The 576,716-nt window shown below is 39.0% G+C and overlaps 8 protein-coding genes, 1 long non-coding RNA gene, 2 other non-coding genes and 1 pseudogene across 37 annotated transcripts; 5 read left to right on the top strand and 7 right to left on the bottom strand.

Annotated features, from left to right (window-relative positions):
- Window positions 1-17,851: 17,851 nt before the first annotated feature.
- DACT1 (dishevelled binding antagonist of beta catenin 1) lies at window positions 17,852-26,664 on the bottom strand. Of its 2 annotated transcripts, none has more exons than XM_042943380.1 (4): window positions 26,207-26,664; window positions 23,857-23,989; window positions 22,970-23,125; window positions 17,852-19,748 (listed from the first exon to the last, which is right to left on the bottom strand). In XM_042943380.1, the coding sequence occupies exons 1-4, from the start codon at window positions 26,549-26,551 to the stop codon at window positions 17,860-17,862; spliced, it is 2,523 nt and encodes an 840-aa protein (XP_042799314.1). In that variant the 5' UTR covers window positions 26,552-26,664; the 3' UTR covers window positions 17,852-17,859. The 2 variants fall into 2 exon arrangements, with proteins under 2 accessions (XP_042799314.1, XP_042799315.1); XM_042943381.1 differs by having other exon boundaries at window positions 17,852-19,637.
- A 74,359-nt stretch (window positions 26,665-101,023) lies between these two features.
- On the bottom strand, window positions 101,024-214,393 carry KIAA0586 (KIAA0586 ortholog). Of its 10 annotated transcripts, none has more exons than XM_042943360.1 (31): window positions 214,375-214,393; window positions 212,294-212,364; window positions 208,976-209,045; window positions 207,297-207,366; window positions 201,424-201,598; window positions 200,449-200,670; window positions 198,298-198,451; window positions 195,720-195,887; window positions 194,167-194,290; window positions 188,604-188,736; window positions 187,634-187,851; window positions 187,149-187,221; window positions 185,656-185,883; window positions 184,523-184,697; window positions 179,844-180,041; window positions 178,191-178,378; window positions 174,907-175,014; window positions 173,652-173,732; window positions 167,467-167,660; window positions 165,904-166,022; window positions 161,624-161,823; window positions 157,784-157,943; window positions 157,006-157,225; window positions 156,215-156,471; window positions 154,069-154,145; window positions 148,894-149,028; window positions 146,242-146,419; window positions 138,762-138,916; window positions 136,976-137,084; window positions 109,005-109,070; window positions 101,024-101,351 (listed from the first exon to the last, which is right to left on the bottom strand). In XM_042943360.1, the coding sequence occupies exons 4-31, from the start codon at window positions 207,335-207,337 to the stop codon at window positions 101,200-101,202; spliced, it is 4,308 nt and encodes a 1,435-aa protein (XP_042799294.1). In that variant the 5' UTR covers window positions 207,338-207,366; window positions 208,976-209,045; window positions 212,294-212,364; window positions 214,375-214,393; the 3' UTR covers window positions 101,024-101,199. The 10 variants fall into 10 exon arrangements, with proteins under 10 accessions (XP_042799294.1, XP_042799291.1, XP_042799284.1 ...); XM_042943357.1 differs by lacking the exon at window positions 214,375-214,393 and adding an exon at window positions 213,938-214,130; XM_042943350.1 differs by lacking the exon at window positions 214,375-214,393 and adding an exon at window positions 213,283-213,734.
- On the top strand, window positions 202,814-229,852 carry TIMM9 (translocase of inner mitochondrial membrane 9). Of its 9 annotated transcripts, none has more exons than XM_042943371.1 (6): window positions 213,340-213,432; window positions 214,685-214,788; window positions 217,352-217,440; window positions 227,987-228,051; window positions 228,434-228,529; window positions 229,431-229,852. In XM_042943371.1, exons 4-6 carry the CDS (start codon window positions 228,013-228,015, stop codon window positions 229,563-229,565), a joined length of 270 nt encoding a protein of 89 aa, XP_042799305.1. In that variant the 5' UTR covers window positions 213,340-213,432; window positions 214,685-214,788; window positions 217,352-217,440; window positions 227,987-228,012; the 3' UTR covers window positions 229,566-229,852. The 9 variants fall into 9 exon arrangements, with proteins under 9 accessions (XP_042799306.1, XP_042799305.1, XP_042799307.1 ...); XM_042943376.1 differs by lacking the exon at window positions 213,340-213,432 and adding an exon at window positions 219,221-219,333 and having other exon boundaries at window positions 214,603-214,788; XM_042943378.1 differs by lacking the exon at window positions 213,340-213,432 and adding an exon at window positions 217,720-217,819 and having other exon boundaries at window positions 214,603-214,788.
- Window positions 229,853-229,945: 93 nt separating this feature from the next.
- TOMM20L (translocase of outer mitochondrial membrane 20 like) lies at window positions 229,946-237,344 on the bottom strand. Its single transcript, XM_042943369.1, has 5 exons — window positions 237,133-237,344; window positions 236,959-237,002; window positions 235,995-236,076; window positions 230,999-231,141; window positions 229,946-230,074 (listed from the first exon to the last, which is right to left on the bottom strand). Exons 1-5 carry the CDS (start codon window positions 237,266-237,268, stop codon window positions 230,021-230,023), a joined length of 459 nt encoding a protein of 152 aa, XP_042799303.1. The 5' UTR covers window positions 237,269-237,344; the 3' UTR covers window positions 229,946-230,020.
- A 13,797-nt stretch (window positions 237,345-251,141) lies between these two features.
- ARID4A (AT-rich interaction domain 4A) lies at window positions 251,142-315,165 on the bottom strand. 3 transcript variants are annotated; one of them, XM_042943361.1, is made up of 24 exons: window positions 314,984-315,165; window positions 313,845-313,901; window positions 311,776-311,886; window positions 309,746-309,811; window positions 308,664-308,754; window positions 300,642-300,721; window positions 300,458-300,552; window positions 298,374-298,506; window positions 295,186-295,265; window positions 293,065-293,141; window positions 292,502-292,668; window positions 279,053-279,125; window positions 277,854-277,948; window positions 277,607-277,704; window positions 276,849-277,080; window positions 272,027-272,277; window positions 269,318-269,515; window positions 264,329-264,413; window positions 263,298-263,499; window positions 260,601-261,734; window positions 259,768-259,872; window positions 255,658-255,864; window positions 254,898-255,044; window positions 251,142-251,375 (listed from the first exon to the last, which is right to left on the bottom strand). In XM_042943361.1, the coding sequence occupies exons 2-24, from the start codon at window positions 313,848-313,850 to the stop codon at window positions 251,272-251,274; spliced, it is 3,837 nt and encodes a 1,278-aa protein (XP_042799295.1). In that variant the 5' UTR covers window positions 313,851-313,901; window positions 314,984-315,165; the 3' UTR covers window positions 251,142-251,271. The 3 variants fall into 3 exon arrangements, with proteins under 3 accessions (XP_042799295.1, XP_042799297.1, XP_042799296.1); XM_042943363.1 differs by having other exon boundaries at window positions 263,358-263,499; XM_042943362.1 differs by lacking the exon at window positions 314,984-315,165 and having other exon boundaries at window positions 313,845-313,934.
- Window positions 259,879-260,325, bottom strand: LOC122222767 (annotated as a pseudogene).
- A 338-nt stretch (window positions 315,166-315,503) lies between the features above and the next one.
- LOC122222769 lies at window positions 315,504-335,064 on the top strand. 3 transcript variants are annotated; one of them, XR_006203859.1, is made up of 5 exons: window positions 315,504-315,829; window positions 316,961-317,014; window positions 319,524-319,606; window positions 332,813-332,981; window positions 335,026-335,064. It is a non-coding gene; the product is annotated as an uncharacterized LOC122222769 (long non-coding RNA). The 3 variants fall into 3 exon arrangements; XR_006203860.1 differs by lacking the exons at window positions 332,813-332,981; window positions 335,026-335,064 and adding an exon at window positions 324,678-324,717 and having other exon boundaries at window positions 315,520-315,829; XR_006203858.1 differs by lacking the exon at window positions 335,026-335,064 and having other exon boundaries at window positions 315,523-315,829; window positions 332,813-333,411.
- On the bottom strand, window positions 334,245-354,828 carry PSMA3 (proteasome 20S subunit alpha 3). Of its 2 annotated transcripts, none has more exons than XM_042943367.1 (11): window positions 354,714-354,828; window positions 350,666-350,748; window positions 347,730-347,853; window positions 344,460-344,561; window positions 344,072-344,145; window positions 341,699-341,771; window positions 339,994-340,059; window positions 337,844-337,890; window positions 335,610-335,677; window positions 334,801-334,865; window positions 334,245-334,400 (listed from the first exon to the last, which is right to left on the bottom strand). In XM_042943367.1, the coding sequence occupies exons 1-11, from the start codon at window positions 354,732-354,734 to the stop codon at window positions 334,356-334,358; spliced, it is 768 nt and encodes a 255-aa protein (XP_042799301.1). In that variant the 5' UTR covers window positions 354,735-354,828; the 3' UTR covers window positions 334,245-334,355. The 2 variants fall into 2 exon arrangements, with proteins under 2 accessions (XP_042799301.1, XP_042799302.1); XM_042943368.1 differs by lacking the exon at window positions 354,714-354,828 and adding an exon at window positions 352,848-352,932.
- A 4,299-nt stretch (window positions 354,829-359,127) lies between these two features.
- On the top strand, window positions 359,128-359,200 carry TRNAK-CUU. The gene has a single exon. It is a non-coding gene; the product is annotated as a tRNA-Lys (tRNA).
- A 4,776-nt stretch (window positions 359,201-363,976) lies between these two features.
- ACTR10 (actin related protein 10) lies at window positions 363,977-390,315 on the bottom strand. 2 transcript variants are annotated; one of them, XM_042943365.1, is made up of 14 exons: window positions 390,153-390,170; window positions 387,694-387,766; window positions 385,293-385,406; window positions 384,932-385,014; window positions 384,039-384,147; window positions 380,080-380,187; window positions 378,027-378,094; window positions 377,556-377,635; window positions 373,526-373,561; window positions 371,322-371,401; window positions 371,169-371,242; window positions 367,278-367,359; window positions 366,045-366,246; window positions 363,977-364,397 (listed from the first exon to the last, which is right to left on the bottom strand). In XM_042943365.1, the coding sequence occupies exons 3-14, from the start codon at window positions 385,293-385,295 to the stop codon at window positions 364,216-364,218; spliced, it is 1,107 nt and encodes a 368-aa protein (XP_042799299.1). In that variant the 5' UTR covers window positions 385,296-385,406; window positions 387,694-387,766; window positions 390,153-390,170; the 3' UTR covers window positions 363,977-364,215. The 2 variants fall into 2 exon arrangements, with proteins under 2 accessions (XP_042799299.1, XP_042799298.1); XM_042943364.1 differs by lacking the exon at window positions 385,293-385,406 and having other exon boundaries at window positions 390,153-390,315.
- Window positions 390,316-437,313: 46,998 nt separating this feature from the next.
- On the top strand, window positions 437,314-563,797 carry ARMH4 (armadillo like helical domain containing 4). 3 transcript variants are annotated; one of them, XM_042943347.1, is made up of 8 exons: window positions 437,314-437,414; window positions 446,404-447,838; window positions 450,595-450,849; window positions 453,667-453,879; window positions 476,784-477,041; window positions 554,705-554,736; window positions 561,765-561,899; window positions 562,136-563,797. In XM_042943347.1, exons 2-8 carry the CDS (start codon window positions 446,461-446,463, stop codon window positions 562,202-562,204), a joined length of 2,340 nt encoding a protein of 779 aa, XP_042799281.1. In that variant the 5' UTR covers window positions 437,314-437,414; window positions 446,404-446,460; the 3' UTR covers window positions 562,205-563,797. The 3 variants fall into 3 exon arrangements, with proteins under 3 accessions (XP_042799281.1, XP_042799282.1, XP_042799283.1); XM_042943348.1 differs by lacking the exon at window positions 437,314-437,414 and adding an exon at window positions 439,820-439,893; XM_042943349.1 differs by lacking the exons at window positions 437,314-437,414; window positions 476,784-477,041; window positions 554,705-554,736; window positions 561,765-561,899; window positions 562,136-563,797 and adding an exon at window positions 439,820-439,893 and having other exon boundaries at window positions 453,667-454,064.
- On the top strand, window positions 542,360-542,466 carry LOC122223267. Its single transcript, XR_006204154.1, has one exon. It is a non-coding gene; the product is annotated as a U6 spliceosomal RNA (small nuclear RNA).
- Window positions 563,798-576,716: the final 12,919 nt, after the last annotated feature.

The following is a 576,716-nucleotide window of genomic DNA, read 5'->3' as shown; positions in this document are numbered from 1 at the left end:
TGATTCAAGTCTGTTCCCTCTTGGTTTATCCTTAGTGAAGACAAAGAACAGTCAGTCTGTCGCCATCTTCTCACACTGATAATCTATCATATACTTAAGACGATTTTGCTGTTGAATTGTGGGCTTTTTCTCAATGAATTATTCCCAGTCCTTTAGCCTCTCCTCTCGGACCTGTTTTTAGCTCTTCAATTGTACCTATGGCTCCCCTTCGAACAGACTTCATGCTGTCCCCTCCCAACTCAGAGTGCAGGCCTGGACACTGTATTCCACTGGTGTGCTGACAGTGCTGATTAGAATAAGGTTGCTCCCCAACACACCAAGCAGAGACACAGAGAGGAACAAACACTAGAGACAGAAAGGCCCAACAGGCTTCCAGTCTTTGCTTCTAGGCTAGTCCCAAGATCCCAAGGCACCTTGTCTCCTAATAATAGCTACTTTTGCTTAGGTTGACTTCACTATTTTCTGACACTTGCAAACTTTTTCTCACAAGTACAACATCTGTGTTTAACAGCTGCTTCCAAATACGGCTGCTTTAAGACTGACAAGGCCCAGGTACAGAGCAAGGCAGAAAGAAGTTCTTAATAGCAAAATGCTAAAGCATTTGACCCTTTGACCCTTTCTGGAGACTCTATCCCAGATATTGCCTCTTCCGTCTTTGACCCACCACCACTTAAGCTTCACGACTCCTGAGGATTTGATACTTCTAGCTAGCTCTACCTAGATGACTGGTCCATTATCTTGGACGATAACACCCAACTCAACATTCCCAACTGCACAGCCATGGCCCCTTTCCCAGCCTTTGCTAGGGTTACAACCACCTGTTCGATGCCAACATTTCACAGAAGCTGAGAAAAATATACAGTACGTTTCACTGTCTGGGCCTAAAACATCCTACCTACTTGCCTTCTGCTGATTGATCCACAACTTATCCCAAAGTCACTGGATTCCTTAGCAAGATCTAAATCATCAAGGAATTTGCTATGCCAATAGTTAGCAGTGTAACCTTCAACAAAGTGCTTTATGATTCTCTAGTTCTGTTTCCTCATCTGTTTTCAGACTTTTTTGGTTTCTCTCAGCACTGGCACCTATGGACACATAGCCCAGTGGCCAATAGCCTTGACTGTCAAATCACAAGACTCCCCTTAGTCCCTGATCTCAATTCCCCTTTTAAAAGCTACTTAAACTCCATGACTATTAATAGACAGAATAGCTTCCAGGCAACACACCTCCAAAAGACTGTCCCCTGGAAACATGTGGCATCTTTCTCAGTCTCTGAATTTTCCCTTACCAAAAAAATTAAAAGGATCCTTCTGAATATGCAGAATTCTACTTAACATGTGAAACCTACTCCAACTCTGGCTCTTTTACCTAAAAAACCATTTTTAGCATTTTGAAACATTTTTATTTCCATACTATGTAAAAGTTATATCTGCAATTATTTCCTTCCTCCCTTCCTTTCTTTCTTTCATTTCCCTCAAGTTTATATCTCTGCATTAATCCCCCCTGAATTCTTCTGTTTTTATCTTCAGTTACTTCCCCAGCTTATCTAGCCTAAGGCTACCCTTACCTTTCCAAATTCCCATTCTGGGATCCTCTAAGAACTTAACCAGGTTTTATTTTCATTTAATTTCCCATCAATGATTAGCACTGCTCCTGAGCAGTGAACTTCTATTTAAATAATCAGCCATATCAGGGGAGAGGTAACACGGCTTACTTGGACAATTTTGTTGTACACATTTTGTATCCTATTTCTAGACTCCCCTCTGTAGTCTACCCACAGTTGCTGGGACACTACACCCAATCCATTATCCAGAAAATGGAAATAGTTAATTCTAAGTGATTTATTGCAGCCCCATCTCTTTCATAATGTCATAAAAATTTATAACACTTAAAAGCCAATGATTCCTGAGGTCATTTATCCTCTAGAAAGAACAAGTTTGGTCTTGTGGAGCAGAATCTATTTCAGTGCAGTTCTCATATTATAAGACATGTCCCTCAGTGCATAACATCAGGGCAGCCTGCAAGCGCCCAGCATCCATTTGGTGCCCTGATGGTACAAAGCCCATTAGATGGAGGCAGGTGGGCTCTTACCATTCAGAGGTAAGGACCAGCATTTCAGCAACTCACTTCAGCCTCAATGTCAGATGTGGTTTCACAGAGAGATAATGATCCCCTTCAAACAATAGGAAATCACTGAGAAAAGTTATTATGTCACTGTTAAAAAATGTACTTGATTATCCCACCCTAGCTGCTACCTAATCTGAGTTTTATTTCTAGAGGCTCCTGAGTGGGAAGACTTAAGCACTGGCACATTCCTAGCTCATGAAGTAATTGCATTCAATGTACACCAGATATTGGTAGCAGAATGTGAGCAACTGGTGAATAAGGGGGCGAGGTAACTGAGGAATGAGGTAGCAGTCAAAGAAGGCACAAATCTACACCCAGTGCGACAGAGCTCTGACCCCCTAACGCCAGTTGGAGAAAAAGGAAGGATCCAACAAATGAGGGCTGCTTACAGAACACCAGCTGGCCTGACGTGACTTCTCCAGCACCATCTGCCTCCAAACAGGCTCTCACCTGGGCTCCAGGCTGCTTCCTGGGGGAGCCCCAGGCTATGAGCAATACTGATCCCCACTGATAGCCACCTCTCCAGAGGGCCTCCTTTGGGAGCGACCAGTTGTCCAGGTATCAGATTCAGTCTCTCACCCTCAGGCAAGCGTGAAACTAACCTTCTCTGATGACCTTCTTTCAAGCCTTCTGCTCCCTGTCTGCTCCTGTAAGTAAGCAGTTCTCCTAAATTCCTGATAAAAAGGAACACAGACATATTTCATATCACTGAAAGTCAGGCTTTCCACATTGCCCCACAAAATATTATGTAGCCTTTTGAAATGATGATGCAATTATACTTACTGACCAAAAAAGAGTTCACGCTAGATCATTAAATTGAAAGTGTAGTGAACGTTGACCTGACAGTATTTTTTTTTAAATAAATGTTTATGTGAATATTTTTTGAGGCATAAAAAATATTAACCGTGGTCATCTCTGGAGAGTGGAATTACAGGTTATTTTTTTCATTTTGCCCACCCATGTTTTCTAATTCTTTGATGAATGTGTACTGTATGTATAATTTTTTTTAAATAAGTTAAGAGAAAGAAATCCAGTCTCTAAATATGTGGAACAATTTTTTTCCCCTTTTTTTTACATTAGGGACTTTTGAGACAGCAGTTGTTGAACAGGGACACTACAGTTCCCTAACTCTGGGAGAAATCTCCATTGGCCACAAGAGTTCCCTAAGAGTACTGTGCCCCACAAAGGAACAGTGGAGCCTTATAAAGAAAATTGAGGCCTTGGAGAACCACTGATTAAACACAGCAGAATTGCAGGAGGCTTGAAGGGAGAAGTCCAAGTAACATGACTTTAAAAATTTGTTTAAAGGAAATAAAAGTACCCTTTAAATAAAATATATTGATTTTGAAACCTTGACTATGACCTTTTCTTGATGATCAAAAGCAGAATTTTATTCATAACCACCATAATTTTCATTTTTTATTTTTACCACCACTACATAATATAAAACATCTGCTGCCCTTGGACTATCCTCCAATTTGCCCACTACCCTCCATGTATCCAGGCCCACGCCTCACCCACGATGCTGTTTTTAACTGTATTCTTTCTGTGCTTCCTATCATCTATACAACTTGTTCAGTTTCAATAATATAAAACCTTTATGTGATTATTTAAAATGTAATGTGTATATGGCTTCATCTCCTAAGAAGATTTAAGTTTACTACCAAGAGATCTTGCGAGCTGTCCCCAAATACATTTTTTCCTTCTTCCAGAGTAATGGACTTCCAATTTTACCTGGGGCACATAGCCAGCCATAACAAAGTCCACATTTTCTAGCCTCCTTGCTGTTAGAAGTCACAATGTGATTGAGTTCTGGCCAGTGTGAGAGAAATAAAAGAGCTGTGTGCAACTTACAGGAAGTGCCTTTCAAGAAAGGAAGCGTGCTCTTCTTTTCTCCTTTTTCTTGGAAATGTTGATGTGATGGCTGGAGCTCAAGCAGTCAGCTGGGACCCTGAAGTGAAAGTCAGATGCCAGAGAATACAGAGGGTAAGACATGGATACACTGGGCCCTGATGATATTATGAGCCTTCCCTAACTGCCTGGGTTGTTTTCCTCTAGATTAATTTCATGTAAGAAATAGATTTCCGTTCAGCTTAAGTCTTTGTTACTAAAAAAAAAAATTTTTTAAGCTTATTTATTTATCCTGAGAGAGACAGAGACAGCACGAGTGGGAGAGGGGCAGAGAGAAAGGGAGACAGAGAATCCCAAGTAGGCTCTGCACTGCCAGCACAGAGCCCAACATGAGGCTCGAACCCACGAAACAGTGAGATCATATCCAGAGCTGAAACCAAGAGTTGGACACTTAACTGACTGAGCCACCCTGGTGCCCCTAGTCTTTGTTATTTTGAAGTTTCTGTCACTCACTGATGAATCAAATCCTAACTGGTAAAAACAATGAACACATTTTCATTCACTCCACAAATATTTCTTGAGCACCTACTGTGTGCCAAGCACTGTCCTGGTGCTGTAATATAGCACTGAACAAAGTAGACAGAATCCCTCTCCTCTTTTCCACTCATGGAGCCCACATTCTAGCTCAGCATCCACATAGCTCCTAACACAGTGCTATGCACATGGGAGGTACTGAAATAGCTGATGAATAATTCAACAATGAGCCCTCCTGTTTATCTTTTGGCTTAAAACTGATTTTGTGTTCATAAATCTGACAACCTTTGTACAAATAATGCTCAAAGGGAAAATTCACAACTACTTTTTAAAAAGAAACATCATTGGGGTGGCTGGGTGGCTCAGTCAGTTAAGTGTCTGGCATTGGCTCAGGTCATGATCTCACCATTCATAAGTTCAAGCCCCGCGTCAGGCTCTGTGCTGACACCTCGGAGCCTGGAGCCTGCTTTGGGTTCTGTGTCTCCCTCTCTCTCTGTCCCTCCCCGACTTGCATTCTCTTTCTCTCAAAAATAAATAAACATTTTTTACAATTTTTTTAAAAAAGAAACAAAATTATTTAACCAACCTTTCCTGTTACCATACCCCCCCCACCAAAAATAGGCAAACACATTAACAAAGCCTATTGTTGCCTTTTGAGTTATAATAAACAATGACAAAGCCATTTTGATAGCTCACAATAATGCACTGTAGTGTTAAACATACTCTCTATGCATCCATTTCTTCATCCATAATGAGGATATGTATATGACTGTTGTGAGAAGTAAATGAGATAATGTCTCAGAAGCAGTTAATAAATGTTAGCTATATTCAGTTGATAATTAATATTAACAGCTTTAAAAATAGTCATAATCCCTAATTTAGTAATTCCATTTCTGGGATTCTATCCTAAAAAAATAATCCTAAGTATGAGGGGAAATTTTATGAAAAAAAATTGCTCATCCCAGAGTCATTTTTAATAGGCACAAACCAGAGATTTAGTGGCCTTTCCCTGCCACCCTGACTTTTATCCAGTGGAGAGCTGAGGCCTTGTGCTCTGGCCCAAGCCAAGATCTATAAACCTAGGACTAGCTGGGAAAATATAGACAGGGTTAGAAGCAAAATGAACAGAGAATTTAAGTTCAGCTTCCTGGCAAGTTAGCCTTACCAGAAGGAACAGTTCAAAATGTCAAGTACATCAGGGTAGAGCAGAGCAAGAGAGCCAAAATGAAGCTTGACCTCTGAGATCAAGCTCCTTGAGGGAACAGTCTAGAATGTGGATTCTGGAGACATGCCCTGAGAACGGGTGGGGAAAGGAAGGAAGAACATCTCAGGCACAGTTGGTGGGTGGGCCAGAGTTGCTGGGTCCTGAATAGAAATAAAATAAATTTCCATCATGGGAGGAATGGCTAAATAAACTATTGAATACAACAATAAAATATTATATATCATTTAAGTACGTATATAATATATATATTTAATATATAATATAAATATATATAAATATATATACACACATATATACAGTATATACTTATATATAAGTTTATATATAAGCATATATATGTATGTGTATATACATATACATATTTTTATGTATAGGATAGCAACTATGGCATATGCATAGAAAAAATACTTAGAGGAACCACATCAAAATATTAAGAATTGTTTGATTAGTAGAGTAATGTTGATTTGCCTTATTTTTGAGACAGAGACAGAGTGTAAGCAGGGGAGAGGCAGAGAGAGAGGGAGACACAGAATCTGAAGCAGGCTCTAGGCTCTGAGTGAGGCTCAAACTCATGAGCCATGAGATCATGACCTGAGCGGAAGTCGGATACTTAACTGACTGAGCCAGCCAGGCACCCTGATTTGCCTTTTTTTAAATTTTATTTAATGTGTAGGTTTTAAATAACTTTTAACTTAAAAACTTGGGTGTGAGGACAAACAGAAAATTAGGCACATTTATCTAAATGTTACAATGCTATCTTCCACAAATTTGTTTTTTAAGAATAAAATATGTGTGTCTTAGGCAATCAGCCATATTTTCAGCCTCTTAAATCCTTTCCTCTAAATATCAACTAATGAGATTCTGGAGAAAGAATGTTTCTCCCTTGGCCTAGTTTTGGCTTTGGAGGAATAACTGTAACTCTTTCCTAACATGGGATATCATTTAGGAGACAAAGCTCAAAAAAGTCATTTATGGGATAAATGCTAGTGGCCAGCAAATCAGTGGGTCCGTTCCAAAGATTTTAACTTCGTAAACCTTATTCACACATTACATAAAGAAATACAAAAGAAAGCAAAGATTACAAATATAAGGACTGTTACATTCATCACGTTGTATGTTCTTTTCATTCCTATTAGGAACTTCTTGACAGAATGGGTGTCATTTCAGTTTCTGAATTCACCAGAGCACAAGTTCATCTTTGATTTTCGCAATTCTGTAGCTATAATCAGAATCAATCAATCCATATAACAGATTCACCACATGATTATCAATTTCAACCATTAGGCCTACTAAACACTTCCCATGAATGCTCTGAATCAACTGAATTTAGGCAAATATTTAGAATAGCATCCTTTTATCAAGGATTGATTTTGAATTTAATTTTTTAATTTTATTTATTTATTTATTTGAATTTTTAAATTTTTTTAAAAGTTCCTCTAAACACTTGAGGAAATGTAAATGTGTCCTAGATATTACATATAAATGCATTTACATGGGAAGGCAGAGACCTTTCACTTTAAAAATCAAGTGGCAAAATAGCAAGTAAGGTATGATTTCATTCTAAGAACCAAAATACATATATATGCATAATTGGCTAGGGATCTGGAAGGATATACAACAAAAGGTACATAGGAATCCTCTCTGAATAATAAAAATAGTGTTTCATATTCTTATTTTTTGCTTATTTGTATTTTTAAATTTTCTATAATACACATATACTGTATTTGTAATCATAAAAGATTATTTTCAATAAAAAAAACTCCTCTTACAGTTGAAAATAGATTTATTTCCTGCTTCTAGCTAAGTACAACATTCAGAATAAAATGTTAGAACCCACTAGAAAGCCAGAAATGTGGGAATAGCCTCCACTTAAGGAATATAAATTTAAAAAGAAAATCTCATGGGGAAAAAGATGCTTCTGCAAGATTTCCGTGCCCAAGTTTGCCAGTTCAAAGACTTAACACATTTTGCATAAGAATTTAATAAATACATAGACTTTAGGATTGTTTACGAAAACCAAATTCTACTCTGATCATTTTGTTTCATGAAACTCTCTAGGCTGCAACTCTATATCCTCATGTCTGCTTATAGCATTCCCTTTAAAATATAACAGCTAGAGGAACTAGTGATATATAGGACATTTTTTATATTTTGGTAAGCCTGAAATATTCATCTGTTATACTTAAATATAAAAGTAAATTATTCATTGACCACTTCAGCTATAATGATTCTAAAGCAGCTGTTATTTACCTAGGCAACAGTCCTCATATTAAAATAATTCTCTGAATCAGCTCTTGGCTCCGTGCTGCTACTCCTTATGTTTAACAGATAGATTGTATCAGCTCCAAAAAAGCACTATGAGCCAAGGAGTAAATAACCATTTTCAAAAGCATAATAATATACCATAGTTATATTATAGTTAGAGATACGATGATCAGGTAAATAATTAAAAGCGACAAGTCTAAAATCAAACAAAATGATCCCGAGGAAACAAAAGGCACTTTTATGTCACCTTTCCAGCATTATATGTACGTATAAAGAATGTATATATATATATATATATATTAGCCCCAAAAGAAAAAGTAGTATAGAAATAAATTATATAGCTGCCCTCTACCTTCCAAATTAAAGGTTTCCACCTAGAGGGGCGCCTGGGTGGCACAGTCGGTTAAGCGTCCGGCTTCAGCCAGGTCACGATCTTGCGGTCCGTGAGTTCGAGCCCCGCGTCAGGCTCTGGGCTGATGGCTCGGAGCCTGGAGCCTGTTTCCGATTCTGTGTCTCCCTCTCTCTCTGCCCCTCCCCCGTTCATGCTCTGTCTCTCTCTGTCCCAAAAATAAATAAAAAACGTTGAAAAAAAAATTTTTTAAAAAAAATAAAGGTTTCCACCTAGAAATAGGTAAAACAAAATTAACTGTGCCAATCCTAAACACACTCCCCTCCTCAACATTGATAAAAGATTTTCTTGCTTTTAATGACTCATACAATTATATGACATTTGAAAACCAGAACACTGAAAGCCTATATGTGTTTATGTGTTTTCAGAGTAGGTGGGAAATTTGGTGGGGGCGGGGGGGGGGGGGGGGGAGCGCACATTGATGGGCTCTCTGGTAGAACTCTTCTGGGTCCTTGAATTCCATCCATATAAAGATAAACGGGTCAGTGGATTCTGGTTCTGCCATGGCACTGTGAGTCCACTATAGCCTAGCCCTCCTAATGTTTACAATTAAAAACTCTGATAAAAATATGAGAGCTGGAAGGAACTACCTGAACGCTGTGAAAGTAACAAAAGCAAGTGGCTCTGGGGGTATGGGTGAGTTTTCCATTTACTTTCTTTTCTCATGCCGCTTTATCCTGAGGACAGGACCCAGTTTCAGAGCAGTGTGTGCTATAGGGAGCTAAACGTCCAATAGAAACGTGTATTTTCTATCCCGAGGAACCAGGAAATGTTAAGCCTACGGGGTGGAGTGAGTGGGAAAAATTCCCAAAGAGGAAGGAAGTATAGAAAGAGGTTCCCTAATTCTGTATATTGGCTCCATCTACCATCTGAGCCAAGCATGCAAGGTACAGATGTAGCAAAAGTTTTGAGAATTTTTTGTCTTAAGTAGGCTTCATGCCCAGCATGGAGCCCAATGAGGGGTAGAGCCCAACACTGGGCTTGAACTCACCACCCTGAGAGCATGACCTGGGCTGAGATCAAGAGTCAGAGGCTTAACAGAATGAGCCACCCAGGTGCCCCAAGGCTTTGAGAATTTAAATGAGATATGAACCACCTGCACAAGTTGCAATCTAATCCCTGAACTATATACGTGCAGGACAAAGTGGTACAGCAAAAGCTTGTATGAATTAACTGAGACTTAAACCACTGCCCACAAAGGTATGAAGAACTTAGGTCAGAGCCTAAATGGGTTGATTACCTGCTAAAGCAAAACCATCAATATTCTCCTAAGGATTATAAAAAGCTCAGACAGAACCCATATAATATTACATTGACAATGTTCAGAATACAATCTGAAATTACTTGACAACCAAAAAAAAAAAAAAAAAAAGGAAGATGTAATCAATTCTTAAGGGAAAAACAACTGATAGATGCCAACCTGAAGATCACCTAAATGGTGAAACTACCAAAGACTTTAAAGGAGCTACTATAGGGCACCCAGGTGGCTCAGTCGGTTAAGTGTCCAACTCTTGATTTCAGTTCAGGTCATGATCTCACAGTTCATGGGATTGAGACCCACCCATGTCGGGCTCTGCACTGACAGCACAGAGCCTGCTTGGCATTCTCTCTCTCTCCTTCACACTCCCTATCACCCACTCACGTGCACACTCTCTCTCTCAAAATAAACAAATTTTAAAAAAGAAAATAAAAAATAAAGGAGCTATTGTAACCATGCTCCATGAGGTAAAGGAAAACACATTTGAAATGAATGAAAAGACAGAAATCTCAGTAGAGCAATAGAAATTAACAACAACAAAACACTCCCATTTGGAAACTTTAGAACAGAAAAATACATTATCCAAAATTATTTAAAAATTTTTCATTGGATGGGTCCGATAGAATGTAGATAACAAAGCAAAGTGAAGATAGATCAAAAGCAATTACCCAAACTAAAGAACAAAGAAAAGATTGAAAAAAAATGAACAGTTTCCAGATCTTTAGGATAATATCAAAGAGCCAAGGATTAGAATTCTACAAACCCATCACTAAACAAATAAATGAAGTTAACAAGGTATACAGATCAAGGTTAATATACGGTATCAATTGTATTCTTTTATACCACTGGCAATTGGAAAATAAAATTTACAAAACTTCCATTTATATTATCACCATGGGGCACGTGCATGGCTCAGTTGGGTACACATCTGGCTTCAGCTCAGGTCATGATCTCACAGTTTGTGAGTTTGAGTCCTGTGTCAGGCTCTGTGCTGACAGCTCAGAGCCTAGAGCTTGCTTCAGATTCTGTGTCTCCCTCTCTCTCTGCCCCACCCATGCTTATGCTCTGTGTCTCTCAAAAATGAATACACATTAAAAATAAATTTATATTATCACCAAAAATCATAAAATACATAGGAATAAATCTAGCAAAAGATGACCAGGATCTGTACACTAAAAACTACAAAACCTTGCTGAAGAAAATTGAAGACTTAAATAAATGGAAAGATACAGCATACTCATGGATTAAAAACTCATTATTTTTAATTTTTTTAATGTTTATTTATTTTGAGAAAGTGAGAGTGAGAGAGAATCCCAAGCAGGCTCTGGAATGTTGGTGCAGAGCCCATCCTGGGGCTTGATCTCATGAACCATGAGATCATGACCTGAGCCAAAGTCAAGAGTCAGATGCTTAAGTGACTGAGCCACCCAGGCACCCAAAAACTCATTATTTTTAAAATGGCAGTATACTTGTGCAAACTATATTCCATTTGATACCAATAACAATTTAAGCAGGGTTTTTATTTCATTTTTGTTTTGTAGAAATTGACAAACTGATTCTAAAATGTATATGACAATGCAAAGAATCTAGACCAAAGGAATTAAGAAGGAGAATGAGAAAAGCAAAGTTGGAAGTCTTGCCTTACCTGATTTCAATACTATAAAGCTACAAAAACCAAGACAGTTTGGTATTAAAAAAGGCATACAGATAAATGCAACAACAGAATCCAGAAATAGATACATACATGTATCAATTGTTTGGTTGAGGGTGTGTTTACAAAAGTGTCAATTCATAGGGGAAAGTTATTTCAACAAATAATTACAAATTTTTATGTTTTATTTTATATTTGGGAGACAGAGAGAAACAGAGCACGAGCAGGGGAGAGTCAAAGAGAGAGAGACACACACACAGAATCTGAAACAGTCTCCAGGCTCTGAGCTGTCAGCACATAGTGCAATGGGGGGCTTAAACTCATGAACCACGAGATCATGACCTGAGCCAAAGTCAGACACCTAACCGACTGAGCCACCAGGCACTCCTCAACAATAGTTATAGATCAACTGGATATCTGTTTGGAAAAATTGAACATCTATTCTTACTTCACATCATACCCAAAAATTAACTCAAAAGAAGGTCAATGGCCTATGTGTAAACCTAAAATCATAAAACTTCTAGAAGAAAAACTTTGCAACTGTGGATTAAAAAAAATTTCCGCCTGGAGCCTGTTTCCGATTCTTTTTCTCCCTCGCTCTCTGCCCCTCCCCCGTTCATGCTCTGTCTCTCTCTGTCCCAAAAATAAATTAAAAACGTTGAAAAAAAAAAAAATTAAAAAAAAAAAAATTCCTAGATGAGACACCAAAACCACAAACCATAAAAGAAAAGATAGAAAATTGGACTTGATAAAAGTGTAAAACTTTTGTTTTTATAAGGCGCCATTAAGAAAGTGAAAAGGCAAGCCACAGACTGGGAGAAAACATTCACAACATTTATCAAAGGACTTGTACATGGTACTTATAAACAACTCTTACAATTCCATATGAAGACCAATCACCCAGTTTTTTAAATGGACTATTTGAGCAGACAACTAACCGAAGATATATAGAGATGGCCAATAAGCACATGAAAAGATACTCACCATCATTAGTTATTAGGGAAATTCAAATTAAAACCACAATGAGTTACCATTATACATCCACTGGAGTGGCTGAAATGAAAAAGACTGAGCATGTCAAACAATAGCAAGGATGTGGAGTAAACAAAACTCTCCTACCTTCCTGGTAGGAATGTAAAATGGTACAATCAGTTTGGAATATATTTTTGTAATTTCTTAAAAAGTTAAAAATATACCTGCCACAAGACTAAGACATTCTACTCCTGCACATTTAACCAAAAGGAACAAAGACGTCTTTTCCCACAAAGACCAGTACGTGAATGTTCTTGACAGCTTTTTTTTTTATAATAGCCCCAAACTGGAAATAACCCAAATGTCCATCAACAAGTAAATAGGATAAACAAACTGTCATGTATCTACACAAAGGAATACAACCCAGCAATAAAAAAGGAATGATCTATTGAGGCATAAAATAGCATGGAAGAATCCAAAAATCATTATGTGAAATGAAAAATTCAGGCAAAAAAAGAGTACACTACATACAAAGTAATCATTAGTGACAGAAAGCAAATCAGTGGTTGCCTGGGGAAAGGTGTGGAGGGAGAGACGGGTTAGAAAACGTATAGAGGCAACTTCTGAGAATGATGGAAATGTTTGTTGCATTGATTGTAGTGGTTACATGGGTGTATACATATGTCAAAACTGTTCCAATCGTGCAGTTCAGATATGTGCGTTGTACTGGACTTCAATTGCATCTCAATAAACTTGTACCAAAAATAAGAGGGGGGAGGGAAAATCCAACTTATTGACAAAGGCAACAAGTAGTTAGTTCATTGCTTCCAGCCATATGGTGAACTGGATAACCTAATTATCTCACTGCAAAACAGTTAGAAATGATTGATAAATTATTAACAAATATCCTGTGTATTAACTTCACTAAAAAGAAAGACACCCAAGTTTAGTCTACTCTGAAAGAGTTGGGAGAGAGGTTGCTGGTGCCTTAAGCAAGGGGCTTTGGTTTAGACAGGCGCTCAGGGACAGGAAGTTGGCTTGGATTTCAGACTGAGACTTCCCCATAATCCTGAAAGCAATGAAGGGCTACACCCTCAGTAAAAGGTTGGTCCAGGAAAACATTCTACTTGCTAGCCCAGGATGAAAATAAGGAAGCTCTTCTGCCTTGGAAAAGGTCTTCTCTGAGAACATGCCTATCCTCATGTGGGCTCAGGGTTTGAATACATACTACCTCCACAGTCAGGTAAACCAAAGTAAAGAAATTAATCTAAAAGGTAGCCCAGGGGGTGCCTGGCCAGCTCAGTGGAAAAAGCATGTGACTCTTGATCTCAGGGTTGTGAATTCAAGCCCCACACTGAGTGTAGAGATTACTAAAAATAAATAAATAAATAAATAAATAAATAAATAAATAAATAAATAAACTTTAAAAAATTTTTGAAATTAAAAAAATAAAATGTGGCCCAGGCTGAAAATGTCCCTGAAGCACCTGACGGGAAAGAAACACAAAACTTCCGTGTATGGTAAAATCTTGAATCAAGCCTCACAGGATGCACCCAATAATACCCCACTGGAAGTGAGCTCACAATACAAAATAACAAAATACACTAGAAACATAGAAAGGCAGTGTGTGTGCAAAGGTATAGCACTTGGGTTAACACTTTTGTTGCTAAAGAGTAGAATTTTTCTAAGCAGAGCAAACAAGTAGGCCATAAAATCTCGTGCCTTTTTTCTCAGTGAGGACACACTTAGAACCCCATTAAAAAGAATTAGGAAATATATCTACTATACAGGTCCATGAAATGAAGGAAGCAAGTTACAGAATAATATATAATACATATAGCTTGAGACTTCGTTTTGAAGAAAAAATATAAAGATTATATATTTCTATGTGCATATAATATAGAAATATATACACCGAACTTGCTGGAGTAGGATTTGAGGAGGATTAACAGAGAATTTAAACACCTGTGCTTTGTTCAGATATTATTTTTTCTCTTTTGAAAATGAGCATTTGTAATTTATTTCAATAAAGGAAAATAAAGAGATTTTTGTGTGTGTGACAACAATGGCAACTATTTTTGTCACTGAAACAGACAAAACCCAATTTTCCAAGCACAGTGCAACTGCTGGGTACAGAGAAGTCAAGCAGTAGATAGAGGAGGACAAACCCAGGGTTCTTTGAAAATCCTGTTTTTCACGCTTCTCTTCGTTTGGCGTTCTGTCACCTAAAATGTAATTATTCAGAGGCTGGTTTTCAGAAAGCGTCTCCTTCCGAGAATAATGCTCATTGAGAACAACTTGGAAATGATTCAAGAACTGACTGCAGGTCACAGTTGCCTTACGCGATAAACTTTATAGCCTCCCCCCAAAGAGATGGGATCACAGCATTAGAAAAGATGGTGAGATCATCTCCTTGCTTGTGCTTGGCTTAAATTTAATCAGGTAGTCAAAGAAATTCTAGTCTAAGCAGAATGATTGGCTGCATATAAAAACATATGAATACTAAAAGACTAACAACATTTTGAAGAATTGAGTTGTCTGAGATGTCTTGCTAAAAAAAAAAAAAAAAAAAAAAAAAAAAGTCTTGTTTAAAAGAAGATATCTTACCTTTATAAGCCATGGAGAATCACTTGCTATGTTCCAAAGTTAAAAACCTTCTTAGAGATAAAAGGCATATAAAATATTTCCAAGATAAAATTTAAAAATCGAATAGTTAAGGAATTTTGGTCACATTGAAATTTAGTATCTGACATAATTCTAAACATAAGAATTATGAGATCGAGCTGATTCTAGTTTCCTGTTCACAAAATCATCCTCCGATTGGCCAAATTTGGGACATGTTGAGCATCAAAAATAAACAGGAACTATGATTGTAAGATACCAAGTGAATAAAAATCTAGGAGTCCATTGTAATATTCAAAAAAGAAAAAGGGAATGTTATAGCATGCTAGCTAATAAAGCTAGAGGGAAAGCTCTCTAGAAAACCATCATTTGGAATCCCTAAGGCTACAACTGGTTCAGGCAAGGATCATCAGTGTCAGCTAAATCCATCAAGTGGAAGGTTGTGAAGAATATCCATATTAATATGGAAGAATCACCCACAAATACTAACCACTTGCAAAGAGGAAAAACACCTTTATAATGGAGAAATCTCTGCTCACCAACTTAATCAAGGGAATCACTCTTAAATTCAGTAATAGTACAGCAACCTGATATTGTTTCCCACTATGAAGCAATGAAAACATACAAGATCACTAGTGAAATCCTCTTGCCAAGAATGTTTAACCTGAATCCAATCAAGCCTTACTGGGTTCATGGGAAATAGAGGGACTAGATGTTAAAAGACAGCATCAGGAAACATCCAAATCCAGAATGTGGGCCCTTCTGCAAGACAACTGTCCTGACTTTAATAGCCCAATGTCATTTTTAAGAAAGGAGGGGAGACTATTCTAGGCTAAAAAGACTAGAGATCTAAAACCAAATGCAATATACTGACTGAATCCTGGCTGGGACAAAAGGGAGGAAGCTGCTGTTAAAAAATTCTGAAACAAATTGGAAAATTTGAATAGAGATTAAATATTCGATGATATTAAGAATTATTATCAGTTTTCCTTGTGTGATCATGATGTTGTAGTTATATACAAAAGAGTCTCCTTATTCTTAGGAAATACATGCTTAAGTTTTTAGATGAAATATCACAATGCCTGAAATTTACTTTAAAATAATGCAGTAGCATGGTGGAAGGAGGATTGCCAATATCTGTCTTTCATCTTTAAAATCAGCAATATGGTTTAACCTAATATACAGAGAGTTAAAGCAGTATAGCAAAACGTTAGCAACTGCTGAATTACTACACAGGTGTTCACTGTGCTATCATTTCCACTTCTCCATGTTGGAAAATTTTTTCTACTAAAAAGTTGGGGGATGGGTGAAATTCTCAAAAATTATCTTCCTTAGAAAACATCTACCAAATTTACTTCAAATTTTGAAGAAGTACCTTAACTAGTTTTTTTTTTATGGGTATTTATTTTTATTGAGAGAGTGAGAACAGGGGAGCAGGACAGAGGGAGAGAAGGGGGGAAGAGGGAGAGAGGGAGAGAGACAGAATCCCAAGCAGGCTCCACAATCAGCTCAGAGCCCAATGCACTTGATCTTGGGACCAGATCACCACCTGAGCCAGTCAGTTAAGCTACCCTGGCGCCCCTACCTTAACTATTCTAAAGAAGTGGTTTGCTTTCCCTCATTTATTTACTCACCATTCATTCGAAGACTACACCTAAAACGTGCTTTAATTATTGCAAATATTCTAATGCTAGAATAGAAACAGAAATAGCAAAATCATCAGCACAAGATTTAGATGTGTAACTGGTTTTATACCCAAATAACAAACTTAACAGCAGTAAAACAAATTGTTTATTACAGCATAAAATGCGTTATATTAAATTTACACAATGATATATAAAAACACATACTGTTTATATCAAACAGTAATTTAACATCAATAGAAATATAAAAAACACTTACTACTCATGCACAAAACATGCATATATTGGTATAAAAAAAACAGCTTTACACAATACTGTTTACCAAAAAAAATTTTTTTTTTTTAAAAAAGCCCTTCCAGACAGGGTCAGTGGTCCAATCTGGACTGGATTGCACTAATATGTTCGGGCCAATGTTCAGGTGGCACAGTGTTCAGTGAGCAATTCTGGGCTTGGAGTCGCACTCAAAGGTTATGTCATTAGAAGTGAATTTTTCTGTACCCAAGGACCAAAATGTTATCCCAAAGGCAAGACCTTCCAGGAAGAAATGGCTGGATCTGCTGCAACTCAGAGAGGAGGAGAAAGGCCTCAAAATGTTGGCTAATCGGCCCTAAAAGGGTAACTGTAACCAGGGCCTAGGCACCAAGTGCGGCAAAAGTTTTAGTGAATCCTTTTAAGGTTATTACCAGCCTCCCTTATCCAGGTCACCAGCTCTGGATCTAGGGTCTGGTCTTCGAGTTCTGAGTCCAGTTAACCAAACAGTTCTGGGAAGAAAACAGAATGGGGATACAGCTAAGAAAGGGAGACGATATAAAAAATTCCGCAAAACAATGACTGTCCGTCGTACCTACTTCACACACTTGTATGTGATGCCTCTCAACCGGAAAACTCTCGTGGAGACACTGCCCTAAAGACCCAAGAAGCAAATGTATGTCCTAAATTCCATCCACCTGACCTTCAGGTCAAAAGTAATCTGAATCTCATCCCAGTAAGACTTGAGCATCGAAACCTGCGCCTTCACCGATGCTCAGAGTATTTCAAATAAAAATCACCTGCTACCACAAAACTCGTTCACTACCACCACCAGCAAAACTCAGTATTTACTCCTAACCAGCAAAACATTCTTTACCTTCCATTAAAGGCACTAGTGTCCCTACATGATGAAGACGAGACATAATTTACCTCAACAAAAGGAAAAGCATTCCAGGGAACTGTCACACAGAAAAAGAAGTCGCCACCTTGCTCCTGGGTAACTAGACAACAGCCCATCCTCCCCCCCCCCCGCCCCCCCCACAATGATGTCCCTCAAACGGTCGTCATCAGTTTCAGGGAGCCGGACCGAAAGCGGAGGATCTTCTTCTTGAGGTTATGGGAAGCCTTGATTTTGACAAAGGTTTTCGTGGGGTTGCCGTGGAGGTCTGGGCCTGCGACCGCCTGGATGGGGAGAGTCTGCACGAACTGGGACCAGATGAGGCCCCCGCTCTCCTCGGAGTCACTGGAGCTCGTGCTGTCGCCCGCGAACTCCCCCTCGCTCACGCTGGACTCGCTGTCCCCGAAGCAGTTGGTGGTGTAGTTGCTGCGCTCGTCCTCGCTGGTGTCCAGCACGGTGGAGTGGAAGAGCGACTCGCACTCGGCCGAGTACTCCGAGTCGCTGGCCACGTAAGCGTAGGGGCTGGCGTAGGGCAGCGGCACGGCGGCGGGGTACAGCCCCACGTGCTCGCGCCGGCCGCGCCGCGACCGCCGCAGGGCCTCTTCCAGGGACACCTCCGCGGCCGAGCGCCAGCGCCGCGAGTCGGTTCGCTTGTGCTTGGGCTTGGCCACCAGCGCCTCCCGGCCGTGGCCGTGCGCCCTGGCCGCCCCCGCCCTGTGGCCCCCAGCCAGCGGCCGGCTGGGGAGGCCCGCCTCGGGCTGGCCGCCCCCGCCCTTCCTGCCCCGCGACGAGGCCTTCCTGAGCTTCTTATTTGTATCCACGTCGTCGGGGAACCGGCACTTCTTGCCGGCCGCGCGGCTCTTCTCCCTCACGGCGGGCAGCGCGCCGTCCGGCCCGTGGAGGGCCTGGGCCCGGTGCTTCGGGCCGCAGCCCCGCGGCCCGGCCGCCGTCCGGGCGCCGCGATGGGGCCGGCCGCCGGGCTGCGGGCCCGGGCCCGACTGCGCCTTCACGGGGGGCGCTTCCTCCAGGCTCTGCGAAGAGGAGCCCTCGCTCTTGAAATCCAGCGCGGGCCGCTCCTCCACCGCGAAAGCCGCGGCCAGCAGCGCCGCGGGGGCGACAGGGGGCGCTGCCGGAGGGGCGGGCGGCAGGCCGCCTTTCTGGGACACCTTTTTCAGCGGCTGCCCAGCTTTGTTCTCCTGCGGCGGGGCCGGGCCCCTCCCAGGGCTCTCCTTCGGAGAGGCAGCGAGGACCTGAATGCTGTCTCTGGGGGAGTCCCCCGTCACAGCGGCGGGCCCCCGAGCGTGTTCCTGCGAAGCTGGCTTGGCATTCTTGGGCAGATGCTTACTTGGAAGTTCAGTGGCAGCGCCCTCCGGCGGGGACAACCTCTTACTTTCCAGTGGTTCGGCCTTTGAGTCTTTGGACCACTGCTTCGGCGGGGAGAACGTCCCACTGTCCAAAGAAGGGCCTCCGCCAGGGGGCAAAAGCACCTGTTTGGGATTCTTAAGGTTCCCGCTGTTGCCCTGTAAGACGCCCCCGGTCACTCTGATACAAACGCTCCCGTTCCTCAGAAGACCCTTCGTGGGGTCAGCGTTCACACTGGTTCTTGGTTTGTTGGTCCTTACGGGGTGTGTTTTTTTCTGGACCAGGCTCAGAATGTAGCCGTCCATTTTCTTACTGGACGAAGGATGGGGAGCAGACCACAAACTGCTTGGAGATGGTAAGGAAGTGGCTGTCTTGATGGCGTCCGGCTCAGATCCATCACAGATGTCACCGGCATGGTTACCAAGCCTCTCCTCTTCCCTCAGAGGGTTGCCCGTCAGGCAAAGGAGAAACATGGGGCTCTGCACGGCCACGGCGTGAAGCGGACTGGGATAGCGATACACATCGTTCCCGTTTTTAGACACCAGATCACACTGGTACTTGGGATGCACATCTGCAATGACACCAAGGGAATTAAATTGTGATGTAGAGGGGGAACGGCAAACCGCCCCTGAGGCCTGGTCTTCGCAGCGGCCTTCTTTGTATTCCAACCGTCCTATGAGATCTGAAAAACATTTAAAGGATACACTCTGAAGAACTGAATCGGTCAGCACCAGCTTGACTCAGGCCAATTTCTACGAAAACACACTCACTGGGGGAGAGACAGAATGCTAAAGAATCAACAACTATTCCTACAAGCTGTTCTAGGTTTTTTTTGTCTTGTTTTGTTTTTTAATGTTTATTTTTGAGAGAGAGAGAGAGCGGGGGAGGGGCAGAGAGAAAGGGAGACAGAATCCGAAACCGGTTCCAGGCTCCAGGCTGTCAGCACAGAGCCCAACGCGGGGTTCCAAGTCACGAACCATGACGTCATGACCTGAGCCAAAGTCAGAGGCTTAACTGACTGAGCCACCCAGGCGCCCCTTTTTTAAAAAGAATTTTTTTAATGTTTATTTATTTTTGAGAGACAGAGAGAGAGAGCAATCTGCTCTACAGCCCATACTATTGGATGAGGGAAACAAATATTTAACAAAGATATTTGTAACAAGATATGATACATCCTCCATCCTCCGAGGGAAAAATATTCAGCCATTAAAAATCCTTTCAAACTATTGAATAATACGGGGATATGCTTTAAAGGTTAGTGAAAAGCATGATATAATACCAGACTATGATTACAATTTTAGCCAGACTATATATGTGAAGAAAGAAAGTCTGAGATGAAGCACCCCAAGATGCCAATACCACTGCAGTGTAGTGAGAAAGCAAGTGAGATTTACTTTCTTCTTCGTTTTCTATTTTCTAAATTTTCAGTAAGTATGCACTGCATTTATAACTAGGAAAAAAAACCCTTATTTTTTGAGTCATTCTTTCTCTGGGCCCTCTGTGTTCTATTCTTGGTTTCCTTTTGAAATACTGCAGATAAACTGTACTTTCTCTGAGCTTTCTCCTCATATTCTTTTTTTTTTTTTTTTTTTAGGCTCAATTCTTAATGACATATGTTCGAGTATAACAGTCAGTTGAAAGGTCAAAGAAACTGATCAAATTTCACTGGAGAGTAACCAAACGTAAATAATAATCACTTTATATTTTTAAGAATGACACTAAAAAATAAGGCAATATTTTTTAATTTTTTTTTTACATTTATTTATTTTTGAGACACAGAGAGACAGAGCACAAGTGGGAAGGCGCAGAGAGAAAAGGAGACAGAATCTGCAGCAGGCTCCAGGCTCTGAGCTGTCAGAACAGAGCCCGACGTGGGGCTCGAACTCACAAACTATGAGATCATGACCTGAGCCGAAGTTGGACGCTCAATCAACCGAGCCATCCAGGCGCCCCAATAAGGCAATATTTTTAACTGGGAAGGAATTCTTGATACGGTTTTAAGAGATTGAGCTGTTGTATTAATGAATAAATTTTCACATCTCAAAAATGTAAATGCCAAAATACAATGAAATCAAGCTTTCTTGCTGAATTAAATGATTTTGATGTCTTTCCTTGGTGACTGTTGTAAATATCAAATCCCTTTAATGAACTTAGAGAAAATCAAAGTTTTTATCACTACTTAAGATATCCTGTATTATATTTATTCACTCAAATATTGAAAACTTACTATGTGCCGGATTCTATGTAAATTATTTAAGTTAAGGGAAAGCTCCATGACCTTCAATGATAATTAGAAGTCCTGGGGAAAAATACAGTCTGGACCCAGTAATGATACGATTCATTTGTAAAGCAAAGATTATTATAATATAAAATGTGCTGTGTCCCTACCCCCCACCTCCACTCCCAATAGCTTACGGCAACAAGGAGAAGAAACCTTTCTAGCTAATATCGTCGCTCATCTTTCCTCCTGTACTACCATATACTCGCCCTACTTAAAGCATTGCCCTACATTTACCCACACTTTACTATTCTGTCCCTTTTCCCAACTTACAGTTAAGGAACAAGACAGACATCTCAGTCTCCAAGGCCCAGTACAACTGTCTCAATTATGTGAAGATGTGGCATTTGGGACATCAGGAGTCTGTCTTCAAAGAAAACCTATACCAAACGCCTTTAATGGGTTTTAAAGTTTCCCTCTGAAACCAGATCTGCAGAGTGAAGGGGAGCAATTACCAATGAACTTGAGGCCTAGACACTCTAGATAACACAGATGTGTGCTTCCCCAAATGATTGCTGCTGACAGCACAGTGTACAAACTCAAAGACACCAGCCACTTAGCAGCCTCAGTTGTTTGGCGTTATGTTTGCATTGCTTGGATCTCAAAAGTTCAGCCTTAGGCCCAAGTGGAGAACACAGACAAACCAAGGGTGCAGTGACTTGCGCTATAGCACCTACAGCTCTCCATATCCTCTCTGCTCTTCTGAGGAATCACAGTAAAGCAAAACTAAGAAAGGAGTCCCAAGTTTCAGCAACAATTCTGCCATTCAGAAAATGAGGAGCCCCTGGAGAACTGTTTTATAAAACCAAATTCCTCCTCTGTTCAATGAGAAGGTTGAACACAGAAATTTCTGAATTCCTAGTGTGCTGGGAAAACATGGACCTGACAACTGGTCCTGAGCTTGAATCCTGCCTCTGCCACTCGCTAGTATATTAACCTTAAACAATGAACCTGTTAATTAACCTAACTAGACCTCATTTTTCTGACATACAAACGGGAGCTAACAAGACTTGCACACCCTGCAGAACTACTGGGAGGATTCAAAGGAGATAAATATATGCAGAGCATCCAGTACGTGTTTGACACATAGTGGAAATGCAGAAACTTCCAATACCGACAAGAGCATGACTCTCTCCTGAGGTCACTCCAAGGATAGCCCAAAGTGGAAACAACGGCACATGGCCTACGGGAATCTCATCCCACCCACCTCCTAAAAGAAAAGACAAGCTGCCATCACGCAAGACATTCTGGAGAATGTGGAGGGACCACTGCTCCCTGAAGTGCCAAGCAGCCTGACAGACATATTTAACTTACTGTAAGCTTTAGCTTTAAATGATTATAAAAAAAAGAGATCCAAAGTGGCTTTCCAAAGAAATACAAACAAGTCAAACTCACAGCAAAGGCTCACAAACAGAGCTCAAGACCTATAACATTGGGACAGGATTTCTAAAGAGAAGCTGTCTTGCTACCATCACAATATAAAGCTATGTCATGAAACGTAGCAAGTTGATGAACTTCTCTGACCTTTTGTTTTTCTGTCAGTAGAAGGGGTTAAAGCTAGATAACCGTTAAGGGCCTTTCACCTTTTCCAGCTAAAAATGTCTATCAATTCTAAAAAGTCTTACCTGCAGATTTGGGGCAACCATCTGAGATAGTCAAGGTTGCCTCCAAGGGGCTGCAAAAGCAGGTGCTGGAATGACAACTGGATAAACACTCACTGAAGACCGAGTTAGAGGAATTGGAAAGGGATCCTGAAGCCCCATCACTCAGCTCATAAAACCCTACAAATAAAAACACCATTTGGAATTAAGATCATGTCAAGCAATAGCATACATTTGTGTTTAAAAGGAAAAGGGTTAATCATCTAGAAAAGGTAGGAAGGGGACACTGGTGGGGTGGGGAGCGATTCTGGTTCACTGGATTTAGTGTGAATTTCAAGTTTTATTTCAAGTAATCCTTAGGAAAAGGCAAAGAGCCCATATCTATGGATACATTTCAAAGCTACTCTCACCCTCAAAATGACCTGCCTTTTTGACCCCACCTTTAAAGATGTGCAAGGAAAGAGACTTAGATCTGTCAAAGCCCCAACTTTATCATGACTGTTTCAGAAAGAATAATTTGAAGAAAAAAATCTATTTAAGGAGCCAAATGGCTTAAAAGAAGAAGAAGAAGAAAAAAAAAACTTTTGAAGTGGTCTCAGGAAGTTGAAGTGTGACTAATTTTCTAGCCCAGTTCTGACTTTCTCAAGTTTCAAAGGAGGACTGCTCTTCCAGAAATTTGAATAGAAGCTTTTATTTTTAAACTCAGGAGACTCCAGTCAGATCAATCTCATTATTAGAAATTTGGTCATCTGGTTTTATTTCCCTCTCATACAACTGAATGGCAGACTGCTTTTTTTTATTCTCTCTGCACTAGAAACAAACTCCATTGCCTTTTGCAGGTGTGGGAAAGTTAAACAGTGGAATGAAGTAGAACTCAAGTGCAGAATTCTGTCCTAGTGTCACACACTCACCTGAGCTGGGCCGACTGTCTGTCTCCAGGTGCTCTTCAGATGTCTTTTCTACATCCAGTCTCAGGTCACTTATCTGCTTGTCAAGTTCTTGCAACTGATTCAACAAACCAGCATCTCTTCTCCTCAAACAATTCTGATTGGGGGGGGGGGGGCAGAAATGAACACATTTTGGTGACAAAGAATCAGAAAGTCTGCTCTAAGTACTCAAATTGCCATTTGGAAAGTTCACTAAATCTTCCAAAACCAAAACTTTTACTGGATGACCTGAAATTAAAAAAACAAACAAACAAAAACACACAAAAAACAAAACAAAACAAAAAAACCTTCAAGAATATGTCCTATGTTTCATTTCACTTTCTCACATTTTGCGGTGCTATAAAATTTCTTCATAAAAACAGGACTTGCTTTTTGTTTCAACTTATACAAACTCACTTTGTATAGGTTAAGGATAAGAAAACACAATGAGGTTCTTTTAAATCCTCTATGTACACCCAATTTCTTGCAAAACAGTGCTTCACAGCAGACTCTTTAATTTGAAGTCAGAGTGTAACAGATTCCCTACAATACACTATACTCTTACTTAGGTGAGATTTTCTGGCCAAATGTCCTGCAGAGTTTTGTCTTCTCTTAGTTGCTTTGTGGGGTTTAATCAGTCTTAGGGCCTTTGAAAGCGAGAAACGAATACTAATAGCCAGTGCCAAGTATAATGTGAGCTAGCAAAATCCAAAACCCTCAAGGGAAGGTCCATCAAGATTTGAACTCAACTCAGGTTTCCAAAGATGACAGATCTGTAGTGCTAACTCACACTGCCACCTAGTGCTTCCTATTGCTGGAAAAGCAAAAGGACTAAAAAGGCATCTGGTTCAAATCGCGAATGCCAAGTCTACAAATGAAAATAGTACCACAAACACTGACTGGACTGAAATTCTCCTGACATGCTGCCTTGCTCCCCTCCAGGGGACAACAGGAATGTGCCACTCACAATCTTGAGATTCGTGAAGACAAAAAGGGGCTATTGTAAAAGACAATGCACAAAAATGTCAATGACAAGGGATCACCAGCAAGAATGGAGTCAAACCAATGTTACATGCACATCTGGTCGGCGACCAAAGAAAAGGTAAAATGCCAAATAGGTATTGTACAAAGCAGGATACATCCTTGAAAAACAGATGTAACAGGAGTATCTATTCCTCCTGTCTGTCCTTTGATTTAAAAAGCTTGTAGACAAAAACCTTATATGCCTTTTGACTACAATGAGTTTCTTCAGGAGACATGAACCACAGTAAAAGTACTGTGATGCTGAGAGACAGAGAGGGAGAGACTGGAGAGAGAAATTATCTGAAAAGAGATAATACAAGAAACCCTTTGACAAATAACCACACGGCATCACTATGTTCGCTGTTGTAGGAGGAGGGACGTTATCTAGCATGCGTCTAGTTTCAGACAGTATCACATGGCCAAAAAAAGATTTTTTTTCTCTCTTTTCAAAACTACATTTTTGAGGTCACCGTAACAAAGCTGCCGCCATTATTCTGAGGCGGGGTCAAAAGCTGTTCATCAATACATTAAGCGCCAAAGTTCTTTTCCTTCCCCGTTAACGAAGATGGCACAGGATGGCTGGCTGAGACGCTGACGGAAATCCAGTAAGATAAACGCTGTCTTAAGAGCAGGTTCTCTCTTCTTCCCCCTCCACCACCAGTCACATAAAATATGAGGGGACGGGGCACTTTCCCCAGCCAAATTTCTATCATTTGCATCTGTGTTAGCTGCTTCATACAAAGGGTTTCTATATGAAATTAAGCAGCAGCCCGGGCAAAAGCTGGCATGCGGGGGAGAGCCCTGGGAGTGGCAGGGCGCCCTACGGGAGCTTCCGCGTAATCGTAAAATTCTGCATTGGACAGTTAACCTCGCCACAAGCCCCCTCCTCGGCTTTTGTCCCTTCTCGGCGGGAGGACACGAAGCTAAGACCTCCAAAAGATAGGGTATTTTAAAGGAGGGTTTGCAAACATTCGGGGAGAGGGGCGTTGCATTCGTCGAAGTGGAGAGATTTGAAGGTTACAACCAGGCGACTCCAAGAATCCCGAAGGCAGAGCGGGAGGGGAGGGCTGCCACCCCTCCCGGCAATCCGCGCGGGGTCGCCAGCCCCTCACCTGACACAAAGCGGGGACACGCCAGGAACGCGTGGGCGACGGCGGCCCACGCGCCGCGCGCGCCCACGCAGGAATGGGGGTCCCGGAACGTGGAGCGTCTCCCCGGCCAGAGGCGCCCTCACGCCCACCCCCAGGCCACCTGCCCGAACCCCAGTCCCCGTGCAGGGACAGCCGTGCCCCTTCCTCCAGGCACCGCTTACCAACTGCTTCCGCAGCAGCAAGATATTCTCTTCCAAGAACTTCTCCTCCAGGCGGCTGCGCTGCGCCGCCTCCCCCGGCAGCTCCCCAGCGCGGGGCGCAGCGCTCCCCGCGCCCCCGGCGCCACGCAGGGCACCCCGGACCAGCAGCTCCTGGCGCTGGCGCAGGTACTCCAGCTCCGCCAGCCCGGCCAGCGTGGCCTCCTGCCGCTCCCGGGTGCGCTGCCGCTCCGTGTCCGCCTCGCCCTTCTCCCGCCAGCGCCCCTCGGGCTCCGCCGCGCGCGGCTCGCCCCGGGCCGGCGCCTGCGGCTCCAGCTCCCTCGCCGTCCCGGCCGCACTCGGCTTCATGGCCCCCACCCCTGCAGGAGCGCCCGTCACCGCAGCCGGGCCGCCCGGGCGGAGGAGCGGGCGCTAGGGCTGCGGCCGGGGGCTCATGCCGCCCCCGAGTCGGGGCGCAGCGACGGGGCGACAGCCAGAAGCGCCCGGGACCCGCTCGCGGCCGCGGGCTGCAGCCGTCCGGGCCCGGGCGGCGCCGTCCGCTGTCGCCGCGCGTCCCTCGCCGCGGCCCCGCAGCTGATAACGCCCTGCTCGGCGCTACGTCACGCGCGGCGGCCCGGCAAACCCCCGCCTGGCGCCCGCCTCCCCGCGCCGGCCCCTCCGCTCCGAGGCCCGCTCCCCCAAGCTTCCCCCTCTCCTGTCAGGGGCGCCGCTGGCGCTCAGCGCCGGCCTCCTCCTCGCTAGGCCCTCCCCGCTCCTCCCTCTCTCCTCCCCCGCTCTTCCCGCGGGCCTCCTCGCCCCCTTTTCGGGTTTACTGCACCCAATTTTTTGCCTCGCTCCTTATTGGTTCTTTTCCCCTCGCACAAAGCAAGGGGCGAGCGCCTCGAGCCCCAGCATCCTGTTACAGTCGGCCTCGCAGGCAGGGTCGCGAAGGGACGCGGCAGTTGGGCTCCCCAGAGAACTTTCTGAAACTCGACCGAGTTGCAGCACACAATCTTAACCCTTTCCCCCCACGTCCACTGTTCACATCCACTCACACCGATTTCGCTTTCTTTCACCTTGCCGAGCAAGGTACTGAGAGTGCATTCAAAGACCGTTTCTTTGGCTCCGCTCTGTAAAGACAGGCAATACCCAAAGCACAGTGCGATGTCGTTCTAAAACTGTCTCAGTCTTAGTTTTGTTGCTGTTTTATCTTTTCACGAAAGGCATATAAAATTAGGCAGGAGGATGTCGCTGTAAAGCCAGGGGTTGCATCCATTCTTTCACAAGCCTGGGGTTTCATGTGTGTGCGCGCGCGCGCCTGCGCGCTTTGGTTTTTGTTTGGGCTTTTTATTGTTGTTATTTGCTATCTTGGGCAAACACAAGAGCTCAGACTCCGAAATCAGGCTGTCTGAATGTGAATCCTGTTCCAGCCTTGACTAGCTGTGCAAGCAAGTTACTTCGCCTCTCTATGCCTCTCTTTCCCCAACCGTAAAATGGAGCTACTAACAGAACCTGCCTGTTCTAAGAATTACATTATATAAGTATAAGCAATATACTGTTATAAGTATAAGTAATGTACATTACTGTTATAAGTAATATACATTATATAATATGTATTTGTGGGGCGGGGTGAGCGTGTGCGTTTACAACGTGGCAAGCTCGTAGATAGTAAGGATTATATGAGTTGTGGCTTCTCCCCCCCCCCCCCCCCACTCCAGAGAGACCTATAAACTTTCCCCCTGAAGTAGCATTTGTGGTATGGTCACCTCTGTCCCTCTTAGACACAGGGAATTTCAGTGGGATAGAGAGGTCTGGAAATGCCACTAGCTGGCTTGTCTATGGAAAAGCAACGTATCTGTTTTAAAAAGCAATACATCAAAAAGCCTCATAAATTAAATCCAACAAGCTACAATCTGCTGAAGTTCAGGCAAAGTGCTGTGTGAAGGAATGCATCCTATATCATTATGTCAGACTCGACCACCGCTGCCCAGCTGCCCCTTCTACCCTGTGTGGTCTAACCCTCCCTCCAAGATCAGTTCACTTCCCTCTTCTGCACTCTGGTTAATTGCATGAATATCTGATTCTTACCAAATGCTATTTGTTTGGTTATTTATCTGGGTGTGTACATACATATCTATGTATGTAGAGTTTTATGTGTATTTCTTCTCTCCAATTATGTTATAAAAATTGCCTGAAGGCAGAGACTGTTTTAATACCCTCTTAGTATTACCATACTCAAAACAGTGCCTTGCAAGGATCCAACTGATGTTCTCTAGAGACTCAAAAAAATGGAGGTTGATTGTAAATTGTTTCTACCTTAACATACTATCTAAATTAATAGCACCCATTTAATCTCTGCGACAAGTAGAATCAACTCAATACTTACTGAAAACAAAACAAAACAAAAATACAAAAGTTCCCTTGCCACCCTCCACTGACCTCTCCATTGCTGTCCCTCACAGACATAAAAGAAACTATAACTACAACCATGATTCATAATTAACAAGGTTGTTTATCAGGTCTAAAAACAGAATTCTGTTCAAGTGTTCATCAGCATACAAAATCACTTCTATTCAGGTCACCTCTTCTTTATGCCAACTGTGTGCCAAACACTTTTCTCGGTAACACAGGAACTAATTTTCTTCCATAACTTCAGTGAGGCGCTGAGGAATAATGACAGATCCTGCATGCCAAAGGCCACTCACCCACGTCCTCATCATTGTCTCATTCTATTAATTTCTAAGCAAGCTTCCTGCTTTCTAGCTCTGAATTAGATTCCTTTTGGCTGGGTGGAGTCTATTATTGTGGCCTGGGTTATGTCACACATCGACAACTATATTTATATAGTTGAGGGGGGAGAAAAGCTGAAACATGTTTTACACCCTACTAATAAATCTTGCTGGAGCAGACAGACAAGTCGCTGTGTCTCGGAACCTCCCCCCCATCCCACCCCCTCCCCACCAAATGCCACTTGGAGCTGGCTCATTAGTCCCAAGCAAACCATTTGCCATAACAGCTTGTACATCTCCATGAAAAAGTGTTCCCAGCTAGTTTAAGTATTAAAACTAACCTATTCAAATGGTTCCACCAGTAAAATGGTCACAAATAGGAAAAAGAGGTTATGCTTTCCAAAGTATCCATTACACATTAATAAATAATGCTGTTCATTCACATGCCAGTTAAAACAAACTTGGGCCGTCAAGTGAAATTAGAAGCAAGGAGCTCAATGCTGGAGCTCTTTGTTTGTGTAGGTTGTTTTGTTTTGTTTTGTTTTTTTCTGAAAACTCCCAATGTCATCAGATTAAGTGTGACTAGCTGGGTTGCCCCTATTCTCTTCTTAACGGCCAAATTTTCTCCTCTCCAGTCTAGGCCTGGCTTTTCCTTCCTCTTTGATTCTTTGTTTTGGTGGCAGGTATTCCGGAGGCAGTTGAAGGTAATCACCCACTGCTCACAGCTCCCTTCTGCTGCCAGAAGGATCTCACTTCCTCCTACTGTTTTGATTTTTTCTTTCTCTACTTTTTAAAGCAGGTGCTGGGTGCTTCTTCCTCCACGGATGCTACTTTGTTATCTCCTTTCTAGTATTGGTCAGCCCTAGTTAGTTCTTTTGCTTCCACGCCCCACCCAAGCCTCAGTTTCTCAGAAAAGCTGTTAGTCCCCAGTCTGAGAGTGTGGCACTCAAGATGGAGTGGATCTGCCACCTGGGGCACCTGGGGGGTAAGATTAAAGTTGCTAACATGGAAAAGTCTTGACTCAATATGTCGTAGTTGGGTAGTTTATGCTTCAACATATTTCCTGGGCACAGCCAGGAAGAGTCCCTCAGATCACACAGTCTGACCCTTTGCCCTTGGGCAGAACCCTCCCACCAGCACCCCCACCAAAGTCTCAGAATCCTACAAATGCCTTCTCCACCAGTGAACATTCTACTGCAGCCGGGAAAAATAAGGAGCATCAATTGCACGTTTTGCTCTCCGGCAAAGCAACAAAATGATGCCTTGCAGCTTTTATGGCCAAACAAACACAAATGATGTAATTGGGAAAAGCTGTCTCCAAATAGGAGGGAGAAAAATAAAGGGCAATCCTTTGAGTTGGGGTGATGACCACCATTCGAGGGTCTGGGATCAAAGCTCCAGCCAGACATCAAAGCCTATTTGAGTCTAATGCCAAAAGAGCCACAGTGAATTAAACTTCATATATAAACTAATTATAGCTTGACCCCACAATCAGTCTTCAGTGAGCACATAGGGGAAAGAAAGCAGACATTGAAACAAAGGATCAAGAAAAAGGAAAAGTTGGTAGCAAAACTGGGCAACATCATGGCCCTGACCACTTTAAAACTCTTTTGAGGGCAGGGGGGAATCAGGGAATGGTGGTGGAAAGAGCAAACTTGTGACAATGCGGGTCTTGTTTGCAAGCCCATGAAACAGCTCTTTCCACCCTCACTGACTCGTGCACAACCACACACTTCATTACTCCTGGAAGAAAAGGTTATCTGTTAACTGTTTTAACGTCGTTATAAAGGTTCCCTGTCGCCGGGTTTCTGTTGAAGAAGCACTGGATGATTCCATGAAGTTTGAGGGTGAGTTCTTCAGGAAGCTCAGCTTCCTGATACAGCACACCCTAAGTTGCAGACTCTCACTGTGGGGGTAACTTGCATCCCCCCACGGTCTGCATCACTGATGTCTCCACCAACCTCAGACTTCAGTCTCTTAGCTCTGACATTTACAGATGGAAGTTGGTGTGTACCAAGAGTGCAAACACCCTAGAACATGGCCTTTACTAACACCGTGAAACTACTTCATTCCCAGGCAAAATTTAAAGGTGTTTCAGAGACAAGTAGTCACTTGAAATAATTCTGGTCAGTGGGTTTTGCCCTTACTCTGCTGTAGTGGGACTGGTCCCTAATTCAGTGAAATTCTCCATCTCATGAACTCAAACTATTACACATGTAATTTGATAACCCACAGAACATTTTCAATCGTATTTATTTGTAGATGAGCATTAGTGATTTCTTAATTAAAGTAACAAAATCTAATTATAGCCTGAGTTGCTTTCATGAGAGAAAGACATTTTAAAGCAGGCGCTCCTATAAGATAAAAACAAATACATGCCATTATCCTTGCCTTGCACCTCTTGGAGTAATCATTCATTTATTCAACAGATATGTATTTCTAATACATGACAGGCACTGGCGATACAGTTGTGAACAGATCAGACATAATTCCTGCCTTCATGAAGTTTATGGTCTAGGATTTTAACTGGCACTAATTAAATAATTATATACATATATGTATGATATATATTCAAATATATACATATTTCTACATATATTTTCAAATACATGTATTTCTAAATATATTTCCAAATTTATATACAATTCCAAATTGTGAAACTACCACTGAATCAGCAAAATAATGTTTTCAAAGCAGATATATGCTGTAATTATATCTAAAAAGTCATACTCAAGTAAAATCACAAAAAAATTATGGCATTTATAAAAAATGTTTTTTACAGGGAAAGGGATCTTATATTTTACTTTTTATTGTCTTAAAAAAAATTTACTCCCCTAAAAGCTATACTTAAAATGTCTATAGGGAGGGCACCTGGGTAGCTTAGTTGAACATCCGACTCTTGATTTTGGTTCAGGTCATGATCCCAAGGTCTTGGGATCAAGCCTCGTATTGGGCTCATGGAGCCTGCTCAAGATTCTCTCTGGAGTGCCTGGGTGGCTCAGTCAGTTAAGCTTCCGACATCGGCTCAGGTCATGATCTCATTGTTCGTGAACTCGAGCCCCACGTCGGGCTCTGTGCAGATGGCTCAGAGCCTGGAGCCTGTTCAGACTCTGTGTCTCCCTCTCTCTCTGCCCCTCCCCTGCTTGCATTCTGTCTCTTTCTCAAAAATAAAATAAAAACATTTTTAAAAAAAGATTCTCTCTCTCTTTCCCCCTGCCCTTCTCATGCTCACTCTCTCTCTCTCTAAAAAAAAAAAAAAAAAAAAGTCTATAAGGAGATACTTGCTGTATAGCAAAATTCAATATTTCCACCTAAATATCATTCATTGAAAGGTAGTAACTAGTATGTACAAATAAACTTCAAGATAATGAATTACACATCGACTACTTTTCCTCAGAACAATCTCAGGAAGGAGAAAGAGAAAGCATGACTCTAACCCATAGTATTATGAGCAATTTCCAGTGTGGTTTCCGGATCATTTCCACACCAGCAAAGAGAAATGACTGAGGAGCAGCAGAGCTCTAGGTTACTAACATGAAAGCAGAGGCTTTTGCTTTAGGAAAGAGACAACTGGTCCAGTTCCTTCGTTCCCTTGGCTCCTATGAACCTAGCCTCTCTGAGGCCAGGCAGGAACCGAACCAGAACTCAAAACGAGCTTCCACACTGAGTTCTGGGCCCATGTTTCCCCCCAACACCCACAAAGCGGCTTTAATTAAGATCCCTCAGGGCCGAGGGATCCCTGTGGAAAAGCCCAGAATGCCATTATCACCCTGTGAGAGGCTGAAAGCTCTCACTGCGGGCTGAGGCTTAGGTGGCCCCACGGGGAGCCTGCTTCCTCTAATCCCATTGCACCTTTGCAGCCGCAGCGTGTGAAGAGTCGCACATCTACTTCAAACAGAAGTTGGGCCTTGGCTATGTTTGGGCTGAGGGGAAGGCTGGGGGTTGAGAAGAGCGTCAGATTCAAAGAGAAGTCAGCTGGGATGACAGGCAGTGGCTGTATGCGGCTCCAGCCCCCAGAGACTGAAGCGGCTGATAGGAGGGCTGGGGGCTCCATTTCCATCTCTCTCTGCACCTCAGGGGTCTCTCCCTCCAGAGCCAGGATCCTTTGAAGTCTGGGAGGATGGTTTTGACAACAGATGGGACAATTCACTTCTGTTCGCTTTGGTTCCTGCAGACTGAATTCAGAGTCTTGAGGGAGTTTTGCCTGATGATGAAGAAACTGACATTTTGTTAGGGCCAACTCTTCCGCCTCCCAGGCCCAATGGAGGAATTTGGTTGACCCTCTCTTGCCTTTCATAGAAGCTGTTTCCACAGGACCAAGAAGCTGATTCTAACCCGGCACTTACTGGTGTGGTGAGAGGCTAAACAGTCGGGGTCAGGCCAGCCTGAATTTGAATCCAGCTGTACCCGGCTCGGCTCCTGGGTAGCGTTAGCCAGGAACGCTCGTACTGCCAACTTTGACCCTTCTCAGCCTCGTTGTTCTCATTTGTAAAATAGGGCTCATAGCTAACCGTGAAGAGAGGTTGTGAAACGTCTGGGAATAAATGTTGGTTACCCCAAAGTCCCAAATGTTATACACGCCCACACAGGATGGGCATTGAAAGACACCCCATCAGATAGAAATCATAATTAACCAGTGCTTTGGCAGTTTTCATACACTGTTTGGAAATTTTTCTTAAAGCCTATGTGTCCTATTGTTTCAGAACACTCCATTTTGTTTTGAACTGGAAGTAGGTCCGAGGGATTTCTGAGGAGTAGCACTTTGGCCTGCCCACGTAGGACCTGAGGATCTGCCCTTAGAAACCATAGGGACCACTAGAGCAACGTGGCATATCGGAAAGAGCATAAGCTCTGACCAGGGTTCAACCCCTTAACAAAGTCCTGTGATATCTCTGAGCCTCATCTGTAAAATGGGCTCACGGTTCATTCTCGAAGAGTAAATGTGAAGGACCTGGCACGTTAGTAAACACTAGAGCAAATGTTGACTTCCTTCTTTCTTCTCCTTCATCTTTTATCTGAGGCATTATTTAGGTTACTGAAGTTTATTTAGCTCCTTCCTTTTTTGGCATTGCCTCTCATTATGGAAAATTTCAAAACACAAAAGTAGAGAGGACAGTATAATGAGTTTGCATGAAACCGCGACCTAGATTAACAATTATGGACAGATTATAAACAGGCCCCATTTGGAAATGCATATTTTCATAATTTGGGGACTAGCAGATATAAAACAGCGTACAGGTCAAAGCTGTATCCCCATCACTAATTTAGTGCCAAGCATATAATAGGCACTCAATAAATGCTAGATATTATTATAATCATCATTATCATTTTTTTTTTAACTTATCCAGAAATTTTTTTACAGACCTTATATAATACACCTTTCATCCAGAGGACACAAAGCATTTCCCACAATCTTTACAGTATATCATGATGTGGGAAGATGAAGTCACCCTGAAGCAATAGCAGTGAAGTGGTTCTCCCAGCCTCCCAGGATAAGACCCCAGTGACGGGCCCCATGGTTCTGACTGCTGCTGTGCACCAACGACGTCCTCCCCGCTCATGTCCTAACTCCCGTGCACCAGTGACGTTCTCCCTCCTGTCTCCTGTCCTGTCTCACCCACTAAGCTTGGAAGTGAGCTCCTTGAGAGCTGAATTCATGCCTGATACGATTTTACCCTCCAGAACAAGTAGCAGGACGACCGGGGGAGTGCTTACTGTTTGTTTAAAGTCGTAGAGTCTGGAACAAAGTACTACTAGGAAAAGAACTAGGTAAACCAAAATAGCTTGAAAATTAGTTAAAGCATCCCCAGTGTCTAAATTGCACTCCCTTTGTTTGGGTCAGAGAGATGTTTTTTCATGAACAACTAATCTACTGGTACATAGACTAAAACTAACAGATCCTTTCGGCCGTTATGCATAGAAACACTGAAGCCAAGAATGCGACCTCAAAAACTCAGAAGTAAATCTTGGCTTAATTAGTGTTGCCTCTCTTGTTCAATTAGATTTTAAACTCCTCAAGGGCAGGGCCAAATCCTACTGCATCTCTAACTCCCTCAGAACAAAGCTGGATACAAAGCAGATACTCACTCACCAAATGCTTGCTTAATTTTAATCACCTTTCGGGGTAGATTGAGACGGAATCCCCTGCCTATGACACACCAAAAGGACTTTGGAAATTCTATGTATAGATATTTAGAAACAAAACAAAATTGGGTGCTCTTCTTGTCTTTTTTAAGTTTGTGCCTCCGGGGGAAAAAATGAGGAAACAGGAAGAAGAGAAACGGTTCCATTTCTGAAAAGATAAGAATAAAGTCTGATAAAGACAAAAGGCATTTGAGGTCAGTAGAGTTAAAACAAACTCAGATTGCCCAGCCTGTTTGAAGTTGACAAGAAACAGGGAATGACCCATCGGTCCATTATGGAGCACAAAGCAACTTAATCAGCATTTCATCAATGAGGCAACACCAGGTAGCCCAGCCAAGCCAATTGGCCCTGTGCAAAGAGCCCCGGGGGTTTTCATCCAGAGGGCACTTCTACCTGAGGGCTTCTCTGTGTCATGTGTGCATGTGAGGACGAGGACTGGAAGGGGTTATCACTAATTTGGGGTTCATATTTTCTCATTACTTCTGGTAGTAAAATTCCGATGAAGATTCTTGAAAAATGGTTTCATTTTTGTTTTGTCATTCATTCAGATTTGCTCCTTCGTGATAATCCAGAGCACCTCCCAGAGTCCTAAGCACCTACTAGGAGTTTAACAAATGTAATTGAATTAAATAGGGGCAAGAGGTAGAAATCACTAACAAAATATTAAATGCCATTTCCACCAAGGATATACTCCGGCGAGGCCCCTTCTAACTGAAAGTGGTTTCCTTCCGAAAATGGGTACATGGGAGCCCACTTCTCTGAGCACAGAAAGGTTTACACTAAAAGCTGTCCAGCCTCGGGGTGCCTGGGTGACTCAGTCAGTTGAGCATCTGCTCAGGTCACGATCTCACAGCTGGTGAGTTCGAGCCCCGCTTTGGGCTCTGTGCTGACAGCTCGGAGCCTGGCGCCTGCTTCGGATGCTGTGTGTCCCTCTCTCTCTGCCCCTAACCCGCTCACATTCTGTCTCTGTCTCTCTCAAAAATAAATAAACATTAAAAAAAACCTTTTTTTTTTTAAATAAACAAAAAAACCTGTCCAACCTTGGGGCATCTGGGTGGCTCAGTCAGTTGAGCGTCTGACTTCAGCTCAGGTCATGATCCCATGGTTCGTGGGTTCCAACCCTGCATCGGGCTCCCCTGTGTCAGCACAGAGCCCGCTTGGGATCCTCTGTCCCTGTCTCTCTCTGCCCCTCCCCCACTTATGCTCACTCTTTCAAAAATAAACGTTAAAAAGATTTTTTTTTAAACTCTTCAACCTGGAACTAATCTAACACTGTAAATTAACTGGAATTAAAATAAATACTTAAAAAAAAAACCCAAAACATTCAAACCCCAAGTCCTTCTGTTCTACTGAACATGTACCTGGCAGACCCATATATACTCTGACTGACTGACGCTGGGCTCTTCCCAAGATTTTTCCAGGAAGCCAAGAGCTTACCTTGCCAACTGCCGGCTGCTGTGGCTGCAGCTGCTTGAGTCAGCACAAAGGGAGGGAAACCTGGTTCTGGTGCACAACGGGTGTCCCTTTATGCATCAGGCTGCCCCACGCACCTGCACCTGGGGGATTCACAGGCTTAAAAAAACAACACGGATTTAAAAAAGCCCAGAGTTGACATGCACACCTTTTCCTTTCCCTTTTAGCTCATTTCCACATCAAAGAATTAAGTTTCCCTGTTTTCAATAGAGCTGAGCCAGTTTTCAAATTATAACACATACCACTCTGGTTATCTACACCAGTGTGCCATCTGACATTGTCCAAATCATGTTCGTCCCACCCTTACCCCCTCCTTCCTCTTTAAGTATCTCCCCTCCGCTGCGGATCCCAAATAAGCAGCAGCTTGGCAATGGAAGGCCATGGAAACTAAAGTGGATCTTTGGCACAACAGAGCCTGTTGAAGAAACCCAGAAAACAGAGATCATGTGACCCCAATGCAGGCTTTGATCATTAATAACCCAAGAGGGGAAGAGTGCAGGTAACACAGAGTCTGTATTCCCAGGCATCACTAGGGACTTGCTCCAATCCTTAGTCTTTACAAAAAAATTTGTCATCCCATAAAATCTGTCTTCCAAGAAAGAATAAAATTAGCTTTTTACCTTTCCCCCATGTTATCAAAAAGAACAAAAACTCCAAGCCAGGTGATTATGTTCCAGTCTTCTGTGTACCCCCTTCTCCCCATGTGCCTGAACTGGGAGCCTATCAGAAGAATGTGAATAATGACGCTACCTTCCCTATTGACCTAGCTGTTTATAAACAAAGCTTTTCCTTCTAGGAAAGGCAACCGACATTTAAATTGCTGGAAATTATCAGCCCCAACTCATCTGAATTTCATTGTAGTGCTACTCATTCAGGAAATGGAACCCATGAGAAGTTTCCCTTTTTTCCAAATTGCCTCCAGATGTGACACGCAGAAGAATCTTTATTAAAATATCACACGGTAGCCAGTACCTTATAATTTCTCCCTGTGTCACCGTAGTTAGAATATGAATAACAAACCAGTGGTCATAGAAAAAAGCTCTAGGTGTTGTCTGGGATCAGCTTTAAAATTGCAACAGCCCTCACCCTGCCCTCCCTTGTTCTGTTTCCACAGTGTTTAATACCTTATTACACTATATAATTTATTTACTTATTATGTTCATTGTTTATTGCCTGTCTCCCTTGCCAGAATGCATGCCCCCAAAGCAGGGATCTGTGTTTTGTTGCCTGATGTACCCCAAGAACCTAGAACTGTACCTGGCATACTATGCTTGCCCAAATAAGTATTGTTGAGTGAATGAATCAGTTTGTCAGCCCTTTATTATATCAAAATCTCTAGTCCTGACCCCCAAATTAACACTAATGTCACATGTCCTTTTCCATATAGACCACTAAATTGTCACAAGGATTATCTCAATCTTATTTCCAGATGCTCTTCACTTTCTCTCATCCCCTCTACCCTGTCTCTCTCCCCAGAGTATCAATTGTGGTCAATGACAACACGATCGACTACTCCTAAGACTAAAGTTCTTGTTCTATTACCCTTACCTCTCCTTCATCCCTTAGATCACTAATTTATCAAATCCTTAAAGATGCTTTCTTCAAATATCTCTCCAGGTTGTCCCTTCCTCTCTATTCTCATATCCCCTATCTACACAATTATCACCTCAAATAGATTCCTAATTGGCCTCCTAGCCTCTAGTCTCTCCCCCCTACAGGTTCTTTTGCATATCATAAGCATCGTTTTGAACATGTCAATCCTCTTCCAGAGCTGGCTGTGATCTGGCCCACCCAGCAAACCTGACCTCCCTGAGTGGTCAAATGGTCAGGAGTTAAATCTTGAAAAAGCAGAAAGTGTTGCATGGCAAATGAATTATGGTAAGTAGGGGTAGAGAAAGGAGCAGAGGAGAGATCATAACGGCCAGGCTAATGAATTTGAACCCCATCCCAGAAGCCAAGAAGGGCAAGCCACCAGAAGTCACGTACATCAGGAGAACAACGAGACGGAAATGGTGTTTTCAGAAACATAGTATGGCGAGGGGGTGGAGGTGCCATTGGAAGGGAGACTGGCTATAGCCAGAATTCATGGACTAACTAATTGCAAGATATTTCTAACTATTAATTCAAAAAGATATTTCTAACTATTAATTCAGTAATAATCTATCATGTGCACACCTTATCTCTGGGGATACAGTGGAGAGTAGTTATTTGGTGGGGTTCTGGGAACAGTTAAGGAGAAAGCACCAAAGACCAGTAACGATAACCAGTAACAAGCCACCCACAGCCTCTGTCCTGGAGTCCACCTGGCCACTTCTAGCCCCAAACAACCTCAGATTTAATGAAAATAAGCACAGCTAGCCAGGCTAGGCATCACTACGCCAACAGTCTTGCTCAGAGCTGCTGCTCCTGAAGACCTGGTCACATGTTAATTAGAAAAAGAAAGGAAATGTTTTCTGTAAGTCGGGAGTCAACAAGTTTTTTTTGCAGATGGCCAGACGGCAAATATTTTAGGTTTGTGGACCTTATACTATCTGTCACAAGCACTCAGCTTTGTAGTTGCAGCACAAAAGCTGCCACAAATAGCACATAAACAAGTGAGCATGCCTGTGTTCCAATAAAACTTTATTTATAAAAACAGGTGGTAGGCAGATTCGGCCCACAGTTCACTGACCTCTGCTCTAAGATGTTAGGATATTGTAAATGCAACACTCAGTTTTAATTAGAGGAGTAGCGTAGAAGAATATAAAGACAATGAGTTTAAGGAGCTCAGAAAGTTGGTATAGAACCCTAAATTTACAACAAATCTTGGGGCATTAGGAAAATAAATTACAGTTTCCTAATGCATAAAATGAGACGCATGATGGCATGGTGGCCCATAAAGTCAGACTGCATGGGTTCAAATTTCAGCCTTGCCACACTCTACTTTTGTGATTTGGGGCAAGTTCCTTAATCTCTCTGAGCTTCAGTCTCAGCTGTTTTCATGGGAATAAAAAATATAACCTTCTTCATTGAAAGGATTAAGCGAGGGGTGCCTGGGTGGCTCAGTCGGTTAAGTGGCCGACTTCGGCTCAGGTCATGATCTCACGGTCCGTGGGTTCAAGCCCCGCGTCAGGCTCTGTGCTGAAAGCTCAGAGCCTGGAGCCTGTTTCAGATTCTGTGTCTCCCTCTCTCTGACCCTCCCCCGTTCATGCTTTGTCTCTGTCTCAAAAATAAATAAACGCTAAAAAAAAAAAAAATTTTTTTTTTTTAATTAAAAAAAAAAAGAAAGGATTAAGCGAGACCATGCATGTTAAATACCTGGGACAAAGCAAGCACTCGAAAAACGATGAACTATCATTATTATTATTTATTATTATTATTATTATTATCATTGTATTACCGTGAAATTTCCCAAAGAGCAGCTATTGATACAATATGTGAGAGTATTTGTTTTCTTACTTCTAGAGATTAAAAACAGAGAGGAGTTGTTCTGTTTTTATACTTTTGTACTTCCTAAACATTTTTCACACATTACTGGAAGCTGAACTCACCTTGTAAACCAGTCTCCGCTTTTTCAGATGATTGCCTTTAAGTGGCTTTCAAATTCTGAAGATTATCATGCATAATGTATTATGCTTATGTCAAGATTAAATTTTTTTTCCATTGATTTTTCTCCCGCCTCCATCAGGGTTTTGTCAGACAGGACTTTGTGTCAAGAGGAGGCTGCTCTTGCTTTCTCCGAATTGTGAGCACAAAGAGTTTCTTTCAGACTTGGTGCCTTGAAGCCAACGAATGTGATTTTTGTCTCCAGTTACAACCAAGTTAAAATGTTCCAGTACGCACTAGACTTCCCTTCCCAAGCTAGGCACGAGAGTGTCCCCATCTATCCAATGCTCTCAGGAGAAAACAGAACTGAATTGCGGGCGGCTCCTCCCAGAGCACCCTGTCCTCCTGGCTGCTGGTGCAGGCGCTGAGGAAACAAAGGCCATTCGTGACCTTCAGGAAATCTTCCGTTGCAGGGCACTGTGACCACAGTTTAATTGTAAGGCACAAGTAACCTTTCAAAGCATACAAAACAATGTATATTATCTTTCACATTGCATAGCACATATCAAGAATAACATTGCTCCAAAACACGTTAAAGTGGGTCCCCCCCCCCCCGCCCCCCGCCCGGGTGGCTCAGTCGGTTGAGCCTCCAACTTGGGCTCAGGTCATGATCTCACAGTAAGTGACTTTGAGCCCCACACTGAGCTCTCTGCCTAGTGCAGAGCCTGCTTTGGATCCTCTGTCTCCCTCCCTGTCTGCCCCTCCCTCGCTTGTGCTCTCGCGCGCGCTCTCTCTCTCTCAAAACTAAATACACATTTAAAAAAAGCAACATGTTAAAGCAAAGATGGTCTTATTTAAGACTCTCTAGGACCGTCTTTTTCGGTTGGTCTTTATTCAAATGCACCTCAGAACTCTTTGTGGCTACTTACAGAAAGATCTCTTGAGCCAGAGGCATGGACTGTTTCCTTCTAGTCATTTCACCACTAGCAGGTAAGCACCGTGGCCTTCTCCTTGCCTGCTCAGAGGGTGACAAGCTGCATTTCAGGTTGTCTCAGACAATCCAAGCCACTGTAAACACCATGCACTTTGTTAGAAGTAATCAGCCACGGGGGCAAAGGCAGTAAACAGTAATTAATATGCAAATTCGCAAATAACTTGCCCCTTGGTGCTGAGGCTTCTTTGTTTGTTTGCACAGTCATCGTGGACAAACTGGGGTTTGTCTCCGCTGTAATTAGCAGGATAAATATAAAATTATGACATTAATGGTTAGCTGGCTTTTTAAAAATGGTAGTATACCCCTGCTGTGCCTGAGATGCTGTAGCTCAGTAGGGGGTTCCTTCGAAAATGAATTTTAGAATGCTGAAATACCCGTTTTAATTAAAAGGCAAACACTGAAATGAGTTTGTCACTTCAAATATCATAGTCACCTGGCAACAAATCATCAATGCATATATTAACAATTAGTATTTGTTAATTACATCGGTTGACCTTCCCCCAATGCAAGGAAAAGAGGATCATTCTCTTACAGTAACAATAATAATAATTAATATTTATTGAGGCATTGTGCTAAGCGTTTTTCCTGCATTATTTCACTGAATCCTTGCAGCAGCCAGACCAGGTAGTGCTTTTAATATCCACATACGGATGCGGAAGCCGAAGCTTCAGGCAGCTTTTGTTAAAGACAAATTTTTCTGGGGGCATCTGGGTGGCTCAATCGGTTAAGCATCGGACTTCGGCTCAGGTCATGATCTCACACTTTGTGAGTTCGAGCCCCGCATCAGGCTCTGTGCTGACCGCCTGGAGCCTGCTTTGGATTATTCTGTGTCTTCCTCTCTCAATGTCCCTCTCCCTGCCTCTCTCAAAAATAAATAAACATTAAAAAAAAAGATAAATTTTTCTGGGTCGGTCTGTTCTCTAACTGTGGTGCCCTCAAGATTCTAGCTGTAGCCCTCACTTTTTTTCTGGTTCTGTCTTCCCTGAGAAGGTCTCCATTTCACTGTTTTCAACTCATGGCCCAGCAGCATGTTGATGATGCTTCTACCTTATCGCTAGCTCTGACCGGTCTCCTAAATCCTAGTCCGCAGCAGACTTTAACTCTGCCAACCAACTAAGCGCAGTTTCCACAGCCTGCTATTGAAGGCTCTCTACAGTCTGACCCAGCCACTTTCCAACTTTTATTTCCCATTTTAGTCTTTCATTATCAATTCATTATTCAGTTTCATTATTCAACTCCCATTATTTAGTGCTAATTGGTAAAGGCATTGTATTTATCCCTCGGGTGTGGTGGGATAGGCAAGGGGGGAAAGTGACATTTTAGAAAGCATCTGTTCTCAAGGAGGTTTGGGTGAGAATTCGAAGCAACGATCAAATTCTAAACTAAAGAGTTCTGATTGCCCCTGTTGTAGACAGGAAGGAATAGGAAATCACTGCCTCTCTTTCCGTAGCACAGTCCAGAGCCTTCAATATAGCGTAATGCCACACAGCCTTTGGTAATGGTTTTCTTCCGACATGATCCATACACCCCTGGAAGCTTCTTCTTTTCTTCCAAGTTTCAGCTCTAGGTTGCCCCCCACCTCCACCCCAGAAAGCCTTCCCTCCTTCTCCCAAGCAGATTAGACCTCCTCCAGCTCCTCTCCTTCTCCACCTTTCCTTTGACAATTACAGTATATCACACCATGGTATATTTACGTATTCGCCTGGCCATTTCCCCACTAGACTGTGGGCAACTTGAGTTTAGCACAAGGATTCTTTCCCGGTCTGTGTCTCCCATGCCCAGAACACTGCTGTCACCTAACTGGTGCGAGTTGCTCTCTTCAAGCAAGCAGCCAGACAGTGTCAGACCTGCTGACAAAGTTAGGATGTGCCTTCAGGGAAGAAATGAACAACTCAAAGGGGAACAGCTGCCCCCAGGCAAGACATTTCCAAACTCCCAGCTGAAGACTGAGGGCTGGGAACAGGGGAGGAAGGTCCAGTGAGATGACGTCATCAACTGTTCACTCCAGGACCTTCCAGAACAAAACACCACACACACTGTCCCGGAGGCCTGCTCTTTGAATCTGGCAACGTTGGGCAGGCTTCCTTGGGAAGAAGAGAGGTAGGATTTATTCTACATTTTTAGAAGACTATGATGAAATGATGGCACCTACTACTGCCATAGTAGCCTTTTGAAGTCCATGAGACCTTGACCTCAATGGATGTTCAGATAGATATATACGCCATCAGCCTGAGCACTGTGAGGCCTCTTTCTGGCGTTGTCTGTGGCTTTAGAGTGCAGTGCCAGAGACTGATGAGGTGGGAAGGAATTATGAGAGTGGGGAGAGAAAGCATCCCCGTGTTTTTAATATGCGTTCAACCTCTCCCTCTTTCCCCCATAAGACTCTCTCCCATCAGTCACAGAAGACCACCACAGCATCAATTATTCTCAAAGGGTAAGAGAGTGCCCCCAAACACACGCTCTCGGGGTATAGACACAAAGTCCTGGGTTATTCTGCTAAAATTAATACTACAATGCCTTTAAGTTCCTAGGACTGACCTACACAGGTTTGTTCTCTAGTTTTCCATACTTCTTCTCTGGGTTTTTGTAAAGCCTTTGAGCGGGGTGCAGGGTATAATGGGGTGGGGACTGAGAAGCCAGAGAAGTCTGGCGGTAGGCACCACACGTAAAGCATGGAGAACAGCACTGGGGCATAGTAAGTGCTTGTATTTCTTTTTACTGTCACTAGAATGTGGCCTAGGATTTTGCTGTATTGTTCGTTTCTGTATCCCAAGCACCTAAAACAGTCCTGGCACATAGAAAGTACTCGATAAATCATTGTTGAATGAACTGAATGAATACATTTTGCTACCATCATTCCTTATAGGTCTGGAGGCCACCAAATAATATCACTTCCAACTGTCTTACTCACCTCACTCCTAATAATCAGGTTCTGGTCCTCCAGTGTTCTGCAGCCTATAAAGGTGGGGCCTCAATAAAGAGCATGGCTTAGGAGAAATGGCACTATAGTGAGAAGGAAGAGACAAATTCTGGGATTAGCTCTGCCCGACTATATCTATGGCCTCAGTTTCTCTAAACTCTCAAATGCAAGGGTTGGAACTCAAAAATCCAAGCATATGAGTCAGCCAGGGCACTAACTGTTAAAGCTACCTGACCACACGCTAGACGTGAAGCTTGGTAGCTTATTTGGTAAAACCAGGTTGGCTTACAAAGTCATGCTCCCAGGAAATAATTGTTCACCCAGAATAATGTCCCTAAGAGCCACCAAAAATAATTCTAAACGTCTGTAATTCTGCTCTTGAATTACAGTATCCTGCTTCTCCATTACCACCAATTAGATGTTTTATTACAATTTTCACTCAACATTCATGAAGAAAAGAGGTACTGACCTGAATGCATGTGCTCCTTCAAAAAAGTACTCCCTGCCCCTTTGAAAACCTTGAAAACCCACACATGCCATGTGGTCATAGAATGGGATGTTCATTATTGCTGCCCCACACCTAGGAAAGAGGCAAGTTGGTGAAACAGCACATTCGAGATTCATTACTGTCAGTTCAGTTGAAATTACATGTATCAGCACTCAGATTAGGTTGTTTGCATAACAATTACTGTAAGAGGGGAAGGCAGGCATTCTTCAGGTGCCTGTACAGTTGATGCATGAGTAATAGAGAAGCCCACACCACATATGGTGCACAAGATGAGCTTTTTATCTGGGCATCCTTGAGGACACCAAGGTGAGGCACAAATTATTATTGGTGGTAGGGGAAGCACTAGTGAACACAGGGCTAATGGAACTCTTTGTGGGACAATCTCATGTTAGTTAAGCCCAGCAAAGAATCCAATCTCCATTCTTCCCTCGTCATAAACTCAACGTGACCTGTAGGATTAAGGTAATGATTTGCTCCAAGAAACTCTGAAACGTTCACAGCTCTGTTCTGAGGGACTTGGAATTTTCCTTCTTTAGACTGGGATCTTGGTCTTTCCTCTAAGTTATGGCACCTATGCCTAATGAGGCTTCAGATTAGTTAGCTTTTAATAATACAAAGCTACCTTCTTACCTGACATAATCTTGGCTTACCAACATGGAAGTAGGTGTATTAGTAGCCCAAGGTTTATTCTCTGAACATAGTGAGATTTTTTTTTAATTTTTATTTACTTTTGAGAGAGAGACAGAGCACAAGTGGTAGAGGAACAGAGAGAGAGGCAGACACAAAATCTGAAACAGGCTCCAGGCTCTGAGCTGTCAGCACAGAGCCCGTTGGGCTCGAACCCACAAACTGCAAGCTCATGACCTAAACCGAAGTCAGGTGTGCAACTGACTGAGCCACCCAGGCACCCCTGAACTTAACGAGATTTTATTGGGCATTTAAGCCTGTAGACAGTTCTGACCTAGGTTTCATCCACATTTGGAGATTATCAGTCCTTTCTTGACAGATTCCGGTTATGTGCCCGGGTTTAAGAGGAAGCCATCTTATTGCTAGCTGTTGGCTCTCTAGCCTCTCTCTGAATGTCTTTCCATCTGCTCTGCATTCTGTCTAGCCCCTCTTGAACATTCATTCTTTCATTCAGTAAACAATCACCGGGCACCTACTAGGGGTCATGCATTCTGCATGGCACGGGAAAATTTCTGGTGGCCACGACTTCTGCTGCTGCTTCGTCCCTCACCTCAAACTTGACAGTTAGCAGTTCAACCTTTACCTCCTTTAGTATTTTTATTATGTTAATAATACATTCTCACTGCAAAATAGGAAATACAGATGGGAAGAAAAAATAAAGACAATTGGTGTTTGAAATCATTTGATCATGACTTGTTCTCTCCAGATAAACAGATATCATAATACCACATACAATATAAAAGGGCCAATACACTTTTGTGTGTTTAACGTTGTATTTGAAAATAATTATAAACTCACAGAAAGTTGCAGAAATTTACCTTTCACACAATTTCCTCCTATCAGCATCTTACGTAACTATGGTGTGCTATCAATACCAGGAAATTGCACTCATTTGTGCATGTGCGTGTGTGTGCGTGTGTGTGTGAGTGTGTGTGTGTGTGTAGTTCTATGCAGTTTTATCACATGCAGATTCATATAACCATAAGGGAACCACCTCATGCTGCTTTACACTGGCATCACCCTTGTCTCTAATCCCTGGCTACCATGAATATTTTCTACAGAGCCATAATTTTGCCCTTTTGAGACTATTACAGAAATGGAATCATGCAGTATATGACCTATTGAGACTGGCTTTTTAAACTTGGCATAATGCCCTTGAGAGCCTTCCTATTTGTTGCATGTATCAAAAGTTCATCCCTTTCCATTGTTGAGTACTACTCTATGTTATGGATATACCACAGTTTGTTTAACAATTTAAGGACAGTGGGGTTGTTTCTGATTTAAGCTATTACAAATAAAGCTTCTATGAACATTTGTATACATGTTTTTTTTGGTCATAAGTTTTTATTCCTCTGGAATAAATGCCTGAGAGCAATTGCTAGTTTGTACAATAGATGCATTTCTAGTTTGATAAGAAATTGCCAAACTATTTTCCAGAATGGCTGTATTAGAAATCCAGTTTCTGCACATCCTCACCAGCATTTGGTATTGGCACTATTTTTATTTTAGCTCATCCAAGCAAAGGCATTTCTAATAGCAATAGTATCTCAGAAAGCTTGGAGACGAACACAATGAAATTTAACTTTCTTACTCCTTTTTTTTTTTTTGAAAAAAAGACTAATAATCTTCACTTCGAATATGCAAAGTTTTATCTAGTAATGTTTATATCAGATTCTATATCATTAAATATTTCTTTAGCTTTTCTTACTTGAAAAAAAATAATAGAAGAGCTCAGTCTGGCATTGGCAATTAATTCACTCGTGTGTCACATTGTAAAAACATTAATTGAAGATATTTTGACAAGTGTCCAGGGTTTATGGGTGAATACTAGAATATCAGGGAGCAGGATTGGGTTCTTCATCAGTAGGATATCCCTATGTCTCATTTTGCTTACGGCAGTCCTGATTTATGCTCGTTGTGCAATATATCATGTGGTTTAGCTTTTTTCCCTAGATTTTTCATTCCTTAAAGAGATATAGTTAGCTGCATTCAAATAAGCTGGGGTAGATCCAAGAGGCCCCCACACTTCGTATTTCCAGCTTCTGTCAGGCCATATCTCACAGTATGTGAGATGCATGTTCAGTGAACAGAGTTCTCACTGGAACCCCTGGTTATATCTCAAAGACCACTAGTGACACTGTCTCTCTTCTCCTGATCTTTTCCATGTGAAACGTAACTAACATCTCCCTTGAAGGATGTACACAGGGCACTGACTGATATAACAAAGGGAAGTGAGACAAAAGTAACCAAGGACTTCTAACTCTTTCAGATCCTAGGGATGGCAGGAGAAGTTTTTTGAAGTCGTTGCCCTGCTTGCCACTTGGTATGCCAGCCAGTGGTGCTACGGCCAATGTCAGAGCCAGAGAGATGGTGGGGTCAACAATGAGTAACATGAAACACAGGGACACACGACTGTAACTGTGTGTGAGAGAGTCTAGAAATTAAAGTTTTAACATGATGGTTTTGTCATTTATTGTAAATCTGCAACTATTTATTTTGATAACATGTATTTACACTGCAATAAATCCTTTTGGCAGCAATGAACTCAATAGGAGTAAATTTAATAAAAAAAAAAAGTACTAAAAGTCTGTGAAAGTTGTTCATGAACATGTTTTTCAGACAAAACGTTTGCTGACATTTATCATTCTTCATGGAGATCATAGTGATATCGCTGATGAGATGCCAGCCAAAACACTAAATCTGCTAAGGAAACAGTACCAATGCTTAATTGTTATATTTTTTAAGTTTATTTATTTTGAGAGAGAGAGAGAGAGAAAGTGTGAGCAGGGGAGGGGCAGAGAGAGAGGGAGAGAGAGACAATCTCAAGCAGACTGCAACGTCAGCGTGTCAGGCTTGAACTCACAAACCGCGAGATCATGACCTGAGCCAAAACAAAGAGTCAGACTCTTAACCAACTGAGCCACCCAGGCACCCTGGGTAATCGTTATTTTAAGAAGAATGTGCTGGAAGAAAAGTTTACTACTAAAGCTTCAGGAGATGCTTTTACACATCACTCTGTGAAGCATGACTTTTTGTTTAAATCAAATGACTGTTCTTCTAAACGTGTTTCGATATCTTTTGTATTCCAAGTCTTCTTGCGTACATAAAGTAAAACAAGAGATGTTATGTGTTGTCCCCATGAACAGAATCATAGTTAAATGTCACCAGTTTTATATTAGTGTCCTCACTTACATCAAATAAGACATCTTTTTTTTTTAACGTTCAATTTCATTATTTTGAGAGAGAGTGAGAGAGAGCACACAAGCAGGGGAAGGGGCAGAGAGAGAGAAGAGAAAGAATTCCAAGCAGGCTCAGTGCTGTCAGCACAGAGCTCAACACGAGGCTTTATCCCCCGAACCGTGAGATCATGACCTGAGCCAAAATCAAGAGTTGGATACTTAACCCACTGAGCTACCCAGGCACCCCAAGAAATCTTTTAATTGTAATATTGGTTCAATATTTTTCATCCAATTCGTGGAATCAGAGTAAAGCTTTTAGATTTTAATTCTTCCACACCTGATATTACTGCGAATGCTATTGAAAATTCCATTTAAAAGTTTGAAACTAACTGAGAACAAACTGAGGCTTGATGGGGGGGGGGGTGGGAGGGAGGGAAAGGTAGGTGATGGGCATTGAAGAGGGCATCTTTTGGGATGAGCACTGGGTGTTGCATGGAAACCAATTTGACAATAAATTTCACATATTTTAAAAAAATGATTACTGAAAAAAAAAGTTTGAAACTAAAACTAAAATTATTTTTATGATAAAACTAAAATTAAAATTATTTTATGATGTGATGACACAATGGTCACTTGAACAACACAGGTATGGGGCACTGACACTCTCCACAGAGTGTTACTTAACTACTAATGGCCTACTGTTGAACAGAAGCTTTATTGATAACATAAATTCAATTAACATATATTGTGTATGTTATATGTATTATATACTGTGTTCTTTCAATAAAGTAAGCTAGAGAAAAGAAAGTGTTATTAAAAATATCATAAGGAAGAGAAAACACATTCATAGTACTGTACTATAAAAAAAATCTGTGTATTGGGGCGCCTGGGTGGCTCGGTCGGTTGGGTGTCTGACTTCGGCTCAGGTCATGATCTCGCAGTCCATGAGTTCAAGCCCCGTGTCAGGCTCTGTGCTGACAGCTCAGAGCCTGGAGCCTGTTTCGGATTCTGTGTCTCCCTCTCTCTCTGACCTTCCCCCATTCATGCTCCGTCTATCTCTGTCTCAAAAATGAATAAACGTTAAAAAAAAAATTTTTTTTTAAATCTGTGTATAAATGGACCTGCACAGTTCAAGCCAATGTTCTCCAAGGGCCAACTGTACAAGTTTTGGTGGGGCAGAACATAATGGTAAAAAACAGTGTTCTCCAGTAATCGAGCAGAAATGTACTATGAATTATGATAGTGTTTATATATCTTATAGCCATATTGAAACAAACTGATTCTATCAATTCTAACAAATTAGACTCTACCAATTGAAAAAGAAGCTACAATTAACAAAATGGACAAATATGATTACATATACATAACTTTGCTGAACTACCACAAAAAGCTGATGTTGAACACTCTAAATTATGTCAGCATGGTACTACATGCATTCTTTCTTTTCTGTCTGATATTTACAAGATTTCAGAAATGCTGAAGCCTCTGAAGAAATATTTTCTGTATCAACCTATACGCCCATCAATGACATTGAACATTTTTATAAGCAATTTTCTAAATTTGGGTTGCATTTTATTAAAAATTAGTTGGAAATATTTAATCAGAGTATTTATTGAATGGAATGCCAAATATTTCAGCTTCTGAAGTGTAATGAAATCATATGTATTGAAAACCAAAGCTTATCAATGCAAAGATTTTGAAATGTATTGTTATATAAGCAAGAGAGAAAATGAACAATTTAGGAGAGTTTAAATGATTCTCTGATATGATTTCAAATTCTATCATTGTGGTTGGGAATATTTCATTTTGTACAAAGCATCTTTTCATAATATTCCTGTTTTTATCAGGATAAATTTATATACTGTACCAGGATGGAAAGAAATTTGAGAACGTCTATAGTTTTGGAACACCTAAACTTGGCAAAACATTCAAAAGAGTCATAAATAGAGAAAACTTTATTCAGTGGGCTTTGGTTTGTAAAATTATTTGTTGAAATAGTTACTTTAGAGACAAAAAGATGGTCCATATGAAAATATTTGAGTTGAAATATTTAACTGGATATTTCAGTTGAGAACAAGTAAAAAATTAATTTGAAAAATATTTCATTTAGCAAAATTTACTCTGAGCTTAACAAGTGCCTCAGCATTGGTACAGTGAGTATTTTCTCAGACAAAAGTCAATTAAAGGTGTTAACAGTTTTAAAGTTTATTAATTTTAAGATGCAATCTTTAAGATGATTGTAATTATATGTAAAACTTTAACTTAAGACCGTGTTGAACAAAATATATTCATCAGAAAAATACCAATGGCAGAATATTAGAATATTATGAAACTGATTAAAGCACATTAACATATACCAAGAATATGTCATTTTTAGAGTTCAGATAATAGATATAAATAATTAAATTTTTTATGTATGATGATATCTTTCTTCTTTCATTCTGTAGAAATAATTTCATTTTTATTTATTTATTTATTTATTTATTTATTTATTTTAATTTTTTTTTTAACATTTATTTATCATTGAGAGACAGAGAGCATGAGCAGGGGAGGGGCAGAGAGACAGGGAGACACAGAATCTGAAGCAGGCTCCAGGCTCTGAGCTGTCAGAGCAGAGCCTGATGTGGGGCTCGAACTCACAAACCATGAGATCATGACCTGAGCCAAAGTCGGCCGCCTAACCAACTGAGCCACCCAGGTGCCCCATAATTTCATTTTTAAAAATCATTTGTGAACAGACTTTATAGATCTGCCATTCTAATAAAATTAACATGTAGGTCAATACATACACACTTTTAAAAATACGTAATGATTTTTAGTACCCCTGTCATTCTTAAGTGTCTAGATTTGAAAAAACAAGACAAAAGTGTCAAGATTTAAATGATGAATTATGTGATCACTCTTTCCATAAAGAGGCATTTTCGGACTGATAGTTATTGCAAAAATTGGACTACAGATCGTTTGGTGGCTCAGTTAGATCAGAGTTAGGTGATCCTAAGATGAGGTAATGGATGGACTACAAAACACTGACTACACCAACAATGGACAAAATGCCTCCAACGATGTCCACCAAGTAAGTGTTCAAGGGTTCCTCCGGCCTTGTGGAGAAAGAATGAAACTCAGTTTAAAAAGTGGCTCTGGCAGCCCCCAGAGAATGCTATATTTCTCACCGTACACAGAGCATAAGGGGATCAGAGATGATCTTCAGTTCTATGAAGAGTTGAAGAAAGGGATCTCAAATAGTCCTTAAACCCATGAAGCCCAGGAGGGAAGGAGAGGCACAGCCGAAACTTCTTCCATGATACCCCTCATGCTTTACATGATAATCTCACTTCAATAGCCCAAACTGTTGCGTTCTAGTGGAGCCACTGAATGATTTATACCAGACTGCACCCCACTGAGATAGTCTTGGCACATTGTGGGGCTAATTTGTAATTTCACATAAACTTTCCAGGTTTAAAGAGCAGCAAGCATAGTAGAAAGAATATAAATGTTGAAGTTAGATACCATTTCACCAGCTGTGTTGTCTTGAGCATCGGAAGTCCTTATCTGTACAATGAGAATGATAATAATAATACCTTATATGTAAGAGAATAATTTGCAGCAGAGGGGAGGATTTGCTATTTAAAACACAACTATTCGTACTTCCATCCCAGGGAAGGAAACAATTTTCTCTTAGGAGCAGTTCAAGTTTTTGCCCAGCAAAATATTTTGATGGGAGCCTCAAACTCTGTCCCTGAGCATGGGCCATGGTTTGGAAAGATATCAGAGAAAAAAGGGGAATTATAGAGAGGCTAAATTTCAGATGCAAACAGCAATTTATGGGAACTATTTAAATTTTTTTTTTTTAACGTTTATTTATTTTTGAGACAGAGAGAGACAGAGCATGAACAGGGGAGGGGCAGAGAGAGAGGGAGACACAGAATCGGAAGCAGGCTCCAGGCTCTGAGCCATCAGCCCAGAGCCCGACGCAGGGTTCGAACTCACGGACCGTGAGATCGTGACCTGAGCTGAAGTCGGACGCTTAACCTACTGAGCCACCCAGGCGCCCCTATGGGAACTATTTAATCTTAATTTCTCTTCTATGAGCTGCCGTGGTCCCCAGCCCCACCCCTCTCCTGCTATTACTCTAGGCACTTTAGCAAATGTGTGGTCCATGTGAATGCCTTGTAGGAGTTGTGTTTTGGGAAATTCTAGAACAGGACCACCTTTGTGGGTATGTGACCTGTACAGTTGCATCACACTCCAAGCTTAGAAAGGCCCTAGGCTTGCTTTAATGCTCTCTTGTTGCCATCTTGAAATTTTAACTAGTTTTGGCCAAGGGGCTCCAAATTATGTAGGTAGCCTGTTCTGTTCCAGAAAGAGGATCTATGTCTTTGTTGGGGTCTATGGGTCTGTGGGGCAGATAAAGGAAGAGCTCCAAAAGGCCAGAATGAGAATTCAGTAGGCACGCTGAATCAGAGCTAACAATGACCACAAGAATATATCCCAATCTTGGTAACAGCATTGGATTTCCATGGACTATTAGGACATTCAACCCAATTTTATAAATTCCAAAAGTAGGTAAGTCCAATGTTTTCTATATTACATTAGCAACTATATATATATATATATATATATATATATAGAGAGAGAGAGAGAGAGAGAGAGAGAGAGAGAGAGAATATTATATTAATATATGTTATGTTATATTAATATATTTTTATTATATATAATTATATAAATTAGCAGTATATACTATATATATTAGCAATATTGTATCCAACATGGCTGTTCTCTGGTTATGCTCAATAAATGGCTGGTATTATTGTCATTTTAGGGTCACACTTATAGCAGTAATGAGAAAGTGTGAAAGTATGAATATAATGCCTGCATGTGTGCACACATGTGTTTGGGTGCCCCTCTAATACCAGGATTTCCAGGGCCAGACCTACAATGAAAAGAAAGTGTTATAGGAAAGTAGAAGGGTACAGGCAGTGAAAGTAATACTACTCTAAGTGTTTACAGAGAAATGTTTAAAAAAAATTTTTAATGTTTATTTTATTTCTGAGAGAGACAGAGAGACAGAGAAAGAGACACACACACACACAGAGAGAGAGAGAGAGAGAGAGAGACAGAGAGAGAGAGAGAGACAGAGCGTGAGCAGGGAAGGGGCAGAGAGAAAGGGAGATACAGAATCCAAAGCAGACTCCAGGCTCTGAGCTGTCAGCACAGAGCCCAATGTGGGGCTCGAACCCACAAACTATGAGATCATGACCTGAGCTGAAGTCGGATGCTTAACTGACTGAGCCACCCAGGCACCACTGGAGAAATGTTTTTTAACACAAATAGTAGAGCTATGGCCCAGCCTTACTGCAAACATCATGATTGGGGCATTTTTCCTCTGAGGACACTAGGGAACAGAAAGAACTCAGTTTATTCCAAACATAGGAGAGGCTGAGTCCTTCCCTTGGATCTTTGGCTCTTATCAATATTCTTATCCTGAAACACCTTTGCTTTTCCATTTGAGGTTGAAGAAATTCCTGCTAATAGACTCGGCTTTCTTTACTCCCTAATATCCTCTGGAAAGGAACAATTCAACGTCCAGGATGACTACATGGAAAGACATTAATGTCAAAGTTGTCCAATAAGGGAAAACCTTAAACTCTTGAAACAAGGACCTTCAACTTTGGAATATGATTCAATGATGTACACAGACAACATAGGGCATTTGCTTGAGCATTAATCTATGTTATGCAGTCCTGAATGCATGCCAGTGGATGCTCACTAGCCTCGTTCCAGTTCTTATCCAGAAGGAGAATGTAGAATATAAGATGACCTTCAGTGCCCCACATGCTTGAGTGTCGGTGGGACCTGTAACTTGCTTCTAACCAACACAATGTGTCAGAGGTGATGGGACATCACTCCCATGATGATATTACACAGTAAAGATGAGGAGCTTTTTTTTTTTCAGATGTAGTTAAAGTCTACAATCAGTTGGCTTTAAATTAATCAAAAGGCAGTGATCCTGGGTGGACCTGATTTAAGTTGGTGAGCCCTTTAAAAGAGGCTATAGTTCAGAGGTGTTGACTTTGAAGAAGCAAGCTGCTGTAGATTCTATGGTTGCAAGAAAATGAATCCTGCCCGCAATGACAGAAGTTGGACGAGGACCCCAAGCCTCAGGTGAGATCATACCCCCAGATGGCACCTTAATTTCAGCTTTGTGGGACTGTGAGCAAAGAAGCCAGCTAAGCAGGACCCAGATTCCTGATTCATGGAACTGTGAGATCATAAATGTATGCCATTTTAAGTCACTATGTTTCTGGTAATCTGCAACACAACAATAGAAACTTAATAGAGAAGAGTAGAAAATTAGGAGTGAGGGTCAAATAGGAAACCCAACCTACCAAGGAAATCATGAGCTAGATGATAAAGCTAACTAGAAATGCTCAGCCACTAAGAAGCCCAGCATGGGACTGCCTGCTTGACAGGGAAACAGAAGTGAGAAAGGCAGGAATAGATTTCTTTTCAGATCTGAAATAAATACCACCACTCATCTGATTATCATCTGAAGTGCATCCATAATCATAGTTAGTTTGCTATTTAAGTCCGATTTCTTTTTGCAGAGTGAAGGGAAAACAGAAACATAATCTCAAGGTTATTGATTATGTTCAAAAGTGTTTATGTGCAGCAGTCAGCAACTCTGGCTCCTTTGCAATGTCTTTGAAAGACAATAGTATTTAGACCCTACTGCACTCCCATCCAACTCTCTAATCAGCTAGAAAATCTGAAGATACTCTTTCAGAGAGTTAAAGAGAGCAGTGTGGGAGTCCTGGGATCACTGAAAAGCACTACGTGGTCACTGATTTGCTAACATTCTGATGCTCAGCGGGAACTAGAATGAAGAGAAGGGGAGAGAATCGGGCTCCACTCATGTGTGGAAACCTGGAGAAACCTTTAGTCATGTTTAACTTTGGAGCTCCCAGGCTAAAGGAAATATATGAATATATATTAAAGAGTTTACCTAAAGCAGGTTGCCTTCTTTATGCCTTAGTTCTTGAAAAGCTGTGAATCAATTTTGTCATCCGTTGAATCTCATTTTAAATGCATCAGGGAGCTCAGTATTTGGAGGAACTCTACAGTAAATCAAAGTAAAGTAAATTAGCTTTTTGTAGAGTATATACTTAGGCAACACCAAGGCTTCTGTTGTATTGATATGAATTTTTATATATCAAGCCTTTTTACAGTGGAGAACTGGGTCACCAAACGCTACGCACAAACGTTTCGTTTTTGCGAAGCGCGGTGCCCACAGAGGCCTCTGCTAATGTGGAACGGTCCCAGATGGGCCTTGTTGGAAGACAGCAATATGAACGCGGTTTGATCTAGAAAAGAGAAGGCTGATGGGCCATTTCAAAGCCATGTGGACCAGGAGGGCCATGGATGCCAGAGGCCTCTAGGTGGGATACGAACAAACCTCTAAATGAGGATGTTAACGAAAGAAAGCTCAGGTCTTAGGAGACAGTGTCTTACATTTTGCTGTCTGATTCCAAGGGTTCAAGTCCTGGAACCTCGGGGCACTTGCTGTGTCCCCCGGGGGTAGTAGCACTTCTGCCATCTCTTGCCTGTAAAATGGAAATTTTAAAAAATCCCAACTTCATAAGGCCACTGCTAGGATTAAATGCAAGAACGCAATAAAGTACAGGGTGCTTTTTAAGTTGTTAATCAGTGTTAGCTGCTTCTGTTTGGAGTGATAGAGGTTCCAGTTATTAAAAACATTGAGTAAACCTGAAAAAAAAAAAAAAAAAAAAAAAAGATAGTGCTGAAGGAAATAAACACGCCATAGGAAAAAATGCTAGTTTCTCCAGCAGGAGAATGCCTCGGGCATTTTCAGTTCAATGACGATGTACTATTTCCAATCATTATCTCATTTAGAATTACAATGAAGAATGTTGGGAATAATTAACCCCATTCTATAGTCCCAGGAGCCTGTCTTTGCAGGTAGGAAGGATTAGGTACCAGCTCTGTCAGTCTTGGCACATGAGCGTCTTTCCCCCAGTGATACGGATGTCATCCAGCCTCTTTTCTGGCAGGTTCAGTAAACTCCCCACCCGCTGCATAGCGGCAAGGATGATGTCTTGCATTTGCCTCATGCTTGATAACACTTTACAGTTACAGAATAGCAGCCGCTCTCGAAAACACCCAGCCCTTTGAAAAGCTTAGAGATGACAACAGCAATGAGTGAGGGTCCCTTTAGAGCCCAGTGTGGTAAACCGTCTCTCCGAAGGAGCTGCCAGCCTAGAAGCCCTCTCTCTCCTTTGTTAGGAATTCCAGTCACAAAAACCTACAATAAAATGCTGCAGGCGCATCAATAAAGGATATAATGAAATCAAATGAGTCTTGTTCCTTACATTTACATGCAAAGTATATCAAAGGAGCATCCAGTTCGTCCCTGAGACCAACACAATGGATTCTTTGTGTGGGAGGAGAGAAGATATATGAAGCTGAATTAGGAAGCAATTCCAATTAAAAGGGCTGTGTTTAAAGCTCCAAAGACAATGCAGCCTTTGCTAGACAGTTAGCTATTAGGAGTGTCTGGCTGCTGAGGTGGTTTTATGGTAATCGGACGAGGGCTGGGTGGAAGGGAGCACAGTAATACCACCACGGGGTCCCAGCTCCCGTTCACACTGCCTCCCTCCCAACCCACTCCTGTGGGACCCCAAGGATGATAATACCTGCCTACCCGGGGCCGTTAGGAGGATTAAGAGAAATAAGACATATGAACCACTTTGGGCAGTGCCAGGCACTTGCTAAGCACTCCGCCAATGTTTGCTACTTTTGTGAGGATTTCCTCGGCAAGGCCCCGCAGGGAGCTGGCCCAGGCCAGAATCACCCAGAGGACTAGTGAATGGGACGCTGGATGGGCTGGCCCTCGGAGGCCACGTGCTACGTGGTGAAGGGAAAGTTGTCCCTTGGAACAAAGCCCTCTTGAAGTCAGTACTTTCTTTCCTAGAGATATGGAGTGCTTTGTGCCGATATTGGATACGTGGGACGCGTACCGTTTGAATTGGCGTCCCTGTTTCCGACACCTTTTGCATATTTTATAGCTTCAGAATCAGAGATTGGGTAGACGGCACCTCAAATTATTCCCCGCGGCAGGTTGTGTGCAATTTTTTTTCCAGATTCTTCATTAATCTTAAATGGGATCCACCTTTCTGAAAGTGAGCACACGGGCTGCCTTATGCCACCTGTTTGTAGCTGAAACACAAGAGCATATTGGTCTGTGTGGAAAATTACATTTTTTCTTGCAATTCTTTAGATTTTATTTTTGAAAAAAAAAAAACCCAACATGTATCTTATTTTTTAAAACTATGTAAAACCCCCAGAAATCCAGGGCCCCTGTCCTGGGCAGTGTCAATATCCCCTAGAATGGGGGAAGGACTCCAAGATTAAGGTAAGGGTGGATGTGGGGAAAAGGACACACAGTTTCTCTCGGGCTGGGCTGGAGGGAGACAGGAAACAATGTCTTCCTTAAATCCAAAGGAAAAGTATACATTGTCAGACACTCTTTCCTGGGCTCACGGCTGCCCTCTCTCTCATATGGTCACAGCCTGATACAGCCTGAAAGGTCTAGGAGGTAGGCCTGAGCCCAGAGCCTGGTAAGCATAGCATTCCTGCCCCTGAGATGACCGGATGATGGCCAGCTGGCAAGGGAGGACTCGCGGAGGCTGAGCCGGCCCCTGGAATCCACTTTGAAGACAATCAGGTGATTCAGCATTTGGCTATCTCCCCCTTGCTGGTTCAAGTCTATAGGTACCAGAAATTCTCAGTTTTGTAAACTTAATGTCATTCTTCATCTACCTTGTTAACAGGGTAATAATTTCAATTGGGGACATGGGTCGGAGGAAGTCTGAAGCATAAACTGAACCCTGGTGAAACTGTGGAACACAAGAGAAATTCAAAGTCAAAAGAAACCACTGAAGACTGTGACAGACACGAGGTGCCTGAGGACCCTCACGTGCACTGGGAATAAGGGAGAGAATAGCACAGTCCCCACTACAATTAGTCACTCTACGAAGCAGAGGATCCATACCTGGATGCTCATTTCAAATATGGGTTTTATTATCATGAAGACGTAAATGGGCCTAAATCACAGCATCTCTCACGTGAGAAAGCCCTGAGGAATAACAGCATGAAGCTGTCACTTGTGCAGTGACATTTTAAAACCAGTTAGGAGGAAGGAAGAGGAATAGGCAAGGGGAGGCTACAAAAGGGGCTTTACTGCCATTTGTAATCTTGGATTTCTTTAAGAAAAAGGACCTAACGCAAGTATGGCAACGTGCTAGATGTCTGTTATATTTAGGTGATGAGTCACAGGTATCTGCTGTGTTTCTCTCTGCCCTTGGCTGTATGTTGAAAAGTCTTCCAAAATATTTTTAGATAATTGTGTAGATTTTGAAGGAAAGGCAACAGGTTTTTGGCAACCAACAAGGGAGGAGTCTTTGCTAAAAACAGCACAATAAGAAGCAAATAGAGTAAATGAGAAGTAGCTGCCAGCTTCCTTTGAGGTAGCTTTTCAGAAGGACTCTGGACCCAGCAGTTCGTGTAAAGGGAAAACCTTTCCCTTTGATGCGGCCAAATGTGTTTTAAGTTAAAGGAGCAGAAGCCCTGGGACTGTGGCCTGTAGGAAGGGAAGCCGCCCCTGAACTCACCAGTGGCAGCCCCTGGCTTCTCTTCCCGGCTTCAGCGAGGTAAGGAAATACCATTCGCAGTAAGCGAACAAATAGGCAATAACACCAAACAATTGGTTTAGACAAAATGGTGATGAAATGGCAAGTAACTTGGAAAACGCTCTTTTCCGAAAACATCGGCGGGTATAACCAAGAAAACATGGTCAGGATACAAATTCAGAATTGGATTGTTATGTTTCTTCACGAGCAAAGAAGAAAAACGACACATCAGGACAAAGCAGAAAAACCCAGACAGAGTGAACGAATGAATTCGGCGTTCCCCCTCACCACGACAGTGCCTCCCAGAGCCGGCTTATTCAGCAAATGTTGCCCAGGGCACCGCACACGCCATCCTCTGGTGTCAGGCCAGACTCTAAACACTTTCCCTGCTCAGAAGAAGGCTGCTGTGGCGAAACTGAAATCTGAAAAACCACACAGTACTGATTGTGGGGAACCTCAAGCTGGTTGAGACCTTCATTTCCTTGTGATGAAAATTTCAGGGAATAAGTGGCAGAAAAAGAATAGCATCAACAACGAACCTTGTTCACAAAACAGCCCTCTGACCAGTACTTCTCTGATACAGCAAAAGAGACTTTTTTTCTTCTAAATGTTTATTTATTTTGAGAGAGAGAGAGAGAGAGAGAGAGAGAGAGAGAGAGAGAATTCCAAGCAGGCTCAGCACTGTGACACAGGGCTTGATCCCATGAACTGTGAGATCAAGACCTGAGCTGAAATCAGGAGTCGGATACTCAACTGACTGGGCCACCCTGACACCCCCAAAAGAGACCATCTGAACTTAGATTTTCTCCCCCAAATTGACCTGAGGAAGATACAGTTAAGGAAAACTTCCTCTGACGAGCCCTGCACAACCTGTCAGTTCTTAGCATCTTCTCCATAGTCGTGGCCCTGGTAGAGATTGTGAACCGGTGGAAAATAAAACTGTTGCTCTTTGAACCCACAATCATGTATTAACCTAATTTTCAACACACCGTGACTCTGAGAAGGGAACACAAATTGCGGAAGCCAAACCTGACGTACGTGTTTTCAGACAATAGAGACTAAATGTGACCCATCCCTCCAAAATTACCAAAGAGACCCACAGGAAGTGTTTTTGTTATTTTTTTCTAAGTAATTTAAGAGCTTATTTAAAACAAACATGGAGGTTGTGTTTCTTAGGATGCTTTGGGTTGCACATAACAGCAAGTAACTTTAGTAAATGAATACACACAACAAGGATGTTTGTGATAGGGGGAGTCTCCCAGACCCGAAAGGCAAGAATATAGGAGACCTCAGGAGGGACTAACATCAGGGAATCTTCTCCTTTCCTGTCTCTGAGTATGGCTCATTCTTCCTAGAAGAAGGCTTTCTTTGCTATTCAGGCCTCATGATAAATAAGAAATGGCCATCAATATCTTTCAAGTTCACACACTTTAAAATACCGGTCATCGGGGGTGCTTGGGTGGCTCCAGTGGTTAGGCATCCAACTTTGGCTTAAGTAATGATCTCTCACTTCATGAGTTTGAGCCCCGTGTTGGGCTCTGTGCTGACCACTCAGAGTTCCTCTCTCTCTCTTGCTCTCTCTCTTTCTCTCTCTCTCGAAAATAAATAAAGATTTAAAATTTTTAAAGAAAACAGCCATCCAATTACTAGCTAGCCTCTTACTCTCCCTCTTACACACAATCAACTATCGTCTTGGGTTCTCTCACTCAATTCCAAATGCATAGTTTGGTGATACGCACTGGTACAGCTTAAATCAGGTGTCTGTGGCAGTCACACAGAGGCCAAGAGAGATGCCAGCAGTGTCCAGAGAAGAGGAATGTGGCAAACTACATTCACTACACAAATGGTAACGGAGCAGAATGCCTTCACGCAAAAATATTTATGGAATACTTCCTCTGTGCCTGACACTCTTCTAGGTTCTGGGGATATAAGAGTGAACAAAAAAAGACTAAGCTCTTACTCTCGGAAAGCTTAAATTCCATTGTGGGGAGAACTGTAAGCAAATAATCAATAAAGAGGTAATGTATCAGATGGTTAATAAGTACAATAAATGGTTGTAATAGCGTTCTGGTAAATGTTAAATAACCAGCTTCCTGGAAGGTAATGGATTATTTCTGTAGTGTGAATACTTCCACCATGGTCAACTACCAATGTGATGTCACTGAACTTGTATTTGGAAAGAAACATGCAGTGGCATCCCATTGCAGAGTAGCGTCACCACACAGGTAGATAAAAGAGACACAACCTCTAGGGTATAGACAAGAGTAAGATGTAATAAAATAACCAGGAAGCGATGCGTTTTGAGGATTCATTACCTTTTTAAAATAGAATCCATTTCATTGTAAGTTGAATAATTTTTTTTTATTTTTTTTTTTAACGTTTATTTATTTTTGGGACAGAGAGAGACAGAGCATGAATGGGGGAGGGGCAGAGAGAGAGGGAGACACAGAATCGGAAGCAGGCTCCAGGCTCTGAGCCATCAGCCCAGAGCCCGACGCGGGGCTCGAACTCACGAACCGCGAGATCGTGACCTGAGCCGAAGTCGGACACTCAACCAACTGAGCCACCCAGGCGCCCTATAAGTTGAATAATTTTTAACGATGGCTTTGTTTAATACCTGGCTCACAAGATTCCCGAGAATTGAATAATGAGCTCTCACAAGCCAGTGAGAGCCAGATCTGAGTCACTACTGGTAGTGAAGAAAATAAAAGCAGGTGGAGGGTGGGTGTTCCAGTTATCCATTTCTGCGTGACAAACCACCTCAAGACTTAGTGGTTTGGAATAAGAACTATTCTACTGCATCTCGCAATTTTGGGGGCCAGACATTTAGGCAGGGCTCAGAAATTAGGGTAGTCCTTCTAATCAGTAACATCAACTGGCAACCGGTGTAGTATTTAGGGTTCAGGATGGCTTTGTTCATGTGTCTGGTGTCCTGGTGGGGATGACTAGAAGGCTGGGCTCGGCTGCAACCGTGGACTGGAGGACCTGCAGAGGGCCACTTCAGCTTGGGTTCTCAAATAATAAAACCTAGGACAAACTGCTCAAAGAGGCAGGAAGTAGAAGCTTCCAATCCCTTAAGGCCTGGGCCTGGAAACTGTCCCGGCACCACATCTGCCTCTTCTATCGCTCAAAGCAACCACAGAACCTGTCTTTAAGTGGACAGAGACCCGGTCTCTCAACAGGAGGAGCATCAAAGACTTTGTGGCCATCTTTAATCCACCACAGATAGAGAATGGTGGTGGTAAAGGAGCTGTACTATTTAAAATATGATGGTTGGGGAAAAGCTTTTCCACTAACATCATTTTTTTCCCCTAAAAACTGAAGGCAGTGAGAAGTGGACCATACGAAGAGATAAAATATGCTTGCAATTTTTGAGTCCAGCTTTTGGGAGCCAGTTCAGACTAAACCCTCAGACCCGACTCTGCTCTAAGGATGTCTGGATGGAAACGTTTGAGAAATACCAGTTGGCCCAACTCCTTCACTCCCCAGGTGAAGGACACTGAAGCCCAGAGAACTCAAGCTCTTGCTCCCAGGCACCAAGCAAGGCCATGCTAGGTGATAGCACAGCACGACTTGAATGCAGCTCCTCTACCCAGATCTCCTATTTAGAAGTCCAGTGCTTTTCTACTAGGTTTTTATCCAAGGGGTACAGGTGTGCTGTTTCGAAGGGACACATGCACCCTAATGTTTATAGCAGCACTATCAACAATAGCCAAAGTATGGAAAGAGTCCAAATGTCCATTGATGGATGAATAAAGAAGATGTGGTATACACACACACACACACACACACACACACACACACACACACACACAATGGAGTATTACTCGGCAATCAAAAAGAACGAAATCTTGCCATTTGCAACTACGTGGTTGGAACTAGAGGGTATTATGCTAAGCGAAATTAGTCAAAGACAAATATCATATGACTTCACTCATATGAGGACTTTAAGACACAGAACAGATGAACATAAGGGAAGGGAAGCAAAAATAATATAAAAACAGGGAGGGGGACAAAACAGAAGAGACTCTTAAATATGGAGAACGAACAGAGAGTTACCAGCGGGGTAGTGGGAAGGGGGATAGGCTAAATGGGTAAAGGGCATTAAGGAATCTACCCCTGAAATCATTGTTGCACTATAACTAACTAACTTGGATGTAAATTAAATAAATAAAAATAAAATTTAAAAAAAAAACACAAAAGTCCAGTGCTTTTCAAAAAATAATATAAAAACAGGGAGGGGGACAAAACATAAAAGATTCTTAAATATAGAGAACAAACAGAGGATTGCTGGAGGGTCTATGGGAGGGGGGGGATGGGCTAAATGGGTCAGGGGCATTAAGGAATCTACTCCTGAAATCATTGTTGCACCATATGCTAACTAACTTGGATGTAAATTAAACAATAAATAAACTTTAAAAAAAAGAATAGAAGTATAGAGAGACCAACAAAGCTCAAATTATAAAAAAATAAATAATAAAAAAATAAAAGTCTAGTGCTTTTTAGAAAAAATAAATAAAATAAAGTAATAAACAAAAAAATAGAAGTCCAGCACCTTTTTCTTATTATTACAAAACTCTTTCTAAAATCCGTGTTATCACATGATTTAGCATTTGATACTTTCTATCTTAAATGACACATGTTTTATATCATCAATTAGAATGTAAACTCCTCAAGGAGACTTACTTTCACATTTCTCTGGGGCCACTGTGTATCGTCATGCAGTCTGTACTCTGCACGACTCAGACCGGCTTGGAGAGGGGTTGAATGGGACCCTGCACTTGAGCTGAGAGGTTGTGTGCTGTGGGGAGGGCTGCATTGTCCCAGAGGAACCGGCATCTTTTCTTCAGTGCCTGCAAAGAAGAGGTAAGTGGTAGCCCTGTACTTCTCTTACAAAGTGCACATTGCAGGGGCGCCTGGGTGGCTCGGTCGGTTAAGTGTCCGACTTCAGCCAGGTCACGATCTCGCGGTCCGTGAGTTCGAGCCCCGCGTCGGGCTCTGTGCTGACAGCTCAGAGCCTGGAGCCTGTTTCAGATTCTGTGTCTCCCTCTCTCTCTGCCCCTCCCCTGTTCATGCTCTGTCTCTCTCTGTCTCAAAAATAAATAAACATTAAAAAAAATTTTTTTAAAAAACAAAGTGCACATTGCATAATATAGTGCTAGGTACACAGAAAAGGATGGTGGGGTTGGAGGGAGGGGGTGGAAGGGCGGTGGGAATGACGTCCAGATTCTTCCAAAAGCATCCTTACGGGCATGCTTTGATTATCTATTGCTGTGTAACAAATGATCCTGAACCTAGTAGGATAAAACAGCCATTTCATTGTGCTCACAGATTCTGTAGGTCAGGAATTTGGATGGGCATAGGAAGGACGATGTCTCGTACCTCAGCTAAAAAAAAAACATTTGGGGGCTGGAATTATCTAGAAACTTCCGTACTCCCACGGCTGGTGCCCAGGCTAAAATGACTCAAAGGCTAGCCTCTGCCGGGACTGTCAACAAGAGCACACTCGTGTGGCCTCTCTGGGTAACTTATGTTTCCCACAGCATGACAGCGGCTCGGAGGGACGTCACCTCAGGAGGATGTCCAGAGAGCACGCCTTCTGAGAGAGCCAGGTAGGAGTTGCATGGCTTTCTCGGCCCAACCTCAGAAGGCGCAAGGCGTCACCTCCACAACATGCTATTGGCTATGAGCAAGGCACTGTGGCCAGCTTAGATTTAAGGGCAGGGTAATGAGACTCTGCCTCTTGACAGTAACATTGCAGACGAACACGTGGGATGAGAGAGGACGTGGCTATCTTTGGCGTATGCTGCCTGCCAAGGGACTCATCTCTTCGATAACCCAGTACCACAACAGAGATGAAGCAGTGAGCCTCTCGAATGTCCCCATGATGCTCTTGGTGAAGGGCCATCTGGGGCAGGGTGCAGGGGTGCTGCTTTCTGAGCACCTGAGTCCCCATAAGCCCCCGTCTTTAAGACTTGGTCGGGATGAGCTCAGCGCAGGAGAGGCCGGCAGCTGCTCAAACGCACCAGCTGTTTCTCACCCTTGCACTTGGTGGTGTTGCCATCAGGAAATTCTACAGACGGGCCTGACAACTTGAGGGTTTGCCTCTTTTTCACCTTGTGGGCCACCAACTAACTGTCGAAGTTACCAGGTTCATGCCAGAGCCAGATGTTCTTAACAGATGTGCAAAGAAAGCGCTTCCCTTCTTACATCTTTTTAAGTTGTCCGATGCTATAAGATGCCTTTTTAGCCTAATTCAGGGTTGGACACCCCTGGCAAAGCAACTGTGGCCATTTCCTCTATTTTAGTACACATGAAATAACCAGCCGTGACCTCAAGACCTTTTCTTCTTAACTAATTGGGTGGCCTTCTGCAGCTGGACTATGGAAACCAAGGAAGTTTCAAATTAAAGATATACACACATATATAATATTATATATATACTTCTATTTATATATAATTTCCTAAGTTCTGAAATGTATTCCTCCCATCCCAGCCCATGCCACTATCCCTCTCCATCAACCTAAGACTTACTAATTTGACACAAGTAAGAAAGCAAGGAGACATCACCATACATAATCGCAAGTACATTACAGTGACCTCATTCTATTTCTACCCCATCCACTCTACCTGGACCTCCTGCCCAGAGGATGGGGGAAAGCATAGTAGAGCTACAGAGTGTCACCAAATTTTAAATACCAAGTCTACTCTTCCCTCCCCATTCCCCTCCCTTTCTGCTGACCTGGAATTTCTCCAGCTGTGCTGTCTGTGAAATGAGCTGTCACCACATCAGATCAGGAGAAGTGGGATGGAGCTGCACACTGGCAAAAGAAACCCTCCTGCTGAGCATCGGATTCCTTTCCTCGATCAGGAAAGCTAGACGCACACAAACAAACTACTTTTATTGTTCAACTTCAACGTAAAAGGTCACCGTTTCAAGCCCGCGTTTAGCTCAGCCGCCCAATAACATCTGTTAAAACGAGGAAGCGCTCTCACACATTCCCATTTCAACCCCCCGGCCACCAAGATGACTGTGTCTATCCAAGGTTGCAAAGAGGTGAGACTGAAATCAAGTATGTTTAGGAAAAGAAATACTTCTGAAAGGACATGGCGGTTGCAATCAGATATCTGAAAGGAATGAGACCTTCTCCACAGCTTGGAAAAGGTTGTGCGGCACACGGTGCCACGAGGGGTCTATGTGAAGAGCTGACGGAAGACACACAGCTCTCAGTGGCTCTGACTGGGCCTGTAGCAAGGAGAGTGTGCGTGGGCCTTAGGAGCTGGTTGGAAATAAAGCATGGAAGTAACTCGGTTTTGTGACTGACACAGAGACTGCTTTCCTTGGCAACAAGGTGACCCCTGAGTATCAATGCATCCCTCCCGCCCCCTAGCCTGAAAAGATACACAAGGCAGCAAGCCAAGGCTCTGGGCCCTTCTGACCTGGCAAGTTCTCCAGGGCTGGTGAATCCACTGAAGTTCACATCCATTAAATCCATTAGGGACAGAGGCACAGAGCAGCCAAATCTGCTTGTATCTGTGACCATGTGTCATGGCTAATTTTATGTGTCAACTTGGTTAGATCATGGTACTCAGCCTAATACTGGTCTGGAGGTTGGCTGTGAAGAAATGTTTTAGATATGATTAACATGGAAATCAGCAAACTTTTTTTAAGTTTTTCAGGTCAATTCCAGTTAACATACAGTGTCATGTCAGTTTCAGGCGCACGATATAGTGATTCGACACTTCCATACATCAGCCAGAGCTCATCATGACAAGTGCACTCCTTAATCCAGATCCCCTATTTAACCCATCCCCCTACCCCCTCCCCTCTGGTAACCATCAGATTGTTCTCTATAATTAAGACTCTGTTTCTCTCTCCTCTCTCTCTCTCTCTCTCTCTCTCTGTCTCTCACACACACACACATACACACACACATTCTGCCCTTTGCTTGTTTCTTTTCTTAAATTCCACATATGAGTGAAATCATATGGCATTTGCCTTTCTCTGACTTATTTAGTAAATTAGCAAACTTTGAGTAAAGCAGACTACCCCCCCCCCCCATAATATGCGTGGGCCTCATCCAATTTAGTTGAAACCCTGAAGAGAAAAGACTGAGGTCCCCCAAGGGCAATAATCCTCATATATTTAAAGTATATAATTTCATCAGTGTGCCATATGTATTGTATTCGTTGTCTATTGCTGCATAACAGGTTACCACAAACTTAGTGGCTCACAGCACACATTTAGCACCTCACAATTTCTGTGGGCCAAGAGTCCAGGCACACGGTTTAACAGGGGCCTCCGCTCAGGGTCTCCCAAAGTTTCAGTCAACTTGTCTTCTGGGCTGCATTCTCATCCAGTGCCCAATTGAAGAAGAAAACACTGTCAAGCTCATTGAAGTTGTTGGCAGAATTTACTACTTTGTGGACGTATGACTGAAGGCTCCAGGACACCCTCAGGTCCCAGAACCACTCACAGTTCTCAGAGGCCATCCTTATTTCCTTACCACCTGGGCTTCTCCAACATGACCACTTCATCAAGCATGCAAGGAAAGTCTCTAAATTCAGTCTGCTAAGATGGAGTGGTAAATATGGTAATTACAGGAGTGACAACCAATCACTTTCAATAATATATTGGTTGGAAGCAAGTCACAGTTCCTGCCCATACTCAAGCATCCCTGCCCATACACAAAGGAATGAACACAGGGAGGAGAGGTCATCGGGTCACCTCAGATTTCGTTTGCCACATGTATACACCATCACTAAAATCAAGATTAAAAAATTTTTAATCACCGCCCCTCACCCCTGCCAAATTTCCCTGGGCTCCTTGGCAATCCATCTCTCCCTCTAAAGCAACCACTGACCTATTTTTCATCACTGCAGATTAGTTCTTTAGAATTTTATATAAATAAAGTCAGACAGAATATATCCTTTTTGTCTGGCTTCTTTCAGCATAATTATTTTGAGATTCAACCAGGTTGCTCTATGTATCAATAGTTCATTTATTTCCATTGCTGAGCAGCATTCCATTGTAGGGATGTGTCACAGTTTGTTATCCACTCATCTGTTGGGGGACATTTGGGTTTGCTCCAGTTTTTGAATATTACAAATAAAGCTGCTATGAATATTCATATGCAAGTTGTTGTGTGGACATATGATTTCATTTCTCAAGTAAATGCCTAGGAGTGGAATGTCTGCCTCCTACAGTAGGTGAATGTTTAACTTTTAAAGAAGCTATCAAAGTGGTTGTATCATTTTACATTCCCACCAGTAGGGTATGGGAATTCTATGTCTTTACTAGGTTTGTATAATCAGTCTTTATAATTTTTAACAAATCTAATAGTATGCCATTATGGTTTTAATTTGCATTTCCCTGATGACTAATGACGTTGAGCATTTTCCCACAAGTTTATTAGCCATTCTGGTATCTTCTTTTGTGAACTATCTGTTCAATTCTTTTGCCATTTTTTACTTTTTTTTTTTTAAGTTTATTTAGCTATTTTGAGAGAGAGAGAGAGAGAGAGAGAGAGAGAGAGAGAACATGCACAGGGAAGGGGCTGAGAGAGAGAGAACCCAAGCTGGTCCCATACTCCACACTGAGCCGGTCATGGGGCTCAACTCCACAACCGCGAGATGGTAACCTCAGCTGAAATCAAGTCGGAAACCCAACCAAATGAGCCACTCAGGCACCCCCCTTTGTAATTTTTATTTATTTTTTTAAAATGTTTATTTTTGAGAGAGTGCGCAAGCGGGAGAGGGGCAGAAAGAGAGGGGGTAAGAGGATCCAAAGCTGGCCCTGCGCTGACAACAGAGATCCTGAGGTGGGGCTCGAACTCACTAACCACGAGATCATGACCTGAGCTGAGGTCAGATGTTTAACAGACTGAGCCACCCAGGTGCCCCCTTTTGCCATTTTTAAATTAGATTTTGTATTATTGAGTTATAATAATTCTTTGTGTATATTGAGTAGAAGTACTTTGTACATGTGTTACAATATCCAAGATGGCTCTTTACCATGTCATGTCTGCTAATACTGGACTATCCAAGATGGCTTCTTCACTCACATGTCTGGAACCCAAGCTGGGAAGGCTGAAATAGCTAGGACTGGACAGGTACCTCTCTCTTCATGCCCTCTCCACTATGGCTCCCTTAGGTTTCCTCACAGTATGGTGATTTCAGAGTGGCTGGACATTGGATGTTGTGGTTGGATTCACCTAGAGGGAATGTTCTAGGAGACCAAGGCATGAGCTACAAGGCTTCTTGTGATGTAGCCTTGAAAGTCCAAGAACACTTCTGCTGCTGCATTCTGTTGGTCAAAGTTCAAAGTTAAGAGGATTAGACATCACCTCTCAATAGGGTATGTAACAAAGAACTTGTGGCCATAGAATCTCCCACACCTGGTATAATTAGAGATCTCTACATTAGTGTAAGCTGCCAACTTATCCTCAATTGCTCAGGTAAACTCACTGAAATCATTAAATAACACCTAATAGCAAAACTGGTAGTTTCCCAAATGTTTGTATATATTTTATCTTAGGATATCCTCAGAAGGATCTTTTGAGTTAGGCAGGTATCCATTATTCTCTCCATCTTAATGAAGTTGATGAAACCAGTGATATTGATGGCTTGGTCAAGAGAAAAAAAAACCAAACCTAGAATCCAAGATCTTTGGCTTCTAGTGCAGTATTTTCTCCACTATGCCACGCTGTTTCTGCTTAGGTACACATATTCTCTAAATGAACGAGTCCCTTCTTTCCTAGGAATACAAGGTTTGTGGTGGCCTCTAGTTACTAATGAATTATTTATTAACATATTTTCAGGTAGGAGGAGCTATCTATTTAAATAATTAGGTACTATTCAGTTAACTCATTTAAGAACCAAATGTTCTCTACTTGTAAGGAATGAGAATGAGTGAGGTGATTTAAAATTGCACCTCTGCTCAATGGCATTATTATACAGGTGATTAAAATATAAAGAAGTCAAAATTTTATTTACTGACACAGAAAGAAACAATAGTCCACTGTAAGTGGGAAAAGCAAGTTGCAGAGCAGTTAAGTATGTGAATACACACACACACACAAACACACAGTTACACATACACACACATACATTTGTTAGTATGTGCACAAAAATATCATCTGGGCGTTTATACAACTACTAATAGTGTTGTATCTTAGAGATTCTGGACTATTTGAGTTTGGGTGTACATTATTCTTGAAATAACCATAAAAAATATTTTTAAAATATACAATCCTTTGAGAAATACATTATAATTATCAGATTTGATGCACCTTCACAACTTTCCTACTGCTGAGTAGGTATACGTATAAGCAAATGAACAAATAAACGAATAAAACTTTAGATGGTATTATATTAAGGCAGAAATTCTACACTTGTTGATTCATTCCCCAAATAGAAGTCACTGTAAAAGTATCTTTTCAGTATTCAGCATTGGGAAATGTGTTTTTATTGTATTGTATTGTATTGTATTGTATTGTATTGTATTGTATTGTATTGTATTTATTTAATTTTTAACGTTTATTTTTGAGGGACAGACACAGAGCATGCGTGGGGGAGGGGCAGAGAGAGAGGGAGACAGAATCTGAAGCAGGCTCCAGGCTCCGAGCTGTCAGCACAGAGCCCAATGCGGGGCTCGAACTCACAAACTGCAAGATCATGACCTGAGTCAAAGCTGGACGCTTAACTGAGCCACCCAGGCATTCCTGGGAAATGTGTTTTTAAACAAAACAGTGCAAAAGTATTCTTTTTTAAAACTTTATTTTAGAGAGAGAGCACACACAAGCAGGGGAGAGGGGCAGAGAGGAGGAGAGAGAGAGAGAAAGAGAAACTTAGGCAGGCTCTATGCTCAGTGTAGAACCCCATATGAAGCCACGATGCTGGGATCACGATCCGAGCTGAAATCAAGAGTTGCTCACTTAACTGACTGAGCCATCCAGGTGCCCCAGAATATTCTTTGAGCTAAACATAATTGGCTTCCAGGAACTCACTGGTTGGGAACTCAAAAGAGAAGTAATTCTTTCCAAACCAACAAGTGATCGTTTTTTGCAAATCTCAAAAGGCAAGTAAACGATGAAGGAAAAAGTAAATCAACTCAGGCATATATACACCTGCACATATATTAAATCTCACCTACAAAGAAAGCATTAAATTATTTAGAAATTCTGGGGCACCTGGGTGGATCAGTCGGTTAAGCATCCAACTCGGTTTTGGCTCAGGTCATGATCTCACAGTTTATGGGTTTGAGCCCCATGTCGGGCTCTGTGCTGACAGCACAGAGCCTACCTGGAATTCCCTCTCTCCCTCTCTCTCTCTGTCTCTCAAAATAAGTAAACTTAAAATAAATAAAATAAAATACAATAAATTCTTTAGAAATTCCAAATCAAAATGTGGCTCCTCCTGAATTGGTCAGAGGAGGATGTAGGGGATTGGATTGGATTGGACGTGGGGGATTGGCAAAGTTATGAGAGTAAAATGGAGGTAAAACTTCTTTTTTGTGTGTCTTCAATTTGGGAACAGGGTAGAAGTCCAGAGCAAAAGGCCCGGGTCTACACAGAAATGCCATCTGTGGGACAGGTGGTCCAGATCAGAGCATTCTGGATCGAGCCAGAAGGGGTGTTATCCAAATTGGTTGGAATATGAATGGCCAGGGCTGAGAACTAGAATCATTGCGTGCAGATGCCAGACATGAACCTGGTAAGAAGGACAGAAGGCCAACGATAATGATGGCATCTGCCATGTTTTGAGTGCTGGCCATGCTGGACCCTTTTCATATTTTATCTCACTCAGAGTCCACAATCTCCCTGCAAATAAGATACCATACCTCTTCCGGATGACGACACAGACTCAGAAGGGTTATATGGCATACCCAAAGCCACAATGCTAGTAAGTGACACTCAAAATTCAAGCCCAAATCCTTCTCAACACAAAATCCATGAGTTTTCTGGCATGCCAACCTATAGAAACCTAAAGGATTCAACAGAAATAGTAAAGTCAGTCACCCTGAGACTCAAGAGAGGAGAGCCAATGTGCCAGATCAATCAGGTATACCTGTTCTGGACCTCCCCTATCAACAAGGCTATGCTGGGCATGTCCCTTTCATGTAATATTTGGTGCATGCTGCAAGGTGGATGTGATGTCTTCACAGAGTCATGGGGCAGAGAATTAAAATAAACAGGATGAAGGGTGCCTGGGTGGCTCAGTTGGTTAAGTGTCTGACTCTTGATTTCAGCTCAGACCTTGATCTCTACTTTAAAAGAAAAAAATGGGGGCGCCTGGGTGGCTTGGTCGGTTAAGCATCCGACTTCGGCTCAGGTCATGATCTCACGGTCCGTGAGTTCGAGCCCCGCGTCGGGCTCTGGGCTGATGGCTCACAGCCTGGAGCCTGCTTCCGATTCTGTGTCTCCCTCTCTCTCTGCCCCATCCCCACTCATGCTCTGTCTCTCTCTGTCTCAAAAATAAATAAACGTTAAAAAAAATTTAAAAAAAATAAAAGAAAATAAAAGAAAAAAATGAACTTGACGGTGTTTCAAAGGCAGCCAGACCAGCTCTGCCAAGCATCAGGTTTGATGCAAAGAGAGAGAAGTGGAAGAGAGTGCCAGAGTCAGTGACTGACAAAACAAGCATTCGCCACAGGCTCTGTCTGGATGCTTGTGGAGGTCCCTTTCCTAGGAGAGGATCACTCAGAAAGATGTGATGAGAACCCCTTGAACTTGACTAAGGAGGAAAACCAAGTGAGAAGTGCGTTTCGAGAAGAAACTCAGTAGCCCATCAAGTACAAAAGAAAGGGTAAGCTTGAGGAGCACTGAGATTAAGCCTGGGGTTTGCCATGAGGACAGCACAGATGATCTTTGACAGGACAGATCAGGGCCTCTGTGGGCATAAAACAAATTACAGTGACCCGAGGCCTGAGTGGAAAGTACTGAAATAAATGTTTGACTTTGTCCAGAAGCATGGTGACGAGAGTATACGGTAAGCAAGTCGGAGGCAGGGGACTGGTTTTGAATTAGAGAAATTGCAAAGGGAGTTATAGATGAGGGAGAAGGTGGGAGGAGATTCAAAGATGTAAGACAGAGGAGTGCATTGATTAGTGGAGCGTGGTCCCAGAAGAGTGGGGTGGGTTGAGTTTCTGTACATTGAAAGAATCTTTCCTTAAAGGGGAGAGAGGAGAAAAGTAAGAATGATGACAAAGCAGACATTTGAAGGGAGTTGTAGGCGTTTCTTAATGGTGGTTAATGGATTCAGGTTTGTTTGTTTTTTTAACTATGCTAATAGCCTGAAGGATAGACTTAATGCAGCAAGAGAAAGGTACACAATAGTAGATGTGAGTTCAAGTTTCTAGCTTTGCCCCCTACCAGCTCTGTGACCTTGAACAAAATTTCTGAGCTTTGCTTATCTTCAAATTGGGATGATTATCCATGTCCTGACTCCACGAGTGCACTGGAGCCAGTTGGCATCAACTATCCCAAGCCAATATATTTTTTAAATTTTTTTAATGTTTATTGATTTTTGTGAGAGAGAGAGAGAGAGAGAGAGAGAGAGAGAGAACATGAGCAGGGGAGGGGCAGAGAAAGAGGGAAACACAGAATCCGAAGCAGCCTCCAGGCTCCAAGCTGTCAGCACAGACCCAATGCAGGCCTCGAACTCACGAACTGTGGGATCATGACCTGAGCCCAAGTCAGATGCTTAACTGATGGAGCCACCCAGGCGCCCCCCCACCCAAGCCAATATTTATTTCTAATTATTTAGAAATTCAGAGTGGTTAAGTCATTGGTGGTTTAAAATTGGATGTGGTGGTAGGGTGCCTGGGTGGTTTTGTCAGTTCTTGGGCTCAGGTCATGATCTCAGGGCTCTTGGGTTCGAGACCTGCATCGGGCTCTGTGCTAGCAGCTCAGAGCCTGGAACCTGCTTTGGATTCTGTGTCTCCGTCTCTCTCTGCCCCTCCCCTGCTCATGTCCTTCCTCTCTCTCTCTCTCTCTCTCTCTCTCTCTCTCTCTCTCTCTCTCTCTCAAAAATAAACACTAAAAAAAAATTTAAATTGGATGTGGTGGGAGCTTTTACACCATGGAAACAGGCAAAATGTGACAAAGCAGGGCTTCCCTCTCCTTTCCCAGGGTTACCACCACACCGCTGCCTGCTTCTCTGACAAGATACTGTCAGGCTAAAATGAGAGACTGGTTGTGAAAACCCTTTGCAAATAACCAAGCCCTAAATAATGTTTTTATCATTAATATTAACAAGTGTAACTTGTTACAGCGTAAGTTTTCATACATACTAATTAGAGTTTTATTTTCTGACTCCCCCTTCCACCCACCTACCCTACCACCATTCCCAGCAGACTTTAGTATTTCCTTGTCTTGGCAAGTTTTACAGAGCAGAAAGCAAAGATCCTTGAAAGCAACGGCTCTTCCCGTTTCATTAAAGGACCGTACTTGCCAAAAGAGATCCTATTAAGTAGGGAGGAAAATGGGAACATCAAAAGGCTTCAAGGGGAGATTCAGAAGAAGACATTCCCAATGGACCGGGAAGGGGAGAGGTCTGTGAATTCTATAGAAAGAAGGGCCCAGGCCTGGCTACCTCCCAGCCCCTTGGGAGGCACAAGTCCTTAGGAGATGGCTGTAGAGCGTAGGTTTTTGTAGAAAATCCACCCCCAGTGTGTGTGTGTGTGTGTGTGTGTGTGTGTGTGTGTGTGTGTGTGTTGTGTGTTTCTTAGACTCACCTAAATATCCAGCCACACAAGACCACAGTCAGCCACACGTGGTTTCAATATACAAGACGGGAAATCCTGCCAGCAGGGGGGCAGCGGTGTTCCTTTCCCCTGGGAGTAGTCCCTGCAGCCGTCCACATGGCCATCACAGCTCTTTCCCCCAGTTTCCCAGGGTTCCAGAGCAAGAGAATGGGACCACACGAGGGGCATGTGGGATCCTCCCTAGCTGGTGACCCCTGTACCCCATAGGAGACAATATCTCTTGTAATAACTCCATGGGCACAGCTGCCAGGGTCCCCTCCAGGGACTTGTCCAGTTTCAAGAGTCTCTGCTCTCAATTAAGCCCAAAGCTATAGCTTCCTCTGAAGTATCCAGTTCTCCCAGTCTAGAGACAATTTACCACGAAGGGTCATTTTTGCCAAAGTTACTATACCCAGTAATAACACAGCTGACACAGTGTTTCTGTCAGGTTTCCAAGGGAAACAGAAAGTTAACAGAAAGTAAAATTCTCGAGTAGAAAGGGATACAATCTTTGAAAACCTTTTATCCACAGTGGGCCCGAGAAGGCAGGACCCCAGACACAGGGACTCCTGGCCTCATCAAAGATGCCCAGGTCCCAAGCATGGCCCAGAAGCAGAGACCCTGAACATAAAACATAAAGGGCATCCTGCTGGTGAACAAACAGAAGTTTTGTCTCCCAGTCCCTGCCTGTTCCACTGACTGCTAACTCAAACCCCACAAAAATTATAGTGAAAAAAAATCTCCTTACCCTCTCTATATACCTCAGGTTACAACTGCAGTAAGAATGTATTCATATCACCCTTGAGAGTGAGCCAGTTAACATTTGCAGGGTAGGCAAAAGATGAGAGATATATTAAGAGCAGAACAGGCGTGCACTGGGGGCTGCTCCGTCAGTAATCGCTAACCATTGTTTGCAGAGTATTATCTGTCCACTCCCGGTACATACAACCTCCGTGTTATAAGGGAATTCTAATCCCAAACTATCTTGTCATTGAAAACACTCCTTTTCAAGACATGGCATTATGCTGAATTGTCCTCTTAAAGGATTAATGAGACTCTCATAATTTGAAATAACTGAATGCAAGAGCCACTTTTAATATGTATTATGTAAAGGATTTTCTTTCTTTTTAGAAAAAAATATTTTAATTATAGAAGTCACACATTAGTGTAGACTCAATACAAAGAAAAATTCCGGGGTGCTTGGGTGGCTCAGTCAGGTAAGCATCTGACTTCGGTCCAGGTCAGGATCTCACGGTTTGTGGGTTCGAGCCCCGTGTTGGGCTTTGTGCTGGTGCATATGCATGTTCTTTCTCTCAAAAATAAACATTAAAAAAAATAAGGAAAATTCAAACAATACATTTAAAGTAAAAGTCTCCCTGGCTCCCTACTCACTTAACTTCTCTCCTTGGAGGTGACCAGCGTATCAATTTGTGGTACACCCTTCCGTCTCCTTTACGCTACATTAATAATGCCTTCAAGTACTCCCTTTGGCTCTCATAAAGTCATTATAGCGTACGTTATAGTCCATTCAGACGACTATAACAAAGTACCATAGACTGGGGTGGCTTAAACCACAGAAATTTATTTCTCACAGTTCTGGAGGCTAGAAGTTCAAGATCAAGGTGCCAGCATGGTCGAGTTCTGGTGAGGGCCCTCTTCCAGGTTATGTTCTCACATGACCTTCCATGGGGCGAGTATATACAGAGACAGAGAGAGAGAGAGAGAGAGAGAGAGAGAGAGAGGTCTCTTGTCACCTCCTTTTTCTATAAGGGCTCTAATCCCATCATGAGGGCCCCATCTCATAGCCTAATCTAACCCTAAATACCTCACCTTTTTCTAATACCATCCTTTTGTGGATTAGGATTTCAACACATGAATTTGGGGGGATGGGATACAAACATGCAGTCCAAAAGAGTGTGCATTCCATATTCCCTTAGAAACCATCAGATACACAGAGAACCGTCTGGAAAGTTTATCATTCCCACTCCTACCATGTGAGGACACAAGGAGATGTTTGCAACCAGGAGAAGGCCCTCAGCTGACTGTGCTGGCACCCTGATCTTGGGCTTGCAGCCTCCAGAACCATAAGAAATAAGTTTCTGCTGTTTATAAAAAAAAAAAAAAAAAAAAAAGGTATCATCGAGAAATGTTAATAGCTTCAAAATTAGCTACACACCAAGAACTTGATACTCCCCCCTTAACAGGAGGTGTCTACAGTCTAGGCAAGGAACACCACCCAGTAGCTTCACTCTATAAACATTCTTAGCATCCCTGAGCAGTTCCAGCAGCCTCCGGCCCCTCCTGTGACAAGTCTGGAGAGAGCTGGCATTTCCAAGTGGTGCAGTTCAAGCTCCCGAGTGTGCAGAACAATGTATTCAGCTGAGTAGACACGGCCACACCACTCCTCCCACCGCCTGCTCCCCGCCTGAAGTTTCCATTACCCACCAGGCTTTGATCTGGTAAACAAATCTGATTCCAATCACGTGGCAGAGGGTTGCCTTCTCTCACTCTCCTCTCTGTGCTTGGGAGAGTTGAACAATTAACAAATAGAAAGTGTTCTGTGACAGTTCATTATTTTGTACCTGATTTGGGGAGACTGAAAAATGGCCCTTTCAAACAATCTCTTTGGCCAATTTCCTTCCTTCCCTTCCCCCCCAGAACCTAAATCCTGGGATTCCCCATAGGGGTTTTATAGAAACCAGCCCATCTGGAATAGTCTGCTGACAGAAAGTCAGTAATTGATGCCAGCCGGAGAAAGCACAAGTTCTGCAACTGCTTTAATTCCAGAAAAGTCTTGCCTCTCTTGCAGCACTCACCATAGCCAGGCCTTGCCTCATACGGCTGTGTAGCCTCAGCACCCAAACCAAACCTCCAGAATTTGGTGCCCAATAGCTGTTTGTCAGACTGAATTAATTGCATTGAAGTCACTTGATCTCGCTGGATCTCACTCACCAATGGGAATAATCATACTTACTTCACAGTGCGGTTGTAAATATTGCTATTTGATCATATTGTTTGGCTCCCCACCCCCCACCCCCAATCTATTTGGTTTCCTGGTCCATAAAAGATAAATAGAGTACAGGTTTTTGAAGTGAAGTGTCAGAGAGGTTTTGACTTCACTAGATGGGTGCTATGGAGGGTTACGTCATCTCTTAGAGTTCCAGTTTCTTCATCTGTAGAATTCGGAAAATGATGTCTATATTAGAGGGCTATTGTGAATGCTACATGAGAAGACCTGGAAAGCTCAGGGTACAGGCATTGTACATAGTAAGCATTCCATAAATGCTATTATTATGTGCATAGTCTGTACATTCCAGGCATGTGACTAAAACTCAGTAAACGGTCGGTGAGCAAATAAACGAATGAGTGAACACAGCGGTATCAGTTACGAGTATGCTGGGTTGCCTGTGATAGACGCCCTACCACACGGCGACTAAACCCAATGGATGGCTCTTCCTCTCACGTAATAAGAAGTCTGGATGTAGGCAACCCAGGGCTGAAACAATTGTTCAAGGAAGTCATTGGGGACCCAGGCCCCTTCTTAGCATGCGGTTCTCACCCTCAGATTTGCAAGACGCTCTACATCTGTGTTCCATTCAGGAAGAGGGAGGGAAAGGCTTTAGTTGCCTCGTCGGTAAAATGGAAATGGGCTGGCTCTCTTTCCGCTGAACAGTCCTATGACTCAGCAGGCAACTCAGGGTCAAATAAGCACCACTCGTCTGAGATAATATGCCTTTTGTGGATAGACTGTGTGTCCCAGAAATCAGTCATGTGGGTCTCAGTTCCACTCACACCTATTGCTCGAAGTGATAATTCTGAAAATATTTGGCAACATGAAGAAACATTTACAAAAATGTTAAGTGAAGAATGGGAGGAGAATTACTAAATTCTACTCCTGAAACCAATATTACACTATGTGTTAACTAACTAGAATTTAAATAAAAATTTGAAGGAAAAAAAAGCAGAAAGTGGAAGACTGTTAACAGTACCTGCTGGCATAGGAAGTTTTCCCTAAGATATATACGTGAATAAAAGGAAGCCACAGGCAACACTTGCAGATGATCTCATTTAAAAAAATTTATAAAAAAATTGACGTGCCTGGGTGGCTCAGTCGGTTAAGCATCCGACTTCGGCTCAGGTCATGATCTCATGGTTCAGGGGTTCAAGCCCCGCATCAGTCTCTGTGTTGGCAGCTTGAGAGCCTGAAGCCTGCTTTGGATTCCGTGTCTCCCTTTCTCTTTGTTCCTCCCCGACTCATGCTCTGTCTCCCTCGGTCTCTCAAAAGTAAATGAATGTTAAAAAAAAAATAAAATAAAAATTAAAAATAAAATAAATTTAAAACTTTATAATAAAACAAAAAACTGGTTGGAATGAGCTTTACTCCCCAAATCAGGTCATGATTTACTCCCCAAATCAGGTAAAAATCAGGAGACTTTTACTGTTAGCACCACTACACTTCCATTTTTTTTACTTCTAATAGCATGTATATGTTCATATATTAGTTATCCAATAAAATTAGTCTATGTTAGGGGCCCATGGGCGGCTCAGTCGGTTAAGCTTCTGATTTCAGCTCAGGTCATGATCTCACACTCTGAGTTTGAGCCTCACATCGGGCTCTGTGCTGACAGCTCAGAGCCTGGAGCCTGCTTCAGATTCTGTATCTCCTTCTCTTTCTGTCCCTCTCCCACTCGTACTCTGTCTCTCTCTCTCTAAAAAATAAATAAACATAAAAATTTTTTAATTAGTCTATGTTAATTATTATACCTATGGTATAATGCAATTATATAAAATTATGTATGTACACAGTAAAACTCGGAAAGGATTCTAGACAAATGAAAACAATAGATGTTTCAGGCCTGTAAAATTCTAGAAAAATTCCTTATTTGTGTTAATATTATGCTGCATGTGTAATAAATATTATTTCCTCCCACAGGTTGTTCACATGAGGCACAGGTAGATTTTTATAACAATCCAAGGGGGGCATTTTTTAAAAGGTAACCATGGCTTTTGCTGATTAAGAGATTAGACCAGTGCAGAGCCTCAGTGGGGACCAGTTTGGCAGAGACTATCTGCAATGGTGAAACCAAATTATTTTAGCTGACCTTGGTGATGAAAGCTCTCTCTAGTTTTGCTTTTTGTTTGTTTTTTCTTTTACCTCCAGCACCAAGAACGAAAAAACAAAGGACAAGAACTAGAATGATCAGTACTTCTCTCTCCCTGAGATCCTGACCATATGCAGCTCAGGGTGTTCTATGCTTAAATAGCATAGCTGGGCCGATCATCACTTGACAGGTGAGGAAGCTGGCCTAGGGAGGGCAGGGCCCCCCAGACCAGTTACTTAGCATGGCCCTGCCACACTGCCACATGATTTCCAAATGGGTGGACATTACCTGGATCATTAACCTTGACTCCCATATAAACCCAGCCACACTCAAAGAAGCTCAAAGCAATTTTGGGGAAGATTCCAAGTTGGACGAAGAAATGTTGGTCAGGAGGTCCCTGGGGGAACACGAGGTCCCTGCTGGAACAATTAGCAACCACTTACTGACTCATTAAGTGCCAAACACTGGGCTATCCAGTTTATATGCATGATCATCCTGTGACCTTGCAAAGTAGATATTACACACACACACACACACACTTCATTTTACAGAAAGTCTAAATGACTTACTTGTTCAAGACCACATAGCCCATCAAATAAGAGAGCTGAAATTCAAAACCACCAACTTTGATGATTCCAAAATCTGTACTTTTAACCTGTGTTCAGTATTTTTCACATACATTTCCATTTGACAGTTTTGGTCCTTTGGAACAGAGAAATGCAGATTTGGGGAGCATTTCTTTCGTGTTGGGAGAAAAAAACAAAAGTTCTCTCAACACTCTGAATGCTGCAAACAGATTCCGCGGAAAAGTAACCAGGCTTAATTCTACCCAAGTGTGCACAACATGGCCTTTAGGCAGTTGGGTGTGTTTTCCCCCCTCCCCCCAAGCAATTTATCACCCAAGCCACAGTAGCCTGTAATGTATGGCTTTAATATATTACCAAGGGAAAATGTTCTAATGATTTAGTGGGGTACGCATCATTGGTATTATGAGGCAGCATTAATCAAAGTATGGAGTTGGCTTCTGAAAACCATTAGGTAAATCCCAAGCTCTATGCTTAATGTATTCACCTTGGACCACAGTCTGGAAGGAATGAAAAGATCTCATTGCTTTGCTTTCAAGTGCCCTCCCATTAGTAAAACTAATGTTTCTCTCTCTGTGTGTGTGTATGTGTGTACATGTTACTTAAAATTTTTAAAGTGCATTTTAAGATGAACAACTGTTAAAAGGTCTCTTTACCATGTGTCTCTTTGAAGGAAGAAAGGCCAGTCCCTTAGTTGTACCTTCTGAGGAGGAAGGCTTGCCCTGGATTTCTAGTTCAATGGCCAACTACAAGAACTAGAATATAAAACCAGAAATCATTCATTTTTTTGCACTTTTTTTCATTAAGGAAAATACTTTTTTTCATTTACATATAGGAAAATTCATTTTTTTAGTGAACACTTCTGTGTGTTTTGACAAACACATACAAAATTGTGTAATAACCATTACTACAGTGAAGATATAGAACAGTATCGTTAGCATCCAAAATTCCTTCATGCCTTGTCTTTTTTTTAGATTGAAAAAAATTTAAAAATTTTTAAAAAGTAAAATAATTCTGACTTTTAGGGACATTGAGATGAATAGATTGTTTTACTTCTTAGGAAAATGTATGAAAGTAATGTTATTATCCATATTTGAATAATGAAATTTTCAATCCTTAGTAATGGCCAGTAGTAATTGAGCCAAAAAAGTTTTTTCTCCTTATAGCAGGAGACTACAGTCACTCTCACAGAGAGTATGTTAGGTGAAGGACTGGAATCCTTTACATTGTTAATTTTGCTTGTGCTGAGAACTATTAGGAAATATGGGTTTTTTTCTTTTTTTATGTTTATTTATTTACTTTTTTATTTTTTATTTTTCCAACATAATACTTAATTTTTTTCAATTTACATCCAAATTAGTTAGCATCTAGTGCAACAATGACTTCAGGAGTAGATTCCTTAATGCCCCTTACCCATTTAGCCCATCCCCCCTCCCACAACCCCTCCCCTAACCCTCAATTTGTTCTCCATATTTGAGTCTCTTATGCCTTGTCCCCTTCCCTGTTTTTATATTATTTTTGTTTCCCTTCCCTTATGTGCATCTGTTTTGTTTCTTTCTTAAAGTCCTCATATGAGTGAAGTAATATATTTGTCTTTCTCTGACTGACTAATTTCACTTAGCATAGTACCCTCCAGTTCCATCCATGTAGTTGCAAATGGCAAGATTTCATTCTTTTTGATTGCCGAGTAATACTCCATTGTGTGTGTGTGTGTGTGTGTGTGTGTGTGTGTGTGTGTATACATACCACATCTTCTTTATCCATTCATCCATCAATGGACATTTGGGCTCTTTCCATACTTAGGCTATCGTTGATAGTGCTGCTATAAACATTGGGGTGCATGTGCCCCTTCGAAACAGCATACCTGTATCCCTTGGATAAATGCCTAGTAGTGCAATTGCTGGGTCATAGGGTAGTTCTATTTTTAGTTTTTTGAGGAACCTCCATACTGTTTCCCACAGTGGTTGCACCAGCTTGCATCCCCACCAATAATGCAAAAGAGATCCTCTTTCTCTGCATCCTCGCCAACATCTGTTGTTGCCTGAGTTGTTAATGTTAGCCATTCTGACAGGGGTGAGGTGGTATCTCATTGTGGTTTTCATTTGTATTTCCCTGATGATGAGTGATGTGGAGCATTTTTTCATGTGTCGTTGGCCATCTGGATGTCTTCTTTGGAGTAGTGTCTATTCATATCTTTTGCCCATTTCTTCACTGGATTCATTGCTTTTTGGGTGTTGAGTTTGATAAGTTCTTTATAGATTTTGGATACTAACCCTTTATCTGATATGTCATGTGCAAATATCTTCTCCCATTCTGTCGGTTGCCTTTTAGTTTTGCTGATTGTTTCCTTCACTGTGCAGAAGCTTTTTATTTTGATGAGGTCCCAGTAGTTCATTTTCACTTTTGTTTCCCTTGCCTCCGGAGACATGTTGAGTAAGAAGTTGGTGAGGCCAAGATGAAAGAGGTTTTTGCCTGCTTTCTCCTCGAGGATTTTGATGGCTTCCTGTCTTACATTGAGGTCTTTCATCCACTTTGAGTTTATTTTTGTGTATGGTGTAAGAGAGTGGTCCAGGTTCATTCTTCTGCATGTCGCTGTCTAGTTTTCCCAGCACCACTCGCTGAAGAGACTGTCTTTATTCCATTAGATATTCTTTCCTGCTTGTCAAAGATTAGTTGGCCATACGTTTGTGGGTCCATTTCTGGGTTCTCTATTCTGTTCCACTGATCTGAGTGTCTGTTCTTGTGCCAGTACCATACTGTCTTGATGATTACAGCTTTGTAGTATAGCTTGAAGTCTGGGATTGTGATGCCTCCTGCTTTGGTTCTCTTTTTCAAGATTGCTTTGGCTATTTGGGTCTTTTTCTTGTTCCATACAAATTTTAGGATTATTTGTTCTAACTGTGAAGAATGCTCGTGTTATTTTGATAGGGATTGCATTGAATATGTAGATTGCTCTGGGTAGTATTGACATTTTAACAATATTTGTTCTTCCTATCCAGGAGCATGGAATCTTTTTCCATTTTTTTGTGTCTTCTTCAATTTCTTTCATAAGCTTTCTATAGTTTTCAGTGTATAGATTTTTCACCTCTTTGGTTAGATTTATTCCTAGGTATTTTATGGTTTTTTGTGCAACTGTAAATGGAATCGATTCCTTGATTCCTCTGTCGTTTCATTGTTGGTGTATAGGAATGCAACCAATTTCTGTGCATTGATTTTATATCCTGCAACTTTGCTGAATTCATGAATCAGTTCTAGCAGTTTTTTGGTGGAATCTTTTGGGTTTTCCATATAGAGTATCATGTCATCTGCGAAGAGTGAAAGTTTGACCTCCTCCTGGCCAATCTGGATGGTTTTTATTTCTTTGTGTTGTCTGATTGCAGAGGCTAAGACTTCCAATACTATGTTTAATAACAGTGGTGAGAGTGGACATCCCTGTCTTGTTCCTGACCTTAGGGGGAAAGCTCTCAGTTTTTCCCCATTGAGGATGATATTAGCGGTGGGTCATTCATATATGGCTTTTATGATCTTGAGGTATGCTCCTTCTATCCCTACTTTCTTGAGGGTTTTTATCAAGAAGGGATGCTGTATTTTGTGAAATGCTTTCTCTGCATCTATGGAGAGGATCATATGGTTCTTGTCCTTTCTTTTATTGATGTGATGAATCACGTTAATTGTTTTGCAGATATTGAACCAGCCCTGCATCCCAGGTATAAATCCTACTTGGTCGTGGTGAATATTTTTTTTAATGTATTGTTGGATCCAGTTGGCTAGTATCTTGTTGAGGATTTTTGCATCCATGTTCATCAGGGAAATTGGTCTATAGGTCTCCTTTTTAGTGGGGTCTCTGTCTGGTTTTGGAATCAAGGTAATTCTGGCTTCATAGAAAGAGTTTGGAAGTTTTCCTTCCATTTCTATTTTTTGGAACAGCCTCAAGAGAATAGGTGTTAACTCTTCCTTAAATGTTTGGTAGAATTCCCCTGGAAAGCCATCTGGCCCTGGACTCTTGTTTTTTGGGAGAAATCATTCACTTTTTAAAAATAGTTTGACATCACTTGTTAGAGGGATAGTTTATGAATACAAAGATGCTGAAAAGCAAACTGTGATGAAGGAAGTTGCAGAATGGGGAACCATGGACACCAGGTTGAGAACACGATTGAGGGCGCATGCTCTGTTTCTTCTCTGTGACACTGTCTCCTTATTGACTATCCTGTTACACACACACACACATACACACAGTCTGGTTTTTCTGGAATGGAGAGAGCAGCCTGGCAAGAGTTGTCAGTGCTGAAAAGAAAGAGAAGAGGCCCCAGTATAAAGACCAAATGCTGGCACTCATTGTCTAAATTTTCTTTTTTCAAACGTACCACCCGGCTCTGGTCCAATGTAAGAATGCATTTCTTTGCAACTTGAAATACGCTCTTACTAGCAAAAATTCACCAAGCAAAATACAAAAGATGTTCCCGAGAGCTGAGCTCCCACTTCTAGATTTGCTCAGGGAACTTCCCTATGCTAAGGAAGATAAGAAGCAGTATCTTCAGAGCTCAAAGGGCCAGTATTTCCCGACTTCTTTCATGCTGCTGAGTGCCTACGTGTACCCAAGCAAGCCATCGCACCCTGTGCCCTGGGACAGATATGATGTGGCGAGTGGGTGGCCGAGCACGGGGAGTTGTTGATGAGAGAGACAGTGGACAATATCCTTTCCAAGGAAATGCCTTTCAAAGGTGAAGAAAAAAGCAAGAAAAGAGGTCAAATGTGATGGTAAGCCTGGGCAGCATTTAAATCTGATAGATAAAGGTCCCTGCGCTCTTGAAGCTAAGTGGATGAGCAGACATTAATCAGATAAAAACATAAATAAAATGTTAATTGTCAGATAGCCTGCAGCCTCTGTACTAATCACCATTTCCTTCAAAAGACTCCCTAGACTGCATTGGGAAATGACGCTTCTCCAGAGCTTTGCAGAGTTTTGTTAGTCTCTTTGCTCCTCCTGCACAAACACCCTTATCTTTATTTACAATTTATTTTACTAGTTTACATTCTTCAAGACCAGATGCTCCACCTGACCTGTGATAAGCTCTACTCACCAGGAGAGTGTCGCTATTACGGACCGATTGCCTTGTCGTGTGCGAAGGAAATCTACTTCATAAACAGATTAGTAGCTGGATAATTTAGAATTTAACACATCATTAAAAAAAAAAACTACCAGTGATCTCAGAAAGTGTCGGTGCATGTTCACGTGAGACTTTATTAACATGGCATTGTGCCTACCATCAACAGCTCTACACGCCATGTCCCTTCTATAAAATAGTCCTATTAATTTGACTTCTACACTCCTACCCACAGGTGAGGAAACATACCTGCATCCTGGACAAAGCAACATTTGACATACAGTCTGTGAAACTTGAAGAATCTGCATATTTCCCTTTCATTTTCATGTACACTACATTCTCTAATGACATTTTCAGCTGCTCTAGAAATCATTTACGTGATTGTTTATTTACCCAAATGCACTTCAGGAGCAGAAAATATCTATGTCAGACAGGGGAAGAGGCATGTCGAACATCTTCTTTTACAAAGCAATTTCCCAATTCTCTCTGGTTTGTTGATTGAGCAGAATTGACTTGTAGGTGGTAAATTAAAAAAAAAACAAAACAAAACAAAAACAAAAAAACACCTATATTCTTTAAAAAAATCTTTTTTAATGTTTATTTACTTTTGAGAGAGTGAGAGAGAGTGCACGTATGTGAGCGGGGGAGGGGCAGAGAGGGAGGGAGACAAGATCTGATCAGACTCTGCACTGACAGCAGAGAGTCTGATGCAGGGGCTCTAACTCACTTACTGTGAGATCATGACCTGAGCTCAAGTTGGGCGCTTAACCAACTGAGCCACCAGGCGCCCCAGAGAAAAACCTATATTGTTGTTGGAGGCCCCATACGAGCCCACTGAGGCTACTAGTTTCCTGCCCCCCTGGATAAAATCTTAAGTGGGCCCATAGGCTTATCTACTCACTCTTTGATAATAACTAATATAATCACATTGTTACTTCATATATTCTCATGAATTCTTAGATGGTAGTAAAATCGTGAGGAATATAGGCAGGCCCCGCAGCTATCCACTCAGTCCTAGTTAAGAAAATTCCTCGGATCACTTAAAATCACAAAGAAATCACAAAAAGGGAAATGCTCTGTCTTACCTTGAGAATTCTGAGCTGCACTGAAAGTCGAAACCTCTCCCCTCCCAGAGATCACAGCTCTGCAGTAGGAAGACCTATAGTGGGAAGATTCTTCTGTTTCTTTGTTTCTGTTTCTACCCTCCCCAGCTCACTAGCTTCCCCTGCTAGAAAGGTTGGAAGGTGGGGAGGCTAAGAGGAAAGAAGCATAAAAGATCTTACTTGACTGACACCAGTCTCACCTGGTGCTCCCTAAATTGGGTGAAAGGTTAAAGCTGACCACCCTGCTTGTGATGTGTTTCTGGGTTCTTCAGAGCTTGCAGCGGCAACATTAGACTATAACTCTCTTAACGTATGACATGCATTTCCTGCTGGCTGGTTGTTTTATTTCTTCCCTCAGCCCCAGGGAATTTAGTGTCCAGCCCCCGCTGGAGGTCACGTCACCCCTCTAGGTAGCCCTCTTGGGGGGATGTAAAATGTTTTCAGCAGGGCTCTCTCCCACACTGCCCACCTCTGATCCAAGGAAGAACACTCACAGATCCTTGCACCTTCCCCTCCCCCTCGGTGGCTTGTATAGGGAGCTCCCAACTTAGCGTATAGGACAGTTGCTCTCCCTCTCTCTCCTCTGCTGCCTCGGGGTAAATGCCATGACCTCTCACCTTGAGATTCCTAAGACAGCAGTTCTGTGGGCTCCCCCAAACTCCCAGGACACAACAAGCTCTCCAACTGGTGTCCTTGAAGCTTTTTGCATTGGGTTGGACCCACGAAACTACCACCATCCCAAAACAATCCTAAGAAGTTCTCCTGAATAGCCGGCATCAGTCTTTTACAATAATGAGATAGGTGTTGGGCTCTAGGTGATCACTCCCCTCTCTGCAGGTGCTCTGTTAGTCGGGTAGCACCTCACTTTAGAATGGAGGCATACTTACCGCCCGATATCTAGCCTTAGACTGGGAGAGTTCTTTTTATCTACTTGATACAGAAGGACTGATTCTCTCCACAGTTAGCAACTCAGCCCTCCTAGACATTGTCAGTGTAGCTGCCATACCAAACCTGAGTCCCAGAATGCTTCATTACACTGCCTGCACCCCGTGTGTTGAGTGTTGGGAACCATGTAGACCAAAGGGAACCATGATAAAATCACAGCATAACCCAGTTTCTTCGGGAACAAGACTCACTTTCTTGGCCTTTCTCAAACAGACTTCAAAAGATACCCATGGATTGTCTTGAGGGGTTGACAAACCAACGTTCACACAGGCAGAGCCCTATCCACAGGGCTCACCCCTGAAACAGACACACAAAGAGGCTACCCTGCTCTCCTCTCTTAGGCTTCCTCCAGCCAGTTTAATGACTTTTATTTTGGTAGAACTGCTCTATACCAATTAAAAGTCCCAGCCAATGTCCTGGGCCAATTTTGGTCACTGAGCACCAGTCATTAGAGTCTAACTTTTATGGAAAGAAGACCTCTGAGGCCAGGTGAGCTTTAATTGCACCTCTTTTGTTAGTTCAGAACTTCATGTTATGCCAAGAGAGCATTAGCCTCATACCTTGTTTATACTAGAGAAGAATGAATGGAACAGAATTGCTCCTTTCCCCCCATTGCTAAATCACCCTTTTCTTAATAGGTCAAAGCTAACTTCTTATAAAACCTTAACAATGAAACATCACGCTTGAAAGAAAGTCTCAGGTTCTTGGCACTGAGCATTGCCAACGCTTCACGGTTGGATTTTCCCCTCTCAGCTAGCTGTTCCCCTTCCAGCAGGAATGCTTTCTGGTTTTTATAGCCAAACGGGATGAGAGGAGCAAAAGAGCAAGAGGCATTCACGTAGTCGTGTTCCATTAAACTTCTCTAACACGCGCTTACTTACAGAATACCGTTGTGTATACATTTCGGATTTCAGTCCTCTAACGCAGGCCTGCTCGCAAGAAAGAGCAGATTAAAGAACCGATGTCTCTACGGGGAAGAGAAATAACATGTCAATTGTGTTTATTTGTTGGGTTACATGATTTATGCTTTCTCATGTGAAGATGGAACAGAGGGGAGAGGACACGTGACATTGTTTAGATAATCCCCAAAGAAAGTTGGAGTTCCTCCTTCAGGAAAAGAGTTGCCTTTCACTTAACATATAAATGGTACTGACAGCTCATGGGGAAGAGAAAGATTTCTTATGTTCTAAGAAATGAATTCAAGATGCACCTAATTTCGTCTCCAGAGCGAAGGATATTTAGCATTCTAAGGGAGAAAGAAAAAAAAAAAATGGGGGCGGGGAGAAATTCAGGAAGAATCCCATAAAAACAGGGAATTTAGGGACCCTTTTGGGAAGCTTTACGTTCATATAGATGTGAAAGGGATCAATGTAATTTGAGTTTAAAGTACATGTTTAAACGTCTTTAGTTGCCCCAAGCACATTTCAGCCTCACTTTGCTTCTCTTCCTAATTAACCCTCCGTCCTATCTGGGTGATTAAGTCAAATAACACAATAATGCTGTGTGAAAACTTTAGAAAACTCTGACATGGAAAAGTAAATATGTTGATAAAGTTTCTAAATAGATATTCTTTTTTACCTAGCTGTTCTTTTTTTTTTTAAATGCTTATTTATTTATCTTTGAGAGAGAAAGAGAGAGAGAAAGGAAGAGAAAGTATCCCAAGCAGGCTCTGCACTGTCAATGCAGAGCCCTACACGGGGCTCAAACCCATGAACTGTGAGATCATGACCTGAGCCGAAACCAAGAGTTGGATGCTCAACTGACTGAGCCACCCAGGTGCCCCCCTTGTTGTTCTTCAATTGGGAAAACAGGTGGCCAAGAAGTGCCAATTCGAGCTCTGCTTGTATAATCCATGATTTCACAAGGCTCCAAATTGGTGCATATGATTATTATGAAAAAGTATCAAAAAACTTTTGTGTATTAAAGGACTATGGTCTTGTGCTAGGCGTTACATTTATTTTCTCCTTACAATCATCATCGCTGCTTTGCAGGAAGTTGCATTCTAAGAGAGAAGATCCAGATGTGAATGTGTAGCAAGAAAAGGAGAACCAACCCAGAACAAAACTATGCTTTACTGACTGCGCTTCAGAAGAGAAACATCACAAGCTGTACATGCACTTCTCATCACTGATTAGTGTTACTGCAACAACGCATGCAGTGAAAGTGAAGATACAGCTATGTACCTCCCAGAAACCTATTGGGGGACAATTTACGCCATGTTAGCACTTAGAGGATGGGAACCACATCCTGTTGTCCCCATAGAAACCCTCCTGTGGATGGTCTCCCTGTTCTAAACCAAAGTCCTCGAAAGCAATCACAGAATGAGGCTATCAATTCATGGTGAAACACACGTCCCTTTTCTTATTGGAAGTTTAAAGTCCATGAGCCTTGACGTGCATTCATCTCACAAGCAAGAGCTTTGTTTACAACATTTAATAGCAAAGGGGTCTTAGGTTAATGCCAAGAACCAGATTATTACCTCTTAAAAACTTATCCTCCCAAAGGACAAAGACTCTTATTAGGAGGGGAAGATTTCAAAGTTGCTTTAGAACTGTACCTCTGGGTGTTATTTTTCAGGCATCATAAAGCATTTGGATTCAGCTGCTTTTTGATCCAAGTAAAACACTTCTAAAGATAAGTGAGGTTTGCTTCCTCAGTTAAGGATATCTTTAAGTGACAGATGCCGGATAATAAAAGGCCTTTTTCAGGAGCACATAAACTGGAACAAGGACAAACAAATTTCAAGACTGTTGAGAGATTGAGAAGCCTAACAGGACACCTCACATTTAACACATTCTCAACGGACTTCAGACTTCCTGGCGGTTCGTGAACTATTTCCCATGAAGCAAGGCATCATATATCAGTGTCAAAACACACTCTGGCTGATACTTTCCATAGCACTAGGACAAGTCCTCAATAATGCAGGATACGTGAGAACCAGCCTGCGGAAGAGGAGGCAAGTTTCACTTGTGTGAGTGATCTCACCGTTACCAGTTGTGCATATGCATTCATTCACTTGTTCATTCAAGAAGCATTTTCAGGTCTCTGTCCTGTGGTAATGGTTCCCAATCCTGGCTAACCATCGCAATCACTTGGGCTCTTCCACCAGCTATTGATTCGGTAAGCGTGGCAGAGGCCTGTGCGTGGTAGTTTTTAAGGGGTCCAAAGCCACTTAAAATTAGAACGACTCTTTGAGTATTTTAGGAGATCATTGGTGAGAGAGGGAGTGGGAGTGCAGTGGGAGATCATCTTTTTTCTCCAAATTCTCGCTAGGGCCAGTGGTGGAAAGATCGATGACAGAGGAAAGAGAAGGAAGGCGAAGGCTAAAAAAGGAACATGTGGCTACCCTTCCCTCACCACTTTACTGAGGCTCCTATTCCAGCTTCCAGTAATGTTAAAGTATCTCATAACAGACTAACTCTCTGGCCAGTGACAATTATAAAATCTGGCCAAAATACAAAAAGCAATCATTGGAGGCACTGAAGAGTGATCACATGCAGGCAGGAGCTGGAGAACATTCATACCTTGAAAGAAAGAAAACACACTTGTTGAGATCCGTATTTACCTGGCCACCTCCCAGTGCCCCTGACCATGGAGGATACACTCAAGCAAAAGGGGCAGTCTGGCTGGGCTTGAAAGTCAGAATCAGAGTTCAGGGCTCTCAGAAAGGCTGAAAATTGAGCAGCAAAGATTTCCATAAAGAAGGGAATAGATGTGGAGGAGATGTGAAGAGCCTCGATATTTGCATACAAATTCTCAAACCCTTAGCTGATCCTTGAAGTGCACATGTGCTGGGTGAAAATCTAAGAACACAGTGGAAAGCAACAGCTGGAAGCCTGAAGGAGCTGGCTTGAGATGTCAACAGTTGCCTGATCCTGGAAAGACAGTTTAGGATTCATGCACCTCCAACTTAGAGGCGCTTGGTAAACAATTTGAGCATTCCACTGAAAACCTCAAAGGGTCATAGCTTAAGAATAAAGACCGCATCCAAAGGTTAAGGGCTATGCTTATGAACGCTAACCCTATCAAGATTCAAAGAGATCCTTATGGACTCCGGCCTAAATTGCCCAAGACTTACTCAAAACTGAAGAGATCTCAGGTTCAATCCCTTTTTGATTTTTTGTTTGTTTGTTTTAGAACATGGGCTACTTTCTACTTGTATCAGTCCTTGCAATGCTCACATTGCTAAGAAATAAACCTAATGGAAAATGATTTGAGACCTCAGATCAGTCAATACAATTATGATTCTTAAATTTATGATATTCCTACAAAATATGATCTTGTCCTCCATGAGTAAATATTTGATGGCAGAGGATATATAGGTAGCCTTCTTTAGTAACCAGAAGTTAAGGAGAATTGGTACTTGCTTGCTTCATATACAAAAATCATGGGACTTGAGGACATATAGAATTATACTCATGTTTTTCTCAGTGTCCAAAACCAAATAAGTGATCTTAATTTGAGTTTTCCATGAGAATCCACTCTCATACATCAGGTAGATATTAATTGCTGTGTTCTCCTAATCTAAGTGGTTCACAGGATAGGATGACTTCAAATATCTCTTACTACAACAGGCAGAAAAGGGACATAAAATATCTAGAGAAAAGTTACAACTGGGCATAATTTTGACTTAAATAATTGGAAAACTGTAACTACATAATTTACACAATAACTACAAAATTCGAAACTAAATAATTTTGGTCATGAACTGTTCATAGGTAGACACTCCCTGTCTTCCAAACTAAAAAATACTCCCTTATATTCAAGACCCCAACTCAAAGACAACTGAGAGTATTTTCAGGATTACCCTTAGAAGAGCTTACCAAGACACGAGTTCAGAAGCATTCCCATGGGATGCTAAGGTAGAACTCTATACTTCGCATATCCCTAACTGTGACCCTTCCTCTCCGATTGTTCAGGAAAGACAAGACTGCCTGATGGGGAGTGTTAATTGGGCAGAGGTTCACACCGGAAGTTTATTCCCTATCTGAACAAATCTCTTGATCTGGTAGCTACAATATACCCATCCTGTATGGGTATACAATATACCCATATGGGGCAGCAGTGACTAACTGACCAAAGCTTCTACACTAGGCTGATTAATGCTGACTTCTACACAAACTCCACATTCCACCTGCCAAGCAATCCCGATACTTCTAGGCAACACTCAGGTTTTCTCTGTCAGCTAATTATGTCATACCGACTATGAAATCCTTCTATTACCCACTTTGCACACCTCAATTTAACACCATTCACATTTTAATCCCACCACTTACTACCCCTTCTAGATGAAAAGGAATCCATGACTTTTAATGGTACCTTCAGCATAAAGAATGCCTAGGTCCTATTAAAGCTAAACACATGCCTGCCCTATTACCCAGAAATATACCCAAAAGAAATTAGTGCATCTGTCCACCAAAATAAATATACAATAATATTCAGAGCAGCTTTGTTCATAGCAAAGAGTAGCAACAACCCAGATGTCCATCAACAGTAGAATGAATAAATAGACTGAGGAATATTTATACAATGGAATGCCACATGGCAATAAAAAATTAAACAAACTATTGATACATGCAAAAACATGTATGGATCTCACAGTCATTATATTTCACACAAGAAGCCAATAAGAAATTAGTATATACTATATGATTCCACTTACATTCAAAAATAAGCAGAACTAACTGATGGTGATAAAAGTCAGAATGGTGGGGGGCATCTGGGTGGCTCAGCTGGTTAAGCGTCCGACTCTTGATTTCAGCGCAGGTCATGATCTCACGGTTCGTGAGTTCGAGGCCTGTATCCGGCCCTACGCTGAGAACACGGAGCCTGCTTGGGATTCTCTCCCTCTCTCTCTGCCCCTCCCCTGCTCACACTTGCTTGCTCTCTCAAAAGAAATAAATAAACATTTTTTTTTTTAAGTCAGAATGGTGGTTACCTCCAGATGAGGAGGGGTGTGTTTTGACTGGGAAGGGGGCAGAAAGGAACCTTCTGAGGTGCTAGGAAATGTTCTGTCTCTATGCAGAGGTATATATACACACATGAAAATTAAATGAGCTCTCACTACTAGTACTTTCTGTATAAATTATATACTTTGGCAAAAAGTAAGAACTATACACACAGAATGGCCAGGTCAAATCCTAATCCTGATTTAGTACTATTTGTAGACGGCTCTTATCTTAAAAATGACAAAGGCATTTCCTGTGCAAGATACGCTGTCACCACTGAACATGCAGCTACCAAAGCTGCTCCCTTGCTTAATGTTCCATCTGCCCAAGTAGATGAACTAACTACTACAACTTGACTTTGCACTCTGGCAAAAGAAGAAATGGTAAACATTAAACATAGAGTAAATATGAATTTTGAATCACTCATAGCTTTGGGAGGTTATGGAAACAAGGTGTACTTATTTTTACTCCTTAAGGTACCTTGATCAAAAATGGTAAAGGTATTAACGATTCATTAAATCTATTCAATATTTAAAAAAATACATCGTTAGGGTAGACACAGCAACATATTATCCCAGAAACTCAGGAACACCCTTATTAATTCATGTGCTAAATGAGCAGCTTTTATTATCCCAACTATACTTTCCACTAAACTAAAGAAAATTGGCTCATTTTAGACAGGCTATAAGTGACTCATAACAATCAACCCAACCTTTTCTGCAAAGCAATATTGGCAATTACAAGGACATATTCTCCATAAAGATAGGTTCTGGCAATCTCCAAACAGCTGCTCAGGAGGACCACGACCCATCTATGGAGGCTAATTAAATTGCCCCATGATTGTTTGCATAATGAGAGAATCTAATGAAGTTCCACAGTAAACACCTAACAAAAGACGTTCTTCAAAATTTCACCAGGAATTGGCAGAATCATGTCTTACCTATAACTAATATAACCCAGGTAAGCCTGAAAAGGCAAAACAAGATACAGAAACTCCTCAAGACCCTGTGAGCATTATCAATGGATTTTGTACAACTACCCAGTTTTCAGGCAATAAATATATATCAATAGTCTGTACATTTTCAGGATGAATAAAAACCGTTCCTTGAAAAGCTGCTGATATTACAGAAGGGAAATAATGCTAGACTTTGTGTTCTAGGGAATTCACAGGGAATTCACAGGGAATTCCTACTCTCCTATCCAGTGGGTGAGGAACTCATTTCACTGTAACAGTAATACAGGAACTCTGCAGGATTTCTCTCCTAACACAAAAACTTTACTCTCCATTCACCAATGATAGAAAGAACAAATGAGATCTGAAGCTAAAACTTGCCTCAATCTGGAATTGACTAGCTACGACTATGGGATAAATCTGACCTGCATACTGTTTTCATATGGTCCGTGAGCAAAAAATAAAAAATAAAATAAAAAAAAAATAAAAGTTTTTGCATGTTTTAAAAGTTTCTTTAAAAAAAAAAAAAACAAAGAAGGGGGCGCCTGGGTGGCTCAGTGGGTTAAGCATCTATCTGACTTCGGCTCAGGTCACGATCTCCCGGTTTGTGGGTTCGAGCCCCGCGTCGGGCTCTGTGCTGCCAGCTCAGAGCCTGGAGCCTGCTTCAGATTCTGTGTCTCCCTCTCTCTTTGCCCCTCCCCTCGCACTCTCTTTCACTCTCTCTCAAAATAAATAAACGTTAAAAAAAAATTAAAAGCAAAGAAGAAAAAAGAACATGTGACAGCAACCACACGTGGCCTGCAAAGCCTATATGATGTTAACTAACCTGGCCCATTACTGAGAAAACTTACTGACACCAGTTCTAAACTATCAAAAATTCTTAATCTGGCTTAGCCTAATGTTCTGTCACTAGTGTTAATGGCCACACAATCATCTCCCCGGGGACAAGATGCCCTAAGCGATTGAGAACTCCACCCGTTACTGTCTTTCGTTGCAGGCAGACTTAGCTAAATATTGTCAGCAGCTTATCTGGAATATCATCGTATCCTCAACATGTACAAGCCACCTTTTTGAAGGTGATTTACATCACCTAAATCTTTATATAACTTCTAGCACAGTGGCCAGGTCTGCTAGAAAAGACATCTGTGCGTTAAATTGCAAAAATGGCCACAAATTCTTCCCACATGTATGCTCCTTTATCTGTGACTGTGCAGATCTTCCTAGGGAGAGAGAGAGAGACAGAGAGACAGAGTCTATTTCTCTACTCTCTGAGTCTGGGCTTGGACATGTGACTTACTTGGCCAACCGGGCATTAACACCATGATGTAAGCAGAGGCTTGCAAACTGCTTGCACATCAGAACTCACCCTCTCTTGCTGCTCTTAGGAACCCTCACACCAACACCGTGTGAATGAGCTCAGGCTAGCCTGCTATATGATGAGACACATGGCCCAGATACCTGCGTTGCCTTGCCAACGGCCCGCGACCACCGGGCATGAGAGTGAGGCCATCAACTACTCTGTTGATGTAGGCCTCTGATGATGAGGCCATCATCAATTACACTCTGTTGAGTGTAAATGCATACGTGTGACCTGACAGCATCAAGAGGAGCAGGGCCAATCTGCCCCCACTGAGCTCAACCAAATTGCTCATCCACAGAGTTATGAATATATAAATGGTTGCTTTAAGCCACCTAGTTTTGGGGTGGTTTGTTTTGCAAACACAGTGATACAGATGCAAAAATGCTTTAGAACATTACCAGAAGGAGGCGTTTTAGGCCCTATTGACAACAGTTGGAACAGTCCACTCGGGGGTTAATATGTCATAATGAAAATGAACTTCCAGGGGCGCCTGGGTGGCTCAGTCGGTTAAGCGTCCGACTTCAGCTCAGGTCATGATCTCGCGGTCTGTGGGTTCGAGCCCCGCGTCGGGCTCTGTGCTGACAGCTCAGAGCCTGGAGCCTGTTTCAGATTCTGTGCCTTCCTCTCTCTCTCTCTCTCTGACTCTCACCCGTTCATGCTCTGTCTCTCTCTGTCTCAAAAATAAATAAACGTGAAAAAAAAATTAAAAAAAAAAGAAAGAAAATGAACTTCCAACTCAGACCGACTTCCACTCCCATGAGTGACTGCAAGTTGAGGCTAACCGGAAAAACTTCCCAAGGCAGATGGCTTCAAGGCACAAACAGCTTATGTGAGACCTTCAGATCAAGGAGATGACTTTGGAAGTGCCAATTCCACCCACGACAATGAAATAAAAACAGAACTTTTTTTTTTTTATGCCCAATTAAAGTGACTGACTTCCTTGTAAGATTGTTAATGTGTAACTATGGGCTACTGCTTTCCTCTTCTATATTCTCTATAACTCTGCTTTTCTTCATTTCCTTTACCTTGTTTCTGAGAATGATCAAACCATGGCCTCCTCTGCTAAACTGACCTCTTACTGAACCTGTTACCCATTTTGAACTCCAGAGGTCACTCAAATCATGGGAACACCTCTGCTTTAATGCTGGCAAACAACCCCATCAAGGATAAGATCTGAACATCATCTCTATACTTTAGAACATACAGCAAATATTTCCAGACCCAGACACTCAGGCTGGTTGCTCTATAGAATTACACACAGCCAATATTTTATCCAAAGAGCAAAATCAATCAGCTCTTCAAATAATCCTGGGTGTCTATGGTACTTTCAGGACCCATGCAACTGTTGGAGAAAATGACCAAAGGAAATAAAAATACACAGCAAGCTCACCGAGAAATCCCATACAACAACAGTAGAAATACCTCCTATATTACAACTTACATACTCTTAAGGTAACACCTTGTGAAACATAGAAAGGAAAAATGCCCCTGTTCAGAAAAAGTATGCTACAAAGTGTCGACTGAAAGAGTTACCACTGTCATCATAATTCAGGGGAAAAGACGTACACTTTCAACTCTATGTATAGATCATATCAATTATGTAGCTCCAGGCCTGCTCTTTATCTGTGACTTCTGTGTATACTGTTCTTGGGATTTCTTACTGGCTACTACGAAGTTTTAAATCCTGTTTAGTCCCGACCATCTGGGTCTCTTCAGAGGTCTCAAAGGAGTGACCTTCCAGAAGTTAGAGGAGTTTGAGGGGATTTTACCTTGGTTAGGGCTCCCTGAATTTGAGAGATGCATCAGGGACTTATCCTTCACAATGGCTGAAATTAAAAATGAGACCATACACATCACAGAGACCCAGGAAAAGAGCTTTGATTTGCTTGCTCCCTTGGCAATTAATGGACCATTACACAGTTTTACAATATTTATTGGCCTCACAATGGGGGGCATCTGCACTCTGGCTATATTTCCTATTGTTTCTAGGTAAACACTTCAGGACAAGAAAAAAAAAAAATGTCTTTAGAAAAGACAGACACATGCTGATTATTCTCAAAGGTTTGACAGTCTGAGACTTGGAATCTATTCTCCCGGCATGGGCTACGTCACATGAAAAAAACTGGCCTTCTGAACTTTTCTACAACTATAATGATGGGATTTCTCATAAGAATAATCCTGTTTGTCTTTCTCCAATGCATTTTCAAGATAGTCTTTAAGAGGGCAACCGAAGTGTGATGACTAAATGATGATTCTATATTAGAAGAATCTAGAAGGTTGTGTTCAACCTTCATACCCTAGGATGACAAATCCTTATATGGCTGCCCAGCCTGGTCCATAAGCATTGTTACCACACTGCATGCCCAATGCTCTTCATAGTTAATTTTTGTTAAACAGCACACATAGGAACATATGGTAGAAAGCAGTATTTCCGTGGGATTTCTCAGCAATATCACAGAAATACTAAGGATTCGGCCCCCAACTATTGTTCAAGTAACTCATCTATTAGGAAATACCAGAGCATCAGGGCAATTTTTTAAAAGATAAAAATGTTTCAACAGCAGAATTATTCTTGGATTAGGGATGGTAATCCACCATGAACTATTTCATTAATTTGATAGAAAAATGTTTTGAGTTTTTATTAGAAAAGCAATAAAACTGATCTAAATACATGTTTAGCATTTAAAAAGCAAAATTAAGAGACCAGGACTAGGCAAGTGATAAGAAATACACTGAGCTAATCATCTTTTGAAAATCAAAACATTTATGTACGATTCTATTAGTGTGCACAAAAAGCAAATTTATTTTAGGATGTATACCAAGGGAACATTTTGAATGCCTGCTATCCTGGTGTTAAGGCACGTAAGCCCAGCAATATTCACAGCCTTGATCTTGACAGAGTCTGCCTCTTAGTAGCATGTCTCCTGAAACGTTCATTCTAGAAGTTGGAAATTATAAAGTGAAGTTTTTCAAAGCTTAGAGCATCAAAAATGCCATTTAATTTACTTTACACACATAGGTTATTCCAAAAGGTTTGAGGTGGTGGGAGAGGAATATACAGAGTAACACTAGCCAGAAATAATCCCATAAAAAAAAATACTGATGAGCAGACACGAAACTTGAACTTTTTTACTTGAAAAGTTCACGTAACAAGGAATGGAATAAATAAAAGATTATACCTCTACCTTAAAATTTAGAAAAGCCGAGTTTCCTACAGTTAGAGGGGGAAAACTACCAACACCTTTAAAAAATGCTTTTGCTAAAATTCAAAAACATCCTTCTCAAAAAGAAGCTGTAAAAACCAGAAGCCGGGGGGTAATGTTTAAAATTAAGTAGTGTTCACCCTATCCAGAGATTTGTAGATGAATGTCAAATATGAATTATGATCCAGAGAATAGCATTTTTCTTCTGTTTAATGGGAACCATTACAAGCAGAACTGTCCAAAAGGTTATTCCAAAGAAAAATAGGTTCTAAAGTGAAACCTAAAAAGCATGTCAGTAACCAAATATCTGAGAGAAGCTTGAGGATCTGATATAAGAAACGTGTGCGGGGGTGCCCGGGTGGCTCAGTCGGTTGAGCATCCGACTTCAGCTCAGGTCATGATCTCGCGGTTCGTGAGTTCAAGCCCTGCATCAGGCTGGAGCCTGGAGCCTGCTTCAGATTGTGTCTCTCTCCTTCTCTCTCTGCACCATCCCCACTCATGCTCTGTCTCTCTCTGTCTTAAAAATAAATAAAAAATTAAAAAAAAAAAAGAAACGTGTGCAGAAGGCTGACCCATTTCCATGCGTTCTTGCAGCTTCTGTCTTCATTGAGAAGAAATCCTCCAACTCTTCCTAAATTCTCCAGGCAGTGGACCCTACTAGAAGATTAAGGAATTCTTTATTGCTCTTGAGTAGTTCTTAACCTTGAATATACATTTTAATCACCTGGGAAGGTCTTTTTTATTTTTGAATACCAATGTCCAGGCCCTATCCCAGATGGAGGAGATCAGAATCCCTGAGAACACAACGCAGGCATTTTTAAAGCTCCCAGAGGCTCTAATGTGCAGCCAGGGCTGAGACCCACTAAGTAACCTAGAAAAATGCTGAGGAAAGTCAAGGATGACCATGCTTACCGTGCGTTTGACCTTCAGCTGTGAAAGAAAACAAAATGTTCAGGGAGACGAGTTTTCTTTTTTGCTAATCCTAGGCAACCCCCCTCATTGAGCTTACCCTCTAGTGCAAGATGCTTAAATTCCTGCAGATAATGACACCTACCGTGACTGAGCTCTTATCTGGTGCCAGGCACTGTGCTGAGCACCACTCCCAACATTATCGATAATCCCCATTATCCTGCAACACAAGTATTAAGCCCATTTACCCGGGCAGCCATGAAGAAGGGGCTAAGGTGCCCCTATCACAGAGCAGAAAGAAAGCGGAACCGGGACCTATGTATTTCAAAGTTACCCTTTTGCTTTCTTTTAATTGTATAGATTCGTGCTTTGAAAGGTAATCTAATCACATTTCACAGGTTTCAAAAGTAGAAAGGTTTATAAGGTATATAAAAAGTAAACCTCACTCATAATTTTTTCCCGTCACAACTGAAGTTCGAATACACAGAGGCTTCAGTCATCCTCGACTCCATCAATGAGCTTATCACCTGGCTACTCAATCCCTGTCCCTGGAGACAAACAGCAGTTTCTCATGTATTCTTCCAAGGATATTTAATGCATACATAAGCAAATATATGTATGTGAGTTTATGTGTGTGTACACACCATCTATTTGGATTCTTCCCCACCCCATTTTGAACGACACGGTTTTTTTTCATTTTAACAATATTTCTCAGAGACAATTCCACATCGACACATAAACATTTTACGATTCTTTTTTGTACTACATAGTATTCCATTGTATAGATTTGCCATCACTTTTTTAGTTAGGCTCTTATTGATAGGCATTAGATTGCTGCCAATTATTTTTGGTTATTAAAAAATTGGTATGAACAGCCTTGAGTAACATCATTTCATAATTGGAGATAATTATACCCACAGAATAAATTCTTAGATGTCAAGCATGCTCTCTCACTATTCCATGCTGCCTCAGGATTCTAAGAAATAACTCAGACTCACAATGATTCATATTTTAAATTACTTTATTTAAAAATTTTACCGAAGTACCCAAATTATGCTTTTTACTTTAACAAAAAATTAGAAATCATTTTTCAGAATATGCTCAAAAACCAAAATAGTCGGAGACATGGTTTTACGCCAGAGAAAAATGACTTCAAAACCAGTGGCACAAGTATTGTGCTGGTTCTCACTTTCCTTTCAGAAGGTATCTGCTCCTGAGGACTCCGTGTCCCCCTGGACGTTGCTAACGCTCAGAGACTGAGAGCAGTCCTCCGGCTTCACCGAGGGCAGCGTCACAGACATCTTGGCAGGTGATGTCTGTGAAGTGAAAAGTGGGACTGTTTTACCACCTATAAAAAAGGGAGAAACTCGTTCAGCTAAATAAGCATGTCCTGAGCATTTATGTGTTTTAAACTTTCTTAAATAATACAGGGGGATCAAAACAAGGATTGCATATGAGGTCATTTCTTTTCTCAAAGAGCTCAGAACTTGTCTGAAATGAACCACACCTTCCTTCTTTCCGCTCCCACCCCTAGACAATTATAGACAACATTTTAAAAGTATGTTATAATCTCAACTTTTATGCCCTCCCCCGCAACATTCATATGGTGAAATTTTAATGCCTGACGTGACTACACTATAGTCATAGTATTAGGAGGTGGGGGCTTGGGAGGTACTTAGGTCATGAGGGTGCAGCCCTCACAAATGGGATTTATAAAAGAGAGCCTGTTAGCCCCTTCCACCATGAGAAGGCAATCACTATGAACCAGGAAGAGGTGACTTGATTTTGGACCCCTGGCCTCCAGAACTGTGAGAAACAAAATTTCTGTTGTTTATAAGCCACCTGGTTGGTAGTGTTTTGTTATGGCAGCCAGAGTGGACTAAGACGGTACCCAAATGCCAAAAGTTGTGGTACACATGACAGATGCCAGGCAAGACCAAGTAGGGTGAGAGCCTAGACCTACCCTCTTACTGACTGAGTAACCTTGGCAAAATGTTTCAGCACTCAGAATTTCAGTTCTCCTATGTTAATAGTACCGACCTTGCAGCGTGTAATGAGGATAGAATAGTCTCAGTAAAGAGCTTGACAACAGAGCTCGGCACTTAGTGAGTGCTCAAAAACTAAGAGTTACCAGCACCACTGGATGGTTCTATTTAATATAGTACTATCACTACTATTACCATCAAGTAAACCGCGAAGCCCAATTCAAAAACACACTGGAACAGCCCTAAAATAAGGGTTTGCTATTAAAGTTACAAAAAGAACGTGATTTTTTTTTTAAAGCCATGACGTGAACCATCTGAAAACCATCTGAAGTCAAAGGTTTCCAAGGCACTTCACTCTTTTTCCTACTCCTAAAAAATGGACACTCAACTCATGTCATTAATGCTCATTTCTGAGTGTCTAAGAGTGCTGTGCTATTAGCTAACAGAACTGATAGAAGGAAAGCAACGTCAAAAGAAGAAATAATAAAGTGATCATTCAAATATCATTGACATTTGACTTTGGAAAGCATTTTTCCCTGTAAAACAGACTTTTCTTCATTATCTCTACATTTAGCCAAATACAGAAGAAAGCTTCCACTCCATGGATTGAGACTAGCAGGAGGCAATATAGAAGCTAGCTGGTGGCAGAGGAGACCCAGTCGGGGATGAAGAATTCATTAGTATGTTAAAAAAAAAAAACAATCCAGATTTGACTGTAAATGTCGTCTATCTGCCTATATCCTAATTCGCTTCTTTACGTTTAAAGCACACTGCCTAAGAATATGAAGAATGCCAACTTGGTATTATTTAAGACTACAAAGATCCTTGTTTCAAATTTTATGGCCTTACCATATATACCTAAGAATAATAAGTGTCTTAAAAACAAATTATCTTTAACAATCTTAGAGAAATCTGTGAGCCAAGAGTCGTAGTCATTTTTCTAAAGCTCCTTTATATTTTTCACATAGTTTTCACAGTAGTAAAGTGGATTCTCTGTTACATTTTTATAGGGACCACAGTAAAAGTAGAGTTCTGGAGATTTCAATGATGACTCAATCACAGCTGTCCAAGAAAATTGGAATACTTGTAAAAGCCAAATTCCTTTCATTTTAGGAAGTCTTATAAAGGCTTTCAATATTATGCCATTCCTTTTTGTTACTTGTGTCAAATTCATTTTTTTTTTTAATAAAAGAGGGTAAGGTAATAAGACTTGGCATCATTATAGCAACATCATAAACTGTAATACCATAGTATAATCTTTTAAGAAGAAAACAATTTTGATGTCAACTTAAATAGAATAAATTTTTACATAAGAAAAGACTTTTTGAAATTTAGCTTTGTCGGGATATGATAAAAACTAAAATTAAGACACAATAAGAACCGCTTTTGAAAAAGATCAAAAGGGGCACCTGGGTGGCTCAATCGGTTGATCGTCTGACTCTTGGTTTTGGCTCAGGTCATGATCCCAAGGTTATGGGACTGAGCCCAGTGTCGGCCTCCACATTCAGTGTGCACAAAACCTAGAGAAGTATCTAAAATCAGAGCTTATTTCCTCAATAAAGTAAAAACTAACATAGAGCATAACTAAAGCCAAAAGCAAAATTAATTTTCAGCCCAATGTTCAATGTTATCTTCCCCCAATTAGTCAGAAAAAATCCATTCCTTTAGTTACTTGCATACCTGTCAAAAACCACACTGATACCAGATATTCTTCTTTTCTCTGTTATCTGATGTCACAAAACTGCTTTATATGTACCTTTATTTTCTATTATGTGCAGTAAATTACTGATTAAATTGCTCAATGATGTAACAAGAGCTATAACTATTTTTTTTTTTCGGATCTTGAAGAAATTTACAAGTCTCAGAGAACATATTAAATTTGCAGCCACTACAAAGTTATGCTATTTTTCGTAGTTAATGCCTCATATTTACACAGCAATTCAAAATTTTACAAAGATCTTGTTCCCATCATCTTCTCTCATCCTGACAGCAATTCTGAGAGACACACAAGGCGACTGACGCCCAGAGACATTAAAGTGGGTTTTTTCAAACCATACTCTCACTAGCTAAACATCTCTACTAGACTATTGTATGTATGGAGCTGAGATGGTGCTGAGAGATTCACAGATGAAAAAGAAACAGTCCTCATCCTCAAGAAGCTCACAACCTAGGAGTGGCGACAGACATGTATAGTGATACTTAGTTTAAATGAAGTCGAAGTAGCAGTTGAAGTAGGATTTAAAAGAAAAAGGAAAAGAGAACAAAATTAAGTCCATGTAAAGTCAGCATGTTAAAGGAACTCTGTTCTGCTGTCCAAGTATTGATGGGATTGGAGGAATGGTGAGAGAGAAAGGCGGTAAAGGAAGGTCAGGGTCAAGTTCTGTAAATGATGATGAGTCACAAAAGATTCTGAACAGAGAAGTAAGATGACCAGATGCAGTTTAGAAAAGAGAATTCCAACAGCTGCATGGAAAATGAGGGAGGAGAGAGATCTATGGAAATGGTCCATGTAAAAACTGATACTTGCCAGTGGAAAGAGGTATTTTGGAGAGAGACTCAGAACTAATAAAGAATTGAGTATGGCTCTGCAATTACAGGGTTAGTTGACTAAGGCAGGCAGTAAGAAGAACACAAACAAGCTTGAGGCTACGGTGGTATACAGAGGTGTGGAGATACTGGGATTAGTTATATACCTGATGAGTGTGGATGCCTATAAGATGTGTGAATGCACTTTTCCAGCAGGCAACTGGAATCAAAGGTGCCAAAGACTGTAAGGCAGTTTTAGAGGCAGAATTAGCAGTCACCTATATAGAAAAAATAACTAGAGTAATGAGAACAGTAATCACCTAGGAGAGAAAATAGAGAAGGGAAATGAAGACAAAACTATAAGGAAGGACAAAGAAAGGTGAAAGAAGAGAAAATAAAGAAAAACAAAAGGGAATGTCAGAGAGATAAGTAGAAAGAGACCCAAGAATGAACAGTCACACAAAGTAACAGATGGTTTTCAAAAAAAAAAAAAAAGTCTACTATAATTCATCTAATTAATTCATAACTGGCAGCGTTGAGGTAACTCATTGCTTTTTGTCCTGTATCAAGTATCTTCATTGCCCAAAATATATAACTTTTAAAGGTGGTTAAAATAAATCCCATTGATGTAATATGCAATGGGAGGGGCAGGCAAGGAGAGGAGCAGTGATGACATTTCAAGCTTTCAAGTCCCTTTATGATAGGTCAAGTCTGGGGCCCAAATGAGATCTACTGTCCAGTCACTTGGGAACTGTCCCATCCAAATTGTCAGTGTGAGGCTTCTGGAATATGGCAGAGCTGGGCTCATCCATCTATCCAGTCAACAAATATCGACTGAGCACTGACTATGTGCCAGGCACCATTCCAGATTCTAGAGATTTCAGCAGTGAAGAAAACAAAAGCTCCGATCTCACTGCCACCACCTTCCAGCTGAGTGTAGGGCAAATGACAAACAAGTAAGGAAATAAACATAGAACATGTCAGGAGGTGGTAAGTGCTATAAAGAAAAATAGGTGATGGCTAAGAGGGGTAGTGAGTGATAACAGACTCTGGGAAAGTTATGTAACTTCTGCAAACCCTAGTTTCCTCACCTTTTAAAGATAAGAGTACCTTCTTCAGGAGTGGGGGGTTTATGAGGATTAAATGAGATAATGCACACGCAGTGTTCTGTACAGTGCTGGCACATAGAAAGCACTCAAAATGGATTAGCTCTTACTTTTACATAACTGAAAACAACTATCCTAAGAGGCAGTGGCCCTCAGGATGGACTGAAAAAGGCAATCTGCTTTAGAGGGGATTACAAATGTTTCAGTGAAATGCACTAAGAAAAAAACCCCATAGCTCCAGAAGACCTCCAAATAGTTATGCTATTTCAACTCTAGTAATTGTGTGTTAGTCAATGAGTTGAGTCAATAAAATGCACCATTTTATCTAAAGTGTTTGTAAATGTGCATTTTGGAAAGACTTTTTGAAGTGTTCATTTACACAGGTTAAACAGTCATTTTGAACTTTAAAAGAGAACTTTTAGACGGGGAGCATTTTTAAAAATCGCTTTGATGACTGTTACCAGGCAAAAGCAGTAACCTTCATATCCAGTTATGGTCCTCACAGAATTTAATTTTTTTTAAAAGAAAAAAGACATCATATCTTAATAAATCATCATTAAATCAAACATAAATTTTCTACCTATATTAAATGTAGTTTGATGCTTTTAAAGTTTGACTTTAAAAATTTCCACAGTCATGTCGTTACTCTATGATGTAATTGTTTCAACAGCTGTTTTCAGAGTTTTTTTTTTAAAGAGACTACTCCTTGATTCCATGTACGTCATTTAACTTGGCATACATTTAAGCTGGGATACCATTGAGTCAGACGGTGTATTTGAAGCTTCCTAAGACATATTTTAATATATCTTTTAGATGTTTGAAATTCAATTATTTTTGCTTTAATAATATTTAAAATTCATAAAGAAATTTTGTTTGATATTGGATTTCTAAGACTAAGGAACAGAAAAGTTAAAACTAATTAATTCTAAGTAATACAAGTAACAATACAGGATTTTTAAAAGTTGTTTATTTATTTTGAGAGAGAGAGTGTGTGTGTGAGCACAAGTGGGGGAAGAACAGAGAGAGAGAGAGAGAGAGAGAATCCCAAATAGGCTCTGCACTGTTAGCGCAGATCCAGATGCAGAGTTCGAACTCATGAACCGTTGAGATCGTGACCTGAGCTGAAATCAAGAGTCAGACGCTCAACTGACTGAGCCACCCAGGCACCCCAATAATACAGAATTTATAATGCCCACTTAAGATTTTGCCTATGAAGTTGTGTTTTATGTGCAAAAGAAATTTTTGCCTATATGTCGTATGTTATATTTCTAAAAAATATGCCTAATGCTGTAAAAGCTTTTTGGGTTTAGATAATGCATTTCATCACCAGGTTTCAGATTCTGACTCTAATCCTCAAACATTTGGTAATCCATTATTCTATCTGTGTCACTTGCATACTGAGAGGAATCCAAACAAAGCATTCTCTCCTAACACATGAAACAAGCAGAGAAAGAAGGAAAAGTTTCTTTAGCAGCTTTATAGAAGAAGAGTATAGATCTCAAACTCTTCATTCAGATTAAGTAACACACAAGGCACAAGTGATATATACGAATCTGTGGCATTCTTCTGTGATATGATGAATAGATAGCTGAATGACTTTAAATTGTTTGGATTTGGGTTTTTCTACATGAAAACAAAGATTGGTTTCTTATAAACTACAAATTTAAAAGTAAAATTAAAAAGGAAACAAATGTAATCGTCTTTAATCCATGTACATAAAGGATCTTAAGCATGGATGAATGACCAGGATCTGCGAATGCCCTGAAAAATTATGAAGTTATTTTCACACAAGTACAGTCTGGGAGGGAAACAGATGGTCATAGCTTTCAGTGCCCCGCAAATATTTAAGAACCACCGACTTAAAGGATATTCCAGCCCCATGTGCAAGTGAATCACATTCTTTGAGCTGTTTTTCCAGCACTAGTGGTGAAATACAGGAATTCCTGTCCTGTTAATTGTGGATGCCTTATTCTCTCTGAAGATAATTTGGTAATTTGCACTTACCAAACTGCACTGTAATTATTTATGAGTCTGTCACTTGCTCTGAGTAATATACCCCTTAAGAGCATGGACTGGGACTTCTAGTCTTTGCTGTCTGACTAGGACAGTAGGTACACAGTAAGTATCTGTGGCCTTATCATCTCAATCGTTATTTGCTTGTGGGTCTGTTCCTGTTGAACATGTGCTTCAGCAGGACAGTGACTTTGTCTTATTTACCTCTGCATTCTACAAAGCTTTAGCATAATGGTAAGCACACAGCGGGCCTTGCAATGATTGCTGAACCAAACTGATCGGCTTCCACCTCAGCAGTCTGTGGTTTCTCCTTAACAGCTTGCTTACATTCGCAGCGACCAGATCCTGTCTTTAAAATCAGCCCTGAGTTCCAGCAATGCAGTTGCTTCCCAGCTGTCTGTGAAAATGTTACAGTATTTCAGCTGTATTTTATTGAGCTCTTGAAGCATTTTTCCTGTCCATCCTGGGCTCATCTACTCTCCCTTTAATTCCTTGTTTAAGCAGCTGCTAAACTATCCTGCTGTATTCAATTCTCCTCACATACTTACCCAGGCTCTACAGATTTTGCAGCACCACAGCTTCGGTGCTTGAGAACAAATACTACGAGTCTATATGAAGAAGGTGCCTGGTCATTTGATGTGAAGTACAGTATGTGATATTTTATTTACCTGTGCTTTCCAGAATTAGTCCCTGTTCAACACTTCTTGTCTTACTTTCATGTTTAAAAGGGTGATTTAAAATGCTGCCCTCGTCTCCTTCCAAAATCTGTTCTAGACATAGAAATCCTATTGCATGTTTTACACTTACTATTGCTTCTGTTTTTAAAATGAATTGACAAATGCTTATTTTGAAATGTATAATTTAGGATACAGATAAAGCAGTTCCTATAGGAAGAATAAATGTATTGGCACCTGTAAAAACAACTCCAATTCTTTTTCCTCTAAAAAGCAATAGTTAATGTGAAAGGTTTGTTTCTTCTTATGCCAGGTTCCAGCTGCTTCACTTTGTTTAAAACTGACTTCAAAGTTTAAACACTGTCCTGTCCCAACAAATAACCTCCCCCAGATGGAATTATCTTGAGTACTATCCTTAGTGCTCTGAATACCACACCTGCAGCCTTTTAATTCAACATTTTATAAACTTTCCAAAGGGAAATGAAACATTTTTTTCTGTCCCTTAACTTATGCTTTTTGCAGGGTTGAGTTTAGCACAGGGAGTTCTATTACCGGGGGTGAGTTTACAGATATTTGAGAAGAATCTAAAAAGGTGTAATTAGTATCTCAACTGTGCTGATTATTATGAAAGAAAGCATAAGAAAATGGAAAATCTGAAGAGCTCCAAGTTCAACAACTTTTAATGTAAAAATCTTACCTGTAAATACAGATGCGAGGTACAGATTGGGCTCAATTTGTGTCCGATCCATATCACCTGATGAAGCTACATTGAAATTTTTTTCATAAGAAAATCCATTAGGCCTAGAAATAACTATGATTCCTTCCTCTTCACTAAAAAGAACACAAACTACATGCACTCCCACAGTTACTCTCATAAAACCAGGTAAATAGAAGCCTGATCTAATGGCCTTAATATAAAAAAGGAAGTTAAACAGCTGAATTTTAATCATTATCAATCAAAAAAACCCCACTTTACCTAATGGATTATTATCTTTATGCATCAAAAACGAGGGAAAGGGGGAAACAAAGAATCACTAGAGAATTTGAAATTTGTATTAACTAAGAGAAACTCATGGACCATTTCTTCCAAGGTTAAAAGTTTTTGCAGATTCTCTTACTTAGGGATTTAATGGTTACAAAAAGAAGTTTAGAATCTCCCTTCACCTGGGCCAGTCTGGGGCATCCTGCCCAACACAATCTATGTGAAGCAGCCAGTAATGTTGTCAGAGAACAGAGAAGAGCAGTACACTGGTACACCAAAGCCGAATTTTAATATCAAAATGAAGTAGGCTGGGGAAAAACTATGGCTAAGGAATTATGAAGTCAACTTAAATAACTGAAGAAAGAAACCTGTAGCACATGTGGTTCTCTAGCCCACAAGGCACCCTGGGCACCAAGGGCTTGTGCCCGTGTTAATGGCATGCTGTGAACCTGTGCTCTGCAACACAGTCAATCAATAACTATCGATATTCGTTATTTCAAACAGATCTTTAGGGCAGAATGATTTGGAAAAAATTGAAAGATGGTATCATCAGTATTTTCTGGTTTTCTCTAAAAATCAGCATCTCTCAAGTTTCCTTTACTTCACAAAAATTTCAGTGGATTTGGAAAAAGATATTTAAATGAACATTATTTTAAGCAATGCATCATTGATTAAAGCAAGCAATAGATTCTCACTGGTGACAAACATTCATGTTAGCTATTGTAATCATCCTGTTGGAAATCTAAAAATTAAGTATGTCAAAAAATTAAATGTAATACAGATGAATGAAGAAAAAAAGCTTACAAAGAATGGTTTTAGAAGAAAATATAGGTTTTTTTTAATATTTTTTTTTAACGTTTATTTATTTTTGAGACAGAGAGAGACACAGCATGAACGGGGGAGGGGCAGAGAGAGAGGGAAACACAGAATCGGAAGCAGGCTCCAGGCTCTGAGCCATCAGCCCAGAGCCCGACGCGGGGCTCGAACTCGCAGACCGCGAGATCGTGACCTGAGCTGAAGTCGGACGCTTAACCGACTGAGCCACCCAGGCGCCCCAAAGAAGAAAATATAGTTTTATGAAGGTAATATTGTGGGCAAATACAAGTTATCTGTTATATTGACAATCTGCAAATAGACCAAAATTAAACATCCAACTCTGATGTTGTTTTAAAATAATCTTTACATGTATTAAAGGTGCTTATTATGATGTTACTATATAAACACTGTCTATTTTCACTTCCTACTCTGCCTCTAAGTTTCTGAGAAAGAGGGAGAGGTTACTGCTTGGCCCCTTTACAGCTACCTTTCTGATTCTACACAGCACCTATAGTACAAAGGTGGCCACAATGGTACCAATCAGTCCCACCTCAGAGGCCCCTTCTGTTGAAGAACCACTTTTTTTTTTTTTTTTTTGGTAGCAAGTAAAATTAAGTGGCAGCCTGCTCTGAAGTGATTGCTTCAAGGCCCAGAATTTAAACTTCTCTATTGTGTTATAGTAAGAAATAAGCAACGTCATCCCCTTTTATACCAAACAGAGCTGGGTAGAAACTAAGAAAAGAAAAAGGAAATCTACCGTAGGTCTAGCTAGGATTCCATTAACATTTTTTTTTTATGTGTCCATCATTATTATAGGAGATGTTGTAAAAACCACAAGGAAGAGTAAGACAGTCTTAATCCTCTTTAACCATAAAGACAAAACTACAGAGTTGACAGTAGTGAGCAAATCTTCCAATTAATGCTCCTGTTCTACCTCAAGTATAAGGGATTTTAAAGACTAACAATTAATTGAGCTCTCTGCCTGTTAACATCATACCACTTCTAGCTGTTAATGTTTCCATTCTGTAACTCGAATTCTTCTTCTATTCTTGGTAACTTCTCTTTGCCTCTTCTTGTTCTAGTGCCTTCTTTTTTTATTCTCTTTAAGAAAGTGCTATATATTGTACCTGGCTGGCTTTGGAGAAAGGAGCTGTGAAACCTCTTCTAAACAGCGATTTTCAACAGGATTGGGGTAGAGAGAAGGGAAAATCTGAATCGCTTTTGGGGCTTTTTCTAACAAGGCCTCCCTTCCATTCTGATAGGTCCACCCTCCAAAGGAGGTGTTCTCCCTCAATGGGACTTGCCGCTGCAATGAAACACCTTGGAATTCTTAACAACCTAAATGTGAATTTTATACACTGCATAGTCTTTGCAATAAAAAGGAGCATGTTTTCTAATATTCAGATTCTTTGCTTAACAAAAACATTTTCCTGAAACTTACAAAAACAACAGCTTATTTCTGCTTTATTAAAACAATGAATTTTAACTCAAAAAAGAATAACTATTTCATTACTCCAAACCAAAGCATACTTAAGTCATTTCTTTATATCCAACAAAGCAGCATTAGTAAAAACATCCAAATGGAAATAATATGCTAAATCTGTTATTATTTTTAAGATGTGCCTTCAGTAAGTCATTTCATAGGCTGAAGTGATTTACTGCAATGCTGGGATTTTCATAAAAGAAAAGAAAAAATAAACGGTTTCCCTCCATTATTCTTCCTTATTTTCCCTAAGATGCCTAATTCAGTCCTTTATGTATAGTTGTTCAAGAAATAGCCAGCCAACCAATGTTTCTGAAACCTTTATATCACATGGATATACTACTCTGTGATCTTTTAGAAGTCATTTTCTGGGGAAAAAAAAAAAAAAAAAAACGCCCATTTTATTCTATTCAGTCTACACTGTAGTATGAAAGATAAAAAAAAAAAAAGTTGCAAGTAATTGACAAGCAGACATGATATTCGAGAGTCAGCTGTAAGCCAGTAGGTAAGAGCACAAACCTGGAAGCTAAACTGCCTGAATGCAAATCACCGTACCAATGGGGGCTAGCTGTGACCCCTGGGAGAAACCACCACTTGGTGGGATATTACCATTTTGTGCTTCAATTTCTTCTTCTATCTCATGGGTTTCTTATGATCATTAACACAGATTATATATGTAAATAACAGAGCAGTGCCGACATTTATTACTCAACAAATGGTACTTTTATTATTTTGTGGCTTGTGATTATTTCGAAATAGTTTGGGACAGGGAGATTTTTGTTAAAGAAAAAGCAACTTTGCTGCTCATATATTACAGCAGTAGAGCTGCAAGGGATCCCCGAGATCATCTTATCCTTGCTAAGACGGTAATCAAGATTCAGAAAGATTAACTGACAAATCAAGGTGACATATTAGTAAGAGGGACTGAGCCCAAAGCAAAACAGTTCTTTCATCACCTCCCAACTTTTTCATACTCTTCTACTAGGCTATGTCTTCAGATATTGAGACCTGTGAGAACAATCAGAAATTCTCTCTTCTACTTTTAAGAAAATTACCAAGGAAGGAAACATAGTATAATGTTTTAAGATTTAAGAGCACAGCCTTTGCTTTCAGAGTTGGACTGCATTTGATTCCCAGTTCTGTCATATATTAGCTATGTGTTCTAGGGCAAAATACGTCAAGTCTCCGAGCCTCAGGTTCCTCAAATACAAAATGAGAATAATATGATCTACCTAGCCGGGTTGATGATGGCTCTTAGCAGAGTACCTCACATACAGGAAGTATACACAGATGGTACCTACTATGTGTGGTTGATATTATAAATGTAAACAAAACTCTGCCCAAAGTGGGAGACAGTCTTGATTTCTATAATAATTTCTCCTAACAGTAAAAAAATAAAATAAAATAAAATAAAATAAAATAAAATAAAATAAAATAAAATAAAATAAAATAAAATAAAATAAAAAAGCCACTAACTCAGTATCAGAGTCCTCTATTGTCATCTGTCCCTTTAACAAGTAGCTACCTCATAATTCACACTTGCTGGGTGAGGGGGTTCACTGAAAAGGTGAGTATTGTGCTTTGCAGGTGAGGATTCAAACACACTGTATACTCTGGCCAACGTGATTTAAAACCGCTTCCCAAACTTGTTGTCTCTTACACTTCCTCATCCTACTGCTCAAAAGTGAAGAAACATAACACTCATTGGTATTTAAGTCAAAGGCTGAGAAGGGAAATTTTCCAAATATTTGATCTACAAATTTCTATGGAACTTAGCAGTGGATAAAGCTAAATAAAAAATTGAGTCACAAATAACCTAAGCATATAATTTATCCTTTTTCCTTTACTGCAAAAGACAAATGTGTTAACCTTTATCTAAATGTTTAAAGATATCATGACATCAAAACAAGTAATCTGAAATGGAACCCAAGGCTGGGAAAGCAGGGACACTGCTGAAAAAGCTTTAAATGAGGACACACACTGGTTACTAGGCTACGGTAGCACTTGTATACTATGCTTCTCCCAAACACTCACCTTAGTTCAATACTTCAGCTTTTTATCTAAATGGGCACTCAAAATCTTGTAGCTACATGGTGCCCACTTGAAAGGAGGCCACATTGTTATATTTCTTTTCTTTCTTTTTATTTCGTGTTACTGTATTTCACAAGGTGGTATTTAAAAGGATAGCAACCCGGGCTTTACAATGTTTGTACTCTTGTATTTACAATTTTTTTATTATTGGCTTGAAAGTTTATCTTTTGGTTTTTAATACTATCTTTAGTAAGAATCACCACTATAGCAATACTTAAATCTATACATTATTATTTTAGATTATGATTTTAAATAAATTCTCTATGGATTATTTAAGAAAACTGCATGGCACTATATGGCTGTTAAGGATATAAAGTTGAAGGCATCAAATAATAAATTTTTTAGCCCACAAAGCAAGAGTTTTTAAATGGGTGCCATCCAGAATATGAAACAAAAGCTAATAAGGAGAAATCTAAAATGAATAATGTTTAGAATACCTGGATGTTGTATACCAATTTGAGTTCACTGGGGGAAAAAGGACCATTATTAGAGTAGTTAAAAATATATAAAAAGAAATTAACACCTTTTAAACAAATAATCTGGCCAGATTAAGTTACTCATTGGCTGCCTATCTAATATGTATACCATTCTCTCCAATAATAGCATTTTAGAAATCATATCTTGGCAGCGTAAAAGCTTATAGTCAACTGCCAAGGAGGTGACTGGTAATTTAAAAAATAGATGACCTACCTACCTGAATGCAGACCAAGCTTTATTTGAATGACATACATTTAATTATTAAAGCTCACTAAAAACCATTTAAGTACTTGCATGTATTGCTGTGTGGTGTTATGACAGTGTTCCTACCTTTTAGGGGCAGGAATGTCTAGAGGAACATTCCAGCATTAAAATTTGGTTGAGAACTGAGAGGTAGAGTAGACAATTTTATCTACAGTGCACTTCCTGTTGGTTGAATAGCCTGTGACACAGCTACTAAAACAAATTCCTGTCAGATAATTCTTTATAAAAGCATGCCCTAATAGTTTGAAAACAAAAAGAATCTTAAAAATTACAATAGGCTTGCCTCGTGAATGAAGCCGTACATTCTGTGTGATTTCATTTATTTACAGTAGAAAAATAAGAGGACTAGTCACAGGACGGTGGTTATCCTCGAGGAGTGGAGGCTGTAACAAAGGCAACATGAGGGGGCTGTGGGGGGTGGCGTGCTGGCAATGTTCTGTTTCCCCCAGCTGGGTATGGATTACACAAGTGAGCTTCATTTTGGGAAATTCTTTCAGCTGTACACTCATGATATGTGTATTTCTCTGTGTATATACTATACTTCTGTTGAAATTGAAAAAACAAAACAAAACAAAACAAAACAAAACAAAACCCAGTAGATTAGTTTCAACAATTGAAAGGTGATTGCTTCACAGTTTTGAACTGTTTTCCAACAATTGGAACAGCCAAATAACTAATTTTACCAGCCGTTAACACCAAGTGAATAGTTGCTAACTCACAGGCCATACTGCTAATGACCAAGACAAATTCCTTTCTGTTTCTTTTTTTAAAACCTTGAAATACCAGGGAGCTGAAATTATTCAGAAGCGGAAGGTGAATTTTGTTGTTGTTGCTGTAGTTGGACTCCACAGGACTTACTACTTACGGGATACTTGATGCTCTGTAACAATTAGCTACTCAATGTATTTGAAATCATAAACTAATATCATTTTACCTAATCTTGAAAACATTTCTAAAACATTAATACCTTCTGTAAAAGTCATTTAATTCTTTTTTGGTGCAAAAGAGTTTTGCTGTTACACTTTATGAAGCAATGTGACATTAGAGCTACATTTAAACACAACTCTTGGGGCGCCTGGGTGGCTCAGTCAGTTAAGCGTCCGACTTCGGCTCAGGTCATGATCTCGCGGTCCGTGAGTTCAAGCCCCGCACCGGGCTCTGTGCTGACAGCTCAGAGCCTGGAGCCTGTTTCAGATTCTGTGTCTCCCTCTCTCTCTGCCCCTCCCCCGTTCATGCTCTGTCTCTGTCTCAAAAATAAATAAATAACATTTATAAAAAAATAAAAAATTAAAGAAATAAAAAAAACTCAACTCTTATTCAACAATAACTCGTACAACTTTAATGACACACGGCCACAGATTGTTACAAAAGGTCACTGTTATCCCATTCTTGTAAGTGACATCTGATGGCTAACAAAACTGGAGGCAAAGTAACTCCCTAACAGTTACTAAGCACTTTGAACCCAAGTGCTTCTACAGTTTGCATACAGAACATCTATTTTCTGAGATGGAGATCCTTCCTAAATATGAAAACTTCTCCAGGGGCGCCTGGGTGGCTCAGTCGGTTGAGCGGCCAACTTCGGCTCAGGTCATGATCTCGCGGTCAGTGAGTTTGAGCCCCGCATCGGGCTCTGTGCTGACAGCTCAGACAGAGCCTGGAGCCTGTTTCGGATTCTGCGTCTCCCTCTCTCTGACCCTCCCCCGTTCATGCTCTGTCTCTCTCTGTCTCAAAAATAAATAAACGTTAAAAAAAATTAAAAAAAAAAAAACTTCTCCATATTACAGCCTGTGACGATCACTAAAATGACACCGTATTATCTGTGTAGCTTTTATAGTAGATTTTGCCATATCTAGCCATTCCTAACTAAATTTGGAAACAAAAATTAAATGTGACACGGTGACCAGTTTACTTCCCCAAGGCCAGGCCGGGTACCTTTTGAAAAAGAGTGAAAGAATGAAAAATGAGCTTTCAAATCCAGGAAGCCACTAGAAAATAAAAACACCACCATTCCAGATCCTAAAATTAGAGCTTTAAGGACTTTCTGTTGACTAGTAAGTTTTTGGGGGGAGGAGGTGGCGGGGAAGGGTGGACTCCTGCTCACTGTACACACGACACCAATGGGAATAAGGGCCAGTCCAAGTTCTACGTTACCATCACTCTGGGTAATAGCTCCAAGCTGCGAGGCACAGCTGTATAGGCCCTGCCAGCAAGGCCATCGCAGCCGTGCTTTGATAGCGTGGGGCCCTGAAGTGTCAGGATATAGAGAAGGCAGCAGTTGTTGGCTGTGAAAACAGTCTGATACAAACCAGATGGGAACTTACTAGATGGGCAACACAAAGGAAAACAATTGGCTCATTCAACAAAGTCAGGCCCCTGCCCCAGAGAATTCACAGAAGACAATAACAGTCACCCAGAGTTGATGCAAACAAGAAACAGCCATGTGGTTACAGTTTAAAGAATTGTTTTTCCTCAGACTAAACAAAGTTTTGATTTCTAATTCTTGTATTCATTAATTGTAGTTTGGTGAACGAGCCTTTCTGTCAAAGACAAATATTTCATTTATATAATATATACTTTTGTGACACCAAGAGAAATACATGGGGACATAGAAACTAATTTTGTGCTGTTTCCTACAAAGTGTTATGAACATAGGCTAAGCTCTTTCAAGAAACTGGAAAACCTAGAGAGTGACTGCTCGTGCTGATGCAGCGATTAGAAAATACCCAACGTAGTATTTCCATGACTTCCTAAGTCTGATTTGTTTTGATGTAGGCAGAATGACACAAAAGGCAATAATCACAAGGTTCTCAGAAGTACATTTCTACCTAAATAATTTTTTCTGACTTCATTACATGGGAAGTATTATGGCAATTATATTCACGGGGAAAAAGAGCCAGCATTCTCCCTAACCTGACTGTGTGAATCTCCTCACACTAAAAAGTGCCAGTTGACAAGTACAACCGAGAGTAACAATTAGATTTTAGGGCACCTTTTTGGCAATGACATTTCACTTAAAGACTTCTATGTATTGCACAACAGAGTAATTTGTTCTGATATTTGAAAACATAGTATATAGCATTCTAGCTTAAAATAATTCACAGCTGCATCCTCCCCCCCCCCCCCCCCCCCCCCCCACTGGAAATCCCAGCACAACTTGGGCCTCTGCATTTACCACTAATTACAAAATATACCCAAGAAAGCCTTCTATCTGTAATCATCATTCTTTGGTGATGGATAGGAGCCTATCAAGGAAGCTGAAAATAACAGTATTTTCATGCACATGTTTGAACATATCTTATAATGAAGTAATCCTGTTTTGTTTTGTACATTTATAACAAAAAATAATGAGGTTTCACAGAATTGTGAAAATTAATGTTGCACCTGAGACACAGCTCACATTTCCAATTTACATGGGCTGTATTTCCAGACTTTTCACTAACTCTTCCTGCCCTAAAAACTGAGGTCGAACACTTAGAGATAACTTTCCTGTTGCATGAGATCTTTCATCCCTGGCAAGGTAATTCTGAAGTAGACCAGAGAAACAGAAGTGGGGTGACAACTTGGTGTGTGGAGGCTGATGCCGTCGTAAGCATTTCCAGCCATATGCATTTCCCCTTGCTCTCTGCTGCACACACATTCACACCTTTTTTTTTTTTTTTTAAGGTCTAAATTAGTGTGTGGCAATCGTGCTGGATAACTGACCATTTTGACTAAATTTACTCATCAAATCCAAGAAATCGGTCTCTGCTTATATTACAAGCTGAATTCCCCTGCAAAAAGCAGGAAAGGAAAAACTAAAAAGTGTTATTTATTGAAGTGTTACATAGAGGAAATTAAGAATAAATGTGTCAGTTCTGCTAAAACTTTGTTAAAATTTTTCTCAGCACATGGAATCAACTCTCTCACATAATGATTAACAGAGGCAGTTTGTCTTGGGCTTATCAGTAAATGTATTTGTTAGACCCTGGGTTAACTTATGAAAAAAAAAGAGGTTGTTACCATTTCTATTATTAGGCGTACTGATAATTATTTTCACACTTCTTCAGAATCTGTCCATTTCTACCTTAATGGGATGCTTATATATATAAAGATATCAGCATAATGAATTGGCATAAATTTTCTAAGAAAAAAACAAGTAATTACATTTAATAAGTTTTACTTCATAAATAGATCTTGATATGATTTCAGAGAGTAAGACAAGGGCCAAATCATGCAGGGTCTTTTAGGTCAAAGTGAGCAGTCTGGACTTTATTCTGATGCAAAAAGAAGTCTTTGGAGGTTTCTGAGCTGGGAGTCATGTGATCTGACTCATATTTTTAAAAGATCACTCTTGCTTTGAGTGGATAATAGACAAGAGGGGAGCAAAAATGTATACAGGAGAGAACAGTTGAGAAATTTCTCAAGATAATACTAAGGTTGAAAAATGTTATGCTTAAAAAATCAACTGCACACCTGCAGAAGGCAGAAAACTTAGCTTGATATCAAGTCACTGAAAAAAACTCTTGGTCGGTTTTATTGGAACACTGGAAACCACAGTATCGAGCAACAGTATTTAATAACGTCTGTAAACATTGAGATAATCTAAGAGAAGAGAGGTTAACCTCTCCGAACCTCTGCTTTCCCAACTGTATAATAAAAGTAACAACAATAAGAAGAAAAACATCTGTACATATTCACAAGTTTGCTGTGAGAATGAGAGCTACGCTACATGAGACTTCTTTGTCATCTGTAAAGCACCTGACAAATGTTGGTTTCATTGTTGTGTGTTTGGGGAAGAAACAGATCTACCATACTTGGTGATGACTGGGTTCTGTCCCAGCAAAACTTTACACAAGATATATACAGACGGGAGTACGGTCAAATTAGTAAGGAGCTTGGGAACAATATTATATAAGGAAGAGTAAAAGGAACATGACACACAGACTTTGGATTATGATTGCTGCCATCAAAAACTTGAAACACTGTCCCACTGAAAGACCTAACACCCAAAAGGACAAAACTAGAACCAATAGTGAGAAGTTATGGAGAGGTGAATGTTAACACAGAAAGAATAATTAGTGCTTTCCAGCTGTAAAATGTACAGCAAACTAGCATGTTCCCTATACTGTGGGGTGATCATCTGTTTGGTCTAATTTCCCTTTTGCTGGCTCCCTCTCATTTCTCTCTTTAAATCTCGAAAGTGTCGGGATCTTAAACCTGGGATGCTTCTCTTCCCTTTCTGTACTCAGTCCTTAGGTCATCTCCTCCATACCCACAGCTTTAAATAGTGTCCACACAATCAACTCTCAGATTTATAACCCCAGTCCCAACCTCTTCCCTGAGCTCAAATAACAAACTGCCAACCTGATTCTTCACTTGGAGATTTATTAGGCTTCTCAAACTTCACATGCCCTATGCAGAATGACTGGTTTTCACCTCAGTCTTCCCAGTAAATGACACCATCATTCACCCGGTAACTTTTGGAAACTTAGGAGTAATTAATCCTTGCCTGTGCTATCTACTACACTACACATCTGATCCACTTTAATAAATAATTTTTGAAATGAACTCATTCTTCAGTAATTCTATCAGGTACACCATCAATATATAGAGCCGGAACGTGACCACTGCGACACCCCCACCGGGGCCCGTGCCACTACCATCTCTCATCTTGATTACCGCAAGTCTTCCGGTTGGTCTCCCTGTTCCCAGTACTGTCTTCCTATAGTGTGTTTTCCAGCTAGCTGCCAGGGTGATCTATTTAAAAATGTAAATTAGAATTTGCCATTCTCCTGCTCAAACCTTCCACAGGAATCTCATCATACTCAGAATAAAATCCAAATTCCTTCCCAGAGACTTACAGGGCTCCATGTGATCTGCCTACACTTCGTTTCCCATTTCCTATCACTGCCCCCCTTGCACACTCCCCTCCAGCCACGCTGGCCTTCTTGCTGGGTAAGAAACAGATCTACTATACTTAGTGATGACTGGGTTCTGTCCCAGCATAACTTTACGCAAGATATACTGACACATCAAGCTCATTCCCACCTCCAAACCTTCATTCTTCCTAATCCTTCTAGATGGAATACTCCTCCCCAGGGGTTTGCAAGATTTCCTCCTTCGGTTCATTCTCTGCAAATGCAACTCTTTCAAAAGAAACTTCTCCAACCAAATGTTTTAAAGCAGCAAACCACTCACCTTGTTCTCTTCATTATTCATGACCCTGCTTTATGACTTTTTAATTGACACTAGAAGTGCAAATCGCTATCGATGTTATTTTTTAAATAAATAAAGCAATACCTTTAAAAAATGTTTTGTTTTTATTTGGAAATAATATAAAACTTGGAGCAAAACTGCAAGAATAGTATAAAGAAAGAAAGCTCATATATCACTTACCCAGATTCACCACTGTTAACCTCTTCCCCTGTGTTTTAGGTTCGTGTGGTATTTATCCATGATTACATTCAGGTTATGCACTCTTGGGTAGAATACTACATGGAAATGTTGTGTCCTGCTCAGATATCCTACAAGGATAGCACACAGCGTTTATCTGCCCCCTATGGTAATATTAATTTTGACTGCCCAATCAATGTACTAGCTTTTGTTTTCCCTTTCAACTAATGAACCAATCTATGAGGAGATACTTTAAGACCACGCAAATATCCTTCTCCTCATTAAAACTTCCTTCTACATTTAGCATTCACTGAGGATTCTTGCCTGAGCTAATCTTTACTAGGGTGGTTGCAAAACGCTGGCTTTCCAATATTAGTGCTCACTCCACATTTGTCTGTTGACACTTGGCATTCTTCTGTAAACCCTTTATTTTTTTTCACAGCATTTATTGTCATCTGAAATTTTTGTAAATTTATTTAATATTTATAGGGATTTCAACTTTTATGTTTACTACAGTATCCCAAGGTGGTGAACAGTACCTGGCACATAACAACTACTCAAGAGTGAATGAATGAATGAATGAATGGAGAGAAAGAGAAAGAAAATTGTTAAAAAAAAAAAAAAAAAGGCCCCTGCACTAGATGGGACAATAGAGTCAACTAATACATTTGATCCAATACACATTTACTGAGAACCTACCATATAAGGTGCTGTGCTATAGAATGTAGGTGGAGCAGGGATGAATGAAATAAGGTGACTGTGTCTAGGAAATTTCCTTCCTAGAGAAGGAGACAGGCTGTAAGAAAATACTCTTACAGAATATGACACTAATGAGGGCTAGAAGTGAAATATATGCCAAACGGTATGGGCCCTTCAAGGACACAGAATGGATCAAGAATGTCTATAGGGGATGGGGATGTTGTGTCAGAGGGCAGGGGAGGGGATAGTTCTAAGTAAAGACACAGAAAAAGGCATGGGGGTGGGGGTGGGGTGGGAGCTCAGAAAATACAGGGAATAGGGGGATGAGGGGCTCAGAAGGAATAGAGTGATGAGGTGTGTATGGCTACACATCACCTGAAGGATCATGAAGCCCATCCCTCACTCTGCAGATGAAAAATAAATGATCCTGCTTATTCTACACTCATTCCCTGTCCCATTTGCTTCTCCCTTTTCTCACCTGAGTGCCATCCCTAACCTCTTCTTTCCTCTCCTCCCCCTTCCCTCTCCACTATCTCCTTACCCCCCTTTTCCCTTCTTCTATTCCCTCCCTTTCTTTTCTTTTCTTCTCTCAGGATGACATCTTTCCCCCCTCTCCCTCTGTCAAGAGTAGAATGAGGTGGGATCGAGGCTGCAGGTGGAAGTTACCTTTATAGAGGGAAAAAAGCATAGCTCTTTCTTCAATCCCAAAGTAAAAAATATGAAAAGACTAAAGTAGAGCTATAAGAATTTCGGGACAGAATAGCTATAAATCTTCACATTCGAAAGAACAGACCTCAGAAAAGCAAAAGCATGCATTAAAGGAGAATTGAGGGATAAACATGGGATTAAGGATTTGAGGTGAAGGGCTGGAATAGGTGCTATCTGGGAGTGAAGGTCAATATGAAATTAGTAAAAGAATTCCTGGGGAATGGCAAAAGTCCCACTCAAGCCCCACGGTTTGCTAACAGGCTATAATTACACAAATAGCATCATCATCTTGCAGGATTTGGTGAGCAGAGAACAAAATCAGAGACCCTTGAAAGCAGGAGGAATGCAGAGTGGGGATTAGCATAGATCAAAGAGACATCAAGTCTTGTATGGTGATTAAGACAGAACTGAAATGGGTCAACCATATAGGTCAGGCAAGATAGGAGGCCCCAGGAATAGCCAGTCAAGAGAAGTAAGACCAAGTAATTGGAGGTCCCACTACAGGTGGGAGAAAGAACACATGACCAAAGTGGTTCTGTTTAACTGAGGCACTAGCTACTTCACAGTATCTGCTCCGGTGTCCCATTATGCAAATTAGTCATGTTAGGGGAGGAAGGAAAAAAGAGGCATTAAGCTGTATAACGAATAAGACAATTATCCCTACACACTCCAAGGACCACAGCTGCTCATTATTCCAAATATATAGGCTCACCTTTGTTTACAGTTAGATGGGGAAAGGCTAGGGCCAAAGGCAAAAATTTGGGGGCATTTTACATAAATAAAATCTTATTCTATAGAACATCAATAATAATAGTGGTAAAAAGCAAAATTATTATGGATAAGAAACTTTATTAACTTTTCTACATAATAAAATAAATTATGTAAGTACAGGGGTGCCTGGGTGGCTCAGTCAGTTAAGCATCCGACTTTGGCTCAGGTCATGATCTCACGGTTCATGAGTTCAAGCCCTGCATCGGGCTCTGTGCTGACATCTTGGAGCCTGGAGTTTGTTTCAGAGTATGTGTCTCCCTCTCTCTCTCTGTCCCTCCTCCGCTCATGATCTGTCTCTCTCAAAAACAAATAAAAGTTTTTTAAAAAGTAAAATTTTAAAAAATTATGTAAGTACAATAAAAAGGAAAAAAAATGTTTACAAGAACAAAAAGGAAGGTTACTAGGGGTGACAATGAAATTATGTTGCCTTTTGCCATCAGAGGTGTATGGGGGGGGGGTGGTATTTCCTAAGAAATTTAGTCGTTTTTAATACCTTCATGTGTACCTGATACTGCCCCTAATCTTTTTTAATATATTTTTTTAGTTTATTTATTTATTTTGAGAGAGAGAGAGCACAAGCAGGGGAGGGGCAGAGAAAGAGGCCAAGAGAGAATCCTAAGTAGGCTCCACAGTCAGCGCAGAGCCCCACATGGGGCTCAAACCCATGAACCGCGAGATCATGACCTGAGCTGAATTCAAGAGTTGGTTGCCCAACCGACTGAACCACCACCTTGGCATCCTTGCCTCTAATCTTAATCTTTACTTTTAATCAGGATGCCACAGCTCAATTGTTGAGCTCCTGAGTTATCAGTTTCTCTCTTGGATTTAAAGATGAGAGAATTGCTGACAGAATGAATTTACTAAGATACTCACTTGCCAATAGATAGGATTACAGATTGGAAATCCCCTTGGTTTAATAAGCTTCAGTATATTTAGTTGCCCAGCATGCAAGTCAATGGAAAGTTCTGTAAAATAACCCAAGATTTTATATATATCTTCAATATGTTCACTGGAGAGTGAAAAATTGTGTTGAAAATCAGTTTATCTCCCTAACACTGTACAGACATGTCCCATCTATAACATTTTCTTGCAAACATCCTTAAAACTCAGGACCAATTAGAGGTTCAATTCCTAGCTGTTAAATAAGAGCTGATTACAACATGAGTATTCCAAAAGGAGAAGTGTCCTAGAGACAATCCTGCTAATCACGGCTAATATTTTCATAGCTCTTAATACGTGTCAGGTCCTATTCTAACTGCACTGCATGTCTCTACTATATCAACACACACACACACAGACATTAAGTATCTTACCCAAGGTCACCAGCTAAGGATTAGCGGAGCTAGGATTTGAACCCAAGGCAGTCTGACTCCAGAGTACAAGCTTTATGTTGTAGTGCTTCTAATTCTATAGTAGAACAGAAGTCACAAGACTATCTGGAGTCATTAAGCAGTATTTCACAAAGGGTGGTCTTCCTCCTCCTGTATCAAAATCACCAGGGATCCCAGTTAACATTCTGATTCCCAGGCCACACCTCAGGCAAACAATCAAATTCTCAGGGAGAGGTGGGGATCTAGATTGAATTCAGAGTGCCAGAGATTCCTACGTCTGTGAAGGTTTGACAACCACTGTATTAGAGACTAACAAAGAAACAATCTAGTCGTAGTTCATCCTGTAAGTATAGTAAGTCTATATTACTTCTCTATTCTAATTCATTCTGAATTGAAATAACCAAGCTTCTTTTTTTATTTAGGGTAGAAGTGGGTTAGTAGAATAACCTGTTAGTTGAAATAATCTATCTAATTTTGTTTTATTTATATAAAACTAAATTTGCCAAAAAATTAAAAGATTATTATATTGATTAGAAGAATAGCATTTATAACACATTAACTTATAACTGCAATTAGTTTTCTTTGGGGAATGGCAGTGTAGTATAATAGAAATATTCAGAAATATTTCAGTAATATTCAGAAATATTACTGATCTAAGAAGATCAGACTCTACCACTAATCGGAGTTATGATCTTTGGTTCTATTGAACTGCATGGTTCCTCTGCCTTCAAGACTTATGAATCTAGGGGCGCCTGGGTGGCTCAGTCAGTTGAGCGTCCAGCTTTGGCTCTGGTCATGATCTCACAGTCCGTGAGTTTGAGCCGGGCATCAAGCTCTCTTGCTGTTGGCACACAGCCTGCCTCAGATCCTCTGTTTCCCTCTCTCTCTGCCCCTCCCCCCGTTTGCACACTCTCTCTTCTCAAAAATAAGTAAGTAAACTTAAAAAAAAAAAAAAAGACAAATCTACCTCACTGATAACCTACATTTACCTGTACAATTATTACTTTGGAAAATTAAATTATTCTTTAGTGGCTGATGAATAAAAAGGGCACTAAGTTAATCTATTACCTTAAATTATATTTTACATCAATTTGATTTCAATAAAAAATCATAAAACCTTTAAAGTCAGGTTTCAGGAAGTCTGGCTAAGGACAATGAAGGGGTTGCAGAGGTTTCTGGAATGTTGGCGAGTCTTCAAAAACAATGCTGGTGTATGCTTTTGGTGAGATGTGTTTAACGTCAAAGACTTGAGAAAAATCTAAGCTCTCCATGTACAGTGTACAATTAATTCTACAACAGGAAAATTAAATAATTTCCAAACTTAAAACTCTTACAAAGAAAAGGAAATTACTTTTAGTGCCAACAAGTGAAAATGTTATGGAAATCCTTGAGCAGTTTTCATTGTCTTATTTAACAGATCTTCCAGATCAATCCTTTTATATATTTTGCTCATTCTGATGGAATATCCTTAGTTACGCACATTTATCTCCATGATTACATATATGTGTGTGTGAATAAAGAATTATATATAATATATATTCTTTTACAAAGGTGTAAATCCTTTCTTGTAGGAATAAACAGCTGAAATAATCATCTGTGTTAAAAATCCATTAATGTGCCAGAAGAGTATCTTTTCTCCCATGGATTATGCCCCCCGCCCTCCAAACATCCTCACATAAAATGGAAGAAATGTATACACATAAAGACAGTCAGCAGTGGACCGAACACGTGTTTTTTTCATCACTATAAGAAAAAAGTGACAATTTGACAGTACGATTACATAAAGTTGTTTCTCTTTTCATATTTAATAGCATTCTAACAAATTATTGGAAATGCAGTGATTTCAAAAATTATTCCTCTTAACCACCCTTTTCTTCTCTTTATCCCTTGAGAGTAGTTGCTTTGTCTTATTCCTCCTTCTAGGTCCACAGTGCCTTCTACAGTCCTAAACATGGAAAGCATGCTGGGAAAGGTTGACCAAAGAATGAATATACACTGGAATATTATTTAGCCATAAAGAGGAATGAAGTAATGATATGTGCTACACTATGAACGAACCCTGAAAACGTGTTAAGAAGCCAGACACCAAAGTCACATATTGTATGATTCTGTTTATATAAAATGTACAGAGTGGGTAAATCCATAGAGACAGAAAGCATGTTAGTAGTTTCCAGGAACTGGGGGAGAGGAGAAAAGAAAAGGAATACTAAGAGGTATGGGGTTTCTTTTTAGAACAAAGGAAAGGTTCTGGGATTAGATAATGGCCATGGTTCCATAACTTTAAAAAAAATACTAAAAACCACTAAATTGTACATTTTGGGGCACCTGGGTGGCTCAGTTGGTTGAGAGGCCAACTTCGGCTCAGGTCATGATCTCACAGTTTGTGAGTTCGAGCCTCGCGAGCCTCTCTGACAGCACAGAGCCTGGAGCCTGCTTCTGTGTCTCCCTCTCTCCCCCACTAACGCTCTGTCTCTTGCTCTCTCTAGAAAATAAATAAAACCATCAAAAAGATTTTTTTACTTGTATACTTTAAAAAGGATAATTTTAAAATAAGAATTATATCTCAATTTTTAAAAACAGAATGAATGAATGATGCCATACTATTCTCTTTTCCTCTAGAGTTCAAGAAGACTGCCCACTGACTAATATGTAACCTGATTTAACTCTTCCTACCCTTGGGCAAAGTCTTGGCTACCCCCACCCTGCTCAACTAATTTGTCCTTGAAGAATAAGAAAACATTAACACTACAAAAGAAATCATACAATGTTTTAGAAAAGCAGGTAAAAATCTAAAAGCAGCCTTTAGATTATTCCACTATAGCTCACTATCTACATTAAAGGTGTCAGTAATTAGAAAACAATTGGGATGATATATTCTCTTTTCTCTCTTTTCTTCTTTCTTCTTTTTACTAAATAACAGAATTAAATGTTTGTGATCAGTAGCAACTGATATTTAAGTTTGATTCAATAAATACTTATTGATTACTGTGCATTAAACACATTGGGAAACATCATCTCTTAAATAACAAACAAGATAACCTATCTTAACAAACAAACCACAGAACTATCAGTTTCTCAGACCTTCTGAATAATCAGTCTAGGCAATGTAGAGATGATAAAGGCAGTTCCTTCCGGAAAGCTGTTAAGTCACATAATAAATATGTATTAAATGCTTACTCCACAAAATGGTATGAAACAAGGAAAAGAATATCAGTTTTGCACTCAGGTAGGTAAGGGCTAGAATTCTATATCTTCAGTTTCTAAAACTGTGCTATGGGAAAGTTAGTTATCCTTCACGAACTTTATCCTTTTTTTTATAAAAGAAAAGGGGAATGGAACTACCTAAATGTCATGGTATTTTGAGGAATAAATGAGATAAAAGAGAGTACCTAGCAGGCTGATAGCAGAAATTATCAGTGAAACTATGATCATGTTCAGGGCACAAAAAAGCTGGGGTTGGAGTTAAAGATAAATAAGTCATTTGCAATTGGAGGTTCAGTAAGGACTCAGAAAAATGGAGCTAGATGTTGAAAAAGAAGTTTGTAGACATGCAAAGTGGGGAAAGAAGAAAATTATACATAAAAGGAAGATAACATGCAAAAACATCAAGGCTTAGAAGTGTAGTGGGGCGGGGCGCCTGGGTGGCTCCATTGTCGGCTAAGTGTCTGACTTCAGCTCAGGTCATGATCTCACAGTTTATGGGTTCGAGCCCTGTGTCAGTATCAGTGCTGACTCTCAGAGCCTGGAGCCTGCTTCGGATTCTGTGTCTCCCTCTCCCTCTGCCCTTCCCCTGCTCATTCTCTGTCTCTCAAAAATAAGTTAACTTTAACAAAAAGTTTTTTAAAAAAAGTGTAGTGTGTGAGAGAACTCAGTATTTATTGAACTGGACTGGGTTAATGATACATTATATTGGATATTGGATGTGCCAGTAAAAAGTTTTGAGCTGACACTTCTTTCTTTTCTGAAATCTAAACATGTATTTTCAGATTAGCACATACTGTCTTCTCTTGTGTTGCTAGTTGGTTGCTATTAATTACAAAGCTTAAATGTCTCAGGCTTCTAGCTTGAATAAAATGTATTCTCAAATAAATACCTACAAATCCAATGTATATTATAGTGAAGATACAATGTATTATAAAAGTATAGCCAACTATCTCCTCCTGAAGTGTTAAATACAGAAAAAAAGATGTGAATAATTGTGTGTAAAATACTCAGTGTCACATTTAAACACCTTTTAACAACAAAACCTTTTATACATTCCCATATAACAAACTTTTAACAAAAGTTAACTAAGAAAATTCATAATAGAAAAGGGTCAGTAATATTTAAGTTAGCTTTACTGAAGCATAATTCATACCCAGTAAGATTTACTTTTTTTTTTTTTTTGAGAAAGAGAGAGAGGAAAAGAAAGGTCACTAGAGAACAAGGGGGGGGGGGGGGGAGAGAGAGAGAAAGAGAATATCCCACAAGGGACAGAGAGAGAAGTGGGGCTCACCGGGGGCTCGTGTTTTACCCCAAAAGGGGCTCATGCTCACCCAATGGGGGCATGAGCTCACCCGATGTGGGACTCAAACTCACGAACTGTGAAATCAATGACTGAGCCACCCAGGTGCCCAAGATTCACTCTTGACAAACACATGGTTATATAACCACCACCACAATCCAGATCTAGAACATCTATATCACCTCCAAAATTCCTCCTGCCATTTGTAGTCAAACCCTGCTCTCACTCCTAGAAGCCACTGATCTGTTCTCCTAATATAGATACTTTTGTTTTTTCCCAAATGTCATATAGCTGTAATTGTCACATAAATACGGTATGAAGGCTTTTGAATTTGGCTTCTTTCGTTTTATATAAAACAATGAGACTCATCCATGCTTTTATGTATATCAGCATTTCATTCCTTTTTGTTGCTGAGTTCCATTGTATGGATGTACCATACATTGCTTATCCATTCACTTGTTGGAGGACATCTAGGTTCACTTCTTGGTAATCATAAATGAAACTGCTAAAAATTGAGTACAGGTTTTATGTGAATATAAGTTTTCAGTTCTCTTGAGTAAATACCTAGTATATGGACTGCTGGGTTGTATAACAAATTTATATTTAATTTTAGAAGAAACTGCCAAACTGTTTTTCCAAGGTGGCTGTAGCATTTTGCACTCCACCAGCAATGTACAAGAATAAGAATTGCTCGGCCTTCTCATCAATGCGTGATGTTACCAGTTTCTTTGATTTCAGCCGACCTAATGGGTAGTTAGTGGTATCTACGTTTTAGTTTGCACCTCCCATTAGTAACTAATGATGTTTAACATCTTTCTGTGTGCTCATTTGTCATCCATATAACTTTTTTTAGTGAAGTGTCTATTCAAATCTCTAAACTCATTTTTGAAATTGGGTTGTTCATTTTCCTACTACTGAGTTTTATGTTTTTAAAACATATTTTGGATTCAAGTTCTTTATCAAAAAGTGGATTTGCAAATATTTTCTCCTAATCTGTAGTTTATCCTATTTCATTCCCTTAACAGTGTCTTTTGAAAAAGTTTTTATTTTCATTAAATCCAATCAATCAATATATGCTTCTAGGAACTATGACTTTTCTATAACATCTTAAAAATCTTTGCCCAACCACAGGTCACAAAGATTTTCTCCTATTTTTCTTTTAGAAGTTTTAGTGCTTTTGGCTTTACATTTAGATTTAGGATCCATTTTGAGCTAATGTTTGTAATGTTTGTGAGATATGGGTCATGGTTCATTTTCTTGCACATAGGTGACCACTTGACCCAACACAATTTGTTGAGATCATCCTTTCTTCATTCAGTTCTTTGCTATTTGTGAAAAACCAATTGATTATAAATGTATGGACTATTTTTGGATTCTATACTCTATTCCACTGATCTATCTACCTGTTAATCTTTATGCCAATACTACATTATCATGATTACTGTAGCTTTAGAAAATGTTTTAAAGCCATAGTGTAAATCCTCCAACCTCTTCTTTTTAAAAGTTATTTTGGCTATTCCAGGCCTTCTGCATTTCCTTATGAGCTTATCAATATCTACCAAAACCTTATTAGAATTTTGACTGAGATTGCACTGAATCTATGGATCAATTTGGGGAGAACTGACTTCTTAATTTTGAGTCTTATCCATTTATAGGTCTTTGATTTCTCTCATCAGATGTTTTTGTAGTTTTTAGCACACAAATCATGAAAATATTTCATTAGATTTATACCTAAATATTTCACATTTATGTTGCTATGATAAACTATAGTTTTTAATTACAATTTCCAATTTTTCATTGCTAGCTCAAAGAAATATCACTGATTTTTGTACATTGATATTGTAGCCCCTGTGAACTTGATAAACATGTTGGTTCCAGTAGGTTTTTTTGTAGGCCTTGTGGCACTTTATATAATCATGCATTACCAAATAGAAGTAAGTTTATTTCTTCCTTTCTAATCTGTATGCCTTTTTTCATTTTTCTTGCATCACTGTATTGACTAGAACAGCCAGTATGATTTTGAAAAGGAGTAATGAGAGCAGACCTCATTGCTTGTTTCCAGTTTTACTAGGAAAGCATTTAGTCTTTCACCATCATGTGTGATATTGACTATAGGTTTCTTGTAATGTCTTTCCTTTATCATGTTGAGAAAGATTCCTCTGATTCTTGGTTGAATACTGTAATCATAAAAAGATGTTGAATACTGTCAAAAGCTTTTCTAGATCTATTGAGAAAATCACATTTTTTTTTTTTTAAGTCTATTCATATAGTGAATTACATTGCTTTTTGAATGGTGAACCAACCTTTCTTTCCTGAGATAACCCACCTGGTCCACTTACTGTCTTTCTATATATTGTTGGATTCAATTTGCTAATATTTTATAGAGAAATTTTTTGTCTATGTTCATGAGAGATATTGGTCTATAAATTTCTTTTCCAGAAATGTCTTTGTCTGGTTTTGGTATCAGGGTAATGGTAAAAAGAGTTCTTTTCTCTTCTATTTTCTGGGAGAGTTTGAGTAGAACTGGCATTATTTCTCTCTTAAATATCTGGTAGAATTCTCCAGTGAAACAATCTGAGCCTCAAGTTTTCTTTATTGGAGCATTTTAAGCTAAAAATTCATTTTTTCTTTAACAAATATAAGATTACTTAGTTTATTATCAGCTTCTTCTCAAGTTAGATAAAATTTTTCCATTTTACCAATGTTGCCAAATTTATGAGCATAAAGATACTAATATTACTTTATAATCTCTTTAATTTCCATAGGATCTGTACTGATTTCCTCTCTCTAACTTCTAATACTAATGATTCATGTGTTTTCTCCTTTTTCCCTCATCATCCTGGCTAAGGTTTATTGATTTACCACTCATTTCAAAGAACCAGCTTTTGGTTTCACTGGGTTTCTATTATGTTTAGGTTTTCAATTTCATTCTGTTCTTTTCCTTCCTTCTGTTTATTAGAAGTTTAATTGCCCTTCTTTTTCAGGTTTCCTCCATTAGAGGTTTAGAGCACTGATTTTAGACCTTTCTCTTCTATTATCATGTAAGCATTTATGCCATAAAATTCCCTCTAATCACTGCTTCAGCAGCATCCCATGAATTTTGGTACGTGGTGCTTCCATTTCTATTCAGTTAAAAATATTTCTTTTTTTCTTTTAATTTTTTGAGAGACAGACACAGAGAGCAAGCGATGGGGTGGGGGGGTGGGGGGAGAGTGAGGGAGACACAGAATCTGAAGCAGGCTCCAGGCTCTGAGTTGTCAGCACAGAGCCTGATGTGGGGCTCAAACCCACAAACTGTAAGATCATGACCTGAGCCGTAGCTGGATGCTCTACTGAATGAGCCACCCAGGTGCCCCAAGTTCAAAATAGTTCTAATTCCCTTTGTAATTTCCTTTTTGACCCAAGGTTTATTAAAATGTGTGCAATTTAATTTCCAAATATTTAGGAATGTTCCAGGAATCTTTGTTATTCATTTTCATTTTCATTCCACTGAGGTCAGAGAATATATTTTGTATGATTTTAACAGTTTTAAATTTACTGAGGTTTGTTTCATGATACAGAATATTGTCAATCTTGGTTAATGTTTCAAGTTTACTTAGGAAGTAAAATCAGCTTTTTAAAAAAAATTTAAGTTTATCTATTTATTTTGATAGAGAGAAAAAGCATCAGTGAAGGAAGGGTAGACAGAGAGAGAATCCTAAGCAGGCTCCGCACTGTCAGCATGGAGCCTGATGCAGGGCTTGAACCCATGAACTGTGAGATTCTGACCTGAGCTGAAGTTGAACACTTAACTGAGCCACCCAGGTGCCCCCAAATCAGCTTTTTATCAACTAGGTCCAATGGTCAATATTGTTGCTTAGATCTTCTACACTCTTATTTATTTTATTTTTATTTTTTTATCAATTTTTTTTAATTTAAATTTTGGTTAGTTAACATACAGTGAAATATTGGTTTCAGGAGCAGAATTCAGTGATTTATCATTTACATACAACACTCAGTGCTCACCACAACAGGTGCCCTCTTTAATGCCCATCACCCATCTAGCCCATCCCTCCCCCCCATCAACCCTCAGTCTGTTCTCTATTGTTAAGAGTCTTTTGTGGTGTGTTTCCCTCTCTTCTTCCCTGCACCCTTCCCATATGTTCATCTGTTTTGTTTCTTAAATTCTACATATGAGTAAAATCATATGGTATTTGTTTTTCTTTGATTGATTTATCTCACTTACCATAATACATTCTAGCTCCATCCACGTTGTTGCAATTGGCAAGATTTCATTCTTTTTGATAGCTGAATAATATATATATACCACATCTTCTTTATCCATTCATCAGTTGATGGACATTTGGGCTCTCTCCATATTTTGGCTATTGTTGATAATCCTGCTATAAACATTGGGGTGCTTGTACTCCTTTGCATCTGTATTTTTTGTATCTTCACAAAATAAAATGCTTTTGCACAGTGAAGGAAACCATCAACAAAAACAAAAAGGTGACCTACTAAATGGGAGAAGATATTTGCAAATGATATATCCAATAAGGGGTAATATCCAAAATAAAGAAAGAACCTATATACCTCAACACTAAAAACCAATCTGATTTAAAAATAGGCAGAGGATTTAAATAAACATTTTTCTAAAAAAGACAAGTGGCCAACAGAAACATGTAAAGATGCTCAACATCCCTAATCATCAGGGAAATGCAGATCAAAGCCACAATGAGATATCACCTCACACCTGTCAGAATGACTAAAATAAAAAAGGACAAGAAATAACAAGTGTTGGCAAGGATGTAGAGAAAAAGGTACATTGTTGGTGGGAATGTATATTGGTACAGCCACTGTGGAAAATATGAGGTCCTCAAAAAATTAAAAATAGAAATATCATGTGATCCAACAATTCCACTACTGGATACTTATCCAAATAAAACAAAAATACAAATTCAAAAAGATATTTGCACCTCTATGTTTATTGCAGCTTATTTATAACAGCCAAGACACGGAAACAATGTTAAGTCCCCATTGACAAATGGATAAGAAAGATCTCTCTCTCTCTCTCTCTCTCTCTCTCTCTCTCTCTCTCTCTCACACACACACACACACACACACACACATACACACAAACACAGGAATATTACATAGCAATAAAAAAGGGTAAGATTGTGCTATGTGAAACAACAAGGATGGACCCAGAGGGTATTATGCTAAGTGAAGGAAGTCAGACTGAGAAAGACAAATATGTATGATTTCACTCTTATGTGTAATCTAAAAAAATAAAACAAGTGAATAAGCAGAATCAGACCTATAAATATAGAGAATAAACTGATGGTTGCTAGAAGGAAGGGTCGGGGGGGAGATAGGCAAAACAGTTAATAGGGGGGAGTGGGAGAATCAGGCTTCCAGTTATGTAATGAATAAGTCATGGGAATAAAAAGCACAGCATAAGGACTATAGTCAGTGATGTTGTAATAGTGTCTGTCATGTGATGACAGATGGCAGCTACCCTTGTGGTGAGCACAGCATAATGTATAAACTTGTCAAATCACTATATTGTACCCAGAAAACTAGTGTAACATTGTGTGTCAACTATACTCAAATTAAAAAAAAAAGATATTGATAGAATGTAAAAAATAAAAAAATAAAGTGAACTATTTTAATACATTACTTTATAGAATTTAACTGTTCTTGGGTTTATAACAAACAAGCAGATTTAAAACTAGTCTCTTATTTATATGGAAGAAAGTCAACTTGCCCAGAAAAAGAAGCAGTAAAAGTTAACTTGCATAGTAAAAAGGAAAAAAAATTAAATGACTCACTGAAATCACTTAAATTGTTATGTTCACTATTAACCCATTAATCAGGACCTAGAATCAGAAAATGGTATCCTGTGGTCAAAAATACAACCAATGAATTCAATACCAAATGAAAGAATTTCACTCTTAGATTCCAAAGATAACCATCTGTCAGATCAATTCAGTTTCTTTTTATATTAAAAGCTGAAAGTAATAATCAAGGGGGGGGGGCGGAAACAAGGATTTTACAGACTTGTCAGAAGCATAGTGCTGGAACTCATGTCCTACCAAATCTTCAGTCAATTTGTAATGATCACTGAAACAGCTGCTACTGCTAGCGAAGCTACTTGATTCTTTATATACACATATTAAACTAGAACACATTTCAAAGTGAAATATAGGGTACTTCTCCCCAAAACAGTCATAATTTGGGGTTCAAGTATTCTTAGAAGCATTTAGCTGCCAGAAAAGATGTGGTTTTGATTCCCTTGTGATAAGGTGAATTTCCTTCATTATCTTCAAGGCCTGTATGACAGATAGGATTGAATTCCTTCAAGGTCACCCAAAGTCCTGAGAGCCCTAGAGGATTATTTTGGCACTGTGACCCTCCTATTCTCTGAAACATTTGGCAATGTCTTAGAGTTTCATCAGAGAAAAAATAAAACCCACAAAATTTATGGGAAAAAAAAAAAAGTCATAACTGACTATATTTGCCAAGGCAATCACATTCATTAAAAAAGTATTCAATATGGAGATCTGTATCAGTTATAGAGTGAAACACTTGGCTTCTATTTTCAAATGTTCTATTTATAGCTCACTGGGTATTTATTTGTCTCAGTCAAAGCTGATATAGGTCTGATCCTCTAACTTTTGTATTACATATAAAATTAAATGAAAAAAAATTATATATATTAAATCTAACCATTCTAAACTCTTCTAAATAAAACTTGCTTTAACCAGCTAACACCTCGGTTTCTTTTATTCATACAATTTTTATTGACTTATTAAACGTTAATTAGACACTATTCAACAACATTGTACTTCATGACATTTTGTTGTAAGCCAACAAGAATTTATTGCCATCTTGTGGTCATTCATGTATGTGAAACTGAATGTCATTTTCCTGGAGAGAGACACTTTAAAATCTCACCAAATTTTCCCATCACCTGAGAAAAATGATCATTTTATCACATACAATATCTCCCAAGGAGACAAAATTTACTAATAATTTTAAGACATTACAATTTTTTTAAACCTAACTTAAATATATAGTCTTTGACCGTGAATGGTAACAGTACTCAGGAGAAGGACATCAAGTCAGTCCTGCCATTATCTTAGAAACATTCATTTGTTCCTATCTATAGACTGTCTTGATTAATTTTTAAATACTGTAAGAAGAGTTTTATAGCCAAGTTTCCATGGGATTCTAAAATACAATATTCACATTACTGTACCATGGTCAGGTTAAAAAGGTGGTCAGGAAGGCAAAGTTCTGAGAGGTGGGAGCAAGAGAGGAACAAAAAACAAAAGTAAAAATCTAAACCTCATATAGCATAATTTTAATAAATATCTTGAGTATGTCCTTGTTTTAGGTCTTTCCTGTAACACTAAATGTATAGTTACATTTGCAATTATACTGGCATTCAGTAAATGAGATTTAAAAAAAACACAATCATAAAAGCAAAGAAAAATGTTCTACTGCTTAAAACATTCCTAATACTTCTTCCTGGATTGTGGAAATAAAGTTTTAAAACAGAAGATATCTTAATTTCTACTGCCAAATTTCAGAGTTTAGGTTATATTAAATTTAAGTGACTAAGAAGCAAGAAGGTAAATAAAGCAGAAAGCCAACAGTCTTTCAGAAACATAAAGGAACATCAAAATGCTATGATGCTGACTATAGAAGTGAAGTTCAACCACATAACTGGTCATTTACATAATGTGCATTCAATGTGAGAATCCTTTGTTTTTTTTAAGTTGTGTTTATTGGTCAACATCACCCACAACACTGAATAGCCTTTACAAAGAAGCACCTTTACAGCCACAGCCCCTGCCTTTTTCACGTAATTTAAAATAGACAACTCTGACACAAATACAGACCTATAAACAGATAAAAAGGCAATCAATTGCATAAGAACCAAAAGATAAGATTAAAGGAAAAACACTAAGAGTTTTTAAAATTCATTAGAAATGGAGTTTATCGGTACAAAGAACAAATATACAGTCAAATATGATACGAGATTCTTTATCCCAATGGACTAAGAAAAAACAGAAAACCTACAGACAAGAATGTGATGTAGACAAAAATAAAGAATTTTCATCATATACTTGTTCAATATCAGGGCAAGCATCAAACTATTATATTACAAGAAAATGAATCTTACCTTGTTGCTGTGAAAGTGAAATATCAGATTTACTTCTTACACGTATTAAACGACTTTGTGCAGGCTTGTGTTCAACTTGTTTCACATCTTGGTCATGCTTTTGTTGGTACTTAAGAATTTAAGACATGAAGTCATAACATTGTTTTTTAAGTTACTTTAAAAAGTTTTGAGCAATTAAACTATTTAGTTGTTTCTTATATAAAATTCGAATATTATATATGTCCTCTAATTGCTAAATGGGTGATAGAGTACATATTACTAGAGAAAAGACATTGGAAATAAAATCTTTCAAAAGATTTGGATAATATATACAGATTTCAAATATTCAAATCATTTCATAATTCAAAGCTCCTTATAAATCAAACTATTCTAGATATATACACATGATGGATTTAGACAGGATAAAAACTTAATGTGGTTGTTAAGCTCTCCCATATAACCATTTTTACATAAAATGAAAATCTGCATAATGCACTGCAATTTTCAAAGAGCTTTTCTATACAGTAACATCACTTAATTCTCACAAGCATGAGTACTGTTATCCTCCTTTGACATTCAAGAAATGTGCACTCCACCACAAGCCCCATCATCTCTCTTCCTAGTACCTATAACCTAACCAAATTTGAAATTTACAATAGTCACAAATTCTTTCACAATCACACATCACAAACTGTGAAAGCCATTTTATTTCTTCCTTTTACTATTTTATGGTCCTAATTATGAATGAGTGCCTGAAAACAGCTATCAGATATACTTTGACAGGACTTTAAAAAGATACCTCTTGATTCTTATCAGCCACGAGTTGACCCACAAGCTGAACCCAGGCAATTGGAAACTCCTTACTCTGGTCCTGTCCTTGGAATATGCGTCCCATCTACTATTTCCATACTGGCAGTCATTAAAGGACATAGCCTTGAGAGGGGAAGGTGTTATGACACCGTCTGGACTGAATACCTGACTGAACCCAATTAAGGCTTCTATATAAACTTTTAAGATTCTGGTGGCTGGGTGCAGAGATCTACCGGTCTTACAAGTGCCCGAGACAGGTCTGGTAAGTAAGTCCCCTTGCTTCTTTAAACCTGCCATCTGCCAATCTGGAGTGGTATGTGTCTTTATTCGGTCTCTCCTTGCTCTCCATGAATAGGGGCCAGTTTTAAACTTCACCCAGGAAACTCCTGAGGTTGCAACCAGCAATACCAACCCCATGCAATGCTATGCAATATCATGAAATACATAGTGATAAACTAATCTACAGTGAGAAATCCATTGCCATTACACAGATACAAAACTGTTTTTAATAACGTGAACATTTCTTTACATGCTGGAGAGTAATTAACCTATTTTTTCAGTACAGAAGATTACATGGGCCATTGGCCTAACTCACCATGAAATTGCTTATGTAACAGCTTTTGCAAAATTTAACATAATAAATTTTTCTTGAGTATCTGCTATATGCAAATTAATGAGCTAGATTTCATGATGACACAAAGTATCAATAATAGCTACCTAATCAGCATTATATATATGTATATGTGCATATATATATATATATATATGCTATTTTTAATCTCTAAATAAAGATGAGGAAACTAAGGGTTAGAAAAAGGCTATGTATTCAAGGTCATAGCTAGGGTCCAGATGAGCTAAGAGTTGTATCCAGGCTTGAATTAACAAATAAAGGAAGCATGGTTTGAAACTGACTCCAAAGACTAATCTCCTGGCAGTGCATCATGCTAAGCCAAAATTATTACCATTCTCATTTTAAGTAAAGTACAAGGATTATTACCTGATGATTATCTTCAACTGCTCCTGATAACTGAACATCATTTTCTTGCACTGTCAGAAGTGTTGTGGGAAGAGCAAGGTTAGAATTTGGCTGCAACTCCAATTCTCCCAAACTCATTGGACCATGACTAGCACATGAATCTTCATAAACACCACCTGTTGTCAAATATATAAACAAAAAGTTAAAATAAATTGTTTAATTTGATTTCTGCTCAGGTCATGATCTCACAGTTCGTGAGTGCAAGCCCCACATTGGGCTCTGTACTGACAGTGTAGAGCCTACCTGGGACTCTCTGTCTCCCTCTCTCTCTGCCCCTCCCCCCATCACACGTGCATGCACATACTCTGTCTCTCTCAAAAATAAATAAGTAAACAAAAAATAAATATAAATATGTACTAAATAATGAAAATCTCACAAGAAAATCTAGGAGACTATAGGTATAAACTTGTGTTAGAAGAGACCATAAAAACACAGAAAGTATAAAAGATAAAAATAACTAAGGACACCTGGGTGGCTCAATCAGTTGAGTGTCCGACTCCTGATTTCAGCTCAGGTCAAGGCCTCATGGCTGTGGAATCGAGCCCCACAATCAGGGTCTGCACTGAGCGTGAAGCCTGCTTGGGATTCTCTCTCTGCCTCTCTCTATGCCCCTCCCCTGCTCATGGTTTCTCTCTCTCTCAAAATAAATAAACATCTTAACATATACATATAGAAATAACTACATAAATTTTTTTTAGCTATACGGCAAAGAAAGACCATAAATAACGTCAGTACAAATTTAGAAAAAGATATTTGCAATACAGATGTTAAAAAACATCAAAAATATAGAAATAGCTCTTACAAAGTTATAAGAAAAATTTAGAACCTAATAGATGGGGAAAGAATTTAAGCAGGCAATTCACAGAGAACAAATCCAAATGGCCAACAAACATGAAAAGAAGCCCACAGGCAGTCAGAGACTTGTAATTTCCACAGGATTTACTGTGTAAAAACAAATGCAGGCAAGTGGGCATTCTATCTTAACTTGTAAAATAACAGTGTACACATACATCGTATGTATCCATCATGAATGTTAAACATGTGAGTGTGTCTATGGATAAAAAGAGGAAGATTACATATGAGAATCTTAACAAGAGTTAGCTGGGGTAAGGCATATAGGACAGGAGAAAACATGAGGATGAGAGGTGGATGGAAACTAATGTATGACATGATCACATTTTGTTTTATGTAAAATTATACATGGTTAATGTATGGGTATAAAGAAAAAGTAATTAAAAAGACACAAGGTAAACTTTGATAAAAGACCTAAATGTAAAAACTCAGAAGGTATATAATCAAACATCTCTTCCAAAGCATTCAAAGTGCATAATAGCTTTCAACTCCTGTAACACCCTATCATTTAACATATATTCACTGGCTATGTCATAGGTGTTACACACTCTGCTAGACAACAGGAATGAGACAGTGAACCCTCAAGTGAGATTACAGATCAGTGTGACAAAAGCAACTTTAGGCAGGCTACAGAGAGCACATACGACAGGTATCTAACCCAGTGATAAAGGGTCACCATGACAGCCATCATAACAATGCTGAATTTGCTCAACAACACGATGGTGTCACTTCTACAAAGTATGCTCATGGAGTATGAGTGTTTCGTCTGTATAAAGTAACTTAACCCCTTGTAACTATCATATCACTCACATCAAATTTATCATAAGTTGGGGCACCTGGGTGGCTCAGTCGGCTGAGCGTCCGACTTCAGCTCAGGTCATGATGGCGCAGTCTGTGAGTTCGAGCCCCGTGTCAGGCTCTGTGCTGACAGCTCAGAGCCTGGAGCCTGCTTTGGATTCTGTGTCTCCCTCTCTCTCTGCCCCTTCCCCGCTCATACCCTGTCTCTCTCTCTCTCTCTCTCTCTCAAAAATAAACATTAAAAAAATTTATCATAACTTGAAATCCCTAATTTTACTCTACTAGAATCTTACTGCTATGCAAAGGCAACCTCAGACTTAGAAACTTCAACTTTCAGAGAAGACTAAGTCCACCCAAAACTGCCAGTGCCCAGCAGCAGCTTTGGGTTTGTCATGTCTAATAGGCTTTTCCATTTGTAGGGAATGGATGCCTAAAGCCATCTGAAATTAAGTCTAATGCTTAAAACCCCACTCATCCTTATGTCCTCATAATTCTATCCTTTCTCCATATTCCTTTCTCTTAGTGAATGGAAATTCCCAGCTACCCAACCATTCTAGCCAGAAACCTGGAAATGTCTTAGATCCTTTCTTTTGCACTTCTTATATTCAAACTAAATCTTGTCCATTCCCCTCCTTAACTGTCTCTCAAATCTCCCTTTTTACATTTCCTCACTGTTAAGTAGTGTTTCACCAGCTTTACTGCAATAGCTGTCCAGTCAGTCTCCTTGCCTCCAGTCTTAATACTCTCCTCTACTCATCACACTGCACCTGAGATGATCTTGCTAAATAAAAGGCAAAGATGATCATATCAGTCATTTACTTAAAATCCTTATGGATCTGTGAATATCAAAAAACATTCAGAAGTGATAGAAATTCAAGACTAAATTTTCCATGGGAATAAATATAAAGTAAGATTGGCATTTTGTGCACAAATGGATCCATATCATTTTAGAGTGAATCCAAAAGCTACTTCATGTATTATCGAAGATTTTTTAGGATCTACTTTCTGCTCACTACTCCAATCTCACTGCTTCCTAAACTCTAGCTCATTAATAAAGTACTTATATTTCCTTAAGTCTTGCTATTTTTTTTATTTTTTATTTTTATTTTTATTTTTTCCTCTTGTCTCATTGCATATTCTGCCTGGAAGTTCCCTCCTCATTTACTACATGGCAAACATCTATTCATCTTTGAGAATCCACTTCAAGTAAGCCTCCTCTGATGTTTGAAGTCCTTTTTTGATTGCCCTCTCCAGGTACAAGTGACCTATATCCCATCCTACATGAACTTCTTAGAGGTAACTATGATAATTTATTGCATGTTTGTGCCCTCTCATCTATTACTTTTACCAGAGGAAAAAAATCATTATGGACAGGGCCTTACTGGGTTTTATATTCCTAGCTTCTAGAATGTGCATAGAGCATAGCAAGCACTCAAAAACTATTTTCTGAATGAATAAGTAAATGAACAAACTGGAATATGCTTATTATACTCCACCATTAAGATCTGATTTCATATCAGGTCTTGTGGGAAAATGTCTCTGAGGCTTCTCCTGTGGGTAGAGTCCTCCCCTGCACTCCACAGCTGTTTGTGTTGTTGTACTAACCACACAGTATTACTGTATAATCTTTCTTGTATTTCTCTTACACTAGTTTGTAAACTTCCTTGAGAGCAGATATCCATCATTTCTGTATCTCAAGTGTCTAACACTGTACCAAGTGTCTACCATTGTACATAATATAGTACCAGATACATAGTAGGTATTCAATACAAGCTTTCTGAGTAAATGAGAGCTACAATTAGTAGTGTATCTCAGAGTCCTCACAAGTTGTTTAAGAATATCAGTTTACATTTTAGGGTGGTTTTTTTTTTTTTAATTTTTTTAACGTTTATTTCTCAGAGACAGAGAGACACACAGCATGAACAGGGTAAGGGCAGAGAGAACGGGAGACACAGAATCCAAAGCAGGCTCCAGGCCCTGAGCTGTCAGCACAGAGCCCTTCGTGGGACTCGAACCCACAAACCGTGAGATCATGACCCGAGCTGAAGTTGGATGCTTAACTGACTGAGCCACCCAGGTGCCCCTAGGCGCTTTAAGACACTTCGTCAAAGCTAATTTTGCATCTTTTGTTACTCAACCCAAACTGAGAACCTCAGGATTAGGAAGAGTGGTAGGGGGATAGAGGTTGCCAATAGGACAATTTCTGAAAAAGGTGCAGAGGTAGGGAGAGCAAAGTAAGAATAGATGAGCCTCTGTAGGTAAAGTTATTTAAAAAATCAGTGTAGGGCACCTGGGTGGCTCATTAGGTTAAGCATTCAATTTCGGCTCCGGTCATGATCTCATGGCTCATGGGTTTGAGCCTCACATCAGGCTCTGTGCTGACAGCTCAGAGCCTGGAGCCTGCTTTGGATTCTGTGTCTCCCTCTCTTTCTGCCCCTTCCCCACTCACATTCTGTCTCTCTCTCTCCTTCAAAAATAATTAAACACTAAAACAACAACAACAACAATATAAAAGGCATGAGATTAGCCACCAACAGAAATAATGACACATGGTATTCATTCTTCTCTAGTAACCATTATGTAGCAAAATACTTGAAACAAGAGGAACAAGTTAGCTCTCAACGGGGCATAGTCCTTTTAGGCAACTGTGGATAGTTTGTTTCCATGAAGTACATGTAAGAAGGTGTATTTACATACTCCAAGAATTATTAAAGAAAACAACACGTACGAATTAGTCACTGTGGTGACTACTTTATATGTGTTGTCATTTACTACCCCTAATAACTTTAAGGGGTGGATACTATTTGTGGTAACCAGCCTCCAAGATGGCCCCCTGAATCCTGTCTCCTGGTATTCATAAGTTTCTGTCCTCCCCTACTAGATTATTCCAGGATTGGTCTGTGTTATTGATAGGATGTGGTAGAAACGATGGCATGTCACTTCTGAGATTAGGATATAAAAGACACTGTGGGTTACATTTTGATTGCTTACTTTCTCTCAGATCATCTGCTTTGGGAGAAGCCAGCTGCAATGTCATAGGCAGCTCTATACAAAGGTTCACGTAGTGAGGAAATGAGGCCTCTTGCCAGCAGCCATGTGAATGAGACTGAAAAAAAGATCCTCCAACCCTTGTGGAAGCCTCAGCCCCAGAAAACAGCTTGACTGCAACCTCACAGGAGATCCTGAGAATTACCCAGCTAAGACACTCCCAGATTCATGACTTTCAGAAATCCGTGAGATAATAAATGCTTGCTGTCTTCTGCTGCTAATTTTGGGGGTGATTTGTTATACAGCAATAGATAACTAATATACTAATATTATCCTCACTTGATAGATGAAGAAACTTGGGCTTGGAGATATTAAGTTACTTGTCCCAAAATACACAAAGTTGGAATTCAAACTGATATCTCAAACTCCAAAAGCCCAAATTCTTAGCCACACTCTGCCATATTACCTCATTTATATGCTCAATCTTAATGTTAAGCCACACTACTTACTATTTTTTCCTATTAAGCAAATATCTACAGTGTACCTACTATTATAAATACACTTTACTATACGTAATATGCTAGGTGCTACCAGATGTATTAGGAGGGACATATCCAATAGGATCTATCCTCATGTATTTTATTCTATAATAATTTAACAAGTACCTAGTTGTTCTCAAGTACCTAACAGCTCTCAAGAGATCTGTGAGAGCCACCTAGTGTCAATTCTGTTTAACTGCAATCTGCACAGTTAGCTGGATACAAATATAGCAAGCAAAGGGGGAAAGAAAAAGAGAGGCAAACTCTTTTTCAGAAAAGAAACAGACTCCTACTTATAGAGAACAAAGTGATGGTTACCAGAGGGGAGGTGGGTGGGTAATAGGTGAAACAGGTGATGGTGATTAAGGAGTGCACTTGTGATGAGCACTAGGTGTTGTATGGAAGTACTGAATCACTATATTGTACACCTGAAACTAATATTACATTGTATGTTAAGTAACTGGAATTTAAATTAAAACTTTAAAAAGTCACATTTTATGCCATTAAAAAAAATTTTACTGTTTATTTTTGAGAGAGAGAGACAGAGAGCATGAGTAGGGGAGGGGCTGAGAGAAAAGGAGACACAGAATCTGAAGCAGGCTCCATGCTCTGAGCTGTCAGCACAGAGCCTGACGTGGAGCTTGAACTCATGAGCCATGAGATCATGACCTGAGCCGAAGTCAGATGCTTAACCAAGTAAGCCACCCAGGTGCTCCTATGCCATTTTAAATCCTACTAATTTAAGAGAATGTCAAACATTTAATGCTCTCACTATGTGCACAAAATGAGAAATAACTCCAATCTTACTTCACATTTATTCTCCTGGAAAACTTAGTCTTGAATATCTCTCAATTCTGAATGACAAAAGGTGTTCACTCAATATAAAATGGAGATTTTAAATACCCTACAACAATGTTTTTCTGACTTCATGCATTTCCTTTTCTGATTTACAGAGAAATCTGCATACCTCTAGAAGTCCTTTTCACTTAAGAGAATGCAGCAGTGGGTATGGAAGAACCAGTAAATGAGAATATATTTGATCTTCATTAATCTGAGGATTGCATATTTGCACATTCATCTACCCAATAAAATTTATTTGGAACCCCAAAATCAATAGTCACAGTGCTTTTGTGGTCATTCACAGATATGTGTAGACCAGTAAAAAACTTTTGCATCACCCAATATACACTTCACCTGCTGAGGTTGAACAAGGTGATGCTCTGCTTTATTTCAGCTCTTATACTGTAAACAAGTTGGTTTTTTTGTTTGTTTGTTTGTTTGTTTTTATTTTTGCTGTCTGTGTATGCTTTGTTCAGATTTTTGTGCGTTTTTTTTGTTGGTGATTTGTGGTTTTAAGTGGCCCCCAGTCATACTGCTAAACTGCTATCTGATACCCTAAGTGCACAAAAGCTGTGATGGGCATTAGAAAATGCATGGATTGGATAAGCTTTGTTCAGGCATGAGCTACAGTGTTGTGGACCCTGAGCTCAATGTTAATGCATCAACAATATATATTATAATAAGTTCATTTAAACAGAAACACAAAAACACAGATGTGGTCATTTGACAAAGATGTTATGATCAGAGGCTTGCAGGAACCTAGCCCTGTATTCTCCCCTAGGAGCAATGGGTCAGTATTTACTAATTCAGTGTTGCTGGTGAACACATAACTAATCACTGAATATGCTAGTGTTCGGTATGCTCTGTTCTATTTTTATTTCCAAAATATTATAGCAGAAAGTTTAGCTAATGAGGTTCTAAAATAGCCATGAGTGCACTGAGCAATGTGTCAGAAATTCATGCAACGTAAAGAGTGAATTTCTACAGTATCATCTAATTTAACCTGTCTAAACAAGGCATGTTCTGTCACAGTTTTGATGTTCTAATTATGTTTGTCTAATATGTAGTATAATAAATTTATGACTTAAAATTTTTTAAGTGAATGCATACTACCAAAATTACCTCATGTACCACCCTCAAATACTAACACTGACACCTGAATCACATTTGGGAAAATATTGGTATATATTCCACAAACAGTCATTACTAAATTTTTTAATAATGGCACTTTTGATAATTGTTAATAAAAAAAATTTGCCCGCACTTAAAATAATTATTTTCTTAATTCAGATTAAGATCACTACTGTAATTATAATACAAAACAACATAACATTCAGTATGAGAACAATACAAAAAAAGTGTGATGGCATTCAAGTGAATATTCTAATAAATGATACATCAAGAAGCAGTATTTTGATGTATACCTGTAACTGTGTCAAACTGCTGAGATAATGGGTTAGGAGCACATTTTTGATCCAATGACTCTGCATTAGTGGCAGGTGGCTGCACAGGGACAGAATGTCCCAGTAGGATGTTCTCTGCTGCTGCTGTCAGCCTGGGCCTTTGTCCTTCACTAAGTTCACCTGCACTGTATTCCAAGTCCTGTAAAAGGTAGAAACAATGGTTTCAAACCCTGTGTTAAAATCAAGTCAAGGGGCACCTGGGTGGCTCAATCAGCTGAAGGTCCCACTCTTGATTTCGGCTCAGGTCACGATCTCATGGTTTGTGGGATCGAGCTCTCCATTGGTCTCTGCACTGATAGTGCAGAGACCGCTTGGGATTCTACCTCTCTCTGCCCCTCCCCTGTTTGCACGTGTGCATGCACACGCTCGCTCTCTCTCTCTCTCTCTCTCTCTCAAAATAAAAAAAAAAAAAACTTAAAAAAGTTAATAAAATCAAGTCAAAACAACAAATCTTTGTCAAGTACAATGGTCCACGCCACTTGACTGCTTGGAAGGTATTTTAGAAAGTGCTTATTATGCCACATACACACTATGGAAAAACAGGTGTAAAAATTCATTTAATCAGGCATTTAGCAATAGGCTTTGTTGCCAAAATCTTGTTTTTTTGAAGTTAAATAACCATTACCTGCTTTTCAAACTCCAAATTAGGTAGCAAAACACATAAGAAAAAATTTATTATTTATACTAAGTATTGGCACACATTACACATTGTTCATAGAGCTTAAAATTAAAAATGATAGAAAATTTACCTCTCATTCTTTATGAATGAAAATTGTCTGAATTTGTCAGGGTAAAATTTATAGTTAAACAAGTATGATGATGAGAATATACCTTAAATGATAGAAACATTACCCCTATCCAAACAATTACATTTTTTATAAGTACACAAGTTGAAGAAGACTACTTTAACCATATTTAATAAAGTTTTTTTCCCTGGGAAAGTATACAAGTACAAACACATCTCTTTATCAAATATATGAAGTAAATTTAAATACTTAAAAGAATTGGGGCGCCTGAGTGTCTCAGTTGTTTAAGTGTATGACTTTGGCTCAAGTCTTGATCTCGTGGTTTGTGGGTTCAAGACCTGCGTCAGGCTCTGTGCTGACAGCTCAGAGCCTGGAGCCTGCTTCAGATTCTGTGTCTGTGTCTCCCTCTCTCTCTCTTTCTCTCTCCCTCCCTCTCTGCCCCTCCCCCACTTGTGCTCTGTCTCTCTCTCTCTCTCAAATATAAATAAACATTTAAAAAAACTAGAAAGAATTAATAAGACTTCTATTTTCTTTCTGGATTAAAAATTATATATCTAATCACTACCACATTTTGTAACTCAGAAATATTCTAACTATGAGTTTGCTCATCAAGAACTGAATAAAAATTCCAAAGTCTGAAAGCTCTCATGTTTGTCATTTAAGTGGGATTTAATTTCAACCAAGTGTTTTTACTAGAATATATTAAGAAATCACTGCTGAAACATCTTTGATGGCTCTATTGACTGTAAAATAAAATCTAACTTCTTAGCTCAACATTCAAGATTTTCTACAATTTTCCCCAATTCTGGTATACCTCTACCTCCTCTAGGTCCCTAATCTGACTTTTCTTGAGCAACATCAATTACCTCAACAACCTTTAAATAGAAAAGGAGTATTCTGCAATATAAAACATTTAGAGACTCTTGGGCAAAGTATAGAATGATGGAAGATATACTTCCCCTAGAAATTAATTAGAAATATTTCACAGTGCCTATTTTACTCTGCCACTACCATATAAAATATTGTGCAATAAACAGTACCTTTTCTATTGTGAATCAATTTTCTAGGGTGCTTGTAATTGCTGAGCTATTTAACACCTTATAGTCTATGACCCAACTGAAGCCTTAGTTTGCCCACTCACAAAGTGCTCTCATACTCCTAAGTACCATTGATCTTGGCAACAACCCAGGCTGCAGATACTTGTACCCAGAGTAACATCAGGGAGCACAAAGGCCCAGCTAGGGTGAAAGGTTGCAGGCAAAATCTGGCCAGGATTCATTCCTTCACCCTCTTCCCCTCCAAACACCAGGACTGGATTATAAAACCTCCATATTCCTTAGCTTATGACCTCCTTGCCCAAAATCTCTTAATAGCCTCTACAGTAGTGCCCAAGCCTTTCCACAGCCTAAAAGGTTCTTCATGATCATCTGGTTCAACCACGTTCTCCAGACTTATCTCTTTATCTAAAGTGCTATCACACTGAGATATTCAACACTTTCTAAATATTTTTTATCAGTTATCAACTTTGATTAATCATTAATCCCTCTTCTCCCCACATGACTATAACCTTACTAAAAGTAGGGGTCCTATCTCCTTCACATATTTACTATATGTGTCTGGCATCTAGTAAATATTCGGTAAATGGGTGAAGAAAGAGAGAAAGAATGAATGATCCTCACAAATCATTTAAAAGGGCTTCAGCTTTTTTCAACTAGGGAACAAGAGGGTTAGAACGGATAGTCTGAATTCCTTTCAACTGTAAGATTGTAGCGCTCTGACTTCAGGTCAAAGTTACAAAAGCTTTTTTTTTTTCTGTATTAGGATCAAACCAAGAGGAAAAAAAAAAATCACTAAGGTTAATAAGTACCTCTGAAGGGTAGACTGCTTGCTGCGAAACTAATGACTCCTGGGTCATTTTGGCAAGAAGAGAAAGAATTCCATCTGTAGGAGTCTTTTTATGGGGCATCCTAATCACTTGTCCTTCGCTGGGAGGATCGTCTTCCTGAATGAAATATAAAGACAATGAATACAGCAAAGAAATTGTATCAAGCAATTGTATTTTTCTTGATTTATGATTAATAAAACGTAGTAGTTATCATGAAAATGGCCTATTAGCACATTATGGAAAGAAGGCAGACTCTATTTTCATTTAGTTCTCATTTCCATTTGACTATACTAACAACCCTCTAGTTTGCCTCAAACAAACCATAAAGTCATTTCAACCAAGTGTTTTTACTGGAATATATTAAGAAATCACTGCTGAAACATCTTTGATGGCTCTATTGACTGTAAAATAAAATCTAACTTCTTAGCTCAACATTCAAGATTTTCTACAATTTTCCCCAATTCTGGTATACCTCTACCTCCTCTAGGTCCCTAATCTGACTTTTCTTGAGCAACATCAATTACCTCAACAACCTTTAAATAGAAAAGGAGTATTCTGCAATATAAAGTCATTTGATTACAATTAAACTGGAGATTTATTATAATAAGCATGAAAATTGGACCCCCTGTCCCAAGTGATTGAGCTTAAATGATTCACAGATGTTTTATATAGGACCATTAAGTTTCTGGCTCACAGTTTCCTGCTTCCTATTTATGCAGCACCTGAAGCAACACCACAGTGTGGTAATGGGGGCGAAGCACCATCTTAACACTACAACCTGGACCGCAGGTGAAAATAAAAACCTGCAGAAATATGCTAAGGCGCCTATAGACCTTCGAGTGTCCCTTCCAAAAGGGCTGATCTCTGGTACTTGGCTACGGAGCAGGTACTGCAGCCCTCCCGGGAGTACCCAGACTAGGCTTCCTGGTGCTTCAAATATGACCCATCCCAAAGATGAAGGGCAGTGTGGGCCTCAGAGTCAGAGAAACTGGATTCCTCTGTAAATACAACTATTAACAAGAGTTTTAATTCCATCAATAGTATTTTTTACTTATTTTACTATTAATGAAACAAAGTTTATTAACTCTAGATTGCCATAAGTCTTTATCCCCCAGCTGTATATAAATAAATGCCTCTTGGTGACATGACTTCAAGTTATTCTTGGTTTTTCAAGATGGTACTTCTGCATTTGACTTCATTAGGAATTTGTAGACATTTAATTTAGGCTTAGCAAAAATATCAAATTAGAGTTCAGTTTCAAATGTAGAAAAAGAAAAGATGTTATCATTTAGCCCTGGTTTGGCTTAACCATTTACTTTAAACAAACTTAAACATGCTCTGGCACCATGACAAAGTTCTAAGAATGGATAAAAATGCCATAATGACATAGTTAGTAAGCCAAATATCAGTTTAATGCTTCTCTGAAAATAAAGACATCTCATTTATGCCTTCCCCACATATTATTTCATAAAAGTGATTTCCACTCTCTTCATAATGGACTTAATTACTTACAATAAATAATTACTGTTAGAGAAGTAACTGTTCCATTAAAATCTTACAAAAACTCTCCTTAATGCGTTATTTTACCCCCTGTACAGGGTAAATTGTTTTTAACAAATTTTATCACTTGGGTACGTTAATTTCCAGATTAAACATCTTTATACTGTAGAGATATTAAGTATTAAGTATCTTTAATAGTATGAAGATGCTACCTAGCCCACAAAGCTGTCTGTTGGACTTGAGCAATGCCCCACCACACACACCTAGCCCCTTGTAACTTCAGCTTTAGGATTTAGAAAGCCTCTTATTAGAACTCAAAATTTACAATTATCATCTTAAAATGAAAAGGTCTCATTATATTATTTATATAATATGTAATAATAAATATATAATTATAAATACATATCACATATTAAATATTATTTATATAATAAATAATTTATATTATAAATATAAATAAATTGTTTATATAATAAATATATTTTATTTATTTAATATTTTAAATATTTTAAATAATAATTACAAATATTTATTTGATATATTTGTTTATATACTTATGTTATATATTATATGTATTATATATTGATAAATATATAACTGCATATATATAATTATATATAGTATTTTATAGTATTATATATAATAATATATGTAATGTTTATAATATAAGAATAAATATTAAATATTTATTTGTTTATATTTATTTATTATATAAATAACAGAGAGAGAGAGCTGTGGATTTGTCACTAAATAGCTATGTGACATGGACAAGTCACTTAACCTCACTCAACTTCATCTGTGAAGTGAGTAGTCACATATAACAAAGGATGCACGTGAGAACACTGGGAACTTTTTCAAAATATACAGGTCTAGGCTTCTAACTGCTCACAAACATGCACACCGTACAACCCACATGACCTACCGAATCCATGTATCAGAGGATGGAACCAGCAGGCATACTTTTTAAAAAGTTCCCCTGGTGATTTAATACACATTCTACCTTACATCACTTCAAGTGGTTGCTTTAAAGGAACTTCTAGCATTATGATTATAAAGGGATAGAAGGACTTTTCAAAAATATACCAATCTCTTTGTTTTCATTATGGTCATGTATAATGACACAAATGGAAAGACAACAATGCCACCAGACTTTACTTCCAGATTTACCCAACCCCTTGAAACTACTAAAAAGTAGATGAAGTATATGAGAAATTGCATTTCAAGACATGGGACATCAGGTGGCAAAAGACAGTGATTCCTGAGAGACGGAAAACAAATCAGGAGAAACGTGCGGCTGCTCCAGATTACTGCCTGTGAAAGTTTCCAGCCTGCAGCACAGGCGGGAGAACCCTGGCAGAGCTCAGTGGCTCCTAAGCTGAGAAGACAGGACTGAAACTCCAAGGAAGCCGAGACAGCAGGGGGTTCATAAGACAGGCTACCAGAAAAGTGAAAGCTGCACAGGGAGAGAACTCTGGAGATCTGCAGAGGGTGCCCTTGGAGCACTAAATACTGATCAGCACATGCATGCAGGGTAACCACATGAGGCTGGATGAACAAACTCATGAGAAACGATTGGCTCTAATAGTGCCCAGGGCGTGTACACAGGTTGGAATAACAGCTGTTCCCACCAGGCGGGCTGGGAAACTACATTTAAGGCACTGGTTGGAGTGCATAGAAGGGTCTTGCCTCCAAAGTGGGGAGTGAGTACTGCTCTGGTCCTGCCCAATGAATCTTCAAAACAAGACTCAAAAGGGTAAAAACTGTCTTTAGGTAACTTAACTATATGTTTGAGCAAAGTCCAAAACTCTTTGCAAATTCCTGTAAAATGTAATTCCTATAAAACATGGATGCGAAAAAGTCAACACAAAATTTTAGCAGATCAGGGGCACCTGGGTGGCTCAGTTGGTTAACCATCTGACTTCAGCTCAGGTCATGATCTCACTGTTGGTGGGTTTGAGCCCCGTGCTGGGCTCTGTGCTGACAGCTGAGAGCCTGGAGGCTGCTTCCTGTTCTTTATCTCCCTCTCGCTCTCTGCCCCTCCCCCACTCGCACTCTGTCTCTCTGTCTTTTGAAAATAAATAAATGTTAAAAAAAAAAAAAAATTAGCAGATCAAATTAAACAGCTTTTCTTAAAAATTTTACCATACACCTACCACATTATCCATCCATTCCACTCCTAGGTATTTGCCCAAGAGAAATGAAAGCATATGTCCATACAAAACTTATACACAGATGTTTATAGTTGCTTTATTTGTGATAGTCAAACCTGGAATAAATCCAAATGTCCAGTGACAGGTAAATGGAAAAGTTGTGGTACAACCATCCAACATATTACTACTCAGCAATAAAAAGGAATGAACAATAGTTCACCCCAATAGGGGTGACTGGGTGGTTCAATGAGCTAAGCATCCGACTCTTGATTTTGGCTCAGGTCATGATCTCACAGTGGTGAGACTGAGCCCTGTGCCGGGTTCTGTGCTGAGCACGGAGCCTGCTTAAGATTCCCTCTCCCTCTTCCCTCTCTCACCTCACACTCTCTCTCAACAAAGAAAAGAAAAAAGAAAAAAAAAAGGGAATGAACTATGATACACACTATAATACAGATGAATCTCAAAATAATGATACTGAGTTAAAGCAACCAGGAAAAAAAGATATCCATTTCTGTTGTTTTGGAAAATGCAAACTAATCTACAGTTACAGAAAGCAGACCAACAGTTGTGGTAGACGTGGTGGATGAGAGGACTCATAGGAGATGAGGAGGAGGGATTACAAAAGGGCATGAGGACACTTTGGGGAATGATGGATGAGGATATAGCCATTATCTTGATTGCACTAATGGCTTTACAGATGTATACATATGTCCAAAATCATCAAACTTTTAAAAAAAAAAGAGCAACAATATCAGCAATGCTTAGCAAAGGCTATAGATAAACATAGATGAGAGTTGAGTACAACTACCTGTCCTTGCTTAGATTGCTGAAAATATATATAAAAAGGAAAGATTTCTATTCCATCATAGTATTTCAAAAGAAAGTTCCTATTATCATTTCTGTATGATATTTATGTATGTGATAATTGATATTACATATAATATGAATTGATATTACACATATTGTAATAATTATAATAATATATTTTTCAATGCCTATTTTTTATTCCATAGTGCTATGTAATAACTAGGAAGTGATGGTACCACCCACTGTGTCCTATTTCAGTTTCTTTTTCTTATGCCAATGAATTGAATTATTTTTAGCGCAAAGAATTATAATCCTCGTTAGGGGAAAATAACAAATATATTGTAAGAAAGCTGGTTTAAACAGATAATATCTTGTTTGAAATATTGTAAAGGCAATATATCCATATGACAATTTGTACTGAGCTAGATTTTCATCATATAATTACATTACCTGTGTATTTTTGAACTACTGGAGCCACGGAGATTAATAGTTTTCTTTTCATTCTCACAATTATGATAATTAAATGTGCAAATATGATAATGAAATGTGCAAGAAATCTTAAATTCCTTCGTGGATATTCTGTTAAATTTTATACTTATAACTCAAATATTTGATAAAAACCCTAATCAATGGCAACAAGTGTATCAAAATACTCTTTGTGTCAGAATTCAATGGTGGGGGGGCGGCGATAATTTCTTACCATTTCAAGGGCATCATGCAGAGTACTGGATAAGCTATCGTTTAGGTTTGTCAGACACAGCCGTCCATCTCCTAAAACTAGAAATTACAACATAAAAATTCAGAAAACAGAAGAAACATAAATTCAGTAAATAATCTGACCATAAAGCCATTACATTTAAACTTATACAATAAAAATACTGCTCTTAAATAATAATTCACAAGCTACTCAATCTCACCAGTTTTTTTTTTTAAGTATATTTTATAACAAAGATGAGATTTTTGTTTTACCTACCAACTGGTCATAACTTGAGACACTTGAAATTGAGAGGCACTCCTAAATACTACTGAAGTAATTAAAATGGATTAAAATTAAAAACTGATTAACCTTTCAGGGCCCCTGGGTGGCTCAGTCAGTTAAGTGCACAACTCTTAATTTTGGCTCAGTTCATGATCTCATAGTTCGTAGGTTCAAGCCTCACATCAGGCTCTGTGCTGGCAGCATGGAGCCTGCTTGGTATTTTTTCTCTCTTCGTCTCTCTCTCTCTCTGTCCCTTCACTGCTCACTCTCTCACCATCTCAAAATAAATAAACATTAAAAACAAACAAAAAACTGAGTAACCTTTCTAAAGAACAAGTTGGCAATGTATCAGTATTTTTTTTTTTTTTAATGTATCAGTATTTTAAAGGTGCATACTCTGCTTTAGCAATTCCACTTCTAGGTTTGTATTCTTTTTTTTTTATTATTTATTTAAAAGTTTTTATTTTAATATTTGATTGATGCAGGGCTCAATCCCATGAACCGTGAAATCATGACCCGAGCTGAAATCAAGAGTCAGATGCTTGGGGCACCTGGGTGGCTAAGTCAGTTAAGCATCTGACTCTTGGTTTCAGCTCAGGTCATGAGCTTGAGGTTTGCGAGTTCGAGGCCCACATCAGGCTCCGTGTTGACAGTGTGGAGCCTGCTTGAGATTCTCTTTCTCTCTCTCTCTCTCTCTCTCTCCCTGCCCCTCCCCTGCTCATGCTGTTTCTCTCTCTCAAAATAAACTTAAAAAAAAAAAAAAAAAAGAGTTGGATGCTTAACCAACTGAGCCAGGCAGGCACCTCTAGGCATGTATTCTTTTTAAAAAAATTTATTTACTTATTTATTTTTTAACATTTATTTATTATTGAAAGACAGAGAGACACAGAGAGTGAGCAGGGGAGGGGTAGAGAGAGGGGGAGACACAGAATTTGAAGTAGGCTCCAGGCTCTGAGCTGTCAGCACAGAACCCGACATGGGGCTCGAACTCACAAACTGCGAGATCATGACCTGAGCCAAAGTCGGTCGCTCAACCAACTGAGCCACCCAGGTACCCCTAAAAAAAATTTTTTTTAAATGTTTATTTATTTCTGAGAGAGAGAGGGAGACAGAACACAAGTGGGGGAGGTGAAGAGAGATTGGGAGGCACAGAATCCAAAGCAGGCTCCAGGCTCTGAGCTGTCAGCACAGAGCCCAACATGGGGCTTGAACTCAGGAACCACGAGATCATGACCTGAGCCAGTCCATCATTTAACCAACTGAGCCACCTAACGTGTCCCTCTAGGCATGTATTCTATGGAAATTATCAAATAGGTGTACAAAGTGTACTAAGTGTACACACATATGTGTATGTGTGTAAGAAGGGTCATCAGAGAGTCCTGTATAATATGGAAACATTGAAAACAATCTACATGCCGACCACCATGGCATTGTTTTAACAGACTACACACAACTAAAAAACTGAGGTACAGCTACATGTGTTGATATAGAAAGATGTCCACGATATATTATTAGGTTAAAAAAAATGCAGGTTTAAAAACAATTTATATAGTATGATTCTATTTTTAAAGCTAAAAATACACATACACATGTATTTAGGTATCTACATATGCAATAGAAAAGAAAAAGACTGGAAGGGTATATTTCAAACTATTAAGAGTGGTATTATTTCTGGAAGGTGAGATTTATGACCAAGATTTTACTTTCTGAAGTTAAGGCACAGAAGAGTTAACTTGCAGAGTCCATATTCTTTCTATTATACCATGTTTAATCTTGAAAATTAAGAAAAAAGACTTGACACAGAAAACTATTACTTGGGAATTATCATAATCTAACCAGTGAAATCAATTGATACAAGTTAACTTACTCTTGGGAGCCATTTTTTGACCACAGTTAAGTAAAATCTCTCCTTCAGAGAGGGGTCTATCTAAAGTCTCAGTTTCAGTGACAGTAATACTCAAGCTGCTCTCAGTTGTTGATGAATCAGAAGCTGGCATCTGTATGAGGGAAGGGACATTGGTGGCAGCAGAAAGTGGCATAAAAGGAACTGGAGGTTCTGGGGGTGCAGGCTGAGCAGGGAAATCCACACTCTCAGGTTCTTCATCCTTGGCCACAGACATTACACTAAGAAGAAAAAGACATATTGTGAACTTATTAGGTCACTGAAAGCCTATATTAATTTTTATATAAAAAACAGATTCAAAGAGCTCCTTTAGCAAAGTATTTCTATAATCTGCACTACTGTAATTACCAAGATTTATTTTTCCAAAATTGTTTTCATGCTTTAATCATAGGCCATCTTGAAAGTTGTACCATCTCTACGACAAATTTACAAGGTGATATAAAAGTTAACTGGTCATTGTAAATGAAGATTCATTCACTCTGGGGAGAAATCATTTTCTATTTTACTAACAATATTATAACAATATATACCTTTAATCTGTTTCATAAAAAGATCTTTTAAAATGATAATTGAAGGTATAAATAAATTTGGTGAATTTTTTAAAAACTTGAAGTTTATGAAACTTCTTTCTACTAAAGTATAAAGTAGCTTATGGTTTATAAAACTTCATTTATCATTTCTGATGTTTTTAATGGGTCACATATGTCAACTTAAGATGAAATGCAGTTACTGAAAGTAAATATGTTATCATTTACATAGCTCTTGGGTGAAGTTCTTCTTGAAGAGAGTTAGGATTCTCTTCTTCCAGGGGCAGGTCTCCATCACTCCATGGCTTAGGACGCCCTGGGCCTGAGATCTTCAATTTCTCAATGGAAATCTCTGACAAAGTTGGGGTAAGAGCTGCTGCAGGAGGAGGTGTAGTAGCAGGAGTAACTGTTGGAGTATTAACAAGTGTGATGGCAGACATATCATTTCCTAAAGATTTTTTGTTTAAAGAGAAAGGAAAAGATAAAAGTCAATAAACACTCCATAGGAAGGCAAGATACGTTGTTTCAGGAATCTCTTAATATTTTGGCATACAAATAATGATGATAATAATTAATAATAATAATAATGGCTAATAATGGGAAAATTCCCAGGTTTATTTAGTAAAGGATAAGAAAACAATCTTGAAAAGATATCACTTTTAATACTACCATGAACTTAAAAGCAGTATAAGTGTGCATTAGATAATATACTCTTTTTTTTAATAGTTTTTTGTTTTTGTTTTTTTTAAGTAATTTCTTTGCCCAACATGGGGCTCAAACTCACGACCCTGAGATCAAGAGTTGCATGCTCTACTGACTGAGCCAGCCAGGTACCACTAGGAAATTAAGAAACCAATTTCTTTGTCTCTTTACAAGAAAAAATGATTTACTAAAACCTAGTAAACAGTAGGTATGTACATATTAATCCATAAAACATAAAATAAACCATGAAATCTTATTTAGTAGTTATTAGATTAAAACTAAGTTATAGAAATAAGGTTTCTACCTTTTTCAGCAAATATTTCTTTCACAGGAATAGCTAAATCATGATCTGAATCATAGGGAGAAGAATCTGGAGTTTTTACCAACACACTCTCCTTAGGAGGTGATGAAGGTGAACGAGGAGGAGTTGGTTGTGGGGTAGGCACTGGGGTACACACTCTTGCCTAAAATAAAACAAGACAAATGGTGCTTATAATCACCCATATAAAGGTAATGTAAAACAATGCAATAAGCTCATTTAGAGATTAACAGAATTTAAATGGAGGGGAAGAAATGGAGCCCTAACTTCCCTGGCTCTTGAACTTCTTCTAGCTGCTAAGTTTCAAGACTAGCCTGCAGAAAGCCTCAGGCCATTAAAATAGCTCTGACTCTGAAGTAGGCCCCAAAGAAATCAGAAGCTCGCTCTTCTAATATTGATAGGAAGACACAGCTGAATATACAGCTGAAGATCAAGTGCAAACAAAAGCTGGGTAGGCCATGTAACAGAAAGGAAGCATTTTAACTGACAAGATATCAAGAGCAGCTTTTTAGCACAAAAGATCACAGCCTGTAAAAAGCAATGGAAGGATAAAAAAAAAGTAGGGGGGGTTGAAATGAAGACAATATGGAGATAGAAATACCGGGGAAGAAAAAAGTAAACACTTTAAAATTGATTTGTTAAATGTGTAATCATTCAAATGGGTCACAATTCAAAAAAGTACACAAGAAAGATAATGAGTATTAAATCTCCTTTCCTAGCCATGTCCCGTCCACCTAGTTCCCTTCCCCTGAGTCATCAAACATAATCTTGACTTAAATCATGTCTACAGATTATCGACAGAACAATTTCCTAAAAGTGGGACTGCTGTTTAAAGGGTTAACTGCATTTTTTATTTGAATACATATTGCCAAATTTCCCTCTACAGGGTTATGTTATTGTGCACTAATCACAAGAAGATATGAGAATTCCCATTTCCCCAAAGTTTTCTACACAATGGCATTATCAAACTTTCAGAGTTTTACCAATATAATCAGTAGAAATGAGCGTTTCGGTGATTTTTTTTTCTTATTATCAATGATATTGACCGCCTTTTTATATGTATATGGGCCATTTGTATTTCTTTTCTGTGTGTGAACTATCTAGACATGTCTTTTACCTATTTTTTTAATACACTGTCTTTTTCTCCTCATTCTAAAACATCCTTATATAGGAGGGTAATTAGCCTTTATTCTGTACTCTGAGTTGAAAATTGATATACAATTTAGAAACCACAAAGTGTATTAAAAATTCTACAGCACTGCTTAATAATTAGCATATTCTCAACTCTTATTTTTATTTTTATTTATTTATTTTTTTTTAATTTTTTTTTTTCAACGTTTATTTTATTTTTGGGACAGAGAGAGACAGAGCATGAACGGGGGAGGGACAGAGAGAGAGGGAGACACAGAATCGGAAACAGGCCCCAGGCTCCGAGCCATCAGCCCAGAGCCCAACGCGGGGCTCGAACTCACGGACCGTGAGATCGTGACCTGGCTGAAGTCGGACGCTTAACCGACTGCGCCACCCAGGCGCCCCAACAACTCTTATTTTTAAATGAAAGAAATACACTGTTTTTTTTTCTTCTTGGCTGCATAAAACTACAGCAACAAATGCACTGTTTTCAAATATAATGCCACTTGACCATCATCATGAGAGGATCTCAAGGTATTCTACTAGTATTAGTAATGGATAATGATGATAAACAGTTATTGAGTACCAAATTCTAGACACAAGATTAAGCTATTTTCATTCATCATCTCACTATATCTTCCACAAAATCTTGGCTAAAAAGATAATAGTATGATAAAGATACAAGTCTCTCCAAATAAAACCAATCAAAACTGGATCAATTCCCATAAAAATACCAACAAAATCTTTTAAAAGCTAAATTTTAATGTATATTTGGAAGATCAAAGGCCAAGAAAAGCCATGACAATTCTGAAGATAATGAACAATATGGTAGTGGTGGAAGGGAGCCTGCCCTCCTAGATAGTAAAAAGATTTCTGATAAAGTCTTGGTCATTTGAACTCTATGCATTTTCTCTATAATACTTGAGACTAAAGTAACAGAGCTGAGGGTTCAAATTCAGATCTTCCCAGCACCAAAGTCCATGCTCTTAACAACTGTATATACTGCCTATTTACACTGATTTTTCTACATTTTCTCATTCAATCACCCTCATGAGAGTATATGCAGCATACAGGCAGAAAGCAAACCAGTGTAATTAGTACAGAGAAAACCATAACCCCAACAACATCTGCACTGCTTGCATTACCAATGAACTAAGAAAGCGCAAACCCAAAGTATGTACCTAATCTCGTGCATAATCACATCACATCAATTACATTATACCATCTCCATAAAATTCAAATATGTAACTTTATGCTGTTTTTTCAAGAGAGAGAGAGCACGTAAATGTGTGTGTGCAGGGGAGAGGCAGAGAGAGAGGGAAAGAAAGAGAATCCCAAGCAGGCTTTGCACTGTCAGTACAGAGCCCGACTCAAGGCTTGAACTCCCAAACCACAGATCATGACCTGGGCCGAAATCAAGAGTCAGACACTTAATTGACTGAGCTGCCCAGGCGCCCCTGTAACTTCATGTTTATACCTCAAATGACTTAGTTTAAATGTTTCACCTATATAAAATGATGCCCTCATGATCTATGAAATCAGAAGTGACTATAAAGTTTTAAACAGCTGATAGTAGTATAGAGTCCATATATATATATAACATGTATAATTCCATGTTGCTATAATAGATTAGAAACTAACAGTATGGCTGATGAAACAAACAACAACAAAAGAACATAAACTATATTTTATTTTAAAGATTAAAAATATCAGTTTATATAATAACCAAAAGCAACATGTGACCATTGGCTATATCTTGAATCAAAAAAAAAAAAAATCCTATAAAGGTTATTTTGGAACAATAGGGAGATTTGAATATGGACTCTAAATTACATAGTATTAACATATCAATGTTAAATTTCTTCAGGAGTATGATGATGGCATTTTGATTATGTAAGAAAGTATCTTCTTTTTGAGATATTGCTGATGATCAGAAGTAAAGTGTCATGATACCTGCAACTTTCAAATGATTTTTAAAGAGTATGTAACATATAAAGACAGATAAAACATGTCAAAAAGTTATCAATCAGGAGCTCTTGGGTGGCTCAGTCGGTTAAGCGTCCAACCCTTGATTTCAGCTCAGGTCGTGATCTCATGGTTTGTGCGTTTGAGCCCCACATCTGTGCTGTCAGTACAGAGCCTGCTTGGGATTCTCTTTCTCTGCCCCTCCTCGGCTTGCTCTCTTTCTCTCAAAATAAAAAAAAGTTATCAATTGGTAACTACTAGGTAGAAAGTATACAGATTTTCATTGTATCATACTTTCAACTTTTCTATAGATTTAAAAGTTTTTAAAATACAATCCTGGGGAAAATATTACTATAATACCATAGCAACAACAAAAAATCAATCTCCACCACAAACTATAATCTTATTATAACACCTAATTTACAATTTGTCCATGGTATTTTTTTTAATGTTTATTTATTTATTTTTGAGAGAGAGAGCGTGAGCGAGCAAGCAGGGGAGGGGGAGAGAAAGAGGGAGACAGAGAATCCCAAGCAGGCTTTGTGCTGTCAGTGCAGAGCCCAACACAGGGCTCAAAGTCACGAACCATGAGATCACAACCTGAGCTGAAATCAAGAGTCAAGATCCTCAACCGAATGAGCCACACGGGCACTCCCATCTTACTGGTTTTTAAGAGACGTATCAAAAATTCCCCAGGACTCCCAAGTCATGAAAGGAAGTCACTCCTACCGGCAAGTATGTGTTGCTTGTTGAAACATCTCCAGAAACACTTGGGGCAGCAGGCCCTTGCTTTTTTGCTTCTCTATCACCCAGCATGACAGCAATGGTCTCAGCAAGAGCTTCGTTCACAAAATGGCTAATCATGTCTGAATTCACAGGAACCCCAGCATCAACAAAAAGCTGGAGGACACCATTGCTTGTTCCTTCCACTAAAAAAAAAAAAAAAAAAAAAAAAATGAAAGAATTTCAAAATAAGCATGTAAGAAACATACCTGCAATCCAAATCTTAATTCTTAAAATTTTAGAGATACACACTGGGTGTTATATATAAGTGATGAATTCTACTTCTGAAACCAATATTATACTGTATGTTAACTAAAATTTAAATTAAAAAAAAATTTAAAGATGCAAACATCTGTGTTTAAGGGGGTAGGAGGAAGAATAAAAATGAAAATACAAAATTATTTATTACAAAAGAGACTAAGATGACAACTTACATAATGAACATCCTTTCTAAACAAATCAAAAGAGTGAGGAAAACACCCAGGTGAAAACTTTACTCACATGGCCTCTTCCCTACCACTTCAGAATTTAGTGATGGAAAGGATTTACAGTCACTTAAATGTTCTCATCTGAAAACAACTCACATTTATTTCCAAGGGTAGGGTAACAGGAAACCCTATGACAGATCTTGGCCAAAACACAAAGACACAATCACTTTGGGGGATTTTAGAGAAACAGTAGCTGCCTTATAAATATGAAAACAAACCTTCCTTCTTTATAGTTTCAGATACATCAGTTACCAGCACTACAGACTAAACCTACTCAAACTTGTATAGTGGTTTACATGCTTGATATCAGAAGCTATATAGGTAGGCATATTAATATTCCAAATAGGTAATACTTTTCATTTGTAAAAATGTTCATAAAATGCAGTAAAAAACTTCCTTAACAGACTTTACTAGATTTAAAGTGGGTATATTTCTAAAGCTCTGTGTAGAGAACATGTAAACAATGATCTATACAATTTGATGGAGATGTCATCTCTCCAAAGAGAACTTCTTAATTAGTACAACTAAGGCAGCAATATCCAGAATTCCCTAAAAAGTGAGTACAGGTGTTTTAGGATCATTTGTTGAGGGACAAGTAACAGCAATTTATAGTTACCATATTAAAGATTGTCAAATTTCAAATTTATATTTGGCAGTATATGTAGATATATCTTTTCAGTTCTCTTAATTTATTGTTTTAGCATGACCAGAAATCAGAACATCTCTGTTATAAAAGCCAAAAGCCCTACCCAGATGTAGGCAAAACAAAAACAAACACATATGCTTTTAAATAGAAAACAGTAGGATCTAAAAATCCAGTTTGGAAATTTTAAGATTTTCATCCAGGAAAACAAATTTCCTGGATAACTTTGTTGGTCATTTTTTTCTTCCTTCCAAAAAGTGATGAAAGAAAACCTGGGGTGGTAGCAGTGGAGGAAGCATTCAAATTATACTAAACAGGAAGAATTAGCCAAATGCAACAATCAGTTGTGTGGAGTGAAGTTAGAAAATTCTGTATTAATGTAAACAGAAACAAAGAAAGAGCAGGTCGGGTTAGAAAAATGAGATACATTTGGGATACGTCAAGTTTGAGATGCCAGTGGAGCATCAAGTAGAATGTTCATCAACAAACCAAACTGCAAGCTCGCAGCCTAGATGTGTGGCTTAGGAATCATCAACTGACCAAGGGTAACAAATGGCAAAAAGAGACTGGAAAAAAAAAAAACCACAGAAAAGAAAGAAGACACAGCACAGAAACTTAGGGAAAATTTTTATTCAAGTAACAGGAAGAAAAAGATGAGGAATAAAGTCCTAGAGAAATAAAAAAGGTGGGAGGAACAAGAACAGAATAGATTCTAAGAAACCAAAACGAGGAGGACATTTGAAGAATTAGAGGTGGTCGAGAGTGCTCATGCTAGAGCCACGTAGGAAGATAAGAATTTGGAAAAAAGGTTATTCTTAACAATCAAATTCTGTGAGAGAGGAGTTTCATTAGGGGAAGGGCAGAAAGCTCTGTAAGGACTAAAGACAAAGTGGCAGTGAGAAAGTAAAAGCTGTAAATATGGACTCAAGTCTAGGATTTAGGCAGTTAAAAGACAGTCTAGTCTATGGAGGAAGAAAAGTAGGTAATTCTGGATGAGAGAGAAGAGGGAAAAAAAGAGGTAATAATATATAGGAATGTTTAAAAAAGAAGAACAACAAAGTTGGAGAATTTACACAATCCAATTTCAAGACTTATTTTTAAATTACAATGGGCACCTGTTGGGATGAGCACTGGGTGTTGTATGGAAACAAATTTGACAAGAAATTTCATATTAATAAAAAAATAATAAATTATAATAATGTGTGTTATTGACATAAAAATAGACTTGCATATCAAGGGACAGAATAGAAAGCCTAGACACAGATTCATACATATTTAGCCAACAGATTTTCAGCAAAAGTGTCAAGGCAATTCATCAGGGAAAGGATAATCTTTTCAACAAATAATGCTAGTAACATTAGACTTCCATATACTGAAAAAAAAAATCTTTGTATATGGTATAAAGTAGGGATCAAAATTAACTCAAAATGTACCATAGAACTAAATGTATAGTCTGAAGCCATACATTTTCTGGAAGAAAAGATAGGAGAGAAAAGCTTACTGATCTTGAGAAAGATTCATAAGTAATACACCAAAAAAACCACAAACTATAAAAGGAAAGTTGATAAATTAAAATTCATCAAAATTAACCTTTTGGTTTTCAAAAGATAATGTTGAGAAAACAAAAAGGCAAGATAAACTAGGAGAACATATTTGCAAAATATATCCAACAAAGGACTTGTATCCAGAACAAATAAAGAACTTCTACAACTCACTAACAGGAAGAACACAAAACTCAACTTAAAAATGGGCAAAAGATTTAAAAAGACATTTCACCCAAGTGAGTATAGACATGGCAAATAAGCACATGAAACAATGTACATCATCAGTCATTAGGGAAATGCGCATAAAAATCACAATGAGCTATCTCTACATACTTACAGAATGTCCATAATTAAAAACACTAACAAGACCCAGTGGTGGTGAGGATGTGGAGTGAGTGGAGCGCTGAAACACTGCTGGTTGGGAATGCAAACTAAAACAGCCTCTCTAAAGACATTTAGTAGTTTCTTACAAAGTTAAACATCTATTTGCCATATGACCAAGGGAAATTAAAAGATGTATCTAAAAAATATGCTTGGAAATATCCACATCAGAGCTTTATTTATAATAGCCCCAAACTAAAAGACTACAAATTTCCATCAACTAGTAAATTGATTAACAAATTATGTTACAGCCATATAATGTAATATTACTACATACATAAAATGTGATTGTCAAGCATGATGCTAAATAAGGGCAGACACAAAAAACAACCTACTGTATGTTAACATACATATAAAAATCTAGAAAAGGCAAAAATACAGTAATAGAAGGCAGATCAGTGGTTGTTAGGGCCCAGGAGGCATGGAAAGGAGTTAGGAATGGACTATAAAGTGGCAACGAGGGAACTTTTTGGAATGATGTGTTTTTCTACATCATGATTATGTGGCTAATGTACAGTAGTGTTCTTTTATCAAAACTCATCAAACTGTACACTCAGAATTGGTGAATTTTATGGCAAGTAAACTATACCTCAAAAAAGCTGATAGAAAACGAGGCAGAAGATCAGGGGAAGAGGGGGAGGAGGAAAAGGAAGAAGGAGGAAGGGAAGAAGACAGAAGAAAAGGAAGAGGAAGGAGAATACGAAGAAGAGAATGATATAGGTTCCATAAAGAAAGCGGCTCATTTATCCATTTAGTGAATACCTAAAGTCTTATTAGGTGTCAGTCAGAGGCTAGGCACTAAAGGAGAAACATCCGTAATCCTGAGTAATTTATAGTCTAGTAAGTGAGGCAGATATGTACACCAATCATAATCCAATCTGGTAATTCCATAACAAAGATATATACAAAGTGCTATGGGAAATAATAGAGAGATTTGGGGTAGGAGGGATGGAGGGGTGGAACAATAATAATAATAATAATCTGAATGCTGCAGTATGAAATAAGGGGATGAGAGAACCTCCACTACAGAGAACAGGGAAGGGATTATTAGAAGGAAGAGCTTATCTTTTGTCAGCTGAAGACTACTTGACCTCTAAGATACATAAATCCACGACTTGAAGGTTTTACCCTTTAATAACAAAAAAATTTAAAAGATTCCATTTCACTTACCTATGTCAGAAGTCAATGGTTCACTTGCCTCACTGACTGAAGCACTGACATTAGCTATGGACTGTTGTTGGATTGGAAAGAGCCCAGAGATAATTCTTGACATTATTTCTTGTTCTACCCTGGGGGATAAAAGTTGAGGATTCCTAAATTTGATTGAAATGTATGAAGTGTTAGAAATACCACCCTTAAAAATAAACTTTACCCATGGACACTAACATTTACATATGAAAGTAGTGATTCTGAAAGTTGAATCTGGAGAGAAGAAATAAATCAAATATGTCTCCTAGCAAAATAAACCACATGAAACAGAATCTCCATGTGGGAGATAGCTTTAAATTTGATTTAATGAACTTTCAGATTACTCTAATGAAAAGTTTAACAGACCTCCTAAGGTCATAATAAAGTATAGGTCAAGAATTATCTGACATATCCTGTACCTAAAATGTTGGGTTCCCTACTTGGAAAGCACCCATATAAAACCACACAAGATAAGAATTAGAAAAGAAGTCCAGCTGCCCCCTCTTCAAAGAAATAAATATACAGACTGTGATACAGGTCATTTTCCTCTTTAAAAGTTAAGATAATTTATTTCCAAGATCACTTTTAGGAAGTAGAGAAAGAAGAGGAGGAAAAAGAAGGGGAACACAAGGACACTGCTTCTGTACATTTCTTTAGAGCAGCCAAGAGGCTGATATAAACTATTATTAAAGAAGTAATAGATATTCATTGTAGATAAATTAGAATATATGTAAAAGTTAAAAAAATAGATAAGGCTCACACATAATCTCAGATTCAGGGACAAACACAACTAACAATTTGGCATATTGTTTTTCAAATTTTTTCCTATGCACATTTATTTTTGAGGGAAGTCTTGTAATTATTAATATCTTTCAACATCACTAAATATTCTTGATTAATATCTTTCAATTTCATTAAATATTCTTCTAAATTTAATCTTGATAACCATTACTATTCAGGTGTTTATTCCATAACTTCTTTAAGGTTTCTCACAGGTAAAAACAGGATAAAAACAGAGTTCATAAGTTTACAGAAGTAACAAGCAGAATAATGCCTTGTTTATACTAAACACTGTATGTGCTAAGTAGTGTATGGTCTAGTAGCAGAACCATAATTATATCCTTAGGATAAATTTCTGGCAGTGAATCACTGGATTAAAGAATATGTACAGAGGCACCTGGCTCATTTGGTGGAGCATGTAACTCTTAATCTTGGGGCTGTAAATTGGAGCCCACACTGAGTATAAAGATTATACTTTTTAAAAAATCTTAAAAAAGAAAAAAGAATATGTACATTTTTAAGGCTTTTGTTACTTAACAATAGCCTCTTTTGCCATAATAGAAAGCCAAAACATAAATATTCAAGAAAAGAAACAATACCTTCAACAACTAGTTAAAACGCTCACATCACATCAAAGAGTTTACAGTAACTGTAGCAAAGGAAAGTTTAATAAACAAAAGAAAACAAGGAAGATTTCCAGCCAAAACTTAATACTTTATATTTCCTACTACGATTCTGTTCACACCAACACTACTGTAAACTCACCACTGAATTAAGCTATTTTCCAATGTTTCTTTTCTCTGAATTACTTTATCCAGAATATCAGTAGTGGGCTGAACAGTAGAAACAACTGGCGGAAAAGGAGGACCATTATATTTTGTAGAAACAACTTTAACACTTCTGTTAAACTCCAGAATTGGTTCAGAGTATTCTGGAATTTCATCGGGTTTTTCCTCTTCCTGGTAATAATAATAATAAAAATAAAACCTATAATATTTCTGTATCTGTTTATCATTTACTGGTGACAAGTATAGACAGGGAACTTATGTCAGTGAATTAACCAACACTTCTACATTAATCAACCGCATTTCTAATTAGGCGGTATCATATTATTTATGATATATACACATTTGTCATACAGATCAAATTGAAGACCCTTAATTATATAATTATTTTAAAACCGAATATTCATTTTAAGCAGTCATAAAACAAATTAGATAACATGGTTATTCCTGCATAAAACACTTCAAAATTTCCCTCTATAAATTTATTAATTTATTACCATAATAAAACTGATGTTTCCAAATATAACTGCTTCTTCTTTCTGAAACTAAAATTTACATTTACATATGTAGGTAGGTTATCTTACACATTATTTGTACCATCACATCATGATCAAAGGACTTACTTCTGAAATTTTTAAAATTTTCATTATGAAAATATAATATATGCTTAAAAGTACACAAAATAGTGCTTGTACACTGTATCTGTTATGTATAAATTACACATATCCCATTTATCTGTTCCCCAGCTTTAACAATTATCAACTCAGCTAAATTGTGTGATCTATACTCTCCATCTTCTTTACCCTTCACATAAAATTTTGAAATAAATCATAGATATCATTTTACCTGTAAATAATTTAATATGAGTATCAAAAAAATTAGGACTCTTTAAAAATTCTAACTAGGGGCGCCTAGGTGGCTCAGTCGGTTAAGCATCCAACTTAGGCTCAGGTCACAATCTCACAGCTTATGGATTCTATCCCCGTGTAGATATTAAAAAAAAATTTTTTTAAAGAATATTAAGAGATCTGCAATGTATTAAAGTTTTTTGTTCCCTGGTATGTCTTCTCATGTGAACACCACATGAGTGTTTCAAAGACAAGAATCTTATTTATCTTTATATGTCTAAGGCCTAGCAAAGACATTTGACAACTATTTTTTTCAATGTACAAGTGAAAGGAATAGTTTTAGAAATAGCAAATAGTTTGGGGTTCAAAGACAAGTGTTTCTACCTCGGCTTTGCCACTTAGTAGTTGTGGGCTTCATTTCCTGATGGGAGGATATTTATTGAGTTACAATCTTTACTTAGTTATTTTGTTTGTTTATTTTTTAATGTTTATTTATTTTTGAGAAAGAAAGCACGAGTGGGGGAGCGGCAGAGAGAGGGAAACACAGAACCCAAAGCAGCTCCAGGCTCTGAGCTGTCAGCACAGAGCCCAAGGTGGGGCTCCAACCCAACTTTGATCAACTGTCCAAAGATAAGGCTGGGAAACTAACACAGATCATCCAGCAGAAGGACATGTAGATACAAGCTCTTCACGCTAGAATTCTAGCATTGGCTTAACCAACTGAGCCAACCAGATTCCCCATGATCTCTTAATATTCTAAAACAGGGTTTGATTTAATGATGAACAAAACTGGTCTTAGTTCTGAAAGTTCTGAAAGAAATATGAACAAATGTCTTTATTTCTTTTTGTTTTTTTTTTTTTAATATATGAAATTTATTGTCAAATTGGTTTCCATACAACACCCAGTGCTCATCCCAAAAGGTTCCCTCCTCAATACCATCACCCACCCTCCCCTCCCTCCCACCCCTCATCAACCCTCAGTTTGTTCTCAGTTTTTGTTTTGTTTTTTTAACGTTTTATTTATTTTTGAGACAGGGAGAGACAGAGCATGAACAGGGGAGGGTCAGAGAGAGGGAGACACAGAATCTGAAACAGGCTCCAGGCTCTGAGCTGTCAGCACAGAGCCCGACGCGGGGCTCAAACTCACGGACCGCGAGATCATGACCTGAGCCGAAGTCGGCCGCTTAACCAACTGAGCCACCCAGGCGCCCCTGTTCTCAGTTTTTAACAGTCTCTTATGCTTTGGCTCTCTCCCACTCTAACCTCTTTTTTTTTTTTTTTTTTTTCCTTCCCCTCCCCCATGGGTTTCTGTTAAGTTTCTCAGGATCCACATAAGAGTGAAACCATATGGTATCTGTCTTTCTCTGTATGGCTTATTTCACTTAGCATCACACTCTCCAGTTCCATCCATGTTGCTACAAAAGGCCATATTTCATTCTTTCTCATTGCCACGTAGTATTCCATTGTGTATATAAACCACAATTTCTTTATCCATTCATCAGTTGATGGACATTTAGGCTCTTTCCATAATTTGGCTATTGTTGAGAGTGCTGCTATAAACATTGGGGTACAGTGCCCCTATGCATCAGTACTCCTGTATCCCTTGGATAAATTCCTAGCAGAGCTATTGCTGGGTCATAGGGTAGGTCTATTTTTAATTTTCTGAGGAACCTCCACACTGCTTTCCAGAGCGGCTGCACCAATTTGCATTCCCACCAACAGTACAAGAGGGTTCCCATTTCTCCACATCCTCTCCAGCATCTATAGTCTCCTGATTTGTTCATTTTGGCCACTCTGACTGGCGTGAGGTGATATCTGAGTGTGGTTTTGATTTGTATTTCCCTGATAAGGAGCGACGTTGAACACCTTTTCATGTGCCTGTTGGCCATCCGGATGTCTTCTTTAGAGAAGTGTCTATTCATGTTTTCTGCCCATTTCTTCACTGGGTTATTTGTTTTTCGGCTGTGGAGTTTGGTGACCTCTTTATAGATTGAACAAATGTCTTTAAATTCTATTGACATATTATTATTCAAACAGGTTCTATGATCTTTTCCCATCCATCATAGTTCATTTCCTCCTATTTTTCCCTTTCCCCTATATTACCATTTCTATCATTTCTATAACTCTTCCTGTTATACGGGCTCTTCTCTTGGATTTTAGACCCCTCACAACTTTTTCCCTCAATATGAACTAACTGGTGACCTTGCCAATAATCCAGAAATCAAACAGATAAATGTAACAGAATAAAGAAAGGACAGATTGGAGGGAGGGAAGCCAAAGGAAATGGAATGGAGGAAGAAAACAGGAAGCAGGAGAGATGAGATATAGATGGGAAATAGCTGATAATCATTAAGCTTTCTTGAGGCAGCTAGGTGATATAGATGAAGAGAACACTGTACTATACAATAATAACCATAATTTTAAAGTAATATATATTTATCTAAAAAGTAAAGGGAAGTTTCTCAAAGCACTGTAACATAATATTGATGGTCAAAATATACTCAAACCATCAGGAACACGGCAAGGATGTGTCCTCTCCCCAGTCCTTTTCAACACTGTACTAAGTCCTTGCTAATACAAATAGACAATAAAAGGAAATAAAAGGTATTGGGAAGGAAGAAATAAAACGATCTTCGTTTGCAAAGGAAATGATTGTTTATGCAGACATTCTATTGTCTACGTAGACATGTCTATATAGATTAATCTATTTAGAACTAGAAGAAAAAACAACTCCTGGAACTAATTATTGATTATAACAAGTTTGCAGGATACAAGGTCAACATAAAAATATCAATCATTGTCCTATATGCCAACAATGAACAAGTGGAATCTGAAATTAAAAACAAATACCATTTGGGGCGCCTGGGTGGCTCAGTCGGTTAAGCGTCCGACTTCGGCTCAGGTCACGATCTCACAGTCTGTGAGTTCGAGCCCCGCGTCAGGCTCTGGGCTGATGGCTCAGAGCCTGGAGCCTGCTTCCGATTCTGTGTCTCCCTCTCTCTCTGTCCCTCCCCCATTCATGCTCTGTCTCTCTCTGTCTTAAAAATAAATAAAAACATTAAAAAAATTTAAAAAAAAAAAATACCATTTACATAAGCATCCAAAAAAAACAAAAAACAAAAAGAAATACTTTAGAATAAATCTAACAAAACATGTACAAGAACTATTTGAGGGAAAGTACAAAATTCTAATGAAGGAAATCAAAGAAGAACTAAATCAATAAAGAGATATTATACTATGTTCTTAGATAGGAAGACTCAATATTGTCAGGATGTCAGTTATTCCCAACTTGATCTATATATTCAAAGCAATGCCAATAAAAATCTCAACAAGCTATTATGTGGTTATCAACTGACTCCAAAATTTATATGGAGAGGCAATAGAACTAGAATAGCCAACACAATATTGAAGGCGAAGAATAAAGTTGGAGGACTGACACTATTCAACTTTAAGATTTACTATAAATCAGTAGTAATCAGGGGCGCCTGGGTGGCGCAGTCGGTTAAGCGTCCGACTTCAGCCAGGTCACGATCTCGCGGTCCGTGAGTTCGAGCCCCGCGTCAGGCTCTGGGCTGATGGCTCGGAGCCTGGAGCCTGTTTCCGATTCTGTGTCTCCCTCTCTCTCTGCTCCTCCCCCGTTCATGCTCTGTCTCTCTCTCTGTCCCAAAAATAAATAAAAAACGTTGAAAAAAAAAATTTAAATCAGTAGTAATCAGGAGAGTGTGGTATTGATGAAAGAACAAAGAGAAGAATGGAACAGAATAGAGAGCCCAAAAATAGAACCACATAAGTATAGTCAACCGATCTTTGACAAAGGAGCAAAGGGAATACAATGGAGCAAGGATAGTCTTTTCAACAAATAATACTGAACAACTGGACACCTACAGGGAAAAAAAATGAATATAGACACAGACTTTATACTTTCCACAAAAATTAACTCAAAATGGATCCTAGACTAATTGTAAAACACAAAACTATAAAAGTCCTAGAAGAGAACATAGGAGAAAAATGAGATAACTGCAGGTATAGCAATGACTTTTTAGATATGCCACCAAAGGGGTGATCCATGAAAGAAAAAATCAGCTGGACTTCATTCAAATTAAAAACTTCTGCTCTGTGAAAGACAACATCAAGAGAATAAGAAGACAAACTGCAAACTAGGAGAAAATATTTGCCAAAGGACAAATCTGATAAAGAACTCTTATTCAAAATATACAAAGAACTCTTAAAACTCAACAATAAGAAAACAACCGAATTTTGAAAATAGCACTCATCAAAGAAGATATGCAGATGGAAAATAAGCATATGAAAAGGTGCTCCACATCATATGTCATCAGAGAATACAAATTAAAACCACAATGAAATACCACTACATAAAATCTGGCCAAAATCCAGAATACTGACAGCATCAAATGCTGACAAGGATGTGCAGGTGCTGGTGGGAAATGGTACAGGTGCTGGTACAGGAAAATGGTACAGCTACTTTGGCAAACAGTTTAGTGGCTTCTTATAAATCTGAACATACTTTTACCATACAATCCAACAATCATCCTCCCTAATATTTACCCAAAGGAGTTGAAAACTTATGTCCACACAAAAATCTGCACACAGATGTTTATAGCAGCTTTATGCATAACTGCCAAAACTTAGAAGCAACCAAGATGTCCTTTAGTAGGTGAACAGGTAAATAAATGTGATATATACAAACAATGGAATATTATTCAAAACTAAAAAGAAATAAGCTACTAAGTCATGAAAACATGGAGGAAGCTTACATGCATATTACCAAGTAAAAGAGGACAATCTAAAAAGGCTACACACCATATGATTCTAAGTATATGACATTCTGGAAAAGGCAAAACTATGGAGACAATAAAAAGATCAGTGGTTGCCAAGGATTGGACATGAGTCAGGAAGGAAGGAACAGGTAGAACACAAAGGATTTTAGGGCAGTGAAAATACTCTGTATGATACTATAATGACGGATACATTTGTTCAAGCCCATGAATATACATACATCATCAAGAGTAAACTCTAGGGTAAACTATGGACTTTGAGTGATTAAGATGTGTCAGTGTAGGTTCATCAATTTTAACAAATGTTCCACTCTAGTGGGGGATGTTAATAGCAGGGGAGTCTATGCATGTGTGGGGGTAGAAGGTATATGGGAAATCTCTGTACTTCCCTCTTATTTTTGCAGTTTTAGTGAACCTAAAACTGCCCTAAAAAATAATAATAATAGTCTTTAAAGAAAAGATAATCATGTAAAAGAATGCTGGTAGAAAAATAATTTCTCATGGTTTCTAAGTTTTGTTACCTGTATGATATCAATTACTTCATCAAAGTTCGTTCCTGGAAACTTCACCTCTTCTTCATCTACCTTCATAAATTCTGAATTCTAAGAAAACATTTTTGAAAATATTTTGTTGTGCTTAATATATTTTTAATTCATATATAATTTATCATATTTCTACCCACAACATAAACTTGTCATTTCATGGTCCTATTTTTAAATTTTAATATCCTGTTTAGAATTGATTTCATTAAGTAAATGAAATTCAAGATAGTCCTCAAGCCATCAAATTTCATCTCAATAGCTATCAAAAATTAAATATAAGTTTCTGTCAATGACTCCACCAACAATGCAATTTAAGTCAATTGATAAAGTTGATAGGATTGTAATTTCTCTCCTAGAGTTAAACAAAGTGTTTATATGTTAGATATATAAGTACACATATATACACATTCACAAAAAGACAGATACAGAATCAAATAAATTAGAAAGATAGTTATTTTACAAATTTAGCCTCTAGGCTTCACTTGATATAATCCAGTCCCCAAAACCATATTAGCTCCTTCCTGAGAGCAGAATGATAAACAGTCGAAAAAATTATTTGTAATCATATGTTTTAATAAACATCTGGTGAAAAAAATCACTGATGAAAAAATTCAATTAGGCATAATTGCCATTTAGGGTCAGTTCTATTTTACTATTTCGGATCGTGAAAAATTGTTGGTGTTCTCCCTCTCCTTAAAATTGTATCCTTGATGACATTTGCTTACAATAGATGAAAGCTGGGGGAAATTACAGTATTATTTCACTGTATAGTAAAGTTAGAGCTTCATTATTCAATAGCAAATAAATACTAGGGAGAAATGCCAATTTTTGCATCGTATCAACACTATATTGAAAAAGCAACATCCCAAATCATGAACTCCAAACGTGACTATGAATTCACATTCAGGAACCTATAATTTAATTCCTTGTTTAAATCAAGTTTCTTCTCCAAAGAGATAGAAATCTTCTATTCATATATGAGAGTCTTACAACTTAAGTTACACATAAAAAGTTACACTAAGGATTATCACTTTCACAGTGTTTATAAACACAAGGATCTTAAAACCAACTTCCTTTTTCAAGTTCATCAGCAATTCCAGATTAATTTTGAATCCTTTCCTTAAAACCGAAATTATTATAATAGATTATAATTATAATGGGAGACTTTTCATGGAATAATATTAAACTCCATAGTCAGATATTACTCAAAACTAGAAGATAAATTTCTGAATACCTGTATCCAGGTTTTCAGAGGAGGACATGCTTCTTTGGGACTAGTCAGAGATGAGTCGACATCAGCACTACCATTCGAAATGCTATCAATATCCACGTTGGGTAACACCTGAAACGGAACATAACATCCAGTTTATCATTTTGACTCAAATATTTGTCAATCTATACATTAATAACATATACTTTTTATTGTGAAGTCAATGGATGACAAATTTTTTGAGTTATGAAAGCATATTTTACAAAATTTAGAAAATAAAGGGGAACACACAAAATCCTACTATCTTTATTTTTTTAACGTTTATTTTTGAGAGAGAGAGAGAGCAAGCAGGAAAGGGGCAGAGAGAGAGGGAAACAGAGAATCCCAAGCAGGCTCCATGCTGTCAGCGCAGAGCTTGACATGGGGCTTGGACTCATGAACTGTAAGATTATGACCTGAGCTGAAATCAAGAGTCAGATGTTTAACCGACTGAGCCACCTTCAAAATTCTAACACCTTAAATTATTTTCACTCTTCCTTTTATCTTTTTACTATGTACTCATGTATGGCTAAAATCTAACATAGTTTCATTTCTTTTTTTTTTTTTTTTTAATGTTTGTTTATTTTTGAGAGAGAGGGAAAGAGCACAAGCAGGGGAGGGGCAGAGAGAGAGGGGGACAGAGGATCTGAAGCCGGCTCTGTGCTGACAGCACAGAGCCCTGCAGAGCTCAAATTCATGAACTGTGAAATAATGACCTGAGCCAAAAGTTGGACGATTAACCAACTGAGCCATCCAGGTGTCCCCAAAATAATTTCATTTCTGATTTCTCATTGTAATTAAAGTCATAAGCACCTTTCTTGATTCCGTAGAATCTTCATAATTATATATTTTTTAAGTTCATTTTTTTATTTTTGAGAGAGAAAGAGACTGCAAGCACAAGTTGGGGTGGGACTGAGAGAGAGGGAGAGAGACAATCCCAAGCAGGCTCTGTAACAGTGCAGAGCCCATTGTGGGGCTCAAAACCACAAACTGTGAGATGATGACCCGAACTAAAATCAAGAGTTGGACACTTAACTGACTGAGCCACCCAGCTCATAATTATATTTTAAATAACTGTGAATTTCAACAAATATACATGCCTTAATTATTTAACCACTTTTCTGTTGGCAAACATTTAAGATATTACTAGTATTTCCACTATTATACATATCACCATAAAAAACTTCTTCATACATACAGGGTTTTTTTACCCCTAAGCTTTGAATTATTTCATTATGCTAGATAGAGACTAGATTAAATTCCGGAGTCACTAACCATAAATATTTAAAAGTCTTGGTAATTAATGCCAAAATGCAACCCAAACAAGTTCTATTTAATGTCATCAAAAACAGGGGTGCCTGGGTGGCTCAGTTGGTTAAGCAGCCGAGTTGGCTCAGGTCTTGGCTCAAGTCATGATCTCATGGTTCGTGAGTTTGAGCCCCGCCTGGGGCTCTCTGCTGACAGCTTGAAGCCTGGAGCCTGCTTCAGATTCTGTATCTCCCTCTCTCTCTGTGTCTCCCCTACACACATTCTCTGTCTCTTTCTCTCAAAAATAAACATTAAAAAATTAATGTCATCAAAAACATAATTATGTTTTACCGCTTTGTCCAATTAAATAATATAATTGTTTAAGTAATAAGTTTTTAAATGGAAGTATATCATTGTTATTTTAATTTGCATTATCTTGGTGACCAGAAAGATTGAAATTACTCATTTTCTTGGTTATAAACTGTATTTCCTTTTCTGTATTTATGTTCTTTGAATATTTCCAGATTTGCAACTGCTTTCTTATTAATTTATGCAAGTTTTCAGATTTAAAAATTGATCCTTTCTAGCATATTCCTTTCATCTATTCTCACTGTAGTTTTCCTTTTTGTATCGGAATTTTTTACATTAACTTCAGTTTTAGATTTTATAGATTCAAATCTATTCTTTTATCATATGTAGGTTTTCTTTTCTCATATTCAGACTTAACTTTAGCCTTGATAAAAATTCCATGCAATTATCTTCTAATTTTGTTGTTTTTATGTTTTACAGTTATACTTTCACCTATTGCCTATTTAGAATTCATGTGCCATACAGTAAGAGGTTAGAGTCTTAAACTGATCTATTTTCCACATTGTTAACTAATTATAAAATATTCCGCTTACAAGAATCCTATTGCCCACTGATACATGAAGTATCTACCACAGACTAGACTCTTTTTTTAAATTTTTTTTTATTTTTTTAAGTTTATTTATTTATTTATTTGACACAGGGCTAGATCCCACGAACTATGAGATCATGACCTGAGCCAAGATCAAGAGTTGGACACATATATGCTAACAAACTTGGATGTAAATTTAAAAAATAAATTAAATAAAAATTAGAAAAAAAAAAAGAGGACACATAGCTGACTGAGCCACCCAGAGCCTCTCTTTTTTAAATAACCAAAGCTATTATCTGAAATACTTCGTTATACAGGTTCAAATATCAAAATGATCCTTAAATCTTAAGTCATTAAATAGTATCAAGTCATTACATAATCATTAAGTAATATCAAATAAAATAATATATCGAATCATTAAATAATATCAAACATCAAAATGACCCTTAAGTTCAAACTAAAAAAAACAGACAAAAAAATAAAACTCATGCCTTGTGATGGGGCTTTTTAAAATTACAATTTGACTTAAATTATATATTAACTTAGGAAGAATGGAAACTTGAATAATTAATCTTAACATATAAGTTCCCTTTCTATTCATTCAAATCTTGTATATATTTAAAGTCATACTCATTCTTTTAAAATTAATTATAATACACTCTTGAACTGTTCCCTTTGGAATATCATCATGTCACCTGGATATGAATCACTAGTTTAGAACAAGTAGCTTAAATCATGTAGAACAAGGATCGAGATATCATGTTAGTATCATAGTTTTAAAGAACAAAAGGCCCATGATGAAAGCAAATTTTTCACGAAGCAATGTAACAGATTTTAAGTGCTAAATTTTCTTCCCTTAAAATTGTCTATTCATGGGGCGCCTGGGTGGCTCAGTCGGTTAAGCGGCCGACTTTGGCTCAGGTCATGATCTCACGGTCCATGGGTTCGAGCCCCGCGTCGGGCTCTGTGCTGACAGCTCAGAGCCTGGAGCCTGTTTCAGATTCTGTGTCTCCCTCTCTCTGACCCTCCCCCGTTCATGCTCTGTCTCTCTCTGTCTCAAAAATAAATAAATGTTAAAAAAAAATTAAAAAAAAAAATTGTCTATTCGTGCACCCTGGCATACCTGTACGGTAAGCTGAGGAGGATCCTTTTTTTCTGACTTCATTTCTATAACTGCAATGTTAGGTTTCTTTACTCCAGTTTCCGTTTTTCGAGATGATGGAGGAATAGAAGTAGTCACTGTTACAGGGTGTGGCTTGTTTACAATTACTCCAGTGGGTGGCATGGAATCACTATTACTTTGGGTTTGTCCTAAAGAGTTTGGGGAAGAGATGCGTCGACCATTTCAGAAATAAAGGGTAAAATCAAATACGTAACCTGGATGTTTATGGCTGAATTCTCATCTAAAAACCGAGTGCTAACTGCAGTCATCTCTCCTTCTATTAACATCACCGTCAACATACTCACCATGGCTTCCCTTCAGCAGTGACTCACATTTACCAGGCACCCATATGTGCCAGACACTTCACATACACTATCTGGCCCTCAAAATAAGCCTAGGAGGTGTTCATGTTATCCACATTTCACAGTTGAAGAAATAGGTTTAGAAACAACAGAATTGGTCAAAGGTCATACCTGTTTATAAGTGACAGAGCTACGAGTAATATGTAGTGCATTACATCGGATTACTTTTATTCTCAAATCTTCATAGAGCAACCATGGACAGAAATAAAACCAACAATAAAATACTAGTGATTGACTACCAATAAATAGCACACATACCCACTATTTGGTAGTTATCACAGCTGTCAGAAACTTAGCTTTCACTTCAAAAATTCCACTTATTTCCTACATTTCAAAGTAAAGAGGGACAATACAGTACATTCTTTAGAAGCGTAGACTCTTTATAAAGCCAGACTGACTGGGTTTGAATCCCAGCTCCACTCAAGTTATGTGGCCTTTGACAAATTACTTAATTTCTCTGTGCCTTGGTTCCTTCATCTATAAAACTGGTATATTACCATGGGTTTTACAGGGTAGATTAAATAAATTGGTATATATAAAGTGCTTACGTCTATAGCTGGCACACAGCAAGGATTAGCTACTACATTAACAGAAGGCATGTTTGAACAGGCACAGCTACCAAGGTGACATGTCACTAACCCATAATATCATAAATGAAAAATTCCCTCTTATGTTGGAAAATGTCCATATTTAAATCATTCAACAAAATTAAGAAAGAATAGCAAGGACACCAAAGAAAAAAAACTGCTAACTATATTTTAAGAGTTAGTGTGGGAGCAAAAATGATGTGTTAAATTTTTACAGTCATGAGTCTGAGAGACCTCAGATAGGTAAATAACCAACTATTGGCCTAGGAGACACAACCACACAATTTTTACTTACCACAGCCTAGTTGAAAAGTACATAAAACTTACTTTAAAGTACTTCACCTAACACATGACACTGAACTACTTAGAATGTTTGAATTCTTTAATTATTATGAATATCTAGAACATATCTAAACATTTTATTGCTTTGTTTCATCTATAGCAATGTACTATAAAATAGCAAAGGAATGTTTCCTGTGAATGAAACTTTGGTGAGAGCCCATTATTTCAGAGACTGCTATTATACAAAATAAGACACATTCTGAGGCCCTACCCACAGATACAACACATAGATGAAAAGGCAAGGGACTATCACGTCATTTTGAAAGTTCTGCCACTGTTGATAAGAATTTAAAATTTACCCTGTGTATTTTGTTGGGACTTACCTAAAAGAATAGCCATAGGAATTAGGTGACCTTCCAGTGTACCTGAAAGAGTAGGCATTTCTCTGCTTGGGCTGAACAAGTAATGCTGATCACCAGGAGGCAGCATCATAGGAATGGAGTGTTGCGATTTAGAATCCATTTTCACAGGTTTCATTGCATAAAAGTCAGTTTGTGTTCTTATTGACTTTACTTTAGTGCCTATAATAATTATCAATGGCAGATACTTTAAAATATTGTTCGAACATATACTATCCAGCCAGCTAGAAATACAGATCTTTACAGAAAGATCTCCTTCTATATAATAAAGTTACAAGGCTCCCAAATAGAAGTAACATATAAACCAGGGGTTGGCAAAACCTTTTTCTTAAATGGCCAGACAGTAAACATTTTAGTCTCATGAGCCATGCAGTCTCAGCTACATGTCAATTCTGCCACTACAGCATGAAAGCAGTCATAGGCAATGCACAAATAAATGTGTGGCTATTTCCAATACTATTTATAAGAACAGGCAGCTGGGGGTGCCTGGGTGGCTCAGTTGGTTAAGCGTCTGACTTTGGCTCACATCAAGATCTCATGGTTCATGAGTTTTGAGTCCGTGTTGGGCTCTGTGCTGACAGCCTAGAGCGTGGAGCCTGCTTCAGATTCTGTGTCTCTCTCTCTGCCCTTCCCCAGCTGGTGCTCTGTCTCTCTCTCTCAAAAATAAATAAACTTTAAAAAAAAAAACAAAAAAAAGAACAGGCAGCTGACTCGCAGGCCATGGTTTCTGAACCAATGAATATAGGTAATAACTTCTTAAACTACTATGACAAGATAGATTCAATGACTAGGAAAAAAATGTTGAGTAAAAGATTCAGAATATTCAGACTGTATTATTTATTTAACCCATTACATATTTTCCCTTATGGGTACAAAAAAGTTAATGATCATATTTGGAATTGGATTTTTTTTCATCTTCTCATTACATCTTTACTCATGACATAATTCTGAATAACCAGCCTTTAACCTTTGAAATTATGTACAGATAATCAAATTATATACCTATTAAAATCTATAGGAGTCAATATCATTATACACTTTTTCTATTCCTATGTATGAAAATCTATAGACATTAAATCCTGAGTTCTTTTTTTTAAGTTTTTTTTTTTTTTTTTTTTTTTTTTTTAGTAATCCCTACACTCATCCTGAGGCTTGAACTCACGACCCTGAAATCATGAGTCCCATGCTGTTCCAACTGAGCCAGCCAGGCACCCCTAAATCCTGATTTCTTAAAAAATTAGAAATTTGTCTGATTTCTACAGAACCTGAGGAAAGTGAAGAAAAGTAAAAGTATAAAGGAAAATAAACTATTTTCTAAATAAACTCCTGACATTACTACCTTTTTTCTTTTAATATGGGAGTAATTTTATGCATCTGGACTGTTAAACATAGATTTATGATCCTAGGAAGAAACATTTTAGTACCACATCTATATTTTTTTCATTCTGTTGTCTAGTATTCATTTATTCAATTAAATGAATATTTTTCTTGAATGTTCATTTAAAATTTTTTCAGCATTTTATATGTTAGGCATTGCCCCAGACACAGGAAATAGAGTAATGAATAAACCAAACGTACTCACTGAGTTTACAGTCTAGTAAGGAAAACAATCGATAAGCAAATAAAAATATAAAATCAGACATTTTCCTAAAGAAGGCATACAGGTGGCCAATAAACACATGAAAAGATGCCAATATCATCAGGGAAATGCAAATCAAAACTAGAACAAGATTATCACCTTACACCTGTGAGATGGCTAAAATAAAAACACAAGAAGTAACAAGTAAATGTGGAGAAAAAGGACCCCTCACGCACTGTTGGTGGGAATGTAAACTGGTACAGCCACTGCGGAAAACAGTATGCAGTTTTCTCAGAAATTTAAAAAATAGAAATACCATATGATCCAATAATTCCACTACTGTATATTTTATCCAAAGAAAACAAAAACACTAATTCAAAAAGACAAATGTACTCCTGTATTTACTGCACCATTATTTACAATAGCCAAGATACAGAAGCAACTCAAGTGTCCATTGATAAACAAGTGGGTAAAAAAGATGTGGGGTGTGGGGTGTGTGTGTGTGTGTGTGTGTGTGTGTGTATGTGTATATATATATGTATATATATATAGTGGAATATTATGCAGCCATAAAAAAGGGATGAGTTTGTGCTATTTGAGAAAACATGGATGGACCTAGAGGGTATTGTTTTTTGTTTGTTTTTTTTTTTAACGTTTATTTATTTTTGAGACAGAGAGAGACAGAGCATGAATGGGGGAGGGTCAGAGAGAGAGGGAGACACAGAATCTGAAACAGGCTCCAGGCTCTGCACTGTCAGCACAGAGCCCGACGCGGGGCTCGAACTCACAGACGTGAGATCGTGACCTGGGCCGAAGTCGGACGCCCAACCGACTGAGCCACCCAGGCGCCCCTAGAGGGTATTGTTTTAAGTGAAATATCTCAGAATGAGAAAGACAAATACCATATGATTTCACTCATAAGCAGAGTCTAAAAACAAACACATAAACAAAAAACAGAATCAGACACATAATAACACAGAGAATACACTGATAGTTTCCAGAGAGGAGGTGGACAGGGGGTTGGACAAAATGAGTGAAGGGGAATGGGAAATACAGTCTTCCAGTAATGGAACAAATAACTCAGGGGAATAAAAGGCAGAACATAAGGAATATAGTCAATGGTACTATCACTGAGATGTAACAGGACAGATGGTAGCTACACTTGTGAACATAGCATAATGTATACACTTGTCAAATCACCATGATGTACACCTAAAACTAACGTAACATTGTGTGTTAGCTACGCTCAGAGAAGAAGAAGAAGAAGAAGAAGAAGAAGAAGAAGAAGAAGAAGAAGAGCAGCAGCAGCATATAAAAAGCAAAAGGAAAAAGGGGCTCCTGGGTGGCTCAGTCGGTTGAGCATCCAACTTCATCTCAGGTCATGATCTCGTGGTTCGTGAGTTTGAGCCCCGCGTCGGGCTCTGTGCTGACAGCTCGGAGCCTGGAGCCTGCTTCAGATTCTGTGTCTCCCTCTCTCTCTGCCCCTCCTCTGCTCACACTCTGTCTCTCTCTCTCTCTCAAAAATAAATAAACATTAAAAAAATGTAAAGATTTAAAAAAATAAAAAGAAAAAAATATATATAACATCAGATTGTGAAAAGTGCAATTATGAAGAACAATAAGGCAGGGCAAGGGTACATAGAGGTACAGGAGATCGATTTTGGATAGGATGGTCAGGGTAGACCTCTCTGAAGAGCTAACATCTCAGAGGGGAGATCCAAAGAACTGCAGGAGTAAGCCATGCACATTTCTGAGGGATAAGCTGTCCAGGTAGAGAAAATAACAGACAGCAAGACCCGCAGATAAGCATGTTTCTACAGGTTCAGTCACTTCTACCATTAAAAGGGTAACTTAATAAAATTATTTTTGGAATTTTAAGTATTTTAAGACTTCAAGTTACTTTTTGCAATGGCTTTCAAAAGCCCAAATATAAGTTAATAGCAAAGTCCCAATAAAGAAGAGGAAATAGGGTAAATATCATCCATAAGCTATATGCTTTACTAAATAACACCAGTAGGATTTCTAGATAAACTGACACCCTATATATGATCACCTAACCTTTAGAAATGAAAGGAACAGAAAACTAAAGCAAAGCCACAGCTCCAACTTCCAGAAAGGGTAAGAAACAAAACTGAGCTGGTATCCACTAGTTATCATACTGCATATTGTTGAAGTCGCTTACTGGCTGCTAAAGTACAAGCTGAGGCACTTCAAAATGTAACCAAAGTCAACAGACTCAATGTTTAATGAAGAGTTATGTTTAAATACACTAGTGAAATGGCAGATGTGAGTCAAAACATACAGTAGTAAGTGAATTTTTTTTAAGTTTATTTATTGTGAGACAGAAAGAGAGTTAGTGTATGAAAAGAGGCGGCAAAAGAGAGAAAGAGAAAGAGAGAGAGAGAGAGAGAGAGAGAATCCCAAGCAGTCTCCGCTCCATCAGTGCAGCACAGAGCCCAACATAGGGTGTGATCCCACAAACCACGAGATCATGACCTCAGTGGAAATCAAGAGTCAGATACTTAACTGACTGAGCCAGAGGCACCTTTGAAGTTCTTTTTGGTGGTATACAAAAGTACTAAAACCTTTTTTTTCACCTTTACTACCTAAAGTTCTTTGAGAATAAAGAAAACTGCAAAAATGCCGATAAGCACTTTTATGATAATAGACAGCTGCTATTCTTCTTTCAGAAAGAACGGGATAGAACAATGCCTTCAAGGAAATGTCTACTTTCCCTAGATTATAATTTAAATTGTTCAAGACATCATCCCATAAATGCAAATTTTATCATGCTTTGTATGAAGCTACCACTTAATCCTGTCTTGTCCCACTTACTCCTATCTTGTGACTTGAATCTGATCTACATTTTTTCCCACTTATTTGTATTTTATGCCTTGAACTGGTCTATTTCTTCTTACTCTCTTAGAAGGAATTGTTTTCCATCCCTAAACATTATATAATTTGAACTGTATTTAGGAATGATAAAAAAAGAAAAAACTAACTTTACGTATTAAACTGATAAAATAAAAAATGAAGTTTACCACAAAAAAATGAGGTTCCTTACCTTTAACTTGCTCTATTACTTTTGGTCTCTGGGGTTTGGACTTAGGAGATGGAGAATTAAATCGGAGATACGGTCCTTTTTTAAGAGTGCTGCGATGGCCCTGATAAATTGGTTTTCCATAAATTTGTAACATATAATCCTCATCTTGTATCACTGTGGTTGCTTTTAAAAATCCCTAAGTACACAAAGTTATTCGACTCACCAAAAAAATGGTTATCAAACACATCTCATTTTTCTAAAGCTTTCTTTTGTCACTTTCGTATTATAATAAGAATGACCAGGTCAGAAAAGTCCTCTACTTTAAATGGCTCTTAAATTCTGTGTATAGTTTTCACACTACAGCTTTAACATTTCAGGGTTTTCAAAGGCATAAAAATTAAGTATAAAAACCATCCACTCAAAAATCATAAAGGTTCTTATACTACTAAGCATATTTTCAGCACCAAAAACTAAGGTTTAAATACATTTTATATAAGTATAAATATATACATTCAATCACAATAAGATAACATAAATCATGTCTTTAAGTGATTTTCTACATTCCTAATCCTGTCTTCAATCATAATCTAAATGCCACAATAAGGTAGCATTTACTAAATTAGATCTACTAGGTGCTAAGCATTGAATTAGATGCCTTATTAATGTGCCCAACAATCCATGTTTGGCATTAAGAAAGTTACAGCCTAATTACAGCAGCCAAAAACGTTCCCTCTGTAGCACTGAATATCATACCTCACAACCACTAGGCACTAGACATATTTGTTAAACTGAAAAATAAACAAAAAATATGTATATTCATATAAATACGTACAAAGATGAAACCTAATTTTTAGTACCACAAACTAGAGAATCTAACGTTTGGACCAGATGATCTCTAGATATACCTGCTATAACTAAAATACTATGATTCTAAGTGTGAGATCTAAGAAGGAGGGAACTATGTATTTTGTGCACTGCTTTTCCACATTATGAATATCCAAAATCTAAATATCAATAGTTTAAAGATAGTTTACATTTATATAGTCTTTCATATTTTTAGTTGCATTTTAATATTTGCTTTATTATTTATAGCTTAAAGGAAATGATCAATTATAATGCAATATTCATGTCACAAAATCAGAGTAGGATCTTACTTCTTTTCTCTCTTTCTGTAAGTTTGAAGCAGGAATGTTCCTCATGAGTGGATTTCTAAAATGCTCCTCTTTTTGTTTCTGAGAATGTTTTCTTTGAATTATAGAATTGTTTGCCGTTTTGTCTTGTATGTTAGTTTTAACATCTTTACTCATATTCTGAACTTTCTTGGTCCTTTGATTCTTCTGATCAAATCTCTTTTGTTCATAATCTTTTCTTGACAGTTCATCCTTAACATAACCAAAATTCAAATTACTTAAAATCTATCCAAGAAGTGGTTTCACATCTAAAGTATTAGAATTTATTTTCTATTATAAAAATATAATTTAGCAGATTTAAATGCTTTATAAATTAATTATATTGCCTTATATATGAATAAAAACTCTCTGGAAGAATAAGGAAAACCAAAAAGACTGGTGCCTTATGGAGCAGGGGGATGAGAAATAGATGAGGTACAAGAGTAGGAAGGCAGCTTTTCATTACAAATCTTACATTTTTTGATGTTTGAACCATAGGACTATAGTAAATGTTCAAAGAGTTAAATTTAAAAAATAAACTTCAAAAAAGTAAACAACTTCGTAATACAACTCTGAAATAAGTATTTATAAACTAAAATCACTTGAAGATTTGAACATACTTTGTAATGAATTCACAGTATTAGTATAACATACATTGCTAGCTGTCTACACAGCTAAAACTAATCTCCTAATCTTCTATTAGTTCAATTTTTTTTTGTGCATCATATAGATAATATCATTTCTTCATAACATTAGAGATATACATTCTTAAACAACAAACTTTATAAATACGTTTTAGCATTTATTGCTGTGGAAACCGAACTGACACTTCATCTTGCTACCATTGTGAGTAAGCATATACACACATCTTACAGTCAGAAAAAAACACTTTGCACCCCAAGATGAAAATAACAGGATTACCTTGTCTACTTATGCCCCCTCAAATATTTAAAATTTTAAAAATTTCCTTTAAATTACTTAGCCTCTAATGAAAACAAGCTCTAATTGATTTTTGCAGTGCTAATGTCTGAAAATACACTGTGAGCTTTGGGAGGTGAGAAAGTAGGGCCTTTTTCATCTGGAACTGACTCCTGTAAACTTAGAAACCTAAGAAATCTTGTGTAGTATTTTCCCTTTAAATAACTTTGGTGTTTTTACTTTGTCAAGTCAATGCTTCTACATCTGTGGTCTCGAAATGTTTTTGTAAGTATACTTTTTTATTTCTAAATGCTTTTGCTAAATTTTCTTTCAAATTGCTCATATTTTCGTGATTGTCCAACAATTTTCCAGATAAGAGCTATATAATTTACGAGAAAAAGCACTTGCTAATAAGTAAAATGAGACTCATTATTAAGTAAAGAGTAACAATGAAATTAAAAATTATAAGCAGACTTCTATATAAGGAATATTTTGAGAGTAAGTATGATACTTGGAAATTATCTGAGAATTCACCTAATTCTGTTTTTTCCAAAACCTACCTGAATTTCTGCAGAAATAGTCTTAATCCACTCATCTACTGTCTTTCTGATGCGGATCTTCTCTAACATCTCTCTATAAAAGAGAAAAAATAATGGTCTTAAATTAGCATTTAATATTCTAAGAATAGAGCCGAGATCAGATCTCTTATCTAGTTTTGAATCTACTGTGTAGCCCAATAGGCTTCATTTGGAAAAAAAAAAAAAGCAACGTTATTAGTTTTCACCAAATGTTTGAAGGATGCTTGAATAGGTCCCAAAAGATATATACCAAAGAAAGAAAAAAAAGGGAAAATTTCACATCTGTAAAAAGTAATAGCAACAGCTAGATATCTAAATACCAACTTTATAATGAGTCCACATCATCAAAGGAAATAAAGAACCTTTTCAAAACACTGAAACACATTAAGCAAAATGAAATGCATAGAAAAAACTTAAGAAACTGGCAGTTTCACAAATAATCTTGGGATGCCAACACCCTGTCTTACCTGTTAGTAGATAGAGCATTGATAAATGAATACATGGCAGCTCCATCCTTTGCACGAATAATAGCTTCCAGGTTTTCTTCAAGGACTTTTTTATTGTTTTGTACTCCTCTCAAAATCTTCTCAGCATCTTTCAAGACAGATCTGTTATTGGTTGTTTGAAGCTTAATGGAATTCTGTGGAAGATCAGCAAGTCTTGACATAATCAGAGACTCTTTTGGCTTAAAGGAAAAAGGCAAACATGTTACTATATAAAGTTCATACTAATTATTTTAATGCAAGCAAGAGCTCTTGCTATAGTTGGGGCCATACACTATGCCAATACAGTCTAGGGACTCCATGTGTCAAACTCAAGAGCTATAAAACAAGTACTTGGCATAAGTAACTACACTTATGGTTAGCATTTCATACTGTCTATTTGTTGAGCCACTATATTGTACTCCTGAAACTAATATAATATTGAATGTCAACTATACTGTAATTAAAAATTAAAATTAAAAAATAAAATTGGTAATTAAGGTTTCTTTCCATTTGGAAGTATTAATGTGAATGTTAAGTGAAATAGGGCTGGTAAGTCTATAGAAGTGCTGGGCAGTCCAGTGGCCAATAAAAGTTGTATCTGGGAAAGAAAGCAAAAACAAAGTAAGAGCAAGTTGGCACTAGGTAAGCATGCCAGACACTTTGGACCAGAAAAACAAAGGTCATTCACAGTTCTCTTTCTCCCTTTTGCCCTCTCCAACAGAAGGTGGAAAGCTAGCAGTGGCCATGTAGCATTCCTGGCAAAGGGCTATAAGTAGACATCACTTAGGGCTTCTGGAAAAGTTTTGTAAAGAGAAAAGCCGGGGCTGGCCTATCTTTTTCAGTGCCTTGTCTTCATCCTTCTGCTTGCTTTCTGTCCTGATAACTTTTATATTTCTTCATAATTTTTACCTTTCTATTCCTCATCAATTTTAATATCTTGTTCCCACTTTACCTGGACTGTGCCATTTGTTTCTTTCCTCTTTTGGCCAGGATCATGAAGAAAATCATCAGACCTCTGCACAGTCAATTTAGCTGCTCCTAGTTCTTCACAGGAAGGAAATCTTTGAGAGGAGAGAGTGTCAATGCTATGAAAGATTTAAAAATAGAGTTTCCTAAATTGTCATAAATTCAGCAAACATTTGAAGACATAAATCTTTGATGCATTCTTAGTTATACAGTTCCATTAAATGGTAAATGGTGTTCCATTAAATAGTAAAATGAAATTAATCAGTCAAGTGATTAAACATATGAAACACAGAAAATCACAAGACACAAAATTACTCAGACCAGACTGGTTTAGTAGGAAAAGAGCAGCAGGGTAGAGTACGAACCTCTAAAAGACCACTCCTCCATAAAAGCAAAGAGAACACAGACAAAAATGGTCAAAATCAGCTTTTTCAGAACTCTGGAAATTAAACAAAGGCTTGCAACAACTCAAGGAACATTTCATCAAGAAAACGGCTGACTCTCGGTAAGAACAGCAAGCTTTATGGCATTTTTTATGGCATTTATGCTTCATTCTAAGACCCTTTCCTTAACTCTGTGGTAGCCTTGAAAATCAGCTTTATCACCCCTCTAGCTGTGAAAAACAACAGCCTAACCACCACTCAAAAGGGCAGAACAGGTTTGGAGCTCCTCAAAAAGTGCCATTCACAGGATTTATTTTCCCAGACTCAGAGCTAGTTCAGTGAGAAGCCCTAATGCCAGGTCAATTTTTGAAAATAGTAGCAACTGTTTAACATCTTAGCTGCCCAAGGTGGCTATAGCAGTTGAGGTAAACAAGGAATGCCAATAGACTAAAACTCGGGGGTATAGGGTATCTATGGTGGAGCTTTGAAAAGCCCTAACTGGGGATCCAGAAGGCCATGTGCATATATAGGCCTCCATGAATGCCCAAGCACGCTCTGAGAAAAGCCTAATCTCTTATGTCAGGCTGACCTTGAGACTCTGTGCCAGAGCACTGAAGGTGTGCCCCAATACCACATGTATGCATTCACACATGTTGTGTATCCATGCGTGTGTGCACGTGTGCATACACATACACGCACACGCACACAGAGCCCCTTGATACTCAGAGGGAGACTTACAGGTTCAAGGTAGTTAAGGAAGTCTCTTTCTAATCATTAGCAGACTTAGCTCACCAAATAGAGAACCACCACACATGACAAAGACCACAAGCTTTACAGAACTCGTCACTAAACAAACTGCAATAAAAACAGCAACAACAATTGCTAGGGGATGGAAGAATCTGATTTTCAGAGTTGCCACACTGTATTATTTGAAATGTCCAATTTTCAACAAAAAGTTATGAGACACACAAAGAAACAAAAAAGTATAGCTCGTACACAGGAAAAAACATAGTTAACAGAAACTGTTCTTGAGAAATCACAAATATTGGACTTCCTAGGCAAGGACTATATATTAGCTATTACTAAAGGAAAATTATATTCAAAGAATTAAAGGGAAGTATAAGAATGAAATCTTACCAAATAAAGAATATCAATAAAGAGATAGAAACTATTTTAAACAAAGAAATAAAAACCTAAACAGAAATTCTGGAGTTGAAAAATACAAAAACTAAAATGTAAAATTCACTAGAGGGACCAAACAGCATATTTGTTTGAGTAGGCAGAAAAAGAATTAGCGAACCTGAAGATAGGCAGAGATTATCCAATCTAAGAAACAGGGGGGGAAGAAAAAGAATGAAGAAAAATTAAGAGCCTCAGATATCTATGAGATACTATCAAGCATACCAACAAACAACATAGTCCTAAGAGAAGAGAAAGGTTATGTGTACTATTTAACTCTATAAAGAAATAATGACAGAAAAAACCCCAAATTTAATAAATATTAATCCATTCATCCAAGAAGCTCAAGAAACTTCACATAAGATAAACTCAAAGAGATCCACACCAAGATACATCAGAGTCAAACTGTCACATGCCTAAGACAGAGGGAGAATCTTGAAAGCAGAAAGAGAAAAATAACTCATCATATACAGAGGTTCTTCAATAAGATTAACAGCTGACTTTGTATCAGAAACCACTGCAGTCCAGAAGGCAGAGTTGACATATTCAAAGCACTGAAAGAAAAAGAATGTCAAGCAAAAATTCTATATCCAGCAAAACTACCCTTCAATAGTAAAGGAGAAATAAACACATAGATCAATGGAATAGAATGGAGAGCCCAGAAATAAGCCCATACTTTTATATAGTCAATTAATCTATGATAAAAGAGGTAAGAATATACAAATGGGGGAGAAGACACTTTCTTTAATAAACAGTGCTGGAAAAACTGGACAGCTGCATGCAAAAAACAGAAAAAAGAAACTGCACCACTTTCTTATACCATGCACAAAAATAAACTCAAAATGGATTAAAGACCTAAACATGAGACCTAACACCATAAAACTCCTAAAAGAAAACATTGGCAGTAATATGGTTGATGTTGACCTTAGCAACATTTTTCTAGGTATGTCTCCTTAGGCAAGGGAAACAAAAGCAAAAATAAACTATTGGGGCTACACTAAAATAAAAAACTTCTGCACAGTGAAGGAAACCATCAACTAAATGAAAAGGCAACCTACTGGATAGGAGAAGGTATTTGCAAATGATATATCTGGTAAGTGGCTAATATCCAAAATATGTAAATAATCTATATAACTCAACACCAAAAAAACAATCTGACTAAAAAAATAAGCAGAAGACCTGAACAGACACTTTTCCAAGGAACACATACATATAGCCAACAAACACATGAAAAGATGCTCAACATTGCTAATCATCATGAAAATGCAAACCAAAATGAGATTATTACCTTACACCAGTCAAAATGGTGAGTATCAAAAAGACAAGAAATAAAAAGTATTGGCAAGGACATGGAGAAAAAGAAACCCTTGGACACTGTTAGTGGGAATGTAAATTGGTACAATCACTGTGGAAAACAATATGAAGGTTCCTTAAAAAATTAAAAGTAGAAATACCATATAGTCCAGTAATTCCACTACTGGTATTTACCAAAAGGAAAAACAACAATAACAACTCTAATTCAAAAAGATATATGTACCCCTGTGTTTACTACAGTGCATAATACCCAAGATATGGAAGCAACCTAAGTGTCCATCGACAGATGAATGCATAAAGAAGATGGAATATTAGAATATTGCTCAGCCATAAAAAAGAATGAGATCTTGCCATTTGCAACAACGTGGGTGGACCTAGAAGGTATTCTTTTAAATGAAGTAAGTCAGAGAAAGACAAATACCATATGATTTCATTTGTATGTGGAATCTAAAAAACAAAACAAATAAACAAAGAAGAAACAAACCCATCAATACAGGGAACACACTGGTGGTTGCCAGACGGGAGGGAGCCAGGGGAATGGGCAAAAAGGTGTAAAAGGGAGGGAAATGTACAGGCTTTCAATTATGGAATTACTAAGTCAGGGAGATGAAAGGTACAGCTTGGGGAATATTATAATATTACAATAGTATTGTAGTAGCACTGTATGACAGACCATAGTTACCCTTGTGGTTAGCACAGCATAACATACAGAGCTGCTGAATCACTATGCTGTATACCAAAAATTAATATAATATTGTATGTCAACCATACTGAAAAAAAGTAAAGGATAAATTAAGACATTCCTAGGTAAACAAAACAGAGAATTCATCACTAGCAGATTTCCCTTTAGTATTTAGGACCTACTAAAGAGAGTCTCTCAGGGTCAAATAAAAGGACACTAGAAACTAAGTCAAATACATATGAAGAAGTAAAGAGTACTGGTAAAAGTTAACTATATAGGTAAATGTAAAAACAATATAAAATGAATTTTTGTTCCTAACTTTTTTTCTATCTTATTTCAACAACTGTATAAAGCAATAATTATAAAGCTTTATAGATGGGTTTATAATGTATAAAGATGTACTATGTATTACAACAGCAGCAGAAAAAAAAGAGGAAGGGAAGGAGTTATACTGGAACAAAGCTTTTGAATCCTATTGAAATTAAATTGGGGGTACTGATCCAAACTAGATTGTTTTAAATTAAGATGTTAATTGTAATCCCTGGGGCAATCACTCAGAAAACAACTCAAAATGTATAGTGAAAGAAACAAGAGAATAACATTAGTATCTATTTTATATAAAGGAGGCAATAGAGAGAAATAGTAGAATAAAATAAAAAGACCTAGGACATATAGAAAACACATAGCAACAAGGCAGACATAAATCTTTTATCAGTAATTACATCAAAAGCAAATGGCCTAAAACTGTACACTGTCTTCACATGAAAATACTAAAAATGTGGCTGTTTATTACTATAGTTTCCATGATACTCAAGATAAATAAAATTATCATGACCTAGATTTACTTGATTTTTTAAAAACTACTATGTAAAATTTCAGACAGACACAAAAGTACAAAGAATAGTATGATGAGCTCCATATATCCCTATCTACATTAACCATTCACTCATGGCTATCCTCATTTCATCCATACTCCCAATCCAGTTTCCTCTACCCCACAATGGATTATTTTTGAAGCAAATCTCATATATCATTTCATCAGAAATAAATAATCTGCATTCATTAGAAATTAATCTGGGGGTAGGGGCACCTGGGTGGCTCAGTTGGTTAAGTGTCTGACTTTGGCTCAAGTCATGATCTCACAGTTAGTGAGTTTGAGCCTCCCGTCGGGCTCTGTGCTGACAGCTCGGAGCCTGGAGCCTGCTTCGGATTCTGTGACTCCCTCTCTCTGCCCCTCCCCTGCTCACACTCTGTCTCTGTCTCTCAAAAATAAACAAACATTAAAAAAAAAAAAAAAACATTAAAAAAAAAAAAAAAGAAATCTGGGGGCGCCTGGATGGCTCAGTCGGTTAAGTGTCCTACTTTGGCTCAGGTCATGATCTCACAGTTCTTGAGTTTAAGCCCAGTCAGGCTCTATGCTGACAGCTGAGCCTGCTTCAGATTCTGTGTCTCCCTCTCTCTCTGTACTTCCCCTGCTTGTGTGTGCTTGCTCTCGCTCTCTCTCTCTCTCTCTCTGTCAAAAATAAATAAACATTAAAAAAAATAATCTGCATTTTGAGAAAATTAGATACATTCATTTTATACCTATAGTATAGAAAAGGGCTAGATATGATAGCAGCAGAAAATCGTAAATCTAAGATTACTTTTAAAAGCAATGCTATACAACGGGGCACCTGGGTGGTTCAGTCAGTTAGGCGTCCAGCTTCGGCCCAGGTCATGATCTCCAGGTTCGTGGGTTCGAGCCCTGTGTCGGGCTCCGTACTGACAGCTCAGAGCCTGGAGCCTGCTTAGGATTCTGTGTCTCCCTCTCTCTCTCTCTCTCTGCCCCTCCCCGACTTGTGCTTGCTCGCTCTCTCTCTTTCTCTCTCTCTCAAAAATAAATAAACATTAAAAAAAATTAAAAGCAATGCTATACATTTTTCAAAATTCCTAAAGACATTTTAGAAATAAAGTTCTTTTCAATATAGTTTTTATTCTAATGTCTTGTTTACCTGTCTCTGCTCTCAGGATTCCATTCTGTTTTTGACCTATTTAGTAAGGTTTTATCTGAAGATTCACTTTTTCTTGTCGAAGAATCATGGTTATTCAAAATCTGTTCCAATAGTCTTACATTTCCTACAATAAGAGAAATACAGTATTATATTTAAAGTACTAATTCATTTTTTTTTTATATATAAGAGCTCACATATGTTTGTAGGCTTTAAATACACTCATCAAGTCAAACCAAATATTTATAACTCATGAAAACTACACTGTTTAAAATTCAGGCCTGAATTTATTTCTATCACAGAAAAAAGGAATTTGAATGAGACATATCATCATCACAAAGCCCAGTAAATTGTAAGATTTTTATCAAGAGTTAAAGGGAGATTTGACTGCTTTAAAAAAATTTTTTTAATGTTTATTTATTTTTGGGAGACAGAGACAGAGTATGAGTAGGGTAGGGGCAGAGAGAGAGGAGGACACAGAATCCGAAGCAGCCTCCACACTCTGATCTGTCAGCACTGAGCCTGACATGGGGCTCAAACTCACTAGCCGTGAGATCATGACCTGAGCCAAAGTCGGACACTTAATGGACAGAGCCACCCAGGCACACCTTTGACTGTTTCTTTACAGCAACTGTTAGTTGAATCTCTCTGTTAGTCTCATCTTTAATGAGACTACATAACAACTTTTATCTTTTGGTAAAGCTAGTTTAGCAAAGATTTTAGTATCTTTAAAACTCTTTAAATGCATCCAAGACAAGGCTTGAATGCATTTAAGTGATTCCCAGAATAAAAGCTTATATTTAACATTTTCACTTACTTTTACTAGAAGGGCTTTATTTTAAGGGTCTGTAACAAATTATTATTTCAGGTCACTTATAAAAGTTCTTGTCTGGGGTGACTAATGGCTCAGTCAGTTAAGCGTCCAACTCAATTTTGGCTCAGGTCATGATGTCATGGTTCCTGAGATGGAGCCTGGCATCAGGCCCCATGCTGTCAGCAGAGCCTGCGTAGGATTCTCTCATTCCCTCTCTCTCTGCCCACCCCCCCCACCACTCGTGCTGTCTCTCTCTCTGTCTCTCAAAATAGATAACCTTTAAAAAAAATAATAAAATAAAGTTCTTGTTTGCTATTAAATACTTAGTACCTTAACACTTTTTCCAACTGAACACAGTAATAAATGTAAATTTCTCTGAGTTTCACTACTGAAATTCACACCTAACAATATAAGAAAACATGCTCTGATGATCAGCCTTACCTTTAGTAAAGTATCATTTTTATTAATAATAAAACTTATTCATTAAAGGCTTAAGTAATAACCTGTTGAAAATAATCAGAATAATTATAAACATGTATCTCCAACTCCTTCTACAAAGAATCTAAAGAAGCTTGATTTGCCCAGTAAGTATCATTTAAAGAGAAATACTGAAAATAGAATTCCTACTATCATCACTACTTGGTGCATAAGAGAATTATAAAATCAGGGGTGTGGAAATCTGTTTCTAATTTGAGGTAGGTCTAGATAAAGTAGTGGATGCTAGTCATGATTGTTTTATTACCTGAATGACCTACTGTCTCCATATTTTCTTTTTCTTCCATGGGATTTCCCCTCTTTGAGATCTTATCATCCTTTGAAACCGGTATAGGAGCAAACCTTCGAGGTGCTGGTGTCTCCAATGGAGATTTCTGTTTATCAAAACCCGTATCTTCAACATCTCTAGAAGGTGCTTTAAAAGAAAATAAAGGAAATAAATTCAACTTATTTTAAAAAGAACAATTTTGTAGAGTGTTACTCTTCCCCATATTTTAAAAATAAAGCAAATTATATAGGATATACAAATTATAAGTAAATAGAAATAACTCCATCCTCACTAGAAATCAAAAGAAATAAAGGCTATAAACATTTTACACTTACAGCTAATAAACAAAAAAAAAAAAAAAAAACAATATGACAACATGCAGTACTATTTAAGCTGTAGTGAAATGGCATAGCCAGACACTGCTCCTGGCATGAAAACTAATAAAACCATCTGGCACTAAGTATAGGAAGTCTTGAAGTTTTTATACACTTTGATCTAGTAATCTTACTCTTGGGAATTTATCCTGAGGACACAACCTAAAAGAATGACATTACATATATGATGACTTCATCACAGTATTATTTATAAGGAAAAAACTCTAAAATCTGCCTGAATGTCCAATAACTGTTAAGTAAATTGTGTTTACAATAAACTATCCTTTCATCATTAAAAATTAATATTATGAAGATGATTATGTAAAACATGGGAAATACTTTTGATATGCTAGTAAAAAGCAGTACAAAATTATATTTATGCTACAACTGCAGTACATAAAAATAATGTACGCCCAAGAAAAAGTATTGAAAAATAAAAAGTTTGGGCACCTGGGTGGCTCAGTCAGTTCAGCATATAATACCTCTTAATTTCTGCTCAGGTCATGATCCCAGAGTTGTGGGACCAAGCCCCGAGTCAGCTCCCGCTGAGTGTGCAGCCTACTTAAGATTGTCTCTCTCTCCCTTTGTCCCTTTCCCCTACTCATGCTCTTTCTCTCTAAAAAAAATAAAATAAAATAAATAATAATAATAATAATAATAATAATAATAATAAGTAAAGACGCCTGGGTAGCTCTGTTGGTTAAACATCTGACTTTGGCTGGGATCATGATCTCCCAATCCGGTCTGAGTTAGAGCCCCGCATCGGGCTCTGTGCTGACAGCTCAGAGTCTGGAGCCTGTTTTGGATTCTGTCTCCCTCTTCCTCTGCCCTTCCCCCACTCATGCTCGCTCTCTCTCTCTCTCTCAAAAATAAACATTTAAAAAAATTGAAAAAAATAAGTATATAAAATAAGTTAAAAATGTTAAAAAATAAAAATAGAAAGTTTAAGTTTACATTTACTCATTTTTTAAAATTTTCTTTTACTGTCACTAAAATATACAAAGAAAGACAACCAATAAAACATGCATTTTTCCTTTAAAACTCAAGTCTAGGGGCCCCTGGGTGGTTCAGTCGGTTAAGCGTCTGACTTCGGCTCAGGTCACGATCTCACAGTTCATGAGTTCGAGCCCCGCGTCGGGCTCTGTGCTGACAGCTCAGAGCCTGGAGCCTGCTTCACATTCTGTGTCTCCCTCTATCTCTGCCCCTTCCCTGCTCATGCTGTGTCTCTCTCTGTCTCAAAAAAATAAATAAATAAACATTAAAAAAAAAAAATAAAACTCAAGTCTAAAAAGCAAAATTATGAGCAAGTAATTCTCCAGAACGGAGAATGAAATGTCCACTTCTTTTGAAAGCATGTAGCTGGTTCATACTGAAACCTGAGTTCTGGCCAAATAGACAAACTCACCCTCAAGTCAGGTGACCAGAAGCAGGCAAGTCATAACCTTTCTGTGCTTCATCTTCCTCACTTCACAACTTAAAAATTGATTCATACTACTTTCACAACAGTTTTGTAAGGACCACTCATTTGTGGAAAAATATAGAGCAGCTTACAAGTCTAAGGAGTCTTTAATGCGCCTATAATACAACAATGGTCTAACGTATCAAATGTTGAGGATATTGTACTACATGGATCTGTGTATCATAAAAGGGATAGCCCTTGATTTCCATTAATTCATTATTCAAATATCAATAATTTAGAAACATATTTATTCACTTATTTTAAATTCCAGAGCTTTAATACAAATTGGTTATGCATTCCTTTGTTGTTACTATAAACAAAGATTTTTTAAATTCTATTACTAACTGTGAAAATAATTAGAAATAGCTTATTATTGTAGTAAGGTGGTTTCTCTCCTGAAAGAATCAATAAAAAGAGTAAATATGCAGTTAGGGAATTGGAAAATTGATTACAAGCATTTGTGATACTAGACAAATGAATTTTTCTCAACTTGTAAGTGCTTCTGACAATTTATGAAGGTTATTAATTAAAACCATACAGTAGGACGTGACCCCTAATTTGACTGAACAAGTTCTCAAATGACAAAAAAATTAACTCACAAGAACTAATTTTGTAGAATGAAGACTTAGTCTTCCACCACCTAGTAAACAAGTTTTTGGCTGCCATTCTATAAAGAAAATTCATAGCTAATATGTTTTATTCACAGAGAACTACATATTTTTACCTTGTCTGGAAGCAAATGTGTTATGTGAAGACAGATTACTGCTACCAAGATCAGAATAGTCTGGTTGTACAGAATACTTTTCCATCACTCTGGAAGGAGGCATACTAACAGGCTGAAAACTACTGGTCTTGAGTGCAGCACTAATGAAATGAGTCTAGGAGACATAAAATTATTTGATCAATTTCAAATACCATTTAAAAGAGCTAGATGACAGACTACATTAAAACTTACTAGAGGACTTGAAAAAATGTATTAGATTTAATAAGCAATAAAAATACATATATTACATGCAGTTACGCACTGCAGCAGTGATGTCACTGGGTTAAGCCTGGCTCTGTGGTGTGACCTTATTCATTTTATTTAATCATTCTAAACCTCAGTTTCCTCCTTTCTACTTCTGAGATGGCTCAGGAGCCACTGAGGCATGCTAGGAGATGACCAAAAGGAAGGAGCCCTAGACCTCTACTTCAGCCAGAGAATTTCAAACCAAAATATCTCATCTTTTATATCCTGCATGATTTTGTTTGAAGGATTAAAAAACATTGCTAGTAGACACTCAAATTAGCAGCAGCAACAATAACATATGCATTTAAATATAAACAGGAACTACAAGGACAGCTGTTTTCAGTACTATTTATTAAAATACCTGGAATGTGTATGTATCTTACCTAATAAAACTAATTTCAAAAGAGGGTCTCATACCAGGTAAAGGAAAACCTAACAAGACTTACAGTTTTACAGAATTCTTAAAAATGTGTAGACATCTCTCTACGTAAAACATATGGGACAGACTCAACAAATTTCATTTCATGAAGCATTTATCGAATTACTAATGTACCTAGTATGTCACTAAAACTTCAACTTTCTCTGTAATTAGACGCTTTATAAATAAGATGTCTGAATTAGAAAAGATCCCATTCTTCCAAATTAAATGCAGAAGCAATTTATTATTTATGGAAGACTAGATAAATGGCAGACAGGCATATAATGAAGACAAGTAGGACCCTTTCCTTAAGAAATCAATGTGCTTTTCAAATCTGTCATCTCATTTTACCCTGAACAAAAAAATAAATAAATAAAAGGTTTTTCTGAGTAAAGAAATCAAGGCTCAGAGAAGTGCAGTTATTTGCAGACTGAAGACCAGTCTTCTAATAGACCCACTCCTAGCTTCTCATGAGACACCATGCTGCACACAGAATCTTAGTTGTGCATGTAGTACTTACTAAAACCTTACTTTGTATGGCCATAACCACTCCACTGAAAATACAATCTTCAACTACATGGAAAGCTCAAGCCAAGTTCTATTAAGAAGTTTTGAAAATTATAGCAGATTAGTGTTTACTCTGTGTTAACATACTGAGTTATAAAAAACTTATTTTTCTGTATTCTTCTGAATGTGATATTTTAATTTTTTTAAGTGTTAAACTTACACATTAATTAGACAAAGTAAAAGTAAATTAAAACCAATGCATTTATAGTGCAGGTCATTCATTCACTTAAAGAAAATGTGTGTGTATATATATAGCCCCTGAGTGCGGGGTACTATCCCAGGACTTAGAAATTCAAAAATAAATAAGAAACTGTACTATCAGCTCCTTGTGAGGATAACTCTTCTTTTTATAATATCCCCGTGCCTCATATTCAAAAGGCAATTAAATATGTTCATTCTTTTAATTAATTAAATGCAGAAGCAATGTGTATACTGGCTGGTTACTCATCAGAATCATTACAGAACTTCCTATTCCCAGGTCCCATCTCAGACCTACTGTCTCAATCCCTGAGAGGTACAAGCATGTGTATTTTTATAAAGCATTTCAAGTGATTCTGATGCACATTCTCAAGCTAACAACCACTGATGTAAACAAGTCATGGCAGTCTAATATTAGCATTGTAAAAATGGTATGAACAGAAATACCACAAAAGAAGGAAAAGCCAACTCTAAGGAAGTGTCTTACAGAACTAATGATACTTGAACTTGAATGTGCAGAGAAGTCTCCACATGGAGAGGAAGAGTGATAATAAACAAATCATTATTTAAGAACTAAAGCTGCAACAATCTAATGAGCTATTATTGCAATTATCAACAAATATCAGTTTAGGGACACAAGTGATAAAAAACCATGAAATGTGTGCTGGCTTTATTATAGATACCTGAATATCTATTTGTTGCTGTTGTAATTTTTCAAGATGCCTAATGTGCTGTTCCATAAAAACATTCATTTGCTTTTCATGATCATGACAATGTAATTTCTCGTGTTTATTCTGAATACTTGTTTGTTGCTCTGTAACACGCTGTAACTGTTTATCAGTCTCCTGTAACTTATTGAGTAATTCTGTAACAGAATTGACTTTTGCTTCCAAATCACTCTGTACCTAAAATAACAAAATATCAAAGGATATAAAAAATAAGATCAGTTACTAGAAATGTTGTTTAAAGTGATTTCTAATAAAAATGATCAAACCGGATTTTTACTCTCTAAATCTCTGATGATTTTATACCTTTATTTTTAGAATCACAGAAATAAAAGGCAAAAGATAGCTATTCTGAAGTAGATCTTTTTTCTCATTAATAACACATTTGCAACAAAAGAATTTTTATAATTCCAGAAATGAAATAGTAATTAAAAAGAAGCAAATAACACAACAAATTAGCTTTAGAAACTTCACTCATCTCAGACTGAATTAGGTCAGCAGCCTGGAATCCTAGTCTTAGATCAGCCACCTATTAGCCCGGGGACCTGTGCCACTCTAACTGTTTCTCAGTTTTCCCATTTGCAAACTGAGGCGGGTGGCACAGACAATCTAGGGGTGCCTTTCCAAAATAAGGATGAGCAGTTGTCCCAGGTTGCCCAGGACTTGGGGGCTCCCTGGATGAGCCTGGATCAATGCTAAATCCAGGCAGTCCTTGATCCTTTAGCATTATCACAGCATGGGGGGGGGGGGGGTCGCGGGTAGGTCTCAATGCCTGAGGTAATATACAACCACCAACAGGAAAATTCTTTCAAAGTGAGAGCAACTAGAACAACCTTAGTCTATAGTTGGATACAATCACTTGTAGAATCAGTTCCTAGTAAATAATTTTACATTTCACAAAGATGTTGTGAGTATCTGGGGTAAAATATATACTTTTATCAGCGGAGCTGCTGTTGCAATGGCAGCCGCAGTTGCTGCGGCCACGGTTGTGGCTGAATCAATTCCACTGGGTGACGTTCTAGTCTCCTGAGTAACAGCGTCCTTTTCTGTGCCTGCATCTTCTAAAAGCTGTACCTTTACTTCCTTAAAAACAGGCATGTTTTGAGTTCTGTAAATAAAAAATGTATAAAAATATATTCAGCAAGCTACATGGAACCATTTCAACAAGCACCTAGAGTGGTAATCTGCTGAAGGTGGGTTTTCTAGATTTTTTAAAACATTAAATCACTTGGTTTTCCCTATAAGGATCTTACCAGTCATTTGGTTCATGAAATCTATGAAAGGTCAGGTCACTAACTAAACACTAAAGAAATAAAATAATTCCTTGAAGGCTATGATATTTCAGATAATAAGGCTTACATATATGAAAAAAACATGAGCACAATTACCAAGATACATAATCAAGAAGTATGAATTCAAATCATGTAGAAAAAGTTCTAAGAATTCAAGTACTATGTGTTACTTCCAAAGAAAGACAACCTAAGATAAATTTTTAAAACTGCTAAAAACTGTTTTTAATTCTAGCTCATTTAGATTTAATAGATGTCACACAGTTTGTTAAAACGGGGCACAAAACACAGTTTTAAGCAACCTGGATTAAAAATGAGAGCAAATAGATACATATTTATAATGAAAGATTTAACTAAATACCAACAAAACTGATTGATTGTGTTCTATATTTGGTCTGAAAAAAAGAGAGAGTGAGACAGACAGACAGAGACAGAAAGGAACCACGGATGGGGCACCTAGGTGGCTCAGTCTGTTAAGCGACCGATTTTGGCTAGGGTTATGATCTCACTGTTCATGAGTTCAAGCCCCGTGTTGGGCTCTGTGCTGACAGCTCAGAGCCTGGAACCTGCTTCAGATTCTGTGTCTCTGCCCCTCCCCCGCTCAAACTCTGTCTCTCTCTCCCTCAAGAATAAACAAACACTTAAAAAATAAATAAATAAATAAATAAATAAATAAATAAATAAATAAATAAAAAAGGAACCACTGACAAAACCAGAGTCCCTAGTGAAGTCCAAATAAGATGAGAAGGAATGCACTCCATCTCTAGCTGCTGGACTTTCCAGCTGATCTCTAAGAAGACCCAGAGCAGCTCGTAAACTTACTCGCTTTGATATTTCCTCATTTTGACTAAGTGCATCTGTCTCAAAATTTTGGCATTATCTTCCACTTCTCTATCTTCCACTTACCTTCTCACACCCCATGGAGTCATCAAGTTTTGTCAATTATTTCATCACAATTGCAGGAATGATGTCACAGAACTACAGAGGCAGGGGGAACCCAAAAGACCACCGATCCTAACTTCCTAATTTTATAGATGAAACGGAGGTTCACAGAGGTAACAGGATTTACTTGATCAAGGTCACAGAACAGTAAGGTAGGGTTGGTAAGATCCTAGAGATCTTCCCACAACATCTCACTCTCTCAGAATAGTACTTCTCCCTTCGTGCTTCTCCTTCTCTGGTAAAAAAAACAAAAACAAAAACAACCCAACTTCATCACCTCTGGCCAACTATTTCATTCTTGCAGATTTTATTCATTTAAAAAGTTCCCAAATACATTTCTCCACCATTCAACAATATAAAATTATTCCTTAGAGACAAATGGGTAGGCTAATTTCTTCTGTTTGACCTTCCACACATACTATCCTCTGGCCATGCCCTCGCCTCCTATCACTTCACAGACAACTCTCAGGAGTCACACTGCTCCTCACTGGCTACACCACACCCTTGCCTCAGCTGACTCCATGCTTCTCACTGATCTCTCAACCTTCCTCCATTCAACTTTAAGATCCAACACAAGCCTTCCCCTTTTCAAAACCTTGTCCTTAAACACTTCCAATTGATCTGTCCCTTCCTAGCTCCTTTTGCTTTTACTGCCCACACTACACAATTGAGGCTTGATAAGCAGCCATCCCATGGTTTAAATGTCTATGCAGAACAGTTTCATAATCTATTAAATGCAATACTGCTTCCTATCACAGTTCTAATCACTCATTCCTCCACATACATACATATTCTCTCCCCAACTAAGCTCTAAGCAACCTGGGGCGGAGGTGGGGGCAGAGAAGGGGGATTTCTTAAATGCCAAACAGCAAGTAAGAAAGAACTAAGCACATAGCAGGCTCTCAATATAAATCGGATTAAGTGACGTTGAAAAAAGTATAATTCAGATATTCCTGTCTTTTAGTATTCTTGTCTTAAGTCTGAATGTGTTTACCCTTTAAGATCGTTCATTCTACATGATTACATTAAATTAATCAATAAGAGGGGCGCCTGGGTGGTTCAGTCGGTTAAGCGGCTGACTTCCACTCAGGTCATGATCTCACAGTTCATGAGTTAAAGCCCCACGTCGGGCTATGTGCTGACAGCTCAGAGCCCGGAGCCTGCTTTGGATTCTGTGTGTGTGTCTCTCTCTGACCCTCCCCCTGCTCACACTCTGTCTCTGTCTCAAAAGTAAATAAACATTAAAATAAATAAAGTGAAAGTAAATTAACCAACAAGAGAAATAACAAGGTAAAACTAGACATCAACTTCTTTATAGGCTTTTAAGTTTTGTTTTTTCTAATTATCAAATTAAGTCCTCAACGTAACAAATGTAAATAGCTATGAAGTGTAAAAAACTGGGAAAAAAGAAATTTTTTCTTCAATTTTTTTCTTTTTCAGAATTTTTTGAAAGTTTATTTATTTTGAGAGAGATAATCCAAAGCAGGCTCTGCACCAAGTGCAGACCCAACATGGGGCTCAATATCATGACTCTGAGATCATGACCTGAGCCCAAATCAAGAGTCAGATGCTTAACCCATTGAGCCATTCAGGCGCCCCAGAGTCCTTTCTCAGTGAACACTACTACTGACCATGCATTTATACAAACCAAAAATCTGGGATTCATCCTTAGCTCCTTCTTCACTCTCACATCTAATTGTCAATTCCATCTCTAAGTCATCTTCCAAATCCGTCTACTCTTCTCCAAACCAGCATGCCTTCACCCTACCATCCTCCAATGTATTGAGGACCAACTGAATCTCTCTCAAAGAGATCCCTACAAAATTTGTAGCCAGTTGGTTTCCTGGACTGAATAGTTCAGTCCTCTTCTAATCCATCTATTTTTTTTTTTTTTTTAGGAGGAGGAGGGCAGAGAGAGAGAGAGAGAGAGAGAGAATCCTAAGCAGGCTCTGTGCTGTCAGTGCAATGCAGAGCCCAATGCAGGCTTGAACCCACGAACCACGAGATCATGACCTAAGCTGAACCCAAGAGTCAGATGCTTAACTGACTGAGCCACCCAGGCACCCCCTGATCCATCTTTTGATAACTGCTATCTGAATGAGCCTTTTAAGAATTATATATCATAATTTAACATTTTAAGATGATTTGTCACTTCTCTTCTTTAAAGTTTATAACCTAGCCCCTTGCTTCCTCTCCAGCTACACAGTAAGGGCATTCTACTCTGTTCTAGATGCTCTGGCCATACTTTTCATTCCTGGCTCCAGTCTATTACTTTTTACTAGTACAGCTTTAGAGCATATCATATCAAATGGGACAAATTTTCCATCATTCAAGTTCTTTCCCCCCATATTAGCTATTCTCAACTATGTGTATTCCATATGTATGTAATTATTATGTATATATATCCTCAACTGTATGTCCTTCCAGGTAAATTTTAGGATCACTTTGCCAAATTCCATCTACTATTCTCTAAAAACAATAAATTCAAGGGGCGCCTGGGTGGCTCAATTGGTTAAGCATCCAACTTCGGCTCAGGTCATGATCTCACGGTTGGTGAGTTCAAGCCCCACATATAAACTCTCTGTTGTCAGCACAGATCCTGCTTTGGGTCCTCTGTCCCCCTCTCTCTCTGCCCCTCTCCCATGTGCTGTCTCTCAAAAACAGATAAACATTTTTAAAAACCACAATAAATTCAAGTGACATTGACTACAGCAAAATCTATCTCTTGAGACATAGTTAGATTGTCTTTTAACCCAACAGGGGTCATTTTTGTATTTCTGATTCAGTTATTATTCTATACATTGCAGTCAGCTTCTCAACGCCTTTCCTAGTTTGTTTTTGCTTTCGAATTCTGTTCATTCATTCTGAATGGGAAGAGACCTACTAAGAAGTGTAGTGTTCAATTACTGTTCACTGTCTATTTGTTAATGAACAACTTCTCCCTCCCTGATCTGAGAGTTCTGAGAGATTTCAGTTCGAAGAGTTCTAACTTGAAAACAAGTTGATAAGGTCCCTACTATGGTTCCAAGCAACCTCTTCTTCTGGAGGGTCAGCTGGAAGGAGTGGTAATCACTGTCTGTCCAAATGAGTCAGATGTAATCTGTGATTTTTGGTTCAACTATAGACTTTGAAAGACCGTGCCACAATTCACGCCCTTACTTTCACTTTTTCTTATATATTTATAAACTCCAGGATATAATTTACCATCCAGTTTCCTTTCCTAACCACTATCTACATATTGGGAATCGTTTGGTGAGCAAAGGTAAAAAGGAAAAACATGATGAGGACAAACAACCAGCTATTAAACTCTGGCTGGCTCAGATCACCCCCTTGTGTTTTAGAGATAGTATTTACTTTTGTTAGTCCAATGCTTCCCAGTGCATAATATGTATGCCATGGACAACTGTAGGTGAAAAAATAATAAACTTTTAAACAGTTTTTATTTAATAGTTATAAATAGTTTGTTTATTTAAATTCTATTATTGAAAACACCATACTGATTTTCCATTTACTGAATATAAAATTTCCTTTTTTAATAAAATGAGAATTCAAAATGAAGTAAACATTTTTCTTATTTTCTAAGGGGCCTTCCAGACTGTACCATTTCAGGAGTAGGATACATTTAGCCTAAGGATATGTATCTCATCCCATCTCCACTAATGATAATAATAATAAAAATTGCCTCCAGAGTAGTGAAGACATATGCTTATCACGGTGCTGTTGTCAGGGTTGGTTTTGTATTTCATTGGTATTTAAGATAAACTTGGGAGGGAACATTTAGATGGAGTAGTAGCCGTGGTCTCCCTTCACTCCATCCAGATGCTAACCTTGTCCCTTTCTTAAATCTTGACAAGGAAAAGTCTAAACGTCCTTGGATAGTAAATAGTAAGTATTACGTATTCGGAACTAGTTGACCATTGCTACAAGTAGTATTGTGAAGTGATTAAGAGAGCAAATTCTAGAGGCAGACTGCCTGGGTCTGAATCCTAGCCCAGTGAATACTTCCTAAATGACCTGCGGAAAAATCAATCTCTGTGTGCCTCATCTATATGCATCTCTGTGTGCACATCTATGATGTGCCATCATGTTTCCTCATCTATAACATGGGGATTCTGTAAAATTGAGATGTGATGGAATATACTTCATTGGATTTTGTGAGTATTGAGTTAATGCTTAGAACAGTACTTCTTCTATACTAAAAATTGTTATAGCTGTTGAGTATTTTATGTGTCCAGCACCATAAAAAATGCTTTATACGTATTTCACACATTGAAAAATGAAACTAGGGGCGCCTGGGTGGCGCAGTCGGTTAAGCGTCCGACTTCAGCCAGGTCACGATCTCGCGGTCCGTGAGTTCGAGCCCCGCGTCGGGCTCTGGGCTGATGGCTCGGAGCCTGGAGCCTGTTTCTGATTCTGTGTCTCCCTCTCTCTCTGCCCCTCCCCCGTTTATGCTCTGTCTCTCTCTGTCCCAAAAATAAATAAAAAAAAAAAAAAAAAAAAAAAATGAAACTAATCTTTGAGAACCATATAAAAACATAAGAAATGGCCCACTTAATTTTTGTAAATGAAACTTACTTTTGTTTTAAAACTGCTCTCAGAGCATCCTTCTGTCCCATGGTGTACCGAGAAATAAAGATGTCATTTGCTGCAAAATTGAGACACAAAATATACTTCAGATTCCTAAAAATTTGTTAAATTTTAATAAAGCTACCAAAAAAAAAGCTTTTTAAGAATGCTTAGGAATTCAGCAATAAGATTTCTTAATTTTAAAAAATGTGAGTAGTAGCCGTGATCTACTAAATGACTACTAAATGACTGATTAATAATAGTCATAACCTGGGGCACCTGGGTGGCTAAGTCAGTTAAGCATCTGACTTCAGCTCAGGTCATGATCTCGTGGTTCATGGGTTCACTGGGCTCTGTGCTGACAGCTCGGAGCCTGGAGACTGCTTTGGATTCAGTGTCTCCCTCTCTCTCTGCTCCTCCCCTGCTCACACTCTGTGTCTCTCTCAAAAATAAATAAACATTAAAAAATATTTTTTTCAAATAGTCATAACCCTAGACCCTAGGGGAAAAAATATAATAAAAACACATGAGGCCAAATTGGAGCCATTTGCTCAAATTCAAAAGAGAAAACTGTGGATAAAAATAAAACTACATAAAAAATGTCACTACATTAATTTCTTCAAAGCATATTTTTAATTTTTTAATCTATTATCTTACCAGACTATTCAAAACTTAAATTCAGAATTTATAAATTCTTTTAAGTACTTAATCCCGAATTTATGCAATAGGTTAGTAATAAAAACATTACCATTACCACTGCAAACCTTTTTCTGGATTTTAAAGATTCCACTACTAGCCTAATTTGGAAGGAAAAACTAATTAAAATGAAATAATCAAAATAATAAGAAAAAAATGGGGGCGCCTGGGTGGCTCAGTCGGTTAAGCGGCTGACTTCAGCTCAGGTCATGATCTCGCGGTCCGTGAGTTCGAGCCCCGCGTCAGGCTCTGTGCTGACAGCTCAGAGCCTGGAGCCTGTTTCAGATTCTGTGTCTCCCTCTTTCTGACCCTCCCTCGTTCATGCTTTGTCTCTGTCTCAAAAATAAATAAACATTTAAAAAAATTTAAAAAATAATAAGAAGAAAAAAATGTAAGTTTATTTAATAAGTATCTTTTAAAAAAATCAATGAACATCTTAAAAGCTAAAAACCTAAAATCTTATCCTTATAAAGAAACTCTTGACACATACAACACAGATGAGCCATGAAGACCTGCTACCTGAAATAAGTCAATCATAAAACTAGAGGAGGGGGGGGCGCCTGGGTGGCTCAGTCAGTTGAGCGACCGACTTGGGCTCAGGTCATGATCTTGCAGCTCATGAGTTCAAGCCCCGTGTCAGGCTCTGTGCTGACAGCTCGGAGCCTGGAGCGTGCTTCAGATACTGTGTCTCCCCCTCTCTGCCCCTAACCCACTCGCATTCTGTCTCTGTCTCTCTCAAAAATAAATAAACATTAAAAAAAAAAAAAAAACTAGAGCAGGGGGAAATGGAGAGTTAGTGTTTAATGAGTACAGAGTTTCAACCGGGGAAGATGAAAAAGTTCTGGAAATGGATGGTGGTGATAACTGCATAATGTGAATGTATCTAATGCCACAGAACTGTACACTTAAACAAAAGAGAGAGAAAGAGCTAGATTCTGTTATGTGTATTTTACAAGGGGAAAAAAAAAGGAAAAGCAAATCTATCCTTTTACCTTTTTGTCTGTTGCTCTCTTCCAGTTTATCCACAGGCAACCCCTGCACTGCAACGTCTTTAGGAAAATCCTTTGGGATGTGAAAGGAAGAAATGAAAGGCTAAGATATCTTTATGATTTATTACTCATCAAGTAGCATTTACTAGCTATGTGACTACTATGTTCTAGGAGGGCAGGATTGTGTGCTTTTATAGACTTAATTCCCAGAACCACTGCAATGCTTAGGTACCTTGAAGGTACTCGAGGATCAGCTGAATGAGCAAGTAAATGAACAAGCAAGCAACTGTGGCCCTGAAATTCATACTCAAATATCCATTTGCCACTTCTAGCAGAGAGAGTCATTTAACAATTCAGTTGCTACAGTTTAATGTGAAAATCTGATTCACTGTGAGTCAAAAGGAGTACATAAGGATGGCCAACACATAAAACAACATCACAAACTAATCACAGCATTCTTTATCACTGAGCTCAAATATGGTCTCAGAAGGCTTCTCTACTGGCAACTAGCTTTCTGTTCACATGTGTAACCCTAGTCTTCATCTTTAAGATTCTATTCAGTGCTAAGACACCATAACTTTTTGAGTACTAGGTTCATTCAACATTGCTCTTCACCTTCCTTAGACACATCTCTTTTTTTTTTCCTGCTAAGCAGAAAAGGGTAAAGAGAAAATCATTAAAAGAAAGTGATCCCTGACAACAGGTATTAACTTCCTAAAAAATAGTTAATGAGGGGCACCTGGGTGGCTCAGTCAGTTGAGCATTCCACTTCAGCTACTATCATGATCTCACATCTCATGGTTCATGAGTTGGAGCCCGACATCAGGCTCACTGCTGTCAGCGTAGAGCCCGCTTTGAATCCTCTGTCCCCACCTCTCTCTCTGCCCCTCCCCTGCTCATGCTCTCTCTCTCTAAAATAAATAAAACATTAAAAAAAATAGTCAACGAGGTTAACAATACAATAGAATACAGTATCTGGGGAATTAATATAAAGGCCTCCTACAAATGAGTAAGAAGCATGGCATATAAATATGTAATTCACAAAAGAAGAAGGCAATATACATGAAAAAAACTTCTCCTTCAGTAATAATAAAAGAATGCCTTCTTAACCTATCAAAATGGCAACTTTTTTTTGGTCTACTTTTAATGCCCTGTATTGGTAAAGCTGGGGAAAAATAATACCACTAATTCTGCTCATGATCTTGCTGAATAATGTATATTGATACAGTCTTTCTAGAGGCAATTTAGAAACATTTCAAGAAGTGTGCATATCCTTTGATTTAATAATTTTACATCCAGAAATTAATCCTAATGAAATGACCTGAAATATACACCAGAATGTAAATCACATGGTTGTTTATATTATCAAAAATTGGGGGAAAAAACTTAATGTCAAATGACAGGAACATGAACAAATAAATTATGGTACACATACACTGAAATTCTATGAACCCATTAAAGTTTCTAGGGAAAAAAAAATCAATGGCATGGAAAAATATCCTTAATACTACCTAATAATAAAACAGTATGGTCCTATTTCATAAAACATGAAGGCAACAGTTGTTGACTTCAGCTACAGAATTTCTTCTTTCCTTTTTCTCTTTGTATTTTCTACAATGAATTTTAAAGTTTTTGTTTTCTTTCTACTCATGTGCAAGGACTGGCCCAAACAGGAATAGGGATATCTACTTTCTGGTAGTGTAGAGAAATACATATGAATAAAAGATAATGAATAAGCTTATAAATATGAGCATATCAGGCACAAACTCCTTTAGTTTCCTCATTAAAATAGCTTGATCAAGTCAATCCACACTGTAATCTTAGCACTCATTTATGAAACAAAAATGTGATACAAAAACAAACTACAGGTTGTATTCAAGAAAAAATGATAATGAACTGGATTTACTTTGCAGGCGTATTTTACCTTAAGCAATCTACACAAAACAAGCTTTGAGTCCATATTAAATCTAATGGAATCCTAATCATCTTCCAAAGATCATCGATTTATTTTCAATTATATAATAATAGCATATCCATGCATCTGGGAAATTATTTAGATGATGGAATTCAAAGACCATTAATCATTAAAAAATGTCTGCTCAAAAAAGAACCAAAGAATACCAACCCAAAGGCTAGGCATTGACTCAGGGACCAGGTGCAGCACATAATTATACGTTTTTATTGTGAGTGTTTTACAAAGTTGATAAGTAAACAGCTTTAATTTCATTCTTACCAGGAATGAATTTCAATTTTCAAAATATTATATTGTGAAACTCTCTTCTTTAAAGACTTGTTTAATGGACAATTTATAGTCAACATTATGATTGGTGATCAAAATCTAATTAGATTGTAGGGGCGCCTGGGTGGCACAGTCGGTTAAGCGTCCGACTTCAGCCAGGTCACGATCTCGCGGACCGTGAGTTCAAGCCCCGCGTCAGGCTCTGGGCTGATGGCTCGGAGCCTGGAGCCTGTTTCCGATTCTGTGTCTCCCTCTCTCTGTGCCCCTCCCCCGTTCATGCTCTGTCTCTCTCTGTCCCAAAAATAAATAAAAAACGTTGAAAAAAAATTTAAAAAAAAAAAAAAAATCTAATTAGATTGCATGAACAAAATATATTTATCATCAAATATTTTCAGGATTATAAAGGTAAAGATGAGAATTTCATGTTATTATTTTTTTTTTAATTTTTTTTTTTAACGTTTATTTATTTTTGAGACAGAGAGAAACAGAGCATGAACGGGGGAGGGTCAGAGAGAGAGGGAGACACAGAATCCGAAACAGGCTCCAGGATCTGAGCAGTCAGCACAGAGCCCGATGCGGGGCTCGAACTCACGGAGCGCGAGATCATGACCTGAGCCGAAGTCGGACGCTTAACCGACTGAGCCACCCAGGTGCCCCCATGTTATTATTTTTTAAAGACCGCTCAAAAAAACCACACATAAAACCTCACAATAGCTTGAATGATATATAATCACACCTCACTTTTTAAAAATGATGTTCCTACTGTTTCTTTGCCTTTACCTAACAGTAAGTTAAGTCTCTAGTTTAGAATATGTTTTCCTTAGCTCAGAGCAGAGCTTCTTTTCAGTTACAGTATTTCTCTCAGTGTTCAACATCTTAATAACTAGTATTTTTTATTCTATGGAAGATTGTTTAATGTCTCAATGCTATTCAAGTTGCAACTGTAGTATGTAAAACATTTCTTTGTAAGTGAAATTTAAGCAAAAACAAGGCCTGTTGCTCATCAAACATAATTTAAGAATACATTACTTAACAATACTGAAAAGTTTAACATGAATGGAATTACAAATTCTTTTGCTTACGCTTTCCGACACAGTAGAATTTTCTAGTGGAGGCTGCAGATAATTTCTAGCAGAAGTCAAGTCTGATGAACCTAACAAAACAAAGGAATCAATTTGAGTGATTTTAAAATCAGAACCTTTTCCTTTAAAAACTGTATAAGTATGATTCAAGAACTGTCAACTCCATATTAATGCAAAATCTATACTGGAAGGCACTTTTCATGCAAACAAACTTAAGATGTAATTAACATATATTCTGGTGAAAGTTTTACAGTTGATATTTAGGAAAATAAGGGTCAGTACTGACAATCAAGTGGGATAAATATGTTTTAAAATATATCGTTACACTGTTGGATTTAGACAAAGCATGGGTAGAATCATTAGCCAGGAATAAAATATGTACATGATATAAAAGCAAGACTATTATGTCATACCCTCCCTCCCAAAAAAGCAGCATTATATAAGCATTTTTTTTTTGTTTTTGCACATATATTTATTAATTTGATCTTTACAATTACCAGTGAAATGGGCAAAGCATATGTCTTCTTCATTTTCACTGAACTCCAGACAGGTTAAGTGAATTGAAATACGGAAGCCATCAAGAGGCAGAAGTTAACGCTTTTCTACATGCCAAATTGAATAACACTATCCAAACAGAAGGTAGAGCATTTGGTAAAAACCCCTATTGATGAACAGTAAGCACATCATACTAGTTAAGTGTGTCCACCACAGATGTGAACAAGAACAATGTGCAAAAACCACACAAAGAAAAAACACAATGGGAAATGTTTCATTCATTCCACCTATTCGATATGATATATAGATTAGACTGACTATGCTAGCCATTTCCCCATGGAAAGGGGTCAGCTTTCAAACATCTATACAAACTAGATGTATCTTATGTTTGAGAATTTAAACATATAAAATCCTCTAAATTCTGAAACGCAAAAAACGAAATGAAAATAAAGACTAAAGATTTACAAAAGTGAGAACTATTCGGAGTCACATACCACATAACGTTCCCTTCAAGCTAGCCTCGGTTCTAACAGGAAGACGTTTATTTGCAGACAACACTGGAGGAACACAGCGCAACTCATCTTTGAGCAAAACCGAATAATCTCCCTGATTTGGAGAAACTACCTCACGAAGTCTCCTCGCTGGTATTTTAACCCTTTTTTTCTTCTCCAGACTAAACTCAGAGCCTTTCATATTTTGCAACAAAACTAGTCCCACAGTTCTGAATAGAATTTCTTCTAGGTCCGTAAAACTTCAAAACAAAATTTTCACCGCTTTGGGGACTTTGGGGAGAAGGAACGAAGGAGCAGTATGATAAACAAAATGTGAATTTCAAGTGATTTTAAAACATCCAGTCATCAACCTGTAAATAAATCAATGTCTAAATAGACTATACAAAAAGCTAGAAATTTCAATTTGGTATTTAATCCAGGATTAGAGACTACTAGAACACCATATTTACCCATTAATCCCACTCAGTCCACTAATGCATACACCAGGGAATCTGAGAGTAGGGATGATAAGAGGCCGCGTGAGCAACAATAACCATAACGACACTCCCCAAACCTAGAACTGGCAGTGCAAAACCAAACAGATAGTGTTAAGATTCGTTGGTGGGACTCAAGCAAAACTGAAATGCTTTAAAATCACCCATATAAGAAGCTTAATAGTTGTCTTCCGCCAGAGTTTTACACACTCCTCCAGATGCAACCATCGGACACCTAAATTCACCCCTCCCAGTCAGCCGAACGTTCGGCGACCGCGCAGTCACAGGTATAATCCGACAACAGCTTCAGCTGCCCGCGAGTCAACGTCCACTTCCCTTTAAGCCGGCCCCCTGAGACTCAACACGCATGCGCGCCAAGATAGTCATCCAAAACAACCAACGAAAAAGCCGAAAGCTCTCGGGTGTTCGTCCATCCCTCTCCGGGTGGAAACAAACTCCCAGTGTAAAAGGCTTAAGAACGTGTGAATTTGGTCGTTTTTGTTTTGTTTCTTGTTTCTTTTAAGACACTACTCTGCCCCCACGAGATTTAAATGTTGAATAAAACTCGAAATTCCCATCGAAGGCCCGCACAGATCCCGACCTAGTTGGAAATACCACTCCTGTTGCTTAGGGACTGTTTACAGTGTAGCTCCTGGAGACCGTTAGGGACGCGGGATTAAGTAAATAAGTTTTACAAAAACTTTCGACTGATTCGGGTTATTGTTGGCCTGGAAGTCAGGAAAAGAGAGCACTGACAAAGCATACAACTACAAAACTTAATCACCAAAGGATTTTAGAATTCACTGGGGATAGCGGCTTTCCCTCTAGAGTTCCTGCGTTATAACGAATCCGCGTCGAAAAGTCTAAGGGCTATTTGACATCGCCTCTCCCACGTGTTCTCTTCCATCCAGCGGCTGCGGCGCCCGCCCTGACCCAGACCCTCCGCCCCTAGACTGGACTGGCAGCGCAGCCCCCCACCCTCGCACTGGTGTCGGATGCGAGAGCCTGTGCTTAAGTATGGTCTCTTTTCTCTGCCCTTAGAATCCCGGGTTCCCAGGCGGGGGGCGGGAGACTACGCTCCGGAAGGGTGGAAAGGGTCTCTGGAGGAGGCCTCCGCGTGTACTTGGGACTGTGGGGAGGAGGGGGGAGGGTTGCGGAGACTGCGTCCCCAGAGCAGGTTTGGGACCTTCCCGGGGACCTTCTCGTGCTACCGGGGTGAGGGTCGGAATTTGAGGCCCTGAGCCTCCTCCAGCCCGGGTTTGGGGAGTCAGTGTCTTGTTTTGGAACAGTGAGTTAGATTGTAAAGCATCCACGCAGTGACCTTGAGCTGACAGGCAAGAGACCCTCTTTTTAACTGAAAAATCTTCTCTACAGACAGAATACCATGGACAAACATCCCTTATCTGATTTGCTAATTTTTGAGAACGCACTATTTAGACGTTTCCTTTTACGCATTACTAAAGGTTTTTAAAGCGATTAATCAAAGCAAGAAGTGTAATCTGTAAAAGCTAAATAGCAGAGTTTCTTTATTTTTACATCTCCGCTGTCTACTTTCATAGAAAAATCCCTAGGATTAAAGGGGACCTTAAGGGCTCAGCTTTGGAGAACCTTTTAATTATTCTTAAGAAGTTTCTGTAATTATTTATTTCAGTTACATTTCTCTCTTCATAAATGGGCTCTAAGGTACCTGTTTGTCCACAATTTGTTTTAATGTAGGTGAATTAAAAGATTGACAGTGTCAGAGACTTTGAAGATGACTTAATTCCCTTATTTTCTAGGTGAAGCTTAAATATTAAAAAGTGACCTTTCCCCTGCAGTCTACAAGGTGTGACCATAGGCATAGAAACTTATTAAAATGTCTTGGATAAATGATTTGATTTGGATCTTACAAACCCTTTTGTATCAGACCTGAAACCCAAGTAGTCTTGCCCCCATCTAGTCTAACTCATGGGCTTATGTTTCAGGCCTGGAAGCCATGCTTTAAACCCAAAAGCAATAATCTTTCAAAAGTAATTTCTGCTCTGCTTAATAGTAAGTTGAGTTAGGGTTGCCAGTTAATCGAACATAACTTCCTAAACCTGCTCAGATGTGGCAGAGTCCTATTTTATACTCATCAGACAAGTTAGTTCAATTCAATTTAGACATCTGACCTATCAAAGACACCGACAGCCCTGAAACAAAAAACATGGCTCACAAGATTGTTTTCTTTCATTTCTTTTGTTTTGTTAACATCTTTACTTGCTTCTGGTTTCCCACTCTCCTAGCTCCATACATACCTATGTAAGTAGATACACCTTTTTTGCTGGTTTGTTTGTAAGTAAGTTTCAGACATGATGACCTTTAACCCTAATTTCTTCACCATGTATCTCCTTAAGAACAGTCTATTACAGGGGTGCCTGGGTGGCTCAGTGGGTTAAGCCTCTGACTTCCAACTTCCCCTCAGGTCCTGATCTCACAGTTTGTGGGTTCAAGTACCCCCTTGGGCTCTCTGGGCTCTGCTGTCAGCACACGGCTGGCTGGCTTTGGATCCCCTGTCTCCCCCTCTCTCTGCCCCTCCCCCACTTACAGTCTGTCTGTCTCTCTGTTTCTGTCTCAAAAATAAGAAAAAAAGAACAATCTGTTACATAGCCACAATAAGATTATCACACCTAATAAGGTAACATATTCAGATTTCTCCAATTATCCCAAAAATGTCTTTATTTTTAACTCAAATATTTTTTTTGATTCAAGGTCCGAAGTTCACACATCGCTTAGTTGTCATGACTCTTTAGTCACTTAATCTACAGCAGCCTTCTATTACTTTCTTTACGGCTTTAACTTTTTGAAATGACTAGTCTAGGTGTCTTACAAATTGTCCCACATTGTGGATTTTCCTAATTACTCCCTCATGATCAGAATCAGATCAAACATTTTTGGCAAGAATACCACACAGCTGATATGTGTCTTTACTGGTTATGGTGGTGACTGCCAGATCTTTGCCATATAAAGGGACCATTTTTCTTTGATGAAAAGTAACTTGTGGAGATACTTTGAGACCATGGATATATCCTGTTCTCCAACTATCACCCAGTAGTTTTATCATCCATTCTTGATCCTCACTTGAATTACAAGATTACCAATTACCAGTACCAGTCATGCAGAGACCAGGGTCAGGTATTGTGGCAATGGCCGAGGACAAGGACATCAGTAGAATAACTTACTGCAAACTAAGTTTGAACAGAAGTAGAAATTTGGCTCCAGAACTGGTACAAATCTGCATAGGGTTCCAAAAAAGAAATTGCATCTCCCCTGTTAAATCCTGGTTAGTTGGGGGGTTTTTTTGTTTGTTTTTTTAATATTCAAAATTTTCTGGGAATTGTTTGTCTTGTGTTTACCTAAACATACTACCTGGGAAGATAAGGATCTTAAGTATTTTTAATACATCTCATAATACATCTGCCAAGGAATTATAACCTCAGAATAGATTGAGGAAACTAATTTCACTTATTGAAAATAATTTAGCCGTCAGAAGCTTACAATTCATCAAACAGAGCTTGAAGGGGCCTCAGCAGTCATACTATAATCCCCTCATTTTTCAGGTAAGAAATCAGGCTTCATTGGAGACATTCAAGCAAAGGTTGGACAACTAATTTTCCAGAACAAAAAGGAAACTCATGCATCAGAAAAGGTTTGAACTGATGACTGATAAAATCTCTTTATTCTTAAGTTCCCTGGTTTTATTATATATTTTGACACAAAAACAACAGTATTGTGATCATTCCCAAGACCTAAGCCAGAGATTCTAGAACTCATCCATTCCTTCTCTCTCTAGGTTTCAGAGATATAACCATAAGGTAACCTCTGATTGAATAGTTGCCTCTACAATAACTAACATTTGCTGTAATAGCTGAAAATTAGGACTAAATCAAAGGGCAACCCCAGTATTTCTACCTGTTTTCATCATCAGGTGGTGTGTGTGGCTGTTGGACTTTGTTAATCAGCATGATTTAGGATTAAATAACTGGAAAACAGAATGCTCCAAGACATGGAAGACACCAGACTAGCAAGTAAATGTGAAAATCATTCACTCCGTCATCTCCAATATTTTCTAGGAGCAAATGCCTGTAATTAAGTATATCCGTGACGACAGACAGAGACGAGCTTTGGAGATTTAGGCAGACTTGAGAAAACCAACTGTTAGCTCTTGAGTTCAGTTGTAGATCTGGGAATTGAGTAGTGGAACTATTTCTTTTCCAAATTCTCAAGAAATAGATTACTCATAATATGATAAACTTATTTAAAGAGGAGATATATACTGTTAATGACTGTATATTACAAATAATACCAAGAAAATAATTTTTAAATAAAATTCACACCAAGAACATTTGGAGCATTCCTCATCTACACATTGGTAAAGACTTCCCAATAACAACCATCATTTGCCACCATGAGTTGTATATATACTAAGGGGCAAGTGGGGTAGAATCAGCACAGTGTTACCAGTCTCTGAAACTTAACATTTGAATATTTCAGACCTGCCTCTCTTAACTCTAGTTAAAAAGTGATTATATATGAATTTTAACCTGAAGAAATAAAAGGATAGGAGTAGGAAAAAGAACTGGATTTTGACATCACAATCTGCAAACATGCAAATTTCTAAGGTTTTTATAAGTAAGGAAATCATCTGTTTTTGTTTTCTGTGTGTAGAAACATCAATGTCTTGTACAGTGAGTTTACTGTACAACAATTCAGAAGGCTCAGTCTTATTGATGTCCTTTTGTCATTTCAGCTAGAGGCCTGTTGGTAAACCAAGCTCCATAATGCATATTTTATTGCTCTTGTATTTTTTAAAGTTCTCGTAAAACAGTGGTTTCATTTAACACCTATTTTCACAAAAGTTATTTTACCAGTTCTTGGATCATTTCAAGCTGTTTTCTGAGTGAGAAGCCAAAAGAAATTTAGTTCTGGACATTTGCTAACACTACACTGCACACTGCATCTTGCTCTTTGGCAAGGATTAGACAGCTGAGCAACCTTTTTTTTTTTATATTAAACTTTTTATTTTGAGATTATTGTAGGTTCACATGCAATTATAGGGGAAAATGCAGAGTTCCCTTGTGCCCTTTACCCACTTTTCCACAATAGTAACGTGTTACAAAATATCACATACAATATCACACCCCGGATATTGATGATACAGTCAAGATACAGAACATTTCCATTACAGAAGTCTCTTACTTCATCTTTTTATAGCAATACTTAATTCCCTCCTACCCCTGTCCCCGCCTTAACCCCTGGCAACCGCTAATATATTCTCTATTTCTGTAAGTTTGTCATTTCATGAATGTTCTATATATAACATTGATCCTCACTTGAATTACAAGATGACCAATTACCAGTACCAGTCATGCGGAGACCAGGGTTATCATACAGCATATAACATTTTGGGATTGGTTTTTTTCACTCAGCATCATTCTTTGGAGATTCCTCCAATTTGTGTGCATCAATAACTCATTCCTTTTTTGAAATCTTGCCAATTGGAACGACATGGATGGACCTAGAGTGAATTTTGCTAACTGAAGTAAGTCAGAGAAAGACAAATACCGTATGATTTCACTTATGTGGATTTAAGAAACCAGGTAAACATAGGGGAAGGGGGAAAAAAAATAGGGAAATCTTAATAGACTCCTAACTATAGAGAACAAACTTAAGGTTGCTGGAGGGGTGTTGGGTGGGAGGATGGGCCAAGTGGGGGTTGGGCATTAAGGAGTACAGCTGTTGTGATGAGCACTGGGTGTTACATGTAAGTGATGAATCACTAAATTCTACTGAAAACAGTATTATAGCCTATATTTACTAGAATTTAAGTCTGAAGAAAAAACTCATTCCTTTTTATTGCTGAGTTATTCCATGGCATTGGTGTACCAATTTAACCATTCACTTACTGAAGAACATCTGGATGGTTTCCAGTTTTTGACTGTTACAAATAAAGTTTCCATAGCTATTCATGTAAAGGTTTTTGTGTGAATGTAAGTTTTCATTTCTCTGTGATAAATGCCAAAGAATACAATCACTGGGTCATTTGGTAGTTGCATGTTTAATTTTCGAAAATACTGCCAAACTGTCCACTGCAGTGACATTACAGTTTTACGTTACCACTAACTGAGTGATCCAGTTTTTCCACGTACTCACCAGAATTTGGTGTTGTCACTATAAATTTTAATAATTTATGTTTTATTAAGTTCCTGATCCATCTTGAGTTAATTTTTATATAACTCACACATAAGTGAGAGATTTCGAGGCTAAATTTTTTCCTATGGATATATAATCGCTCTAGCACCATTTGCTGAAAAGGCTATCCTTCACTTAATTGCTTTTGCACCTTTACTAAAAATTAGTTGGGCATATTTATGTAACCCTAATTCTGGGTTCTCTGTTCTGTTTCACTGAACTATGTCTACCTCTACACTCATAGCACACTATACTGATTACCGTAACTCTATAATAAGTCTTAGAATCAAGTAGACCTCCTCCCATTTTACTCGTTTTTTTAATTTGTTTTACTATTTTAATCCCTTTGGCAATATAAATTTTAAAATAAATTTGTCTGTATTTACAGGAAATTTCACTGGGACCTGATAGGAATTACATTAAGCCTGTATATTAATTCTGGGTAAATGGACATCCTTACTATGTTGAATCTTCCAATCCATGAATACAATATGTTCCTCCATTTATTTAGGTCTTTGATTCTTTTTCATCAGCATTTTATATTTTCCAGCATACAAGTGCTATACATGCTTTGTTAGATTTACCCCTAAATTTTTTAAGGGTTTTTTTTTTTTTTTTTTAATGTTTATTTATTTATTTTAGAGAGAGAAGAGCACATGAGCATGAGCGGGGGAGGGGCAGATGGAGAGGAAGCAGAGGATCCAAAGCAGGTGCTGCACTGACAGCAGTGAGCTGGTTGCAGGGCTTGGAACTCATAAACAGTGAGATCATGACTTGAGCCATAGTTGGACGCTTAACAGACTGAGGCACCCAGGCACCCCACTGCTAAATTTTTCTTGAGTGACTGTTAATGGTATTATACTTTTAATTGTCGGCATATTCATTGCAAGTATATAGAGATAGTTTTAAGAGTTTCTTTGTAGATCCCTTGGGATTTTCTATGTGCACAATTATCTCATCTGCAAAGAGAAACAATTTATTTTCTTCCTTTACCATCGGTATGTTTTATTTTCTTTTCTTGCTTTACTGCACTGGGTAGAACTTCCAGCAGTATATTAAGAGTAGTAAGAGCAGATCTCATGTCTTGCTCACAATCTTAGGGGAGAATATTTAGCCTTTCACTGTTACTTATAGTTTTTTGTAGAAACTCATTATGAAGTTGAAGAAGTTCTCTTTTCTTATTTTTCAAAGTTTTTTTTAATCATGAATGGGTGTTGAATTTGTCAAATGGTATTTCTGCATCAATTGATATGATCTAATGATTTTTCTCTAAATCCTGAAGCAGCCTTGTATGTCTAGAGTAAACCCACTTATTCAAGGTGAATAATTCTTTCATATATTGCTGAATTACATTTGTTATTATTTTGTCACATACTTTTATGTCTATTTGATGAGGATATTTTACTGTAATTTTATGTACGGTCTTTGGTTCTGATATCAGGATAATACAAGTTCATAAATAAGTTGTTAGATTTCTTTTTTTTTTTTTTAATTTTTTTTAATTTACATCCAAATTAGTTAGCATATAGTGCAACAAAGATTTCAGGAGTAGATTCCCCCTTAGTGCCCCTTACCCGTTTAGCCATCCCCCCCTCCAACTCCTCCAGTAACCCTCAGTTTGTTCTCCCTGTTTATGAGTCTCTTCTGTTTTGTCCCCCTCCCTGTTTTTATATTATTTTTGTTTCCCTTCCCTTATGTTCATCTGTTTTATCTCTTAAAGTCCTCATATGAGTGAAGTCATATGATTTTTGTCTTTCTTTGACTAATTTCACTTAGCATAATACCCTCGTTCCATCCACGTAGTTGCAAATGGCATGATTTCATTCTTTCTGATTGCCGAGTAATACTCCATTGTATATGTATACCACATCTTCTTTATCCGTTCATCCATCGATGGACATTTGGGCTTTTTCCATACTTCGGCTGTTGTTGATAGTGCTGCTATAAGCATGGGGGTGCATGTGTCCCTTCAAAACAGCATACCTGTATCCCTTGGATAAATGCCTAGTAGTGCAATTGGTGGGTCGTAGGGTAGTTCTATTTTTAGTTTTTGAGGGACCTCCATGCCGTTTTCCAGAGTGGCTGCACCAGCTTGCATTCCCAAGGTTGTTAGATTTCTGTATATGGAGTTGTTTGTAGTGCTGTTACCCTTTTGATGTCTACATGGCCTATGGTAATATATCCAGTTTCATTCCTTATAGTGATAATGTGATTTTTTATTAGCCTTGCTAGAGGTTTGTTATAATATTTGTTCAGAGAACCAGCTCGTTGTTTCTTTGATTATTATCTGTTGCACTTGTTTGCATTAATTTCTGCTCTTCATTATTTTGCTTTTCTTTTTCTAGGTGCTTGAAGTGAAAGTTTAGATTATTGATATGAGACCTTTACTATTCTCTAGTGAATGCCTTTAGGTGCCAGTTTTCCTTGTGGCTGATTTAGCTGTGTGCCACAAATTTTGATATGTTTTGTTTTCAGTTTCATTCAGTTCAGTAATTTTTTAAAAATTTCTCTGAGACTTCCCTTTTGACCCATATATTGTTTAGAAGCAGTTTATTTTCCAGGTGCACCTGGTGGCTCAGTCAGTTGAGCGTCCGACTCTTGATTTCAGCTCAGGTCGTGATCTCACAATTCGTGAGATAGAGCCCCGCATTCGGCTCTGTGCTGACAGCATGGAGCCTGCTTGGGATTCTCTCCCTGCCCCGCCCTGCTCAAAAATAAATAAACTTTTAAAAAAAGTATTTTTTTCAAATGTTTGGAGATTTTCTTTTTGTTACTAATTTCTAGTTTGATTCTTTTGTGGTCAGAGAACACATTCTGTGTGATTTCAATTCTTTTAAAATTTGTTGAGGCTGCTTTTGTGGTCCAGAATGTTTTCTGTGGTTTCAGGAATGTGGTCCTGGTCTGTGTTTCATGGCTCTTGATAAAAATATGTATCCTTTGGTGTTGGGTAAAATGTTCTATAAATGTTGACTGATTCCTGCTGGTTGATGGTGTTGTTTTTCTATATCCTTGTAAAATTTCTGTCCAGTTCTATTAATTGTTGAGAGAGGGATATTGAAGTCCCCAACTAGATCTGTTTCCTTTCAGTTCTATTAGTTTTCACTCTGTACATTGTGCAACTCTCTTGTTTGGTGCAAACTGCTGTGTTTTCTTGGTAGATTAATCCTGAACATCCCTTTCTGTCTTGTAATTTCCGTTGCTCTGACACCTACTTTGTCTGATATTAACATATGCACTATTTTCTTTTGATCGTTTGCTTGACAGATCTTTTTTCATCCTTTTTATTTTCAATCATTATATTTGAAGTAAGTTTCTGATAACATATAGTTAGTCATGTTTTTTAATCCATTCTACCAATCTCTTTTAATTGATTATTGCTTATATTTAATGTAATTGTTTATTAGGGCTTAAAGTTGCTGTTTTATTTTTTGTTTTCTGTTTTTCTTGCCTTTCTGTGGATAACTTGAGTATATTTTGGAATTTCATTTTGATTTATCTATAGTATTTTTGAGTGTGTCTCCCTATGTATCTTTTTTAGTGATTGCTCTAGGTACTACATGATATATACATAGCTTATCACAGTCTAATGTGTCAACACAAGTTTCAGTAAAGTGCAGAAACTTTACCTCCTTTTACCTTCACCATTTATAATATACATTTAGAACCACATTTGACAGTCTTATAATTTTTGCTTCGAATGTAAAAAACACAATTTAGGAAACTCAAGAAGAGAAGGAAAGTGTATTGTACTTACTCACATTTGTTATTACTGTTTTTTCCCTTCTTTTTGATGTTCCAGGTCTCCTCTTATCATTTCCTTTCTGTTTAGAATTTTAATCCTTCTTTTAGGGTAGGTCAGCTGGCAACAAATTTTAGTTTCTTTCATTTGAGAATGTCTTGATTTCCCCTTCAGTCCTGAGGTATATTTTTGCTAGATACAGGTTTCTAGATTGACTGATGTCATCCTAATTGTTTTCCCCTGCAGGTGAAATGTCACTTTTTCACTTGCTGCTTTCAAAAATTTTTATCTTTAGTTTTTAGAAGTTTGGCTGTGACATCCTGATGTAGACTTCTTTGCGATTATGCTCTTTGCATTCATTCACTTCTTGAATCTATCTGTTCAGTTTATTTTGGTTATTTTATTTTTCACCTCTTGAAATTTTCATTGGGTTCTTCTAATGTCTTGTTTGTTTCAAGCATATTCATAATTGCTCATTGATGTGTTTTTTATAATAGTTTTAAAATCTTTGTCAGATAATTCTAAATCTGTCATCTCAGGGTTGGATATATATTAACTGTCTTTTTTCATTCAGTTTGAGATTTTCTTAGTTCTTGGTATGATGAGTGAATTTTTATTGTAACCTGGACATTTTACATATTGTATTATGAGGCTCCAGATCTTGTTTAAACTTTCTCTTCTAGCTGGCTCCTTTTGACACTACTCCATTAGCGGAAGTGGGGGCAGGTACTGCTAGGTGTAGAGTAGAAGTCCAGGTTTCTCACTCTGTCACTTAAGGTGTGTGGGGGCTGGTGTGCTCCTCATTACTGCCAGGGCAACTGTAGGAGTTAGGGCTCTCTAGTAGGCCTCCATTGGTATCACTCTGGCTTAGAGGGACTAGCATGTCTCATTACTGCTCCCACTGTCTCCACTGACACCAGAGGAGAGAATGTGTACTAATTACCATATGACAGTAAAGCTAGTCTTGAATCTCAAAGAGGCCTCCTTTGTTACCACCTGGAGAGGAGGGAGAAGGATACCTCATTACTGCCAATTGAGGTAGATGTCCCCACTCCTCATGTGGTTTCCACTGACACCTGTTGGGGGTGAAGGGCCCTCATTAATGCCCAGGAAGGAAAGAAGTCCTTGCTTCCTAATCTCCCTTCTCTGAAGTTTAGGGGTTGGAATGCCTTATTACAGCCTAGGGAGGGTGGAAGTCTAGGCTCCCAGCTTTGGCTTAAGTTGATTGGAGGGGGGGGGGGGGGGGGGGGGCGGGTTGGGGATGCAGGCCACAATTTTTTTGTTTGCCTGGAGTATAGCTATTATCGTTTAAAAGTTTTCTGTCTTGGGGCACCTTAAGAATCCAACTTCAGCTTGGGTCATGATGATCTCACAGTTCGTGGGTTCGAGCCCTGCATCAGGCTCTGTGCTGACAGCTCAGAGCCTGGAGCCTGCTTCAGATTCTGTGTCTCCCTCGCTGTCTGCCTCTCCCCCACCATGCTTTCTGTCTCTCAAAAATAAATAAATGTTCAAAAAAAAATTTTTTTTTAAGTTTTCTGTCTTATAGGCTTCCCCTTTCCTGGCCCTTTGGCTAGAGAGGACCAGCTTTGGGGGCATGGAGGGCTTTGTGCCCATTGGCATCTGCTGACTGCTGGCTTCTTCAGCTCTAACTCTTTGCAAAAAAGAGAATTCACCACTATTTTGTTTCTCAGTTCCCAAGGGTCCTGGCCAATACACTTTCTTCTCTCCACCTTTTAGTCTCAGGTTTGTCTTATATTTAATGTCCAGGGCTTTTAGTTGTATTTAGTGAGAGGAATTGGGAAAAGCACATCTCTCACTCCATCTTCCCAGAAGCACTAGTCCTAAACTGCATTGTATGACATACTTATAGAATCCTCTGTCTCTTTGGTTAGTGGTTTTTTATAACAGCACAGTAACACCTAAAAAATTGTGACCTGCAGTAACTGTTGGTATTTTTGAGGTAGTTTATGTGGTAAAAACATATACAGTTGACCCTGAAAAACAACACAGGTATGAACTACACAGGTCCACTTTTATGCAGATTTTTTACGGTATTGTACTATAAATGTCTTTTCCTTAGGATTTAACATTTTCTTTAGATTACTTTATTGTAATAATACAGTACACATAATACATATGACATACAAAACATGTCTTAAGTAGCTATGCTATCAGTAAGGCTTCCAATCAACAGTAGCCAATCAGTAGTTAAGTTTTGGGAGAGTCAGAAGTTACATGCGGATTTTTGACTGTGTGTCGGGTTGGTGCCCCTAACACACATTGCTGAAGGGTCAACTGTATGTTGTTTACAAAGTGAAATAAAATAGGAATAAAGAGCATTCTTGTTAACGTTTTCGGTGTTTATGGAACGCTAGTTGCCTCATGTTGGGCTAACCTAAAACCTCTACTGCATTATTTGTAAGGGATATAGAGGAGGTTTAATAGCAAAGATGGTCTATATCATGTTACTGCTAAGCCAAAGATTCTCTTAAGTATAGACAATTATACTTTTTATGAATCATTACTTCAAAGAAAACTATAGGCTAGAACATCTGGAGTAGACAGGCGCCTGGTTGGCTCAGTCAGTTAAGCGTCCAACTTCGGCTCAGGTCATGATCTCATGGTTCGTGGGTTTGAGCCCCGCACTGGGCTGTGTGCTGACAGCTCAGAGCTTGGAGCCTGCTTCGGATTCTCTGTCTCCTTCTCTCTCTGCCCTCCCCACTCGTGCTCTGTCAGTCTCTGTCTCTCAAAAATAAATGTTAAAAAAATTATTTAAAAAAAAGAAGAGCAGGGGCACCTGGCTGGCTCAGTCGGTTACGTTTCTGACCTCAGCTCAGGTCATGATCCCCTGTCGCTTGAGTTCGATCCCCACGTTGGCCTCTGTGCTGATAGATCAGAGCCTGGAGCGTGTTTCAGATTCTGTGTCTCCCTTGTTCTCTGCTCCTCCCCCACTCACACTCTGTCTTTCTCAAAAATAAACAATATAAATATCTTAAAAACCAGATAGAAAAGAATGAGTACTTTCCCTTGCATATGAAAAAAATGTCAGTAATATGAACTTAAGGATAAGGAAAAAAGAGGAGTAAAGAATAAATGCAAAAGAGGAGCAGGTGTATACGTGGTTGGAAATGCTGCAATGGAATTACTACTGATTGTATTAATTAATCAAAATGAAAAAATTTTTTCATGATAGTAATGTACACTTTGTCCTGTGCTGAAATTTCCTAGTTTTATCCCCATATAAGCTTCATGAAAATTTCCTGCTTTTCACAGCCACTTTAGATATTGACAAGTCTATAAGAATGATACACACTTTTGGTTTATCATGTTTGCATTCAGTATCAGAAAACTCAAAGCTAAATACAATGCCTAGAAGTTCTGTTAGTTTACAGTATACATGGTTAGTATTTGCTTACTCTTCCCTTCTCATGCTGTTTAATTTCTACTTTTAAAAAACTTTATTTCATATAAATCTTTCATATGAGATGTTCATCTATTGTAGAACTAGCCAGAACAGAACAAGTAAGTAATGGGATATGTTGTTATATCTGGATTAACTGAGCCTGGGCTCTCCATTTAACAATGTGAAAATCCTAGTAATTCAGAAAGGCTTTTTTGACTTATCTTCACTTCTCTGTTGCCCCCAAGTTAGATCACAAGTGTCATAGGTTCAAAAGTTTCTAATAAGTCTCCGTGATTACACTTTTTGAATTACAGAATGTACAACTCCTGTACTTCCGTTAAAGTCTTTTAGAAAACTGAGTATCTTTCATTACAGTTGTTGATTTATAAATGGATGGTGCTTATGAACAATTAATAGAAGCTTTGTATTTATGTAGAGATAACAGAAGGATCGTTGTTATGTTAGGTCAGAGTTACATTAGGAACCAGTGGAATAGTTATGTACTTGAAGAAGACATCAGAGATCTCTTGGTTTCCCTTAAAACTACTAGGAATGAGGCTGTGGCAAGTGACTTTGCAAGGTAGCAAAGCAAGCTGTCTTAAAACGAAATTTAGATAAACGGGGCCCACGGCCAGCATTAAAAAAATCTAATTCTAAACTATAGCGTTCCTTGTTGCCATTAATGACCTGGGAGGATAGATATAATTACATACCCCATTAGAAATTTATAAAATAAAGAATAATTTCAGGTAAACTTCGTTTCATTTCTTTTAATAACCTGTATTTGTTTTAATACCTAACTCTTCAGTGAGCCAAAAAATATTTGTTCACAGACTAACTTTTCCTTAATTTTTAAATTAGGTGACTAATAAACATATCAAAAGAATATGGCTGCACAAATACCAGAATCTGATCAGATAAAACAGGTAAGGCATTACAATTAATGAAAAAGAATTTTGCGAAAAATTTAAGGCACTTCTGGGTGCAACCATGTCAGTCAGTGATCTCACAAAATAACTTCAAATTTCATTTCCAAAAATGGATTTTAAATCATATGAAACTTTTTTTTTTTTTTTTTCAGATAATTTGACAGATAATGCAAAAAAAAATATGTAACTAGAAAATTTGACTATGTTTTATAGATCATACTCTACAGGTCATACTATACCCACCTGAGTGAAGGAAAGAATTTTTTATTTCAAGTATAACAGGGTATTTTGCCCAAATACAAAACATCAGTAATTAAAGTTTCAAAACATCTTTGTTTTAAAAAACCAAATATTAAAGAATGCTCTGATTTGTTTGTAGTTTAAAGAATTTCTTGGAACCTACAATAAACTTACAGAAACCTGCTTTTTGGACTGCGTTAAAGACTTCACAACAAGAGAAGTAAAACCTGAAGAGGTATGAAAAGCACTGCCCACTAAAAACTCTGAAAGCTTGTCATAAACAATAGAAATGAGATCCCCCTCACCATTTCGCTTGTTCCTAGTTATTACAGGAATGTGGTTTTATGTTCCATTGCTCAGAGGAACTGAAGCAGTCGAGACCCATGGCCTTGAGTTTAATGATCCCAAATTTAATATGACAGTCCTACCGTACCATGGCAGATTTTGGTTTTTTTAGCTAAGATGCCTGAGGCTTGCTAAATTATTGTTCCATGGCAAAGATTCTTACTAATTAGCTTTCAGTCAAGATGGCCTGGCTAGAGAAACTTGACCCTGAGAATTCAGGTTAATTTTGGAAAAAGCAGAGCTTAAATTTGGTGGCTCATATTGCATAGGTGGACTCTGAAAACGTAATCCTCTCAGAAGTCGTAACTTTTAATACCCTCATCAAAACATTTATATATTGGCTGAAAGTGATATTCATTCATGCCAAGAACATGTAACTAGCAATCAGTAAGTCCTTGTTAAGTAAATGACAAAGTTTGAAAAATGCTAAGTATAATCTTGTTAAAAAGAAGTGTTGAAATTTAAGAATATTGGGAATGGAGCTTCTCATTAAAAAGGAACAAACTACTGGGCCTATGTTTTAACAATCAGAATAAGATATGCAAAAGGCAGGGACATTACCGTTGTTTTTAGTGCTTACAAACTAGTAGGCATTCAGTATATATTAATTTTTGTAAATGGATGAAACTATTAACAATTGAAAGCTATGATCACTCACTACTCAATACCATTTAGTTCTCATATATTCAAAGAAAAGAAAAGCACCCACTGGTTGTTTATGTAAAAATATATGCATTGTTTAAAAAAATTAATATTTCTGTGTTGCCTCTTGGATCTTCTCTTATTTCTAGACCACCTGTTCAGAACATTGCTTACAGAAATATTTAAAAATGACACAAAGAATATCCATGAGATTTCAGGAATATCATATTCAGCAGAATGAAGCCCTGGCAGCCAAAGCAGGACTCCTTGGCCAACCACGATAGAGGAGTCCTGATGGCTGGACTTTAGATGAAACATTGCCAGCAGCCGTTGTGATGGAAATGAGGATTCATCTGATGGAATCCCCTGAAAGCAGTAGCCACCATGTTAAACTGTCATGACTGTCTGGCAAGTGGGAAACAACTAGAGAAACAAAATTGCTATTTACCATGAATAATCAAAATAGAAGGTCTTATTGTTCAATCAAAATAATAAGATGCAACATTTGTTGAGGCCTTAAGATTCAGCAGCTTGGTAACTTCATTAGATAAATAAACCATTGTTTCTTCAATTGTGACTGTTAATTTTAAAAGCAAAATAATGTGTTCAATCATGTATGAGATAGAAAAAATTTTTTATTACTAAAAGTAAAATAAATGGAAATATCACTGAGCAGTTGTTTATACTATATATAGTACCATAGTATTCTGACTGGACTGTGGATACGTTGAAATGTTTTTCAATCACGATCATCCTCCAAGTATTCCTGTTCATTCATGTCTGTCTCAAATTGCTGGTAAATACATAAAATAGTTACTTGCTAATAATTTCAATGCACAATCCTTTTCTTGCCTCCCTTCTTGCATCAGGATGGGTATTACACATTCTTATCCTAGCCATATTTTCGTATATCTTCAGGAAACATCCCATCTGAGATTACCTTGGGAATGTTTAAGAGTTGACTGTTAGGCTCTAGTGAAGACTGTGTTTTGTGTTTTGTCCAAAAGCTGAGAGTCTAACAATATACAATGTATTCTCAGCTATGTCATGTGATCAATGCAATAAAAAGTGAACCGAAGTTATAGTAGTGTCTTAGAGCTAAAGGAATCCTAAAACAAATCCAAACATCTGCAGGAAAATTCTAGTTGATGCATAAGGATACCAAGCAGTTTGGAAAATGTACATAGACTAATACCTACTAATAAATGGACTTATGAATGGATTTCATTTGATACCAATCTAAACTTGCACTTAAGAGAGTACTAATTATAATTAGCCTATATGTTTACATTATCAAAGTGGTTTCTGTTTTGTCATATTATTTGAAGCCAGAAGTATTCTGCTTTGATAAACTAAGGTTTTCTATATTACACCTAATTTTGAAGCTATTACATCATGTAACTAACAATACCATTTATTTTACAGGCTTCTGTTGACATTGCAGTCACTAATTGTTGTGTCTTTGAAAGTACAAAAACAAAATATTAATGCTATCTTTAATGTTGAAACATCTAGGAGACTCAACAAAATAAACAATTCATTATAGTTAAAGAAACATGAAAGAATATGCTTGTTTCCCTCATAAGGCTAGAAAGCAACCAAAAATTCAGAGATTTTACTCATTTAAAACCCTGGGCCATCCACACACAAACTGCTATTTTTATGTAATCAAGCCTAACATGGTTAATTTAGCAAAGACAATTAAGTACGTGCTCACCTGGCAAATAAGGGGAATTTTGTGCAACAGCATCTCAAATACCTTAGGAGGGAGTGTGTGTTTGAAAACCTTCAGAAGTTCCTCTGGTTGTCCACACACTAAAAGGGCATTGCTGAGATGTTCAACCCCCAATCGAAGGTCTCCTAAAACACATTGATAAGGTTTAAAGCAAAATTTTAACGTTCTTCAAAATATACCTTCCACAAATTACCAAGAAAACACCAAGTATTAAAATGAAAAAAGCATATCAAACTACAGACTATATAAACAAGCCTGCTTGGGATTCTCTTTCCGTCTTTCTCTCCCCTTCTCCCACTCTTTCTGATTCTCCCTGGTTCATGCTCTCTCAAACAAAAAGAGTAAAGACTATAAATGGGACAAATGCTGAGCTGCCAATTAGATTCACTGTGATCAGAGGGGCCTGGGTGGCTCAGTCGCTTAAGCATTGACTTTGATTCAGGTCATGATCTCACAGTTTGTGGGTTTGAGCCCTGCGTCAGGCTCTATGCTGACAGTTCAGAGATGAGTCTGCTTTGGATTTTGTGTCTCCTCTCTCCCTCCCCTGCTCATGCTCTGTCTCTCTCAAAAAAAATAAACATTTAAAAATTTTTGATTCACTGTGATCAAGCTGCAAGATGAATACTCTTATGATCCAAATTACTATTAAAAAGTGCACTCTTGGGAGTGTCTGGGTGGCTCAGTTAAGCGGCTGACTTTGGCTGAAGTCATGATCTTATGGTTCGCGAGTTGGAGCCCTGTGTCAGGCCCTGTGCTGACAGTGCACAGCCACGTTGGATTCTCTGTCCCCCTCTCTGCCTCTGCCCCGTTCACACTCACTCTCAAAAATAATATTTAAAAAAAAGTGCATTCTTACTTTGCATGTTCTGCAATGTGGGTTTGCAAGAAAGGGGTGTTGAGTATTTTTTAAATGTTGTGGTCCGCTGTTACTGATAGAAGATAGGTTATCTTTAACTCTACATGTGTGACTGATGAAATATAAATGAAACACCTGATGTTCTGGCTAAATAAGAATTCAAAAACAAATCCTATTATCAATGAGTTTAAAACAGGGTTTAGGGTAACATGAATTACATATATAGGGGAAGAAAAGAGATTTATGAACTTTGACTTCTAAGTAGTTTTAAAATGAGTTTTAGGATGACTGGCTGTAAAATAAGAATGAAAAGTTGTGTAATGTGGAAGTTAATCATAGAATTTTTTGTTAATGTTTGAGAGAGAGTGGGGGAGGAGAGGGAGAGAGAGAATCCTAAGCAGGCTCTGAGTAGCGCCAAGCCTGATACGGGGCTCAAACTCATGAATCGTGGGATCATGACCTGAACTAAAATCAAGAGTCGGATGCTTAACCAACTAAGCCACCCAGGCACCCCAATCATAGAATTTGTTTGAGTGAAAACATGGAAACAGTCTCACTACCTTGTTCTAAGAAACTGAGGCAAAGATCAGTGAAATGATTTAAAGTTTCAGAACTATTTAATGCCATAATTAGTAATAGAACCTAATTTTCTGAACCTTGAGAACACAGTGTGCTTGCCTCTCAGGTGTTTCATGATTTTCCATTTGTTGGTTGAAATACTTGGTCATCTGAAGATAAAAGTGCATGACAGAAAACAATGTTGCCAGATTTGTATGAAGTTTAAACTGAAAAACTATCAGAAGAACATGACCTAACTCAGACACACAAAGCAAACCTTGCCTATATTACATGTTTTAAGAGTTAAAGGTCTTGTGTCTAGACACCTAATTTTACATTTTCAACCTAAGAAACTTTCATTGCTGGGTTTTAAGTAACTTTGTAGGCATTTAAAGAAGGTATTTCTTAGATGGAATACTGCACTAGTATTTCACTGAAAGGTTTATTTTTAAATTAATAAAATCACAGCTTTATAGACATGACACATTAAGTCAAAATACTTTGATCGTATTGAACCTTTTAAAGAAAAAGATATAATAGTGCCTCCTCTCAAATTGATAGAGCTAATGTGACACAAAATCAATTTGGTCAACTAAGTCAACCAACCAATAAATTCAAATCAGCTAATCAGAAATTTCAATCAAAATTATTGGCTCTGTGGTCCTATGTGGACACAACCATGATGAGGACTATACTACCTGACAGCGAAGGAACGAAAATTGGGGGTGGTGGCAGAAGAAAGTGGAGAAAATGGAAAAGGTTACAGAAAACTAGGTGAAAAATCATATTAGAATGCTGGTCCTCAGTGTATTATAATAACCTAGGGACATTTTAAAAATATTGATGCCTGAGTCCCACCCCAGAAATTTTTATTTAATTGGTTTGAGGTTTGGTGGGATTTTAAGTAAGCAACCAAGACGAGAACTCCATTAGAAGTAAAATAGGGACATACATAAATAACCCTTAAATAACTAACCAATTTAGGGATTTAACAGAAATATGTTATCCTTAAGAGGTAAAACTTTTAAAACAAGCTTGCAATTTTTGTTTTAATCATCTCAATATTTGTAACATATTCACTTCTATGACATGAAGACTCTCAAACATAAAGTGAATAAAGATGTGTCATAAAGTAACTGTTTTTAATTTATAATTCCTACTTTTCTCTCCATATTCACACTATCCCAATTCAAAAAATGTTAAAACCCAAAGATTCTATTTTAATTTTCCCCTATGTCCAAGCAGTATCCACATCTAGGAATTAATCCATATTTTGTGAGGCCCCTAGTTTATATATTGGGGGGGGGGGCTTTTCTTTTAAAAGATTTTATTTTTTTAAGTAATCTCTACCCCCAACGTGGGGTCCAAACTCATGACCCGGAGATCAAGAGTCACATGCTCTACTGAATGAGGGAGCTAGGTACCCCTGGGGGGCCCTTTTAAGACAAAGAATATAAAATTTTATTTTATTTTTTTAACGTTTATTTATTTTTGAGACAGAGAGAGACAGAGCATGAACGGTCAGAGAGGGTCAGAGAGAGAGGGAGACACGGAATCTGAAACCGGCTCCAGGCTCTGAGCCGTCAGCACAGAGCCCCACGCGGGGCTTGAACTCATGGACCACGAGATCATGACTTGAGCCGAAGTCGGACACTTAACCGACTGAGCCACCCAGGCGCCCCAAGACAAAGAATATAAAAAAGAAAAAAAGGAAATAAAAAGATTATAAAATTATGAATACAAAATTGGTAGGACTCCTCCCAGAATATTCAAAAAACCCTGTGCAAATGAAGGTCCTTAAAACTTATGCTTTACTTCCTTGTATAAAACCATTCCTGTTTAGGGGTAGCTGGGTGGCTCAGTCAGTTAAGTGTCTGACTTTGGCTCAGATAATGATGATCTCACGGTTCATGGGTTCAAGCCCCACATCAGGCTCCGTGTTGACAGTGTGGAGCCTGCTTGGGATTCTCTCTCTGTCCCTCACCTGCTCACACTTTCTCTCTCTCAAAAATCAATGAATAAAAAAAATTACTCCTGTTTATATCATTTAAGTCAGTTCTAACTATTAATTTTGTCATTAATATTTAAGATATTTTTAGCCCACTTATAAAACTTCCTAAAAGACTAATATTGAATATTAAAATTTCAAATTATAATGATTAATATGCAATAACTCTGAATATTTTTTTCATTTCTCAAAACCTTTATCATGGTTTTAACCCATTGAATTAAAGTAAAAATCATGAGTATTGCTACCTGTTGTCCAGGATCCTGACTTTGTTTTCATAAATTCTGGAGGATGCTACCTCTTAAATGCAGGTAAAAAACAAAATTTTTTCAAAAAAGACAGTCAAAAGAGCCAAAATAGGTACAGGCACTATGATGAGAGGAAATTTGCAAAACTGGAAAGAAAGATACATAAATGGGTATAATGCTCATTTATCCAGCAACATCATTCATCCCTTACGTAAGAAGCCTAAAAGCAAATTACTTTCCTTCCCAGGGTTTAGCACCAGAACAAAGACATGATACACAATATTTATAAAATACTTACATCATCTACCATCATTTTACCTGACAATATTGTGAAGTCTTCTTAAATCTATGTGGAAATAGGTTGGGATAAATTATAATTCAAAATACAGTTCATGGCCATTAAGTCCAAGGTAGCCCCTACATACATCACTATATTAAACATACAAAAATGGTCATTTACAATGATTTATCATCAACAATAAGTAATTATTAGGGCACCTGGGTGCCTCAGTTGGGCATGTGACTTCAGCTCAGGTCATGATCTCATGGTCTGTGGGTCTGAGCCCCGCATCAGGCTCTGTGCCGACAGCTCAGAGCCTGGGGCCCGCTTTGGATTCTGTGTCTCCCTCTCTCCCTGCCCCTCCCCACTCAAGCTCTGTCTCTCTCCATCTCTCAAAAATGAATAAACGTTTTAAAAAAATTTTTTTAAGTAATTATTGGGGTGCCTGGATGGCTTAGTTGGTTAAGCATCCAACTCTTGATTTTGGCTCAGGTCATGATCTCGGGATTTGTGAGATCAAGCCCCAAGTCCGGCTCTGTGCTGACAGCACAGAGTCGGCTTGGGATTCTCTGTCTCCCTCTCTTTCTGTCCCTCCCTCACTCTTTCAAATAAATGAACTTAAAAAAATAGTAATTATTTTATTAAGAATACTCTTCAAAATGCAGGAAAATTTTTATAAAACAGTTCAAACTTTTTAAAATTTTAATTCATACAACATTTAGTAATTTGGAAAGTTCATTTGCTTAGAATTTTACCTGATGATAAATGATGTGTTAACTGTATTTGGCTTTGCTTCTCCATCTGCCCATTTCCTAGACTGCACCATCAACCTGAATGCTCAGTATAATATGGTAGGCATGAACAGTAGAATTAAGCAAAAATGCTGGGGCAGTTTCTCTTTAACTAAAAAGCAAGTTAGTTAACACAGCTAGCTAGTTAAGTTTTTTGACATACAAATACCAATCAAATATTTTTTGAACCTATATTATCAAAAGTAACCGCTTACAAAAAAATGTCTATATTCTCACCTCTGGATAACCAAAGTTCTCCCATTTGTACCTCTTGCAGAAAAAGTTCTTGCAATTTTTCATTCTTTGCTGGATCCCATACCTAAAAGATTCACGAAATATTTAGTCATGAGTAATGAGTGTAAGGTATAGGGTTACTGATCAAAATTATTTAATTTTTATTAAAAAAACAAACAAAAAAAAAACTATCTTGCACCCAGTCTCTAAATCCAAAGTATGATAAACATAGTTGTTCTTTTTAATATTTAAAACAGCTCAAAATGGAGTTAACAATTTTAGGTGATTAAAAAAATACATGGCATATTGAAATTAAGTTGAGATGCTTGTAGTAACTTTCATCTGTATTTGACCTAGCTTCTACGTACACATAGCGGAAGTCCTAGTGTAATTAACTACAGCAAACATAGCTTCGCATGTGGCAATTTGTTTTCTTGCCTAGGGTATTAACAGTGCTTGTAGATTTGGCAATGAGCACGACGAGCGGTTGGCGGGGCAGTGGGTGGTGGTGTTCAGAAGCACGCTATGGTTTGCGTCAGCCTGGTTCGTGAAGGTAACCAGCATCGCAGGATGGCGTCATCACTGGTACCAAGCCCAGGGCTGGTCTTTAAAGGTAGGTACAGTGGACAATCCTTGACCCAAAGTATCAACTCTACTGTCAGTCACTTCAGCTCCAGTCTGGTCTATCTGGAGACTTTTTATGTTTTATGTTTGCTGTCCCCAAGAATTCTCTTTTTAGAGCGGGATGAGCTTTGTCATAACCCCAAATGGTTCTTCTTTCCTTCCTTTTCTTTCGTAAGCGATTAAAAACTACGCCCGCATGTAAGCCGGGCGCGGGCAGGCAGGCGGAAGGGCGCTCCGAAATGCCCGCTCATGGACCAGACTCGGACCCTGACGCCGAGCCAGAATCTGCACGGCGGGGAGGTTACGCACTATAACGCCACCTCGGCGTCGCTAAGCACTTCACCTGGGCGCCCCGTCCCTCAGCCTTCTGGTGCTGGGCTCTTCTTTCTGCAAACACAACCGGGCACGTGCCACTCGGGAGCCATCCCGACGCCCGCGTGCGCCCCGCGAAGCCCTCACCCAGTGGGCCGGCTCGCCGCCCGCCCGGCCGCGCCACCGCCACAGCCGTCGCACTCACTGTCCCGCAGGCGGCGCCTGAACGCGGGGTCTCCACACCGCTTCCGGTCGAAGTACACACAGTAGCCGAGGAAGGCGACGGCGCCACAGGCAGCCAGAGCCGCCAGGAGGCAGAGGACGGTGCGGCCGCAGGGCATCCGGCCGCCGGCGTCCAGGAGCCGAGCGTTGGGCGCGGGCCGGCGAGGGCGGGGAGCCGGCCGCCAGGGGGCGTCGGCGCGGCACCCATCCCGGCCTCGGGGCTTCCTGGGCGTCCGGCCGCAGGCTTGCGGAGCGGCGCGTCGACGCCTCGCGCCGCGGCGGGCCGAGCGAGGAGGAAACCGGGGGCTCGAGAGGACGAGCGTGCGAGGTCTCACGGCCGCCGCGTAGCCGAGCTCTGTCGGAACCAGGTCTGTCGCACTCCAAATTCGGAACCCCTTACCCAAACGCGCTCCAGTCCCTGTGCCGACGACACCCACTCAGGCACATCACAGTGTGTCAGGAATCTGGGTAGCTGGAACTGGATCCTCCGTCAGGCCCCTGTTGCCTCACCTGCGAATTGAAGTTGATTCACTTCGGTCGACTCCTAGCGCGCAGCGCTGCCCGCTGAGCACCTGAACTCTGCTAGCCCGTGCCCCCAACCTGGTCTGCCTTGTCCCCGAAAAAGAACTCGGCCATCCCACGTCCCCGACCACCTTAGCTCAATAGTGGGAGGAAAGAAGACTTTGGAAGCAATAATATTAGCCCGGGGGGGAGGGAGTGAATTTTCTGGGCTGGGCACGACAAAGGTCCCAAAGCAAAATCGGCTCTGAGAGACCCATGATACTTAACTACCCTAGATGTGTTTCCTTCTAATATTTGTTTTATTCAAACACAGCAGAAAAAAAATGGAGGTAAGACTAACCCCAAATACAGAGCTTGGATTTTTCTACTAAGCCAAAAGGAAGGCATAAGGACCTAAAGAACCAAAGGACCTAAAGAAGTAAATTACGTATCCTTCTTGTTAGGTTATTGAACTGCTGTTTACAGCTTACATTATTAGTGTATGTTCATCACTGTATGACTGCCCTCGGTCGCCAGAAGCAGCCCAGGCCCTCACAATTTAAGAGTTAGCAGGTGTAAGTCACATATAATTATTTTATTGGGTACGGTGTGTTCCTTCCTCTGTCTTCTATTTGGGAACTCGGGCTAATGTCAAAATCTGATTGTAATCAAACAGAAGAGAGGACAACATCAGCATCCAGTGTTACTGGTGAGCTGGGAAGGGTTTTTGGTTCAGAATCTTGGAGATGGGTTTAGCTCAGCTCCAAATGATCTTTTTCCAGGCTGGCTGCTCTCAATCTTCACCAAAATCAAGATAATAATATCTATCATCTCAAAAGTTTCCTCGGGCTCCGGCTCCCGTTTTAATCTATTCTTCTGCCCTTTGTTTCCCACTTCCCCCGCCATCTCCTGTTTTCTGTCATTATGGATTAGTTTGCATTATCTAGATCATTATATAAATGGAATCATACAATATATAATACTCTATTGTCTGCCTTCTTTCACTCAGCATAATTATTTTGAGATGCATCTATGTTGTTTTGCCAATACTTCATTTTTATTGATAAGTAGTATTCCGTTTTATGGATATACTATAATTTGTTTAACCATTCATAACCAGTCAGCTATTGATGAACATTTGGATTGTTTCCAGGGTTTGGATATTACTGCTATAAATATTTGTATATAAGTCTTTATATGAACACATATTTCCTGTTCTCTTAAGTAGATACCTACAGGTGAAATGGCTAGATCATACGGTAGGACTATGTTTAATTTTTAAAGAAACTGCCAAACATTTTTCCAAAATGGTTGTACCATTTTGCATTCCCACCAACAGCGTATGAGACTTTCAGTTACTTCATATCGTCGCCCACATTTGGTTGGCCAGCCTTATTAATTTTACCATTCTAGAGTGCTACCACACCAGAGTGTGGCACCACACCAGACTGCCCCATTTGTTGTAACTGATAAACCTACATTTACACATCATTGTCACCCAGAGTTTATAGTTTACGCTAGGGTACACGCTTGATGTGCAAATGTGTGTTTTGACAAATGTATAGTAGTATGTATCCATCATCATGGTAACATGCAGAATAGTTTCACTGCCCTAAAAATCCTCTGTGCTCCACCTATCCATCCCTCCACCCCACTCCCCAGCCGGTGGCAACCACTGATCTTTTTACTGTATCGGTACTTTTACCTTTTCCAGGATATCATATACTTGGAATCATACAATGTGCAGCCTTTTCAGATTGACTTCTTTCACTTAGTAATATGCATTTACGCTTCCTTCATGTCTTTTCATGGCTGGATAGCTGACTTCTGTTAGTGCTAAATGATTCCCACTGTTTGGATATACCAAGGTTTTTCATTCACCCGCTGAAGGGCATCTTGATTGCTTCCAAGTTTTGGCAATATGAATCAAGCTGTTGTCAACAACTGTGTGCAGATTTTTCAATTCCTTAGTTTTCACCTTCAGTAAATATACTAAGGAGCATGATTGCCAGATTATATGGTAACAGGTGTACTTTTATAAGGAATTAGAGGCAGCTAGACTGTCTTCCCAAGGGGCTGTTCCATTTTTGCATTCCCACCAGCAACAAATGAAAAGTTTCTGTTGTTTCACATTCTTGCCAGCATTTGCTATTGTCGGTGTTTTGGACGTTTGTATACTAATAGTGTAGATATATCTAATTGTTTTAATTTGCATTTCCCTGTTAACATATGATGTGGAGCATCTTTTCATGTGGTTATTAGCCATCTGTACTTCTTTTTTGTTTGTTTTGGCCATCTGTACGTCTTTGGTGAAGTGTCTGTTAAGGTCTTTGGCCCATTTTAAGATCCAGTTGTTTTTCTTATTGTTGAATTGGAAGAGGTTTTTTTTGTTTATTTTAGATAATAGTCTGCTTTGATCTGAATGGTTGTGGACCCCTGAAATTCATGTTGTTAAAATTCTAGTCTCTAATGATGGTATTAGGAGGTGGGGGTTGGGAGAGGTGATTATATCATGAGATGGAACCCTCATGATTGAGATTAGTGCCCTCATAAAAGCGGCTCCACAGAGCAACCTAGCCTCCTTCACCCCAAAAGGCCCCCCCAACCATGCTGGCACCTTTACTGGACTTCCCAACCTCCAGATCTGTGAGATATAAATGTTTATAAGCCACCAAATTTATGGCATTTTTGTTATAGCAGCTCAAATGTACTAAAACAGTCCTTTGTCAGATACATCTTTTATAAATATTTTCTAGTTTGTGAGTTATCTCATTTTCTGTATGAACACTGTTTACATGTGCTTTATTGGCCATTCGTATATCTTCTTTGATGAAGTGTATGTTCAAATCTTTAGTCTGTTTCTTTTAACTGCATTTTTAAACTTTATTTATTTTGAGAGAGAGAGAAAGTGCACAAGCAGGGGAGGGGCAGAGAGAGAGAGAGAGAGAGAGAGAGAATCCCAAGGAGGCTTCACGCTGCCAGTGCTGAACCAGACATGGGCCTCAAACTCCTAAACCATGAGATCATGACCTGAGCCAAAATCAAAGTCACAGGCTTAACTGACTGAGCCACCCAGGCACCCCTTGCATTGTTTTTGTTTTTTAATTTTTTAATGTTTAAATTTATTTTATTTTTGAGAGAGAGACAGAGTACAAATGGGAGGGGCAGAGAGGGAGACACAAAATCTGAAGCAGGCTCCAGGCTCTGAGCTGTCAACACAGAACCCGATGTGGGGCGTGAACTCACTAACCACAAGATCATGACCTGAGTCAAAGTTGGACGCTCAACTGACTGGGCCACCTAGGTGCCCCTGCATTGTTTTTTTAATTGTTGATTTTGAGAGTTTTTTATCTATATACTCTGGATACAAGTCCTTTATCTGATATATGCTTTGCAAATATTTTCTCCCAGGCTATTTCTTGTCTTTATTCCTTTAACAGTCTCTTTTAAAGAGCCATAGTTTTTCATTTTGATGAAGTGCATTTATCAATTTGTTCCATTTATGGATTATGCTTTTGATATTGTATCTAAGAAATCTTTTGTCAAACCCAACTAGGCATAAGGTGACAAAGATCTTCTCCTATTTTCTTTTAAACGTTTACAGTTTGGGGCACCTAGGTGGCTCAGTCAGTTGAGTATCCATCTCATAAATTCAGCTCAGGTCATGGATCCCCAGTGTCATGGGATCCAGCCCTGCATCAGGCTCCACACTGGAGCATGGAGCCTTCTTAAGATTCTCTCTCCCTCTCTCAAAAAAAACTCAAAAAGTTTATAGTTTTAGGTTTTGTGATCATTTGGAATTATTGTATATGGTGTGAGGTACGGTTCCAAGTTATTTGTTGTTGTTGTTGTGTATATGGTCTTCCAGTTGTTCCAGCACCATTTTCTTTAGAAGACTATCCTTTTTTTCATTATATTGTCCTCGTGCCTTTATCAAAAACCAGTTGTCCATATATATGGGGACTTATTTCTGAACTCTATTCTGTTTCATTGTTCTATTTGTTCAAAATGCTGTTCTTAATGCTGTTTGGCTCATAATAATTCTTGAAACCAGGTACTGTTAAGCCTCCAACTTGATATTAAGAGTTGTTTTGGCTATTTTGGGTCCTTTGCATTTCCATACACATTTTATAATTAGTCTGTCAATTTCTACCAAAATAATAATAATAAAAAAAAAACCCTGGGATTTTGATTGTGATTGTATTAAATTTGAGAAGCAAAGAAAATCTTAACATTAAGTTTTATGATTATGAGCAAGGTGCATCTCCTTATTTACTTACACTTTCTTTGTTTGGCCTTAGCAATATTTTGTAGTTTTCAGTGTTAGAGGTCTTTCCCATCCTTTGTCAGATTTATCCCAACATATTTCATATTTTTGATGCAATTATAAGTGGAATTTTAAAAAATTTAATTTCTCTTTATTGCTAGTACATAAAAATATGATTAATTTTTGTATATTGATCTTGAATACTGCAATCTTGCTAAACTCACCAGTTTAGATGTCTATGATCTTTTTTGTTTGTTTGTTTGTTTTTTCTTTTGCCTGAATGCTCTGGCTAGAAGCTTCAATACAGTGTTGAATAGAAATAGTGAAGAGTGGACATCCCTGTTTTATTCCTAATCTTAGAGAAAAGAATTCAGTCTTTCCTCATTAAGTATGTTATTAACTGTAGGTTTTTCCTTCATTGGGTTGAGGAAATTCTCTTCTGTTTGCTGAGGTTTTTTTCAGGAATACATGTTGGATTTTGTCAGATTTTTTTCTCTATCTTACGGTTTTTTGTTTCAGTTTAATATGGTGAATTATGTTGATTTTTGAATATTAAACCAACCCTGCATTCTTGGGATAAACTCCACTTGACCCATGTTTCCTTTTAATAAGTTGTTGGATTTTACTTGCTAAAATTTTTAGAATTTTTGCGTATGTATTCATGAATGGTACTGGCCTTTAGTTTTCTTTTCTTGCAATGTCTTTGTCTGGTTTTGGTGTCAAAGTCATACTGGCCTCATTGTGTGGATTAGAAGATTCCCTCTTCTTCAATTTTTGGAGGAGTTTAAGTAGAATTAGTATTATGTCTTCCTTAAACATTTGGTAGTATTATGTCTTTCCTTAAACTTAAAAGTGAAGATAGCTGGACCTAGAGTTTTCTTTGTGGGAAGGTTTTTTTATTTGTTTTGAGAGAGAGAGGGCAGGCTCAAGTGAGCAAGGGGCAGAGAGACAGAGAGAGAGAATCCCACGAGGGACAGAGAGAGAGAGAAGGAGAGAGAGAGAGAGAAGCAGGGTTCACCTGGGGCTCATGTTTTACACGAAGTGGGGCTCGAGCTCACTCAGTGTGGGACTGGAACTCATGACCTGTGAGATCATGGCCTGAGCTCATGTCAGATACTTAACGACTGAGCCACCCAGGCACCCTGTGGGAAGGTTTGTAACTTCAATTCCATTTCATTCATAAATATAGGATCTAAGTTGGTGAATTCATTTGGCATAAAGATGTTTGTGATAATTCCCTTTTTATTCCTTTAATAGGTATAGGTACAATAGGTAGTGATGTCATCCCTCTCATTCCTGATATTGGTAATTTGTGTCTTTTCTGTTTCCTAATCAGTCTGGCTAGAGGTTTGTCAATTTTATTGATCATCTCAAAGAACTAGATAGTTGTCTTTTGAAATCTGTTACTGTCAAATTGCATCTATTCTAAAATTCTCCACTAGAGCAGTACATATACTGAAAGCACTTTATTGATATTTGTTGAACCAATTAATGAAAAAAAAAAAAAAAAGAACCACTGATTTCTGCATGTAAAGTCATCTTAATACTACCACATTCTTTTAGATACCAGCCATTCCCTTGTCTCTTACTTATGTCAGTACCTTAGTACGGATAAGATATAACTGAGCAGTATCTCGAGGCTAGGTTAAATGCTTTGAGGATATATATGACCCAAGAGAAGGCTAAAGGGAAATGAAGCCGGCAGCTAGCATCAAGGAGGGAGGGAATCTTGAGACAATAAAGAAGCTGAAGACAGTGAATCAGAGAAAGTGTGATAAAACTGCATGTCAGGAATCTTGGGATATTTAACTAGCAACTTAGGATGAAAGAGTATACATTCTAACAAGAAATGATAGTCACATAACATGTAATCCAAGAATGATTACCCAAAGTCATTACAGTAAAAGTTTCAACTTAATAGCATCAGTTTCAAAAAGGTATTGAGAAATGCTCAGATGTTAGAGGAAAAGGGGTACATAAATTGGCTTAGGTAAATTATGAAAAATAGGGTTTCTGTTTATACTCCCCATTTAATATATTGGGCTGGAGGGTACCTGGGTGGCTTAATTGGTTAAGTGTCCAACTCTTGATTGATCTCATGGTCACGGTCTCATGGTTCATGAATTTGATTCCCGCATTCAGCTCTGTGCTGACAGTGTGGAACCTGCTTGGGATTCTCTCTCTCTTCCCCTCCCTCTGCTCCTCCCCCACTCACGTGTGTGCATAGGCACATACGCACGCTCTGTCAAAATAAATATATAAACTAAAAAAAAAAGAACTCTGGTTAAAGGAACCAGGAAAAGGTCATGACACACATACCTAGATAGGAAAAGAAATCTCTCATTGCTTTCACCAGGCTAAAAACAAACAAAACAACACTGACCTGTCTAGTCTCTGTACTAGCTAACCATAGTGACCTTGGGTTTACCTGTCCCCTATATATTTGTTTTAGACATTGTTGGGGTTTTTTTGTCCAAACTGCACACACTTAAAATGCACTTCTATTAATTTTCACATATATATGTATATATGTGTGTGTGTGTGTATATATATATACACACACACCCATGAAACCATCACCAGAACCAAATTAGTGAACGCATCCATAACGCCCAAAAGTTTACTTGGGCCTCTTTGTAATCCCTTACTCCTACCCTATCCACTATACATTCCTTACCAGTTTCCCAGGAAACCACTGATTTGCTTTCTATCACTATAATGTATTTTCTCAGATTTTATATAAATGGAATTATAAAGTATGTGTACTCTTTTGTCTGGCTTAAATTTCACTCGGCATAGTTATATTATCTGTTTTGTTGCCTATACATCAGTTTGTTCCTTTTTATTGCTGGGTTGTATTCCACTTTATGGATATGCAACAATTTATCCATTCATTAATTGATGGACATTTGGGTTGTTTCAAGTCTTTGCACCTACTATGTGTGCACATGCTTTCATTTCTCTTAGCTGAGTATCAACAGGTGGTTGACCGGGTCATAAGTTTAACTTTTTAAGAAATTGCCAAAATTTTTCCAAAGTACCTGTACCATTTTGTGTTCTCACCAGTAGGGTGTGAGAATTCTAGTTCCTCCACATTGTCTCCAACTCTTTCATGGAAGACAATTTGGCAATATCTGTTGAGATTAAAGCTGCACAAATACTTTGCTCCAGTGATTCCACTCGAGGAATTTATCCTATAGGTATTCTCACACATGTGTGAAAGGACATATATATAAGGCTGTTAGCTACAGCATTGTATTAAAAATTAGAACAGAGCAAAATGTCCATCATTATGGGTCCAGATAATAAATTGTGGTATGTTGGTATCTGTGTGTTGCTGTAAAAATAATCAGGAAAGCATAGTTGTTTTTGGAAGGATAACTGATAACACCGGTTGCCTCTGGGAAGGGGAAAGTAAGGCCAAAGGTAGGAGATTGTCACATAGTCTGGTGTCCTATTTTGAACCATCTGGATGTATTACCTACTCAAGCAATAGATTTAAAACTTTTTAAATGCCTCTGAAACTAAAGCAGTTATTGAAAACAATTTTAGAATCTAAACCTTTCCACTTTAGAGATAAGAAATCTGACACTTGGCAGTGGTCAAGTGATTTGCCATGTTCAAATAGTTAGCTCAGTTATAAATGAGTACTGATAAGTCCTAGTAAGGAGAATCCCACACCCCATAAGTTCTCATTTTAGTCATTTAAAACAATGATGTCTTTGTTAAAAGTGCAACCATGATACCCAGGGAGCAGAAGCTTAAGACACTAACGTAATGGAACAAATACCGACTGGGGAACCAGAAATGGGCGGGGTTCCTAATTCTGCTATTTATTATTCCCTGGTTTCTTTGTAGTATTCAATTAATTAGCCATAATTTATTATTTATGTTTTATTAACATTTATTTATTTTTTGAGAGAGCGTGAGCGGGGAGGGGCAGAGAGAGGGAGTCACAGACTCCAAAGCAGGCTCCAGGCTCTGAGCTGTCAGCACAGAGCCCGACACGGGCTCAAACTCGCAAATTCCAAGATCATGACCTGAGCCGAAGTTGGATGCTTAACTGACTGAGCCACCCAGGCGCCCTGAGTTAGCCATAATTTTTTTTATCCATTCTTCTGTTAATGGACATTTAAGATGTTTGGTCAGCACAAACCATTCTGCAAAGAATAGTCTAACATAAATCTCTTGGAGCATACACCGTAGATTTTCTCTAGGATATATGGAACTGTTTGGTCAAGGGGGTGTTCCCCTCATCTTTACAAATCCAAAATAGATGTATTAATTTACACCTGCACACACTACATGGGAGTTCCTATTTCTTTAAATACTTTCTAATGCTTGAGGTTGCAAGACATTAAAAAATCTGTGTGACATCATTAATCACTAAGGAGATGCAAATTAAAAAAAAAAAAGACGCAATGAAATATCACTATACACCTATTAGATGGCAAAACAAAAAACCCCAAATGAATATATCTAATGCTGACAAGGATGTAGTGCAACTGAATTCTTGTGTATCACTGCTGGGAATGCAGAATTGTAGAGTGCACATACAATCCAGCAACCTTACTTCTAGGTGTTTCCCCAAGGGAATTGAAAACCTATGTCCACGCAAAAGCCTGTATGTGTATACTACTAGTGGCTTTATTCATAATTATTAAGTGCCTTAGAAAGTTTTAAATTTCAATGGATTTAGATTTAGTTTCGGTTTTTGAGAGCAGGTTTGGATCGGGACCCAAGAGAATTTCTGAGAGCAGTTACCACTTGGTGGGAAAACTGCCCCATCAAAGGAAAACCACCAGTAAAGCCTGAGTGTGTTCACAACTGTTTTGTCAAAGCTTAGCTATTATAAGGGCAGTCTTGGAGATAATGGCTACATGAAGGAAATGGTTTAATTCTCAGAATCCCTCATGGACTGCCGAGGCACATTCATCCTTTGAAACCAAGAGAAACTTCAGAGTTTGCTATCCTCCATAAAAAGGTTCGGGGACTGAGAAAAGGTTCTCTAGAGGATAAATATGTCTTGGGATATAGTGGAAAAGAAATTACTTGCAGGATTTGCAGATAAAATATAGGATGCCCAGTTAAATTTCAATTTCAGGTAAGTAACAACTTTTACATAGGGCATACTTACACTAAAAAATTATCTGTTGTTGGTCTGAAATTCAAACTTAGCTGTGTGTCCTGTGTTTTTATTTGCTAAATCTGGCAACCTAAACTGGTGAGACTCTTGAACTACATGGTCTTATTAAATGTAACTTAGCGTTGAGAAGAAATCTAATTACTTGTGTGGAATAATCATTTATTTATGTGGAAGTTTTAAGCTTGTCGCAGAACTTTTCAAAATGAATTCTGATGATACAGATCACAAAATGAAGATAATTTCATAATTTTGTTAACTTCAAATTCTAAAATTATAAACACTGCCCTTCTTACTCTGTTTAAAAAGATATAATGGGTCTAATATGAATATATAAAAAGGTTGTTTGTGCTTAACAAGAAAAAACGTCATTTGGTTTTGTAACAAAATGTAAAGACCTACAAAAAAAAATGTCTCCTGTGTGAAAACACCAAGCATATGTTAGAAATTCTGCATTAGTACAGACTCCATTGTAAGAGTCCTTCAACCTTCACTAATGATGAATGCCATCACATACCGTTGTCTTCCTGTAATGGGATAAAAATCTGTGTGTAACCATGTGGAGTAATGGAAGAGGGAAGAAGACACAAGAAGGAAAAAAATTCATCAGTTTAAGAATATTTTGAGTTGAGGATTAGATGGTTTAACACATCTACCCTGTTCAAATGATATTTTCACATTATTCCCTTGTGAAAAGAACCACAAAGACAACTTATAGATGTCTGACTTGTACATAAAAATCACTGGTAGAAAACAGAAACAATAGCAACTCAAAAGTAATTTTTTTCAACTTAAGTAAACATAGTTTTTGACCATCTTACCGTGTATTGGATGCTGGACCAGGCATTTTGTGGGATACGAGTATGACTAGGTACTTAAGTAACTAAACATCTGGTAGGGTAGAAAGATGCATGCATAAGTAAACACAATACAAGGCAAGTTGTCAACTAAAATAATAGGTTGAAAATGCAATCAGAGCATAAAAGGCAGTGATATTCTGGTGGTGGTAAGTCAGCAAAAACTTCATTGAAAAGTGGCTCTTGAGATGGCTCTGGACAAGTAGGGACAGAGTGGTGGGGAGAACAGAGGAGCAGGAAGAGGCAGAGCTGGGCAGGTGCATGGTTTGGGTTTAAAGCAGCAAAACTGCTTTGAATACATGATGTGGGAGGAGTTATTTATAAAATGAATGTCTCTGCGTGACCTGGCTCCTGCCTCTCTCGACTTAAGTGTTTTTGCCCTGGCTCATTACCCCCTTGCCCCATGCACGTGGAGCGCTTTACTCTCCCAACCTGCATCCCTAGCCAATTCATTATCCTCACTGAGGGTTTTACTGTTGCTTTCTCTGTAAAGCTTTCTCTGACCACCTTTACCTTCAAACTAGTTGGGCTCCTATATCGTATATCATGGCACCCCATACCTTAATATGTTTGTCACACGTATAGTTAAGAAATAAACATCTATCTCATTAGATTATACATTGCCTAAAGACAAGGACCTTTTTCTGTCTTGTTCACTGTTTTAACTTCTGGGCCTTGGCACAGTCCCTGGCACACAGAAGATACCTGACAAATTGTTGATGAATGAATTATGGTAATACGTTTTATGTGTGGTTGAATATAGCTTCAAATGCTTTCACAGTGTTGACAGTTCTGTTAAATTACAGGGGTTATAAGAAAGTTATATTTTAGAATTTGTAAGAAAGATATATAAGCAAATTAATAGCTTAACCCATATGGATTTCTATAACTTAAAGCAATTTCATAGAAGACAGAGTGTGTGTGTGTGTGTGTGTGTGTGTGCGCTATATACCAAAGTTCAAACATGTTTTTTTAGTGAAGGGCAGGAAAACTAGAAATACGACAAACAATAAAGGCACACAACGGAATACTGAAATAAACCTCGATAATCTTCAAATAACTTTGGAGACAGCACCTTCTATTTTAAAGAGTATCTTTATACTTTTTTAGTCACATGCAAGTGCTATCCTAAATTTAGCTAAATTCAAAATATGCCTCATACTTGAATTTAATAGTCCATATTCATTTACTTTCAGAATCCTCTCCAGCTTCAAAATAGAAGGATTTTAATAGTGTCCGTATACCCATTGAATGAATATATAATTGTGCTCTCTGCAGCAAAGTCCCAATACTTCATTACTAGATTTATATTGATTAGAAGGGATGGCATTCAAGCTGGTAACCAGTTATCTCATTTACTGAATCGTTAGTGAAGGAAATCATTAAAATATCCAACGTATGAATCTACGGTTGCCTCCAAGTTCCAACTAGATTTGAATGACACCCTTTTTTCATTTTTATAATTAAGTACTAGAAACATTTTATTGTAAAGACTGATGAATATATCGAATATGCTTTGTTTTATAAAGTCTGATTTTCCAACTGTAAGATACTGGCACTTGGGAAAAAAACAATCACTTAAATGAAAACTAAAAATATAAAGCCTATGTTTAAAACATGGCCTTTATTAATACTGCCCACTGAGCTCCATTTTTATTTTACATTGAAATACTTCTGCTTTGCAAAGAAAAGACAGGAAAGTGCATTTTACAAGAGTACTTTTTTTCTTTTTAATTCTCTGCGAAAATGGAAGGAATCTGAATCACAAGTTCACAATGTGGTAAAATGAAATTAAGAAACAATGATTTCAGTAATGCTATGCCATCACTAGTGTTTGGCTCTGACTTTGTTCTTGTAAATCAGATCCTGATATACAGTCTAGAGCATCTAGGTTATTACTCTACAGCATATTAAACACAGAAAAGGAGGTTTAAAAAAAACCCCTTTCAATGTACAAACATGAATTTAAAAACTGATTTTAAAAAATCACCTTTTTACATAATGTATATGGCAAAAATGCTTTAAATACATGATTTTGGAAGAATTATTTACAAAATGTATCAGTCTGTGGAACAATTCACAGACAAAGCATACATAGTTGCTTTACTTAGTTGTTGCATCTCAACTTTGGGAGATAAGAAATTTATTCGGCAGTATAGCAAACATAAAAACTATGACACAGTATTGTAAGGGCAACCAAAAATTTGATCCTCGAAACAGTTTAAATACTAGGACTGCCAAAGTTTCTAAACGAGGACATACTTTAATGATGCAGATGCCCATTTAGAGTCCGTGCTGTCTGAAGGACGGAGACGCGCTCCCTTCAGCGCGGGCAGAGCTGCTGGATGCAACCTCCTGTGAAAGGGACAGCTGAGAGCTATTGTCATCCAAAGAGTGAATTAACCTAGAATTTTCTTTTTTTCCATTTTATTAATATTTTAAAAAATACATAAAAATACAACATCCAATGTCTGAATAAATATATTTAACAAGTTGCAAGATAATACCTTATTTTACACAAAATTTTCAGCTTTAGAAATCTTGTTAAATAACTTCATTGTTGTTATATATTTCATTTTTGTCTTTTTGTAACAAAATAAAAACTCTGAAATTACATAGAAAAAAGACAAAATATTTTTGTCAAGGGATAAGATAGTCCACTGAAAACTTATTCACAATTCCACTGTAAACATTAATAAACATTAAAATATTTGCATAATTGTGTGCTCAAAAATCCTATAAAAAGTGGAAGACTTATTACAACTGTAGTTTTCAGTCAACTACACTTCCTTTCACAATTTATTTTGTCCCATTTACACCTTTAAACCTGGGCACACTGCTGAACATATACTTTGGCAGTTCTAAATAGCAAGTGCTTCCACAAAAATAAAAAAACAACAGCAACAATAATTAAAAAAAAACACAACATAAACCCCCTACTCACCAAGTGTTCAAATACATCTTAGTGAAAGTGCAGCAGTCACTATTCAGCTGGATAATATTTTGATGTTTATCATGTGCACTTGCTTGTCTATGATTTCTATAACGTTTGAAAGCTTTATTATACAAATTCAAATTTGCTAAGTGCCCTTTTTCTATCTTCACAAAAAATGAAAAATTAGGAAAAATTATGACAAATATGGCAGGCTGCCTAACCTTCAGTTATTAATCAGCTTATTGTTTGCAACAGAAAAGAAAAGAAAAGAGAGGGAATAGATACAATCCAGCCTGGAAAAGTATACAGGATATACTTAGCAATGTCAAACCAGTTGAGTGCTTTCTGTGGTTGTATTTCAGGGTTTTGGGATTTATGTCCATGGCAGCAAACTGCTGGGAAGGCAGAGAAAGCGTTCATCACCTGCATTCTACAGCAAGCACATTTTGTGGGGGAGATGATGATGATGGGCTCATTCCAGTGTCTGACGAAGCAGATGACATGGAGGCTCCTGCATGAGACACTGCGGAAGCCAAACAACTACATTAGACCCAAAACGATCAAAGATACCTAGCCACTGGCAAATCAGAAATACATTTACCATTCATTTCAATCAGTCCCCTTAAATGGTGCTAAAGGAATAACATCTCACAGAACTTCCTGTAACCAGCTAACCACTGGCTTCCTATCCTTATCCTGCCCGACAGACCTAATGGACACGACATTCCCACAGGCGACAGTAGTTATCTAGGTCAGGTATAAGAATCATAAGGATCGGGATGGAAGTGTAGTTGTGTGATTAGAAAAAAGTCCTCACGTGACTTTAACATAACTCTCCAGGAGGAAATAACACAGGTTAAGGATCACCACTCTGTGCATTTGGTACTTTGCCATTTTTTTATGTACTTTATCTTCTCTTTCTTGGCAACCCTTTCCTATCTCCTGCCAATCTGCCTAATTGTTCCTAAATAAGAATTTAGGAAAATTAAAAATTAAAATTAAAAATTTTTGTTTAAGTAGATCTCTCTCAGTGTATACATGTACTATCACTGTGACATGTAACTTGTTATTATAAATTCTAATATGCCAGAAGTCACTCAATGTCTCACTTTAATAACTCACTTCACACTAAAAAAAACTAAGAAAACAAAAAAGGGAAGACTGTAATGAAAGAATCTTTTTTTAGTTGTGTGAAACTCCTATCACCTTTAGGAAATTTAAAGCAGGTCAGGGTGCTCTGAAGAAATTTCAATTTGTTAATTTGCTTTTCTTTTTGTGTTTAGAAGTTCTGTAAAGACTGCCTGCTATTACAGTCTTTAAAGAAAAGGACAAACGTGGAAACCCTGATCTCCTTCCATTAGCTCCGTCTTACCTCTAGGAGTAAAGATTGCTGGACTTGGACTGGATTCAAGACCACATATAATACAACTCATCTTCTCAGAAATACATCCCCGGAGTCTCTGCATTGGCAGAATACTCTCAATATGGGCAAGCCTGTCGGGTAATTTACCTTTTTGTAAGAGACCGCCTTCCCAAAGCCCTCCCCTCATGTACATCCTACTTCTGGAATAGTTGGCTCTCTAAGCCTGCTCTGCAGTGGTCATTCTATAGCTTTCACTCATCACCTTGGTATTTGCCTGTTTTCCTAGGTAGGATTCCTTGTTTGCTGGATCTCATGTTGTCTTCTTAGCTTTCTAGTTTCTAGTTTGGCTTCTAGTTTCTAGTGCTACCATTGAGAAATCTGACACGAGAAACCTGATGCTGTTCTGAGACCCTTTTTTTAGATATTTTATTTTAATTTTATTTATTTGAGAGAGCACACGCACGAACACAGGGGAGGGGCAGAAGGAGAGAGAGCGAGCCAGAGGGAGAGAACATCTTAAGCAGGCTCCATGCTCAGCACAGAGCCCAACTTGGGACTCGAGCCCACCATGTCACGATCATGACCTGAGCGGAAATCAAGAGTGGGTCACTCAACCAACTGAGCCACCCAGGCGCCCCTAGATATGCCTTTATATGATAAAATTTTAGGATCTTCTTGTTACACATAGGATTCTGAAATTTCACAATGTGCTTTGGTGTGATTTTTCTCCCCCATTCTTTAGAGAGATTACAGTGAATTATTTCAATCTCCTAATTCATATCCTTTATTTCTGGAAATTTTTCTTATAATAGTTCTTTGATGACAGTGTCCTATGTTTACTCAGTGCTTTTTCTAGGAATTCTGTGATTCAGAAGGTGTATCTCTTGGCCAGATCCTATACTTCTCTTAGTTCTTTTCTCCTATTGTCTTTTTGACCATCTACTGGAATTTCTTTAGCTTTGCTCTCTCTTCTATTATTACATTTTTTAAATTCCTATCATATTTTTAATTTTTGAGAGATCCTTCTTGGTCCCTGAATTGTATTACTAGTATCATATTTTCGTTTCAAGACTGCAATACCTTTCCTGCGTCTGTGTCTAGCTATAGTTTGATGTTCTGGATGGGACATTGTCTGTTTTTTCCAAGGTCCTTTTTTTACTCTCATTTTCTACTTTGGTTTCTACCTTTATGTAGAAGCCTTCCTATCTGTTCTTGTGGCTTCCATATTTAAAAGGAGGATATCAAAAAGCCAACTGGAAGCTGTGCACAAGTATGCAGAGCTTTTCAGTGATGGGCAGTGTATATGTACTGATTGGCAAGGATCTTGCTTTTTGGTTCAGGAACCTCCAAATGTTGGTATCTGTGTTAGTCATTCCTCTTGGGTTGAGCAGCTTCTCCAGAGGAATTCTTCAGTCTCCTCCCAAGAATGAGCATAAGCTTAGTTGTCAGCTTTCAGGAAGCCAAAAGGATAAGAGTTACAGTTGGAAAAGGGATAGGAATCTCATCATTCAGTATTGTATACTTCTGCTCAAGCTCCTTATTTCTGGTTTTGCACTTAACCCTCACCTTCAGCTAAGACTGGTGTACCTGAAGTCTACAAGCCTATTCATTCCCCTCTCCCTCCAATAAGTTAATTTCTTATTTTTCTGCTAAAGCTGCAGAAAAGGGTAGTTTGTTTCACAGCATGGGACGAAAGAATCCAATTTCTCCTTCCACTTTCAACCATTTTTAATCTCACATATATCCCTGCTTTCTGGGGTGATATGATATAGACTGGCTTGCTTCTTGTTTTGTCCTAATGCAAGGATAAACAAGCTTAGGTTTTTGCACTCTGCTAGGACAGTTACAGCTGTCTGTCTGCTTCTCAGCTCGTAAGAGTTAAGCTGTTGATATGTCTTGTCTACTGTGGTCTGCTGCCCCCTTATCTTGTTCTTGTGGGTACAGGGCTTTTCTTTACTCTTATTTTATAGTGGGGCTTGGGGATGGATCTGATGTGAATATACCAATGTTTAGCTATAATTCTGTGCAGTTTTAAGGTATAGGCCAGGCATTACTCTCTCTCCAAGATTAATCCAAACTAATCTCTCCTCCCACCAAGTAGTATCACTCTTGGGGCCCTCCTCACACACTCTCCCACTAGAAGTTAAGATCTTTTGAGATCAAGGTCCGTATTTCATTCATCTCTGTACTTACCACCTGGAAGAGGGCCTAGCACATAGTGTGTATGCATTAATGTTGTTGAGCTGAACTGTTTCAATGAATGTTGTTGAGCTGCTTAGGAAATAATTTATGATCCCAACAAAATAATCTCTTTGAAGATAAGCTCATATGTCCATTAATTTTGGTGAACCTCATAATAACAGATATAGTGCCTGTTAATAGGTAGCCAATAAATGTATGTTGAGCAAAGACTGAATTTCAGAGGGAGTAACTCTTCTTAAGAACCCATCACATTTACTAAAATCACACATTTTGTAAAACAGTTCATAGTCCTTTTCAAGAATCTCATCCTGATTAATTCAGTTGTTGACTCACTCATTTCAACAATAGCACAAAGACAGCATAAGGAATCTAAAAACAACAATGTGTACTATATATATTCAAAGACTAACCTAAATCTTCAAAAATGATAGGATATATATATTTGAAAAATAGAAGGAAGAAAAATTACAATCAAATTACCTTCTCTGTCTTTCTTTTTTAATCTTTTTCTCCTCCTGTCTATGGTTGCCACTTCAGATTTCAAAGACATGTAATATTTTCTTATTTCTTGTAATTTTTCTTGGAGAAAAGAGATTCTCTCTGTACTGTTCATATTATCTAATTCATCTAAAAGGGAAAAAAAAGTTAATTTGGTTTAAAAAAATTACTTAAAAGAATATGGCAGTTCTATCAAAAATCCAACTTATAAATCCTCAAAAGCTTTAATTTATGAAAACTTTTACATATTAATAGCTAAATAAGGCTCTATAAACAAGTATGACACTAATTACATTCATGAGTAAGATTTCTGTGTATAACTCAAATTTCTTGTACTAAATATATATTACTTAATGATGTATTACTTAAATGATCAGCAAAAAACAGGAAAACATCAACACACAGCAACTGTGATCTATAATTATATTTATCTAAATTGTTTCTTTGTATAGATGATTTTTTCATTTATTAGTTATTTGCAATTACCAATACTAGAAAGGGTATTTCAGTTTCAATGATATATACAAATCACCATCTTATTTTGTAACTGGAGATCTTTCAGGTTAGTATTTATCAGGTTAGTATCATGAAAAGATACAGATTTATATTTAAGTGGTAATTACTGATAAGGCAACATTTGGAAACCTACATAAATGAATTTGGTAATCATTTTTTCTCATTTTGACATTTTAAGGTAAGTACCACTTTACAATATACATTCAGGTTTTCTAAAGCTTCTTACTGAGTTGAAAGCTCCATTTATATGTTCTAGGGGATGAATTTGGATGTTTATCCCTGTGTTTATCTTTTTCTCCATCTTTGATGTGAGGGGAAATCCTTGCAGGAGATCGTGCAAGCTTCTGTGGCTTAGACACACTAAGATGCTTTACTGGTGTACATTTACTTGAATTGTCCAGGACAGGAAGATCTTCACTATCACTGCTTTGTCCTATAATAAGAAAAAATGGATTCAGAGATTATAAATGATAAAAATCTCAAATATCAAAATGCAGCAGACCCAGCAATTGCATTTTTGTAATATCCTACAGAAATAAGTGTACAAATGCACAAATTTCTTTTTTTAATGTGTATTTATTTTTGAGAAAAATAAAGAGCGTGAGCGGGGGAGGGGCAGAGAGAGAGGGAGACACAGAAACCGAAGCAGGCTCCAGGCTCTGAGGTGTCAGCACAGAGCCCAACGCAGGGCCTAAACCCACGAACCGTGAGATCATGACCTGAGCCGAAGTCTGGTGCTTAACCGACTGAGCCACCCAGGTGCCCCACAAATGCACAAATTTCTTAATAGCAAAGAAATGGACATCTAAATGCCCACCAGTAGGAAAATGGTTAAAAATTATACACGGTTGATCACTGAACAACGTCGGGGTTAGAGGCACCGACCCCCACGCAGTCAAAAATCTACAATTACTTTTGACTCCTCCAAAACCTATTTACTAATAATAGCATGCTGTTGGCCAGAAGCCTTACTGATAACAAAGTTGAGTAACACACACTGGTATGTTATATACAACATTATATACTGTACTCTTATAACAAATTAATCTACAGAAAAAAATGTTAGAAAATCACAAGGAAAATACATTTACAGTACTGTAAAAAATCTGTTTATAAGTGGACCTGCACAATTTAAACTTGTGTTGTTCAAGGGTCAAATATACTACTGAATACTTTGCTAAAGTGGTTAAAAAGAATTAGCTAAAGTTTATAAGAACAAAAATGGCAAAATATCCAATATATATTATTAAATGAAAACTCAAAGTTATGAAACAATATGTGTAGTATTGCCCCATTTATGTTTAAAACCAAAAACAACCCAAACTGCATAATTGAAGGACAGAAACACCTGATGTATACACATCCTTTAACATATATATGTTTGCATACATAGGAATTGCATAATTGTTTGCAATTCTATCCCTCCTCACCAAATTTGTACTTAGAGATGCTTTTGCTCTTCACTTCATCATAAATTAGAATTGTTTCCTTCCTCCCCCCCCCCCCCCCCACATCTTCTATATCCTACTTCCACCCTACTCTCTCTCAAAAGCCAACCTTGCCTTCTGACAAGGCAAGGTTGAGGGTTACCCACTCAATTTCCCAGCCTCTCCTCTATCTGTATCTGTCTTTATTGACTTTTTTTTTGGGGGGGGGGGGGTCAAAAAGAGAGTGTTTCTGAAGACTACTCTCTTCAGCTGTACTCTTAAAACCATCTACTCCCAGCTCCCCTGGAATATCTCAACATCAATTATCCATCTTCTTTTAGCTTCAACTTCTTTTCCCAGAGTCTACCAACATGCTTATATCTTTCCCACTCTTAGAGGAGGGAAAAAGAAAACTTCCCCTTTTAGCTGGCACCTCTTTCCTTCTCTTTTAAAGTAAAATTTCTTGAAAGAAACTTTGTTATCCTCATTTCCACATCTTCTAATCACATTCCTGTGCTCTTGTTAGGGTCCCAACATTTACAACTCAACAAATCCAATCAATGTATTTAATCTTATTGCATATCCAATAGCATTTGAAACTTTTTTATTCAAACCCACCGGCATTTACTGATTTGCATTTGTCTCAGATCAGTGCCCATACAGATATCTCACATAATTCTGTTGGTCCTTTTTCTCTTTTTACATCTCTTCCACAGGAATCGCATCTTCTTACAATCCTTTACACAACCATCTTCTAAAAACAGACTCTTTGAAGCTCCTATTTCCCTAATACTGGGTATCTCTAGCCCAACATTCCCTGAATTACTTACTCTTCCAACAGCCTGCTGCTACTCCTCTATCCCATGTGTCCATTAGCCAGTCCCTCATATGTAACTAATAATGACTGAGTCCTAATGATTTCACTTCCCATCTCTTCAGTTCATTTCTTCTTGCCAAAGATTAAGCCAGATATTCTTTCCCAAAAGTAAAACTGATGATCTCCTTTCTTCCTTTTTAATCCTTTTTACTTTTTATTTTGAGACAATCTTCAAACTTAGAAAAAAGCTGTAAGAACAGTTACCAAAAAATGTTTTTCTGACCCATTTGAAGGTTAAGTTGCCCTGCCACACTTGAGTATTTGGTGTTTATTTCTTATAAACAAGAGCATTCTCCTCGTGTTATCTGCAAACTGGTCCCCAACTTAGCAGTTTATATGTCATATTTCTGAGTGTTGGAATCTGGGAGCAGCTTGGTTGAGTGATCTGGTTCAGGTAATTCTTGTGATGTGGCAGTCAAGCTTTTAGCTGAGGCTGTGGTCTCTGTAGACTTGACTAGAGCTGAAGGATATGCTTCCAAGACGGTTCACTCGCATGGCTACTACTGGCAGGAGGCCTCAGTTCCTTGCTGGCTGTTGGCAGGATAAGCTCAGTTCCTCACCATGTGGACCTCTCTATACCTGCTGTGCCGTGATGACTTGTCAGCCAACCTTCCCCAGAGCAAGTGATCCAAGGGAGAGCAAGGAGGAATCTGGAGTGCCTTTCATGACCTGTTCTCTGAAGTCCTACTCTATCACTTCATTTGTTAGAAGTGAGTCACTAAATTCAGCCCACATGCAAGGGAAGGGAATCAGGCTTTGCCTCTTGAAGAGGGGACTATCAGTAAATTTGTAGATCTGTTTTTAAAACCACCACACTCTTATAGAACCACAATACAACCATCAAAATCATGAAATGAACACAAATCTATTATCATCATCCAATCTTCCTATCCCATACAAGTTTCTCTACTTGACCTGGTAATGTCTTTTGTAACAATAGGATCCAGGTGAGAATTATATGCTGCATTTAATTGTCATGTCTCCTAAGTCTCCTTTCATCTGGAACAGTTCCTCTTTGACTTTCATGACCTTGACAATTTCTCAAATTGCAGACCAGTTATTTTACAGAATACCCTTCAGTTTGAATTTGTTGATGGTTCCTCATGATTACATTCAGGTTATGCATCTTTGACAGGAATGTCACAGAGGTGCAGCTGTGTTCTTCTTGTATCCTGCCAGGTAGTACATGATTTCCTCTTGTCCCATTACTGGTGGGGTTCACTTTATGTGACAAACGTGGTATCTGCCAGGCACAATGATGTTATTCAGTTGCCCTTGGTAATTCCTACTGCCTCTCTCTTCTCATTTCCCATCGCTCTTTCTCTCTACATCTGTATTGTCCAGCCACAGGTGGCTATGGTTCAGAAATTTTCCTTTGAAATGCCTTTGATCTTGTATAAAATTATATGCTCCTTCTGTGGAATATGTATCTACTATAACCTGGAATTTTCCTTTCAGACTTGTATGAAGGCTTATTTTAGAGATAAAACTTTAATTTGTCAAAATCAACCATGTTTATTTCTATTATATTCTATGACAGTTTTTATTCCTTATGGTACAAAAATCTTTCTCATGTAATCTGTTGATTCATACTGATTTGTTAATTTCTTCATTTATTTCCACATGAATTTCATTATCCCCCATTTTAAAAATACTATGATACTATTTAGAAATCAGGTTTTCTAGATTAAAGTAAACCATTCCATTCAGAAATGTAAACTTAATCTGTTTTTACCACTAGAGCAAATATTACTTTTCTATTATTCAAGATCCTCAAATACATTCCTCAATATTAAACTGCTTTACATAAGAAATACAAACGAAGTAAACATAAAAAAAATAATCACAGCTATTCCAGCTCCAAATAAAATTGATCAGCCCCTTCAGATCAAAAACTAATGGGAAAATTGCTATTTTCAGAACATAACAAACCAAATTTATTTTTAAATTGACACAAATGATCAAGCCAACAAAATGCTGAAAATATTAACTAAATTTATGCTGTCTAAAGCCAGCATTGGAAAGCACCAACCTGTTCCATTCTTTTCACTTTTGGCTACAGCACTTGTTCGCTTTGGGGTACGCTTTTGCTTTTTTGCCAATAATCCACTATTTCCATCATTTGGCCTTTTCTGACCTGAAATAAGGGGGAAGAGACGACTTGAAAAATACATATATTTTGGATACCATTAGTTTATTATAAAAGACATGGAAATTATTTACAGGATGAGAGATTTCAGTGGAATGGGCAGCTTCACATGATACCATTTCAATAATAATTTATTTCGGTCTGCATATTTTCTGAGAATGTCACCCTCTCTAAGAAACAATCCTCGTCATCTAGACCTACTCTAGTGCCTCCATATTCTGAGAGAAGAACTTTACCTCCACCTTTGACGCTAAATGCTTGTTATCTCTCCACCTTTCCCTTTAGGGCCCAGTCCAACAGCTACTACTGTTGCTTGCAATACTTTTTCTTGAGAGTTTTGCAGAAGCATAATGCCTCCATTAGTTGCAGTTCTGGCTGTACTCCTTTCAACTAAAACTCGGTCAAAGGGGGAAGAAACTTTCTAAACGCCTGTCCTGCCATAACTCTGGCCGCTGCAGTTGGTCTTCTGCGCTTGAGCCACCACCGCTGCCACAAGAGCAGCTGTATTATTCACCTGTCTACTCCACATGAATTTCTCGATGTACGTTTTTTTTTAAAGGCATGGGAAGGGAAAGTAGGGACGTGATGTACAAAGGAAAGAAAGAATAGGAGGGAGGGAGGGTGCGAACTTTACAGATCAAGAATTCCTAAAACTCTTAACTTACTAATTTTGGGGCTGAACGTAAAGGCTGATGTTCTCCCTAGAAAGTTCTTACCCTTCTCTCTGTTCTCTCTTTCTTGAACAATTATACTACAGGTACCAGAGGCAACACCGGCTTCAAACCCATTTGCTGATTCCCTCTCACAGAGACCTTCTTGAGATTCTTCAGCAATGCTATCAACTTCAATGGTTATGTCACTCTCACTTTTTATACTTCGAGACTCATCTTGACTGAGAGTAAGTGGTGAAGCTACTGAAAAGTGATGCTGTACAACAGGAGGTAGGGCAGGTGGAATAGAAACAAGAGAGTTAGACTCAGAGTTTTCAACTACTACATCTTCAATACTGGTCTTATCCTTCTCATCCAAATCATCCAAGTCTACTTCATGGCAAACCAAGGTCTCAGGCCCAATCAGAGGCATTGCATCCTCTTCTTCTTTTAGTGGAGTATTTACAGTTTCTTCAGCTGGACTGTCAAATTTTTCACTAGTCAATTCTTGACTGCGTTGGTTGGACTCTGCGATTAATGATGGCATTTCTTCATTTTCTACTTCAAAATGTTGTTCAAAATTTAAGTTTTTCATTCCCTCAGATGCAATACAGTCACTGGTCTTTTCTTGAGATACGCTGTTTGTCATTTCCATTCCATTCTCGATTCTTGTTTTTTTCTCTGGTGATGATTGTCCCAGTAATTTCCGTTTCAACTTTTTTTCTTTTGCACACTGGTCAATTTCATCTTCAGCAGTAGAGGAAAAATTTTTACTGTCTAGTGAAGAAAATTCTAGACTCTGAGCTTCTATATGAGATTCACTTCCTGCTTCATCCTGGCTAAATGATGAAATCTTTATAATTTCTAAAGAAAGATCTTTTGTCTTGCTTCGTCTTCCCTTTCCTTTAGGAGATTTTTCAGCTTCTTTCTTAACTTCTTCTCCTTGTTCCACTTTATTTCCAAAAATCTGTACTATTTGTTCATTCTCTCCAACTTCTAACTTCAGTGTTTCTAAAGGCTGCATTTGTGTCCTTTCGTTTTCTTTTAATGTATGTGCAGCAATCTTTGGATTTTCTTCATCTAGTTTATCGTCATTCAAGTGTTCATTTTTTTCTAGGTCTTTAATATCAGGAGAAAGTTCTTCATTCATCAAATTCTTTTCTAAAAGGTCTTCTGTTTCACTATCAGATGAGCAAGAGTCTGCAAGAGAAAATATTACTGTATTACAAAGGTTTCTGCCTTAATTACCAATGTAATTTTAGAATAAAAATTCTACCACTCTAAATCATATACCACTGAATACTTCCCTGTAGAAATTCCTGATAAATCATACATTTGGGCCAAAAAATGGGAGGGAGTGGTAAGTTGCAAAATTAACTCCATGTAAAAACACATTACACTGAAAATATTACTATCTCAAGTCTATAAAAGAGCTAGTTTGGGCTATGAAAAAATCTCAGAAATTGGGCTATGAAAAATCCTCAGAAAAAGCAAAGGACTAGTACTGAGATAGTAAGTTAATACATTAAGTGGTTTGATCTGAGGTCTAATAGATACTGATTAATAAACGTAATGGGCATTCTGTGTCTCTAGAAAGGAATATGACATTCTATTTTTAAAAATTGTGAAAAGAAGAGATGTACAAAATGAGCAGTTTGAATTCCCAAAGGTTTAAATATTCTTTTGATTTAAAGACATAAAAGTATAGGCAAGCTACCTTCTTGCAAAAGAACTCATTCTCTTTAAGTTAGAGAATTTTTTAAAATAATAAAGTAGGGCTGTGAGAATGTACAGGAACTGTAAAATATAAAAATTCTGCCCACATGGTACTCCTATTGTAAAGAAGTCCAAAAAGGCAAACTCAAATAGACACGCTTCATTTGGTGGACATCTTGCATTTGTGTGTTATGATAAGCTTCCAGTAGATGGCAGTGATGAGGAGGGAGCAAGCCCTTTTCTAATTTACACACAAACACCATGTGGACGAAAGGCAGTCCTAGTTCAGAATAGCTTTTTTCTTGAAGGGAGGAAAACATTTTGATGAGACAAGGATTTAACATTTTAAATTTCATGGGAAAACATACAAAGGTGAGAAAAAAGTTAAAAGCAAAATAAAGTATGTTCACCTATACTCATCACAAAACATGCCTATACCACGTTAGTTTGTGCGCTTTGAACACCTTGGTGTCAGCTTTGTTGAAATATCCTGCGTGAACAGCACTGAATTGTAGGAGACACTGGTGCATGCTCTGAAGGACAGTGCAGCACACAGTAGGATGCATGACTTGTCAACCCATCTTCTTTCAAAATAGAATACTCCTACAATACTGACGAGAAAAGTATTCCAATTAAAGTAAGACATCACTCAGTCATAAGTAAACATGAGAGACTAAAATATTTATCTCAGGGGCGCCTGGATGGCTCGGTCGGTTAAGCGTCCGACTTCGGCTCAGGTCATGATCTCACGGTCCGAGGGTTCAAGCCCCGCGTCGGGCTCTGTGCTGACAGCTCAGAGCCTGGAGCCTGTTTCAGATTCTGTGTCTCCCTCTCTCTCTGACCCTCCCCCGTTCATGCTCTGTCTCTCTCTGTCTCAAAAATAAATAAACGTTAAATTTTTTTTTAAATAAAATATTTATCTCAAATCAAGTTTTGTAGTTTATATGAGATTAAAAACTTAGATGACTTTCTATGAATCTCTCACACAAGTAAAGTTTTATTGTATTATTGATTTTTTAAAAAATCAACGATCCTCAAAATTAGCACCTTCCATTCCATTTGACAGAGGTGAGCTGTCTGGCATACTGCTGCGAGCACTTCTGGTACCTGATTTTCCTTCACTGTTTGGAGTCTTAGACAAACCATATGGCATGTTTGATGAAAGGGTAGATTTTAAAGGAGGTCGTCCTCGTTTTGACTTCTGCCTCTCCTCATCCCTCTTTTCATCCTTTTCACTGTCTTCTTTATTCTGGGTAACAGCAACAAAACGTATGAGAAGGGCCGATGCCTTAGAAAAAAATGAACATTCTACCGACATTCTACTTCTCCAAGGAAAACCGTAACTCAAAAAAGGTTATATATTTTATATGTCAACTCTTAGTTCGTGCTTATAAAACCAAAAACAAGTGGTTTTCTAACATAGTTATAATTATATGAATAAGATAGTCTATGGTTTGTAACACCGCAGTCCCATGGTGAAGGCCAGAGTCCATGCATTAGAGAACTGAACAACTACTCAGCACCCCTCCTTGTTCATTACTATTCCCTGAGGACAAGAAAGAGACCTGCCATCAAACAGACAAAACCCTAGGTGAATTTCTACAGCACAGGCTGAAAATTGAGGGTAGGGATGTTGAGTACAACTAGCCAGCAGGTATGTGTTTTAGATTTATCTAGTACTAGCTTTCAAGACAGTTGTCTGCAAAAAAAATCCTAAAATCTGACAACCCTGAGTATGCATCCCACAAGAGTGGTGAGTTCCATCCTCTCTTGATGAGGAATGTGTCCTCTTTTTTGTCACCATCAATCCTGTTTTACCCTTTTACTATAGACCCCCTAGAGACATTTGAGTTTGAAGCCTGTCTCCTAGGGAGTCCCTGGTTTTTATCTTTCCTTAAACAATATGGTAAAGTGTTTACATTTTTTACTTTTTAGCTTCTGGGTTACCAGAGAGAAAATCACAATTACCTTAAAGAAATCAAGATGATTATTACAATGAGAAAACAAGATTTATAAAACACAGTATAATATAAATCATACCTATACTTATCATAAAGGATATGACTCTATATACATACTTTTGCTTTTTTCTTCTGTTTTTTCTTTGGTCCACCTTTGTCCAAAGGCCAGATTATCCTGTCAGCCTTCACCCATTCATCATACCTTAAAACAGAGAAAAAAATAAAACTTCACAGTAATATCTTATTTGAAATGTATGCACCAAATGAAACAGCAGTGAGAAAACTAAAGAGTTCAGTTCTACTGTTGGCAGAAACATGAAGAGCACAGGGGCTGGTGTATTGGTAACAAGTACCAGCCTGTACGAGGTGCGTTGTAAACCTGCCACCACCAGGACAAGGCAAGAAAATTTCTTAGGGTAAATGAGCAAGAAAAACCTATGCAGATTCAAGACTGTTTAAACGGCTTTTATTTTCTGTACTGAGCTTTTGTTTCCCACAGACCTGAGCTTAACAGAATAAGTTGATGTTACACTGGCATTCATTCTATTGACCAAATAATGAATGCAGAGATAAGTGAAGTGAATTCACATTTGTAACATGATCAGTTCCAGGTTTATTTATGAAGTCCTTTTCAGCTCTCTTTTCCTCCCAGAACTCTATAGCTGCTAGTATTTTTTTTTCTTTTGATGTTTATTTTTGAGAGAGGGAGAGACAGAGTGTGAACAGGGGAGGGGCAGAGAGAGAGGGACACACAGAATCTGAAGCAGGCTCCAGGCTCTGAGCTGTCAGCACAGAGCCCGATGTGGGGCTAGATCTCACAAACTGTGAGATCATGACCTGAGCCAAAGTTGGATGCTTAACCGACTGAGCCACCCAGGCGTCCCACATAGCTGCTAATATTTCTTTTTTTTTTTTTTTTAATGTTTATTCATTTCTCAGAGACAGAGACAGAGCATGAGCGGGGAAGGGACAGAGAGAGAGGGAGACACAGAATCTGAAGTAGGCTCCAGGCTCTGAGCTGTCAGCACAGAGCCCGACACGGGGCTTGAACTCACGAACTGCGAGATCATGACCTGAGCCGAAGTCGGATGCTCAACCAACTGAGCCACCCAGGCGCCCCTATAGTTGCTAATATTTCTAATAAAATTTTATTCTGAACTGTTACCTCTAAGACTCTGAAAAATTTTAGAGACCTTTCATTTTTTTATTAAAAATTTTTCTAAAATGTTTGTTTTTGAGAGAGACAGAGCATAAGCAGGGGAGGGGCAGAAAGAGAGGGAGATATAGAATCCAAAGCAGGCTCCAGGCTCTGAGCTGTCAGCACAGAGCCCAATGCAGGGCTCAAACTCACGAGCTGTGAGATCATGACCTGAGCCAAAGTCAGACGCTTAACCCACTGAGCCACCCAGATGCCCCAAGATCTTTCATTTCCTTTAAGTTTTTATTCTGCTTAGCTCAAATTGAAAACTCCTCATTTCCCTTATACCTTCTTCCAAAATACTGACATCACTTTTAAATTTCAACACAGTCCACATTACTAATCAGGGCAAACAAGAAACAACTTTCTACAACTAAATGCCAGTTCTTACATTATGTAAATATATAGGTATTTATAGAGCTTAATCAAAATCTAAAATCTGAACACTCAGGCAAAAAACACTATAGGCAGTCCTTACTTTGAACTGCACCAGGTTAATGGAAACCATACCCTCACTGTGTAACCTAGTTACCATGGAGCTGTGCGAAGGAAGGACACAGTTCCAATATCCACATATCGGTTGACATAAGACCGTGACTTACCTGCACTATGGTTTGAAAAAACGATCTCCTCCTGGACTAACCCAATATATTCATTTTACCAGGCTTTATTCTTACCTTATTTCATAATAATCACTCACTTGGACATTTACTGAGGGCCTACTAGCATGCCAGGCACTGTCTGGCCAGGCACATGTCTACAGTGTACACTGTAGAGAGTAGTAAGAAGAAGACCCTTGCTGTCATGCAGCTTGCAGTCTGGTGTAAAAGACAGACATACAGTAAAATCGAGGACAGTCTACTAAATGCAATAAGAGGGTTATTTATGTATCTGGTCCAAGGCGCAAAGGAGTAACTGCCCAGTTTCAAACTTTTACGGGACCTATCACACAACTAAGAAGCACAGGTCTGATTTAGAGTACACCTCTGATTTAGAGGCCACATGGCCTGGTCACCACAGTATGTCATGTAGGTACTCCAGTATTAATACTGCCAACCAAGGGTGGTCCCAGAATCTCTCAACTACACACCAGCACTCCCCTCACAATTGCACATGCTACCCTGTTTTAGAAACCCAACTGGATTCTCTAGGAGCTACAGTGGCTCTGTTTCCATCAGCAGACTGCAATTATACTAGCTTTTAGGAGTACAGAAGGACAATGAAAAACCACGAACCATAGCAGTAACCAGTTAGGTAACTAGTTGGGAAGATAACCAGTGAGGAAGAACGTGAGCATATAATAAAATGACTGTTGGGGCGCCGGGGTGGCTTAGTTGGTTAAGCGTCTGACTTTGGCTTAGGTCATGATCTTGCGGTTTGTGAGTTCGAGCCCTGCGTCAGACTCTGTGTTGACAGCTCAGAACCTGGAGCCTGCTTCGGATTCTGTGTCTCCCTCTCTCTCTGCCCCTCCCCTGCTCAGTCTCACTCTGTTTCTCAAAAATGAATAAATTTTTAAAAATAAGTAAAATGACTTAAGTCATATAGTAAAATATTAAAAAGATGAGAGTAAAGGATAGGAAGGGGACTTTCTAGAAAGATGAGCAGATCCACACAGAGTAAGAGTGGATGGCTGGAACTGAATGGAAGCAGAGAAAAATCAAAGGCTATAATGTGCTACAACTGCAAAGACAGTGACTCAGAGCTGACAAGATAGTACCCCTCTCCCCGAATTCAATATGTGCATACAAAACAACAGATCTCTAAGATCACTAAAGAGTTTGCACAGAATTGGTGAATCATGTTGTATAACTGAAACTAATAGGACAATGTATGTCAACTATAAATATTGAATAATAAGCATGTTTTAAAAATTAAAGTTTGTGGGGCACCTAGGTGGCTCAGTAAAGCATCCGACTCTTGGTTTTGGAGCAGGTCATGATCTCTCAGTTCATTATTTCAAGCCTCGCATCAGGCTCCAGGCTACCAGTGCAGAGCCTGCTTGGGATTCTGTCTCTATCTCCCTTTCCCTCTTCTTCCCCCTGCTCATGCTCATATGCTCTCTCGCTCTTTCTCTTCTCAAAATATATAAACAAACTTAAACAAGTTTCTTTCTAGTGTTGGCACAAGTGTGAAGAACATAGGGACCAGTCTGAGAAATTTTAAAGTTTTATATGCTATTCATTAAACCCATACTTTTTTTTTCTTAAAGTTATTTGAGAGAGAGAGAGAGAGGGAGAGACAGAGAGAGAGAGAGAGAGAATGCATGTTGGAAACAAAGAGGGGGAGAGAGAATCCCAAGCAGGCTCCATGCCCAGCGCAGAGCCTGATGTGGGGCTTGATCCCACGATCATGAGATCATGACCTGAGCCTAAATCAAGATTCGGACGCTTAACTGACTGAGCCACCCAGACACACGTAAACCCATATTCTTAAAATGATGCAAAATGAAAGAAACCTAACTCTCCCTCACTAAAGAAAACAGTCAACATTTATTGAGTACTTACTGTATGCCAGGCACTGTTCTAAGCACTTTGTATGTTAATACAGGTGTTAAGCACTATTTCTCACAACATTCTATAAAGCAGGTGCTTTATCTTACCCGATTTAGAGGTGAGGGAATTGACACATAACAGCACATTTCTAGTATGTAAGGAAAACCTGAAGCACTCTGGCTCCAAGCAAATACAGGGCAAGCAGAGATATTAAACACATAAGACTTTCCAAAGGGGAAAGAGAAGAGTAGAGGAACTGGCCTGGTACTATCAGCCACAGAGCTGATCTGGACTCAAAGCTACATGCAGTTGTTCTCCTGTTGAACATCAACAGTTTCACAGAACATCAACATCAGATAAGTCTATCCCATGACCATGACAGATCAAGACAAAAACAAGACCACTTCATAATAGTATCTAAACACAGGATAAAAAGGAATATTATCCAACCCACAAAAATGACCAACATCCTTTTATCTTGAGCGACTAACGGCTGCTTCTTTATCAATTACAACACTAACCTTGGTCTAGTCTTCTCTTCTAGATAAGATTTATTAAGAAAACCAATCACACAATTAATCACCACTTCTTGACCACATCCAATCTACAGCAAAACCCACTTCCTTAAACCCTCCCTAAAATCATCTAACAAGCTCAAATCTGAGTCCTAACATTTTTAAATTAATCAACTTAGAATTATAGTACTTGATACAAGCTTGAATTATTTTTATTTTTAAATTTTATTTACTTATTTTAACATTTATTCATTTTTGAGAGAGAGAAAGAGACAGAGTCTGAGTGGAGGAGGGGCAGAGAGAGAGGGAGACACGGAATCCGAAGCAGGCTCCAGGCTCTGAGTTGTTAACACACAGCTCGACACAGAACTCCAACCCATGAACCGTGAGATCATGACCTAAGCCGAAGTCAAGACACTTAACTGACTGAGCCACCCCGGTGCCCCGATACGAGCATGATTTCGAATAAATGTAATAGACAAACCACCTGCACCATTGGGAGCTTCAGGCCTGCCTCCCTGCCCATGGTCTGCAGGATGTTTCCATAAAATCCTGGGCTACTGCTGTTTCCAGAGGCGGTGCCTTGGACTTTCATGAATTCATCTAACACTCTCTTGATGAATGCCCCATGGTAACATCCCTTACTGTGTTCTCCCTCACTGCAAATGAGCAATAAATCCAACCTGTTCAACTACACATAGGATCTTGGTGACCCTTGCCTGAAGTACTGACACAGCTAGTAAAGCACTGGAGATGTTAAAAGTCTTGGAAAATTCAGATAAAAGGTATGCTTTGTAACCATTTGTTTTATATATACCATTTTCTTTGGTTCTTCACAACATTGATCTTTTTGAACCATGGAAATAAATTTCAATAGTAAGAAAATACGTTTTCTGCTTACCTGACATTCCATCCATAGTAATGTACCAAGTATAAAACTTCTCCATCATCAATTTCAGTGCTTTTAATACTAGCTTCATAGATTTTCTGCGTTTTTCCTCGACCATATTTTACTTTCACTTTGGTTCCTGTTAGGCAGGGTTCCATGTCTTCCTCATCTTCCTCCCCATCAGAGTCACATTTGCTTTCAGTTTCTTCCCTGCAGCAAGTTATAACATTGATAATGCTACTAATAATTTAATGGAGAACTAATATATGCTAAAAGAATTCAACATGTAGAATAGTTAAAACCTAAGTATTACCTTAATAGCATGTCAGTGGAGGAGGAGAAGAAGGAGGAGAAGGAGAAGATTTTTATGAACTACCTACTAAGGAATTTATTTATTACGTAACGGTGCACTGTACCACAAGTAAATCCATATTTCTTAAAGGCCAATCCATCACAGTTGATGATGTACTCAAATTAATCAGTTTTGATAAAGTAAGAGCCATGTGCTTTGAAAAAGTCTTTAGGATTCATATTGAAGTGCCACCTTATTATGTGAAAATTATCGAAAGATAGTTTCTAACTTCCTGCAACTAAATTGTCTTGAATCTACTTTACTACCACTCTGCTCAATTTAGAATGGTCTTTAGCATAACTGTTTTTATTTTAGTGGGCAGAATAATGAACAAGGGCTATCTACCTCAGTAACTATATCTTTTAAACTAGTTTATATTTTAAAGGTTTTCCTACCGTAACAAAGAAGCAATAGATATTTGAATATTAGGTCACTTGTTGAAACTGTGGGATAGCACCAGGAGAACAAAGCTTTGTGTATCTCATACTGATTTCTGTTGTGTTTTTACTCCTCTCCCACCAGCTTTTGTTTAAAATAATCAGGTATAAAAGAGATTGACATAGGGAGGTCTGACAATATTTCAGTATTTTTTATAAACAAAACATTTTGTATTAACCCTCCAAGGATTCAGAAGAGATCTACACCAAAGATCATCCTAATATCATGAGTGGTAAATGTTTCTTTCAGAGGAGGCATTATGCTCTAATAAACGTGGGGCATTCATCTGGGGAGCACTAGGGGAACCGACATGAAGAAGCTTTGACAACCTCATTTGCCCTGGGAAATGTTTTATCTCGAAGGACACATTCAATATTATAGCCTGATAAGGTAATTTCAAAATATTAAGAAACTACTTAAAACAGAAATGTCTACAGATAAAAAAATCTCCCGTTTCCATGATTCCTGTTACAGAATGAGAATACGAACTATGTTTGTCTATATATTCAATCTTTATTTAATAGAAGGGTGTATTTTTTTTCATATTCAAGTCTGAAATTTTCTCTGAAACAATTATTCTATTTACATAGCAACTATAAAGGCTTTTAAAACCACATATTACATATATATATAGATATATATATACACACACATCTATATATATACATATATACACATATATACATATATATACATGTATTACATGTTTTATGTATTAAATACATATTACACATATTTTGATGCTTATTTTTAATAAAACTTCAAACTATAATTAGCCCTGATTTAAGTGGTTCACTTTTGCTTAAATTTATTGTCCAAATATTTGAAATTCTGCACTCACATCATTATATTCAACTCCAATTTTCTCCTCCCAGTTTTCCTAATCCTATTTCGATACAGAACTTTCTTTATTCACTCATCTAATTCACATGTAATTGTGATAGCTCTTGTACCTATTTGGACTGAATCATAAAATCACCTCTCCCACTCACCAATCATTCCTATTTTTACAAGTATTTTCTCAATGGTTAATTTTTAGATGGGTGTCAGCCACTAGTTGGATGCAGCAGGCTACTTTTTGCCAATTTTACTTAAACTTCTAGAAAATTTGTCATCATATAATGTAGTAATCAAAAAGTAACTATGGAGAAGAGCTCATGTTACAAGAACGTGTGTTATGCTGTTGTTGCTGAATTAAGATTCATTTTTTAGTAGCATATAAAAATTAGTGAATCCATTTGACAACACAGAAATGGCCAACTAAACACAGTCGGACATTAATTTGCTCTAGCTGGACTGCCTAATCTTTGGTAATGTTTAAGTCAGTTCAGTCCATACATGTATAATACATGGAAAAAAAATACCAACACTCAACAGCAAACAGAATGGACATTAAAAAACTGAAATTTATTGGTGTGATGTGGGGCAAGAATGTATTTTCCAAACTAGCATCAGGGGTGCATGCCACTTATTCTAATACAGTAACTTGAAAAGAAAAATGTCTTAGATAAAGCTAACACACAGAAACATCTGCTAGTACTGTGCACCCATGTGTTTGTTAGCTTTCCCACATTGTACCTTTTTTAAAATGGAATTTTTGCTGTCGCTGTTTCCTCTTGTCCACTTCCTCCATTTTTCTCCAGCTCCCTTCCCTGCTGTCAACTGCAGGACCTTTCTTTTGACTGGGTGGCGCAGCCTTCTGTGAGGCCACTGTTTAGGGCACAAGTGCTATTAAAATGGTGCGACCAGTATATTCTCCAATTCCGAAAGGCGATACACATCATCTTCACAATGTGTCTCACCTTCACTAGACAAGAGGAACGGAAGTCCCAATAAGAAAACATTCCCTCAAACCTGAATCTCTAAGCAGGATCAGAGCGCTGCTGTACCCCAGACAGGTGCTTCTGGAGAACAAATATAAGATAATGTACCTCTCTTGGCTTTTTTCTTCCTCTTCATCTGAGTCTTTATCAGAATCCTCCTGCTTTTTAATTTTCTTCTCCTTTTGCTTTGGTGTATTTTTTCTCCCCAGCAGTAACTCGTTTTCTTTTCTCTCCACGGTTTCATAGTCCTCAACTACATCTTTATTCTCTGTATCGTTGTCTTTCAATTTGTCTTCTGTCTTGTCTTCTTCAATTTCCTTTTTAATAGAATTTGCATCTCGAGCTATTCTCCTTCGTCCCTAGAAGGGGTAAAAGCTTTAAAATAGCTATCACTACAAATGGGGAAAAAGGCAGAAAATGTTTCTTTTTCGTAAAGCTTCACAGCAATAACTAGTCTTCTCTCAGGCTTGAGACATAACAATGACAGCCCATCAATTCCTGGGCACTTTTCCTTTCAACCCATATAAATTACTTAATTATGTCCATGTCTACTATGATCCTTGGCTACATACTACATTAGAAGTAAAAATCTCTTCCTTTGTTCACATTATTTTATCTCACTTTTGTATTTCTTGACTACAATAAAATTTTAATTGAATCAGAGTTGACATGTTATGTTAATTTCAGGTGTACAACACAGTCAACTGACAATTATATACATTATGCAGTGCTCACCATGGTTAAGTATAATCACCATTGGTTACCAGTTATCCCAATAGTATTGAATATATCCCTTATGCTGTACTTTTCATTCCTGTGACTTATTTTATAACTCCAAGTTTGCACCTCTGAATCCCCTATACTTACTTAGCCCATCCGCCCACTCCCTCCCTCTGGCAAACACTAGTTTATTCTCTGTATTCATCAGTCTGTTTCTCTTTTTTCGCTTATTCTTTTTTCTTTTTGAGATTCTACTTGTAAGTGAAATCATATGGGATTTGTCTTTGTCAGACTTATTTCACTTAGCATGTTTTATCCCACTTGCAATATTTCTTGGCTACAATGAATGTTCTAAAATAATTAACTAAACATCAATGATACAGGTTAATAATAGTACTTTTAAAAGATTAACCAGCAAAAAAAAAATATATATATATATATATATTATGGACTCTTAAAGCTCTGTGGTCTCTAATTCCACCATTTTTAAGATAAAATTTACATTATCACTCTATTTCTGTGTGACTACATTTTAAAAGGATTGAATTACATCAATGGCCAACAAGTGAGCGGATTTCTTTGAATGAGTATCTAGAGAGCTCACTAGGCCGGCAGGAACTTGTCTTCCCCCAGAAGCTTTCATCTAGCCTCTTGCATGCTCGACTGACCACGAAACTGGTGAGCCATTTTATTCTGTCCTAAGTTCTCCTTCAAGTCCACTTCTACACACTGGCAGAGTTCCCCTCTACTTGGAATAAAGTGAGGACAGAAAAGGGGCCAACAACTCAGCACTAGAAAACATTATAATTATATCTCAGTATAATACGTTTTCCCTAGTTCCTATGTGTTATTTAAACTTCAAAGTTAGAAAATAAGTTTATTTTTTTTTTATCACAAAGAACTAAAGGGTAGGTTCCATGAAGACAAGGACTCTCTTATTCACTTCTATATCCTATGCACATAGCAGGTGTTCTTTATTTTTTTAAGTAAATTTTTATTTAGTTTTATCTTTTATTTTTATAAAGTTTATTTATTTATTTATTTAGAGACAGAGAAAGCATGAGCAGGGCAGGGGCAACAAGAGAAGGCAGGCTGTGCACTGCCAGCACAGAGCCCAGCACGGGGTCGAACTCAGGAAATTGTGAGATTGTGACCTGAGCTCAAACCAAGAATCAAACGCCTAACCATCTGAGCCACCCAGGCGCCCCAGCATATGTTCTTTAAATACTTGTAGGTAAATGAATGAAAAGAACTGTTCTCTATCAAACTTCAGGCCTGTATACCTGTGTTTCAGAAATCCCATTTTAATTTTTAATTTTGATTAATTTATTTAAATAGTTTTTAAATAATTTCTTTAAGTTTATTTATTTTGAGAGAGAGAACAGAAGCAGGGGAGGAGCAGAGAAAGAGGGAGAGACAGAATCCCAAGAGGCTCAGGGCTGCCAGTGCAGAGCCTGACGTGGGGCTTAAACTCACGAGTCATGAGATCATGACCTGAGCTGAAATCAAGAGTCAGATGCTTAAGTGACTGAGCCACCCAGGCCCCCATTTATTTATTTTGAGAGAGAGAGAGAGAGAGAGCACACACGTGAGCAGGGGGAAGAGCAGAGAGAGAGAATCCCATGCAGGCTCTGTGCTGTCAACACAGAGCCCAATGAGAGGCTTGACCCCACCAGTCATGAGATCATGACCTGAGCCAAAATCAAGAGTCAGACACTTAACCGATTGGGTCACCCAGGTGCCCCTATTTATTTATTTAAGTAATCTCTGCCCCCAGTGTGGGGCTTGAACACAGGACCCTGAGATCAAGAGTCACATGCTCTTCCCAGTGAGCCAGCCAGCTGCCCCAGAAATCCCATTTTTAGAAGTTTGCCCCTCATTCATTCAGACAAACAAGGAATTTTTATAAGCATATTTATTACAGCATTTTGTAATCATAAAAAATTGGAGAAAATCTTAAGGAAGGTAAATTTATGGAATATCCATAATATGCAGTACTCTACAGGTATTTTACATAAGATGAGAAACATCTTTATGTAACATCTTTTTATGTTAAGTTTTAAATAAAACTTAAAAAAAAAAAAGATGAGGAACATCTTTATGTAATGACAAGAAAGTATGTCCAAAATACATATAATGGGAGTTATTATTCAGTCTTAAAAAGGAAGGAAATTGTGACACATACACAGACTCAACCTGCAAGACATTATACTGAGTGAAATAAGCCAGGCACAAAAGGACAAATACCGTATGATTCCACTTATATGAAGTACCCAGAGTAGTCAAATCAGAGACAGAAAGTAGAATGGCTGTTGCCACAAGCTGGGGGAGAGAGGAATGGGAAGTTACTGTTTAATGATGAGTTTCAGTTTTGCAAGATGAAAAAAGTATTGGAGATGGACGGTGGTGATGACTGCACGACATGTGAATGTAGTTAATGCCACTGAACCATACACTTAAAAGTGGCTAAGATGATAAATTATATGTGTACTTACCACAGTTTTTTACAATTAAAAAAAATGAAAAAGAAATGAAACAAACCAATTTGAATGTTTCATGAAATTCACTAGAAGATTCCATTTACTGGATGATGGTCAGAATAGACAGTTGTTTATTTTTTTTAACGTTTGTTTATTTTTGAGAAAGAGAGAGAAAGAAAGTGCGAGTAGGGAAGGGGCAGAGAGAGGGAGACAGAGGATCCAAAGCAGGCTCTTGGTGACAGCAGACCCCGACGCAAGGCTCGAACTCATGAACCATGAGATCATGACCTGAGCTGAAGTCGGACACTAAACCAAATGAGCCACCAGGTGCCTCAAAATGGACAGTTTTAAAAAATGGTTTCTGAGCAACTAAAAGAGGTAAGAGGAGATTTCATCTCCTCTTTCATTAAATAGGATTTCACTGAAAAATAAGACATAATAGAAACTGAACTTCTTTGATAATGTGATAATTTTTTCTCCTAAAATTTAATAAATCCTATGTAGACATCATTTAGCAATGATCAAAATAATGGATGACAACTTCTGCAAAGGACTTAAATAATAATGGAGAAGAGCAGAGTTAGAAGATAAAAGCAGTGTGCACATGACTAGAAAATAAGATGAAGGCATAATAAACTGCCTCAAGAATTTTATGTGCAGTGTGCTGTGAGGTAACAGAGAATGAAAAGATCCCATCCAGTTGGAGGCACAGGAATTATAAGGAAGAGATTCATTCATTCAACAACTATTTAGTAAGTTCTTAATGTAGATGAAGTACTATTCTAGATGCCTGGGATCTGTCAATGAACAGAAAAAACACTAATCCCTGCCCTCATGGAGTGTGAATCCAGTGCAGAGTGGGGTAAAAGAAACAAATATAATAAAGAGAATATAAGTAAGTAAATTACAAGTAAAAGGAGCAACATTAGAGGGACTGCAAATGCCAAACAGACAAGGCAGATTACAATTTTAGATAAGGTGACCAGGATAGGCTTCAGTGAAGTGACTTTTTAAAAATTAAAAAAAAAATTTTTTTCTAGAAAGCGAGTGAGAAGGACAGAGGGAGGGAGAGAATCCCAAACGGACTCCATGCTCAGCGCAGAGCCCACTGTGGGACTCGATCCCACAACCCTGGGATCAAAACCCTGGCCAAAATCAAGAGTCAGACACTCAACCAACTGAGCCACTCAGCCACCCCCAGCGAGGTGACTTTTTAGCTAGACTTAAAGGAGGTGAATATTTGAGACTGACCCCAGATGAGAATGACTTAAACAGACATAAATAGAAAACAACAGGAGAAGTGGTTTTTCAGGAAGAGTAACAGGCATATTTAGAAAAAAACAGGCAGGGGCGCCTGGGTGGCTCAGTCAGTTAGGCGTCTGACTTTGGCTCAGGTCATGATCTCACATCCCGTGAGTTCAAGCCCCGAGTCGGGCTCTGTGCTGACAGCTCAGAGCCTGGAGCCTGCTTCAGATTCCATGTCTCCCTCTCTCTCTGCTCCTCCACTGCTCACACTCTCTCTCTCTCTCAAAATAAAGATTAAAAACAAAACAAAAAAAAATTTTTTAAGGAAAAAAACAGCCAGGCTAGTCTGCCTAAAGCACAACTCAATACTAGAAAACAAACTAGGTTCACTGAAGTATTTTTGTGTATATCTTAAAATGTCCATAATGAAAAATTTTAAGTAATGTTTAAAATAAACCAGATAAAACTAATTATTAACTACTTACCCTTGGAGATTTTAATTCTATTTCTTCTCTTTCACTTTCACTGTTTGAATCAATATTCTCCTCAGGTTCACTCTTCACTTCTACTAAAGGCATTTCTTGATCTACTTTTAGAGCCTCTTCCATTGATTCTTCTAACTCTTTTTTTTCCTCTTTTACTTTTGGTTCATGGTGGTGAACAGTTCTGAACTGAATATTTGCAGAACGGCAGTATTCCTCAAAACCATAGAGATACCTAAACAAACAATATTTCATTTTAGAAAATCTTAGTCTTTACATTAACTTGAATACTATATTATTAAACATTTTATTTTTAAAAAGTAAAACTTAAGACTTTTTTTTAAAGTACTTTTTTTATGGTACTAACTTCTTGGTTTTATACAGGATTTATAAACAGAAATATTGATCATACAATTTCTTCCTAAAAAATCTATGCTTGTGATAACTGAACATAGCTATCATAGTTCTGATATGAAAGTTGTTCACCACAGAAGATATAGCTCTAGAACACCTATCATCATTTCAGACTGCATCCCTAACTCTGAAAAGGAAATTTAGGACAACATGAAAAATGGAGTAAAGCAGACTTGGTGCAATGAAATAATGTTCAATCCCAATCATCTATTAACCTGAACTTTTTTGTACACTTTCTCTCACTTTAATGTTCTTTGATTGATGTGTTCTTGTTTAACTGTTAACAAATTAAATGGAAAATCTTCCCTGTAATATGTATTCTTTGATGAATAAACTATACTACTTACTTTCTATAAGCAGTTTTTACATTGTAGGAAGCAGCTGAATTCAAAATAGGAATGCCAAGGTCCATATAAATTTGCTTCCATACAGCACCACTATCAATCTGGAAAATTAAGTTTTTATTTGTTAACATTTACAAAGGGAAATAATCTTTACACTAACATTCTATGTTCATTAAGAAAATGTGTTTATTACCTAAAGTGCAGAACAGTACATTAGATGATTTAACTTTTTCATTACATCCTTACTTACATTGTCACATCCACCTTGATGATAAACCAGTCTAAAGAGTTTGAAGAGATTGAGATCTTTATAGCCCAAAACAGGTGGTTTGTTGATTGGAGTACCTTTTTAATATCAGAAAGTAGAAATAAAATTTTTATTCAAATGGAAAATACTGTTACAAAGCTATCAATACAAAGCTTTCCAATTTCTCATTTCCCAAGTTTTATTAATCAGAAGCATCTATTTAAAGAACCTTTAATTATGTAAGACAACATAAAATATTCTCTATATTCTTTATGAAGTATTGTGATGCTCTTTAGATTCACTTCTATGACTAATAAGATCACCTCTCTCACAACTAATATAATCACCTGTCAGTGGACTGGGTACAAGTAAAACCTACAACTACAAGGTACAGCAAACAATGATGTTGGCTCAAGAGGCCTCTGTAAGAATATACACAATTATACAGATGTAATTTAGAGCATGGATCCATTTTCCCTGCTTTAACACAAATATTAAAACTGCTGACAGTAATCTGAAGGATGATTTCTGAAAGCCACAGAGTATCTAGGACAAATTTGTCTCAGGATTTTCTAGGACTAATATAATGTCAAAAAGTAGAATTTATAAAGGCTGTATTTCTTTTAACTCTATTCAAAATCCTATTCTATTTACATAGGACTTGATCTCCTAATTTGTTTCATTTTTGAGATCAAGGATGAGGCTAGTTTATTACTGCAAACTGCAGTTTGCAGTAATTACTGCATTAGTAATTAATGGATATGTAAATTAATATTATGACTGTTCACCTTCCATTAGTGAAATATTATTATAGTATTTTTTGGTTTTATTAAGTCCCAAGTAGGCTAAATATAATTATATCCAAACTATTTTCCTATACATTTCTGCTCAAAATAGATAATGGTTGTTTTTATTTCAAATGCTTAATTATTTTCAACTGTAACTGATTCTTAGGCTTTACTTGAAATCCAAATCCACGATTCTAACAAAAATAATGCATAAACCTAGAATGTAAAACTGTAAAAGAAATGACTGCTTTTTTTTTTTTTTTAAGGAGGCTCCACAGTAGGTGTTCAACACAAGGCTTGAACTCACAACCCTGAGAACAAGACCTGAGCTAAGATCAAGAGTCAGACACTTCACTGACTGAGCCACCCAGATGTCCCAGAAATTACTGCTTTTAAATAATGAGCATGAAATACCTCTGTCTTCCATAAACTTATAAAGCTGTTGGAGGAAGTTGTCCCTCTCTTCAGGATCAAGTTCTTCCTCAGGCTGTAAAGGTAAAATATATAAATATATAGAATAATGAATAGAGCAAGATATATCGTCTTCTTTTTTTGTTTGTTTTATGAACCCAGTGTAAGAGGAACTTTGACGGAGCTGGAAAATATGAATTTCCTCCAAACTTTACAATGCCAGATTTTAAGTCATATTTTCATAGAGCTGATCTCATACAACTGTCAAGATACACCATCTCTACCTTTTACCCATCTATCACTCCAACCCTACCCTTGAATATAAGGACTAAGATGGCCATGAGGAAAGGTTAGGAATTGGTTAAGAGTGTCTTCACCTCATTTGTTTTGTTTTTTTAAAAAAATCCACCAAAATACCATGTGGCCCACACAAATGTATTGACAGATGAGCACAATAATTACAAACATACTTATTATTTTAAAATAACCCACATACAAACATTAAAATTTCGTTATTGTTGAATGACTATAAACCAGAGGTTGCAAAGTCACATGGCAAAGGTTTTTTGTTTGGATAGCACAACGGTTTAAAGAAATGCATATACAACTACATTTAAATGACATTTTGTCCCAGGCCCCGCAATCCCTTCTTGTATCACATAAGTCTGCATTTTTCATTTGCCCTCTTGCATGGCCTTTTAAATAAGACTTTGCAACCCTTGAAAATAAGAAAATGAAAATTACTTCTTAGGAAAGGAAACTAGATACATAACTACAAATTAGTTCCTGGGAATGGGAAAACAATGGAAATATTCATGTAAAAAAACCTACTTCTACAAATACCAATTTAAATTTTATTTTCTTACTAATTATATAAACCTATACAATGCTGAACTTGGCTCTAGTCAAATAGATTTTGATAAAATATTCCCTTTCCTGATAGACTACTTCTAAACTAATATGTGGGAAAATTCTGATTTAAAATTTAGAAATACTATGGAAAAACAAACAAAACACTAATATCTTTGGCCCATATTAAATTATTATAATTTAATTTCAGAGTACTGTTTTTCTATGTTCTAAAAGAAAAATTTAGATTTTTGTCATTCAAAGCATATGTCTTTGCATATTCAAAGCAAAAGCAACTATCAGCCAATAAGTATTGAGCATTCACAGTCTACAGGTTCCTTAAAATGATGTATTAAGAATTTTAATCACTAATAATATAGCAGCCAGAATCAATACACATGTAGTTGATTAAAATATATAATTTTAAAAAACCATGAGGCAATCAAGGGGAAGAGAATAAAATCTTTTAGTACATTCATTCAGAATGAGCACGGGAGTACTTTCAGTTTGAACAAATGTAAAGAAACGTTAAGTCAAAGTTGTAAGCCTCACCAACGAGCAACATATAGAATTAATCAGTACAGAATTAATAGGGGTCATTACTAAACGTTCAGATCAAAAGATGGCAGTTTTTTCCCCATGTGAATTTTAAAAGTCTTGCTTTTGCAAGGTTATTAGAACAACTCCCAATGAGTTAACTCAAGAAAGAAAGTAATTCAGCAGCCCAAGAATCATTGCAGTATTATTTTTAAGGACTTTGGTATAGGGGAAAAAAGTAACACCTTATGCCAGACTGCCTCTATGCTTTGCCTGTCCTTCATAATTGCAATATTCTCTCCTCAAACCAACACCTCATTTCCAGTATTTATGATCTGGCAGAATTCAAATAAGACCATTGTATCTAGTATATGTAAAAAGTATTTTTTCAAAAGGCACTGATTTGAAATCAAAATTTCTTCCAAAAACAAGTAAACAAAATGAGCCTATCAACTGCAAATTAGGTATTAAGGTTGTAGTAAACATTTCATAAATTATTACTAAGAATATAGTTTTAAGTATATAGATAAAATTTGGTGTTTTAAATACATTTGACTTAAAAGTTAGCAAGGGTGCCTGGGTGGCTCGGTCAGCAAAGCCTCCGACTCTTGATTTTGGCTCAGGTCATGATCTCAACGTTTTGTGAGGTTGAACCCTGAATCACGGAGCCAGCTTGAGAGTCTGTCCCTTTTATTTGCCCCTCCTCCACTCATGCCAGTTCTCTCTCTCTCTCTCTCTCTCTCTCTCAACACCCCCAAAATAAATAAACATTAAAAAAAAAGTTAGTGGATGCCCAAGAGTGTATTAAGTACCGTGAGAAATTATGGCCATAAAATTCTAAGGTCAGGTGCAGTTATCAGATGTGAAAAGAAGACATAGATGAATAAAAAATTCTGCTTATAAATAAATACCTGCTTGAGAGGAAATTTACTTTCCATAAGAAAAGGGTAAAGTTATAAACAGTTTTTAAATTTACCTGATGGTCTTTGCAAAAATTAAAACTGCTTCATCTCTCATAACAAGTAATTCTTCACAATCTTTTTTTCAAATAGCTGTGTTGTCAGTCACCTTGAACTATAAACTGCATATGCTAGAAAATGCCTCCAGCTAGAAGAATCTGCCTCTATGGCTTTTGTATGGGGTCTCATGGTATGCTCTCTCTGTTCAAGGTATTTTTTTTTTTAATGCAAAGCTCTTTTTTTTTTTTTTTTTTTAGATTTACTTATTTAAGTAATCTTTGTGTCCAACGTGGGGCTTGAACTCATGACCCTGAGATCAAGAGCTGCATGTTCTACTCACTGAGCCAGCCAGGTGCTCCTGGCACCTGGTATTTTCATACCTATAGCATCTCTCTCCTGGTCAATAACCAGAAGGTATTGCATTCTTCAAGGGTTTTAAAGTGGGAGGGAGAAGGTTGTAATAATGAGAGGGAAAGTCCTCTAGACTGCTGATAAGCCTTCTTCCCTTCAGTCAAGCATGTGAAGGGGACTTATGCACCCAGTAAAATGTCAGAATGGAGAACAGGGTTAAGGATATAGAAGAGGCACGCTATAAGATTATAATTTCAAGAAATTTACAACTTTAGTTAGCATCAGTATATACTACCTAGTGTTACAAAAGGTAGTTGTGCATCTACCTATATATACTAGTAAATTATGAATTTTCTGACTTTAGAAACTATCTTCACATTCAATTCAGACACTTACTGATGGCTAACATGCAGGAGTCTGGGAGGGATATACAAAAGATGCTGTGATTAAAATGAGAGGAGGTAGTACTTTCTACTCTGACCCTCTGAGTCTAACAGAGGGTACAGGAATGTAAAACAAGCCAATGTGATATAATGGTAAAAATGCTGCAAAATACATAAAAATACAAGAAGGATGAGTGGTTGGTTCAGCTGGGGATGGTGTGATGGTGGCTCTATTAGGGAAAGCCTCAAAATGTGAACAGCAAATAGCATAAACAGCAAGCAGCATAAACATGAAGCTGGCAAAGGCAGGCTATGATTAAGAAAGGACTTTTTAATGATATGCTGGAGAACTGGAACATGAACCTGAGAGAGGTGAAGAGGAATTATATCAGATTTGTGTTCCTGCCAAGGGGCACCTGAGTGGCTCAACAGTTAAGCAGCCGACTCTTGTTTCTGCTTGGGTCTCAGTCTGGCAGTTCATGAGATCGAGCCCTGCACCAGGCTTCACAATGGGCATGGAAGTCTACTTGGGATTCTCTCTCTCTCTCTCTCTCTCTTTCAAATTAAATAAACAAACAATAACTTAAATTAAATCAAATCAAATCAAAATAAAAGTTCTCTGTCAAGAATGAGTTTGATGGATTGGAAGGGAAAGGGAAGCTCTTTGATGATGGAAAGAAGACCCTCTACTCCAAAAGGAGAAAGAGAGAGATATAAAGGCTGAGACTCTTCTTAGTTGAAGGCTCAGTTATTCATGTTTGTAATCCTCCATGTCCCCCCACGTTGTAAGTGCTAGATAAATTCTGAGGTTAGAGACATACCTATTTTACTCACAATCTTATCACCAGGGACTGGCATTTAGCGTAAGTACTCTGTTATTATGTGAATGAAAACAATGTCTCTGAAAATGAACTAGGGAGATTTTCTTCAATTATTTCACATTAGCTGAGTTTCAGAGCTAGCATTATTGATAATATAAATGCAACAGGAGTCAGATAAAATAAAAAATAATAGCCGCTGAGGATGTTAAGTCACAGGTCGCTGTGGCACAATCACTTATTAGCATTCACTTCATTCTGTCCCTATATACATTAATCAGAAAATGATTATTCATTCAGAAATGGCATGGATTCTAGTTAAAGATGCACTTTCTTTTTAAAAATCTTTATAATAAGATAATACCTTGTTTTTGCTGAGCTATTAACTGGGCTAAGCAACTCTCCAAAACACAAAAGTATACAGAAAGTGTCCAGATTGTCACAATATGTAGTAAAAGATGATGCATGTTACACAGATCCCCTCAAACCCATGAAACTTATACACAATTCTAAAGAGCAGGTCTGGAAAGTTTTTTATCACATAAGAGATTTGAGCCACAAAAGCTGACATTTTGAGAGTGCATAAGGGTGTGACTAAATTTGATTTTTGTAGTTTCCCTGTACTGCACTGTAGGTGAAGTACACATCTTTTGTTGATGGGTATTCCATTGCTCACGAACCCCTACAGGCATCCTTAATAAACTATTAATGATTATACGACACAGTCTTCCTTTCTTAAAAAAAAATATTATATTCCAGTACACCATGCTTATTTTTCCATACCAAAATATACTGTTTTTGTGAATTAATGTTATTTTGGACAACAGCAGCTTCATACACCTACATGCTGCTGCCACAACCCCTCCCCGGTCCTCTTCACGGGCACTCACTTCCCCACCCCACCCCCACCCCACCCCCACCCCCGGCACTCCACCACTAGTCTTCTCAACCCTTCAGTTCTTATCACCCCTTGATCTTCCATCCCCCACCCCACCTACTCCAAAACAAAGAGGCTGAACTCGGGAGTATTCCACAGCAGGCAGATTCTGCTGGAGAAAAGGAGGTATTAAGACGGGGCCCTGAAAGCTCTACTCTGGGGAACTAAGTACTACAAGAAGCACACCAGAAGTGGCAACTCTGAAGCCACCTCTGGCTGGAGGACTGACGTGAAAGAATCAGTGATACCAGTAGCTGCTTGGGCTTTTACCGTATAAAGTTTTAAGTGTGAAATATATTGAATAGCCTCATTTGTTTTTAAAACAGTGCAGTAAATGCTAGAACAACTTATTAGTGGGGTTAACGTATAGAACATTTATAGGTCACACTCAACCTTAACTCAGGCAGTGCTTCTATTTGTTCCCACACAGACGTCTGTTGGATTCTTTAAATCTCAGCTATTGCTTATCATTTTCTGAGTTTTTTAAACTTTCCCTTTTATTTTCCCTATTGTATTTAATACTGATAAAGGGAATGGGCAACGCAAAGGTGATACTCAATGTAATGCACCTGGCAACTCAACAAGCAACTTCTGAGCAAAATCCAAGTGTGTGTATATGGGCAGGTGGGGTGTTAAAAAAAAAAAAAAAAAAAAAAAAAAAGTTACATATTGCTGGAGAATAGTGGCAGGGAGAATAGAAAAGTGGGGATGGGTCAAATCTGGAAGGGCCAAACTTATAAAAGGCTATGATAAAAGACCTAATCCTCATCCTGTTGGTGCTGAGGCCATTAAAGGGTTTGTAGAAGGAACCATTTATGTGTTAGAAAGACGTCTTTGAAGAATGGGTTGGAGGGGAAAAGACATATCAGAAGACACCTGAAATAAGTGGGACAAGATACAAAGGAGAAGGAATATTAGTCAAGAACCTTTATTGCAAGTGACAGAAAACTATCCTAAACTAGCTTAAGCCAAAAAGAATTAATTTATAAGCTCACAAAATTATATCAGGAAATGAGACTGCCTACAGAGTGCACTGCCTAAAAAAAAAAAGAAAGCTATTATGAAGGGAAGGTAAATTACCTTCCAAAATGAACTTTCTAGAACCTTACAACAAATCTTCCAACACTTTATTTCAAATAGCAATATGTTAGACTAATTGCAAGGCCCACACTCATTCATTTATTCAGAAACTATTTAATGGAGGTTTACTATAAGCCAAGCTCTGTGCTAGTTGGTGGATATTCATATTAGTGGGAAAAGGAAAAAACTACAACGAAGAAACCTGACATCCTGTTTTCATAGACCTTACAATGTAGAGGAGAGAAAAATTTTCTTACAAGTCTGTGAAAATTTCTGTAATCTCTCTATACCTCAAGTTCCTCTCTCATAAAAAAAAATACTGTTGTGAAAATTAAATAAACAATCGTACTTTAAAAGCCACTAAGTCTCCAACACTAAGCTGAGAACTTTATTTGGTGTGGTCATCTTTACCTGTTTGTATCTCCTACAAAAGCTAAATATTTTTTTAAATTTTTTTAATGTTTATTCATTTTTGAGAGAGAGAGAGACAGAGCGTGAGCAGGGGAGGGGCAGAGAGAGGGAGACAGAATCAGAAGCAGGCTCCAGACTCCAAGCTGTCAGCACAGAACCCGACACGGGGCTCGAACCCACAAACCGCGAGATCATGACCTGAGCCAAAGTCAGACGCTTAACCGACTGAGCCGCCCAGGCGTCCCCAAAAGCTAAATATTTTAACTAGCTTTTAGTGGTATAATGATAATAATTATAATATAATATAATAATTATAAATATAAATATAAATATAATATAATAAATATAAATATAATATAAATATAATATAAATATATATAAATATAAATATATATTATATTTATATAAATATAAAAATATAAATATAATATAATAATTATAAATATAAATATAAATATAATAATTAGTGGTATAATGAAAGGTACCTCTTCACTGATGATATATGTTTGCTCTGGCACAATAGAGTCAGAACACCTCAGTGAAATATAACAAATGAAAACCTAAATTTTAAAAAATATCCATAAACTGAAAACTTAAAAAAGAAAAAGTAAGCCCCCCACAACATTAAGTTGTTAGGTAACTCTGGTGATCGATAGATCAAAATGGGTATCAGTAAAGCCTGGCTCCAAGCAGAATTCTGAAGAACTGTCCAGAAAGTTATCGTATGTAAAAACTATCAGCTGACAATATAGATTTTAGAGGAAAGAAACAGAAAGCACACAATCGTAATAGGCATAGGTCATTTAGGATAAGGGCTAAATGCCATGACAAGGCCATATTAAAATATAATAATTAAATCTCGGGTAAATATGAAGGTAAGTAATGTCCAGTATATGACTTTTAGAAAGAGGTGACATTATTCAATATGTCTGAAGTACTGTATTTCAATATAAAAGAATAAATACTGCAACCACTTCTGTGTCCTAAAATCAATTTATTCCAGGAGGAATCTCACTTAGATTTCTCATTTTAAAAAATCTACTAAGGAGCCTGGGTGGCTCAGTCAGTTGAGGATCCGACTGCGGCTCAGGTCATGATCTTGCAGTTTGTGAGTTCGAGCCCCACATCGGGCTCTGTGCTGACAGCTCGGAGCCTGGAGCTTGCTTCGGATTCTGTGTCTCCCTCTCTCTCTGCCCCTCCCCTGCTCATGCTCTGTCTCTCTCTGTCTCAAAAATAAATTTAAAAACATTAAAAAAAAAAATCTACTTAGAGTCAGTGCAGAGAACAGACTGGAGAAGGCCAGCAAGGACATGGGAAAGTTACTATTGCATTAGTGTAGGTAAAGGAGAATAGTGGCAGAGAGTAGAAACTGAGGGAAGCAGAAAACCTGAAAGCCATCAAGTAGGCAGAAGAAAGAGGATTTGGTGTCTCATTGGTCAGAGAGGCAAGAATGGGAGGATTAAGGAGACTGCCATGTATCTGGTGTGGGTAACTGGTAGATGTGCTTCTATTCAAATAAACTAGAGACAACCACGGAAAGGACTGCTTTGTGGGCAAAAATGAAAACAGTTCTTGTACATAATGAGTTTGAGAAATAAGAAATCCTCATTGGCAGTTTAATATGAATGTCTAGGGCTGAGAAGAGACATCTTTGATGTACATATAGATTTGGAATCATTACATCACTTAGGAAGTAAACTAGAAAAAAATGTAATGTCATGGATGTCAGGTGATCGAAGAAGGTAGGCATGTCAAAAATGCTGAAAACTGCTAAGGAGTCAAATGAGATCATGACAAAAATTTGTTGGATTTAGTACAGAAAATTTGTTGAAGGTCACTGGTGACCTTAAGTTGTTTTAGCTGTGGGGGGGGGGGGGGGGTACACACTACAGTGAATTAAGAATGAACAGGAGGTCAGGAAATAGAACAATGTATATAACTGAGCAATCTGGTCCATAAGGGTGAGGAAAGAGGGCAGTATCTGGAGGGGCTGCTAGAAGGTTGGGAGAGAGAGAAGCACGTTTTTAAAAACTGGAGAGAAGGAAACAGAACAGAATAGGCTAGAGATCCTGGAAAGAAAACAGTTCATAGACTAAGATAAGGAAAAAGGGAATGAGATCCAGAGCATTGAGGTCCTCATCATAGAAAAAGGCAATGTAACATATTATCACTTGTACTTAAGGGAAGGAGGGCAGGCAGGTGAGGTATAGTGCATGCTCTCCATCAGAAGCTCCTAGTTTCTTTTTGAAATTGGAGCGGAGTGAGGCAGGGCCAGAGGACACAGGGATTTGATTATAGAAACTGGGAACTGACCAATTGTGTTGAAGGCCCAGCAGATGCTGGTAGTCATAAAATTTAGAGTGTACACTTAAACAGAATATTTCAAGGATCGCATAAGAGGTCATGACATATTCATTATGTGGTAACATATTGTTTTAGAAGTTCAGAAAGCAATGTGACAACAGCCTGCCCAAAACAAATTATTAGAAGATTCTTGAATTACATCAGACTTGACTGAGACTAGTAGTAATTTTCCCCCCTCCTTGAAAAGGTACACACTTTCTGGGGCGCCTGGGTGGCGCAGTCGGTTAAGCGTCCGACTTCAGCCAGGTCACGATCTCGCGGCCCGTGAGTTCGAGCCCCGCGTCAGGCTCTGGGCTGATGGCTCGGAGCCTGGAGCCTGTTTCCGATTCTGTGTCTCCCTCTCTCTCTGCCCCTCCCCCGTTCATGCTCTGTCTCTCTCTGTCCCAAAATAAATAAAAAACGTTGGAAAAAAAAAATTTAAAAAAAAAAAAAAAAAAAAAAAGAAAAGGTACACACTTTCTACTTTTAATCATCCAACAATGGTTTGGATACTGTCACATCTAAGGCTTTAAATTCACTCAACCCTCTCTCATGCTACCACAACTATGAAATACTTTGATATGAGAAGGGATTTTTTTTTTTGTAAATACATACAAATTTAGCTATAATTGTGTCTACAAATGTGCAATCCTCATTAATCTGATTAGGTGAGCCAGATTTGGTTAGTCTTATGCTAATTTTGTGAGGAAAGATTTTACCAAACATATCAGGACATTTTTGTTTGCTTGCTCAATAAGCTATATTTTAAGACTTTTGCAAGTAAGTTATTAAATCTGAATGCAAGCTAAAGTCTCAATTATTGATTGGAAGTTGACTTTATAGGACCTGCTTAGAAACACTTGATTGAGTTATTAGATATACCTAAAACACTAACATTAACTTGAAATTTTTCTTTAAATTTTATTGATTTAGCATAATTTTCCCGAGTTACCAAGCATTTACTCAAAGTGATCTTGACAGATCACTAACAAATGCCTTTACAAAAAGACATAAATACAAACACCACTAGATTTACATATAAGAAAAGAATTCCAGTTTCCATGAATAAAAAAACCACAAGCACTTATGATTTTTGCAATAGTGGAATGTAATTAGGTATGACTGGTATTAGATCCGACAGTAATTCCTAGAAAATTCAAAAATCGGAGAAATGGATGTCAGTACTTCTAAACAAACAAAAAAAGAGTATCTCATAAAAATGCACCAAACTCTTATTTTCATTACTAAATATGAAATTAGAAGAGATTTTTGAAAGGGCCCAACACATAAGGCTACTTATAGCAAACCAAAAGAATAAAACAGCTGCAACTAGTCAAATTCCCTTTTAATAAAAACGTCTTCACCTATTTATTTTATCCTTAGACAACTCTCCTCCATTCATCCAAAGTGAATTTAAGGAAGGAGTAAATGAATAATTGACATCATTACTTATGTTTACATGGACTTTTCAATGAATTTCAAAGCTTAAAAGGAAATCAGGAGTATCTTTTCTAATATAAAATTTTCCTAATAAAAGACATTTAAGTAATACCCACAAAAATATTCTCCAGGGCTTTTTTTGAATGTAATTACCAACAGGTTAAAATTCAGTCATCAAATATAGATAGGACCTACTTCCTGTTAGACTCGCAAGTCTTTTCCACCCAATAACAGTACAAAACATATTTCTTGCACTCCAATCCTGAATCACCAATGCTCAGGAATTCAAAATAATATTAAACAAAAAAGATGCTCTTCCACATGGTAAAGCCATGAATCTCAAATTTCCTTATTTAGACTATTTTAGGGTACTCAAAGCATCAAATATAAAAGACAATGTCCACTGCCCATTAACACTGCAGAAGTATCTAACACTTGTATGATTCTACTGCATAAAATTTACAAACATCAAATTGTAGGCTAAAGTACTGTTACAGTGATTTACAGTCTGTTATAAAAGATCTTTGTGATCATTATAAAGCAACATTAAATTTTCATGACAAGCATACCATTATTATGTTTCAGGAAGAATATGATCTATAGTATAATACAACAAACAGCTTAGCCTCACCTATGTAGTAAAGGCCTGTAATGACTAAGCCAGGTAGGCCCTGGCTTATCAGACTTTAATTCATTTTATACCATACCCACTTTTTCCCCCTTTGTTTTATGTAGATTAAACTGCTTCTCAGTTTATCAGTACATTAAATTTTTTAAAATTACTGTTCAAGACAAATTAGAATGATTCAGCAACTAAATGTTAAGTCCAAGAGCAAGAAATGCAGCTGATTTTTTTTTCTAAAGCAACCAAAATCTCACTCAAGAAATGTACCTCCGTGGCCAGAAAAAAAAAAAAAAAAGAGGAATTAGTTCCTGTCAAGCAATTCAATAAAGTATATGCTATGAAACTGACCATCTGGAAAATAATTTAAATTAACGGTCAGACAACTCAGTGCCTTAATACTGTAATTTTGCTTTTATTTTTCAGTAGATAAAAAGCATTCTTTTTCACTTAATTTTAACAGGTTCATAATTTAAATAACACATTTTAAGAAAATACTATCCCTTACAAAGGTCCTTACATCTTTAAATTTCTTTACTTATTACCTGCAAACAATAGGTAACAGAGCTTGCCTCTGCTCTTCATTCTTTTTTTTACTAACATTTATGCACAGCTTGAATAAAACGTTATGATTTTTATGAAATTAATAGCTGTAATAAGAGCACTATTTACTAATTACTATTTTATAGCCATCTTTTCCAACCTTACTACAGAGCTCTTTTTACTCTCTTTGTTTAAAATTTCAGGGTTTTCTTTTGGGGGGTGGGGAGTAAAGAAAATGCATTCTAAAAGGGACACCAATTAAAAGTATTAGCAAAAATAGGCCAATCTTCTTTCAATATTTGGCAATATCCAGATCCTAACTAATGCTAATTTTTTTTTTTTTAAAAGCAAAACCAGACTGCAACAGTTCACACCCTGAAAATGTGGCCTATTTACCCTGAAAACACATAATCTATAAATAAATACAGATAAAATACAAAACTCACATTTAATATTTAGACTTTAAATCCTGAATTTTGCTAAACTGTCTCATTATCATTTTCATTTCAAAATCTAATGTTTCAGAAAAATAGCCTTCATCCTCTGATATTCTAAAAATAGACTCCTACTGTCTCTTTTACAAGAAACAATTACGCTTGGTTATGAGTCCTACCATTATTAGCCACATCATCAACACCTAAAATTCTTATTTAACCCCGTTTTTGGCAATCCATATGGTAACTAAATATATTTTAGAAAAAAAATCTTACCTATATGCTGCATTTTCTTTCAAATGCAAAATGGTTAGATTCCCCTTCTACTTAATCAGTACAGTGTCTGAACATTTTTCAGTCTGACTTGCAAATATTTGCTTTCCCTCTTAGGGCATAGCATCCGCAGGGTTATACAGCACTACTTACATTCTCTTCCACATAAAAATCAGACATTACATGAAAGGAAAAGAAAGACAGCCCATTTCAAAGCATCTGGCAAACCTCCATTGGCAACCTGCCAAGCCTCTGCTAAACCTTCCTGTCTTTCGGAGCATGCTCACTTAAAACCAACAGCACGTTACTATGGCAACTCTGTAGGCAGCCTGTAAGTATGAACCGCCATTCTGATTTCAGACTGCAAAAAACCAAATACTGCAGGGGAAGTAAAAGGAAAGAAATATCGCATGCCCTTCATCACATATAAGTATACTCATTTTATTTAACAAATTCACATCTGTATATGTAAAACAGAAACAAGCATTCCACATTTTCCAAGCAAATATTTTTCAGGCTCAAATAGGTCTTCTTTTTGGTAAACTCATTCTCTTTGTCTGCCCCTAGGTCTCTTTACCTCGTAACAACCAAAAATATACTGGACAGTTAGTTTATCCCACTGCTGTATAAACAGATTACAACATTCAATTATCTGGTAGTCCATAAATGATTTCCTAAAATTATATATATACATATACACACACACACACATATATTTATATATGTGTGTGTATGTCATACACACACACACACACACACACACACACACACACACACACACACACACACATATATATATCCTAAATGACACGGTAATATCACATATAAAAATTAACACTTATAAAAACAATCTCTTTTCTCTGATTTATCTATCAAACTGCCAAATGAAATATTCTCTCAGGTTGGATAACATTTTTTAATCACCTATATCCTTCAGATACTATGAAATGTCTCAAAGAGGTGAAGTTGCCAAGTTAAGACAGACCAGATCTGAGTTCAAATTCCTGTTCTCCACATTTGAGCTGTGCAACCTTGGGAAAGTTACTTAACCTTCATGACCTTCACTTTCCTCACCTTGAAAGTAAGATAATACCAGTTATACCACATGGTAACATTTTAAATGAGTTGACACATGTAATGTTACATTTCTTTCTCTATGGTTATTTAAAAAGTTTGTACTTGTTGATTATTTAACCTGAAAAGTTCTTTGTAACCTCATATCTGCAAAAAAAAATTATTTCTCATTTACCCACTATGTTGGAATCCAAAAAACTCCCCATCCCCAAATCAATTTGGGCTAGAAAAAGACAGAAATAAATAAAGAGCATCTAAATGAGGGAAAATATACAAAGGTAGTAATTTTACTACTACTTTACTAAACACTTTAACCAACTAAGCCACAGCGCCACCCAGTAATTTTTTTTTTAGAGTATTAAAATGTTTTTACATTACAAACATAAAATTTCACCTACCACCTCTTCTTCTTCTTTTTTGGTTTCCTTTTCCTTCTCTTCATCATGTTCTTCAGCTGGACCATCTTCATCATCACTACTGGATGATTCAAGGATTTCACTTATATCCATTTTCCAATTATCAGGAACAATTCTAGTTTTTAAGAAGATGCTTGCTTTCTGAAGCCCTAAATGTAAACAGTTATTATGGACTTAGCAACACAGAATAATAGAAAACATTCAGAGTCAGAAGATCTAGATTCAAATTCAGCTGTCACTTATAAAATGATATCATTAACTTGAACATAACTAAGTCATAATGTTTTATTAATGTTTATTATTATTCTAGGGAATACTGTTAAAAATATTAATGGTAAAACATGAAAAGTTAAACTTAATATTAAAAGTTAAAAACTACAAATAAAATATTTTATCCAGATATTTAAAAAATAGCCATCAAATAAGAGTAGATACTAACCCTAAACAATTAAAATGGCACCAGAGAATATTCAGCCTTGGTTTAGCCACTATTTGCCATTTACAGCCACATCATGAAATAATGGATTGATTCATTTTTATTTTACCTGGTTTAGCAGAGAGCTCAGATTCAGGTAGATTGAGAATATCTATTTCCTTGATATCCTTTCTTGCTATAGAATAACTAATTATATGGAAGAATAAAGGGGAGAGAAACCATTATTAAATAAAAATTATGACAAATAATGTTAACACATAGAAGAATATAAGCCTCAAAATCAAAATTGTTTTGCCTACAAAATATTTTTAAAAGACCATGCATATCCTGGGGCGCCCAGGGGGCTCAGTCAGTTAAGTGTCCAACTTTGGCTCAGGTCATGATGTCTCAGTCCATGAGTTTGAGCCCCACACCGGGATCTGTGCTGACAGCTCAGAGCCTGGAGCCTGCTTCAGATTCTGCATCTTCCTCCTCTCTCTGCCCCTCCCCTGCTCTCACTCTCTCTCAAAAATAAAGGTTAAGGGGTGCCTGGATGGCTCAGTCGGTTAAGCATCTGACTTCAGCTCCGGTCATGATCTCACAGTTTGTGAGTTCAAGCCCCGTGTCAGGTTCTGTGCTGACAGCTAGGAACCTGGAGCCTGCTTCGGATTCTGTCTCACCCTCTCTCTGCCCCTTCTCTGCTCATGCTCTGTGTCTGTCTCTCAATAGTAAATAAATGTTAAAAAGAAAAAAAAAATTATAATAAAAAAATAAAAGTTAAAAAAAAGACCATGCACCACACATATCCTAATCCTTAATAAAAGGCAAGACATAATATAGGCAAAGCTAGTATCCTTTTTTTCAAACGTTTATTTATTTATTTAGAGAAAGAAACAGCGAGAGAGAAATCCCAAGCAGGCTCCTTGCTGTCAGCACAGAGTGGGGCTTGAACTCCCCAACCATGGGATCATGACCTGAACTCAAACCAAGGGTTGGACACTTAACTGACTGAGCCACCCAGACAACCCCAAAATTAGTATCTTAATTCTAAAGATTGACATACTCAAAATACACTAATTTGAAAGCTTCACATTTAGGGGCACCTGGGTGGCTCAGTCGGTTAAGCGTCCGACTTCGGCTCAGGTCACGATCTCGCGGTCCGGGAGTTCGAGCCCCGCGTCGGGCTCTATGCTGACTGCTCAGAGCCCGGAGCCTGCTTCCGATTCTGTGTCTCCCTCTCTCTATGACCCTTCCCCATTCATGCTCTGTCTCTCTCTGTCTCAAAAATAAATAAACGTTAAAAAAATAAATAAATAAAAAAAAAAAAAAGAAAGCTTCACATTTGTAATATTTCAATCTATGCAACCCTCCCACACACAAGGTATGGGATACTTTGTATCAGCATATTTGCCTTATTGAAGATACAATGTCTATTTTGATCTTTACTATTTCTCTTTTTAAGTTTATTTTATTTTTGAGAGAGAGCATGAGCAAGAGCAGGGAAGGGGCAGAGAGGAGACAGAGGATCTGAAGCAAGCTCTGCACTGATAGCAGAGAGCTCGATGCAGGGTTCTAACTCACGAAACGTGAGATCATGACCTGAGCCGAAGTCAGATGCTTAATGAACTGAGCCATTCAGGCACCCCTGATCTTTGCTATTTCTTAAATTTACTATTTAGTTTAGTCAAATAAATAAATAAATAAATAAATAAATATTAAAATATTTTTATCATTGTAAGATATATTAAATTTTCCACAGTACTTCTCTCTATATATATTTATACATACAAACACACACACTTTTTTCTTTTTTTTTTACATCCTTTGTGGGGAACAAAACAAAGCTGAGGTTAAAGAAAGTTTCTAAAAATCTGACTTAATCAGGAAAAAAGTCAAAATAATTTTAGTAATATTCCATGAAAAGTAAGTTTCATAGTTCATAATATGAAATAGTACACATAATAAAAGTATCAAGCTTTTACAATTAAAGAGAAAACCAATACCATGCTTTATAAAAAAAACTTTTTAAATATTATTACACATTGTTTAGTTTTACAAAACTAAATTAAAATTCGTTATTTTAAATTAAAATTAGGAAAAAATAAACTACATTACAAAAAGTCAAAGCATAATATGTAATGACAGTTCATGAAGTGATCAGACTTTTCAAAATAAAGTGTGGACTATGGAAGGGTCTATCACTGTGATCTCATTTTTTTTTCTCCTACCATAATACTATTAAGTGACTCACAATTTAGAATCGATAAATGATCGAACTAAACACTGGTCTTTTTTCACTGTGATGTCATCATTACAGCTGGGAGATATTACCTGAAATATAAAATAAAGAACAGGATTGGTGCCTAATTTCCCTTGATCAAAAAAATATACATTTTTAAAAAGAGTAGTTCTGGATCCCCCTCACTTCTCAAATGAATTATATTTTGTTAAGAAAGAGTTTAATTATTAATAATTTCCATTATAAATGAATTACTTAAAAAAGAAGGTTGCCTTGTGATTTTTCTTTAACATATTGGTTTTCTGGATATTTAATTTATTCAGTTATTAGATCATACAATAAATAGTTAATACAATATAAATAATATGACCACCACTTTAAAAAATTTGATTTCTTCTAAGCTACGTAATCATTTCTTGTCCAAAAAGTCAAACATATGATCTGTGATGAAAATGTGGCATAGTATAAGTTTTAAAAATATCCTTGAATCAAGATCTGTTTTGAAATCTGCTATCTGTTTAAAATAAATATCTAAGTTCCCTTTCTTACCAGGGCATTACAATTTTTAGTAATGAAAGCAAATCAAAGAAAATCTAAGAACTTTTTAATTTCTTAACTTTTAAAAGTAACAAATGTCTGAACATTAGTAAATAGCTAATCTCTATACATTCTTTATGGCACTTAATATTTTTTAAAAATAAAGTCTACCAATGAATTGCTGAAATTTACCTGCTCATTATCACCCCTAACACTAGCCCCCCTCTGCTACAATCTAGCACCACCCACAGAACTTTATGCAATGATGGAAATGTTCTGTTATCTGCACTGCTAAGCACTTAAAATGTGGTAGTGCAACTGAGAGACTGAATTTTTAATTCTATTTAATTTTAATTAAATTACATGTAAATGTAAACAGTCACGTAGGACTCATGGCTATCATATTAAACAGTCTATATCCAGATAATTAAAAATTCTTGGCTGTTGTATCAGCTGCCTTAACATCAGATGGCAGTAAATGTTTGTGTGTTTGTTAGACGCTGGTAATTATTAGACAAATAGTAGAGTTCTGTCTGCCCTTAAGGAGCTAATGGCACAATGGAGAGGTAAACACAAAACAACACCATGGAGGATAAGTACAGAGATGAAAACACCTAGGAGGAAGACTTAACCCAATCTGGGGAAGGAAGAGGTATGGCAGCAAAGGCTTAAGATTAAGTCTTAAAGGATGAGTAGGCACAGCCCAGGGCTTAATTACCTCACCTGTGAACCACTAGAATGGCCTCCAAATTGATTCCTGTCATCTCCAGTGTTTCCAACAATCCATTCAACACACTACTGCCTCATTAACATTCCTAAACATGCAGCTCAATAATGTTACTCTTCTGCAAAATTCTATGCAGAATTATGGTCACATTCCTGGGGTGAACTTTTAAAGACTCTTCTGCCCTAGATCCAAATTATCTTCCCAGTCTTATTTCCTATTATTCCCCTATTGTTGTTTAACATTTAGCCAAAATGGATTTCCAGAGCAAATAGTTCCATGAGCAAACCCTTTGCTTTTCTGCTTTTACTGTTTTCCTCTAAGAAAGTCCTCTAGAGAAGCTCTGCTTAACTAACTTTAAATCTGTCAAGGCTCAGTTCAAAAGCAACAGCTTCATGAAGACTTTCTGGATTTCCTTCAATAAATGTAAATTTTCAGGACAAGATGTCCTAATGTTGAACATATACTATTGTGTATATAGTTACTTGAATTATTCTCTGCATTAAAATTACAATATTAATAAAATGTGAGATTAGTGTCTTACTCATCTTTTATTTTCTACATTCCCTGGCAAATAAGTCTGTTGAGTAAATGAAGGGATTAAAAAAATCTCTTAAAAAAAATCTCTTGGCAAATTATGACCTGAAAATTCTGAATCCAAACCCATTTACTTGTTTGCCTGTACAACTGAAAGACTCAAAGGATTTTCAGACTTTTTCTAGGTAAACTTACTATATATAGCAACTGAGTAATATACTTACATGCACACAGAAACATTAAAAATTGGCCTCGGTTCACTAAAGGATTCTAATCTAATTCGGGACACATTTTGTGCCAGCACTGTTGTTAGAGATATATGTCATATCAAAACTCAGAAAAGGGGAATAGTTATGTTAGAGTAGTTAAGGGAGACTGAAGAAAACGTAGGCCTTGAGCTGAATGTTAAGACACTTAAAAGGAGAGGAGTACAAAAAGGAGAAAATGGAGACAGGTATTACCAAGTATTATTGATTCCTCTCATGAAATAATTCTCTTGCCCATCCCTTCTTCTCATTCCTTCCCCGAGTAAGCAAAGATTAGATTTCCCTACCAACCCATCCAAGACTTACTATTTGCAAAACCTAGGTGTACCCACCTTTCCTTTCCCCAATACTCCCTTTCCTACTCCAGTGTCTGCGCCAAGTTTTAAAAATGACTATATAAACTTAATTGCTATGTAATGTCTTAGATGTATACAATAAGGTCCTCGAGAGCAATGTGTTACAAGGTTCATAGTTTTCTCTCTTCTAAGCAACTTAGAGGTGGAACTCCCTGCACATCCTCAGTAAATACTAATTGATCTAAGGCAAAAGGGTAAAGGTTTGGAAGAGAAGTGTTTTACACAGAGAGCAGTTAAGAGAGAACCTGAGTATGAAGCTTACACTGAAAATGGGAAGCTAAGAGCTAGGATAGCCTCAGAAATCCATCTGAAGAATCCAGAATTGATCCATTAGGCAGTCCGTGAAAGTTTTTTGGGGTTTGTTTTTGAGAATGGGACTACTATGATTAAATCAGTGTTTAAAAACTACTCTACAGAAGTTGCTTCTGGAAAATTTGTCTAAATTTAGCAAAAAACCCAAGAATCAAGTTAAGGGAACTTGGAGGAAATTACCATAAATCAAGTGTAAAATGGTAACAGGAATAGGATAAAAAGAGACCACTGCACACATTTTCAAGGAAAAACTGAAAGATCCCAATAAATGACTGATTATAGAAAATTAAAGGAAATAACAAAGGAAAACAGTGAAGTGTGTGAGACCTAAGTAGGATTGCTCAATGTTGCAATAAAGCCCAAATTAAATTTGGGTAATACTTTCAAAATATTTTAAATGCTTTTTAAAGATCCATGTTAAACAAAATTTTAAATGGTTGATTAATTCTGCAAAGAAATCTTACTTACCAAAGCAGGATACCCATCAGTCTTCTCAGATGTTGATATCACACTTACAACTTTTCCTAACAATTCGTCATTGAGACGTCGCTTATCGTCATCTTCCTCTTCACTACTTTCTTCTTCCTTTTCGTCCTCATTACTAAAAGTCAAAATAACTCTATCATGATCTTAACATAAACCATTGTTGAGATAGAGTGGTGTGAATTTAACATGTACAATTCAATTTCTAATCTGGATTACTCCAGAGTAGGAGTAGCCTCTTACTGAAATTGAAGAGATGGATACTTCCCTAGTCCCAAAGTAGTCCTGAGCTGTCCATGATGACTCTGAGTCCATGCCACTAGACGAATGAGGATTTGGACTTAGCTCTTATGCCAACCACCAGCTGGGACAGAAAAGCCTAATTATGTCACCATGAAGTACTTACTGTGCCAAATACATTTTTTTAAAAAGATTATCCTTCTACCTTTTATATATGCCAGATGTAACTCTACTTCCTAACAGGTTATGAAAAGATCTCATCAAAAAAACATGTGAAGGTTTATTTAAATTAGCTTATCTACACAATTAAACAAGCAAACAAACCCATGGTGAGGAACAGTCTACAAAACGGGCCTGTACTCTTCAAAAATATCAATGTCGGGAAAATACCAAAAAAAAAAAAAAAAAACAAAACAAAAAACAAAAAAACTGAAGAACTTTTCCATATTAAAGGAGATTTAAGAACTATATAAACTAGGATGCCCAGGGGCGCCTGGGTGGCATAATCAGTTGAGCGTCTGATTCTCGGTTTCAGCTTGGGTCTTAATCTCACATTTCATGAGTTCAAGCCCCATGTCAGGCTCTAAGCTGACAGCACGGAGCCTGCTTGGATTTCTCTCTCCCTCTCTGCCCCTCCCCTGCTTGTGCTGTCTCTGCCTCTCTCTAAATAAGTAAGTAAACTTAAAAAAAAAATTATAAAAAAACAAAACTAGGGCGCCCCGGTGGTTCAGTCAGTTAAGTATCTGACTTCGGCTCAGGTCAGATCTCATGGTTCCTGAGTTCAAGTCCCGCATCAAGTAAGCTGAGCCCTACTTGGGGTAAGCCCTTGCTTCCCTCTCCCTCTGCCACTCGTGGTATTCTCTCTTTCTCTGCCCCTCGCTCTCTTGCACCCTCTCTGTCCAAAAAAAAAAAAAAAAAAAAAAAGAACCATGTAAACAAAATGTAATGCATGATCTTGGGTTGGACCCTGGATTCAGTGGATGCCTATAAAGGCTATTATTGGGACAAGTGGCAAAATTTAAAATATGGACTATACCTTATTAGATAATATCATTTTATTAATGTTGAATTTTCTGAATTTGATAATCATACTTTGGCTATATAAGAGAATTTCCTTATTCTTAAAGTATTTAAAGGTAGGTCTGATGCTTATAATATACTTTCAGAAGGTTCAACCAATTAAAATTATCATTAGGGCGCCTGGGTGGCTCAGTCAAGTGTTGGACTCTTGGATTTGGCTCAAGTCATGATCTCATGGTCCGTGGGTTCGAGCCCCAAGTCAGACTCTGCACTGACAGTGTGGAGCCTGCTTGGGATTCTCTCTCTCTGCCTCTCCCATACTTGCGTGTGCATCTCTCTCTCAAAAAATAAACGTTAAAAAATAGTAATAATAAAAAATAATCATTAAGTTAAAAAATAGCTACATATCCACAGAGGAAATGATAAAGCAAATGTGCCAAAAATTTTAACAATTACTGAATCTAGATGATGAGTATATGAAAGTTTATTGCACGATTTTTAAGTTTGGAATGTTTTTGAAATAAAAAGGTTAAAAAATACATATACTCACTTAAAATAGAAAAACACATCGTATTAATTAAGAAATTTGGCAAAGTAACTCAAGACAAAAATAACCCTTTTTGAAAAAGGAGTTATGATAATTCTCAGAGTAATGGGAATAATTAAGAACAAGGTCTGCTCAAGGTAAAATGTCTAACATAATGATACAAGATACTATGGAAAAGTTACCTGAACAATTTTAGCCATCTTAGAAGACTCATTTGTTTAATGTTGTAATAACTGTAATATACTGTATATGAAACACTCACACAGGAAGAGACGACCTCCTTCCTCTGTTCGTCTTCTTTGCAATTACAGGAGTTCCAAAATGCTCTGGATTTGTTAAGGGAAGCTGGTCAAGTGTCTAGATAAGAAACAACAGACAAATTAAATCACATCTTGCCTCGATGTTAGAAGTTATTCAACTCAAAAAGTCCATCCATGTCACCCTACCTCACTCTCGGCAAAATGTCTCTCTCCTTTTAGGCAAAGTGAAGTGCGTCTCAGTGTTCTCTCATCACCATCATCAAACACTACAAGAAGCAAGAGATATCAGAGAATTTATGCACACTAAGTAAACATGTCATTGCAGAGAACGATATTGCTGCTATTTAGTTAAGGCTTAATATTTGTAAGAACCATTATTTTTTTTTTCCAAAAGCTTTTAAAATGTACACAGTACATTTTTCATTCTGTAGATACTGAACACAGGTTACATGGCTGCTCCCAACTGCCTAAGTGTCTCCATTCACTTAGCAACCTAATCAAAGCACCAGTGATTAAATTACCTTTAATCCTGGAAGAATGAGCAAAAAAAAAACCTGGTTTACAAAAAAAGAAGTATTATGGGTTTTGTTCAGAACAGTTATCAATGAAGTATCTCTAACTTCCAGAAACTGTTTGACTTCTAGGAATGCTTCTTGGATTATTGTACTACCTCTACTTATTTGCATGATAACTTCCTTTAGTAGAAGTCTATTGGGTAACAAATTCTAAAGTCATAAGATTCAACATTTTTCTTTTGCTGGAGAAGGATTAAGAAATTTAGAATTAAAGGTTGAAACAAGGAAACATCAGAAAGATGAAATTTTCTTAAATTTCAAAAGTCAGTTATAATTGCACAGCTTTCTCAGAAGTTTTTACTTTTACTACATTAAAAAAAATTTTATAGGCTTAATTTTCCAGAAACATACTCTTATGTTAACATCTAAAGTTACCAAGTGTATTAAAAAGAAAATGCTCTCAGAAGACACCTGATTGCCCATCATTATGAAGAAATAAAATATAAAAAGGTGGAATCCTTACCTCAGATACTTATAATGCAAACACGTATCAATATATGTTTGTGTATTGTATGAAAATACCATATACACAGAAATAGTTATTTTAAGATGTAATCCCAACTTCCACAATTCTAGATGCTTTTTCATTCTAACAGAATAAATTAATGTTAATAAAGGGAAACTCTACATTACTTTGCTTTAATAATATTTAATCATAAACTTATTTTTTTCATGCTAAGAACTTATGTAAGAGCACTCAACTTCTTTAGTATTTATCTACCTCAGTCAGTTCTTTCTCCAAAAGTAAAGACATCTAGTTTAAATTCTCTTACACGCAGGAGACAATGCAGAGAAAATGAAAAGTTCCTGAAGCACATATTCAGAGAACCATGTTTGCACAAAAGGAGCCGTGTTGTACAGTCAATAACGCAGAAATTAATGACCGCTGCAAACACAACGACAGGATAAAACACAATATCCTCCAACAATTACATTACTAATCTACACTTGATTAACAGTGCTCTAAACATTTGTAACAAAATTATGATTCATATGGTGTCATCAAATCTAATAAATACACCACTGTTCTTTTAAAACTTCAAGATCATGAAATTATTATACCAAACTTAAAATAATCCTTCATGTTTGTATTAATATCCATAAGTATATTAAAGAATAAAAGCTTAAAAGTTCCAATTTTCCTTAAAGGCTACAATATATAAGATGGTAACAACGGACACACACATACACACCCATGTGCACACACATTTAAGTGGAGGTGTGAGGAAGGAACATGAGAATATCAGAACAATCCATAACATCAAATTTATGCAAAATGTTTTCCACAGTGTTTCATCATTAATCGATGGCAGCCTCAAATCAAAATGTTCTGATGAGAAATTTCAACAATTTAAAATCTTTAATTCTTGTTTTTTAAAATAATCACTTTAAGGGGTGCCTGGTTGGCTCAGTTAAGTGTCCAACTCTCGATTTTGGCACAGGGCTTGATCTCACAGTTCGCGAGTCAGAGCCGCATGTCGGGCTATGCGCTGACGGTGTGGTTTATTAATAAATAAACTAACTTAAAATAATCTCTGAAATAATCAGATTTTTGAAGGAAAAATACTTTTAACTTCAACATACTTTATCATGGATAGAAATAATGTAAGAACCAAAAAAACTTCTCAAAAGAGAACTGTGGCACCAACAATTTTATGATTTTATATAAGAATGCTTCCAACTTTGAGTGAACGAAGAGAAACCGTTTACTTTTTTTTTTTTAATTCACGGACTATACAAAGGTATGTATTTGAGTACTTTATACAAGTCTGAAAAGCTACATAACTTTTAGTTAAGTGTCCAACTCCCGATTTTGGCGCAGGGCTTGATCTCACAGTTCGCGAGTCAGAGCCCCATGTCGGGCTATGTGCTGACGGTGGTGGTTTATTAATAAATAAACTAACTTAAAATAATCTCTGAAATAATCAGATTTTTGAAGGAAAAAATACTTTTAACTTCAACATACTTTATCATGGATAGAAATAATGTAAGAACCAAAAAAACTTCTCAAAAGAGAACTGTGGCACCAACAACAATTTTATGATTTTATATAAGAATGCTTCCAACTTTGAGTGAACGAAGAGAAACCGTTTACTTTTTTTTTTTTTTAATTCACGGACTATACAAAGGTATGTATTTGAGTACTTTATACAAGTCTGAAAAGCTACATAACTTCTCAAGATTTTCTGAAAGACAAATAGAAACCCCAACAACACAGTGAACCTATTAATCAAGACATCCCCGATTATGAAAATCATGAAGAAGTTCCATCTAGAACAAGTTTCCTCTATAACTTCCATGTTAGAAGTATCATCTAAAAGAACACCAAACACTCTTCAGGCACTAAAGAGTGACTATGGCATTTTGATAAGAGTGAAATAATTAATTGGTATATATAAACTGGTGTATATAGTATATTTAGCTTTTTTTTAAGTTCAAGATGTCTATTACAGTATGCCAAGAGGAAAAAGTCTGACTATAAGGATTTAGTAATTCTATGAAATGTTTTCTACTTGACAAAAATGGTATTTAAATAGACTATTGAGTGCAAAACTTACAAAAGCAGTATCTCTGTTATTATGTTAAATACAGATACAAAAACTTAATTTGAAAATGACAAAGCTAAGTCTCTCTCAATAACTGATCAGGGTAGACAAAACAATGCTAATGCAAACAAATATATGAAGCCTAACTCTACACTTGAGAATTAAAAGAAACAAAAGCAACAGGGATCTATCTAACTACTAAATACAAAAAGATCTACCCATGAAAATAGCACTGTTAGATGCTGGAGGATAGTAAGAGAACAATAGTAAATTAACTTTATCTCTCCAAAGATGTAATTGGCTATCACCTATTAAGCTTCTACCATGTCCTAATTCTCACAGCAGCCTCTGCCAGGTAGGAATCGCTATCCTCTTTTATGAAGAAATTGAGAAGCAGAAGGCTAATCAATGAGCTACAGTTTTGTTAAGGGGGAATCAAAATGCATAATAAATAGGTATGGGGCAGAGGCATAAAATGAACACAGGAGAGAAGTCAAGAATTCTGACTTTGCAAAAAGAAAATATTATTGTTGTATCTGTGTATACCAGTTAAAATTAATAAAATATTTATATATACATTTATATATTAATTAAAATATTTCACATAGTGGATAAAAACTTTAAAATTACATACTCTAGGTAAAACCAATAGTTTCGTTACATAAACTCATTTGTGATACAGAAATCCCTCTGCAGCCAAGGTCCAGAACTTCAGAAATCAAGAAACTTAACAAATGTATAATGATATTGACAAAATATCATGGGAATGCTAAGTCTTTTGGAAGGCCATTTAAACAACAGGTTAAAGCACATCACAGGAAGGCATAGATTTCTTTGTTGCTTAGTACTTTCTAAATGATCTTCTAGTCCTGGTTTTGAAACATTTGTGGTTGACTCTGATTATAAAAACACTTGTCATAAGAGGTTCTAACTAAATTAAAAAGCTTTGGGGCACCTGGGTAGCTCAGTTGGTTAAGCATCTGACTCTAGATTTCGGCTCAGGTCATGATCTCACAATTGGTGAGTTCACGTCCCCAGTTGAGCTCTGCACTGACAGCACGGAGCCTGCGTGGGATTCTGTCTCTCCCTGTCTCTCTGCCCTGCTTAGCCTGCGTGGGATTCTGTCTCTCCCTGTCTCTCTGCCCTGCTTACGTGTGCTCTCTCTCAAAATAAATAAACATTAAAAAAAAAAAAAAAAAAGCCTTAGTAAGCCTACAGCACATTCTACAAAAGTCAGTCCATTCACCAGTTTAAGCTAAACCTCCTCTACTCCATGAACCTTAACTTCCATGAGATCTGATACAACTGATGTACAAAACAGTAACCAGAAAGCATGAAAAAATCTTGAGTCTTAAAAAGCATTTGTCACAAAGATATATAATCAAATAAATTTTAGTGTAAAATTTTATATATTGTACATATGAATATACATTTTATATGTAAGTTACTAAAATTAATAATTCTGTCCTTTACATTTTCCTTATTTTTCAAGTACAATGTGTTATTTTTATATTCCAAAAAAAGCAAAAGAAGAGCAGTTTTAGAATGTTTTATGGACAGCTGTATTTACCAGGAGTTAATGGCAACATTCAAGTGGAGATACAAATTCCAATCCTAATTAATACCTTTGAACCACTAGAAAGGTAACCATACACTTCTATACATTACAGATTCCTTATCTTTAATGCAAAGATAAGAACTGCCAATTGAATAAACTATGCTAGGGAAGCACTGTTTTATGTTAGGAAGGGGAAATATTTCCAAGGCTCAAAAAACAAACAAAAAATCCATAAACTCAGGCCACTTATTATTCAACATTAAAGAGGAAGGTAATATTAGATTTTTAAAAATTAGTTCATATTAGATCTATAGTCTCTTTCATAATTGGTTATTCAGCTATCGTAGGAAAAGTACCTATATTACGTAAGTTAATATCAGACTCATTAGGTAGCTTTTGATCACCAATGATCATAACTCTTATTTGATCTAAACCAGTAGTGTGGTATCCTCTTTTCGTTTTTAATAGTCAAATTTTGAGATCTCTTAAAATAAAAAAGTGATATGGAGATCATTAATACTTTGTATAACTTTCTGATTCTACCTATATAACACTTCACTAGGAATTAGAAACCAAGAAGAATTTCAGAAAAGAGGAATTAAACCCAACAGGTAGTAGTCACTCAATTAATTGAAAAATATAGAAGGCTCATGACCTGTGAGAGAGGACACATTTTATTTTGCCATCCTTTAGGCTCATTATACTCTAATCATTCTTTATGTGGGCTACATGCTTCAACATCTAAATATTCTTTATAACAGAGAGTGCTATATTGAACATACTTAAGTGAACAGTGCCTGTTAACATCTTAGATTTTTTAGGTCACTTGCCATCATTACAAAGATGCAAAAAACTTAAATATTTTGAATTTTTCTCCTGAATAAGTCTCCATTTTTTCTAAGTATGGACTACTTTACTAGTGTGTAATACCTGCATTAAATTCACCCAATGTAATTATAAAAAGAAAGATTCTTGGATTGCCATCCCCAGACCTACTAAATTGAAGAGATTTGGAGTCCTCAAATCCTCATTTTTTAAACAAACACCAAGTGATTCTTATGTACACTAATGCTTGATACACGAATTACATGCAATTAAGATGCTAAGCTCTTTCAGAAAAAGAATTATACAGTTTCTTCTGTAATTACTCATCACAGAAAATCACCACAGAGAATGCTCAGTAGCAACTAGCTTTTAGAAATGCTAAAATGCCATTCATGTAAAGGATAAAGATCTGCTATTCTGGAGTGCAGAAGTCCCAAATGTGAAAACATGAGAAGTATCACTTCTGCAGAATCACAAGCATTATATCAGTAAAACTTCACAAGTACTGTGAATGCAGCCTTGATATTAAATATCAAATAGGATGCAATATTAGTATTTGAATACACATCACATAATCTTGCGTAACTCTGCACATATCAGTGCCTGTAATTTTTTTTTACTTTTGAGAGAGAGAGAGAGAGAGAGAGCATGAGCAGGGCAGGGACAGAGGGAGAAGGAGGATCCCAAGCAGACTTCACGCTGTCAGTGCACAGCTGGACGCAGGGCTCGAATTCACAAACTGGGAGATCATGACCCGAGCCAAAACCAAGAGTCAGAGGCTTGACCGACTGAGCCACCCGGGTGCCTCTCAATGCCTGTAATTGTTATCACTGCTTTAATATAATAAAATTGTATTTACTTAATCTCTAAAAGTTAACATTAAATTTAGTTTTTAAATCTCTAACAACTATCAACAGCTACAACCAAGCTTCCTAAAAATACGTAGTTCATAGTAACAGCACCATTGTGAACTGACACTGCTTTCTAAGAGGCCCAAGAAGAATAAAAATGGTCAGAAAATAGTAGTTACGTACAACAAACTGCTACTTCTAATAGAAGCCACAGAGCAAGACACAAGAAGTACAATTTTTAAAGAAAGCACATTCTTCACAGCTTTGAGCATCACCTGAAGATGAATGATTTTTACCCAAAGCCACAAATCAAGTAAACTAAAAGTAAACCTACAGGATCATTTCCTTTCCTTCTTTAAGGAAACCACAACACCATAATTACACCACTTATACCAAGATATAAATGTAAAAACCAAACAATGCTATAGATGTTCAGTATAAAATAAAGGATGGATGTTATCCACAGGATTGTGTAGTCTGAACGTACTGAGAGGAGATTAGGAAATCTTAATCATTACTATTCTTATCAACATAATAACAGCAACTATATAAGTAGTACATTTAAGTTTTAGTTTACATGCATTAAGACACTTGTTGCTACTCCCTAAAGTTTTTTAAAGCAAGCGTAAGCTTATGCATGGAATGTTAAGTATGCATTCTGATTAGCAGCACATATATCTTTCCTTTTTTAATAATGAACATTTTTAAATTTTTTTTATATTTATTTTTGAGAGAAAGACAGAGCAAAGTGGGGGAAAGGCAGAGAGAAGGAGACACAGAATCCGAAGCAGGCTCTAGGCTCTGAGCTGTCAGCACAGAGCCCAATGCAGGGCCGAATCCACAAACCGTGAGATCATGACCTGAGCAGAAGTCGGACGCTTAACTGACTGAGCCATCCAGGCACCCCTCTTTTTTTTTTTTTTTAATGTTTATTTATTTTTGAGAGAGAGAAAGTGTGTGTGTGAGCAGGTGAGGGGCAGAGAGAGAGGGGCACAGAGGACCTGAAACAGGCTTTGTGCTGATAGACAGGCCGATGCAGGGCTTGAACCCAAGAACCATAAGATCATAACCTGAGCCAAAGGTGGACACTTAATTGACTGAGCCACTCAGGCACCCCATAGTAGCACCTATATCTTTTCTGAAAGGTGTTATTGAGACTTGACTAAATCAAAAATCAAAAATTAAGCTATGATCATCTAGACTTGAATCTACTCTAGCCAGAATTTTTTTAGTCTTTAAATTTTGTGGTAACATCTGTATTATCCTTATGTAAAACAAGCAACAATACATTAAAAGATTGCAGCTGTGCAACCTTAATTGTAATTACAGGAAAAGTAAAAATGTCTGATTACTTACAATACTAACTTGTACTGACTTTCTAATGGAAGAAAAATAAGCATATAACTTAACTTTCTTGAAAAGAAATATCTAGGTAACCTAAAAAAGAAGTACATTCTTTTTGTTGTTGTTGTTTTAAGTTTGTTTTGAAAGCGAGAAAGAGAGAGGGAGAGGGAGAATCCCAAGCACGCTCTGTGCTTTCAGAGCAGAACCTAACATGGGGCTCGAATTCAACAAACTATGAGATCATGACCTGAGCCAAAGTCAAGAGTCGGACTCTTAACCAACCGAGCCACCCTGGCACCCCAGGTACCTTCTTGGATCAAATAGCCACAAGTGACCAAAGAGATATTATTTTTGTTACCAGCAGCCATCATTAAAATTTCAGCCAACTATATCAAGTAAATTGACAGTAAAGAATACCTATTTCTACCAACATAATGATTCAGTGTATTTACAAAATAAAAATATATGCAACTCCAAATTAAATCCTATGTATTAAATTAACTACTTACCCACAGTATACCAACTAGCATCTGTCAACTTGCTGATAATAGCTTCCTGAAAGGACCCATCAGATGTCCTTGTTTCAACAATAGCTCCAACCTAAAACACAAAATTGAAATTTCATTATCAAATTTAAACAGACCAAATCACTCCCATGAACTATATGACCTGGGTTAAAATAAATATATTTATGATAATTCTACCTTATACACATTGACTTAGATCTTTATCATTTATAGCACTCATGTATTTATCATGCAGTCTGAACCCCAAAATGCTTTGGCATAAGATAGTTGTTATTATTATCCTTGTTTTACACATTGAATATTGTGGCTCGGATGAGAGGATGAGAACACAGTCTCTTAAGTATTACTTCAGAGCTTTTGTACTATATCACATTGCCTTCAAGGGAACTGTGTAATATAAGAATCAGAAAACCATAAGATAGCAAAAGTAGCTTCAATTTTCTTTCACAGAAATATTGAATACTGGATTCACCATTCGTATTTAAGGGACCTTTTAGATAAAGGTTCACCTGAGGAGAGAGGGATGGACCAGTTGACCTTCTTTCAGCTTCCAGACCTTTGTCTATCAGATATTAACCGAAGTGGTACTCTGACATAACAAAGATTTATTACATAAACTTAGAAATGTTTGGCCAGAACATGGATGGAAAACACAATATAGGTACTCACTAAGCTAAATTATGAAGTCAACATACTTGGTAACTTAGAACAACAGAAGATTCAAAATTATACTACTAGTATATTATTCAGCAGGCTAAATATCTCTGATGACAATGTAAAAAAAAGAGGTATTCAATCTAAGAATTAAAAACAAAAGGTGGCTGAAAACTCATGTTTATATATACACTAAAATTACTGTCTCTAAGATGATTTACCTTTCTAAAGTAAGGATATAGCCAATGTAACATCATAACATACTAACTCTATAACATTTCATTTGTATTTTCGTTTATTGATCAACATACTTATAAATTTTAAAACTGTCTACAAATAGAAAATTTAATAATTTACTGTACGTATTTGTGATTCATCGTTTCAGATTTTAAACTGCAGAATATACGTACTCTTAAAGGACCCTTTACTTGATCGTCCTGCACCAACTGTGTAGTATTATCCTGTTTCAGGAGTACCTGGAAGACATTTTGTACAATAATTTGCATGTTAACTTTTAAAACAACATGTTTATGATGTCTTTAATCTATGCTTTCTTACCATCCTGTGGTTACTTCTGTCTTAATACTTATTACATTGTCTAATATTTACGTTTATTGTCTCTCTCACTAATTGTGAGCTCCTTGAGGGCTACAATCCTTCGTCACTATAACCCCAGCAGTTAGCAAATGTCAATGCGTATTACAGGCACTTCATAAATGTTTGCTGAATTAATGAACTATACAAGATTTATAATTTGAAGTGACTGCTATAAAAGTTTAAAACTGCCTTCATTGTTCTTTATCAACAAGTTATAAAAAGTTCTGTCACAAAGTATTAAAAAAACAGTATCAAACATTATTGCCCACATACAAGGTAAACAAATTAAAACCAGAACCCTGTTGGTCCTTTATAAAGTAAACTGAAATAATAATCATGATATGTATTTCACATACAAATAAGTATTCTTTTTTACTACAGATTCTCCCAAATATATACAGGGCAATCGTTCAAATAGATCAAGTACCCAAATATGAAAATTGAAATTCTACATAATGTATGTATGATAAGAGCTCCCCAATCACTGTATTGACTTTAAGTAAGTATATCTAGAGCCACAATACTAACAGAAAGTTTAAGTTCTCAAAGAAGTCCAAGTAAATATTTAGTAGTCAAATCCCATATAGCTGACATAGTAAAAATGCCAAATGAAACAAAGAAATAAATGTCAAATGATATCTTAACAATACTTGAAGAAAAATTCCACCAGATCAAAACTGAAACACAAATAATAATCACAGATAAATCTATTTCTCTACCACACAAATCATACTCTTCTAATTCACTGGTTCTCAAACGTCAACATGCAGCAGAAACACTTGAAGGGCTTATTAAAACACAATCACTGGACCCTACTGCCAGACTTTCTGACTCAGTAGGTCTGGGGTCAGGGCCTGAGAATCTGCATTTCAAACAAGTTCCCAGATGAAGCAGATGCTGCTAGTCCAGGGCCACACTTTGAAAATACCTGCTCCAGTTCATTTACCCATTCAACGTATTTTGAGTGTCTACTATGTATCAAGCACTAGTCTAGGTGTTGGGGACAGAACAAGTCAAACATGTCCTCCTTTTATGGTGCTTCACTCTTGCAGGAAAAGATCAGGTATGTAAGTGAAAAGCAAACTGCAAAACCGAAAGTACAGCATGATCTAATAACAACAACAACAACAACAATATTGTTACAGTAGGCTCTGCACAATATCTGACAGACCATATAAATCTCTCTGTAGTAGTATCAAAGAGGACTTTCATGAACTTTCTTACATAGCTCTGTAATGTTAAAGATGTTTATAGTAAGTGTGGATTACTTTCGTAATTTAAGTACGATTATTAAAAACATTTATGTGGGAAAACTACTGGAATGAAACACGAAAACGTGAATAGTAGTTTCTGAGAGGTAAGCGATGGGTATTAATCTTTTGGTACTTTTCTGTATTTCCAAATATTATACGGAAATAATGCAATGACTTTTTTCTGGTCATAAAAGGACCTTAAAAATAAAATTCTTAAATCATTTTTAACACGGTCTTTAAAACAATTCCACTATATTATTTTTCCTAATCACTTGAAATCATCTCTACCTGAACATTATGAAAGGGGAGAATAGAGATCACAGCCTAAATAAGCATGCCACAACAGCAGAGAGCCAAATAAAAGGAAGTCTCATGAACGTGGTATTTTCAGAGAAGCATTTTGGAATAACTTCTCATTTCGAGTTCTTTATTTCTCAATTCTTAATGTGCTTTTCCTATAGATTTGTATATAACAGTGTTTTCACATAATAATGATTCAGTAAGTCATGATTCAGTAAAATGTTGATTTGCAGTCTCCCCCTCCCCAACTCTCCTCAATCCAGGTTGCATGAAAAAAAAAAAAAAATTACCTTAACTTTTACCAGCCTTTTCACAGTCTTAATTTTTGCCTCACAGAAGGCACCTCGGTACTTGGCACTGACATCAGTTCCCACTGTCAGGTAGGCAGGCTCATCCGCCGCCTGATGAAAGAACACAAAATGTGAATGTCACTAGTATTTTCCCCTACACTCCAACCTTAAGCCACATTAAAAGGTTCTACATTTAAAGTACTAAGAATATTAACAGTACTGTTTATTACTAGCATTAATAACTTGGAAAATACCCCTTAAGCAAGCACTTGCATTCCCCTACTGCATAAACTATATCCTGACAACAGAAAACGTTTAAGTTCTTAGTAACTGAGAAGTATCAGCAAGGAAATATGATAATGTTTTTTCTTCCAGATATAAAATGTTTCAACAATTCTATAATTTAAGAAATGAACACATTAAGAAACAAACAAACAACAACAACAAAAAAAAAAAAAACGGGCACCTGGCTGGCTCAGTTGGTAGAGCATGCGACTCCTGATCTCGGGGTTGTGAGTTCAAGCCCCATGGTGGGTGTAGAGCTTACTTAACAATAATAATAATAAAATTAAATTAAAAATACAAAATAAAAAGACCTCCAAAACCAGCAAAGGTATACTCATAGTAAGTGTCTCATAAAACTTTGAGTTATTCACTTATGGCCTCCTGGAAATTGTGTTTTAAAATTAGAAGAAATATCACTGTTAAGATTAATACTAACAAGACATGGTTAAATGTTTAATAATATAGCTACATTAAGGCAATATCTTTTTGGACACAGTATATCTGCATAGATAAGAAATGAAGCCAATCCTTTTGATAAGGGGAGCATTATCTGGGGGAATCATTAGCTAAAAGCTACATATTAAAAAATCTAAGTCTAAATTCAGCTGATGAATGCAGACATATGAACTGATGGCTCAAAACTTGGAGCTGTACCTAATTTATCACACTAATCTTCTTGGTGTAGAAAAAAATAAGCTTTACTAAAAAATATCTACTTTTTAGCAAATGGTCATGATCAGAAAGATGTGGCAAATTTCATGCTACCATTCATCTTAATCTTGATGGTAAGAGAATGATAGCTACTCTTTGTCATTTTACCTTTTTTTTAAAAGTTAAGTGTTTTCATATAGGCTCAATTCAATGGAGCTAACACTGCTAAATGCAAAGGTAACAGTGTACACTTTAGAAATGATACTTTTAAGTAGACAATGATGTTTCCTTTCCCAATAAGTTTTTCCAAGTAACAGTAAAGACAGTAACATGTCATTTCCAGAAGATAGGAAAACAAGAAAGTTTAGGGGAATGCTGTATTTCAGAGCTTAATACACTGAGACAGTAAATGAGTAAGGAATCAAATACCTTTCAAAGTCAGTGCATTTACAGATAATGCAAACTGAAGAGGAACATTCTGGCAAATAAATATCTGATCTGAAACATTCAATGCCACTGCACTACACAATGCTATACCTTCCTTGCCCTTCAAACATCTGTACATACAATGTTTGCACTACTAGCTGTCTTCAGAAGAGTATCTTTTCAGGTTGTAGTATGTTTTAAAATATTTACTACAACAATTGAACTGAAACAAAACATTATTAGCTTTAGTCCACCTTCAAATATTTTAGCTACAAAATTTCAGAGAAGAGCCGATATCTCCCTTGCACAATCCACATATTCCTTCCTTAGAAAATCATGCTGGCATTGAGGAAGAAAAAAATTTCAAAAAATCCCCCAAAGAACCAAACAGGACAAAAGCTTTACTTCTGCAAAGGCTGCTGCCAACACAGGAAGTGTTTAAAAATACTAGCCCAATGGACAACAATGGAAAGGCTGCACCAGCCTTTCCAAAGTGCTAACTGCTTCAGAGAGGGGCCGGACTGACTGCATTAGACACAATGATCATTTCTCACTCTTTCAACACGTCCTCATTTTCAGAAAGCGCTGCTTAGTAGAGGAATCAATTTCAAGTAGCGAAAGAAAAAAAAAATGACATTCCACAGCAGCAGCCTCACGACAAGCAGTGTCCAGGGCACGAGGTTCAGAGCAGCGTTGACTCCACTTACCTTCATTTTCACTGGCGATCTGTGGGGTTCCAGCTCAGCGAGCTATCTTCTCCGTCGCTAGAACCATGGGGAGGGGAAAGACAGGCACAGAATCAGTCAACAGAGGGGAGCGACCCAAGGAAAGAAAGTAAACAAACGCCAGCGGGGAGGGGCAGAACCCTAACCAGCGAAGGGAGCCGATCCCCCGGAGGGCAGCCAGGACGCAGGAGCTGAGGAAACGGCGAGAACCCCTCGGGCGCCAAAGGGCAACCCGTTCCTCCCCGGAGTTCGCCAGCGGCCCACCGCGCCCCCGCCTCGCTCGCCACTTTGACCCGGAATGCTCAACTCGGAGCCCCAGGTCGGAGCGCTCTGGAAAAGAGCAGGGCGCCGTTTGGGCTTCCCCAGGTTCCCCCCAGGCGCGGTAGCCGAGCTTTCGCGCGGCCGCCCCCCTGATACCCCGACTTCGGCCCGCGCCCCGCCTCCGCCGCTCGGCCCCCTCGGCCCGCCCCGGGCCCGCGGTGGCGGCAGCGGAGTGTCACGGCGCCATTGCTCTCCTTCCTCCGCTCTGCACCATGTCAGAAAGGAGAAGCGCTTCTTCACCGATGGGGCAGGGGCCGCGGCCTTCAGCCCGGAGGCGCGAGAGTGAGGGGAGACCGGAGCGAGGGAGGGGGCTGGGGGGGGGGCGGAGAGGAGGAGGGAGGTGGCCCGGAGAGGGTGTGGGAGGGGAGGGGAGCCGCACAGCGGCAGCCGCCGCCTCCTCCCCGCGCCCGCCTCAACTTTTTGTACAGCCCAGAGTGGTACCTGCCCCTGGTCCCTCGGGTCCAGCCACAGACTGCACAGGAGAGGACGCGCTGCGGAGTTGGGGGCCGGCTCCCCCAAGCAGCCCGCTTCTCAACGCACGGAAGCAAACTTAGCGGCGCGGCCAGCCCCACAGCCATTTTCCCAGGGAAGCAGCCGAGGAGGAGGCTGCGGCGGCGGTTCCTGCAGTTGCTGCCGCGGCTCCACGACCTGCCCCTTCCCCTGCGCTCGCCGCACCGCTTGCCCAGCACCCCCTCCCCACCTGCGAAGCTTCCAACTGCACCGGGACCCCGGGCTGCTAGCAGCACGAGCTGCTACTGCCGCTTCGTCCACTCAGTATCCCCCACTTCCCTTCTCCTCACCTACTAACTGCGGGTGAAGTGCGCGCTGTCAGCTTCCGAGTCCTCCGCCCCACTGACCCCCGTGGGCCCCCGTCCGGGCAGCACCACTCCCGGCCGCGGCGGCAGGTCCTGCGCCCGGTTCCCCACTCGCCCGATTTACTGCCACAATCCACCAAATAACAAGCTGTTGAGCAGACTCGCTTCTACACGAACTCCTATTGGCTGCTCATGACGCCGAAGAGCTTTGGATTGGAGCTCGCTACCTGCCGTCCTCATTGGATGTAGCTAAGAAACTTCACGGATTGGTGCGAAAAACAGCAGGTAGGACATCTTCCACTTATGATTGGCTGTCTCCGAAGGCTAACGTTACTGGAGAATTGGGTATTGAGTAAGCAGGTTCTGAAAAATGATTGGTGGAGAAGACTCCGGATGTGCATGACTGAGCACTGATTGGTAAATTGAAGGGTCAGGAAGAGCAGTTCGGCACGAGGATTGGCGGCGAAGTGTCCCATGGAAACCGAACCCGGAGCTGCGGCCAGCATTTGCACGGGGGCGGGGCAGTGTCTTTCCAAGGCGCCTGCGCTAAACCGGCTTCTCGGCGCCATTTTGTCTGAGCGGTGGTGGTCGCAGCTCTATCGCATTTTACGTTTCTGGCGAGACGAGAGCCGACTGTGTATCCTGTAGATTCATTTCAGTGCGGCACCTATCCACGGTTCACTCCAGGACAGCACCTAGTGAAGGTCGGAGGAGTCGCGAACCTGTCAGAAGGTCGGTTGGAAGCTGTGGCTGTCCGAGTGACTAGGGGATGGCGCAGCTTTAGCGGCACCGGCACCGGAAGTGGACGGGCCGCGCGGCGGCCATGGCAAAGTAAGTTCTCCCTGCGGCGGGGTGGGGAGCAGGGGGCGGGATGAAAGGGGGCGAGGCCTCCTCTCCCGCCGCGCGAGAGAAAGGGGCGGAGGGGACGTGCACGTCTCTTTCTCCTGGCTGATCCTTGGCACCTCTCTCGAGAGATTTTCTGGATTCTCCTCTCCGATCAGTTCTTCCTCCCTTTGGAAGTGCGCTTCGCGAACTTGTCATATTCTCTACCCAAGTGCCAGCTCTGTGGGCGCCTCATTAATTAACACGGGGAAGGCAAGGTGCTTAGACCCAGCTGAGTCGGGAGAGAGGTTTCCGCGTGCTCCTCGCGCGATTAAGCTTTGAGGAAGCTGCAGAAAGCAGCGGGTTGTGGAATCCACCAGCTGGCCCAGACCCTGCTACTCTAACCTCAGGCGGCTCTGCCGCTTAGCACAAAGCCTGTGCTACTTTTTTGAAAGGAAAGAGTAGTGGTTTTGTAGGGACTGAAAACACTTTAAATAAGAAGACCTCCCCGATAGGACTTTGTTCAGGGCAGCCATTGATTTTGTTCTGTTAGCAGAATCTTTGTGTTCTGTTAAAACACATTTGAAATGGTGGAAATGGAGTATTAATTGGCAAGTTCTAAAGAATGAAATAAGGAAATGTGAAATATCGTCGATAATCCACGCTACGTTTATTCAAAATTAATACCTAACTAGATTTTTGCAGTGATCACTGCAGTGATTTTTCTCAAAATTACTTACTAAGAAAATGGAGTGTAGCTGTTTTTGAGTGACCTAGTCATGCTGGTCTAGATAGCTGTTTAAACTTATTTTCGTTAGGGGCGCCTGGGTGGCCCAGTCGGTTAAGCCTCCGACTTTTGATTTCCGCTCAGGTCCTGATCTCACAGTTCCTGAGTTCCAGCCCCACTTGGGCTTTGCGTTGACAGCAGGGAGCCTGCTTGGGATTCTCTCTCACTCTCTCTCTCCCTCTCTCTCTGTTCCTCCCCTACTCGTGCTCTCTCTCTCCAAATAAATAAAAACAAACTTTAAAAAAAAATTAAACTTAAGTCTTGTAGTACCTTTGTTACTGCTGCATTGGTGGGGATCCAGCCTAGAAAATGGCTGTATGATTTGATCATTTATTGTGGATTTTTTTTGGCAGGTGGTCTGAAGAAAACCGAAATCTCTCAGTGACATATCCTAAAGTATTACTGAGGTAAGTTTTAATTTCTGTGAATAATCTTTAGAATGGGTAGACTGGAAAAATTTTACAGACCCCTGTTGTCTGTAAGATAAAGCCATAAATCCAAAAAGGAAGAATGGTGGTTGAAAGAAGTTTGGTTTGACCAGGGGTTTAAATGAATCTGTAGGGGCGCCTGGGTGGCTCAGTCGGTTAAGCACCCCACCTCAGCTCTAGTCATGATCTGACAGTCCATGAGTTTGAGCCCCGCGTTGGGCTTGTGCCCACAGCTCAGAGCCTGGAGCCTGCTTTGGATTCTGTGTCTCCTCCTCTCTCTCTGCCGCTCCTTTGCTCATGCTCTGTCTCTTTCTGTCTCAAAAATAAATTAAAAAAAAAAATTTAAACAAAAATAAATGAATCTGTATAATTAGCTTCCTGATGTGATACCGTAGAATGAAATCTCAAAATTAGTACATGTTTATGAATTTATTTACCCATTCATGTAGTTCCCATTTCTGGATTTTTTTGAGTACTTAATATTTTTGTCATAGAATAGTATGAACATTTTCATGTTTTTTTCTTCCTACTTAAAAATTTGGCACATAGAAAAAATATGTTAGTAGAAGTTTCGAAGTGATTGGTTTTTTTTTTCCTTAAGAAAATTATAAAATGATATAATACTGCTGAACTTCCCAGGGAGTAATCATCTATAATTCTACTACCAACTTAAAACTTACTATCTGATCCAAATAATGCATGTCAGTGGGGATTTGGAAATTACTAAAAAGCCTAAAGAAGAAAAGACCAGTCTCTTGTATCTCTTCCACCAAAAGGCAATTATAGTTTATGTTGTAATTCTGTGTGACACAGAGGGGTCTTTATTTTTCATCAGTGTTGTTTTATAAAGTAAAGGTCATTTTAGTCATGGTTATCTTGTCACTCATTTTTTTCTTTATAGGAAAAACTAGGAACATGGGAAATATTTTGCCCATAAAGCACTTTTCATAGTTGCATAGTCTTCTGTAGGATAGATATAATTTATATAATTGGATGATATTTTAATTTTTCTATAACAGCAGTGATAGAATTGGTATCTTGGTGCATGTTTTAGAAAAGATTTTGTCTGAGAACAGACGTCTGTGGCTAAAATTTTTAGGCATCTAGATCTTTCTTTACATTCCTGGTTATTTGGAATAAATCCCTAGAAATGGGAATAAGCTAAAAGGATTGTGCGTTTAAGGCTTTGTACAGCTGCCCATCAGAAAGCTTTGCTTTTACTGTACTTACATTTTTTGTTGTTTTTTTCCGTTTATTTTTTCCCTCAGTTTTTGTTTTGTTGATTTTTTTCGCTTTATTTTTTAAATTTTCTCTCTTGGGTCTTTTATTCAAGTAGAATTATAATTTTTAAAATAAGTTTAAGAATGTTTATGGGACCTTACAAGTGATTTTTTTAAAACTAATTTATTTTTCACTCTCAAATAGGTAGGCGTTTGTATAGTTTGCTGCACAGAAGTGACATTTAGAGGATACTAAAAACTACTGTTTTTATGGTATAGTTTATTCTGTTTCCTCGAAGCCTTCCTTAAAGTTTTCCATCTTTATGGGCATTTTCTGTGTGCTTTTTTACCCTCACAGGAACCTTTATATGTCTCTCATCACATTTGCTGTGCAGTTCTTAGGCTCTTCCCTAGTTTGAGACTCCATTCCCAGAGGGCAGCAACTGAGGTTTTAGTCGCTGTTATGTTTCCCTACTTGATACATGATAGGTGTTCTGTCAGTCTTTTTTATGAACCTGTATGTGCTTTTGTAAAGTATATGAAATAAACAGCTTAATGTTTTCTTTAACAGTAATACTCTTCTAAGAACTTGTAATGTGCCACAGATGCTGTATTAGCCTTCAAAATTGTTTGAAGTATTTGATCCAAATACTTGTTTTAATATTGAATTGATTTGTAATTGCTAATACAACATAGATTTAGAGAGCCCAGTAAGAATCTTAACGGCATTATGATCTCTTAATGGAAGGTGACTGTAGATGAATATTAACTGAAAAGTCACTAGAACCATCTCATAGGTATTAATGAGAAAAATTAATTATGATTGATTTGTTTTTTTGTAACCATTGAGTCCAAACTATTAGAATAATGTTCCCTACAAAAACAAAATCTCAAAAATTTTTAATGGTGTTTCTGTGATAAAAAGCTATTTTGAAAGCAGAATGTTTTATTTATTTGGTCAAGGCTTCAAACGAGGCTTTATAATTAGCTTCTTGAGGTAGTATTTTACACTGAAATCCCCAAATTAGAACATTCCTATGGATTTGTTTACCCATTTATGTGGTTCCCATTTCTGGATTTTTAATGATGGAACACTCTGAACGTATTCATGATTTTTTTGAGCCCATGTTAAAATAGGTGACAGAGATCTCATCAGTGAAAGTGTTTAGAAGTGAAATTTTTGCTTCATTGTTTTTTAAGATTATTAAATAGACTATGTTCTGAGGATTGTGGCATACTCAAAACTAAAGGAAGTCTTTGTTTTTTAGAATAAACCTCATTTTGTGGGAAAATGAAGGAAGATGTTCCAGTTTTAAAAGACCTGGATCTACTGTTGAAAATTCTGTTTCTGGTATGTAGTTTTACTTGTCTTTTATTTAGTAATTAAGATCAGTTGTTAGTATGTTATAATGTGTGTATCTTGAAAAATGATAGAATTTGTTTCACTGTACAGTTTCTATAAATGTCTATGTTGAGAAGTAGAACAGATTGATTGCTGTGTTGAACATACCTGCTTTGCTAATGGTTTTGTTGTTTTTTGGAAAGTTACATAATTTGCTTTTTTGTAACAAAGCTATCTTTGCAATCCCTGTGTGGTCTTTTGCCCTATTGGTAGTCACTGCTGATTTTATGGACATGTGCAGGCATAGATTACTGAGTGTTTTCACCCATAATTTAGACTAGAGTGAAAGCATATTTTAGGATTTGGGTACACGCTGATCTAGGGATCTGCTTATGTTCCTACATGATCTATGCTAAAGGAGCTTACTATTAATAAAAGAAAGAATATAATTAAACATGTGGAAAGTTAATGGAGTTATTGCAAAAGATTCAGTCAGTGCAGGAAAGTTTCTAAAGATTTAAATCATGGCTTACAAGATAATTTATCAAAGTTCAGTATACGGTTGAGATTTAATTGGTTTTTAAAATACAAATTGTTTTATAATGCAGAATGAAAAGAAATTTGTTTAGTGATCATTGAAGGCTTTTCAGGGTTAGTGAGAGACCATTTGTAAAATTAGAAGAAAGGAAGATCTCGGACTTTCTTGGTGGAAAATGGTGATTAAGAATGTAATTATATAAAGAAAGGTATGTTTGGGGAAGTGAATAAACCATTTCGGAGAGGATGAGTGACTAAAGATTACATTGGAAAAATTGCATGAGGTCAGCTTGTCAACATTTCTAGAATTAGCTTCATATCGATTATGTGGGGTGCTTGTCCTCTATACTGGTTTGGGAACCTTGCGAGGGCTTTGAAAGCTGGGATGTGAGCAGAAAATAAAGATTATTTTGTTTTAGTCTCAAATTTTAACAAATCACAATGCAACTAAACAAACCCATCTCTTTTAACCCCACTCTGATAACATTGCTTTGTTTTTTATTTAAGTTTGTTTAATTTGAGAGAGAGCGAGAAAAGGCAAGTGGGGGAGGGGCAGAGAGAGGAGATGGTGAGAATCCCAAGCAGGCTCTACACCAGCAGCACGGAGCCTGATGGCAGAGCTCAAACTCAGAAACCTTGAGGTCATGACCTGAGCCAAAGTCACACACTTAACCAACTGAGCCACCCAGGTGCCCCTAACATTAGATTTTTTAAATGTCCTTGTCCTTATGCATATTTTTCTTTATTATTAATTTTTACTTTTTTTTTTTGTTCCTTTAACGTTGTAATAAGCATTCAGTGTGACCACACACAGTACCCATTATAATTTTGATGTGTGAAAACAATCCATCAAACTGTTTTATCTTCAACTTCATTTTTGTATTTCTTGACCATTTAGGTTTCAGGTTTTTCAGTATTCTGCATTTATCATCTACGTGCATACAGTATTTTCAGTCTTTTGGACCCTTGTTTCAGGATTGATTGTCACCCTCTCTGTGACATTAGCTACCTGAATTGGGTAGTATATAATTATAATCATTTTTGCTAATTTGATAAGTGCAAAATATGTTGAGCTCTCCTTTTCCTTGTAATATTTTTGTTAACTAGTGAATTAGGACCTTTTTCTGCAATTTCAACTGATTCTTGGTACTAGACAAGTTCTCTCTTTAAGATCTCTGTCCATTTATGTGTGAGTCTTGATGTTTTATTTCTTTGAGTTTTTTATATAATATTTAGTAGTAATTGGCTACAGATATTTTTCCTTATAGATTTCTTTTTTAATTTTAGTTATTTTTGTTGAGGGTTTTTGAATAGGCACAGAGGGATATGTACACAAAACGTACTATTGGGAAGTCATTTGGAAACAGTGTCCAGTGTGACTGAAGAAATGACACAGGAATTGGAGGTAGGGAGACAAGGTATTTTTGCAATACATCTGCATGCATAAAACTAGAGTCAGACGGAGAGAGGGGAAGGAATAAGTGAGCAAGAAATTTGAGGGGAAAAAAGAGTTGACAGTATTTGATCTCTACTTGATTGTAGCAGTAAAGAAGAAAACAAAACACTCAAAATTTTAAAGAACAGGGAATAGTTCATACCATTAACAAGTTTTGTAGGTCAGAAAAAGACACTGATGTTTAAGGAAAATGAAATCAGTTTTAAACATGCTAGCCAGAGCTTGAAATGTCTGGTAAGCATTTATTCTTCTTTTATCAAAGTGCCTCTGAAGCCCTAATTGGGACAAGGCATATGCTGGACCTTACATTGTTTTTTATATTTTGATTTCTAATTCCATTCTTCTATTAGATTTTAGTGGTTTTATCAAGTCTTTGTTTCTTTTTTTTTTTAAGTTTGTTTTTGTTTTGAAAGAGAGCATCAGCTTGAGTGGGAGAGAGGTAGAGAGATGGGGAAAGAATCCTAAGCAGGCTCCATGTTATCAGCATGGAGCCTGATGTGGGCCTCAAACTCACAAACTGTGGGATCATGACGTGAGCCAAAATCAAGAGCCAGACACTTAACCCACTGAGCCACCCAGGCGCCCATATCAAGGCTTTCTTATTTCTGATTTTTAAAGTACAACTTGGCTGGCTCAGAAGAGCATTCAACTCTTGATCTTGGGGTGCTGAGTTTGAGCCCCACATTGGGTATAGAGATTACTTATATAAGTAAGTGAACTTTAAAAAAAAGTACCACTTGAAATGAAAAATTAAAGTGAATTAATAAGTAAAATAAGTGCAGGGAAACCAAATGATTTGCATACTAAAGGAGAAGTTCTTCATTATTGAAAAAAAATAGTTTTAAGGTAGCATCTTACAAAAATACATGTATGCTTTTAAATTTTTTTTAATGTTTATTCATTTATTTTGAGAGAGAGAATCAGGGAGAGGGAAAGAGAATCCCAAGCAGGCTCCATGCTGTCAGCACAGAGCCTGACTTGGGGCTCGATCTCAAACTGTGAGATCATAACCTGAGCCAAAATCAAGAGTCAGTTGTTTACCCAACTGAGCCATCCCAGTGCCCATTAAATTGTTCAAATATATGGGGTGAAATATTTTTCCCTTCTCTTTCCCAGTGGGCTAAATTTTGTGTGTTTTCTTTTAACTTTAACAAAATACAGAGAAGTAACAGATGTGTGTGGAACATGAATGTTTAGCCAAGATTCTTTAAATATCTAAAATCTAAGTAAAGATGTTAATTGTCTTGTTTTCGGAAACCACTTTTATTTCAACAGATGAAATTAAAGTGCTCAGTGTAAGGAAGGGCTTTAACAATGAGAAATGTCTAAACATGTAATAGGCTAATTTTTGAATGTTCTTCAAGAGAAAGAGCTTACTTTTACCAGTAAATCTCCCTTGGTGTCTCCGCCCTTTTTTTCTTAGGGTTTTAAAAAATGTTTTCTGCTACTTACCAAGGAAAAAGTTATTATTTTGTCTTAGAAAAAACAGGCTTTTTAAATAATAGTTCTGTATCAATCACAATACTCAATTTTTTCCCTCTTTGTTTCTCATTAGCCTTTTTAATCAGTTTTTATAAAACAATCCATTTGGGATAATATATGAGGTTATGAAATTTGAGCCACTTCATTATATATATCAAGACTCTCCTTAGGGTGCCTGGGTGGCTTAGTTAGTCAAGCATCAGACTCCTGATTTTGGCTGCCGTCATGATCTCACGATTCGCATCGGGCTTCATGCTAAGAGCAGGGAGCCTGCTTGGGGTTCTCTCTCTGTCCCTCCCCCACCCCCGCTTAATAAAAATAAACTTAAAAAAAAAAAATCTGTCTTTGATCTCATTTAAATAATTAGGTATTTAAAACTCTTCCCATCATATTGCTAGCTTTGAGTTACAAGACATAATCTGTTTACAAATTGAGGAAAAAGTAATACATTCAGAAACATTTGTGCATAAGTTTTCAGCATTTTTAATTTGTAACAAATACATGGTTTTGTGTATGTTTTCATTGCTTTTTATTAATTCCTTAACTTTGGTACCTTTTATTTTTCAAAATAAGTGATTGGAGCTACCTGCATGGGATTTAGGCCTTCACCATGTCCCCATTAGAACCAAGGCTTTTAAAAGTAGTTTAGGGAGGGGTGCCTGGGTGGCTCAATTGGTTAAGCATCTGACTTCAGCTTGGGTCATGATCTTGTGGTTGGTGAGTTTGAGCCCCGCGTTGGGCTCTGTGCTAACAGTTCAGAGCCTGGAGCCTGCTTCGGATTCTGTCTCTCCCTCTCTCTCTCTCACTGCCCCTCCCCCACTCATGCTCTGTCTCTCAAAAATGAATGTTAAGGGGCGCCTGGGTGGCTCAGTCGGTTAAGCGTCCGACTTCGGCTCAGGTCACGATCTCGCGCTCCGTGAGTTCGAGCCCCGCGTCGGGCTCTGGGCTGATGGCTCAGAGCCTGGAGCCTGCTTCCGATTCTGTGTCTCCCTCTCTCTCTGCCCCTCCCCCATTCATGCTCTGTCTCTCTCTGTCTCAAAAATAAATAAACGTTAAAAAAAAAAAAATGAATGTTAAAAAAAATTTTTTTTAAGTAGTTTAGGGATAGCAAAGAAGATACTTCCAGCATTAGAGTGTGTAGCTGTGGCCAGGCTTTTTGTGAGATGGGTGGTTTAGAGCACATTTCTTAATTTCTCTGCCTCATCTATAATGGGGAGGATATGAGTAGAACTGCCTTGACAGTTTAGTATTAAATGAGTTAGTACATGTAAAGTGCTAGAATAATGCCAAATGTTTAGGAAACATTCAGATATTAGGTGGTGTTAGTGTGTATAATGCTGTTACGTAGGGTCTGTCATTCTAGCAGCTTTTAAAACAATACATTATATTTCCACATACAAATAAAGCATGTAGACTCTTTGCCTCCCATTCTAGACCTTACTGAATGTCATATCAGTCTGTCTGTAAACTAATTTGCTGCAGTCACACTAAATCTGTCACGGCTCCCCTATACAAACTCTGTTTTCCGTGTTTTTATTCATACTTTCCCCACAATCTAGAATGTTCCCCAATCAACACTAATTTTTTTTTTTTTTTTTTTTTTAGAGAGCAAGCACATGTGGGAGAGAGAATCCCAAGCAAGCCCCACGCTCAGCATGGAGCCTGACCCAGGGCTCAATCCCACAATCCTAGGATCATAACCTGAGCCCATAATCAAGAGTCAGATGCTCAACTAATTGAGCCACCCATGCACTCTGCAAATGCTACTTTTTGAGTGAAATTTTCCATGATCCCTCTTTAGGTAATCTGTCCCTATGAATTTCATATATTTTCTCTTAACATGATTCCTGTCACTTTCTATATTACATTTTAGTTTCTTATTCACTTACATGTTCTTTGCTAAGTTAGGACATCCTTACAGACAGAGAACTATACCTTATCTATCTTTGTTAGTTTAGAACCTGTCATAAGTGTTGGCACTTAGGAGGCACTCATTTGTGGAGTGGAAGTTTGTAAAATATATAGCAAGCTTAGAGGTGATACTTAATGAATGAATGCATGCCAGTAAAAATGTGCTTTGTCAGTGTTTGTACACTAGGAGCCTCTTGCCTGATCAGTTACTTAAAATGAGATCGCTTGAGGTTTTAGGAATTGAGTCTGATTCAATGTAGGGAGCAGAGCACGATGGGGATTATCCACAGGTGAAGAATTTTCATTGGAATGTTTTCATGCCATTTTTAAAAGTATATCTAATTAACCACCAGAGGGACTGGGGGTGTTGTTGTTGTTGTTTTCATGGATGTACCCACCTACCAAACTTCCTTATCACCAGTGGTCCAAATTTATTAAAAGTTTGGCCAGGACTAAGGGTACATCTGCTGCCAATAATATAATATACAAACCACCTGGCTCAGTCGGTAATCTCACTTTACAAATACATTTTTTCTCATCACCATTATGTCTCTAGGCATGAAAGTGGAAGTAGTCGGAGAATAGAAGCTGGCGAGATGTTTCTGAGGACACTGATCTTTGGTTACTATAATGTTGATAGGGTCTGGCCTCTAGCTTTAGAAGAAATGGGACTGGTGGAAATGAGTTAAGATATCAGGCTCGTATTAGGCATTCATGAAGCTAAAGTGGCAATTATGTTACTCTTAGCTCAAAAATTCTCAGAATTTCTACAGTAGTTCAGTGGGATGTTGGATTGAATATGCATCTTAATATAGGAACACTGGATTTGAAAACCGTATGTTCTCTGTTCTAATCATAAGCATGTTCTCATTGGCTGTGACCTGGGATACATTACTCTGCTTGAGTGTCTGCTGTTAGAGATAAAGGGCACGGGCCTAGATACTTAACAGCTCTTAGTGTACTTAAATCCAGCACCATATTTTTCAAATAAGAATTCCTGAGCACACTTCTATTATCTGTGTCTGAAAGGTTAACTGATTGATATTTAACAACCCCTGAGGATCTGAATCATTGAGGCATTGACTCAATAATTTTAGCACTTAACGAAGTTGCTGCTATTCCTATCTCATAGAATCAAATTCTGACAGAAGCTTTAATGTCCTACCTACCTCACTGTTATAGTTAATAGGCATTCTCATTATTTTCATTGTTTGGCAAAACAGATATTTGAAATAATAGCTAAGGAAGATCACTAATTAATGTCATTATAGTGAAGTTTCTGTTTTGTGTATGTATGTGTACTGCCCACACACAAAACAAAGTACAGCATACTCCAATATTTTCTCCTGTATGTTTTTTTAAGTCTGTTAGGACTGACAAAATTGATTTCCTGACTTACTGTGGATCTCAACCTGCTTTTTGGGTGGGAAGAATGGACTAGATAATAATCCCTTACATCCCGTGTTAAACATTCACTAGGCACTTCGATACAATGTTGTACTCCTAATTGTGATAGTTTAAAAGTTAAGATACAAATTGTTACCTGGAAATGCTTCTAGTTTCAACAGCAGCGGATTGGGGTAGGGTGGGGAGCAGCTGAAAGACATCGTGTCATGGGGTATGGGAGCAAGGGGGAGTTTTTGTTTTCTTTTCGTTGGTTTATAATATGTTTGGTAGTATGTTTTTGAGTCTGCTGATATTTAATGGCCCACTTAGGGACTTATATTTATTTGTATTTTGGGATACCTTGAATCCTCTGGAAACATAAACAAAAATCTCTTCCCCAAGTTGGTTCCTTCAAACTAAACAAGCTTTTTTTTTTTTTTTTGCTTTTAGTATTTATGTTTGTTCAGTTTATGTGCAGTCATAAAACTGCCTGCAGTGTTTGTATAATTTTGGTGGCTTAGATCGTGGTACACAAGACAGGGAGGGGATTTTTATATGAGAGAACATAACAAAAATAAAAGCCATCTTCCCATTTCTTGTTCCTTTATGTACTGTGTGATACTGTCCTTAAGACCTTTAAATTGCCGAGGGAACCTTGGTAACCAAGGTAAATTTTGTCTGTTTTCCTCTCAAATGTGAAGTTCTGCATTTTATTACACAGTCACGAAAAACTAGTCTGTTACCAGTAAGTACGTAAACCACAGAACTTGCTCCTTCCTATATGCTGCCAAGTACTTCCTGTTTTGTCAGATTTCCATTTAGGGAAAAGAATGGATTTAAAGTAGCCGCGCCTGAGTTTTGTTTAAAGCGTCTCTCCTGAATTTCATTTTGGAGGCTGTCCAAGTATCTAGATGGGGGGTGGGGGTGGCACATCATGTCTACAATGAAGTCATATGTCAGAAAGCTTCATTTGGCTTCATATCCTGAAACAGGGCTGCCAGGAAGGAAAAGAAACTTTTTGTTATCAGAAATAATTAGTGCATGACTTGCCAGCATTGTGGCTTGCCTTTAGGCTTTCCATGTCAAATGTGTGTCAGGTACTGAATGAATCATTATATTGCCTGTGAAGGAAGAATCTATGTTCATTTCTAGTAAACTTTTTCCTCTAGAAACGCGTAAAAACTTCCATTCAGCCACACATTTAATCCTTTTTCCATAGGGACAGGTTAAAGGTCAAGTGGTGATTCAAATAGAAATTGGCTACATTGTGAATATTGAATATCTTTAAGGGAAGAGTTAACAATTCTTTTGCAACTAAAATGGTAGATAGAACATTTAGCTATACATTACAAGTTATCTTTTTTATCTTATGAAATGAACTTTTAATTAGGTGTTAATAGAATGTGTTAGTGGAACGTATTTTCAATGTAAACCTGAATCCCTTCCTATTGATGGTAAGGGAATCTTGTATTAAGGTTCTTTTGCAGTGGTGGGACCAAGTTCTATGAAATTTCTCTGACAAAATTAACCTGACCTGCCTTAAGTCAGAGCTGTTTCTCTTTGTTGATCCGTCAGTAAGATATGAAAGATGCTGTTTAATCCTTGAGCACTTATGCTCTGTGTCCACCCTCATATTGGAAATGTTCAGAAAACTGATGCTGAATCGTAATATATTCAATACCATCTACTATAAGGTTTCTACCAGAAACTTCCCTTTTCATCATCTAGATACATATTCCTATTTCTGATACTTGTATTTCTTTAAAAATCCAGTGAAAGAAAAGTTTCATCAGTAACTGTCAGTCCCTGTAGCTTCATCCTCCGTTTTGCTCTGTAACAGAAATCTTCTCTCTTGAAACCCTTTAACTGTTTAGGTTAGTTCTTCTTTTACTAACCTGTGTCTAAATCAGTGATTCTCAAATTTTAGTGTATTCATAAGCATCACACCAGATACTTGTTCAAAATACAAATCCTGGGCCTCACTTCAGACCTTGTGAATTCAAATCTATGGAGAATTCTTAGGCATGTGTTCTCTGAACCAGATGGAGAACCTGTTACCTACTCCATGCATTCCCACTGTCATCTAGATTATGTTCCTCATAATCTTATATTGGTTAGCCTTTTTACTTTGTTTCGGTTAGTGGCATCTCAGAAGTTTTTTTCTGGTAACTATTGCCATCTGTAGTTCTCCTAAATTCACCGATTGGAGTTCATCTACCAGATCTCCAGGAAACTGTCCCAGATTCTCTTTCTTGTTTGTCAGAATTTATTTTCTTCCCCCTTCCCAAAGCACACATTTGTAGTTCAGTGGATACATACAGTATATGTTACTCATACTAAAACATGCGTACATATTCTGATACAATTATCCCTGCTTTTCAAAAGTCTATATCATACCACATCTCTTTTAACAAAAGACCTACATTAGTACTCATTTTTGCTACCAAAAGCCAGAAAAGACTAATACAGTTTATTTTCAGGGGCGCCTGCATGGCTCAGTCACTTAAGCAGGTCATGATCTCATGTTTCAGGGATTCAAGCCCCACGTTGGGCTCTGGTGCTGACAGTTCAGAGCCTGGATCCTGCCTCAGGTTCTGTCTACCTCTCTCTCTGCCCTTCCCCTACTCAGGCTCTATCTCTCTCTAAAAAATAAACATTAAAAAAATTTTAAAAAAGAAAGGTTATTTTCAGGGTTTGGGAATGCTCAAAAATTTTTCAATGTAAATTAATGGTAATTTCACTTTATGCCATTTTGGCTTATGAAAGGTTTTGTAGGAACCCTCTACTTCATACTTTTCTATATGGCAGGGGAAACTTGTACCTTGCTAATGATTTTTAAATGTGTTTTTCTTACCAGGAAAGGAATTATATCTTATTTTTAAACATTTTATATATAATCTTTCCTGGCAGTCTGATACACTTCAGGCCTCCAAATGATTGCTTGTTGCCGTCTAGTTGCTGCTCACCCAGACCAGTCTATCTACTAAAGGTGATGGGTTATCATACCATTTCCCTTTCTCTAAATTATCAGTATTTTCTTGGTGCTGTTTTAAGAATAATTCTCTCTTCATACATTGGTCTTAAAGCCTTGTTGGGTTTTCGTGGTTAAAAGTTTTTAATAGTTCCCTTTCCCATATCAGTTATATAGTTGAACTCCTTTATTTTGAAATGAATTTTCCTAAAATGCTATTTTGTTTCCACATAGTAAAAATTAAAAGTTCAAATCATAAACTTCAAACACAAACTCAAGCTGTATAAGGACCCTTTACTCTTCAACAGCCTTTATGCATTAACTATAGTACACCAGCGTTTACTTTTTAAGAGTTGGTGTTTAGGAGTAGAGATACATATAAGTAAGGTAGTTCCCTCTTAAAGAGGTGGGATAGTTTAAGAAGGAATATTAGGGGGGTTTTTTGTAGTATGAATTGTCTGTTTAAACCTTTTGTCCATTTTTAAAAACTGGGTGGTTTTCTTAATTGTTGAATTTTGAGAGTTCTTTATACATTCTGAATACACATCCATTGTCAGATGTGTGATTTGTAAATATTTTCCCCTTAAGAGTTTGTCTTTGTTTTTTCATTCTCTTGGTGTTTTTAGGAGAGCAGCTTTTAATTTTGGTGAAATTGAGTTTGTCAGTTTTCATTTATACATCATTTGGTATGGTATCTAAGAATTTTTTTTTAAACCAGTCTCAGAGATCTTCTGTTTTCTTCTTAGAAAGTTTTAGTTGAGGTACATTTTGGTATATGGTCACCTTGACTTACACATTTGGTCCAAGGTATGACTTGTTTTCTGGTGTTTTTGCATATAGATGTCCAGTTATTCCAGCACCACGTGTGGAAAAGCGCTGTCCTTCTCCACTGACTTCCCTTTTCCCTTTTGTCAATTGACCATATTTGTCAGTCTCTTTTAAGACTCCATTCTATTCCATTAATAATGTTTATTACATGAACTTTATAGTAAGTCTTCAGATCAGGTGGTGTTGGCCTTGTCTTCTTATTCAAAATTGCTTTGGCTATTCTAATTCCTTTTCCTATATAAATTTTACAAACCACTTGATTTCCTGCCACCCCCCAAAAAAGGCCTCTTGCAAATTTGATTGGGTTTTACATTGAATCTATAAATCAGGTTAGGGAGAATTGACAGTGCTGAGCCTTCTGATCAGTTTATGTAGTTCATTGTCAATGTCACCATTTTATAATTTTCAACATAAAATCTTACACAAATTAAAGTTTATACCTAAGTAAGTATTCCTGGTTTTGATGCCATTGTAAATGGTACATAATCCTTATTTTATAGATGAGGAAATTAAGTAAGTTGCCCGAGGTGACACAGTTATTAAGTGACAAAAGCCAGTTTGAAACCTACATTGGCTTATCAGCTGCTGTCCTGGTTTTAATTACAATGTTAATTTTTTACTCTGAAGCTCTTGTGATTAGTGGTAGCTGAGAGGAAGCTCTTATTTCTTTTATCAAGAAAAATCCTGTCATTATAGTGCTTCTATAAAAAAAAAAAAAAAAATCCCAGGGAGTTTATATATTTTCTGAGTTTGGGTTTTCCAGATCTTTCCAAATCATAAACCATGCTCATCTTAGTTTTAGAAACCCCTGATGGATAGTTTTGATCCAGTGTTTTTAAGTAGTATGCATATCCTGCAGTTAACTATTATGAATTATTTCAGTATTTTAAATATGTACCTGTAGATCAGATTAAATGAGACCAAAGAAGTGAAGGCATTTGATTCTTAGATGTTCAATAAATGCTAGTTAAATCGAAACAGGTAATTTTTGAAGTACCCATTGTTTCTAATGTCATCTAATGTAATGTTATGCAGAAAAACTTGGGTGTTGAAGGTAAACTTTAAATAACCCTGTACTTTCCATAGGGATACACAACTACAATCTTTTAATAAAAGTAATTCAAATGCTCAAAAAAAAAAAAAGTACCTTTAGCATTTGAATGCCTACTGTGTTGCTGCTCACACCCAGTGGATACAAAAAGACAGGATTTCTTGAACACCTCTCCCATGGGCTGGGATGGTGGGGAGGTACACTAATTTATTAAAGTGAACACCTTAATAGATGCACACACAATATCAGTGGTAGAATAAAAGCTTTACTTGGTGGGGGTTAAGAGTAGCTGCACTCATACACATTTCAGTTTTGGAATTCTTTTTTTAAAAAGAAAATAGTTGGACAACTTTTATGGGACACATATAACAGGGCCAAGAGGGAGAAATCTGACAATCACTTTAGAAGGCTTTCTTTGGCAGGTGGTGGAAGTCCTTAGGAAAACCACTATTAAATAGCCTAAGCATGGCAAATACAATGTAGGACATGACAGAGTGCAGGAATGCAAAATAAAATAGGTCTGGGTTCCATTTCCAAAAATAAGGAATTCAAAATTTAGAGAATATTTGAGTGTTCTACATAAGACTTGATTTTTTAATTAAAGGGTATTTAATCTTATTGTATTAAATTGTCTTGTACTTACACTGCAACAGCTGATGATATTCACATTTCCTAAAACTTTCTATTTCAATCCAAGTTAGTTAACATATAATGTAATAATGGTTTCAGGAGTATATTTAGTGAATGATCAACTTACATATAATCCACTGCTTATCCCAACAAGTGCCCTCCTTAATGCCCAGCACCCCTCTGGCAAACCTGTTTGTTCTCTGTATTTAAGAGTCTCTTAACGTTTGTCTCCCTGTTTTTCTTATTTTTTTTCTTCCCTTCCCCTATGTTCATCTGTTGTGTTTTTTAAATTCATGTATTTCTTTCTCTGACTTATTTCTCTTAGCATAATACATTCTAGTTTCATCCACATTGTTGCAAATGGCAAGATTTCATTTTTTGATCATGGAGGAATATTCCATTGTGTGTGTGTGTGTTTACACACACACACTATACGTACACACACATACCCCACGTCTTCTTTATCCAATCATCAGTTGGTTTGGCCATTTGGGTTCTTTCCATAATTTGGCTATTGTTGATAGTGCTGCTGTAAATATAAACATTGGGGTGCATGTGCCCAAGATTTGATTTTCATTTGTGGATTTTCTCTAGTTTCTTAATAGGGTAAGTGGGTGTTTTTACAAAATGAGAAAAAAAAACATTAATTTGTAATCTTAATTTGAAGAGTAAAACATACTGGGGCACCTGGGTAGCTCAGTCGGTTGAGCGTCTGACTTTGGCTCAGTTCATGATCTCACAGTTTGTGAGTCCAGTTTGTGAGCTCGAGCCCCGCATCAGGCTCTGTGCGGACAGCTCAGAGCCTGGAGCCTGCTTCGCATTCTGTGTCTCCCTCTCTGTCTGCTCCTCCCCTGCTCACATGCTGTCTCTCTCTCAAAAATAGAGATTAAAAAAAAATTTTTTTTAATAAAAAAGAAAGGAAAACATACGACCTACAACTGATTTTTCTCTCTTATTTTTCAGGTCCCTGTATGAATGATGGAAATAGAAGCAAATGGATAGTCTTAATCAGATAAGTGCTTTAATAGTCTAAATATACTTTTTGTAATCCCTAAACTAAAACTTGATTCTTTAAAACATTTTTGATTTCTCTTTTCAGGTGCCCATATCAAGAGAGTTTACAGTAAATAAGGTACTGGATCTTCTCTGAAAATAAATTTATAATCTTATCAAAGTAAAATGATAAGCTTTTTTCCCCCCCACAAAGGCTAATCAATATTTCAATGGTACAATTACAGAGTGCCTCCCACAGTTGAACCTAGATTATTAATTTTACATATAATATGTATGAAAGTCAACTGTCTCATAGCTGAAATAGGTATATCTGTTTATACAGTTTTCCAGTTATCTATGTTATGGTATCTATAGTTTTTAGGTAGCTTCTCTCGTCAAAGTTAGAAATTTATTTAGAACCAGTGTCTATTCTTTTAAAGGGCTTTTTTTAGCTATACTGATGTGAATTTTTTGTTTCAAGGAAGCTCTCTATGCCCATCATGGGGCTTGTACTCCCCACCACCCCTGAGATCCAGAGTCACATGCTCTACCACCTGACCCCAGGTGCCCCTATACTGATGTGAATTCACAGCACAATAGAATAAAATGTAGCAGGTAGTTTTATTTTATATAAAAGCTGTGGTAATGATAAATAATCTTGACTTGTTTGTATAGTAGTTAGCTACTCATGTCTAATGATTTGCTATTTGAACTACAGAGATGTTCAAAGTCCAGCAGTATCCTGCTGCTAAACTCCAATGAGTACATGACCTTCTTATGAAAGCATGACAGTTGAGAGTGATACTGGCATGAACCCAGTAAAGGGTGTGTAGACCCGGCATACTTGGCCTGAGTTACAAACTGTTTCTTCCTGCTTTGAGTGCTGTTCAGGTTATGACAGTGGTTTTTACAGGCCTCAATACCGATTATAGTCTAACTTCTTATTTAGCATAAATATGGGTACTTTAGTTGAACTTTACAGATCAAGAAATTTTTGAAGTGACAGAATAGGGACTTTGTGGCTCCTTAAACCCACTCCTTACCACAATAAAAGGGAAAAAAAATTCACTTTTGAGCCTAAAACCTTTCTTATGTGTCACACTTCAAGGTTAACAATGGCTGCTGGCCAACCGTCATTTTACTAAATGTAAAACTGAGTAGCGGCATAAAATAATACCTACCGACTCAGTAGGGACTTACTTCACAAAAGCCCAGCGATAAATGATCTTTAGATTCTAGGCGAGTGATGAAATGGAACTCTGAATGATGCCCAAGTTTCTTTTTGTAGTATTTTCACTTAAGGAATTTTTTTCAGTAAACCTAAACATTTTAATGCCAAGTAAGTAAATATATACTCGGTTACTCCCACCAATTTTGTTACACAGGTATCAAACTTCAGTCGTTACAAGACAAAAATTTAATGAAAACTGGTCAGTGGATATACAATAATCCACAGGGCTAAAGAGTTACACGGGACTGTATTAGAAATTTAAAATAGATGCTGAAGCAAATGTTACATATTATCATCATCTGATTCATCTTCTTCCTTCAGTGATTCCTGTTAAGAGAAAGATAGTGCTTAAAATCAATTTTTAATATTGTTGTAACAGCCTGAATCTAATTAAGGTTAAATAAGCACGTCGCTGAAAAATGAACACTTAGAATAACATACCCAACTAAAGAAAAGGATAATTAAGTTTATCTTGCTCTAACAGTGAACAGACTATATACTCTTGATAGAACACATGGAATGAAAGCATTAAATGTCCTGAAAAACCTTACGTTTTCACACGCAAAATTTTTGGAACCAGGGCAAACATATCCCCATTGAGGATAACCTAGAAAATTTTGATCCTTAGTTCAGTTTGCCTCAAGTATTATTTAATAGAAATCAATCACGTTCCTTTATTATTCAACACTTTCATACCTATAGACAGTTTTGACATGCTGCAGCTTACCTTAGCATACTTCTCTGCCTCTTCCCTTATGTCTTTTGGAACAATTTCATGTCTTCCTTTAGTTACTGCAAATTAAGCCATATAAATGAATTAGAAATGAGGCCTGTGTTGTGATTTGCAATACAATGTATCCAATCCATAGGTAAGATTTATCTAATGTTAAAGCTGTTAATGGTAAAGCAGCCCTATTCATTATAGTTTTTATTTTTTTATTTATTTTTTTAGTTTATTTTAGAGAGAGACAGAGTGCAAGCAGAGGAGACACAGAATCCGAAGCAGGCTCCAGGCCCTGAGCTGTCAGCACAGATTCCGATGCAGGACCCGAGCCAAAGTTGGCACTGAGCCACCCAGGCGCCCCATATTCATTATAGTTTTTAAAAACCCACTGGAAAGAGGCCAACTAACCAGCAGCAGAAGAGGAAATGAAAACTTAGTGATATATTTGGACAACAGAACACTATACAGCAAGGCAAATGAACAAATACTGTACATAACAAATAATTTACACAAATGGAATGTTGAAGAAAATAAATCAGGGATAAAAGAATATATACTGTGTAATTCCATTTACAGAAAATTGAATGACAGGCAAAACTACCTATGGGAGAAGGCAGAGGACTATGAATTCAGAGAGGCCTAAAGGGTGATCTGGGGAGCTAGTCTATTTGTTGACCAGAGAGAGCACAGTGGTTACATGCATATGTACATGTACGTCATTACCAATTTTTAAAATTAGAAAAAGGCACCCAGTGGTAAATTAGGTTTAGTACAGATGACTTAGAGCAAATAAATGTACAAAAATAACTTACTTTCACCAACCCAGCTTAGCTCTAGTTCAAAAGCTTTATCCTTAACTTCATCATGTACTATGTAAATTCTAGAACACAAAAAAGTTTAAAATTAACATTTGGTCGTATACAAACATGCACAGTCAGCACAAATTAGATCATCTGTCCCTAATATAACCTCAAAAGAAACATTTCCTCAAATGGGAAAAGGCCAATCGTTACTTTTGCCTTTTCAGGACACTTGTTTATTCCTTTCATTAAGTGATTATTTTTTAAACTAACTTAGTAGCTTGCAGTTATTACTGGTCCCTCCAGTGTGAAGCTTCTTGGCAGGTATCTTTTTAAACCTCTTCTCCATTTTATAAGCACTATATGCCCCTTAACCTGGCCTCCAAACTATAATACATAACAAATTACAACAAACAAGAAGGCACTGTCATACAACATATTAAAAGTATCATATCAAAACTTTCTTTACATTTTCCAGCATCTTCACACAGTTTACTTTGGAGGATATTTTTAAAGCCTTGCTATAATATGAGAAAGCATCTTAATTTTCTAGACTAAGTAAAAGATGCATAGTGCTCCATTTTACTAAATGATAAGGGATGGCTTTCTTACACAGAACTAATTAGCATCTGCTGTTACACCTAAAAATAAAAAGGTGTGGTAAGGGCTGTTTTCCAGAAGCATTTCTCAGTGAAGGAATGGGAGTTTATCACATTTAAACTGTTGTACAGTTCAGTAAGGATTCTTTATTTTCCAGGCAGTTCTGTCAGGTAGTTCCCAGTGTTCCTCATGTTATTAACTGACAATCACAGAATGGGTTCTGCTTAACTGGGAAGTGGAAGGGTCTCTTGATAAAAGGGAGGAGGAAGGCAGGTGATGTGGCAGTTGGAAGAGTGGTGACAGGACAAAATTATAAAACACTTCCAATATTTTATTATAGCTATCAGTGTAGAAGAGATTAAGGATGTCATTTAAATATATAATAAAGCCTCTTAGATTTTTTTCCTTGCATGTATTATTAATTATAAAACCTGAGGCACTTGCACAAACTGCTGGCTAGACCATGTTGATGTAGTTCTCGTGTGGGAAAGAAGAGCCGTGAATCCTCTGGAATATTATGTTTATTACTTTTAAGTCTGAAAAGCTGGCTGCAACTCTAGCATTTCATTGGATTTTCTGAAATACCACATGTTTATTATTACATTCTTTGACACAGAAGAACCGTGAATTCTGAAGCATGCCACTCAGGACTTTGAGGTTACTTATTGCAGTCACATAAGCATTCTATTCTATGTACCTGTAATACGAACCACTTCAGGACTTCTTAAAGCTGTTTTTAAATGTATTGAAATACTGTTTTGTTTTGTTTTGTTGAGACACAGAAAGCGCCCAAGTGGGTAAGGGGCAGAGGAACAGAGACTCTTAAGCAGGCTCCACGCCCAGCATGGACCCCAAGCAAGGGTCAATCTCACAACCCTGAGATCATGACCTGAGCTAAAATCAAGAGTCAGATGCCACCCAGGTGCACCTGCTCTCTTCATCTTCTTAAAAAACTTTCATGATTGGGGCGCCTGGGTGGCGCAGTCGGTTAAGCGTCCGACTTCAGCCAGGTCACGATCTCACGGTCCGTGAGTTCGAGCCCCGCGTCAGGCTCTGGGCTGATGGCTCAGAGCCTGGAGCCCGTTTCCGATTCTGTGTCTCCCTCTCTCTCTGTCCCTCCCCCGTTCATGCTCTGTCTCTCTCTGTCCCACAAATAAATAAAAAAACGTTGAAAAAAAAAAAAAATTAAAAAAAAAAAAAACTTTCATGATTAACGTATCTTGCCCAAAGAAACAGACTGTATAAATGAGCCAGCTTCGTGGTTCATGTGTAGAAATAATTAATTTAGCTATAAAACCTAAAATAAAATTTGTAAGCTAAGATGCCTATTACTGGGACCTCTGAGATTTGAAAGGGTAGGAGCTATCAAATGAAGTGCTTACAGGTCCGTTGTATCCTCCTCCTCGTGAATTCTGTCACCTAACAAAAGTTTTATATTAAAGCTATTTTTCCCCATCCCATTTGCTGAATCACGAGGTCTGTTCCGTCACTTGAAATACGGATATTTCTCCGTAATGAGACGTTACTAGAATGTTACATTCACCTTAGGCACTAAATTATTTCCAAACAAAACAGACCTCTAGAATTAATGTATATGGTAAGATCAAATGAAATACTTGTCAGTGGTAATAAAAATTTCAACTTACATTTTTGCAACTTCTTTAACGACATCACGGCAGGTCATTTCTTTCATCTATAGAAAATATTAAGTTATGAGTCGGGAGAACTTCCCACTTATATAACTATTTTCAGATTCTTTGCACAAATTTTGTGAGTACCCATGGTTTTGAACTAGAGTCTCAGACATAAAACCAAAAACATAATACACTGAATTTAAGAATACCAGTCTTACTAGGAAATACAGACCTAATATGTGGGACTAACTACAAAAGCAACTGGCATGGGCTCTTAAAAAAATGAGCACTGGGAGAAGGTGAAGACTGAAATGTGAGCCTTAATTATCATGGTTTGAAAAAGTTACAAAATGAAACAGATTACTGAGGTGGTTTGACTACAGACTGAATACCTAATACTATCTTCTGTGTAATAATGTTATTCTACAGAGATGAATGCTGAAGCATTTAGGGATACAGCATCATGATGTCTGTAATTGTTTCAAACAGTTCAGGAAAAAAAAAATGGGTGAAAATAACTTTTCAATCTAGATGGAGAGATCTGTTGCACTATTTATCTTTCCTGTTTACATTTTTTTCATGTTAAATTGGGGGGGAAGTAAATGAAAAGAATGCCTATTTCTTTATACTTCTGCCCTTATAGGTTATAATTAGTGAATTGTATCATAATAATAACTACAAACTTAAGTAAACATGGAAAAGCACATTTTAAGTGACAATTATATTCTTATATATGTTCATGAAATTTTTATTTTATGCCATAATATTCTTAGTAAATAACATCAGCAGAAGAACAAGCCAGAGCAATGATGTAGATCATGGGTTGGCAAACTCCTTTATAGAAATAAAGAGCCAAATAAGTAAATATTTTAGACTTTATGGTACATAGGGTCTTTGGTCTATGTTCCAACTCTTAAACTCTACTATTGTACTGTGAAAAGCAGCCAGTGACTAAACATGACTGTGTCCCAATAAAACTTTAGAAAGCAGACAGTGTGCCATAGTTTACTGACCTCTGATTTTAGAGTGTGTTTTTGTCATTAAGTATACACATGTTCCTCAAAGTGATATTCATTCTTAGCTCAGATTTGTTTATTACAGTTTGACCTCAGAAAGACAGGATAGATGACCGCTCTGAATAGTGTATTTTCAAATTTCCACATAACATTCAGGAGAGATGAAAGCAAGGGGGAAAAGAGAAGGTAGGAACTTAGCACCACACCAGGAGGGGTGTGAAAGGACGTGGTCTAAGAATCATGAGGTCTGTTCATAATCAACATATACTATGACTCTAGCCAGTGTGTTTCACATAGAATTGAGCTAACCTAAAATGACCTCTGAGGTCTTTTTGTCAATTTTACTAAAATACCAAATATAAATTAGGCTTTTGTAGGCCTAGAATTTGGCATAAAATTCTAAGCACTCAAAAAATGTTTTCTAGAACCTGACCTGAAGTTGAATGGTTGAGCAAGTTTCCAGTTCAGAATATTAAATATGTATGAAATTTTTTTTGTCATTTACCACAATACTGATAAAATCCTGTCTTTAATGGAAGTTTCTGATAAATAATAAAGAGTGGATACTGTTTCAATGTTAAGTTGAACAGTTTGACTAAAAGGAAAACCAGGACATTAAAATTTTTTTTTACACTAATAAAATTTATGGCTCTTGGGGGAACAGAAAAGTGGGCAGTTTTAACAGGATGGGGTTTAATGCCTTATCTAACTAGGAACAAAGGAAAGAGAAGCACCAGAACACAGACTCTAAAGACTTTCAAAGTTCTCAACCTAAGGGCCACAGAGTTCCATGAATGGACCTCAAGGATTATGAAATTATATGAAAATTTCCATGTGTATTTTTCTGGATTAAGGGGTTTATCATTAGCCATCAAAATTATAAAGGGCTCCATGACACAACTCTAATTATCATACATATCTACAGCACATATATCTATACTCTATATATATCGTATCTGTGTCATACCTTATCTGTATACATACAGATATGACCAGCTTTCTTATTCAGCCTATTACGTTCAGAAAGCCCTGCTCAAAACAGGAAACCACACTCTATGTAATCTTAAACAGTTTCATTTGTTGTGATAAAACTTCACTACATGAGGATAATGTCATAGGAAAATTCAAGCATTAAGTATGTATTACCTGAAGCTTTTCTATTTCCGTCTTTGCAGCTTGCCTGGCTTTGCCAATGGCACAACCCCAATAACCCTATTTAAAAAGAACACACACCAAAATATACATATATAGTTTAATTAAATTGCTATACTATTCTAAAATCATTAGTAACTACAACTGTTCCTATTTAAAGGTTAAGAAAGAATGTTAAATGATTTTCAAAAGTAAATATGGAGAAATACAAACACATTCTAATGAACACCAAGCTGGAAAAAAAATGTAATTCTAGAATTATCTGGATTATTTGTATTAGAGGCATATACAAAGAAAAACACACACTTCATGAACTCGAGACGTTTTTCAGAGTAGGAATGGAAAAATTCTTAGTATTATGACAAAAAGTTGAATTACAGAGTTCAGTATTCTAAACTTTCAATTTTTATTGAAATTTTTTAAAGGATTCCCATTTATACTTGTGTATCATGACAAAATACAGGTTTTATTTTTATAATTTTTTTTTTTAACATTTATTTATTTTTGAGACAAAGATAGCATGAGCGGGGTAGGGGCAAAGAGAGAGAGGGAAACACAGAATCTGAAGCAGGCTCCAGGCTCTGAGCTGTCAGCACAGAGCCGAATGCGGGGCTCGAATCTACGAACCATGAGATCATGACCTGAGCCAAAGTCAGACGCTTAACTGAGCCACCCAGGCACCTATAGTCTTTTTTTTTTTTAATTTTTAAAAACCATAAATACCTCAGAAGAGAGATAAAGTAATTAAAGATGCAAGAAATGACATTTAAAATTTTTTTTTTTTTTTTTTTTTTTTTAAGTTTATTTAGGGGCACCTGGGTGGCTCAGTCAGGTAAGCATCAGACTTCAGCTCAGGTCATGACCTTGCAGTTTGTGGGTTTAAGCCCCGCATCAGGCTGGGCTCACTGCTGTTCAGCGCGGAGCCCACATCGGATCCTCTGTCCCCTTTCTCTCTGTCCCTGCCCAGCTGATATGTGCTCTCTCCCAAAAAAAAAAAAAAAAAAAAAAAAAGTTAAAATTTGTATTTACTTTTGAGAGAGAGTACAAGTAGGGAAGGGGCAGAGAGAGAGGGAAGCCCAAAGTAGGCTCCACACCACCAAAGCTCACTAACAGTAAGATCATGAGCTGAAATCAAGAGTTGGACACTTAACTGCACCAGACTCCCCTAAAATCCTTTTTTTTAAGGGAAGGTATTAGTATTGGTTTTAAGACTTGCTAGTATTTGTCACAATAAAGGAAAATACCACATATTCAGATTTTTAGGTTCACTATTTAGTTTCTATGAACAGCATATTGAAAGCCATAAATCAGGGCACTTAAGTGGCTTGGTCAGCTAAGCCTCTGACTTCAACTCAGGTCATGATCTCATGGTTTGTGAGTTTGAGCCCCATGTCAGGCTCTGTGCTGACAGCTCTGAGCCTAGAGCCTGCTTCAGATTCCATGTCTCCCTCTCTGCTCCTCTCCTACTCACACACACACACACACTCGCTCTCTCTCTCAAAAATAAACATTAAAAAAAAATTGTTTTAAGCCATAAATCCTTCCTTTGCCTCATATCCACAGGTTGTTATTAATGATAAACAAATGGTTACTTTCCTTGAATTTTAAAAGAAACTTCATGTAATCCAAATATATGACTTACATGCTAATGAGATACCATTAAACTAGAAATAGAAATTCATGATTCAAAATTACTCACATATGAAACTCCTGATGGGTCAATCATGTAGAGCTGTGCACCATCATTCACACTGTAAGACCCTAACATGAAACTGCATGAAAGTAAGTTAGGTTTAAACCATAGTTCTTACAATACCATAAAAATACAATAAAAACAATTATACTTTCTAAGATAAACTACTAATATACATATAAGTCCTAATAAACACTTTGATGAGGTAGTTTCAATAAAAACTAGTATATACTTGAAATTGTTCAAAATTTGTGTGGCTTTGGTTAGTATTAAACTTACTGATGAAACTGATCTGAGAAGACAGCAGTGTAGACAAAGAAGTAATGACAGGTGAAAACTAAGGAGAAGACCCAATAGGTAAAGGAATAAACATGAAAAAGCCAAGATAACAAAACTAATGGGAATACATTCAGTCTGCCTCAAACTCCTGTTCCATCCTTTATTCTTTCTTGGTTATTTCCCCAATATTCCTCCAGTTATTTTTCTACAATAATCCAGACTGATTTAATCTGTTTTTATATGTGACAAAATCAGGCCATTAAATAATCATGATATTAGTGATTTTCTGAAATTGTGATTTAGTTTGCCTTAAAAGGAGAAAAGAAACCAGCCTCATCTTAAGTATCACTTCCTATACAGACTACTATGACAGCCAGCTGTCCAATTCCCACCCGTACAATCATTTCCTTCCATCTTCCGTGAGACTTATCTCTCAGAATATAGAACTGATTATCATAACCCTTCAACGTTTCCTTGTAAGGAACATACACTTCTGTATGATCTTGCCCGTTCCTACATCTTCAGTATCCTTCCACATACCAAGTATACTTGACTACCTCTACATTACCTGAAATGCCCATGTAATTTCATACTAGTCCCTTTGAATGAAATATTCTTAACCATTCCACCTATATTTCACATTCTTTTCCTTGCCATCTCTTCATGAAAGTGTCCTTTCCCTAACTGATGCCCCACTATAGTCAGTGCATTTCTTCATCATATCACCTATAAAATTGTATCAATGATAACTTACTCATCTTTATGTCCTACCCCCTCCTACATCTACGACTGACTCATAGTATATGCTCAATAAATATCTGCTGAAAAGTTCTCTCCACTATTTTTACTTGCTTAAAAATAGAGAAACGAATTCAGAGTGCTGTTCAAAGGTTTAATAAAAGTTGAAAGGTATTGAAAGCAAAGGGTTTCAATGTAATTTAAGTGAGAACCTGAAGAACAACTAATATTAAAAATGTCCACAGTCCTATCTTATGGCTAGAATAAAGCTCAGGTTTTCTCTAACATCTGTCCTCAGTAATTTAAATATGACTGATTATAAGCAACTCAAAGGTAGGACTACAGCTAATAAACTTTCTTTCTACAACATTTTAACAGTGGAAGCAGTCGGATGTTAGTAAATGTTTTACCATGATCAAACAGAAATGTTTATTTTTTTTAAGTTATAAACTAAACAAGTCTTTTTAGGAAAATCTAGAGTCATGACAGGTCTCTGAGCCCTATTTAAATATTTACATGTATTCCAAATCTCAATACAATTGAATCTCAGCTTTCCTCTCAGAATAAAAACACCAGCAGTTCATCTTAACCGAAATAAAAAATTGTGACTGAGAACTGTGAAAGGCAATTTTGTATGGACTCACTCTCGATTGCTAAAAAAAACTCCCAATTAAGAGCATTGAACCTAACCGCTTAAAGTATATCAGATGGAAGTTAATAAGAAAACTGAAGTGTTAGTTTAGTTGGCTACCCTAATAATGACAACAGAGGATGTAGTTAAAATCAGTTTGTTGCTTCCTGAGAATGTTGGGATCTAACACCAGAGAATTTTTTTTTAATTTTACTGAGAAATAATTAACATGCAGCACTATACAGCGTATAGCATGATGGTTTGATTTACACATATTGTGAGATGATTACGACAGGTTTAGGAACATCCATCATCTCAAAAAGATACAATGAAGAGAAAAAAATTTTCTCCTTGTGATGAAAATTCTTAGAATGTACTCTCAACAACCTTGCCATATATCACATAGTAGTGTTAACTCCAGTCATCATAATGTACACTACATCCCTAGCATTTATCTATCTTAGAGCCTTTTACCTTTTGACCACATTTCTCCAGAGAATTTATTATAATCAGATTAAAGTTCTTACTATCAGTTCTGTGTTTTCTCGTCACTTCAAATTTGTAGTCTTTTTCACAATTCAAAGTTTTTATTTTGATGTACAGTTTTATTTGATCACTGTCCTAATACTTCTTGGTCATAGCTCATTTTTAAGGGTATAAAAAAACGGCTAAGATACCAGGGCAAACAGATACCTATAGTCCAGATCTGACTATGTCACAAAATTTCATACCTGCAGCCAAAAGGTCTAACAGCACTGTAGAGTGTATATGCATGTACATACATGGCCACTCTGTCTGCAAGATGCTATAAGGGAGAAAAACAGAAGAGCTTATCAGTAAATTTCTATTACTGTTCAAAAGGTTCCTCAACATATTAGCAACTTAACTTTTTTTTTTATGTTTATTATTTGAGAGAGAGAGAGAGAGAAAGACAGACAGACAGAACAAGCAGGGGAGGGGCAGAGAGACAGGGACACACAGAATCAGAAGCTGGCTCCAGGCTCTGAGCTGGCAGCACAGAGCCCAACGCGGGGCTCGAACCCACAGACTGCGAGATCATGACCTGAGCTGAAATCGGCTGCTTAACCGACTGAGCCACCCAGGCATCCCTCAACTTACTTTTAAAGGAATGTTATAGCCAAAATTAGATCTGAAGTTGGAAGCTTCTTCTCTTGCAATGTCTGCTAAAGATCGCGCATCTGCCAGCAAACCTGCTACTGCCTGAAAGAAAGTAGGTACCAATTTAGTAAATAAATACCTTCCTATCACAAACCAAGGAAAGTGTGTAATTACTGTAGGCTTACTTAATATTTTAACAAGCATCACCATTAGAAACCATTTGGCTTAAAGGTCTTTATAAGGCACTCTGGCATTTTGATGGGATGGGATGAAAAAAGAAGTATGGAATTATAGCTCAGAAATCTACCAAGTGTGACTTCATTGTTTTGTTCAATGACATTCACAAGCAGTATTTCTGTAATTAATCCTCCATGTCTCCCAATTTACCAGTTCACTCTAAATAAGCAACAAGAATAAAACTATTGATCTTGATCAGGACTGATCTCTATTTAAAGCAGTTCTATGTCAAGTTACTAAAAGTTTGGGTCTAAAAGCCCAACCTCAAATCTTTTTCAGCTTATTGACTAATATATTGCAAGGACAAACCAAAACATGACAAACCACACATCTTCCAAGACTGGTTAACTGCAGTTACCAAACCATGTACTGAGTGAGATATGCTCGGGGCACTATAGTGAACCCAGTTGTGCAACGTTTAGAATTTGGGGGGGATACAGATGTTGAAGTAGCTCAGTTTCAACATTAGATCATTCATACTCCTTTTTTTTTTTTTTAAATGTTTATTTTTGAGAGAGAGAAACAGAGTGCAAGTTGGGGAGGGGCAGAGAGAGAGGGAGACACAGGATCTGAAGCGGGCTCCAGGCTCTGAGCTGTCAGCACAGAGTCCGACATGGGACTCGAACTCTTGAACCATGAGACGAGATCATGACCTGAGCTGAAGTCGGACACTTAACCGGTTGACTGAGCCACCCAGGCGCCCTGAGATCATTCATATTCCTTTCAATGCCATCATACTGTTGAGCACCTGGGTTGTTGTGATAAAAAATAAGTATCATACAAAAATCCATTTGGAACAGGAAACGGGGGGGGTGAGGGGAGTGCAGTTTAAACTTAAAAGTTTAAGAAGTTGTGCAGTGCATGTTAGTCATTGTTATTCTTTAAAAATAAAAATATTTTTCTAAAAAAAATATTTTTAATTGTATGTGTATTTTTTCTTTTACGGTTATTAAATTTTGGGGACATAAACACTAAGTTGTTTGTAACTAAATGCATAATCAGAACCACTGGGTGGTTCTTTTGGTGTAGGTAAACCGACAAAAAAATTACTGAAACTCTTAGTACTAGGAACCAAGAAGTCCAGGAATTGCCAGCTTATTTACAGAATTTAAAAGTAAGTGATATCAAAATAATAGCCACTTTTCTACTGCTACCTACTAATAGTAGTAATGATGAAAATTCCTAAAACATAGCACTCATTTCATGCTAAGCATTTTACTTAATTTTAACATTGTAACAACTGTTAGGAGGTAAGTATTACTACTGCCCTACTTTTGCAGGTGAGGAAACTGTTTAGAAGAATTTCCCCAAGGTTACTCAGCCAGTAAGTTTCACCATTTAAAGAGTCTTCTGTTGCTTTGGAGAAAGCCTACTGTGAAGTCCAATAATTCTTAAACCACTGAAGATAACTGCGGAGATGAAACATTAATCCTTTATTGTCTCCAACCCTCTTCAACATGTAATGTTTTGCCAATTTCCAGCTATAAGGAATGCCATCAGTTTCCTGGCTTTAAATTAACAAATGAGACAAATTTTAAAGTTCTAGGGCAACGTTTTCCCATCACTACCTTTAAGCACACACAACTTTTTTCAAAACGCACCTACCTAAATTTTTCTTCTACTAAAAAGAATGTATAATTCACTAGTTTCTTCCTATCAGCTAGGTTACAATCTGGGAAGTTACATCAAAACATACCAGTTTCATATTGTATGTCAACTATACCCAAATTTTAAGAATAAATAAATATAGAGGTCCAAATGGCAGAAGAAAAACCATTACCAGTTTCGCTGGCATAATACATTTGGGAGAAAAAACATGTTCAGAAAAAATAATCATTGAAGAAGCAAAAAAATCTATAGCTTTATAGTTTACCAGCTACATTTTACACCTTCATTGGTGATCTACGCTGCCAAGATCTCTTTTCTACACATACTTCCCACCCTTTTTGTGTTTGTAACACCTATCATTTAGAAATACCAAAGGTAACCGCAGTATGAGTGGGTCCTATAGGATCTCACCCTGCAGAATGGACTCTGGAGTAACATGTAGGCCAGGCAGACCCAAGTTTGAATCCCAGATTACTTCTTTACCAGCTGTGTTTTCTTATCTATAAAAATGGGAGGGCGCCTGGGTGGCTCAGTCGGTTAAGCGTCCGACTTCAGCTCAGGTCACGATCTCGCGGTCCGCGAGTTCAAGCCCCGCGTCGGGCTCTGGGCTGATGGCTCAGAGCCTGGAGCCTGCTTCCTATTCTGTGTTTCCCTCTCTCTCTGCCCCTCCCCCGTTCATGCTGTGTCTCTCTGTCTCAAAAATAAATAAACGTTAAAAAAAAAAAAAATTTTTTTTTTAAGTAAAAATGGGATTAATACTACTTTCACTGGGATATCAGACACAGGAAATTTATGTAAAGAGGTTCTAGCACAGTATCTGGCACACACATGTTCTCTTTTCTTCCTTGCCTTTTCAGTAACCAAGGTTAGAATCAGTCCTTTGTTTTTTTTGCTTTTACAGTCTGACATCTACATAGAATGACTTCAGTATATACCAGTAATGTATTTATGGCTTTACTTGCAATTATGCAGAGCAGTAACTAAATATAGCTGCAAGAAATAAAACAGTGTTTATTCCTTTCATTAAACATCGTTTCTTGGTGCTCCATTTTACTACAATACAAAGAGATACAAAAAGCTAAAAATTCTATGCCTCTCAAGCTTATACTTTCATTGGTGATCTACACTGCCAAGATCGCCTTTCTACACATACTTTCCACCTTTCTCCCCTCATTTTCTTAAAGCAATTTTTCAAATATATCTCCAATCAGGTTACAAGAACACTATTCTTTTGGACAGTGAACTATTCACAAGCCAGTATCAGTAATCACTCTGTGATTACTTCGGTGGCTGCTCTCTGATTGGTTTCTGCCTCAGTTCTGACGTAATAAATGAGTTCTTATAATCACAGTTTAACATATTACGGTTACTTCACAAGAAAGAAATTGGACAAGGCAAAAAGGAACATTTTAAAATGTGACCTACCATTCCAACATGCCGATCAACATTAAAAAGTCGTTTGTTGGAACCTTCTTCATAAAGTTTAGAAAGGACTAACTTTTCTACCCCAAAGACAACGCCATCTTTACATCTGATTCCAATAGCTGTACTGGAACAAGTAGAAAAAAATCAATTTTTTTAACTGAAAATAAAAGGAACTTCATAAACTTTAAGCTTAAAAAAAAAACATAAAAATAGGTAACATTTTTTAAAGCATGCTAAATTTAAATTTAAAACAAATACATTTGAAAACGAGAAAGAGGACAACCTGAAGTGTGACAAATTAGGTCCATGTAAATGTACATCATGAGATGACCAAAAAAATCTAGCATATCATGACATAAAAAGATATTAATACTTGTGAGAAAAGATGCCAACAAAATAGTACAAAATGGCAGTGTCTGACATATGATAATACACTATAATAAATGTTGACTTAGCTCATGTCCATTAAAAATGGTACATAAAAATGCATAGAAAAGACAGGTTATATACAAACCAAAAAGTAAACAGTGACTAATCTAAGTGGAAAAATTAGAGTTCTTTTCTTTTGCTCATTTGCTTCTTTTGCAACAACCAGTGCTTATAAAACTATATCAAACAATATACATTTTAGACAACTGCTGAAAACAAAATGGATCTTAATCTCTTAAGTAAAATGTGGAGAAATTATATGCTACCACTTCGAGATGAAAATATATCATTAACTCTGTTCTTCTAGTTCTTTTTTAATTTTTTTTTTTTTAACACTTACTCATTTTTGAGAGACAGAGACAGAGCGGTAGAGGGGCAAAGAGAGAGGGAGACACAGAATCCAAAGAAGACTCCAGGCTCTGAGCTGTCAGCACAGAGTCTGATGCGGGGCTCGAACTCACTGACCGCGAGATCATGACCTGAACTGAAGTTGACACCTAATCGACTGAGCCACCCAAGCGCCCCATTTTTAAAAATTTTTTTTTTTTTTTTTAATTTTTTTTTAACGTTTATTTATTTTTGAGACAGAGAGAGACAGAGCATGAACGGGGGAGGGTCACAGAGAGAAGGAGACACAGAATCTGAAACAGGCTCCAGGCTCTGAGCTGTCAGCACAGAGCCCGACGCGGGGCTCGAACCCACGGACCGTGAGATCATGACCTGAGCCGAGGTCGGACGCTTAACCGACTGAGCCACCCAGGCGCCCCTTAAAAATTTTTTTAATGTTTGTTTATTTTTGAGAGTAAGAAAGCGAGAGAGAGGAAGAGGGAGGGGCAGAGAGAGAGGGAGACATAACGTGAAGCAGGTCACAAATGGCAAGTTCGTGAGCTGAGCAGAAGCTGGACGTTTAACCAACTGAGCCACACTGGCACCCCTTCTAATCCTTTTAATAAAAAGGGAATTCTGATGAAAAAAAAAAAACAGATAAATGAACAGAGCCACACACAAATTACACAAAAAATTTCAGACACTCCTTCTCTCACATATCAGGTATCTTCAATGGTTCCCCTTTTGAGTTTAAACTCCTTGGTCCAGCTTTCAATCCTGAGAATCTACAAAGCCCATCTAGCTTATTAAATTTCCTATTATAAATCCCACACACTACTGAATTCAACTTCACTATCTTCCCTCAAACACCTTATGTTCATTTTTGCTTTTATGTGGTACTAGCAAAAAGTATTTACATGTGGACTTTACTAAAATTCTGCAAACAGGGGCACGTGGGTGGCTCAGTAGGTTAAGTATCCAACTCTTGATTTTGGCTCATGAGATAGAGCCCTGCATCTGGCTCTGCTGACAGCGCAGCCCTGCTTGGGATTTTCTCTCTCCCTCTCTCTCCCTGCCCCTCCCCTGCTCTCTCTCAAAATAAATACACTTAAAAAAAAATAAGAGTAAAATAAAATTCTGGAAACACTTCCCTATTCCACCTCTAATCCAAAAGATTTCATTATATAAATGAAAAAATTTGGCTCAAACACCAACACTATTTGTTTACCAGGCAAAAAAAAAAAGTCCTTCAAGAGGACTTTTTAAGAGAATGAGACATTATTAAATAAATTATTTTTAAAAAGTCTTTTAATTCATCCCAAAGCTGCTTTAGATTCCAAGATACAATGATCATGTAAGTATAACTGACTGCAAAATCTCTTCAATAAAGGACTCATAAAATGTGTCAACAAGCTAATAGTTCAACCAAGATATTACAATGGTACCAAGGAATCATTCTGGCACATTAAACCAAACAATAAAAGACAGAGTGAAGGAAATGAGTCCAACAAGAAGATATCTTAGTGAGTCCCACACCTTTTGGGGTGTGGCAGCAGAAAAGAATTAAAAAAAAAAAAAAAAATCCTGCTGGATGTGATGAACTGCATAGGACACTTCAAACACAAGGAAATAAAAGATAGAATGACAGGGGCGCCTGGGTGGCTCAGTTGATTACACATCTGATTCTTGATTTCAGTTCAGATCATAATTTCACAATTCATAGCCCCATGTCGAGCTCAGCATAGAGCCTGCTTGAGATTCTTCCTCTCCCTCTTCCGTTCTCCCACTTGCACTCTCTCTCTCAAAATTTAAAAAAAGATAAAATGACAAAGTAACAAACCTAACAGCCAAGCAAACAATGCTATAAATCAAGAATTTTAAAAAGGAAAATGGGCTGGCAAAGATGATAAAGGAATTTGGTTATATACACTACATGTGAGACATGGTGGAATGTCTAAGTGGATAACCTTGGAACCAACGGGAAATATAGGACTGAGGCTCATGGAAAGATCTGACCTAAAAAGAGACCCGGAAATGACCAGTAAGTTGAGATTATTTTAGGGCACCTATTATTTTGTACCAAAGTAACATAAAAAGCCTAATTACCAAAAATATGGAAAAGGAGATACTTGATACCTGATTAAAACATGCTAAATTTCAAGTAAAACAATGTTTCTTACCTACTATTTTCCACAGCTTTCATAGCATATTCAACTTGAAAAACTCTTCCATCAGGAGAGAATGTAGAGGCTGACAGGTCATACTGGGAAGAAAAAGGTAACAATAAGCTTAAATTATGCATCTTTCGCAATAATAACCCTATCATCTTTATTTCTAAATGGCTTACACATCAGAAAGATGAGGGGAAGGAAGGAGTGTTAAATCTCAAAGATTTTGCTTTGAAGAGGAAAAGGCAGCATGTCAGAGCGGCAAAAGCAACTAAGAGAAAAGCTAGTTTAGATTTCTGCTACTGAAAAGCAACAGATACAAGTCCAAGGTAAAGTCAGATGTTTTCCACACTGAACAAAGTTCATTTTTGTACAAAAGGGACATGCTCTGGGCTCCAGATCACCACAATAAAGTGAGTAAAATAAACTCTTTGGATTCCCAGTGTATATTAAAGTTATGTTTATACTATACTGTAGTCTACTCAGTGTGCAGGAGCATTATGTCTGAGCTGTGAGTTGTAGTCACTGATCACAGATCACCATAACAAACTTAGGAGTAATGAAAAGGTTTGAAATATTGCAAGAATTACCAAAATGTGACACAGAGACATGAGGTGAACAAATGCTGTTGGAAAAATGGCAGCAACAGACTTGCTCAAAACACAAAATGGCACCAACAGACCTGCTCAAAACACAGTTGCTACAAACCTTCAATTTGTTAAAAAGAAAAAAAAATGCAATCTGTGAAGAGTGTGCCTGTACTATGGTATGGTAGAATCAGAACTGTTGTCAGAACAGGTTAATTCATTGCTGTGGCACTAACAAACTGAAAGACCTTAGGGAAAAAAATACAGCATTTAAACATTTAATAAACATCTATTACATATAGTCACTATAAGAAATTACAAAGAATTGGGGCACCTGGGTGGCTCAGTCAGTTGTATGTCTGACTTTGGCTCAGGTCTTATCTTTCTGTCCGTGAGTTCGAGCCCCACATCGGGCTCACTACTGTCAGCACAGAGCCCACTTCAGATATTTTGTCTCCTTCTCTCTCTGCCCCTCCCCTGCTCATATTCTCTCTCTCAAAAATAAATAACACATTTAAAAAGAAAAAAAAGCAATTACAAAGAATACTCACTTTTTTTAAATGTTTATTTATTTTGAGAGAGAGAACGAGCAGTGGAGGGGCAGAGAGAGGGGGAGAGAATCCCAAGCAGGCTCCAAGGAGTCAGCACAAAGCCCCATGAGGGGCTCGAACTCACGAACTGTGACATCATGACCTGACCTGAAATCAAGAGTCGGAGCTTAACCTACTGAGCCACCCAGCAGGCGCCCCTACTCATTCTTTTTTTTTTTTTTTTTTTTAGAAAGAGAGAGAGAGTATATGTGTGTAGGGGAGAGGGGCAGAGGGGGAGAAAGAGAGAATTTTAAGCAGACTCCACGCTCAGCACAGAGCCTGATTCAGGGCTTAAACCCACGACCCTGGGATCATGACCTGAGCTGAACTCAAGAGTTGAGGGCTCAATCTACTAAGCCACCCAGTAGCCCCAAAGGATACTCATTCTTGAAGTCTTTCATTTACAAATGAGACCACACACAAATCTATGTGCTGGAAATACAGCAGTAAACTAGAAAAAGGATTATGATGAAAATAAGACAGGGTGAAGAGACAATCTGAGAGCCTAGTACAGACTACCTGATCAGGGAAGGCCTTGCTAGAACATATGTATATTTAGCTATTTAGGCGCAGCCAGACCTAAATGACAAGTAACTAGCCATTTAGGATATGGAGGAGCCATTGTGGCCTTTGGCATAAAAATCTTAGGGTAGAAATAAGGGTAGCACAATGTGGGAAAAGAAATAGGCCACTGCGTCTTGAGCACTAAGTGGTGGAGAGAATAATAAATCATCAGAGGCATGTAAAGGCCAAACTATTTTGAGTCTCCTAAGGCTGATGTACGAAGTTTTTATCTTACTCTAAATGCAACAGGAAGTCACTGGAGTTGAAGCAGGGGTGGAAGGAGTGATACGGTCTCATTTTTTTAAAACTTCATCTGGAACATGAACTATAGAGAGAAGAAGGATGGAAGCAGAGATCAAGTATTCCAAAGGTGGTGGCTTAGACTAAGGGAAAAGAGATGAAAGACTATATTTGTGAGGGCAAAGTAAAAAAAAAAAAAACAAACAAAACCACCTTGCTAATGGATTGGCTCTAGGAGAAAAATTAAACTTGACAGGTGCCTGGGTGGCTCAGTAGTCGAAGTGTCCGACTGGATTTCAGCTCAGGTCATGATCTTGAAGGTAGTGAGATCGAGCCCCACCTCAGGCTCTGTGTCATCAGCTTCTCTCTCTCTCAAAAATAAATAAACACTTAAAAAAATAATAAAAATAAATTAACTTGAATCATAGACTTTTTTCACTTGACAACTAGATTGGACCATTCACTGAGCTGAAGATTGTAGGAGATGCAAAATGTAGGGGAGAGGGAAACCCAGAGCTCTACTTTGGACATGTAGTTTGAAATGCTTATTAAACAATCAAGTGGAGGGACGCCTGGATGGCTCGGTCAGTTAGGTGTCTGACTTCGGCTCAGGTCATGATCTCACAGCTCGTGAGTTCGAGCCCCGCGTGGGGCTCTGTGCTGACAGCTCAAAGCCTGGAGCCTGCTTCTCATTCTGTATCTCCCTCTCTCTCTGCCCCTCCCCCACTTGTGCTCTGTCTCTCTCAAAAATGAATAAATGTAAAAAAAAAAAAATTAAAAACAATCAAGCGGAGACAAATGTCAAGTAGGTCTTCATACCTGGAGTTCTTGGAAAAAGCAAAGACCAAAGTGGTCTTCACTTCAACAGTGGTGCTTCCTGATCAATTTCCTGATCTCTTAAACCAAGATCCTTAACTCTACTATCGTAATACCAAAATATCTCACATGTTTATATTTACCAAGTATTTTTTAAAGGGCTTTCAGAACAAAACACTACTAATTGAAGGTAATAGTAATGTAGTGGCGAAGTCAGTTTGCTACACCATGCATAACTGAGCATCTACTAATCTAAAACCGTTGTCATAACTTCAGTATCTCATAACTGAATGGATTAAATCATTCCAATTATCAAACTAGGAAAACCCAGTACCTGGGCTTAATGCTGAGTATCAAAATCTTGTGAACACTGGGAAGTGATGAACTTAGACACCCATTAGTCTATGCCTGTAGTGCACACAACGAATAAATACTTCTAAATAAAAACTAGATTATCTATACGGAGAAATACATAAAAGGAATAAGCAAAAGGCTGCATATGTGCGGTACGTTTAACACAGGAAAGTAGTAAACTGACCAAGTTAACAAGTCCAACTCCAAAATCCTCAAGTCTGTTAACAGAAGCGGTTAAGTCCCTAGCTAATAATTTAAATGTTTACCGTACCGATACCTCAAAGTGACGTTAAGTAATTCGTACAGGAAAAGCTGGGACAAAGGGAAAACTTTTGTAAAGCGTTCTTCAGATTTCACTTTTGAGACAATGTTTCTATCAACTCTGCCCCGACAGGGGTTCCAGGGACTCCTGCAAAGCGGACGGTCAGTACACTCGAAGGCAACATGGGGAAGGCCCAGTGAGTCAGCAGCACCCTGGGAACTGCAAAGGCGGTCCATGGAAAGCTGCGTCCAGACCTTGGAATCTAAAGCCGCCTTGCCTCGGCGGTTCTCATGAAGCTGTCTCCCAAACGCTTCACACCCTATTACAGGCTCCACGAGTTTCCACTTTCGGTTTCACTAAGCGGCCAAAGAAAGTGACTCAGCAATCCAAAGCGGCTCCCAATCACACTGCTGCGCCGCCCAGCCCGCCACACCTGAGCTGAAGAGCTTCAGGTCACGGTCACCCTAAATGAGGGGCCTACAAATTAGCAGGAAAGAATGCTGGGCACCAGACGAAGTGGAAGCGGCCCACCTGGCCGGAGGCAGTCCCGGCGCACGCCGAGGCGGCGCACCCCAAGCGGTGTGTCCAAGTTCCCTTCAACGCTAATCTGTTGGCTACTCCATTAGGCCAAGAGGCTATAAACTCACCCCAGTGCCGATTGAGCTCATCGTGCAGAAACCTCCGGGACGCGGAGGGCTTCAAGGCCTAAAACGCTCCCCCAATACCGCAGCCCGCAGACTAGTAACAGGCTCTCTCATTGGCTGCTCTTTCAACCAATAGCCTTGTCCTCTGTGGCTGGTTCCTCTAACGTCAGCCTGGGAAATAGAGGATTGTGGGGAAAGGAGGGGCTCGGCGGGCGGTGTGCGTGTACGGAAGCAAATGAGGTGGGGGTAAAGGAAGAAAGGAAGCGGGGGCTCCTTATTACTCAGTTTCTGTCCCTAGTGTCGTTGAGTCGTCAGGGTCATCGGGTAGTTTGAGGAGCTGCTTCATTCCATTTCCTAGAAATTATTATTTACCTTTAATCTTATCCCTCTTTTTCGCTACTTTATTCTTTCTTGAAGCAAAGCGGAGAGATGCTGTCACACTCTTACAAAGACCAAAGAAAGTGGTAAGGGAGAAGTCTCCCTTTACCCTTGGTATCCTGGTTCCCACCCAGTATCTTGGTATCCCTTTCACCCACCTGTTCTTACAAGAAGGAAGGAAGTTTCACTCTAAACGCACGTTTGAGCTCAGGTCGGAATTTTACATAAGAATTTTCTATGAGTATAACTCTAGTAAAATTAAGGATAAGACTGATTACTTATTGAGCTCTAGCAGGTCCCAAGTACTCTGTTGAACACTGTTGATTAACCAGTGAAGGAAACAATCCCATCCCGTTAAATGGGAGGAAATGGGCGTAAAAGAGGAAATAGGCAAAACAGTTGCACCTTGTACGTAAAAAGGTAAGAGACAATGGAGGCCTGGTACTTAGGGAATAACTTTCTGATTGGCTAATATTTAAACTGAAATTTAGGATTGTTATGGGAATATAAGCTTGTTATAAGAACTGCCAGGTCAGTCTGGCCTGTCACAGTTGTCATGATTCTAGCCTCCTTCAATCTGGAAAATACTTGCTTAATATTTCTTCATGTTTCACGGCATTAACATTTTTGAAGAATACAAACCATTTATATTATGGGGTATTCCTCAATTTAGGTTTGTATGATATTTTTCATGATAGGAGTCAGGTGATAAATTTTCAGCAGGAATGCCTCAAAAGTAACCTTGCATTCATATTATAGCATTATATTAGTAGGCACATGATGTCTGTTCTATTACTGATGATGTTAACTTGCTGAAGATTTCTCCACCATAAAGTTTCTATTTTGCTCTTTGTAATTAATAAATATCTTGTGAAGAAATACTTTGAGACTACTCATAAATATCCTACTAGTAGCTCCTCAATCTTTTACCAACTAATTATAGTATTCCATGATTCCTAGTTGGATGGATTAGTATGCTTGCCTAATGGTGATTTTCTAATTCCATCATTCCTTCCACATATGTTATTGCCTTTCTATTGTCAGGTCATTAGTTTTTTAAGCAGGGGAATTATATGATCTAATTTAAGTTATTAAATTATCTCTCTTGCTTCAGTGTGAAGACTGATAGATAAGGGAGACTATTTGGAAAGCTATTGCAGTCTTTGAGCAAGAAATAATGGAGAGTGTTTTGGACAGCGGTAGTGGCAGTGGAAGTAGAAATGTGTTGATGGATTTTCGGTATATAGGGCTTGCTGAAATACTGGATGTAAAAAAAAAGGGAGAAGGAAGAGTTTCAGTTGCTTTTTTCTGCTAATGAAGCATTATAATTAATGGTTAGTTTTTATTCTTGAACAAATGGGTAAAAGCTTTGAATTTATTTGGAAGACTAGCCATTTAATTTACCTATCCCTCATTGAAATATTCTAGTTGCCACCAAAACCCATAAAATATCTAGGAATAAATCTAACCAAAGAGGTGAAAAATCTATACACTGAAAACTATAGAAAGCTTATAAAAGAAATTTAAGAAGACACAAAAAAATGGAAAAATATCTCATGCTCCAATATTTAACAAATATTGTTAAAATGTCAATGCTACCCAAAGCAATCTACATATTCAATGCAATACCTATCAAAATAATACCAGCATTCTTCACAGAGCTAGAACAAACAATCCTAAAATTTGTATGGAACCAGAAAAGACCCCGAATAGCCAAAGCAAACTTGAAAAAGAAAACCAAAGCAGGAGGCATCACAATCCCAGACTTCAAGCTATACTACAAAGCTGTAATCATCAAGACAGTATATTACTGGCACAAAAACAGACACTCAGATCAATAGAACAGAATAGAGAACCTAGAAACGGACCCACAAACATATGGCCAGCTTATCTTTGACAAAGTAGGAAAGACGATCCAATGAAGAAAGTCTCTTCAGCAAGTGGTTCTGGGAAAACTGGACAGTGACATGCAGAAAAATGAACCTGCACCACTTTCTTACACCATACACAAAAATAAACTCGAAATGGATGACCTAAATGTAAGACATGAAGCCAGCAAAATCCTTGAGGAGAAAGCAGGCAAAAACCTCATTGACCTTGGCCACAGCAACTTCTTAGTCAACACATCTCTGGAGTTTGGCTCAGGTCATGATCTCATAGTTAGTGGGTTCAAGCCCCGCACTGGGCTCTGTGCTGAGCTCAGATCCTGGAGCCTGCTTCAGATTCTGGATTCTGTGTCTCCCTCTCTCTGCCCCTCCCCTGCTCATACTCTGTCTCTCAAAAATGAATAAACGTTAAAATTAAAAAAAAAATTAAAAAAGAACGATTGATGATAAATAAGGGAAAAAAAAAAAAAAGAAATATGCTAGTTGCATTTTTTTGATGAGGGGTTTTAACAAGAGTATTTTGACCAGGGTAAGCCAATAAAGTGCTGAAGAAAACTGAAGAATATAGTCTTAGGAGGGTTCATTTTGGAGGTCAACTACAAGTACTTTAAATTGGTTAGAAGTTCAGTTAAACTTTTAACTAACTTAACTACTTGTGTACGATAAGCATTATTTGAGTGCCTAGTGCCTACTGTATTTTCATTAATAATTAAGATTTTGGTGCCCTTTCTGAACTTGTCAGGTGAATTGCCTATTTGGGGGCTGGACTGTTAATTTGTCTTGTATCTTGAAGGAATGCATTGAATCATGGTCCCAAGTTCTTTGACTATTTGCCTGATTCATTAGAAAACTTAAAAGGGGTGGGTATGGATTTATTTGTTTTTATTAAATTACTCCAAATTACCTTTGGAAGTAGTGGATATAAAATTGGTATGTAATTTACACGTATCTTTCTTACAGTAACCTTTTTAAGTTTATCACAATCTGTTTTATACATCCATCTATTAGAAAACATAACACAGTGTTTTGTGTATGGTAGCCACTTAATTAATGTGTTGAAAATGCCAATAAATACAAATTCATTCCCCAGGTACCTCCTGCCAACTTATAAAAAAACAAAACAAAACATTGTTTGCAGTTGCAAGAACAAAAACTGTTAGTGAATAATTGTATTTTAATATTTTAGGCTTGAATTTTTAAATATTCTACTTAAATCCTAGGCATACTTTGAGTACTTAAATGTATAATATTATTTTATGCCATACCTAATTATTTTCTTAATTAAGTAGCTCAGAAAAAGTGATGGCCAGTGCGTTAAATTTCTAAATACTGAAATTTAAGAATTCTTTATTCTTTGTTATATACAATTAGACTTTAGATGGCCCCCATCACAGAGATTTGCAGAGTTCCTTGTCTAAAGAAGTTCACTAATATTTCAGAATATGTATATTTCATAGGAGATTAATCCATTGTCTCGACTTGTCAAAATTTGATCAAAGTCCGTTCTTCTCTTTTCCTCTTAGAATTAATAATCTTTACTGTAGGATTCAGTGACTCTATAATCCTTTCCTCCCAGCTTCTGTCATTTGAATCGGATGGTAATAACAACCCCTGAGGGTCCTATGTCTCCATCGTCAGGCAGTTATCGAAAGAGACCTTATTTTAATTGAACCAGAATCCCCTTCTTCAATTTAACTTTCCTTGACTAGATCTCATTAAAGGAAAATTAGCTAAGCGCTACTGTTCTTCCGTGAAACTAACGTCATAGAGGTTGGACTTAGTTTACTAATGCTGCGCCCCAAATTGTAGGAATCCAATTTGCCATTTGATAGAAGGCAGATAGCCTTAAGTGTTTCTGTAAAAAACATAACATATTGGGCAGTAAATATTTTAAAACACTTAAAAAAGAGTCAATGATTCTAATAATAAAGACTCTCGTAAGTTTTCAGTGATCTTGGGATACACACAAAATAAAAGTATTAAATGTAAGTAAAATTAAAGAAATGTTTTTAAAGAATTCTTAAAAAGAATTCGGAATTGCATATTTAATAATGATACAAAAATCTTTATAAGTAAAAAGTAATATAGAGAAGTAAAACCAAGCGTAGTTGAATACTGATCAAGGGACAGAAAAACAGAGCTGTGCCACAGGCGCCCGGCTAGCTCAGTCGGTAGAGCATGGGACTCTTAATCCCAGGGTCGTGGGTTCGAGCCCCACGTTGGGCGTAAAAGCTTTTGGGCTTCAATTCTATTTCCCCTTGAAATATTTTGGGGTTCCTCCAAATCATCATAACTAAGAAGAGTTCTTTAAACTGAATTAATGCTTTAAGCAAATCTATGGAAAAAAGACCATTTGGCAAACGAAACCGCTCTCGAGCTACGCTTGCACATTTGAAATCAAATAATTTTCAGCGATGCTGAACCACCTCCTTAGAGCACAGACGAAGCCGAAAGGTTACAGTTTAAAGTTGAGACTGGTTTTCCGTGTTCCTATGCATACTTGCATAGTTGTTGGTAGAGGGCGATTTTTCCTTTTATCGCAACAAAATTACGAACCCCAATTTTGGCAGCTTTCAAGAACTAAGAGATCCTACGTAAAAGCAGTTGGCGGGCGGATGGATAGGTGGGGGAGGACTTGGGAGAAAATGTCCTCCTTCACGTCTACGTTTATTTTACTTTTTCTTCCTCTCAGTATAGGGCGTGTCCTGAGGAAAGGGGCGGGGGGGGGGGGAGCAAGCGAGGACTATGCCCTGGAGAAACAAACATGCCGTGAGAAACGTTTCTTTCCGTGTTGGGATCTACACTGACGGTGCCGTCTTCAAGGTTTTTTCCATTGTTCCTGGGACTGTGCTTGGGATCTATCCATCCAATTGGGTGCAAATTAGGAGGTTAGCATTCTGTTAAAGGTGAGGCTCTTTAGGCCAGAAGCACAAAAGAACGGAGATGTGAAAATTCGGAGAGGCAGTTCGGTATCTGGGGAGGCAGGATCTCCGCCTTCTTCACTGAGAAGTTTGACCGCATCAGCAGAAAGCACGCGGGCAGGACCGCCGGCAGGAGGCAGGTTCCCGGAGCTCCCGGACCCCGCCGGGAGGGGAACGAGCCGCGTTTCACGGAAGGCAACCCCATCCGGAGCACCCGGCCCCTACCTCCGCATGTTATCCACCGGCTTTCCTCCTACAAAACGACCAATTTTTCCCTCCCCCCCCCCCCCCCCCCCGCCCCACCAAACAAACCTGCTGTTATTTATCTTAAAACAGAGTAAAAACTGACCTAATTTTCGCGCAGGTTACCGTTCTATTTCTCTGCAGTCTTCCGTGCTCACCCTTCTTCTCCCATCTCTTAATGCTGACAATCCCCTTCAAATAATAATAATAATAATAATAATAATAATAATAATAAACAAAATAAATAATAATATTTGGCTTAATACACATTGCATGGAGGGATGTGGGGTGTCTGTTAAGAGGGTATTAGAAAGAACCTATTATAGGATCTGGGCTTTACTTGGGTAATATTGCAGGGGTGGGGAGTCCTAACAAGTGAGGGCCCCTTCTGGATTGGGTGTTCTCAAGGGCAATTCTATGTTGTTAATAAAACCTATCTATAGGGAAAGCAGACCACAGGAGAGATAAAAGCTGAAATTTACAAAGTCACTCAGATGGCAAGAGAATGTTTGCTGTTTCCAGTTGGAGAGTGACCAATTTGTCTAAAGTGGATATTCTGTGAGATGACAAGGGTAAGTGCAGGCCTCCTGCACTTCTAACCAGGTGACCATCAGTCGGGGAGTCTCACAATCCTCCAGGTTGATCACTTCCCAGAATGGCTCACAGAACTCAGGAAAACAGTTTGCTTATTCCTGGTTTATTTTGAAGGCTACAACTCAGAACAACCATGTTGAAGAAGTGCATAAGGCAAGGTATGGATGGGAAAGCTCAGACCTTCCATACTGTCTCCCAGCTCATCATCCTGGCAGTATGTGGATGTGTTCACCATCCTGGGAGTTCTCTGAACCCTGTAGGTTAGGGATTATTAATGGAGGTCTCATGAGGTAGGCATGATTTCCTGTCCCTCTCCTCTCCCTAGAAGACATGGTGTATTTGCATGTGTATGTGAAAATTCTAAGCTTCTAATCATGGCTTGGAGATTTCTGGTGACCAGCCCTCATCCTGAAGTGATCCAGGAGCCCTCCAAGAATTGCCTCATTAGGAAAAAAAGACACTCCTATTAACCAAAGAAATTCTTAGGCATTTGGTGTAACGCTCCTAACACCCCCATCACACAGGAAATTACAAGGGTTTTAGGATCTCTGTGTCAGCAACCATGGGCAGACGCCTAATATAAATTTACACTTGCCTAATTTCTTTCTTCAAATAATAAATGAGCCCAACCACTGTTCTCATCAGCAACTAGCCCACCACCCACTTCACCCTACATTGTTTTCCCCATAACTGCTCTTATCTTCGAACTTACTGTGTTAGTATCTGATTCTTTACTTTCTCTACCCCTTGGAACGACAGCTTTTTGTCTTTGCTCACTAATGTAACTCAAGCGCCTAAATTAGCTTCCGGCAGATGTTCAATAAATATATGCTGAACTGCTGAATTAAGTAGGGTGTATTCATTTCCTAGGGCTGCCATCCCCAAGTATCACAACTGGTGGCTTAAAACGGAAATGAACCTGTTGTAGGCTTCTTTCTCCTAGCTTTCTGGCATCACCAGCAACCCCTGGTGGTCCTGGACTTGTAGGGGCGGAGCTCCAATTTCTGCCTTGGTTAATACCTGTTTTCTCCTCGTGTATCTGTCTCATGGCATTAACCTCGTCTTATAAGGACACCAGTCATACGGGATTGGCGTCTACCAAAATGACATCTTAATTTGATTGCATCTGCAAAGACTCTGTTTCCAAGTAAGGTCATCATATTCAGAGATACTGGAGGTTAGGACTTCAACGTTACTTTTCTGCGGCACACAATTCAACACCTAACAGGGGGCTCCATTCTTTAAACTCAACTGGTAGGTGTCTATCACTTTATAGCCAGATACCTATAAAGCTCTATTTCAGTCAGAGATCTTATTTTTCATATTATTCAGTGTTGAAAACTTCTCGTAAATAATTCAAATTCAATAAAATTTTAAAAATTAAGTTTACTACAAAAAAGATAATGTTAATACAATAGTGAATCCATGGGGCACGTGGGTGGCTCAGTCAGCTGAGTGTCCAATTCTTGATTTCAGCTCAGGTCACGATCCTGCAGTTTGTGGGTCCAAGCCCCGCATTGGGTTCTGCACTGTCAGCATGGAGCCTGCTTGGGATTTTCTCTCCCTCTGTCTCTCTGCCCCTCCCTCCCTCTCGCTGTCTTGTTAAAAAAAAAAAAAAAAAAAAGAAACTTAAAATAATCAACAGCGAATCCATACTATTAACAACTAATGGTATACCTACTCCTGGCAATCCCACTGAGAGGTTTCAAAGCTAAGAAATAAAGGGGCTTTGTCTCATGAAGTTTATATTCCAGAGATGTGGTTCTGGGGAAGATGACTACTTTTGGGGAAAGGGTGCTGTGGAAGAGTGGTAGGTCCAGAGGATAAAAGAACCTCACTTTTCAGAATGAATCCATTAGGAAACTGGATGGCAAAATTGATCTTTCATAGTTTTATTTGCTGCTTTTAATATGGTTTTCAAGTTCTTCATGACCTCATCCTAAATTATAATTAGCAATGCCTCATCTCCATGCCAAATGTTTTAAGACTTTGTGTAGAGAATTCAGTTCACATAGACTAAAATAACTCGTTAAAATTCTATTCATCCTTCAGGAACAAGGGCAACAGCCTCCTCTATGAAGCTTCCTTCAACTCTCTGGTCAGGATTATCTACATCAGTAACAAGAAACCAATACCCTTATGGCTGCTACCATATTCCGTCATCAGTTTGCACCATCCACTTCTACTAACCTGACAACCTCCTAAGGGCAAAGGCTCAGGTCTCATTATTGCAGCATTTACAGTGTCTAAAACCACTAGATGCAAAGTGGACAGACCAATAAATACTGAACGAATCTTAGTCTTGTGCTACTTAGTCTTGTGCTACTAGTCTTTTGGTGATGAAGTATAGCTAGAAGTATTTTTAAAACACACACACACACACACACACACACACACACACACACACACACACACTCTTTCCTATTCTTCATGCCAGGAACCAGCTCTTTCAAGTATCAGCTGGAGCTGGTACCTTCACACAAAAAGCATATGGCAAAACTAGGAAGCACCCAGAAAAGGACAATCAAAATTATTAAACTATGAGTAAGAATGGACATGGGATATATAGACCAGGAAATGTATCAACTCCTACTCTGGCTTAAGAAATATGAATACATTCTTCAGAAGTAGGTATATACGTATTTTCACAGGCACATGGAAAGAATAAAATAAAAATTTCAGTAAGAAGTAGTTTGTTAAAGACAAATGAAGATGAACAAACAAAGATAAAAATTAAACAATGACTCAGTACATATTTGCAAGCACCCCTATCCTGAGAAGATAAAAAGCACAAGAGATTAAAACATTATGAATTTCACGTTTATAAAGCAGTTACATAAAAATACATAAAATGGAATGTCTTTGCATAAAAATGAAGTATCTTTCTCCTTAGAAATGTAGAATTGTTCATAAAGAAACTGTAAAGTTAAAAAGTAAACATCTGCACATGTTGCTTAACCAATGTTTTAACTATGTTACTAAACATTCTCAGTCCAAAGAGTCAAATATATTCCTGCAAAAGCAGCATTGTAACATGGACACATAAATACCAAAACAAAAGAATCTCAATAGACCCAGGTTAATATTTGAAATACCTGGTAATGGTAATATTATTTATTCTTGAAATAATTGCTGAAAATAATGAAATTAATGAACTTTCCAACGCTCAGCTCAGATTATGTGAATTGTGGAGGGAAAATGTTATATTCCTTTTGAAATTAAACTGTGTAACAAACTTCCAAAATTAAACCGCTTTACTATATTTTATTGATATAAATACAACAAATTTCATTAAGCATCAGCTACCATTTTACCACTACACAAGAAAAACAAAAGTCAAAAGAATCGCAATACAAAAAGCCATTACAGAAATGTTTTCATTGCCATAAAGTCATCTCTAAGAGCATCCTATATACTTTGTACCATTTGCTTATAATCGATTAGATACTTGATATGAAGCAAAGCTGAATTTTAATCAAACTTTTATTTCTCAGTGGAAAATGCTCTCTTCATCAGAGGTGGCTGAGCTTTTCCGACATCAAACATCATCTCCAACGGAGGGTTGTTAAGAGAACACCAATCAGGTATACGGCCTGTCTGATTATAATATTCCTTTGAGACTGAACGGCTCCCAAGTATGTCTTGTAGTGCACCAAAAATAGCTCCTGTGTGGTTAAAAAAAACAAAACAAAAAAACAAAAAAACGAAAAAACCCAAAAAAAACATTTTTATTTAAGATGTAAACTTTTACCAGAAAATTTTATGTACACACACGTCCAACTCATTATTTGACGAGCGAAGTGCTGAAATTCAGCAATGCATAGTCACTCTTCAAATTAATTGCAGCTGTTTTGTATCCTATATTTTGAGTAACAGGGTAAGCCACAATTCCTGTGTGAAAGTGACTTAAATGGCCTATAGCAGACTACAGTGAAAATGCTACCAAGCATTAACTGTGTCTAAAAGCAGGTGAGGTAGAGTGGAGTGGAAAGTATTTTTAATTCTGTGTAAAAACAGTAAATAATACTTTTAGTTTTCTTTGCCACAATTCCAAGATTGTATGTCAATAAATAAAACAGCACTGTAAAACGTAATAATCATCGTTATAATGCCACCCAAGTATCTGCTAAAGACTTTATAAAGACCCACAAGGTGGTCTTTAAAAAATAATGCAGTAACTGGGGCTCCTGGGTGCCTCAGTAGGTTAAGTGTCAGACTTTGATCTCAAGGTCTGTGAGTTCAAGCCCCATGTTGGGCTCTGTGCTGACAGCTCAGAGCCCGGAGCCCATTTCAGATCCTGTATCTTCCTCTCTCTCTGCCCTTCCCTTACTCATGCTCTGTCTCTCTCCCTCTCTCAAGAATAAAAAAAAAAAAACACTAAAAATTTTTTAAAGAAAATAAATAAGAAATAATGCAGTAACTAAATCTATTTGTCCTAGACCAAAATTACATTTTGACCAAATTTTACTTTACAAGAAATACAACATTCACTTAAAATTTCAATACTTTTAGGGGCACCTGGGTGGCTCAGTCAGTTAAGCATCCGGCTTCGGCTCAGGTCATGATCTCACGGCTTGTGAGTTCGGGCCCCGCGTCGGGCTCTGTGCTGACAGCTCGGAGCCTGGAGCCTGCTTCTGATTCTGTCTTCCTATCTCTCTGCTCCTCCCCTGTTCTCTCTCTCTCTCTCTCTCTCTCTCAAAAATTAATAAACATTAAAAATAAATAAATAATAAAATCTCAATACTTTTTCTCATGATCAAGATACCTATTAGCTGTAAATGCATCATAAAACACATAGCAGAATTATACAAGTATACACATCCATGCTTGTTTTTCTCTTCAAAGTACATATGTATATACTAGCTCTAGGCTATTTCCTGATTTCAACGGAACTATCATTTCCTATGAACTATCATTCAATGAACTCAGTCACAAAATAAAGTGTAATTATAAAATAAAGAGATCAATTCTCATATATGGCTCACAGGTTAGCTTTAGAAGGAACTAAAACAAATGTCTTGAGCAATGGTAGCAGCACTGGAATAAAGGCACAGCTATCACTATTATGAGAAATGATTTTCATTGGATGAAGTTTATTTAAAAAATTAAAGTGCAAACGCCAAGAGAAATAGGGATATAACTCTGAAAATTAACACTTCAAGGAAAAGTCAATGTTCAAAGGAAATTATTTAATAGTTCTATTAGTTTGTTACGTGAATGATTTTTAACACTGAATCTATTACAGCCATTAATATACCATTCAGGAACCAATCACCATATAATCATCTATATTGTAAAAACTAAATTCTTACCTCCCAACCACGCCACACAATTGGCCTTTGCAGGTGGAGTATGGATTCGGAATGTCTTGGTGCCGAGTACTTTTTTATATTTTGGTTTTTCTACCAAATACCTTATTTCCGCCAGCAATCTGTGGAGAAATCCTGGCAACATCGACGTGCCACCTATGACTACCAAATTCTCTGCGAGCTGCTTTCTGGTGTCTATTGGGCACTGTTATTAAAGAGAAAGAAAAAAAAGAATTTATCCTTAACTGTATGAATAATGCTTGACTGGATTCAAGACAATATACAGATTATGTGTTATAAATTAAATAGGTGATCAGTACTATTACCACAGAAAAAACGCACAGCAAGGTTTCTTTAACAAGGGAGTTTTTCATGTAGCAAATATAACCATGAAAATATTGCTATATACTTACATGGAACTTGAAAGATTTTAAAATCTAACAGTTTAGAATTTAAAGTTCCACAGGACACACGGTAGTTATATGTGAGTAATCTCACTTTCAAGACAGAATGACTGAGTCGAGCAAAGAATAGGAGAAGAAATAAAAGAACTTCATTACTTTTTTTAGTAAAGAAAGTATATGATAACTTCACAGTATTATATCCAGAGCCAGTTGTCAAGTGGGAAGAAAACATTCTTAGAAAAACTGTTTCCACATCAGTTCTAAGAATTAGAATGTTAAAGTCTTTCACTGATGCTATGTTTTTCATAAAAGTCTCTGAGCAGAGCCCCAGAGGTAGACAGTATCTTCCAAATCGATGGTATTTCACATGGAATTCTGTGATTCCAGTCATTAAACAAAGAAGACATTATCATATACCCTATGGAATTTAAAATTCAATACTACCCAAACCTGCACTTAAAGAAACTACAAGCTGTACCAGGTACAAACTAAAAATCTGATATTGTTGCTAGGGAAAAAATACACGATAGCACTTATTATCCCTGAGTTTGAAATGTTGTTAAGTACCATATTTCAGTGCCAAAGTCAAACTCTGAAACTGTAACATTTAGCAGAAAAGCTAACATTGTAACCAACAGCTAAAATAAAAATACAGAAGATAACATGTAAAAATTTCCTCAGGGCACCTGGCTGGCTCAGTCCGTACAGCATGTGGCTCTGGATCTCGAAAGTGTCAATGCAAGGCCCACATTGGGTGGAGAGATTACTCAAAAACATCAGTTTCTCTAAAGGGCTGTAGTTAAAATGGAAACTTTTTGCAAAATCAAAATACCTGTATAAGAGAATCCAGTATTAAAGTGGCAACTGATTTCTCTTCATTATCTTGTTCAAAAAGAATTTCCACAACCGAATCTCTAGTGAGATTAAAAACAGAGAGTGCTTTGTTGGCATCATATGATAGAATATATATCATCAGTTCTATTTTTTAAGTACCAGTACTATGTTAACATAGAATAATTATGAAAACAGAAGGTGTTTGGGGGCACATGGGTGGCTCAGTCGGTTAAGCGTCTGACTTCGGCTCAGGTCGTGATCTGATAGTTTAGAGGCTCGAGCCCCACAGCTCAGCTCTGTGCTAATAGCTCAGAGCCTGGAGCCTGCCTCAGATTCTGCGTCCTCCTCCCTCTGTTCCTCCCCCACTTGCACTCTGTCTCTCCCTCTCAACAACAAACATTAAAAAAAAATTAAAACACGAGGTGTTTGCATTTGTAAATGAGGAGACCAGCACCTGCCTCACAGGTGTTTGAGGTGAGGATTCAATGAATCAATAGAACAGTGCCTGGCACACAGGAGGCCCTCCTTATGTATTAACTGTAACTATTATTATGTACAGATTAACAGACATTTTGCCCAGTTATACTTCCTTAAGCCTAATAACAGAAAATAAGTGATTCTATAAAAGTTAGTTAAGATTCAAGAAACAGATCTGGGGGCGCCAGGGTGGCTTAGTCAGTTAAGCATCCAACTTCGCCTCAGGTCATATGTCACAGTTCATGAGTTCGAGCCCTGCATCAGGCTCTCTGCTGTCAGCACAGAGCCTGCTTCAGATCCTCTGTTCCCCTCACTCTCTGTCCCTCCCCTGCTTGTGTGCACTCTCTCTCTCTAAAATAAAAGCAAACATTAAAAAAAAAAAAAAGATCTGTAGTGATACAAAAGATTTAAAAACAAGCCCCTCCCCAAGCATTTCTCTTGTTTTTAAAAATAACGTATGGCAAAGACTGCTAGTTGCCTAATAAAATACCCATTTTCCATTTTCCTATTTGTTCTCAAAAGAACCCATTTTGGGATAGCACAAGGAAGGTCTTTGTGGTGATGGAATAGTTCTATATCTTAATTGTGGTGTGATTACAGAAATCTACGTGTGATAAAATTATACGAACTATATATACATGTTACACTGATGCCAATTTACTGGTTTTGCTATTGTACTACAGTTAAGTAAGGTATAACCATTGGGAGAAACTGCGTGAAGAGTACATAAGGCTTTCCTATATCATCTTTGCAATATCCTGTAAATCCTGTAATTTGAAAAAAAAAAAAAAAAAAAAGCTCCATTTTTAAGCTGGATATAATGCCCTCCTCCAGTTGAAACACTGTATTTACCTGCCTCCCTTGCAGTTAGATGTGTAGCTAAGGAACAGACAATGAGATGGAGGCAGAAGTGGCATTTGGGACTTCTGAAAGACATCTCCTTAAAAAGGACAGGAGCACTTTTTTCTTTCCCTTCCTAGGGCTGCTTGCTTTAAACACAGATATAGTAGCTTTAACTGTATTGATATAGATACCACCCTGGTATCTAAGGACAGGGCTACCCCCAAAAGGATGAAAGATGAAGGATGTTTGGGTCCCTGGTGGGAGCTGTCATACCATTCCTGGACTATCTACCTCTGAGCTTCTTTTAAAAGAGAGAGACGGGGCGCCCGAGGGGCTCAGTTGGCAAAGCACCGACTATTGATGTCCGCTCCAGTCATGGTCTCACAGTTCGTGAGTTCCAGCCCCGCGTGGAGCTCTGTGCTGATAGCATGGAGTCTGCTTGGGATTCTCTCCCTCCCTCCCTCTGCCCCTGCCCAGCTCACCTCCTCCTTCCTTCCCTCCCTCTCAAAAACAAACAAACAAACAAACAAACAAAGCTGAAAAGAGAGAGACAAACTCCTATCTTGGTGAAGCCACTAGTGTCAGGTTTGTGTCACTGGTGGCCAAACTAAATCCTGAGCAATGCAATACAAAACTACCTACGCATACGCATATATCAACACTATTTCTTAAAAATAAGATTTAGATCAGACTATGCCCAACACTCTGAAGCTTTCTTGAATCTTCTTCAAAACATAAAATTCTCTTCATGAGGCTCCACCCACTCACTAGCTCCTCATGTCATCAGTAAGGTTATTGAGGCCTGCAGTATGCTGAACACTCGTAGGTAGTCAGCCACTTGCTGTAATGCCTGCAGAATTCCACTCCTACCAGTTGAGTTGAATGCTTACGGAACAACAGTTTTCTTGTTCCAAGTCTTTTATTGCCAATAGATTTGATATTGAAATTATGCAATTTTACTGTTACTTAACCCACAAAATACTAGGGGTAGAAAATAAGTTGTTTTTCTATGTGAACTGTTGAAAGCTTCGAAAAGACAATCATTTTTAAAATCTTTTTAATACAGGTAATCCAAATATAAAAGTCTAAAAAAACCACCAATAGGAATTCTGTACCAAGACGGATACACAAATAACTTTAAGTTCTCACTGCACTTAAAAATTCAAATGACCCTTCTGACTTACGAACTGTGTGTGTGGTCTGAACCGTGTCTAATTATGTTTCAGTGGAACTCGATTTTTAGTAGGAAAAAACACATGAGCAGACGACTGTAAATCCACTGGGTCTGAAATGTGAGACACAGTGTTTTTTTTATTCCCAAATAACCAAAAAGCTATTATGAACCAAAAAGTTGCATATTCATCTCCTTCAACATTTATTTTCTTCTTGTATTTTGGGCTCTACTATACAACCTGGAGAAAATTTAAAACAGTAATTTAAGGAGTATAACCTAAAGAAGAGGTAAAATGATAAAAGCTACTACCAAAAAGTATTACATTCTCACTGTTGTTCTCCTACCCTACCATCTGTAAAATCTGTGTATTCATGCTCACCCTTATAGATCTCAACCTCTGTATTACCTCAGATCTTCACTATCTACATAATTCTTTTCTGTGGCATCTTCTGATCTAATAGTTTACAAATGAAACTTATAAATACAAATTTTATTTTTTATTTTTTTTATAAGAGCTACAAACTATTTATTTTTACTGTTATTTTAGAGAAAGTGCACGTGTGACCAGGAGAGAAGGGCAAAGGGAGAGAGAATCCCAAGCAAGCTCCACACTCCGTGCAGAGCCCGATGCAGGGCTCGATCCCACGACCCTGGGATCATGACCTGAGCTGAAATCAAGAGTCAGATGCTCAACCAACTGAGCCACCCAGGTGCCCCTGTACATACAAATATTATAAAGCTTGTATATAAACAAAATGCTATTGTTACCAATATAATTATGTAAGTCTGTAACTTATATAGCATCATTGGATAGAATAATCTAAAGAAAATGAAAAAGTGAATTACTAACTGGTCCTTAAGATTTAGCACATTTGGAAGAATGCATTCCTTCTAACATGACGTTTCAAAGCAGGTGCCAGCAAACTATGGCCTGTAAGCCAAATCCAGCCCACTTATCTTTGTAAACTGGAACACAGCCATGCTCATTCATTTACATATTGTCTTGTGGCTGATTTTGCATTCCAAATTGTAGACTTGAGTACTTGCAGCAGAGACCATATGGCTCACAAACCTCTTTACAAAAAAGGTTTGCTGAACCCTGTTTTAAAGTATTGTACTTTATTCTCTACCTTGAAGAATAGTTCCATTACTTCTAAATTACTATGAAGAGCAGGAAAAAAATTTTTTTTAATTTAAATATTTTTATATAATTTTAAAAATTTTACAAAATAAAACTTTTCAAAATTAAGAAGTTGAATAAAATAAATCATGAACAGGGAGGCGTACTGAAAAACACATAAAATTGTTAAATCAGCAATATTAAAGGCTTATATATTTTTAAAAGCCAAAAATTCATTTCAGTTCATTATTTTGCTCATAAAAATTAAGGTCTACCTGATTGATCCAAGAACATGTAAAATCTTCTCTCCATCTAATGGGTAGTCAACATTTGGGGGTGGTGAGGGACGCTGAAATATAAATATCATAAGCATAAATACATAGGTTATAACCTCTGAAAAAAAGAATATACATTTATTTTTAACTTACCTCAGTATTCCCATCAATATTAAATTTTGCTGCTTGGATTTTTAATCCACGTTTCAGATCACTTACAAAGCAAGTGCGCACTTATAAGAAAGAAAAGGAGATTTTGTTATGGTTTGTGATTGAATCGATCTCTGTCCCAGTTAAAACAATTCTATTCAAGTGGACATACTGGTCAGCTATTCCTTCAGATTTTACAAACTATCTCTGCCTTTAGTTTGGTTATGAGAATGTATTCACAAATAAAAAACTTTTTCATTCACTGAGGAATAAGATATGTTGTGTGCTCATCTTTCATAAAACCACATTAAAAATAAAACACCTCTGAGAAAACTATATGTTTTATATTCCTGGCATAAAGAGTACCATAATAAAATTTAGTATTATGAATATGTAGCTATTCTGAGTACTACGTTCCTTTGAACCACTGCTATCCCTAATCTTATCTATTTGATTCTTTTTAAAAATCTTGGTTGGCCAGGGTTGCCTGAATAGCTCAGTTGGTTGAAGGTCCAACTCTTGATTTTGGCTCAGGTCATGGGTCATGGATCAAAGCCTGTGTCAGGCTCCATGCTCAGTGTGGAGCCTGCTTAAGATTCTCTCTCTCTTCGTCTGCCCCTCTCCCCTGTTTGCATGCACTCTTTTCTCTCTACAAAAATAAAAAATAAAAAATAAAAATAAAATAAAAATCGTGGTCAGAACGAACGCAAGGCTAAATTTTGCTCTTAGCTGCAGTAAGGCTCCCTTAGTTTAGGGTTTTTTGGCGTATTATTTTCTACCTCTAGCATACCCCAACACTACCATTTTCCCTCTATCCCACTTTTTTTTTTCACTTTGAACATTTATTCTGTCAAAAATTATTTGAGTTGCAAAGTATCTTTTACAACAAGCTGCTTCAAAATATTTTCAGAAGGTAAGGAATAAAAAATGTTTAACTAGAAACGAAATTAATGTTGAATGTGAAAAATCTAATGACTTGGTCAATTACTTGCAAAACACGTTAAATATATGTATCATAATAAGAGTCTTTTTATTCGTTAAAACATATTGAGAATCTACAAGATACTAATATGCTAATAGTAAGCTAGGTGCTCAAGTTACTCGGGTATTATCTATTTTATTCAAGTCCTCATAAATAACAAAGCAAGATAAGTATCTACATATTGTAAAACTCAGGTATTACAATAAGTGAAGAAATTTTAGGTAATTATATCACATAAGTAAACAACATAACGAAGAACAAGATCCATCTTTCAGCTCCAGCTCTAATCCTACCTACAGTATTACACTGAACAAATCACTTTTGTTCAGGGCCCCAACCACACCAGATTATCTTCAGGTCTCATTTAATTCTAAAATCCATTATTGTCTGATTCTCTCTTATGAATTTTACATGACATTGTCAGTACTGAAGAATATGAAATTATATTTTAAATGCTTTTCCTTTCAGTGAATCAAAATACCAGAAATCTCAATTTAAACATTATCATAAAAATACACTCTAGCAAAGAAGTAATATATCTTTTTAAAGCAACTCCAAGGGTGCCTGCATGGTTTAGTTGGTTAAGCGTCCAACTCCGGCTCAGGTCATGATCTCACGGTTCGTGGGTTCAAGCCCCAAGTCGGGCTCTGTGCTGACAGCTCAGAGCCTGGAGCCTGTTTCAGATTCTGTGTCTCCCTCTCTCTCTGCCCCTCCCCCACTTGTGCTCACGCATGAGCGCGCTCTCTCTCTCTCTCTCTCTCAAAACTAAAAATAAACATTAAAAATTAAAAAAAAAAAAGTGAATCCAATATATTTTGGCCCCAAATATAGAACTTCTAAAGTCAGTAAAATGATTAACCTTGTATATATGTATTTAAAAACTAGAGTAAAAAAAATTCTATACAACATAAAACCAGTGGCTTTCTTAAGCAGTTTATCTGTTAATTCATACTGTGCAAACTATTAATTCCCTGGTATTACTATATACTCTATAATTGTAGTTTCTTCAATAAGACATCATAAATAATGGCAAAAGCTTCCATAAATCTAAAGGAAAATAAACATTTTATTTACATTATCACATAGCTTATCCTGTATATTAAATACTTTTAGGATATTACATTATCAATTGAATATATGTTGTACATCTGTAAATATTTAGAAACACATGCCCTCTAAACTAATACTTAAGGATAAAAGGGACAAAAGTGGGAACTTAGTTTACCTTTAATGTCCTCTAGGACACCTTCTGGAATTGAACCTAAAACAGAAATTTTATTTAGAGAAGTTTAATAATAAGCAAAAGCAGTCCATTAAATTGCACTCACATTTCCACTTTCCATTTGAGCAAAATTTTTTAAAGAGCTAAGTACTATAGCTTTTTAAAAGCCAAATAGAAACGTCACCATTTTTCAAAGCCAAGCCAAAGCACAGAAGTTGAAGCCAGATGTGCACCAAGTCCTACCAGATATCACACACTCAAAACTTGGATAAACAAGATCTAATAATATATTAGAATAATTGGCACCACATAGAAATTGACCACAACAATCCTTTCTGCTATAAAAAGATTTGTTGGGTATCTTGTGGTAAAATACTTAGAAGAAATAGGAGTTATTAATTTTTCTTGTACAAAAAGTGAGGTTTCAAGTTTGCTTATCCTCCTGTGATGTCAGTAATATGCTAACCTAATACTTATTTTTAGAAAGGATCAGACACAGACTCTCAACTTTTTTTCTTCAAGGTAAAGGTGACATTTAAAAAAGTGAGCAAGAATGTATCCATTCAAAGAAATCGATACAATTTAGGGAGCCTCTAGAAGGTGGATGTTTGGATATATTACCATTTTTATGTGATTTTGTTGCTAAAAATCTAGTTCTCTAAGTCAGGCTCAGAAACAAAATTTTCTAACCTAAAATTAAAACCTTCTAAACTCAGACTTTTTAACTCATTGTTAATTATGTAAAAATATTCCGGTTTATAAGAACAAATTATTTATATCAAAGAAGACAGAAATTTATAGCTGAAAATAGAATCATGATTTAATAAGGGTAATCATGCACTTCTTCCATCTGAACTTACATACCTTGTTAGCTATATCTTTAAGTTATGGCAGCCACTAAAACTAAGTATTAATAGAAATTAAACTTGAAAGCCACACCTTCAAAATATTAACCCATAACTCTTAAAAAAATATTTTATCACCTTGTTTTGAGGAACAAAAAACTTTTAGCCCTAGTTAAGTATAACGTTAGAATTATTATTTACCATTATCTTGTCCTTCCCAAATTCTTACTTTTGTGTGTTTCATAATATAGTCATAGTGGTATACACACAACTTATAAATAAACACACATAGGTATTGAAGGTATATGCTCAAAAGCTTTTTACTGATGGGGTCAGTGTGTGATCAAAAACTTGAAGACTTCTGTCCTTAAGTGTCGGAACGTACCTCACAAAAGGATAGAGATTTCCAAAAAAATTTTAATTTGGCTATAAAGAGATGAGAGAAATGTAACTATAATATAAGTGCTAAAAACTGTAACATTCAATTAATGTTATATTTTCTTTAGGCATATTCAAATGAATTTCAAAATGTAACAAAGAAATTTTGTAACATGAGAAACAGTTTTCTTTAGGCAAAAAAAAAAAAAAAAAAAAAAAAAATGTAAAGCAGGCTTGAAAATAAAACCCTTATTTTAGCTGGGGGTAGATGCTACCCCCCTATATTCTTATATAATTTTCTTTTAACTGTACACTTTTTGTTGAATCAATGTACTTGGGTTAGTCTTTATAAGTTACTTTAATGTATTTATTCTTTTTGAACTAGGTTCCAAAAACTAAATGAAAAAACATTCAAAGTTCATATAAGGATACCCACATATACATGAGATTTGCGTCTCCTCCTTGCTAAGAACCTTGACAAGAGATATTTTAAATGTATTTGCATTTCTGATCCTCCTACACGTGTCCTTCAGCAAACAATGATATGATTTAATTCCTCAATCAGTAGGACTGCAAGGCTATCACAGACTCAGATTTGGGAAAATATGTCACGGAAAGATTAGAATCAGAGACCACGATGGTTGGTTAAAGAAAGGGTATCCAAGAATGTACAGTTCAGAATTGTAAGGAAATGTTATCATCACTTTTAAAGATCTTTATTAAAAATACTTTGAATGCTACATTAAACTCATTATCTTTGGATACTTTTGTCTTCATGACATACTAAAAGAGTAACAAAATTTACCTGTAATAGATAAATTAGGGGTGCCTGGGTGGCTCAGTCAGTTGAGTGTCTGACTCTTAATGTGATGACCTTGTCTGGCTCAGGTCATGATCCCAGGGTCCTGGGATTGAGCCCATGCTTAAGATTCTCTCTCTGGGGCACCCTGGTGGCTTAGTCGGGTAAGCGTCTGACTTCAGCTAACGTCATGATCTCACGGTTCATGAGTTCAAGCCCTGTGCCAGGCTCTGTGCTGACAGCTCAGAGCCTGGAGCCTGCTTCAGATTCTGTGTCTCCCTCTCTCTCTTCTCCTCCCCTGCTCACATGCTGTCTCTCTCCCTCAAAAATAAATATTTTTTAAAAATTTTTAAATAAAATTTAAGAAAAAGAAAAATATATAGAAGAATGCAATTATTATCTTAACTACCAAAAGAAAAACAGGAAAACAATATAAGCAAGGATAAACGTCCTAAAAACCTGTCTTTCTCTTTCCAATATTTATTTAGTGCCTAAGTAGTATACTAAGTGCTTCAGATTGAAAAACAAGTAAGACAGATCCCTAAAGTGTACTGAAGGAAATTGGTGAGTTAACAGGTAAAGGAGGATGTGTCATATGTGCTGTAATAAATGCTGGTGAGGGCTTAACAGAGAGGGGAGAAATTTATTCTGCTTGGGGGAAATGCGAAAGGCTTCACAATAAAATGACACTCTGGCTGAGTCACGTAGAGGGATGAAAAACCCAACCAGGCAAAGAAAAACATCCAGGTACGAAGGCTCAGGTTTATGGGAGGACTAGTGGTGCCTGGAAAACTATACGAAATTTACTGTAGCTGAAAAAGGTGCACAGGGTTAAGTTGAATAGTTAGGGCTACAAGGTAGAAAGTCAGATTGGGAAGAAATGTGTTATCAAACAAATAATTTGGATTTCAAGCTGTGGAGCCAGCAGAAACCCTCAAGCCAAAGAGCAAGGTAATCAAGTTTGTATTGTGGAAGTTACTCCTGGCAACAGTAGAAAATAGACTGAATACGTCCAGAGAATGGTCTCCTGAAACAATCCAAGCAAGAAACAATGAGGGTCTAGTTTACAATGTCTTTGTTTTCAGATGGTCAGTGGTATAGATGATAGAGAAAAGGAGATGAGATTAAAAAGAGATTTCTGAGGGAGAACTGAAAGGATTTTTAACTCCCAGTTTTCTAAAATGGGAGATAAGGAAGATGGCATCTTTATCTGATAACAATTTGTTGAAATAAATATGGAAGAAGAGATAACGTGTTCCCATTTTGAAGGTCTTAAATGTGAGGTACCTAAACATGCCTAGTTTACATCTAATAATCAGTTGGAAATATGAGTATCAAGTTTAGAAAGGTCAGGCCCAATGACACATTTGAGAATCAACAGCATACTGATGTAGCTGAAGTTATGGAAACAGATGAGATCACTGTTAAAAACCAGTGGGGGGGAAAAAGAAATAAAAGAACAGATCCCTAGGGAATATCAGTAGAGAAAGCAAAAACAGGGGGAACCAAGGAATACCTGGAGAAATAATAGAACATCATAAAGGAAGAGAGCTCAGAATGCCAAGGGAAGAGATAATATCAAGAGTATAGGACAGGGGCACCTGGGTGGCTCAGTTGGTTGGGCATCTGACACTTGTTTTGGCTTGGGTCATGATCTCGCAGTTTGTGATTTTGAGCCCCATGTCAAGCTCTGTGCTGGCGGCATGGAACCTGCTTGGGTTTCTGTTTCTCTCCCCACCCCCCAACTTCTCTCTCTGACCTTCCCCCCAAAAATAAACTTAAAAAAAAAAAAAAGAGTATATGATAATCCACAATGCCACAAGTCTAGAAAGTATGACTAAGATTAAATTACTGAACTTAAGAGGTGAAGAATAACCCTATAACTGAAGCAATGTCATTAGAGTGACGTGAGGGAAAAGAGAGTAACTATACAATGGGGCAAAAAACCAATATGAGCCGAAGAATGAAAAGGGAATATAAACCAGTATTAAATAGTTGAAAATAGTTTTACCCATCACAGAGGGAAGGCTCTGCTCTTTAGCAGCACCTGTGTCAACAGTACATTGTTCCAGTAGCTGAGTTTCCAACTCCCTGAAGGTTAAAAAAAAAAAAAAAGTTACTGGAATTAAAATATTGCGCTTGATATCTTCTCTTATTTAATACTTTTACCACATCATAGTGGGTTATAACGCTTTACACAAAAGTGGTTTTATCCTTAAAAGATGAATACATTGTGGGGGGGAATGGGCTAAATGGGTAAAGGGCATTAAGGAATCTATTCCTGAAATCATTGTTGCACTATGTGCTAACTAATTTGGATATAAATTAAAAAAATAAAATAAAAAGATGAATACATTCAAGGCTAAGAGAGAATGGAATGAGTGACATTAAATGTCCATCAACCTTCTATTGATACTATCAAAATATTAACATGTTTTTGTGGCACAGGTGAAGCAAATGTGCTAAATCCCAAGAAACTTACTTGTGAAGAGCTTTTCCTCCTAGAGGGAGTGCTCCCCAACAATTTAGTACTGGGATCCCTTCATATATCTATAGGGTAGTCAAGGATGTAACCATTTTAGGAGATAAAATGTGGTTTTCTTGGTATTTTCCTTACCTTCTGCATATTAAGTCAGCTTTGGTAACAGGTTCTCAATATTTTTAAGAGGTACAAAATATCAGTCTTTTTTCAAAATTTTCTCCAAAGACAAAGGTTACACACACCCACACATACACACACAGAATTCATTAGTTAGAACTGATAAAGTAGCTACTGAGCACTTGAAATGTGGCCAGTTTGAATTCAGATGTGCTGTAAGAACAAACCCAATACCAAATTTAGAAGACTTAACACACACATACAGAAAGCCCTATAAAATATCTCATTATAGTTTTTATACAACTTATGTGGAACTAATAGTTTGAATATATTGGGTTAAATACAGTAATTGCATCTTTCACTTATACTTTAAAAATGTAGCTACTAGAAAAATTTTAAATTACATATGTCTCACGTTGTGTTTCTACTAGAGCTGAGAGGATAGTGGACAATACTGTACTGAAGATTTGCTACCTTATTTTCCATATTGTCTGTAAGTACAATGTTTAAAAAAAATATATATTGGTAAGAGCACTGGCTTTAGAAATAAACATGGTTATATACCTTGGCTATATGCTTATATGACCTGTAGTCAACTATCCCAACTTTCCATCTTCTCATTTATATAATAAAGAGAATACTACTTGTGTGGCAGGATTGTTACAAGATATAAACACAAAATAGTTTATATTTAAAAAGCTATTACCAGGGTGCCTGGGTGGCTCAGTCAGTTAAGCAACGGATTCTCGGTTTCAGCTCAGGTCATGACCTCAGGGTTCATGTGTTGGAGCCCCGCCCCCCACAATGGACTCTGCACTGACCGTGCAGAGCCTGCTTGGGATTCTCTCCCTCTGCCCCTCTCTCTGTCTTGTGCATACTCTCTCTCTCTCAAAATAAACTTAAAAAAATATTTAAAAAGTTTAAAAAAGATAAATCAAAAAGATGTTACCTAATTTAGTTCTTTAGGAGCTACTGATTCTTGATTTCATGCCCACAAGCATTTCTTCTAATAAATACGTATGTAGATCTCAAAACTGCTCAAGAATCATGGATTTACAGATTTCAATCTCGTTTTCACTGGAGCCATGTGCACTGTAACATTTTTAACAGCCTTTACCTATACCCTGCTTCTAATGACAAGGAATGCACCAGTGTATTCAGTCACTAATTCCATTTTCGGACAGCATGAATTACCAGGAAGTTCTTCCCAATGGTGATTGATACAAAAACTACGGCACTTGCTGAGCAATTACTACATGCCAGATCATATGCTAAATACTTTACATACATTACCCCATTTAAGTCACACAATACCCCTCCATGAGGTGGAAATATTTTAATTCTCATCTCATAGTTGAGAGACCTAAGGCCCAAAGAGATTACCTGACTAATATCATATAGATAGTAAGAAGCATAGCTAAGATTTACCACTTAACGTATTTGATTCCAAAACCAACATCATAAACCCTATGCGCTATTGCCTCTGTGATAGCCTGCAGAAATAGAAAAAGGAGAAAACGTACTCATGTTCCCACAGTAAGTCCTTCAGCTATCTGAAGGCAGATTTCATGTTTTTTCTTGATTTAACTTTCTCATTTCACTTTCTCCAATTACTCTTTGTATTACCTTTTCTTAGAACGTGACTAAGATAGTCAAGTCCTATGACACATCCTAATTAGCTGATGTTCTTCTTAAACACTGAACATGATATTCAAGAGGTCTGACCCCTGGAGTATATACTGGGACCATGTCATAATGGTAATTTCCACCAAATTTCAGTCTCATGACAATCTTGGGAATTTTTTCTACATGGCAATTCATATTTGTATATGGTAACCCAAAACAGTTTGATACCACAAACACCAATCATAATAAGCCTAATTACTGGGAAAGTAAAGTAAAAGCTGTGAAATAAGCTTTTGACAAAAAAAGATACAGGTAACACGAGGCTCTCCCTATATCCACAATCCAGAACCATGGCCGAATTTATTCCAAGTGTCAGAAGAGCCATTAGATGACTTGGAGCAAGTAGGACAGATGGAACCTGGGAAAGAGCAAAACCAAAATAACAATTACAACAACAAAACCTGAAGTATTAGTAGTCGAAGATGCTTCCCTTATATTTCAAATATACTTGAAAAAATTCACAGTTAACATTATATTTATGATAGCTTTTCAACCATTTTATGGCTGTTTGTTGATTTATCTGAATTTACATAATCTAACTATATACCTTAATAAATAAAAACACTCCTGGGGCGCCTGGGTGGCTCAGTTGGTTAAGCGTCCAACTTCAGTTCAGGTCATGATCTCGTGGTCCGTGAGTTCAAGCCCCGCATCGGGCTCTGTGCTGACAGCTCAGAGCCTGGGCCTGTTTTGGATTCTGTGTCTCCCTCTCTCTCTGACCCTTCCCCATTCATGCTCTGTCTCTCTCTGTCTCAAAAATAAATAAATGTTAAAAAAAAAAAAATTAAAAAAACAAACAAAAAACCACTCCTTAAATCCTTTAAGTTGTTTTTATTCCAAATGACAATTATGAAACATTTTTATTAATTCTTGCTCTTTGTCTTTTGGAGGAAAAAATCAAAGAGATAAAAGAAGAGATACAGAAACATAAATTCTAAGGAAGATATTAAATTAAAAAAATAAAGAGATGCTTCTGTCATCAAAATGAAAATTAAGAAAAGGATTCTTTTTTTATTTATTCTATTTTAATTTAATTTAATGTTTTATTTTACATTGGCGGGGAGAGAGAGAGAGAGAGAGAGAGCACGCGACACGAGCAGGGGAGGGGTAGAGAGACAGAGACAGAATCTGAAGCAGGCTCCAGGCTCTGTCCCAGCTGTCAGCAAAGAGCCTGATGCGGGGCTCAAACTCATGAGCAATGAGATCATGAACCAAGCCAAAGTTGGACGCTTAACCGACTGAGCTACCCAGGCGCCCCAAGAAAAAGATTCTTGATTGTCTTTATTCACAAAGTTTGTAATATGAACTCTATCTATCTATCTATCTATCTATCTTAATGCTTATCTTTATTTTTGAGACAGAGAGAGACACAGCATGAGCGGGGGAGAGGCAGAAAGAGAGGGAGACACAGAATTTAAAGCAGGCTCCAGGCTCTGAGCTGTCAGCACAGAGCCCAACGTGGGGCTCGAACTCGTCAACTGCAAAATTATGACCTGAGCCGAAATCGGACGCTCAACCGACTGAGACACCCAGGCGCCCTGTATTTATTTTTTTTTAATTAATTAATTTATTTTCAGAGAAAGATAGAGAACCCAAGCACATGCATGAGTCAAGGAGGGGAAGAGAGAGGGAGAGAGAATCCCAAGCAGACTTCGCACTGTCAGCACAGAGTCTGCCACAGGGTTCGAGCTCATGAACTCTGAGATCATGACCTGAGCTGAAATCAAGAGTTGGACACTTAACTGACTGAGCTACCTGGACGACCCTGAACTCTAGTTCTAAAATATAATATAGCAGTTAAAATTAAATTGAAGATCTATAAAAATCTTTGGTTCTATGTGACATTTTTCAGTGAGAATTTTCCAGATCTGGTGACACCTCAAATATTAAATAAATATTCAATCAAAATATGAAAGTCCTCATAACTAAATGCTAAAAATAATGGCTGTAGTTCCATTATCTAAGTAGACACAGCAGGTTTCCAGCCACGTACAAGATAAGGATACCAACACAAACCCACTTAAAGCTCTAAATGTAAATATACTCATCTGTTTTATTCAGATAAGTGTTGATGCTGCTTCCTGTTTTGTTTTTTTTCTAAATGGCAAACCAAATCCCTAAGTTTATGACATCAGTAAGTACAGGAGAATATGTAACCTGTTTCTCTGGGCCTGCCTTACTAAACTATAACTTAGAAATATTAACTGTTCTTTACTCATAAATGCATTGTGATTTCTGATATATTTTGAGCTCAGTAGAATATATAAAAAATAAATTGTTATGTGCTTAATTTCTTTCTTTCTTTCTTTCTTTCTTTCTTTCTTTCTTTCTTTCTTTCTTTCTTTCTAATTTTTGGAGAAAGAGAGAACGCAAACAGGGAGAATGGCAAAGAGAGAGGATCTTAAGCAGGCTCCAAGCTCAGTACAGAGCCCGACACGAGATGAGATCCCACAACCCTGGAATTGTGACCTGAGCTGAAATCAAGAGTCAGATGTTCAACTGACTAAGCTACTCAGGCACCCCTAATTTCTCACCCATTATACACATTTTCTACAATCTTCTAGTCTCCCTTGTTGAAAAACCCTAAATGTGTACGGCAAAAATTTTCAAAAATTTGAATAATAAGGATTCTGGCCTAAAATGAAATATAATCATCTTAAACCATAATTTTGGTTTTTAAATAATCTTGACCCCTATAAAATGAAAACTATAAGTAATATTATCACAATCAAGATTTGAGAGTCATTCCTAGCACTACACACTTACTCTAAGGGAGACATTATTTGAATATTAGATATAATAAGATATAATACGAATTTTTTTTATGTAATAGGAATTTCTTGGTATAGTAGGAATTTTTTTTATATATAATAGGAATTTAAAGACTAACATGAAAGAACTAAAGAGTTTAGAGCAGTCAGAGTAACTAAACACTGGAAACCAGAAAGACCTGCAAAAAATACATCATAAGCTCCATAGTAAAGAATGTATCTTTTAATTCTAAAAAAGTCCCCTAACATAAAAACCTATATTAAAATAAATAAATAACAGAAATACCAATAAGAGGGGCACCTGGGTGGCTCAGTTGGTTAAGCATCCAACTTTGGCTCAAGTCATGATCTCACGGTTCATGAGTTCAAGCCCTATGTTGGGTTCTGTGCTGACATCTCAGAGCCTGGAGCCTGCTTTGGATTCTGTGGCTCCTTCTCTCTCTGCCCCTCCCCCTCTTGTGCTCTCTCTCTCTCTCTCTCTCTCTCAAAAATAAACATTAAGAAAAAAAAAGAAAATATCAGTAAGAAGAAATCTTCAGTTTTCTAAGTATTAGATGAAATGCTGATTACATGTGAAATAACCATACAAAGAAAAGAAAATAAATGGTCAATTTAAAGTGGTTTGAGTGTATTCTCACCTGGTTTCTTAAATGGATTGTGTAGTATATACAATGAAGGAAATTAAATGAGGATCTTTTAGTTTAAGCTTTAGTACCTACTAAAAACAACAACAGGGGCGCCTGGGTGGTTCAGTCCGTTAAGTGTCTGACTTTGGCTCAGCTCATGATCTCACAGTTTGCCAGTTAGAGCCCCCCCCCATCGGGCTCTGTGCTGACAGCTCAGAGCCTGGAGCCTGCTTTGGATTCTGTGTCTCCCTCTGTCTCTGCTCCTCCCCCACTCATGCTCTCTTTCTCCCTCAAAAATAAATATTAAAAAAAAAAAAATTAAAAAGCAAAGTAATGGGGTGCCTGGGTGTCTCAGTAGGTTAAACATCTGACTTCAGCTCAAGTCCTAATCTCGCAGTTCGTGAGCTTGAGCGCCACATCAGGCTCTATGTTGACAGCTCAGAGGCTGGAGCTGCTTTCAGATTCTCCATCTCTCTCTGCCCCTCCCCTCCTCACACTCTGTCATTCTCTCTCTCTCTCAAAAATAAAAATAAACAATAAAAAAAATTTTCTAAGAAGGCAAAGTAATGAATCTCTTTAACAACAACAACAACAACTGGGGTGCCTGGGTGGCTCAGTAGGTTAAGCATCCAACTCTTAATTTTGGCTCAGGTCATGATCTCACAGTTGTGGGTTCAAGCCCTCTCAGTGCAGAGCCTGCTTGGGATTCTCTCTCCCCTCTCCCTCCCTCTCCCTCCCTTCCCCTGCTATCTCTCTCAAAATAAACAAATAAACATAAAAAAAATTAAAAAGAAACAACATAAAAATAGTACCTCAAAATACTTGAAAAGAACACGAGTGAGTGTCTCTCTGAAGTGGGAAGGACATAATACCGACTCGATAACCACAACTCGGCGGTCTCTAGGATTCACCAATAGATGCCTGGAAGGTGACAGCTTTCATTTATAAACGTAAATAAAAGTTTGTATTTATTTTGGCACATAGTGCAATTTTGTTAAGAAGAGAAAGACATCTTCATTTTATTACTTGGTAAAGATAACATTCCTGACCTTTTATTACATGCCGTGCACTGTGTCACGATCTTTGTTAACGCAATTATCTCAGAAAACAAAAGTTACAGCCTAGTCTGAACACACACTTGAAGCACTAAAAAGATTTTTTTCTTTTTTTAGGTTACGAAAGTAATATATGCTCATAAAACTCCAAATATAATAGAAGTTTATAATTTGAAAAGTACAAATATTTTACACTTCGACTACACAAAAACTACCACTTACAGCAGTTTGTATATCTTCATTATTGTCCATGTGTATGCATGTACTTTAACAGAAATATTTATTCCATAGATGTTGTTCTGCGACTTTTTTCAAATATCAATATATCTAAGACACCTTTTATATAACTACATATACAGAACTCTTTTTTAATGGCTATAAAGTGTTTCACTATATGGATATATAATAATTTAATTATCCAACCTCCTTTATAAATGAACATTTAATTTGCTTTCAGTATCTCTTATGCTTGCCAATCGTCTAGTCTTGAAATATATTTTGGAAACGGCTGAAAATAAACAAGTAAAAACGGTAAGGGAAGACAACTCTTTTGCATCAGATGTAACACAACCAAATATCACCATGACTGGCATTAGGAAAATCTAATCACAAAAGCTGGGGCGGGGGGGGAAACCATAACTACATCTTACCTGAAATACAGTATGTGGATGAATTCTTTTAAGTAGGAATATAATTCTTCTGTATTGATATTATATTGAACAACTTTGATAGGCTACAAAAAATTAAAATGATTTATTAATTTATAATAACAAAATAATTTCAAATTAATATATGCTTATTTATTGTACTAATCCATTTCCCAGTAATACATCAAAAGTAATCTGTATTGAGAATAAATACAAACCCTAAATATAAATTAATCACTTAAATTAGGAATCTTTAAGAATTGGCTCATCGAAGATGACACAACTTTTGGTTTATGGGGATAAAAGTATGTGTTCACAAGCAGAGAGCTATGCTCATTCGAATTTTTCCTCTATCTGGACTTACCATTTTGCCAGGACTGATAAAAATCAGCACTGATTAAAAAGTATGAAAAGCCTCCTGAAACACTCCAGACTTGGTTCAGGGCCTGCAAGTCACTCTCAAAGCACCAACACTTTCCTGTTGATAAGATCATCCCACTTAATTACTCGTAAAATGTGTACCTTCCCAACAGACTACCTACTCCAAGGGCCAAGCACACGGTGTCGGGCCTACGATACATCTTCCTTTAATTAACACAGTACCAGGCACAAAGTACGTGCTCACAAATACGTGTGGTAAAAATGAGAACATACACTATTAGCATTACAACAGTATAGGCAAACACTCCCAAGCCATGAGTGCTAAGTCAACACCAATACATAACAAGGACTTCAATTAGGATCCTCAGAAAGCTCTAAGTACTCTGATGCATCACTGGCAGACCTCTATTTACTCTTTTAATGACAATACCATTAGCTCCGCTAATTTCATGATTTTATGTAGCTTAAAAAAGGTTCCAAACCATGTATGGCTGATTAGAGATTAATCTTCACAGAAATCTGTCTTTTCCAGATGAAGATAAAAGCTGAAAGAAGTGGGGCGCCTGGGTGGCTCTGTCAGTTGAGTGTCCGACTTCGGCTCAGGTCATGTTACCGTTTCTGAGTCTGAGCCCCACATCAGGCTCGCTGTTGTCAGTGCAGAGCCTGCTTCAGATCCTCTGGTCCCCCTCTCTCTACTCCTTCCCTGCTTGTGCTCCCTCTCTCTCTCTCAAAATAAACAATAATAAAAAAAAAAAAGCTGAAAGCACTAAGAAAAGTGTCAATGAGAATGTTAAAGTTCTTAGGAATCTATCTACTAATTTATCAAGTATCACATTAAAATCAAGTATTATAAAGCAAAATAACATAAAAAGTGAATAGACAGGAACTTCCATCACATTTTGAATACCACACCACATATATCTGTTACATTAACGCAAGGATTTGCAGAAAATTTTTGCAATCAATAAAATGATTCCCTAATCAAGCATAATTAAAAAGCTTTCTGAATCAACATATTTTGTGTTGATCTTAATGATCATCCCCATGCCAAATATAAATTGATGTACTAATCTATTCTGCTACAACATGTGTTTTATAAAACCAAATATGATCATATCCCATTGTTAAAGAAGGGAATAATGTCTGCATAACATGTAATTTGTATTATGTTCGTTATTAGTTCATGTAAGGCAAGAGGAGCTAAAATTCTAACAGTTATAACTCTCATCAAGAAAGAGAATCATCGGGGCGCCTGGGTGGCGCAGTCGGTTAAGCGTCCGACTTCAGCCAGGTCACGATCTCGCGGTCTGTGAGTTCGAGCCCCGCGTCAGGCTCTGGGCTGATGGCTCGGAGCCTGGAGCCTGTTTCCGATTCTGTGTCTCCCTCTCTCTCTGCCCCTCCCCCGTTCATGCTCTGTCTCTCTCTGTCCCAAAAATAAATAAAAAACGTTGAAGAAAGAGAATCATCAACTCAGTAACCAAACAGGTAGGCATCCTTTCAGATCTATTTTTCAAAAGCTTAAATGATTTTCTGTACCAGAGGCTCCTTTTCCAAAGCAGACCCTTTCATGACTCTTCACTGGGCTGCATTTCCTCTTGGTTCCACCTTGACAATAAATAGCCCCATTGGCCCCACACCCTATCATCTGCCCAGTCTCAACACCCACTGACCAAAGTTTTCAATCCATCATTTCATTTTTACTATCTTCGAGAGAGCCTCCAGTCACTCTCAGTTGCAAGCCAAAGCTATTCCAATTTTTTCCTGAGGGATCAATTATTATTTTGCAAAGTTACATGGGTTTTATATGGTCTCCCTCAGCCCTACTTTTCCCATTTGTGATCAAAGGGAAGTTCTTCAGGAATGCAAATATTAAGTTAAGGCAGGAGCATCTGTATTTGATTTTAATAGGTGAATTCTATGGCACGAAAAATTATTCTTCCTATTGTTCTGTAAGTCCTAATCTGCCAAATTAGCTTTGGCAGGAAACTTTTAAAATGAAATAATGATGTAAAAAATTTTTCTTGGAATACAGTCATAAGTTATATATTTAGCACTGTTCTAATCAAACTTACTTGAAGTCACATAAAAAATACTTTACAGGGGCACGTGGGTGGCTCAGTCAGTTTGGTTAAGCATTCAACTCTTGATTTTGACTCAGGTCATGATCTCATAATTGTGAGATCGAGCCCGCATTGGGCTCTGCGCTTACAGGCAAGAACCTGCTTGGGATTTTGGTATTCTTACTCTCCCTCTCTCTCTGTCCCTCCCCTGCTCGTGTGTGCGTGCTCTCTCACTATCTCTCTCAAAATAAGTAAATAAACATTAAAAAAAAAGTTTACAGTACAGCATTTGTTTTGGTAAATTGTTAAAAAAAAAAAAAATACCTTAGGCAGGCCAGCTTTTTTTATCACACTAGGAATTATGCATCTTGGACCAGTTTCTCCAGCAAATCCACACCTGCAAATAACAGAAAATTGAAACATTCAACTTATAACATTCTTTCGGTGTATTTGTCACAGAAGCAAGTTTTTCTACCGTTGTTTCAAAGCAGTGGTCACAAAAAACATACGAAAACATCTCTGATGTATTCAAAGGGGCAAAGAAACTAAAAAGAAATACCATCCAATCCATTATTGTATATTATAGGTAAAAAGAAAAATTGTTTCAAATTAGTGATATTGTAAACCAGTATACTATTTCAGAATTTCAGATCAGCATGCACTTTTTTTTTAGTTTTAAATTTTACCTAGGGTGCCTAGGTGGTTCAGTCAGGCATCCAACTCATGATTTCAGCTCAGATTATGATTTCACAGTTCGTGTTCACAGCATGGAACCTGCTCAGGATTCTCTCTCTCTCCTTGTCTCTGCCCCTCCCCTGCTCTCTCAAAATAAATAAACTTTTTTTAAAAAATAAATTTTACCTTAGTTTCAGGGAGCATATCTCTATAACACTGGATTTCTACTACATTATGGGATTTTATTTCACATAATGAAATCCCATAATGTAGTAGAAATCCAGGGTTATAATTATAAGTTACTCATAATTCCATCATTCTTATATTATTAGCTTCCATATTGATGTGTTTGCTTTTGGTCTATTTTTTTTTTTTTACACTATGCATATTTGACATAATCATGCTGTTCACACATCATGAACTCATACAATAAGCTTCTGCCCATATTATTATAGTCTTCACTGTTATGTATATTCAATCCTCTTATTATTTACTTATTTATAATGTTTATTTATTTTTGAGAGACAGAACACGAACAGGGGAGGGCAGAGAGAAAGGGAGACACAGAATCCAAAGCAGGCTCCAGGCTCTGAGCTGTCAGCACAGAGACTGACGCAGGACTCAAACCCACGAACTGTGAGATCGTGACCTGAGCTGAAGTCGGACGCTTAATGGATTGAGCCACCCAGGTGCCCCCTAATTCATCCTTTATAAAAACAAACAAAAAAACCCAAAAAGGCTTCTTCTGAGTATTTAGGTATTTCCATGTATGTTTCATGTTAGTACAACAAAACTTTCCAAAAAATGCTGCTAAAAATGATCACCATGTGAGTTTAGTTTTAACATTATCTCCTCCTGTCCTGTCTAGTTTTCAGTACTGCTCTCCTATCCCCAAATAGTTCTTTCTATCTTCTACTAGTCACATCATGTTTACTTACACCAGTTCTCAAATTCCCCAGGATGCAACAACCCACTGGTTGATTTCAATTCCTTTCTTTTACTTCATAAATTCATCTTATCACCCTCCTGTTGTCTTTGTCAATAATCACCTTCCTGTATAGCTTTCTGCTTCTCATTTCCTCATAGCCAGAGTAATTATCTTTGTCAGTCTCAAGGTACTTATTATGGTATTAAAATAAGCCTTTAAAATAAGAAAACATAAATAAGGGAAGATTTTGCATAGAACACTAAGAGAATGTCATGGATCAAGAACTATGTTTAATCCAATTCTGAAGCACCTGAAGTCTAATTCTTAAATAGGCGGTTTTGACCCTTTACTCAACAAATAATTATTAAACACCTACTATATATTAGGCAATGTTCAGATATATATAAAGATTTTCAGATGTTTCTATTTCAAATACCTATATGAGGCAATTCTGGCTGTTACTTTCCTCTCTCTTGAACCTAGTACAGGGGCTCTCAACCTGAAGTCCAAGGACCACTGTGATGGTTCGCCAAACCCTGAAACCCTGTGCAAATATTTTAAGGTTTGTGCATCTGTGGTTTTCTTTCGGTCGTCAAAGGGATCCATGCCATCCAAAAGATTGAAAACTAATACTCTAGTGTTTACAAGTTGCCTTTTAAAACGTCAAATTTCCTAATCTAAGATTTTGGGGCGGAGGGGGGGCGGTGCAACAAAGGATCTCGAGTCTTACCTATAGGGCTTCACCTCTTTGTTTATGTGTGCAGTTTCTCTCATTTGACTTCCTACTCTTGGGGAGCAATGGCTCTGTCTTGTACTCGAATTTCCAGTACCAACAGCCGCTCCACTCAATAAATTACGTCTACGTTAGTTCGGTTGCTACCTTCCCAAGCAAACAAGACCAGGATAAGGATCTAAGTCATCGCTGTCATCCCCTGCATGGAAGACACCAGCGGAGAAGACAATTCTCTCGAAGCCTCCTGGGCCTCCCCAACAGTCAGAACCGGACCCTCGGGATTCGTATCGCTCACAGTGAAAGGAATACGGGCCGTCATTCGCGGAGGTGCGGGAGGAGAAAGTGGAGACCCGGCGACCCGCCCAGCGAGCCTGGGGGGACCCGGCCCGGGCCTCGACCACCCGCCCTCCCCCGGGGACGACCGCAGCCAGCGCCGCCGCCACTCACTTGGTAAAAGCCTCTCCTAGGTCTATCACGACTGCCGTTTTCTCCCCGCCGCTCCCCAGGCCTTCATACAGAGGCATGGTAGTACGGAGAACAGTAAGAAAGAGAGCACAGTCTTGGAACCCACCAGCTTCGGCTCTCGGAGGGGCGGGGCCGAAGCGACAGCGCGCGGGCGTGGCGACGGCGGGGACCTCAGGTGGCCGCGGCGCTCCGGGCCCGGGCTGTAACAGGCTGTGCCTCATTCCACGTCGGATCCAAATCCTCCAAGACGTCCCCGTCGCCGGTACTAAGATAGAAGAGACACGGGCGCCGGCGGATTGGGAAGCGGGATGAGCAAAGGGCCAAGGCGATCAGGCGCGCCGGGCACCCCGAGTGGGGCGGAGTGAACCGGGTCCTTTCCGCCGGCCACGCCCTCAAACGGCGCCTGGGCGGAGGCTTCCCCCGCGCGGCTGCCGAGGCAGGGATCTCCGGTCTCCGGGTGGGGGTCATTGAACACCAAAAAAAAGCCCCAGACCTTGATTTGTGCTGTCTTGGGGCAAAATTTGTTGTGCCAGGTGTTTTACCTATCGTTTATGCTTCTCAGGAAATAATGAGAATAAGTGTTATCTTTTTACCTGTACGAACTGAAGCTCAAAGAGATTAAATAACTTTAAAAAGTTTTTTTTTTTTTTTCCTGGGGTGGTCATTCCGCTGAAAGTTTTCGTTGTAATCCAAAACAACAACAACAAACAAACAAACAAACCAGGGAAGTAGTGTCAAGGAATCTCTATGCAGGAACAGACAGGGTGGTTTAATGGAAGGAACATTGAACCGAGAGTTTCTGTTTACTCAGAAACTGAGGAGCTAGCTGTGTAATCCGAGGAAAGTTAGTAAATCTGTGCCAGGACGGGCACACAATTGGAATTATATAATATGGAGTGTTTACAACTTTATCGTTTCACAGCTCTACTTTTTTTTCTGCTGAAATTGCCCATGGAAACGGGAGTTAGTGGGGTAGGTTGCTGCCTTGTCTCTGAACGATAGGAAGAGGAATGACCCGTTCATCCCCAGTATGTCTTCCTTACCTGTGTGGATAAGGGATAAGGTCTTTCCATAGTAAGGGTTAAGGCTGTACAATGCAAAAAGTTAGACAATGTAATTCATGTAGAATTCACTGATCAGTGATCTTCCTGAAAGCAAATTGCCAGAGGTCAGAGGTTGAAGTTGGAATTGTGCTAGTGAAGGAAGCTTCAAAAAGACTGGGAAAGGATGAAGCATTTTGCTTCACAGGGTCAGAGTGAAGAGGACCTTTTACTCGGGTTGAAATTCTGTTTCTTCTGCCACCTTCTATCGAGTTCCTAACACTTCTGATTATCTATTTTCTTATCTACAAACTTTACTGCTACTTCACAAGGTATTTGTGAAGATCGGTTGAGATATATTTATGAAACAGTTTTGAAACTATGAAGTGTTCTCACCCATCCTGTGTTGTCCATGACTGTTCACCAACTGTGTTAGTTTCCTAGGGATGTTATAACAAAGTAGGACAAACTGGGTGGAATTTGTCCACCCAGGAGAAATTTATTCTCACCGTTCTGGGAGCTAGAAATCTTAAATGAAAGTGTTGGCAAGGTCATGCTCTCTCTGAAGGCTCTTGGGGAGGATCCTTCCTTGCCTCTTTCTAGCTTCTGGTGGTTGCCTTTAGTCCTTGGTGTTTCTTGCTTAATAGATGTATCACACCAATCTGTCCCTGTGGCCACCTGGCCTTCTTCCCTGTGTCTATGGTCTCCATGTAACAGTCTCTTCCCCATGTTTTCTTATCATTTTCCTCCTGTGCATCTCTCTGTGTCCAGATTTCCCTCTTATAGGAATACCAGTCATTGAATTAGGGTGCTAATCCTAACCCAATTTAACTTGGTTATATCTGCAAAGATCCTAATTCCAAATAAGGTTTCCAGTGGACAAGAGTTTGTGGGGGAATACTTTTCAACCCAGCACACCAGCTAAATATTGGTGTTCTCCATGGTTCTTCCCTGAGAGCCCTTCTTACTTTATACCCTCTCCTTTGACAATCTCTTTCATTCCCATACATACAGCTAGACTCATGTTTGTTGACTTCTGTTTGCTAGGTCTTTGCCCTCACAATAACTTTATGAGTTAAATATTATTTCTCCCTTTTACAAATGAGGATACTGAGGACAAGAGAGGTTAAAAATGTGCCCAAGACCTCTTAGCTGGTAAGTGGCAGAGCAGGAATTCAAACTCAGACTCCAGAGCTCAAACTGCACTGCTTAATTCTAAAGTAGTTATGCATTAACTCAAATATGTATGTTATATCACAGAAGTTTGAAACCTTAGTATATGAAATAACCTAGGAGGGTTTCAAGTCTAAACTCCAACCAAATACAAGACTCTCCTATCCATCTGTGATGAGAGTTTTCTCCCCAAATGTTTCCAGTGATGACTAGTTATTCAATCTACAATGTACTGCAAATGCATTTGGTAATACAACTAGGGGTTTAAATAAAAGGAAAATGCTATAAGGATAAACATTTAAAGAAGCCCAACTCTTCCAGCAGCTCGATATAATGGATCAGAGTTGAGCCCTAGCTCTATTAGCTGAGTGATTTCAGGTAACTCCATTAAACTTTACAAATTTCCTCATTTGCAAAATGAGGAAGATATACAGGCCTAATAATCGAAAGTAGGTTGAATGGAATCTGCAACCCTTGAGCTAATACTCCATAGTCTGTCTCCCCTGCTCTCCCTGCTCCCTTTTCCCAAGCCAGGCATTCCTATTCTTCTAACTATTCCTATTTTTGCAGTTTTCAGGCCACTCATGAGCCCATTTACCCACTTCTGGAATTTTCCTATTTTGCTAATGTGGCCCATAAGTTATACAACACCCAAGTTACATCTGAAGAGTTCATAGTATGACAAGGCACAACTCTCTTGCTGCAGCTTCTGTGCTTTATTAATTCATAGAGTGCGTGTCTGTGTTTTATTTTCAGTCACATCATACTATTGATTCGGTTCTCTCCAACCTTGCAAATAAAAACCTAATGTGTACCAAAACTTGGAGATTTATACCTCTTTCTGTCAAATTTGATTTGGCTTCTTTTGGTCCATCTTTCCAGCCTTTCCATATCGTGAAAAAACAAAAACCCAGGTCGTTTTGAATCAAAACTCTGGCATTTGACCTACAAAATATAGTACCACTCACAAGTTTGAGAAGCATCCTTTCAAGTTTTTCAGGGCATATTATATGCTAGAACCAGAAACGAAAACAATAGGAAAGAATGGTCTACTCACAGACTATATTGGAGAGATGGACATATAAGGTAATAAATACTATTCTGGAAATATATAGACAGTATTAAAGGAGGAGGGAGGAAGGGAACCAATCAATTGCCTACAGAATAGTTGCAGCAGCTTCAGGGAGGTATCCATTCATCCATTCTTGAATTCAAGCTGATGCTCTGTTAGGCACTGGAAGTACAAATATAAAACAATATTTCTAGTCACATTTACAGACAAATAAGCAAAATTTTAAAACTATTGATAAAAGTTAATGCTTGGATGAACATGGTGCTTTAAAGGCAGAGACCAGGGAACAACTTGAAATTTTTCCATGGGAGGTGGGACACAATAAATGAAATTTAGAAGCCTAGTGGCAGTGTTCCAATTGACCTACAGAAAGGGCATTCCAGATTGAGACAACTGCATGTGGCAAGAGTTTGTAAGAAATTTGGCAAGGCTAGAGGGGTAGGTGTCAATTGGCAAAATTGCCAATTGGGTGGTGGGTCTAAATCATTAAGCCCCTTACTGATATACTGGGGACTTTGGACTTTATGCTATCGTTATTAGTCACCATTCAAAATATGTTAAGCAAGGGAAAGACGATGTCATATTTGTGTTCAATTTGATCACTTTGCATTCACTTCTATTTTTATTTTTATTTATTTTTTTAATTTAATTTTTTTTTAATTTACATCCAAATTAGTTAACATATAGTGCAACAATGATTTTAGGAGTTGATTCCTTAGTGCCCCTTATCCATTTAGCCCATCTCCCCTCCCACAGCCCCTCCAGTAACCCTCAGTTTGTTCCCCATATTTCTGAGTCTCTTACGTTTTGTCCCCCTCCTTGTTTTTATATTATTTTTGTTTCCCTTCCCTTATGTTCATCTGTTTTGTCTCTTAAAGTCCTCATATGAGTGAAGTCATATAATATTTGTCTTTCTCTGACTGACTAATTTCATTTAGCATAATACCCTCCGGTTCCATCCATGTAGTTGCAAATAGCAAGATTTCATTCTTTTTGATTGCCGAGTAATACTCCATTGTTTATCCATCCATCCATCGATGGACATTTGGGCTCTTTCCATACTTTGGCTATTGTTGATAGTGCTGCTATAAACATTGGGGTGCATGTGTCCCTTCAAAACAGCACACCTGTATTCCTTGGATAAATACCTAGTGGTGCAATTGCTGGGTTGTAGGGTAGTTCTATTTTTAGTTTTTTGAGGAATCTCCGTACTGTTTTCCAGAGTGGCTGCACCAGCTTGCATTCCCAACTTCTTTTATTTTTATTATTTTTTTTAATGTTTATTTTTGAGAGAAAGAGAGAACACAGGGAAAGGGCAGAGAGAGAGGGAGACAGGATCTGAAGCAGTCTCCGGACTGTGAGCACAAAGCCCTACGTGGGACTCAAACTCACAAACCGAACTGTGAGATCACAACCTGAGTCAAAGTTGGGCGCTTAACTGACTGAGCCATCCAGGCACCCCGTCTTTATTTTTTTTTAAAGTTTAGTTATTTCGAGAGAGTGCATGTGAGTGGGGGAGGGGCAGAGAGAGAGAGAGGGAGCTAGAGAACCCCAAGCAGGCTCCATGCTGTCAGTATGGAGCCAGACATGGGGCTCAAACCCACAAACCATGAGATCATGACCTGAGCCAAAATCAAGAGTTGGACACTTAATGGACTGAGCCACCCAAGTGCACCTGTGTTCACTTCTTTTAAAGTGGGGTAGACTGGGGCACATGGCTGGCTCAGTCTCTAGAACATGCGACTCTTGATCTTGGGGTTGTAAATTTGAGCCCCACATTGACTGTTGAGATTACTTAGAAAAATAAAAAAAATAAAATCTTGGGTTTTCTTTCTTTCTTTCTTTCTTTCTTTTTGAGAAAGAGAGAGGGTGCAAGTGTGTGAGGGGCAGGGAGTCTAAAGAGGGTCAGAGGGAGAGAGAAGGGGAGAAGTGGGGCTCAAGCTCACCTGATGTGGGACTCAAACTCATGAACCATGAGATCATGACCTGAGCTGAAGTCAAATGCTTAACGACTGAGCCACCCAGTGGCCCCCCAAAAGAAAAATCTTTAAAATGGGATAGACCAGAGTGAAATGGAGGGGATTGAGATTGTGGTGAGAAACCAATTTGCAAGCTATTCCAAGAGTCCATGAGAGAAATGATGACCATTAACTAGGTGATAATAATGTATATGCAACAAATTACCTTTAAAATGTTCCCCATATGGGAGAAGACCAAATTTTATATTTAGTAACAATAAAATTTCAATAAGGCATTGATCACAATTTAGAGCTGTTTTTTTCAGACACTGTTAGAAAAATATTCAATATCTGATCTAATAAACTAAAGTTACATGGTCAGAAGTTCTTTATAGTTCCAGTTATAGAAGTCCCTCCAAATTAGTTTTTTCTAATATACAAGACTTAATCAGAATTGCAGATCTCATAAGGTAGCTTTATTTTTCAATTCCTTCTGCAGGTTATGTCCCCAAAATGAAGATAATAACTAATCCTTAAACCCATATTGAAAACTGTTCATTCTTAGTCGTCAAAATCCTCCTCAAAGCTAACAATTACTTATTGTTTCAGGAATAACTTGTCTTCTTTAAAAAAAAATTTTTTTTTTAATGTTTATTTATTTTTGAGAGACAGAGACAGAGGAAAAAAAAACAACAACAAAACAAACAGCACAACTGCGGAAGGGCCACAGAGAGAGGGAAACATGGAATCCAAAGCAGGCTTGAGGCTCCGAGCTGTCAGCACAGAGCCCCGTAGGGAGCCTGAACCCACAAACAGTGAGATCATAACCTGAGCCCAAGTCAGGCTTAACCGCCTGAGCCACCCAGGAATAATTCACCTTCTTTAACTCAGAGACCCACGTTGGGTCCAGAGTGGCTGGGAAGGTGACCCAATCTTAGGCTTCTTGAATGCACCATAAAAGCTCTTCAACGTTTAGTCAAAGAAGAGTTTTCATTAGTACCAATGACTCAAGCAGTTGCCTTTAGAGCTAGAGATCTGGAAGTTTTCTAACCCCCTCTCATTCAATCTTTTCCTATCCCAATCAATTGCAAAGTTCTATAGTATGGTAAACCTTATCTATTCCTTTCCAATTTTGCAATCAGGATTATAACAATACCTGCTTAATTGGTCTCTCTGTCCCCTCCGCAGTCCATTGTCTGTACTGCAGGCTGAATAAGCATTCTAAAATGCAAATGCAATCATTAACACTCTTTGCTTCAAATTTTTCAATGTTATTCTGGAGTTTTAAGATAAAGCAGTAGCTATAATAACCTATCAGTAGTTTCCCAAATATATCCTGCTGCTTCACACTTCCCATATTGTGCTGAGAATGCCTTCTTTATCTAACATCTTTGTTCTTTGTCTCTCCAAACGTTGCTGAAGTATCACCTCCTCTGAAAAGCTTTCCCAGACCTCTGGTCTGTCAGTGTATTTAGATCTTTATCTGGGCCTCCATGACATCCTGTGCACATTACAGAACACTAAAATATTTTTGCCTATTTAGCTTGCTGTTGTCTCCCTCGTGCCTAACAGAGCATCTGGAGTATTGTAGGTTCTGTATAAATTATTAATGAGTAACTAACATTGATTACTGTAATCTCTTATTTACTGTGCCTTCACCCTGAGAGCAGAGATTTTGTAGACCAGAACCTACCTGGAACTGAGTATGGAATAGGCTTTGGTAGTTTTTTGAATGGATGACAATGGCATAGAAAGATGGCCAGCTACACTGCCTCCCATCTTACCTTGTAGCCAGTTGGCAAGGCAAGTGGGAAATTGCTTTAGACTTTGTATGGAGCTGCCCATCTGCGTGATTGACCACAATAGTGCTCTTGAATCTGACCTCTCAAAGAGTATTTCATGACACATTTCATGAATACTCATGACACGTTGTAATAAAACTTCAAAAAATGAGCCAGAGCTCACAATGAGCTGGAATTATGGTGGTGTGTCCCCTTTGAGGAAAGAGAAGTAATTCACTAGAGAGTAGAACCAGAAACTGTGTTAAGGTCAGTGTTATGCCCAGAATTCGTGATCCCCAAAGACCACTAGGGAGCCGAGTCCGATGCAAAAGCAAAAGAACCTTTATTCGAGCTAGCTCGAGCTCAATCCCCTACCTGCACCGACGCAGCGGTGAGATACCAGGGAGAGAGAGCGAGTTTCAAAAGGACAAAGGTTTTATTGGGGCCCAGGGGCAGTTGGTGAGGTAACAGCTGTGGCCTCAGCCGATTGGCTGGGGAAGGGTCCGAGTCCTGTTAGACAGGTGAGGGGGGGGGTTACTCAAGGGGAGGAGGTGTGGTCAAGGTGAAGGACACAGAACAAGATGGAGTCGGCCGGCATAGGCCCGCCCTTTCATTCCCCCCTTGTCATGTAACTTACGGACCCAATCATGGGACCGGCTGCATTTATGGTGACAAGGGGAACAGAGTTTGGAAGTTTACGCTAAGTTCTGGGAAGCATGTGTCCCTGGGGTGGCTCTGGGAGGTCTAATTAAGTATTGTCCCTGAGCTGGTATCTATGATCTGCCAGGTGATGTTTTGGGGGGTGTGGGGACTCCCAGTAGCATGAGCAATGACAAGCAGAGTTAACAGAGTTACCAATATTAGGTGGGTCGAATGTGCTGTAACTTGAGCTTGAGCTTGAGCGGGTTGTGTTGGTCCCGACTGATGGCCCATCGCGTGACGAAGTCCTTCCGGATCGAGGAGGGGTCCGCTGGCCGAACGTGGGTGTGATGGACCCAGGTCGCGATGCCGTCTACTTTGAGAGCGGTGGGGGTTGTCAGCACTACAATGTAGGGTCCCTTCCAGCGCGGCTCGAGAGTCTCTCGGTGGTGCCTCTTGACATAGACCCAGTCTCCCGGCTTGTACTGATGAGGTGTCGGGGTCGGGCCAGCCTCGTAGATGGCACGGAGGCGCGGCCAAATATCCTCGTGCGCCCTCTGGAGCCCTCTCAAGGAAAGAAAAAGTTCTTGATCTTTAAACTCTGCAAGAAGTTCAGCTCGAAGGCTGGGAATAACAGGGGGTGGCCTGCCAAACATGATCTCGTAGGGAGTAAAACCCAGAGTGTAAGGAGTGTTTCTAACCCGGTAAAGGGCGTACGGTAGGAGAGTCACCCAGTCCCCGCCAGTCTCCATGGTTAATTTGGTAAGGGTCTCTTTTAGGGTTCTATTCATTCTTTCTACCTGTCCTGAGCTCTGGGGCCTATAAGCACAATGTAATTTCCAGTTTGCCCCCACCGCCTTGGCTACTGCCTGTGTTACCTGAGAGATAAAAGCTGGTCCATTGTCTGATCCTACCATGGCAGGAAAACCATACCTGGGTAAGATGTCTTCTAGTAGCTTCTTAGCCACCGTCTGAGCCGTTTCATGCTTGGTTGGGTATGCCTCCACCCAGCCAGAGAAGGTGTCTGTAAATACTAAAAGATATTTATAACCATACTTTCCTGGTTTGACTTCAGTGAAGTCGACTTCCCATTGGGCTCCCGGTCTGGTGCCTCTGAGCCTGGTTCCTTTTTTATTTGATGTGGCTTTCGCGTTGGTGAGTTGGCAGGTCTTGCAGGCAGATACAACTTGCTCTATTTTGGTGTCCTGTTGGTGAATCTTGATTCCGGCATGTCGGATTAAGTCTTTTAATTTTCGGGCCCCCATGTGAGTAGACCGATGCATGTGCTCTAATATTGAGACTCCGAGCCGGTCTGGCAGCACGAGCTCCTTGTTAGGTGTATACCACCATCCCTTTATCTCCTGGGCCATGGGGAGTTTCTTGATCCGCTGTAACTCCTCCTGGGAGTATTTGGGCTGGTCTGGTAAAACTGGGTCTCCCGGGTCTGGTAGTTGTATGGTCATGGTGGGGACTGGAGTAAGGGCTACTGCCTTGGCTGCCTGGTCAGCCTTTCGATTACCTCTAGCTACTGGGTTATCAGCTTTTTGGTGCCCTTGGCAGTGGATAATGGCTAGCTTGGCAGGAAGCCATAAGGCCGTAAGCAGGTTAAGTATCTCCTGCTTATTTTTTATAGTCCGTCCTTCTGCCGTCAGTAACCCCCTCTCCTGATAAATTGCCCCATGAATATGAGCTGTGGCAAATGCATAACGGCTGTCTGTGTAGATGTTAAGCCGTTTTCCAGCTCCCAGCATCAGCGCCTTGGTGAGGGCTATGAGCTCCGCTCGCTGGGCTGACGTTTCGGAGGGTAGAGCCTCCGCCCATACGGTGTCCATTTCGGTGACCACCGCTGCACCCGCATACCTGTGTCCATCTCGCACAAAGCTGCTGCCATCAGTGAACCAAGTAGCCTCGGCATCGGGGAGGGGCTGGTCGGTCAGGTCCATCCGGAATCCATGTACTTGTTCCAGGATTCCCGCACAGTCATGTAGTGGAGCACCTAGGTCAGGGTCGGGCAGCAGGGTTGCAGGATTGAGGGCTGCACTGGGGTGGAACCGCACTCGTGGAGGGTTGAGTAGGAGGCTCTGGTAATGAGTCACACGTGTATTGCTCATCCATCTATCAGGAGGCTGTTTCAGGACCCCTTCAATGGCGTGTGGGGTTGTGATCCAGATCTCCTGTCCTAGGGTCAGTTTGTCTGCATCCTTGACTAGGAGTGCTGTCGCCGCAATAATTCTTAGGCATGGCGGCCAGCCGGCAGCCACTGGGTCTAGTTTCTTAGACAGGTAAGCCACTGGGCGGTTCCAGGGGCCTAAGGCTTGAGTTAGAACCCCTTTTGCTATTCCCTTATGTTCGTCTACAAAGAGGTGGAAGGGTTTCATAATGTCTGGTAGGCCCAGGGCTGGGGCACTTAGGAGGGCCTTTTTTAACTGATTAAAGGCAATTTCTTCTTTTTCAGTCCATTTAAATGTTTTCCCTTCTTTGGTAGCTTCATATAGGGGCCTGGCGATCTCAGCAAAACCTGGAACCCAGAGGCGGCAGTAGCCGGCTGATCCTAGGAATTCCCTCACTTCTCTTCGGGAGGTGGGAGTAGGGATCTTTAGGACAGTTTCTTTTCTGGCATCTGATAACCGCCGCTGTCCGCCCTCCAGGATATATCCCAGGTAACTTACCCTCTCCCTGCATATCTGAGCCTTCTTCGCGGATGCCCGGTACCCTAAAGCTCCCAGGGTAGCCAGCAGGTCCTGGGTCCCTCGCTCACAGTCTTTGGCCGTGTCAGCAGCAATCAGGATGTCATCTACGTACTGTAGGAGGGTGAGGCCAGGGTGCTCCCTTCTGTACTCACCCAGGTCCTCGTGTAGTGCCTCGTCGAAGATGGTGGGTGAATTTTTGAATCCCTGAGGGAGCCGTGTCCAGGTGAGTTGCCCACTGTAGCCCTCCTCCGGATCATGCCACTCGAAGGCGAACAGGGGTTGGCTCTGGGGTGCCAGCGGCAGACTGAAGAAGGCGTCCTTTAAATCTAGTACAGTATACCAGACCCTGGGGGGCGCCAAGGAGCTCAAGAGAGTATATGGGTTGGGAACAGTTGGGTGTATGTCCGCGACCCTCTTATTTACTTCCCGGAGGTCTTGTACCGGTCGGTAGTCATTTGTGTGAGGCTTTTTGACCGGCAGTAAGGGGGTGTTCCAGGCAGACTGGCAGGGAACTAGTACCCCTAGGCTTCGTAGTCTCCGGATGTGTGGCTGGATCCCCTTCCGGGCCTCCTGTGACATGGGGTATTGTTTGATCCTTACCGGACTCTCTCCTGGCTTGAGCTCTACCAGGACTGGGGTCCTATGAGCGGCTAGTCCCATCCCCCCCCCAGTCTCTGCCCAAACCGAGGGGAATTCTTGTAGCCATCTGTCTATATTATCCTCTCTCGGGAGCGCCTCCTGGTGGAGGAGGTATTCATCCTCCAGTTTCATGGTCAGGACCTGGATGGGGTGGCCCTTGCCATCGGTGACCTGAGGCCCCCCTTGTCTGAAAGTTATCTGAGCTCCAATCTTGGTCAGTAAGTCCCGTCCTAACAGCGGGTAGGGGCATTCTGGTATTACCATAAAGGAGTGGGATACCCGGCCCGTTCCCAAATCTACTGTTCTTCGGGTAGTCCATGAATACTGGCTCATACCAGTTGCCCCTTGTACCCAGGACTTCTTGCTGGCTAGTTTTCCTTGTGGGGTGCGGAGGACCGAATGTTGTGCTCCGGTGTCGACAAGGAAGTCAACAGGGGTCCCCTCCACTTTAAGAGTTACCCTGGGTTCGGGGAGAGGGTCCGAACCCCGACTCCCCTAATCACTTAGTTCATCTAGCTCTAGGACTTTTACTCGATCAGTCTTGCTTCCTTTCCCGCCGGCCCTTTTCAGACAATCTCGGGCCCAATGCCCTATCTCCTTGCAGTATGCGCACTGATCCTTCTGCAGCCTCTGCTTCCCCCCCTTGGTGGTTCTTTTACCTTTTCTTGCGTCGTCTGCCAGCTGCCAGAGACGGCGGTCTCGTTCCTCAGGGGAGTCAGCAGTGGTAGCTAGTAGTATTCTCGCCAGGTCTCGAGTCTGCTTACTGCTGGCAGCCGCCATGGCGCGAGCCTGCTTGTCCTCAGGAAGCTCCCGGTTATTATATACCTTTTCGGCTACCACCAGTAAGTCCTGCAGACTTTTTTTCTCCTAGTCTATCTATTTTCTGTAATTTTCTCCTAATGTCTATGGCCGATTGGTTTACAAAGGCCATGATAACAGCTGCCTTGCTTTCCGGAGCCTCTGGATTCATGGGGGTATAGGTACGGAATGCCTCCATGATCCGTTCTAAAAAGGCAGCCGGAGATTCATCTTTTCCCTGTTGTACATTTCCTACCTTGGCCAAATTGGTTGGCTTTCTAGCAGCCATTCGGAGACCCCCCATTAGAGTCTGGCGGTAGACCCGGAGCCTCTCCTTACCTTCTGCCGTGTTGAAATCCCACTGGGGCCGAGTTAAGGGGAAGGAGGCATCTATCTGAGCCTGGTTGGTGGTGGGATTCCCGTCTGTGCCCGGAACTAGTTTTCGGGCCTCGTTGACGATTCTTTCTCTTTCTTCAGTCGTGAACAGGACCTGCAAAAGCTGCTGGCAATCGTCCCACGTGGGCTGATGGGTAAAAAGAACAGAGTCTAATAAATCAATAAGCCCTGCCGGTTTCTCGGAAAACTTAGGATTCTGAGCTTTCCAATTGTAGAGGTCACTAGTGGCGAAAGGCCAATAGTGATGGGGCTGGTTCCCCTCCGCGTCTGGGGGTCCGGTGGCTCGCAGGGGCAGAATAGTGGAGTCGGCGGCGGAGGCGGATTGCTCCCTCTGAGCCCTTTGTCTGGTGAAGGGCGGGCTTCCCACTGGAGCGTTTCCGCCTCCCGCTCTCGGAACAGCGTCTGCCTCCCCCGGAGGGGGAGGATGGTGTTCTTCCAGCATCCTAGAGGGGTTATACGAGGGAGGAAAAATTAATTCTTCTTCAGTACCCCCCTGTAAGACAGGGTAGAGGGGTGCTGAAGGCTGGATAAGACTTTTCTTCTTCTTTGTCCCCTGCAAAGCAAGAATGGGTTTTGGCTCCGGAGGGAGCGGGGCTAGGAAGGGTTTAAGCCAAGAGGGTGGGTCTTCCACAAGGTCCTGCCAAGTGATAATGTAAGGGAGCTGATCAAGATGGCCCGTCTTAGGCTGAGAGATGATACTCCTGACTCGGTGGATGGTAGGGAGGTCGAAGGTCCCCTCTGGTGGCCATCCGACATTGAAAGTTGGCCACTCGCTAGAACAAAAAAACTGCCACCGACCCTTTCGGACTTCCACACTGAGGTTGTTAGCTCTTCCCCTCACATCCTTAAAGTGATCAATCATAATACTTAGAGGAGTAGTCTGAGTCTGTCCCATAACATCCGTCCAGTAAGTCCACAGAACAAAACAGAGAAACACAAAAACAGACAAACAGAGGGCCCCTAGTAAATCTTCCAACTCCATGGAAGCAAAACTGAAAGCTAGCTTAGACATTTGAGGGGATTCCACGTCCCCTCCAAAACCGATGAGGGGATTCCACGTCCCTCCAAAACCGATGAGGGGATTCCACGTCCCTCCAAAGACGACGGCCTCACGCCGACCAGCGGGAGCGACCCGCCTCGTCTCAGACCTTTGAGGGGATTCCACATCCCTCCAGAAGGGAGAATCGGAACGTCTTCCGAAACTCCCGGCCCGTGGTCCTCCAGTGCGTCCACTTAGACCGCGTCGGGCACTACCAGAACTCCAGAAGTGAGCTCACACAGAAAAGACAGAACAAACAAACAGACACTAACCGTGGCCAGTCAGGCTCTCCGGGTCGGGGGTCCCTCAGGGGTCTTGGGGATCCCGGGCCGAGCCCCCAAATGTTATGCCCAGAATTCGTGATCCCCAAAGACCACTAGGGAGCCGAGTCCGATGCAAAAGCAAAAGAACCTTTATTCGAGCTAGCTCGAGCTCAATCCCCTACCTGCACCGACGCAGCGGTGAGATACCAGGGAGAGAGAGCGAGTTTCAAAAGGACAAAGGTTTTATTGGGGCCCAGGGGCAGTTGGTGAGGTAACAGCTGTGGCCTCAGCCGATTGGCTGGGGAAGGGTCCGAGTCCTGTTAGACAGGTGAGGGGGGGGGTTACTCAAGGGGAGGAGGTGTGGTCAAGGTGAAGGACACAGAACAAGATGGAGTCGGCCGGCATAGGCCCGCCCTTTCAGTCAGGACATATCTGGGCTGATTTATCACACTCTTCATTCTTGTAGAACTACATAATGAAAATTTATTGCTAACTATAAGGTATGGCAAGATCTTGAACTATCAGTCACAGAATCCATTACTCACAGAATATTTTAACTTACTTGTAAAGGCAGAGAATATTGACTAAAATATTTAATAAATATTTTAATAAACCATACATTGAGCCATAAATACGTTTGTTTGCTGAACTAGCATCCTATTTCATTAATATTCTATTATAAATTATTTCATGTCGTGCCTACAAATGAAAGAATAGAAATGGAAGTTTTCTGGTTTCCCCATATTCTTACCTCAGGCCAGAATCAGGTTTGGAATAGAGCCTACCGACTTGGATTTGTTTGTATTATTGCTAAAATGAGAGAATGAAGTTTTTGTTGTTGTTGTTTTCTCATTATTGTTTTCTATTAGTTTCAAACAGAAAGTTTGATATTTTATTCTGAAAAGATAGAGTACATAGAATGGTTGGATATAGACCTGATTTTTAAAAAATAGGTTCACAGTAGAATGACTTAATTAAGAGTATCTATTTGTGGGGTGCCTGGGTGGCTCAGTTGGTTAAGCGTCTGACTTCAGCTCAGCTCATGATCTCATGGTTCGTGAGTTTGAGCCCCGTGTCAGGCTCTGAGCTGTCAGCACAGACAGCAGGAGCCTGCTTCTGATTTTGTGTCTCCCTCTCTGTCTGCCCCTCCCCTGCTAGTGCTCTGGGTCTCTCTCTCTCAAAAATAATATAAATAAAAATTTTAAAAAAAGAGTGTCTATTTGTTACAGTTATGTTACTCTAAGTATTTGTTTACATTCAGGGCAGTGATGGAAGGAACATTATTCCTTAGGTAACTGATCCGTGCACAATAGCTTATGGTTTTGTTGAGAAATCGGTAAGAAATAATAAATGCTAATGAAAAAAACTATTTGGGGGGAACTTTTGATAAATTACATGTTTTTATTATAGAAAATTCCTCTTTTATTAACAATAGCTTTGATTTTTTGATTATCTAGTACATGCAGGCACAGTGCTATATCCATTATCTCATTCGATCCTCACAAATCCTCATTAGTCACCAAATGAAAAATAATTCTTGCTCAGAGAGGGTAAGTAACTTGTATACGTTCATACCACTTGTATGTGATGAAACCTGGGATTGCTTTTTCTATCGCCCCACACTGCCTTTTGAGAAAGATGACAGCTAAATTATAAATGCGGACATCAGGCACACGGAAAGGGAAAAAAAATCCAGAGCCAAAACATTTAAATAAATGCGACAAGATGCATCTAAAATTAAACAGTGCATTGAAGGGTGTGATTTGTTCAGCTACAGAGAAACTATTCCCAGACAGTCTAGATTATGTCTCTAATCAATATGCTCGGTGAGGGAAAGCTATTCCATTTTTTGAAACAGATCCCACACATTTTAGCTGAAAATAGTTAGTCATTTCATAACCAAAGGGGGAGAGTAATCCTTTAACGTCCATATGGCATACGTTTTCTGAGCTTATTTTTGAATTTCCTTCAGTTCCTTAAACCCCAGCCTGACGGGATCACTTGGCAATGAAAAGAAACACTGCCATGTGTGTCCTATCAGGACACGCATGGAGCCCCTCTTCTCCAAGTCCTTATCTGACAGAGGTTGTTTTGCCATCTGGGCTTATTGCTTGAAGTTATAAACAAGTCACAGGAACAATGACTGGAACTTTTATATTAAGCAATCGTTGTTAAAGTGTTTTAGATGTGACCGTGGTATTGTAGTTACGTTATTAAAGACTTATCTGATAGAGTTGCATGATGAAAAATTATATGATGCTTGAGATTTGCTACCAAATAATATGAGGAGGGGCAGACTTAATTTATGGATGGGGCAGATAGGCCTTGGGTCGGTGGTTTGGGGGCCTGCGTAATGGCTAGTTGGGTTTCTTTTGAACATTGCTTTGTCTACTTTTGCATATTAAAAAAGTAAAAGTTTTTAAAAGAAGAAATAAAAAATACAAGATTGAATCCATTCTTGGGACATGTGTTCATTCTGTGATAATTCTTACCTTCAAGTACAGCATTTAGGCTCTACATATAGTTCTCAAAGTATATTCTGATAGGGTTGCTTATAATCATGGGGATCGGTGCATATGGACAATATTGACATCAGGATAACATTGTTTTTCTAAATTCGTTTTTAAATCTTTTTTAAAAAAGTTTATTTATTTACTTATTGAGAGAGAGACAGAGGGAGAGAGAGAGCATGAGAGCATGAGTAGGGGAGGGGCAGAGAGAGAGGGAGAGAGAGAATCCCAAGCAGGCTCCACACTGTCAGTGCAGAGCCCCATGTGGGGCTCAAACTCGCAAACTGTGACCTGAAATCAAAGGTCAGATGCTTAACCCACTGAGCCTCCCAGGTGCCCCCAGGATAAAATTTTTATTCTCATTTTGTCATTTGATACTTCGATGTAATATTCCTCATTGGATGTCCTCCCAAATAGCATCATCCTTCTCATTATTTCCTGGGACATTTACTGTGGTGGTCATCATTGTCATTGTTATTGTTTTGCGGTACTGTTGTTTTGTAGTGGCAAAAATCTGGGAATGTGTGAGTACATTTTTGTGGAGTGTGGCAGGCACGCATCCTGTCAAAGTTGTTTGTGGTTTGGAATAGTTATGATGCATTGGGCTAGTGACTGGGTCTAATTATAATGTCTTTATCCTTTACCAATCACCAAGAAGACACTTTATCCTTCACAAAAAAAGAAAAAAAAACTGGCAAAGCCTAGCTTCACACCCTCTAGAGAAAAATAACATGACTTACTGTCTAAAGTTGTCAGTAGGCACATAGATAGCACAGAGAGATTGTCAATGTATGCCTGTCATTCAGGGGCAAAGATCAAAGCAAAAGCAAAGCAGCAGGTCAACTATACTTACATTTAAAAAAGTAAAACTAAACCAAACCAAAATCAAAACCAATCTGCACAAGCAAAAGCAGTGACAAATATCCATCAACTGGTGAGTAAACAAAGTGTGGTATAGGGATACAATGGCATATATTCAGAAATAAAAAGGAATAAACCACTCATACATACTGTAGCAGAGATGAACCTAAAAATCATTATGCTAAGTGAAAGAAGCCAGCCAAAAAACCCCCACATATTGTATGATTTATTTTATATGAAATGTCCAGAAGTGACCAATCTATAGAGATAAAAAAAATATATTAGTTTTTTCCTAGGGCTGAGGTGGGAACAGGGATTAATTGTAAATGGGCAGTAGGAATTTTATTGGGGTGATGAAAATATTCTAAAACTGGACTATGGTGATAATTGCATAATTCGAGAAATTTAATAAATTTACTAAAAATCATGTAAGTGTATACTTAAAACTGGTCAATTTTATGGTATGTGAATTATACCTCCACAAAGCAGTACCGAGGACTTGGTTTTCACTGTACATTTGACATTGCTGAACATGTGAGATGCAGTAGTTATCAGAGCTGTAAAATGGGATGGCTCCTGGACAAAGTTTGCTTGTCACATGTTACAACATTACAAATGCCTACTCTCTGATTCGGAACTCCAGTACCAAGAAGTTTTGTACCAAAAATTGCTGGTGGTGTTGAATGTCTCTTAGAAATACATCTGCATGGCTTTCTTCTTATCATAGGGGAAAAGGATTCCCTTCTTTTATTCAAAGCTAATCCCTCCAGTTGGGCTCTGTTCTTCATTCCCTACCCTTCCTCCCTGACTTTTCTTCCTCAACTACCTGTCTCCTTTTCTTTTCCATCAGCATCTTTCCAAAAAGGAGCATCTTCCCTTAAACTATCTTTTCCTCTGGCAACCACCCTCTTTCCTTTCCTTTCCTTTCTTTTCCTTTCCTTTCCTTTCCTTTCCAACTAACCTTATTGAAAGACTTGTCTATTTTTTTTCATCCTCCTTACTTTCCATTGTTCCTTAATCCATTACAGTCTAGATTTTGCCACATGACCAAAATTTCTCTTGCTTGGCACATCAGTAATTTCTTAGGTTGCTGGATCCAATAGATACATCTCCCTTTTAACCTATATGACCTCTCTGTAAGTTTTCAAACTGTTTGACTCCTCTCACATTGAAACTTTCTTTTCCCTCACCTTCTACAATAATACCTTGTTTGGGTTTATAACACTTTATGGATATTTCTTTAGAGTCTTCTAGTATTCTGTCTATCCCTTAATATATATTATCCACCATTTTGTCCTTGGCTCACCTCTCTTCTTACCTCTATATGCTCTTCTTGAGTTATCTCATCCTTCTCCATGACTTCATTTACCGTCTTATACTCATGGCCACTCACACACTCTCCAACAATCTATACCTCCAGCTCAGATCTATTCCCTGTGTTTAAATTTAAAAAGTTTTTGGGGCGCCTGGGTGGCTCAGTCAGTTGAGCGTCCGACTTCAGCTCAGGTCACGATCTCACGGTTCGTGGGTTCGAGCCCCGCATCGGGCTCTGTGCTGACAGCTCAGAGCCTGGAGCCTGCTTCAGATTCTGTGTGTCCCTCTCTCTCTGCCCCTCCCCCATTCATGCTCTGTCTCTCTCTGTCTCAAAAATAAACAAACATTAAAAAAAATTTTTTTAAGTTTTTAAATCTTTTAAAATTTATTTTTGAGAGAAAGAGAGACAGACAGACAGACAGAACGTGAGTGGGGGAGGGGCAGAGAGAGAGAGGGGGACACAGAATCCAAACCAGGCTTCAGGCTCTGAGCTGTCAGAACAGAGTCTCATATGGGGCTTGAACCCATGAGCTGCAAGATCATGACTTGAACCGAAGTCAGATGCTTAATCGACTGAGACATCCAGGTGCCTGTATTCCCTGTGTTTAAAACCTACAGTTTTCAATTACTTACTGATCAGTTCTTTGTAGAAGTATCACAACCGTCTTAAATTCAACAGGTCCAAATCTTTACTACTTACAATCTGTTGAAAAGTGGCCCCAGAGCCTACATTTCTTATTATTCTGAAGGACCTCTTTCCAGGAGCCCAAACTGGAAACCTAAAATAGTCATTCTCAACTCCTCCCTTTCTTTCCTTCCAATATTTAATCAGACATGAAGTCCTGTGATTTCTTTTTCTTGTATATCTCAGGTCTGTTACCTCCTCTTCATCCTTACTACTACATTAGTTCAGACCTTCACCATCCTTCTCTTTCACTCTCTAATCTTGCTTTTACAAGACCACAACACGGTAACCACGAGGATTCTGTGGGTTCTGTGCACTGTCACTTGGGACTTTATGATCAGTAAATCCCTGAGAGAGAAATTTGGTGAATACTGTCTTTGCAGAGTTCAGGGATCATATAGCTGCAGGACATAGAGATGGCATCAAAGATGGCTTCAGCAAAGTTGACCCAGTGGCAGTGAAGCTCCTAGCAAAAGTATAGCAGTCATCCACATCAGTCATCAGCGGCAGTGTCTTAGACACAAGAACAGACGGAAGGTCAGTTCATTTAAAAGTCGAGAGTAAGGTGAACCTTCATGAGACCCAAAACCTTGTCACCTTGCAAAGAGAGTATCACCTGGCCGGAATGAAATGCGTATTGATCTTTTTCTTCTTATAGTAGCCTCATCTCATAGGCATTAAGGTATCTTGGACAGAATGATGGTACCACGGATGGCAGTTGGTACAACCCAGTGGGTGACAACACAGTGGTCACAAACAACTTCAGTCTGGGTTCTTGACTGCTCTGGGTCTGTTTCAGAATGGACAAGATCAGGGGCGCCTGGGTGGCGCAGTCGGTTAAGCGTCCAACTTCAGCCAGGTCACGATCTCGCGGTCCATGAGTTCGAGCCCCGCGTCAGGCTCTGGGCTGATGGCTCGGAGCCTGGAGCCTGTTTCCGATTCTGTGTCTCCCTCTCTCTCTGCCCCTCCCCCGTTCATGCTCTGTCTCTCTCTGTCCCAAAAATAAATAAAAAATGTTGAAAAAAAAAAAATGTTGAAAAAAAAAATTAAAAAAAAAAAAAAGAATGGACAAGATCATCAGGGCCTAGAAACATTGTCCTGGGAAGGAGTAAAAAATAAAAAAGAAAAAATCTCAGACTCCTTGGTAGGTGAGGAAAAGAGATCTCCTCCAGGGAAATAACCTCCATGGCCTTGAGCAGCTTGAATACCAAGTACCTCTCCTGTCTTCGGCCTTCAAGAGTCTGGCCATCACTGCCAATGGCTTCTGTAAACTGCCTCAGCCCCCTACTGGAGTCCTTCCCAGGGCTCAGGGCCCAACCAAAGGCCTGATACTCTCATCTGCCATTTCGTGTGTTTTCTAAAAACCAAAATCACTCACCATTTTTTTCCTATGTATTTGAACTGCTTCTTCACTAATCTTCCTGCCTTAAACATTGTCCTGTCTCCTGTCTCTTTACATTTCTCACTTAGTTTTATTTCCTTACACTGCTGCCCAAGAGATGTTTACACACCCCAACGCTGATCATATCTTCTTCCTGCTTAAAACCCAGAGCCATTAGGATGAATTCCAGATTACTTAGGATGGAAGACAAAATCCCTCAGGACCTGGTCACTGCTCATCTCTCCCTGGCCTGGTCTTCCCACCATTCCTGTCTTAGAACCATGCCAAGCATACTGAACTATGAGCAGTTCCCTAAAGATGCTATGTTTTTTTGTTTTTGTTTTTGTTTTCCCTTCAGTTCACGGCTATGACTTTGTACACTGCTTCCTTTCCCTATCTGGACTGCCTTCATCCTTCAGGATTTAGTTCAGACAGTCCCTTTGCCGGAAGTCTTCCCTAGCCTTCCAGGTTATACCAGGTAACCCTTCTTTGGGTTCCTTTAGCCTCCAGTACTAACGTTTTATTACACCATCTTGCAATTTTCCCTTTTTCTTCTTTATCTACCTTCGGACTGCAAAATCTTTGGGTCTGAAGATGGTGTTTTAACTTTGCATTCTCAGAGCTGGACATACAAAGTATTCAATAAATGTTTTTTTTTTTTTTTTAATGAATCAATGATGCATAGAATAATGAAGGAAGGAAGGATATAATGAATAAATAAAATAGAGCCTGTAAATTTTTCCCTTCATTTGTAAGAGGTCAAGAAGGCAAGCCAACTTACCTTCAGAAAGGAGGTCCAGACTTGTTGCTCTAAATGACTACTGCATAGTATATAAAAGGTCTGCAGAGAAGGAAATTACATGAAGGTTTAACTTCTTAAACTCAAAGACAGCAAGTTCCCTTGATCCTTTATTTGTTCTGATCTTTAACGCGACTTTATTATTCATAAAAACAATTAGCATCTAGTTTTGGACTTCCAAGACATAAATACTTTGATTTGGGAATTATTACTTCCTCTTGCATATGAGAAAAGGAAATCAGCAAGAAAAGTAACAAGAAGTGGGTTATTTCAGGGGTGCCTGGCTGGCTGAATTAGTGACGCATATAATTCTTGATCTCTGGGGTCATAAGTTTGAGCCCCACGTTGGGTTTAGAGATTACTTGAAAATAAATAAGCAAACTAGTTAATTAAAAAAGAAGTGGGTTATTTCAGTGGGTGTCATGTTGATGAATGCTATATATTTCTCTTTCTCTGTCTTTGTTGTTTTCTTTCTTTCTCTCGGTTTTGTTCTTTCCTTCTTTTCTCTTTCTTTCTTTCTTTCTTCTTTCTTTTCTTTCTTTCTTCTTTCTTTTCTTTCTTTCTTTCTTTCTTTCTTTCTTTCTTTCCTTCTTTCTTATGCTACCCACTTCTTTCTGTCTGCAGTCTTTCTTTTGTATTTACCCATCAATGTACACCACTCTGCAAATATGTCATTAAGCATATCATCCTGGGGCAGCACTTCTTTCCAATTATATCAGTTAATTATGATTCAGTGTTTGTTTCTAGTTCGGTAAACAGGACATGAAAAAACGTCAAACTAAAGTGGCAGATGTTTTGCTTTTGACATAAAAAAACACCTTTTTTTTTCTGGAAAACTTCAAACAGGCTTTGTAGTTTTAAACAATATGAAAGCATTTTAAGTACGTAAGATAAAAACACTCCTTATTAAGTTATTTTCTTGGAGAAGCATTCATATTGTATAGAAGCATATCAATTAAAATACACATACATGTGCGTTATTTTACACAAATGTGATCATTGGTCCTAAAAGTTTTTTTTTTTCACTTAATATATTTTTGACGTCTAAGCCTGTACCTATACTATACTCTTACCTTTTTTTAATAGCTATAGCTTTAATCATTTCCCATGGATGTATTTATTTATTTATTTATTCATTTATTTTTATTTTTAAAATGTTTATTTTGAGGGAGCAAGAGAGCGCACACGAGCTGGGGAGGGGCAGAGCAAGAGGGAGAGAGAGAATGCCAAGCAGGCTCCAAACTGTCAGTGCAGAGCCCCACGCAGCGCTCAGTCTGACCAACGGGATCGTGAGGTCATGACCTGAGCCAAAATCAAGAGTTGGGCACTTCACGAGCCCCTCAGGTGCCCCTGAATTGGGGAGTTCTATTTCCATCCAGGATGAGGCAGGTGGAAAGTATCACTTCCACCCTAACTATAATAAAATGTGAGATTAACTACAAAATCATAACATTACTCGAACCTATCAAAAAGTTTGTAATGCAGGGATGTCTGGGTGGCTTAGTCAGTTAAATATCTGACTCTTGATTTTTGCTCAGGTCATGGTTTCACAGTGTGTGGGATCGAGTCCGCTTTGGGCTCTGCACTGTCCTTTTAGGATTCTTTGTCTCCTTGTCTCTCTGCCCCTCTTTCACATGTGCTCTCTCTCTCAAAAATAAATAAATAAATAAATAAATACATACATACATACATACATACATTTTAAAAAGTAAAAAAAAAAAACAAAAACAAATAACTTGTGATGCAGAGCAACTAAGCAGCTTGAAGTCCAAGAAATATAGACTCTTTCCAAAGAGATAACTTTCTTTAACCGTAACTGGGGCTAAATACCTTTTCATGTGGTTATTTGAGATTGCCTACTTATGTTCTTTGCCATTATTCCATTGAGCTGATTGCCTTTTTATTAGTGGCAACCCCAGAATTCTTATATAGGAAGAACTTAAGATGAGCAACCATGTTGGCAAGGTTAAAGCTAAGGACCTTGCCTTGAAATTGTGATTGCACAGTACTTTACATAAGATTGCGAAAGAGTCAATTGTCCTTATCAAGGAATGGAGGGCAGGTAATGGAAATAGCCTCCCCATCTCCCAGTCCCTCCTCGATATTATCACTGCTTTTATTTTTATAAGAGCTCTTTGTTTATTAAATACATCCGTCTTTTATGTTATATTCGTTGTGAATATTTTTCCTGGTTCTTCTTTCCACTCTAGGTAGAGTAATGTTTACCCTTTAGAATTTAAATATTTTATATGAAATATTTTATCATTTATTTATGGCTTCTGAAATAACTGTCACATGTAGAAAATACTTCCAAGATGCAGGACTATAAAAAATTTTACCCATTTTTTTCTGGTACATTTATGGTGTCATATGTTTATGCTTAAATTTCTGATCTACCTGGGATATATTTTTGGCAAGAAAAAAATACAGAAATACAACTTTTAAAAAAATGATTAGCTGGTTTTCTCATACAGCTATGATTTTAAAAAATGTTACTTCTAAAATTCTAGAGGGAAATAAACACATGGGCTTCCTTTTGTTGTAATTACTCAGAACTTGTTCCTACTGCTTTGCAATATTTCAATGAATACACTCTTTTCCCAGTGTTTTCCGGACGTTCCAAATACGTCTTAATGCAGATTAACTGTTGTTAAAATAAAGTGATCTCAGGAGAGAATAAAATATATATAGGGATACATAAATACATACAAATAGTTTGACATGAAGTTGACTTTATTGTCACCAACACAAGATAATTCTTTGAGAGTAATTTCTACTATTTTTTGTGTGCCTTTCAGCAACCTTGCCCCAAAGAATGTATTATCTAACTGTTAAGATAATGTGATATATTTAGGTGATTTCTTATTGGTCCATTTAAAAATTTAAAACAACGTTGGAGTACCTGGGTGGCTCAGTCATTTAAGTGTCTGAGTTCAGCTGGGGTCATGATCTCATGCTTCATGAGTTCAAGCCCCGCATAGGGCTCTGTGCTGACAACTCAGAGCCTGGAGCCTGCTTCAGATTCTGTGTCTTCCTCTCTCTCTGCCCCTCCCTTGCTCACACTCTGTCTCTCTTTCGCTCCAAAAAAATAAATAAACATTAAAAAAAATGTAAAACAATGTGTATTAAAGTATACTGTTCTTTAAATATATATATATATATTTCTTTAAGTAAACTCTACACACAATGTGGAGTATAAACTCATGACTCCAAGATCAAGAGTCAAATGCTCTTCCAACTGAGACATCCAGATGCCCCTAATGTATAGTGTTCTTTTTTTCACTAAACTTTTAAAAATGTTTTTATTTATTTTTGAGAGAGAGAGACAGAGAGAGAGAGAGAGACAGAGCACAAGTAGGGAAGGGGCAGAGAGAGAGGGAGCCACAGAATCTGAAGCAGGCTCCAGGCTCTGAGCTGTCAACACAGAGCCTGACATGGGGCTTGAACTCAGGAACCTAAGCTGAAGTTGGAGGCTTAACCAACTGAGCCACCCAGGTGCCCCCTAAAGTATATTGTTCTTAAAGGCAATATACTTAAAGGGAATATGTTTAGTCAACATCATAGTGATACTGAATAAGTAATTTTTGAATAAATAGATGAATGTCAAGCTGTAGAATATATATCCTAAAAGGTATATTGGTGATCATTAAAATGTGAGATGTAGACTTTAAAAAGTGAAGTAGGTTTCATCCTGTGATTGGGGATTTTTTTCTATAGGTTTTTTTTTTTCTTCTTTAATTAAGGAAGAAGAAATCTAAGTCATATTAATGTCCAGAGTTTATATATTGAGCATATTTTAGTTCCAAATATATCAGGAGCCAAAAGATAATATTGTACTTGGATACAAAAGAACTCAACTGGAAGAATGTTCTCATTTATTAGAAGGATCACAAGTAAAATAGATTAGTCAAGCTAGCCCCTCCTCTGCTAAGTCTTGGGAGTTAACAACCCAGAATATTAATGAATAAGTCTGTGCTTCTTTGCCTATGTCCTTGAGGCAGAGGGACTGTGACAAGGGTGTACTAAAGTGGGAGAAATGAGCTGGAAGACAACCAGTATAAAACAGTATAGAAGGCCTGAGTCCTGATCACCTGAAGCTTTTGAGCTTGGCCTTAGATATTCCCCATAGAATGAGGCCCTAAAATTTTACCCTACTCCCTTGGCCCTCTCCCCAACTGGAAAGATGGGGCGAGGCCATGCCTTGGTTTAGGATGCTTCATCAACACTTCATTTGAAGCCACATCTAACCCAGGGGAAAGCATGACTTGGTGATCTTCTATTTTGGGGCCTGGGGGAGGAAATTGGTTGATTGATATCATTTTTATTGTCTCTCTTTTTTAAGTGCACGTATTTAATAAGTGCTTAATTTAGTTTGTGCGGGTGGGCTTGGGAAACTACTACAGGCTGTAATTTTTGTGTGTGTCAACCTACAGAAGTCATTCCGAACAAAAACAACCTTAGGTTCAGCAAAATGTAGGCAGTAATTAAGGTGAAGATGGGAGCTTTGTGCTTAAATTATTAAGAGAGTTTCTGTGATTTTCCTTACCATCGCAGCGCTGAACTGGGAGAACAATGTGGTGAGATTTTTAAGCTCCCGGTTCCTGGAGAGAAGAAAAGGCAGCTTCTCAAGGACATAGAAACATAATCATTCTCATTTTTTTCTTTTTCTTCTTTATTTAAATTCAGGTTAATTCACATATAATGTAGTATTGGTTTCAGGAGTAGAATTTAGTGATTCATCACTTATATATGATACCCAGTGTCATCCCAACAAATGCCCTTCTTAATGTCCATCACCCAGTTAGCCATCTCCCACCCACCTCCTCTCCAGCAACACTGTTGGTTCTCTAGAGTTAAGAAAGAGTCTCTTGGGGCGCCTGGGTGGCTCAGTCGGTTGAGCGTCCGACTTTGGCTCAGGTCATGATCTCACAGTCTGTGAATTCGAGCCCCGCGTTGGGCTCTGTGCTGACAGCTGGGAGCCTGGAGCCTGCTTCTGATTCTGTGTCTCCCTCTCTCTCGGACCCTCCCCCATTCATGCTCTGTCTCTCTCTGTCTCAAAAAATAAATAAACATTAAAAAAAAAAAAAAAGAAAGAGTCTCTTATGGTTTGCCTCTCTGTTTTTATCTTTTTCATTTTTCCTTCCCTTCCCCTATGTTCATCTGCTTTGTTTCTTAAATTCCACATATACGTGAAATCATATGGTATTTGTCTTACTCTGACTTATTTCACTTAGCATAATACATTCTAGTTCCATCCACATAGTTGCAAATGGCAAGATTTCGTTCTTTTTGATCGCTAAGTAATATCCCATTGTATACATACCACATCTTTTTAAAAAAATGTTTACGCGTCAGGCTCTGGGCTGATGGCTCGGAGCCTGGAGCCTGTTTCCGATTCTGTGTCTCCCTCTCTCTCTGCCCCTCCCCCGTTCATGCTCTGTCTCTCTCTGTCCCAAAAATAAAATAAAAAACGAAAAAAAAAAAAAAAAGAAAAAGGGGCGCCTGGGTGGCGCAGTCGGTTAAGAGTCCGACTTCAGCCAGGTCACGATCTCGCGGTCCGTGAGTTCGAGCCCCGCGTCAGGCTCTGGGCTGATGGCTCGGAGCCTGGAGCCTGTTTCCGATTCTGTGTCTCCCTCTCTCTCTGCCCCTCCCCTGTTCATGCTCTGTCTCTCTCTGTCCCAAAAATAAAATTAAAAAACGAAAAAAAAATGTTTAATGTTTATTTATATTGGGGTGCATGTGCCCCTTTGAATCAGCATTTTTGTATCCTATGGATAAATAGCTACTAGCGCAATTGCTGGGTTGTAGGGTAGTTCTATTTTTAACTTTTTGAGGAACCTCCATACTGTTTTCCAGAGTGGCTGCACCAGTTTGTATTCCTACCAACAGTGTAAAAGTGTTCCCCTTTCTCCTCATCCTCACCAACATCTGTTGTTTCCTGAGTTGTTAATTTTAGCCATTTTGACGGTTGTGAGGTGATATCTCATTGTGGTTTTGATTTGTATTTCCCTGATGATGAATGATGTTGAACATCTTTTCACGTGAAAAAATAATTCTCATTAAGTGCCAACAATTGTTAAAATGTTGACATATATTTGTTGATTGTTATGTACATATGTAAAATATGTATTTTTTAATTTAAAAATGTCTTTTCTTACCATTCCGACTCTATTATCATACAATAGAAAGGTGTTCTTTTTTTTTTTAAGTTTATGTATTTATTTTGAGAGAGAGAGAGAGAGTACAGAGGAAGGGTAGAGAGAGAGAGAGGGAGAGAGAGAATCCCAAGCAGGCGCCCTGCTGTCAGTGCAGAGCCTGATGCAGGGCCTGAACTCACGAACCGTGAGATCATGACCCGAACCAAAATCAAGATCAGAATGCTGAACTGACTGAGCCGCCCAGGTGCCCCAGAAAGGTATTCTTCTGTTGTTAGTTATCACCCCAAGGGGTTTTCCTTTTAATATCTTTTGTGTTTTTATTTCTAATTACAAAATTAATACATGCTTTCAATAAAATAAAAAATACAGGAATGTACAAAGTAAAATTTTAAATCCTTCTTTTCTCCATTCAGTCTATTTCTTAGAAGTAGTCACTAATAAGTAGTGGGGTGTCCTTTCAGATATATTTTCTATGTGTGTAAAAAAATTTTTTTTCAGGACCCTGTTTGTATTGTTGAGAAGTGACAATGTTACTTTTGGGGGCATGGCTTTTATTTTGAATCAATTCCAAATGTGTAAGAAAGTTGCAAGAATAGCATAAAAACTTTTCTGCCCTCAGATTCTCCAATTGTTAGCATTTTACCACTTTTATTATTTTCTTTATGATTTTCTGTCCGTATGCATACATATTACTTTTTTCTGAACCGTTTGAAAATAAGTTGCATTCATGATGCTCTCTTTCCCCTAAATACTTCAGTGTGTATCTCCTAAGGACAGTCTCTTTCATAACCATAGTACAAGTATCAAAATCAGGAAATAACATTGATAAAGTATACTGTTATCTACTCCATAGCCTTTATTCTATTTCTCCCATTGTCCCACAAATATTACTTTTTAAATGTATCACATTTTTTGAAAGGAGTATATTAAGAGATATGTGCCTTGGGGTCCCTGGGTAGCTCAGTTGGTTAAGCATTCAACCTCGGCTCAGGTCATGATCTCACGGTTTGTGAGTTTGAGCCCCATATTGGGCTCTGTGTTGACAGCTCAGAGCCTGGAGCCTGCTTTGGATTCTGTCTCTCTCTCTCTCTCTCTCTCTCTCTCTGCCCCTTCCCTGCTCGCACTCTGTCTTTCTCAAAAATAAATAAACATTAAAAGATAAATCAGGGGCACCTGGATGGCTCAGTCGGTTGAGCGTCTGACTTCGGCTCAGGTCATGATCTTGGAGTTAGTTGTTTGAGCCCTGCGTCAGGTTCTGTGCTGACAACTCAGAGCCTGGAGCCTGCTTCAGATTTTGTGTCTCCCTCTCTTCCCCTCCCCTGATCACGCTCTGTGTCTCTCAAAAATAAACACTTAAAAAAATTTAAAACAAGAGATATGTGGCTTAAAATTTTTGTACAGTTGTTCAAATGAATGAACTGCTTAACTAACCAGAGAGGATTAAGGCACTTCTACCTTATCTCCACATTTTTCTCCTCCTCGCCTCCCACCACAAACGCACACATGCCCTTCTCCCCTTTCCCCTTTCTCACTGGCAAAATCCCACCCTATGGTCAGAGCCTCCTATCTGACATTTTTCCCAACCCAATTCTCATTATGTGCCCTTAGTTTTGCTTTGTTTGTGTGCCCTTAGCTTTCTGCACAAGGCTGCTTTATAGCATTTCCCATTATACGATCACAGTTTAGACTTCTACCTGATAGTTACACCGGTAACTAAGCTAATGCAGATTGGGGCCCTCTAGCACCTAGTTCAGAACTCTGAAGAAAGCATCTTCAATCAAATGCTGGTTTAATTCTTTTTTTTTTTTTAATTTTTTTTTAACGTTTATTTATTTTTGAGGCAGAGAGAGACAGAGCATGAACAGGGGAGGGTCACAGAGAGAGGGAGACACAGAATCTGAAACAGGCTCCAGGCTCTGAGCTGTCAGCACAGAGCCCGATGTGGGGCTCGAACCCACAGACCATGAGATCATGACCTGAGCCGAAGTCGGACGCTTAACCGACCGAGCCACCCAGGCGCCCCAGTGCTGGTTTAATTCTATGTGATCTGTAAGTCTTTTCTTCTCATGATGGGTTACACCACAATGAATGAAATACTAATTGCCTTCTTGAAAGTTGCATTCTATTTTTTATTTGACCTAAAGTGTGTCATATTGAATAAAGGGGAGAAAAATGTTATAACGTAAACACCTAGCTGAACTGAAAACTACGAAACATTGCTGACAGAGCACCTAAATAAATACAAAGACATTTGTATTTATTGTATTCATGTGCTGAAAGACTTAATACTGTTCGGATGGCAATACTACCCAAAGCTAACTATAGATTCAACCCAATCTCATTAAAATGTCAACAGAGGGGGAACCTGGGTGGCTCAGTGGGTTAAGCATCCGACTTAGGTTCAGGTCGTGTTCTGTACGGAGCCCACTAAAAACTCTCTGTCCCCCTCTGTCGGTGCCCCTGCCCCGCTTGTGCTCTCTCTCAAAAAAATAAATAAACATGAAAAAAAAATAAAATTTCAACAATGTTTTCTTGCAGAAATGGAAAAGATAGTCCTCAAATCCTACGGGATTGCAAGGGGCCCTGAATAGCCAAAAACAGTTCTGAAAAAGAACAAAGTTGGAATATTCCTAGTTTGAAAAACTTATTACAGAGTTATAGTAATCAAAACAGTGTTATATTGGCATAAGGATAGACATATGGAGCAGTGGGATAGAAATGATTGTTTGGAAATAAACCCATTCCTGTGTGGACAATTGATTTTTTTAAATTGTAATAAAATACGCATCACATAAAATGTCTCATCTTAACCATTTTTAAGTATACAACAGTTCAGTGATATTAAGTCATTCACGTTGTTGTGCACCCATCACACCACCATCCATCTTCAGAACCCTTTTCATCTTGCAAATTTGAAACTCTGTACCCCTTAAAGAGTAATATATAAACTAATTTTTGACAAAGATGCCAAGTCCATTCAATGGGGAGAGAGCAGACTCTTCAACAAATGGTTCTGGGACAACTGGATTTCTACATAGGAAAAAATGAGGTTAGACCACCTACCTCATACTGTATACAAAAATTAACTCAAGGTGGATTAACAACTTAAATATAAAGGCATAACCCATAAAACTGATAAAAGAATACAGAGAGGTAAATCTTCATGACCTTGGATTTGGCAATGGATTCTTAACATGACACTAAAAGTACAAGCAACAACAAAAAAATTGGACTTCATGAAAATTAAAAACTATCAGGCACCAAAAGACATTATCAAGAAAATGAAAAGACAACTTAACAGAATGTGAGAAAATATTTGCAAATCACCTACCTAATGAGAGTTTAATATCCACAAGATACACAGAACTCTTGTAACTCAACAACAAAATGAAGAACAACCTAATTTAAAATTGGGCAAATGAATTGAATAGACTTTTCTCCAAAGAAGGCTTACAAATGGCCAGTAAGCATGTGGAAAGATGTCAACAGCATCAGTCATTAGGGAAACGCAAATCAGCCCACAATGAGGGGCACCATCTCAGTCAGTAGAATGAGTGAGCATATGACTCTTGGTCTCGGGGTCATGGGTTCAAGCCCCACATTGGGTTTGGAGCTTACTTAAAAAAAAATCAATAAAGTAAAATATTAAAAAACAACTTTAATGAGATGCTACTTCACACCTACTACAATGGTTATAATTTTGAAAAATGGAAAATAAAAATTATTGTTGAAGATGTGGAAAAATTGGAACCATCATGCCTTGCTAGTGGGAATAATAAAATGTTGTAGCCTTTGTAAGAAACAGTTTGGCAGTTCCTTGTACAGTTAAACACAGAATTATCATATGACCCAGAAATTTCACTCCTAGGTATATACGCAAAAGAATTGAAAAGTGTGACTCAGACAAATACTTATATACCAATGTTTATTGCATCATTGTTCGCTATAGCCAAAAGGTGGAAACAACTCAAGTGTCAATCATCAGACGAATGGGTAAACAAAATGTGATCTATCCATACAATGAAACTTGATTCAGCCATAAAAAGAAATTAAGTTCTGATACATGCGGCAACAGGGAGGAACCCTGAAAACATGTTAAGTGAAGGAAGCCAGTTACAAAAGGTCAATTACTGTATGATTCCACTTACATGAAATATCTAGAAATGGCAAATTCATAGAGTCAGAAAGTACCTTAGGTGTTCCCAGGGGCTGGGGGTTGGGGGGGAATGCGGAGTTACTACTTAATGGTTATAGAGTTTCTGTTAGGAGTGATAGAAAAGGAAAAAAGTGGTGATGGTTGCACAACATAATTAACAGCATTGATTTTTACACTTAAAGTGGTTAAAATGGCATATTTTATATTATCTATATTTTATCACAGCAAGAAAGCAACTAACTGAACCCACCTCAGTCTGAGCTCCATATGGTTATTAGAGGCTACTTTCTAGAGAGAGTGAGGGGAGAGACATCAATCCATAAATCAGAACCAAGGTGAGGAAGAATGCCTTTATAAAGGTTAGAATCTAAACTTCCGGGTTTTCAATTTTATTTTGCATCGAATTCACCGGTACTAGATGTTTTGTCCTTACCCACAGAGATTCTAGTTCTTTAAGTCTGAGGTGGGCTGGAACACTGATATTATTAACAAGCTCCCCTGAGGTGAGTGTGAGGCAGAAACTGCAAAGAATTTGGCTTCTGCTGCTGCCTGGAAAGCCCCTGACTGCAAGATTCCATCCAGTCTTTGCCCTTTTAATGCCAAGGTTAGGTTCCTGCTCTCCGTCCCTCCCTGCTCACAGCAAGGGCTCTGGACTTCCCTCCGCACCCCCAGCCTGGGGACCAATCAGAGGGGCAGTGTTCTGCCGACTCAGCACCAGGTCACAGTGACTCAGCACCGGCTCTCAGCTGTTCCTCCAGATCTGATCTTGTCGTCCAGCTCCAACCTTGCTCCCATTATCTATCCCAGTTTTGATAATTGGGTCTTTGTTTTGTCACCAAACCCCTGTCCTTTTCTTACTAGTTTTGTCAGGGAAGCCTGTCCCTGAATCTTGGTCTCAGGGCAAAGGTTTTCCTGGCTTGGCTTAGTATTTTTTTCCCTTTCTTTCTTTCTTTCTTTCTTTCTTTCTTTCTTTCTTTCTTTCTCTTTCTTTCTTTTTTTCTTTCTTTCTTTCTTTCTTTCTTTCTTTCTTTCTTTCTTTCTTTTTCTTTCTTTCTTTCTTTCTTTCTTTCTTTCTTTCTTTCTTTCTTTCTTTCTTTTTCTTTTTCTTTTTTCTTTCTTTCTTTCTTTTATTATTGAAAGCACTCACTTTCAGCATCTTGGAAGCCCCAGTCCCTCCCCATTCCCAATCCTTCCCAATATGCATACTTCCCATTTAAATCCCCTTTCTTCTCCACTTTATCTCCAGGGATTTGGTGCACCTTTTAAATGCTTACTTAGTTATTTTTCAGAGAGAGAGAGAGCAAGAGCTAGAGACAGAAAGAGAGAACACACACACACACACACACACACACACACACACAAGCAGGGGAGGGGCAGAGAGAAGGAAAGGGAGACACAGAATCTGAAGCAGGCTCTGAGCTCTGAGCTGTCAGCACAGAGCTCCACACAGGGCTCAAATCCACAAAACAAACCCTAATGAACCATTAAATCATGATCTGAGCTGCAGTTTGATGCTTAACCGACTGAGCCACCCAGGCACCCGCCCCTCCCCCCCCCCCCCCCCCCAGGTTCCCACTTCTAACTCCATTTACCTTTTCATGAACATTCCATCCTGCAGGTCAATCCCAGCAAGCTGCAGTCCAGTGGAAGCCTGTCTGTGAATGCGCTGGCACCTAGCCCTGGTCTTCTTCTTCTCCAGGACTTGACTTCTCATGACTCCCTGGTCCTGGGCCCTGCCCAAATGCCTCTTGGAATACCCCATTACCTCCACTGCTTCCTGCTGCCCACTGAGGGGAAGGGAAAGCTACTTTGTAGATGGCATTCAATGTAACAGATCATTTTCACTCTTTTGGGGGGGGATTAGAGTATGTATGGCACAGAGAGGTAAGGTAACTTGCTTAAGGTGAATCCAGTTGGCAGATGGCAAGACTAGGAAGTGAACTGTGCTGGCTTTCTCTTGCAGGTCTGGACCACCCATGGGGGTGGGAGTTACAGGTGGGAGTGGCACGGAGGTTTCAGGTCTCTGCTGCTCCCTTTCTGTCTCAGCTCATGCTCCCATGCCAGGTAATGCTGGAGGGCACCAGCTGCCTCCCCTGGTTTGTGGAGTATTTGCAGTTCCCAGGCCAGCATGAAGTGCCTTTCCTATGCTCTTTATGGTCTTGGGGGAATGGTCTTCCTAGTTCCTTCTGTGGATGTAAAAGATTAAAAAGTATGTCTTTTGGGGCGCCTGGGTGGCTCAGTGGGTGAAGTGTCTGACTCTTGATTCGGCTCAGGTCATGATCTTCAGGGTTCGTGAGTTTGATCCCTGCATTGAGCTCTGTGCTAGCTGTTCAGAACCTGCTTGGGATTCTCTCTCTCTGCCCCTCCCCCACTTGTGTTTTCTCTCTCTCTCTCTCTCTCAAAATAAATAAACTAAAAACAAAACAAAACAGTGTTTTTTTTAAAAAAAGTATGTCTTTTAGGCTGGATATTCATAGTAACTAAACTCCTAAAAACCCTGAAGTATCTCAAAAAAAGCTGGGGAGTATATAGTGATAACCTTCAATCTATAACTATTGACCAGCACATTTTTTTTTAGAGCTTCAGCCAGTTAGACCTACTTTGATCTCATTGTCAACAGAAACCCACTTCTCACCTGCTCAATACACATATAGAGCAAGAAAGGAGCCCCAGAATTGAATATCTCAATTGTCCTATTTAGAGAGTACACCCCAGAAGGTAACTGGTTCATTGTCAAAATGCCCAAAGCATAGCTGAACTGTTTGAAATTTTCTGTAGGGAAAGGAGCCTCTCTAGGATTCTGACGATCCTGTTAACTCTTCACACTTGTCTGGCCCTCTACAAATTTTTTCCTGGATTGCTCTATGGAAAGGGCAAATACAATTTCCATCCCAGCAGAATCTAAAGACCAGTCCTATATATGCAACTATTTTAAGGAGACAAATTTCAGTTCCAAACATAATTTAGTCAATTTCTATTATTAAAACTAAAATCATTCTAGACACCCAAGCACTAAACCTGCAAATGATTTTTTAATTCTCCCAAGTCTGGGGAGTCCCCCTATCCAGCTGCCTCTCCCCTTTTTCCAACCACTTGCTCAGAAAGAAGCCTTCCTCTTGCCTTGGAAGTAAGGCCAACTGCCTTGGCGTGACATCCACGGCAGTCACAGTCTGGTCTCCACTTACTACGCCAACCTCATTTCCCACAACTCCTCCCATACAAATTATGGTGCCAGAACATGCATGCTCTCAACCCCATGCCTAATTCATTCCATCCCTGACCTGAATGCCCCACACTTGTAACCCTGAGCCCTAATTTTCCTGCCATGCTATCTTGAATCTCACTTTGTGGTGAAGTTCCTGATCACATTAGCATACAGTTCTCTCTGCTTTCTCGCTTCCTCCTTTGTCACATAAATCGCATAATACTCTGCTTACCACAGTGATCCTGGAATCTAGTTAAGTATTTGGCAGAGTGGATAAGAGGATAGGGTCTGGAATCAGACCATCTGAGCTGGTATCCCAGCTCTGCTGCTTGCTTGCTGTGTGCCCTTTGACAACTCTCTGAACTTCAATTTCTTCATCTGTGAGACAAGGGCAATAACAGTACCTCATAGGGTTGTTACATATAAAGTTATTTATCCTTTTATGTAGATATTCTAGCTTTTTTAGCTACTGTTTGCTTTTTGAAGGTAAGTATTGGTGACTGATGCCACTCATTTCAACTACATCAGAGTGTTCTGGTTCAGGTACAAGAATATATAATTGAGGAATTACCTGATTGAGAAGAGCAGCACCATCTTGCAAATGTAAGCTGTAGGATAGTATAGATCGCAAAAAGCCCAGAAGGAGAGAAAACAATGCTTGGCCCTGGAAGAGAGGGGGGACGAGGGGGGTGGGGGGGAATGTCAGCAATACTCCTGGAGGAAAGAGATTTTCAGATCCTTAGAGAGGGGAGATAAGAGGATTTTGGCCAGTGGATTTGAGGCCCAGTTCATTTCCTTTGGAAAGGGAGTGCCTTCAGCCACCTGGAGGGGTCCTCTGATTCTAGAGTGCTGGAGAAACTAGCTCAGGGCCTGGGACTCTAGGAGGTAGGACTTCCTACAAGTAGGATTGATGGGTGGCTCATGATTGGCTTGAGGCTCAAGGGAGCAAAGGAGAAGAGACTACCATTTTCTTTTTGGGATGCCCAGCCCTTGGAAAGGAGACAAAATTTCCATCTGATAATGCAGACTGTGAACTTGACTGGTGTGTTTCTTGGGCTGAAATCACTTAGGGTGCTTTGGTGTGCAGCATAGTGGTAGTGTTAGTGGTGCTAGTGGGGTGTGTGTGTGTGTGTGTGTGTGTGTGTGTGTGTGTGTGTGACTGGATTGCTGGGGGGTTGTATATGACAGGCTGTGTGTTTGTGGAGGGCATTCAGGCTGGGGAATGGTACAAGCTGGGAGGAATACAGGCCGGGAGATCCATGTTGGGGGAGGCGAATGACCTGGGCTACAGAATGACTCAAGCTGGGGTGATCTATCTGGGGAGATTCAGCTGGGGGAAGATAGACTGAGGGGGTACAAATTGGGGATCAGGCTGGGGGAGGTTGTGTTAGATTTCTAGTGCTGTGTAACAAATAATCACAAATTTAGCGGTTTAAAACAACACCTGTTTATTAATTCCAGTTCTGTAGGTCAGAAGTCCAGGCCCAATATAGCTGTCTCTACTCAGGCTATCAGAAGGCTAAAATCAAGAGGTCTGCTGGGCTGTGTTCCTTTTTGGAGCTCAGGGTCCCCTTTCAAGCTCACATAATTGTTGGAATTCAGTTCCTTGTGGTTGTAGAACTGAGACCCCCATTTTCTTGCTGGCTGTTGGCAGGGGCCACTCTTAGCAACCAGAAGGCACTCTAGTTCCTTACCACATGATCCCCTCTATCTGCTCTCTCGTGCTTCACATTGCTGACTTACCTGTGTTAGCTTCCTGAACCAGATTTAAAGGGCTCATATGATCAGGCCCACCCAGGTCATCTCTCTATTTTAAAGTCAACAGATTCGGGGGCACCTGGGTGGATCAGGTGGTTAAGCGTCTGACTCTTTAATTTGGCTCAGGACATGATCTCATGATTCGTTAGATCGAGCCCCGCATTGGGCTCTGTGCTGACAGTGAGGACCTTGCTTGGGATTCTTTCTCCCTCTCTCTCTGATCCTCTTGCATGCATGCTCGCTTGCTCTCTCTCTCTCTCTCTCTCTCTCAAAATAAATACATAAACACTTAAAGCAAACAGATTTGGGTCTTAATTACATTTGCAAAATCACTTTCCAGGAGCATCTAGATTAGAGTTTGATTGAATGTCTGGGAGAAGGTGTCTGTGCATCAGGGGCCAGGAATCTTTGGGACGGTCTTACAATTCTTCCTTTCACAAGCTGATACAGGCTGGAGGGACATACGCAGGAAGATGTGGTCTGGTGGGGAGAGATGCAAGTTAGAGTTCATTCAGGCAGGGGGGATTCAGGGAGGGATTCAGGCTGGGGTGACTAGAGCTGAGGCGTGATATGGGTTGGTGGGGAGAATATGGTGGGGATGTGTAGGTTTGGGAAGATACCACCTGGAAAGTGATAGGGGCAGAACAGGGTGCAGGAGGTTAGGCTTAGCACCAGCAAAGAGACGGGGTGCCTGATAGATGGCTATTCTGAACCTGAGTGCTATGACAGGGCATGCCCAGGTGTGATGGGGGCCTGAAGAAGGACACTCAGTCCAGCCTAGGCCATCAGGATAGTTTCCTGGAGGTGATCCTCAAGGTGAGTCCTGAAGATGAATAAACATCCTTAGCCAGGCAAAGAAAGGTGAGACAAATGTTCAAGTCAGATAAAAGAACATGAGCCCAGGCACAGATGCATCAGTGTAGATTATGATGCTTAGCTGTAAAGCCAAATCTTTGATTAAGCCATTAAATACGTTCTCTCCCTTCGAAACAGGATAATGCCAGACAGCCCTCTGCAAGAGAGGAAGAGTTCCTGAGTGGGCTTTGCAATCTCTCGCAGTTTCAGTGTCTCATTTGATGAAAGAGGAAATTGGAGCAGAGCTATACCTCCATAACTATAAAGTGTTTCAAGATCTCTAAATAAGATAAATATATTGAGTGTCTGTAATAGGCCAGACACTATTACAGTTTGAACCTATCTTCAGCTATGTAAGTGAGGTAATTGCTTCCAGTTAAGTGATTTTTCATAAAATGCTAAATCAATTAAATAATAGCATAATCTTGGCAGATTACAAAATGTTTTCTGCCTGTTTAAGAACATTTCTGTTTGCAGGGAAAAAAAATCGGTATTAACAGGAAGTTCCTATTACTTAGTTAAACTTGAGAGCATTATTGATTAAATTTCTTTGGTGAGATTCTAAGAAAATTCTACAGAATTATGCCACAACAACCACTCTAAAATCTACCCCCAGAAAATTATCCTTTCCATCATAAACTTGAAATTTAAACAGGGGGATATCAATAGGCTCACTTCTGCTCTCAGAAACTTCCTCGAGGGAAAAAAAATTCATTAGTTATCACCTCAGGAAATACCTGGTTTTACACCTGGAAATCAATACCTCATCACTGACTCTGCACTATGTCTCACATAATAGTATCTATGGACAATGTAATGGGTGTTAAGGACACTGTGCTAAGTATTTTCCATATTATCTCATTTAATCTTCCCAACAATCCTAGGCTATCAGAACTATTACTATCTTGTTTTGAAGCTAAAGGCACAGTCCTAGTTCCTAAGCACTTACATTCTAGAACATTTGTTTGCTCTCATCCTAGAAAGACCAAGAATCTTTAGGCAACCTAAGCAGGAAGTTCTTTCCTTCTGCAAGGCACAGGCTCAAAGGCACGGCCAGAGTCTAATATCAGGAAGAGCCACTTTTTTTTTTTTTTTATTAAAAACAATTTTTTTTAATGTTTATTTATTTTTGAGACAGAGAGAGACAGAGCATGAACGGGGGAGGGTCAGAGAGAGAGAGGGAGACACAGAATCTGAAGCAGGCTCCAGGCTCTGAGCTGTCAGCGTAGAGCCCGATGCGCGGCTCGAACCCACGAACCGTGAGATCATGACCTGAGCCGAAGTCGGACGCCCAACTGACAGAGCCACCCAGGCGCCCCAGGGAGAGCCACTTTGTAAAAAAGTACCACTGGTGGACTCTGGCCTGAAATGGGCTTTTATGGGGAGAAGGTCTATCCCATATTCCCTCTCTAAATATGTCACAGTTCTGCTTCAACCAGGGATGCTATTAAAAATACTTGGAATGGCACCGAGCACTACACTAGCCAATCACAAGAGACTTCCAACTCTGCTAGACGTTAACGGGCCCCCCTTTCCTTGGGGTGATGGGGAGCTGGTGGGGGGCTGAGACTGGGAAAAAAAGGGCATTGGGAGGGAGGACTTGTGAGTAACAGCTTGTAGTAATGGATTTACACCAACTGATACGGAAATGCTTCATTATTTTAACAACCATTGTGTATAAAGTAAAACTCCACCTTGGCCTAATCCCACTGAACTTTCCAGAAGGAAGGACTTCTCTCAGACATATCACCCCCAGTGCTCAAAGTTGCAACCTTCAAGGCTATTCTTGAAGAAGGCTGGAAGAGGAAGGAAGGATTCTGAGTCTCCTCTCTATCCCTTGACTCAAGTGCTTTGTCCCTCATTTCTCCAGTCAAAAGTGCACCTTTGGGCCTGGAGGCAGAAATGGAGAAGGAGGAAGAGGGTGGAGGTAACCATCTTGGTCTCCATTTCTTTCTCTGTGATGGGGAAAATGTTTGTATCTTCTAATATTTTTATTTCTTCCATGTCTTTATCATTTGCTTAAGATGCCCTTCATGTCTGCCACATTTCTTCCTCCCGCATAGGGGGATAGAGAGAAGAGGTAAAGCTAATTGCTTATATTTGTGCCTTGGGCAAATGAATGGGCCTATAAAAGTGCTCATGAATGCCTAACGCATTGTCCCACGTGGGATTGAGGTATAGTCTTCAAGGCTGCCTCAAACTCAGCAGCACACTGGAATTCAAGACTCTGAAATCAAAAAGGATAGGGCCAAAGTGTTCAGGCTAGCATCTTCAAAAAAGGGAACAATATACACCATGGAGAAGACCTTAAATTTCAAAAGCAGCAGTACAGAATCTGGGAAGCAAGAAGTATGAGGAAAGAAAACCAGAGACATAGAACTTACAGGAAAATTGGAGTCTGACAGGGATAAAAGGTGTGTGTGTGTGTGTGTGTGTGTGTGTGTGTGTGTGTGTGTGTGTGTTTATGAACCAAGCAATATCTGGTCTGAGGGAAAAGTGCTCATCCATGTAAGGTGGCTGCTGAGAACAATGTCATAAAATGAACATCAGCTGGCCATGGTTAGTGCCTTAAAATGGCTTTTACAAAAAGAGACATGGAAGGAAAACAAAACATGTCACTATGCCTGAAAACCACTTATAGAAAGCTCCTAAAGCAAAAAGAGAAAAGAAAGAACATTACGTGGTCATCCCATTTATCTTTACTGGGAATTTTTTGGAGACAAATTCATTTCTTCTTTTGTAGTATTGCCTCACACTTTGGACCAGTCCAAAAGGAAATAATTTCCTCTGTATGAGACATATTTTCAATCATTCTGATTCTGAAGGAGATTTTTTTTGCCTTTGGCTATTTTTGTAAACAAGTTACGGAGGAATTGCTTTGAGCAGATTCTGCAAAATGCGTCTTTTATGTCTACTTTATATTGTAGGTCTTGACAAAGAATAAATAAAACAAAACACAGTGCTCTAGCTATTTCAAAGGATCTAGGCCTAGATGGAATATGAGTACTGGATTCACCTTAGAGCAGTTTTTTCTTCTTTTTTATCTTACATGCAGGGTATTTCTTGTTCCTGAGCAACTCCTTTTTATTTAAAACACTTTTTAAAAAATTTTTATTTATTTTTGAGAGAGATGGGGGGCAGAGTGGAGAGGCAGAGAGAGGGAGACAGAGGATCCGAAGCGAAGCTTGAAATCACAGCCTGCTAGGGGCGCCTGGGTGGCTCAGTCGGTTAAGCAGCCGACTTCGGCTCAGGTCATGATCTCACGGTCCGTGAGTTCGAGCCCCGCGTCAGGCTCTGTGCTGACAGCTCAGAGCCTGGAGCCTGTTTCAGATTCTGTGTCTCCCTCTCTCTGACCCTCCCCCGTTCATGCTCTGTCTCTCTCTGTCTCAAAAATAAATAAACATTAAAAAAAAAAAAAAAAAAAAAGAAATCACAACCTGCTAGATCACGACCTGAGCCAAGGTCAGACGCTCATCCAACTGAACCACCCAGGTGCCCTTCATAAGTAACTCCTTTTTAAATGAATGTAAACTTTACCAATGAAAAAGACTTCATACTTGTTGTTAGAAGGGGACTTGAAATATCAGTTGGCTCAGTTCTCTGGTTTCAAACAGGACATGTACATGCATGGGTTAACTACGTCTCATAGGATGTAAAAAATAATTAAATCCCGAGTCTCAAAGCCCCTTACATTGGACTATATCTTCCCAGTTTGTATGAGATTAATATGTTTCATTCTGAAACTTATCACACTCTATATGTTAGTAGTATTCAGTTTGTGGTTCATAGTTGTAAAATGATGAGCATTACTGTGTTTATTTTGGTAATAAGCTTATGGCCATAATTAAATAGTTGACAAATACTTTTTTGAACAGCTGCTATGTCAAGGCACTGCCGTAGTTGTTGTGGGAGATGTGAGACTATATAAAACACACTGTTTTAATTCAGAGAGCTTATAGTTTTGGGGGAGAGGAAGATGGTTACATAACACATGTACTAACTATATTAAGACGTAGACTTTCCACATAGGCTTTGTCAGAAAGTTCTCATCTGTAGTAGTATAATGAAAACAAGATGATAAAAAATGAGTACTACTTTAGAATTAAAAAAAAAGTTTATTTATTTTGAGAGTGACAGAGACAGCACAAGTGGTGGGCGGGGGCAGAGAGAGAGGGAGAGAGATAGAATCCTAAGCAGGCTCTGCACTGCCAGTACAGATCCTGACGTGGGGCTTGAACCCACGAACCCATGTGGGTTTATGACCTGAGCTGAAACCAAGTGTCAGATACTTAACTGACTAAGCCACGCAGGTGCCCCAAAATGAGTACTACTTTTAGATTGTGAAAGAGGTGTATCAGGCAATGTTATACTATGTGTATAGTATGTGTAATATTTATGTAAAGTTTAGGATGTCTAAAGAGTTGAGTTCAATTATGTATCTCCACCTATACCACATACTTTCCACAAAACAAAAACACGTGTTGACTGATTAATCATGGAACTGAACTCTGTGCCAAAATAAAGGCATAGCCCACATTAAAGGATTCACTGCTCATTACTTAATGACTATGAAACACAAACTCAATTCTGTTGTCATCTAAGACAGTTTGGCCAGAAGAATCAGCCAAAATGTACAGAGACAGGGAATTTAGCAGGAGGATGAGTGCTACGGTGAAGGAAAGTCTTTTTTTTTTCTTCTTTTTTTGTCAATGATGTCCATGCCATATGTAAACTTTGGTAAACTGTCATTCAGATTGTTGGTATTATTCTGGATTTAAGCCTCAAGTATATCTTCATTGTAATGGCATTGGTACTCTATTGAGAGTATCCTGTTCTCTGCTTTTGCTGCCAGGTGCTGCAGATTGAACTTACTTTTGCGTATTTTGAATGTGATGTTAATACCTGCAGCATATTTTCAAAAAGTAAAATAAGCAACATTTGTTGGAAGGCAGATAATAAGCAGTAGTGCAGTTAGCCATGGTAAATATATTTGGTAGTTTCCCCACATTTACAACTATTCCCATAATTTCTTCGTTGAGTGAGCAAATGGTGGTCCAACAGAAACCCTAGCTAGAATGAAATGAAACCTTTTTAAAAACCTAGAACATGGGGTGGCTCAATAGGTTGAGTGTCTGACTGTTGATTTTGGCTCAGGTCATAATCCCAGGGTCATGGGATTCTGTGTTGCCCTCCATGCTGAGTGTGGAGCCTTCTTAAGATTCTCTACGCCCACCCCCAGCCCTTCTCTCCCACTCGTGTGTGCTTGCTCTCTCTATAAAAAAAAAAAAAAAAAAAAAAAAGAGAGAGAGAGAAAGAAAAAAAAAAAAAGAGAAACCTAGAACAACAGAGAATATACAACCTCTTTCACTAAGCTATTCCAGTCTCTAAGAACTTTCTCTGATAAGAATGCTTCTTTGGGCCTGAGCTTTGCCATTTCTAGTAAAGCCATTTTCTTTAATTCTATCCTTAGTAGATGCAGAGAAGAGTAAACAATCTTTCTTTGCAACATAGGCAGTAGATAATGTATACCATTAAGTCGATAATAAATATCTCATGCCCATTATTTAAGATAAGGAATCTATTAAAATCATCGATTTCTTTACCATTAGGCATACAAAAAAAGAGACAAGGATGGAGATGATTCTTTTGTCTGACATAGTGAAAGGCAATCCATAAGTTTTTCAAGAGTTATAAATGTCACTTTGAATACAGTAATTCACAATGGCCAATTCATTTAGGATTAAAGGATATATTCGATAGGAGATATTAGACCTCTGATGTTCAAATCTCTTTATTTTTTTTTATTTATTTAAAAAAAATTTTTTTTAACATTTATTTATTTTTGAGACAGAGAGAGAGACAGAGCATGAACGGGGGAGGGTCAGAGAGAGAGGGAGGCACAGAATCTGAAACAGGCTCCAGGCTCTGAGCAGTCAGCACAGAGCCCGACGCGGGGCTCGAACCCACATACCACGAGATCGTGACCTGAGCCGAAGTCGGATGCTCAAGCAACTGAGCCACCCAGGTGCCCCTGTTCAAATCTCTTTAAAATAATTTTTACAGTCTCATAAGGACATTATTTATGACTGCAAAAAAAAAAAAAAGGGATGAGATTTCTTTCTTGTAAATGTTTTCACCCTTGACTTTATCTAAAAAGTTTCTGTTTAAATGGCTGTGCTGTTAGCAATTTTGTTTTTGTACCTGCATTAGTAGTCCTTTCCTCTCTCATCATGTTTTTTCAAGGCAACAGACAAAATTTCGTTTGTTAGAATTGAATCAGAAAGTTCAGGGCCTAAAGAACTCTAACACTTAATAAGAGAATGTAGAAAATAAAAGATTTGAAAAAGAAGGGATTGTAAAGCATGTAATATCCTGCTTCTAAAATGAAGACGTTTCTTGGGGAGAGTCGAGAGGCAAGCGGATTCATCTGGGTGTTTGCAAAATAAGACGTAAGTAATAAAAATAGATAAATATAGTGGGCTGTTAACAGTTAAAAGCAACGACAGCTGTTCCAAAGCTTGCTTTAAGGACAACCATTTTCTTATTGGATTTATTCTACTTACCAGTCTTTCTAATAAACTGCATACTAAAGACATAATTTAGTAGGAGTTAAAAATCTAAGCTCATTAGCACCGAAGTAGGTCATGTCAAGTGTTCTGAGGATTTTGGATGCAATAAAAAATCTATCAGAATTAATAAAACAGATTCTAACATCATTACCATTATTTACATCATCATCACTATAACCATCAAATATTTATTGAATACCCAGGGTAAGTAGAGTATTCTTAGCAATAACTATTTTACACCCAAGTCTACTCCTGGGAATTTCAGCGTAAGAAATTAAAAGCAACCAGGAAGTCCTCAACACAATTAGGGTCAGAGAGTAGCCTGAACAGAGAACATTGGGTGGGAGATGCTGGAAAACTTGTGTTTATAAACTTTTAGGAAGGTCAGAAAGGAAAGACTATCTTTATCTTCTGTAGACTTAAAGGTCCAATTTGCAAATGACTCCTACTTTGCATAGCAGCTCCTGTCCTTCTCCTTCCATGGCTGGACCTCTTTGTTGGGTGCCTTGGCAACCTATAAGAACAAAACATCCAAGAAAGGAGTTTCAGGGAGTTCAAAAATAAAGGGAGAGAAAGTCACAGAGAAAGACGGGAATAGTTTTAAGGGGGTTCCAGGTAAACTCAGCCTTCCAGGAAGATTTTTCCTCAGATGCTTCTTCCATTTCATTTTGTCCTATTGCCTCAAATGCTTGTCACTGGTGTAATTTCAAATGCAATTTCAAACAAACTAAAACTGAAAACATCCTCAGGAAGCAGTGGTGCAGTCTGGGGAAGTCCTGCCAGCTGGGTTTCAAGAGCCCTTATGTGAGCCTTAAGTGGTACTTATCTCCTTGACGTCAGTCCCACCTGGGGTCTCCTTTTCTATTCTGCAAGACCAGAAACCCAATTTTTGTGGGCATTGAAAGTGGATTTGTTACAAACACACATAATCCAGCTCACATATATTTATTTCAGCAGTGCCTTGTGGGCATTATACATGGAAATCAAGCTGTCAGATAGTTAATTGGTACTTGGGAATCAGAGTAAAGAGAATTCGTTAATATACTGTGAAGCATTTCTACTCAATTTGGTGACAGCCTCACCAGAGACACCACAATGCTCGAGTCTGCATTGCCAAGACTCTCTTTTCTGGATGGGATGTGAATGGACATTGTCCATGCCTGGGGTTGGTTACCCAGTTGTTTGCTACATGCGATCAATTCCTTCCTTTCTGACACAAAGATTTTTACCAACCAGGACCAAGTAATCATCTAATACTGCAAAATTTATCAGATAAAATACAGAATGCTCAGTTAAACTTGAATTTCAGGCAAATCATATTTTTAGTATAAATATGTTCCCAAACTGAGCAGACATTCTCTATTTTTATTTACTAAATTGGGGAACCCCAAAACTTCATTCCTGAGCTTCCTTTCATATTACTTTGATTGGAGTTTTGGGTGTTCCCAAATTTTCTTAACACACACATACCATTTCTTTCTTTACTCATAAAAGGCTAATAACATTCATTATGAGTGGATTTATTGATTTGACTTTTAGAGTACAACCTTCCCTGATTTACAATTCGTGTGTGTGCTGGGGTGGAAGAGTGGGTCTTATTATCATTGCCATGTACCAACAGCAGCTGTTGAGACAAATTGCATTAATTAGAGTTGTTTAAAGCAATATACACCATTGGGGAAAGGGTAAAGGACTAGTATAAATGAGTTCCAATAAGATCACTTTTACCGTATAGCTGAATGATTATATTGAGGAAAAGGGAAATAAGAATTCTACTACGGGAGAAGGGTGATTTTAGAGAAGGGAAAACTTTGAGTGTAAGGCAGATCTGGGGAGTGGAGCTTTGTAGTTGGGACTAAGAGTATTATTGGTCTCAAAGGAGAACATTAGGATGTTAGGGATGCAGAGCAGAAGGCAGGAAGAAGTCTAAGAACGTTTGAATATTTCAGGTATGTGTATAAGGCTGGCCCTAGATGCCTGGGGAGCTGGAATCCCTTTCTTCTGTTGTCTTCTGTTCTGTTAGGTCCTCTGGTCCAACCTGACTGGTCAGGCTGTTATTTATTAGTACTATTCTTTATATGCATTTGGGTCAAGTAGACCCAATTTTGTGGTCTAGTTGGGAATCTCACCATACTATATAACATCGTTTTTATGAGATGTGGTACACATTTCAAACAACTGAAATAAAAACAGAATGTTGGAACACAACTTGGTCAGGCTGGGTATGGCTTATCCACCTGGTGGGTATTGAATTCAGGTAGAAGGACTGGTCACAGTATAATGTATTATATTGTATCACACTGAATATACATAAAAAACCAGATCTTATGTATTCAATTCAATTCAACTCAATTACATTACATTACATTCAACAACTGTTGACAACTCTTCTGCAAATGCAAAGATAATCTCTTCTAAAGAGAGGTGGAATGGGTAAGATAACAGTGCATATTTGAGTATTGTGTTAGGTGTGTGGGGTCAAAGGTAAACAAGATCTTGCTCTGTCTTGAAGGTGTTTACAAATACTACAAAACAGGACTAAAACCACTATTATAAAGAAGGGAATTAATAATACAGGAGATAACGCATGTGAAAAGTGTTTTTGCAAATGTCAGGTTCTGTGGGGGTTGTTCTAGAAAAGGCCTTTGGATTCCTGACCTCTCTTTTTTACCCCTAATGAGGGTTAACGGAAGTAAACTGAGTCGTTGACAGACTCAAGGATAGAGATCATGAATTCCTGGTGGCCACAAGACCTTTGGCAACTTACCTTCAGCCTCGGCTTTCTTCCCTGTTAAATGGGGATTACCATTATTTCTTTCAGGGTTACTGAATGGATGCAGCAGGTACTGAGTGAAGCACCTAGCATTGATCTCGGCAGGACTAAGGGCTCAATAAAGCATACTTCTTAGTAGGCGCTTGTTGTTAACTTCTCTGAGAAGGGAACACTTTGTTTGGGACTACTTTACAAGAGCCTACTTAGAGGCACTCCTAAGCCGCACAGTTCACACCAGGAATATCCTGCAGCCTCCGACGTGCACCCTTTGCCCTCTCCAAGGACCAGAGAAATTCGGCTCTTCCAGCGAAAACAGTGCCCTGGCCGAAGGCACCGAGGAGCTGCTGCCACAAAAGGCCAGGCTTCGAAGAGGGACAGCAGGACTGGGGGGGGGGGGGGTCTCCGGAGGGGTCCCAGGAGCCCGGACCAGAGCGGGACGCAGCCCGGCCGCTCGGCTCGGAACGCGAGAGCCGAGGCCGGGACGTGCGCGCCTAGGGGCGTGAGGCGTCGGCATAGGGTGTCGGTGCCAGCGGAGGCGGGGCGAGCACATCTCCCCGCCGCCCAATCCCCAGCCCTCGTCGAGGCCTCATGAATAAGCAACAAAGCGAAGCGTCCTCCTCCTGGCGTCCCAGACGGCTGAGGGAGCCGCCGCAGCTGCAGGGGCCGCGCCGGGGATGCCCAGCGCGGGCGCCGCCGCTCTCCTCCGCGCGCTGCTCGGCTGAAGGCGCACAGGTGAGCACGGGCCCGGCTCCTGCCGCTCGAGCGGCCGCGCCTGCAGACGGGGCTCCGCGCAGAGACGGAGCCGGAGCCCGGGGCGGCGTGGGGTCGCCCCGGGAGCGCTGCGGTCCGTGGAGCGCGGCAGCCCGGGGCGCTCCAGGCGTGCGCCCAGAGCCCCCACCGGAACGCTGTGCCCCGACGCGGGGTGCGCGGGGGGCAGCTCGGGGCGCGCTGGGCGCGGCGCGCAGGCCTCGGAGGACTCGCCGCACTCCTCGCTCCAGCCCAGCCTCCCGGCTCCGCACCAGCGCGCGGGCCTTTGTGCTGGCGGGGCTTGCAGGGCTGGCTGCTTTTGTGTGGGCTTTTCTTTCTTCTCTCCCTCCCCTCCCAGTCTCTCGGCGGTGGTAGAGAAGTTCCTGAAGACTCTGATCGGCTCCTTTCAGAGAGCATCGATCGCTGTGTCCCCGATGCCAATCAGTGTCCAGCAGCCGAGGAGCGAAAGGGGGCTGCGGTGGCCACTGAAATGTGTTCTGCTACTTTGCAGAAGACCAACAGTTGAGTGTTTAGTGCAGAAATGTCACGGAACCTCCTTGCTCAGACCCTGACCGGTCCTCCAGGACACGGCAGGAGGATGCTGCTTGGAAAGGTCGCTTAATTGGAAAGAGGGCTTGTGGGTTAGACACGGAGGAGGTCAGGCTCTGCCTGAGACCACGGAATGGCTGGGAGGTGTTGCCTGGAGGTGCCTAGATAGCAAATGTGCCTCCTGGTCACGGACAGAGCCCGACCTGCGTAGATTCCAAATATGTAAGCCATGGCTGGTGAGCGGGCTGAAGGTAGCCGGAGTGAACAAAATATAGGACTCTCAAGAGTTTGGAGTTCTCAAAGATGAGAAATCTTTGCCTTCCCGAGCCGAGCCCAAGGACCTGCCGGGATCTTAGCACCTAATTTCTGTGCAGAGGAGAGAAGACAGGATGCTTTAAAGTGTCTGCATTCTGTCTCTGGAAGTTTTAGTTCCAAACTTAAGGGGGAGCAGGAGTGGTTCACAAAACCATCCATAGAGCTCTGAAGGACTTCTCTAGGAAGCAACATGTGTGGTGAGAATTTGCCTGCCTCCCCTTCTTTTTAGTGTATTTCCTTGATCACACATGATGCTGTTGGACTCTAAGGAGTATTATTGAAGCCAAGCTTATTTAAAGTCATTGACTGATTTCTGCTCACTTGCCGGCAGAAACCCTCTGTAGCATCTATTGAAAGAAACTCACAACCGGGTTTAGATTTCACAGTAGCACAGCATTGCTGCTTTTACACACAGTAGTGATTTAAGAGTGATCTGACTTACACATATGCCTAAGGTAGAGCTGTTGGGTTTGTCATAATAATGAACCAAGCACTTACGCGGCTGACTTGATATTGATTGTGTTTATTCACAAAATTCCCAAGACTCACCAAGTCTAAGGTAGCTACGGCAACAGAGCCAATTAGGGAAACGTGGATTTGTCTTTGTTTTCATAGGAGGCTCCTTATCTTACATTCTGGTGTTTCCTGCTAGACTTTTTAATATCATAATTTGCTATTACAGAAATGGGTTAATGCACAGATAGAACCAAATTGGGAAGATAGGCTTACCTGTTATAGAAAATTTCCACTTTTGAACCAAAGGTATACTTATTCTTTATTTAGCAGATGTTTGCCTGAAAAGTTGTGTATGGAATTGAATTTTTTGTTTGTTGAATTTTTTTTCCCTTACATAAGGAAGCTGGGTTTAATCTCTGTAGAATGAAAACTCATTCTATAATTAAGATGTGTGGTCAATCCTGTTTTCCCATATTGTGTTTACGGGTGATTGTAAGAAAAGTATCTGAATCAAGTTTCAGCTTGAAATGTGAGATGTTATGTTTATTCCTTGAAATGTCTACCTGGGGATTACTTTCTCCAGTAAAATCGGGTTTACTTTCTCCATGTCAAATCGGGTCATGGAAGAGAATTGTATGATGGATGGAGAAGAGCTTGTTGACCAAGATGGATTAGGATAGGATTCTGCAACCATCAGGCAATTCCCAGGTCACTTTGTCTACGTGAGAAGCCAAAGGAGGAAGCTCCATGGAAATATCTACAGGGAAAAAAGACACTATGGATGTTTCAAATTGCTCACATTTCGGTAGTTTGAGGGGATCGTATGTCAATATCACACTAATATATCTTAAATTGAATGATACTTAAAACTTTTTCTTCAAACTGTTTTCATGTCTGTTATCATGTTTTGTCTCTTGTCCACCCTTTGAAGAAAACAGAATGAGCATTGTTACCTCCATCTTGCAACAAGGCAGCTGAGTTTCAGTGATTTGCCCAAGGTAGAGCTGGAACTTGAAGCCAGTATTTAAATCTTCAGTTCAGCTTCTTTTCCCAGGGATAGGATGATGCACTAGAGGCCACAGGCACTAACATCTTCATTGGTCTGCAGTGCTGCATTGTGGAGAGAACAAAGCTCTTGGGCTCGGTATGTATAACCTAGTTGTGGTCTGCGGGGATGGTAAAGCACTTTGCTGGTAGTTGCCAGTGTAACCTTCTTGACCCCAGCTTACTCATCCTCTTCCCTGTCAGCACTGATGCTGCTTTGCTCCTAGGGAACCAGGCTTTTCTTTCTAGTTATTCTGTTCTCCCTTCTTCCACTGTGGCCAAACATGCTGCTGAAAGGATCCTCTGTCATTCCAGCTACTCAATTTAAAGTGAAGGATGATGAGGTCCAGATGATCTTAAAGCCAATATATTAGGCCAATGACAGTTATCAGTAGCACAGTGAGTCAGAAATGGGGTACCGTAATGCCATGTGCCACAGCTGGGTCAATAGGGTCAGAATCTTGATAAGCTTGGCTTTAGACAAATTAAATAGCATTGGCGAGAGAACCTTAAGGATTAAAAAGGTAGGACAATGACAGGTTAATTATTGAGGATCAGGGGATGTACAAAATGGAAAGATAATTAAGACACAAACAAGGGACAGAGTTTTCCTTTTCCCCTCATCAATCAAAGAATCACTAATTGGTTTTTATTTTTATTTTTAATTTATTTTTTAAGTTTATTTACTTATTGTGAAAGTGTGTGAGAGAGAGTTAGAGAGAGAGAGAGCAAGAGCAAGTGGGGGAGGGACAGAGAGAGAGGATCCCAAGCAGGCTCCGTGTTGTCAGCACAGGGCTGGATGTGGGCAGGGCTGGATGTGAGGCTCCATCTCACGAGCCATGAGATCATGACCTTGAGCTGAAAAACCAAGAGTATGACGCTTAACCTACTGAGCTACCCAGACACCCCGCTAACAGGTTTTTAAAAGATGAGATGATAATTGGGAAGCAAGTCAACCTGAAGCTCTGAGACTCGTCACTTGTAAATGCTGATCTATTTTTTTTTTTAATGAAATTAACTCTGAAAACCTAAAATATAGCAGAAGTGAGAATGCAGGTAATTATTACTGTTATTAAAATGATACATGGAATAAGTAGCCAAAATTGGCCAGGTCTGAACAAAATACACATTTAGACATGGATAGACCATGCAATTTCATTGAAAATCTTACAGTATAAAATGGAGACTCTGAGCATTCTTTTTCACACTCTTAAACAGTTATTTACGTTCGCTTCACTGCAGCAAATATTTATTGAACACCTCCTCTCCATGCCTACCATTATTAGTAATTATATGGCAGACAAAGGAAGCTAAAACACCAGTGTTTGCATGCAAAGGACCGAATCTCATTTGAGGTGGCAAGACTTACGGACGTGATGATTTGTGCCAGAGAAGTTGGGAGAAGGATGGGAAGAGATTGGGCCAGGCATTTTTGTGACAGCAGTTAGTAAACAGGATGTGGGGGGAAGGCGGCAGGGTTTAGATACCTGGGTAGGGAAGGAGGGAGTGTTCTGGCTAGTGCAGTGTTGTGAGCAAAACTTAGGAACCTGGAATGAGGATGGCAGGTAAGAGGGCAATATACTCAGCTGGTGATGGTTTGTAGGGGAGTTAGTGGTGTGGGTTGTCTTATAGATACGGAATTTGGCGGTTGTAAACTTCGTGACATTAAAGGATGCGTTGGGCAAAAGGGGGCAACATGAAGTTTGACAGAATTCACAAGTTCAGAAACTAGCACGCTCACGTAGGCAGGTTAATTGTCCTCTGTAAACCTGTCGCTTTCTCAGCTAATAAAAAATGGAGATAATGATAGAGCCTATCTCATTAGGTTGTTGTTAGGATTAAATAAGGTAATTTACATAAGGCACTCACAACACCTGGCATGTAAGCATCCTCCAAATGGTGGCCATTTTTGATTGGTTATTGTCATTTTTATTGTTAAGAATAAGCCATCTGGATTGTGTAAAATGGATTGGAGAGAAGAGAGTTTGAACAGGATCATCGGTTGAAAGGCAATTAAAATAGTAACAGTCCAGTGAGGTGATGAGAAGGCCAATTCCAAGAGACATTATGGGGGAAGGATCCACAGAAGTTGTGAAATCTAGACTATAGAGAAGAGTTCAGGATGACACCAAAGTTTAGGTGAAGAAGACGGTGCGTTTGAGGTGGTATCCAAGTTTCTTCCAGGGGACAGTGAAAATCTAAGATGAGGCAGCTTTCTTCCCCAAACTCTATACCAGCTACTTACGGTATTTGTGTTTATCCCAAGAAAAGGAAAATATCAGGCAGATTGTTACCAGCTTTTTGGCATTCTCTATAGGCCTCCTGTATCTTGAGTACTCTTAGGGCAATGTTCATGTTCCTTACATACTACCCATGGAACTCATTTCCTTTGGAAAAAAGGAACTTTGCCAGTGATGAGAATGTTTTAACATGCTGGTTCCCTTCTGTGTCTACATGTTGGTAACACAAAATCAGCAGTAGACATTTCAGTTGGAAATGGTGTTGAAAAAGCATTTAAAAAAATCCTGGTTATTAAATCTAGCAAGACGGCTAAATCTGTATCTTCTTATGTTGTCTTTCATTTGTCTTTGTAACTTGACTGTGCCTCGACTTGACAAAGAAACAGGTTCTGGACTGTATCTATTTAAGATCAAAGACAATGGTTGACAGAACAGCTTATCTGCCCACTGGTGGCAGAAATGCAGTAAATTGTTCAGCGGACTGCCGAGCCATGAGGATACCCCGATAGCAAATGATAGACAAAGTGCTACTGATTTGCTCTGAAAGGCATGCTTTTCAAGCTATTATTAGAAGCCAATACCACTATCAGCAATTTGGTTAGAGTTTATTTACCTGAATTAATGTGCATGGATGGATATAGTAGAAAGAAGGAGCAGCCATGGTGTGAAAGAAAAGTTAGAGAAATATTCTTTTGTATGTTAAATGTTCTTGAATTGAGTTCATTTAAGATAACGAAGACACAGAGTACTAATTAGCAATTAAATTTCTCCACCCTCTCCTTCCCCAGAAAAGTAGGCTCTGGACATTCCTCTGTTTGTTCAGTCAATATTTACTGAGCATTCCCTCTGTGCCAGGCACTTTGCCAGGGAGGGGGTACATGTCGAGGAAAAAAAGAAAAGGCCTACAGCCTGTGATAGATGATCACAGATGATTATTTAGTTTTAGAAATATTGCCATTGTGTTGACAACGGTCAGCCTTTTCTTATTTATTCGCTAACGTCATGCAGCTCTCAGTGGAGGACACCATACTCATGGGAGTGGCTGTCTGAACTTGTGCTTTGAAAGATGGAGAAAGGCCTAGAACTTGAAGGTCATTTACCAATTTATCTGAGTTGCAGGCATGTTCCCTGCTGTCATTCTTACAGGCTGTCTTCTCTGCTTCTTTTAAAGTTCGGGCATCGCTTTGAATAGTGGGGAGAAGGAACATATGGCTGCAATACACAGACATAGAATAGGCTTGCAGTTCACCCCCATTTTTTCTCTAGTTGGATTTAGAAAGCAGGTGTCTGACACTTAATTACAGAAGGAAAGTCTTTGAGAGCAATGGCAGAATTCCCTTCGCACAAATTCTAAAGCTCGAGATCTAGCTGGAAATAAAACCTTAAAGGAATATTCTGTTTGGGAAAGGCAATTGAGGCTATGTTAAATCTCTATGGTTTGACTCCCCAAATCTGATTTGTTTATAAAATTCTCCTCTCAGTCTGCATGACTCTAGAACATATAAATAAAATGTGAAACATCTATCCAGTCATTAGAGTGCCTTGCCTACTTGATGGGACAGTTGTTGGAACATGAAAACATTTGCATTTTAATTCTATGCCCTATAGATAAAATATAAAAATGGATTCATGGAAGTAGAAGGGATTTATAAGATTATTTTGTTTAACTCTTCATTTTATCAAAGGAAAAACTGAGGCCATTTGCACAATATCCCATAGCAAGTTCTAGTAGCAAGAAAGCTAGGATTCAGGAATTGTTTTTCTCCTTCTAGTCCATATCCCTCTAAATAATACTTTCATTCATGATGGCCTGTTTTTTTCAGGTTTTTATCCAGAAGCATGGGATCATGTAGACCAAGTTTTTAGGCCACACCCTACATTGTCTGGGATGTTTAGTAAGATTTCATTGAATGGGAAAAATATTTGTTCAGAAAAGGGCAGCTCTTTGAATAGATCGGAGTGTTCTTTAGCTTTTACATATGTTTCATAGTTCAAGTTGTACAAAGACGTAGTTTCATCAATGGTGAACATTCTTGTTTACAGTGCTTCTATATTTTTGTCTTTTTTTTTAATTTTATTTTTTACATTTATTTATTTTTTGAGAAACAGCACAAGCGGGAGATGGGCAGAGAGAGAAGGAGACACAGAATCCAAAGCAGGCTTCAGGCTCCGAGCTGTCAGCACAGAGCCCGATGAAGGGCTTGAACTCACAAACTGTGAGATCATGACCTGAGCTGAAGTTGGACACTCAACCAACTGAACCACCCAGGCGCCCCCTATATTTTTGTCTTAAGGGAGGCAGCAAGCCAGATACTATTACTAAATGTGTTACCTGGCTACGAAGTGGGATTCTTTAGGGGTCATCTAAAGTATGATGATAACTGATGTTCAGAATGTTGACATGTCTTGGCACATGCTAGTCCCCCTTTTTCAAGTATCTTTCCCATATTCTCTCCTTTTAAAATGATGCTAGCTCCCTGTATGTCATTTAATATTTTAATAAAATTGTTGCAGACTCTCATCCCACATAGAGGGAAACTTACCATCCCTCTCACTATCTCTGAAGATTCTTGAGGGGGTGTAGTGACTTCTATTTCTCCTAGTCACCTCTGGCTTCAGTTTTCTTCTGTTGCTAAATTTATGATCCTTGATATGTGCTGGTCCTTTTCTGCACATGGCACCTCATGACATCTTCTCATTCCTGTAGTCTCCCAAAGTACTGTGGATTCAAGATTTCTGTGTGACAAATTGTCCCTAACGTGGTGGCAATCAATGGTTATAATTTCATCCCACTTCTGTGCATTAGGAATTTGGGAGTAGCTTAGCTGGCTGGTTCTGGCTCAAGGTCTCTTAAGCAGTTATGGTCAAGATGCTACAATTGTCTGAAGGCTTGAGTGGGGCTGGGAAGATGACTTCAAAGGTGACTCATTCATGTGGTGCTGGTGGTTTGTCAGGAAGCCTCAGCTCCGAATCTGGGGATTCCTCTTTCTTCATGTAGAAAAATTCAGCCTTCTGTTTTCTCTTCACCTGTCTAGATCATGCTGTAAGGACTTGACCTTTTCTTGGTCTCAGAAAGACCTACAGACTAAACAGGGAAGCTTTGAGCTTCTTAAGGGGAGACGGACCAATGAAAACTTACTTTTTATACTTTATATGTGCACATTATGTGCTTAACCCAAATACTTTAATGATTACACATGAAAGAAAGAAAAAAATTCAACTTTTATAAAGATTACGTTTTTATTCTAGAATTTTCATTCTTAGGTTTAATTTCCTAGAACATCTACAGCATCTGAGAGATTTCTGATGATGGAAAAAGAAAGAGCCCAAACAGCAAAGTAGATAAAAAAAAAACCCCGAAACTCATAAATTTTGGGGGGGGGGATTAGTAGTTTTGCTATAGTTTTAGTTTTAATGAGAGTGTGAGTAGTTTTTAAAAAAATGCAACAAATCTTAATCTAACGATAATGTGTATTCAGGAAATGTTGCTAATTTAAAATGTATTTCATTTTCTTAAAAAGTTTTTTTTCTTAAAAACACCAATTTACATTAACTCTTTTACCATGTCTACTCCTTAGTTTTTGAAACATCAAGGGTTTGCCTTTAATTTTTATGGTTGTTACAGAGAAAAGAAATCATTTAAGTGTTTTAAAGAGGAATTTTAAATGAAAATCATTTACATACTTAAAAAACCTCTTTTTAAAAGTTTATTTATTTATTTTGAGAGAGAGAACAAGCAGGGGAGGGGCAGAGGATCTGAAGTGGGCTCTGTGCTGACAGCAGAGAGCCTGATGAGGGGCTCGAACCCACAAACTGTGGGATCATGACCTGAGCCGTAGTCAGACGCTTAACCGACTGAGCCACCCAGGCGCCCCTACTTTAAAAAACTCTTGCATGGAACTGGTATTCAGTGTTTTATGATGATGTCTTATAAGTTTTAAACCATAGTTGAAAGATCTCTGAATGTAATGTAAATAAATGTAAGGTTTACTTTCTGTATCTTGGACATATTGCCATTTTGGTAGTCATTTGCTTATGTGATTAATAGAGGAATTTGGGGAGAATATTGCAAATGTGACTTCAAGGGTAATTTTTTTTCAAATAGGCATTAAAGAAACAATGAACTTAGTCCTTGAACTCTGTGTGCCTTTTCTAGAGAGCTTCAAGTTAAATCAGCTGCAAAATTCAGCAGGGAAAAATGAACTGGGTTATCCAGTTCTCAAAGGTACAAAGAACTAGAACAGCCATCTCTTCCATACCATCTCTGAGCACCACGCCAAGGAGATGATTTTAACTTCTGACTTTACTTAAAGGGGCTTATTTACAAAATACATTTACATGACAGTTTGATATGCTTTATTTTTCTGCAGGACTCAATTACTGGAATTGTCAACTCTGCCAATTTATGTGCACATTTCTCTTCCACTATGAGCAGACCAATTGTATTGCACATTTGTCTGGCATTCTGTGGCCTTCTACTTCTCAACGTTGCCACACAATGCGTGGCCTTCCCCAAAATGGGAAGAAGGGAGATAGCACATGGTCTTGCAGAAACAGGGCAGCCAGAGAGGATGAACACAGATGACCCAGAAAATGACTCTGTTACTTCAAAGTGCACTCCCCAGTTGGTAGTCTCTGAAGATCCAATGATAGTGTTAGCGGGGCCATCAGCAACATCTTTAAATAAAGTATTTCCTATTAACAAAGAAGCTCATCCAGTAGGAACTGGGCTTATGCAGCCTAATAGTCCTGACATTTACACTGCTACTGAGACAGTGATCCCTGTGGAGGAGGAAGTGTTTGGGTCCAGCCAGCCAGAGAGGGTGTCTCCTGAAAGCCGACTCTCCAAGGCCATGCTAACCAACCCTACCGCTGCAACCGCACCTCTGAATATGGATGAGAAGGAGGAACTCTTCAGTAGTACCCTCATTCAGCCCATTGCGGAAGGGACCACAGAAGCAACACTGGGTTTTCTGAAGCATGTGGATCATCAGTTGTTTGCAACTGAAAGTCAGGAAAGAGTTAGTCTGGGACATTTCCCTTCCTCCGATGTGAATACTAAAGAAATGCTGACCACCAGTCCAAGGACAGAGAAGTTTGAAGCCGATGCAGAACATAGGGCAAGTTTTTCCCCTGGTGCTGAGCCCGCAGCAGGCATGGCGCCTGGAAGCCCCATGCCTGATAGGGAGAAGCCTTTGCAGATGACAGCTGATCATACCCAGACTACCGCCACCAAGCACTGGCTCACAACCTCTGAGTACACCCTGAGTGTTGAGCCAGAAACTGACAGGCCGCTGGGAGCCCCAGGAGTCACAGTGAGTGTCAGCACTGCTGTTCCAGCTGCCTCTGTCATAAGTGATGAGTGGGATGACACTAAATTAGAGAGTGTAAGCCAGATAAAGATCCCAAAGCTTAGAGACAATATGGAGACCCAGGTGGGAATGGCAACGTCTCAGACAGCCCGAGTAACAGATAACGATGCTATGGAAGGTATGGAAGAGGGTGAACCTTTGACAGAGGTTGCAGATGTGGCTCTGGGGCTGCCAGAAGGGGAAACCCACATGGGGACAGCCCTGCTAATGGCACCCGGGGAGGAGCGATCGTCTGCCTTCACGGATCAAAGTTCCTTTACTCCCACGAGTTTGATGGAAGATATGAAAGTCTCTGTTGTAACCCTCTTCCAAGATACTGCAGACTTCATGGAATCCACTAAGGAGAATGATGCTATGTTTTTCATAGAGACCACTGTCTCCATCTCGGAATATGAATCTGAGGCGCATCAACTATTGGGACATACATTGAAAGGTAAAAGAAAGAAAGAAAGAACAAAAATAAACTTTGGGAAGGTTTTGATTTGAATTTCTTATTTTTTAAAATTGGTACAAATGACATATAGCGTTGTATTACTTCTAGGTCTCATTTTATGTTTTTCTTTTTTTTTTTTGAGTGAGAGTTTAGAAGTTCTCTAAGTTTTGACGAAAAGCAGAAGTAAACAAATACAAAATGTATTTTATGTAGAAATTACACCCAAATACAACCTCTGCATGTAGGCCATTCAACAGGAAACAATTTGTCCCCACCCCTATCATTTGGCAATTTTGGGGACATTTTTGGTTGTCATAACAGATAGGTGCCAGGATATCCAGTGGGCCAAAGAGGCTTGTGAACATCCTACAGCACGTAGGATAGCCCCCCAACCACAAAGACTTTTCTGATCCAGAGTGTCTGTAGTGCTGAGAAACCCTGAAATAGACTGATAGTTTTCACACATGTCGTTATGAAAATGTATAACTATTCAGGAAAATGTTAAAGAACTAGCTATATGTTTAAATGGTATAATAAACAATATAGGATATTATTTACATATAGGTGTAAAAAATACTCACACTCCTGATAATTTCTTACCAAAAGCTTTCGGTAATATTTATCTTAACAGCATTAACCACCTGAGTTCTTTGATTTTGTTTTCCCAAAAAGAAATTCCTCTAGAAATAAGAAAAAACCCCAATACTGATGAATTCTCTCTGTTGGCTTAATACTGTACTACTTCCTCTTGGCCTTTATATCTGTGACTGTTATGAGCTGATGAGCCTTACATTTGTTGCTGACGGATAATGTTTTTCTTTTATTATGTGTAGTTGGTCAGATAACAGCATGAGGAAGGATAGACTTAGTATACATACATATGCTCATTCCAAATTGTTTTGGAATATGTTCATCTTGTTATATCAGCTCAGTAGCTCCGTTAATGGAAATTTCAAATTAGTAATATGTTTTATAAAGTGTTGAGATTGAATTAAAATGGTAAGATTGAATTTTACGTGTCCAGTTCAGTTTTTAAGGACCGGAAGACTTAGTATACTGTACGTTTTCGTAGAAGCTTCCAGAAAATGTTTTGTAAGTTGGTTGTTAAATTCCATTGAGAGAGTTGGGTCTCCATTACCATGAAGATATTAGATGTGACTGAATAAGAAGTTTACTTCAGTTTTCCATAACAGTTTAAGATATTCCTGGAGCATTAAGTCATATAGTTCCAGATTATTCATTGCATAATTGAATCTCTGATACTTATGTATTAGAATTGCATAGCTTGTATTAATACAGCCTAAAATGTAAAATGAATTTGATGATTATATGGTTCTTATTTTGATTATTGAATATGCTCCTTTGTCACTTAACTCACTTTCTACCTAATGTGACAGGCATAGTTAGCACAGTGGTTAAGAGCACTAACTATGTAGGCTTCTCTCAACCTAAATTGTAAAGTGGGTAATAATAGCTGATATATTGGAGTATGTGCTAAGTTTTACACGTGTTATCTAATTTAATCTTGGTAACAACTCTATGCGATAGATACTGCTGTTATTTCCAATTTACAGTTGAGGAAACTCAAGGCCCAGAGATGCTAAGGAATTTGTTCAAGGTCACACAGCTAGTAGAGGCTGAGCCAGAATTCAGACCCAGGCAAATTGACTCTAAAGCCTGCATTCTTAACTGCTATGATGTATGGCTTCCATGGAATGGTATTAGTACCTATCTCCCTTTAGTACATTTTAGAAGATAAAATAAGATAATGCTTACAATATAATATACTTAACAGTGCATGTATGTAGCATATAATAGAAACCCAGTAAACATGAGTTACTGTAATTATTATTCCTTTATTCAAAATGCTAACTTCTTTTTCCCCTTCAGAAGTGCAAATGTGAAAATTAATAGATATAAATGCTTCTGAGAATTTTTTTAATTATTTTTAATCTTTATTTATTTATTTATTTATTTTTAATGTTTAAAAAAATTTTTTTTTTTTAACATTTATTCATTTTTGAGACAGAGAGAGACAGAGCATGAACGGGGGAGGGTCAGAGAGAGGGAGACACAGAATCTGAAACAGGCTCCAGGCTCTGAGCTGTCAGCACAGAGCCCGACGCGGGGCTCGAACTCACGGACCTTGAGATCATGACCTGAGCCGAAGTCGGCCGCTTAACCGACTGAGCCACCCAGGTGCCCCAATCTTTATTTATTTTTGAGAGAGAGACAGTGTGTGAGCAGGGGAGGGGCAGAGAGACAGGGAGACACAGAGTCCGAAGCAGGCTCCAGGCTCTGAGCTGGCAGCACAGAGCCCGATGCGGGGCTCGAACTCACGAACCGCGAGATCATGACCTGAGCCAAAGTCGGACGCTCAACCGACTGAGCCACCCAGGCGCCCCGAGAATTTTTGAATATAACTTAGTTCTGTATAATTTGTTTCTTCACAGACTGGTTATGTTGATATTCATAAAAGGGAGCTCAGCTGTTGACCTTCCAATTTTGTTTTATATTTTATTTTATGTTTTTTATGTTACTGTATTTATCTCTGTCTCAGATTGATTCATCGCTCCTGAAAGCAGCAACACTGAAAACATTTATTTACTGGCATTTTGTATCTGAGCGATCCATTTGCTTTCCCATACCCTGAAATAGATATTTTCTTTTCTTTTTTTTCAGTTTATTAATTATAGAGTGACTTTTTAAGGCAGGGAATTTGTCTATTTTAAAATGTTGTATCTCCCCCTTTTAAGACATCCTCACTCAAGAGATGACAACAGTTGTTCAAGAAACAGAAGCCACTTTATCACTGGTGACACAAGAGCAGCAGGTTTCTACCCTTGAGGTTACCAGAGAAAATGGTAAGACTGAGGAAGGAGAAGAGCCCCCCCCCACCACATCTGGTGTTCCTGCCGTTACTCAGCTGTCGAGGAGATGGGAGCCTCTGGCCACGACACTTTCCACTGCGGCCACGCCTCTGTCTTTTGAAGTTACTTCTGCTCTGGAAGGTTTGTAAGGGAGGGAGAATTTTGGGGGTGGATCTTTTCTGAGTTAATAAGGAATAGAATGAGTGAGGCAGATGTACCCCCATCTGCCTCCACTAACCTAGAGAATGAACAGAAAATGCAGGTGAACGCTCTGTTGTCTGGGGAGATGTGGCAAAGCCTAAAAGGATGAGGGGTTAGTTCCCAAAGCAAAGTCTCCTGGTGGCTCATCACTGGGGCCTGTGAAGGCCAGGCTTCCTGAGAACTCTCTCCTTGTTTGACAGGTCTGGCTGCTAGGAGCCAGGGGGTGGAGTGAAAACAATGAGGACCAGGGTTTGAATCCCAGCTTTGGCCCTCACCAGTATTGTGGCCTCAAGCCGGTTTCTTAATGTCTCTAAGCCTGGTTTGTGCATCTTTAAAAAATGTCTACCTATATTTAAAAAAAAAAAAATTAATGTTTATTTGTTTTTGAGAGAGAGAGAGACAGAGCATGAGCAGGGGAGGGGAAGAGTGAGAGAGGGAGACACAGAATCCAAAGCAGGCTCCAGGCTCTGAGCTGTCAGCACAGAGCCTGATGCAGGGCTTGAACTCATGGACTGTGAGATCATGACTTGAGCTGAAGTCGAATGCTTAACCAGCTGAGCCACCCAAAAGATGCCCCTGCCTATCTTTTATGTTAATTTAATTTAATTTATTTTTGAAGCTAATTTTTCTGTTTTGAGAGGGAGAGAGAGAGTGCATGTGTGCGAGTGGGGGAGAGGCAGAGAGAGACGGAAAGAGAGAATCCCAAGCAGTTTCCATGCTCAGCACGGAGACCATGACCTGAGCTGAAATCAAGAGTCAGTCACTCAACTGAGCCGTTCAGGCACCATGCCTACCTATCTTATAGGTTATTTTAAGGTTTTGAAATAATGTATACAAAGCGCTTTCTATAAAGGAGGCCCTCAAATGCTCTGATATCTTAAGGACAGCAAAGTTTTCAAATCTTGGTGATTATGGGAATTGCCTGGGGATTACAAAAACTATTATTTAATTATTTTTGGACCTCATGTCTCTGTCTCATTATTTGTTGGTCTAAGTAAATAGGCTTAATTTATTAGCTGAGTTTTTTTTTTTTTTTAAATAATGTAATAAATGTCTCCTAATCCTGTCTCTCCAAAAAACCTGTAGGGCCTGGGGCCTGGTTAGTAACCTACATGTAATCCTATATCTCAACTTCCTCCTCTGACTGGTAACTGTCATCCTGAATCTTGTGTTCCTCATTTCCTTGAATTCCTTTTAGTTTAGTTTTATTAAATGCATAAAATTATGCATTTAAACATTTCAGTAGTTTTTAACTTTATAAAAACAACATTGTGCTGGAGATAACCTTTTTGGGACTTACTCGTTTTACTTAATAATCTATGGCTAAAATTTACCTTATGTGGTTCTTTTGTTTTGACTGTTTATGTTTCATTATGAAAATAGATCGCAATTTATGCATCTAATCTTTATCCAGTCTCTTCTAGCAATTTGCATTTGGGTCATTTCCAGGTTTGGCTATTGTGAACACTGATTGCTGCCATATGCATATTCTCTTGCATATTCTCCATTGTACATGTACAGAGTTTCTCTTGGTTATATTAGCAAGGAACTGAATCGCTGGGCTCTAGGTATGAATGTTTGACTTTAGGGGGCAATGCCTAATTGTTTTCCAAAGTGGTTGCACCAATGTATACTCTTAACAGCCATGGATGTGAGAGCCTGTGAATCCATATCCTGGGAGTTAAAAAAAAATAGTTTTCGGTCTTCACCACCAAGGAGATTCTGATTCAGTAAGTTAAGATATGTGGAAAGCATGAACATCGATTTTTAAAAAACTACCTTAGAGATCCTGATGATCTACCAGACGTGCAAAATAATACTATTCAAGAAATGTAAGGGTTTTTTATATAGGGGAAAACCTGGAGCTAAATCTGGCTGCTTTGAAATTGAGCATATTCTAGACACATACTCTTACTCTTTGGCTTAATTTTTAAAAGTAGTTCTTGGCATGGGGCGCCTGAGTGGCTCAGTCGGTTGGGCGTCCGACCTCGGCTCGGGTCGTGGTCTCCCAGTCTCGCGGTCTGTGGGTTTGAGCCCCGCGTCGGGCTCTGTGCTGACAGCTCAGAGACTGGAGCCTACTTCGGATTCTGTGTCTCCCTCTCTGTCTCTGCTCCTCCCCCATTCATGCTCTGTCTCTCTCTGTCTCAAAGGTAAATAATCGTTAAAAAAAATTAAAATGAAAAAGTAGTTCTTGGCATATATTTTAATAATTTTTAAAACATATTTTATTAATGTTTATTTATTTATTTTTGAGAGAGAGAGAGTGTGAGCGAAGAAGGGGTGGAGACAGAAGACAGAATCCCAAGCAGGCTCTGCACTGTCTGCACAGAGCCCCATGCAGGGCTTGAACTCATCAACTGTGAGATCATGACTTGAGCCAAAACCAAGAGTTGGATATTTAACTGACTGAGCCACCCGGGCACCCTTAATAATTTTTTGTTAAATTTTCTATCTTTTCCATCGTTCTATCTAAAATTCTGCAAAATCCATAGTATTGTCAATGGAATGAGTGGGGTATTAAAATTTAAAAAGAAAGTTCTGATTTGAGACAATACATTTTCCTGGAAGGTAAAGTGTCTGCCTTGCATAGCTGGATTGATGCACTATGGGAAGAGGGAGCTGGCCTAAGTGCCAAACTTACTGTATATAAGATACTGGTTTCATTAATCATTTGTTACTTAAAAAGAAAAAAAATACATGTATACATTTCCCCTAATGATCATCTTTGGGTCAAGTCCTATCTCTTGTGTTTGACAGATCTAATGGACACCATCACAGGGCCAAATGAGGAATTGTTCACACCAGTTATGGGCTCTCCAGTGACTCCGCCTGGAATATTGGAGGAAGCACCCAGCATTTTCCCAGCACTTTCTGATTCTGAGGCACCCTTTGAGACAAGAACCATTGTTCCATCCATTAGCCGTGTTAATACAGCTGCCTCATTTGGCCTGGAACAACTTGAATCTGAAGGTACCCATACATTGAAGAGAATCTTTTCTGTGACTGATTGAGTCACTGAGCAAATGTTGTTTTGAAGATTAAGGAGAATGTATTCCGTATGCAGTGTAGATCAGGGGTCAGTAAACTATGGCCTGGCCAAATCTGACCTGCCATCTATTTTTGTATGACCTGCAAGTTAAGAATGATCTTTACATTTTGAAATGATTGAAAAAAAATTAAAATGAGAATAATATTTTGTGACATGTAAAAGTTAAATAAAATTCAAATTTCAGTATTCCTAAATAAAGCTGTATTGGGACCCAGCTACACTTGTTCATTTACATATTGTCTGTGGCTACTTTTGTGCCAGATTAGCAGGGTTGAGTAGTTGTGACAGAGACTGAATGCCCACAAAGTATAAAACATTTATGATATGGCCCTTTACTGAAAAAGCTTGCTGGCCCCTGGTCTAGATCAATCGTTCTTAACTGTAGATGAACATTAGGATCACTTGGGGGAACTTTGAAAAAATCCTCATGCCTGATTCCTCCCTGTGATTCTGATTCAGTTGGTGTAGGATACGATCTGGTGTCCACATTTTGAAAGAGTGCTTTAGATGATTTAAAATCTGCCAGCTGGATTGAGGATATTTGTTTATAAGGAAAATCCAAGTTTCCCCACCAGATTTTCTTAGGTAGAAGTTTTAATGTGGGTTGTATTTTCACAGCACTGCTCTGGTTGTTAGTGCTGGGTTTTTCTTCTTTATGACCATCTCTGGGATGTTCATAGGATGCTGTACTATTTGGAGATGGGTAGTCTCTTTACCTGTTAAGACTGAGAAATTCATGCCAAATTATACTTTCCAAGACACTGGCTTTGAGCGTGAAAAAGATGCTCGGAGCACAGCTGTACATCCACAAACAAGAAGACTGGAAATATGATGAGAGGTCATTTAATTAATCAGCGTTTTGGCAGGCAAACAGCTTTTGGTTGGAAGTGCAGAATATCCAGAGATTTGTAATGCTGAGTTTCTAATCTAGAAGACAGGTAAGCTTTTGGGAACTAAATTATCTGTGGGTTTGATGCAGTAAAGACATAGGATGTGGTGTTATTTAATATTTTGTCTGCTGTATAGCAGGGAAGGTGGTTCATCCAGGTTTGCAGCAGACTCCCTCACAGACTTTCAGGGTAACACTGGCAGTTTTCTGGCAGAGAAACATGACGTTTTAGGAGTAGTGTGGAGAACTCCATAGTAGAAGGCTGGTTTAAGAAATGGATCAAAGCAAGCTCAGAGGCTGATAGCTCTTGCACTCCACATTGAGATAAAAACCGTATGACTTTGAGATTAATCTCATATTAGCTGTCTGCTCTCCTTGACGCCATCTGGAAAAATCAGGTTTCCCCAAATTAACCTGCGTTAGAGATGACAGCTTTACCCGGCAGGGCTCATTAAATCAGAGGGAAAAAAATATATTTGTGAGTAATCCATACTTGTGAAACTGCAATAATTTTCTAAATTTAGTAGATGATGGCAGTTGCGTTGAAATATGTGAGAATTTTCTTGACTTGCCTAAGATGTCCTGGAGTTTTAGTGCTTTTCTTCTACACAATTCAATTCCAGCTTCTTTTTGAGAATATATTTTTTCGGTTTTTGATCTAAATTATGATCCTTGTCAAGGCTTATGGAAGACCTTTTTGGTTTAAAAATACTCTGTCAGCTACATTGTTGGGCTTAAGATAGGGTTTTGAATAAGCACACCTTTTCTTCTAGAACCCAGGAAGTGCACAATGTATGTTTGATTAGTGTACATTAATAACATCACAATTAGTTTTATGTTGGTGCATCTACTTTTCTGGAAGCTGAAGTGACTACACGTATTTAAACAGAGAAACCTACTAGATTTCTGTGTGTGTTGGAGGCCTGTGGTTTCAAGGCATGTTTTTCCGCCTTGTCTTTGAGACCTTTGGGCGAAGGATTTTAATTCTATCATAGGGTTATACCCAGAGGAAGATAATGTATTCTTTAAAAAAACATTTTTTGGGGCGCCTGGGTGGCTCAGTCGGTTAAGCGTCCGACTTCGGCTCAGGTCACGATCTCGCGGTCCGTGAGTTCGACCCCGCGTCGGGCTCTGTGCTGACTGCTCAGAGCCTGGAGCCTGTTTCAGATTCTGTGTCTCCCTCTCTCTCTGACCCTCCCCCGTTCATGCTCTGTCTCTCTCTGTTTCAAAAATAAACGTTAAAAAAAATAAATAAAAAAAAAATAAAAAAATAAAAAAACATTAAAAAAAAAATGTTTATTTTTGCGAGACAGAACGCGAGTGGGAGAGGGGTGAAGAGAGAGGGAGACACAGAATCCAAAGCAGGCTCCAGGCTCTGAGCTATCAGCACAGAGCCTGATGTGGGGCTCGAACCCATGAACCGTGAGATCATGACCTGAGCTGAAGTCACACGCTCAACTGACTGAGCTACCCAGGCACCCTGAAGATAATTTATTTTTACTAGAACAGAGGGTTGTGTGCTACATCAAGTTACCTACCTTTCAAGTTTTAATCTCTGTGATGTGTTGACAAATGACATACAATTTTCCAGTTTAAAGATGTGTTTATTTAATTATATTATTAAATTTTTATATGCTATTTTAGTATCTTCTTTCCCACTAGGGGACAGAAGCATTTCTCCAGAGAATGGAGTATTTTTCTCAATGGGATATGGGCAAGACATGCCATTATTAGATACCAGACACCCAAGGAGCAACAACCTTTGTGGAAATTTCTGAATGTTTATCCTTTAGGGGATGATTAGGGGCTCAAACAAACCTCAAATTCTATCTACTTGGCCCCCTGTCTTCTTTGTCTCCTCCTTTACGGCTCTACAGCATAGTCACTGACTGTCTTTGTTTTCTAGGGCTGTCATAACAAAATACCACAAACTGGATGGCTTAAAACAACAAAACTTTATTCTCTTGTAGTTTTGGAGCCTGGAAGTCTGAAATCAAGGTGTAGGCAGGGTCATGTTCCTTCCAGTGCCTCTAGATGGGTAATCAGCCCTTGCCTCTTCTAGTTTCTGATGAGGCATTCCGTGGCTTATGGCAACATGATTGCAACCCCTGCCTCCATGTTCACGTGGCTGTTATACCTAAGTGTGACTGTGCCCAAATTTCCCTCATCTTACAAGGACACCAGCCACTGGATTAGGACTCACTCCAATAACTTCATCTTATGTTGATTGTATCTGCCAATAACCTATTTTCAAATAAGGTCACATTCACAAGTATGGCGGGTTTTGAATGTGTGTGTGTGTGTGTGTGTGTGTGTGTGTGTGTGTGTATTTATACATTTTATACATTTTATATATATATATTTATACACACACACAACACATATATACACACACACACACATACATATAGTGGGGATGCAGTTCAGCACATATCAGGGGTCTGTCTCTGAGAAGTTCACCAGGGGGTTCTGAAGGCAGATGTGCTCTGTCTCTGCAATATCCACTTGAGAGATGTGCATTTGAGAACAGGAGAAGTTGTGATGTGTTCTACATTTCTCAGTCTCTGAAGAGACTGCCTCTATATGTGCATTCCACCTTGTGCCTATTTTAGTAGGTTTTTTACCTTGTCAGCAAAAATAGTTTGATTTTTGAAGGGATAATGGTTTATCTGTCACCTTGCCTGACACACTTTAATTCCTTGTTTATTTATTTTATTTTTTTTTTATTTTAGGGAATCAGTGTTTTCAGGATGGTAAAAAATGCATTATACTTGTCTCAGGCATAACTCCACTAGGGCTGCATTCATCATTTTTAAAATACAAACATGCAAAAGTGTTCTAATTTTTTATTCAAAATAGCATAATGGCAAGTTAGTTGCATATATATAACTACATAAATTAATTTTTGGATATGATCTCTGTATAGGTTGATATCCTTTTATTGTTGAATATTAATGTCTTTCTCTGCTCCAAAATAGAAACTTAACAATTTCTGATTACTTATGAAAATTTACTTGGAGTTTTTTTAATCTTTAGAATATTTAGAATATTTTAGAATATTTTAACTGTAATATTTTAATCCTAATATCAAATGGACTAGGTCTTTCAATATTTCTTACCTAGGGAAATTTTGCTTTCTGTATTTTAGAAATCCAACTGAGGATATCCATTTACTCTGAATAAATCAGACTTACTTTAGTCTTTCTTATATTCCCACAGAAGATGGAAATTTATCTGTGCTGTAAAATTGTAACAATAATTCTGTACGGTGGAAGGTTGTTGCTTTAACAATTCAATATTCAGCAAAAAATCAATTGTGGGTTTATTTGTACCAAGAACTAGGTTTCTAAGTACCTGTAGGAGGTAAAAGTACAAAAACAAAGATTTCTTAGATCTTGTGATTAGGTTTTGGTAATCCTTCCTCACCTCTCCCACCCCCAGACTTCCTCCCTCACTGTTTGGAAGTCAGTATTTGAGCCTTCCAGCTAGTGGTAAATGGGAAACTACTTGGTGCTCACCATGGTGCTGACCAGACAGACTTGGGAACAGGATGAATTAGTTTAGATTCTCCCACGATGACTCTGGGTTAGCTTATTGCTCTTCTGCAAGAGAAGAAGAAATACCAGTGTCTCTGGGCTGATCTAACTGATCCTATTTAATGTCCTTGTGTAGGCATAATAGACTGAGTGTTGGGGCTGTATAATCCAGTGCTGTTATCCCAGACAGTTCCCATTTCCTCATGTTTCCAAAGGCCCATTTACTATCGGCTTCATGGAACAAACTCACAGTTATTGACTTGGTAGAGAATTACCTTTTTTTTGAAACTTATAATGTATGTTATATGTACATATGTAACATATTACCTTTTTTATCATATCAAGAGATTTTTAATTTTTAATATCAACAGGAACGTCCCATTTAACCTTTTTTTTAACATCTTGATTTTTTTAAAAGTAAGACCAAATATATCATTTAACTTTAGTTTTTTCTTTTCTGAGGTTTTTTCCTTCTTTTTGGAAGACCATTTTGGCTGCCCTTATATTTAGGTTTTTAAAAAACTGCATTTTTGACATCTTTTGCCAGTCAGGCAGCACATGTAGGACAGAAAGCTTCCACTGTTATGTCATTTGTTGCTTAATCTATTTTGGTGACATCCATTTTCCTGCTTTTGTGAGTGGTGTGTGTGTGTGTGTGTGTGTGTGTGTGCGCGCGTGTATTTAATTTCATGGATATTTTCTACATTCTTCTGAGAGCATTTCCATTATATATATGCAGCACCTTTTAATTTCCTCTGCTGAAGAGATAGTGGTGTTATCTCTCCTTTCTTATTCAGAGTTGCCAGTTCTGTCTCTGTTCTAGGATTCTCTCTACTGATAACCTAGAAATTTCAGATGAACGTGATGTTGGAAAAGTATGCCTTCACTCAGATGACTGATCGTTCTGGCAGTGTGGAGGACTCATAGTTGCTACCCTAGACAAGATGTTTTATTTTCTTTATTGGTCAGTCAGAAATGAATTGGGAAATACGTTCTTTAAGTGGCATTGTGGGAAAGTCTCAGAGATGCTTTTCTTTACTAGCTCCATTGAGGATGCTTAAAAACTCATGTAGAATTTATAGAAGTGTTTGCTCTTCACTTGCACTTAATTCACAAAATCAATATTTTTGATCTTCCCAGTATGCACTCCTTTTCAGAGAGTGTTTTGCTATTATTTTCTCAATTCTCATGTAACTTTTCAACTCAGAAGGCAGCTAGAATGGATGAATGAGAGAGTATTTAAAATCTCATCCTGAGGCTGTATTTATGAACCGAAGTGGATGTGATTTGCCTTTGGGTGCTGCTCATTGGAATCTGGAAGGAAAGATCAAGGAGAGGAGTAAATTTGAATTGTCTGTTACTTGTAATACTGCAGTGTGAGGTTAAGGATGGTCACTCTAACTGTGTTAAGAATGGATACAAGTTTTGGCTTTTGTTCTTGGAAATGCTTTGGATTTCATTTTCATTTCATTTTGTTTTTTTCAGTAACAAAGCCACTTAAATGATATGCAAATGGGGAAGATGAGGAAAAGAGTATTTGATGGAAAATGCCCTTTGTTGGATTTTTATTTTTAGTGGTGAATTGATTTGGTGAATTAAATGCTGAATTCTCCTCCCTGCCCCCATGCTTGTTCTGGCAAAAACAATGGGAATTTAATAAAAAACACCAATTTTATAACTCTATTAACATGAACACAGGAAATGTCTAATACTATTGCCATGTACATTAGGGAAGGATGAGCTTTTTTTTTTTACCTTGTTTTTATATGTGCATCGTTTTCACATATATTACATGTCAGATTACAAAACACAGAATTGCTGGTGATTTCAGTTATCGATTGTCTCTTATAGTAAGTCACTTTGTTGTCTTGTTCTGAAGTCCTCACACTTTCTCTGGTATTTATTATAGATCTCTGTTCTTAAGTACTGATATGTTGTTTAGGAATAGTATAGTAAATTACTTAGCACTCAGAATGGTCATCCCGTGTTTGCTACTACTAATGCTCATATAGCTAGTGGTATTTTAGAAATATTTAAAATCAATATTATGATGTATTACCACAAAGTTTGCTTACAAATTCTGCTGTTAAAGAAAGATAACTGACATTCATTCTGTTTTCTAGTATGCTTTCTTATCATAAGGAATTCATTTGTTGGTATAATTACAATTAAACAAACATTATTCTGGAGCTGATTTTTTCCATCCTTTTTTTTTTTTTGGACTCTTTGTTGCCCAGCACTAGAAAGTAGAAAGTTAGCACTGCTTGGTAAAGCTCTCAACCTTAGACACACATGAAATTTTACATCATGGCTCAGGATGACAAAAAGATTTAGCCCCATATTCAGAGGTTTTGTTCATTCATTTACATGCACATTTAGCAAGTATTTGTTTGGGAATTCAGATAATAAGAACAAATGGGAGTAGATCTTACATAAATGTTAGTAGAAGAGTTAAGACAGATACCTAAATAACAGAAATAAAAGGTAGAAGGTGGGACAGTATCATACAAAAAATTACATAAAAAAAAGGACTTTGAGAATTAAGAATGAGAGAGAGCTTAGCCCCAGTTAGAGAAATAAGAAATTGATATTTACGCTTGTGAGTCTTGTGTGTGTATGTGCATGGGATATTTGTGTGTATAGATTTGCATATATGTATATATATATTATATATATATATATAATATATATATACACACACATACACACACTCATTATTCTATTGATATTTAAAAAAAAATAAGCGATGACAAACCCCAAAATATGGAAAACATTGTAAAGGGTGGTGAATAGAAGACCACATACACCACACAAACAATCGGTTTATAGACATGTAATCCAGTGTATTTTTCTAATTTAGCTTATTGGTTTGATGAATTATTTTTTTTCCCTAATGTTTATTTTAGAGACAGAGAGAGAGAGAGAGAGAGAGCAAGCAGGGGAGGGGCAGAGAGAGAGGGAGACACAGAATCTGAAGCAGGCTCCAGGCTCTGAGCTGTCAGCACAGAGCCCCATGTGGGGTTCAGACTCACAAACCATGAGGTCTTGACATGAGCTGAGTCGGACGCTTAACTGCCTGAGCCACCCAGGTGCCCTTGATGAATTATTTCTTAAGAATAGTTTTTTAATAACAGAAGCAACTGCTTTTCAATGTAGAAGAGGCAACCAGGTGCTCAGTCTCAGGCTAACAAATAGTTGATTTATTGGAAGCTGTACCATGTCTCTCTTGAGGAGGATTTTCAGAATCCCAAGCAAAAGGATCCGTTCTGAGTGATTCATCTGGGCTCATACTCCAGACTGACAATCCCTCTGAGGACTGGTCTAAACAGGGCTTTGCACGTGTGGGGGTTTCGTGCAGTTGTTGAAGCAAACATGTAGCCTAAAACCACATAACAGGCTGTGGAGATTTCAAAGGCATTTCAGATGTTTGCAGAAAATTAAGGCACTTTTTTAAAGGCATGATCTTTCAGTATGAGGCTAGACATAGCTATCCTTTTACTGGTGTAAACAAGATAATTTTGTTGCATTGGAGTACAGGCAACACAAACCTTAGCAATGTATAAAATAATGTAAGGATATTATCAACTACACTTTATCAGGCTGTGTTCATAACCCTGAAGTTGTTTCGGCACCAGACTACCTCTTATCACTTAAGTGTATACATAACCCCAAAGGAAAAGATTAGAATAAAAATACAATGCATCAATTTGAATGGCCTTACAAGATTTAAAAAAAAAAAAAAATTTTTTTAACATTTATTTATTTTTGAGACAGAGAGAGAAAGAGAGCATGAACAGGGGAGGGTTAGAGGAAGAGGGAGGCACAGAATCTGAAACAGGCTCCAGGCTCTGAGCTGTCAGCACAGAGCCCGACGCGGGGCTCGAACTCACGGATCGCGAGATCATGACCTGAGCCGAAGTCGGACGCTCAACCGACTGAGCCACCCAGGCGCCCCAGCCTTACAAGATTTTAAGAATGTTCACACTTGGCAACATTGCATTTGTCTTCAAAGATTTACATTGATTCTGCCTTAATTTACCAGTGCCTTTTCTTCTTCGGTCATACTACCTCTGTGTACGTTGTGTGATATCTCTAAACAAAATAATCTATGGAAATTTCTTCTATAAAAAATGTGTAACGAATCTCCAATTTTTTTTTAAATTTATTTTTGATTAAAAAGTTTTTTTGATGTTTATTTTTGAGAGATACACACACACAGAATCCGAAGCAGGTTCCAGGCTCTGAGCTGTTAGCACAGAGCCTAAGGCGGGGCTCGAACCCACAATCTGTGAGATCATGACCTGGGCTAAACTCGGATGCTAAACCAACTGAGCCACCCAGGTGCCCCAAATCTCCAATGTTTTAATAGAAGAAGGAGATTCTCCAGGTGGGCAGAGGGTCTGATACTGCTTCCTCGATTTTCTCAAGGTACCTGCTTCACATGTTCTGTGAGGGGTCCTATTTCTATTAAAACTCTAGCTCGAGCATAGATGAAAACCCTCTCACTTGTTCCAACTGAAATTAGTAGAATTTTTAAAAAGATTCGGCTCAAACCTAAAGGAACATAAACCAAATAAACCAAGAAAATAAAAGAAACACAAAGTGAATTAGGCTCACAAGGTACAAATTTCTCTCTGATCTTACCTTAGCTAATAAGCTCTCAGGACAACCAGGCCCTGACCCATTCCACACTCTGAGAAGGTTTTTTATATTCTGTACCCAAAATACTAGAATAATTTTCAAGCACCTTGCTGGGCTTTCTGGCTACTCAGCTCTTGGCTTGTTTGCTATACAAGGGGTAGCTTCTTTTTTTGTCTTCCTCACCCCTGCCCCCACATGGAAGAGCCAAGGCCAAGATGTAAAGTATCTCTGGGGCCCACCACCAAGTAGGGAATCCCCAATCCCACATCCATATTATCTGTCCTGCTTTGCAGGTTGAAGGACACACTTTCCATCCCTGGGCAAATGACAGCCAGACAACTGTCATGATTGACACCATCCCACCCTTACGAGGAAAGTCCATCTCTGTTAAAAGCATGGTATGATTGATGTCTAGGCAGTGCAAGACTGTTCTCAACATACAAGAAATATACCTGTATGATAATAGGCTCACTCTATCACATCCTGTAATAAATAATACTTAGTGCTATGCTACTCTGTAAACAGAATGCAATGGAGTTCAAGGTGACAGAGGACAGGAAGGAGACATAGAAACAGTTAAGCCTAAACTCATCCTCCTTAGGGGCCTCTCAGACCGCCTAGCCTACAGCGAAGAGCAGTACAGACTAGTGGATAATAGCTCTGGTTCTGGTCTTACATGGACAGTCTATGTTCAAGTCTTAGCTCCATGATGAATGAGCGTTGTGATATTGACCAAATTGTTTAATTTCTTTAGACTTCAGTTTTCCTATCTGTGTATGGGAGGGCTATTGATGTTCCTATCTCTTGCTGTAAGAATAAAATGAGGTCTTGCATGTAGTAAATACTTACTTGACCTGGAGTAAATGCATAATAAATATGAGTATTTTACATCATTTGTCAATTAAAATTACATATCACTTATCATGCACTACTATGTATTAATTGTTACAATGAGATATTCACATCCTCTCCATGCAACCATGGGACAGGGGCCAGGTGGACATTGTAAGTAAGCAAAGAGGAAGGCACCTAAAACAGCAGGGAGTGTTGAGTGTGGTGTGGTGGGATCACACTCCCTCTGATCCAGACAGATCTTGTTTGTATTGTTGCCAGGAGAAGTATGTGAGCTCGGTGATGCCAGATCTTGGAAGTTTTTCAGGATAAGCTGAAAATTTTGATTTTTATGTGAAATATTCTGATTTTTATTTTTATTTTATTTTCCTTTTTAAAATATTTTTATTTTTTTAATGTTTATTTATTTTTGAGACAGAGAGAGACAGAGCATGAACGGGGGAGGGTCAGAGAGAGAGAGGGAGACACAGAATCTGAAACAGGCTCCAGGCTCCGAGCTGTCAGCACAGAGCCTGACGCGGGGCTTGAACTCACGAACCGCAAAATCATGACCTGAGCCAAAGTCGGATGCTCAACCGACTGAACCACCCAGGCGCCCCGAAATATTCTGATTTTTAAAGCATTAGCAATCAATTCACATGTTTACCTATCCTGTTTCATTTTTATTAGTATGCATACCCAAAAAAGAGTCTCTCTTCCTCATTGATCATCAGTTTGTGCTCTTAGATGAGTTCTTCAGACCTCCTTAAGGGCGGATGGACAGGGTCTGATCCTTCTGTCCACATTGGCCTGTAGGTACCAGGCATTGGGTAAATGATTAGTGATGGAGTGTATGGTTTAAGGACCATTATCTTGTTTAATTGACGCGCTTGCTACTTGTCCTGCTTGTTGTTGTTATCATTTGAAATCCAGGGCTTATTCTGGGTCTGAAGTTGAACACTTTTTATGTGAATGAAGAAGTGGTTGCCAGTTATATTCTGCTAGACATTCAGTGGGAATTTGTTTAGATTTCTGGCATCCCATTGTGGGGTCGAACATTTTTCATTTCCTTTCATTGGAATGCATACCAGCATCTGCACTCAGGCAGGTAAGAGGGGATTCAATAAACTTAAATGATTCTTTAAATCCACTTTGGGAAGCCAGAGCTGGAAGTTCTTAAGTTCTCTGGGGTTCATGTCGTTAGTAAGCTTAATAATATATATATTGTGTATATATTCTATTCTATATATCCAGTATTACATGATAAAATGTAAAAGCAATTAGTTGGCAGGAATATTTAAGATTTTAGAAATGTATTGGAATCCTATAAATTTTGAGTCATCTTAACGTTGGGAGCTGCTGAATTTGGTGGATATTATTTCAGAAGCTGCTGGGGTTCCTCAACCCCTTACGATACCAGAGAGCCATCTGCTGGAGATTTGTTTCATATCCTCAAAACAAGTTTAAGTTTTCCTTTTCTGGCTTTTAAGTTTTCTACCCAACTTTATGCCCCAGTTAAAACATCTGGAAACTAAAAGCAGGGTCATCCAAAGTGCATCAGTCTTTTACTGTGGAAACCATTGTGTTACAGTGGCTTTTGATTATATTTGCATAGGGGTTGCCAGGAAAACACACGCCAACAAATGTTTCTTCTTTTAGAAATATCTCACTGGGATGTGTCCGAATCACTCCCTTTAAGGGGGAGGCAGGAGAAAGACTAATAGGTACTCAGCATCTGCCCAGCCAAGCCACCCTGTTCTCCCCACCCCCCCACCCCGCCCCCATTCGTTCTTTTCTTCCTGGGCTCTAATTTGTTTACCTTAGGATTAATGTTAAACTTTGCGAAGGAAATAAAAGGGCCATTAAAAAGAGAAGTGTGACGCTTAAAAGACGATGATTCAGACTGATGACTGCTATTTCAAAGAGGCAGGAAGTGCAGGCGAGATCCTCTTCTTCCTGTAAATCAAAGAGAGACAGTTTAGGTTGGGTAGAGTATTACTGCTGGGGTTCTTCCTACCTCCATTATTGGGGTGATGTAGTCTCAACCAAGGTTCTCTTTGACTCATTAGTAATACTCTGGGGATGCTAGCTACATCTCTAGCTTCTGGAAATCCAAAAATGTCTAAACTGTGACAAAGATGGAATGAGAGACACTGAGGACCTTTGGTGGCAGCTGCCTATTAAATTAATGGGGACTAGACTTTGTAGCAGAGTGAGATCACTCAGGCTGCGACCATGGGGTGACTTTTCTCCCATATGTCCTATTTGATTTCATGGAGAGTTAACCCATGGTTCTGGTCCTGAACAAAATTAAAACTCTTGGTTGTGATAACCTTAGGCAGAAGTGTTTGCAACAAATCAAACAGGCCTGACTTAGACAAAAATTCTGGGTTTAATAAAGCCGTTTGAGGCTGTGCTCCGATATTTAAGCATGCAAGGCAGTTACAACACTAGCTCTGTAGGGCTGTAAGGAAAACAAAGCTTATCAATCTTGCTTTCTGTTGAGCCAACAGTGTAAGCTTAGGGGATAATGCCTGGCAAGCATTTCTTCCTTCGGAAGAAAACCCCCATGTAAGTTCGAAGTATTGTTATGGCTTATAAAATAGCTGTTAAGAGAGTCTGTCAGAGAGTGGCCAGACAGATGAACTTGGCTTAGAGAGGATACTGTCTAGACAGATTTTTATTTTTTCCTCTCTGCTACTTGCAATAGGACATTTCTCTGTTGAAGTTGTGGACACACTACTTAATATCATCAGGCATCTCTTAGCCATGTGGCACTTACCTGACATCTCCGTTTAATGTTTCACAGCTTTCATTTTACAGCTTCAGCTCGCCTCAAGCCCAACAATGAGAAATTGAACCAGGTCGCATCCCTGTTGCACACTGAGCTGTCTACTCTCCAAACACCTATGTTTGTTCTTTTTGGCTGACACCTGAGTCAGTGTTTCACGGTGGTTAGGTGTCACAGTTTTTGACAGTGGACATAATCAGCAAGTGACTTGATCTTAGTAAGAATACTATGGAAAAATCCATTAGCTTCATGGCAAGGAACCTCAGTCAGTGCCTGACGGTGCATCTTGAATTCAGTTCAATGCTGATGCTGGTTCAGCGAGAGTGAATGAGGATTTACATAATGTGTGTCACGTGCTTGGGAGTGGGAACAGTGAGAAGTTGTGGGAGGATATTGTCTGTCACTAGAGGTCGTTACTCAGAAACTGTCATTACTGCCCCCTTGGTGGCGGTTCGCGTCACTGCGATTGTTTGGTATTAGGAAGTAATCAGTGTCAAGTCAGCCTGGGATTAAGGAAGTGCCAATTGCCAGGATGCATTTTCCGTTCCAGGTCACACAACGAGAAGAAATTCTCAGGCTGAACTCTGTGAACCTTCCCTACCTGGACTGCAGTGTTTTCTCAGGGATTCTCAGGGCAAACAGAACTTTAAGTCTTTGATCACTGTGACTGGGTATCTGTTAACATACGGTAAACCGAGAACGGTTGCTTCTTTTTAGAGGTTCGTGTTTTTCTTTTTCTGTTATTTTAACAGGAATACTTGTGTGCGCATGTTTTACATTGACCTACATACTTATTTAGGATTCAGGTAAACGAAAATAAAATTTTAGGTGTAACAAAATTACAAAATTCAGAAAGTATTACCCTATAACTTTTGAATACAGCTTGGTTGTGTTATTTGAATGAGTTCTTCCTTTAGATTTCGTTCTTTGGATCAGGGATCCTGTTATTGTTTTTGGCACAGTTTTATTTGCTGAACGTTTATTTCATGTCATTGCCCTTTGCAATCAGAGGTGTTCACGACATCCTTGTTGCTCTTGGGTGTAACTAGTTGAAGGCCTGGCTGAAATACAGATGACTGTCTCTTTAGTTTTTATGAATGGAAAGTGAATGCGTAAACTGCGGTTTGCTTTGCACCTGTTCTCATATGTTCTTACATGTTGCCTTTGTGCTTGCTGCAGGATTATTCAGAGGAATGTGTTCCTGTTTATTGATTGTTACTCTGTGTATCTTTAGATCTAGGCAGTTGTTAAAAACCTGGATCTAACTCATTGTTTATGCATTCATTCGTCTGTCTATCCATTCAACAAATACTTCGTGAGCATTGCTGATTGCCAAGCACTGTGCTCCTCATTGGTGCCACAACAGAGGACAAGACTATCCTTCCTTTATCCGGTGGTTTTCCACCTTTCTGCGTCAAACTGCAATAAAATACATTACTTTGGTAATATTAGGAAAGGTGATCATGCCTTTCTTTGTTACCGATTTGTAGGAGTAGTCACTGTTCCATGGGAAATTGTAGCAGGGTACCAGTGACATACTACTAAAGGTGTTTAGCAGCTACAAAAATGATTGTAGGGGCGCCTGGGTGGCTCAGTCGGTTAAGCGGCCGACTTTGGCTCAGGTCATGATCTTGCGGTCCGTGAGTTCGAGCCCTGCGTCGGGCTCTGTGCTGACAGCTCAGAGCCTGGAGCCTGTTTCAGATTCTGTGTCTCCCTCTCTCTGGCCCTCCCCCGTTCATGCTCTGTCTCTCTCTGTCTCAAAAAAAATAAACATTAAAAAATTAAAAAAAAATGATTGTAGAGTCCTACAAAATAAGAACATTGTCTGGTGGACAAAGATAACTAGGAAATAAGGTTAGACTAAAAGAGAACTCTCACTCTTCCTCCTGTCTTCTCTGCATGCTTCCTGAAACTTCCTTTTTCTAGAGCTGTCTTGTCGGGCTTGCTACATAAGTCCTCAAGTATGAAAAGTGACAAATCGTAAACCTTATAAGTTCCTTTGTGTTTTGAAGGGGGGAATGGGTGGTACAAGGAGAAGGCTTTCCTCTCTTATCCCCCACCGCAGTCAGGGGCCCTCTTTTTTTTCCAGTAGAAATTGTATGCTACTCAGTGTTTCTGGAGAGAGCATTCCTCCAAGAGAATACTCTGATGTGGTGTATACAACTCATGTCGGGCATTTCGGGACAGGAAGAAGGGGAAGGAAGGCTCTACCAGGGTGTGTGAGTGGAGGAGAGACTATGAGACACGTTGACCTAGGCAATGTCACTGAAATCACATTTTGAAGGTAGTGACCTTCTCGTTGGCCTAGACTTGCTTACATGCATCTCTCTTTTTAGGATGTGAAAGCATGGAGTAAGATGACTTCTGAGGTCCTTTTCATTATGTTATAGCTCTGTGCTTTATTTTGTCTGACTTTGTTGAGGTATAGTTGACAGATAAAGCTATAAGTAAGATATTTAGAGCGTATAATATGGTGATGGTACACATAACATTGTAAAGGGATTCCCACCATTGGATTGATTAACACTTTCATCACTTCACATATTTACTCTTTTTGTGTGAGGACATTTAAGTTTTACTCTCTTAGCACATTTCAATGATATAATACAGTGTTATCAACTATTGTCAGCACATTATACATTAGGCCTTTGGACCGTATTCATCTTAGAGCTGAAAGTTTGTACCCTTTTGCCAATCTCACCCTATTTTCTTTATACTCTAGCCCCTGGCAACTACTTTTCTACTTTCTGTTTTTGTGAGTTACACTTAAAAAAAAATTTTTTTAGATTCCACCTATAAGTGATAGCATGTAGTATTTGTCTTTCTCTGTCTGACTTATTTTTTTAAAAAAATTTTTGATGTTTATTTATTTTTGAGGGGGAGAGAGAGAGAGAGAGGGAGGGAGGGAGGGAGGGGCAGAGATACAGGGAGACACAGAATCAGAAGCAAGCTCCAGGCTCTGAGTTGTCAGCACAGAGCCTGACGTGGGGCTCGAACTCATGAACCGTGAGATCATGACATGAGCAAAGTCAGATGTTTAACTGACTGAGCCACACAGATGCTCCCCTGACTTATTTCACTCAGCATAATGCCCTTCAGTTTCATCCACATGGCAAATGACAGGATTTCCTTCTTTTTAAAGGTTGAATAATTTTCTGTTATATGTATATCACATCTTCTTTATCCATTTGTCTGTTAATGGGCACATAGGTTGTTTCCATGCCTTGGCTATTGTGAATTATGCTGCTATGAACACAGGAGTACAGATACCTCTTTAGGATAATGATTTTGTTTCCTTAGGATATATACCCGGATTTGGGATTGCTGGATCATATAGCTCTATGCTTTTTAAAAATTTTTTTTTAACATTTATTTATTTTTGAGACAGAGAGAGACAGAGCATGAACAGGGGAGGGGCAGAGAGAGAGGGAGACACAGAATCTGAACCAGGCTCCAGGCTCTGAGCTGTCAGCACAGAGCCCGACGCGGGGCTCGAACTCACGGACTGCGAGATCATGACCTGAGCCGAAGTCGGACGCTTAACCGACCAAGCCACCCAGGCACCCCCATATAGCTCTATGCTTTAAGGAGCAGGGATTAACTGAGCCCATTGAGGGCCAAGTAGAAGTTGTCCTTGGTAGGTGATAGTGGTCAGTGGTCAACAGTTCAATGATGAGAGCTGAAAACTCAGGGCTCGTTGCTCTGGTTTTGTCTTTGTGTTCCTAGGGGATTAGTTTCATGTTGTCAAAATCATTCCATCAAGTACAGCTCTTTTAGGTTTGTGGAAAGGAAAGGTAGCTAAAAGTGATTTTATAGTGCTTTAAAAATAAAGAAATGTTCTTTTTGGCCTATGATCAATTTCCGTGTACAGGAGGAAGGTCAGTGAAGCCACCAAATAGTTTTGATGATCCCTGATAATTTTCTCCAAATTCCAAGGAACCCATGCTTTTTCTTTGCTTTAAAAATTTTTTTAATGTTTATTTATTTTTGAGAGAGAGACACACACAGAGACAGAGCATGAGCAGGGGAGGGGCAGAGAGAGAGGGAGACACAGAATCCAAAGCAGGCTCCAGGCTCTGAGCTGTTAGCACAGAGCCCATGCGGGGCTTGAACTCACAAACTGTGAGATCATGACCTGAGCTGAAGCCAGATGCTTAACTGACTGAGTCACCCAGGCGCCTCTCCATACTTTTTCTCTATCCAATTTCTTCCTCGGCTTCTCTTTAATTAGAGTCCCTGGTCCATATCCTCTCCCCCCCCCCCCCCCCCTTCCAGCTTTACTGGAAGTATGTGAGTTTAAGGTGTACCACATGATGATTTGATACACTTAACATGTTGCAAAATGGTTACCCAAGAAGGTTAGTTAACATTTCCATCTCCTCACATAATTAACTATTTTTTGTGGTGATAGTATTTAAGATCTACTGTCATAATAATTTTCAACTATGTAATACGATATTTTTTTTAAATGTTCATTTATTTTGACAGAGAGAGAGAGAGAGCGAATGAGCAAGCACAAGCATGAGTCGAGGAGGAGCAGAGAGAGAGAGAGAGGGAGAGAGAGAATCCCAATATAGGGCTCGATCTCATGAACTGTGAGATCATGACCTGAGCCCAAATCAAGTTTAACTGACTGAGCCACCCAGGCTCCCCTGCAGTATTGCTAATTATCGTCACCGTACTGTACATTAGATGCCCAGAACTTATTTGTGTTATTGTTGGGAGTTTGTACCTGGTCCATCTTTAGCCACTCCCTTCACACACAACCAATCATCTCCTTTCCCCACCCCTCCCCCACTAAGCTCTCCTCCCAAAATCTGCTGCTTGGTAAATCTGCCTACTCTACCCCTCCACACAGGCCTGAAGCCAAGCAACCGAACGTGGCTGGAGAAAAACACAACCGTCTTAACATGTCTCACTTTGAATTTATGATGCCGCATCTCACGTGGGCCCACAGGGCTGCCTGCCAGTCCTGCCACATTTTCCAGGGGAATTCACTGGCCCGTTTTCCACGATGACTATTTCACACTTTCAAACCACCAACATTTCTTTTTTTTTTTCTTCTTAGTTTCTCATTTGACTGAGAAAATAAAAGAAAGATGAAGGCAACTCTCACATGTTCCCACCAGCAGATCTATCCTTCTGCCTATACCTGTGCCCACTGCGGTGGAGGGTGTGTGGGAGCCGGCCCGTGCGCTGGATCCCATCCCTTCCCAGTGTTGGCACGGAAGGCAACCTTACATAGTGGCCACCATGGGCGAGGCTTAGTTCTGAGTGCTTTAGGTGTTAACTCAAGCTGAGGCACAGTAACTTGTCCCGAATCCCACAGTCATGGTACGTTTGTGTGGCTCAAGTCCACGTATGCAACCACGCTGCCACACCTCGTCTCCAGACATTCTTCCAGCAGCTCTCTCCCCTCCCTCCTGAGTTGTCAATAGCCCCCGCTCTGCCAGATCTTACCCAGCAAGTTATAAGCAAATTCTAGCATCTCCTATTTTAAGCTACCTTGGACCCTGCATCTCTCTCCGGCTACCCCCTTCTGTCCCTGCTCTTTTTTTCAAAAAATTTTCATGCGCTTTTTTTTTCTTTTCTTTTTTTTTTTTAGTATTTGTTGCATCTACTGTCTTTTTTTCTAATTTTCTCTTCAACCACTCCTGTCTGGCTTTTATCCCTGTCATTCCACGCAGACAACTTGTGTCAAGTCACTAATCACCTCCAAAGTGTCAGAGCCAGAGGTAATGTCACTGACAGAATTCTCAAATTCGTACTCAGGCCCTCAGAAAGGTTTTAGTCCTTTGGTTCCCTTGATACCGCACTCGTTTTGGTTTTTCTCCTACCTTAGTGGTCACTTCTTTGCTGGATCCCCCCTCTGTTGGCCAACTTCTAACTCAGGGCTTGGTCTGGATCACGTTCCCTTTTCCCTTTTGCCACACTCATTCTCTTGGTGATCTCAACCAGTCTCAAAGCTGTCAATACCATTGCTTTTTTTTTTTTTAATTTAATTTTTAATTTTTTTAAAACTTACATCCTAATTAGTTAGGGTATAGTGAAACAATGATTTCAGGAGTAGATTCTTTAATGCCCCTTACCCATTTAGCCCATCCCCCCCCTCCCACAACCCCTCCAGTAACCCTCAGTTTGTTCTCCATATTTATGAGTCTCTTCTGTTCTGTCCCCCTCCCTGTTTTTATATTATTTTTGATTCCCTTCCCTTATGCTCATCTGTTATGTCCTCATATGAGTGAAGTCATATGATTTTTGTCTTTCTCTAATTTCACTCAGCATAATACCCTCCAGTTCCATCCACGTAGTTGCAAATGGCAAGATTTCATTCTTTTTGATTGCCGAGTAACACTCCATTGTGTGTGTGTGTGTGTGTGTGTGTATATATATATATATATATATATATATATATATACCACATCTTCTTTATCGATGGACATTTGGGCTCTTTCCATACCTTGGCTATTGTTGATAGTGCTACCAAAAACATTGGGGTGAAATGTGCCCCTTCGAAACAGCATACATGTATCCCTTGGATAAATGCCTAGTAGTGCAATTTCTGGGTCATAGGGTAGTTCTATTTTTAGTTTTTTGAGGAACCTTCGTACTGTTTTCCAGAGTGGCTGCACCAGCTTGGATTCCCATGTGAATATCATTTCTAAATTGATGACTCCTAGATTTCTATCTCTAGCTTTGATCTTTACAAGGCTTCTGGCGTTTCCATTTGGAAGTCATAGGCATAGCAATCACATAATTAATCTGTTTCAGATAAAATTCTTGATTTTGCTTTTTACCCTTCAGTTCCAAGCTTTAATAAAGTGAGACCTTCCTTCCACATCCCACATCATAATTATCAGCAGGACTCTCTCTACCTTCAGACTGCCTTCACATTACATCCTAAATCTGACCATCTCTTCCAACATCCCTTGTCCAAAGCACTGTCATCTTATCCCCTGCGTTTTGAAATAGCCTCCTAATGGGTCTCTTTGCTAATTTGAAATAGCCTCCTAATTTGTTTCTTGCTCTGATATAGTCTGTTTTTTACCCTGCAGTCAGTCATTGCTCATAAATATATATCAGATCTGGCCCCTGCCTACCCCCTCACCTCATTTCCTGTCCCTTCCTGCTTCCTGGGACCCAGTCTTTGTCATTCTTTGAACACAGCACACATCTGCCCCAAGGCTTTTGTTTTTGCTGCTCCTTCTATTCTCTGCTACTGGGAATGCCCTTCCTGTAGATATTGACCTAAATTAAAGAGTATTAATTATTTTGGTATAATCTCTTTTCAAACTTTTCCTTGATCTCCCCTCCAAAAAAGCAGGGACTGGAACTTTCCATCTTCTTTTCATTTTTTTAAAAAAAATGTTTATATATTTTTGAGAGAGGGAGAGGGAGAGAGAGAGAGAGAGAGAGAGAGAGAGATGGAGAATCCCAAACAGGCTTCTCACTGTCAGTGCAGAGCCCAACGTGGGGCTCGAACTCACAAATCATGAGATCATGACCTGAGCCAAAATCAAGAGTCAGATGCTCAACTGACTGAGTCACCCAGACACCCCTTCTTTGCAGTTTTAATCAGAGTGTAATGTTGTATTATGTATCTGTTTGCTGTGTATCCCCTTGAGTGCGTATCAGCTCCGTGAAGGCAGAGACATTATTGCTTTATTCCTAGTGCCTGGAACTAGGTGCTTGATAAATATTCAATTTTTGGAATAGTGAGAGGTATTAAGTCCTACAAAGATAAGGGATATATAAGAATGAAAAAGATTAGGTGTAATATTTTTTAAAAGTTAAAAAAAAAAAACCTGTAAATGATAGGTGAAAAGGAACGTGCATGGAGAAAATTGTCTAGAAGCAGAAAAAGAGAGCTCAGAATTCCTGGGTGGCTCTAATCTTCCCTCTTCCCTTCTCCACCATCCCGGGAGAGTTCCCTGTTGCATAACTGCCATGTCAAGAGCCAAGAGAAGAGATCAAGGGGAAGGCCTTCAGTGAAGCTTCAGGGACTTCAGGGGTGCATCCATGGTGAGGGTGGGCCTCAGAGTATTCTTAGGAAATTAAAATTGGTGAAACAAAGTAAAATTGGGGATCTTATGTTTCCTAAACCTACTCCTCTTGAAGCACTGAATGTGACAAATTGTGAATTTAACTCTTATGATGATGGTAACCACAATGATTTTTTTTTTCAAGTGGTGCTTTTCTGACTGTCTTTGATCAATATCCTATTTCCTAATCTCCTTTAAAGTTGGAATGAGAATAATTGATGTAATTGTTTCCAGCTCCTTGGGTTACTCCTCCAAAAGGAGCCAGGAGTGGTATATATACCTCTCACTTAACATGTTGTGAATTCTACTCACTGATGGGGAAGAAGAGTAGAAGGAAAATTGTGCCAAAGTAATCAATTCTTTTGTTTAGTATTATAAGATATGAAAGGATTGGGACATTCCCTTTAAATCCTGTTAGTATTTTAGTATACTTTTCTAATGGGCAAGGCTTTTCTCTTTAATTGGAGTCTGGTTGACACACAATGTTACATTAGTTTTAGGTGTACAACATGGTGATGCGACAAGTTTATATGTTGTGCTGAGTTCACTACAAGTGTAGCTATCACCTGTCACCATACTACACTATTACATACCATCGACTGTGTTTCTTCTGCTGCACCTTTTATCCTTGTGACTTATTCATTCCATAACTGGAAGCTTCTATCTTCCATTCCCTTTCACCCCTTTTGCCCACTTCCCATCCTTTTTCCTTCTGACAACTATCAGTTTGTTGTCAGTATTTATGGGTCTGTTTCTGCTTTGTTTGTTTATTCATTTGTTTTAGTTTTTAGATTCTACACATAAGTGAAATCATATGGTATTTGTCTTTCTCTGCTGACTTATTTCATTGTGTCTGCTGGCATAATACCCCTTAGGTCCATCCATGTTATTACAAATGGCAAGATCTCATTCTTTTTTATGACTAATATTCCATAGTGTGTGTGTGTGTGTGTGTGTGTGTATACACCCCACATCTTCTTTATCCATTCTTCTATCCATGGATAGATGTTTCCATATCTTGGCTATTGTAAATAATGCCGCAATAAACATAAGGGTGCATAAATCTTTTTGAATTAGTGTCTTTGTTTTCTTTGGGTAAATATCCAGTAGTGGAATCACTGGATCGTATGGTATTTATATTTTTAACTTTTTGAGGCATCTACTTACTTTTTTCCACAGTGGCTGCACCAATTTGCATTCCCACCAACAGTGCACAGGCTTATTTTTTCTTCACATCTTCAACAACATTTTTATTTATTGTCTTTTTGATTCTAGCCATTCTCACAGGTGTAAGGTGATATCTCATTGTATTTTTATTTGCACTTCCCTGATGATGAGTGATGTTGAGCATCTTTTCATGTGTCTGTTGACCATCCATATGTCTTCTTTGGGAAAATGTCTATTCAGGTTTTCTGCCCATTTTTTAACTGGATTATTTGTCTTTTTGGTGTTGAATTATACACATTTTTAAATATATTTTAGATATTAACCTAATGGGGAAATCTTTAATGACCTGCAGAAAACAGGGAAGGGATATTCCCTACCTTTGTACATGTAAATATGACCCATAAATATTTATATTACCTGAACTTTGACTCCAAATAAACATGCTGCATAACAATTATCTGACATAGCTGTGATTTTGAAAGTTTAAAACATAGGTATATGGTGAGCAATAATCCTGCGGTGCTCACATCGCCCAACTTTAGCTATAAAATTTGTATTATTATTATCAACATCATTATTATTATTATTTTAGAAAGAGAACATGCAGTCAGGAGGGGAGGGAAGAGAGAAGGAGAGAGGTAGAGGGAGAGAGAGAGAGAGAGAAAGAAAGAGAGAGAAGGAGAATCTTAAGCAGATTCTATGCTCAGCATGGAGCCCAACACAGGGCTTGATCTCACAACCCTGGGATCATGACCTGAGCCAAATTCAAGAGTCAGGCGCTTAACTGACTAAGCCACCCAGGCGCTCCTAAAATTTGTTTTAAAAGGTCAAGCACAGTTATTTTGTAGTGTTTGGGTCATTTCAAAAGATTCATATGTAGGCACTTACTGTGTTCCTTTATGTTTCTTGTTGGTTTCTTTTTTTCTAGAGGGAGAAGAAGATGAGGATGAAGAGGATGAGGAAGAGGAAGATGAAGAAGAGGAAGATGAGGAGGAAGATGAAGAAGATAAAGATGCAGAGCCCCTGGATGAGAGCTTGGATGGTGATGCTGAGCTGCTGGGGTTTACTCTCCCTGGCGTCACGTCTCAGGAACCTGGTTTAGAACAAGGAAACCTGGGCCCTTTGGAGGGAGCTACCTACCAGGTGCCAGACGCCATCGAGTGGGAGCAGCAGAATCAGGGCCTGGGTAAGAGGCATGCGTGTTTCCCTTTTCCAACTCCCTGTCCTTCTTTTATTTTTCTAAGGTGGCAGCTTGCTTTCTTGGCATCGATTACGGGGCAGAATGGATTTTCTGGTTATGTTTATGGGTGGTTCATTTCAGAAAAAGTTATCACTTTCTTTTTATAGGTTTATATTTAGTGCTGTTAAATAGCCAGGCTCCAAACAGTCTCCACTAAGAGCACAGTTACCTAATTTTTGGAGGGAGTTCCATTTCTTTCCTTCCCAGCTGGAAGACAGCTATAGGTTTTGGGAGGACTTCCAAATGGGGAGGGATGTGAGTAACCAGCGTGCTGAACAAGCAGCGTGAATGGTCTGAAGTCAGAAAACAAATACGTGGGGTTACCTTCTGTCCCTGTAGAATTTGGTGCCTAGCGGAAATTCCTCCCCCACTTCTGTGTGAGCTTTTCACAGGCCTGTCACTTTGCTGTATTCTTATGGCTGCATTCCGTTGTCAGACAGTCTCTGTTCAGCAGCCAGCGTCTGGACACCCGTGTGGTCGCTGTCTCTTGGGTACAGCCCAAATTATCAACGAGAGGCTCTGTGAATGCAGGCTTGCCTCCCCGCTGACACTGTCTTCCCGGTCAGCAGGGAAGCTCCCCTGTCTGTCTCCTCTTGGCTTTTTCTGGAGAGATGCTATAAGCTCTGGGTGATTCCTTGAGGCCTTACTCTCTTGACTTGAGGTAAGGTGACCTCTTCTCGAAAGAAGAACCCTCTCTAAAATTTTCTTGGTCTTTAACAGCCAGCCCCGTTTGTAACCTTCAGTGTAGCCGAGGTTACGTTGAAAAGTCACAGAACCGGTGTTTGGCGATTTCATTGAAAGTGTGGATGTTGGCCTGGAGCTTTGCTCAGGAATATCATACTAGTGTATCTTGGTGCCTCAGTTGAAATGTCCAATTTAGAATCCTATTGCATATGATTTCTTTTTTAAATATTTATTTACTGGGGCGCCTGGGTGGCTCAGTCAGTTGGGCATCCATCTTAGGTTCAGGTCATGATCTCACGGTTCGTGGGTTCAAGCCCTGCATCGGGCTCTGTGTCAACAGCTCAGAGCCTGGAGCCTGCTTTGGATTCTTTGTCTCCCTCTCTCTCTCTCTGCCCCTTCCCTGCTTGTGCTCTGTCTCTCTCTTTCAAAAATAAAAACATAAAAAAATAAAAAATTTAAATATTTATTTATTTTGGAGGGGGGGGGTGCCGAGAAAGAGGGAGAGCAAGAATCCCAAGCAGGGATTCGATGTAGGGCTCAATCTTACGAACCGTGAGATCATGACCTCAGCCAAAATCAAGAGCTGGGTGCTTAACCGATGGAGCCACCCAGATGCCCATGCATATAATTTCTTAAAGATCGTTCTCCCCTCCCATGAAAACTCTCTTTTTTAGATTGGTGGTGAGAAAGGGTGAGTGCACTAAAATGCGTGTAGAGCTGGGAAATCGCTGTGTCAGTTTATTGCATGGGTGTGCAGTTTAAAATAAGCTCTCTCTGTCTTTTTTTAAAGCTCAAATTGGACTTGTAAAGTTTTGAAGGTTTGCAGGCAAAAGAGGAATGCTTTTCTTTGATGAACTGTCCTTTCCATTTGGTTAATTAGTTCATCCAACAAACCTGACTGAGCATCTACTCTGTTCCTGGTACTTTGCATGGCACTGGGGACACAGAGAAAAACAAGAATAGTGCCTTTTTTGGATTAGAACGGAACTCATTTCATAAAGGTTTCAATGTGGGGAGGGTGAGTTCTATAGTAAAAGTAGGTTATAACAGGGCAAAGCAGAAATACTGAAGGGGGCCCTATTGTCCTCCTGTCCTGCCTCCTTATTTCAGCCTGATGCACAGCTAAGTTTTCTTAAATTAGTGATACCAGTTTAGTGATTTTTACGGTTTTAAAAGTGATTCCCACAGGGAATTTTTTTTTAATATATCAGGTTTTTCTGTTAAAAATAATAATTTACCATTTCCCTAGATGTCTCTTACCTTTTATTGTCACTTGCTTTCCCGATAAATTCATTGTATCCACATGTTTTTAGGACTGAGTTTCCTGGGAACCCAAACAAGGAACACATCTTCCAAGCTGTTTTGTTTTGTTTTGTTTTGTTTTTTTTCTTTCCACCGTGGGAAGACTGTGTTTGAGTAGTGTCTGGGACTAAACTTTTATTTGCTCATCAGCTTTTTCTTGGAGTGACAGGAGTATCTCCTAGTCACTTATAACCAGTACAGCTTCTGGTCAACATTAATTCATACAGTTTTCTAAGTATACTCAGGTCAGATGAAACAGAGGAAAACCTCTATTTGGATTTGGAAAACCTTCTGTGATGGACTTTTGTGGTAGGTAGAATAGTGGCTCCCTAAAGATGTCTATGTCCTGATCTCTGGCGCTTGTGAATTTGTTACCTTACATGGCCAAAAGGACTTTGCCGATGATTAAGTTAAGGATCTTGAGATGGGGAGGTTATTCTGGATCATCTGAGGAGGCCCAGTATAATCACAAATGCCTTTATAAGGGGGAGGTAGGAGAGTCAGAGGCAGACAAAGAGATGTGATGAGAGAGGCAGAGGTAAGAGTGATGTGGTCATGAGCCAAGGGATGCCAGCAGCCTCCAGAAGCTCAGAAAGACAAGGAGATGAATTCTCCCCTTGAACCTCTAGACTATAACCATGTTGGCACCTTGGTTTTAGGCCCTCAAGACCTATTTCAAACTTTTGACCTGCAGAACTCTCAGATAATAAATTTGTGTTGTTTTGAGCCACTAAATATGAAACTAACACAGATTTCAGTAAGCGTTTCATGGAAAGCATCATTTTAGAAAGTAGTACTGCAGGGCAGCTCTAGTCAGAGTGTGAATCTTGTAAACTTTAGTATAGTTTTTTCTTCATGAATCATTAGATATGCAAAAATTGAGGGGCGCCTGAGTGGCTCAGGCAGTTAAGTGTAGTTAAGTGTCCAACTCGGCTTGGGTCATGATCTCGCGGTTCATGGGTGTGAGCCCTGTGTCCAGCTCTGTTCTGAGAGCTTGGAGCCTGGAGCCTGCTTTGGATTCTGTGTGTGTGTGTGTGTGTGTGTGTGTGTGTGTGTGTGTGTGTGTGTCTCACTGCCCCTCCTCTGCTCGTTCGCTCTCTCTCTCTCAAAAATAAATCAACATCAAACAAATTTTAAAAATGCAAAAATTGAGACCTTTTAAAAAGAATTCTATTTAATATAATACCATTCTAGTTGACCTTCTTCATTTTTGCTTTCAGGCGGGTTATTTTATTTATAGATTATCACATCCTATTTTACAATATGAATGGTGTTCCAAAGCAAATGCTAAAACCCATATAAACCTTTAAAAATGAACAGATTGAAGTGGGTAGCTGGGATTGGCTAAAAATAACACAAACTCTTTGAATAGATTATAATTTCATTTCCTGTGAAATAACATGAGCAGAAAACTTAGATGACTTTCTAAGGCAAAGCAGTAGATTCATGGCCTCAAATTCTCGGAACTTCTGTTTTCTGCATTGCCACATACACATCACCTCTAAAGCTTTGGAGGAGGATTGCTCAGCTTCTTGATCTTGCTGTTGGGAGGTGTGAGTGGAATGAACTGTATGTCACTGAGATAGAATTAGGAGTGAAAATCCCCTGTTATAGCAGAGGTGGATCAGTTGATTGGTATATAGGAAGTTCTTTTTTTTTTTTTAATGTTTATTTATTTTTGAGAGAGAGACACACACAGTACAAGCAGGGGAGGGGCAGAGAGAGAGGGAGACACAGAATGGGAAGCAGGCTCCAGGCTCCCAGCTGTCAGCACAGAGCCCAATGCAGGGCTCAAACTCACGGACTGTGAGATCATGACCTGAGCCGAAATCGGACGCTTAACCGACTGAGCCACCCAGGCACCCCATATGCAGAAACAATTTCTTCTCTTATCTAACAAGTTCATTTTCAAATTTATTGGCAAGGACCCGCACAGAGTAGACACTATGACTCACACCACTTCTAATCCTGTTATGTATTATAGTATGTCATACAATTCTGCTTTAAAAAAATTTTTTTTTAATGTTTACTTATTTTTGAGAGAGAGAGAGAGAAAGACAGAGCATGAGTAGGAGAGGGGCAGAGAGAGAGAGGAAGACACAGAATCTGAAACAGGCTCCAGGCTCTGAGCTGTCAGCATAGAACCTGACGCAGGGCTCGAACTCATGAACGCTGAGATCACAACCTGAGCTGAAGTCGGACCAGACCAGCCTGCTTCGGATTCTGTATCTCCCTCTCTTTCTGCCCCTCCCCTGCTTGTGCTCTGTCTCTCTCTCTCAACAATGAATAAACATTAAAAAAAATTTAAAATCCATATGATCCAAGTTGAGTCAGCATATCCATTTTTTTAATTTATTTATTTATTTATTTATTTATTTATTTATTTATTTAAAAAGTTTACTTCTTTATTTTGAGAGAGAAGTGAGAGAGATAAAGAGAGAGAATGAGCGGGGGAGGAGGAGAAAGAGGGAGAGAGAGAGAATACTAAGCAGGTTCCACACTGTCAGTGAAGAGCCCGACTTGGGGCTCCATCCCACGAACTGTGAGGTCATGACCTGAGCCGAAACCAAGAATCAGTCGCTTAACCACCTGAGCCAGCCAGGTGCCCTGACATATCCATTATAATGTTTAAACATTTCCAGTGCAATTAGTACCTGGGGATTCTTTCCTTTTTGCATTCTGTATCTGCCAGGATGCCTTTAGCTATTGGTAGCAGGGACCGTAACTTAAATTGGTTTAAAGAAAAAAGAAATGTATTTTCTCCAAAACAAGAAGTCCAGACACAGAGCTCTTGGGTCAGTTGACTCAGTAGCTCTGCTGTCATCAGTGACCCAAATTTGCCCACCTTGCTGCACTGTCCTGCTTGGTGTGCTGACTTTGCCCCTGGACTGGCCTCCTAACAGCTGTTGGTATGGCTGCAACAGCTTCACGTGTCACACCGGGAAAAGACACTGTCCAGGGAAACCAGGAGGCTATCTTTTCACCGTATTTCTTTCTTCAGAGACAGGAAGCTTTCCAAGAATCCCCCAGTAGAATTCTTGCCTCCAATTGGCTGGGGTTAGGTCACATGCCCATTTCTAAATGGTCGTTGCAAGGGGAGTGTGGTCACGTGGCTGGTGGAATGGGTGGAGGTGAGTGTCAGTCACCAGGTCTATCAGCCAGGGTTCATGTGTTTTTCTGTTCACTTCCTTGTAGCTGATACTATCCATGTCTCTTCTATCCTCTAAGAATCCCATGACCAATCTTGTTAAAATAATACCTTCATTTTCAATATGTTTCGAATTCATAAGTTCTGGATGAGAGCCTGAGGGTGGCGTTGTTGCATTTTCTTCCTCAGGAGACCATTTTGGCCACTTCAGTTTGGTTGATGTTCTGGATGGACCGTGCTTTCAAAACCATCAAGTAGTTAAGTGCAGGAGTATTATAGCTACCTTCCCTTTCATTTCAAAGCCTACCTCTAGCATTGGAACGGGCTTTTGATTTAGGAAGTGGAATATTTTCCCCTAGAGGTCTTTAAAAATCATAGGGGCGCCTGGGTGGCTCAGTCGGTTGGGCGTCTGACTTCGGCTCAGGTCACGATCTCACGGTCCATGAGTTTGAGCCCCTCGTCGGGCTCTGGGCTGATGGCCCAGAGCCTGGAGCCTGCTTCCGATTCTGTGTCTCCCTCTCTCTCTGCCCCTCCCTCGTTCATGCTGTGTCTCTCTCTGTCTCAAAAATAAATAAAACGTTAAAAAAAATTAAAAAAAAATCATGATAAATATTCAGTTAATAACCTAGGGATGTTTGTGGAAAGCAGAAGAATGAAGGGCTCTCATGTATCTATTTTTTTGTCAGACATTCGGTGAGTACCTACTACACATGTGCTATGTGCTGTGGGAATACCGAGAGGCTAACATATGAAGAGGGAACTTAGCATGGGTCCAGAGAGTGGTCCCATAGATGTGAGGTCAGTGGCTGAGCAATTCCACAATGCAGGACTAAATCATCACTTACAACCAGGGGCTGCTTTGAGTAGCAGCCATCTGGGAAATGTGACTTCAAGGGAGCTTTGCCTGATCTCCTAATTTATATCACCCTTTCTGCCTTAACATGATGCCTACTTTTCTTTTTTTTTTTTTTTAATTTTTTTTTTAATGTTTATTTGTTTTTGAGAGAGACAGAGACAGAATGCGAGTGGGTTAGGGGCAGAGAGAGAGAGGGAGACAGAGAATCCGAAGCAGGCTCCAGGCCCTGAGCTGTCAGCACAGAGCCCGATGCGGGGCTTGAACTCACAAACCGTGAGATCATGACCTGAGCCGAAGTCGGACGCTCAACCGACTGAGCCACCCAGGCGCCCCTACATGATGCCTACTTTTCAGTACTAGAGCCTTACCTGGGATTGAGATTATGTATCTTGAGAAGGCCTTAGAAAAAAATGCAGATCTGTCTGGGCAGAGTACCTCATTAGGATATTATCATTTACATTTTATTATTAATTTATCAGGTTCATTAGCAGGTGATGTAGGATGATTCTAAGATAAAAGAGAGAGGAATACAGGACAAATGTGTTTTGAATTGGTGGGAAGGTAGAATGAATTGCGGGCAAAGGTGTGGGGGTTAGGCCCTATAGAAACAGCACTTGGGGCACGCAAGTGGCTCAGTTAAGCGTCTGACTCTTGATTGGGGCTTGGGTCATGATCTTAGGTTCCGTGAGTGTGAGCCCCACATTCGGCTCTGCACTGACAACTTGGAGTCTACTTAGAATTCTCTGTCTGTCTTTCTCTCTCTCTCTCTCTCTCTCTCTCTCTTGCTCTCGCTCTGCCCCTCATATAGTGCAACATGGGCTATGGCAGCAAGGGAAAATGCTCCACACAAGTAGTGGGAACTGTGAGATTTCAAACATCTATGTATTTTGATGTATAAAATGTTAAACTGTGGATTAAAAGGTTGCTCAGGAAAAAAATAAAATAAAATAAAATGTTGCTCAGGAAGCTGCCAGGGCCAACATAAGTAAGTATGTGTATGGAAGGGGAGGGAGGAACGAAACTTTAATCCAATGTAACCAGCGCAAAGTGAATGGCAGATTGGCTAAAGCCTCCAGACCAGTGGCTCTGGATCTTGGCTGCACATTGGAATTACCTAGAGAGCTGTACAACACACTGAAGCCTGGGTCTTACTCAAGAGGACAACTGCCCCATACTGATCGACTGCTTGTTGTTCCCTTGGGGTAAGGCGGCTTCTGTTCATACAGGAGAATGGAGAAAGGGGATTTTAAGAAGTGTTTGTATATTCTATGAATAGAATCCCCATTGGTAGAGATTTACAGTGCTTTTAGTGATCTTTTGTGTATTGTATTAGCGTGTCTTACGGAAAAAAAAAACCAGCCAGCTTTATACGGTGACAGAGAGATCAAACTTAAATTCAATACCTATGTTTTAATTTTCCCCAGAAAGCCCTTGGTCACATTACAGACTCCTAAATCTGCACTGGAGACGTTTGTCCCCAGACACCTGCATCTGGGAAGACTGAGCATCTTCCGATATGAGTTTCCTTGGTGGGCACGTGCCAGTTGCCTGGGGTTTCTTTGTGTCCCGAGTTGGTAGCCAGGGTTTCTGGATTTGAGGGTCATGCCATTCGCCCTTACTTTGGGAAGGACTGAATTGTTTTATTTTTCCTAGACAGAAGGAATGGAAGACTTGGGACCTCCCTTTTAACATAGGCAAGGCACCCTGGTGCCCAAGTTTAAAATAGATATTGTGATCCCTCCCTCTCTCTGCCTCACGAGGATGAGCCCCTAAGAGAAATTAGGTCTGCAGAGGAGGACATCTTCCAAGGCCAAGATATTATTTCTTCATAGATCTTTCCATTTGAACTGTTGATTACTTGCAGATTAGTACTAGTTGGGGATTCTAGGGGAGAAAAATCTGTCCACACACCTATGGTGAAAGATTCAACAAACTCATGATTTCCGTAGGTTTTAAAAACACTTATTTCCTGAAGTTTCCATTTACTTATTTTTATCCCTTTGTATTGTAGGTGTTTTTGTCAGAAGCCTTAAATCCTCTTTTTAGCACGAGGAAGGTTATAAATAGGTTAAATTCATAAAAACGAATAGACATCCTTCCCGCTGACCCTTTCCAACTGTGCTCACAAATGTCTGCCAAGGACCACAAAATAGAAATTCGTATGAACCAAGTAGAAAGGTGAGCTGGCCAAGCCAACGGAAAATCAGATGCTGGCCTAAAAACAATTTAATGTACTCTTGTCTCTTTCTTTCATTTTGATGTTCATGACACTTCTGAAGAGCAGTTATGTGTATTGACTACAGTCAAGCTTTTGTGTTCCTTTAACACAGGAAATGTTAAGCTGTTTGGAAAGGGGGAAAGATTGATGGCAGGGATAATTTTGTGGATTGTGCTAATTTTTTTTTAAGACAATGATTTTTCAAGGCTGTTTTTGCACCAATGATCTCAGACTGAACTGAGGCTTCAGGAGTTCATTAATTCCAAGAGTTCTAGGCAGAGCTCATATTGTTAACACACGCACATACACACTTATGCACATTCACAGTTCGGTTTGTGCAAGTCAGCTGTGGGACACTGCACGTTCCCTTCTCCTCTTCTTAAGTTTTCTTTTGAGAAAATGAGCAAGGGAAACCCATAAAATAGAGTTAGTAGAGACTGTCTCTCTAGCACAGAGGCAGCGGCGACTACCTGTGTGTGCAATTTTGTATGTCCAGAGCAGCTAACTCCCTTAGACATAAAGCCTCTCTGGGCATATTTCTGTGTTGCGGAAGGGAAATCAGTCTTGGTGGCTAAAATAAAAATCTTTGCACCAGCTGAGTCTTTCCGGTAATATAGTAGTAAGTTCTGTGTGATCTCAAAGAACTGCCAGCCTCTCAAGCTGGCCTCAGGAAGCCAAAGCTATTTTTGAAATTCAAAGGATTAGTGGTGCAAAGCAAAAATACAACACGGCGAAAGTGAAGGAGGGAGTAAATGTTAAAACAAGGACTCAGAGATTTAGATCAGGTAACTTGGAGACTCAACAGTTTGTGGATCGGAGGCATTTCTTAACATGTATTTGTCTCTTTTATATACCACCGGTATATTCAAGGACCTCCATGAGCTGTCTGGGGTCTATTTTCCACTTCACTTTTCCTGACCTCTGCCTTCATCAGGCTGTAGTCACTGTCACCAGAACATGCATTTCTGCAGACATGCATTTGTCTGTATGCAGCTCTTGCAGAAGCCTTCCTGGCAACCCTAAGTCATGATGAGCCCTCCTTTCTGAAACTCCTCCAACATTTATTGTCAGTATTGCTCAGTTTCTATACACTGCACTGTCTCGTTTTGCTTATTATTTTTGGAGAGCCTCACAACATCTAGCACTTGGCATTGAGTACTGTTGGTTGCTTAAAAGGGGTTGCTTAAAAGCTCTTCCAGCTGGTAACCATTCTGGGCCTGAAACTTTCCAGCACAATTGGGAGGAGGGGTGGGCATGCTTTATTGCACTCGGCCAGTTAAACAGTAGTCCCATATGTAACTATCCTGAGTAGCAATATGGGGCTGAGGTGTGGTTTTAAAATGGATCAGCTCAGGTCACCTGGGTGGCTCAGTTGATTAAGTGTCCGACTCTTGATTTCGACTCAGGTCATGATCTCATGGTTTGTGAGACCGAGCCCCTCATCGGGCTCTGTGGTGACAGTGTGGAGCCTGCTTGGGATTCTCCCTCCCTCCCTCCCTCTCTCTCTCTCTCTCTCTCTCTCTCTCTCTCTCTCTCTGCCCCTCTCCCACTCATAATCTCTCTCCCTCTCTCCCTCTCAAACTAAATAAATACACTTAAAAAAATAAAATGGAATTCAGCTCAATTAATGGAAAAAGCATTAGCTCGATTCATGGAATAAATGGTAACTGATCAGGTACTGAGGGCTTTCCATAATGCTTAAAACTGACATTAAGCTTAGATATCACATGGCAGGTAGAGCTTCATCTGATATTAACTTTTTTCTTGTTCTCTCTACTTACGCCACAGTAGTTTTTACATCTATTTACAAAGCCTTTAGCAATGAACTAAATATAGCATGCCTTTGGGTCCCATAGAGAGCATAGATAGCATTTTGAAGGCCAGGTTTTCTGGAACATAATCTAACATTTTATTTTACTTCTCTAGCTTTAGTGAGATATCATTGACATATAGCATTGTGTAAGTTTAAGGTGTATAATGTGTTGTATTGATATACTTATGTATTGCAAAATGATTACCAACATACTGTTAGCTAACACCTCCATCATATCACATAACTACCATTTCTTTCTTTCTTTTTTTTTTTGGTGAGTAATTTAACATTTTAGAATATATTTTCAGAATGAACTTTGAGTGATTCTATACTGTAGAACTGATCAGACCTTGGAAACATTGGGCCAGTTACCTCATTGTCTTAGCATCTGAATCACATAGAATCAGAAGACTGCATTCCCACAGTGATCTATCATTTAGAAAATTTCCAAATAGTGAATTAGGTGGCTTGATGGAGGTAAGGCCTTTGATTGCTTCTACCAAAGAATGTAAACAGTCATAGTATCAGCTAGATGAAAGTGAGAAATTAATTGAACCTGATTCTCTTGGCTACTGGATCATAGCTTCCCCAAGTCAGAGAATCTGATTGTCTTTTTTTTTTTTTTTCAGTTTATTTTAGAAGAGAGGGAGAAAGCACATGAATGGGATAAGGGGAAAGAGAGAGAGAGAGAGAGAGAGAGAGAGAGAGAGAGTCCTAAGCAGGCTCTGTGCTGTCAGCACAGAGCTGGATGCCAGTCTCGATCTCACAAACTGTGAGGTCATGACCTGAGCTGAAATCAAGAGTTGGATGCTTAACCCACTCAGCTACCCAGGTACCCCCTGGTTGTCTTTTTGTATCTTGCTTCTGGCTGCAGGAAAATTATAATTATAATAATATTATTTTAAATGCTTTAGGGTACTTCTTTGAAAAAAATGTTCTCTTTTCATGTCTTTAATGCCCTGTATGAGGTCCTAGATATTGGGTTCTTGTATCAAAGTTTCCCTAAAAATAAATTTGGACTGTTGATTATGGAGATCCTTCTGGAAACCTACACTCAAATATCTCAGCTCCAAATTACTCATCTTTATTTATTCAATGATCTGTATGAGATAATAAATAGACTTAATGCTTTACAGAAGCTGAAGCCCTTATCTGAATTTTTGTAATTAAATTTCATTGAATTGGAGAATTAGGAGAAAAAAAATCACATTTCTTTCATTAGGAATGAATTTCTTACGTGAAAACTCAGCAGTCACTTTTCCTTTGGAGAGCTAGAGATGGAGTCTTGGAACTAAGCCAGAAGATAATCTCTTCATCAGCTACAGTTAATAAAAACATTAATAAGGCACGTTACCTCTGAGGAGAGTGCTGTGAACTGAATCCTTTGTAATCAGAATCAGAATCCTAGTAGGCTCTCCTGAGAATTAAACAAGAAGAAATACTGAGAGAATTGGGAAAATTTTCAGAAAGGAAGAAATTAAGTATAAATTGCCCTCTTCGAAAAACACAGAGGAAGTAAACAAAGGTGATGTTAAAAAGCTTCCAATTGTGCTAAACCAAAATTGAGAAAGTGGTGGAAACAGTGTCCTTATTTCCTGATTTGCAGTTACATGCTGCTAAATTAAGTTGAATTACTTCATCAAATGCTATTGCTGCGCCGTATTAAGAATCGAACTATTTGGAGTCTCTCAGACATTATTTGTTTTACTTCCTCTGGATCAGCAAAAGAATGCATTTAACTTTTGCATTTCAGAAAATAGAGCAATTTGGTAGTTTTTCCCTGTCTCCAACCGAGACCATAAAAGAAAGATGCTAAAGCCTCAAAGCCAAGCTTAGTGGTCAGGGGAGGTTGAAATCAGCTGGTGAACTTGTTCATTTCATTTTGGCGTTTGAGAATTAATAACCACAGGGTGCTGCCTTTCCAACTCAGAACTATTCTGCTTTTCTGTTGGACAAAAAAGATTCTTTCACAGAACCTGGCACAAAATATAGATATATGGTCAACAAGGGGTCCCAGTTTCAATTCATGTGGAGAATCTTTAAAGTAAACTTCACAAACATACAGATTATCAAGACCCAGGGAAGGAATTTAAAATGAAGGAGTGCTCACAGTGGAGGGGATTTTGATTTACATCTTCCATCTCTAAGTTCTCCTGCAGGGCTGAAATATTTCTGAAATAATGGGATTTGATTTTTAAGCTGCTTCTTTTGAAAGAAGACAACAGCTGTTCAGAGCAGGATGGATTTGATGGATCCTTGGGGATAAATACCCAAAGTAATGTTGCTGACTTCCAACTGCATAAGGTCTGATGTGAGATCAGCCATAGGCACCCGGTGAATGACTACCTGGGTTTGTTTATCACAAGCCTGATAAAGTATTGCACATCCTGCAGGACCAAGACCTTGGGCTTTTTTTTTTTTTTTTTTTTTTTTTTTTAATTTTCAACGTTTTTTATTTATTTTTGGGACAGAGAGAGACAGAGCATGAACAGGGGAGGGGCAGAGAGAGAGGGAGACAGAATCGGAAACAGGCTCCAGGCTCCGAGCCATCAGCCCAGAGCCTGACGCGGGGCTCGAACTCACGGACCGCGAGATCGTGACCTGGCTGAAGTCGGCCGCTTAACCGACTGCGCCACCCAGGCGCCCCAAGACCTTGGGCTTTTGAGCCCTGCCACAGGCAGGGAAGCAGATAGGTAGGGGAGGCCACTCACAGAGTGTTAAGGTGAAGAGTTATTGCCAAGTAGACCTTACTACTCAGGGCTCAGCTATTGAAACCACAGAGACGACTTATTGACTTAACCCACTAATAGAAAAGGGGTGGGGGCAAGCCATGGGAAAACTATGATGCACGGGAGTTTGTTTTCAGAGGACTCTTGTGGGCTTTTCCTGGTCCGTCTCCCTGGTCACCATGTCATCATCCTCACTTTGCAGTCTTCCTCTGAGCTCAGGTGATGGCGCCGTAGGACCTCCCTGGGATTCAGAGTGGCTTCAGTCACTTAATCCCTTCCACTGTATCAAACACTGTTTCTCTAAGACCTTGGTTTTAAGACTTTTTGAAGGACCATCAATAATTCATAGTTGTTAAAAGATACATTTTAAAATTAGGATTAATCATGATTCTCATTGAGATATAAAATGAAAATATCAAAGATTTTTAAAATCTCATTAATTAATAAAGGAACCAGGCAGATGCCTCAACCAGTTCAAAGCACAGATCAAAGAGTCACAAATTTACATGGACTCAAGGTCTGTTAAAATGAATTTAGAAATGGATACAGGGCCGGGTGCCTGGGTGGCTCAGTCGGTTAGGTGGCTGGCTTTTGATTTCGACTCAGGGCATGATCTTGCAATTGTGGGATCAAGCCCCACATTGAGCTCTGCTCTCTGTGTGGAGCCTGCTTGGGGTTCTCTCTCTCTCTCTCTCTCTCTCTCTCTCAATCTCTCTCTCTCTCTCTCTCTCAATCTCTCTCTCTCAATCTCTCTCTCTCTCTCTCAATCTCTCTTTCTCTCTCCCTCTCTCTCCCTCTGCCCCTCCCTGGCTTGTGCTGTCTTTCTCTAAAAAGGAAAAAAAAAAAGGGATGCAGGCCAACTTTTTCCAGTATTTTCCCTAGAGAAGAATTATTTGTATTGCTATGAGCTATCTACGATTTAAAGATTTGTAAAATAGTCCAAAGCCAGTGCAGAGCCCTAATGGAATCACATAATTTTCAGGGACTCTAGCACTCCATTACAAGATATTCAGTAATCTCCTCCTTATTCTAAAGTTTACATTTTTTCCCCTTACACACTAAAGTAAGAATACCTTGTAACCCTAATTTGTTTGGAAACATTTATATCGTGAAAGAGTGGTTGTTAACTCAAAGAGCTAAATGGTGGACACTGGATAAGTGGGAGTGTATCTGTCAGGGAGGGCCAGTTGCTGTAACAAACAATTCCCATCTCAGTGACTAACCACAATAGATTTATTACTTGCTCTTCTCACAGTTCCCATAGTCACTCAATTATACTTCCATCACGTGTCTCCACATCTTTTTTGGGCCTAAGCAGCTTCACTGGATCCTCTGTATCTAGCCAGAAGGCAGGAAAAAGAGAGAACTTGGGGAAGCGGGCTGGGAACTCTTTAGCTTGGAATGGACTTACTTTTCTTTCACTCAGATTCTGTAGGTGAGAATTGGTCACATGACCCCATGGGCCAGATGGTCATGGCAGTGATAAATGTGGCTTAGCTGAAGCAAAAGCAGCTTGGTGAGCCCTTTGCGTTTTCAGGGGTCTGCTTCTGTGTGTAATTCTCCTCCTTCAAAGACAATCCCCAGAAAACGGTTTGCTATTTATAAATTATTGCTAGGTCATTAGTGATGAGCAGAATAGTGTCTGCTCTCCAGAAGCATGTGATTCATCGGGAAGAAAAATCTGTAGTGTGAGGCAGGATGTGATATATGCTGTGGGAAAAAAATGCTCTGAGCGTACCAAAGGGTGAAAGAGCAATCTCGACCAGGAGGAACCATGGAAAGCATTAGAAATAACACTAATGCTTGGCAGTGGAGAGCCTAGAATTTGGAGTCAGGAAATCCTTGATTCAATCCTTTGTTTAATCACTATTGACCCTGGATGAGTTTTTAACTTCTCTGAGCCTTGGTTTTCCTAACTCTAAAAAAGGGCATAGTAACGCTTAGTGCCTAGAAGTTTTGTAACATTACATGAGCAAGTATACGTGTGCAAAATGAAGCAAAAGCTCATTTATATGAGATCTTAAACGTTAGGTTGATTTCAACAGACAGCAAAGGGCAAGAGGTCTGCTGAAATAAAGGCCCATGGGTTCCAATCCTTTCCTGCCTCCCTCCTCACAGAGCTTTTGTATGTTGGGAATTACTAATACGATGTTTTTGAGAAGAGGGAGTCCACTACCAAAAAGACATTTGAAAACCTAGATATTTTTGAGAGTATAATAATTGAACTCTTTAAAAATCTGACAAAGATTTCTAGAGGTCTTTGCTGATCTGTTTTTTTTTCTCCCCAACAGTGGTCTGCCCAACACGCCATTAACTATTTAACCACTGTAGTGTAAAGCAATTGTCTGCCTTAGAGATGGCACAAATAATTATTCGAGTTTTTCACCTTTCAAATATTATTTTTTCCAGCTATAGGTAAGGTTTCGGTTTCTTTTTTCCACATTTTTGCCTGTAAGGTAAACATGGAGGATAATTATATAATGCTGTTAGGAAAGAAAAAGAAATCACAACATGACTACTTATATAATGCTGTTAGGAAAGAAAAAGAAATCACAACACGACTACCTTCAGAACATTTAGCATAAAGGCAGTAGCATTAGGATATGAACTTGAAAATGGAGTGTTTTATACTACTTAGTTCATATAAATTCATACTACTTAGTTCATATCAGTCACATTCAACTTCTCCACGCCGTGAATGTCTTAATATTTTTACATAGCTGAGCATAAAAAAAAGCAGTGAACATTAACATACATACAAATTACTTGGGGATCCTGATACAATGTGGGTTTTTTTTAATGTTTATTATTTTTGAGAGAGAGAGACAGAGCATGAGCGGAGGAGGGGCAGAGAGAGAGGGAGACACAGAATCCGACGCAGGCTCCAGGCTCTGAGCTGTCAGCACAGAGCCTGACACGGGGCTCCATCTCACGAATGGTGAGGTCATGATCAGCTAAAGTCGGACGCCTAACTGACTGAGCCACCCAGGCGCCCTTACAATGTGGATTCTGATTCAGTAGGTCTGGGGTGGGACCCGAGATGCTGCAACAAAGCTCCCAGGAGATGACGATGCTGCTGGTCTTTGGATTACGCTGTGAGCAGCAAGGGGCCAGTGGATATAACTTTTTATCTGGGAGGTTGAGGAAGCCTCACTTAGGACATAAAGGGGTCCAGAAGGTCTTTTGAAAAAGGAGTTAGAATTTTACAGTATCTGCTTTTATTTTTTTTTTAATTTTTTTTTAACGTTTTATTTATTTTTGAGACAGAGAGAGACAGAGCATGAACGAGGGAGGGTCAGAGAGAGGGAGACACAGAATCTGAAACAGGCTCCAGGCTCTGAGCTGTCAGCACAGAGCCCGACGCGGGGCTTGAACTCACGGACCGCGAGATCATGACCTGAGCCGAAGTCGGCTGTCCAACCGACTGAGCCACCCAGGCGCCCCCAGTATCTGCTTTTATTAAAGCTGCAGTTGGTTGGTCCTCCCATCTGTTCAAGACAGAATTCTTTAGATCCTTAGACTAGCTAGTTTGGGCCCTGTTTTAAAATTTAATTTAATTTAATTTAATTGGTTTTGTTTTGTTTCCTCTTAATGATAATGACAAGGGCATTTCATCTGTCTCTGCCTTAGTGTCTTCAAAAGTAAAACGGCCTGGCTGTTACCTAGTGCAGAAGAGGACTGCGGATGAATGAGGCCATCCTCTTTTTTCTCTTTTTCTTTAATGTTTATTTATTTATTTTGAGAGAGATTGAGAGAGAGCACAAGTGGAGGGAAGGGCAGAGAGAGAGAGGGAGAGAGAGAATCCAAGCAGGCTCCGTGCTGAGCATGGAGCCTGATACAGGGCTCGATCTCCTCACCGCAAGATCGCGACCTGAGCCACTGTCAAGAGTTGGACACTTAACCGACTGAGCCACCCAGGCGCCCCTGAACTATGCCACTCTCAACTAATATGTTTAATCTTACTGACCAATCTTACCATGAACCCAGCTACTCAGATAAATCACTTCCATGGTTATTATTTTTGCTTATAGGAAGTGTGGAATTTTAGGACTTCCCTGTGGCTGCTTAGAGTGTCATGCCAAGGAAGCCAGCACCCAGCTCCCTTCGGCTAAGGATCACAGGCTGAATCCTAAAAAGAAGCCACATGAATGTGCTGTTTATCACAGGAGAGTCCCTGTCAGAGCAGATTGGAACAGAACGAGTCTAGCCTTGCTCTAGAGAGAAAAATATCCAAGTATGGACTTCCAAGTACATATTTCTTCAGAATTTTTATTGAACACCTACCTTTTACATAGCATTTTTATGGGCACATAAATATAGAGTAAAACTAGCAGTAGTAGCTCTCATTAACTAGATGCTTGCTCTACATCCATCCTGCTAAGCACTGGATTTACTTTACATAATTCAGGTTTCATAGTTATGTGTTACGATTCTCTGTTTACAATTAAGGGAACCACAGGATGTGCCTCAGATCAAAATGGCTCCCAAATTTCCATGGTCTCAAAATTGCTATGATATTTCCAGGCATCACATCCCAATGTGATGATATCCAGCAGAAAAGAGGGATCATCTCTTTTTCACCGTCTTTTTAAGGAAGAAAGACTCCCAGGAGCTGCTCACAGATCTTTATTTATCTCGTATTGGCCATGGTTGTATCATATGCCCATGTGCAAACCAATCGCTAGCAAAATAAATGGAACTACATTGGTCCTGGTGAATTAGCCAGGCGTCAACAGAGTACAGCCTTTGGGCCAAATCTGGGCTGATGCCTGTTTCTATAAATAAAGTTTTATTGGAACGTAGCCATGCCATTTGTTTACCTATTTTCTGTGGCTGCTTTCACCCTACAACATCAGAGTTGAGTGGTTGCAACAGAGATCTTACAGCCTGCAAAGTAAAAAAATACTTACTACCTGACTCTTTCCAGAAAATGTTTGCTGACTGCTGGCATAGGCCAGTCAGGAGCCATTTCTTGCACTAAGGAGGGGGCCACATAGATAGAATTAGGGTTCTGTTAAGAAGGAAGGAGTAAGTGGCTGTTGGATAGGCAACCAGCAGTGACTGCTACAGAAGGGGAATCTTTCTTCCAGTGAAGCAGATGTGCTTTGAAGGACATTTGTGTGGGAAGGTAGCTGTAAGGTGACAGTACAATATCTTAGATTGAGGCCAAGTGGAATATATTTGGTGAAAGTAAAAGTAGAAGGAAACAGGAGTGATGTCCCTTAGGTCTTGACATGTGAGGAATAATGAACAATTCTTCCAAAACCAGATCACTAAACTAGTGCAGGATCTTATGTCGTTCCCAGGGGTCATATGTGACAAGGGAGCACCAACAGTGGAACGGAGCTGTCCCTGAGCTTTTGCCTTGCCCTGATCATAGTTTTAATATCTGAAGACAAAGGAAACAAGAGGAAGTGTGAATATGATCAAGGCAGCACTGAGTCGTAGCTGAAATGTAAGTGGCAATGCCCATTTGATCTTAGAATAGGAGAGAATGCTGGGCTTACTTAGCCACACCTCGGGATTCCAGCAAAGCAAAAAGAAAGCCAAGAGAAAAATATTGTCTCTATTCATTAAGTTTATTTTATTTTTTTAATGTTTTTATTTTTGAGAGAGGGAGAGAGACAGAGTGTGAGCAGGGGAGCGGCCGAGAGAGAGAGGGAGACGGGCTCTGAAGCAGGCCCCAGGCTCTGAGCTGTCAGCACAGAGCCTGAGGTGGGGCTCAAACTCATGGACTGCAAGATCATGACCTGAGCTGAAGTCAGACACTTAAACGACTGAGCTACCCATGCGCCCCATCTATCCATTCACTTTAAATGAGTACATAACTCACGAGTGATAGTAGTTTCTAAAAATTTCTGTTCTGATAGTACAACTGAAAATGAACTTTATGAGGAAGCTAAAGGTGGAATTTAAAAAAATGACTGTGGTTTCAGGAGGAATTTGGGTTTCAGAAAAAGGAGACAGTACACGTATGTGGGAGCGGTGGAGTCAGAATGATGTAGATTATATCACTTGCTAGCTCTGGGAACTTGAAAACATTAGTTAACCCCTCTGAGCCTCAGTTTCCCTATCTGTAAATTAGAAAAATAATATTAAACCATACAGAGTATTCCTGGAGGCCAGTGCATCCACCCTTGCTCTTGACCTCATTGTTTTTTCACTTTGAGATATTGTTGTTTCTATCAGTTTTCACTCTTTAAAATCTTTTGATCTTACAAAACCTTTTATAATTGGTGTGTCGTTAATGACTTTTAGCTTGTCAGGGGCTTTTAGATTGTTTCCTTCAGCCTCCCCATCCCACCTGCTCACCAAATACCTACAAACTCCAAGTCTGTGGCCCCTTCACTGGGCTTTGAATGGGCTGGGGCATTGGCTGTGGTGTGGAGGGTCCACTGGGGTATTCTGAAGGGACTAAGCAAGATTACAGCATGGCCAGACATCACTGCTGCTGGCTAGGCAGGGAGTGAGGCCTTGGTGCAAACAAAACAAAGTCCTGGTAGGTGACCAACCAACAGGAGAAGTGAGTGACTTCAGGCGTGGCTTCAGCAGGGATCCTTGGCAAGGCAGCTGGTCTGCAGGAGTCGGTAGACATTCAGGTGAGTCCTGGGCACTCGGGTGATGCTCTTTCAAGTCCCCCCTTGCCAGGTCTGCTCATTTTGGGTGGTGGCGCTGTTCCCTTCTTGCTCAGCTTCTGGAGGGCCGCCTTTCAACGTTTTTTTTTTTTTTTTTTTTTTTATTTTTATTTATTTTTGGGACAGAGAGAGACAGAGCATGAACGGGGGAGGGGCAGAGAGAGAAGGAGACACAGAATCGGAAAGAGGCTCCAGGTTCCGAGCCGTCAGCCCAGAGCCTGACGCGGGGCTCGAACTCACTGACCGCGAGATCGTGACCTGGCTGAAGTCGGACGCTTAACCGACTGCGCCACCCAGGCGCCCCTGGAGGGCCGCCTTTCAAACCTCCATGATCCTGTTTGTTAACCCTCTTCCTTTCCAGCCTTTCTTGCTTTCAGCTCCAATACTCACTTTTATCTTTCTTCTATCTTCTGAAAGTTTGTTCTCGTTTCCTTCCTTCCTTCCTTCCTTCCTTCCTTCCTTCCTTTCTTCTTTCCTTCTTTCTTTCTCTTTCTTTCTTTTCTTTTCTTTTCTTTTCTTTTCTTTTCTTTTCTTTTCTTTCTTTCTTTCTTAAACAGCCTTATTGAAATGAACTTTACATATCATAAAATTCACTTGTTAAAAAATATACAATTCAGTGTGCTTGAGTATATTCGTGAAGTTGTAAAAATATCAGCAAAATCAAATTTTAGAACCTTTTATTGTGGACATTTCTTATGATATGAGGTCATTTGTGACTGGCTTCTTTCATCTAGCGTAGTTTTTTTTGAGGTTCATCCATGTTGTAGCATATGTTGGTACTTCATTCCTTTTTATTGTTGAATGATATTCCGTTGTGTTGATGTACCATATTTTGTTTTTCCATTCGTCTGTTGAGGAACATTTAAGTTGTATCTACTCTTTGGCGATGATGAATAGTGCTGCTAAGAACATTCATGTACAAGCTTTTCTGTGGACAGATTTTTAAATTTTTCTTACATAGATTCCTAGGAGTGAAATTGCTGGGTCATGTGGTAACTCTGTTTACATGTTGGGGAACTGCTGAAACTCTTTTCTAGAACATTTGCACCGTTTAGCATTCCAGCCAACAATACATGAGGGTTCCAATTTTTCTGCATCTTCACCAATACTTATTATTGTCTTTTTGATTGTAGCTATTCTCACGGGTGTGAAGTGACGTCATTGTGTGAAATGACATCATTGTTGTCTCTCTTTATAGAGATATAATTTATATTCTGTACAATTCACTCGTTTAAAGTATGCAATTGAATGTTTTTTTTTTAGTAAATTACAGATATGTGCAACCCTCACCATAGTCAACTTTAGAACATTTTCATCACTTCAAAAAGAAACTTTGTTCAGATTGTAGCTTTGATTTGCACTTCCCCAATGACTAATGATGTTGAACATTTTTTCATGTGCTTATTGGCCATTCACATATCTTTTTTGGAGGAATGTCTTTTCAAATCTTCTGCCCATTTTGAAATTGGGTTGTCTTTTTTTTTTTTAATGTTTATTTATTTATTTTTTTGAGAGAGAGCACGCACAAGTGGGGGAGAGGTAGTGAGAGAGGGAGAGAATCCCATGTGGGCTCTGCGTGGGGGCTCAATCTCATGAACTGTGAGATCATGACTTAAGCCGAGATCAAGAATTCCACGCTCAACTGATTGAGCCACTTAGGTGCCCCTGGGTTTTCTTCTCATTATTGAGTTGTAGGTTTTTACTTTCTTGATGGTGTCATTTGAAGCACTGAAGCTGTTAATTTTGAGGAAGTCCAATTTATCTTCTTTTCCTTTGTGCTTGTGGTGTTGTGTCTAGAAATCATTATTAAATCATGGAGATTTCTCCTATTGTAGTTTTCGCTCAAAAAATCCATTTTGAGTTCAAGTTTGCATATGATGTGAGGTAGTCCAAATATGTTCTTTTATATGTAGATACCCAATTATCCCAGCACCATTTGTTGAGGACTTATTTTCTTTTTCTTAAACCCATTTTTAGGAGCAGATTGGAGTAATGTTAGCAAATGGCAAAAAGAAAGCAGAACTTTACAATGCTGCTTTGCTTTTGTCTTTTTATCAAGGAATATATACGATGAGGAAGAGCAATTATTTAAATCCTAAGTAGGTGAAGAGACAGTAAGACATTAACTATTTTAAATGGATTGTAAATATTGTAGGTAAATTATATCCCAGGATAGTATCTAAATGTAGGCTGTGGCTGCTTAACTGCTAGCCTTAATGTTTGTGGAGTAGGGGTGAATGGGCAAGGCACTTACAGCCTAAAGACAGTCAAACAAGATTTTAATTTGCATCAACAGAGAATGGTAGGCTCTGGAAAGTACACACAGGAAAGCTTGGGATATTAATCCCCACAAAATTGTCTGTATCCGTGGAAAGGATAGTGTTCATTGGAAGCCTGAATAGGTTCACTCTGAATAAGTAACACCAAACTAACCTCAATTTGTTTGTTTCATGGGACTGATAGACGATAATATAGAAACCGTGTACCTAAACTTGAGCAAAGCTATTGTGTATCTCACAGGTATCCCTAGAGACAAAATGGAGAAATATACTCCGCGTAACAGTGAAATTGGCTGGATTTGATGATGGTAGCCCAGATAGTACATGAAGTAACATCACTTGGAGAAAGCCATGAGCCTCCCTGTGAGAACTTGACCTGTTCAGACCTTTTACTAATATTGGATGAAAATACAGAGGGTATGATAAAAAGCTAGAAGGAATACATTGGATGACAAGGGTCAAAACTAACAAATAACTCAAAAGACTGGCCAAATCTAATAAGGTGAAAGATACGGGAAATAAAATGTGAAGTCTCATACTTAGATTACTCAAGCTCTGAATAGAGACTTCATTTAATAAAAAGTATTTGAAGGGGGACAAAGTCTTAAGTGTCAGAGTTGACAGCATCTCATACTGAATTAACAATGTGAGTTGCCTGCAAAGAGAATGCATCATTTACTGCAGTCTACTATTTGGAAAAAAGAAAGTAGGACTCTAACTTCATAGTGCCCGCTATTGCCAGTCTTCATGTGCCAGACTCTGGCTGGGGTTGACGACCCAGTGAAGGTTGTCAGTGGGAGTTTTTTCTCTTGGTTCTGAAAACAGGGGTACAAGTTAGAGTTTCAGGTCGAAATAAAAGACATTCAGTCCTTTTCTGTCACTGAGCAACTTATGAAGGGAGGAAAAGTTGGTTAGATTCCTTCTTTCCTTCCTTCTCTCTCCTTCCTTCCTTCCTTCCTTCCTTGCTTCCTTCCTTCCTTCCTTCCCCAGATTCCTTTAAATAACCCTAGACAGCAGTGATTCTTAGAAAAAGAAAGGATAATGACTCAAAGATCTAAGGGGTCATTCTTCCCTGGCTTCCTTCCCAAGTGCTTTCCATGCCTATGGGCATCTCTTCCATTTCTATACGCTTTGAGACCTGGAAGCGCTTTACGCTGCTTAATGATGAGGACATTCTTCAACGACAAAATGATAACATGCACTTCCTCTTACATGTTTTATATGTACCGGGTATCGGCTATGATGATAACATAGAAAACCTGATTTAATCCTCACAGTAACCCTAGGAGTTAGATAGTAATATTTTCTCCATTTTACCTATGAAGAATTTGAATATCAAGGCCATATATCCACTATGTGGCAGAGCCAGGAATTAAACCCACATCCATTTAGTTGTGAACGTGCTTTTCTTAATATATAAATCCAAATGCCCCTCACAGTTTTGTGAATCCTTTCCAGTACCATACTGGAGCTAGCTCATAAAAAGCGATTGTTCAAGTTTCAGGGATTTTGTAAGCCAATTGTTAAATCCATCCATTACTGTTATTTTTTAATTTTTTAAAGTTTATTTTTGAGAGAGAGAGAGGCACATACAGAGTGTGAGCGGGGGAGGGGCCAAGAGAGAGGGAGACACAGAATCCGAAGCAGGCTCCAGGCTCTGAGCTGTCAGCACAGAGCCCGACACGGGGCTCGAACTCACAAACCACGAGATCGTGACCTGAGCTGAAGTCGGCCACTTAACGTACTGAGCCACCCAGGTACCCCTAAACCAATCCATTATTAAAAATCAAATTATATAAACTTACATAAGTTGTAGTAAAATGTAGGTAAACATACGGAAAACTCTTCGCTTCCTAATTATTTTACTACATTTTCTGTCTGCGCTCTTGAGGTTATTTCCATCTCTTTGGTGGAAATACTATGTAATAGTGTGCTGCTGTTCATCTTTTTTCCAATTTACATTCAGTGATGTCCTATTGGTAGCTTGAAATTGGCTATGGTCGGGGTGCCTGGGTGGCTCAGTTGGTTAAGTGTCCGACTTCGACTCAGGTCATAATCTCATGGTTTGTGAGTTCGAGCCCCATGTCGGGCTCTGTGCTGGCAGCTCATAGCCTGGAGCCTGCTTCGGATTCTGTGTCTCCCTCTCTCTCTGTTTCTCCCCCACTCTCACACAGAGAGTGTCTCTCACACAGACACAGAGAGTGTCTCACACAGACACAGAGAGTCACTCTCACACAGACACAGAGAGTGTCTGTCTCTCTCTCAAAAATAAATAGATTAAAAAAATAAAAAAAAAAGAAATTGGCTATAGTGAATATATCACAGAAGTGAGTAAGTGTTACAAATCGAGGCTTGATTTACTGTTTTGTTGACTGTTTAGAACGAAAAGTTATGGAGAAAATGTTAATAATGCAGATTGCACTTTAAAAAGTGTGTTGAATCTAGTGTCAGAGCTGAGGGTAGCTTCAGCTCAGTAAATATAATTTGTACCAGGGTGAGGAATAGTTGAGCAGTAGATCCCACATCAGACTTAATGGCAGTAAATTCATTGGGAGAAGAGTTAGTGGAAGGGGATGCAACTTCCTGTGTCATCCCAGAGATGAATTACAACCTTAGGCCGGTTGCAGGTAGACTAATTTGGCAAAAACCAGTGAAAGCATTCTTTGAGAACCAACTGGCTGTGTAGCATTTACCCTAAAGAACATTATATCTGTTTTTGTTACTTGCACATGGTGTGCTGTGCATCCTTTCTATCAGTAAAATTTATAATAAACACACATGTCTTTTCTCAGGAGAGCTCGTTGTTAGGCATCAACCAGATGTCACTGCCACCTTCACATCTCTGGTCTGCAGTGGAAATGAAGAACTTGTACAACCATGCCACTATGTTGTTCTTCCACAATTTTCTGTTCTCTGGAACAGAATAATCTGTGATTCATTGGTCTTTTCCTATGGGTTTTATTTTCCAGGTTTCCTCCGAGCAGCATGAAATCAGGCAGAAACCTCTCTTTACTGGAGGTGTGCAGAACTAGGCACGTGATAGTGTTCTAGAAAGAAGATTACTCGTGCTGGGTGGGAGACCTGCCTCACTGGGGACCTGGAATGAGCATGAGCTGGCAATCAGGAGACCTGGCTTCCTGCAGAAGGTTGTCCCCATGAGTTATCTTAAGCAAAAACTGGTGCAGCCATTCTGGAGAACAGTGTGGAGCTTCCTCAAAAAGTTAAAAACAGAACTACCCTACGACCCAGCAATTGCACTCTTACGTATTTACCCAGAGGATACAAAAACACATATTTGAAGTTGTACATGCACTCTAACATTTATAGCAGCGTTACTAACAATAGCCAAACTATGAGTCCATTGGAGTCAAATGTCCGTTGACAAATGAAAAGTTATTTTATTCTTTTTTTTTTAAGTTTATGAATTTATTTTGAAAGAAAGAGAGCACAAGCAGGGAAGGGGCAGAAAGAGAGAGGGAGAGAGATAATCCTAAGGGGGTTCTGCACTGTCAGGTGTGGGGCTCAATCTCACCAACCCTGAGATCATGACCTGAGCCAAAACCAAGAGTTGGATGCTTAACTGACTGAGCCACCCAGGCGCCCCGAAAAGTTATTTCACTCTTCAGCAAAAGTTTGAGTTAAGGTGAATTTGACAGTTCTTTGTAAGTTTAAACTCTGCATTTCAATGGCTGCTTCTTGAACTTAGGCTGTTAAGTATTGGACTTCTTGGTTTATCAAGAGACATGCAAATATAGTAGAATTTCCTCAGTGATTCACTTTAGAGATTTAAGAAGTAATAGTTCTGTAAATTTGTGTGATCCTCTTATAGTTTACTAAATATTTTAACACATATTACCTTGTTTGTCCAAACAGTGAGATAAATGGGGAGCTATTAACACCCCCATTTTACTGCTGGGAAAGAAGGGGCTCAGGGTAGTTCATAACTTGTTCCTAGTGCATAGGTACTTGGCAGAGAAGCTAGGTCTGGGGCTGCCACGTCATTTTCTCCATCTCCAATGTCCTTTCCCTTCCATCTGCTTAAACATAAAATTCCATTGAACCTGTAATGAGCATGTCTTGATATGTTTTCTAAGCACAAGTTGAAAAAAAAGTGTTTAAAGATAAATTATAGCTTTTAACGTTTTTCTAAAGACATCCATAAATCCAGGCTTTCTTTTATTTTTAAGTTTATTTATTTATTTTGAAAGGGAGAGCGTGAGCAGGGGAAGGACAGAGAGAAAGAGGGAGAGAGAATCCTAAGCAGAGCCCCATGTGAAGCTCAATCCCATGAACCGTGAGATCATGACCTGGGCAGAAATCAAGAGTCAGACGCTCATCTGATTGAGGCACCCAGGTGCCCCTAAATCCATCCTTTCTGAGATCAAGCAAAGAGGTGAAGAGGACGTAACAGTGGGTTGCTTGCTAGAATGATAATCACTTTAGACCTCGAAGGCATTGAGTGGCGTGAATGTGCACACACGAGAGTGGGTGTCAGTTGACAGAATGACCTGATGAGGGGACAGCTGCTCAGGGAGGGTGGTATTTGACATTTTATTTTATTTCACGCAAGAAACATAGTCCTGTGTAAAATCTGGGGTTCTGTAAGCATTTTGATTGTATGAGTTGGGGTATGTTTGTCTATAATCATAGGCAATGCCCGCCTCTAATATTTTTTTTTACACTTTTTATTTTTTTACACTTTTTATAGCAGATTGGCTTTAGTGATGAGGCTAACACAGAGTGACTTCTTTTTTAAAAATATTTATTTATTTTTGAGAGAGAAAGAGACAGACTGCAAGTGGGGGAGGTCAGCAGAGAGACAGGGAGACACAGAATCCAAAGCAGGCTCTAGGCTCTGAGTCAGCACAGAACCTGATGCAGGGCTCGAACTCACGAACCGTGAGATCATGACCTGAGCCGAAGTCTGATGCTTAACCGACTGAGCCACCCAGGAGACCCTGCAGAGTGACTTCTTTTTTTTTTTTTTTTTAATTTTTTTTTTTTAACGTTTATTTACTTTTGAGACAGAGACAGAGCATGAACAGGGGAGGGTCAGAGAGAGAGGGAGACATAGAATCTGAAACAGGCTCCAGGCTCTGAGCTGTCAGCACAGAGCCCGACGCGGGGCTCGAACCCACGGACCGTGAGATCATGACCTGAGCTGAAGTCGGACGCTTAACCGACCAAGCCACCCAGGCGCCCCCAGAGTGACTTCTTAAGTGAACAATGGCACTGGAAAAATAACAGCGTTAAATTATTTTTGCAACATGACATAAGGATGTTTCTTATACTCTTTTAGGTTTCCTGATTTTTTTTTCCTCCCTACTCATTTAGTTTGGAGTTGCCATATTTTTATGGGCCAGATTCCCAAAGAGGTGGCAATTTTTCAAGGCCAAATGTAGATACAGAGGTGGTATTCAGATAAAGAGGAGTTTATACTAGCAATGCATTTCCTCTAGCGAGGGATTTCTGCAATAATCATCCCCCTTCATCATTCAGCAAGGTTCCAGTGAGAGGCACTATAGCCAGGAGTTGGGATTAAGGGCTCTGTCCCTGATTTGCTCTGGGATATGTTAATGAATATACACTCAAGTTTCCTGTTTGTAAAGTGGAGATAACAGTCTGTAAGACTCATTATGCAGGATGATAGGGTGACACCTGGACGCCCTGGGGTCTTCTCTCAGGCACCACCTGCAATCAGCAAGTGGAAAGATGGATCTTCCTGCATCTCAGCAGTAGATGTCGCTGCAGTCAACTAAAACTACAGGAAAGCTCTGGCCGAAGGGATTCTAGTAGAGGAAAAAGGAAAGGAACACTAATCGCCATTAAAATTAACAGAGCATCTAGCATTCTTCCTCACCCCAAACTCAAATCCTTTGCAATATACTACTGTTCATTATTTTTAACAGCCCAATAATGCTCAGGTCTTTTCAGAAAAAAGTTGATTCAGAAAACCATTTCATTCCATCTTTCACTTATTTACCTATTCATTCATTCAAGAAGTACTTCCTAGGCCCCTACAATGTGTGAGGCTCTGGGCTTACAATGATGAACATAAAGCCCGACAATCTGGCTTTATGGAGCTTCCTGCCTGGTGGGAAAGATAGGCAATCAAGGAGGTGATACACAGGGTGCCTGGGTGGCTCAGTCAGTTGAGTGTCTGACTTCGGCTCGGGTCATGATCTCACGGTTTGTGGGTTTGAGCCCTGTGTCGGGCTCTGTGCTAACAGCTCAGAGCCTGGAGCCTATTTCAGGTTCTGTGTCTTCCTCTCTCTCTGCGCCCCTGCCCCCACTCACACTCTGTCTCTCTCTCCTTCAAAAATAAATAAACGTTAAAAAAAATTAAAAGAGGTGATACTAAAAAAATGAGAAGTAATTATAGTACAGAGAGATTAACGTAATCATAGGACATGTGCTAGATGAAAAGAAGCAGATGACAAGGGGACTTGGCTGAGTTTAGGGGTCAGGGATGGTCCTGGGATAAAATGGTGTTTCAGAAGATGCTCATATCATGCATCAAGGCACCAATTAGAAAGCCAGCATCTGGCATGGATTCTCATTCTGGTTCATTTTACTTCCTTTGTCACCAGCACCATCTGAAATGCATAAAAATTGCCTTCCTTCCTAATTTTACTTAGGTAATTTGGAAGGTCTAAAAAATTAACCATGATTTGTATTACTGCCATGACCTCTCCACCGAGATATTAAAAACTGCTTCATGTCTTTTATATGTCAGACAGTTTGACAGATAGTCTTGATTATTAGTGTATGATATATGGAAGTTAAAACTGAATGTTGAAGCAGTCTGTCTTCCCTTTTTTCTATATTAATTCCTCACTGGGGTGTTTGGATTAAACAAAAGCTTCATGTCCCATCAGGATGTTGAAGTTAGCCTAAAACACAACTGTGGGCCCAACTTTGGTTATGCTCACATGACCTGCCTAGAGGGAGGGGCTGGACATGCATTAGAACTTGGACATTTTTTTTGTTTTCTTTTTAAAAAAAATTTTTTTTTAACGTTTATTTTTGAGACAGAGAGAGACAGAGCATGAACGGGGGAGGGTCAGAGAGAGGGAGACACAGAATCTGAAACAGGCTCCAGGCTCTGAGCTGTCAGCACAGAGCCCAACGCAGGGCTTGAACTCACGGACCGTGAGATCATGACCTGAGCCGAAGTCGGCGGCTTAACCGACTGAGCCACCCAGGCGCCCCAGAACTTGGACATTTTAAGCAGATAGTAAAAAAAGAAATATTGATAAGAAACATGAAGTTATTCTGTTTAGTAGTTGCTATATCTCTAGCAACTTGTGAGTTATATTTTGAAAGCCTAAATTCAATTTATTGCATCCCAAATATTGACTTTTGGATGAATAAAAACAAGTTAGCAAATCTGAATGCCTTATTTTTAGGAGAGTAAAAAATTTGTAGTGTAAAGACAGCAGAAATGTATTCTGATGGATCAGCAAAAACTTTTCTTGCCTCCTTTTCAATTAAGATTTGGCAAAACTAAGTTTGTTTTTTTAAAAACTTAACTCTGAGGTCTGCACTCAACTGCATTTAATTCATTCAAAAAACATTTACACTCAGGAAACAACAGATTTTGGTGAGGATGTGGAGAAAGAGGAACCCTCTTGCACTGTTGATGGGAATGCAAATTGGTGCAGCCTCTCTGGAAAACAGTATGGAGATTCCTCAAAAAATTAAAAACAGAACTACCCTGTGACCCAGCAATTGCACTACTAGGTATTTACCCAAGGGATACACGTATGCCGTTTCCAAGGGGCACATGCACCCCAGTGTTTATAGCAGCACTATTGACAGTAGCCAAAGAATGGAAAGAGCCCAAATGTCCATTGACTGATGAATGGATAAAGATGATGTGCAATGGAATATTACTCAGCAATCAAAAAGAATGAAATCTTGCCATTTGTAACACCATGGGTGGAACTAGAGTGTATTATGTTAAGTGAAATAAGTCAGTCAGAGAAAGACAAATATCGTATGATTTCACTCCTGTGTTGAACTTAAGAAACAAAACAGATGAACATAGGGGAAGGGAAGAGAAAATGAAATAAGATAAAAACAGAGAGGGAGGAAAACCATAAGAGACTCTTAAATGCAGAGAACAAACAGGGTTGCTGGTGGGGTGTTGGGTGGGGGGATGGTCTACATGGGTGATGGGCATTAAGGAGGACACTTGTTGGGAGATGAGCACTGGGTGTTATATGTAAGTGATGAATCACTAAATTCTACCCCTGTAAAAATTATACATATATGTATTAAAGTTTATTTTGAGAGAGAGAGAGAGTGCACGTGAGAGCTTGTGTGCATGAGTGCGGCGGGCGGTGGGGGGGGGCAGAAAGAGAGAGGGGGAGAGAGAGAGAGAGAGAGAGAGAGAGAGAATCCCAAGCAGGCTCCAAGCTGTCAGTGCAGAGCCCGACACAAGGCTTGATTCCACAAACCATGAGATTATGACCTGAGCTGAAATCAAAAGTGGGATGCTTAACCAACTGAGCCACCCAGGCACCCCACTTAATTCTACTCCTGAAACCAATACTCACTATATGTTAACTAACATGAATTTAAATTAAAAAAAATTGTTACATTACAAAAACCAGGGCCTCAGGCTTAGTATGACTCCATCTGTTGATCTTTCCCACTATTTTCCTTAGAATAAAGACAATAAATGTTCCAGGGTACCAGGTTACAAAATAAATTGGTAAGAGCTGAATGTTCAGAACAGCAGAAGGCCTAGCTGTATATGATTTTGCTTAATTTGCAAACATGTCTTCTCTTCCATTTCCATGCTCAAGAAGTTCAAGTATTTGATGCTGTCTTGATTTATATAAAGAAACATTAAATTATCATGGGAGGAGCCCTGGGGAAACTTCTTGTGTTGCTCTATTCTTCTAATGTATAGTGTGGTCTTTGGCAGCTCTTTTGATTGCTCTCAGCTGTGTTTTTTTCGTTTACATAAAGGGGCTTTGGATGGATCTGAGGTCACTGTGTAGAAGCCCCTTTAATTTTCCTTTGTGCTCCCTTCTTTTTGACTCAAAAAAAAGAGGCAACCCACCCCCTGCCCAAGTCTACCCCTTCCAGCTGTGATCTGGATCCTGTCAACTTCTGCCTCCCCTTTGAGCTGATAGGGGTTCTGAGCCATTTGGGAACGCTCTTTGTTAAGTTATAAACCAGAGTATCATCTCGAAATCTTCTCTATTCACTCAATTCCCACATCCAGTCAGCAGCAGAGTCCCATTAATTCTGTCTCCTAAGTTGCTGGTGAACTCACCCTTGCTGGCCATAGTGCCTTCCTTTGGCCAGCATTGTCTTTTGCCCAGACTATTGCAGGAGCCTCTTTACCCATCTTTATTGTGGTGTCTTCCACCTTCCAGTTCATTCTCTGCACTGTTTTCAGTGATACCTTTCTGAAACACAAATCTGATTGTCTGTTGAGCAGCAACTACCCAATGAACAAATATTTATATTGTGAAAGGGTGTTATGCCAGGTTCTAAGAGACCATCAAACTGAATAAGACAGCACAGTCCTATTTATTTATTTACTTATAGCTAGAGCAGGGAAGAGGGTCAGAAGGAGAGAGAGAGTCTTTTTTTTTTTTTTTTTTTTTCTTTTTAACTTTGGGATTTTTATTTATTTATTTATTTATTTTTTTATTTTTATTTTTTTTATTTTTATTTTTTTTTATTTTTTAATATATGAAATTTACTGTCAAATTGGTTTCCATACAACACCCAGTGCTCATCCCAAAAGGTGCCCTCCTCAATACCCATCACCCACCCTGTCCTCCCTCCCACCCTGCCCTCCCTCCCACCCCCCATCAACCCTCAGTTTGTTCTCAGTTTTTTAACAGTCTCTAATGCTTTGGCTGGAGAGAGAGAGTCTTAAGCAGGCTCCTCACTCAGCACAGAGCCTGATGCGTGGCTTGATCCCACAATCCTGGGGTCATGGATTTGAACTGAAATAAGGAGTCAAACACTTAACTGACTGAGTCACCCAGGTGCCCAGCACAGTCCTGTTTAAATGAAAACCTTGTGTTGGCTACCTCATTTACCTATGGGATACATTGAGTTTCCTTTGTATGGCCTCTGAGGCTGTGCACATTTTGGCTTTAAATCTGCCTTCTTAGAAACTTCTCTTCTGCTATGTTGCTTCTTGATATGTGTGTACTTCAACTTCACATTCTTGCCACACTGAACTCCTCTTATCCTGAGCATGCAATGTTCTTCATGTTTCTAAGATTTTGCATACCAAGGTCTCTGTCTGGAATTCCTTTTCCTGCTTCTCTCGTGTCCGTCTGTGGAATGGCTACTCAGTCTGTAATACCTGATGCAAATGTCATCTCACTTGGGAGAATTCTCGTGAATTGATTACTTCCTTGTTTCTACTTCTAAAGACCTTTGCTGACAGTGTTATATTGTATTTGTTAATGTCTGCCTTCTTCATAAGATTGTGAGCTACTTGAAGACAGGGAATCAAGCTTTATTCACTGTTGTATTCCCTGCACCCTATCTTAGTGTATAACACGTTTCAGTGGCTCCACATGCAATTATTGGTTGACTAAAATAATTGAGTGAATGCCTTTGCATACACACGTGGGTAGGAGAGGTTACTGCAAGCATTTCTCATCTCAGTGGAAATGTGAGTAACTGTGGAAAGAAGAAACTTAGAAGTTACAACTGGCTGTTGATCTTCTAGGTAAGGTTCTTTTTTTAAAGTTTGTTTTTTTATTTTGAGAGAGAGAGAGTGTGAATGGCGGAGGGGTAGAGAGAAAGAGGGGGAGAGAGAGAGAGAGAGAGAGAGAGAGAGAGAGGGAGGATCCCAAGCAAGCTCTGCACTGTCAGTTCAGAGCCTGACGTGGGGCTTGAACTTACGAAACCATGAGATCATGACCTGGGCCGAAATCAAGAGTCAGATGCTTAACTGATTGAGCCACTCAGGCACCCCTAGGTAAGGTTCTGATATCTGCAGATGGCCAGGGGATCTTTGGACTCGATCTTTAGAGTCCTCTTTAAGCTGTTAGAGTTGATGACTTTATTTTGGCTCTATCACTTCAAATCCAAGAGTCAAAACACTTTCCTTGTAATACTTTGCCTGCTGGCTGAGAAACAAGGGTAATTTGCTCAACGTAAGCTGTCACTATCTCTTTTCTTAGATCTCTGAAATCTACCTTGTGTCCTTTAGTGACAAAACATTAGGCTCATTCCCAAATGAATTGGTTGTCAGGTTGTCATCATGAAGGCTAGTGAAATGTCTCAGTTTCAGCTGAGCAAGGCAAATATGATGCTGTCTTATCATGACAGGCATGATGATGGGATGTTCCAAAAGCGAAGAACATCTTTCAAGGCTACAACACTTCATGTGTAGGCAATTACTCTAGTCAGTGAATAGTGATCAATATGTAAAGCTTAAGGCGGGAACATTAATACTTCCTTTAATGCAAAAGCATCAGCAACTAAAGGGATTTTTTTGAGGAGGTTAGGGACTGAATCCACCACATCATTTCCAAATGTGGAAAGTTGATTTTTATAGTCAATATGCAGACATATCCATTAAGGGATGTGAATAATAAAAAAGAACTAAAAGCTTTTTGAAGGTCCCTTTTCAGCATCTGCTCGTCTTATATTCTTGCTTCCTGTTAGTCCTTTAGCACCTATGTCACATCCATTATCATCCTGAAAAGAAAAATCATTCAGGCCACTTCAATGTTTCAATGACATATAGTCCATTAGAATTCAGAAAAAGCCAGCACTTTCCAAAGAGAAATATGACACTCTCTTTCACTTATTCTTTCTCTCTTTTTTTTTCTTGAAGTGAAATTTCAGCTTCTCTTGGGATTTCTTATTTTATATATTCATAAGGTGATTATTTTAGCAGAAAAGGACCTGTCACTCCTAAAACCACCTGCTTGGTTGGCTAATGGGAGTAAGGCAGGAGTTAGTATTAGCCCATTTCCCCATTTTTGTTTGTTTATTCTGATTATGAAGCAGTAGATGCTCAAAGCAAAAATTTTGGGTAAAATATATAACCTTGGCATTATGCCCAGAAACTGCTGGGTTAGGCTTCTGGCTCTGCCCACCACCTGAAAGAACACTGATTTACAACAGATCACAAAATCGCTCAGAGGCCAGGGGGGTGGTGCAAGTGTTTTGCTACCATTTCCCTCTGGTGGCCTTTCAGGCTGTGCTGACTTTCCTTATATGAGTGGTCAGAAGTCCCTCTTTCTTGGTCTCCTTTCTTATTCTTCTTTATCACTCTCCTACTGGGGCTTCAGCTTCACCCTGTGGTTTTGATTGGACGCTCCATAATCAAAGACTTTTCAGACTCACAGTCATCTCCCTAGTGTCTAGAACAATGCCTACCACGTAATAGGCCCTGGATGAATTTTTGTTGAATAAATGTAGTTTTCAGAGAGAAGTACTGACCTTGAAAAACAAACATCTCTATTGCCGTCATTTTCATCTCTTATTGTGTCCCATCATTTTCATCTCTTATTGTGTCGTGTTGGTGCCTGAGGCCAGAGGGCCCTCTTCCTACCAGGAGAAGATGGGAAGCCACAATCTGATGAAAGGTGAAGAAATCCTTTTATGTCACTTTTTAAGTGTTTGAAGAAGATGGGAAAACTCACCCATGATTCCTCTACTCAGAGGAAGTAAATTGTCTTCCAGTCCAGTAATTATCTATTATCTTCCAGTCCACGCATTTTTTCCATAGTTGACATTATAATTTTTCCACTTTATATCCATGCATTCTAAGTTACATTATAGGTTCATCAAGTAAAATATATCTGCTGAAATTAGTAGTTGCTGTGTTTATTTTATTTGTGATAGTGTTTTCCTTTGAGTCTAGTGATTTTTTTTGCATTTGAATGCTTCCAAAATCATGGATAAGTCTTACAGTCAATGTGTATCTTGAATGTCATTGGTAAGTCTTATCATCAGTGACCTTTTAGGATCCTTGAACATAGTGTCTAGAAGTAGTATGTGTAGTAAGTTGCTTTTGGTTTTTTCCTTTTGGAAAAGTGACCAGACTGAACTTTTATGTTTCAAAATTATTTCTCTGAACCCTTCAAAGCCTTCTTAGTTCCTACTTATCTCTAGTTACTCTTTTTTCCTTTGTATCAAAAAAATTTTGCTTTATTGTGGTAAAATTCACATAGCATAGAATAACTACTAACCATTTTAAAGTGTACAATTCAGTGGCATTTAATACATTCACAGTGTTACATAACCATTACCTCTCTTTACTTCCAAGACATTTTCATCACCCCAAAAGGAAACCCTGTACCCATTAGGCAGCTACTCCCCCATTTCTCTCTTCTCCTAGCCCTGGCAACCTCTAGGTTGCTTTCTATCTCTATTAGATTTATCTATTTTGTATTCCCTATTTACTCTAGAAGGCAACTATGAAGAACAGGATTAGGTTTGTCATCTGGTGTGTAGAGGCACAGGATGCATGGGCATGACTGTGGCACATTATAACGTGTATACAGACCAAGATATTAGTATCAGGATTGACCACAAAATGTGCATGTTGTTGACAGTTGTTGAATTATACTGGAATTTCTGAAGATCAGTGGGCATTTTTGTGAAATAAATAAACAAGGCTACAAGCAAGCAAGGCTATGGAGATGAGGTAACGTTAGGAGGAAGGCACAGCTTAGCTGGGTTCTCTGCTGTAGGATCTCCACTGTAAGGTGTCAGCTGAGACTGGCCTCATCCCAAGGTCTGACCGGAGAAAGATCTGCCTCCAAGCTTACATGGTGGTTGGCAGGATTCAATTTCTTATGAGTGGTAGGACTGAGGACTTGGGTTTTTGTTGGCTGGAGACTGGAGGCTTACCCTCAGTTTCTTGCCATGTGGGCCTTCCCACAGGGCAGCTCACAACATAGCAGCTTGCCTTAAGAAAGCTAACAAGAAAGAAAGTCTGCTGGTAAGGCAGACATTAAAGTCTTATGTAACATAATCATAGAAGTGACATCCCATCACCTTTACCATATTCTGTTGGTTAAAAGCAAATCATGGTTTCTGCCCACACTCAGATGGAGTATCAGGACACTCAAGGACATGAGTATTAGAAAGTGGGGATAACATGGAAGCATATATAAATGGGTCATCCAGTCACTCACATCTATCGGCAGAGCTGGTTTCTACCCATCCTCTCTTGAAGAGTAAATTAGGTAAGGAAATGGGTTATTCGAAAGGACAGTGTGGGCACGAGAGGAAGCTCTGTGAGAGTATGCTGTGTATTTGCAGTGATGCATAGAAATCACAATGACTCACCATTTGTATAGATCTTTCAAGGGGAACTGGAAAAAATAAGTCCCCGGAGAAGGTCTTAAATGATGGTGATGTCTGCTGGGCTCAGCTGGATGTCTGATTTGAGTCTTGAGGCTTGAAGGGACAGAATGGCTTCAATCACACAATAAGGCAATGCAGGTAGATTCTCAGAAACCAATGGCATTGTTTGCTAAAAAGTTATCCTCCAAGGTCCAGTGTCAGCCAGACTTATTCTGAAGAAATTCTGAAACCATCTAAAGGGCTCTATTTTGATGCAGAAAGATTGAACTGTACTTTGCCTGGCAGTGTACTTTTTGTGAAATGTTTTTTGATCTAAATGGAATTACCCTGCTTGATCAATAATACCGGGTGTTTGACTTTGCTCTGAACTGCTCTAGAATCTTTAAAAAAAAATCGATGACACCTAGCACAATATCACATACATGGCAAGCACTAAATAAGAATTTACTAAATTAACAAAGGAATTATGAAGAATATTTTATACACTCTGGTGGCATTATAGGAAAGAAGTCTTTCAAAAAGTTTTGAGTAATAATTGACATTATTGAAAAAAAATATTGTGCTTATTTAAGAGCACTCTTGTTCCCTGATAATGTTGATGTCTTCTGCTCCAGCAGGGAGGTATTATTTTTTACTTTGAATACCGCAGTGAATACAGTGGTTGCCAATCTCAAGAGCAAAAGTAGTGAGAATCACAAATGTCTCACAGCTTTAGACATTGTTTGACAGCTCCTACCTGCTCCTTCTTTATAGTGTATACTTTAAAATTTTTATTTATTTTGAGAGCGAGAGACAGAGAAAGAGCAGAGGAGGGGCAGAGAGAGAGGGAGAGAGAGAATCCCAAGCAGGCTCCATGCTCAGCAGAGAGCCTGACAAGGGGCTCAATCCCATGAACTGTGAGATCATGACCTGAGCCAAGAGTCACACATTAAACTGACTGAGCCACCCAGGTTCCCCCCCATAGGTATTTTTAATCAGAATGTTTGCTAAATTTCCATGCTTATGATGCTATGACAAACTAATCAGGAAGGAACAGATAATAATTAAACACTTTGGGAAAAAGTAATGAACGCATAAATGTTATAAGTGGTAATTTCTTTAACATGAAAACTAATACTCTGCTGGAATTATTTAAGTAAAATTTTAATGCCAATGTTTTAGGTATCAACCTATTATTGATATTTTAAGTCTAGCTAATTCTTAGTTTAAAGTAGTGGATTATCTGCACTGATAATTTATTCCCAGATTGGTTTTTGTTGCTAATCTAACTTTTTAAATTTTAGTTTATTTTGAGAGAGACAGAGATAGCACAAGTGAGAGAGGAGCAGAGCCAGAGGGAGAGAGAGAATCCCAAGCAGTCTCTGTGCTCTGAGTGCAGAGACTGACATGGGGCCCCAAGTCACCAAACAGTGAGATTATGAACTGAACCCAAATCAAGAGTCAGATGTTTAACCAACTGAGCCACCCAGGCACCCCGGTCTAACTATTTTTTAAATGTTTATTTATTTTTGGTTGGGGGAGGGGCAGAGAGAGAGAGGAAGACAGGCTCCAAAGTGGGCTCTGTGCTGACAGCAGAGAGCCTGATGCAGGGCTCGAACTCACGAATCATGAGATCATGACCTGAACCAAAGTCGGATGCTTGCTTAACTGACTGAGCCACCCAGGTGCTCCCAATATAGCTATTTCTAGGCTACTTTCTTGGACTGCTTCTTCCATGTGATCTAAACTGAGGGATTACAAACTATTTTTAAGAATTGTCTGAAAATTTTTCAATTAAAAAAAATGATCAAATTCTAGCCAGGTGGAAAGTTTTTGTTAGTTTTAGTGTTTACACAACTGCTTGCCTCTGTCAGTGTGTGTGATTGAGAATTAACCATGCAGCTTGACACAGGCATCGATTCTGCATTCTTATTGATCAGGGGAGACATGAGCTAGCGAAGTTGTGATAGATGGATAGTACCAGAATGTTCCCGGCAAAAGCTGTGAGACTGTGTCCTTCCCCGACTCATTAAATCAAAGCAGAATACTAAAAATGATATGCCAGGCATGGCAAGCCTTTCTTAGGATGCAGATAGTCAGATTTTCTCCTCATTTGGAAAGAACCATGACTTGACTACTGATATTTAATTAAATGCTATTTTATTTATTTAGTTTTTAAATGTTTATTTATTTATTTTGGTAGAGAGAGAGAGTGAGCATAGTGGGGTAAGGGCAGAGAGAGAGAGAGAGAGAGACACAGAGAATCCCAAATGGGCTCTGCACTTTCAGCGTGGAGCCTGATGCGGGGCTCAAAATCATGAACCGTGAGATCATGACCTGAGCCGAAACCAAGAGTTGGATGCTTAACTGACTGAGCCACCCAGGTGCCCCACAAAAATGTTATTTTAAAAGAGCACATAGATTATCTTTCCCATTTTTATCTTTGAAAACCCTCCTTTTGGACTACTGGCTCTGGGGTCATGGGTTGAATTGTATCCTCCTCCCCCAGATAGATACGTTGAAGTCCTAACCCCCAAGACCTCTGAATATGACATTTGGAAATAGGGTCTTTGCAGATTTAATCAAGATGAGGTCATTAGGAAGGGCCTTTAATCCATTGTGACTGATGTCCTATTAGAAGAGGGAAATTTGGGCACAGACACATGAGGAGAAGGCCATAGAGACGAACACACGCAGAGAAGGAGCCATGTGAAATTGCACTGATGCTGCCACCAGCCGGGGAACACATGGGCCTACCAGAGACTGGAAGAGGCAAGGAAGGATCCTTCTTTAGAGTCTCTGTTGGGAGCATGGCCCTTTCAACTTCCTTCCTTCCTTCCTTCCTTCCTTCCTTCCTTCCTTCTTTCCTTCCTTCCTTCCTTCCTTCCTTCCTTCCTTCCTTCTTTCCTTCCTTCTTCCCTTCCTTCCTTCCTTCCTTCCTTCCTTCCTTCCTTCCTTCCTTCTTTCCCGGTGTAGTTAACATACAGTGTTACATTAGTTTCAGTGTACAACATAGTGATTCAGCACTTCCGTATATTTACTTAGCGCTCATCGAGATAAGTGTACTTCCAAGCCTCACCACCTGTTTCACCCATCCCCCCACCCAACTCCCCTCTGGTCACCATCTGTTTGTTCTCTATAGTAAAGAGTCTGTTTTTTGGTTTGCCTCTCTCTCTCTGTTTTTTTTTCTTTTCTTCTTCTTTTTTTTTTTTTTGTTTCTAAAATTCCACATATGAGTGAAATCATTCAGTATTTGTCTTTCTCTGACTGGCTTATTTTGCTTAGCATTATGCTTTCTAGCTCCATCCATACATACCACATCTTTATTCATTCAGCTCTCGATGATGGACACTTGGGCTGTTGTAAATAATGTTGCTATAAACATTAGGGTGCATGTATCCCTTGGGATTAGGGTTTTCGTATTCTTTGGGTAAATAGTCAGTAGTGCGATTGCGGGAGCATAGGGTAGTTCTGCTTTTAATTTTTTGAGGAACCTCCATACTGTCTTCCACAGTGGCTGCACCAGTTTGCATTCCCAGCAACACAAGGGTTCCTTTTTCTCCACATCCTTGCCACCACTTATTTCTTGAGTTTTTAATTTTAGCCATTCTGACAGGTGTAAGGTGGTATTTCATTGTGGTTTTTCTTTGCATTTCCCTGACGAGTGATGTTAAGCATTTTTCATGTGTCTGTTGGCCATCTGTATGTCTTCTTTTGAGAAATGTCTGTTTATGGCTTCTGCCCATTTTTTAACTAGAGTATTTGGTTTTGGGTGTTGAGTTTGATAAGTTCTTAATAGATATTAGATACTAACCCTTTATTGGATATGTCTTTTGCAAATATCTTCTCCCATTCAGTAGGTTGTCTTTTAGTTTTGTTGGTTGTTTCATTTGCTGTGCAGAAGCTTTTTATTTTGGTGTGGTCCTGACAGTTTATTCTGCTGTTGTTTCCCTTGACTCAGAAGACAAGAAAGATGTTGCTTTATGTCTAGAAATAGATGCTCTGTATCTAGAAAGATGTTGCTATGACCAATGAAATGGTCCAATGAATTTACTACTTGTGTTCTCTTCTAGGATTTTTATGGTTTCACATCTCATATTTAGGTCCTTATTCCATTTTGAGTTTATTTTTGAGCATGGTGTAAGACAGTGGTCCATTTCATTCTTTTGCATGTAGCCGTCCAATTTCCCCAATACCATTTGTTGAAGACACTGTCTTTTTCCCATTGCATATTCTTTGCTGCTTTGTTGAAGATTAATTGACCATATAATTGTGGGTTTATTTCTGGGCTTTCTATCTGTTCCGTGGATATATGTATCTATTTTTGTGCCAGAACCATACTGTTTTGATTACTACAGCTTTGTAATATAACTTGAAGTCTGGAATTGTGATACCTCCAGTTTTGTTTTTCTTTTTCAAGGTTGCTTTGGCTATTTGAGGTCTTTTGTGGTTCCATACAAATTTTAGGACTGTTTGCTCTAGTTCTGTGAAAAATGCTATTGGTATGTTGATAAGGATTGCATTAAATCTATAGATTGCTTTGGGTAGTATAGACATTTTAGTAATATTTGTTTTTTCACTCCATGAGCATGGAACGTCTTTCCATTTCTTTTTCTTCTTTAATTTCTTTCATCAATGTTTTATAATTTTTAGAGTACAGGTCTTTCACTTCTTTGGTTACGTTTATTCCAAGGTATTTTATTATTTTTGGTTATTTAGACGTTTTAACAATATTTGTTTTTCCACTCCATGAACATGGAACGTCTTTCCATTTCTTTGTCTTCTTTAATTTTTTTCATTAATGTTTTATAATTTTTAGAGTACAGGTCTTTCACTTTTCTTTGGCTAAGTTTATTCCTAGGTATTTTATTATTTTGGTGCAATTGTAAATGAGATTGTTTTCTTAATTTCTCTTTCTGCTGCTTCATTATTAGTGTATAGAAATGCAGTGGATTTCTGTATATTGATTTTATATCCTGCAAGTTACTGAAGTCATTTTTCAGTTCTAGTAGTTTTTTGATGGAATCTTTAAGTTTAGGATTTTTATCATGAATGGATGTTGTACTTTGTCCAATGCTTTTTCTGCATCTATTGAAATGATCATATGGTTTTTTATCCTTTCTCTTATTGATGTGATGTATCACATTGATTGATTTAAGAATATTGAACTATCCTTGCATCCTGGAATAAATTCCACTTGGTTGTGGTGAATGATTTTTTTTAATGTATTGCTGGATTCAGTTTGCTAATATTTTATTGACAATATTTGTATCTGTGTTCATCAGAGATATTAGCCTGTAGTTCTCTTTTTGTGTGGGGTCTTTGGTTTTGGTATCAGGGTAATGCTGGCCTAATATAATCACTTCAGAAGTTTTCCTTCTTCTATTTTTTGGAATAGGTAAAGAAGAATAGGTATTAACTCTTCTTTAAATGATTGGTAGAATTCGTCTGGTCCTGGACTGTTGGGAGTTTTTGGATTACTGATTGAATTTCGCTGTTGGTAATCAGTCTGTTCAAATTTTCTATTTCTTCCTCCTTCAGTTTTGGTAGGTTATATGTTTCAGGAATTTATCCATTTCTTCTAGATGTCCAATTTGTTCTGTGTTGCTGGTGGTTATGTCTCCTCTTTCATTTATGATTTTGTTTTTTGAGTCTTTCTCTCTCTCTCTCTCTCTCTCTCTCTCTTTCTCTTTTTTTTTTTGATGAGTCTGGCTAGAGGTTTATCAGTTTTGTTGATCTTTTCTAAGAACCAGCTCCTGGTTTCATTGATCTATTCTGTTGTTGTTGTTGTTGTTGTTGTTGTTGTTGTTGTTGTTGTGTTTTTTTTGTTTTTTGTTTTGCTTTTTTTTTTAGTTTCTATATCATTTATTTCTGCTCTAATCTTTATTATTTCCTTACTTCTGCTGTTTGGGGTTTTGTTTGTCCTTCTTTTCTAGCTCCTTTATGTATATGGTTAGGTTGTTTATTTGAGGTAAGCCTTTGTTACTCTAAACTTCTCTCTTTGAACTGCTTTTGCTGCATCCCAAAGACTTGAACTGTTGTGTTTTTATTTTCATTTCTGTCGATGTAATTATTGATTTCTTCTTTGATTTCTTGGCTGACCCATTCATTGTTTAGTAGCATGTTACTTAACCTCCATGTATTTGTGCTCTTTCCAGATTTTTTCCTGTGGTTGATTTATACCTTTCAACATCTTGATTTTGAATTTTTAATCTCCAGAACTGGGAGAATACATTGCTATTGTTGTAAGCCACTCAGTTGGTGGTACTTTGTTATAGTCCTAGGAAGCTAACACATCCTCTTTTGAGCTCCTGTTTTCTTCTTCCCTTCATAGCCAAACTGCAAGTTGGCTAGATTGCAGCACCACCAAAACTGTTCTTGCTGAGAGGCCTCCCAAGAGGGCTAAGCCTACAGAGCCCATTTACCAGGGTTCAAATCCAGACTCTACTTCCTGCTACCTGTGTGAACTTAGGCAAATTGTTTAACCTTCCTGTGTCTTATTTTGTGCTTATCAATACAATGAGCCTATCCCTGGGGACTGTTTTAAGGCTTCAAAGAATTAATATAGCTAAAGTAGTTAGCATAGTTCCAGGCACATAGCTAGCATTTAATGTGCACTTATTTCTATTAATATAATTTGCCACATATATTGTCCCTTTTAGCTCTTACATTGTTTGACTCTCTGCAGCATTGGATTCTACTAGCTGTTTTCTCCTCCATGACTCCTTTGTTCCATTACCTTCTGGTTATCTTTCCTGCCTCTGGCTGCTCCTTTTATTAAGCTTCTCCTAGGAAGACATTGTAGCTTGTGGATAGAGTTCAAGTGTTAGAATCTAACACTTCTGGGCTCAGTTCTCAGCTTTATAATTATTCAAGTGACTGACTGAGCAAGTTCACCTTTATGAGCCCCAGTATTTTCTGGAGAAAATAGTGATAATCTTACGTCCTTGGATTTGTGTGAGGAGTAAATGGGTTAATATAAACAGAGGACCCATTGTAAGCTGGATTCTGACTTTTACCTTCACCTTTGGCTCATCCTCTGACCTCCTTGTTGAAAGCTGGAGTGCAAGGCTCTGCAGTTGGTGTCTTTCACAGCTCCAGGGGGAGTCCTTTACTTGAAGTGATATGTGATACAGCAGCCTCCCTCCTCCCCCCAACTTTTGTTGTATAGATAGATCTCTGGAATATTCTTAAGGCACTGGGAAAAGCCTTACCAGATTGAAATTTCCATCATATTTCGTGTGTGTGTGTGTGTGTATGTGTGTGTGTGTGTGTGTGTGTTTTAATTTGAGAGAGTGAGAGAGAGTGCACAAGTAGGGAAGAAAGGTAGAGGGAGAGAGAGAGGGAATCTCAAGCAGACTCCATGCTCAGTGCAGAGCTCAACACAGAGCTCAGTTCCACGACCCTGGGATCATGACCTGAGCCGAAATCAAGAGCCAGACGTTCAATCAATTGAGCCACCCAGGCGCCCCCATATTTCATGTTTTAATCTCAGCCTCTACATTCAATGGTTACTGGGTCCCATGGTTTTGATTTCTCCTACAGCTCTTATAAATATCTTCTTTTTGAAGAAACCAGACTATAGTTTTGAAGGGGATAGCAGGGGAACGAGGCATGATGTCTGATGGAAATTGTTAGTTTCTACCCTGATTTCAGTAAGGATTGATTCTAACGCAGCCTGGTGAGTTGGGCTGAGCAAGGCAGAAATCCAGAAGTGGTTCATGTGTGGTGTTAGACAGGGAAGGTTGTCACCAGTGGGAGGTGGGCTCGAGGTATGAGAATTGGATTCTGGCAGTAACATGCCAGGATCAAGCCTTAGAGGAGGCACTGGCATAAATCAGGAGGGATTTCAAGGGCTGGCCAGTGAGTTGGGACTCAGGGAAGGTCTCTGATCTTAGAATGAGCAACTGATCAGAATTGAGAATTTGGATGCTTTGGACTGAGCCTGCTCAGAGCTAGGAAGTAAGAGCTGCAGGAGACCGTGGGCCAAGATAGTCATGGAGGAACCTCATCAGGAACACAACATGACATCTGGAAAGCAAATTAATTCTAAGCCTTACCAGTGGGGCCAAGGGGCTGAAGCAGGGCTGTTGGTAAGGGTTCATCTGTCGTCATTGCTTTGGAAACAAAGATAGGCCAAGGCTGGTGGTCCCAGCTGGGAAGGCCTGGAGAAGGAGAAAGACAGGGGAAATAAAACTAATAGATATATAGTTCATCATTGTTTGGGACCATTAGGAAAACACACAGAGGAAGTTTGGGAGTCTGGGAACTATGAAAACATTTTCTTTTCTTTCTTTTTTTTTTTTAATATGAAATTTATTGTCATATTGGTTTCCATATAACACCCAGTGCTCATCCCAACAGGTACCCTCCTCCATGCCCATCACCCACTTTACCCTCCCTCCCAACCTCCGTCAACCCTCAGTTTATTCTTAGTTTTTAAGAGTCTTTTATGGTTTGCCTCCCTCCCTAACTTTTTTTCCCCTTCCCCTCCCCCATGGTCTTCTGTTAAGTTTCTCAGGATCCACATAAGAGTGAAAACATATGGTATCTGTCTTTCTCTGTATGGCTTATTTCACTTAGCATAACACTCTCCAGTTCCATCCATGTTGCTACAAAAGGCCATATTTCATTCTTTCTCATTGCCAAGTGGTATTCCATTGTATATATAAACCAAAACTTCTTTATCCATTCATCAGTCGATGGACATTTAGGCTCTTTCCGTAATTTGGCTATTGTTAAAAGTGCTGCTATAAATATTGGGGTACAAGTACCCCTATGCATCAGCACTCCTGTATCCCTTGGGTAAATTCCTAGCAGTGCTATTGCTGGGTCATAGGGTAGATCTATTTTTAATTTTTTGAGGAACCTCCACATGTTTTCCAGAGCGGCTGCACCAGTTTGCATTCCCACCAACAGTGCAAGAGGGTTCCCGTTTCTCCACATCCTCGCCAGCATCTATAGTCTCCTGATTTGTTCATTTTAGCCACTCTGAGTGGCGTGAGGTGATATCTGAGTGTGGTTTTGATTTGTATTTCCCTGATGAGGAGTGACATTGAGCATCTTTTCATGTGCCTGTTGGCCATCTGGATGTCTTCTTTAGAGAAGTGTCTATTCATGTTTTCTGCCCATTTCTTCACTGGATTATTTGTTTCTCGGGTGTGGAGTTTGGTGAGTTCTTTATAGATTTTGGATGCTAGCCCTTTGTCTGATATGTCATTTGCAAATGTCTTTTCCCATTCCATCGGTTGCCTTTTAGTTTTGTTGATTGTTTCCTTTGCAGTGCAGAGCTTTTTATCTTGATGAGGTCCCAATAGTTTATTTTTGCTTTTAATTCCCTTGCCCCTGGAGATGTGTCAAGTAAGAAATTACTGAGGCTGAGGTCAAAGAGGTTTTTTTTTCTTTCTCCTCTAGGGTTTTGATGGTTTCCTGTCTCACATTCAGGTCCTTCATCCATTTTGGTTTATTTTTGTGAATGGTGTAAGAAAGTGGTCTAGTTTCATTCTTCTGCATGTTGCTGTCCAGTTCTCCCAGCACTATTTGTTAACGAGACTGTCTTTTTTCCATTGGATATTCTTTCCTGCTTTGTCAAAGATTAGTTGGCCATACGTTTGTGGGTCCGATTCTGGAGTCTCTGTTCTATTCCGTTGGTCTGTGTGTCTGTTTTTGTGCCAATACCATGCTGTCTTGATGATTACAGCTTTGTAGTAGAGGCTAAATCTGGGATTGTGATGCCTCCCGCTTTGGTTTTCTTCAATATTACTTTGGCTGTTTGGGGTCTTTTGTGATTCCATACAAATTTTAGGATTGCTTGTTCTAGCTTCAAGAAGAATGCTGGTGCAATTTTGATTGGGATTGCATTGAATGTGTAGATTGCTTTGGGTAGTATTGACATTTTAGCAATATTTATTCTTCTAATCCATGAGCACAGAATGTTTTTCCATTTCTTTGTATCTTCTTCAATTTCCTCTGAAAACATTTTCCCCTTTGTGCATTTGCTATACATAGTGTATGAAATCCCCATGGCAGCCCGAACACCTCAGACATACCGTTCTCCATGGTCTTGATTGCTCTGAAGAAGCAGTGGCCTTTTGCAGCTAGAGAAATTTTTTGTAAATAATATCCTGACTCAGAAGTGCTCCATGTGATTGCCTTATTTTACATCTTTAAAACTTTTTTTTAAACGTTTATTTATTATTGAGAGACAGAGACAGAGCATGAGAGGGGCAGAAAGAGGACAAGACACAGAATTTGAAGCAGGCTCCAGGCTCTGAGCTGTCAGCACAGAGTCCGATGTGGGGCTCGAACCCACCAACTGTGAGATCATGACCTACACTGAAGTCGGATGCTTAACCAACTGAGGCACCCAGGCGCCCCTATTTTACATCTTTTAATACGGATTCACTGGGCACAGTTCTGATGGGATGATCTACACGATCAGTGTCATGGTTGTCCAGTTATTCCTTGCTAGCAATATCTAGATCTAAGACTCACACATGCTGCAGCATCCAGTGATCAAATCATGGTTTTGGAGGAACATCAGTGATGAAGGGGTAAAGATCGTTTCAAAATCTTTATAACCCTACCAGGCCTTTGCTGGTGTTTGCTAATGTTGGTCAATTTATCTGTTAGGATGAGGACCAAATTGCCTTCCACAGGTTCCGTGGAGATAGAATAAAGAGGCAGATTGGTGTAGTGCGGTACAAAGCCAAGAACAAGCTATTCCCTGTTAGTGATGGTTATGAGGCGGCAACAGCAAACCTTACTCATTAATGCTGCTTTTACTACCCTGTTTAAGAGACTCTAGAGATGAATTACTCAGTCTTCTTAGTGTAGGCAGACAAGTGAAAGAGTGAACAAAATGTAGCTCAGGAAAAGTCAAAGTAAAGGTGAAATTATGATCATATTAAATAAGATTGAAAAATGAATCCAATATTGATTAAAATGGACAATAGTCCAATGGACTTAATATGAAGACATTGAAAGCATTTTTTCTTTTTGCAGATTCCAGACAGTTTTATGTTTCAGTTTGTCTGAATATCACTTTGTTTTCTGTGTATTGACAACATGGCTTAAAACTGTAAACAGCCTCTTGACAGATTCTGTTACTTACCTTTTCAGTTGCTTGAAATCTGGAGCCGTGGTCACAAGGGAGTCCACCAGGCTCTTCAGAAATACCAGGGAACTTACACATAATGCAGCATCTAGGGTTTTATATTCTGCACACATTGAAGTCTGTTGCCTTTGGAAAAATGAACCAGAGTATAAAATTTTTCCTATGCATTAATAACTGCTGACTCTGGTCAAAGTCCATAGACTGCAGCTGGTCATTAATTCTCCATAAACGCCATACGCAGAGAGAGTTATTGCTTCAGAGGGTTTTCAGTGGCATATTTTTGGTGAGTGATGTGGCATGAATGGGTATTTACAGGGTACTTTTGAGATGATTAGTGTCCAAAGCGTTAGTTGAGACATTTCCAATAGTCCATTCGGAACCCTATCTGTAGGCACAGCTGAAGAGACATGTTGAATCTACATTCCTAGACCTTGGGAATGCATACTTAATGTAAAAGGCTGGCCGTAAGTGTTGACTTTAAAATTAGAGCTCACTGTGTGATGAGATTTAGTGTACCTGCCAGGGGGCTTCTGAAATCTCGCCCCGCTGTCTAGGGTCTGGCAAAGGGTTTGGCAGAGTGGCCTGGCATCTGGCATTCAGCAGGTCCACCTCGAGCATGACCTCCCAGATTTATATGTGCCCTGGGAAACATGAAACATCAGAAAGGCCACTGAAGTATTTTATGGAGCTTTCTTCTGTTCCTGAACACTCTCGGCCTTACCCTGTGCTAATGCTGCTGTCTTCTGATAATGGTTTGTATCCCACAGACCCTTCCCTTTGTGTCTCTTGGATGGGTTATGTGCCCATTTCAAACTGTGTGCTCTTTCTGCCTCTCTCCCCCACATTGCTCAGCATTTAAAGACTCCTTCTGTAGGAATTGTTTCCCTCCTTCATGAGTCCATAGGGGACTTGTCCCAAAGACTCTCCCCAGTTCTCTTTCCATATGGCCTATGATTCAGTATTCCTGTGCTTACTTCTTTGATTTAATCTAGTTTAATTTATTAGCAAGGCTGCAGTGAAAAACAATGGTGGAAAAGAACCCAATTTCCTATCTTTCCATTCTGGGACAGTTATTAGTACCATCTCGCTTTGCTGAAGAAGAATAAAGAAGCAGATCTGAACAGGAGAAAGGATAATAACCTATAGCACTCTGAAGCTCCATGCATTTGAGGTTGTGGGTATACTATGGTTGTTGCATATTGCTTGTGTAAACTTTCACACTCTGCTGTTCCTTCAGAGCAACACAACCATTATTTCTTCAGCAAGCTCTTCTGTTGGGTTCACACTTGAGAGTAAAAGTGTCACATAGGTGGTAGTGCATGGGTGACAGCATGCATTTTTGTACATTTGCTGCAGACTGTTAGAGCTGTTTCTTTAGAGATCGTCTGTCTGTTTCAGGTAACACATTTTACCATAGAGGACACTTAGGCCCTAATAAGCTAAATAGCTTGGCCAGAGTTATAACCTGTGAAAATCCCAGATCTCTTTCTATCAGTCCAGTGTTTCTGGTCATCATATCTATCTGCCATGCTTATTTCATCCACTTGATCCCTGTCCGTCAATACACACACATACACACACATGGACACACACACACACACACACACACACACACACACACACGAGGTATAGCATTTTGGAAAAGAGCACTGGCTTTAGAATCACTCATACTTAGGTTTGAATTCTACTCAACAGTAACTATTTATAGATTTAGCTAATTCATCCTTCTAAGCCTCATTTTTTCTCCTGTGCAAATTAAAGATAATAAGATTTCCAGGCTCATAGGGTTGTTGTGAAGATTAATTAATTTAATGTGTATGTGGGTTGTTTAACAAATTGCACCTGGTAAGTGCCCAATAACATGTCCGTCTGTGCAATAAAATCTTCGGCTATGTCTCCATCCATGTCTACCAGGAACTGAGCTGAGTCAAGGGATTAATGCAAAGTGATACTTCTTATCATAGCTCTTGTACAACTTCATTTAACCTCATTTTAGTTACATTTTATTGGTTATATACTAAGATCGGCTAGGGTGAGGCTGGGTCATCATAACAAAGAGACCCAAAAATAGTTCAGTTTAACAAAGAAGTTTTTTTTTTCTTTCTCGCTAAAAGTCTGAGGTAAGCATTCCAGGTTGGAGGGTGGCTCTTCTCCATGGATGATTCAGGGACGCAGGCTCCTTCTTAAGTTGCTGCTCTGCATCTGCTAGGGTGCGGTTCATGATGGGGTTGCACCTGTGGGGGATGGGGGAGGGGTGGGTAAAGGAGGCTCGTTTAGACCCCAAAGTCATATGTCACTTCCACAGAAATTTCACCGGCAACAACATAGTCCCAAGGCCACTTCTAATGCAAAAGAATAGAAACCCAGGGCAGTGGGGTGGATGTGTCCAGCTATGGTTCTGTTGCTATAGAAGGAGGGGAGAATGGACTTTGGTGGGCAACTAGCAGACTTGGCCTTACAGCCACATTCCAGAAAGCCAGTACTGCTGAGGGGGCCATGGCATGGTAGAAGGAGTTAGGCGGGAGCGTGGTTTCTCACTCTGGTTCTCTCAGGTGAAAACACCTAACTCCTGGCACCTCCGTTTCCTGGGACTGTTGAGCTCCAGGATTCCCTCTAGCCACATGAAGCCCTCTCTGACCACCCTGCCTCAAGGGCTCTCTTCCTAAAGCTTCTCTTCATCTTGTATCTTATGGCACACAACTCATACAATTTTATTTGTTATAATCAAGCTGCTCATGGCACTTTGCAGGTGTCAGAAGATAAAAAGAATCTATAGGTTGGTTAATTGGTTGGTTGATAAATGTGAATCGTTTGGAGCTCATTGGAAAAAGAAACTATGGATATGAAGGCAGAATGATTTTCTTCAGGAATGAAGCAGAGCTGAGGGAATAAGCTCAAAGGTCTTTTCTGGGCTCACATTTTATGATTCTATGACTCAGCAGCTCTTAAGCGGGGAGGAATCCCGTCTTGGTTCCCTCTGGTGACATTCCCTCTAAAAGATGTTTATCATTGAGTTGAACTTGATGAGAATTTCCATCTCCTCCAGTGGCTTCTGTAAGGTCAGTTTAGTACATAATAAGCTTTAAAAGAAAATGCTCTTATCAGTATGAATAGAGCTATATTTTAAAACCCTTTAGCATTCCAGGTAAGGGTCTGAGTACTCATAGGATATTAAAATTCAAGGACATGTAGTTCGCTGAGCTTTAGAATCCCATTTTGTACGTTTAGGTCCTAAAACAAATCCCTCAGAGATTCACGTTAAAAACAAGGTATTAAGCATTTATTCTATAAAAATCTGAGTCTCTGCTTTGAAGTCAGCTTCCATCAACTTCGTCACTGGTGGGCAGTGACTGAGTGCCAAATAATGTAAAGCGGTGCTTCTCCAAACTTCATGGAGCATTTGAATCATCTGGGGGATCTGATTAAAATGCAGATTCTGCTTCCGTAGTTATGTGATTGCATCTGAGATTGTGCCTTTCTACCAAGCTCCCAGGCGATGCCCTGATGCTTCTAGTCCATGGACCAAGCTTTGAGCAAGGAAATAAGGAATATTACCTGTTAACATGCCGCTTTAAAGATGCTCTGTTACTAGTTAATTAAATATGAGATAATTATGTTGCCTTACATTAAAGTTGTTTGCATATGTGATCTGCAATACCTGAAGAAGATTCTGAAACCAGAAAAGAGCCCTGTTTATTTCACCTCACTTTCTCCTATGGATTTAGCACACTTTCACGTACTTCATAAGCCTTTACAACTATCTGTTTAATGAATGATTGAAAAATTTAACCGAATGCTTATTTTTGTTCCAGGCAGCAAGTAAAGGATGCATACATCTGCCTCACCTGGGACACATTTTGTTGCTTTCTCTATCGGAATTAGTAAATCAGAGGAAACGTGGCCCCATAGAGGATCAAATTGGAAATATTTTTTCTTAGTGCTTTATTTCCTCTCTGGGGTGAAGACCACTGATACATGCGTTAGCAAGCACATGGCTTGAGCAGTCTTCAGGACTCCAGGAAGCCGTAGTGGCCATTTCAGTTGAAGTCACACAGGCTTCCATTGATTTTTCCATTTAGCCATGGCAGTGTGGTCTGTGTCTTTCTTGAAATCCAGGTCCAAGAGAAAGGGTGCCTCCATGGCCAGACCCAGGGCAGGTGGGGAATAATGAGCGTTTTTGGTTGTCCTGGACCAAACAGATGAAATGGAAGCACTTTGGTGAGGCATGAAAATTATATTTTAATCTAAATTTTCAGTGTGATATTTTTGTGCTCAAGCCCTCACAAAAAGTTCTGTGTAACACTGCAGGCCTTGGTAGTCTTACTGGCAAATGAAGTTCCCACATAATTGCTTTAGGGAAAAAAAGGAATGTCTTTGCATTTAATGTAGTCAGGAAGCCATATAGGTTTAACCTTGTAGGTAGCTGACTCTTCATTGCATATTACAAGATGGTTTCAAAGCTTTTCTGATCACTCAGTTGGTCAACATAGAAATGGAAGGTGTGGAAAGTGGCCTTGATAATGCCATAGAATCTATGTGCCACTCAGCTCCCTGTGAGAAGTGAAATGGCTTATGCGATCATTCATAAATTCACAGGTAGAGCATCACTCACGTGCTTTACCAGACTGTGAGCCCAGATTCTGCAGATTCTGCATCTCAGTTTTCTTACCTGTAAAATGAGGACAGTAGAATAAACACTCCTTGAATGGCACTGAGTCTCAGTATTAATTTCTTAGCATCCCAACTCTGAGAGGCCAACTTAGTGGCTCTTTAGAGCTTACAATGTAGCATATGATAACATGTGTAAATTCACATAACATATGTATAAATGGCATAGGAAAGTGAAAGACATTACATAAAGACACATGCATGATTGTCTCAAGAGGATGGTGATGTGACCCGCAGCACATGTAGACATTCTTTCCTACCCAAAGTAATAGAAACTTGGGTGAGAATCCAGCGGTGCTAAAGATACCCCAGCAAGCTCTCAGACACTGTGACTGCCCTCATGACAGGGCACAGACATTTTAGTAAGGAGAAATGCACAGACGTTAATCGAGCAATCACCAGTCTTTAAATTACAATTATGATGAGTACCATGAAGGAGAAGAGTAGGTGGCCAGAGATCTTACAGTAGGGGCAGTGACCTGAGGGGGTCAGAGAAGGCTTTCCTGGGCAATGTGTTTGTGAACTCAGGTGTAGACAAAGAGGGGTAGAGGCTGAGAAAGAAGGATTTGGGGCAAACACAATGGATTTGTGAAGGCTGGAGGCAAGAAGTATTTGAGGACAGGAATGAAAGCCAGTGTGCCTGGGGTTAAGAGTAAGAATGTGGTGGCTGGTGATTCAAACAGGGACCAAACCTGCAAAACCTTGCTGCTAGGACAAGAATTCAGGATTTCATGCTGTGAGTCATAGGAAGCCATTGAAGGGTTCGAATGTGCTATCTGAATTTTAAAGGCATCACTTTGGCTACAGGATGTCTTGTGAGGAATGCTATATAAAAAAATGGAGTAGAGGAGGAGTAAGAACAGATGCAGGGAAGCCAGTGAGGAGCTTGTCACAATAGACTGGGCAAGAGGAAAGGTAGCTCTTACTGAGACAAGGAGAAAGTGGATGGACTCAAGATTAAATTAAGAGGTAGAATGAAAAGGTCTCCATGATTGGATCTTGGAATGGAGGGAAGGGAAGTGTTCAAGGTGACTCGTAAGCTTTTGGCTAATGCAGTTGGGTGGGGAGTGGTGTCATTACTGAGATGGGAAGACCAGGGGAGGACCTAAGTTCGGGGTACAGTAGGGGTGGGAAGAGGAAGAGATCAGGAGTTAAATTTGGGGTGCATGAGAGACACTTGAAGGAGAGAGATGTCTGGAGCTTAGAGGAGAGGCTGAATTTGAGTTACATATTTTTTTATTTTAATGTTTATTTATTTTTGAGAGAGAGAGAGAGAGCAGGGGAGGGGCAGAGAGAGGAGAGAGAGAATCCTAAGCAGGCTCTGTGCTGTCAGCGCAGACAACAGAGACTCAGGGCTCGAAGTCATGAACTGTGAGATCATGAGCTGAACTGAAATCAAGAGTCAGTGACACACTTAACTGACTGAGCCACCCAGGTGCCCCTGGGCTACATATTTTATAGTCATCAACATTGGTTGGTAATAGGAGTAAATGATAATGCCTAGGGAGCAAGTTTAGAGGGAGAAGGAGGATGGTCTGGAACAGAGAAACTTTAATAATTGAAAGGTGAGGTAGAGTAGGTCACACCCCCTAAAGGAGGCTGAGGAGGAGTAATTGGAGATCGGACAGGTGAGAAGCTCCGTGTCACAGAATGTAAGGAAAGGATTGTTTCAAGATGGAGGGGTGTGGCCGACTGAAGGAATACAGCACAGTAGTAAACAAACAAGCACACAGACAACAGTCTGAAAACACTTTGATAGAAAGCCCTGAAGTCGAGAGGCAGTTCAAACCAAGAACTTCTAGAATGCCCCATGCACCTAGCTTTTCTTTGGCTTCCTCCTTATAAAATTGGGATGGCATTGGAGTTGTTTTGAAGACTGCAGGAGATGGTTGCAAAATATTTAACCCAGAGCTGGCACCCTGTAGGTGTATGCTAGAGGTTAGCGGATATAATAATGAGCAAAGGTCACAATCCTCCTTGTTGAAGTGGGTTTGAGTAAAGCAGCCAAGACTATACTCCAACCTCTGCAGACCTTGGAGGAGGGTCTGTTTGTCCCGGCCCCTTTCCATATTACTGCATCCGCAGGGTCAGACAGTGTTCTACTCACAGCATTTGCCTTGCCAATTGAAAAATCAAGGCACAGAAGTTAAGGCTGCCTGGAAAGTGCTCCACTTGAAGCCAACAAGTTAAAGGTGAATGTCATGTTGTGGGACCTGAGAAGTGCACTGTAGACAAATTACTGAGAAATCCAGGTTTCAGTCAGTTGTTTTTATTCTCTGCGTGAGAATCTAGGTGGATCCAAAAGGCTTTATCAAAAATTCTCCTGGGTAGAATCATTCACTCTCAGAACCATAGGAACATTGCATCATAAGAGGAACAAACTCCGATTCAGGATCAGGATTCAATAATTGTGACTTAAAAAAGCAAATGTTGTTCCCATTCTGAGCTCTAGTGGAGGTGCCTAAGTTGTTAGTAGGGTGAGCTTGCTATGTGGCACTTCATGTTGCAGAGTCATTCATTTCGAAATCCCTCAGGGTAAGGGAGACTCCTCTCCAGCACCCCGAGTTTCCACAGGAGTAAAAATACTTGTTAATGAATGCCTTCATTCATTATTTGTGACAGCCATCTTTGCCACCGTGGGGACTTAACCACTTGTCATATTAATTCTCACTAGGTCTTCTCTGTGAGATTGTAAGCTCCTTGAAGGCAGGAACTGGGTCCTGACATCTCTGTACCTGCCATCCAGCAAGCACCTGGTCACAGAAGAAGGTCAATAAATTGTTGAAATGAGTCAACACAGAATTTACGTAGGCTTATCAGGTTCCAAACATTTGGTTCTTCTGGGCCTACATCTTCCTTTCTACTTTGTAACCTAAAATAGACACTACTTGTGGTGCAGAAACCATCAAATATAAAACTTAGTGCTGACACAGACAGAGTGAGAGGCTCTTTGAAAAAAATGTGAAATGTGAGTATCTATGATTATGACATTTTTTTATAGCTCAGAAGCAAGTCTATCTTGCAGCCGGGAAAGATCGTCTATTCTCAATGGCATGATCTTTGATTTTGCGTTGTTGTTGTTGTTTTTTTCTCTCTCATCAGTGAGGTTTAATGCTATTTTGATCCTAAGTCCAGTGGGTTGATTTTCTTATTTATGAAGTCAAAAGTTTACTTATGGGCACCTAACTTTTATCATTATAACACAAACCCAGTTTTAGGAGGGCTCCTATTCATTATGTCCAAATAAGGTTTTAGAAAAGCAGACTATTCATTGGAGTTACAGCAATCATTTAATCTTGCTTCACCTGTGATCAAGTCTATACCAACTTGATCTAGCTTGATGTCTTTATATTTTTAGAATGTGAGAAGTATTAGGGAGCAAAATTCATCTAATGACCTGGTAGATGACAAGATAAAAGATGCAATTGTCTTTGAGGAAGAAGCCTTGGATTTTTCCTGTGATGAGCTTTTGTGACTTTAATTCTCCAGAGAGTTGAGTGTCACTTTTATCTTTCTTGTGAGGGGTCCTCTTAGGCAACATATGTAAGTTTATACTCAGCTGACTGGGGTTCCTTTTTGCAGGATTCTACTGGAGCTAAGTAGGCAACTGTAACAGCTCCCTCCCTGTCATACCCAAGGCTGCAGATGTTTTCCTTTTCTGCTTAGAGAAAACATCTAAGTTTTCTCTAAACTAGATGAGGCAGAACTCTGCTCACTCTGCCTCACTCTGCTTCAGACCTGTTTACTCATCCAGTTTCCTTGGTTTCTTCCTATTGGTGTCTACCCAGATTTTTCTACTCTGCCTCGCTTTTCTGGATGGATGCCTATTTAGGTGAGTTGCCTGGCTTTTTGGCTTGCTGAGTCCCTAAGGCCCCTTTTTCCTGTCCCCATGCAATGCAACTTCCCACCCCTCATTCAAGCTCCTCGTTACTGCAACTCTTGCCAACCTGGATCCATTCACTCAGATTACTACTTACTTGTTGGGAGTAGAGAGAAATCAGACTCTACTACAAATCTTGGAATGCAAATACCTCACTTGAAAAGTATATACAGTTAGTGTTGAAGAACACAGAGTCTGGATCCAGACTTTCTGGGTTCAAATCCTGGGTCTGCCCCTTAGGAGCTGTGTGATCTTAGGCAAATTGCTTACTATCTCTTGCCCAATTCTATCATGTGCACAATGGAAATAATGGTTGTATCTACCGTACATGGTTAATATGAAGAGTAAAGAAGCTAGTGTATGTAATAGGCTTAGAACAGTGTGTGTCTGCTATACAGTAAGCATAGTATAGTGTTAACTATTACCAAGCATTTGAAGTCAATGTTCACTGAATTCTGACCCTGCCAGGAAAAGGCAAATGGAGTAGATCAATATTTATCAAAGGGAGGTCCACAAGTTTACTATAAGAAATTTTAAATCCTGTGCTCACATTTGGATGATAATGTGAACACCCCAGGGTAAGCCTGTATTAGATTATTTAATGACTCCTAATAGCTGAATATGCATATGATTAGAAAGCCTGCATTTACGTTGTGCCTATGATCACGTTTTCAGGAAGTGAAGACCATGGTATCGAGGCAGGCTGCAGGAGGGCAGGCCCGGTCATGGTTCTTGGAGAGAAGAGTGGAGGAGGATAGTCTCCTGCAACATGTGTGGCCTGAGCATGCAGACCTGTCAGGGACTGGTTCTGTGATAATCACTGACTGCCGGTGTCATTTTGGATTTTATTGGGATTCTATTTAATTTATGAACTTGTTTTAGTTTTATAGTCATATAAAAGAGCTACCAGGATTAGGGGTTTATATATAGACTTCGGTATTTATTTAAGTAACATTATAATAAAAACAATTTGTTATCACCTGAGGATCATATGCCTTTTCATCTTGTAAAAAGGGTCTGCCCACATATTCCCCAAACTTGAGAAAGACTAGACTCTCTGTGGTTCCCAAATGCCAGTTCACAAACTGTGTTTGTCAGGTTACAAAAAAACTGGGGGGAGGTATGTGGGCAACTTTAGAAATATAGACTTTTGGGGGAACCGGGGTGGCTCAGTCGGTTAAGTGTCCCGCTTTTGCTCAGGTCATGATCTCATGGTTCATGAATTCAGGCCCCACAGTGGGGGAGGGGGCAGAGAGAGAGGAAGAGAGAGAATCCCAAGCAGGCTCCTCAATGTCAGCATGAAACCCTACACAGGGCTAGATCTGTGCTATCAGTATGGAGCCTGCTTCAGATCCTCTGTCCCCCGTCTCTGCTGCCCCTCCCCTGCTTGCTTTCTCTCTCTCTCTCAAAAATAAACATGAAAAAAAGAAATAAAGACTCTTGGGCTGTGTCCTGGGGCGGCTGGGCCTGTGAATCTGTATTTTTGCTGAGCTGTCAGGTGATTCCGCTGAGCAACAAGTTTGGGCCTTTCTGGGCTGATGACCTCTCAATGTTCTTCATAGTCCTGGGATCTTAGAATTCAGGGTCTTTGTCTTCAAAATTGAGATAATCACACTTGTCCCTGTCTTGCTGCACAAGGGAGCAGTGAGAATTAATGAGGCAATTTTCGTAAGTGTTCCTGGAAGAAAAGTACCATTAAAGTGTAATATATCGAGGCCAGAATTGAGCTGGATCGCCTCAGCATGCAAATTGTTCCATAGGAACAAAGAGGTGACTCAGGGCCTTAGCATCATCAGCAGGCCGAGTTTTGCTACCAAGGATCCAGTTTCTGAGAGTGTCGGACCATCTCCAGCATGGACTCAAACCCCATGAAACCTGGCACATTAACATGAGATTTATATATCAGTAACCTGGTGGTAGCAGAGGCGGGAAGGCTGGACGGGGAAGTGTCGGGGGGAGAAGCCCTAAGCTTATTGTATCAGTTTCCTGGGCCGCCATAACAAAGTTCCACTAACAAGGTGGCTAAACACAAGAGAGATTGACCCTTTCAGCTTTCTGGGGGCTAGAAATGGAAATCGAGGTGTTGGCAAAGTTGGTTTTTTCTTGAGGCTCTGAGGAAAAGTGTGTTCTGTGCTCCTCTCCTAGTTTCAGGCATTACGGGGAATCCTTGGTGTTCCTTGACCTGTAGATGCATCATTCCCATCTCTGCCTGTCATCACATGGCCATTTTCTTCTTCCTGCCTGTCTGGGTTTTCACGTGGCCCTCTCCTCTCAGTGTGCCTCTCTCTTCTTATGGGGATACAAGTCGTATTGGATTCAGGGCCCATGCTACTCCAGAAGGACCTCATTTTAATTTAACTAATTACATCTGAAAGCTCCCTATTTCCAATTAAGTCACATTCTGAGGTACTGGCAGTTAAGGCATCAACATGTCTGACATATCCTTTTGGGGGACGCAATCCACCCCTTACCTCCATGTTTCTATTTACATAAGGAAGCACAGGATATTTTACATTTTGGAGTGAATTCTTTTCCCAAAAGTGTTTTTCTTAAAGAGTTTTTTTCTTAAAAAAATTTTTTTATGTTTATTTTAAGGGGTGGGGAGAGAGCCTATCAGTGGGGGAGAGAGCAGAGAGAGAGGAAGAGAGAGAGAATCCCAAGCAGGCTCCTAGAGGTCAGTGTGAAACCCTACACGGGGCTCAATCTCATGAACTGGGAGATCATGACCTGAGCTGAGATCAAGAGTCGGACGCTTAACTGACTGCGCCACCCAGTGCCCCCACAAAAGTGAAACGCAGAGGGCATTACACCTTAGAAACCATGCTATATGTCATGGTAAGTTCTGCCGGGTGGCCCATAACAACTGATTTAGCTCACAATGTACCAGAAGTAGGAGTTCTTCTAAGGGCCTTGTAGAATCTAACCAACACACCAGAAGAGGTCCCAGTCAGAAAATGTGTTCCAGCTTTCCACTTGAGGTATTACGAGCACATCTCTCTCCATCAGCTCTTAGAAGCTTCATGTTTGTTTATTTCTCTCATCTTGATTCTTCTGTGCTCATTTACATTTCCCCTTTTGTGGAGTGTTCCTGTTCCCTATTTATTTTAATATTGGTTCTAATATTACCTTTTATGTTGTTATTATACCTGAAATCCCTGGTGGAAGGGGTGGAGAGTGGGGAAGGGAGATGCTCTGTGCTGTAAACACTCTTTTTCCCTCTTCCGCATTAAGATTTACTTGCCACAATCCTGTGTCTGCAGCACCTTCTCTTTGATTCTGAGTTACAGCTGGCCACCCGGTGTATTAGCTTCTCTATTGTGCATGTGGAGCTCCTGTGTGCTCACTTCATACCCATAGGATTTTGTCAGAGGGGCTCTCAGGGATGACGGTGGGGTATTCTAATGGGTTGACATTGTGTAATCTTCAAACCGTCTTATTGAAATAAAGTCTTTGTGGTCGCTGTAGCTCTCAGTTCTCTTGTTCCTGTTCCAAGTTCCTTAATGAGCCACTGTCATCTGTTCAGGGAGGCTAGTCCTTGGCCTTAACCCTATGTGAGCCTTCCTTTGGATGACAAAGAGTTGATGGGAAAGATTTTTTTTTAAAAATGCTCTGAAAAGCCCTTTTATGCAATCAGGTGTTAGGTATTGGTAAAGCGTTGTAAATGTAGAATGTCCAGATATTTTCAGAATAATCAGGTCTGAATAAACCCAGTTGAATAGGCCTTTCTTTTCTCCTTGATTAAAAGGTATTGCATGGGGTGCCTGAGTAGCTCAGTCGGTTAAGTGTCTGACTCTTGATCTTGGATCAGATCATGATCTCACGGTTTGTGAGTTTGAGCCCTGCATTGGGCTCTGGGCTGATAGTGTGGGGCCTGCTTGGGATTCTGTCTCTTTCCTTCTTTGCCCCTCTCCTGTTCTCTCTCAAAATAAATGAAAACAAAAAAAGGGAAGGAGGATTGCGTTTGTTCGGATCTTCTTGGAAGCAGAATCAAGATGGGGTTGTGTGTGAAGGAGATTTATCATGAGGACACCTGGGAAGGATGAAGGGAAGGGCAGCGGTGTAGGCTGGGAGAGCTTTCAGATGAACTTTTCGGTGCCAGTCTGACTTCTGTGAGAGGACAGGTGGAAGGAAGGAGGACAAGGGGAGGAAAGGACAGATGGGAATGGACACATGAGGAGAGGAAGGACAGTTCTGAGAATGTCTTGGCCAGGTTGATTGTGAGTTCTTGAGGCAAAGTTGCCTACTGGGGGATCCCTCTGTCCCACGGGAATGAACCTGCACTGGTACCCTGCCATGTTCAACCAACATATGGGAGCCACGCAGGGGAAACGTGGACACTGCACAGATGTGGTTGTGGATCCAGGTGTGTGTGTGGGGGGGGGGGGCAGGTAGCCTATACTCCCCCACAGCGGGAGAGCCAGGCAGTGCAATTATTTGGCTTTTGCAGGGATCTCCTGAGGGGTCCATGAAGTTGGATGACAAAAATGACATTCTTATTTTCGCTAACTTCTGACTGAATTTTAGTGTTTTAATTATGCGTGGAGCCAGTGGCCATGCCAGTAGCTGTGTGTCTTTCTCACTAATAAGTACCACAGCTATTTTTATATCAACATTATAGTTATCACGGATAATCTCAATATGTTATTTATGCTCATCATTACTTTGAAATCATGGTAGTTACTAGACCTGCCACTAGACCTCTTTATTTAATGACAGTGAAAAGGTGTATTTACTATTGTATCACTAACTTAGAACATAATTTGATAGTGGGATTCGAATATAATTATTTCGTTAGAGTTCTATATATCTTCTGTCATGCATTTATAAGCATTATTCCAAGGAGGGGTAATCCATAGTCTTCATCTGACAGAGAGGTCCACCACTCAAAAATTGTTAAGAACCCCTCCTGCAGAGAGTACTCGGTAGGATCATATTAATTATATTAGCTCGGTTATCTTTTATCTGGCTCCAAATGTATGAGGACAATAGCCTCAGTCCCCACGAGAATGTATTATTGTAGAAGATGATTCATTAATTCAACAAAGAGTGTCTCCCGCGTGCCAGGTATTGTGTGGTGTTGGAGCCACGGCAACAAGCAAGACAGACAACCCCTATCTCAGACAGTTTAATCAACTAACATGAAAGGCAGTCATGGAACAAGAACAATTATGATCGCATTACCATGTTAACAATACAGAACAGCAGGATGCTCTGGGTCCCCCGGAGAGGGACCTAGTGTAGGGGCCAGAGCAGACCTCTTTGAAAAGCACTCTTTCAGCTGAGCCTGAAGGACGAGTAGAGGTGGGTTGGAAGAAGAGGGGTGGAGACTGAAGTTAGAGCAAGTGTGAAGATTTGGAGGTGTGGCACGCTTAACTTGTAAGAACTGAAATCGTGCGTACCTCGTAAGCCATGTGAAGTTTAGATTTTCCCTAAAGGCAGTAGGAAGCTTTGAAGGGGTTTTAAGCAGGGGGTGATGTGATCAGATTGCCTTTCAAAAATACTGCTTGGAAAACGCCAGTGAAGGCTCTCATGGTACTAGGGTGAAAATGAAGGCAGCCTCCTGTGAAGCGTGTGGTGGGAGAAAGCAGAATCAAGCAAGACTCTTCTGGTTATCCTTATATTTGACTTCTTTTTGGCCCTGTGGGAACGACTGGGTCTTGAATTTTGTCACTCTATCCTAAGCCACATTAAAATCTTGGAAGCCTTTTTCTTAGACTTAAGATGTTCAGAGTAGCTGCAGTTCTCTCTGAAGTCTGTTGCAGATGCCTCTGTGTGAACCTGAAACCTCACACAAATCTCGGGAAAATATTTCTCGATAATGTAGAGCCACGGAGAAAGTGGATGTTGTTTGGTAAGTTCTTAGTGTACATTTGTTACTTGCTACAGCACCGATGGCCTTTAGACTTCTATATTAAGAGGAAAGTAAACTTATCATTAATAATGTAGGTGGTTATATTGCCAATTAAACGAAAGATCTCTGGCTGCTTCTTCAGAAGAAACTCATAATGGGCTCAAGGTTTGTTTGTTACTAGGTAAAAACAAGTCCATTTTGGTTGATGGCTAACTCAGGACCATGCACAGTTAGGCAACTCATAAAAGTGTTCGTCTGGAAATGAGTCTCTGGGATAATCAGATTTTATTTCTAGTGTCTAATTGATGCCCAGAGCTTTGGGGTTTAATTATGTCTGCTGAAAAAATACAGTTCAATTTCTCTTCCTCCCTTTTATACATAACTTCAAGCTTTATTTTAATTCATAAATATGCAAGGTGTTACAGATATTTTCTGACACAGTACCTGGTATTATTTAGATACTTAATAAACGTTGGATTCTTCTTGTAATGGAATGAATACATATCAAATAAGAAACTTAGGTAAGAGTTTCTGGCTCTTCTGTTTATGGTCTGGCAGTTGCATTTGAATATTTTATGGTTACTCCAGAGAAATAAATAATTTAAGTGGGAAATTGTTTTAATAAGAGGGGACTCCTGTTTTGCAGTCATCTAGGCAGGCTGGCTTGAATGTAATGTTGGGTGTTTGTTCTACTAGGGAGTGTGGTAGGCGGGTATTTTATGGGACCTGTGGCAGGAAGAGCTGAGTATGTGTGATGGACTATGAATTACACCCTTTCCCTTCTGTACGGTATCTACCCAGCTTCCAGGAGGGCCCAGATAGCTTCTTTACCTCCTCTTCGATCACCAGCTGGTGCGTCTGTCTTCTTTCACTTAGCATTATGTTTTCAAGGTTCATCCATGTTGTAGCATGTGTCAGTATTTCAGTCCATTTTATGGCTGGTAACACTCCAGCATACGGCTATGCCACGTTTTGTTTATCCATTCATCCGCTGATGGGACACTTGGATTGTTTCCACCTTGTGGCTATTGTGAATAAGGCTGTTACGAACATTCATGGACACATATTTGTTTGAGGACTAGTTCTTTTGGGCATATACCTAAGGGTGGAATTGCTGAGTCATATGATAATTTTATGTTTAAGTTTTTGAGGAACTACCAAATCGTTTTCCACAGTGGCTGCAAATGTTACATTTCCCCCAGCAACGGACCAGGGTGTTAATTTCTCCACCCTCTCACCAACACTTGTGATTCTCCATTTTTTTTTTTCATTATGGCCTTCCTAGTGGCTGTTGAGGTGGTGTCCCCTGTGGTTTTGGTTTACATTTCCCTAATGGCTAATGATATTCAGCATCTTTTCATGTGCTTGTTGGTCGTCTGTATACACGCTGTGATATGGATGAACCTTGAAAACGTTCACGCTAAGTAAAAGAAACCAGATATAAAAGGTCATATAGGATTCCATTTACATGAAATACCCAGAATAGGTAAATCCATAGACACAGAAGGGAGATTAGTGGTTACTAGGGCTTAGCAGGAGGGAAGAATGGAGAGTGACTGTTTAATGGGTACGGGGTTTCCTTTGGGGTGATAAAAACATTTTGGAATGAGATAGAGGTGATGGTTATAAAACGCCGTGAATGTGCTGAATGCCACTGAAGCGTAGGCTTTAAAATGGTCAATTTTAGGGGCGCCTGGGTGGCGCAGTCGGTTAAGCGTCCGACTTCAGCCAGGTCACGATCTCACGGTCCGTGAGTTCGAGCCCCGCGTCAGGCTCTGGGCTGATGGCTCGGAGCCTGGAGCCTGTTTCCGATTCTGTGTCTCCCTCTCTCTCTGCCCCTCCCCCGTTCATGCTCTGTCTCTCTCTGTCCCAAAAATAAATAAAAAACGTTGAAAAAAAAAATTAAAAAAAAAATGGTCAATTTTAGGTTACGTGAATTTTACCTCGATAAATAAAAAAACAAAAACATCTGGTTAGAAGTTGAGTCTGCCTGTCCAGTTCCAGCAGTATGAGACAGAGAAATTCTGCATAAAGTAACACAAAAATTTTAAATATGTACCTGAGCTTGAAAAGAAAGCCATTGTTGCCACCGGCAGCAGCTTGAATCCCAAACAGTAGCCTCCTGAGCTAGAGCTGCGGTACCCCAGGGAAGCGTGGGCCACATATAGAAGCTGAGATGAGGGGTAGAATTTAGCACCAACGTGGGGCCAATTGACAAGCCTTGGACTGGTGTAGGGAAGCAGCAGGGACTAAAACCTTTGCATAAGGAGGCATTCTGGAAAAAATGCCTCTTTGGTGAAAGGGGATCTAGAAAAATCCCCCACATGAGCCAGGGGAACAGCAAGGGAATATCACTCTTCCTGATGCTCTGAGTCAGGGGAGAAAAATGACACTGAAGCCCAAGGACTGCCTTCATCATGCAAGAACCTATAACTGAGAAATTACTGTACAGCCAGGTGGTAGGTTCCAGGTGGGTGAAGCCCCTGGCGTCCTTGGCACAAGCAAACAAGAAACTACTCATCTATAGTGACACTTCTGCAGTGCAGGGTGGACAAGATACCCAGGGAAAAACAAGCCCCGGTGACAAATGACAGTTTGCACAAGGAAAAAGTCCAGCACGAGGGAAAGGAAATAAGCATAACGGACAGGAGGATTAGAATCTCAAGAACCCGGCAAAATAGAGGTATGTCTAAGATGGTTAAACAATGAGGACTTTGAGATTGGCTCTACTGCCTTAATAAAAAGTTTCTCCGTATAGTTGAACACCTGCTCCCAGGGAGCATGTGCAAAGTTTGCTTGTGAGATTTAGAAGGAGCAAAGGTAGGGACTGAGATTGTTCACCAGCTGACTGTCCTATAGTGGTTTGGAGAGACCTTTAGGTTTTTTCCGAAGGATCAAGAGCTCAGGGAAACTTTCTTTCCAAGTAATCCATTTAAGATGGAAGAAAAGCTCTTCCTTTGAGTATTAACTGTGGTGCTCAGGTGCTCTTAACCAAAGATTTGCCTTCATTTCTCTCGAGGGTGCAGCTTTGTATTTGCCCATTATTATGAGGAGTGACACGTTATGAACTGGTAAGTGGAACTTTTGGGAACAAACCTTGAAGCTGCCTTGAAAACCACTTTAGTACTCATTCAGCTCCCCATGTCTAATCGACATCTGTTGGCCGAGCCTTGGCACTAGGGAAGTGGGAGCTTCTTGTTGACCAAGCAGAATCATGCCAGCAAGTTTAGATGACTCGTTGGTAAAAATGAGACTTCAGGGTTACCTGGTCACTGGCTAGTCTTCTCTTTGCCTCACTCTATGCTCGAGCCATAGCTTTTGATCAGTGGAAGCCCCACATTTATATGTAGAGGAGAAGGGTGTGTGGGGACCTTGTCATGAAGCTAAAGTGGGCTATCACTTTCCATGAACTTGAGAACAGGGGACTACAGGCAGGACTGATGGACACTAGGTAACTAATGCCTCACATCTATCTTGAGAGGGGAAATTTTACATTCAGTGGATCTGGCAAGCAACACACATACAAACTTGACTTTGCCCTGGAAGCCTGATGAGACTGCACTTCAGAAACCGTAATCTTTCTATTAAAAATTAAGTATCGGGGTGCCTGGGTGGCTCAGTTGGCAGAGTTGGTGTCCAACTCTTGATCTTGGCTCAGGTCATGGTCTCACAGTCGTGACATCGAGCCCTGCATTGGGCTCCATGCTGGGCGTGGAGCCCGCTTAAGATTCTCTCTCTTCCTCTCTCTCTGCCCTTCCCCATCCTCTCTCTTAAAAAAAAAATGAAGTATGTGCTTGCTTCAGCAGCACATATACTAAAATTGGAACGATGCAGAGAAGATTAGCATGGCCCCTGCGTAAGGATGACACGCAAATTCGTGAAGCGTTCCATATTTTTAGATCACTTTCTCACACCATTCACAAAAATAAACTCAAAATGGATAAAGGACCTGAATGTGAGACAGGAAACCATCAAAGACCTAGAGGAGAAAGCAGAAAAAGACCTCTCTGACCTCAGCCGCAGCAATTTCTTACTTGACACATCCCCAAAGGCAAGGGAATTAAAAGCAAAAATGAACTACTGGGACCTTATGAAGATAAAAAGCTTCTGCACAGCAAAGGAAACAACCAACAAAACTAAAAGGCAACCAACGGAATGGGAAAAGATATTTGCAAATGACATATCGGACAAAGGGCTAGTATCCAAAATCTATAAAGAGCTCACCAAACTCCATACCCGAAAAACAAATAACCCAGTGAAGAAATGGGCAGAAAACACGAATAGACACTTCTCTAAAGAAGACATCCGGATGGCCAACAGGCACATGAAAAGATGCTCAACGTCGCTCCTCATCAGGGAAATACAAATCAAAACCACACTCAGATATCACCTCACGCCACTCAGAGTGGCTAAAATGAACAAATCAGGAGACCATAGATGCTGGCGAGGATGTGGAGAAATGGGAACCCTCTTGCACTGTTGGTGGGAATGTAAACTGGTGCAGCTGCTCTGGAAAACAGTGTGGAGGTTCCTCAAAAAATTAAAAATAGAACTACCCTATGACCCAGCAATAGCACTGCTAGGAATTTACCCAAGGGATACAGGAGTGCTGATGCATAGGGGCACTTGTATCCCAATGTTTATAGCAGCACTCTCAACAATAGCCAAATGATGGAAAGAGCCTAAATGTCCATCAACTGATGAATGGATAAAGAAATTGTGGTTTATATACACAATGGAGTACTACGTGGCAATGAGAAAGAATGAAATATGGCCCTTTGTAGCAACATGGATGGAACTGGAGAGTGTGATGCTAAGTGAAATAAGCCATACAGAGAAAGACAGATACCATATGGTTTCACTCTTATGTGGATCCTGAGAAACTTAACAGAAACCCATGGGGGAGGGGAAGGAAAAAAAAAAAGAGGTTAGAGTGGAAGAGAGCCAAAGCATAAGAGATTCTTAAAAACTGAGAACAAACTGAGGGTTGATGGGGGGTGGGAGGGAGGGGAGGGTGGGTGATGGGTATTGAGGAGGGCACCTTTTGGGATGAGCACTGGGTGTTGTATGGAAACCAATTGGACAATAAACTTCATATATTGAAAAAAAATGAAGTATGAAGACCACACTATTTCCTTTTTCACCAGTGGATTGAAAATCAGATAATACAAATGTGAAGAGAGAAGTATAAGAGTGAGTTGGGAGAATTTCAGGTGCCCTAATCATGGACTTGATGCTGTGGAATGATAGAATCATAGATCAGAAACCTCCACGCTCAACAGAACTTTCAAGGGAGTTTCATGCAAAGCCCAGTGACTTTTTTTGTTCCCTCTCAATCAGGTGTAGAGGAGGGGCATGACAAGTTGTTTTCTCCCTCGTGAGCAGTTGTATATCATGCTTCTCTTTTTGGGAAAAAAAAAAAAGCAAACGTGGAGGGGTGCTTTCTTCATTTATGCGTCATGTATTTCCATATGGATGAAGTTCATAGCAGCCTTCTCCTCACTAGAGTTGGTAGCCATACAGTTTATAGTTCATCAGTATGGTTAGCATTTCTAAGTGATCCCGGGAAGATGTGCAGATGATTACAAGACATTCTCTTTGCATCCTCCTGGTAGGTATTTAGTACTGTTCCTCAGCTTGCAGTTAACTAAAGACATTCTTAATGTTATGTGAAAGTAGAGATTAGGGTATTTGGGCTCTTTGTACCCTTGTCTCCAAATCTCAGTGCAGAGCCTTCAGGATTAATGCTTCTCAGATGCACGATTGCTGCTCACTTAGCCCTATGCAAAGAAGTACGTCATTCTATTCATCGGAATCTTGCTGTTCTCTGTAATTATGTGAAGAGCAAATGATTATGGATAGAGCTTCTCTGTGATTGTTAAAACAGGTAAACTTAGCATCGTTAGAGAATAGTGTGTAGCTGGAAAAACTTAAGACTTTTACAAAATCATGCAGACAATATTTAAAACAGTAAGTTTTATTTTATTATTCTTAAAGGTGTTAGGTAAGTTGGAAAAAAGCTTTGCTGTTCTTGGGCTGCAAGAGACACTTATGGTGAAATAACAAGGAAGAAAAAGAGCTGGTCTCCATTTATTTCTTGACACTGTAGAAACCCTGTAATTGAAATTTAGTTACATATGCTTTGAACAAAGGACAGTGTTCTGACATTGCATTTTTTATTTAGGTGGAATATACATTTTTCTTTTCATTGATTGACAAAAAATAAAGTTTCCCACCTTATTGAAAGATGTAAATGATCTTGAAAATTTCATTATTAAGGAGACTGTATAACCCATTCAAAATCAAATGTGAACTAAGTGGAACTAGGTATGAAGTACATCTTACACAATGCTTAAATCCAGGTAGCCTGAGCCCTTCCATTAGAATTAGTTTAGATCATTGGAGATGGCGTCTGCCTTGAACTTGGTCAGCTTGCCTTTCTTTCTTGTGCCTTACTTCTGTTCGTTTTAAGAGTTTGTTTTAATTTACAAAATAAATAAAGTTGGTGTGGTATAGGGGAGGCCTACCTATGTGGTGGCGGAACTAGACTGGGATCTTAGTTTGAATTCTCCATAAAAGCAGACCCTGAGTCTGGATTGGTGTGCAAGGAGTTGGTGTGCGAGGATTGGTGTGGAAGGATGGCGAGGGAGTGAGGAAGTGAGACAGGGTGGCTGGAGAGCCAGCAAAGGGGGCGTGCATGAGGAGATTATTACTGTGGCTCCTTGCTCTTAGGGGATCCTTGAGAAGCTGTGTGGAACATACCTCAGGGGGGAGGAAATCTGGGGAGTTTACCCAATGTGGAAGGCACAATAGTGCTCCTTCCCAAGATGTCTACATCCTAAGACCCAGAACCTGTAAATATGTTACCTTTACAAAGGGTACTTTGCAAATGTGATTGAATTAAGGACCCAGAGATGGGGAGATTATCACAAGGGTCCTTATAAGAGAGAAGTAGGAGGGTCAGAGTCAGAGAAGAAAATATGACAAAGGAAGCAGAGTTTAGAGAGAGCGAGATTGAAGTGTCGTACGGGTGGCTTTGAAGATGGAGGAAGGGGCCATGAGCTAAGGACAGCCTCTAGAGGCTGGAAAAGGCAAGGAAACATGTTCTCCCCTAAGGCTTCCAGAAGGAACCAGTCCTGCTAACACATTGACTTTAACCATGAGACTGACTTTGGATTTCTGACTTCCAGAAGTATAAGATAACAAATTTATGTTGTTTTAAGCCATTGAATTTGTGATAGCTGCAATTGGGAGCTAATATACTCACCAACTCATGGCTCTCATTGATTAAAGATGGCTTCTAGAACAGTATTTCCTCAGTGCTTCTGGCTAGCCCCATGTGGGCTCCTATGACTGGAAGATACCCTCAGGCAGAGAGACCCTTAGGCCTGCATGGGAAGGAAGTGGTCTGTGGGGCACCAATGGGCTTGGCTTTACTTGGACAAAAGACTTGATCGATAGAATGTGAGAAGTGTCCTCATAAACACTTGAAACTAGCTGTTTTAGGTTGTTTCGTATGAACAGTCCAGGTTTCTGAGCTCCTCTGACTATTCCTTCATCTCTTCCTCTGGCCTTCTCTTGGCCTTTAAATATTGGAATTTCTTGGTGTTGTGACCTTGGTCTTGTGCAGTCTTACTCAGTGATGGTTAATTTTATGGGTCAACCTGACCAGGCCATGAGCTGCCCACACATCTGGCCAAACATTATTCTGGTGTATCAGTGAGGGTGTTTCTGGATGAGATTAACATTTGAATCAATGGACTGAGTAAAGCAGATCACCCTCCCCAGTGAGGGTGGCCTCATCCAATCAGCTGAAGGCCTGAATAGAGCAAAAAGGCTGACTGTTGAGCAAGGGAGAATTCTTCCTGCCTGACTGATGTCCCCTTCAGGCTGGGACATAGGTTTTTCCTGCCTTCAGACTCATATGGAAATACCAGCTCTTTCTGAATCTTGAGCCTCTAGCTCTTGAACTAGAACTACATCATCAGGTCTCCAAGATCTCTAGCTTGCTGACTCACCATGCTGATCTGATCTTGGGACTTATCAGCCTCCATCACCATACAAGCCAGTTTCTTAATTTCTTATGATAAACTCACTCTTCTCCCTCTCTCTCTCTCTCTCTCTCTCTCTCTCTCTCTCTGTGTATATATATATATACACATATATATACATACATATATGTGTGTGTGTGTGTGTGTATGTCTATATCTATCTATATTATAGATAGAAATATATATATTTCTCTTTCTCTGGAGAACCATGTCTAATATACAGTTTATACTCCAGGGTGATCTTAGATCTTATTCACTCTTTGGACTTCTGCTTTCATGAACATTCTGGTGAACCCCAAACCTGGTCTTCAGCTTGGGTTTCTCCATATCCAAAATCTTAACTGCCAACAGAAACATCCCCAGGGATATTGTGCAGATACTTTAAACTCCACCTAGTCAGAGTAAAATCATTATCATGACCCCAGGAATCTGTTCCTGCTCTCTATATTCTTCTTTTTTCATGGTGCTACCATGTACTCTTATCTCATACTCAGTATCTTCAGCATTGCTCATTCTGGGTTTTAACTTTCATCTCAGGATTTCTGCCACCAGGGCTGTTGTTCTCCAATGCAGAGCAACTCTGTACACAGGACTGAGTTGGGAAAATTCTCAGGCTAAGATAGACCTAAGATGGAACTAAGATAGATCTAATTTATTCTCATACAAAGGCACACACACACACACACACACACACACACACACACACAAATAGTGGGGGAGAGAAGACATATATACAGAGAGCAACAGTCATATAGGCCAACAGACTCAGAGAAGGAGAAAAAAGGGGAAGAAAGAGACAAACCAGAGTGAGAGGCAGAGTTGGAAGGAGACACACATTGAGGCAGAGAGAGGAGGACATTTGTCAGAGAGAGGAGACAAGGAGAAGCAAATAGAGAAAGAGCAAGCCAGAATAACAGATAGGTGAGCTGATACACGTCCCACCCCAATCTGGGTATGCCATTATCTCCAGAAGTTGAAATAGCCCTATCGTGTCCTCTGACATGGCCACACCCCTTCCCAAAGCAACCCACTGGCATACTGAATAGGCATATATTTTAGCCATAAGGGTCTGGGTTCAGATTCCAGCTCAGTCAATTTTTAGCTGTGTGGCTTGCGGCATTTTACTTAAGCTTCATTTTCTTCATTTGTAAAATGGGGATGATAATACCTACCTTGCAAGCTTTTAGTGAAGTGTCCAATAAATCTTAATTATTAGCTCAGACAAACCCTGGGTCTCCTCTTGCTCCCATCCCTTTCCTCTTTAGTGAAAGGGAATTTATGGGTCTATCTGGAATAAATGTAGCCACTAAAATTTTGTTATTGGAAATAAAGGAAATTACTTTGCAGGCAGTCTGTTAAAAACCAACCATACTTACAATTGATAGGATACATAGAAATGTTATTTTATCTGCAATTTCTTCATTACTCTCTCCCTCTTCACTTTTTTTCCCACTGGATAAGCTAGGAGAGGGCAAATTGCTCTGCCTTGGATGCTACACACGAGAGAACACTAGTGGACGGGAGGGAGAACCTGCCGTTTTTTTTCTTTAACCGAAGTACAGTTGATACACAATGTTACGTTAGTTTCAGGCGTACAACATAGTGATTTAAGAAGTCTATACTTTATTCTTTTTTTTTTAATTTTAGAGAGAGTAAGTAGGGGAGAGGGGCAGAGGGGGAGAGAGAGAATCTTAAGCAGGCTCCATGCTCAGCACAGAGCCTGACACAGGGCTCGATCCCATGACCCTGGGATCATGACCTGAGCGGAAATCAAGGGTTGGTCGCTCAATGGACTGAGCCACCCAGGTGCCCCTAAATAAAATTTCAAGAAAGAAAACAAACTAGAATCAGTGAGGTTAGAATGGATCTGTAGTTGTGGGCTGAGGAATTATCTGAGTGGAAGGGCCCTAACCTCTTGTGCTCATCTCTGTCAGCAATCCAGCATTAACTTCCATTTGCAAAAGTCTACAGAATTTTCTGGGGCTCTTTTAACTTAAAAGTAGTAAGAAATTGGAGGGTATTATGCTTAGTGAAATAAGTTAGTCAGAGAAAGACAGCATACGTTTTCACTCATGTAGAATTTGAGAAAACTTAACAGAAGGCCATGGGGGAAGGGAAGGGGAAAAAATAGTTTCAAACAGAGAGGGAGGTAAACCTATTAGAGACTCTTAAATACAGAGAACAAACTGAAGATTGATGGGAAAGTGGGAGGGGGGAGGGGAAAATGGGTGATGGGTATTGAGGAGGGCACTTGTTGGGATGAGTCCTGGGTGTTATATGTAAACGGTGAATCACGGGAATCTACCCCCAAAACCAGGAGCACCCTGTATGTTAGCCAACTGGACAATACATTGTATTAAAATAATAATAAAAATTAAAAAAAAGAAATTATAAATAATTTGGAAAATTCTAAATATTGAGGGAATAAAAGAAAATCACCCATAATTCTATAACCCATTGAGGAATTCATTTAACACTTAGATGTACATTATCCCAATTATATACATAATATTTTTATCCACAAACTTGGGCTTATGTTATATATACTCTATTTTTTTCATTTGTAACATATCAAGTATTCTTCTTTAAATAATTTAAGTTTTTGTGTAATATACCACTCTGTAGATATAACCTAAGGTTTTGTTTTCCTGTGAGTATTTCAACCAATTATCTATGGTTGGCTATTAATGTTGTTTACATGTTCTTTTCCACTACAAATAATGTTACAGTAAATAACATTTAACAAAAATTTTTGTGCATATCACTGATTGTTTAAGATAACTGGAAATTTGGATGAAAAAAATTAAACCTTTAAAAAACTTTTAATATAGATTGCAAATCCCTCCTCACATCTCCAAAAAGTTGTATCAGTTCATACCCCTCTCGTCAGTGTGATGTGTCTCTATTTAAAAAATTGCAGTGTTGATTCTCCTCTTTATAAATCATCTTTTCTTTTTCTGATTTTTTTTGTCTTGACTTTGCATTCCCTTATCAATTTTTATTCCTTCAGTTTATTTATTTATTTAGGGAGAGCATGTGCACACACATACACAGGAAAGGTGGAGGGAGAGATAGAGAATCTTTTTTTTAATGTTTATTTTGAGAGAGAGAGAGAAAGAGAGAGAGAGAGAGAGAGAGAGAGAGAGAGAAGATGAACGGGGAAGGGGTAGAGAGAAAGGGAGAGACAGACAATCCCAAGCAGGCTCCACACTGTCAGTGCAGTGTGGGTTCTAGAGGGGCTTGAACCCACAAACCATGAGATCGTGATCTGAGCCCAAATCAAAAGTTGGTTGCTCAACTGACTGACAGGCGCCCCATTCCTTCAGTTTTAAAATGTATAAATGCAAAATTTATTTTGACACTGACTCGAACATTTTATTGAAAACAGTTTACAGAATCCTCATGAAAAAGAGTCATACTTATTCAAAAATTCTGAACTCACTTGAAAGCAATATATATTCACCAAAAGAAGGAAGAAATATTTATTAAGCACCTGAGTGCCCAATACCAGGTGAGAGACTCTTGCAGATGCCTGAGAAGCACAAGACATGACCCTCAGGGGTCTCATGATCTTAGGTGGAGAAATACAACCAAGCTTGCATATTTTAAAGAACAGTCTTTCTCAACCTTTTTAGACCCATGCCTCCCCGAATACTGTCTCATTATCTTCTATGTATCACCGACCCCAGTAGCCAAGAACATTTGACCAAGCTTTCTTTTTGTAGTTTGTGTCATAAAGAACCAGATCCATTGAATGTGCTCTTTCAAACTCCCTGTATGCAGACACATGTCCTGTTCTGATGTGCCTTCCCTCCCCCAGTGGAGAACTGCTGCCTTAGAGAATTATACAAAGCAGGACTCTGAAATTTACACGAAGAACCTGATATAGAGACAGTTTACTAGTGAGACCTGGCTTGATAAGGCGTAAGTTAAACTGTTTCTCTTGACAGCGAACTTCCTATAGTTTAAAAGTCTTTTGGTGCACCAGACCCTGGCTTGATCTGTGCCTCCCTTTCCTCTTCTCCGAGCTGCCCTTACTCTGCCATCCACAGGTAGTCCCATGGCCCTTTTCACCCCTTCCACGAGGTGCTCAACTTTTTCCTTTTTCTACCTCGCTCTTATTTTGCTCTTTATATAATATCCAGCCCATTCCCTGATTCCAAGTGTCTTGCTTCAGAGTTGGCACTCTGCCTTGGTCCCAGTAATTGGCTTTCCTGCTCTGTGCCTTACCTCTCCATCCCTGCACTGTTACTTGTCATTCGCTTCTCATAGACCTGATGGCCTGCTCCTTTCCTCACTGGAGTTAGCCAACCCCGCCCCCCCCCCCCCCCCACCAACCCCATGCCTTTTAACTGACCCCCGTGTAGAGCGCAGTGCCTGGCCAACACAATGTGCATAATAAATATTTGCTGAATGAATAAATGAATTGGAAGCATTCTCATGCTTGAATTTAATTTTATGTTGAGACATGTTGAAATAGTCATGTTTCATTTGTCTTTCTCCCCTCCTGCCCCAGTTTTCTTATTTTTGTTTTATTACTTCTCTACACCAGGTGCTGTACTAGACACGGGGCACTTGTTATTTCTAATCTTCACAACAGTCTTGCAAGACAGGGGTTACCATCGTCATTCTACATATGAGGAAACTGAGGGTCCAGGAGGTTCATTAATTTCTCCAGAGTCACTCAGTGAAGCAGTGGTTGACTTCACTTCTCCATGGAACCACTAACTCTTAGTCCCATTCCTGGGGTTCCTGCACTTTCTTCTTTTGGCCTTCCCATGACTGATCAAATCCTGATTGTGCACCACTGTCTTTGCCGGAATCCTGGTTGAGACAGAAGGAGTGAGGAGGGAAGAATAAACCCAGGAGGTCTTGCCAAGATCTTGACGTGAGGGATTGAAGCCAGGGACTGAAGGAGATAGAAGAACCCAGGGTATCTCCACATTTTCAACCTGAGAGAGCAGAAGAGTGGTGGTGTCACCAAAATAAATGGGTAGCAAAGAAGTCTTACTCCTTGAGGTTGTTAAATCAGATAGTGGTTGGAATTTCAGTGACTCTTAACTCCCTGGTTAACCATGAACAAGTCTCTTAGCTTCTTGGAGTCTCTGTTTCCTCATCTTTTCCCTGAGCATAATCTTACCTGAATCTCATGTTTGATATTGGTTTGCTGATCAAATGATGCACTAGATCTGAACCTGCTCGGTAAGGGGTCGGGCCGTGTGCGCATGTCAGCTGGCATCATTACTGTCAGATATGTTATTACTAGAGTCAGACAGTAAATGGAGACACCGACTTCTTGGGTAAAAGCGTGTCTGTATCAGGGGTCAGCAAACTGACCAGTCTAGCCTGTTACCCTATGAGCATTTTTTTTATCACCTTTTTAAAAAATGATTTTTGCGTCACCTATGAGCAAAGAAAGTCTTTTACATTTTATTTTATTTTATTTTTAATTGTTTAAAAATTTTTTTTATTTATTTTTGAGACAGAGAGAGACAGAGCATGAGTAGGGAGGGGCAGAGAGAGATGGAGACACAGAATCCAAAGCAGGCTCCAGGCTCTGAGCTATCAGCACAGAGCCTGACGCGGGGCTCGAACTCACAGACTATGAGATCATGACCTGAGCTGAAGTCGGATGCTTAACTCACTGAGCCACCCAGGTGCCCCTTTTACATTTTAATATGGTTGAAAAAATCAAAAGAAAGATATTTGTGACATATGAAAATTACATGAAATTCAAAGGTCAGTGTCCACAAATAACATTTATTGGAATATAGCCAAACTCATTTATTTATGTACCATCTATGACTGCTTTTACATGGCCACAGGAGAGTTGAGTAGTTGCAGCCGAGATTGTATGGCCTGCGATGCCTAAAATATTTACTGTTTGATTCTTTACAAGAAAACTTTGCCGATCCCTTGTCTATACTTTTTGGCAGCCGTTTCTAGGCTTGCCACTCTGTGTCTTTCCTTCCTATCTATTGAAGCTCCTGGAGAGGAAAGGAAATGTAAGGAAATCTTGAAAGGTTTTGTTTATTTATCTGTTTACTAATTTCTTTGATAATATTTGTCTTCTTTTCTCCTTTTTGATGATTTTAAAAAAGAATTTTTATTCAGAGCTGAAATATTATTATAACTTTAAAAGGCAGTAAGGATGGGGGACCCTGGGTGGCTCAGTGGGTTGAGCATCTGACTCTTGATTTCGGCTCAGGTCATGATCTCGCTGTGGTGGCTCTGAGGCCCTCCAGACTCTGTGCTGAGCAGAGCCTGCTTGGGATTCTCTCTCTGCCCCTCCCCTGCTTGCACTTGCCTGTGTGCTATCTCTCTCTCCCCATTGCTAGCTTCGGACTATCCTCAACATGGCCATTCTAACACATGCCTTCATTTTGAGTGATGCCTCCTTCTATTCTCAGCATGTGTACTTCCAAATGGTTGTAATAGTGGTCTACTAACATTTCCTGCTTGATGTAGTCCTTTTCAGTGGCTTTTATGACTGTTACTTGATTATTGCCTTTTACTTACTTCCTTACTACTTATTTATTTATTTGTTTGTTTGTTTGTTTGTTTAAGAGAGCATGCACCAGTGAGGGAGAAGGGCAGAGGGAATGAGAGAGAGAGAATCCCAAGGATACTCCACGCAGAGCCTGATGCTGGATTTGTTTCCATGACCCTGGGATCATGACCTGAGCTGAAATCAACAGTCTGTTGTTCAACTGACTGAGACACTGAGACTCCCCCCTGCTTTTTTTTTTTTTAGATTGTTGGCTTTTATTTTTTTTTACAGTCGTTGTGTTATTGTGGAGTGGTACTATTTGCAAGCTGTGTATGCTTCAGAAATACTTCCTGTTCTTGCCTTTGGTCAAAATTTCCTTCTTCAGCTGTGAATGCAAATGCTTCTCTCTGGAGCCAGTGCTGAGCAGCCCTAGCCTGCCCACTGCCCCTTCCTACCTTACTTGGACATTGATTCAAGTGCAGAATACCCATTGAGCTTAAAAACTGAGAGATGTGAGGAATAAAGTAAAAGAGAAGATGTCAGATGAGACACAAATTTGATATTTTATCATGGGTCAAGGTGCATGAGTCAAGGATGAACTTGATATTATAAAGATGATTTCCTGTATCCTTCCCCAGACCTCCCTCCAAAGCATTCGATACTAATGGCCACCTGGGTGGCTCAGTTGCTTAAGTGTCCAACTTTGGCTCAGGTCATGATTTCACAATTCGTGGGTTCAAGCCCTGCATCAGGCTCTGTGCTGACAGCTTGGAGACTGGAGCCTGGAGCCTGCTTTGGATTCTGTGTCTCCTCTCTTTACCCTACCCACTCACACACACACTCTCTCTCTCTCTCTCAAAAATAAATAAACATGGGGCGCCTGGGTGGCTCAGTGGTTGAGCATCTGACTTCGGCTCAGGTCATGATCTCGCAGTTTGTGAGTTCGAGCCCCGGGTCGGGCTCTGTGCAGACAGCTCAGAGCCTGGAGCCTGCTTCAGATTCTGTCTCCCTCTCTCTCTGCCCCATCCCTGCTCATGCTCTGTCTCTCTCTGTCTCTCAAAAATGAATAAATGTTAAAAAAATTTAAAAAAAAAAATTTAAAAAATAAGAAAAAATAGTAATAAAAATACATTTAACAAACAAAAATATTCTCTGTTCATCTAATGATGATATGAAGGATATGGTTATGCTCTCTGTTGCTTTTTTAATTTTATTTTAGAGACAGAGAGCATGAGGTGGGGAGAGGGGCAGAGGGAGATAGAGAGAATCTTAAGCAGGTTCCATGCTCATCCCCAGAGCCTGACATGGGGCTCAATCCCATGACCCTGGGATCATGACCTGAGTGGAAATCAAGAATCGGATGCTCAACTGACTGAGCCACTCAGGTGCCCCCTTGTTGCAGTTTTAAATAAACGAGAATCAAAACAAGACTATTACTGTCATGTTAATACTGTTGACTCTTTCATAGTATTTCATATAATGAAACCAGTGCATCAAATTAATTCAATACCATGAAATATAAGTTATAAAATTAACTTAATGAAATATAAGTAAAAAGATGGCTATTTACATTTTATTCTCTTATTTTCCCTAGTGAGAAGCTGGATGGAAAAACTAAAAGACAAGGTAAGAGAAGTATTTTCTTTCTTCAGATTTATCTTAAAGGGCACGGCTTTGTCAAATAAAAGATCTTCAGAGTAACTGAGCTTTAATTCATCATTCTGATTCTGGTGACCTACTCAGAGATGCAAGGTCACTTCCAGGTGGCCAGCAAGAAGGAAGACCCTCCTTTTAATTTCCTTCTTGTATAGTGCAGGGGACACCTTATTCTTTGGAGCACCATTCCTTCTTATGAAGGCATCCTGTAGTATGTTCAGCTGAAAAATATCCTTGATATATCAAGGTGGAGTTTCTTCTAGGAATCAGGAGTGTAATCCCATTGTATTTAGCATTTCTTGTCCCAGTGCAAGGCTTTTGTAAGCCTGATCCTCCTGCATAAGGAAGAAAAACCTTGGATTTTTGAAAAACATTTTATTATTATTTTTTTAAAAGTTTTTTATTTTTTATTTTTGACGGGGTGGAGGGGCAGAGAGAAAGGGAAACAGAGGATCCAAAGCAGGTTCTGCTCTGACAGACGAGAGCCTGATGCGGGGCTCTAACTCAAGAACATGAGATCATGACCTGAGCTGAAGTCGGATGCTTAACTGACTGAGCCATCCAGGTGCCCCCAAATTGTGTGATTATATTAATTCTCCTCATTATTATCTTTGTGCTTCTCAGTAAAATTTAGCATGGATGGTTTTTGAGAATGAGGCTATTATGTATTCATAGGTATTAAAAGTGATATTGAAAATTTTAAGCATATTGAGGTTACCGGAGGCCATTTTCATATCTGTAACGGGTCCAGTTGTCTAAGGGAGGTAGGATCAGATGGACCGAGTAGGATTTAGGGGGAAAAAAGCTCAAAGGTTAAGAACTGAACACATTAGTAGGGCTTCTTGTTTTTTTTTTTCAGGAGAAAATATGATGCAATGTAAAGGAAATAGGCTTTGGTAGATGAATTTAGGAATCCATATATCATTGTTTCTATAGAAAATATCCTTCTGAGTAAAAAAAAATGCACAAAAAACCCTTAAGAGAATACATTTTTGCATGTAGTCAGTTTTGAAGTTAGATATTGCAAAATTTCTTACCTGTATCTATAGATAGCTTTGCCATAATTTTTAAAAATCTGTGCAGTTTTATAGAAAGGCTGTATTTTCTATTTCTGTAGACCCTTCTTGTCTCAAAGGCTTGGCACCTTCTCTTTACTCATTTTCACCAAGAGAAATAATTTTATGTGTGATCCTTAGTTTTCTGGATTGAGTTTTTCCAGCCCTCTCTCTATTTTCTTCTGTAGTGTTTTTTCAGTATGTCTTAATTAAAAAAAAAAGAAAAATAGTTGATATTCTAACCATGTTTGGCTTATTTGAGGTGTTCTTTATATTTTGACCCTCTTTTGGAGGTACTCACTGTAATCTTTCCCATATCCCCCCTTCCTCTGTGAGTGAAATATTATACACTTACCTGCAATGTGCATTCATATGTGCATACACGTATGTGTGTATATGTATCTTTCTCTCTTTCCCTTCCTTTCTCCCTCACTTCCCCTCTTCACCTATCTAGCTAGCTAGTTAGCTATCATCTATAAAAGTCTTGTGAGTTATTATCTTCAGAAACTGGTATAACTATTGCCTCTGATGAAAGTCACAGAATCCCTTAAACCTGAAAACTAAATACTTATTTGACTGGCTCTTCGGCCCACCAGGACGTTTTCTCAGTTTCGCTTTATTTAATTTTACCCAATATTGGTATTTCTGTTAGTTGGTTTGGCTCCAGAAAGAATAGTGCTCTAAAAAGTTCTGAATTATTCCTTTTGCTGTTATTATTTTGGATTTCTATATTAGGATTAAGATCAGCTATGAGTGACAGAGAACCCCAGTGACAATCGCTTAACCAAGACGAATTTTGTCTCTTGTTCATGAATCTGGAGGTAGCAGTCAGGGGTTAATGGGAAGCAACACTGTGACAAGGGCTCAAGCTCCTTTTATTTGATGCTCCACTATCTGTGGACATTCATTCCCAAGGTCACCTCATGGTCCTGGATGGCAGTTCCAACTTCAGTAGCTCTATTCTAGCCAGAGGAAGGAGGAAAAGGGAAGGCTAAGGTACCTCCTCCCTCTTAAAAGGGAAGATGGAGGCACTCTCATTCTTAAAATGTGGGGAATAAAGGCTGTGCTCCCCTCTTAAAGATCATGGCCTGGAAGTTGCACCTGCCACTAATGTATTATCTTCTCTCTCTCTCTCTCTCTTTTTAAAAATTTTTAAATCTTTATTTTTGAGAGAGAGAGAGAGAGAGAGAGAGAGAGCAAGTGGGGAGGAGGAACAGAGAGAGAGGGAGACACAGAATCCAAAGCAGGCTCCAGGCTCCGAGCTGTCAACACAGAGCCTGACGCGGGGCTTGAACCTGTGAGCCCTGAGATCATGACCTGAGCCAAAATTGGATGCTTAACTGACTGAGCCACCCAGGTGCCCCAAATTTATTATCTTCTTAGTGAGAGTTATCACATGGTCATAGCCAGCTAAAGCTGCACAGAAGGCAGGGAGAAGTGATTGTTGCCCAGCCTAAATGGGAGGTTCTGTTGCTCTGAAAGAAGAGGTGAATGAGTATTGAGGGACAGTCCCTATACTCATTCCATCATTGCCTTCTTTCTGGTTATATGTTCAAGTTAGTGATGGTTGTTAGGCAAATCTTAACTTGGCTATATATCTTTTCAGCATCTAAATGTTTCTCAGAATTGGAGAGGCATGACAATTGTAGTCGTATAATAAAGACCAGCTCTGTTGTTGTGTCATCAAGGTCATTCTATTTCTTTTAGCTTTGGGAAGTAATCTGGAAAATGGATGACCCAGAGTATACTGCATAACACTGATTCTCACTGGCCCCACAGTGTCAGCATCACCTGGGAGCTCGCTAGAAATGCAATCCTTGGGCCCCACCCTACACACACTGAGTCAGAAACTCTGGGAACAGGGCCCAACAATCTGTGTTGTTTTTTTTTTAAATTTTTTTTTTTCAACGTTTTTTATTTATTTTTGGGACAGAGAGAGACAGAGCACGAACGGGGGAGGGGCAGAGAGAGAGGGAGACACAGAATTGGAAACAGGCTCCAGGCTCCGAGCCATCAGCCCAGAGCCCGACGCGGGGCTCGAACTCACGGACCGCGAGATCGTGACCTGGCTGAAGTCGGACGCTTAACCGACTGCGCCACCCAGGCGCCCCCCAACAATCTGTTTTAACAAGTCTTGCAGGTGATTCTGGTACATGCTGAAGTTTGAGAACCACCATCGCAAAGCAATATCAGGGCACTATCTTAATTCAGCAGATTTTAGGCACCATAGCATATCATTTGTTTTTCTTATACCTTTCTTGAAAACAGATGTTTCTGAATAACTACATTGTCCTAATACTTTCTCATGAAAGTATTTCTCTTTTTACTTTCTCGTGAACAAAGCAAAACAAAACAAAGTAAACAAAACCAAAACAAACACAAACTAAAAACAACTATGACTAGTAATAATTTAAAAAATGTAAAACTTACTCTTTATTTGCAGCTATTTTCAAGTTTACAAAAAAGATACAAGAGTAAATACAAAGAATGCCCCTTTAACTTTTACCCAGATGCACTTGTTTTTAATATTTTATCTCATTTGCCGGTCTGTCTCCCCATTTCTGTCTCTTTTTCTGAACCATTTGAGGAAGAGTTGCATATACTATGGTGCTTTGACCCTAAATACTTTAGTGTGTATTTTCTACACACTAGAGTGGGAATATTCTGTTAGCAAACATAGTACAGTTATCAGCTTGAGTATATTTAATATTAATACAGTACTTTTTATCAAATCTGGCATCAGTTTTTTCAATAGACTCAAAATACTTTTCTTTTTTTAAAATGTTTATTTATTTTTGAGAGCACAAGCAGGAAGGAGGCAGAGAGAGACACACACATGGAATTGGAAGCAGACTCCAGGCTCTGAGCAGTCAGCACAGAGCCTGATGTGGGGCTCAAACCCATGAGCTGTGAGATCATGACCTGAGCTGAAGTTGCTTAACCAACTAAGCCACCCAGGCACCCTTCAAAATACCTTTCTAAAAGTATTTTTTCTTCTCTAGTAGAGGACCCAGTCTAGGATCATGCAGCACATCTGATTTCCATGATTTGTTAGTTTCCTATAGTCTGGAACATTTTTTATAGCCATCTTTTGTCTTTCACGACACTGATGTTTAAAAGAATATAGACCTTTTTTTTATGTTTATTTATTTATTTTTGAGAGAGAGAGTGTGAGCCGGGGAGGGGTAGAGAGAGAGAGGAAGACAGGAAGACAAGAATCTGAAGCAGGCTCTGCGCTGTCCATGCAGATGCGGTGCTCGAACCCACGAACTGTGAGATAATGACCTGAGCGGAAATCAAGAGCTGGACGCTTAACCAATTGAGCTGCCCAGGTGCCCCAAAAGAATATAGACCTCTTTAAAACAATATCACAGAGACGCCTGGGTGGCTTCTAAGCGGCCGACTTTGGCTCAGGTCATGATCTCACGGTCCGTGAGTTCGAGCCCCGCGTTGGGCTCTGTGCTGACAGCTCAGAGCCTGGAGCCTGTTTTGGATTCTGTGTCTCCCTCTCTCTGACCCTCCCCTGTTCATGCTCTGTCTCTCTCTGTCTCAAAAATAAATAAACGTTAAAAAAAAAAACAATATCACAGTCTTCATTTTAAGTTTATTGGGTGTTTTCTCATGATTAAACTCAATTTATGCATTCTCAGCTGGAATATACGCAGGTGCAGCCGTGTCCTTCTTAGGGTGTTACATGTGGAAGTTCATGTACATACAGTGCTTTTGAACAAATAAGAGGTAAGGGGCAGGATTTAGAACTTAAAAAATATGTACATATTTCTTACTTGTTTTCATTTGTGCAGGAAACAAGTCATGGGTGATTTAAGAAGAGCTTCTTCTCCGTTTAGTCAGTTTTTAAAGAGGAATGGTTAAAATATACTTGAAGAGGAGAGGTTACTTTGATCCCATCTTGTAATTGTAATTTCAAAGCACAGTCAGTTATCTCTCTCTCTCTCTCCCTCCCTCCCTCCTCCCTCCCTCCCTCTCTCACACACACACACACACACACACACACACACACACACACACACGAGGGGACCAAAGAGAGGAAAGAGGGAGATACGAATTAAGTTTTGGTGAAATCTAGATGATTTAAAGCTCTAGAAACAAGAAGTCTAAATGTATAAATAACAAGTGTGGGAAAGAGTGACACTTTTTGGAATCTTCGTGCTATTGGGGTGAAGTTACATAGTACAAGGAGACCCACACAGAGAGTGGTCATGCTGAGTTTCCAAAAGCTCACACATTATCCTTTGAATGTACATCATCCTCTTTAGAGTCTAATCTATGGGACTTAAATGATCATATTTCAATATGTACATACGTTTCCATGCACTGGGAATGGTGGTTTTAAAACAATATACTCACATTTCTTGTGAGAGTACCAAAACTTTGCTCTTGTCCGGTGTTTTCCCACATGGAAAATTACAGTTTTTATAAGCCTTAAGTAGATCTGGAAGAACTTTAGAAAAAGTTTGGGTTTCTGCAAAGCATATTAATTTGTTGAAAAGTGACTGGGTATTGTTTCTTGGAGAAAAACACTTAGTATGCTGATGAACAATGCTATTGTTCTCAAATTAATGGAAAAATTTCCATATTCTGCTCTAACACAAGAGTCTGGAAAACAGAACCAGTGGTTGAGCCGGCTGTGTGCAGGAGGGAGCTGCAGTTTTATAAGGTCGTGTGTATTCCTTTGATTTACTTTTGGAAATGTTGGGAAAGCATCACAGTCTGCATACTTCAGCACTTTTTAGAAAACTTTTATTCTCTGGCCCTCTCTGATTTTGTCTCATTCTGAAAGGTACTAGAAATAGTTTGAGCTATAATAGAAATTTTAGAAATAGTCAAATAAATGAACAGACTCATGGGTACCCCCCCCCCCCAAATAATGCCTATCTAAAGTTCAAAAATTTAAATTTTTTTATATATTTTGTCTGGGTGGGCCGCTAGAAGGGGCCTTCTTGGAAGGCAAACCAGTATCCTGTTTTTCTATGAAAGTGCTCTTTCATAGGTAGGTTACATAATGCTTATTAGGCCAATACATATTGACCAAAATGCAGGGAGCGCCTTTAGTATGATGGCCTTACCCTGAGCTTGGGAAGATCCTCAGCTACTCACCCAAGCCCAGGGATGTGTGAACTGCTCTCTTATGAGCAACTTATTCATAGTGACACCTTGGGGACATTGGAGACACTTCAGATACCAGATACCTCCAGGCTCTTTAGAACGTGTCAGTGTTGTTGGCAGTGATCTTTGTACCCTGCTCTGCCACTTTCTTTCTTTGAGTCTGGAGATGCTCAGAATTTCCTCTCAAGCCCCAACTTTGGTCTTGTCCCCTGGCAGCTTTTTCCTTTCATATAAATCCCACTTTACGCGCATGCTCTCTCCTCTCCTTGTCTTTCCTGTCTGTGCCCCAACATCTGGCATCCTCCGTCTTCCCTCTTTTACTGTAATGCAGCTGAGATTGTGAGAGAGAAGACCACCAATGTTGAGGCCCTCCCTTTGCCCCCCAAGAAGCACAATATTCCAGCGGGCACTTCGGCCCCCTTGGAGCTTGTCTCAGGCTGATATTTCCAATTTATAGCATTTTAATAGTCCTGGCGTTCTTAGAAGCTTACTTCATCCATCTCTAATACAAATTATATTTCTGCCACCAAAACCTGATGTTGATAAATGTTCATAAGGACACGGCTGGTGCTGCCACTAGGTCTGGGTGATTTATTTCAATACTTCTACTAAATACTTGAACTCTCCAAAAATAGTCCTCCCTTTCTCTCTGTTGCCTTCTCCCTAAAAATACCTTTATTCTAGGTGCTATTTTATAGCAAGGCAGGTAGGAGAATTCCAGGTGTTGTTTAAGAACCTGGTGCCATCCAGCAAAAATGAGAAACCCAGGGCAGTGGTCCATTCAGCATCCTGATGCATGTTTCCTTTTCTGTGCAGGCTGGCTACATGTCTGGGATGCTGGTTCCTGTAGGGGTTGGGATAGCTGGAGCCTTGTTCATCTTGGGAGCACTGTACAGCATTAAGGTTATGAATCGGCGAAGGAGAAACGGCTTCAAAAGGCATAAAAGAAAGGTATGGAACCAACAAGAGCAAAACCTAATCAGTTTCAGAACATTCTTCGCTTTTCTAATTTGCTTAATAAAGCACATGGGGCTTAATGACGCATGAATGGTATTGACATGCCCAGTGGTTTGGATTAGCTGCGGCAGCTGCTGCTTCGTGTGTTAGTGTGTCTTTTAAAGGGGCCTGTTTCTCAGTTTTGCTCTGCAGCAGAAAGGGTTTAATGCTTTTCTGTTTTCTTTCTCCAGCAGAGAGAATTCAACAGCATGCAAGATCGAGTAATGCTCTTAGCCGACAGCTCTGAAGATGAATTTTGAATTGGATGGGAGTTTAATTGGGATATTCGACTGTGTTATCATTTTATTTTTTATTTCGGGGCAAAAAAAAGAACAGCATCCTGCAACATCACTACGGTCAGGCCATCAGTCTTACTATCTTCTGGGCAGTAGATTTTTCTTGTACTGAGCTGAAAAGGCATGCTGTATACTTAATGTAATAGTCAGTGTTTGTTTTTCTTCTGTAGTGAATTTCCCACAACCGTAGGCTACAACTCATCAATATGCAGCGTTCATGTTGCTCACCAGGAGTTGCTAGGTAAATAATTTGTATTTTTCCAAAGGGCCTTTGCCTTGGTTTACCTGCACTAAGTATAACGATTATTGCTGCCAAGGTATGTTGGCTCTGAAATAGAAATCTTAACAAAGAATAACTTGTGATGACTGCATTCTGCCTACTTGAAGCTATAGGCTTCTGGACCACAGTACATCCTACATTTGCATCAAGACTAGCAGCAAGTTAGAATGAAATCTTTTTGTTGTTGTCAAGAAGATCTCTCGGCACATTAGGATTGTGTCTAGATTTGTATGTACCTTGCATTATATACTCCAGTCTTCCAGTTTTATTATTTTTCATCTTCTGTTTTTATTCTCATTTTTGGCAGGAAAAAAAAAGCACCAGAAATAATACATTAAGTTGACTCTCAGTCTCAATGCAAACTTGTTTTCTTAAAGAGTGTGATTGAGCCCAACAGACCTATCAGTAGATTCTTACATGTCTTTCATTAAGAGATGTTCTTTTTTGTGTGTCATTTGACTTTGCAAGAAGAAATGAGGAAGAAATCAGGACGAAAATGAGGGTTGGTAAGCTCTCAGAGCATTTATCTCTGCCATTTGGCTCTGTGCTTGTGTGGCCACTATTGTGAATTATTCAGAGTGCTGCTTTTCTACTTCTGGGGTCCTGGCCACGCAATGATTGGGCCAGCACTGGTTCTTGCTTGGCTTTATTAGACAACAGACATCCTGTGGTGGATGCAGGCTCATTGGCCAGAGTCCTGGCACATGATGGAGCTTATGAAAACCCCGCCTCTCTCAGGGCATCCTCTTCCGGGGATGTTGCCCTATGTTAGATCATTTCTCATTTCTTTTGCAATGTAATTCCTTGCCCTATCTTTTGGATCTGGGTATTCGGGACTTCTTTAAGTCAAGTTTTTAGGGATAGACTTGGCTCGTTTGCATGGGGGAATAAAGGTTACCACTAACACTGTCCTTAGTGCCTGACACATAGAGAATCTGCTCACGTTTATTGGAGCCTGCTGTGCTGCATTCGAGGCAAGTTGCAGTTATTCCTCACAGCTACTGTATGACGTAGGACATACGTTATGACTTAGGACGTATGTTTTTATTCTCCCCGTTGACTAAAGACAGAACTGAAGCAGAGAAGTGAAATGATAATCCAAAATTATGCCCAGGAACAATCAGGACAAGAGCCCACTTGGACTCAAAACTGTGCACCCCCTCATCAATTCAGTGCCTTTCCACATACTTTGCAGGAAGCAGTGACGTTTCAGAGTCCTTTAAAAACCAAGATTCTAAGGAAATACGGGAGACCCTTGAACAACATGGGATTGAACTGCACGGGTCCACTTATACGTGGATTTTTCAATACAGTACTATAAATCTATTTTCTTTTTCTTATGATTTTCTTAACATTTTCTTTTCTATAGCTTACTGATTGTAAGAACACAGTATGTAAAGCATATAATATGCAAATTATATGTTAGTTAGCTGTTTATGTTATCACTAAGGCTTCTCATCAATAGTAGGCTGTTAGTAAGGTTTTTGGGGAGTCAAAAGTTATACTTAGATTTTCCTTTAAAAAAATTTTTTTAATGTTTATTTTTGAGAGAGAGAAACAGAAAGCAAGTGGGGGAGGGGCAGAGAGAAGGGAGAGAGAACCACAAGCAGGCTCTGAGCTCTCAGCACAGAACCTGATGTGGGGCTCGAACCCATGAACCACAAGATCATGACCTGAGTCTAAGTCCAACGCTCAACCCACTGAGCCACCCAGGCACACAGTTAGATTTTCAACTGTGCAGGGGGGGGTTGGCACTGTGAACCCCTGTGTTGTTCAAGGGTCAGCTGTATGTAGTTGGTTGGCCAAGGAACATTTCACATGAATTTCTGTCTTTGTGAAATGAACAATGCCTTACTAACTTCCCTCTTATTCACACACTGGTCTTTTCCTCTCCCACCTCAGCTATTTCTTTTACAACCACATAGATTTACTATCACCTATAGAGAACTAATAGAAAAAACTTTCTAGAATCCATTGTTGAATGATAGCTAGCATGCAAGAATGTTTTCATCAAATAATTTCTTTCTTTTTTTTTGCCAAGAGATGTAAGCAAATGTGTGAAGTTGGTCAAGAAAATGAGAAGCTCAAATACAGTTAGAGGTTAACAATTGACAAATAAGCTCAAAGTCGGGCTTTAAAAATAAAATTCAGCATCATGACACTCATAAGTAATTTGTAATTTCAAGAACAGAGACATCCTGAGACTGCATAGGGTATGTTTGTCTTTTCTAAGAGCAGCCCCTTGTTGTAAGGGTTCCTAAGGTTAGGAGGAGGATGGGCATGATTGTTTTCTTAACAAGCTATTTATAGTGAACACACAATAAACCATTTCATTTAGCAATACCTGGGCAATGCTAATGGCTATCAGTGCCTCAGGCTACTCTTAATCTGTAGTTTTCACTAGACCATGGCTAATAGGTTGAACTTTCAAACTGTAGAATAATAAGGTCACAAATAACAGACACATATTTTCATTTTTTCCAGAAGGCCATGGGGATGATATGTATGTGCATTTAGGCTAAGCAGAAATGTCTCCGCAGGCCTTTTTTTGGGAAGGTGACTGTTAAGAGACAAAGAGATGACTTAATCTACAAAGAGTAGGTTTCTGTATGAACCCATTTCACCACCTGGGTTGTGTGGAAGGTTCTGTAGATGGCTCAACTGCTATGCTTATCTTGGCCACTTTCCTCACTGTCAGTGGCTGTGGCACAATGATGTTGAGTAGTGAGCTGAAATTATTGAGAGGTTGTTTATCAGAATTTTCAGAAAAGGTTGTCTTGTTCTAAACAAAACCCGAGATTGGGGTGTTGCCACCAGAGGGGGGTGCTGGCTAGTGGTTATACTATAGTCCAGATTAAAAGTAGTAAATCAGGCACTGATAGGTTTACCTAACATAAGTGATTGATATGCTCATATTTGCACATTAAAAATAAAAAGGCAAATCTTTATTCTAACAACGAACCTTAAAACATTTAGCAGCAAAATAAATAAAGCTGTCTGGTGGGGGCTGCGTGATAGCTGCAAGCTTCAGTTGCAAACATCTTCCCTTCTGAGCTGTATTCATCTTCTCAGAACTGCAGCTGTCCCACTGCAGGGGCAGGGATTGTATCTTATTCTCAGAGGGAGAGGCAGTGTTTCCCAAACTCCGGGTGATTCCTGGGAGCTGGCTCCCAGGAATCACCTGGGAGATGTGTTCAACACAACAGATTCCAAGGCCCTGCCCCAGACCCATTGAATCAGTATCTCCAAGGGAGGAGTTTGGGACTCCTGTACCCAGGCAAGTTAGAGAATAGAGTTAGGAGGGCATCTATCTAGAGAACAGCTTCCTTAGTAAAGAGATGAGGGAGAGCAGGTCCCATGGGGAAGAAACGCCCTAGTCAGCTATCCAATAAATCACACCTGCCGTTGCGGAGAATGGAAAACAAAAGGAAAGAGAAAAGGGTAGAAGCTTCTAGAACGAATAGAATGATGGGTCAGAGAGAAAAGGTCTCCTCCTATGTCCCTGATGTCTTTTTCTCTAATCAGAAGGTAGGACTTTTCTTTCACACCTCTTCAGATTTTCCTCGCCCATTAGCTGCTTCTTTCAGTAGCTGCTAGTTTAATTTATATGCAATATTTGGAGTTAATTAGTATCCCAGGGAAACAGATTCCCTTAGCAATGCTTTAGCCTTGGCTTCAGCTCATAAACTGCCTCAGATACAGTCTTCCAGAAACATTTTCTTAAAGTACCTGTATCTCTTACATAGGTCAATAATGTTGTGGGGAAATTGTTAAAGCACAGTTTTAGGACATATTTAAAGTAGTTTTAGCTTGGTCAGTCACAGCCGATTCTTTATTTCATTATTATTATTTTTTTTAAAGCTAAGACTTAAAAGTCAAATGTTACAGAGACATCAAAAAATAATATAGAGCCATATAGAACATTCTGAATGCCTGGTGCTTTTCTCCACGTTCCTCCAGATATCTCTTTCATGTGGAAGTCCAAGTGAAATATCCAATTTCTGTGGATATGAATAATCAATGTTTCTACCAGCTGCCAAAAAAGTAGCTTTTGGGAATAAGATATATCATGTGGCTGAAGTTTCTAGCTATGTGCCCTTTTGGCAAGGTAGGCTTTGTTATGATTACAGGGAAATCTGTGAAAGAAATCTCTACTTTTAAGGGTATGTGAATGTATGGTCACAAGGAAAGAAGTGTGGGTAGAAGAAGATGCAAGAAAAGTCACGATGCAATGGAAACGTAAACATGGCACAAAACACTGGAATGTGCTAGAGGAGGCCAAAGCTCCATCGAATGGACCGATGCTTGGAAAAATGATACAGACAAGTAAGGAGAAAAAGGCAAGTGAGTTAGGCCATTGGCAGGGGAAGGCGCTATAAATCTAAATTTGCTTCCATCGTTTCCATCAAAGAAAATTATCCTACACTAGGTAGAAAGGACATGAGTGGGAGGGAATTGAAACCCAAGATCAATGAGGAGACAAAAGGAGCTTGGTTACTTTAAGTAATCTCGGTTAAATATCTTTCTTAATTAAACAAAGTTCAAATAACTGTATATAAATCTATAGGAATAGGAAACAATTTGAAAGCAAAATAATGGTGTTGACCAAATAAAAGCCCCTTATTTGTATGTTTAGCATCCCCCATAGGACACAGACCTTTTTGGGATCTATTTACTTCATAATTACCAATTTTGGCAGTCAAAAATAGCTGGAAACATAATTCTGTCGCTTAAGTTCTACATTCAGCAAAAATAATCTGCATTTATTTTGTAAGCCACTGTTAGCTATACAAATGCATTGGGATTACCCTATTTTGGGTAATTGATACATCTAACTCGCTGTTAATTAGCCTAAATTATTATGTGTATATAGGATAAAGGAGAGGAAAGAAAGGAGGAAGAAAGAAAGAAAAAAGAAAGAAATTTCCTCCAGATAACAGCAGCCAAAGTGCAAAGAAACAAATCCTATACTCCTCTCTTCTAGTATGCTTAAATACAGAAAACAATATTGGGGTAAAAACACACACACACACACAAACTCTCAAATCTTCCATTTAGTAAGGCAAAGGTCTTACTTTCCATTCTCAAGAAGCAACAGGAACAATAATACAAATAATAACCATTAATAATTTGTAATATGGACTAGTATACATTCTTACCCTAAGACATACCCTTTTGTGGGATAACGATGGAGGAACTGAGGAGAATTAACTACTGGGAGAAAAATCCAATTTTTCCCTTCAATGCTTACAGATATGGGAACAGAGTACAAACAGAATGGAAGGAGAATGGGTGCTCACTTGGCTTTTTTTTATTACCTCTGAGGCTGGGAGGTCACTTGCTCTTGTCTTAAAACACTGAACTTGGTATCAGGTTAGGACACTGGGGTTTATATTAACCAATGTACTGTACATCTCCATGTTTTCTTCCTAATTCACAGTGAAAGAAAGGATGGAACCAATAGCATTTGAAACATTTCTCCAATTTTATGCCTCACAGAGTTTGTGTACTTTCAGGGGTCTTCATGATCAAACAGACCAAAATATACACTTAGGAAAGTATAAATCCAGTCTTCCAAAAAAAAAGGAAGATGTTTGGATACAAGATGCTTCAAGCCCTTCTCTTCCAAAAAAGAATTTTGGCATAAAATCTCCAATGATCAGTTTCCCTCATTTGCTTCTTTGTGTAAGAGATAAAGGAAAGGAGAGGAAATCTGAAATGGTTCTGTAGTTGCACAAATCAAATCCCAAAAGTCAAGGGACAGAGGGTGGTTAGAGATTGAGTAAATGGGCCATTTTATCACAGGGGCAGGATGGGACCCCCCCAAAAAAGGAGCATCTAATGCTGCCAAGATTGGGGATGTTTCTCCAGAGCTGGTAGCATCAAACCTGAAACCGGAGGGATGAGTCAGGGTTAGTCAGGTGAAGAGGGGGATGGGATGGGTCTTCCAGCCAGGGGAACCTCATGTGCAGAAGCCAGCAGTGAGAGATCATGGAAAATTCAGCAGGGAGAGATCAAGGAGTTAGTATGGCTGGAGTGCTGGTTATACTAGGGAGGTGAGGGTTGGGGTTGGGGTCGCGGGTGGAAAATGGCAATGAGAAATAGGCGGCTGATCCTGAAGAGTCTGCTAGGTCATGTCAAGGAATTAGGACTTCATTTTGAGGGCATTCCTAGATGTCATGGAAAGATCTTATGCTGAGAAGTGTTAAGATCAGGGCTGAGTTCATGGATTGGCAAAGTTAGAGTCGGGGACACCAGTCAGGGGCTGGTGCAGCAATGCAGGTGAGAGGTGACTGTGGCCTGGACCAAGGCTGCGGGAGTGAATGGAAGGGAAGGATGGTTCCAGGAGGGGTTTAGGGCAGGGAAACAGGACTCAGGGGTTGGCTAGAAGTGCAGATGGGGGAAAAGACAGTGGTTAAAGCTGACCAGGGTCATGACACTTTTGAGGCTCTCCAGATATTATGGAGTCTAGTGTCCTGGCTTCTGAAGGACTGACTTTATGTTATTCCAGCACAGCTCACCTGAAAAAAAACAAATACAAACAAAAAAAACCTTACATGTCTGCCAGAAATGTGTAGGCAACTTTAACTTTCTACATAATGTATGTGAGTGTGTGTTCATTCTCTGTAACTTAATAGTAGGTTCCAAAGAAAAACTTTAAATTTAATAAAACTTAAATGGAACATCTGGCGAAAACCCTCCAAATACCGTTAAATGATTATATGACTTTGGTTGAGCCCAGGTATGAATTACTATCTGAGCTCTGATTGCCTCTCTCACTTTGAAAAGACTGGTAAGTTTCTTATTTTTTCGATGAGAACCAAAGCTCTGGATCTTGTGGGGTTTTGGGGGTTCTTTTTTTGTTGTTGTTATTTGTAAGAACCAACTTGATACATTGTATGTCTATAGGATTACTTTCTCATTTCTTTTTCAGTTTTATTGAGAGAGTTGGCATACAGCTCTGTGTAAGTTTAAGATGTATACCGTGTAATGACTTGACATATGTGTATTGTGACATGATTAGCACAGGAAGTTTGGCTAACAGCTATCTCCTCACATAGTTACAAAAATGTTTTTTCCTTGTGATGAGAACTTCTAGGATCTTCTCTTAGCAACTTTGAAGTACACCACATCGTCATGGTGTACTCATTTATCTTGTGACCGGAAGTTTGTACCTTTTGACCACCTTCTTCCAATTTTCCCACACAACCTACCCCACTCCTCAGGATCTTGTTTTCTTGAAAACAAATCCAGGAGGCTTCTCTCAAGGCTGTTCTGCATGAGGATGAGGTCAGGGTTTGGGTGTGCGGCTACGAAGCCATGCAGGCTCCATCTCTCAGCGCTGAGTGGTTTCTGCGAACTTTTGACAGTTGTCATGGCTGCTCATCAAGTGGTTAATCTTCCTTAGCATATGAAAAATAAAGTAGGTTTTCCACGGTTGCCATGTCAACACAAGGCTGGATTCTGGAGGGCTCAGGGCAACAATGTAGGTTTGAGGAAATGCAGAAAAGCATGAGAAGAAAATAATTATTACTCAGTCTCACTCCCTGGAAATAACCATTGTGAACATTTTGGTCTGTATATTTCTAATCTTTTTCTCTGTGTATTTATGATATGTTCTATGTACATGCTTTTATTTGTACACAAAATCAGGATTATCATTTACTTGCTGTCTTGTTACCTCCCTATAGCTACAATTTTTCATGGTTGTTTAAAAGGAATAAAGGGAAAGAAAAGAGCTTGTGAATATCCTGAGGTTGTATTTGAATGAAGAAGCTGTTTTTTTCTCATTAAGATTTACTTGCTATTTGATTGTCTGTGACTGCCCAGTTACCTCAAGACACTTACGTATGATATAAATGATACCAGAGTTGAAAGGGGAAAAGTCTCCTCAGACACAATGCCCATGGGCAAATGTCCTATCCCTGTGCTCTGAGGGATTAGAGACCTTCCCCCCCCCCCAACCCTCTCTTTCTCTCTTTTTCTTTAAAAATGTTTATTTATTTTTGCAAGAGAGAGCACTAGCAGGGGAGATGCAGAGAGAGAGTGGGACAGAGGATCCGAAGCGGGCTCCGTGCTGACATGGGGCCCCTGATGTAGGGCTCGAACTCACAAACCATGAGATCGTGACCTGAGTGGAAGTTGGATGGTTAACTGACTGAGCCACCCAGGCTCCTGAGACCTGCCTCTCTCTGTCTTTGCTGTCAAGGCAAAAGTTGTAAACTTTTGTGATTAGATGGTAAGACTGAATTACCATGAGTGTAGATACTAGGTGGTAGTGTGAGAAATAATGGGGAAGAATACACTTGCTGTAATGACCTACATTGGTTAACGCGACCTGAATTGGTTCAGTTCAATCCTCTTGAACTTAATTAGTATTTTTGTGGCATTTATTATAACCCACACTATTTTCTGTATTTTATTTCACTTGGCTAAGGTTAAATAGGCAAATGTTCACTGTTCTGTCCATTGTTTTCTTCTCTGTGTCATAGTTATACAGAGAAATCACAGCTTTTCACATTCCCCCTCCACATTTTCCTAAAATTTTAGGTCTCTTTAAAAACAGTTAATGGAGCCTGGTGGTCCCTTTGACCAAGACCTTTACAAGTGTCTCCATTAGCCCATACCCTCCAAATTTCTTGCGCAGAGTAGGATATGAAATTAAATAAGGCACACAATAATGCCCCATGAATTTTATTCTAATAATATTTTCTTTGGTTAGGAAAGTGAATTCTTGTTCATTAGGTATTGCTAGATTAAAATAGAATGGAGTAAGCACTTGGCAAACTTTGGCTGACTTTTCATTGGGAAGACGATGCTCTTCAGGACACATTTCTGTTCCTGCTTAAGGCTAGGAGTCCATCAAAAGCAGCTGGGAAATTTTCTTTGCAAATAAATGAATTAAGGTCTTACTTATTGTCTATTCTAAGTAATGAGGGTCTTTTTAAAAGTTCAGTTGTGGGGGTATTATTGAATAGGTGAGTTTTATGCTATTTAAATAAAATGTGAATTTAAAAAGTTTTAGTGAAATCCACATTTATTTCTACTTAGTGATAATAAAACCATGAACACTTATTGAGTTCTTACTGTAGGATGAATGCTCTGCTCAGTGCTTTACAAGGGAAAACTCACTGGATTCATCCCAAACTCAATGAGGGAGGCACCCTAGGTCACCAGTGACTCTACTCATGTCAGAAATCTCACTTCTAGCAAATAATTATCCTTGACAACAGAAACATAAAAAAAGACCTCTAATAACACTTTTGTTGGTTATTTTTCATGCTGTGGAAACTATATAGCACTTTAGCCATGATTTTGCCTCAATTTTTAAAGTATTCAATTTTTATTGTATCGACCCACAGTGAATGTTGGCTTTAGGATAATGTCTTTGTCAACTGGGCCTGCTCTGACAAAATACCATAGACAGGTGGTGTAAACAGCAACATTCATTTCTCACAATTCTGGAGGCTGGGAGGTCCAAGATGTGGATGGCAGTGTGGTTGCGTTCTGGAGAGAACCCTCTTTCTGGCTTGCAAATGGCTGCCTTCTTGCTGTATCCTCTCCTGGTAAGAGAGAGCTCTAATGTGTCTTGTTTTCTTACGGGGGGCACTAATCCCATCATGGGAGCTCCTCTCTTGTGACCTCCTCAAAACCTAATTGCTTTTTATTTTATTTTATTTTTTTAATTTATATCAAAATTAGCATCTGGTGCAACAGTGATTTCAGAAGTAGATTCCTTAATGCCCTTTACCCATTTAGCCCATCCCCCATCCCACTACCACTCCACTAACCCTCTGTTTGTTCTCCATATTTAAGAGTCTCTTATGTTTTTGTCCCCCTCCCTGTTTTTATGTTATTTTTGCTTCCCTTCCCTTATGTTAATCTGTTCTGTGTCTTAAAGTCCTCATATGAGTGAAGTCATATGATATTTGTCTTTCTCTACTAATTTCGCTTAGCATAATACCTTGTAGTTCCATCCATGTAGTTGCAAATAGCAAGATTTTTTCATTCTTTCTGATTGCCGAGTAATACTCCATTGTATATATATACACCACATCTTCTTTATCCATTCATCCATCAATAGACATTTGGGCTCTTTCCATACTTTGGCTATTGTTGATAGTGCTGCTATAAACATTGGGGTGCATGTGTCCCTTCGAAACAGCATACCTGTATCCCTTGGATAAATACCTAGTAGTGCAATTTCTGGGTCATAGGGTAGTTCTATTTTTAGTTTTTTGAGGAACCTCCATACTGTTTTCCAGAGTGGCTGCACCAGCTTGCATCCCCACCAACAGTGGAAAAGAGATCCTCTTTCTCCACATCCTCGCCAGCATCTGTTGTTGCCTGAGTTGTTAATGTTAGCCATTCTGACAGGTGTAAGGTGGTATCTCATTATGGTTTTGATTTGTATTTCCCTGATGATGAGTAAAGTTGAGCATTTTTTCATGTGTCAGTTGGCCATCTAGATGTCTTCTTTGGAGAAGTGTCTATGTCTTGCCCATTTCTTCACTGGATTATTTTTTTGGGGGGTGTTGAGTTTGATGTTCTTTATAGGTTTTGGATACTAATCCTTTATATGATATGTCGTTGGCAAATATCTTCTCCCATTCTGTCGGTTGCCTTTTGGCTTTGCTGATTGTTTCCTTTGCTGTGCAGAAGCTTTTTATTTTGATGAGGTCCCAGTAGTTCATTTTTGCTTTTGTTTCCCTTGCCTCCGGAGACGTGTTGAGTAAGAAGTTGCTGAGGCCAAAATAAAGAGGTTTTTGCCTGCTTTCTCCTTGAAGATTTTGATGGCTTCCTGTCTTACATTGAGGTCTTTTGTCCATTTTGAGTTTCTTTTTGTCTATGGTGTAAGAAAGTGGTCCAGATTCATTCTTCTGCATGTCACTGTCCCGTTTTCCCAGCACCACTTGCTGAAGAGACTGTCTTTCTTCCATTGGATATTCTTTCCTGCTTTGTCAAAGATTAGTTGGCCATACGTTTGTGGGTCCATTTCTGGGTTCTCTATTCTGTTCCATTGATCTGAGTGTCTGTTTTTGTGCCAGTACCATGCTGTCTTGATGATTATAGCTTTGTAGTATAGCTTGAAGTCTGGGATTGTGATGCCTCCTGCTTTGGTTTTCTTTTCCAAAATTGCTTTGGCTATTTGGGGTCTTCTTTGGTTCCATACAAATTTTAGGATTATTGTCCTAGCTCTGTGAAGAAGGCTGGTATTATTTTGATAGGTATTGCATTGAATATGTAGATTGCTTTGGGTAGCATTGACATTTTAACAATATTTGTTCTTCCTATCCAGGAGCATGGAATCTTTTTCCATTTTTTTTTGGTGTCTTCTTCAACTTCTTTCATAAGCTTTTATAGTTTTCAGTGTATAGATTTTTTACCTCTTTGGTTAGATTTATTCCTCGGTATTTTATGGTTTTTGGTGCAATTGTAAATGGGATCGATTCCTTGATTTCTCTTTATGTTGCTTCATTGTTGGTGAATAGGAATGCAACCAATTTCTGTGCATTGATTTTATATCCTGCAACTTTGCTGAATTCATGAATCAGTTCTAGCAGTTTTTTGGTGGAATCTTTTGGGTTTTCCATATAGAGTATCATGTCATCTGCAAAGAGTGAAAGTTTGACCTCCTCCTGGCTGATTTGGATGCCTTTTATTTCTTTGTGTTGTCTGATTGCAGAGGCTAAGACTTCCAATACTATGTTGAATAACAGTGGTGAGAGTGGACATCCCTGTCTTGTTCCTGACCTAAGGGGGAAGGCTCTCAGTTTTTCCCCGTTGAGGATGATATTAGTGTTGGGTCTTTTGTATATGGCTTTTATGATCTTGAGGTATGATCTTTCTATCTCTACTTCCTTAAGGATTTTTATCAAGAAAGGATGCTGTATTTTGTCAAATGCTTTCTCTGCATCTATTAAGAAGATCATATATTTCTTGTCCTTTCTTTTATTGATGTGATGAATGACATTGATTGTTTTGTGGATATTGAACCAGCCCTGCATCCCAGGTATAAATCCCACTTGATCATGGTGAATAATTTTTCTAATGTATTGTTGGATCCAGTTGGCTAATATCTTGTTGAGGATTTTTGCATCCATGTTCATCAGGGAAATTCGTCTATAGTTCTCCTTTTTAGTGGGGTCTCTGGTTTTGGAATCAATGTAATGCTGGCTTCATAGAAAGAGTTTGGAAGTTTTCCTTCCATTTCTGTTTTTTGGAACAGCTTCAAGAGAATGGGTGTTAACTCTTCCTTAAATGGTTGGTAGAATTCCCCTGGAACCATCTGGCCCTGGACTCTTGTTTTTTGGGAGATTCTTGATTACTAATTTGATTTCTTCACTGGTTATGGGTCTGTTCAAATTTTCTATTTCTTCCTGTTTCAGTTTTGGTAGTGTATATGTGACTAGGAATTTGTCCATTTCTTCCAGATTGCCCATTTTATTGGCATATAATTGCTCATAATATTCTCTTATTATTGTTTGTATTTCTGCTGTGTTGGTTGTGATCTCTCCTCTTTCATTCTTGAGTTTATTTATTTGGGTCCTTTCCTTTTTCTTTTTGATCAAACTGGCTAGTGGTTTATCAATTTTGTTAATTCTTTTAAAGAACCAGCTTCTGGTTTTATTGATCTGTTCTACTGTTTTTTTGGTTTCGATAGCATTAATTTCTGCTCTAATATTTATTATTTTCCTGTCTTATGCTGGTTTTGGGTTTTATTTGCTGTTCTTTTTCCAGCTTCTTAAGGCATAAGGTTAGGTTGTATATCTGAGATCTTTCTTCCTTCTTTAGAAAGGCCTGAATTGCCGTATACTTTCCTCTTATGACCACCTTTCCTGCGTCCCAGAGGTTTTGGGTTGTGGTATTATCATTTTCATTGGTTCCATGAGCTTTTTAATTTCCTCTTTAACTTCTTGGTTAACCCATTTATTCTTTAGTAGGATGTTCTTTAGTCTCCAAGTATTTGTTACCTTTCCAAATTGTTTCTTGTGGTTGATTTCAAGTTTCATAGCATTGTGGTCTGAAAATATGCACGGTATGATCTTGATCTTTTTGTACTTTTTGAGGGCTGATTTGTGTCCCAGTATGTGGTCTATTCTGGAGAACGTTCCCATGTGCACTGGAGAAGAACGTATATTCCACTGCTTTAGGATGATATGTTCTGAATATATCTGTTAAGTCCATCTGGCCCAGTGTGTCGTTCAAAGCCATTGTTTCCTTGTTGATACTTGGATTAGATGATGTGCCCATTGCTGTGAGTGGGGTGTTGAAGTTCCCTACTATTATGGTATTACTATTGATGAGTTTCTTTGTGATTAATTGATTTATATATTTGGGTGCTCTCACATTTGGCACATAAATGTTTACAATTGTTATGTCTTCTTGGTGGATAGACCCCTTAATTATGATATACTGCCCTTCTTCATCTCTTGATACAGTCTTTATTTTAAAGTCTAGATTGTCTGATATAAGTATGGCTACTCCGGCTTTCTTTTGTTGACCATTAGCATGGTAGATGGTTCTCCATCTCCTTACTTTCAATCTGTCTTTAGGTCTAAAGTGGGTCCATTGTAAACAGCATATAGATGGATCTTGTTTTCTTATCCATTCTGTTAGCCTATGTCTTTTTATTAGAGTGGTAGGCCATTGACATTTAGAGTGAGTACTGAAAGATATGAATATATTGCCGTTATGTTGCTTGTAGAGTTGGAGTTTCTGGTGGTGTTCTCTGGTCCTTTCTAGTCTTTGTTGCTTTTGGTATGTATGTATTTTTTCATCTTTTCTCCCCTCAGAGAGTCCCCCTTAAAATTTCTTGCAGGGCTGGTTTAGTGGTCACAAACTCCTTTAATTTTTGTTTGTCTGGGAAAATTTTTATTTCTCCTTCTATTTTGAATGACGGCCTTGCTGGATAAAGAATTCTTGACTGCATATTTTTCTGATTCAGCACATTGAATATATCCTGCCACTCCTTTCTGGCCTGCCAAGTTTCTGTGGATAGGTCTGCTGCCAACCTGATCTGTCTTCCCTTGTAGGTTAAGGACTTTTTTTCCCTTGCTACTTTCATGATTCTCTCCTTGCCTGAGTATTTTGTGAACTTGACTATGATATGCCTTGTTGATGGTCAGTTTTTGATGAATATAATGGGGGTCCTCTGCACTTCCTGGATTTTGATGTCTGTGTCTTTCCCCAGGT

Source organism: Panthera leo, chromosome B3, assembly GCF_018350215.1.
Source record: "Panthera leo isolate Ple1 chromosome B3, P.leo_Ple1_pat1.1, whole genome shotgun sequence".
Lineage (NCBI taxonomy): Eukaryota > Metazoa > Chordata > Mammalia > Carnivora > Felidae > Panthera > Panthera leo.
This window is presented reverse-complemented; position numbering and strand designations above follow the sequence as displayed.

Bases quoted from the DNA above. Each gene is read 5' to 3' on its own strand.
- ACTR10 (XM_042943364.1), bottom strand. From the start codon at position 390,229: ATGCCTCTGTATGAAGGCCTGGGGAGCGGCGGGGAGAAAACGGCAGTC. The intron at 371,243-371,321 runs GTAAGTTAAAAA...TTTATATTTCAG, and splicing joins ATATTGATGGGAATACTGAG to CGTCCCTCACCACCCCCAAA. The intron at 366,247-367,277 runs GTATTTTGATTT...CTTTAATAACAG, and splicing joins TACTGGATTCTCTTATACAG to TGCCCAATAGACACCAGAAA.
- ARID4A (XM_042943361.1), bottom strand. The intron at 309,812-311,775 runs GTAATTTTTTTT...AATGTCTTCCAG, and splicing joins AAAGGCTGGTAAAAGTTAAG to GTACTCCTGAAACAGGATAA. The intron at 308,755-309,745 runs GTACGTATATTC...TTTGTGTTTTAG, and splicing joins AAGTAAAGGGTCCTTTAAGA to GTTGGAGCTATTGTTGAAAC.
- TIMM9 (XM_042943372.1), top strand. From the start codon at position 228,013: ATGGCTGCACAAATACCAGAATCTGATCAGATAAAACAG. The intron at 228,052-228,433 runs GTAAGGCATTAC...ATTTGTTTGTAG, and splicing joins AATCTGATCAGATAAAACAG to TTTAAAGAATTTCTTGGAAC. The intron at 228,530-229,430 runs GTATGAAAAGCA...TCTTATTTCTAG, and splicing joins GAGAAGTAAAACCTGAAGAG to ACCACCTGTTCAGAACATTG.
- ARMH4 (XM_042943347.1), top strand. From the start codon at position 446,461: ATGAGCAGACCAATTGTATTGCACATTTGTCTGGCATTCTGTGGCCTT. The intron at 447,839-450,594 runs GTAAAAGAAAGA...CCCCCTTTTAAG, and splicing joins ATTGGGACATACATTGAAAG to ACATCCTCACTCAAGAGATG. The intron at 453,880-476,783 runs GTACCCATACAT...CTTTTTTTCTAG, and splicing joins GGAACAACTTGAATCTGAAG to AGGGAGAAGAAGATGAGGAT.
- PSMA3 (XM_042943367.1), bottom strand. From the start codon at position 354,734: ATGAGCTCAATCGGCACTGGG. The intron at 344,562-347,729 runs GTAGGTCACATT...ACTTTCTTTCAG, and splicing joins TTGATCGGCATGTTGGAATG to GCAGTAGCAGGTTTGCTGGC. The intron at 334,866-335,609 runs GTAAGTTATTTT...CTTAATTTGCAG, and splicing joins GCTAAGCTGGGTTGGTGAAA to TAACTAAAGGAAGACATGAA.
- DACT1 (XM_042943380.1), bottom strand. From the start codon at position 26,551: ATGAAGCCGAGTGCGGCCGGGACGGCGAGGGAGCTGGAGCCGCAGGCG. The intron at 23,990-26,206 runs GTAAGCGGTGCC...CCCCCCAATCAG, and splicing joins TGCTGCTGCGGAAGCAGTTG to AATTGTTTGAGGAGAAGAGA. The intron at 19,749-22,969 runs GTAAGACTTTTT...AATGTTTTTCAG, and splicing joins TGGTTGCCCCAAATCTGCAG to ATCTCATAGGACGGTTGGAA.
- TOMM20L (XM_042943369.1), bottom strand. From the start codon at position 237,268: ATGCCCTGCGGCCGCACCGTCCTCTGCCTCCTGGCGGCTCTGGCTGCC. The intron at 236,077-236,958 runs GTGAAGTGCTTA...TGAATCTTTTAG, and splicing joins CTGAGGGACGGGGCGCCCAG to GTATGGGATCCAGCAAAGAA. The intron at 230,075-230,998 runs GTGAGCACGTAC...TGTATTTACCAG, and splicing joins AAATTCCCCTTATTTGCCAG to CAATTTGAGACAGACATGAA.
- KIAA0586 (XM_042943350.1), bottom strand. From the start codon at position 213,481: ATGAAAGGCTCTGAGTTTAGTCTGGAGAAGAAAAAAAGGGTTAAAATA. The intron at 161,824-165,903 runs GTAAGTGAAATG...TTTTTTTTTTAG, and splicing joins ACCATTGACTTCTGACATAG to TGGAAGGAACAAGCAATGGT. The intron at 101,352-109,004 runs GTAAGATTTTTA...CCTTTTTTATAG, and splicing joins CCTCGCATCTGTATTTACAG to GTGGTAAAACAGTCCCACTT.